Source organism: Myxine glutinosa, chromosome 6, assembly GCF_964187855.1.
Source record: "Myxine glutinosa chromosome 6, kmMyxGlut1.1, whole genome shotgun sequence".
In the NCBI taxonomy this organism is placed as follows: Eukaryota; Metazoa; Chordata; class Myxini; order Myxiniformes; family Myxinidae; genus Myxine; species Myxine glutinosa.
The window spans coordinates 12474134-13050849 of record NC_136266.1 but is presented as its reverse complement, the minus strand read 5'-3'; the positions used below and the strand labels follow the sequence as shown (position 1 = coordinate 13050849).

Below are 576716 nucleotides of genomic sequence, written 5' to 3'. Positions count from 1 at the left end.
TTCTTGGGGAAAATGCCAGGGGCGTAGAAAAGGCGTCTTTATGTGGTTTGTGCCTTGTGGGAAAATACAGAAAAGAAGGAATATTCTTGGGGAAAATGCCAGTGGCGTAGAAAAGGCGTCTTTATGTGGTTTGTGCTTTGTGGGAAAATACAGAAAAGAAGGAATATTCTTGGGGAAAATGCCAGGGGCGTAGAAAAGGCATCTTTATGTGGTTTGTGCCTTGTGCGAAAATACAGAAAAGAAGGAATATTCTTGGGGAAAATGCCAGGGGCGTAGAAAAGGCGTCTTTATGTGGTTTGTGCCTTGTGGGAAAATACAGAAAAGAAGGAATATTCTTTGGGAAAATGCCAGGGGCATAGAAAAGGCGTCTTTATATGGTTTGTGCCATGTGGGAAAATACAGAAAAGAAGGAATATTCTTGGGGAAAATGGCAGGGGAATAGAAAAGGCGTCTTTATGTGGTTTGTGCAATGTGGGAAAATACAGAAAAGAAGGAATATTCTTGGGGAAAATGGCAGGGGCGTAGAAAAGGCGTCTTTATGTGGTTTGTGCCTTGTGGGAAAATACAGAAAAGAAGGAATATTCTTGGGGAAAATGCCAGGGGCGTAGAAAAGGCGTCTTTATGTGGTTTGTGCCTTGTGGGAAAATACAGAAAAGAAGGAATATTCTTGGGGAAAATGCCAAGGGCGTAGAAAAGGCGTCTTTATGTGGTTTGTGCCTTGTGGGAAAATACAGAAAAGAAGGAATATTCTTGGGGAAAATGGCAGGGGCATAGAAAAGGCGTCTTTATGTGGTTTGTGCCTTGTGGGAAAATACAGAAAAGAAGGAATATTCTTGGGGAAAATGCCAGGGGCGTAGAAAAGGCGTCTTTATGTGGTTTGTGCCATGTGGGAAAACACAGAAAAGAAGGAATATTCTTGGGGAAAATGCCAGGGGCGTAGAAAAGGCGTCTTTATGTGGTTTGTGCCTTGTGGGAAAATACAGAAAAGAAGGAATATTCTTGGGGAAAATGGCAGGGGCATAGAAAAGGCGTCTTTATGTGGTTTGTGCCTTGTGGGAAAATACAGAAAAGAAGGAATATTCTTGGGGAAAATGCCAGGGGCGTAGAAAAGGCGTCTTTATGTGATTTGTGCCTTGTGGGAAAATACAGAAAAGAAGGAATATTCTTGGGGAAAATGCCAGGGGCGTAGAAAAGGCGTCTTTATATGGTTTGTGCCTTGTGGGAAAATACAGAAAAGAAGGAATATTCTTGGGGAAAATGCCAGGGGCGTAGAAAAGGCGTCTTTATGTGATTTGTGCCTTGTGGGAAAATACAGAAAAGAAGGAATATTCTTGGGGAAAATGCCAGGGGCGTAGAAAAGGCGTCTTTATGTGGTTTGTGCCATGTGGGAAAACACAGAAAAGAAGGAATATTCTTGGGGAAAATGCCAGGGGCGTAGAAAAGGCGTCTTTATGTGGTTTGTGCCTTGTGGGAAAATACAGAAAAGAAGGAATATTCTTGGGGAAAATGGCAGGGGCATAGAAAAGGCGTCTTTATGTGGTTTGTGCCTTGTGGGAAAATACAGAAAAGAAGGAATATTCTTGGGGAAAATGCCAGGGGCGTAGAAAAGGCGTCTTTATATGGTTTGTTCCTTGTGGGAAAATACAGAAAAGAAGGAATATTCTTGGGGGAAATGCCAGGGGCATAGAAAAGGCGTCTTTATGTGGTTTGTGCCTTGTGGGAAAATACAGAAAAGAAGGAATATTCTTGGGGAAAATGCCAGTGGCATAGAAAAGGCGTCTTTATGTGGTTTGTGCTTTGTGGGAAAATACAGAAAAGAAGGAATATTCTTGGGGAAAATGCCAGGGGCGTAGAAAAGGCATCTTTATGTGGTTTGTGCCTTGTGGGAAAATACAGAAAAGAAGGAATATTCTTGGGGAAAATGCCAGGGGCGTAGAAAAGGCGTCTTTATGTGGTTTGTGCCTTGTGGGAAAATACAGAAAAGAAGGAATATTCTTTGGGAAAATGCCAGGGGCATAGAAAAGGCGTCTTTATATGGTTTGTGCCATGTGGGAAAATGCAGAAAAGAAGGAATATTCTTGGGGAAAATGGCAGGGGAATAGAAAAGGCGTCTTTATGTGGTTTGTGCCATGTGGGAAAATACAGAAAAGAAGGAATATTCTTGGGGAAAATGGCAGGGGCGTAGAAAAGGCGTCTTTATGTGGTTTGTGCCTTGTGGGAAAATACAGAAAAGAAGGAATATTCTTGGGGAAAATGCCAGGGGCGTAGAAAAGGCGTCTTTATGTGGTTTGTGCCTTGTGGGAAAATACAGAAAAGAAGGAATATTCTTGGGGAAAATGCCAAGGGCGTAGAAAAGGCGTCTTTATGTGGTTTGTGCCTTGTGGGAAAATACAGAAAAGAAGGAATATTCTTGGGGAAAATGCCAGGGGCGTAGAAAAGGCGTCTTTATGTGGTTTGTGCCATGTGGGAAAACACAGAAAAGAAGGAATATTCTTGGGGAAAATGCCAGGGGCGTAGAAAAGGCGTCTTTATGTGGTTTGTGCCTTGTGGGAAAATACAGAAAAGAAGGAATATTCTTGGGGAAAATGGCAGGGGCATAGAAAAGGCGTCTTTATGTGGTTTGTGCCTTGTGGGAAAATACAGAAAAGAAGGAATATTCTTGGGGAAAATGCCAGGGGCGTAGAGAAGGCGTCTTTATATGGTTTGTGCCTTGTGGGAAAATACAGAAAAAAAGGAATATTCTTGGGGAAAATGCCAGGGGCACAGAAAAGGCGTCTTTATGTGGTTTGTGCCTTGTGGGAAAATACAGAAAAGAAGGAATATTCTTGGGGAAAATGCCAGGGGCATAGAAAAGGCGTCTTTATGTGGTTTGTGCCTTGTGGGAAAATACAGAAAAGAAGGAATATTCTTGGGGAAAATGCCAGGGGCGTAGAAAAGGCGTCTTTATGTGGTTTGTGCCTTGTGGGAAAATACAGAAAAGAAGGAATATTCTTGGGGAAAATGGCAGGGGCGTAGAAAAGGCGTCTTTATGTGGTTTGTGCCTTGTGGGAAAATACAGAAAAGAAGGAATATTCTTGGGGGAAATGCCAGGGGCATAGAAAAGGCGTCTTTATGTGGTTTGTGCCTTGTGGGAAAATACAGAAAAGAAGGAATATTCTTGGGGAAAATGCCAGGGGCGTACAAAAGGCGTCTTTATATGGTTTGTGCCTTGTGGGAAAATACAGAAAAGAAGGAATATTCTTGGGGAAAATGGCAGGGGCGTAGAAAAGGCGTCTTTATGTGGTTTGTGCCTTGTGGGAAAATACAGAAAAGAAGGAATATTCTTGGGGAAAATGCCAGGGGCATAGAAAAGGCGTCTTTATATGGTTTGTGGCTTTTTTTTTTTTTTTTTTTTTTTTTTGTATACAAGGTCGAGGCTCGTGAAAGAGCGAACATTAATCACCCAGAAAGACAAACCGACACATAAAACATATAACATAGGGAGCGGTAGACAAGATGGGGAGAGAGGGGGAAGGACACAAACACAACATTTGAGAGCAGTGACCGAGAGACATGGAGACATCGAGAGATCTGAGAGAGGGCGAGGGCTTGGGGGGGGGGGGGGGCGTGGGAAGGGGGCGGTGGGAGAGGTATAAAACATATGGACACTGCCAGGACTTCCAGGAAAGAAGTTGGAATTTCAAACAAGGTGGATCTGGGGTGAATTAGCGGGGGTAGAAAAGATCAAGGTTTTGGATGGGGGAAGATAAGAGATGGTGGTGAACAGCTGTTTTAAAGACCTGGAGGGAGGAGTGGGATTGAAGGGAGTGAGGGAGTTTGTTCCAGAGGCGGGAGAAAAGAGGAATGAAAGAGTGAAGGTGAGCAGAGAGCCGAGATTTCGGCAGTTTAACCATCAGAGGGTTGCTGGCAGATCTTGTGCGACCTGTAGGAATATTTGGGGGACAGAGCACAGAGAGAGCTGGGGGTGCAAGGCCGGAGAGGAGTCGGTAGAAGACAGAAAGACCACCTACCTGCCTGCGGTGAGTGAGTGAAAGGCCCTCAGAGATAGCTTCATCGCGGGAGATTCCAATAATTCTGAATACAGAAAGTATTCTTGGGGAAAATGGCAGGGGCGTAGAAAAGGCGTCTTTATGTGGTTTGTGCCTTGTGGGAAAATACAGAAAAGAAGGAATATTCTTGGGGAAAATGGCAGGGGCATAGAAAAGGCGTCTTTATGTGGTTTGTGCCTTGTGGGAAAATACAGAAAAGAAGGGATATTCTTGGGGAAAATGGCAGGGGCATAGAAAAGGCGTCTTTATGTGGTTTGTGCCTTGTGGGAAAATACAGAAAAGAAGGAATATTCTTGGGGAAAATGCCAGGGGCGTAGAAAAGGCGTCTTTATGTGATTTGTGCCTTGTGGGAAAATACAGAAAAGAAGGAATATTCTTGGGGAAAATGCCAGGGGCGTAGAAAAGGCGTCTTTATGTGGTTTGTGCCATGTGGGAAAACACAGAAAAGAAGGAATATTCTTGGGGAAAATGCCAGGGGCGTAGAAAAGGCGTCTTTATGTGGTTTGTGCCTTGTGGGAAAATACAGAAAAGAAGGAATATTCTTGGGGAAAATGGCAGGGGCATAGAAAAGGCGTCTTTATGTGGTTTGTGCCTTGTGGGAAAATACAGAAAAGAAGGAATATTCTTGGGGAAAATGCCAGGGGCGTAGAAAAGGCGTCTTTATATGGTTTGTTCCTTGTGGGAAAATACAGAAAAGAAGGAATATTCTTGGGGGAAATGCCAGGGGCATAGAAAAGGCGTCTTTATGTGGTTTGTGTTTTGTGGGAAAATACAGAAAAGAAGGAATATTCTTGGGGAAAATGCCAGGGGCGTAGAAAAGGCGTCTTTATGTGGTTTGTGCCTTGTGGGAAAATACAGAAAAGAAGGAATATTCTTGGGGAAAATGCCAGTGGCGTAGAAAAGGCGTCTTTATGTGGTTTGTGCTTTGTGGGAAAATACAGAAAAGAAGGAATATTCTTGGGGAAAATGCCAGGGGCGTAGAAAAGGCATCTTTATGTGGTTTGTGCCTTGTGGGAAAATACAGAAAAGAAGGAATATTCTTGGGGAAAATGCCAGGGGCGTAGAAAAGGCGTCTTTATGTGGTTTGTGCCTTGTGGGAAAATACAGAAAAGAAGGAATATTCTTTGGGAAAATGCCAGGGGCATAGAAAAGGCGTCTTTATATGGTTTGTGCCATGTGGGAAAATACAGAAAAGAAGGAATATTCTTGGGGAAAATGGCAGGGGAATAGAAAAGGCGTCTTTATGTGGTTTGTGCCATGTGGGAAAATACAGAAAAGAAGGAATATTCTTGGGGAAAATGGCAGGGGCGTAGAAAAGGCGTCTTTATGTGGTTTGTGTCTTGTGGGAAAATACAGAAAAGAAGGAATATTCTTGGGGAAAATGCCAGGGGCGTAGAAAAGGCGTCTTTATGTGGTTTGTGCCTTGTGGGAAAATACAGAAAAGAAGGAATATTCTTGGGGAAAATGCCAAGGGCGTAGAAAAGGCGTCTTTATGTGGTTTGTGCCTTGTGGGAAAATACAGAAAAGAAGGAATATTCTTGGGGAAAATGGCAGGGGCATAGAAAAGGCGTCTTTATGTGGTTTGTGCCTTGTGGGAAAATACAGAAAAGAAGGAATATTCTTGGGGAAAATGCCAGGGGCGTAGAAAAGGCGTCTTTATGTGGTTTGTGCCATGTGGGAAAACACAGAAAAGAAGGAATATTCTTGGGGAAAATGCCAGGGGCGTAGAAAAGGCGTCTTTATGTGGTTTGTGCCTTGTGGGAAAATACGGAAAAGAAGGAATATTCTTGGGGAAAATGGCAGGGGCATAGAAAAGGCGTCTTTATGTGGTTTGTGCCTTGTGGGAAAATACAGAAAAGAAGGAATATTCTTGGGGAAAATGCCAGGGGCGTAGAAAAGGCGTCTTTATATGGTTTGTGCCTTGTGGGAAAATACAGAAAAGAAAGAATATTCTTGGGGGAAATGCCAGGGGCATAGAAAAGGCATCTTTATATGGTTTGTGCCTTGTGGGAAAATACAGAAAAGAAGGAATATTCTTGGGGGAAATGCCAGGGGCATAGAAAAGGCATCTTTATGTGGTTTGTGCCTTGTGGGAAAATACAGAAAAGAAGGAATATTCTTGGGGAAAATGCCAGGGGCATAGAAAAGGCATCTTTATGTGGTTTGTGCCTTGTGGGAAAATACAGAAAAGAAGGAATATTCTTGGGGAAAATGCCAGGGGCGTAGAAAAGGCGTCTTTATGTGGTTTGTGCTTTGTGGGAAAATACAGAAAAGAAGGAATATTCTTGGGGAAAATGCCAGGGGCGTAGAAAAGGCATCTTTATGTGGTTTGTGCCTTGTGGGAAAATACAGAAAAGAAGGAATATTCTTGGGGAAAATGCCAGGGGCGTAGAAAAGGCGTCTTTATGTGGTTTGTGCCTTGTGGGAAAATACAGAAAAGAAGGAATATTCTTTGGGAAAATGCTAGGGGCGTAGAAAAGGCGTCTTTATATGGTATGTGCCATGTGGGAAAATACAGAAAAGAAGAAATATTCTTGGGGAAAATGGCAGGGGAATAGAAAAGGCGTCTTTATGTGGTTTGTGCCATGTGGGAAAATACAGAAAAGAAGGAATATTCTTGGGGAAAATGGCAGGGGCGTAGAAAAGGTGTCTTTATGTGGTTTGTGCCTTGGGGGAAAATACAGAAAAGAAGGAATATTCTTGGGGAAAATGCCAGGGGCGTAGAAAAGGCGTCTTTATGTGGTTTGTGCCTTGTGGGAAAACACAGAAAAGAAGGAATATTCTTGGGGAAAATGCCAAGGGCATAGAAAAGGCGTCTTTATGTGGTTTGTGCCTTGTGGGAAAATACAGAAAATAAGGAATATTCTTGGGGAAAATGGCAGGGGCGTAGAAAAGGCGTCTTTATGTGGTTTGTGCCTTGTGGGAAAATACAGAAAAGAAGGAATATTCTTGGGGAAAATGCCAGGGGCGTAAAAAAGGCGTCTTTATGTGGTTTGTGCCATGTGGGAAAACACAGAAAAGAAGGAATATTCTTGGGGAAAATGCCAGGGGCGTAGAAAAGGCGTCTTTATGTGGTTTGTGCCTTGTGGGAAAATACAGAAAAGAAGGAATATTCTTGGGGAAAATGCCAGGGGCGTAGAAAAGGCGTCTTTATATGGATTGTGCCTTGTGGGAAAATACAGAAAAGAAGGAATATTCTTGGGGGAAATGCCAGGGGCATAGAAAAGGCGTCTTTATGTGGTTTGTGCCTTGTGGGAAAATACAGAAAAGAAGGAATATTCTTGGGGAAAATGCCAGGGGCGAAGAAAAGGCGTCTTTATGTGGTTTGTGCCTTGTGGGAAAATACAGAAAAGAATGAATATTCTTGGGGAAAATGCCAGCGGCGTAGAAAAGGCGTCTTTATGTGGTTTGTGCTTTGTGGGAAAATACAGAAAAGAAGGAATATTCTTGGGGAAAATGCCAGGGGCGTAGAAAAGGCATCTTTATGTGGTTTGTGCCTTGTGGGAAAATACAGAAAAGAAGGAATATTCTTGGGGAAAATGCCAGGGGCGTAGAAAAGGCGTCTTTATGTGGTTTGTGCCTTGTGGGAAAATACAGAAAAGAAGGAATATTCTTTGGGAAAATGCCAGGGGCGTAGAAAAGGCGTCTTTATATGGTTTGTGCCATGTGGGAAAATACAGAAAAGAAGGAATATTCTTGGGGAAAATGGCAGGGGAATAGAAAAGGCGTCTTTATGTGGTTTGTGCCATGTGGGAAAATACAGAAAAGAAGGAATATTCTTGGGGAAAATGGCAGGGGCGTAGAAAAGGCGTCTTTATGTGGTTTGTGCCTTGTGGGAAAATACAGAAAAGAAGGAATATTCTTGGGGAAAATGCCAGGGGCGTAGAAAAGGCGTCTTTATGTGGTTTGTGCCTTGTGGGAAAATACAGAAAAGAAGGAATATTCTTGGGGGAAATGCCAGGGGCATAGAAAAGGCGTCTTTATGTGGTTTGTGCCTTGTGGGAAAATACAGAAAAGAAGGAATATTCTTGGGGAAAATGCCAGGGGCGTAGAAAAGGCGTCTTTATGTGGTTTGTGCCTTGTGGGAAAATACAGAAAAGAAGGAATATTCTTGGGGAAAATGCCAGGGGCGTAGAAAAGGCGTCTTTATGTGGTTTGTGCCATGTGGGAAAACACAGAAAAGAAGGAATATTCTTGGGGAAAATGCCAGGGGCGTAGAAAAGGCGTCTTTATGTGGTTTGTGCCTTGTGGGAAAATACAGAAAAGAAGGAATATTCTTGGGGAAAATGCCAGGGGTGTAGAAAAGGCGTCTTTATGTGGTTTGTGCCTTGTGGGAAAATACAGAAAAGAAGGAATATTCTTGGGGAAAATGCCAGGGGCGTAGAAAAGGCATCTTTATATGGTTTGTGCCATGTGGGAAAATACAGAAAAGAAGGAATATTCTTGGGGAAAATGGCAGGGGAATAGAAAAGGCGTCTTTATGTGGTTTCTGCCATGTGGGAAAATACAGAAAAGAAGGAATATTCTTGGGGAAAATGGCAGGGGAATAGAAAAGGCGTCTTTATGTGGTTTCTGCCATGTGGGAAAATACAGAAAAGAAGGAATATTCTTGGGGAAAATGGCAGGGGAATAGAAAAGGCGTCTTTATGTGGTTTCTGCCATTTGTGGGAAAACACAGAAAAGAAGGAATATTCTTGGGGAATATGCCAGGGGCGAAGAAAAGGCGTCTTTATGTGGTTTGTGCCATGTGAGAAAATACAGAAAAGAAGGAATATTCTTGGGGAAAATGGCAGGGGAATAAAAAAGGCCCCTTTATGTGGTTTCTGCCATGTGGGAAAATACAGAAAAGAAGGGATATTCTTGGGGAAAATGGCAGGGGCATAGAAAAGGCGTCTTTATGTGGTTTCTGCCATGTGGGAAAATACAGAAAAGAAGGGATATTCTTGGGGAAAATGGCAGGGGAATAGAAAAGGCGTCTTTATGTGGTTTCTGCCATGTGGGAAAATACAGAAAAGAAGGGATATTCTTGGGGAAAATGGCAGGGGAATAGAAAAGGCATCTTTATGTGGTTTCTGCCCTGTGGGAAAATACAGCAAAGAAGGGATATTCTTGGGGGAAATGGCAGGGGAATAGAAAAGGCATCTTTATGTGGTTTCTGCCATTTGGGAAAATACAGAAAAGAAGGGATATTCTTGGGGAAAATGGCAGGGGAATAGAAAAGGCCCCTTTATGTGGTTTGTGCCATGTGGGAAAATACAGAAAAGAAGGAATATTCTTGGGGAAAATGGCAGGGGAATAGAAAAGGCGTCTTTATGTGGTTTCTGCCATGTGGGAAAATACAGAAAAGAAGGGATATTCTTGGGGGGAAATGGCAGGGGAATAGAAAAGGCCTCTTTATATGGTTTGTGCCATGTGGAAAACTACAGAAAAGAAGGGATATTCTTGGGGAAAATGGCAGGGGAATAGAAAAGGCCCCTTTATGTGGTTTCTGCCATGTGGAAAACTATAGAAAAGAAGGGATATTCTTGGGGAAAATGGCAGGGGCATAGAAAAGGCGTCTTTATGTGGTTTCTGCCATGTGGGAAAATACAGAAAAGAAGGAATATTCTTGGGGAAAATGGTAGGGGAATAGAAAAGACCCCTTTATGTGGTTTGTGCCATGTGGAAAACTATAGAAAAGAAGGTATATTCTTGGGGAAAATGCCAGGGGCATAGAAAAGGCCCCTTTATGTGGTTTCTGCCATGTGGGAAAACACAGAAAAGAAGGAATATTCTTGGGGAAAATGGCAGGGGAATAAAAAAGGCGTCTTTATGTGGTTTCTGCCATGTGGGAAAATAAAGAAAAGAAGGGATATTCTTGGGGAAAATGCCAGGGGCATAGAAAAGGCGTCTTTATGTGGTTTGTGCCTTGTGGGAAAATACAGAAAAGAAGGAATATTCTTGGGGAAAATTCCAGGGGTGTAGAAAAGGCATCTTTATGTGGTTTCTGCCTTGTGGGAAAATACAGAAAAGAAGGAATATTCTTGGGGAAAATGCCAGGGGCGTAGAAAAGGCATCTTTATGTGGTTTGTGCCTTGTGGGAAAATACAGAAAAGAAGGAATATTCTTGGGGAAAATGCCAGGGGCATAGAAAAGGCGTCTTTATGTGGTTTGTGCCTTGTGGGAAAATACAGAAAAGAAGGAATATTCTTGGGGAAAATGCCAGGGGCGTAGAAAAGGCATCTTTATGTGGTTTGTGCCATGTGGGAAAACACAGAAAAGAAGGAATATTCTTGGGGAAAATGCCAGGCGCATAGAAAAGGCGTCTTTATGTGGTTTGTGCCTTGTGGGAAAATACTGAAAAGAAGGAATATTCTTGGGGAAAATGCCAGGGGCGTAGAAAAGGCGTCTTTATGTGGTTTGTGCCTTGTGGGAAAATACAGAAAAGAAGGAATATTCTTGGGGAAAATGCCAGGGGCATAGAAAAGGCGTCTTTATGTGGTTTGTGCCATGTGGGAAAACACAGAAAAGAAGGAATATTCTTGGGGAAAATGCCAGGGGCGTAGAAAAGGCGTCTTTATGTGGTTTGTGCCTTGTGGGAAAATACAGAAAAGAAGGAATATTCTTGGGGAAAATGCCAGGGGAATAGAAAAGGCGTCTTTATGTGGTTTCTGCCATGTGGGAAAATACAGAAAAGAAGGGATATTCTTGGGGAAAATGCCAGGGGCATAGAAAAGGCGTCTTTATGTGGTTTGTGCCTTGTGGGAAAATACAGAAAAGAAGGAATATTCTTGGGGAAAATGCCAGGGGCGTAGAAAAGGCGTCTTTATATGGTTTGTGCCTTGTGGGAAAATACAGAAAAGAAGGGATATTCTTGGGGAAAATGCCAGGGGCGTAGAAAAGGCGTGTTTATGTGGTTTGTGCCATGTGGGAAAATACAGAAAAGAAGGAATATTCTTGGGGAAAATGGCAGGGGCGTAGAAAAGGCGTCTTTATGTGGTTTGTGCCTTGTGGGAAAATACAGAAAAGAAGGAATATTCTTTGGGAAAATGCCAGGGGCGTAGAAAAGGCGTCTTTATATGGTTTGTGCCATGTGGGAAAATACAGAAAAGAAGGAATATTCTTGGGGAAAATGGCAGGGGAATAGAAAAGGCGTCTTTATGTGGTTTGTGCCATGTGGGAAAATACAGAAAAGAAGGAATATTCTTGGGGAAAATGGCAGGGGCGTAGAAAAGGCGTCTTTATGTGGTTTGTGCCTTGTGGGAAAATACAGAAAAGAAGGAATATTCTTGGGGAAAATGCCAGGGGCGTAGAAAAGGCGTCTTTATGTGGTTTGTGCCTTGTGGGAAAATACAGAAAAGAAGGAATATTCTTGGGGAAAATGCCAGGGGCATAGAAAAGGCGTCTTTATGTGGTTTGTGCCTTGTGGGAAAATACAGAAAAGAAGGAATATTCTTGGGGAAAATGCCAGGGGCGTAGAAAAGGCGTCTTTATGTGGTTTGTGCCTTGTGGGAAAATACAGAAAAGAAGGAATATTCTTGGGGAAAATGCCAGGGGCGTAGAAAAGGCGTCTTTATGTGGTTTGTGCCATGTGGGAAAACACAGAAAAGAAGGAATATTCTTGGGGAAAATGCCAGGGGCGTAGAAAAGGCGTCTTTATGTGGTTTGTGCCTTGTGGGAAAATACAGAAAAGAAGGAATATTCTTGGGGAAAATGCCAGGGGTGTAGAAAAGGCGTCTTTATGTGGTTTGTGCCTTGTGGGAAAATACAGAAAAGAAGGAATATTCTTGGGGAAAATGCCAGGGGCGTAGAAAAGGCATCTTTATATGGTTTGTGCCATGTGGGAAAATACAGAAAAGAAGGAATATTCTTGGGGAAAATGGCAGGGGAATAGAAAAGGCGTCTTTATGTGGTTTCTGCCATGTGGGAAAATACAGAAAAGAAGGAATATTCTTGGGGAAAATGGCAGGGGAATAGAAAAGGCGTCTTTATGTGGTTTCTGCCATGTGGGAAAATACAGAAAAGAAGGAATATTCTTGGGGAAAATGGCAGGGGAATAGAAAAGGCGTCTTTATGTGGTTTCTGCCATTTGTGGGAAAACACAGAAAAGAAGGAATATTCTTGGGGAAAATGCCAGGGGCGAAGAAAAGGCGTCTTTATGTGGTTTGTGCCATGTGGGAAAATACAGAAAAGAAGGAATATTCTTGGGGAAAATGGCAGGGGAATAGAAAAGGCCCCTTTATGTGGTTTCTGCCATGTGGGAAAATACAGAAAAGAAGGGATATTCTTGGGGAAAATGGCAGGGGAATAGAAAAGGCGTCTTTATGTGGTTTCTGCCATGTGGGAAAATACAGAAAAGAAGGAATATTCTTGGGGAAAATGGCAGGGGAATAGAAAAGGCGTCTTTATGTGGTTTCTGCCATTTGTGGGAAAACACAGAAAAGAAGGAATATTCTTGGGGAATATGCCAGGGGCGAAGAAAAGGCGTCTTTATGTGGTTTGTGCCATGTGAGAAAATACAGAAAAGAAGGAATATTCTTGGGGAAAATGGCAGGGGAATAAAAAAGGCCCCTTTATGTGGTTTCTGCCATGTGGGAAAATACAGAAAAGAAGGGATATTCTTGGGGAAAATGGCAGGGGCATAGAAAAGGCGTCTTTATGTGGTTTCTGCCATGTGGGAAAATACAGAAAAGAAGGGATATTCTTGGGGAAAATGGCAGGGGAATAGAAAAGGCGTCTTTATGTGGTTTCTGCCATGTGGGAAAATACAGAAAAGAAGGGATATTCTTGGGGAAAATGGCAGGGGAATAGAAAAGGCATCTTTATGTGGTTTCTGCCCTGTGGGAAAATACAGCAAAGAAGGGATATTCTTGGGGGAAATGGCAGGGGAATAGAAAAGGCATCTTTATGTGGTTTCTGCCATTTGGGAAAATACAGAAAAGAAGGGATATTCTTGGGGAAAATGGCAGGGGAATAGAAAAGGCCCCTTTATGTGGTTTGTGCCATGTGGGAAAATACAGAAAAGAAGGAATATTCTTGGGGAAAATGGCAGGGGAATAGAAAAGGCGTCTTTATGTGGTTTCTGCCATGTGGGAAAATACAGAAAAGAAGGGATATTCTTGGGGGGAAATGGCAGGGGAATAGAAAAGGCCTCTTTATATGGTTTGTGCCATGTGGAAAACTACAGAAAAGAAGGGATATTCTTGGGGAAAATGGCAGGGGAATAGAAAAGGCCCCTTTATGTGGTTTCTGCCATGTGGAAAACTATAGAAAAGAAGGGATATTCTTGGGGAAAATGGCAGGGGCATAGAAAAGGCGTCTTTATGTGGTTTCTGCCATGTGGGAAAATACAGAAAAGAAGGAATATTCTTGGGGAAAATGGTAGGGGAATAGAAAAGACCCCTTTATGTGGTTTGTGCCATGTGGAAAACTATAGAAAAGAAGGTATATTCTTGGGGAAAATGCCAGGGGCATAGAAAAGGCCCCTTTATGTGGTTTCTGCCATGTGGGAAAACACAGAAAAGAAGGAATATTCTTGGGGAAAATGGCAGGGGAATAAAAAAGGCGTCTTTATGTGGTTTCTGCCATGTGGGAAAATAAAGAAAAGAAGGGATATTCTTGGGGAAAATGCCAGGGGCATAGAAAAGGCGTCTTTATGTGGTTTGTGCCTTGTGGGAAAATACAGAAAAGAAGGAATATTCTTGGGGAAAATTCCAGGGGTGTAGAAAAGGCATCTTTATGTGGTTTCTGCCTTGTGGGAAAATACAGAAAAGAAGGAATATTCTTGGGGAAAATGCCAGGGGCGTAGAAAAGGCATCTTTATGTGGTTTGTGCCTTGTGGGAAAATACAGAAAAGAAGGAATATTCTTGGGGAAAATGCCAGGGGCATAGAAAAGGCGTCTTTATGTGGTTTGTGCCTTGTGGGAAAATACAGAAAAGAAGGAATATTCTTGGGGAAAATGCCAGGGGCGTAGAAAAGGCATCTTTATGTGGTTTGTGCCATGTGGGAAAACACAGAAAAGAAGGAATATTCTTGGGGAAAATGCCAGGCGCATAGAAAAGGCGTCTTTATGTGGTTTGTGCCTTGTGGGAAAATACTGAAAAGAAGGAATATTCTTGGGGAAAATGCCAGGGGCGTAGAAAAGGCGTCTTTATGTGGTTTGTGCCTTGTGGGAAAATACAGAAAAGAAGGAATATTCTTGGGGAAAATGCCAGGGGCATAGAAAAGGCGTCTTTATGTGGTTTGTGCCATGTGGGAAAACACAGAAAAGAAGGAATATTCTTGGGGAAAATGCCAGGGGCGTAGAAAAGGCGTCTTTATGTGGTTTGTGCCTTGTGGGAAAATACAGAAAAGAAGGAATATTCTTGGGGAAAATGCCAGGGGAATAGAAAAGGCGTCTTTATGTGGTTTCTGCCATGTGGGAAAATACAGAAAAGAAGGGATATTCTTGGGGAAAATGCCAGGGGCATAGAAAAGGCGTCTTTATGTGGTTTGTGCCTTGTGGGAAAATACAGAAAAGAAGGAATATTCTTGGGGAAAATGCCAGGGGCGTAGAAAAGGCGTCTTTATATGGTTTGTGCCTTGTGGGAAAATACAGAAAAGAAGGGATATTCTTGGGGAAAATGCCAGGGGCGTAGAAAAGGCGTGTTTATGTGGTTTGTGCCATGTGGGAAAATACAGAAAAGAAGGAATATTCTTGGGGAAAATGGCAGGGGCGTAGAAAAGGCGTCTTTATGTGGTTTGTGCCTTGTGGGAAAATACAGAAAAGAAGGAATATTCTTTGGGAAAATGCCAGGGGCGTAGAAAAGGCGTCTTTATATGGTTTGTGCCATGTGGGAAAATACAGAAAAGAAGGAATATTCTTGGGGAAAATGGCAGGGGAATAGAAAAGGCGTCTTTATGTGGTTTGTGCCATGTGGGAAAATACAGAAAAGAAGGAATATTCTTGGGGAAAATGGCAGGGGCGTAGAAAAGGCGTCTTTATGTGGTTTGTGCCTTGTGGGAAAATACAGAAAAGAAGGAATATTCTTGGGGAAAATGCCAGGGGCGTAGAAAAGGCGTCTTTATGTGGTTTGTGCCTTGTGGGAAAATACAGAAAAGAAGGAATATTCTTGGGGAAAATGCCAGGGGCATAGAAAAGGCGTCTTTATGTGGTTTGTGCCTTGTGGGAAAATACAGAAAAGAAGGAATATTCTTGGGGAAAATGCCAGGGGCGTAGAAAAGGCGTCTTTATGTGGTTTGTGCCTTGTGGGAAAATACAGAAAAGAAGGAATATTCTTGGGGAAAATGCCAGGGGCGTAGAAAAGGCGTCTTTATGTGGTTTGTGCCATGTGGGAAAACACAGAAAAGAAGGAATATTCTTGGGGAAAATGCCAGGGGCGTAGAAAAGGCGTCTTTATGTGGTTTGTGCCTTGTGGGAAAATACAGAAAAGAAGGAATATTCTTGGGGAAAATGCCAGGGGTGTAGAAAAGGCGTCTTTATGTGGTTTGTGCCTTGTGGGAAAATACAGAAAAGAAGGAATATTCTTGGGGAAAATGCCAGGGGCGTAGAAAAGGCATCTTTATATGGTTTGTGCCATGTGGGAAAATACAGAAAAGAAGGAATATTCTTGGGGAAAATGGCAGGGGAATAGAAAAGGCGTCTTTATGTGGTTTCTGCCATGTGGGAAAATACAGAAAAGAAGGAATATTCTTGGGGAAAATGGCAGGGGAATAGAAAAGGCGTCTTTATGTGGTTTCTGCCATGTGGGAAAATACAGAAAAGAAGGAATATTCTTGGGGAAAATGGCAGGGGAATAGAAAAGGCGTCTTTATGTGGTTTCTGCCATTTGTGGGAAAACACAGAAAAGAAGGAATATTCTTGGGGAAAATGCCAGGGGCGAAGAAAAGGCGTCTTTATGTGGTTTGTGCCATGTGGGAAAATACAGAAAAGAAGGAATATTCTTGGGGAAAATGGCAGGGGAATAGAAAAGGCCCCTTTATGTGGTTTCTGCCATGTGGGAAAATACAGAAAAGAAGGGATATTCTTGGGGAAAATGGCAGGGGCATAGAAAAGGCGTCTTTATGTGGTTTCTGCCATGTGGGAAAATATAGAAAAGAAGGGATATTCTTGGGGAAAATGGCAGGGGAATAGAAAAGGCGTCTTTATGTGGTTTCTGCCATGTGGGAAAATACAGAAAAGAAGGGATATTCTTGGGGAAAATGGCAGGGGAATAGAAAAGGCATCTTTATGTGGTTTCTGCCCTGTGGGAAAATACAGAAAAGAAGGGATATTCTTGGGGGAAATGGCAGGGGAATAGAAAAGGTGTCTTTATGTGGTTTCTGCCATTTGGGAAAATACAGAAAAGAAGGGATATTCTTGGGGAAAATGGCAGGGGAATAGAAAAGGCCCCTTTATGTGGTTTGTGCCATGTGGGAAAATACAGAAAAGAAGGAATATTCTTGGGGAAAATGGCAGGGGAATAGAAAAGGCGTCTTTATGTGGTTTCTGCCATGTGGGAAAATACAGAAAAGAAGGGATATTCTTGGGGGGAAATGGCATGGGAATAGAAAAGGCCTCTTTATATGGTTTGTGCCTTGTGGGAAAATACAGAAAAGAAGGAATATTCTTTGGGAAAATGCCAGGGGCATAGAAAAGGCGTCTTTATATGGTTTGTGCCATGTGGGAAAATACAGAAAAGAAGGAATATTCTTGGGGAAAATGGCAGGGGAATAGAAAAGGCGTCTTTATATGGTTTGTGCCTTGTGAGAAAATACAGAAAAGAAGGAATATTCTTGGGGAAAATGCCAGGGGCGTAGAAAAGGCGTCTTTATGTGATTTGTGCCTTGTGGGAAAATACAGAAAAGAAGGAATATTCTTGGGGAAAATGCCAGGGGCGTAGAAAAGGCGTCTTTATGTGGTTTGTGCCATGTGGGAAAACACAGAAAAGAAGGAATATTCTTGGGGAAAATGCCAGGGGCGTAGAAAAGGCGTCTTTATGTGGTTTGTGCCTTGTGGGAAAATACAGAAAAGAAGGAATATTCTTGGGGAAAATGGCAGGGGCATAGAAAAGGCGTCTTTATGTGGTTTGTGCCTTGTGGGAAAATACAGAAAAGAAGGAATATTCTTGGGGAAAATGCCAGGGGCGTAGAAAAGGCGTCTTTATATGGTTTGTTCCTTGTGGGAAAATACAGAAAAGAAGGAATATTCTTGGGGGAAATGCCAGGGGCATAGAAAAGGCGTCTTTATGTGGTTTGTGCCTTGTGGGAAAATACAGAAAAGAAGGAATATTCTTGGGGAAAATGCCAGGGGCATAGAAAAGGCGTCTTTATGTGGTTTGTGCCTTGTGGGAAAATACAGAAAAGAAGGAATATTCTTGGGGAAAATGCCAGTGGCGTAGAAAAGGCGTCTTTATGTGGTTTGTGCTTTGTGGGAAAATACAGAAAAGAAGGAATATTCTTGGGGAAAATGCCAGGGGCGTAGAAAAGGCATCTTTATGTGGTTTGTGCCTTGTGGGAAAATACAGAAAAGAAGGAATATTCTTGGGGAAAATGCCAGGGGCGTAGAAAAGGCGTCTTTATGTGGTTTGTGCCTTGTGGGAAAATACAGAAAAGAAGGAATATTCTTTGGGAAAATGCCAGGGGCATAGAAAAGGCGTCTTTATATGGTTTGTGCCATGTGGGAAAATACAGAAAAGAAGGAATATTCTTTGGGAAAATGGCAGGGGAATAGAAAAGGCGTCTTTATGTGGTTTGTGCCATGTGGGAAAATACAGAAAAGAAGGAATATTCTTGGGGAAAATGGCAGGGGCGTAGAAAAGGCGTCTTTATGTGGTTTGTGCCTTGTGGGAAAATACAGAAAAGAAGGAATATTCTTGGGGAAAATGCCAGGGGCATAGAAAAGGCGTCTTTATGTGGTTTGTGCCTTGTGGGAAAATACAGAAAAGAAGGAATATTCTTGGGGAAAATGCCAAGGGCGTAGAAAAGGCGTCTTTATGTGGTTTGTGCCTTGTGGGAAAATACAGAAAAGAAGGAATATTCTTGGGGAAAATGCCAGGGGCGTAGAAAAGGCATCTTTATGTGGTTTGTGCCATGTGGGAAAACACAGAAAAGAAGGAATATTCTTGGGGAAAATGCCAGGGGCGTAGAAAAGGCGTCTTTATGTGGTTTGTGCCTTGTGGGAAAATACAGAAAAGAAGGAATATTCTTGGGGAAAATGGCAGGGGCATAGAAAAGGCGTCTTTATGTGGTTTGTGCCTTGTGGGAAAATACAGAAAAGAAGGAATATTCTTGGGGAAAATGCCAGGGGCGTAGAGAAGGCGTCTTTATATGGTTTGTGCCTTGTGGGAAAATACAGAAAAAAAGGAATATTCTTGGGGAAAATGCCAGGGGCACAGGAAAGGCGTCTTTATGTGGTTTGTGCCTTGTGGGAAAATACAGAAAAGAAGGAATATTCTTGGGGAAAATGCCAGGGGCATAGAAAAGGCGTCTTTATGTGGTTTGTGCCTTGTGGGAAAATACAGAAAAGAAGGAATATTCTTGGGGAAAATGCCAGGGGCGTAGAAAAGGCGTCTTTATGTGGTTTGTGCCTTGTGGGAAAATACAGAAAAGAAGGAATATTCTTGGGGAAAATGGCAGGGGCGTAGAAAAGGCGTCTTTATGTGGTTTGTGCCTTGTGGGAAAATACAGAAAAGAAGGAATATTCTTGGGGGAAATGCCAGGGGCATAGAAAAGGCGTCTTTATGTGGTTTGTGCCTTGTGGGAAAATACAGAAAAGAAGGAATATTCTTGGGGAAAATGCCAGGGGCGTACAAAAGGCGTCTTTATATGGTTTGTGCCTTGTGGGAAAATACAGAAAAGAAGGAATATTCTTGGGGAAAATGGCAGGGGCGTAGAAAAGGCGTCTTTATGTGGTTTGTGCCTTGTGGGAAAATACAGAAAAGAAGGAATATTCTTGGGGAAAATGCCAGGGGCATAGAAAAGGCGTCTTTATATGGTTTGTGCCTTTTTATTTTTTTTATTTTTTTTGTATACAAGGTCGAGGCTCGTGAAAGAGCGAACATTAATCACCCAGAAAGACAAACCGACACATAAAACATATAACATAGGGAGCGGTAGACAAGATGGGGAGAGAGGGGGAAGGACACAAACACAACATTTGAGAGCAGTGACCGAGAGACATGGAGACATCGAGAGATCTGAGAGAGGGCGAGGGCTTGGGGGGGGGGCGTGGGAAGGGGGCGGTGGGAGAGGTATAAAACATATGGACACTGCCAGGACTTCCAGGAAAGAAGTTGGAATTTCAAACAAGGTGGATCTGGGGTGAATTAGCGGGGGTAGAAAAGATCAAGGTTTTGGATGGGGGAAGATAAGAGATGGTGGTGAACAGCTGTTTTAAAGACCTGGAGGGAGGAGTGGGATTGAAGGGAGTGAGGGAGTTTGTTCCAGAGGCGGGAGAAAAGAGGAATGAAAGAGTGAAGGTGAGCAGAGAGCCGAGATTTCGGCAGTTTAACCATCAGAGGGTTGCTGGCAGATCTTGTGCGACCTGTAGGAATATTTGGGGGACAGAGCACAGAGAGAGCTGGGGGTGCAAGGCCGGAGAGGAGTCGGTAGAAGACAGAAAGACCACCTACCTGCCTGCGGTGAGTGAGTGAAAGGCCCTCAGAGATAGCTTCATCGCGGGAGATTCCAATAATTCTGAATACAGAAAGTATTCTTGGGGAAAATGGCAGGGGCGTAGAAAAGGCGTCTTTATGTGGTTTGTGCCTTGTGGGAAAATACAGAAAAGAAGGAATATTCTTGGGGAAAATGCCAGGGGCATAGAAAAGGCGTCTTTATATGGTTTGTGCCTTTTTTTTTTTTTTTTTTTTTTTTTTGTATACAAGGTCGAGGCTCGTGAAAGAGCGAACATTAATCACCCAGAAAGACAAACCGACACATAAAACATATAACATAGGGAGCGGTAGACAAGATGGGGAGAGAGGGGGAAGGACACAAACACAACATTTGAGAGCAGTGACCGAGAGACATGGAGACATCGAGAGATCTGAGAGGGGGCGAGGGCTTGGGGGGGGGGGGCGTGGGAAGGGGGCGGTGGGAGAGGTATAAAACATATGGACACTGCCAGGACTTCCAGGAAAGAAGTTGGAATTTCAAACAAGGTGGATCTGGGGTGAATTAGCGGGGGTAGAAAAGATCAAGGTTTTGGATGGGGGAAGATAAGAGATGGTGGTGAACAGCTGTTTTAAAGACCTGGAGGGAGGAGTGGGATTGAAGGGAGTGAGGGAGTTTGTTCCAGAGGCGGGAGAAAAGAGGAATGAAAGAGTGAAGGTGAGCAGAGAGCCGAGATTTCGGCAGTTTAACCATCAGAGGGTTGCTGGCAGATCTTGTGCGACCTGTAGGAATATTTGGGGGACAGAGCACAGAGAGAGCTGGGGGTGCAAGGCCGGAGAGGAGTCGGTAGAAGACAGAAAGACCACCTACCTGCCTGCGGTGAGTGAGTGAAAGGCCCTCAGAGATAGCTTCATCGCGGGAGATTCCAATAATTCTGAATACAGAAAGTATTCTTGGGGAAAATGGCAGGGGCGTAGAAAAGGCGTCTTTATGTGGTTTGTGCCTTGTGGGAAAATACAGAAAAGAAGGAATATTCTTGGGGAAAATGGCAGGGGCATAGAAAAGGCGTCTTTATGTGGTTTGTGCCTTGTGGGAAAATACAGAAAAGAAGGGATATTCTTGGGGAAAATGGCAGGGGCATAGAAAAGGCGTCTTTATGTGGTTTGTGCCTTGTGGGAAAATACAGAAAAGAAGGAATATTCTTGGGGAAAATGCCAGGGGCGTAGAAAAGGCGTCTTTATGTGATTTGTGCCTTGTGGGAAAATACAGAAAAGAAGGAATATTCTTGGGGAAAATGCCAGGGGCGTAGAAAAGGCGTCTTTATGTGGTTTGTGCCATGTGGGAAAACACAGAAAAGAAGGAATATTCTTGGGGAAAATGCCAGGGGCGTAGAAAAGGCGTCTTTATGTGGTTTGTGCCTTGTGGGAAAATACAGAAAAGAAGGAATATTCTTGGGGAAAATGGCAGGGGCATAGAAAAGGCGTCTTTATGTGGTTTGTGCCTTGTGGGAAAATACAGAAAAGAAGGAATATTCTTGGGGAAAATGCCAGGGGCGTAGAAAAGGCGTCTTTATATGGTTTGTTCCTTGTGGGAAAATACAGAAAAGAAGGAATATTCTTGGGGGAAATGCCAGGGGCATAGAAAAGGCGTCTTTATGTGGTTTGTGCCTTGTGGGAAAATACAGAAAAGAAGGAATATTCTTGGGGAAAATGCCAGGGGCGTAGAAAAGGCGTCTTTATGTGGTTTGTGCCTTGTGGGAAAATACAGAAAAGAAGGAATATTCTTGGGGAAAATGCCAGTGGCGTAGAAAAGGCGTCTTTATGTGGTTTGTGCTTTGTGGGAAAATACAGAAAAGAAGGAATATTCTTGGGGAAAATGCCAGGGGCGTAGAAAAGGCATCTTTATGTGGTTTGTGCCTTGTGGGAAAATACAGAAAAGAAGGAATATTCTTGGGGAAAATGCCAGGGGCGTAGAAAAGGCGTCTTTATGTGGTTTGTGCCTTGTGGGAAAATACAGAAAAGAAGGAATATTCTTTGGGAAAATGCCAGGGGCATAGAAAAGGCGTCTTTATATGGTTTGTGCCATGTGGGAAAATACAGAAAAGAAGGAATATTCTTGGGGAAAATGGCAGGGGAATAGAAAAGGCGTCTTTATGTGGTTTGTGCCATGTGGGAAAATACAGAAAAGAAGGAATATTCTTGGGGAAAATGGCAGGGGCGTAGAAAAGGCGTCTTTATGTGGTTTGTGTCTTGTGGGAAAATACAGAAAAGAAGGAATATTCTTGGGGAAAATGCCAGGGGCGTAGAAAAGGCGTCTTTATGTGGTTTGTGCCTTGTGGGAAAATACAGAAAAGAAGGAATATTCTTGGGGAAAATGCCAAGGGCGTAGAAAAGGCGTCTTTATGTGGTTTGTGCCTTGTGGGAAAATACAGAAAAGAAGGAATATTCTTGGGGAAAATGGCAGGGGCATAGAAAAGGCGTCTTTATGTGGTTTGTGCCTTGTGGGAAAATACAGAAAAGAAGGAATATTCTTGGGGAAAATGCCAGGGGCGTAGAAAAGGCGTCTTTATGTGGTTTGTGCCATGTGGGAAAACACAGAAAAGAAGGAATATTCTTGGGGAAAATGCCAGGGGCGTAGAAAAGGCGTCTTTATGTGGTTTGTGCCTTGTGGGAAAATACAGAAAAGAAGGAATATTCTTGGGGAAAATGGCAGGGGCATAGAAAAGGCGTCTTTATGTGGTTTGTGCCTTGTGGGAAAATACAGAAAAGAAGGAATATTCTTGGGGAAAATGCCAGGGGCGTAGAAAAGGCGTCTTTATATGGTTTGTGCCTTGTGGGAAAATACAGAAAAGAAAGAATATTCTTGGGGGAAATGCCAGGGGCATAGAAAAGGCATCTTTATATGGTTTGTGCCTTGTGGGAAAATACAGAAAAGAAGGAATATTCTTGGGGGAAATGCCAGGGGCATAGAAAAGGCATCTTTATGTGGTTTGTGCCTTGTGGGAAAATACAGAAAAGAAGGAATATTCTTGGGGAAAATGCCAGGGGCATAGAAAAGGCATCTTTATGTGGTTTGTGCCTTGTGGGAAAATACAGAAAAGAAGGAATATTCTTGGGGAAAATGCCAGGGGCGTAGAAAAGGCGTCTTTATGTGGTTTGTGCTTTGTGGGAAAATACAGAAAAGAAGGAATATTCTTGGGGAAAATGCCAGGGGCGTAGAAAAGGCATCTTTATGTGGTTTGTGCCTTGTGGGAAAATACAGAAAAGAAGGAATATTCTTGGGGAAAATGCCAGGGGCGTAGAAAAGGCGTCTTTATGTGGTTTGTGCCTTGTGGGAAAATACAGAAAAGAAGGAATATTCTTTGGGAAAATGCTAGGGGCGTAGAAAAGGCGTCTTTATATGGTATGTGCCATGTGGGAAAATACAGAAAAGAAGAAATATTCTTGGGGAAAATGGCAGGGGAATAGAAAAGGCGTCTTTATGTGGTTTGTGCCATGTGGGAAAATACAGAAAAGAAGGAATATTCTTGGGGAAAATGGCAGGGGCGTAGAAAAGGTGTCTTTATGTGGTTTGTGCCTTGGGGGAAAATACAGAAAAGAAGGAATATTCTTGGGGAAAATGCCAGGGGCGTAGAAAAGGCGTCTTTATGTGGTTTGTGCCTTGTGGGAAAACACAGAAAAGAAGGAATATTCTTGGGGAAAATGCCAAGGGCATAGAAAAGGCGTCTTTATGTGGTTTGTGCCTTGTGGGAAAATACAGAAAATAAGGAATATTCTTGGGGAAAATGGCAGGGGCGTAGAAAAGGCGTCTTTATGTGGTTTGTGCCTTGTGGGAAAATACAGAAAAGAAGGAATATTCTTGGGGAAAATGCCAGGGGCGTAAAAAAGGCGTCTTTATGTGGTTTGTGCCATGTGGGAAAACACAGAAAAGAAGGAATATTCTTGGGGAAAATGCCAGGGGCGTAGAAAAGGCGTCTTTATGTGGTTTGTGCCTTGTGGGAAAATACAGAAAAGAAGGAATATTCTTGGGGAAAATGCCAGGGGCGTAGAAAAGGCGTCTTTATATGGATTGTGCCTTGTGGGAAAATACAGAAAAGAAGGAATATTCTTGGGGGAAATGCCAGGGGCATAGAAAAGGCGTCTTTATGTGGTTTGTGCCTTGTGGGAAAATACAGAAAAGAAGGAATATTCTTGGGGAAAATGCCAGGGGCGAAGAAAAGGCGTCTTTATGTGGTTTGTGCCTTGTGGGAAAATACAGAAAAGAATGAATATTCTTGGGGAAAATGCCAGCGGCGTAGAAAAGGCGTCTTTATGTGGTTTGTGCTTTGTGGGAAAATACAGAAAAGAAGGAATATTCTTGGGGAAAATGCCAGGGGCGTAGAAAAGGCATCTTTATGTGGTTTGTGCCTTGTGGGAAAATACAGAAAAGAAGGAATATTCTTGGGGAAAATGCCAGGGGCGTAGAAAAGGCGTCTTTATGTGGTTTGTGCCTTGTGGGAAAATACAGAAAAGAAGGAATATTCTTTGGGAAAATGCCAGGGGCGTAGAAAAGGCGTCTTTATATGGTTTGTGCCATGTGGGAAAATACAGAAAAGAAGGAATATTCTTGGGGAAAATGGCAGGGGAATAGAAAAGGCGTCTTTATGTGGTTTGTGCCATGTGGGAAAATACAGAAAAGAAGGAATATTCTTGGGGAAAATGGCAGGGGCGTAGAAAAGGCGTCTTTATGTGGTTTGTGCCTTGTGGGAAAATACAGAAAAGAAGGAATATTCTTGGGGAAAATGCCAGGGGCGTAGAAAAGGCGTCTTTATGTGGTTTGTGCCTTGTGGGAAAATACAGAAAAGAAGGAATATTCTTGGGGGAAATGCCAGGGGCATAGAAAAGGCGTCTTTATGTGGTTTGTGCCTTGTGGGAAAATACAGAAAAGAAGGAATATTCTTGGGGAAAATGCCAGGGGCGTAGAAAAGGCGTCTTTATGTGGTTTGTGCCTTGTGGGAAAATACAGAAAAGAAGGAATATTCTTGGGGAAAATGCCAGGGGTGTAGAAAAGGCATCTTTATGTGGTTTGTGCCATGTGGGAAAACACAGAAAAGAAGGAATATTCTTGGGGAAAATGCCAGGGGCGTAGAAAAGGCGTCTTTATGTGGTTTGTGCCTTGTGGGAAAATACAGAAAAGAAGGAATATTCTTGGGGAAAATGCCAGGGGTGTAGAAAAGGCGTCTTTATGTGGTTTGTGCCTTGTGGGAAAATACAGAAAAGAAGGAATATTCTTGGGGAAAATGCCAGGGGCGTAGAAAAGGCATCTTTATATGGTTTGTGCCATGTGGGAAAATACAGAAAAGAAGGAATATTCTTGGGGAAAATGGCAGGGGAATAGAAAAGGCGTCTTTATGTGGTTTCTGCCATGTGGGAAAATACAGAAAAGAAGGAATATTCTTGGGGAAAATGGCAGGGGAATAGAAAAGGCGTCTTTATGTGGTTTCTGCCATGTGGGAAAATACAGAAAAGAAGGAATATTCTTGGGGAAAATGGCAGGGGAATAGAAAAGGCGTCTTTATGTGGTTTCTGCCATTTGTGGGAAAACACAGAAAAGAAGGAATATTCTTGGGGAATATGCCAGGGGCGAAGAAAAGGCGTCTTTATGTGGTTTGTGCCATGTGAGAAAATACAGAAAAGAAGGAATATTCTTGGGGAAAATGGCAGGGGAATAAAAAAGGCCCCTTTATGTGGTTTCTGCCATGTGGGAAAATACAGAAAAGAAGGGATATTCTTGGGGAAAATGGCAGGGGCATAGAAAAGGCGTCTTTATGTGGTTTCTGCCATGTGGGAAAATACAGAAAAGAAGGGATATTCTTGGGGAAAATGGCAGGGGAATAGAAAAGGCGTCTTTATGTGGTTTCTGCCATGTGGGAAAATACAGAAAAGAAGGGATATTCTTGGGGAAAATGGCAGGGGAATAGAAAAGGCATCTTTATGTGGTTTCTGCCCTGTGGGAAAATACAGCAAAGAAGGGATATTCTTGGGGGAAATGGCAGGGGAATAGAAAAGGCATCTTTATGTGGTTTCTGCCATTTGGGAAAATACAGAAAAGAAGGGATATTCTTGGGGAAAATGGCAGGGGAATAGAAAAGGCCCCTTTATGTGGTTTGTGCCATGTGGGAAAATACAGAAAAGAAGGAATATTCTTGGGGAAAATGGCAGGGGAATAGAAAAGGCGTCTTTATGTGGTTTCTGCCATGTGGGAAAATACAGAAAAGAAGGGATATTCTTGGGGGGAAATGGCAGGGGAATAGAAAAGGCCTCTTTATATGGTTTGTGCCATGTGGAAAACTACAGAAAAGAAGGGATATTCTTGGGGAAAATGGCAGGGGAATAGAAAAGGCCCCTTTATGTGGTTTCTGCCATGTGGAAAACTATAGAAAAGAAGGGATATTCTTGGGGAAAATGGCAGGGGCATAGAAAAGGCGTCTTTATGTGGTTTCTGCCATGTGGGAAAATACAGAAAAGAAGGAATATTCTTGGGGAAAATGGTAGGGGAATAGAAAAGACCCCTTTATGTGGTTTGTGCCATGTGGAAAACTATAGAAAAGAAGGTATATTCTTGGGGAAAATGCCAGGGGCATAGAAAAGGCCCCTTTATGTGGTTTCTGCCATGTGGGAAAACACAGAAAAGAAGGAATATTCTTGGGGAAAATGGCAGGGGAATAAAAAAGGCGTCTTTATGTGGTTTCTGCCATGTGGGAAAATAAAGAAAAGAAGGGATATTCTTGGGGAAAATGCCAGGGGCATAGAAAAGGCGTCTTTATGTGGTTTGTGCCTTGTGGGAAAATACAGAAAAGAAGGAATATTCTTGGGGAAAATTCCAGGGGTGTAGAAAAGGCATCTTTATGTGGTTTCTGCCTTGTGGGAAAATACAGAAAAGAAGGAATATTCTTGGGGAAAATGCCAGGGGCGTAGAAAAGGCATCTTTATGTGGTTTGTGCCTTGTGGGAAAATACAGAAAAGAAGGAATATTCTTGGGGATAATGCCAGGGGCATAGAAAAGGCGTCTTTATGTGGTTTCTGCCATGTGGGAAAATACAGAAAAGAAGGAATATTCTTGGGGAAAATGGCAGGGGAATAGAAAAGGCGTCTTTATGTGGTTTCTGCCATGTGGGAAAATACAGAAAAGAAGGAATATTCTTGGGGAAAATGGCAGGGGAATAGAAAAGGCGTCTTTATGTGGTTTCTGCCATTTGTGGGAAAACACAGAAAAGAAGGAATATTCTTGGGGGAAATGCCAGGGGCATAGAAAAGGCGTCTTTATGTGGTTTGTGCCTTGTGGGAAAATACAGAAAAGAAGGAATATTCTTGGGGAAAATGCCAGGGGCGTAGAAAAGGCGTCTTTATGTGGTTTGTGCCTTGTGGGAAAATACAGAAAAGAAGGAATATTCTTGGGGAAAATGCCAGGGGCGTAGAAAAGGCGTCTTTATGTGGTTTGTGCCATGTGGGAAAACACAGAAAAGAAGGAATATTCTTGGGGAAAATGCCAGGGGCGTAGAAAAGGCGTCTTTATGTGGTTTGTGCCTTGTGGGAAAATACAGAAAAGAAGGAATATTCTTGGGGAAAATGCCAGGGGTGTAGAAAAGGCGTCTTTATGTGGTTTGTGCCTTGTGGGAAAATACAGAAAAGAAGGAATATTCTTGGGGAAAATGCCAGGGGCGTAGAAAAGGCATCTTTATATGGTTTGTGCCATGTGGGAAAATACAGAAAAGAAGGAATATTCTTGGGGAAAATGGCAGGGGAATAGAAAAGGCGTCTTTATGTGGTTTCTGCCATGTGGGAAAATACAGAAAAGAAGGAATATTCTTGGGGAAAATGGCAGGGGAATAGAAAAGGCGTCTTTATGTGGTTTCTGCCATGTGGGAAAATACAGAAAAGAAGGAATATTCTTGGGGAAAATGGCAGGGGAATAGAAAAGGCGTCTTTATGTGGTTTCTGCCATTTGTGGGAAAACACAGAAAAGAAGGAATATTCTTGGGGAATATGCCAGGGGCGAAGAAAAGGCGTCTTTATGTGGTTTGTGCCATGTGAGAAAATACAGAAAAGAAGGAATATTCTTGGGGAAAATGGCAGGGGAATAAAAAAGGCCCCTTTATGTGGTTTCTGCCATGTGGGAAAATACAGAAAAGAAGGGATATTCTTGGGGAAAATGGCAGGGGCATAGAAAAGGCGTCTTTATGTGGTTTCTGCCATGTGGGAAAATACAGAAAAGAAGGGATATTCTTGGGGAAAATGGCAGGGGAATAGAAAAGGCGTCTTTATGTGGTTTCTGCCATGTGGGAAAATACAGAAAAGAAGGGATATTCTTGGGGAAAATGGCAGGGGAATAGAAAAGGCATCTTTATGTGGTTTCTGCCCTGTGGGAAAATACAGCAAAGAAGGGATATTCTTGGGGGAAATGGCAGGGGAATAGAAAAGGCATCTTTATGTGGTTTCTGCCATTTGGGAAAATACAGAAAAGAAGGGATATTCTTGGGGAAAATGGCAGGGGAATAGAAAAGGCCCCTTTATGTGGTTTGTGCCATGTGGGAAAATACAGAAAAGAAGGAATATTCTTGGGGAAAATGGCAGGGGAATAGAAAAGGCGTCTTTATGTGGTTTCTGCCATGTGGGAAAATACAGAAAAGAAGGGATATTCTTGGGGGGAAATGGCAGGGGAATAGAAAAGGCCTCTTTATATGGTTTGTGCCATGTGGAAAACTACAGAAAAGAAGGGATATTCTTGGGGAAAATGGCAGGGGAATAGAAAAGGCCCCTTTATGTGGTTTCTGCCATGTGGAAAACTATAGAAAAGAAGGGATATTCTTGGGGAAAATGGCAGGGGCATAGAAAAGGCGTCTTTATGTGGTTTCTGCCATGTGGGAAAATACAGAAAAGAAGGAATATTCTTGGGGAAAATGGTAGGGGAATAGAAAAGACCCCTTTATGTGGTTTGTGCCATGTGGAAAACTATAGAAAAGAAGGTATATTCTTGGGGAAAATGCCAGGGGCATAGAAAAGGCCCCTTTATGTGGTTTCTGCCATGTGGGAAAACACAGAAAAGAAGGAATATTCTTGGGGAAAATGGCAGGGGAATAAAAAAGGCGTCTTTATGTGGTTTCTGCCATGTGGGAAAATAAAGAAAAGAAGGGATATTCTTGGGGAAAATGCCAGGGGCATAGAAAAGGCGTCTTTATGTGGTTTGTGCCTTGTGGGAAAATACAGAAAAGAAGGAATATTCTTGGGGAAAATTCCAGGGGTGTAGAAAAGGCATCTTTATGTGGTTTCTGCCTTGTGGGAAAATACAGAAAAGAAGGAATATTCTTGGGGAAAATGCCAGGGGCGTAGAAAAGGCATCTTTATGTGGTTTGTGCCTTGTGGGAAAATACAGAAAAGAAGGAATATTCTTGGGGATAATGCCAGGGGCATAGAAAAGGCGTCTTTATGTGGTTTGTGCCTTGTGGGAAAATACAGAAAAGAAGGAATATTCTTGGGGAAAATGCCAGGGGCGTAGAAAAGGCATCTTTATGTGGTTTGTGCCATGTGGGAAAACACAGAAAAGAAGGAATATTCTTGGGGAAAATGCCAGGCGCATAGAAAAGGCGTCTTTATGTGGTTTGTGCCTTGTGGGAAAATACTGAAAAGAAGGAATATTCTTGGGGAAAATGCCAGGGGCGTAGAAAAGGCGTCTTTATGTGGTTTGTGCCTTGTGGGAAAATACAGAAAAGAAGGAATATTCTTGGGGAAAATGCCAGGGGCATAGAAAAGGCGTCTTTATGTGGTTTGTGCCATGTGGGAAAACACAGAAAAGAAGGAATATTCTTGGGGAAAATGCCAGGGGCGTAGAAAAGGCGTCTTTATGTGGTTTGTGCCTTGTGGGAAAATACAGAAAAGAAGGAATATTCTTGGGGAAAATGCCAGGGGAATAGAAAAGGCGTCTTTATGTGGTTTCTGCCATGTGGGAAAATACAGAAAAGAAGGGATATTCTTGGGGAAAATGCCAGGGGCATAGAAAAGGCGTCTTTATGTGGTTTGTGCCTTGTGGGAAAATACAGAAAAGAAGGAATATTCTTGGGGAAAATGCCAGGGGCGTAGAAAAGGCGTCTTTATATGGTTTGTGCCTTGTGGGAAAATACAGAAAAGAAGGGATATTCTTGGGGAAAATGCCAGGGGCGTAGAAAAGGCGTGTTTATGTGGTTTGTGCCATGTGGGAAAATACAGAAAAGAAGGAATATTCTTGGGGAAAATGGCAGGGGCGTAGAAAAGGCGTCTTTATGTGGTTTGTGCCTTGTGGGAAAATACAGAAAAGAAGGAATATTCTTTGGGAAAATGCCAGGGGCGTAGAAAAGGCGTCTTTATATGGTTTGTGCCATGTGGGAAAATACAGAAAAGAAGGAATATTCTTGGGGAAAATGGCAGGGGAATAGAAAAGGCGTCTTTATGTGGTTTGTGCCATGTGGGAAAATACAGAAAAGAAGGAATATTCTTGGGGAAAATGGCAGGGGCGTAGAAAAGGCGTCTTTATGTGGTTTGTGCCTTGTGGGAAAATACAGAAAAGAAGGAATATTCTTGGGGAAAATGCCAGGGGCGTAGAAAAGGCGTCTTTATGTGGTTTGTGCCTTGTGGGAAAATACAGAAAAGAAGGAATATTCTTGGGGAAAATGCCAGGGGCATAGTAAAGGCGTCTTTATGTGGTTTGTGCCTTGTGGGAAAATACAGAAAAGAAGGAATATTCTTGGGGAAAATGCCAGGGGCGTAGAAAAGGCGTCTTTATGTGGTTTGTGCCTTGTGGGAAAATACAGAAAAGAAGGAATATTCTTGGGGAAAATGCCAGGGGCGTAGAAAAGGCGTCTTTATGTGGTTTGTGCCATGTGGGAAAACACAGAAAAGAAGGAATATTCTTGGGGAAAATGCCAGGGGCGTAGAAAAGGCGTCTTTATGTGGTTTGTGCCTTCTGGGAAAATACAGAAAAGAAGGAATATTCTTGGGGAAAATGCCAGGGGTGTAGAAAAGGCGTCTTTATGTGGTTTGTGCCTTGTGGGAAAATACAGAAAAGAAGGAATATTCTTGGGGAAAATGCCAGGGGCGTAGAAAAGGCATCTTTATATGGTTTGTGCCATGTGGGAAAATACAGAAAAGAAGGAATATTCTTGGGGAAAATGGCAGGGGAATAGAAAAGGCGTCTTTATGTGGTTTCTGCCATGTGGGAAAATACAGAAAAGAAGGAATATTCTTGGGGAAAATGGCAGGGGAATAGAAAAGGCGTCTTTATGTGGTTTCTGCCATGTGGGAAAATACAGAAAAGAAGGAATATTCTTGGGGAAAATGGCAGGGGAATAGAAAAGGCGTCTTTATGTGGTTTCTGCCATTTGTGGGAAAACACAGAAAAGAAGGAATATTCTTGGGGAAAATGCCAGGGGCGAAGAAAAGGCGTCTTTATGTGGTTTGTGCCATGTGGGAAAATACAGAAAAGAAGGAATATTCTTGGGGAAAATGGCAGGGGAATAGAAAAGGCCCCTTTATGTGGTTTCTGCCATGTGGGAAAATACAGAAAAGAAGGGATATTCTTGGGGAAAATGGCAGGGGCATAGAAAAGGCGTCTTTATGTGGTTTCTGCCATGTGGGAAAATATAGAAAAGAAGGGATATTCTTGGGGAAAATGGCAGGGGAATAGAAAAGGCGTCTTTATGTGGTTTCTGCCATGTGGGAAAATACAGAAAAGAAGGGATATTCTTGGGGAAAATGGCAGGGGAATAGAAAAGGCATCTTTATGTGGTTTCTGCCCTGTGGGAAAATACAGAAAAGAAGGGATATTCTTGGGGGAAATGGCAGGGGAATAGAAAAGGTGTCTTTATGTGGTTTCTGCCATTTGGGAAAATACAGAAAAGAAGGGATATTCTTGGGGAAAATGGCAGGGGAATAGAAAAGGCCCCTTTATGTGGTTTGTGCCATGTGGGAAAATACAGAAAAGAAGGAATATTCTTGGGGAAAATGGCAGGGGAATAGAAAAGGCGTCTTTATGTGGTTTCTGCCATGTGGGAAAATACAGAAAAGAAGGGATATTCTTGGGGGGAAATGGCATGGGAATAGAAAAGGCCTCTTTATATGGTTTGTGCCATGTGGAAAACTACAGAAAAGAAGGGATATTCTTGGGGAAAATGGCAGGGGAATAGAAAAGGCCCCTTTATGTGGTTTCTGCCATGTGGAAAACTATAGAAAAGAAGGGATATTCTTGGGGAAAATGGCAGGGGCATAGAAAAGGCGTCTTTATGTGGTTTCTGCCATGTGGGAAAATACAGAAAAGAAGGAATATTCTTGGGGAAAATGGTAGGGGAATAGAAAAGACCCCTTTATGTGGTTTGTGCCATGTGGAAAACTATAGAAAAGAAGGGATATTCTTGGGGAAAATGCCAGGGGCATAGAAAAGGCCCCTTTATGTGGTTTCTGCCATGTGGGAAAACACAGAAAAGAAGGAATATTCTTGGGGAAAATGGCAGGGGAATAAAAAAGGCGTCTTTATGTGGTTTCTGCCATGTGGGAAAATACAGAAAAGAAGGGATATTCTTGGGGAAAATGCCAGGGGCGTAGAAAAGGCGTCTTTATGTGGTTTGTGCCTTGTGGGAAAATACAGAAAAGAAGGAATATTCTTGGGGAAAATTCCAGGGGTGTAGAAAAGGCATCTTTATGTGGTTTCTGCCTTGTGGGAAAATACAGAAAAGAAGGAATATTCTTGGGGAAAATGCGAGGGGCGTAGAAAAGGCATCCTTATGTGGTTTGTGCCTTGTGGGAAAATACAGAAAAGAAGGAATATTCTTGGGGAAAATGCCAGGGGCGTAGAGAAGGCGTCTTTATGTGGTTTGTGCCTTGTGGGAAAATACAGAAAAGAAGGAATATTCTTGGGGAAAATGCCAGGGGCGTAGAAAAGGCATCTTTATGTGGTTTGTGCCATGTGTGAAAACACAGAAAAGAAGGAATATTCTTGGGGAAAATGCCAGGCGCATAGAAAAGGCGTCTTTATGTGGTTTGTGCCTTGTGGGAAAATACAGAAAAGAAGGAATATTCTTGGGGAAAATGCCAGGGGCGTAGAAAAGGCGTCTTTATGTGGTTTGTGCCTTGTGGGAAAATACAGAAAAGAAGGAATATTCTTGGGGAAAATGCCAGGGGCGTAGAAAAGGCGTCTTTATGTGGTTTGTGCCATGTGGGAAAACACAGAAAAGAAGGAATATTCTTGGGGAAAATGCCAGGGGCGTAGAAAAGGCGTCTTTATGTGGTTTGTGCCTTGTGGGAAAATACAGAAAAGAAGGAATATTCTTGGGGAAAATGCCAGGGGAATAGAAAAGGCGTCTTTATGTGGTTTCTGCCATGTGGGAAAATACAGAAAAGAAGGGATATTCTTGGGGAAAATGCCAGGGGCGTAGAAAAGGCGTCTTTATGTGGTTTGTGCCTTGTGGGAAAATACAGAAAAGAAGGAATATTCTTGGGGAAAATGGCAGGGGCGTAGAAACGGCGTCTTTATGTGGTTTGTGCCTTGTGGGAAAATACAGAAAAGAAGGAATATTCTTGTGGAAAATGCCAGGGGCGTAGAAAAGGCGTCTTGATGTGGTTTGTGCCTGTTGGGAAAATACAGAAAAGAAGGAATATTCTTGGGGAAAATGCCAGGGGCGTAGAAAAGGCGTCTTTATGTGGTTTGTGCCTTGTGGGAAAATACAGAAAAGAAGGAATATTCTTGGGGTAAATGCCAGGGGCGTAGAAAAGGCGTCTTTATGTGGTTTGTGCCTTGTCGGAAAATACAGAAAAGAAGGAATATTCTTGGGGAAAATGCCAGGGGCGTAGAAAAGGCGTCTTTATGTGGTTTGTGCCTTGTGGGAAAATACAGAAAAGAAGGAATATTCTTGGGGAAAATGCCAGGGGCATAGAAAAGGCGTCTTTATGTGGTTTGTGCCATGTGGGAAAACACAGAAAAGAAGGAATATTCTTGGGGAAAATGCCAGGGGCGTAGAAAAGGCGTCTTTATGTGGTTTGTGCCTTTTTTTTTTTTTTTTTTTTTGTATACAAGGTCGAGGCTCGTGAAAGAGCGAACATTAATCACACAGAAAGACAAACCGACACATAAAACATATAACATAGGGAGCGGTAGACAAGATGGGGAGAGAGGGGGAAGGACACAAACACAACATTTGAGAGCAGGGACCGAGAGACATGGAGACATCGAGAGATCTGAGAGAGGGCGAGGGCTTTGGGGGGGGGGGCGTGGGAAGGGGGCGGTGGGAGAGTTATAAAACATATGGACACTGCCAGGACTTCCAGGAAAGAAGTTGGAATTTCAAACAAGGTGGATCTGGGGTGAATTAGCGGGGGTAGAAAAGATCAAGGTTTTGGATGGGGGAAGATAAGAGATGGTGGTGAACAGCTGTTTTAAAGACCTGGAGGGAGGAGTGGGATTGAAGGGAGTGAGGGAGTTTGTTCCAGAGGCGGGAGAAAAGAGGAATGAAAGAGTGAAGGTGAGCAGAGAGCCGAGATTTCGGCAGTTTAACCATCAGAGGGTTGCTGGCAGATCTTGTGCGACCTGTAGGAATATTTGGGGGACAGAGCACAGAGAGAGCTGGGGGTGCAAGGCCGGAGAGGAGTCGGTAGAAGACAGAAAGACCACCTACCTGCCTGCGGTGAGTGAGTGAAAGGCCCTCAGAGATAGCTTCATCGCGGGAGATTCCAATAATTCTGAAAGCTTTGGTTTCAACAGCGTGAAGCCGAGCTAGGTGTGAGGCAGGAGCACCGGCCCATAGGGGAGAACAGTATTCCATTGAGCTGCGGATGAAAGCCTTGTATGTGGTGAGGAGCTCAGGTGTGCCGAGGAAGGACTTCGCACGACGGAGGATGCCCAGTCGGCGACTGGCTTTGGAGGCCAGCTTGGAAATGTGGTTTTCCCAAGAAAGATCATGGCAGATAGTGAGACCCAAAATCTTGAGCGACAGAACTTCTTGGAGAGGATTGTTGAGAAAGTAGATGGGAGGGTTGTCCAGTCGATCTTTTCGGAGTGACATAGTAAGAATGTGAGATTTGTCAGGATTGAAAGACATGTTCCACTTGTTTGACCAGTCTGTGATTTTGTCCAGGTCTTCAGAGAGTGAGGAAGCAGCAGACTGCCGATCTGAGGGAAGAGGAATGGAGCGGCAGAGAGTGGAGTCATCAGCAAAGAGATAGAGAGGATTTTCGAGAGAGTCAGAGAGATCATTGATGAAGACCAGAAAAAGCACGGGGCCCAGAACACTGCCTTGGGGAACTCCAGCCTGAACAGGAAGAGGAGATGAGAGAAACCCATTCAGGGCCACACGTTGACGACGACTAGAGAGGAAGTCCGCCAGCCATGCGTGGAGATTTCCATGGATACCAAAGGAGGAGAGTTTGGTGAGCAGAGCGGGGTGCCAGACCGTGTCGAAGGCACGTGATATGTCGAGGGAGACAGCTCTAATTTCCTGTTTGGCATTGAGGACCTCCATCCATTGTTGAGACAGCAGAAGCAGCATGTCCAGAGTAGAGTGACCTGGTCTGAAACCAAATTGATGATCAGAGATCAAGCCATTGGAGAAGAGGAAAGATTTCATATCCGAAGCAATGATGGATTCCATGACTTTGCTGATAATTGGGAGAAGGCTGATTGGTCTGTAGTTGCTAGGATCTGTTTTTGCACCTTTTTTGTGCAAAGCGGTGATGTTGGCTGATTTCCAAGCAGATGGCAGATGACCTTGAGCAAAAGAGAGGGTGAAGAGAACAGAGAGAGGGTGAGATAGAGCAGCAGAGCAGGATTTTGTGGGAAAATACAAAAAAGAAGGAATATTCTTGGGGAAAATGCCAGGGGCGTAGAAAAGGCGTCTTTATGTGGTTTGTGCCTTGTGGGAAAATACAGAAAAGAAGGAATATTCTTGGGGAAAATGCCAGGGGCGTAGAAAAGGCATCTTTATATGGTTTGTGCCATGTGGGAAAATACAGAAAAGAAGGGATATTCTTGGGGAAAATGCCAGGGGCGTAGAAAAGGCGTCTTTATGTGGTTTGTGCCTTGTGGGAAAATACAGAAAAGAAGGAATATTCTTGGGGAAAATGCCAGGGGCGTAGAAAAGGCGTCTTTATATGGTTGTGCCTTGTGGGAAAATACAGAAAAGAAGGGATATTCTTGGGGAAAATGCCAGCGGCGTAGAAAAGGCGTGTTTATGTGGTTTGTGCCATGTGGGGAAATACAGAAAAAAAGGAATATTCTTGGGGAAAATGGCAGGGGCGTAGAAAAGGCGTCTTTATGTGGTTTGTGCCTTGTGGGAAAATACAGAAAAGAAGGAATATTCTTGTGGAAAATGCCAGGGGCGTAGAAAAGGCGTCTTTATGTGGTTTGTGCCTGTTGGGAAAATACAGAAAAGAAGGAATATTCTTGGGGAAAATGCCAGGGGCGTAGAAAAGGCGTCTTTATGTGGTTTGTGCCTTGTGGGAAAATACAGAAAAGAAGGAATATTCTTGGGGTAAATGCCAGGGGCATAGAAAAGGCGTCTTTATGTGGTTTGTGCCTTGTGGGAAAATACAGAAAAGAGGGAATATTCTTGGGGAAAATGCCAGGGGCGTAGAAAAGGCGTCTTTATGTGGTTTGTGCATTGTGGGAAAATACAGAAAAGAAGGAATATTCTTGGGGAAAATGCCAGGGGCGAAGAAAAGGCGTCTTTATGTGGTTTGTGCCATGTGGGAAAACACAGAAAAGAAGGAATATTCTTGGGGAAAATGCCAGGGGCGTAGAAAAGGCGTCTTTATGTGGTTTGTGCCTTGTGGGAAAATACAAAAAAGAAGGAATATTCTTGGGGAAAATGCCAGGGGCGTAGAAAAGGCGTCTTTATGTGGTTTGTGCCTTGTGGGAAAATACAGAAAAGAAGGAATATTCTTGGGGAAAATGCCAGGGGCGTAGAAAAGGCGTCTTTATATGGTTTGTGCCTTGTGGGAAAATACAGAAAATAAGGAATATTCTTTGGGAAAATGGCAGGGGCGTAGAAAAGGCGTCTTTATGTGGTTTGTGCCTTGTGGGAAAATACAGAAAAGAAGGAATATTCTTGGGGAAAATGCCAGGGGCGTAGAAAAGGCGTCTTTATATGGTTTGTGCCTTGTGGGAAAATACAGAAAAGAAAGAATATTCTTGGGGAAAATGGCAGGGGCATAGAAAAGGCGTCTTTATGTGGTTTGTGCCTTGTGGGAAAATACAGAAAAGAAGGGATATTCTTGGGGAAAATGGCAGGGGCATAGAAAAGGCGTCTTTATGTGGTTTGTGCCCTGTGGGAAAATACAGAAAAGAAGGAATATTCTTGAGAAAAATGCCAGGGGCGTAGAAAAGGCGTCTTTATGTGGTTTGTGCCTTGTGGGAAAATACAGAAAAGAAGGAATATTCTTGGGGAAAATGCCAAGGGCGAAGAAAAGGCATCTTTATGTGGTTTGTGCCTTCTGGGAAAATACAGAAAAGAAAGAATATTCTTGGGGAAAATGCCAGGGGCGTAGAAAAGGCATCTTTATGTGGTTTGTGCCATGTGTGAAAACACAGAAAAGAAGGAATATTCTTGGGGAAAATGCCAGGGGCGTAGAAAAGGCGTCTTTATGTGGTTTGTGCCTTGTGGGAAAATACAGAAAAGAAGGAATATTCTTGGGGAAAATGGCAGGGGCATAGAAAAGGCGTCTTTATGTGGTTTGTGCCTTGTGGGAAAATACAGAAAAGAAGGAATATTCTTGGGGAAAATGCCAGGGGCATAGAAAAGGCGTCTTTATGTGGTTTGTGCCATGTGGGAAAACACAGAAAAGAAGGAATATTCTTGGGGAAAATGCCAGGGGCGTAGAAAAGGCATCTTTATGTGGTTTGTGCCTTGTGGGAAAATACAGAAAAGAAGGAATATTCTTGGGGAAAATGGCAGGGGCATAGAAAAGGCGTCTTTATGTGGTTTGTGCCTTGTGGGAAAATACAGAAAAGAAGGAATATTCTTGGGGAAAATGCCAGGGGCGTAGAAAAGGCGTCTTTATGTGGTTTGTGCCTTGTGGGAAAATACAGAAAAGAAGGAATATTCTTGGGGAAAATGCCAGGGGCATAGAAAAGGCGTCTTTATGTGGTTTGTGCCATGTGGGAAAATACAGAAAAGAAGGGATATTCTTGGGGAAAATGGCAGGGGCATAGAAAAGGCGTCTTTCTGTGGTTTGTGCCCTGTGGGAAAATACAGAAAAGAAGGAATATTCTTGAGAAAAATGCCAGGGGCGTAGAAAAGGCGTCTTTATGTGGTTTGTGCCTTGTGGGAAAATACAGAAAAGAAGGAATATTCTTGGGGAAAATGCCAAGGGCGAAGAAAAGGCATCTTTATGTGGTTTGTGCCTTCTGGGAAAATACAGAAAAGAAAGAATATTCTTGGGGAAAATGCCAGGGGCGTAGAAAAGGCATCTTTATGTGGTTTGTGCCATGTGTGAAAACACAGAAAAGAAGGAATATTCTTGGGGAAAATGCCAGGGGCGTAGAAAAGGCGTCTTTATGTGGTTTGTGCCTTGTGGGAAAATACAGAAAAGAAGGAATATTCTTGGGGAAAATGGCAGGGGCATAGAAAAGGCGTCTTTATGTGGTTTGTGCCTTGTGGGAAAATACAGAAAAGAAGGAATATTCTTGGGGAAAATGCCAGGGGCATAGAAAAGGCGTCTTTATGTGGTTTGTGCCATGTGGGAAAACACAGAAAAGAAGGAATATTCTTGGGGAAAATGCCAGGGGCGTAGAAAAGGCATCTTTATGTGGTTTGTGCCTTGTGGGAAAATACAGAAAAGAAGGAATATTCTTGGGGAAAATGGCAGGGGCATAGAAAAGGCGTCTTTATGTGGTTTGTGCCTTGTGGGAAAATACAGAAAAGAAGGAATATTCTTGGGGAAAATGCCAGGGGCGTAGAAAAGGCGTCTTTATGTGGTTTGTGCCTTGTGGGAAAATACAGAAAAGAAGGAATATTCTTGGGGAAAATGCCAGGGGCATAGAAAAGGCGTCTTTATGTGGTTTGTGCCATGTGGGAAAACACAGAAAAGAAGGAATATTCTTGGGGAAAATGCCAGGGGCGTAGAAAAGGCGTCTTTATGTGGTTTGTGCCTTGTGGGAAAATACAAAAAAGAAGGAATATTCTTGGGGAAAATGCCAGGGGCGTAGAAAAGGCGTCTTTATGTGGTTTGTGCCTTGTGGGAAAATACAGAAAAGAAGGAATATTCTTGGGGAAAATGCCAGGGGCGTAGAAAAGGCATCTTTATATGGTTTGTGCCATGTGGGAAAATACAGAAAAGAAGGGATATTCTTGGGGAAAATGCCAGGGGCGTAGAAAAGGCGTCTTTATGTGGTTTCTGCCATGTGGGAAAATACAGAAAAGAAGGGATATTCTTGGGGAAAATGCCAGGGGCGTAGAAAAGGCGTCTTTATGTGGTTTGTGCCTTGTGGGAAAATACAGAAAAGAAGGAATATTCTTGGGGAAAATGCCAGGGGCGTAGAAAAGGCGTCTTTATATGGTTGTGCCTTGTGGGAAATACAGAAAAGAAGGGATATTCTTGGGGAAAATGCCAGGGGCGTAGAAAAGGCGTCTTTATGTGGTTTGTGCCATGTGGGAAAACACAGAAAAGAAGGAATATTCTTGGGGAAAATGCCAGGGGCGTAGAAAAGGCGTCTTTATGTGGTTTGTGCCTTGTGGGAAAATACAAAAAAGAAGGAATATTCTTGGGGAAAATGCCAGGGGCGTAGAAAAGGCGTCTTTATGTGGTTTGTGCCTTGTGGGAAAATACAGAAAAGAAGGAATATTCTTGGGGAAAATGCCAGGGGCGTAGAAAAGGCATCTTTATATGGTTTGTGCCATGTGGGAAAATACAGAAAAGAAGGGATATTCTTGGGGAAAATGCCAGGGGCGTAGAAAAGGCGTCTTTATGTGGTTTCTGCCATGTGGGAAAATACAGAAAAGAAGGGATATTCTTGGGGAAAATGCCAGGGGCGTAGAAAAGGCGTCTTTATGTGGTTTGTGCCTTGTGGGAAAATACAGAAAAGAAGGAATATTCTTGGGGAAAATGCCAGGGGCGTAGAAAAGGCGTCTTTATATGGTTGTGCCTTGTGGGAAAATACAGAAAAGAAGGGATATTCTTGGGGAAAATGCCAGGGGCGTAGAAAAGGCGTGTTTATGTGGTTTGTGCCATGTGGGGAAATACAGAAAAGAAGGAATATTCTTGGGGAAAATGGCAGGGGCGTAGAAAAGGCGTCTTTATGTGGTTTGTGCCTTGTGGGAAAATACAGAAAAGAAGGGATATTCTTGGGGAAAATGCCAGGGGCGTAGAAAAGGCGTGTTTATGTGGTTTGTGCCATGTGGGGAAATACAGAAAAGAAGGAATATTCTTGGGGAAAATGGCAGGGGCGTAGAAAAGGCGTCTTTATGTGGTTTGTGCCATGTGGGAAAATACAGAAAAGAAGGAATATTCTTGGGGAAAATGCCAGGGGCGTAGAAAAGGCATCTTTATATGGTTTGTGCCATGTGGGAAAATACAGAAAAGAAGGGATATTCTTGGGGAAAATGCCAGGGGCGTAGAAAAGGCGTCTTTATGTGGTTTGTGCCTTGTGGGAAAATACAGAAAAGAAGGAATATTCTTGGGGAAAATGCCAGGGGCGTAGAAAAGGCGTCTTTATATGGTTGTGCCTTGTGGGAAAATACAGAAAAGAAGGGATATTCTTGGGGAAAATGCCAGGGGCGTAGAAAAGGCATCTTTATATGGTTTGTGCCATGTGGGAAAATACAGAAAAGAAGGGATATTCTTGGGGAAAATGCCAGGGGCGTAGAAAAGGCGTCTTTATGTGGTTTGTGCCTTGTGGGAAAATACAGAAAAGAAGGAATATTCTTGGGGAAAATGCCAGGGGCGTAGAAAAGGCGTCTTTATATGGTTGTGCCTTGTGGGAAAATACAGAAAAGAAGGGATATTCTTGGGGAAAATGCCAGGGGCGTAGAAAAGGCGTGTTTATGTGGTTTGTGCCATGTGGGGAAATACAGAAAAAAAGGAATATTCTTGGGGAAAATGGCAGGGGCGTAGAAAAGGCGTCTTTATGTGGTTTGTGCCTTGTGGGAAAATACAGAAAAGAAGGAATATTCTTGTGGAAAATGCCAGGGGCGTAGAAAAGGCGTCTTTATGTGGTTTGTGCCTGTTGGGAAAATACAGAAAAGAAGGAATATTCTTGGGGAAAATGCCAGGGGCGTAGAAAAGGCGTCTTTATGTGGTTTGTGCCTTGTGGGAAAATACAGAAAAGAAGGAATATTCTTGGGGTAAATGCCAGGGGCATAGAAAAGGCGTCTTTATGTGGTTTGTGCCTTGTGGGAAAATACAGAAAAGAGGGAATATTCTTGGGGAAAATGCCAGGGGCGTAGAAAAGGCGTCTTTATGTGGTTTGTGCATTGTGGGAAAATACAGAAAAGAAGGAATATTCTTGGGGAAAATGCCAGGGGCGAAGAAAAGGCGTCTTTATGTGGTTTGTGCCATGTGGGAAAACACAGAAAAGAAGGAATATTCTTGGGGAAAATGCCAGGGGCGTAGAAAAGGCGTCTTTATGTGGTTTGTGCCTTGTGGGAAAATACAAAAAAGAAGGAATATTCTTGGGGAAAATGCCAGGGGCGTAGAAAAGGCGTCTTTATGTGGTTTGTGCCTTGTGGGAAAATACAGAAAAGAAGGAATATTCTTGGGGAAAATGCCAGGGGCGTAGAAAAGGCGTCTTTATATGGTTTGTGCCTTGTGGGAAAATACAGAAAATAAGGAATATTCTTTGGGAAAATGGCAGGGGCGTAGAAAAGGCGTCTTTATGTGGTTTGTGCCTTGTGGGAAAATACAGAAAAGAAGGAATATTCTTGGGGAAAATGCCAGGGGCGTAGAAAAGGCGTCTTTATATGGTTTGTGCCTTGTGGGAAAATACAGAAAAGAAAGAATATTCTTGGGGAAAATGGCAGGGGCATAGAAAAGGCGTCTTTATGTGGTTTGTGCCTTGTGGGAAAATACAGAAAAGAAGGGATATTCTTGGGGAAAATGGCAGGGGCATAGAAAAGGCGTCTTTATGTGGTTTGTGCCCTGTGGGAAAATACAGAAAAGAAGGAATATTCTTGAGAAAAATGCCAGGGGCGTAGAAAAGGCGTCTTTATGTGGTTTGTGCCTTGTGGGAAAATACAGAAAAGAAGGAATATTCTTGGGGAAAATGCCAAGGGCGAAGAAAAGGCATCTTTATGTGGTTTGTGCCTTCTGGGAAAATACAGAAAAGAAAGAATATTCTTGGGGAAAATGCCAGGGGCGTAGAAAAGGCATCTTTATGTGGTTTGTGCCATGTGTGAAAACACAGAAAAGAAGGAATATTCTTGGGGAAAATGCCAGGGGCGTAGAAAAGGCGTCTTTATGTGGTTTGTGCCTTGTGGGAAAATACAGAAAAGAAGGAATATTCTTGGGGAAAATGGCAGGGGCATAGAAAAGGCGTCTTTATGTGGTTTGTGCCTTGTGGGAAAATACAGAAAAGAAGGAATATTCTTGGGGAAAATGCCAGGGGCATAGAAAAGGCGTCTTTATGTGGTTTGTGCCATGTGGGAAAACACAGAAAAGAAGGAATATTCTTGGGGAAAATGCCAGGGGCGTAGAAAAGGCATCTTTATGTGGTTTGTGCCTTGTGGGAAAATACAGAAAAGAAGGAATATTCTTGGGGAAAATGGCAGGGGCATAGAAAAGGCGTCTTTATGTGGTTTGTGCCTTGTGGGAAAATACAGAAAAGAAGGAATATTCTTGGGGAAAATGCCAGGGGCGTAGAAAAGGCGTCTTTATGTGGTTTGTGCCTTGTGGGAAAATACAGAAAAGAAGGAATATTCTTGGGGAAAATGCCAGGGGCATAGAAAAGGCGTCTTTATGTGGTTTGTGCCATGTGGGAAAACACAGAAAAGAAGGAATATTCTTGGGGAAAATGCCAGGGGCGTAGAAAAGGCGTCTTTATGTGGTTTGTGCCTTGTGGGAAAATACAAAAAAGAAGGAATATTCTTGGGGAAAATGCCAGGGGCGTAGAAAAGGCGTCTTTATGTGGTTTGTGCCTTGTGGGAAAATACAGAAAAGAAGGAATATTCTTGGGGAAAATGCCAGGGGCGTAGAAAAGGCATCTTTATATGGTTTGTGCCATGTGGGAAAATACAGAAAAGAAGGGATATTCTTGGGGAAAATGCCAGGGGCGTAGAAAAGGCGTCTTTATGTGGTTTCTGCCATGTGGGAAAATACAGAAAAGAAGGGATATTCTTGGGGAAAATGCCAGGGGCGTAGAAAAGGCGTCTTTATGTGGTTTGTGCCTTGTGGGAAAATACAGAAAAGAAGGAATATTCTTGGGGAAAATGCCAGGGGCGTAGAAAAGGCGTCTTTATATGGTTGTGCCTTGTGGGAAATACAGAAAAGAAGGGATATTCTTGGGGAAAATGCCAGGGGCGTAGAAAAGGCGTCTTTATGTGGTTTGTGCCTTGTGGGAAAATACAGAAAAGAAGGAATATTCTTGGGGAAAATGCCAGGGGCATAGAAAAGGCGTCTTTATGTGGTTTGTGCCATGTGGGAAAACACAGAAAAGAAGGAATATTCTTGGGGAAAATGCCAGGGGCGTAGAAAAGGCATCTTTATATGGTTTGTGCCATGTGGGAAAATACAGAAAAGAAGGGATATTCTTGGGGAAAATGCCAGGGGCGTAGAAAAGGCGTCTTTATGTGGTTTCTGCCATGTGGGAAAATACAGAAAAGAAGGGATATTCTTGGGGAAAATGCCAGGGGCGTAGAAAAGGCGTCTTTATGTGGTTTGTGCCTTGTGGGAAAATACAGAAAAGAAGGAATATTCTTGGGGAAAATGCCAGGGGCGTAGAAAAGGCGTCTTTATATGGTTGTGCCTTGTGGGAAATACAGAAAAGAAGGGATATTCTTGGGGAAAATGCCAGGGGCGTAGAAAAGGCGTCTTTATGTGGTTTGTGCCATGTGGGAAAACACAGAAAAGAAGGAATATTCTTGGGGAAAATGCCAGGGGCGTAGAAAAGGCGTCTTTATGTGGTTTGTGCCTTGTGGGAAAATACAAAAAAGAAGGAATATTCTTGGGGAAAATGCCAGGGGCGTAGAAAAGGCGTCTTTATGTGGTTTGTGCCTTGTGGGAAAATACAGAAAAGAAGGAATATTCTTGGGGAAAATGCCAGGGGCGTAGAAAAGGCATCTTTATATGGTTTGTGCCATGTGGGAAAATACAGAAAAGAAGGGATATTCTTGGGGAAAATGCCAGGGGCGTAGAAAAGGCGTCTTTATGTGGTTTCTGCCATGTGGGAAAATACAGAAAAGAAGGGATATTCTTGGGGAAAATGCCAGGGGCGTAGAAAAGGCGTCTTTATGTGGTTTGTGCCTTGTGGGAAAATACAGAAAAGAAGGAATATTCTTGGGGAAAATGCCAGGGGCGTAGAAAAGGCGTCTTTATATGGTTGTGCCTTGTGGGAAATACAGAAAAGAAGGGATATTCTTGGGGAAAATGCCAGGGGCGTAGAAAAGGCGTCTTTATGTGGTTTGTGCCTTGTGGGAAAATACAGAAAAGAAGGAATATTCTTGGGGAAAATGCCAGGGGCATAGAAAAGGCGTCTTTATGTGGTTTGTGCCATGTGGGAAAACACAGAAAAGAAGGAATATTCTTGGGGAAAATGCCAGGGGCGTAGAAAAGGCATCTTTATATGGTTTGTGCCATGTGGGAAAATACAGAAAAGAAGGGATATTCTTGGGGAAAATGCCAGGGGCGTAGAAAAGGCGTCTTTATGTGGTTTCTGCCATGTGGGAAAATACAGAAAAGAAGGGATATTCTTGGGGAAAATGCCAGGGGCGTAGAAAAGGCGTCTTTATGTGGTTTGTGCCTTGTGGGAAAATACAGAAAAGAAGGAATATTCTTGGGGAAAATGCCAGGGGCGTAGAAAAGGCGTCTTTATATGGTTGTGCCTTGTGGGAAATACAGAAAAGAAGGGATATTCTTGGGGAAAATGCCAGGGGCGTAGAAAAGGCGTCTTTATGTGGTTTGTGCCATGTGGGAAAACACAGAAAAGAAGGAATATTCTTGGGGAAAATGCCAGGGGCGTAGAAAAGGCGTCTTTATGTGGTTTGTGCCTTGTGGGAAAATACAAAAAAGAAGGAATATTCTTGGGGAAAATGCCAGGGGCGTAGAAAAGGCGTCTTTATGTGGTTTGTGCCTTGTGGGAAAATACAGAAAAGAAGGAATATTCTTGGGGAAAATGCCAGGGGCGTAGAAAAGGCATCTTTATATGGTTTGTGCCATGTGGGAAAATACAGAAAAGAAGGGATATTCTTGGGGAAAATGCCAGGGGCGTAGAAAAGGCGTCTTTATGTGGTTTCTGCCATGTGGGAAAATACAGAAAAGAAGGGATATTCTTGGGGAAAATGCCAGGGGCGTAGAAAAGGCGTCTTTATGTGGTTTGTGCCTTGTGGGAAAATACAGAAAAGAAGGAATATTCTTGGGGAAAATGCCAGGGGCGTAGAAAAGGCGTCTTTATATGGTTGTGCCTTGTGGGAAAATACAGAAAAGAAGGGATATTCTTGGGGAAAATGCCAGGGGCGTAGAAAAGGCGTGTTTATGTGGTTTGTGCCATGTGGGGAAATACAGAAAAGAAGGAATATTCTTGGGGAAAATGGCAGGGGCGTAGAAAAGGCGTCTTTATGTGGTTTGTGCCTTGTGGGAAAATACAGAAAAGAAGGGATATTCTTGGGGAAAATGCCAGGGGCGTAGAAAAGGCGTGTTTATGTGGTTTGTGCCATGTGGGGAAATACAGAAAAGAAGGAATATTCTTGGGGAAAATGGCAGGGGCGTAGAAAAGGCGTCTTTATGTGGTTTGTGCCATGTGGGAAAATACAGAAAAGAAGGAATATTCTTGGGGAAAATGCCAGGGGCGTAGAAAAGGCATCTTTATATGGTTTGTGCCATGTGGGAAAATACAGAAAAGAAGGGATATTCTTGGGGAAAATGCCAGGGGCGTAGAAAAGGCGTCTTTATGTGGTTTGTGCCTTGTGGGAAAATACAGAAAAGAAGGAATATTCTTGGGGAAAATGCCAGGGGCGTAGAAAAGGCGTCTTTATATGGTTGTGCCTTGTGGGAAAATACAGAAAAGAAGGGATATTCTTGGGGAAAATGCCAGGGGCGTAGAAAAGGCATCTTTATATGGTTTGTGCCATGTGGGAAAATACAGAAAAGAAGGGATATTCTTGGGGAAAATGCCAGGGGCGTAGAAAAGGCGTCTTTATGTGGTTTGTGCCTTGTGGGAAAATACAGAAAAGAAGGAATATTCTTGGGGAAAATGCCAGGGGCGTAGAAAAGGCGTCTTTATATGGTTGTGCCTTGTGGGAAAATACAGAAAAGAAGGGATATTCTTGGGGAAAATGCCAGGGGCGTAGAAAAGGCGTGTTTATGTGGTTTGTGCCATGTGGGGAAATACAGAAAAAAAGGAATATTCTTGGGGAAAATGGCAGGGGCGTAGAAAAGGCGTCTTTATGTGGTTTGTGCCTTGTGGGAAAATACAGAAAAGAAGGAATATTCTTGTGGAAAATGCCAGGGGCGTAGAAAAGGCGTCTTTATGTGGTTTGTGCCTGTTGGGAAAATACAGAAAAGAAGGAATATTCTTGGGGAAAATGCCAGGGGCGTAGAAAAGGCGTCTTTATGTGGTTTGTGCCTTGTGGGAAAATACAGAAAAGAAGGAATATTCTTGGGGTAAATGCCAGGGGCATAGAAAAGGCGTCTTTATGTGGTTTGTGCCTTGTGGGAAAATACAGAAAAGAGGGAATATTCTTGGGGAAAATGCCAGGGGCGTAGAAAAGGCGTCTTTATGTGGTTTGTGCATTGTGGGAAAATACAGAAAAGAAGGAATATTCTTGGGGAAAATGCCAGGGGCGAAGAAAAGGCGTCTTTATGTGGTTTGTGCCATGTGGGAAAACACAGAAAAGAAGGAATATTCTTGGGGAAAATGCCAGGGGCGTAGAAAAGGCGTCTTTATGTGGTTTGTGCCTTGTGGGAAAATACAAAAAAGAAGGAATATTCTTGGGGAAAATGCCAGGGGCGTAGAAAAGGCGTCTTTATGTGGTTTGTGCCTTGTGGGAAAATACAGAAAAGAAGGAATATTCTTGGGGAAAATGCCAGGGGCGTAGAAAAGGCGTCTTTATATGGTTTGTGCCTTGTGGGAAAATACAGAAAATAAGGAATATTCTTTGGGAAAATGGCAGGGGCGTAGAAAAGGCGTCTTTATGTGGTTTGTGCCTTGTGGGAAAATACAGAAAAGAAGGAATATTCTTGGGGAAAATGCCAGGGGCGTAGAAAAGGCGTCTTTATATGGTTTGTGCCTTGTGGGAAAATACAGAAAAGAAAGAATATTCTTGGGGAAAATGGCAGGGGCATAGAAAAGGCGTCTTTATGTGGTTTGTGCCTTGTGGGAAAATACAGAAAAGAAGGGATATTCTTGGGGAAAATGGCAGGGGCATAGAAAAGGCGTCTTTATGTGGTTTGTGCCCTGTGGGAAAATACAGAAAAGAAGGGATATTCTTGGGGAAAATGCCAGGGGCGTAGAAAAGGCGTCTTTATGTGGTTTGTGCCTTGTGGGAAAATACAGAAAAGAAGGAATATTCTTGGGGAAAATGCCAGGGGCGTAGAAAAGGCGTCTTTATATGGTTGTGCCTTGTGGGAAATACAGAAAAGAAGGGATATTCTTGGGGAAAATGCCAGGGGCGTAGAAAAGGCGTCTTTATGTGGTTTGTGCCATGTGGGAAAACACAGAAAAGAAGGAATATTCTTGGGGAAAATGCCAGGGGCGTAGAAAAGGCGTCTTTATGTGGTTTGTGCCTTGTGGGAAAATACAAAAAAGAAGGAATATTCTTGGGGAAAATGCCAGGGGCGTAGAAAAGGCGTCTTTATGTGGTTTGTGCCTTGTGGGAAAATACAGAAAAGAAGGAATATTCTTGGGGAAAATGCCAGGGGCGTAGAAAAGGCATCTTTATATGGTTTGTGCCATGTGGGAAAATACAGAAAAGAAGGGATATTCTTGGGGAAAATGCCAGGGGCGTAGAAAAGGCGTCTTTATGTGGTTTCTGCCATGTGGGAAAATACAGAAAAGAAGGGATATTCTTGGGGAAAATGCCAGGGGCGTAGAAAAGGCGTCTTTATGTGGTTTGTGCCTTGTGGGAAAATACAGAAAAGAAGGAATATTCTTGGGGAAAATGCCAGGGGCGTAGAAAAGGCGTCTTTATATGGTTGTGCCTTGTGGGAAAATACAGAAAAGAAGGGATATTCTTGGGGAAAATGCCAGGGGCGTAGAAAAGGCGTGTTTATGTGGTTTGTGCCATGTGGGGAAATACAGAAAAGAAGGAATATTCTTGGGGAAAATGGCAGGGGCGTAGAAAAGGCGTCTTTATGTGGTTTGTGCCTTGTGGGAAAATACAGAAAAGAAGGGATATTCTTGGGGAAAATGCCAGGGGCGTAGAAAAGGCGTGTTTATGTGGTTTGTGCCATGTGGGGAAATACAGAAAAGAAGGAATATTCTTGGGGAAAATGGCAGGGGCGTAGAAAAGGCGTCTTTATGTGGTTTGTGCCATGTGGGAAAATACAGAAAAGAAGGAATATTCTTGGGGAAAATGCCAGGGGCGTAGAAAAGGCATCTTTATATGGTTTGTGCCATGTGGGAAAATACAGAAAAGAAGGGATATTCTTGGGGAAAATGCCAGGGGCGTAGAAAAGGCGTCTTTATGTGGTTTGTGCCTTGTGGGAAAATACAGAAAAGAAGGAATATTCTTGGGGAAAATGCCAGGGGCGTAGAAAAGGCGTCTTTATATGGTTGTGCCTTGTGGGAAAATACAGAAAAGAAGGGATATTCTTGGGGAAAATGCCAGGGGCGTAGAAAAGGCATCTTTATATGGTTTGTGCCATGTGGGAAAATACAGAAAAGAAGGGATATTCTTGGGGAAAATGCCAGGGGCGTAGAAAAGGCGTCTTTATGTGGTTTGTGCCTTGTGGGAAAATACAGAAAAGAAGGAATATTCTTGGGGAAAATGCCAGGGGCGTAGAAAAGGCGTCTTTATATGGTTGTGCCTTGTGGGAAAATACAGAAAAGAAGGGATATTCTTGGGGAAAATGCCAGGGGCGTAGAAAAGGCGTGTTTATGTGGTTTGTGCCATGTGGGGAAATACAGAAAAAAAGGAATATTCTTGGGGAAAATGGCAGGGGCGTAGAAAAGGCGTCTTTATGTGGTTTGTGCCTTGTGGGAAAATACAGAAAAGAAGGAATATTCTTGTGGAAAATGCCAGGGGCGTAGAAAAGGCGTCTTTATGTGGTTTGTGCCTGTTGGGAAAATACAGAAAAGAAGGAATATTCTTGGGGAAAATGCCAGGGGCGTAGAAAAGGCGTCTTTATGTGGTTTGTGCCTTGTGGGAAAATACAGAAAAGAAGGAATATTCTTGGGGTAAATGCCAGGGGCATAGAAAAGGCGTCTTTATGTGGTTTGTGCCTTGTGGGAAAATACAGAAAAGAGGGAATATTCTTGGGGAAAATGCCAGGGGCGTAGAAAAGGCGTCTTTATGTGGTTTGTGCATTGTGGGAAAATACAGAAAAGAAGGAATATTCTTGGGGAAAATGCCAGGGGCGAAGAAAAGGCGTCTTTATGTGGTTTGTGCCATGTGGGAAAACACAGAAAAGAAGGAATATTCTTGGGGAAAATGCCAGGGGCGTAGAAAAGGCGTCTTTATGTGGTTTGTGCCTTGTGGGAAAATACAAAAAAGAAGGAATATTCTTGGGGAAAATGCCAGGGGCGTAGAAAAGGCGTCTTTATGTGGTTTGTGCCTTGTGGGAAAATACAGAAAAGAAGGAATATTCTTGGGGAAAATGCCAGGGGCGTAGAAAAGGCGTCTTTATATGGTTTGTGCCTTGTGGGAAAATACAGAAAATAAGGAATATTCTTTGGGAAAATGGCAGGGGCGTAGAAAAGGCGTCTTTATGTGGTTTGTGCCTTGTGGGAAAATACAGAAAAGAAGGAATATTCTTGGGGAAAATGCCAGGGGCGTAGAAAAGGCGTCTTTATATGGTTTGTGCCTTGTGGGAAAATACAGAAAAGAAAGAATATTCTTGGGGAAAATGGCAGGGGCATAGAAAAGGCGTCTTTATGTGGTTTGTGCCTTGTGGGAAAATACAGAAAAGAAGGGATATTCTTGGGGAAAATGGCAGGGGCATAGAAAAGGCGTCTTTATGTGGTTTGTGCCCTGTGGGAAAATACAGAAAAGAAGGAATATTCTTGAGAAAAATGCCAGGGGCGTAGAAAAGGCGTCTTTATGTGGTTTGTGCCTTGTGGGAAAATACAGAAAAGAAGGAATATTCTTGGGGAAAATGCCAAGGGCGAAGAAAAGGCATCTTTATGTGGTTTGTGCCTTCTGGGAAAATACAGAAAAGAAAGAATATTCTTGGGGAAAATGCCAGGGGCGTAGAAAAGGCATCTTTATGTGGTTTGTGCCATGTGTGAAAACACAGAAAAGAAGGAATATTCTTGGGGAAAATGCCAGGGGCGTAGAAAAGGCGTCTTTATGTGGTTTGTGCCTTGTGGGAAAATACAGAAAAGAAGGAATATTCTTGGGGAAAATGGCAGGGGCATAGAAAAGGCGTCTTTATGTGGTTTGTGCCTTGTGGGAAAATACAGAAAAGAAGGAATATTCTTGGGGAAAATGCCAGGGGCATAGAAAAGGCGTCTTTATGTGGTTTGTGCCATGTGGGAAAACACAGAAAAGAAGGAATATTCTTGGGGAAAATGCCAGGGGCGTAGAAAAGGCATCTTTATGTGGTTTGTGCCTTGTGGGAAAATACAGAAAAGAAGGAATATTCTTGGGGAAAATGGCAGGGGCATAGAAAAGGCGTCTTTATGTGGTTTGTGCCTTGTGGGAAAATACAGAAAAGAAGGAATATTCTTGGGGAAAATGCCAGGGGCGTAGAAAAGGCGTCTTTATGTGGTTTGTGCCTTGTGGGAAAATACAGAAAAGAAGGAATATTCTTGGGGAAAATGCCAGGGGCATAGAAAAGGCGTCTTTATGTGGTTTGTGCCATGTGGGAAAACACAGAAAAGAAGGAATATTCTTGGGGAAAATGCCAGGGGCGTAGAAAAGGCGTCTTTATGTGGTTTGTGCCTTGTGGGAAAATACAAAAAAGAAGGAATATTCTTGGGGAAAATGCCAGGGGCGTAGAAAAGGCGTCTTTATGTGGTTTGTGCCTTGTGGGAAAATACAGAAAAGAAGGAATATTCTTGGGGAAAATGCCAGGGGCGTAGAAAAGGCATCTTTATATGGTTTGTGCCATGTGGGAAAATACAGAAAAGAAGGGATATTCTTGGGGAAAATGCCAGGGGCGTAGAAAAGGCGTCTTTATGTGGTTTCTGCCATGTGGGAAAATACAGAAAAGAAGGGATATTCTTGGGGAAAATGCCAGGGGCGTAGAAAAGGCGTCTTTATGTGGTTTGTGCCTTGTGGGAAAATACAGAAAAGAAGGAATATTCTTGGGGAAAATGCCAGGGGCGTAGAAAAGGCGTCTTTATATGGTTGTGCCTTGTGGGAAATACAGAAAAGAAGGGATATTCTTGGGGAAAATGCCAGGGGCGTAGAAAAGGCGTCTTTATGTGGTTTGTGCCTTGTGGGAAAATACAGAAAAGAAGGAATATTCTTGGGGAAAATGCCAGGGGCATAGAAAAGGCGTCTTTATGTGGTTTGTGCCATGTGGGAAAACACAGAAAAGAAGGAATATTCTTGGGGAAAATGCCAGGGGCGTAGAAAAGGCGTCTTTATGTGGTTTGTGCCTTGTGGGAAAATACAAAAAAGAAGGAATATTCTTGGGGAAAATGCCAGGGGCGTAGAAAAGGCGTCTTTATGTGGTTTGTGCCTTGTGGGAAAATACAGAAAAGAAGGAATATTCTTGGGGATAATGCCAGGGGCGTAGAAAAGGCATCTTTATATGGTTTGTGCCATGTGGGAAAATACAGAAAAGAAGGGATATTCTTGGGGAAAATGCCAGGGGCGTAGAAAAGGCGTCTTTATGTGGTTTCTGCCATGTGGGAAAATACAGAAAAGAAGGGATATTCTTGGGGAAAATGCCAGGGGCGTAGAAAAGGCGTCTTTATGTGGTTTGTGCCTTGTGGGAAAATACAGAAAAGAAGGAATATTCTTGGGGAAAATGCCAGGGGCGTAGAAAAGGCGTCTTTATATGGTTGTGCCTTGTGGGAAAATGCAGAAAAGAAGGGATATTCTTGGGGAAAATGCCAGGGGCGTAGAAAAGGCGTGTTTATGTGGTTTGTGCCATGTGGGGAAATACAGAAAAGAAGGAATATTCTTGGGGAAAATGGCAGGGGCGTAGAAAAGGCGTCTTTATGTGGTTTGTGCCTTGTGGGAAAATACAGAAAAGAAGGGATATTCTTGGGGAAAATGCCAGGGGCGTAGAAAAGGCGTGTTTATGTGGTTTGTGCCATGTGGGGAAATACAGAAAAGAAGGAATATTCTTGGGGAAAATGGCAGGGGCGTAGAAAAGGCGTCTTTATGTGGTTTGTGCCTGTTGGGAAAATACAGAAAAGAAGGAATATTCTTGGGGAAAATGCCAGGGGCGTAGAAAAGGCGTCTTTATGTGGTTTGTGCCTTGTGGGAAAATACAGAAAAGAAGGAATATTCTTGGGGTAAATGCCAGGGGCGTAGAAAAGGCGTCTTTATGTGGTTTGTGCCTTGTGGGAAAATACAGAAAAGAAGGAATATTCTTGGGGAAAATGCCAGGGGCGTAGAAAAGGCGTCTTTATGTGGTTTGTGCATTGTGGGAAAATACAGAAAAGAAGGAATATTCTTGGGGAAAATGCCAGGGGCGTAGAAAAGGCGTCTTTATGTGGTTTGTGCATTGTGGGAAAATACAGAAAAGAAGGAATATTCTTGGGGAAAATGGCAGGGGAATAGAAAAGGCGTCTTTATGTGGTTTCTGCCATTTGTGGGAAAACACAGAAAAGAAGGAATATTCTTGGGGAAAATGCCAGGGGCAAAGAAAAGGCGTCTTTATGTGGTTTGTGCCATGTGGGAAAATACAGAAAAGAAGGAATATTCTTGGGGAAAATGGCAGGGGAATAGATAAGGCCCCTTTATGTGGTTTCTGCCATGTGGGAAAATACAGAAAAGAAGGGATATTCTTGGGGAAAATGGCAGGGGCATAGAAAAGGCGTCTTTATGTGGTTTCTGCCATGTGGGAAAATACAGAAAAGAAGGGATATTCTTGGGGAAAATGGCAGGGGAATAGAAAAGGCGTCTTTATGTGGTTTCTGCCATGTGGGAAAATACAGAAAAGAAGGGATATTCTTGGGGAAAATGGCAGGGGAATAGAAAAGGCATCTTTATGTGGTTTCTGCCCTGTGGGAAAATACAGAAAAGAAGGGATATTCTTGGGGGAAATGCCAGGGGCGTAGAAAAGGCGTCTTTATGTGGTTTGTGCATTGTGGGAAAATACAGAAAAGAAGGAATATTCTTGGGGAAAATGCCAGGGGCGTAGAAAAGGCGTCTTTATGTGGTTTGTGCATTGTGGGAAAATACAGAAAAGAAGGAATATTCTTGGGGAAAATGGCAGGGGAATAGAAAAGGCGTCTTTATGTGGTTTCTGCCATTTGTGGGAAAACACAGAAAAGAAGGAATATTCTTGGGGAAAATGCCAGGGGCGAAGAAAAGGCGTCTTTATGTGGTTTGTGCCATGTGGGAAAATACAGAAAAGAAGGAATATTCTTGGGGAAAATGGCAGGGGAATAGAAAAGGCCCCTTTATGTGGTTTCTGCCATGTGGGAAAATACAGAAAAGAAGGGATATTCTTGGGGAAAATGGCAGGGGCATAGAAAAGGCGTCTTTATGTGGTTTCTGCCATGTGGGAAAATACAGAAAAGAAGGGATATTCTTGGGGAAAATGGCAGGGGAATAGAAAAGGCGTCTTTATGTGGTTTCTGCCATGTGGGAAAATACAGAAAAGAAGGGATATTCTTGGGGAAAATGGCAGGGGAATAGAAAAGGCATCTTTATGTGGTTTCTGCCCTGTGGGAAAATACAGAAAAGAAGGGATATTCTTGGGGGAAAATGGCAGGGGCGTAGAAAAGGTGTCTTTATGTGGTTTCTGCCATGTGGGAAAATACAGAAAAGAAGGGATATTCTTGGGGGAAATGGCAGGGGAATAGAAAAGGTGTCTTTATGTGGTTTCTGCCATTTGGGAAAATACAGAAAAGAAGGGATATTCTTGGGGAAAATGGCAGGGGAATAGAAAAGGCCCCTTTATGTGGTTTGTGCCATGTGGGAAAATACAGAAAAGAAGGAATATTCTTGGGGAAAATGGCAGGGGAATAGAAAAGGCGTCTTTATGTGGTTTCTGCCATGTGGGAAAATACAGAAAAGAAGGGATATTCTTGGGGGGAAATGGCATGGGCATAGAAAAGGCCTCTTTATATGGTTTGTGCCATGTGGAAAACTACAGAAAAGAAGGGATATTCTTGCGGAAAATGGCAGGGGAATAGAAAAGGCGTCTTTATGTGGTTTCTGCCATGTGGGAAAATACAGAAAAGAAGGGATATTCTTGGGGAAAATGCCAGGGGCGTAGAAAAGGCGTCTTTATGTGGTTTGTGCCTTGTGGGAAAATACAGAAAAGAAGGAATATTCTTGGTGAAAATTCCAGGGGTGTAGAAAAGGCATCTTTATGTGGTTTCTGCCTTGTGGGAAAATACAGAAAAGAAGGAATATTCTTGGGGAAAATGCCAGGGGCGTAGAAAAGGCATCCTTATGTGGTTTGTGCCTTGTGGGAAAATACAGAAAAGAAGGAATATTCTTGGGGAAAATGCCAGGGGCGTAGAGAAGGCGTCTTTATGTGGTTTGTGCCTTGTGGGAAAATACAGAAAAGAAGGAATATTCTTGGGGAAAATGCCAGGGGCGTAGAAAAGGCATCTTTATGTGGTTTGTGCCATGTGTGAAAACACAGAAAAGAAGGAATATTCTTGGGGAAAATGCCAGGCGCATAGAAAAGGCGTCTTTATGTGGTTTGTGCCTTGTGGGAAAATACAGAAAAGAAGGAATATTCTTGGGGAAAATGGCAGGCGCGTAGAAAAGGCGTCTTTATGTGGTTTGTGCCTTGTGGGAAAATACAGAAAAGAAGGAATATTCTTGGGGAAAATGCCAGGGGCGTAGAAAAGGCGTCTTTATATGGTTGTGCCTTGTGGGAAAATACAGAAAAGAAGGGATATTCTTGGGGAAAATGCCAGGGGCGTAGAAAAGGCGTGTTTATGTGGTTTGTGCCATGTGGGGAAATACAGAAAAGAAGGAATATTCTTGGGGAAAATGGCAGGGGCGTAGAAAAGGCGTCTTTATGTGGTTTGTGCCTGTTGGGAAAATACAGAAAAGAAGGAATATTCTTGGGGAAAATGCCAGGGGCGTAGAAAAGGCGTCTTTATGTGGTTTGTGCCTTGTGGGAAAATACAGAAAAGAAGGAATATTCTTGGGGTAAATGCCAGGGGCGTAGAAAAGGCGTCTTTATGTGGTTTGTGCCTTGTGGGAAAATACAGAAAAGAAGGAATATTCTTGGGGAAAATGCCAGGGGCGTAGAAAAGGCGTCTTTATGTGGTTTGTGCATTGTGGGAAAATACAGAAAAGAAGGAATATTCTTGGGGAAAATGCCAGGGGCGTAGAAAAGGCGTCTTTATGTGGTTTGTGCATTGTGGGAAAATACAGAAAAGAAGGAATATTCTTGGGGAAAATGGCAGGGGAATAGAAAAGGCGTCTTTATGTGGTTTCTGCCATTTGTGGGAAAACACAGAAAAGAAGGAATATTCTTGGGGAAAATGCCAGGGGCGAAGAAAAGGCGTCTTTATGTGGTTTGTGCCATGTGGGAAAATACAGAAAAGAAGGAATATTCTTGGGGAAAATGGCAGGGGAATAGAAAAGGCCCCTTTATGTGGTTTCTGCCATGTGGGAAAATACAGAAAAGAAGGGATATTCTTGGGGAAAATGGCAGGGGCATAGAAAAGGCGTCTTTATGTGGTTTCTGCCATGTGGGAAAATACAGAAAAGAAGGGATATTCTTGGGGAAAATGGCAGGGGAATAGAAAAGGCGTCTTTATGTTGTTTCTGCCATGTGGGAAAATACAGAAAAGAAGGGATATTCTTGGGGAAAATGGCAGGGGAATAGAAAAGGCATCTTTATGTGGTTTCTGCCCTGTGGGAAAATACAGAAAAGAAGGGATATTCTTGGGGGAAATGCCAGGGGCGTAGAAAAGGCGTCTTTATGTGGTTTGTGCATTGTGGGAAAATACAGAAAAGAAGGAATATTCTTGGGGAAAATGCCAGGGGCGTAGAAAAGGCGTCTTTATGTGGTTTGTGCATTGTGGGAAAATACAGAAAAGAAGGAATATTCTTGGGGGAAATGGCAGGGGAATAGAAAAGGCGTCTTTATGTGGTTTCTGCCATTTGTGGGAAAACACAGAAAAGAAGGAATATTCTTGGGGAAAATGCCAGGGGCGAAGAAAAGGCGTCTTTATGTGGTTTGTGCCATGTGGGAAAATACAGAAAAGAAGGAATATTCTTGGGGAAAATGGCAGGGGAATAGAAAAGGCCCCTTTATGTGGTTTCTGCCATGTGGGAAAATACAGAAAAGAAGGGATATTCTTGGGGAAAATGGCAGGGGCATAGAAAAGGCGTCTTTATGTGGTTTCTGCCATGTGGGAAAATACAGAAAAGAAGGGATATTCTTGGGGAAAATGGCAGGGGAATAGAAAAGGCGTCTTTATGTGGTTTCTGCCATGTGGGAAAATACAGAAAAGAAGGGATATTCTTGGGGAAAATGGCAGGGGAATAGAAAAGGCATCTTTATGTGGTTTCTGCCCTGTGGGAAAATACAGAAAAGAAGGGATATTCTTGGGGGAAATGGCAGGGGAATAGAAAAGGTGTCTTTATGTGGTTTCTGCCATTTGGGAAAATACAGAAAAGAAGGGATATTCTTGGGGAAAATGGCAGGGGAATAGAAAAGGCCCCTTTATGTGGTTTGTGCCATGTGGGAAAATACAGAAAAGAAGGAATATTCTTGGGGAAAATGGCAGGGGAATAGAAAAGGCGTCTTTATGTGGTTTCTGCCATGTGGGAAAATACAGAAAAGAAGGGATATTCTTGGGGGGAAATGGCATGGGAATAGAAAAGGCCTCTTTATATGGTTTGTGCCATGTGGAAAACTACAGAAAAGAAGGGATATTCTTGGGGAAAATGGCAGGGGAATAGAAAAGGCCCCTTTATGTGGTTTCTGCCATGTGGAAAACTATAGAAAAGAAGGGATATTCTTGGGGAAAATGGCAGGGGCATAGAAAAGGCGTCTTTATGTGGTTTCTGCCATGTGGGAAAATACAGAAAAGAAGGAATATTCTTGGGGAAAATGGTAGGGGAATAGAAAAGACCCCTTTATGTGGTTTGTGCCATGTGGAAAACTATAGAAAAGAAGGGATATTCTTGTGGAAAATGCCAGGGGCATAGAAAAGGCCCCTTTATGTGGTTTCTGCCATGTGGGAAAACACAGAAAAGAAGGAATATTCTTGGGGAAAATGGCAGGGGAATAAAAAAGGCGTCTTTATGTGGTTTCTGCCATGTGGGAAAATACAGAAAAGAAGGGATATTCTTGGGGAAAATGCCAGGGGCGTAGAAAAGGCGTCTTTATGTGGTTTGTGCCTTGTGGGAAAATACAGAAAAGAAGGAATATTCTTGGGGAAAATTCCAGGGGTGTCGAAAAGGCATCTTTATGTGGTTTCTGCCTTGTGGGAAAATACAGAAAAGAAGGAATATTCTTGGGGAAAATGCCAGGGGCGTAGAAAAGGCATCCTTATGTGGTTTGTGCCTTGTGGGAAAATACAGAAAAGAAGGAATATTCTTGGGGAAAATGCCAGGGGCGTAGAGAAGGCGTCTTTATGTGGTTTGGGCCTTGTGGGAAAATACAGAAAAGAAGGAATATTCTTGGGGAAAATGCCAGGGGCGTAGAAAAGGCATCTTTATGTGGTTTGTGCCATGTGTGAAAACACAGAAAAGAAGGAATATTCTTGGGGAAAATGCCAGGCGCATAGAAAAGGCGTCTTTATGTGGTTTGTGCCTTGTGGGAAAATACAGAAAAGAAGGAATATTCTTGGGGAAAATGGCAGGCGCGTAGAAAAGGCGTCTTTATGTGGTTTGTGCCTTGTGGGAAAATACAGAAAAGAAGGAATATTCTTGTGGAAAATGCCAGGGGCGTAGAAAAGGCGTCTTGATGTGGTTTGTGCCTGTTGGGAAAATACAGAAAAGAAGGAATATTCTTGGGGGAAATGCCAGGGGCGTAGAAAAGGCGTCTTTATGTGGTTTGTGCCTTGTGGGAAAATACAGAAAAGAAGGAATATTCTTGGGGTAAATGCCAGGGGCGTAGAAAAGGCGTCTTTATGTGGTTTGTGCCTTGTCGGAAAATACAGAAAAGAAGGAATATTCTTGGGGAAAATGCCAGGGGCGTAGAAAAGGCGTCTTTATGTGGTTTGTGCCTTGTGGGAAAATACAGAAAAGAAGGAATATTCTTGGGGAAAATGCCAGGGGCATAGAAAAGGCGTCTTTATGTGGTTTGTGCCATGTGGGAAAACACAGAAAAGAAGGAATATTCTTGGGGAAAATGCCAGGGGCGTAGAAAAGGCGTCTTTATGTGGTTTGTGCCTTGTGGGAAAATACAAAAAAGAAGGAATATTCTTGGGGAAAATGCCAGGGGCGTAGAAAAGGCGTCTTTATGTGGTTTGTGCCTTGTGGGAAAATACAGAAAAGAAGGAATATTCTTGGGGAAAATGCCAGGGGTGTAGAAAAGGCATCTTTATATGGTTTGTGCCATGTGGGAAAATACAGAAAAGAAGGGATATTCTTGGGGAAAATGCCAGGGGCGTAGAAAAGGCGTCTTTATGTGGTTTCTGCCATGTGGGAAAATACAGAAAAGAAGGGATATTCTTGGGGAAAATGCCAGGGGCGTAGAAAAGGCGTCTTTATGTGGTTTGTGCCTTGTGGGAAAATACAGAAAAGAAGGAATATTCTTGGGGAAAATGCCAGGGGCGTAGAAAAGGCGTCTTTATATGGTTGTGCCTTGTGGGAAAATACAGAAAAGAAGGGATATTCTTGGGGAAAATGCCAGGGGCGTAGAAAAGGCGTGTTTATGTGGTTTGTGCCATGTGGGGAAATACAGAAAAGAAGGAATATTCTTGGGGAAAATGGCAGGGGCGTAGAAAAGGCGTCTTTATGTGGTTTGTGCCTTGTGGGAAAATACAGAAAAGAAGGAATATTCTTGTGGAAAATGCCAGGGGCGTAGAAAAGGCGTCTTTATGTGGTTTGTGCCTGTTGGGAAAATACAGAAAAGAAGGAATATTCTTGGGGAAAATGCCAGGGGCGTAGAAAAGGCGTCTTTATGTGGTTTGTGCCTTGTGGGAAAATACAGAAAAGAAGGAATATTCTTGGGGTAAATGCCAGGGGCGTAGAAAAGGCGTCTTTATGTGGTTTGTGCCTTGTGGGAAAATACAGAAAAGAAGGAATATTCTTGGGGAAAATGCCAGGGGCGTAGAAAAGGCGTCTTTATGTGGTTTGTGCATTGTGGGAAAATACAGAAAAGAAGGAATATTCTTGGGGAAAATGCCAGGGGCGTAGAAAAGGCGTCTTTATGTGGTTTGTGCCATGTGGGAAAACACAGAAAAGAAGGAATATTCTTGGGGAAAATGCCAGGGGCGTAGAAAAGGCGTCTTTATGTGGTTTGTGCCTTGTGGGAAAATACAAAAAAGAAGGAATATTCTTGGGGAAAATGCCAGGGGCGTAGAAAAGGCGTCTTTATGTGGTTTGTGCCTTGTGGGAAAATACAGAAAAGAAGGAATATTCTTGGGGAAAATGCCAGGGGCGTAGAAAAGGCGTCTTTATATGGTTTGTGCCTTGTGGGAAAATACAGAAAATAAGGAATATTCTTTGGGAAAATGGCAGGGGCGTAGAAAAGGCGTCATTATGTGGTTTGTGCCTTGTGGGAAAATACAGAAAAGAAGGAATATTCTTGGGGAAAATGCCAGGGGCGTAGAAAAGGCGTCTTTATATGGTTTGTGCCTTGTGGGAAAATACAGAAAAGAAAGAATATTCTTGGGGAAAATGGCAGGGGCATAGAAAAGGCGTCTTTATGTGGTTTGTGCCTTGTGGGAAAATACAGAAAAGAAGGGATATTCTTGGGGAAAATGGCAGGGGCATAGAAAAGGCGTCTTTATGTGGTTTGTGCCCTGTGGGAAAATACAGAAAAGAAGGAATATTCTTGAGAAAAATGCCAGGGGCGTAGAAAAGGCGTCTTTATGTGGTTTGTGCCTTGTGGGAAAATACAGAAAAGAAGGAATATTCTTGGGGAAAATGCCAGGGGCGTAGAAAAGGCGTCTTTATGTGGTTTGTGCCTTGTGGGAAAATACAGAAAAGAAGGAATATTCTTGGGGAAAATGCCAGGGGCGTAGAAAAGGCGTCTTTATATGGTTGTGCCTTGTGGGAAATACAGAAAAGAAGGGATATTCTTGGGGAAAATGCCAGGGGCGGAGAAAAGGCGTCTTTATGTGGTTTGTGCCTTGTGGGAAAATACAGAAAAGAAGGAATATTCTTGGGGAAAATGCCAGGGGCATAGAAAAGGCGTCTTTATGTGGTTTGTGCCATGTGGGAAAACACAGAAAAGAAGGAATATTCTTGGGGAAAATGCCAGGGGCGTAGAAAAGGCGTCTTTATGTGGTTTGTGCCTTGTGGGAAAATACAAAAAAGAAGGAATATTCTTGGGGAAAATGCCAGGGGCATAGAAAAGGCGTCTTTATGTGGTTTGTGCCTTGTGGGAAAATACAGAAAAGAAGGAATATTCTTGGGGAAAATGCCAGGGGCATAGAAAAGGCATCTTTAAATGGTTTGTGCCATGTGGGAAAATACAGAAAAGAAGGGATATTCTTGGGGAAAATGCCAGGGGCGTAGAAAAGGCGTCTTTATGTGGTTTCTGCCATGTGGGAAAATACAGAAAAGAAGGGATATTCTTGGGGAAAATGCCAGGGGCGTAGAAAAGGCGTCTTTATGTGGTTTGTGCCTTGTGGGAAAATACAGAAAAGAAGGAATATTCTTGGGGAAAATGCCAGGGGCGTAGAAAAGGCGTCTTTATATGGTTGTGCCTTGTGGGAAAATACAGAAAAGAAGGGATATTCTTGGGGAAAATGCCAGGGGCGTAGAAAAGGCGTGTTTATGTGGTTTGTGCCATGTGGGGAAATACAGAAAAGAAGGAATATTCTTGGGGAAAATGGCAGGGGCGTAGAAAAGGCGTCTTTATGTGGTTTGTGCCTTGTGGGAAAATACAGAAAAGAAGGGATATTCTTGGGGAAAATGCCAGGGGCGTAGAAAAGGCGTGTTTATGTGGTTTGTGCCATGTGGGGAAATACAGAAAAGAAGGAATATTCTTGGGGAAAATGGCAGGGGCGTAGAAAAGGCGTCTTTATGTGGTTTGTGCCTGTTGGGAAAATACAGAAAAGAAGGAATATTCTTGGGGAAAATGCCAGGGGCGTAGAAAAGGCGTCTTTATGTGGTTTGTGCCTTGTGGGAAAATACAGAAAAGAAGGAATATTCTTGGGGTAAATGCCAGGGGCGTAGAAAAGGCGTCTTTATGTGGTTTGTGCCTTGTGGGAAAATACAGAAAAGAAGGAATATTCTTGGGGAAAATGCCAGGGGCGTAGAAAAGGCGTCTTTATGTGGTTTGTGCATTGTGGGAAAATACAGAAAAGAAGGAATATTCTTGGGGAAAATGCCAGGGGCGTAGAAAAGGCGTCTTTATGTGGTTTGTGCCATGTGGGAAAACACAGAAAAGAAGGAATATTCTTGGGGAAAATGCCAGGGGCGTAGAAAAGGCGTCTTTATGTGGTTTGTGCCTTGTGGGAAAATACAAAAAAGAAGGAATATTCTTGGGGAAAATGCCAGGGGCGTAGAAAAGGCGTCTTTATGTGGTTTGTGCCTTGTGGGAAAATACAGAAAAGAAGGAATATTCTTGGGGGAAATGCCAGGGGCATAGAAAAGGCGTCTTTATGTGGTTTGTGCCTTGTGGGAAAATACAGAAAAGAAGGAATATTCTTGGGGAAAATGCCAGGGGCGTACAAAAGGCGTCTTTATATGGTTTGTGCCTTGTGGGAAAATACAGAAAAGAAGGAATATTCTTGGGGAAAATGCCAGGGGCGTAGAAAAGGCGTCTTTATGTGGTTTGTGCCATGTGGGAAAACACAGAAAAGAAGGAATATTCTTGGGGAAAATGCCAGGGGCGTAGAAAAGGCGTCTTTATGTGGTTTGTGCCTTGTGGGAAAATACAAAAAAGAAGGAATATTCTTGGGGAAAATGCCAGGGGCGTAGAAAAGGCGTCTTTATGTGGTTTGTGCCTTGTGGGAAAATACAGAAAAGAAGGAATATTCTTGGGGAAAATGCCAGGGGCGTAGAAAAGGCGTCTTTATATGGTTTGTGCCTTGTGGGAAAATACAGAAAATAAGGAATATTCTTTGGGAAAATGGCAGGGGCGTAGAAAAGGCGTCTTTATGTGGTTTGTGCCTTGTGGGAAAATACAGAAAAGAAGGAATATTCTTGGGGAAAATGCCAGGGGCGTAGAAAAGGCGTCTTTATATGGTTTGTGCCTTGTGGGAAAATACAGAAAAGAAAGAATATTCTTGGGGAAAATGGCAGGGGCATAGAAAAGGCGTCTTTATGTGGTTTGTGCCTTGTGGGAAAATACAGAAAAGAAGGGATATTCTTGGGGAAAATGGCAGGGGCATAGAAAAGGCGTCTTTATGTGGTTTGTGCCCTGTGGGAAAATACAGAAAAGAAGGAATATTCTTGAGAAAAATGCCAGGGGCGTAGAAAAGGCGTCTTTATGTGGTTTGTGCCTTGTGGGAAAATACAGAAAAGAAGGAATATTCTTGGGGAAAATGCCAAGGGCGAAGAAAAGGCATCTTTATGTGGTTTGTGCCTTCTGGGAAAATACAGAAAAGAAAGAATATTCTTGGGGAAAATGCCAGGGGCGTAGAAAAGGCATCTTTATGTGGTTTGTGCCATGTGTGAAAACACAGAAAAGAAGGAATATTCTTGGGGAAAATGCCAGGGGCGTAGAAAAGGCGTCTTTATGTGGTTTGTGCCTTGTGGGAAAATACAGAAAAGAAGGAATATTCTTGGGGAAAATGGCAGGGGCATAGAAAAGGCGTCTTTATGTGATTTGTGCCTTGTGGGAAAATACAGAAAAGAAGGAATATTCTTGGGGAAAATGCCAGGGGCATAGAAAAGGCGTCTTTATGTGGTTTGTGCCATGTGGGAAAACACAGAAACGAAGGAATATTCTTGGGGAAAATGCCAGGGGCGTAGAAAAGGCATCTTTATGTGGTTTGTGCCTTGTGGGAAAATACAGAAAAGAAGGAATATTCTTGGGGAAAATGGCAGGGGCATAGAAAAGGCGTCTTTATGTGGTTTGTGCCTTGTGGGAAAATACAGAAAAGAAGGAATATTCTTGGGGAAAATGCCAGGGGCGTAGAAAAGGCGTCTTTATGTGGTTTGTGCCTTGTGGGAAAATACAGAAAAGAAGGAATATTCTTGGGGAAAATGCCAGGGGCATAGAAAAGGCGTCTTTATGTGGTTTGTGCCATGTGGGAAAACACAGAAAAGAAGGAATATTCTTGGGGAAAATGCCAGGGGCGTAGAAAAGGCGTCTTTATGTGGTTTGTGCCTTGTGGGAAAATACAAAAAAGAAGGAATATTCTTGGGGGAAATGCCAGGGGCGTAGAAAAGGCGTCTTTATGTGGTTTGTGCCTTGTGGGAAAATACAAAAAAGAAGGGATATTCTTGGGGAAAATGCCAGGGGCGTAGAAAAGGCGTCTTTATGTGGTTTCTGCCATGTGGGAAAATACAGAAAAGAAGAGATATTCTTGGGGAAAATGCCAGGGGCGTAGAAAAGGCGTCTTTATGTGGTTTGTGCCTTGTGGGAAAATACAGAAAAGAAGGAATATTCTTGGGGAAAATGCCAGGGGCGTAGAAAAGGCGTCTTTATATGGTTGTGCCTTGTGGGAAATACAGAAAAGAAGGGATATTCTTGGGGAAAATGCCAGGGGCGTAGAAAAGGCGTGTTTATGTGGTTTGTGCCATGTGGGAAAATACAGAAAAGAAGGAATATTCTTGGGGAAAATGGCAGGGGCGTAGAAAAGGCGTCTTTATGTGGTTTGTGCCTTGTGGGAAAATACAGAAAAGAAGGAATATTCTTGTGGAAAATGCCAGGGGCGTAGAAAAGGCGTCTTTATGTGGTTTGTGCCTGTTGGGAAAATACAGAAAAGAAGGAATATTCTTGGGGAAAATGCCAGGGGCGTAGAAAAGGCGTCTTTATGTGGTTTGTGCCTTGTGGGAAAATACAGAAAAGAAGGAATATTCTTGGGGTAAATGCCAGGGGCGTAGAAAAGGCGTCTTTATGTGGTTTGTGCCTTGTGGGAAAATACAGAAAAGAAGGAATATTCTTGGGGAAAATGCCAGGGGCGTAGAAAAGGCGTCTTTATGTGGTTTGTGCATTGTGGGAAAATACAGAAAAGAAGGAATATTCTTGGGGAAAATGCCAGGGGCGTAGAAAAGGCGTCTTTATGTGGTTTGTGCCATGTGGGAAAACACAGAAAAGAAGGAATATTCTTGGGGAAAATGCCAGGGGCGTAGAAAAGGCGTCTTTATGTGGTTTGTGCCTTGTGGGAAAATACAAAAAAGAAGGAATATTCTTGGGGAAAATGCCAGGGGCGTAGAAAAGGCGTCTTTATGTGGTTTGTGCCTTGTGGGAAAATACAGAAAAGAAGGAATATTCTTGGGGAAAATGCCAGGGGCGTAGAAAAGGCGTCTTTATATGGTTTGTGCCTTGTGGGAAAATACAGAAAATAAGGAATATTCTTTGGGAAAATGGCAGGGGCGTAGAAAAGGCGTCTTTATGTGGTTTGTGCCTTGTGGGAAAATACAGAAAAGAAGGAATATTCTTGGGGAAAATGCCAGGGGCGTAGAAAAGGCGTCTTTATATGGTTTGTGCCTTGTGGGAAAATACAGAAAAGAAAGAATATTCTTGGGGAAAATGGCAGGGGCATAGAAAAGGCGTCTTTATGTGGTTTGTGCCTTGTGGGAAAATACAGAAAAGAAGGGATATTCTTGGGGAAAATGGCAGGGGCATAGAAAAGGCGTCTTTATGTGGTTTGTGCCCTGTGGGAAAATACAGAAAAGAAGGAATATTCTTGAGAAAAATGCCAGGGGCGTAGAAAAGGCGTCTTTATGTGGTTTGTGCCTTGTGGGAAAATACAGAAAAGAAGGAATATTCTTGGGGAAAATGCCAAGGGTGAAGAAAAGGCATCTTTATGTGGTTTGTGCATTCTGGGAAAATACAGAAAAGAAAGAATATTCTTGGGGAAAATGCCAGGGGCGTAGAAAAGGCATCTTTATGTGGTTTGTGCCATGTGGGAAAACACAGAAAAGAAGGAATATTCTTGGGGAAAATGCCAGGGGCGTAGAAAAGGCGTCTTTATGTGGTTTGTGCCTTGTGGGAAAATACAGAAAAGAAGGAATATTCTTGGGGAAAATGGCAGGGGCATAGAAAAGGCGTCTTTATGTGGTTTGTGCCTTGTGGGAAAATACAGAAAAGAAGGAATATTCTTGGGGAAAATGCCAGGGGCGTAGAAAAGGCGTCTTTATGTGGTTTGTGCATTGTGGGAAAATACAGAAAAGAAGGAATATTCTTGGGGGAAATGGCAGGGGAATAGAAAAGGCGTCTTTATGTGGTTTCTGCCATTTGTGGGAAAACACAGAAAAGAAGGAATATTCTTGGGGAAAATGCCAGGGGCGAAGAAAAGGCGTCTTTATGTGGTTTGTGCCATGTGGGAAAATACAGAAAAGAAGGAATATTCTTGGGGAAAATGGCAGGGGAATAGAAAAGGCCCCTTTATGTGGTTTCTGCCATGTGGGAAAATACAGAAAAGAAGGGATATTCTTGGGGAAAATGGCAGGGGCATAGAAAAGGCGTCTTTATGTGGTTTCTGCCATGTGGGAAAATACAGAAAAGAAGGGATATTCTTGGGGAAAATGGCAGGGGAATAGAAAAGGCGTCTTTATGTGGTTTCTGCCATGTGGGAAAATACAGAAAAGAAGGGATATTCTTGGGGAAAATGGCAGGGGAATAGAAAAGGCATCTTTATGTGGTTTCTGCCCTGTGGGAAAATACAGAAAAGAAGGGATATTCTTGGGGGAAATGGCAGGGGAATAGAAAAGGTGTCTTTATGTGGTTTCTGCCATTTGGGAAAATACAGAAAAGAAGGGATATTCTTGGGGAAAATGGCAGGGGAATAGAAAAGGCCCCTTTATGTGGTTTGTGCCATGTGGGAAAATACAGAAAAGAAGGAATATTCTTGGGGAAAATGGCAGGGGAATAGAAAAGGCGTCTTTATGTGGTTTCTGCCATGTGGGAAAATACAGAAAAGAAGGGATATTCTTGGGGGGAAATGGCATGGGAATAGAAAAGGCCTCTTTATATGGTTTGTGCCATGTGGAAAACTACAGAAAAGAAGGGATATTCTTGGGGAAAATGGCAGGGGAATAGAAAAGGCCCCTTTAGGTGGTTTCTGCCATGTGGAAAACTATAGAAAAGAAGGGATATTCTTGGGGAAAATGGCAGGGGCATAGAAAAGGCGTCTTTATGTGGTTTCTGCCATGTGGGAAAATACAGAAAAGAAGGAATATTCTTGGGGAAAATGGTAGGGGAATAGAAAAGACCCCTTTATGTGGTTTGTGCCATGTGGAAAACTATAGAAAAGAAGGGATATTCTTGGGGAAAATGCCAGGGGCATAGAAAAGGCCCCTTTATGTGGTTTCTGCCATGTGGGAAAACACAGAAAAGAAGGAATATTCTTGGGGAAAATGGCAGGGGAATAAAAAAGGCGCCTTTATGTGGTTTCTGCCATGTGGGAAAATACAGAAAAGAAGGGATATTCTTGGGGAAAATGCCAGGGGCGTAGAAAAGGCGTCTTTATGTGGTTTGTGCCTTGTGGGAAAATACAGAAAAGAAGGAATATTCTTGGGGAAAATTCCAGGGGTGTCGAAAAGGCATCTTTATGTGGTTTCTGCCTTGTGGGAAAATACAGAAAAGAAGGAATATTCTTGGGGAAAATTCCAGGGGCGTAGAAAAGGCATCCTTATGTGGTTTGTGCCTTGTGGGAAAATACAGAAAAGAAGGAATATTCTTGGGGAAAATGCCAGGGGCGTAGAGAAGGCGTCTTTATGTGGTTTGGGCCTTGTGGGAAAATACAGAAAAGAAGGAATATTCTTGGGGAAAATGCCAGGGGCGTAGAAAAGGCATCTTTATGTGGTTTGTGCCATGTGTGAAAACACAGAAAAGAAGGAATATTCTTGGGGAAAATGCCAGGCGCATAGAAAAGGCGTCTTTATGTGGTTTGTGCCTTGTGGGAAAATACAGAAAAGAAGGAATATTCTTGGGGAAAATGGCAGGCGCGTAGAAAAGGCGTCTTTATGTGGTTTGTGCCTTGTGGGAAAATACAGAAAAGAAGGAATATTCTTGTGGAAAATGCCAGGGGCGTAGAAAAGGCGTCTTGATGTGGTTTGTGCCTGTTGGGAAAATACAGAAAAGAAGGAATATTCTTGGGGAAAATGCCAGGGGCGTAGAAAAGGCGTCTTTATGTGGTTTGTGCCTTGTGGGAAAATACAGAAAAGAAGGAATATTCTTGGGGTAAATGCCAGGGGCGTAGAAAAGGCGTCTTTATGTGGTTTGTGCCTTGTCGGAAAATACAGAAAAGAAGGAATATTCTTGGGGAAAATGCCAGGGGCGTAGAAAAGGCGTCTTTATGTGGTTTGTGCCTTGTGGGAAAATACAGAAAAGAAGGAATATTCTTGGGGAAAATGCCAGGGGCATAGAAAAGGCGTCTTTATGTGGTTTGTGCCATGTGGGAAAACACAGAAAAGAAGGAATATTCTTGGGGAAAATGCCAGGGGCGTAGAAAAGGCGTCTTTATGTGGTTTGTGCCTTGTGGGAAAATACAAAAAAGAAGGAATATTCTTGGGGAAAATGCCAGGGGCGTAGAAAAGGCGTCTTTATGTGGTTTGTGCCTTGTGGGAAAATACAGAAAAGAAGGAATATTCTTGGGGAAAATGCCAGGGGTGTAGAAAAGGCATCTTTATATGGTTTGTGCCATGTGGGAAAATACAGAAAAGAAGGGATATTCTTGGGGAAAATGCCAGGGGCGTAGAAAAGGCGTCTTTATGTGGTTTCTGCCATGTGGGAAAATACAGAAAAGAAGGGATATTCTTGGGGAAAATGCCAGGGGCGTAGAAAAGGCGTCTTTATGTGGTTTGTGCCTTGTGGGAAAATACAGAAAAGAAGGAATATTCTTGGGGAAAATGCCAGGGGCGTAGAAAAGGCGTCTTTATATGGTTGTGCCTTGTGGGAAAATACAGAAAAGAAGGGATATTCTTGGGGAAAATGCCAGGGGCGTAGAAAAGGCGTGTTTATGTGGTTTGTGCCATGTGGGGAAATACAGAAAAGAAGGAATATTCTTGGGGAAAATGGCAGGGGCGTAGAAAAGGCGTCTTTATGTGGTTTGTGCCTTGTGGGAAAATACAGAAAAGAAGGAATATTCTTGTGGAAAATGCCAGGGGCGTAGAAAAGGCGTCTTTATGTGGTTTGTGCCTGTTGGGAAAATACAGAAAAGAAGGAATATTCTTGGGGAAAATGCCAGGGGCGTAGAAAAGGCGTCTTTATGTGGTTTGTGCCTTGTGGGAAAATACAGAAAAGAAGGAATATTCTTGGGGTAAATGCCAGGGGCGTAGAAAAGGCGTCTTTATGTGGTTTGTGCCTTGTGGGAAAATACAGAAAAGAAGGAATATTCTTGGGGAAAATGCCAGGGGCGTAGAAAAGGCGTCTTTATGTGGTTTGTGCATTGTGGGAAAATACAGAAAAGAAGGAATATTCTTGGGGAAAATGCCAGGGGCGTAGAAAAGGCGTCTTTATGTGGTTTGTGCCATGTGGGAAAACACAGAAAAGAAGGAATATTCTTGGGGAAAATGCCAGGGGCGTAGAAAAGGCGTCTTTATGTGGTTTGTGCCTTGTGGGAAAATACAAAAAAGAAGGAATATTCTTGGGGAAAATGCCAGGGGCGTAGAAAAGGCGTCTTTATGTGGTTTGTGCCTTGTGGGAAAATACAGAAAAGAAGGAATATTCTTGGGGAAAATGCCAGGGGCGTAGAAAAGGCGTCTTTATATGGTTTGTGCCTTGTGGGAAAATACAGAAAATAAGGAATATTCTTTGGGAAAATGGCAGGGGCGTAGAAAAGGCGTCATTATGTGGTTTGTGCCTTGTGGGAAAATACAGAAAAGAAGGAATATTCTTGGGGAAAATGCCAGGGGCGTAGAAAAGGCGTCTTTATATGGTTTGTGCCTTGTGGGAAAATACAGAAAAGAAAGAATATTCTTGGGGAAAATGGCAGGGGCATAGAAAAGGCGTCTTTATGTGGTTTGTGCCTTGTGGGAAAATACAGAAAAGAAGGGATATTCTTGGGGAAAATGGCAGGGGCATAGAAAAGGCGTCTTTATGTGGTTTGTGCCCTGTGGGAAAATACAGAAAAGAAGGAATATTCTTGAGAAAAATGCCAGGGGCGTAGAAAAGGCGTCTTTATGTGGTTTGTGCCTTGTGGGAAAATACAGAAAAGAAGGAATATTCTTGGGGAAAATGCCAGGGGCGTAGAAAAGGCGTCTTTATGTGGTTTGTGCCTTGTGGGAAAATACAGAAAAGAAGGAATATTCTTGGGGAAAATGCCAGGGGCGTAGAAAAGGCGTCTTTATATGGTTGTGCCTTGTGGGAAATACAGAAAAGAAGGGATATTCTTGGGGAAAATGCCAGGGGCGGAGAAAAGGCGTCTTTATGTGGTTTGTGCCTTGTGGGAAAATACAGAAAAGAAGGAATATTCTTGGGGAAAATGCCAGGGGCATAGAAAAGGCGTCTTTATGTGGTTTGTGCCATGTGGGAAAACACAGAAAAGAAGGAATATTCTTGGGGAAAATGCCAGGGGCGTAGAAAAGGCGTCTTTATGTGGTTTGTGCCTTGTGGGAAAATACAAAAAAGAAGGAATATTCTTGGGGAAAATGCCAGGGGCATAGAAAAGGCGTCTTTATGTGGTTTGTGCCTTGTGGGAAAATACAGAAAAGAAGGAATATTCTTGGGGAAAATGCCAGGGGCATAGAAAAGGCATCTTTATATGGTTTGTGCCATGTGGGAAAATACAGAAAAGAAGGGATATTCTTGGGGAAAATGCCAGGGGCGTAGAAAAGGCGTCTTTATGTGGTTTCTGCCATGTGGGAAAATACAGAAAAGAAGGGATATTCTTGGGGAAAATGCCAGGGGCGTAGAAAAGGCGTCTTTATGTGGTTTGTGCCTTGTGGGAAAATACAGAAAAGAAGGAATATTCTTGGGGAAAATGCCAGGGGCGTAGAAAAGGCGTCTTTATATGGTTGTGCCTTGTGGGAAAATACAGAAAAGAAGGGATATTCTTGGGGAAAATGCCAGGGGCGTAGAAAAGGCGTGTTTATGTGGTTTGTGCCATGTGGGGAAATACAGAAAAGAAGGAATATTCTTGGGGAAAATGGCAGGGGCGTAGAAAAGGCGTCTTTATGTGGTTTGTGCCTTGTGGGAAAATACAGAAAAGAAGGGATATTCTTGGGGAAAATGCCAGGGGCGTAGAAAAGGCGTGTTTATGTGGTTTGTGCCATGTGGGGAAATACAGAAAAGAAGGAATATTCTTGGGGAAAATGGCAGGGGCGTAGAAAAGGCGTCTTTATGTGGTTTGTGCCTGTTGGGAAAATACAGAAAAGAAGGAATATTCTTGGGGAAAATGCCAGGGGCGTAGAAAAGGCGTCTTTATGTGGTTTGTGCCTTGTGGGAAAATACAGAAAAGAAGGAATATTCTTGGGGTAAATGCCAGGGGCGTAGAAAAGGCGTCTTTATGTGGTTTGTGCCTTGTGGGAAAATACAGAAAAGAAGGAATATTCTTGGGGAAAATGCCAGGGGCGTAGAAAAGGCGTCTTTATGTGGTTTGTGCATTGTGGGAAAATACAGAAAAGAAGGAATATTCTTGGGGAAAATGCCAGGGGCGTAGAAAAGGCGTCTTTATGTGGTTTGTGCCATGTGGGAAAACACAGAAAAGAAGGAATATTCTTGGGGAAAATGCCAGGGGCGTAGAAAAGGCGTCTTTATGTGGTTTGTGCCTTGTGGGAAAATACAAAAAAGAAGGAATATTCTTGGGGAAAATGCCAGGGGCGTAGAAAAGGCGTCTTTATGTGGTTTGTGCCTTGTGGGAAAATACAGAAAAGAAGGAATATTCTTGGGGGAAATGCCAGGGGCATAGAAAAGGCGTCTTTATGTGGTTTGTGCCTTGTGGGAAAATACAGAAAAGAAGGAATATTCTTGGGGAAAATGCCAGGGGCGTACAAAAGGCGTCTTTATATGGTTTGTGCCTTGTGGGAAAATACAGAAAAGAAGGAATATTCTTGGGGAAAATGCCAGGGGCGTAGAAAAGGCGTCTTTATGTGGTTTGTGCCATGTGGGAAAACACAGAAAAGAAGGAATAATCTTGGGGAAAATGCCAGGGGCGTAGAAAAGGCGTCTTTATGTGGTTTGTGCCTTGTGGGAAAATACAAAAAAGAAGGAATATTCTTGGGGAAAATGCCAGGGGCGTAGAAAAGGCGTCTTTATGTGGTTTGTGCCTTGTGGGAAAATACAGAAAAGAAGGAATATTCTTGGGGAAAATGCCAGGGGCTTAGAAAAGGCGTCTTTATATGGTTTGTGCCTTGTGGGAAAATACAGAAAATAAGGAATATTCTTTGGGAAAATGGCAGGGGCGTAGAAAAGGCGTCTTTATGTGGTTTGTGCCTTGTGGGAAAATACAGAAAAGAAGGAATATTCTTGGGGAAAATGCCAGGGGCGTAGAAAAGGCGTCTTTATATGGTTTGTGCCTTGTGGGAAAATACAGAAAAGAAAGAATATTCTTGGGGAAAATGGCAGGGGCATAGAAAAGGCGTCTTTATGTGGTTTGTGCCTTGTGGGAAAATACAGAAAAGAAGGGATATTCTTGGGGAAAATGGCAGGGGCATAGAAAAGGCGTCTTTATGTGGTTTGTGCCCTGTGGGAAAATACAGAAAAGAAGGAATATTCTTGAGAAAAATGCCAGGGGCGTAGAAAAGGCGTCTTTATGTGGTTTGTGCCTTGTGGGAAAATACAGAAAAGAAGGAATATTCTTGGGGAAAATGCCAAGGGCGAAGAAAAGGCATCTTTATGTGGTTTGTGCCTTCTGGGAAAATACAGAAAAGAAAGAATATTCTTGGGGAAAATGCCAGGGGCGTAGAAAAGGCATCTTTATGTGGTTTGTGCCATGTGTGAAAACACAGAAAAGAAGGAATATTCTTGGGGAAAATGCCAGGGGCGTAGAAAAGGCGTCTTTATGTGGTTTGTGCCTTGTGGGAAAATACAGAAAAGAAGGAATATTCTTGGGGAAAATGGCAGGGGCATAGAAAAGGCGTCTTTATGTGGTTTGTGCCTTGTGGGAAAATACAGAAAAGAAGGAATATTCTTGGGGAAAATGCCAGGGGCATAGAAAAGGCGTCTTTATGTGGTTTGTGCCATGTGGGAAAACACAGAAACGAAGGAATATTCTTGGGGAAAATGCCAGGGGCGTAGAAAAGGCATCTTTATGTGGTTTGTGCCTTGTGGGAAAATACAGAAAAGAAGGAATATTCTTGGGGAAAATGGCAGGGGCATAGAAAAGGCGTCTTTATGTGGTTTGTGCCTTGTGGGAAAATACAGAAAAGAAGGAATATTCTTGGGGAAAATGCCAGGGGCGTAGAAAAGGCGTCTTTATGTGGTTTGTGCCTTGTGGGAAAATACAGAAAAGAAGGAATATTCTTGGGGAAAATGCCAGGGGCATAGAAAAGGCGTCTTTATGTGGTTTGTGCCATGTGGGAAAACACAGAAAAGAAGGAATATTCTTGGGGAAAATGCCAGGGGCGTAGAAAAGGCGTCTTTATGTGGTTTGTGCCTTGTGGGAAAATACAAAAAAGAAGGAATATTCTTGGGGGAAATGCCAGGGGCGTAGAAAAGGCGTCTTTATGTGGTTTGTGCCTTGTGGGAAAATACAAAAAAGAAGGGATATTCTTGGGGAAAATGCCAGGGGCGTAGAAAAGGCGTCTTTATGTGGTTTCTGCCATGTGGGAAAATACAGAAAAGAAGAGATATTCTTGGGGAAAATGCCAGGGGCGTAGAAAAGGCGTCTTTATGTGGTTTGTGCCTTGTGGGAAAATACAGAAAAGAAGGAATATTCTTGGGGAAAATGCCAGGGGCGTAGAAAAGGCGTCTTTATATGGTTGTGCCTTGTGGGAAATACAGAAAAGAAGGGATATTCTTGGGGAAAATGCCAGGGGCGTAGAAAAGGCGTGTTTATGTGGTTTGTGCCATGTGGGAAAATACAGAAAAGAAGGAATATTCTTGGGGAAAATGGCAGGGGCGTAGAAAAGGCGTCTTTATGTGGTTTGTGCCTTGTGGGAAAATACAGAAAAGAAGGAATATTCTTGTGGAAAATGCCAGGGGCGTAGAAAAGGCGTCTTTATGTGGTTTGTGCCTGTTGGGAAAATACAGAAAAGAAGGAATATTCTTGGGGAAAATGCCAGGGGCGTAGAAAAGGCGTCTTTATGTGGTTTGTGCCTTGTGGGAAAATACAGAAAAGAAGGAATATTCTTGGGGTAAATGCCAGGGGCGTAGAAAAGGCGTCTTTATGTGGTTTGTGCCTTGTGGGAAAATACAGAAAAGAAGGAATATTCTTGGGGAAAATGCCAGGGGCGTAGAAAAGGCGTCTTTATGTGGTTTGTGCATTGTGGGAAAATACAGAAAAGAAGGAATATTCTTGGGGAAAATGCCAGGGGCGTAGAAAAGGCGTCTTTATGTGGTTTGTGCCATGTGGGAAAACACAGAAAAGAAGGAATATTCTTGGGGAAAATGCCAGGGGCGTAGAAAAGGCGTCTTTATGTGGTTTGTGCCTTGTGGGAAAATACAAAAAAGAAGGAATATTCTTGGGGAAAATGCCAGGGGCGTAGAAAAGGCGTCTTTATGTGGTTTGTGCCTTGTGGGAAAATACAGAAAAGAAGGAATATTCTTGGGGAAAATGCAAGGGGCGTAGAAAAGGCGTCTTTATATGGTTTGTGCCTTGTGGGAAAATACAGAAAATAAGGAATATTCTTTGGGAAAATGGCAGGGGCGTAGAAAAGGCGTCTTTATGTGGTTTGTGCCTTGTGGGAAAATACAGAAAAGAAGGAATATTCTTGGGGAAAATGCCAGGGGCGTAGAAAAGGCGTCTTTATATGGTTTGTGCCTTGTGGAAAATACAGAAAAGAAAGAATATTCTTGGGGAAAATGGCAGGGGCATAGAAAAGGCGTCTTTATGTGGTTTGTGCCTTGTGGGAAAATACAGAAAAGAAGGGATATTCTTGGGGAAAATGGCAGGGGCATAGAAAAGGCGTCTTTATGTGGTTTGTGCCCTGTGGGAAAATACAGAAAAGAAGGAATATTCTTGAGAAAAATGCCAGGGGCGTAGAAAAGGCGTCTTTATGTGGTTTGTGCCTTGTGGGAAAATACAGAAAAGAAGGAATATTCTTGGGGAAAATGCCAAGGGTGAAGAAAAGGCATCTTTATGTGGTTTGTGCATTCTGGGAAAATACAGAAAAGAAAGAATATTCTTGGGGAAAATGCCAGGGGCGTAGAAAAGGCATCTTTATGTGGTTTGTGCCATGTGGGAAAACACAGAAAAGAAGGAATATTCTTGGGGAAAATGCCAGGGGCGTAGAAAAGGCGTCTTTATGTGGTTTGTGCCTTGTGGGAAAATACAGAAAAGAAGGAATATTCTTGGGGAAAATGGCAGGGGCATAGAAAAGGCGTCTTTATGTGGTTTGTGCCTTGTGGGAAAATACAGAAAAGAAGGAATATTCTTGGGGAAAATGCCAGGGGCATAGAAAAGGCGTCTTTATGTGGTTTGTGCCATGTGGGAAAACACAGAAAAGAAGGAATATTCTTGGGGAAAATGCCAGGGGCGTAGAAAAGGCATCTTTATGTGGTTTGTGCCTTGTGGGAAAATACAGAAAAGAAGGAATATTCTTGGGGAAAATGGCAGGGGCATAGAAAAGGCGTCTTTATGTGGTTTGTGCCTTGTGGGAAAATACAGAAAAGAAGGAATATTCTTGGGGAAAATGCCAGGGGAATAGAAAAGGCGTCTTTATGTGGTTTCTGCCATGTGGGAAAATACAGAAAAGAAGGGATATTCTTGGGGAAAATGCCAGGGGCATAGAAAAGGCGTCTTTATGTGGTTTGTGCCTTGTGGGAAAATACAGAAAAGAAGGAATATTCTTGGGGAAAATGCCAGGGGCGTAGAAAAGGCGTCTTTATATGGTTTGTGCCTTGTGGGAAAATACAGAAAAGAAGGGATATTCTTGGGGAAAATGCCAGGGGCGTAGAAAAGGCGTGTTTATGTGGTTTGTGCCATGTGGGAAAATACAGAAAAGAAGGAATATTCTTGGGGAAAATGGCAGGGGCGTAGAAAAGGCGTCTTTATGTGGTTTGTGCCTTGTGGGAAAATAAAGAAAAGAAGGAATATTCTTTGGGAAAATGCCAGGGGCGTAGAAAAGGCGTCTTTATATGGTTTGTGCCATGTGGGAAAATACAGAAAAGAAGGAATATTCTTGGGGAAAATGGCAGGGGCGTAGAAAAGGCGTCTTTATGTGGTTTGTGCCTTGTGGGAAAATACAGAAAAGAAGGAATATTCTTGGGGAAAATGCCAGGGGCGTAGAAAAGGCGTCTTTATGTGGTTTGTGCCTTGTGGGAAAATACAGAAAAGAAGGAATATTCTTGGGGAAAATGCCAGGGGCATAGAAAAGGCGTCTTTATGTGGTTTGTGCCTTGTGGGAAAATACAGAAAAGAAGGAATATTCTTGGGGAAAATGCCAGGGGCGTAGGAAAGGCGTCTTTATGTGGTTTGTGCCTTGTGGGAAAATACAGAAAAGAAGGAATATTCTTGGGGAAAATGCCAGGGGCGTAGAAAAGGCGTCTTTATGTGGTTTGTGCCATGTGGGAAAACACAGAAAAGAAGGAATATTCTTGGGGAAAATGCCAGGGGCGTAGAAAAGGCGTCTTTATGTGGTTTGTGCCTTGTGGGAAAATACAGAAAAGAAGGAATATTCTTGAGGAAAATGCCAGGGGCGTAGAAAAGGCGTCTTTATGTGGTTTGTGCCTTGTGGGAAAATACAGAAAAGAAGGAATATTCTTGGGGAAAATGCCAGGGGCGTAGAAAAGGCATCTTTATATGGTTTGTGCCATGTGGGAAAATACAGAAAAGAAGGAATATTCTTGGGGAAAATGGCAGGGGAATAGAAAAGGCGTCTTTATGTGGTTTCTGCCATGTGGGAAAATACAGAAAAGAAGGAATATTCTTGGGGAAAATGGCAGGGGAATAGAAAAGGCGTCTTTATGTGGTTTCTGCCATGTGGGAAAATACAGAAAAGAAGGAATATTCTTGGGGAAAATGGCAGGGGAATAGAAAAGGCGTCTTTATGTGGTTTATGCCATTTGTGGGAAAACACAGAAAAGAAGGAATATTCTTGGGGAAAATGGCAGGGGCATAGAAAAGGCGTCTTTATGTGGTTTGTGCCATGTGGGAAAATACAGAAAAGAAGGAATATTCTTGGGGAAAATGGCAGGGGAATAGAAAAGGCCCCTTTATGTGGTTTCTGCCATGTGGGAAAATACAGAAAAGAAGGGATATTCTTGGGGAAAATGGCAGGGGCATAGAAAAGGCGTCTTTATGTGGTTTCTGCCATGTGGGAAAATACAGAAAAGATGGGATATTCTTGGGGAAAATGGCAGGGGAATAGAAAAGGCGTCTTTATGTGGTTTCTGCCATGTGGGAAAATACAGAAAAGAAGGGATATTCTTGGGGAAAATCGCAGGGGAATAGAAAAGGCATCTTTATGTGGTTTCTGCCCTGTGGGAAAATACAGAAAAGAAGGGATATTCTTGGGGGAAATGGCAGGGGAATAGAAAAGGCGTCTTTATGTGGTTTCTGCCATTTGGGAAAATACAGAAAAGAAGGGATATTCTTGGGGAAAATGGCAGGGGAATAGAAAAGGTCCCTTTATGTGGTTTGTGCCATGTGGGAAAATACAGAAAAGAAGGAATATTCTTGGGGAAAATGGCAGGGGAATAGAAAAGGCGTCTTTATGTGGTTTCTGCCATGTGGGAAAATACAGAAAAGAAGGGATATTCTTGGGGGGAAATGGCATGGGAATAGAAAAGGCCTCTTTATATGGTTTGTGCCATGTGGAAAACTACAGAAAAGAAGGGATATTCTTGGGGAAAATGGCAGGGGAATAGAAAAGGCCCCTTTATGTGGTTTCTGCCATGTGGAAAACTATAGAAAAGAAGGGATATTCTTGGGGAAAATGGCAGGGGCATAGAAAAGGCGTCTTTATGTGGTTTCTGCCATGTGGGAAAATACAGAAAAGAAGGAATATTCTTGGGGAAAATGGTAGGGGAATAGAAAAGACCCCTTTATGTGGTTTGTGCCATGTGGAAAACTATAGAAAAGAAGGGATATTCTTGGGGAAAATGCCAGGGGCGTAGAAAAGGCGTCTTTATGTGGTTTCTGCCATGTGGGAAAATACAGAAAAGAAGGGATATTCTTGGGGAAAATGCCAGGGGCGTAGAAAAGGCGTCTTTATGTGGTTTGTGCCTTGTGGGAAAATACAGAAAAGAAGGAATATTCTTGGGGAAAATGCCAGGGGCGTAGAAAAGGCGTCTTTATATGGTTGTGCCTTGTGGGAAAATACAGAAAAGAAGGGATATTCTTGGGGAAAATGCCAGGGGCGTAGAAAAGGCGTCTTTATGTGGTTTCTGCCATGTGGGAAAATACAGAAAAGAAGGAATATTCTTGGGGAAAATGCCAGGGGCGTAGAAAAGGCGTCTTTATATGGTTTGTGCCATGTGGGAAAAAAACAGAAAGGAAGGAATATTCTTGGGGGAAATGGCAGGGGAATAGAAAAGGCGTCTTTATGTGGTTTCTGCCATGTGGGAAAATACAGAAAAGAAGGAATATTCTTGGGGAAAATGCCAGGGGCGTAGAAAAGGCGTCTTTATGTGGTTTGTGCCATGTGGGAAAACACAGAAAAGAAGGAATATTCTTGGGGAAAATGCCAGGGGCGTAGAAAAGGCGTCTTTATGTGGTTTGTGCCTTGTGGGAAAATACAGAAAAGAAGGAATATTCTTGGGGAAAATGCCAGGGGCGTAGAAAAGGCGTCTTTATGTGGTTTGTGCCTTGTGGGAAAATACAGAAAAGAAGGAATATTCTTGGGGAAAATGGCAGGGGCATAGAAAAGGCGTCTTTATGTGGTTTGTGCCTTGTGGGAAAATACAGAAAAGAAGGAATATTCTTGGGGAAAATGCCAGGGGCGTAGAAAAGGCGTCTTTATATGGTTTGTGCCTTGTGGGAAAATACAGAAAAGATGGAATATTCTTGGGGGAAATGCCAGGGGCATAGAAAAGGCGTCTTTATGTGGTTTGTGCCTTGTGGGGAAATACAGAAAAGAAGGAATATTCTTGGGGAAAATGCCAGGGGCGTAGAAAAGGCGTCTTTATGTGGTTTGTGCCTTGTGGGAAAATACAGAAAAGAAGGAATATTCTTGTGGAAAATGCCAGGGGCGTAGAAAAGGCGTCTTTATGTGGTTTGTGCTTTGTGGGAAAATACAGAAAAGAAGGAATATTCTTGGGGGAAATGGCAGGGGCGTAGAAAAGGCGTCTTTATGTGGTTTGTGCCTTGTGGGAAAATACAGCAAAGAAGGAATATTCTTGGGGAAAATGCCAGGGGCGTAGAAATGGCTTCTTTATGTGGTTTGTGCCATGTGGGAAAACACAGAAAAGAAGGAATATTCTTGGGGAAAATGCCAGGGGCCTAGAAAAGGCGTCTTTATGTGGTTTGTGCCTTGTGGGAAAATACAGAAAAGAAGGAATATTCTTGGGGAAAATGCCAGGGGCGTAGAAAAGGCGTCTTTATGTGGTTTGTGCCTTGTGGGAAAATACAGAAAAGAAGGAATATTCTTGGGGAAAATGCCAGGGGCGTAGAAAAGGCGTCTTTATATGGTTTGTGCCATGTGGGAAAAAACAGAAAGGAAGGAATATTCTTGGGGAAAATGGCAGGGGAATAGAAAAGGCGTCTTTATGTGGTTTCTGCCATGTGGGAAAATACAGAAAAGAAGGGATATTCTTTGGGAAAATGCCAGGGGCGTAGAAAAGGCGTGTTTATGTGGTTTGTGCCATGTGGGAAAATACAGAAAAGAAGGAATATTCTTGGGGAAAATGGCAGGGGTGTAGAAAAGGCGTCTTTATGTGGTTTGTGCCTTGTGGGAAAATACAGAAAAGAAGGAATATTCTTGGGGAAAATGCAAGGGGCGTAGAAAAGGCGTCTTTATGTGGTTTGTGCCTTGTGGGAAAATACAGAAAAGAAGGAATATTCTTGGGGAAAATGCCAGGGGCGTAGAAAAGGCGTCTTTATGTGGTTTGTGCCTTGTGGGAAAATACAGAAAAGAAGGAATATTCTTGGGGAAAATGCCAGGGGCGTAGAAAAGGCGTCTTTATGTGGTTTGTGCCTTGTGGGAAAATACAGAAAAGAAGGAATATTCTTGGGGAAAATGCCAGGGGCGTAGAAAAGGCGTCTTTATGTGGTTTGTGCCATGTGGGAAAACACAGAAAAGAAGGAATATTCTTGGGGAAAATGCCAGGGGCGTAGAAAAGGCGTCTTTATGTGGTTTGTGCCTTGTGGGAAAATACAGAAAAGAAGGAATATTCTTGGGGAAAATGCCAGGGGCATAGAAAAGGCGTCTTTATATGGTTTGTGCCTTGTGCGAAAATACAGAAAAGAAGGAATATTCTTGGGGAAAATGCCAGGGGCGTAGAAAAGGCATCTTTATATGGTTTGTGCCTTGTGGGAAAATACAGAAAAGAAGGAATATTCTTGGGGAAAATGCCAGGGGCGTAGAAAAGGCGTCTTTATGTGGTTTGTGCCTTGTGGGAAAATACAGAAAAGAAGGAATATTCTTGGGGAAAATGCCAGGGGCGTAGAAAAGGCGTCTTTATGTGGTTTGTGATTTGTGGGAAAATACAGAAAAGAAGGAATATTCTTGGGGAAAATGGCAGGGGCGTAGAAAAGGCGTCTTTATGTGGTTTGTGCCTTGTGGGAAAATACAGCAAAGAAGGAATATTCTTGGGGAAAATGCCAGGGGCATAGAAAAGGCGTCTTTATGTGGTTTGTGCCATGTGGGAAAACACAGAAAAGAAGGAATATTCTTGGGGAAAATGCCAGGGGCGTAGAAAAGGCGTCTTTATGTGGTTTGTGCCTTGTGGGAAAATACAGAAAAGAAGGAATATTCTTGGGGAAAATGCCAGGGGCGTAGAAAAGGCGTCTTTATGTGGTTTGTGCCATGTGGGAAAATACAGAAAAGAAGGAATATTCTTGGGGAAAATGGCAGGGGAATAGAAAAGGCATCTTTATGTGGTTTCTGCCATGTGGGAAAATACAGAAAAGAAGGAATATTCTTGGGGAAAATGGCAGGGGAATAGAAAAGGCGTCTTTATGTGGTTTCTGCCATGTGGGAAAATACAGAAAAGAAGGAATATTCTTGGGGAAAATGCCAGGGGCGTAGAAAAGGCGTCTTTATGTGGTTTGTGCCTTGTGGGAAAATACAGAAAAGAAGGAATATTCTTGGGGAAAATGCCAGGGGCGTAGAAAAGGCGTCTTTATATGGTTTGTGCCATGTGGGAAAAAACAGAAAGGAAGGAATATTCTTGGGGAAAATGGCAGGGGAATAGAAAAGGCGTCTTTATGTGGTTTCTGCCATGTGGGAAAATACAGAAAAGAAGGGATATTCTTTGGGAAAATGCCAGGGGCGTAGAAAAGGCGTGTTTATGTGGTTTGTGCCATGTGGGAAAATACAGAAAAGAAGGAATATTCTTGGGGAAAATGGCAGGGGTGTAGAAAAGGCGTCTTTATGTGGTTTGTGCCTTGTGGGAAAATACAGAAAAGAAGGAATATTCTTGGGGAAAATGCAAGGGGCGTAGAAAAGGCGTCTTTATGTGGTTTGTGCCTTGTGGGAAAATACAGAAAAGAAGGAATATTCTTGGGGAAAATGCCAGGGGCGTAGAAAAGGCGTCTTTATGTGGTTTGTGCCTTGTGGGAAAATACAGAAAAGAAGGAATATTCTTGGGGAAAATGCCAGGGGCGTAGAAAAGGCGTCTTTATGTGGTTTGTGCCTTGTGGGAAAATACAGAAAAGAAGGAATATTCTTGGGGAAAATGCCAGGGGCGTAGAAAAGGCGTCTTTATGTGGTTTGTGCCATGTGGGAAAACACAGAAAAGAAGGAATATTCTTGGGGAAAATGCCAGGGGCGTAGAAAAGGCGTCTTTATGTGGTTTGTGCCTTGTGGGAAAATACAGAAAAGAAGGAATATTCTTGGGGAAAATGCCAGGGGCATAGAAAAGGCGTCTTTATATGGTTTGTGCCTTGTGCGAAAATACAGAAAAGAAGGAATATTCTTGGGGAAAATGCCAGGGGCGTAGAAAAGGCATCTTTATATGGTTTGTGCCTTGTGGGAAAATACAGAAAAGAAGGAATATTCTTGGGGAAAATGCCAGGGGCGTAGAAAAGGCGTCTTTATGTGGTTTGTGCCTTGTGGGAAAATACAGAAAAGAAGGAATATTCTTGGGGAAAATGCCAGGGGCGTAGAAAAGGCGTCTTTATGTGGTTTGTGATTTGTGGGAAAATACAGAAAAGAAGGAATATTCTTGGGGAAAATGGCAGGGGCGTAGAAAAGGCGTCTTTATGTGGTTTGTGCCTTGTGGGAAAATACAGCAAAGAAGGAATATTCTTGGGGAAAATGCCAGGGGCATAGAAAAGGCGTCTTTATGTGGTTTGTGCCATGTGGGAAAACACAGAAAAGAAGGAATATTCTTGGGGAAAATGCCAGGGGCGTAGAAAAGGCGTCTTTATGTGGTTTGTGCCTTGTGGGAAAATACAGAAAAGAAGGAATATTCTTGGGGAAAATGCCAGGGGCGTAGAAAAGGCGTCTTTATGTGGTTTGTGCCATGTGGGAAAATACAGAAAAGAAGGAATATTCTTGGGGAAAATGGCAGGGGAATAGAAAAGGCATCTTTATGTGGTTTCTGCCATGTGGGAAAATACAGAAAAGAAGGAATATTCTTGGGGAAAATGGCAGGGGAATAGAAAAGGCGTCTTTATGTGGTTTCTGCCATGTGGGAAAATACAGAAAAGAAGGAATATTCATGGGGAAAATGGCAGGGGAATAGAAAAGGCGTCTTTATGTGGTTTCTGCCATGTGGGAAAATACAGAAAAGAAGGAATATTCTTGGGGAAAATGCCAGGGGCGTAGAAAAGGCGTCTTTATATGGTTTGTGCCATGTGGGAAAAAACAGAAAGGAAGGAATATTCTTGGGGAAAATGGCAGGGGAATAGAAAAGGCGTCTTTATGTGGTTTCTGCCATGTGGGAAAATACAGAAAAGAAGGAATATTCTTGGGGAAAATGCCAGGGGCGTAGAAAAGGCGTCTTTATGTGGTTTGTGCCATGTGGGAAAACACAGAAAAGAAGGAATATTCTTGGGGAAAATGCCAGGGGCGTAGAAAAGGCGTCTTTATGTGGTTTGTGCCTTGTGGGAAAATACAGAAAAGAAGGAATATTCTTGGGGAAAATGCCAGGGGCGTAGAAAAGGCGTCTTTATGTGGTTTGTGCCATGTGGGAAAATACAGAAAAGAAGGAATATTCTTGGGGAAAATGGCAGGGGCATAGAAAAGGTGTCTTTATGTGGTTTGTGCCTTGTGGGAAAATACAGAAAAGAAGGAATATTCCTGGGGAAAATGCCAGGGGCGTAGAAAAGGCGTCTTTATATGGTTTGTGCCTTGTGGGAAAATACAGAAAAGAAGGAATATTCTTGGGGAAAATGCCAGGGGCATAGAAAAGGCGTCTTTATGTGGTTTGTGCCTTGTGGGAAAATACAGAAAAGAAGGAATATTCTTGGGGAAAATGCCAGGGGGGTAGAAAAGGCGTCTTTATGTGGTTTGTGCCTTGTGGGAAAATACAGAAAAGAAGGAATATTCTTGGGGAAAATGCCAGGGGCGTAGAAAAGGCGTCTTTATGTGGTTTGTGCCTTGTGGGAAAATACAGAAAAGAAGGAATATTCTTGGGGAAAATGGCAGGGGCGTAGAAAAGGCGTCTTTATGTGGTTTGTGCCTTGTGGGAAAATACAGAAAAGAAGGAATATTCTTGGGGAAAATGCCAGGGGCGTAGAAAAGGCATCTTTATGTGGTTTGTGCCTTGTGGGAAAATACAGAAAAGAAGGAATATTCTTGGGGAAAATGCCAGGGGCGTAGAAAAGGCGTCTTTATATGGTTTGTGCCTTGTGGGAAAATACAGAAAAGAAGGAATATTCTTTGGGAAAATGGCAGGGGCATAGAAAAGGCGTCTTTATGTGGTTTGTTCCTTGTGGGAAAATAAAGAAAAGAAGGAATATTCTTGGGGGAAATGCCAGGGGCGTAGAAAAGGCGTCTTTATATGGTTTGTGCCTTGTGGGAAAATACAGAAAAGAAAGAATAATCTTGGGGAAAATGGCAGGGGCATAGAAAAGGCGTCTTTATGTGGTTTGTGCCTTGTGGGAAAATACAGAAAAGAAGGGATATTCTTGGGGAAAATGGCAGGGGCATAGAAAAGGCGTCTTTATGTGGTTTGTGCCCTGTGGGAAAATACAGAAAAGAAGGAATATTCTTGGGGAAAATGCCAGGGGCATAGAAAAGGCATCTTTATGTGGTTTGTGTGTTGTGGGAAAATACAGAAAAGAAGGAATATTCTTGGGGAAAATGCCAAGGGTGAAGAAAAGGCATCTTTATGTGGTTTGTGCCTTCTGGGAAAATACAGAAAAGAAAGAATATTCTTGGGGAAAATGCCAGGGGCGTAGAAAAGGCGTCTTTATGTGGTTTGTGCCATGTGGGAAAACACAGAAAAGAAGGAATATTCTTGGGGTAAATGCCAGGGGCATAGAAAAGGCGTCTTTATGTGGTTTGTGCCTTGTGGGAAAATACAGAAAAGAAGGAATATTCTTGGGGAAAATGGCAGGGGCATAGAAAAGGCGTCTTTATGTGGTTTGTGCCATGTGGGAAAACACAGAAAAGAAGGAATATTCTTGGGGAAAATGCCAGGGGCGTAGAAAAGGCGTCTTTATGTGGTTTGTGCCTTGTGGGAAAATACAGAAAAGAAGGAATATTCTTGGGGAAAATGGCAGGGGCATAGAAAAGGCGTCTTTATGTGGTTTGTGCCTTGTGGGAAAATACAGAAAAGAAGGAATATTCTTGGGGAAAATGCCAGGGGCGTAGAAAAGGCGTCTTTATATGGTTTGTGCCTTGTGGGAAAATACAGAAAAGATGGAATATTCTTGGGGGAAATGCCAGGGGCATAGAAAAGGCGTCTTTATGTGGTTTGTGCCTTGTGGGGAAATACAGAAAAGAAGGAATATTCTTGGGGAAAATGCCAGGGGCGTAGAAAAGGCGTCTTTATGTGGTTTGTGCCTTGTGGGAAAATACAGAAAAGAAGGAATATTCTTGGGGAAAATGCCAGGGGCGTAGAAAAGGCGTCTTTATGTGGTTTGTGCTTTGTGGGAAAATACAGAAAAGAAGGAATATTCTTGGGGAAAATGGCAGGGGCGTAGAAAAGGTGTCTTTATGTGGTTTGTGCCTTGTGGGAAAATACAGCAAAGAAGGAATATTCTTGGGGAAAATGCCAGGGGCGTAGAAAAGGCTTCTTTATGTGGTTTGTGCCATGTGGGAAAACACAGAAAAGAAGGAATATTCTTGGGGAAAATGCCAGGGGCGTAGAAAAGGCATCTTTATGTGGTTTGTGCCTTGTGGGAAAATACAGAAAAGAAGGAATATTCTTGGGGAAAATGCCAGGGGCGTAGAAAAGGCGTCTTTATGTGGTTTGTGCCTTGTGGGAAAATACAGAAAAGAAGGAATATTCTTGGGGAAAATGCCAGGGGCGTAGAAAAGGCGTCTTTATATGGTTTGTGCCATGTGGGAAAAAACAGAAAGGAAGGAATATTCTTGGGGAAAATGGCAGGGGAATAGAAAAGGCGTCTTTATGTGGTTTCTGCCATGTGGGAAAATACAGAAAAGAAGGGATATTCTTTGGGAAAATGCCAGGGGCGTAGAAAAGGCGTGTTTATGTGGTTTGTGCCATGTGGGAAAATACAGAAAAGAAGGAATATTCTTGGGGAAAATGGCAGGGGTGTAGAAAAGGCGTCTTTTTGTGGTTTGTGCCTTGTGGGAAAATACAGAAAAGAAGGAATATTCTTGGGGAAAATGCAAGGGGCGTAGAAAAGGCGTCTTTATGTGGTTTGTGCCTTGTGGGAAAATACAGAAAAGAAGGAATATTCTTGGGGAAAATGCCAGGGGCGTAGAAAAGGCGTCTTTATGTGGTTTGTGCCTTGTGGGAAAATACAGAAAAGAAGGAATATTCTTGGGGAAAATGCCAGGGGCGTAGAAAAGGCGTCTTTATGTGGTTTGTGCCTTGTGGGAAAATACAGAAAAGAAGGAATATTCTTGGGGAAAATGCCAGGGGCGTAGAAAAGGCGTCTTTATGTGGTTTGTGCCTTGTGGGAAAATACAGAAAAGAAGGAATATTCTTGGGGAAAATGCCAGGGGCGTAGAAAAGGCGTCTTTATGTGGTTTGTGCCATGTGGGAAAACACAGAAAAGAAGGAATATTCTTGGGGAAAATGCCAGGGGCGTAGAAAAGGCGTCTTTATGTGGTTTGTGCCTTGTGGGAAAATACAGAAAAGAAGGAATATTCTTGGGGAAAATGCCAGGGGCGTAGAAAAGGCGTCTTTATATGGTTTGTGCCTTGTGCGAAAATACAGAAAAGAAGGAATATTCTTGGGGAAAATGCCAGGGGCGTAGAAAAGGCATCTTTATATGGTTTGTGCCTTGTGGGAATATACAGAAAAGAAGGAATATTCTTGGGGAAAATGCCAGGGGCGTAGAAAAGGCGTCTTTATGTGGTTTGTGCCTTGTGGGAAAATACAGAAAAGAAGGAATATTCTTGGGGAAAATGCCAGGGGCGTAGAAAAGGCGTCTTTATGTGGTTTGTGATTTGTGGGAAAATACAGAAAAGAAGGAATATTCTTGGGGAAAATGGCAGGGGCGTAGAAAAGGCGTCTTTATGTGGTTTGTGCCTTGTGGGAAAATACAGCAAAGAAGGAATATTCTTGGGGAAAATGCCAGGGGCGTAGAAAAGGCGTCTTTATGTGGTTTGTGCCATGTGGGAAAACACAGAAAAGAAGGAATATTCTTGGGGAAAATGCCAGGGGCGTAGAAAAGGCGTCTTTATGTGGTTTGTGCCTTGTGGGAAAATACAGAAAAGAAGGAATATTCTTGGGGAAAATGCCAGGGGCGTAGAAAAGGCGTCTTTATGTGGTTTGTGCCTTGTGGGAAAATACAGCAAAGAAGGAATATTCTTGGGGAAAATGCCAGGGGAATAGAAGAGGCGTCTTTATGTGGTTTCTGCCATGTGGGAAAATACAGAAAAGAAGGGATATTCTTTGGGAAAATGCCAAGGGCGTAGAAAAGGCGTGTTTATGTGGTTTGTGCCATGTGGGAAAATACAGAAAAGAAGGAATATTCTTGGGGAAAATGGCAGGGGCGTAGAAAAGGCGTCTTTATGTGGTTTGTGCCTTGTGGGAAAATACAGAAAAGAAGGAATATTCTTGGGGAAAATGCCAGGGGCATAGAAAAGGCGTCTTTATGTGGTTTGTGCCTTGTGGGAAAATACAGAAAAGAAGGAATATTCTTGAGGAAAATGGCAGGGGCGTAGAAAAGGCGTCTTTATGTGGTTTGTGCCTTGTGGGAAAATACAGAAAAGAAGGAATATTCTTGGGGAAAATGGCAGGGGCATAGAAAAGCGTCTTTATGTGGTTTCTGTCATGTGGGAAAATACAGAAAAGAAGGAGTATTCTTGGGGAAAATGGCAGGGGCGTAGAAAAGGCATCTTTATGTGGTTTGTGCCTTGTGGGAAAATACAGCAAAGAAGGAATATTCTTGGGGAAAATGGCAGGGGAATAGAAAAGGCGTCTTTATGTGGTTAGTGCCATGTGGGAAAATACAGAAAAGAAGGAATATTCTTGGGGAAAATGGCAGGGGAACAGAAAAGGCGTCTTTATGTGGTTTCTGCCATGTGGGAAAATACAGAAAAGAAGGGATATTCTTGGGGAAAATGCCAGGGGCGTAGAAAAGGCGTCTTTATGTGGTTTGTGCCTTGTGGGAAAATACAGAAAAGAAGGAATATTCTTGGGGAAAATGCCAGGGGCGTAGAAAAGGCGTCTTTATGTGGTTTGTGCCTTGTGGGAAAATACAGAAAAGAAGGAATATTCTTGGGGAAAATGCCAGGGGCGTAGAAAAGGCGTCTTTATATGGTTTGTGCCTTGTGGGAAAATACAGAAAAGAAGGAATATTCTTTGGGAAAATGGCAGGGGCGTAGAAAAGGCGTCTTTATGTGGTTTGTGCCTTGTGGGAAAATACAGAAAAGAAGGAATATTCTTGGGGAAAATTCCAGGGGCGTAGAAAAGGCGTCTTTATGTGGTTTGTGCCTTGTGGGAAAATACAGAAAAGAAGGAATATTCTTGGGGAAAATGCCAGGGGCGTAGAAAAGGCATCTGTATGTGGTTTGTGCCTTGTGGGAAAATACAGAAAAGAAGGAATATTCTTGGGGAAAATGCCAGGGGCGTAGAAAAGGTGTCTTTATATGGTTTGTGCCATGTGGGAAAATACAGAAAAGAAGGAATATTCTTGGGGAAAATGGCAGGGGAATTGAAAAGGCATCTTTATGTGGTTTCTGCCATGTGGGAAAATACAGAAAAGAAGGAATATTCTTGGGGAAAATGGCAGGGGCGTAGAAAAGGCGTCTTTATGTGGTTTGTGCCTTGTGGGAAAATACAGAAAAGAAGGAATATTCTTGGGGAAAATGCCAGGGGCGTAGAAAAGGCGTCTTTATGTGGTTTGTGCCTTGTGGGAAAATACAGAAAAGAAGGAATATTCTTGGGGAAAATGGCAGGGGCGTAGAAAAGGCGTCTTTATGTGGTTTGTGCCTTGTGGGAAAATACAGCAAAGAAGGAATATTCTTGGGGAAAATGCCAGGGGCGTAGAAAAGGCGTCTTTATGTGGTTTGTGCCATGTGGGAAAACACAGAAAAGAAGGAATATTCTTGGGGAAAATGCCAGGGGCGTAGAAAAGGCGTCTTTATGTGGTTTGTGCCTTGTGGGAAAATACAGAAAAGAAGGAATATTCTTGGGGAAAATGCCAGGGGCGTAGAAAAGGCGTCTTTATGTGGTTTGTGCCTTGTGAGAAAATACAGAAAAGAAGGAATATTCTTGGGGAAAATGCCAGGGGCGTAGAAAAGGCGTCTTTATATGGTTTGTGCCATGTGGGAAAAAACAGAAAAGAAGGAATATTCTTGGGGAAAATGGCAGGGGAATAGAAGAGGCGTCTTTATGTGGTTTCTGCCATGTGGGAAAATACAGAAAAGAAGGGATATTCTTTGGGAAAATGCCAGGGGCGTAGAAAAGGCGTGTTTATGTGGTTTGTGCCATGTGGGAAAATACAGAAAAGAAGGAATATTCTTGGGGAAAATGGCAGGGGCGTAGAAAAGGCGTCTTTATGTGGTTTGTGCCTTGTGGGAAAATACAGAAAAGAAGGAATATTCTTGGGGAAAATGCCAGGGGCGTAGAAAAGGCGTCTTTATGTGGTTTGTGCCTTGTGGGAAAATACAGAAAAGAAGGAATATTCTTGGGGAAAATGCCAGGGGCGTAGAAAAGGCGTCTTTATATGGTTTGTGCCTTGTGGGAAAATACAGAAAAGAAGGAATATTCTTGGGGAAAATGGCAGGGGCATAGAAAAGCGTCTTTATGTGGTTTCTGTCATGTGGGAAAATACAGAAAAGAAGGAGTATTCTTGGGGAAAATGGCAGGGGCGTAGAAAAGGCATCTTTATGTGGTTTGTGCCTTGTCGGAAAATACAGCAAAGAAGGAATATTCTTGGGGAAAATGGCAGGGGAATAGAAAAGGCGTCTTTATGTGGTTAGTGCCATGTGGGAAAATACAGAAAAGAAGGAATATTCTTGGGGAAAATGGCAGGGGAACAGAAAAGGCGTCTTTATGTGGTTTCTGCCATGTGGGAAAATACAGAAAAGAAGGGATATTCTTGGGGAAAATGGCAGGGGCGTAGAAAAGGCATCTTTATGTGGTTTGTGCCTTGTGGGAAAATACAGAAAAGAAGGAATATTCTTGGGGAAAATGCCAGGGGCGTAGAAAAGGCGTCTTTATATGGTTTGTGCCTTGTGGGAAAATACAGAAAAGAAGGAATATTCTTTGGGAAAATGGCAGGGGCGTAGAAAAGGCGTCTTTATATGGTTTGTGCCTTGTGGGAAAATACAGAAAAGAAGGAATATTCTTGGGGAACATGGCAGGGGCATAGAAAAGCGTCTTTATGTGGTTTCTGTCATGTGGGAAAATACAGAAAAGAAGGAGTATTCTTGGGGAAAATGGCAGGGGCGTAGAAAAGGCATCTTTATGTGGTTTGTGCCTTGTCGGAAAATACAGCAAAGAAGGAATATTCTTGGGGAAAATGGCAGGGGAATAGAAAAGGCGTCTTTATGTGGTTAGTGCCATGTGGGAAAATACAGAAAAGAAGGAATATTCTTGGGGAAAATGGCAGGGGAACAGAAAAGGCGTCTTTATGTGGTTTCTGCCATGTGGGAAAATACAGAAAAGAAGGGATATTCTTGGGGAAAATGGCAGGGGCGTAGAAAAGGCATCTTTATGTGGTTTGTGCCTTGTGGGAAAATACAGAAAAGAAGGAATATTCTTGGGGAAAATGCCAGGGGCGTAGAAAAGGCGTCTTTATATGGTTTGTGCCTTGTGGGAAAATACAGAAAAGAAGGAATATTCTTTGGGAAAATGGCAGGGGCGTAGAAAAGGCGTCTTTATGTGGTTTGTGCCTTGTGGGAAAATACAGAAAAGAAGGAATATTCTTGGGGAAAATTCCAGGGGCATAGAAAAGGCGTCTTTATGTGGTTTGTGCCTTGTGGGAAAATACAGAAAAGAAGGAATATTCTTGGGGAAAATGCCAGGGGCGTAGAAAAGGCATCTGTATGTGGTTTGTGCCTTGTGGGAAAATACAGAAAAGAAGGAATATTCTTGGGGAAAATGCCAGGGGCGTAGAAAAGGTGTCTTTATATGGTTTGTGCCATGTGGGAAAATACAGAAAAGAAGGAATATTCTTGGGGAAAATGGCAGGGGAATAGAAAAGGCGTCTTTATGTGGTTTGTGCCTTGTGGGAAAATACAGAAAAGAAGGAGTATTCTTGGGGAAAATGGCAGGGGCGTAGAAAAGGCATCTTTATGTGGTTTGTGCCTTGTGGGAAAATACAGCAAAGAAGGAATATTCTTGGGGAAAATGGCAGGGGAATAGAAAAGGCGTCTTTATGTGGTTAGTGCCATGTGGGAAAATACAGAAAAGAAGGAATATTCTTGGGGAAAATGGCAGGGGAACAGAAAAGGCGTCTTTATGTGGTTTCTGCCATGTGGGAAAATACAGAAAAGAAGGGATATTCTTGGGGAAAATGCCAGGGGCGTAGAAAAGGCGTCTTTATGTGGTTTGTGCCTTGTGGGAAAATACAGAAAAGAAGGAATATTCTTGGGGAAAATGCCAGGGGCGTAGAAAAGGCGTCTTTATGTGGTTTGTGCCTTGTGGGAAAATACAGAAAAGAAGGAATATTCTTGGGGAAAATGCCAGGGGCGTAGAAAAGGCGTCTTTATATGGTTTGTGCCTTGTGGGAAAATACAGAAAAGAAGGAATATTCTTTGGGAAAATGGCAGGGGCGTAGAAAAGGCGTCTTTATGTGGTTTGTGCCTTGTGGGAAAATACAGAAAAGAAGGAATATTCTTGGGGAAAATTCCAGGGGCGTAGAAAAGGCGTCTTTATGTGGTTTGTGCCTTGTGGGAAAATACAGAAAAGAAGGAATATTCTTGGGGAAAATGCCAGGGGCGTAGAAAATTCATCTGTATGTGGTTTGTGCCTTGTGGGAAAATACAGAAAAGAAGGAATATTCTTGGGGAAAATGCCAGGGGCGTAGAAAAGGTGTCTTTATATGGTTTGTGCCATGTGGGAAAATACAGAAAAGAAGGAATATTCTTGGGGAAAATGGCAGGGGAATTGAAAAGGCATCTTTATGTGGTTTCTGCCATGTGGGAAAATACAGAAAAGAAGGAATATTCTTGGGGAAAATGGCAGGGGCGTAGAAAAGGCGTCTTTATGTGGTTTGTGCCTTGTGGGAAAATACAGAAAAGAAGGAATATTCTTGGGGAAAATGCCAGGGGCGTAGAAAAGGCGTCTTTATGTGGTTTGTGCCTTGTGGGAAAATACAGAAAAGAAGGAATATTCTTGGGGAAAATGGCAGGGGCGTAGAAAAGGCGTCTTTATGTGGTTTGTGCCTTGTGGGAAAATACAGCAAAGAAGGAATATTCTTGGGGAAAATGCCAGGGGCGTAGAAAAGGCGTCTTTATGTGGTTTGTGCCATGTGGGAAAACACAGAAAAGAAGGAATATTCTTGGGGAAAATGCCAGGGGCGTAGAAAAGGCGTCTTTATGTGGTTTGTGCCTTGTGGGAAAATACAGAAAAGAAGGAATATTCTTGGGGAAAATGCCAGGGGCGTAGAAAAGGCGTCTTTATGTGGTTTGTGCCTTGTGAGAAAATACAGAAAAGAAGGAATATTCTTGGGGAAAATGCCAGGGGCGTAGATAAGGCGTCTTTATATGGTTTGTGCCATGTGGGAAAAAACAGAAAAGAAGGAATATTCTTGGGGAAAATGGCAGGGGCATAGAAAAGGCGTCTTTATGTGGTTTGTGCCTTGTGGGGAAATACAGAAAAGAAGGAATATTCTTGGGGAAAATGCCAGGGGCGTAGAAAAGGCGCCTTTATATGGTTTGTGCCTTGTGGGAAAATACAGAAAAGAAGGAATATTCTTGGGGGAAATGGCAGGGGCATAGAAAAGCGTCTTTATGTGGTTTCTGTCATGTGGGAAAATACAGAAAAGAAGGAGTATTCTTGGGGAAAATGGCAGGGGCGTAGAAAAGGCATCTTTTTGTGGTTTGTGCCTTGTGGGAAAATACAGCAAAGAAGGAATATTCTTGGGGAAAATGGCAGGGGAATAGAAAAGGCGTCTTTATGTGGTTAGTGCCATGTGGGAAAATACAGAAAAGAAGGAATATTCTTGGGGAAAATGGCAGGGGAACAGAAAAGGCGTCTTTATGTGGTTTCTGCCATGTGGGAAAATACAGAAAAGAAGGGATATTCTTGGGGAAAATGGCAGGGGCGTAGAAAAGGCATCTTTATGTGGTTTGTGCCTTGTGGGAAAATACAGAAAAGAAGGAATATTCTTGGGGAAAATGCCAGGGGCGTAGAAAAGGCGTCTTTATGTGGTTTGTGCCTTGTGGGAAAATACAGAAAAGAAGGAATATTCTTGGGGAAAATGCCAGGGGCGTAGAAAAGGCATCTTTATATGGTTTGTGCCTTGTGGGAAAATACAGAAAAGAAGGAATATTCTTTGGGAAAATGGCAGGGGCGTAGAAAAGGCGTCTTTATGTGGTTTGTGCCTTGTGGGAAAATACAGAAAAGAAGGAATATTCTTGGGGAAAATTCCAGGGGCATAGAAAAGGCGTCTTTATGTGGTTTGTGCCTTGTGGGAAAATACAGAAAAGAAGGAATATTCTTGGGGAAAATGCCAGGGGCGTAGAAAAGGCATCTGTATGTGGTTTGTGCCTTGTGGGAAAATACAGAAAAGAAGGAATATTCTTGGGGAAAATGCCAGGGGCGTAGAAAAGGTGTCTTTATATGGTTTGTGCCATGTGGGAAAATACAGAAAAGAAGGAATATTCTTGGGGAAAATGGCAGGGGAATAGAAAAGGCGTCTTTATGTGGTTTGTGCCTTGTGGGAAAATACAGCAAAGAAGGAATATTCTTGGGGAAAATGGCAGGGGAATAGAAAAGGCGTCTTTATGTGGTTAGTGCCATGTGGGAAAATACAGAAAAGAAGGAATATTCTTGGGGAAAATGGCAGGGGAACAGAAAAGGCGTCTTTATGTGGTTTCTGCCATGTGGGAAAATACAGAAAAGAAGGGATATTCTTGGGGAAAATGCCAGGGGCGTAGAAAAGGCGTCTTTATGTGGTTTGTGCCTTGTGGGAAAATACAGAAAAGAAGGAATATTCTTGGGGAAAATGCCAGGGGCGTAGAAAAGGCGTCTTTATGTGGTTTGTGCCTTGTGGGAAAATACAGAAAAGAAGGAATATTCTTGGGGAAAATGCCAGGGGCGTAGAAAAGGCGTCTTTATATGGTTTGTGCCTTGTGGGAAAATACAGAAAAGAAGGAATATTCTTTGGGAAAATGGCAGGGGCGTAGAAAAGGCGTCTTTATGTGGTTTGTGCCTTGTGGGAAAATACAGAAAAGAAGGAATATTCTTGGGGAAAATTCCAGGGGCGTAGAAAAGGCGTCTTTATGTGGTTTGTGCCTTGTGGGAAAATACAGAAAAGAAGGAATATTCTTGGGGAAAATGCCAGGGGCGTAGAAAAGGCATCTGTATGTGGTTTGTGCCTTGTGGGAAAATACAGAAAAGAAGGAATATTCTTGGGGAAAATGCCAGGGGCGTAGAAAAGGTGTCTTTATATGGTTTGTGCCATGTGGGAAAATACAGAAAAGAAGGAATATTCTTGGGGAAAATGGCAGGGGAATTGAAAAGGCATCTTTATGTGGTTTCTGTCATGTGGGAAAATACAGAAAAGAAGGAATATTCTTGGGGAAAATGGCAGGGGCGTAGAAAAGGCGTCTTTATGTGGTTTGTGCCTTGTGGGAAAATACAGAAAAGAAGGAATATTCTTGGGGAAAATGCCAGGGGCGTAGAAAAGGCGTCTTTATGTGGTTTGTGCCTTGTGGGAAAATACAGAAAAGAAGGAATATTCTTGGGGAAAATGGCATGGGCGTAGAAAAGGCGTCTTTATGTGGTTTGTGCCTTGTGGGATAATACAGCAAAGAAGGAATATTCTTGGGGAAATGCCAGGGGCGTAGAAAAGGCGTCTTTATGTGGTTTGTGCCATGTGGGAAAACACAGAAAAGAAGGAATATTCTTGGGGAAAATGCCAGGGGCGTAGAAAAGGCGTCTTTATGTGGTTTGTGCCTTGTGGGAAAATACAGAAAAGAAGGAATATTCTTGGGGAAAATGCCAGGGGCGTAGAAAAGGCGTCTTTATGTGGTTTGTGCCTTGTGAGAAAATACAGAAAAGAAGGAATATTCTTGGGGAAAATGCCAGGGGCGTAGAAAAGGCGTCTTTATATGGTTTGTGCCATGTGGGAAAAAAACAGAAAAGAAGGAATATTCTTGGGGAAAATGGCAGGGGAATAGAAGAGGCGTCTTTATGTGGTTTCTGCCATGTGGGAAAATACAGAAAAGAAGGGATATTCTTTGGGAAAATGCCAGGGGCGTAGAAAAGGCGTGTTTATGTGGTTTGTGCCATGTGGGAAAATACAGAAAAGAAGGAATATTCTTGGGGAAAATGGCAGGGGCGTAGAAAAGGCGTCTTTATGTGGTTTGTGCCTTGTGGGAAAATACAGAAAAGAAGGAATATTCTTGGGGAAAATGCCAGGGGCGTAGAAAAGGCGTCTTTATGTGGTTTGTGCCTTGTGGGAAAATACAGAAAAGAAGGAATATTCTTGGGGAAAATGGCAGGGGCGTAGAAAAGGCGTCTTTATGTGGTTTGTGCCTTGTGGGAAAATACAGAAAAGAAGGAATATTCTTGGGGAAAATGGCAGGGGCATAGAAAAGCGTCTTTATGTGGTTTCTGTCATGTGGGAAAATACAGAAAAGAAGGAGTATTCTTGGGGAAAATGGCAGGGGCGTAGAAAAGGCATCTTTATGTGGTTTGTGCCTTGTGGGAAAATACAGCAAAGAAGGAATATTCTTGGGGAAAATGGCAGGGGAATAGAAAAGGCGTCTTTATGTGGTTAGTGCCATGTGGGAAAATACAGAAAAGAAGGAATATTCTTGGGGAAAATGGCAGGGGAACAGAAAAGGCGTCTTTATGTGGTTTCTGCCATGTGGGAAAATACAGAAAAGAAGGGATATTCTTGGGGAAAATGGCAGGGGCGTAGAAAAGGCATCTTTATGTGGTTTGTGCCTTGTGGGAAAATACAGAAAAGAAGGAATATTCTTGGGGAAAATGCCAGGGGCATAGAAAAGGCGTCTTTATGTGGTTTGTGCCTTGTGGGAAAATACAGAAAAGAAGGAATATTCTTGGGGAAAATGCCAGGGGCGTAGAAAAGGCGTCTTTATATGGTTTGTGCCTTGTGGGAAAATACAGAAAAGAAGGAATATTCTTTGGGAAAATGGCAGGGGCGTAGAAAAGGCGTCTTTATGTGGTTTGTGCCTTGTGGGAAAATACAGAAAAGAAGGAATATTCTTGGGGAAAATTCCAGGGGCGTAGAAAAGGCGTCTTTATGTGGTTTGTGCCTTGTGGGAAAATACAGAAAAGAAGGAATATTCTTGGGGAAAATGCCAGGGGCGTAGAAAAGGCATCTTTATGTGGTTTGTGCCTTGTGGGAAAATACAGAAAAGGAGGAATATTCTTGGGGAAAATGCCAGGGGCGTAGAAAAGGCGTCTTTATATGGATTGTGCCATGTGGGAAAATACAGAAAAGAAGGAATATTCTTGGGGAAAATGGCAGGGGAATAGAAAAGGCATCTTTATGTGGTTTCTGCCATGTGGGAAAATACAGAAAAGAAGGAATATTCTTGGGGAAAATGGCAGGGGCGTAGAAAAGGCGTCTTTATGTGGTTTGTGCCTTGTGGGAAAACACAGAAAAGAAGGAATATTATTGGGGAAAATGCCAGGGGCGTAGAAAAGGCGTCTTTATGTGGTTTGTGCCTTGTGGGAAAATACAGAAAAGAAGGAATATTCTTGGGGAAAATGCCAGGGGCGTAGAAAAGGCGTCTTTATGTGGTTTGTGCCTTGTGGGAAAATACAGAAAAGAAGGAATATTCTTGGGGAAAATGCCAGGGGCGTAGAAAAGGCGTCTTTATGTGGTTTGTGCCTTGTGGGAAAATACAGAAAAGAAGGAATATTCTTGGGGAAAATGCCAGGGGCGTAGAAAAGGCGTCTTTATGTGGTTTGTGCCTTGTGGGAAAATACAGAAAAGAAGGAATATTCTTGGGGAAAATGCCAGGGGCGTAGAAAAGGCGTCTTTATATGGTTTGTGCCTTGTGGGAAAATACAGAAAAGAAGGAATATTCTTTGGGAAAATGGCAGGGGCGTAGAAAAGGCGTCTTTATGTGGTTTGTGCCTTGTGGGAAAATACAGAAAAGAAGGAATATTCTTGGGGAAAATTCCAGGGGCGTAGAAAAGGCGTCTTTATGTGGTTTGTGCCTTGTGGGAAAATACAGAAAAGAAGGAATATTCTTGGGGAAAATGCCAGGGGCGTAGAAAAGGCATCTTTATGTGGTTTGTGCCTTGTGGGAAAATACAGAAAAGAAGGAATATTCTTGGGGAAAATGCCAGGGGCGTAGAAAAGGCGTCTTTATATGGTTTGTGCCATGTGGGAAAATACAGAAAAGAAGGAATATTCTTGGGGAAAATGGCAGGGGAATAGAAAAGGCATCTTTATGTGGTTTCTGCCATGTGGGAAAATACAGAAAAGAAGGAATATTCTTGGGGAAAATGGCAGGGGCGTAGAAAAGGCGTCTTTATGTGGTTTGTGCCTTGTGGGAAAATACAGAAAAGAAGGAATATTCTTGGGGAAAATGCCAGGGGCGTAGAAAAGGCGTCTTTATGTGGTTTGTGCCTTGTGGGAAAATACAGAAAAGAAGGAATATTCTTGGGGAAAATGCCAGGGGCGTAGAAAAGGCGTCTTTATGTGGTTTGTGCCTTGTGGGAAAATACAGAAAAGAAGGAATATTCTTGGGGAAAATGCCAGGGGCGTAGAAAAGGCGTCTTTATGTGGTTTGTGCCTTGTGGGAAAATACAGAAAAGAAGGAATATTCTTGGGGAAAATGCCAGGGGCGTAGAAAAGGCGTCTTTATATGGTTTGTGCCTTGTGGGAAAATACAGAAAAGAAGGAATATTCTTTGGGAAAATGGCAGGGGCGTAGAAAAGGCGTCTTTATGTGGTTTGTGCCTTGTGGGAAAATACAGAAAAGAAGGAATATTCTTGGGGAAAATTCCAGGGGCGTAGAAAAGGCGTCTTTATGTGGTTTGTGCCTTGTGGGAAAATACAGAAAAGAAGGAATATTCTTGGGGAAAATGCCAGGGGCGTAGAAAAGGCATCTTTATGTGGTTTGTGCCTTGTGGGAAAATACAGAAAAGGAGGAATATTCTTGGGGAAAATGCCAGGGGCGTAGAAAAGGCGTCTTTATATGGATTGTGCCATGTGGGAAAATACAGAAAAGAAGGAATATTCTTGGGGAAAATGGCAGGGGAATAGAAAAGGCATCTTTATGTGGTTTCTGCCATGTGGGAAAATACAGAAAAGAAGGAATATTCTTGGGGAAAATGGCAGGGGCGTAGAAAAGGCGTCTTTATGTGGTTTGTGCCTTGTGGGAAAACACAGAAAAGAAGGAATATTATTGGGGAAAATGCCAGGGGCGTAGAAAAGGCGTCTTTATGTGGTTTGTGCCTTGTGGGAAAATACAGAAAAGAAGGAATATTCTTGGGGAAAATGCCAGGGGCGTAGAAAAGGCGTCTTTATGTGGTTTGTGCCTTGTGGGAAAATACAGAAAAGAAGGAATATTCTTGGGGAAAATGCCAGGGGCGTAGAAAAGGCGTCTTTATGTGGTTTGTGCCTTGTGGGAAAATACAGAAAAGAAGGAATATTCTTGGGGAAAATGCCAGGGGCGTAGAAAAGGCGTCTTTATGTGGTTTGTGCCTTGTGGGAAAATACAGAAAAGAAGGAATATTCTTGGGGAAAATGCCAGGGGCGTAGAAAAGGCGTCTTTATATGGTTTGTGCCTTGTGGGAAAATACAGAAAAGAAGGAATATTCTTTGGGAAAATGGCAGGGGCGTAGAAAAGGTGTCTTTATGTGGTTTGTGCCTTGTGGGAAAATACAGAAAAGAAGGAATATTCTTGGGGAAAATTCCAGGGGCGTAGAAAAGGCGTCTTTATGTGGTTTGTGCCTTGTGGGAAAATACAGAAAAGAAGGAATATTCTTGGGGAAAATGCCAGGGGCGTAGAAAAGGCATCTTTATGTGGTTTGTGCCTTGTGGGAAAATACAGAAAAGAAGGAATATTCTTGGGGAAAATGCCAGGGGCGTAGAAAAGGCGTCTTTATATGGTTTGTGCCATGTGGGAAAATACAGAAAAGAAGGAATATTCTTGGGGAAAATGGCAGGGGAATAGAAAAGGCATCTTTATGTGGTTTCTGCCATGTGGGAAAATACAGAAAAGAAGGAATATTCTTGGGGAAAATGGCAGGGGCGTAGAAAAGGCGTCTTTATGTGGTTTGTGCCTTGTGGGAAAATACAGAAAAGAAGGAATATTCTTGGGGAAAATGGCAGGGGCGTAGAAAAGGCGTCTTTATGTGGTTTGTGCCTTGTGGGAAAATACAGAAAAGAAGGAATATTCTTGGGGAAAATGCCAGGGGCGTAGAAAAGGCGTCTTTATGTGGTTTCTGCCATGTGGGAAAATACAGAAAAGAAGGAATATTCTTGGGGAAAATGGCAGGGGCGTAGAAAAGGCGTCTTTATGTGGTTTGTGCCTTGTGGGAAAATACAGAAAAGAAGGAATATTCTTGGGGAAAATGCCAGGGGCGTAGAAAAGGCGTCTTTATGTGGTTTGTGCCATGTGGGAAAATACAGAAAAGAAGGAATATTCTTGGGGAAAATGGCAGGGGCATAGAAAAGGCGTCTTTATGTGGTTTGTGCCTTGTGGGAAAATACAGAAAAGAAGGAATATTCCTGAGGAAAATGCCAGGGGCGTAGAAAAGGCGTCTTTATATGGTTTGTGCCTTGTGGGAAAATACAGAAAAGAAGGAATATTCTTGGGGGAAATGCCAAGGGCATAGAAAAGGCATCTTTATGTGGTTTGTGCCTTGTGGGAAAATACAGAAAAGAAGGAATATTCTTGGGGAAAATGCCAGGGGCGTAGAAAAGGCGTCTTTATGTGGTTTGTGCCTTGTGGGAAAATACAGAAAAGAAGGAATATTCTTGGGGAAAATGCCAGGGGCATAGAAAAGGCGTCTTTATGTGGTTTGTGCCTTGTGGGAAAATACAGAAAAGAAGGAATATTCTTGGGGAAAATGGCAGGGGCGTAGAAAAGGCGTCTTTATATGGTTTGTGCCATGTGGGAAAATACAGAAAAGAAGGAATATTCTTGGGGAAAATGGCAGGGGAATAGAAAAGGCATCTTTATGTGGTTTCTGCCATGTGGGAAAATACAGAAAAGAAGGAATATTCTTGGGGAAAATGGCAGGGGCGTAGAAAAGGCGTCTTTATGTGGTTTGTGCCTTGTGGGAAAATACAGAAAAGAAGGAATATTCTTGGGGAAAATGCCAGGGGCGTAGAAAAGGCGTCTTTATGTGGTTTGTGCCTTGTGGGAAAATACAGAAAAGAAGGAATATTCTTGGGGAAAATGCCAGGGGCGTAGAAAAGGCGTCTTTATGTGGTTTCTGCCATGTGGGAAAATACAGAAAAGAAGGAATATTCTTGGGGAAAATGGCAGGGGCGTAGAAAAGGCGTCTTTATGTGGTTTGTGCCTTGTGGGAAAATATAGAAAAGAAGGAATATTCTTGGGGAAAATGCCAGGGGCGTAGAAAAGGCGTCTTTATGTGGTTTGTGCCTTGTGGGAAAATACAGAAAAGAAGGAATATTCTTGGGGAAAATGCCAGGGGCGTAGAAAAGGCGTCTTTATGTGGTTTGTGCCTTGTGGGAAAATACAGAAAAGAAGGAATATTCTTGGGGAAAATGCCAGGGGCGTAGAAAAGGCGTCTTTATATGGTTTGTGCCTTGTGGGAAAATACAGAAAAGAAGGAATATTCTTTGGGAAAATGGCAGGGGCGTAGAAAAGGCGTCTTTATGTGGTTTGTGCCTTGTGGGAAAATACAGAAAAGAAGGAATATTCTTGGGGAAAATTCCAGGGGCGTAGAAAAGGCGTCTTTATGTGGTTTGTGCCTTGTGGGAAAATACAGAAAAGAAGGAATATTCTTGGGGAAAATGCCAGGGGCGTAGAAAAGGCATCTTTATGTGGTTTGTGCCTTGTGGGAAAATACAGAAAAGAAGGAATATTCTTGGGGAAAATGCCAGGGGCGTAGAAAAGGCGTCTTTATATGGTTTGTGCCATGTGGGAAAATACAGAAAAGAAGGAATATTCTTGGGGAAAATGGCAGGGGAATAGAAAAGGCATCTTTATGTGGTTTCTGCCATGTGGGAAAATACAGAAAAGAAGGAATATTCTTGGGGAAAATGGCAGGGGCGTAGAAAAGGCGTCTTTATGTGGTTTGTGCCTTGTGGGAAAATACAGAAAAGAAGGAATATTCTTGGGGAAAATGCCAGGGGCGTAGAAAAGGCGTCTTTATGTGGTTTGTGCCTTGTGGGAAAATACAGAAAAGAAGGAATATTCTTGGGGAAAATGCCAGGCGCGTAGAAAAGGCGTCTTTATGTGGTTTCTGCCATGTGGGAAAATACAGAAAAGAAGGAATATTCTTGGGGAAAATGGCAGGCGCGTAGAAAAGGCGTCTTTATGTGGTTTGTGCCTTGTGGGAAAATACAGAAAAGAAGGAATATTCTTGGGGAAAATGCCAGGGGCGTAGAAAAGGCGTCTTTATGTGGTTTGTGCCATGTGGGAAAATACAGAAAAGAAGGAATATTATTGGGGAAAATGGCAGGGGCATAGAAAAGGCGTCTTTATGTGGTTTGTGCCTTGTGGGAAAATACAGAAAAGAAGGAATATTCCTGGGGAAAATGCTAGGGGCGTAGAAAAGGCGTCTTGATATGGTTTGTGCCTTGTGGGAAAATACAGAAAAGAAGGAATATTCTTGGGGAAAATGCCAAGGGCATAGAAAAGGCGTCTTTATGTGGTTTGTGCCTTGTGGGAAAATACAGAAAAGAAGGAATATTCTTGGGGAAAATGCCAGGGGCGTAGAAAAGGCGTCTTTATGTGGTTTGTGCCTTGTGGGAAAATAAAGAAAAGAAGGAATATTCTTGGGGAAAATGCCAGGGGCGTAGAAAAGGCGTCTTTATGTGGTTTGTGCCTTGTGGGAAAATACAGAAAAGAAGGAATATTCTTGGGGAAAATGCCAGGGGCGTAGAAAAGGCGTCTTTATGTGGTTTGTGCCTTGTGGGAAAATACAGAAAAGAAGGAATATTCTTGGGGAAAATGGCAGGGGCATAGAAAAGGCGTCTTTATGTGGTTTCTGCCATGTGGAAAAATACAGAAAAGAAGGAATATTCTTGGGGAAAATGGCAGGGGCGTAGAAAAGACGTCTTTATGTGGTTTGTGCCTTGTGGGAAAATACAGAAAAGAAGGAATATTCTTGGGGAAAATGGCAGGGGAATAGAAAAGGCATCTTTATGTGGTTTGTGCCTTGTGGGAAAATACAGAAAAGAAGGAATATTCTTGGGGAAAATGCCAGGGGCGTAGAAAAGGCATCTTTATGTGGTTTGTGCCTTGTGGGAAAATACAGAAAAGAAGGAATATTCTTGGGGAAAATGCCAGGGGCGTAGAAAAGGCGTCTTTATATGGTTTGTGCCTTGTGGGAAAATACAGAAAAGAAGGAATATTCTTTGGGAAAATGGCAGGGGCGTAGAAAAGGCGTCTTTATGTGGTTTGTGCCTTGTGGGAAAATACAGAAAAGAAGGAATATTCTTGGGGAAAATGCCAGGGGCGTAGAAAAGGCGTCTTTATATGGTTTGTGCCTTGTGGGAAAATACTGAAAAGAAAGAATATTCTTGGGGAAAATGGCAGGGGCATAGAAAAGGCGTCTTTATGTGGTTTGTGCCTTGTGGGAAAATACAGAAAAGAAGGGATATTCTTTGGGAAAATGGCAGGGGCATAGAAAAGGCGTCTTTATGTGGTTTGTGCCCTGTGGGAAAATACAGAAAAGAAGGAATATTCTTGAGAAAAATGCCAGGGGCGTAGAAAAGGCGTCTTTATGTGGTTTGCGCCTTGTGGGAAAATACAGAAAAGAAGGAATATTCTTGGGGAAAATGCCAAGGGCGAAGAAAAGGCATCTTTATGTGGTTTGTGCCTTCTGGGAAAATACAGAAAAGAAAGAATATTCTTGGGGAAAATGCCAGGGGCGTAGAAAAGGCGTCTTTATGTGGTTTGTGCCATGTGGGAAAACACAGAAAAGAAGGAATATTCTGGGGGAAAATGCCAGGGGCGTAGAAAAGGCATCTTTATGTGGTTTGTGCCTTGTGGGAAAATACAGAAAAGAAGGAATAATCTTGGGGAAAATGGCAGGGGCGTAGAAAAGGCGTCTTTATGTGGTTTGTGCCTTGTGGGAAAATACAGAAAAGAAGGAATATTCTTGGGGAAAATGCCAGGGGCGTAGAAAAGGCATCTTTATGTGGTTTGTGCCTTGTGGGAAAATACAGAAAAGAAGGAATATTCTTGGGGAAAATGCCAGGGGCGTAGAAAAGGCGTCTTTATATGGTTTGTGCCATGTGGGAAAATACAGAAAAGAAGGAATATTCTTGGGGAAAATGGCAGGGGAATAGAAAAGGCATCTTTATGTGGTTTCTGCCATGTGGGAAAATACAGAAAAGAAGGAATATTCTTGGGGAAAATGGCAGGGGCGTAGAAAAGGCGTCTTTATGTGGTTTGTGCCTTGTGGGAAAATACAGAAAAGAAGGAATATTCTTGGGGAAAATGGCAGGGGCGTAGAAAAGGCGTCTTTATGTGGTTTGTGCCTTGTGGGAAAATACAGAAAAGAAGGAATATTCTTGGGGAAAATGCCAGGGGCGTAGAAAAGGCGTCTTTATGTGGTTTCTGCCATGTGGGAAAATACAGAAAAGAAGGAATATTCTTGGGGAAAATGGCAGGGGCGTAGAAAAGGCGTCTTTATGTGGTTTGTGCCTTGTGGGAAAATACAGAAAAGAAGGAATATTCTTGGGGAAAATGCCAGGGGCGTAGAAAAGGCGTCTTTATGTGGTTTGTGCCATGTGGGAAAATACAGAAAAGAAGGAATATTCTTGGGGAAAATGGCAGGGGCATAGAAAAGGCGTCTTTATGTGGTTTGTGCCTTGTGGGAAAATACAGAAAAGAAGGAATATTCCTGAGGAAAATGCCAGGGGCGTAGAAAAGGCGTCTTTATATGGTTTGTGCCTTGTGGGAAAATACAGAAAAGAAGGAATATTCTTGGGGGAAATGCCAAGGGCATAGAAAAGGCATCTTTATGTGGTTTGTGCCTTGTGGGAAAATACAGAAAAGAAGGAATATTCTTGGGGAAAATGCCAGGGGCGTAGAAAAGGCGTCTTTATGTGGTTTGTGCCTTGTGGGAAAATACAGAAAAGAAGGAATATTCTTGGGGAAAATGCCAGGGGCATAGAAAAGGCGTCTTTATGTGGTTTGTGCCTTGTGGGAAAATACAGAAAAGAAGGAATATTCTTGGGGAAAATGGCAGGGGCGTAGAAAAGGCGTCTTTATATGGTTTGTGCCATGTGGGAAAATACAGAAAAGAAGGAATATTCTTGGGGAAAATGGCAGGGGAATAGAAAAGGCATCTTTATGTGGTTTCTGCCATGTGGGAAAATACAGAAAAGAAGGAATATTCTTGGGGAAAATGGCAGGGGCGTAGAAAAGGCGTCTTTATGTGGTTTGTGCCTTGTGGGAAAATACAGAAAAGAAGGAATATTCTTGGGGAAAATGCCAGGGGCGTAGAAAAGGCGTCTTTATGTGGTTTGTGCCTTGTGGGAAAATACAGAAAAGAAGGAATATTCTTGGGGAAAATGCCAGGGGCGTAGAAAAGGCGTCTTTATGTGGTTTCTGCCATGTGGGAAAATACAGAAAAGAAGGAATATTCTTGGGGAAAATGGCAGGGGCGTAGAAAAGGCGTCTTTATGTGGTTTGTGCCTTGTGGGAAAATATAGAAAAGAAGGAATATTCTTGGGGAAAATGCCAGGGGCGTAGAAAAGGCGTCTTTATGTGGTTTGTGCCTTGTGGGAAAATACAGAAAAGAAGGAATATTCTTGGGGAAAATGCCAGGGGCGTAGAAAAGGCGTCTTTATGTGGTTTGTGCCTTGTGGGAAAATACAGAAAAGAAGGAATATTCTTGGGGAAAATGCCAGGGGCGTAGAAAAGGCGTCTTTATATGGTTTGTGCCTTGTGGGAAAATACAGAAAAGAAGGAATATTCTTTGGGAAAATGGCAGGGGCGTAGAAAAGGCGTCTTTATGTGGTTTGTGCCTTGTGGGAAAATACAGAAAAGAAGGAATATTCTTGGGGAAAATTCCAGGGGCGTAGAAAAGGCGTCTTTATGTGGTTTGTGCCTTGTGGGAAAATACAGAAAAGAAGGAATATTCTTGGGGAAAATGCCAGGGGCGTAGAAAAGGCATCTTTATGTGGTTTGTGCCTTGTGGGAAAATACAGAAAAGAAGGAATATTCTTGGGGAAAATGCCAGGGGCGTAGAAAAGGCGTCTTTATATGGTTTGTGCCATGTGGGAAAATACAGAAAAGAAGGAATATTCTTGGGGAAAATGGCAGGGGAATAGAAAAGGCATCTTTATGTGGTTTCTGCCATGTGGGAAAATACAGAAAAGAAGGAATATTCTTGGGGAAAATGGCAGGGGCGTAGAAAAGGCGTCTTTATGTGGTTTGTGCCTTGTGGGAAAATACAGAAAAGAAGGAATATTCTTGGGGAAAATGCCAGGGGCGTAGAAAAGGCGTCTTTATGTGGTTTGTGCCTTGTGGGAAAATACAGAAAAGAAGGAATATTCTTGGGGAAAATGCCAGGCGCGTAGAAAAGGCGTCTTTATGTGGTTTCTGCCATGTGGGAAAATACAGAAAAGAAGGAATATTCTTGGGGAAAATGGCAGGCGCGTAGAAAAGGCGTCTTTATGTGGTTTGTGCCTTGTGGGAAAATACAGAAAAGAAGGAATATTCTTGGGGAAAATGCCAGGGGCGTAGAAAAGGCGTCTTTATGTGGTTTGTGCCATGTGGGAAAATACAGAAAAGAAGGAATATTATTGGGGAAAATGGCAGGGGCATAGAAAAGGCGTCTTTATGTGGTTTGTGCCTTGTGGGAAAATACAGAAAAGAAGGAATATTCCTGGGGAAAATGCTAGGGGCGTAGAAAAGGCGTCTTGATATGGTTTGTGCCTTGTGGGAAAATACAGAAAAGAAGGAATATTCTTGGGGAAAATGCCAAGGGCATAGAAAAGGCGTCTTTATGTGGTTTGTGCCTTGTGGGAAAATACAGAAAAGAAGGAATATTCTTGGGGAAAATGCCAGGGGCGTAGAAAAGGCGTCTTTATGTGGTTTGTGCCTTGTGGGAAAATAAAGAAAAGAAGGAATATTCTTGGGGAAAATGCCAGGGGCGTAGAAAAGGCGTCTTTATGTGGTTTGTGCCTTGTGGGAAAATACAGAAAAGAAGGAATATTCTTGGGGAAAATGCCAGGGGCGTAGAAAAGGCGTCTTTATGTGGTTTGTGCCTTGTGGGAAAATACAGAAAAGAAGGAATATTCTTGGGGAAAATGGCAGGGGCATAGAAAAGGCGTCTTTATGTGGTTTCTGCCATGTGGAAAAATACAGAAAAGAAGGAATATTCTTGGGGAAAATGGCAGGGGCGTAGAAAAGACGTCTTTATGTGGTTTGTGCCTTGTGGGAAAATACAGAAAAGAAGGAATATTCTTGGGGAAAATGGCAGGGGAATAGAAAAGGCATCTTTATGTGGTTTGTGCCTTGTGGGAAAATACAGAAAAGAAGGAATATTCTTGGGGAAAATGCCAGGGGCGTAGAAAAGGCATCTTTATGTGGTTTGTGCCTTGTGGGAAAATACAGAAAAGAAGGAATATTCTTGGGGAAAATGCCAGGGGCGTAGAAAAGGCGTCTTTATATGGTTTGTGCCTTGTGGGAAAATACAGAAAAGAAGGAATATTCTTTGGGAAAATGGCAGGGGCGTAGAAAAGGCGTCTTTATGTGGTTTGTGCCTTGTGGGAAAATACAGAAAAGAAGGAATATTCTTGGGGAAAATGCCAGGGGCGTAGAAAAGGCGTCTTTATATGGTTTGTGCCTTGTGGGAAAATACTGAAAAGAAAGAATATTCTTGGGGAAAATGGCAGGGGCATAGAAAAGGCGTCTTTATGTGGTTTGTGCCTTGTGGGAAAATACAGAAAAGAAGGGATATTCTTTGGGAAAATGGCAGGGGCATAGAAAAGGCGTCTTTATGTGGTTTGTGCCCTGTGGGAAAATACAGAAAAGAAGGAATATTCTTGAGAAAAATGCCAGGGGCGTAGAAAAGGCGTCTTTATGTGGTTTGCGCCTTGTGGGAAAATACAGAAAAGAAGGAATATTCTTGGGGAAAATGCCAAGGGCGAAGAAAAGGCATCTTTATGTGGTTTGTGCCTTCTGGGAAAATACAGAAAAGAAAGAATATTCTTGGGGAAAATGCCAGGGGCGTAGAAAAGGCGTCTTTATGTGGTTTGTGCCATGTGGGAAAACACAGAAAAGAAGGAATATTCTGGGGGAAAATGCCAGGGGCGTAGAAAAGGCATCTTTATGTGGTTTGTGCCTTGTGGGAAAATACAGAAAAGAAGGAATAATCTTGGGGAAAATGGCAGGGGCATAGAAAAGGCGTCTTTATGTGGTTTGTGCCTTGTGGGAAAATACAGAAAAGAAGGAATATTCTTGGGGAAAATGCCAGGGGCATAGAAAAGGCGTCTTTATGTGGTTTGTGCCATGTGGGAAAACACAGAAAAGAAGGAATATTCTTGGGGAAAATGCCAGGGGCGTAGAAAAGGCGTCTTTATGTGGTTTGTGCCTTGTGGGAAAATACAGAAAAGAAGGAATATTCTTGGGGAAAATGGCAGGGGCATAGAAAAGGCGTCTTTATGTGGTTTGTGCCTTGTGGGAAAATACAGAAAAGAAGGAATATTCTTGGGGAAAATGCCAGGGGCGTAGAAAAGGCGTCTTTATATGGTTTGTGCCTTGTGGGAAAATACAGAAAAGACGGAATATTCTTGGGGGAAATGCCAGGGGCATAGAAAAGGCGTCTTTATGTGGTTTGTGCCTTGTGGGAAAATACAGAAAAGAAGGAATATTCTTGGGGAAAATGCCAGGGGCGTAGAAAAGGCGTCTTTATGTGGTTTGTGCCTTGTGGGAAAATACAGAAAAGAAGGAATATTCTTGGGGAAAATGCCAGGGGCGTAGAAAAGGCGTCTTTATGTGGTTTGTGCTTTGTGGGAAAATACAGAAAAGAAGGAATATTCTTGGGGAAAATGGCAGGGGCGTAGAAAAGGCGTCTTTATGTGGTTTGTGCCTTGTGGGAAAATACAGCAAAGAAGGAATATTCTTGGGGAAAATGCCAGGGGCGTAGAAAAGGCGTCTTTATGTGGTTTGTGCAATGTGGGAAAACACAGAAAAGAAGGAATATTCTTGGGGAAAATGCCAGGGGCGTAGAAAAGGCGTCTTTATGTGGTTTGTGCCTTGTGGGAAAATACAGAAAAGAAGGAATATTCTTGGGGAAAATGCCAGGGGCGTAGAAAAGGCGTCTTTATGTGGTTTCTGCCTTGTGGGAAAATACAGAAAAGAAGGAATATTCTTGGGGAAAATGCCAGGGGCGTAGAAAAGGCGTCTTTATATGGTTTGTGCCTTGTGGGAAAATACAGAAAAGAAAGAATATTCTTCGGGAAAATGGCAGGGGCGTAGAAAAGGCGTCTTTATGTGGTTTGTGCCTTGTGGGAAAATACAGAAAAGAAGGAATATTCTTGGGGAAAATTCCAGGGGCGTAGAAAAGGCGTCTTTATGTGGTTTGTGCCTTGTGGGAAAATACAGAAAAGAAGGAATATTCTTGGGGAAAATTCCAGGGGCGTAGAAAAGGCATCTTTATGTGGTTTGTGCCTTGTGGGAAAATACAGAAAATAAGGAATATTCTTGGGGAAAATGCTAGGGGCATAGAAAAGGCATCTTTATGTGGTTTGTGCCTTGTGGGAAAATACAGAAAAGAAGGAATATTCTTGGGGAAAATGCCTGGGGCGTAGAAAAGGCGTCTTTATGTGGTTTGTGCCATGTGGGAAAACACAGAAAAGAAGGAATATTCTTGGGGAAAATGCCAGGGGCGTAGAAAAGGCGTCTTTATGTGGTTTCTGCCATGTGGGAAAATACAGAAAAGAAGGAATATTCTTGGGGAAAATGCCAGGGGTGTAGAAAAGGCGTCTTTATGTGGTTTGTGCCTTGTGGGAAAATACAGAAAAGAAGGAATATTCTTGGGGAAAATGCCAGGGGCGTAGAAAAGGCGTCTTTATGTGGTTTGTGCCATGTGGGAAAACACAGAAAAGAAGGAATATTCTTGGGGAAAATGCCAGGGGCGTAGAAAAGGCATCTTTATGTGGTTTGTGCCTTGTGGGAAAATACAGAAAAGAAGGAATATTCTTGGGGAAAATGCCAGGGGCGTAGAAAAGGCGTCTTTATGTGGTTTGTGCCTTGTGGGAAAATACAGAAAAGAAGGAATATTCTTGGGGAAAATGCCAGAGGCGTAGAAAAGGCGTCTTTATATGGTTTGTGCCATGTGGGAAAATACAGAAAAGAAGGAATATTCTTGGGGAAAATGGCAGGGGAATAGAAAAGGCGTCTTTATGTGGTTTCTGCCATGTGGGAAAATACAGAAAAGAAGGAATATTCTTGGGGAAAATGGCAGGGGAATAGAAAAGGCGTCTTTATGTGGTTTCTGCCATGTGGGAAAATACAGAAAAGAAGGAATATTCTTGGGGAAAATGGCAGGGGAATAGAAAAGGCGTCTTTATGTGGTTTCTGCCATGTGGGAAAATACAGAAAAGAAGGAATATTCTTGGGGAAAATGCCAGGGGCGTAGAAAAGGCGTCTTTATATGGTTTGTGCCATGTGGGAAAAAACAGAAAGGAAGGAATATTCTTGGGGAAAATGGCAGGGGAATAGAAAAGGCGTCTTTATGTGGTTTCTGCCATGTGGGAAAATACAGAAAAGAAGGAATATTCTTGGGGAAAATGCCAGGGGCGTAGAAAAGGCGTCTTTATGTGGTTTGTGCCATGTGGGAAAACACAGAAAAGAAGGAATATTCTTGGGGAAAATGCCAGGGGCGTAGTAAAGGCGTCTTTATGTGGTTTGTGCCTTGTGGGAAAATACAGAAAAGAAGGAATATTCTTGGGGAAAATGCCAGGGGCGTAGAAAAGGCGTCTTTATGTGGTTTGTGCCTTGTGGGAAAATACAGCAAAGAAGGAATATTCTTGGGGAAAATGCCAGGGGCATAGAAAAGGCGTCTTTATGTGGTTTGTGCCATGTGGGAAAACACAGAAAAGAAGGAATATTCTTGGGGAAAATGCCAGGGGCGTAGAAAAGGCGTCTTTATGTGGTTTGTGCCTTGTGGGAAAATACAGAAAAGAAGGAATATTCTTGGGGAAAATGCCAGGGGCGTAGAAAAGGCGTCTTTATGTGGTTTGTGCCTTGTGGGAAAATACAGAAAAGAAGGAATATTCTTGGGGAAAATGCCAGGGGCGTAGAAAAGGCGTCTTTATATGGTTTGTGCCATGTCGGAAAAAACAGAAAGGAAGGAATATTCTTGGGGAAAATGGCAGGGGAATAGAAAAGGCGTCTTTATGTGGTTTCTGCCATGTGGGAAAATACAGAAAAGAAGGGATATTCTTTGGGAAAATGCCAGGGGCGTAGAAAAGGCGTGTTTATGTGGTTTGTGCCATGTGGGAAAATACAGAAAAGAAGGAATATTCTTGGGGAAAATGGCAGGGGTGTAGAAAAGGCGTCTTTATGTGGTTTGTGCCTTGTGGGAAAATACAGAAAAGAAGGAATATTCTTGGGGAAAATGCAAGGGGCGTAGAAAAGGCGTCTTTATGTGGTTTGTGCCTTGTGGGATAATTACAGAAAAGAAGGAATATTCTTGGGGAAAATGCCAGGGGCGTAGAAAAGGCATCTTTATGTGGTTTGTGCCTTGTGGGAAAATACAGAAAAGAAGGAATATTCTTGGGGAAAATGCCAGGGGCGTAGAAAAGGCGTCTTTATGTGGTTTGTGCCTTGTGGGAAAATACAGAAAAGAAGGAATATTCTTGGGGAAAATGCCAGGGGCGTAGAAAAGGCGTCTTTATGTGGTTTGTGCCTTGTGGGAAAATACAGAAAAGAAGGAATATTCTTGGGGAAAATGCCAGGGGCGTAGAAAAGGCGTCTTTATGTGGTTTGTGCCATGTGGGAAAACACAGAAAAGAAGGAATATTCTTGGGGAAAATGCCAGGGGCGTAGAAAAGGCGTCTTTATGTGGTTTGTGCCTTGTGGGAAAATACAGAAAAGAAGGAATATTCTTGGGGAAAATGCCAGGGGCGTAGAAAAGGCGTCTTTATGTGGTTTGTGCCTTGTGGGAAAATACAGAAAAGAAGGAATATTCTTGGGGAAAATGCCAGGGGCGTAGAAAAGGCGTCTTTATATGGTTTGTGCCATGTGGGAAAATACAGAAAAGAAGGAATATTCTTGGGGAAAATGGCAGGGGCATAGAAAAGGCATCTTTATATGGTTTGTGCCATGTGGGAAAATACAGAAAAGAAGGAATATTCTTGGGGAAAATGGCAGGGGAATAGAAAAGGCATCTTTATGTGGTTTCTGCCATGTGGGAAAATACAGAAAAGAAGGAATATTCTTGGGGAAAATGGCAGGGGCGTAGAAAAGGCGTCTTTATGTGGTTTGTGCCATGTGGGAAAATACAGAAAAGAAGGAATATTCTTGGGGAAAATGGCAGGGGAATAGAAAAGGCATCTTTATGTGGTTTCTGCCATGTGGGAAAATACAGAAAAGAAGGAATATTCTTGGGGAAAATGGCAGGGGAATAGAAAAGGCATCTTTATGTGGTTTCTGCCATGTGGGAAAATACAGAAAAGAAGGAATATTCTTGGGGAAAATGGCAGGGGCATAGAAAAGGCGTCTTTATATGGTTTGTGCCATGTGGGAAAATACAGAAAAGAAGGAATATTCTTGGGGAAAATGGCAGGGGAATAGAAAAGGCATCTTTATGTGGTTTCTGCCATGTGGGAAAATACAGAAAAGAAGGAATATTCTTGGGGAAAATGGCAGGGGCGTAGAAAAGGCGTCTTTATGTGGTTTGTGCCTTGTGGGAAAATACAGAAAAGAAGGAATATTCTTGGGGAAAATGCCAGGGGCGTAGAAAAGGCGTCTTTATGTGGTTTGTGCCTTGTGGGAAAATACAGAAAAGAAGGAATATTCTTGGGGAAAATGCCAGGGGCGTAGAAAAGGCGTCTTTATGTGGTTTCTGCCATGTGGGAAAATACAGAAAAGAAGGAATATTCTTGGGGAAAATGGCAGGGGCGTAGAAAAGGCGTCTTTATGTGGTTTGTGCCTTGTGGGAAAATACAGAAAAGAAGGAATATTCTTGGGGAAAATGCCAGGGGCGTAGAAAAGGCGTCTTTATGTGGTTTGTGCCTTGTGGGAAAATACAGAAAAGAAGGAATATTCTTGGGGAAAATGCCAGGGGCGTAGAAAAGGCGTCTTTATGTGGTTTGTGCCTTGTGGGAAAATACAGAAAAGAAGGAATATTCTTGGGGAAAATGCCAGGGGCGTAGAAAAGGCTTCTTTATGTGGTTTGTGCCTTGTGGGAAAATACAGAAAAGAAGGAATATTCTTGGGGAAAATGCCAGGGGCGTAGAAAAGGCGTCTTTATATGGTTTGTGCCATGTGGGAAAATACAGAAAAGAAGGAATATTCTTGGGGAAAATGGCAGGGGAATAGAAAAGGCATCTTTATGTGGTTTCTGCCATGTGGGAAAATACAGAAAAGAAGGAATATTCTTGGGGAAAATGGCAGGGGCGTAGAAAAGGCGTCTTTATGTGGTTTGTGCCTTGTGGGAAAATACAGAAAAGAAGGAATATTCTTGGGGAAAATGCCAGGGGCGTAGAAAAGGCGTCTTTATGTGGTTTGTGCCTTGTGGGAAAATACAGAAAAGAAGGAATATTCTTGGGGAAAATGCCAGGCGCGTAGAAAAGGCGTCTTTATGTGGTTTCTGCCATGTGGGAAAATACAGAAAAGAAGGAATATTCTTGGGGAAAATGGCAGGGGCGTAGAAAAGGCGTCTTTATGTGGTTTGTGCCTTGTGGGAAAATACAGAAAAGAAGGAATATTCTTGGGGAAAATGCCAGGGGCGTAGAAAAGGCGTCTTTATGTGGTTTGTGCCATGTGGGAAAATACAGAAAAGAAGGAATATTCTTGGGGAAAATGGCAGGGGCATAGAAAAGGCGTCTTTATGTGGTTTGTGCCTTGTGGGAAAATACAGAAAAGAAGGAATATTCCTGGGGAAAATGCTAGGGGCGTAGAAAAGGCGTCTTTATATGGTTTGTGCCTTGTGGGAAAATACAGAAAAGAAGGAATATTCTTGGGGGAAATGCCAAGGGCATAGAAAAGGCGTCTTTATGTGGTTTGTGCCTTGTGGGAAAATACAGAAAAGAAGGAATATTCTTGGGGAAAATGCCAGGGGCGTAGAAAAGGCGTCTTTATGTGGTTTGTGCCTTGTGGGAAAATACAGAAAAGAAGGAATATTCTTGGGGAAAATGCCAGGGGCGTAGAAAAGGCGTCTTTATGTGGTTTGTGCCTTGTGGGAAATACAGAAAAGAAGGAATATTCTTGGGGAAAATGGCAGGGGCGTAGAAAAGGCGTCTTTATGTGGTTTGTGCCTTGTGGGAAAATACAGAAAAGAAGGAATATTCTTGGGGAAAATGGCAGGGGCATAGAAAAGGCGTCTTTATGTGGTTTCTGCCATGTGGAAAAATACAGAAAAGAAGGAATATTCTTGGGGAAAATGGCAGGGGCGTAGAAAAGACGTCTTTATGTGGTTTGTGCCTTGTGGGAAAATACAGAAAAGAAGGAATATTCTTGGGGAAAATGGCAGGGGAATAGAAAAGGCATCTTTATGTGGTTTGTGCCTTGTGGGAAAATACAGAAAAGAAGGAATATTCTTGGGGAAAATGCCAGGGGCGTAGAAAAGGCATCTTTATGTGGTTTGTGCCTTGTGGGAAAATACAGAAAAGAAGGAATATTCTTGGGGAAAATGCCAGGGGCGTAGAAAAGGCGTCTTTATATGGTTTGTGCCTTGTGGGAAAATACAGAAAAGAAGGAATATTCTTTGGGAAAATGGCAGGGGCGTAGAAAAGGCGTCTTTATGTGGTTTGTGCCTTGTGGGAAAATACAGAAAAGAAGGAATATTCTTGGGGAAAATGCCAGGGGCGTAGAAAAGGCGTCTTTATGTGGTTTGTGCCTTGTGGGAAAATACAGAAAAGAAGGAATATTCTTGGGGAAAATGCCAGGGGCGTAGAAAAGGCGTCTTTATGTGGTTTGTGCCATGTGGGAAAACACAGAAAAGAAGGAATATTCTTGGGGAAAATGCCAGGGGCGTAGAAAAGGCGTCTTTATGTGGTTTGTGCCTTGTGGGAAAATACAGAAAAGAAGGAATATTCTTGGGGAAAATGCCAGGGGCGTAGAAAAGGCGTCTTTATGTGGTTTGTGCCTTGTGGGAAAATACAGAAAAGAAGGAATATTCTTGGGGAAAATGCCAGGGGCGTAGAAAAGGCGTCTTTATATGGTTTGTGCCATGTGGGAAAATACAGAAAAGAAGGAATATTCTTGGGGAAAATGGCAGGGGCATAGAAAAGGCATCTTTATATGGTTTGTGCCATGTGGGAAAATACAGAAAAGAAGGAATATTCTTGGGGAAAATGGCAGGGGAATAGAAAAGGCATCTTTATGTGGTTTCTGCCATGTGGGAAAATACAGAAAAGAAGGAATATTCTTGGGGAAAATGGCAGGGGCGTAGAAAAGGCGTCTTTATGTGGTTTGTGCCATGTGGGAAAATACAGAAAAGAAGGAATATTCTTGGGGAAAATGGCAGGGGAATAGAAAAGGCATCTTTATGTGGTTTCTGCCATGTGGGAAAATACAGAAAAGAAGGAATATTCTTGGGGAAAATGGCAGGGGAATAGAAAAGGCATCTTTATGTGGTTTCTGCCATGTGGGAAAATACAGAAAAGAAGGAATATTCTTGGGGAAAATGGCAGGGGCATAGAAAAGGCGTCTTTATATGGTTTGTGCCATGTGGGAAAATACAGAAAAGAAGGAATATTCTTGGGGAAAATGGCAGGGGAATAGAAAAGGCATCTTTATGTGGTTTCTGCCATGTGGGAAAATACAGAAAAGAAGGAATATTCTTGGGGAAAATGGCAGGGGCGTAGAAAAGGCGTCTTTATGTGGTTTGTGCCTTGTGGGAAAATACAGAAAAGAAGGAATATTCTTGGGGAAAATGCCAGGGGCGTAGAAAAGGCGTCTTTATGTGGTTTGTGCCTTGTGGGAAAATACAGAAAAGAAGGAATATTCTTGGGGAAAATGCCAGGGGCGTAGAAAAGGCGTCTTTATGTGGTTTCTGCCATGTGGGAAAATACAGAAAAGAAGGAATATTCTTGGGGAAAATGGCAGGGGCGTAGAAAAGGCGTCTTTATGTGGTTTGTGCCTTGTGGGAAAATACAGAAAAGAAGGAATATTCTTGGGGAAAATGCCAGGGGCGTAGAAAAGGCGTCTTTATGTGGTTTGTGCCTTGTGGGAAAATACAGAAAAGAAGGAATATTCTTGGGGAAAATGCCAGGGGCGTAGAAAAGGCGTCTTTATGTGGTTTGTGCCTTGTGGGAAAATACAGAAAAGAAGGAATATTCTTGGGGAAAATGCCAGGGGCGTAGAAAAGGCTTCTTTATGTGGTTTGTGCCTTGTGGGAAAATACAGAAAAGAAGGAATATTCTTGGGGAAAATGCCAGGGGCGTAGAAAAGGCGTCTTTATATGGTTTGTGCCATGTGGGAAAATACAGAAAAGAAGGAATATTCTTGGGGAAAATGGCAGGGGAATAGAAAAGGCATCTTTATGTGGTTTCTGCCATGTGGGAAAATACAGAAAAGAAGGAATATTCTTGGGGAAAATGGCAGGGGCGTAGAAAAGGCGTCTTTATGTGGTTTGTGCCTTGTGGGAAAATACAGAAAAGAAGGAATATTCTTGGGGAAAATGCCAGGGGCGTAGAAAAGGCGTCTTTATGTGGTTTGTGCCTTGTGGGAAAATACAGAAAAGAAGGAATATTCTTGGGGAAAATGCCAGGCGCGTAGAAAAGGCGTCTTTATGTGGTTTCTGCCATGTGGGAAAATACAGAAAAGAAGGAATATTCTTGGGGAAAATGGCAGGGGCGTAGAAAAGGCGTCTTTATGTGGTTTGTGCCTTGTGGGAAAATACAGAAAAGAAGGAATATTCTTGGGGAAAATGCCAGGGGCGTAGAAAAGGCGTCTTTATGTGGTTTGTGCCATGTGGGAAAATACAGAAAAGAAGGAATATTCTTGGGGAAAATGGCAGGGGCATAGAAAAGGCGTCTTTATGTGGTTTGTGCCTTGTGGGAAAATACAGAAAAGAAGGAATATTCCTGGGGAAAATGCTAGGGGCGTAGAAAAGGCGTCTTTATATGGTTTGTGCCTTGTGGGAAAATACAGAAAAGAAGGAATATTCTTGGGGAAAATGCCAAGGGCATAGAAAAGGCGTCTTTATGTGGTTTGTGCCTTGTGGGAAAATACAGAAAAGAAGGAATATTCTTGGGGAAAATGCCAGGGGCGTAGAAAAGGCGTCTTTATGTGGTTTGTGCCTTGTGGGAAAATACAGAAAAGAAGGAATATTCTTGGGGAAAATGCCAGGGGCGTAGAAAAGGCGTCTTTATGTGGTTTGTGCCTTGTGGGAAATACAGAAAAGAAGGAATATTCTTGGGGAAAATGGCAGGGGCGTAGAAAAGGCGTCTTTATGTGGTTTGTGCCTTGTGGGAAAATACAGAAAAGAAGGAATATTCTTGGGGAAAATGGCAGGGGCATAGAAAAGGCGTCTTTATGTGGTTTCTGCCATGTGGAAAAATACAGAAAAGAAGGAATATTCTTGGGGAAAATGGCAGGGGCGTAGAAAAGACGTCTTTATGTGGTTTGTGCCTTGTGGGAAAATACAGAAAAGAAGGAATATTCTTGGGGAAAATGGCAGGGGAATAGAAAAGGCATCTTTATGTGGTTTGTGCCTTGTGGGAAAATACAGAAAAGAAGGAATATTCTTGGGGAAAATGCCAGGGGCGTAGAAAAGGCATCTTTATGTGGTTTGTGCCTTGTGGGAAAATACAGAAAAGAAGGAATATTCTTGGGGAAAATGCCAGGGGCGTAGAAAAGGCGTCTTTATATGGTTTGTGCCTTGTGGGAAAATACAGAAAAGAAGGAATATTCTTTGGGAAAATGGCAGGGGCGTAGAAAAGGCGTCTTTATGTGGTTTGTGCCTTGTGGGAAAATACAGAAAAGAAGGAATATTCTTGGGGAAAATGCCAGGGGCGTAGAAAAGGCGTCTTTATATGGTTTGTGCCTTGTGGGAAAATACTGAAAAGAAAGAATATTCTTGGGGAAAATGGCAGGGGCATAGAAAAGGCGTCTTTATGTGGTTTGTGCCTTGTGGGAAAATACAGAAAAGAAGGGATATTCTTGGGGAAAATGGCAGGGGCATAGAAAAGGCGTCTTTATGTGGTTTGTGCCCTGTGGGAAAATACAGAAAAGAAGGAATATTCTTGAGAAAAATGCCAGGGGCGTAGAAAAGGCGTCTTTATGTGGTTTGCGCCTTGTGGGAAAATACAGAAAAGAAGGAATATTCTTGGGGAAAATGCCAAGGGCGAAGAAAAGGCATCTTTATGTGGTTTGTGCCTTCTGGGAAAATACAGAAAAGAAAGAATATTCTTGGGGAAAATGCCAGGGGCGTAGAAAAGGCGTCTTTATGTGGTTTGTGCCATGTGGGAAAACACAGAAAAGAAGGAATATTCTTGGGGAAAATGCCAGGGGCGTAGAAAAGGCATCTTTATGTGGTTTGTGCCTTGTGGGAAAATACAGAAAAGAAGGAATAATCTTGGGGAAAATGGCAGGGGCATAGAAAAGGCGTCTTTATGTGGTTTGTGCCTTGTGGGAAAATACAGAAAAGAAGGAATATTCTTGGGGAAAATGCCAGGGGCATAGAAAAGGCGTCTTTATGTCGTTTGTGCCATGTGGGAAAACACAGAAAAGAAGGAATATTCTTGGGGAAAATGCCAGGGGCGTAGAAAAGGCGTCTTTATGTGGTTTGTGCCTTGTGGGAAAATACAGAAAAGAAGGAATATTCTTGGGGAAAATGGCAGGGGCATAGAAAAGGCGTCTTTATGTGGTTTGTGCCTTGTGGGAAAATACAGAAAAGAAGGAATATTCTTGGGGAAAATGCCAAGGGCATAGAAAAGGCGTCTTTATATGGTTTGTGCCATGTGGGAAAACACAGAAAAGAAGGAATATTCTTGGGGAAAATGCCAGGGGCGTAGAAAAGGCATCTTTATGTGGTTTGTGCCTTGTGGGAAAATACAGAAAAGAAGGAATATTCTTGGGGAAAATGCCAGGGGCGTAGAAAAGGCGTCTTTATGTGGTTTGTGCCTTGTGGGAAAATACAGAAAAGAAGGAATATTCTTGGGGAAAATGCCAGAGGCGTAGAAAAGGCGTCTTTATATGGTTTGTGCCATGTGGGAAAATACAGAAAAGAAGGAATATTCTTGGGGAAAATGGCAGGGGAATAGAAAAGGCGTCTTTATGTGGTTTCTGCCATGTGGGAAAATACAGAAAAGAAGGAATATTCTTGGGGAAAATGGCAGGGGAATAGAAAAGGCGTCTTTATGTGGTTTCTGCCATGTGGGAAAATACAGAAAAGAAGGAATATTCTTGGGGAAAATGGCAGGGGAATAGAAAAGGCGTCTTTATGTGGTTTCTGCCATGTGGGAAAATACAGAAAAGAAGGAATATTCTTGGGGAAAATGCCAGGGGCGTAGAAAAGGCGTCTTTATATGGTTTGTGCCATGTGGGAAAAAACAGAAAGGAAGGAATATTCTTGGGGAAAATGGCAGGGGAATAGAAAAGGCGTCTTTATGTGGTTTCTGCCATGTGGGAAAATACAGAAAAGAAGGAATATTCTTGGGGAAAATGCCAGGGGCGTAGAAAAGGCGTCTTTATGTGGTTTGTGCCATGTGGGAAAACACAGAAAAGAAGGAATATTCTTGGGGAAAATGCCAGGGGCGTAGTAAAGGCGTCTTTATGTGGTTTGTGCCTTGTGGGAAAATACAGAAAAGAAGGAATATTCTTGGGGAAAATGCCAGGGGCGTAGAAAAGGCGTCTTTATGTGGTTTGTGCCTTGTGGGAAAATACAGCAAAGAAGGAATATTCTTGGGGAAAATGCCAGGGGCATAGAAAAGGCGTCTTTATGTGGTTTGTGCCATGTGGGAAAACACAGAAAAGAAGGAATATTCTTGGGGAAAATGCCAGGGGCGTAGAAAAGGCGTCTTTATGTGGTTTGTGCCTTGTGGGAAAATACAGAAAAGAAGGAATATTTTTGGGGAAAATGCCAGGGGCGTAGAAAAGGCGTCTTTATGTGGTTTGTGCCTTGTGGGAAAATACAGAAAAGAAGGAATATTCTTGGGGAAAATGCCAGGGGCGTAGAAAAGGCGTCTTTATATGGTTTGTGCCATGTCGGAAAAAACAGAAAGGAAGGAATATTCTTGGGGAAAATGGCAGGGGAATAGAAAAGGCGTCTTTATGTGGTTTCTGCCATGTGGGAAAATACAGAAAAGAAGGGATATTCTTTGGGAAAATGGCAGGGGCGTAGAAAAGGCGTGTTTATGTGGTTTGTGCCATGTGGGAAAATACAGAAAAGAAGGAATATTCTTGGGGAAAATGGCAGGGGTGTAGAAAAGGCGTCTTTATGTGGTTTGTGCCTTGTGGGAAAATACAGAAAAGAAGGAATATTCTTGGGGAAAATGCAAGGGGCGTAGAAAAGGCGTCTTTATGTGGTTTGTGCCTTGTGGGATAATTACAGAAAAGAAGGAATATTCTTTGGGAAAATGCCAGGGGCGTAGAAAAGGCGTCTTTATGTGGTTTGTGCCTTGTGGGAAAATACAGAAAAGAAGGAATATTCTTGGGGAAAATGCCAGGGGCGTAGAAAAGGCGTCTTTATGTGGTTTGTGCCTTGTGGGAAAATACAGAAAAGAAGGAATATTCTTGGGGAAAATGCCAGGGGCGTAGAAAAGGCGTCTTTATGTGGTTTGTGCCTTGTGGGAAAATACAGAAAAGAAGGAATATTCTTGGGGAAAATGCCAGGGGCGTAGAAAAGGCGTCTTTATGTGGTTTGTGCCATGTGGGAAAACACAGAAAAGAAGGAATATTCTTGGGGAAAATGCCAGGGGCGTAGAAAAGGCGTCTTTATGTGGTTTGTGCCTTGTGGGAAAATACAGAAAAGAAGGAATATTCTTGGGGAAAATGCCAGGGGCGTAGAAAAGGCGTCTTTATGTGGTTTGTGCCTTGTGGGAAAATACAGAAAAGAAGGAATATTCTTGGGGAAAATGCCAGGGGCGTAGAAAAGGCGTCTTTATATGGTTTGTGCCATGTGGGAAAATACAGAAAAGAAGGAATATTCTTGGGGAAAATGGCAGGGGCATAGAAAAGGCATCTTTATATGGTTTGTGCCATGTGGGAAAATACAGAAAAGAAGGAATATTCTTGGGGAAAATGGCAGGGGAATAGAAAAGGCATCTTTATGTGGTTTCTGCCATGTGGGAAAATACAGAAAAGAAGGAATATTCTTGGGGAAAATGGCAGGGGCGTAGAAAAGGCGTCTTTATGTGGTTTGTGCCATGTGGGAAAATACAGAAAAGAAGGAATATTCTTGGGGAAAATGGCAGGGGAATAGAAAAGGCATCTTTATGTGGTTTCTGCCATGTGGGAAAATACAGAAAAGAAGGAATATTCTTGGGGAAAATGGCAGGGGAATAGAAAAGGCATCTTTATGTGGTTTCTGCCATGTGGGAAAATACAGAAAAGAAGGAATATTCTTGGGGAAAATGGCAGGGGCGTAGAAAAGGCGTCTTTATATGGTTTGTGCCATGTGGGAAAATACAGAAAAGAAGGAATATTCTTGGGGAAAATGGCAGGGGAATAGAAAAGGCATCTTTATGTGGTTTCTGCCATGTGGGAAAATACAGAAAAGAAGGAATATTCTTGGGGAAAATGGCAGGGGCGTAGAAAAGGCGTCTTTATGTGGTTTGTGCCTTGTGGGAAAATACAGAAAAGAAGGAATATTCTTGGGGAAAATGCCAGGGGCGTAGAAAAGGCGTCTTTATGTGGTTTGTGCCTTGTGGGGAAATACAGAAAAGAGGGAATATTCTTGGGGAAAATGGCAGGGGCGTAGAAAAGGCGTCTTTATGTGGTTTCTGCCATGTGGGAAAATACAGAAAAGAAGGAATATTCTTGGGGAAAATGGCAGGGGCGTAGAAAAGGCGTCTTTATGTGGTTTGTGCCTTGTGGGAAAATACAGAAAAGAAGGAATATTCTTGGGGAAAATGCCAGGGGCGTAGAAAAGGCGTCTTTATGTGGTTTGTGCCTTGTGGGAAAATACAGAAAAGAAGGAATATTCTTGGGGAAAATGCCAGGGGCGTAGAAAAGGCGTCTTTATGTGGTTTGTGCCTTGTGGGAAAATACAGAAAAGAAGGAATATTCTTGGGGAAAATGCCAGGGGCGTAGAAAAGGCATCTTTATGTGGTTTGTGCCTTGTGGGAAAATACAGAAAAGAAGGAATATTCTTGGGGAAAATGCCAGGGGCGTAGAAAAGGCGTCTTTATATGGTTTGTGCCATGTGGGAAAATACAGAAAAGAAGGAATATTCTTGGGGAAAATGGCAGGGGAATAGAAAAGGCATCTTTATGTGGTTTCTGCCATGTGGGAAAATACAGAAAAGAAGGAATATTCTTGGGGAAAATGGCAGGGGCGTAGAAAAGGCGTCTTTATGTGGTTTGTGCCTTGTGGGAAAATACAGAAAAGAAGGAATATTCTTGGGGAAAATGCCAGGGGCGTAGAAAAGGCGTCTTTATGTGGTTTGTGCCTTGTGGGAAAATACAGAAAAGAAGGAATATTCTTGGGGAAAATGCCAGGCGCGTAGAAAAGGCGTCTTTATGTGGTTTCTGCCATGTGGGAAAATACAGAAAAGAAGGAATATTCTTGGGGAAAATGGCAGGGGCGTAGAAAAGGCGTCTTTATGTGGTTTGTGCCTTGTGGGAAAATACAGAAAAGAAGGAATATTCTTGGGGAAAATGCCAGGGGCGTAGAAAAGGCGTCTTTATGTGGTTTGTGCCATGTGGGAAAATACAGAAAAGAAGGAATATTCTTGGGGAAAATGGCAGGGGCATAGAAAAGGCGTCTTTATGTGGTTTGTGCCTTGTGGGAAAATACAGAAAAGAAGGAATATTCCTGGGGAAAATGCTAGGGGCGTAGAAAAGGCGTCTTTATATGGTTTGTGCCTTGTGGGAAAATACAGAAAAGAAGGAATATTCTTGGGGAAAATGCCAAGGGCATAGAAAAGGCGTCTTTATGTGGTTTGTGCCTTGTGGGAAAATACAGAAAAGAAGGAATATTCTTGGGGAAAATGCCAGGGGCGTAGAAAAGGCGTCTTTATGTGGTTTGTGCCTTGTGGGAAAATACAGAAAAGAAGGAATATTCTTGGGGAAAATGCCAGGGGCGTAGAAAAGGCGTCTTTATGTGGTTTGTGCCTTGTGGGAAAATACAGAAAAGAAGGAATATTCTTGGGGAAAATGGCAGGGGCGTAGAAAAGGCGTCTTTATGTGGTTTGTGCCTTGTGGGAAAATACAGAAAAGAAGGAATATTCTTGGGGAAAATGGCAGGGGCATAGAAAAGGCGTCTTTATGTGGTTTCTGCCATGTGGAAAAATACAGAAAAGAAGGAATATTCTTGGGGAAAATGGCAGGGGCGTAGAAAAGACGTCTTTATGTGGTTTGTGCCTTGTGGGAAAATACAGAAAAGAAGGAATATTCTTGGGGAAAATGGCAGGGGAATAGAAAAGGCATCTTTATGTGGTTTGTGCCTTGTGGGAAAATACAGAAAAGAAGGAATATTCTTGGGGAAAATGCCAGGGGCGTAGAAAAGGCATCTTTATGTGGTTTGTGCCTTGTGGGAAAATACAGAAAAGAAGGAATATTCTTGGGGAAAATGCCAGGGGCGTAGAAAAGGCGTCTTTATATGGTTTGTGCCTTGTGGGAAAATACAGAAAAGAAGGAATATTCTTTGGGAAAATGGCAGGGGCGTAGAAAAGGTGTCTTTATGTGGTTTGTGCCTTGTGGGAAAATACAGAAAAGAAGGAATATTCTTGGGGAAAATGCCAGGGGCGTAGAAAAGGCGTCTTTATATGGTTTGTGCCTTGTGGGAAAATACTGAAAAGAAAGAATATTCTTGGGGAAAATGGCAGGGGCATAGAAAAGGCGTCTTTATGTGGTTTGTGCCTTGTGGGAAAATACAGAAAAGAAGGGATATTCTTGGGGAAAATGGCAGGGGCATAGAAAAGGCGTCTTTATGTGGTTTGTGCCCTGTGGGAAAATACAGAAAAGAAGGAATATTCTTGAGAAAAATGCCAGGGGCGTAGAAAAGGCGTCTTTATGTGGTTTGCGCCTTGTGGGAAAATACAGAAAAGAAGGAATATTCTTGGGGAAAATGCCAAGGGCGAAGAAAAGGCATCTTTATGTGGTTTGTGCCTTCTGGGAAAATACAGAAAAGAAAGAATATTCTTGGGGAAAATGCCAGGGGCGTAGAAAAGGCGTCTTTATGTGGTTTGTGCCATGTGGGAAAACACAGAAAAGAAGGAATATTCTTGGGGAAAATGCCAGGGGCGTAGAAAAGGCATCTTTATGTGGTTTGTGCCTTGTGGGAAAATACAGAAAAGAAGGAATAATCTTGGGGAAAATGGCAGGGGCATAGAAAAGGCGTCTTTATGTGGTTTGTGCCTTGTGGGAAAATACAGAAAAGAAGGAATATTCTTGGGGAAAATGCCAGGGGCATAGAAAAGGCGTCTTTATGTGGTTTGTGCCATGTGGGAAAACACAGAAAAGAAGGAATATTCTTGGGGAAAATGCCAGGGGCGTAGAAAAGGCGTCTTTATGTGGTTTGTGCCTTGTGGGAAAATACAGAAAAGAAGGAATATTCTTGGGGAAAATGGCAGGGGCATAGAAAAGGCGTCTTTATGTGGTTTGTGCCTTGTGGGAAAATACAGAAAAGAAGGAATATTCTTGGGGAAAATGCCAAGGGCGTAGAAAAGGCGTCTTTATATGGTTTGTGCCTTGTGGGAAAATACAGAAAAGACGGAATATTCTTGGGGGAAATGCCAGGGGCATAGAAAAGGCGTCTTTATGTGGTTTGTGCCTTGTGGGAAAATACAGAAAAGAAGGAATATTCTTGGGGAAAATGCCAGGGGCGTAGAAAAGGCGTCTTTATGTGGTTTGTGCCTTGTGGGAAAATACAGAAAAGAAGGAATATTCTTGGGGAAAATGCCAGGGGCGTAGAAAAGGCGTCTTTATGTGGTTTGTGCTTTGTGGGAAAATACAGAAAAGAAGGAATATTCTTGGGGAAAATGGCAGGGGCGTAGAAAAGGCGTCTTTATGTGGTTTGTGCCTTGTGGGAAAATACAGCAAAGAAGGAATATTCTTGGGGAAAATGCCAGGGGCGTAGAAAAGGCGTCTTTATGTGGTTTGTGCCATGTGGGAAAACACAGAAAAGAAGGAATATTCTTGGGGGAAATGCCAGGGGCGTAGAAAAGGCGTCTTTATGTGGTTTGTGCCTTGTGGGAAAATACAGAAAAGAAGGAATATTCTTGGGGAAAATGCCAGGGGCGTAGAAAAGGCGTCTTTATGTGGTTTCTGCCTTGTGGGAAAATACAGAAAAGAAGGAATATTCTTGGGGAAAATGCCAGGGGCGTAGAAAAGGCGTCTTTATATGGTTTGTGCCTTGTGGGAAAATACAGAAAAGAAAGAATATTCTTCGGGAAAATGGCAGGGGCGTAGAAAAGGCGTCTTTATGTGGTTTGTGCCTTGTGGGAAAATACAGAAAAGAAGGAATATTCTTGGGGAAAATTCCAGGGGCGTAGAAAAGGCGTCTTTATGTGGTTTGTGCCTTGTGGGAAAATACAGAAAAGAAGGAATATTCTTGGGGAAAATTCCAGGGGCGTAGAAAAGGCATCTTTATGTGGTTTGTGCCTTGTGGGAAAATACAGAAAATAAGGAATATTCTTGGGGAAAATGCTAGGGGCATAGAAAAGGCATCTTTATGTGGTTTGTGCCTTGTGGGAAAATACAGAAAAGAAGGAATATTCTTGGGGAAAATGCCTGGGGCGTAGAAAAGGCGTCTTTATGTGGTTTGTGCCATGTGGGAAAACACAGAAAAGAAGGAATATTCTTGGGGAAAATGCCAGGGGCGTAGAAAAGGCGTCTTTATGTGGTTTCTGCCATGTGGGTAAATACAGAAAAGAAGGAATATTCTTGGGGAAAATGCCAGGGGTGTAGAAAAGGCGTCTTTATGTGGTTTGTGCCTTGTGGGAAAATACAGAAAAGAAGGAATATTCTTGGGGAAAATGCCAGGGGCGTAGAAAAGGCGTCTTTATGTGGTTTGTGCCATGTGGGAAAACACAGAAAAGAAGGAATATTCTTGGGGAAAATGCCAGGGGCGTAGAAAAGGCATCTTTATGTGGTTTGTGCCTTGTGGGAAAATACAGAAAAGAAGGAATATTCTTGGGGAAAATGCCAGGGGCGTAGAAAAGGCGTCTTTATGTGGTTTGTGCCTTGTGGGAAAATACAGAAAAGAAGGAATATTCTTGGGGAAAATGCCAGAGGCGTAGAAAAGGCGTCTTTATATGGTTTGTGCCATGTGGGAAAATACAGAAAAGAAGGAATATTCTTGGGGAAAATGGCAGGGGAATAGAAAAGGCGTCTTTATGTGGTTTCTGCCATGTGGGAAAATACAGAAAAGAAGGAATATTCTTGGGGAAAATGGCAGGGGAATAGAAAAGGCGTCTTTATGTGGTTTCTGCCATGTGGGAAAATACAGAAAAGAAGGAATATTCTTGGGGAAAATGGCAGGGGAATAGAAAAGGCGTCTTTATGTGGTTTGTGCCATGTGGGAAAAAACAGAAAGGAAGGAATATTCTTGGGGAAAATGGCAGGGGAATAGAAAAGGCGTCTTTATGTGGTTTCTGCCATGTGGGAAAATACAGAAAGGAAGGAATATTCTTGGGGAAAATGGCAGGGGAATAGAAAAGGCGTCTTTATGTGGTTTCTGCCATGTGGGAAAATACAGAAAAGAAGGAATATTCTTGGGGAAAATGCCAGGGGCGTAGAAAAGGCGTCTTTATGTGGTTTGTGCCATGTGGGAAAACACAGAAAAGAAGGAATATTCTTGGGGAAAATGCCAGGGGCGTAGTAAAGGCGTCTTTATGTGGTTTGTGCCTTGTGGGAAAATACAGAAAAGAAGGAATATTCTTGGGGAAAATGCCAGGGGCGTAGAAAAGGCGTCTTTATGTGGTTTGTGCCTTGTGGGAAAATACAGCAAAGAAGGAATATTCTTGGGGAAAATGCCAGGGGCATAGAAAAGGCGTCTTTATGTGGTTTGTGCCATGTGGGAAAACACAGAAAAGAAGGAATATTCTTGGGGAAAATGCCAGGGGCGTAGAAAAGGCGTCTTTATGTGGTTTGTGCCTTGTGGGAAAATACAGAAAAGAAGGAATATTCTTGGGGAAAATGCCAGGGGCGTAGAAAAGGCGTCTTTATGTGGTTTGTGCCTTGTGGGAAAATACAGAAAAGAAGGAATATTCTTGGGGAAAATGCCAGGGGCGTAGAAAAGGCGTCTTTATATGGTTTGTGCCATGTCGGAAAAAACAGAAAGGAAGGAATATTCTTGGGGAAAATGGCAGGGGAATAGAAAAGGCGTCTTTATGTGGTTTCTGCCATGTGGGAAAATACAGAAAAGAAGGGATATTCTTTGGGAAAATGCCAGGGGCGTAGAAAAGGCGTGTTTATGTGGTTTGTGCCATGTGGGAAAATACAGAAAAGAAGGAATATTCTTGGGGAAAATGGCAGGGGTGTAGAAAAGGCGTCTTTATGTGGTTTGTGCCTTGTGGGAAAATACAGAAAAGAAGGAATATTCTTGGGGAAAATGCAAGGGGCGTAGAAAAGGCGTCTTTATGTGGTTTGTGCCTTGTGGGAAAATACAGAAAAGAAGGAATATTCTTGGGGAAAATGCCAGGGGCGTAGAAAAGGCATCTTTATGTGGTTTGTGTCTTGTGGGAAAATACAGAAAAGAAGGAATATTCTTGGGGAAAATGCCAGGGGCGTAGAAAAGGCGTCTTTATGTGGTTTGTGCCTTGTGGGAAAATACAGAAAAGAAGGAATATTCTTGGGGAAAATGCCAGGGGCGTAGAAAAGGCGTCTTTATGTGGTTTGTGCCTTGTGGGAAAATACAGAAAAGAAGGAATATTCTTGGGGAAAATGCCAGGGGCGTAGAAAAGGCGTCTTTATGTGGTTTGTGCCATGTGGGAAAACACAGAAAAGAAGGAATATTCTTGGGGAAAATGCCAGGGGCGTAGAAAAGGCGTCTTTATGTGGTTTGTGCCTTGTGGGAAAATACAGAAAAGAAGGAATATTCTTGGGGAAAATGCCAGGGGCGTAGAAAAGGCGTCTTTATGTGGTTTGTGCCTTGTGGGAAAATGCAGAAAAGAAGGAATATTCTTGGGGAAAATGCCAGGGGCGTAGAAAAGGCGTCTTTATATGGTTTGTGCCATGTGGGAAAATACAGAAAAGAAGGAATATTCTTGGGGAAAATGGCAGGGGCATAGAAAAGGCATCTTTATGTGGTTTGTGCCTTGTGGGAAAATACAGAAAAGAAGGGATATTCTTGGGGAAAATGGCAGGGGCATAGAAAAGGCGTCTTTATGTGGTTTGTGCCCTGTGGGAAAATACAGAAAAGAAGGAATATTCTTGGGAAAAATGCCATGGGCGTAGAAAAGGCGTCTTTATGTGGTTTGTGCCTTGTGGGAAAATACAGAAAAGAAGGAATATTCTTGGGGAAAATGCCAAGGGCGAAGAAAAGGCATCTTTATGTGGTTTGTGCCTTCTGGGAAAATACAGAAAAGAAGGAATATTATTGGGGAAAATGCCAGGGGCGTAGAAAAGGCGTCTTTATGTGGTTTGTGCCATGTGGGAAAACACAGAAAAGAAGGAATATTCTTGGGGGAAATGCCAGGGGCGTAGAAAAGGCGTCTTTATGTGGTTTGTGCCTTGTGGGAAAATACAGAAAAGAAGGAATATTCTTGGGTAAAATGGCAGGGGCATAGAAAAGGCGTCTTTATGTGGTTTGTGCCTTGTGGGAAAATACAGAAAAGAAGGAATATTCTTGGGGAAAATGCCAGGGGCATAGAAAAGGCGTCTTTATGTGGTTTGTGCCATGTGGGAAAACACAGAAAAGAAGGAATATTCTTGGGGAAAATGCCAGGGGCGTAGAAAAGGCGTCTTTATGTGGTTTGTGCCTTGTGGGAAAATACAGAAAAGAAGGAATATTCTTGGGGAAAATGGCAGGGGCATAGAAAAGGCGTCTTTATGTGGTTTGTGCCTTGTGGGAAAATACAGAAAGGAAGGAATATTCTTGGGGAAAATGCCAGGGGCGTAGAAAAGGCGTCTTTATATGGTTTGTGCCTTGTGGGAAAATACAGAAAAGACGGAATATTCTTGGGGGAAATGCCAGGGGCATAGAAAAGGCGTCTTTATGTGGTTTGTGCCTTGTGGGAAAATACAGAAAAGAAGGAATATTCTTGGGGAAAATGCCAGGGGCATAGAAAAGGCGTCCTTATGTGGTTTGTGCCTTGTGGGAAAATACAGAAAAGAAGGAATATTCTTGGGGAAAATGCCAGGGGCGTAGAAAAGGCGTCTTTATGTGGTTTGTGCTTTGTGGGAAAATACAGAAAAGAAGGAATATTCTTGGGGAAAATGGCAGGGGCGTAGAAAAGGCGTCTTTATGTGGTTTGTGCCTTGTGGGAAAATACAGCAAAGAAGGAATATTCTTGGGGAAAATGCCAGGGGCGTAGAAAAGGCGTCTTTATGTGGTTTGTGCCATGTGGGAAAACACAGAAAAGAAGGAATATTCTTGGGGAAAATGCCAGGGGCGTAGAAAAGGCGTCTTTATGTGGTTTGTGCCTTGTGGGAAAATACAGAAAAGAAGGAATATTCTTGGGGAAAATGCCAGGGGCGTAGAAAAGGCGTCTTTATGTGGTTTGTGCCTTGTGGGAAAATACAGAAAAGAAGGAATATTCTTGGGGAAAATGCCAGGGGCGTAGAAAAGGCGTCTTTATATGGTTTGTGCCATGTGGGAAAAAACAGAAAAGAAGGAATATTCTTGGGGAAAATGGCAGGGGAATAGAAAAGGCGTCTTTATGTGGTTTCTGCCATGTGGGAAAATACAGAAAAGAAGGGATATTCTTTGGGAAAATGCCAGGGGCATAGAAAAGGCGTGTTTATGTGGTTTGTGCCATGTGGGAAAATACAGAAAAGAAGGAATATTCTTGGGGAAAATGGCAGGGGCGTAGAAAAGGCGTCTTTATGTGGTTTGTGCCTTGTGGGAAAATACAGAAAAGAAGGAATATTCTTGGGGAAAATGCAAGGGGTGTAGAAAAGGCGTCTTTATGTGGTTTGTGCCTTGTGGGAAAATACAGAAAAGAAGGAATATTCTTGGGGAAAATGCCAGGGGCGTAGAAAAGGCGTCTTTATGTGGTTTGTGCCTTGTGGGAAAATACAGAAAAGAAGGAATATTCTTGGGGAAAATGCCAGGGGCGTAGAAAAGGCGTCTTTATGTGGTTTGTGCCTTGTGGGAAAATACAGAAAAGAAGGAATATTCTTGGGGAAAATGGCAGGGGAATAGAAAAGGCGTCTTTATGTGGTTTCTGCCATGTGGGAAAATACAGAAAAGAAGGGATATTCTTTGGGAAAATGCCAGGGGCATAGAAAAGGCGTGTTTATGTGGTTTGTGCCATGTGGGAAAATACAGAAAAGAAGGAATATTCTTGGGGAAAATGGCAGGGGCGTAGAAAAGGCGTCTTTATGTGGTTTGTGCCTTGTGGGAAAATACAGAAAAGAAGGAATATTCTTGGGGAAAATGCAAGGGGTGTAGAAAAGGCGTCTTTATGTGGTTTGTGCCTTGTGGGAAAATACAGAAAAGAAGGAATATTCTTGGGGAAAATGCCAGGGGCGTAGAAAAGGCGTCTTTATGTGGTTTGTGCCTTGTGGGAAAATACAGAAAAGAAGGAATATTCTTGGGGAAAATGCCAGGGGCGTAGAAAAGGCGTCTTTATGTGGTTTGTGCCTTGTGGGAAAATACAGAAAAGAAGGAATATTCTTGGGGAAAATGCCAGGGGCGTAGTAAAGGCGTCTTTATGTGGTTTGTGCCTTGTGGGAAAATACAGAAAAGAAGGAATATTCTTGGGGAAAATGCCAGGGGCGTAGAAAAGGCGTCTTTATGTGGTTTGTGCCATGTTGGAAAACACAGAAAAGAAGGAATATTCTTGGGGAAAATGCCAGGGGCGTAGAAAAGGCATCTTTATGTGGTTTGTGCCTTGTGGGAAAATACAGAAAAGAAGGAATATTCTTGGGGAAAATGCCAGGGGCGTAGAAAAGGCGTCTTTATGTGGTTTGTGCCTTGTGGGAAAATACAGAAAAGAAGGAATATTCTTGGGGAAAATGCCAGGGGCGTAGAAAAGGCGTCTTTATATGGTTTGTGCCATGTGGGAAAATACAGAAAAGAAGGAATATTCTTGGGGAAAATGGCAGGGGAATAGAAAAGGCGTCTTTATGTGGTTTCTGCCATGTGGGAAAATACAGAAAAGAAGGAATATTCTTGGTGAAAATGGCAGGGGAATAGAAAAGGCGTCTTTATGTGGTTTCTGCCATGTGGGAAAACACAGAAAAGAAGGAATATTCTTGGGGAAAATGGCAGGGGAATAGAAAAGGCCCCTTTATGTGGTTTCTGCCATGTGGGAAAATAAAGAAAAGAAGGGATATTCTTGGGGAAAATGGCAGGGGAATAGAAAAGGCATCTTTATGTGGTTTCTGCCATGTGGGAAAATACTGAAAAGAAGGGATATTCTTGGGGAAAATGGCAGGGGAATAGAAAAGGCGTCTTTATGTGGTTTCTGCCCTGTGGGAAAATACAGAAAAGAAGGGATATTCTTGGGGGAAATGGCAGGGGAATAGAAAAGGCGTCTTTATGTGGTTTCTGCCATGTGGGAAAATACAGAAAAGAAGGGATATTCTTGGGGAAAATGGCAGGGGAATAGAAAAGGCCCCTTTATGTGGTTTGTGCCATGTGGGAAAATACAGAAAAGAAGTAATATTCTTGGGGGAAATGGCAGGGGAATAGAAAAGGCGTCTTTATGTGGTTTCTGCCATGTGGGAAAATACAGAAAAGAAGGGATATTCTTTGGGGGGAAATGGCAGGGGAATAGAAAAGGCCTCTTTATATGGTTTGTGCCATGTGGAAAACTACAGAAAAGAAGGGATATTCTTGGGGAAAATGGCAGGGGAATAGAAAAGGCCCCTTTATGTGGTTTCTGCCATGTGGAAAACTATAGAAAAGAAGGGATATTCTTGGGGAAAATGGCAGGGGCATAGAAAAGGCGTCTTTATGTGGTTTCTGCCATGTGGGAAAATACAGAAAAGAAGGAATATTCTTGGGGAAAATGGCAGGGGAATAGAAAAGACCCCTTTATGTGGTTTGTGCCATGTGGAAAACTATAGAAAAGAAGGGATATTCTTGGGGAAAATGCCAGGGGCATAGAAAAGGCCCCTTTATGTGGCTTGTGGCATTGCCATTCCCTCCCCTTCCATTCTCTCCCCTTCCCTTCCCTACCCTACCATTCCCTCCCCTCCACTTCCACCCTTTCCCCTTTCATTCTCTACCTTACTCTTCCATTCTCTCCTCTTCCATTATATTCCCTCCCATTCCCTCCACTTCCATTCCCTTCCCTTCCATCCCCACCACTTCCATTCCCTCCTCTTCCATTCCCTACCCTACAATTCCATTTCCTATTCACTTCCACTCTATCCTTCCATTCCCTCCGCTTCCATTCCCTCCTCTTACATTTCCCTACCCTGCCAATCCATTTCCTCTTCACTCCCACTCTATCCTTCCATTCCCTCCTCTTCCATTCCCCTACCCTACCATTCCATACCTTTCCCACCATCTCTTTCTTGGCGGCTTTCGTCATCCAGCTGTTCTTCTTCTCGTGTACTCCCACTCTCCTGATCTTTCTTTTGTCATCCATTCTTTTTTTTTTCCTCTTTCTCATTTTACCCGACGTGCTTGTGCGTATGTAATGAACCGATAGCTCCGTCCTCTGAATATCTTCATATAAAAGTCTCCTTATCGGCTCCTCCTAATGACATCGATGAATCCAAAAGTTTGGGACATTTTTTCTGTGTTTCACCTGCTTTTCCAAGTTTTTCCCACCTGGTACATATAGGGCAAAGGGGGGCATTAAGCTCCAGGGGGAATTAGGCTCCATTACATTGTAAATATTGAAGGTAAATATAATGCATTTACAATGTAGTGGAGCCTAATGCCCCCTGGAGCTTAATGCCCCCCTTTGCCCTACCATACCTGCATTTTAAAACTCATTTCCCACGTGTCATCTTTTGTTTTGTGAAACCAAAATCGAACCATAGTTTTCACTTCATGAACCTAATTGGGAATGTGAAGGGTTCATTGCTTCCAATTAATAGCCGGCAAAGCCGGTGTTGTGAATGAACGTGTACGTATTATGTTGAAAAGCCAGATTTTGCTGAATCCTTTGAGAATTTCGAAGCTTTGACGCATCAAATCGCTCCATGGAGGCCGCCATCTTGCGGATGCGGAAGTATGCATAAAAAATTGCGAAACAGTTCAATAGGAGTTTGTTTCACCCGTCTTTTTTTGATTCACAATCTAATGCACCTCTAATTTGTAATTAAAATACTTTAAGACCAACCTCGTTCCCCGGGCCCGCATGGGCCCTGGTTATCTTCAAGGAAAATCGTCACCAAAAACCGGAACCAATGAGATTCGAGCATTTGAAAATATATTTCAAAAACCAAATCGCTCCATGGAGGCCGCCATCTTGCGGATGCGGAAGTATGCATAAAAAATTGTAGCCGGCAAAGCCGATGTTGTGAATGAACATGTACATATTATGTTGAAAAGCCAGATTTTGCTGGATCCTTTGAGAATTTCGAAGCTTTCACGCACCAAATCGCTCCATGGAGGCTGCCATCTTGTGGATGCAGAAGTATGCATAATAAATTGCGAAAAAGTTCATTAGGAGTTTGTTTCACCCGTCTTTTTTTGATTCACAATCTTATGCACCTCGAATTTGTAATTAAAATACTTTAAGACCAACCTCGTTCCCTGGGCCCGCATGGACCCTGGTTATCTTCAACGAAAATCGTTACCAAACACCGGAACCAATGAGATTCGAGCATTTGAAAAAATATTTTAAAAACCAAATCACTCCATGGAGGCCGCCATCTTACGGATGCGGAAGTATGCATAAAAAATTGCGAAAAAGTTCAATAGGAGTTTGTTTCACCTGTCTTTTTTTTTTTTTTTTTTGGGATACAAGATCGAGGCTCGTGAAAGAGCGAACATTAATCACACAGAAAGACAAACCGACACATAAAACATATAACATCGGGAGCGGTAGACAAGATGGGGAGAGAGGGGGAAGGACACAAACACAACATTTGAGAGCAGGGACCGAGAGACATGGAGACATCGAGAGATCTGAGAGAGGGCGAGGGCTTTGGGGGGGGGGCATGGGAAGGGGGCGGTGGGAGAGGTATAAAACATATGGACACTGCCAGGACTTCCAGGAAAGAAGTTGGAATTTCAAACAAGGTGGATCTGGGGTGAATTAGCGGGGGTAGAAAAGATCAAGGTTTTGGATGGGGGAAGATAAGAGATGGTGGTGAACAGCTGTTTTAAAGACCTGGAGGGAGGAGTGGGATTGCAGGGAGTGAGGGAGTTTGTTCCAGAGGCGGGAGAAAAGAGGAATGAAAGAGTGAAGGTGAGCAGAGAGCCGAGATTTCGGCAGTTTAACCATCAGAGGGTTGCTGGCAGATCTTGTGCGACCTTTAGGAATATTTGGGGGACAGAGCACAGAGAGAGCTGGGGGTGCAAGGCCGGAGAGGAGTCGGTAGAAGACAGAAAGACCACCTACCTGCCTGCGGTGAGTGAGTGAAAGGCCCTCAGAGATAGCTTCATCGCGGGAGATTCCAATAATTCTGAAAGCTTTGGTTTCAACAGCGTGAAGCCGAGCTAGGTGTGAGGCAGGAGCACCGGCCCATAGGGGAGAACAGTATTCCATTGAGCTGCGGATGAAAGCCTTGTATGTGGTGAGGAGCTCAGGTGTGCCGAGGAAGGACTTCGCACGACGGAGGATGCCCAGTCGGCGACTGGCTTTGGAGGCCAGCTTGGAAATGTGGTTTTCCCAAGAAAGATCATGGCAGATAGTGAGACCCAAAAGCTTGAGCGACAGAACTTCTTGGAGAGGATTGTTGAGAAAGTAGATGGGAGGGTTGTCCAGTCGATCTTTTCGGAGAGACATAGTAAGAGTGTGAGATTTGTCAGGATTGAAAGACATGTTCCACTTGTTTGACCAGTCTGTGATTTTGTCCAGGTCTTCAGAGAGTGAGGAGGCTGCAGACTGCCGATCTGAGGGAAGAGGAATGGAGCGGCAGAGAGTGGAGTCATCAGCAAAGAGATAGAGAGGATTTTCGAGAGAGTCAGAGAGATCATTGATGAAGACCAGAAAAAGCACGGGGCCCAGAACACTGCCTTGGGGAACTCCAGCCTGAACAGGAAGAGGAGATGAGAGAAACCCATTCAGGGCCACACGTTGACGACGACTAGAGACGAAGTCCGCCAGCCATGCGTGGAGATTTCCATGGATACCAAAGGAGGAGAGTTTGGTGAGCAGAGCGGGGTGCCAGACCGTGTCGAAGGCACGTGATATGTCGAGGGAGACAGCTCTAATTTCCTGTTTGGCATTGAGGACCTCCATCCATTGTTGAGACAGCAGAAGCAGCATGTCCAGAGTAGAGTGACCTGGTCTGAAACCAAATTGATGATCAGAGATCAAGCCATTGGAGAAGAGGAAAGATTTCATATCCGAAGCAATGATGGATTCCATGACTTTGCTGATAATTGGGAGAAGGCTGATTGGTCTGTAGTTGCTAGGGTCTGTTTTTGCACCTTTTTTGTGCAAAGCGGTGATGTTGGCTGATTTCCAAGCAGATGGCAGTTGACCTTGAGCAAAAGAGAGGGTGAAGAGAACAGAGAGAGGGTGAGATAGAGCAGCAGAGCAGGATTTTAGGACCCGTGGGCTGATGCCGTCGGGTCCAGTTGCAGAATCAGAGTCGAGGGTTGACAGAAACTTTTCCACCTTGTCAGGAGGAAAGGACACGGAGTCCAGGAGCAGCAGGGTACGACTGGGTATGGTGGGTACAGAGAGGGATGGGTTTGGGACACAAGATTTAGAGGCAAACACAGAGTTGAGGCATTCAGCTTTTTCACGTGCGGAGTCAGCTGTGTAGCCGTTTGAGGTAAGGGAGGGGATGGAGGGGGAACAAACACCAGAAACGGATTTGACCAGACGCCACCAGGATTTGGAAGAGGGAGACAGATAAGAGAGTTCGGTCTTGAGAACGGAGAGATATTGTTTCCTGGCTCTCCTGAGGGTGGACACACACTTGTTCCGGGCTTTGTGAAAGGAAATGAGATTTCCTTCCGTTGGATTTGCTTTCCAGGAGACGAAGGCAAGTTGTTTCTGGGCAACAGCCTCACCACAAGAATCCGTGTACCATGGACGGGAGGAAGGGTATGACAACTGAAGACGAGATGGGATAAATCTGTGCATGAGAGAGAGCAATTTACTTTGGAAGAATTCCCAGGATGAGTTGATGTCAGAGGTGGTAGAGATGGGAGACCAGTCCAGATGATTGATGGCTGCTTGAAGACCGTGCCAGTTGGCCTGAGTGAAATGCCAGACTCGTCGACGCTGAGCAGGTTCCCTGAGGATGGTCAGAGAGATGTCCACTTTAACAAGGACATGATCAGATGATCCGATTGGAGCAGAAGAAGAGCAGCAGACATTTTCAGGGAAGTTAGTCATAACCAAGTCCAGAAGAGAAGATGTTCCGTTGACTGAGATCCGGGTCGGGAAATTGACAGATTGTGTCAGTCCCAGTGAGTCGCAGAAGTCCTTTGCTGAGGAGCCATGGCTGGTGAGAGAGGTACCCACACCCAGCCAACTGGCATGATGATAGTTGAAATCACCACATATGAGGAAGAGAGAGTGGGGATGAGTAGATAGATGTTGGTCCATATCATCAGACAGCGAGATGTAGATGGAGTCATCACTGTTTGGTGGACGGTACAACACACATATGAACAAGAGGTGGGAGCGAAGGGGAAGCCGTAGCCAGAGGTATTCCTGGGGGTGAGGTGGAGAGAGTGCAGTGCAGGGCGAGTGAGGAAGAGAGTTTTTGATAAAGATAGCAACCCCGCCTCCAGGACGAGGCTCAGGTCTATCATACCGGAGGAGGGAGTAGCCCGGGAGAGATACTAAGGAATCAGAGACATCATAAAGGAGGAAAGTTTCTGTTAAGCAGATCACGTCTGGTTTGACAGAAGCAACCTGTATGGAGAGATCAGTTAAGTTTGAACGAAGGCCCCGGATGTTTGAGGTCCATACCGTTAATGAAGAGGAAGGGGGAGCATCAGATACAGAACAGGGGGGAGGAGGGGTAGGGTAAGATGTGGAAGAGGTGGAAGAGGTAGGGAGAGCTGTTGAAGGTGTGTCAGAGATTTCAGAATAGCTCGGAGAAAGGGAAGGATGGGGCGGACAAAACGTTTGATGGTGATTGGGTGAGCCACAATGAGGTGTTATTTGAGGAGGGGGAAGAGCGAGGCAGAAGGTTGGGGGAGATGGAGGTGAGAGTTTGAAGGGGGAAGAAGCGGGGAGGACGCTTTGAGGAGGGGGAGTGAGAGGGGGGAAATTGAGAAGCAATGAGGGTGGGGAGATTTGAAGGGGAGGGGTGAGGGGGGAGTTTGGGAGGGAAGGGACAAGGGGAGGGATTTGAAAGGGATGGGATATGGGGGAGATTTGGAGGGGAGGGGTGAGGCAGGAGTCTAGGAGGGGAGGGGCGAGGGGGCGTCTTGGCGGGGAGGGGTGAGGGGGTAGTTTAGGAGGGAGGGGGCAAGGGGGGAGATTTGAAAGGGATGGGTGATGGGGAAGATTTGGAGGGGAGGGGTGATGGGGAAGATTTGGAGGGGAGGGGTTATGGGGAAGATTTGGAGGGGAGGGGTGAGATTGGATTTTAGAAAGTGTACGATTTATGGGAAACGAACATTTATTGCAAAATGAGTTTCTTGTGACGTTCGAGTTAAAAATACGTTTAAGGACGCTGGATGGAGGATGGAGTGCAGGAGAGTTTAGGGAATGTAGAAAAAAGGCACTATAGGAGATGGATATTTTTTTGGGGATGAATTGATTTGGTGAGCAAGTCGAAAGCAGCCTTTTAAAGAAGAAGAAGAAAAAGGTGTTATAAAATATGACGGAATACATAACTTGAGGGGAAAGTGTAAACATTGAAGGTTAATAAGTGAAAACTATCTGGGGAAATGGGGGAGAAATACGTGGTCGAAGAACGAACGAACGAATAAGAATGAATAAACGAATGAGAACAGAGAAGGAAATGTTTTTTTTTTTTTTTTTTTTTTTTTTGAGTTGAGATTTACACAAGGAAGTAGGCTATGGGTGAAAAGACTGGGAATACAGAGAACGAAAGTTATTGGATCACAAACGACGGACCGCTGAGAGAAAAACAAAGCCTTAAGGTTGTACAGTGCACACTGTACAAGGCCTCAAGACACGACACGAATTTCAATACAGGTATGAAAGATTTGCACCGAAAAATCTTCGTCGGGACACAATATACGTACAACACCATAAATAAATACAGTTTTAACGAAAATACAAATGGGAACAATCACTTAACTTCGATTTCAAATCGTTCGCGACGCGGCAAAGGCCTTGCTCGCGACACGGCAAACAGACGATCAATTTATGATTTTTTTACGATCAATTTATGATGATTCAAGTCTTTTTTGATTCACAATCTTATGCACCTCTAATTTGTAATTAAAATACTTTAAGACGAACCTCGTTCCCCGGGCCCACATGGGCCCTGGTTATCTTCAACGAAAATCGTCACCAAACACTGGAACCAATGAGATTCGAGCATTTGAAAAAATAATTCAAAAAACAATTCGCTCCATGGAGGCCGCCATCTTGCAGATGCGGAAGTATGCAAAAACAATTGCGAAAAAGTTAAATAGGAGTTTGTTTCACCCGTCTTTTTTTTGATTCACAATCTTTCGTTGAAAAGCCAGATTTTGCTGGATCTTTTGAGAATTTCGAAGCTTTCACGCACCAAATCGCTCCATGGAGGCCGCCATCTTGCGGATGCGGAAGTATGCCTAAAAAATTGCGAAAAAGTTCAATAGGAGTTTGTTTCACCCGTCTTTTTTTGATTCACAATCTTATGCACCTCTAATTTGTAATTAAAATACTTTAAGACCAACATCGTTCCCCGGGCCCGCACGGGCCCTGCTTATCTTCAACGAAAATCGTCACCAAACACCAGAACCAATGAGATTCGAGCATTTGAAAAAATATTCCAAAAAAGCTTATTACCGCGTTTCGGAGGCTGAAAACGGCGTCAAATATTCTACATTTGATGAAGAATTATTTTTTAGAAATCTCGCGGCCGTAGGGAATAGTTTTTCACGGCCAGAAATATCCGAAGTTGAGACGGAATTCACCGAATTAATCAAGAAGGAAATTTTATAAATTTTAATCTCATCCAGAATGCAATTATTTTGGTATCATTTTGAACTTGGTACGGTACCTACTACACCTACCTACTACCAACTACCTAACCTACTGATGCCATAGTGATGGGTACAATAGTGGCAAGAGGCTTTGACTTCTGTTACATGCTCCTCCCCAAACCCCGGCCACGGTGTACCTCAGAGCTCCGAGAGGAGTCACGGCAGAAAGATGTGTTATTCTGTGTGTCAAAGATCAATGGTGAAACCACACCAATTGTTACCAACAAACAAGTATTGTATTAAGGTCACACAAGAATACCAGTACAATAACAATATTAATCAATTGTACAACTAATATATCATTCCTATGATGGTATATACCATCAGTTTCGTACAATATAACTCACTGTGCTTCAAGTGAGCAAAAATAACATTCCCAATGTCTCTATCCCGGCATCAAGCCAAAGTCGATCCACGCACGCTCCAGTGATCGTCAGAACGATGTCGTATCAAGACCAGAATCCCGTTCGGTTGACAATCACACTGCCAAAGATGGGCAAAGGTACCCTCAAGAGGCGACTGGGAAATCACACCTTCGGGTATGGATGTTCATCGGCTCCCCACACGGCGAACTGCAAATTCCCACTCGAAATCCACGTTACATGCGTTGAAATGGTTGGAGCGAGGTGAAAAACCTGGAGCGATCCGAAATCGGGCGCGAGGCAAAATGGCCAACGGTTCGTTCTCGAGACGTAACGGCACTCCAATGATTCTCTTCGGAATCAACCGCAAAACCTGACACACAGGTTTATCTGTCACAGCGATAACAACTCTGTCGCAGGAATCCCTTTCCCAGGAAAGCCAAAGTTCACTCGTGACCCCCGTTCACCAGCGTTTGCTCAAGACCTGAAGCAGCTCGGCTTCTGCTCCACCTTACTCGCTCCGCCTCCTTTTCCTCTCCTTCTTCCTCTTCTTCTTCGTCCGGTACCCGATCCGGTTTCCGGTTTCTTTTTAAAACATTAATTTTTTTTTACCTTTTGAAAACAGTTATCTCCAATTCACTTAAACGATAACAATAATAGTACATGCAACCAAAAATGTTTGCAGTGGATGAGAACCACAACAACGGAAGTGACGAATCCGTAACACTTCCCCCCTCAAGAAATAAAGTTTGAACATCATGAAAACTTTCTTTGCATGCAACAACTCTTTTAACAAACAAAAGTAAAACTCACACCCAGATGATCAATCCATGTGAGCAACAATTATTTAATATTCCCCAAAATAAAGCAACAAAACTTCCAAACAACCTACAGGAATTTTCAAAGTTAGTTCACTGGATAAAGCATCAGCAACGACATTGTCCCTGCCCTTTACATGCTCAATTTCCAAGTTGAACTCCTGCAAAGCCAAACTCCATCTCATCAACCTCTGATTTTTATGTTTCATTTTTTTTTGAATGAAGGTTAAGGGGTTGTGATCAGTGAAGAGTTTTAACTCTGGATTCTCCACCCTGACTACAGGTCAGACAGGTGAGACTGGAACCATTTTCTCCACAGGCTTCCTCGCATAATATTTCTTCAGTCGGTTAACATGACACAGCTGCCACTTTTTCCGTCGGTCGAGAGTTGTCACCACATAATCTGTTTCATTAACCCTCCTTTCGATTGCATAGGGACCAAAATATCTGGCCTGTAGTGGCTGACCTGGAACAGGAAGCAACACTAACACTCGGTCCTCAGGACTGAAATTTCTTATCTGAGATTTCTTGTCATGTCTCACTTTCATTTTATCCTGTGTCACTTTCAAGTTTCCTCTCGCAACTTAACAAGCCTTTGCCAATCTGTGCCTAACCGTTGACACATACTCTACCACTGTTGACTGTGACTCCTCCTGTAGCCACTGTTCTTTCACCAATTTCAATGGTCCTCGAACTGCGTCTCCAAATACAAGTTCAAAAGGACTGAATCCCAATGACTCCTGAACAGATTCCCTCGTAGCAAACAACAATAAACGTATTCCTTCATCCCAATCCTTGTCACATTCAAAACAATACGTTCTGATCATATTCTTCACTGTCTGGTGAAACCTTTCCAAGGCCCCTTGGCTCTCGGGATGGTAAGTACTTGATCTTACTTGCTCCACTCCCAACAGGTGTACCACTTGCTGAAAAAGCGTTGACATGAAATTGGAACCCTGATCAGACTGGATGACCTCAGGTAGGTCAACCAAAGTGAAAACTTTAATCAAGGCCTTCGCAATAACTGCCGCAGTAATTTTTCTAAGAGGCACTGCCTCTGGGAACCTTGTGGAAGCACACATGATGGTCAGCAAATACTGATGTCCAGCCCTAGTTTTAGGTAAAGGGCCTACACAGTCAATAATGACACGGCTGAATGGCTCTTCAAAAGCTGGAATCGGTTTTAAAGGTGCAGATGGGACTTTCTGATTAGGTTTTCCCACCAGCTTGCAAGAGTGGCAAGATTTACAGAACTCCGCCACATCACGTCGCAATCCTGGCCAGAAAAAATGTACCAAAATTCTGTCACATGTCTTGTTCACTCCAAGGTGCCCGGCCAAAGGTGTCTCATGCGCCAAACTCAATATCTCCTTCCGGTACGGCGGTGGCACCACAATTTGGTAATGAACTTTCTTACTTTCCACTCATCGTTTGCTGGCACCTCCGGTGGTCTCCATTTTCTCATGAGTATTTCCCCTTTCATGAAGTAACCAACAGGTATCTTCATAGCATCTTCCTCTGTAACGGCTTTACCAATTAAACTCGGGATCTCTGAATCTACGTGTTGTTCTTCAACAAGTCTCTTTCAGACAAGCACCGTTTGTTCAACCTCGTTCGCAGATGTCTCCAACGGACACTCCATTTCCTCTTTGGTACCAGATGCCACCTTTTCCTTCGGTTCCTTGAAGTCACTCCCTTTCCTATTACCTGTTTCTCTTTCAGAATTTTCCTCCAATACCTCTAAGGAACCCAAATCCACATCGCCTTCCTTCTCCTTCTCTTCAGAGTGCTTCCTACCCAGAGCACGAGTCACTGCACAGGATGGAAAGATACCCGGAATCTCCTCCTCTAACTATGCGGTGTTATTGTCCAGACTGGGCTTTTCAAACAACATTTCAAACTTTTCGAACTTGCGCATGCGCAAGATTGGAGGTCTCGTCTCCTCAAAGCTGTCCATGCGGCACGCTTTCGAAGTTAAGTAACTTTTCACAATTGTGTTTTTGTCGAAACTGTATCTTTCTCTCGGTGTATGTATCTATTGGGGTGTCTTTAATAGTATTCTTGGTGTTGGTTTTTCATACCTGTGTACAGAATCGTCGGTCTTTCGTATCGCGTATTCTGAGGCCGAGTGTAGTAGGCTACCGTGTCCGACCTTGGCTTGAGGCTTTGTTCTTCTCTCAGCGGTTCTTCGATCGCGCTGCAATTACTTTCTGGTCTCTGGTTTTCCCGGTCCTTTCACCCCATACTTCCTTGTTTTAAAATCTCCTCAAAAAAATAAAACCAAAAAAATATTTCCTTCTCTGTTCTTATTCATTTATTCGTTGTTCTTATTTGTTAGTTCGTTCTTTGACCACGTTGTTTGTGATCACGTGATCACGTTGTTAAAAAATGTCTAATCTGTCCCCTGAAGAACTGTATCCTGTCATATTCTACAACACCTTTTTCTTCTTCTTCTATAAAAGGATGCTTTCGACCTGCTCACCAAATCTATTCATTCCAAAAAAAAATTCCATCTCTTATAGTGCATCTTTCATTCATTCCCTAAACTCTCCAGCACTCCACACATCCTTCAGCATCCTCAAACGTATTTTTGACTCGAATGTCTCAAGAAACTCATTTTGCAATAAATGTTCGTTTCCCATTAATCGTACACTTTTCAAAATCCAATCTCACCCCTCCCCTCCAAATCTTCCCCATCACCCCTCCCCTCCAAATCTTACCCATCACCCCTTCCCTCCAAAACTTCCCCATCACCCCTTCCCTCCAAATCATCCCCATCACCCCTCCCCTTCGAAACTTCCCCATCACCCCTCCCCTCCAAATCTACCCCTTTGCCCCTCCCCTCCAAATCTTCCCCATCACCCATCTCTTTCAAATTTTCCCCCTTGCCCCTCCCCTCCAAATCTTCCCCAACACCCATCCCTTTCAAATCTTCCCCCTTGCCCCTCCCCTCCAAATCTTCCCCATCACCCCTTCCCTCCACAACTTCCCCATCACCCCTCCCCTCTAAATCGACCCCCTTGCCCCTCCCCTCCAAATCATCCCCATCACCCATCTCTTTCAAATCTTCCCCCTTGCCCCTCCCCTCCAAATCTTCCCAATCACCCAATTCCTTTCAAATCTCCCCCCACACCCCCTCCCCTCCGAGACTCTCCCTCGCTCCTCCCCTCCTAGACTCCTCTCTCACCCCTCCTCCTCAAAGCGTCCTCCCCGCTTCATCCCCCTTCCAACTTTCACCTTCATCTCCCTCAACCTTCTGCCTCACTCTTCCCCCTCGTCAAATAACACCTCACTGCGCCTCACCCAATCACCATCAAACCTTTTGTTCGCCCCATTCTTCCCTTTCTCCAAGCTATTCTGTAATCTCTGACACACCTTCAACAGCTCTCCCTACCTCTTCCTCCTGTTCCACATCTTACCCTACCGCTCCCCCCCCCCCACCCCCCTGTTCTGTATCCGATGCTCCCCCTTCCTCTTCCTTAACAGTATGGACCTCAAACATCCGGGGCCTTCGCTCAAACTTGTCTGAACTCTCCATACAGGTTGCTTCTGACAAACCAGACGTGATCTGTTTAACAGAAACTTTCCTCCTTCATGATGTCTCTGATTCCTTGGTATCTCTCCCAGGTTACTCCCTCCTCCGGTATGATAGACTTGAGCCTCGTCCTGGAGGTGGGGTTGCTATCTTTATAAAAAAAACTCTCTTCCACACTCGCCCTGCACTGCCCTCTCTCCACCTCACCCCCAGGAATACCTTTGGCTACGGCTTCCCCTTCGCTCCCACCTTTTGTTCACATGTGTGTTGTACCGTCCACCAAACAGTGATGACTCCATCTACATCTCGCTGTCTGAGAATATGGACCAACTTCTATCTACCCATCCCAACTCTCTCTTGCTCATATGTGGTGATTTCAACTGTCACCATGCCAGTTGGCTGGGTGTGGATACCACTCTCACCAGCCATGGCTCTTCAGCAAAGGACTTCTGTGACTCACTGGGACTGACACAATCTGTCAATTTCCCGACCCGGATTTCAGTCAACGGAGCATCTTCTCTTCTGGACTTGGTTATGACTAACTTCCCTGAAAATGTCTGCTGCTCTTCTTCTGCTCCAATCGGCTCTTCTGATCATGTGCTTGTTAAAGTGGACATCTCTCTGACCATTCTCAGAGAACCTCCTCAGCGTCGGCGAGTCTGGCATTGCACTCAGGCCAACTGGCACGGTCTTCAAGCAGCCATCAATCATCTGGACTGGTCTCCCATCTCTACCGCCTCTGACATCAACTCATCCTGGGAATTCTTCCAAAGTAAATTGCTCTCTCTCATGCACAGATTTATCCCATCTCGTCTTCAGTTGTCATACCCTTCCTCCCGTCCATAGTACACGGAATCTTGTGGTGAGGCTATTGCGCAGAAACAACTTGCTTTCGTCTCCTGGAAAGCAAATCCAACGGAAGGAAATCTCATTTCCTTTAAGAAAGCCCGAAACAAGTGTGTGTCCACCCTCAGGAGAGCCAGGAAACAATATCTATCCGTTCTCAGGACCGAACTCTCTTATCTGTCTCCCTCTTCCAAATCCTGGTGGCGTCTGGTCAAATCTGTTTCTGGTGTTTGTTCCCCCTCCATCCCCTCCCTCACCTCAAATGGCCACACGGCTGACTCCACACGTGAAAAAGCTGAATGCCTCAACTCTGTGTTTGCCTCTAAATCTTGTGTCCCAAACCCATCCCTCTCTGTACCCACCATACCCAGTCGTACCCAGCTGCTCCTGGACTCTGTGTGCTTTCCTCCTGACAAGGTGGAAAAGTTTCTGTCAACCCTCGACTCGGATTCTGCAACTGGACCTGACGGCATCAGCCCACGGGTCCTAAAATCCTGTTCTTCCGCTCTTTCACTCCCTCTCTCTGTTCTCTTCACCCTCTCTTTTGCTCAACGTTATCTTCCATCTGCTTGGAAATCTGCCAACATCACCGCTTTGCACAAGAAAGGTGCAAAAACAGATCCCAGCAACTACAGACCAATCAGCCTTCTCCCAATTATCAGCAAAGTCATGGAATCCATCATTGCTTCAGATATGAAATCTTTCCTCTTCTCCAATGGCTTGATCTCTGATCATCAATTTGGTTTCAGACCTGGACACTCCACTCTGGACATGCTGCTTCTGCTTTCACAACAATGGATTGAGGTCCTCAATGCCAAACAGGAAATTAGAGCAGTCTCCCTTGACATATCACGTGCCTTCGATACGGTCTGGCACCCCGCTCTGCTCACCAAACTCTCCTCTTTTGGTATCCATGGAAATCTCCATGCATGGCTGGCGGACTTCCTCTCTAGTCGTAGTCAACGTGTGGCCCTGAATGGGTTTCTCTCATCTCCTCTTCCTGTTCAGGCTGGAGTTCCCCAAGGCAGTGTTCTGGGCCCTGTGATTTTTCTGGTCTTTTTTGTATACTGAATCGAGGCTCGTGGAAGAGCTAACATTTATTTCACAAACAAATCAACCAGACAAACAAAATATACAAAAAGAGGGAGCGGAAGACAAGATGGGGAGAGAAGGGGAAGCACACAACCACAACATTTGAGAGCAGGGAGAAGTGTGGGAGGGAGAGGGCTTGGGGGGAGGAGGCGTGGGAAGGGGAGGGGGGGGGGGAGGTTCGGGGTGCCAATCACTCTCGCCAGCCGGCCCGCTCTGAAGGCTCGGACTCCTGACATCCCACTCCTGACACCAATTGTTAAGGACCGCGGATAAGATGTTAATTTGCCGAGCGGATGGTGCCGCGGCCCGAACCGTTTACCAAGACTAGACCCGATCCTGAAATGTTGGCCAAATCGTGCCACAGATATTCAATGAGGGAAAAGACAAAGGTGACACGGATGTGAAGAAGAAGAAGACAGAAGTAGGGAATACGAATATAATTTATTTGCTATTTACAACCAAAAGTAACCAAGGAGAAGGAAGGATAATAAAATAATTTACAGAAGAAATCAAGGAGACACAGTGAAAATTGCTAGCTTATCTAAACAGGCTTATACCCTGGACAGAACAAACAAAAGACAGACTCACACGAATGGGGAATTTGCAGGCAGGAATGACAGGACTGGAATGGTTTGGGACGGCAGAGAAGGGGAGGAAGGCACGGAGCTGGCTGGAGCTTGATCCCTCACGGGACGTCGGGCTGGACCTCGATGGCCGCCGATGCCACCGATCCTGTGGTGTGCGCGGGGTAACGGGTCGGAGCTGCCTGGTGGAGCCAACGCTGCTGGTGGGGGGTCTGGCATGACGGGTTCTCTCTCCCTCTCTCACAAACTCGCAGGACTCTCTTTTGGCTTGTCTGTGATCTGATCTCCTCCCTCCTCGACTCTCCTGGGGGCGTCTTCATCAATGATCTCTCTGACTCTCTTGAAAATCCTCTCTATCTCTTTGCTGATGACTCTAGTCTCTGTCGCTCCATTCTTCATCCCTAAGATCGGCAGTCTGCAGCCTCCTCAGTCTCTGCAGACCTGGACAAAATCACAGACTGGGCAAACAAGTGGAACATGTCTTTCAATCCTGACAAATCTCACACTCTTACGATGTCTCTCCAAAAAGACTGACTGGACAACCCTCCCATCCACTTTCTGAATAATCCTCTCCAAGAAGTTCTGTCACTCAAGCTTTTGGGTCTCACTATCTGCCATGATCTTTCCTGGGAAAACCACATTTCAAATCTGGCCACCAAAGCCAGTCGCCGACTGGGCATCCTCCGTCGTGCGAAGTCCTTCCTTGGCACACCTGAGCTCCTCACCACATACAAGGCTTTCACCCGCAGCTCAATGGAATACTGCTCTCCCCTCTGGGCTGGTGCTCCTGCCTCACACTTAGCTCGTCTTCACGCTGTTGAAACCAAAGCATTCAGAATCATTGGAATCTCCCGCGATGAAGCTAACTCCAAGGGCCTTTCACTCACTCACCGCAGGCAGGTTGGTGGCCTTTCCGTCTTCTACCGACTCCTCTCTGTCCTTGCCCCCCCCCCCAGCTCTCTCTGGGCTCTGTCCCGCAAATATTCCTACAGGTCGCACAAGATCTGCCTGCAACCCTCTTATGGTTAAACTGCCAAAATCAAGACTCTCTGCTCACCTTCACTCCTTCATTCCTCTTTTCTCCCACCTCTGGAACAAACTCCCTCACTCTCTTCAATCCCACTCCACCCTCCAGGTCTTTAAAACAGCTGTTCACCACCATCTCTTTTCTTCCCCCATCCAAAACCTTGATCTTTTCTACCCCCGTTAATTTCACCCCAATTCCACTTTTTTGAAATACCAATTTCTGTCCTGGAAGTCCTTGGTGTCCTTGTGTTTTATACTTCTCCCTCCCCCCCCCTCCCCTTCCCACGCCCCCTCCCCCCAAGCCCTCTCCCTTCCACACATCTCCCTGCTCTCAAATGTTGTGTTTGTGTGCTTCCCCTTCTCTCCCCATCTTGTCTTCCGCTCCCTCTTTTTACCTTCGCAAAAGCGGAAGGTTATGTTTTGATCGCTGTGTATTTATTTGTATGTCTGTGTGTGTGTGTGTATGTTATTCGCATAACTCAAAAAGTATTCAACCGAATTGCATGAAATTTGGTGGGATGATTGGTTATTATACGGGACACATTTGATTAGATTTTGGGAGCAATCGGGTCAAAGGTCAAGGTCAAGGTCACGAAAAGGTCAAAATCGTATTTTTACCATAGCGCGGTCAATTTTTATCCAATTGGCATGCAACTAATGCCAAAATGTTCAGAATTCAATGCCCGATCTTGTGATATACGACATGACCCAGTGAAGACATTACCCTTGTTAGCGGTTGGGGGTCAAAGGTCAGGGGGGTCACGACCTTGCAAAATGTGCGTTTTTTGTCATAACTCGGTCAATTCTTATCCGATTTGCATGAAATCAGCACCAAACTGTTCACTGTTCTGTTCCCTACACTCCCATGCCAAGTACAGAACAGTAGCTGCGGCGAAGGTATGCGCTCTACCGAGTGCCCGTTCTAGTTATATATTTTGTTTGTCTGGTTGATTTGTTTGTGAAGTGAATGTTAGCTCTTTCACGAGCCTCGATTCAGTATTCAAAAAAAAAACAACAACAAAAAAAAAACATTGGATTACCAGAAACTCGACCACCGGCCAAATCATTCCCGATAATAAAAGAGATTCCCTCTACAGGAATTGGTGCTTGTAAACCTACGGTGACCGGTCCTGACACCAACTCAGACTCGAAATGGATGATATGAAGAGGAGCTTTAACATAGCCACCAACCCCCTGTAAAAGAACACTAACACCAGTTGCCGTCTTCTCTGACAATGGCAAAATGCCCTCAAGCATCAAATATTGATGTGCTCCTGTGTCCCTCAATACCCCAACAGGTCTCTGGTTCGTTAAGTCCCCATCCAGTGACACAAACCCCTCTGAAATAAAAGGTTTGGAACCCTCTTGAACAAGGTCGTTCTTTGATGCCGTAACTTTGGCATGGGAACCTTCACAAGGCACTGTCCTCCAAGGACGATTTCTCGCATTGGCCAATGCATTCGGAGTTGCGCTAGTTTACTCCGCTCCTGATTTTTCCTTTTCAGGGCACAACATTGGGACATCAAATGCCCAGGTTTCTTGCAAAAAGCGCAAGCCGGCCCGGAGGAAAAACTCCTGGTCTGCCTCGGGCCCCCCGGAAGATAAGTCTGTCTTGGAACTGCAGTCTTCTGACCCCTAAAAGTCGCGGTATCAGATTTGTCCCCATAGTCCTCTCTAGGCCGCCTCCATGAAAGTTTGTTCTCCAAACCTGATTTTCTTAACTCCCCTGGCTAACTCTAGGCGGGAAGTTAGGTTTGTGGAACCCCATCCTGTGTGTCAAGGCATAGTCATCTGCCACTCTTGCTGCTTCATACAACTCTGGTACTTTATTTTCATCCAGATGTACTTTAATGTCCACGTGGACACACTGTTTGAATTCCTCCACCAAGATCAATTGTCGTAACAGGTTGAAGTCTTTCCCAATCTCCTTCGAGTCACACCACCTATCAAACATGGTTTCCTTCATTCTGGCAAACTCCACATGGGTCTCACTCTCCCTCTTCCTGGCATTCCTGAATTTTTGACGGTAAGCTTCAGGGACCAATTCATAGGCTTTGAAAATGGCTTTCTTCACTATCTCATAATCTGCACATTGGTCAATCGGTAAAGCCGAATAGATATCTTGAACTTTACCCACCAGAACACTTTGCACTAACATAGTCCAGGACCCCACAGGCCATTTTAGCATTTGAGCCACCTTCTCAAAATGTAAAAAAAACTTAGCTACCTCCTTTTCATAGAAGGGTGGAACCAGCCTCACATGCCTACCAACATCCCAAGAGTTCTCACTAGTTGTCGAACTAGCCGGCATGGATACTACTTCTCTCCGTTCTCCCAGTAATTCCAGCTCCTTGAGTTTAAGTTTCTTCTGATACTCCATGTCACGTTCCTTTAACTCCCTTTCGGCTCTCCTTTCCTCTGCTCTTTCCTCTGCTCTTCTTTCTTCTTCAGCTCTCCTTTCCTCGGCTCTTCTCTCCTCGAGTCCTCGTTCCCGTTCTGCTCTTTCCTTTTCCGCTTTCCATTCCAACTCTTTTAACCTTTCCTGGCTCTGCAGTTGCATCTCCATTTTCCGGAGCTCCACATTTCCTTTTTCCTCTGGTAACCAATCCAAGGCTACCTCTTCCCATGTTCCTTGTCCCACGAGAGATTCCACCACCAATGTCTGAATCTCTGCTTTCTTCATACTAACTCAGACCTCCAAGTTACAATATTTGGCCAATATCATGAGTTCCGATCTTTTTAACACTTGGAACTGTGCCTCATTAGGGGATGCCGCAAACTTTTCTGCGTCAAACACCATGGTGACTATCAGTTAGCACCTGTTAACCTTCACACAAAAAAAATACCAATTCTTTGAAAAAATTGGGAATGTTAGAAAATTCCAAATTTGGGAATTTTGGGAATGTTAGGGAATTCTATCCCGGAGGGGCCTCCAATTTCTGTTACGTGCTCCTCCCCAAACCCCGGTCACGGTGTACCTCCGAGCCCCAAGAGGAGTCACGGCAGAAAGATGTGTTATTCTGTGTGTCAAAGATCAATGGTGAAACCACACCAATTGTTACCAACAAACAAGTATTGTATTAAGGTCACACAAGAATAACAGTACAATAACAATATTAATCATTTGTACAACCAATATATCATTCCTATGATGGTACCATCAGTTTCGTACAATATAACTCACTGTGCTCCAAGTGAGCGAAAAGAACATTCCCAATATCTCTATCCCGGCATCAAGCCAAAGTCGATCCACGCTCCAGTGATCGTCAGAACGATGTCGTATCGAGACCAGAATCCCGTTCGGTTGACAGTCACACTGCCAAAGATGGGCAAAGTCAAAGTCTTTCAATCCTGACAAATCTCACACTCTTACAATGTCTCTCCGAAAGGACCGACTGGAAAACCCACCCATCTACTTTCTCAACAATCCTCTCCAAGAAGTTCGGTCGCTCAAGCTTTTGGGTCTCACTATCTGCCATGATCTTTCTTGGGAAAACCACATTTCCAAGCTGGCCTCCAAAGCCAGTCGCCGATTGGGCATCCTCCGTCGTGCGAAGTCCTTCCTTGGCACATCTGAGCTCCTCACCACATACAAGGCTTTCATCCGCAGCTCAATGGAATACTGTTCCCCCCTCTGGGCTGGTGCTCCTGACTCACACCTAGCTCGGCTTCACGCTGTTGAGGCCAAAGCTTTCAGAATCATTGGAATCTCCTGCGATGAAGTTAACTCCGAGGGCCTTTCACTCACTCACCGCAGGCAGTTTGGTGGTCTTTCTGTCTTCTACCGACTCCTCTCCGGTCGTGCTCCACCAGCACTCTCTGTGCTCTGTCCCCCCAATATTCCTTCAGGTCGCACAAGATCTGCCTACAACCCTCTTATGGTTAAACTGCCAAAATCTAGGCTCTCTGCTCACCTTCACTCTTTCATTCCCCTTTTCTCCCGCCTCTGGAACAAACTCCCCCACTCCCTTCACTCCCACTCCTTCCTCCAGGTCTGTAAAACAGCTGTTCACCACCATCTCTTTCTTCCCCCATCGAAAACCTTGATCTTTTCTACCCCCGCTAATTCACCCCGGAGTCCTTGCAGAGTTCATATGTTTTATGCCTCTCCCATCTCCCCCCAAGTCCTCCCGATGTCCCTGCTCTCAAATGTTGTGTTTGTGTCCTTCCCCCTCTCTCCCCATCTTGTCTGCCGCTCCCCTTGTTTTTTGTGTTTTGTGTGTCGGTTTGACTTTTTGTGTGATTAATGTTGGCTCTTTCACGAGCCTCGATCTTGTATACAAAAAAAAAGAAGAAAAAAGAAGGTACCCTAAAGAGGCAACTGGGAAATCACACCTTCGGGTATGGATGTTCAACGGCTCCCCACATGGCGAACTGCAAATTCCCACTCGAAATCCACGTTACACATGCAAAGCAGGCTAACGGCTGGATGCGTTGCAATGGTTGGAGCGAGGTGAAAACCCTGGAGCGATCCGAAATCGGGTGCGAGGTAAAACGGCCAACTGGCCCATATTCGAGACGTAATGGCACTCCAATGATTCTCTTCGGAATCAACCGCAAAACCTGACACGCAGGTTTATCTGTCACAGCGATAACAACTCGCAGGAATCCCTTTCCCAGGAAGCGCAAAGTTCACTCGTGACCCCCGTTCGCCAGCGTTTGCTCAAGACCTCGAAGCAGCTCGGCTTCTGCTCCACCTTACTCGCTCCGCCTCCTTTTCCGCTACGGCTCTACCTCTTCCTCTTCTTCTTCGTCCGGTTCCCGATCCGGTTTCCGGTTTCCGGTTTCTTTGTAAAACAGAATTTTTTTTTACCTTTTGAAAACAGTTATCTCCAATTCACTTAAACGATAACAATAATAGTACATGCAACCAAAAATGTTTACAGTGGATGAGAACCACAACAACGGAAGTGACGAATCCGTAACACTTCGCCGGCTCATTGCGGCTTTGCAGTCGGGTACTAGTATCCCCGAAATGAATAACGACTTAACCTTGACTCAAGAGAAAACGCTCAACCCATTCAATCAGCTCAGACTACAAAAGGTACTAGTTTTCTTCTGCTCCCACCTCTTCTTCTTCTTCTTCCTCCATTTATCGCACCTTTTCGCTACACGACGTTTTCCCAGTCTTTCACGAACCGGTTGGTCAGGACAGATGTAGGGCAGAAAGGATAGACTTTCCTTTCATTTCATTCCCTACCCTACTCTCATTCCCAATGATCAAGGGTTCATAACCTGGGGTCCATGGGGTTGGTCCATTTATTTCGTGGAGGGCCCATGGAAAATTAAATACATAATATTATAATTGAAAGTATCTCCTGCAATTCATCACAGAAAACAAATTGGTAGCGGTGGCATATATAGATCAATATTTTGTTGCGGTGAAGACGATGTAACACTTCCCGAATCCCCACCACTTGCACTTGGGTCCCGATCAGAAAACATTGTATCCGGCCTGCTCCATGTGTTCAAGTCACGAATACCGAATACGTAGTCCTACAACCTGCAACTTCGGCAGGTAAAACCAATAGAGTCATTGAGCGTGGCGCACGGATAGAGATATCGATTTCAGCCCTTGGAATTTTCGGCGGGAAATTAAAATGTGAACAGTGTAGCGGCTACCGCTGGGTTTTCACAATCGCCTTGCACCTATCAAGGACGCGGAGCGATCACCATGCCGGGCTCGGCCAGGACGCCCGGGCAGGCTCGCCCTCAACTTGCCAGGCCGCAGCCAGGACACTGGGCCACGCCCCCTCTCGCCTTTCCTGGGCAAACGCTCCGGGATAATATGTATATATATTGCTGCCCGATAAACGGGCTTTTCAGAGTGCCTGAGTGTTTGGTTTGATTAAAGCAACTCGGATGAATTCCAGCTTTTTGTCGCGTCCATTCTTCCGATCGACGTGGGAGCCCCAGCTCCTTCATTGGTGACCTACCGACATGGACACGGCAGTCGCCCTTAAACTGCCTACCTTCTGGGAGGCTCACGCGGCGGTTTGGTTCGCACAGGCGGATTCCCTGTTCGCCCTGCGAGGCATCACGGCCGACGACACCCGCTTCCACCATGTGGTAGCAGCGCTCGGTTCGGCCACCGCGGCCCGCGCCCTGAGCCTCCTCGAGAGCCCGCCAGCCGCTGACAAATACGGCGCGATTAAGAAGCTTCTCCTCGACGCTTTCGCCCTCCCATCGGCGGAACGCGCACGGCGCCTGCTCGACCTGCCCGAGCTCGGTGACACGCGCCCTTCCGAGCGAATGGACTACATGCTTTCACTGCTCGGCGAGCACTCTCCTGTTCCTGTTCCTGTTCCGGGAGCTGTTCCTCCGTCAGCTGCCTAACCCGGTACGCCTCGCCCTGGCAAGCACGACGATCACAGATCCCCGGGCCCTTGCCAGAGAAGCCGACAAGATCTCCGCCGCAGGTCAGCACATCGCAGCGGCGACATGGGACCCACCGCCGTCCGACGCAACACCCATGGCGCCCGAGCACCCGGCACGGTCGACGACCAAACTGCCGACGCAATTGGCGGCCGCTACACCGAGCCGACCACCTCCAGCACGACGACCGGGGCCTCCACCTGACCAAGCGTGGTGTTACTATCATGCCAGGTTCGGACAGAAGGCCCGGACATGCCGACCCCCGTGCACCTTCGTCAGGCCGGGAAACGGCCGGGCCGGCGTTCATTACCAGCCATGAGCGCCGGCCACACGGGCAACTTACTGTTCATCACGGATAAAGCGTCCGGACGGCGCTTCCTGTGCGACACCGGCGCCCAACTGAGCGTCATACCCGCCTCTGACCAGGACAGGCAATCCGCGGTTTGCGGCCCCTCCTTGGTTGCGGCCAACGGATCGACCATCCGCACCTTCGGCCCGCGCAACGTCACCCTCTGCTTCGGCGGCCAACGCTTTGCTTGGACGTTTGTAACCGCAAACGTGCCCATGGCTCTGCTAGGCGCCGACTTCCTCTGCGCACACGGACTGCTGGTGGACGTCCAACGGCGTCGTTTAATCAACGCCGAAACCTTCAGCTCCCTGGTATGCACATTGAGCAGCTCCGCGCCGACCGAGCTGGCATGCGCCGTCCCGGCGGTGAATGAGTTTGCTCGCCTACTCACGGTTTCCCGGCCCTCACGCGGCCGACGTTTTCGGCCGTCGCAGTACGGCATGGGATCGAGCACCACATACCAACCACGGGCCCGCCGGTCTACGCCAGGGCCCGCCGCCTCGACCCAGCCAAGCTCGCCGTGGCGAAGGCCGAATTCGACGCGTTGGAGTACCTCGGCATCGTGCGGCGCTCCGATAGCGCGTGGGCCTCGCCACTGCACATCGTGCCAAAGCCGGGGGGTGGATGGCGCCCGTGTGGCGACTACCGCCATCTCAATGACGCTACCACCCCCGACAGGTACCCGATCCCGCATATCCAAGACTTCTCCGCCCATCTGGCGGGACGGGTCATTTTTTCGAAAATTGATCTCATACGGGGATATCACCAGGTACCTGTCAGGGCGGCCGACGTCCCTAAAACGGCAGTCATCATGCCGTTCGGCTTATTCGAATTCTTGCGGATGCCGTTTGGTCTCAAGAACGCGGCTCAGGCGTTCCAGCGCTTGATGGACGGCGTGCTGCGTGACCTGCCGTTCCTTTTCGTTTACCTGGACGACATCCTCGTCGCCAGCACGTCCCGGGCCGAGCACCTCCTCCACCTCCGAACACTGTTCGGGCGCCTCAGCGAGCACAGCCTCATCGTCAACCCGGCCAAATGCCACTTCAGCACGACGGCCGTTGATTTTTTGGGCCACCACATCACCAAGAACGGGGCCGTGCCGCTGCCAACCAAGGTCGAGGCCATCACCACGTTCCCGCGTCCCCGCACCATAAAGGCCCTGCAGGAATTCCTGGGAATGGTGAATTTTTATCACCACTTCGTGCCCCGCGCTGCTCAACTCATGCGGCCCCTCTACGAAGCCCTCCGGGGCAAGCCGGCCAAGCACGACATCGCCTGGTCCGCAGCAATGGATGCGGCCTTCCAAAGCTCAAAGCGGGCCCTCGCCGACGCAACACTGCTCGCTCACCCGGTGCTCAACGCTCCCATCGCCCTCACCACGGATGCCTCCGACTACGCGGTGGGCGCCGTACATGAGCAATGGGTGAACGGGGTTTGGCAGCCACTCGCTTTTTTCAGCCGGCAGCTCCGGCCGAACGAGCTCAAATACAGCACGTTTGACCGGGAGCTCCTCGGTCTACACCTGGCCGTCTGCCATTTCCGCCACCTCCTGGAGGGCCGACCTTTCACGGCGTTCGTCGACCACAAGCCGTTGGTTTACGCCATGGCCAAGGTCACGGAGCCGTGGTCGGCCCGACAACAGCGCCACCTCTCCGCCATGTCGGAGTTTACCACGGACATCCGGCACGTCGCCGGCAAAAACAACGCCGTGGCCGACTGTCTTTCCCGGGCCAGCGCGAACGCGGTCCACCTGGGCGTTTACTTTGCGCTTATGGCGGCGGACCAAACCACCGACACCACAGTGCAAGCCCTCCGGGCGGCGGACACGGGCCTCCGCCTGGCCGACATCCCCTCCGCGGACACTGTCCTGCTCTGCGACGTCTCCCAAGGCCAGCCTCGCCCCATCGTGCCCGTCACCTGGCAACGCCGCATCTTCGCCTCCCTCCACGGCCTTTCCCACCCGGGCCGGAAAGCTTCCCAGAAGCTGGTGTCGGCGCGATTCGTCTGGCACGGCCTTCGTCGGGACGTCCGCGATTGGACCAGCACCTGCACAGCCTGCCAACGGGCCAAGGTCCACCGACACACCAAGGCCCCGCTGGCACCTTTCACCGTGCCCGAACGACGTTTCGACCACGTCAACGTGGATCTGGTGGGCCCCATCCCCCCGTCACGGGGGTTCACACACCAGCTCACCATGGTGGACAGGACCACCAGGTAGCCGGAGGCCGTTCCCCTCGTCTCCACCACCACCGCCGACGTGGCGCAGGCTTTCATCGCCACCTGGGTCGCCCGCTTCAGCGCACCGGCGGACATCTCGTCAGACCGCGGACCACAGTTCACCTCCGAGCTGTGGGGCGCGGTCGCCCGCAACCTGGGGGTCAAGCTCCACCGTACTACGGCCTACCACCCCCAAGCAAACGGGTTGTGCGAGCGATTCCACCGCTCCATGAAGGCCGCGCTCATGGCCGGCCTTCAATACGGCGGTTGGGCCGACCGGCTGCCGTGGGTCCTTTTGGGCCTCCGCACGGCCCCCAAGGAGGACCTCCAGGCATCCACCGCCGAGCTTGTCTATGGCCAGGCGCTACGCGTCCCGGGCGAATTCGTGCCCGACGCTACCAGTCCCTGGTCCGCAGCTCACCAGCGCTCGGACCTCCAGGAGGGCGCCCGACGGTTTGCCCCCGTGCCAACATCCCACCACGGTGACCCCCAGTCCTACGTCCCCCCAGCACTTCGCACAGCGGAGTATGTTTTTGTGCGTCACGACGCACATCGGGGGCCACTCCGGCCGCCGTACGACGGGCCCTTCCGGGTGCTGCGACGGGACGACAAGTCGTTCGTCATCGACATCGGCGGCAGGTCGGACCGGATTGCGGTGGACCGCCTCAAGCCGGCGCACGTGGACGTCGACCACCCACCACGGGTGGCCCTTCCGCCGCGGCGAGGCCGCCCCCCCGTCCACGGTGCCCCCCACTCGACCGCCCACCACCACACCGGACCCCCTCCCACGACCCGCCAGGGGTCGCTTCGGCCGGGTCATCAGGACCCCCCTCAAATTGACCCTGCCGGTGCAAGTCGATTCTGGGGGGACGTGTGTAGCGGCTACCGCTGGGTTTTCACAATCGCCTTGCACCTATCAAGGACGCGGAGCGATCACCACGCCGGGCTCGTCCAGGACGCCCGGGCAGGCCCGCGCTCAACTTGCCAGGCCGCAGCCAGGACGCTGGGCCACGCCCCCTCTCGCCTTTCCTGGGCAAACGCTCCGGGATAATATTGTTGCGGATATGGGATTTGGCCTCCATCCATATCCGCTTGTAAATATTCCCCTATTTCCCCAATACTCCCCAACTATCCCCAATCCCCCATTCCCTAGTCCCATTGTCTGTAAACAACACTCTGTAGCCCTGACCTTCCCCTTTTTCCCCCATTAAATGTCGTACCCAGGTTCACCGCATCTCACGTAGACAACTATAGGACATCTTGCTAGTTATTCTTAGTCTATGTCAGTTAAGGACTCGTTTCCATTAATTCTGACTCTTCGTTGCACCAGAATGCGATTGTATGGCACCAGTAGTAAGTTTAGGACCTCCCAATACCTCCCCGCATCTCTTCCTCATGAAACAACAACACCAACAACAACAACAGCGGCGCGGGGAGTGCGCGTCCTCACTCCGGCTTGGTTAGCCGCCATTGACCATGTGCTCCGACGGGGTTACCACTCAGGGGCTCACTGTCAGCTCCTCGTCAAGGGCGGAGCCCGGTAAACCCCGCACCCAATAAGAAGCGGCGGACCGATTCCATCTGGGGCGGAGCTAACGAGCCGAGGGCGTGTCACTCCCCGCTGGACATGCGCAGGAAGACGGAGGTGACGTCAGATGCGCCTCAGCTACGAAGAAGAAAGGACGCCACCTCCTAGCGCTGAGAGATACCTCCCGCCTCTCTGGACCGGACCGGGTCGATTCTGCCCCTGAGCCAAGGTGCACCTTGAGCCATCGACTGCCTGCCCTCCCCTGCCATCAATCCCTGTGTGAGTCAGTCTTGTCTCGTTTGTCTGTGGTCTGTCGGGGCGAAGATAAGACCGTGTCTAAGTGCCCACCTTTCTGTGCTGTACCTCTTGTGCCGTGTAATCTAAACGTTCTGCATAACCAATATTATATCCTCCTCTGGAGGTCTTGAGAACTGTACCCCTGGTGTCGTGTCATTTAAACCCAGCCGTTGTGTCCTTTCCTTCATTGATTTAGCATAGCGCGATTCGGCCAACGTTCGAGTGTAATCGGGTAACTTGTGCGAACACGGCAGCCATTCCGCTCGGTCAAGCAACATCTAAGTCGTGTCCGTAACAATTGGTGTCGGGAAGTGGGATCGGTCCCGGAGCGCGTTTCACGCGCTCGAAATTATAACGGCGAAATTTAATTGTGTTTTACAAAAAAAAAAAAAAACCCGAATTTTGAAAGTCGCGCTATGGCAGACCAAGACGGCTGGGTTCCGGTAGAGGAGAGTGAGGCAGGGTCGATCCAGGACCAAATTGAGGGACATGAGGAGAGCGAAGCAGTGAGGGTAGCAGGGTCGCAAAATGGCGTCGTCGCGCACGAGGTTGCGGGCGCGCAAAATGGCGCCTCGCACATGGCCACGGCGACCGCGCCCGCGACCGTGGTAGCGCCACCGGTGGATTTGAACCTTTTTCTTATGCAAATGAAGGCCCTTATGGACAAGAATAATGAAGAAATGAAAAACAGTATGGGGGCAATGAGGGACGAATTGGGGGTAATGGGAAACCAAATGGGGGTAATGGGGAACCGGATGGATGCTCAGGGTGAGCGATTGGAAGGCCAAATGGGGGTAATGAGGGACGAAGCGAGGGGTACCGGTGAGGGGTTAGACAATAATTTTAAGGGATTAGACAAGAAATTTGGGAAATTAGACAATAGATTAGGGGAAATACAGGAGGGGTTAACGGGGGTAGAAAATAGAATGGCTGCCCAGGAGAATCAGATAGAGGGAGTGAAAAATGGGTTAGAGGGGTTAGAAAACAGTATGGAAGGCAAATTGAGGGACATGAGGGACCAAGCGGAAAGGGAAGTTAAACAAATGGGGCAGCAGATAGAGGGGGTCAGAATGGGGGTAGAAACCAAACTGGATGCTCACAGGGAGGAAATGGAGCAGATGAGGGTGGCATCTGGGCAGGAGATGCAGGTGATGGGAGAAGAGATCAGAAGAGGTGTGAGTGAGGAGGTCGGAGGAGTGCGCGAGGAGGTGAGGCACTGTAAGGAGCACATGGAGAAGGAGGTGAGAAAGGGGACTGTAAAGTTACAAGGGGGCATAGAGGACCTGACGCAGGAGGTGGAACAGCTGACGGAGGGACAAAAAGGACTAACGGAGCAGGTTCAAAGGAACACTGCGGTACTAGGAGGGTTAAAAGCGACACAGAAAGAACTGAAAGATGACTTGATAGCGACGAAGAGGGAATGTCAGATGGTACGTGAGGGACTGACAACGAGGTTGGACGAGGTGACAGAGGTAATGGAGACGAAGGACCGGCAGGTGAGGACGCACATGGAAACGGTCAAGGTAGCCTTAGAGGACGAACTTGAGGAGACGTACCGGGGAATAAAAGAGGTGAAGCAGAAATTAGAAGAAGTGGAAGAAGGGGTGAGCGAAATTAAGAAGCGACGGAGAGAGGATAAGAAAGAGATAAAAGAGGAGGTAAAAGAATTGGTCCAAAGTCTGTGTTTGGATCGTAATGATGTGCTCATTAACCGGATGAGGGATTCGCAGGTGATGGAGGAGAAGCGAAGAGGAAGAGGACCCGGTGTAAGTGGTGACCAATATGGTCGTGCGTATGATGCGCCAGGGGATTTAAGAAGCTTGGGGGTCGAGATGGACCCGGGTGTTCGTGAGAGGCCGTTGGTGAAGTGTGCGACAGGTCTGGTGTGCGAAAAAGGAGGTGTGCGAGAAAGTCCGACTCTGGGGTGTGTGAGGAAAAAGTGTGTGCCAAGGAGTGAGGGTGCTGGCGAGAGTGAGTCGGTCGTAGCGCGTGTGCGAGGGAGCACATGGAAGCGCGGTGTGGTAAGTGTTACAGAGGGTGTGACGGGAGAGTGTGCGCAAGAGTGTGCGCGAGAAAGGTGTGTGACGGACAGGTGCATGGGGAAAGAGTGCGCTGTCAAAGGCAAGGAAGAATGCACGCCTGTGGGGAGTGTTACAGAGGGTGTGACGGGAGAGTGTGCGCAAGAGTGTGCGTGAGAAAGGTGTGTAACGGACAGGTGCATGAGGAAAGAGTGCGCTGTCGGGAGTAAGGGTGAGTGCGTTGTCAAGAGTGGTGGTGAGAGTAGTGAGAGTGACAAGGAGCGTGAGTTGGTTGTGACAGGTGAGCGAGGATGTACACCTGGAATGGAAGGATGCACACCTGGAATGGTAGAGCGTGAGTGGGAATGCACGCTGGAATTGGTAATGAGGCACGTGGTTGGGTGTGCGAGTGAGAGCACACCTGTGATTGTCACAGAGGAGGTGACCGAGGAGGGGGCGCGAAGAGGTGTGTTGGTGAGGTGTGCGAGCGACGAATGTGTGCCAAAGTGTTCGGTGGTCAGGTGTGTGACCAAGGCTGGGAGTGGAATGAGTGTACCTGGGTGTGTAAGGAAAGGTACGAGGAGCATGGGAACGGCTGGATGTATGAGGAAGAAAGGGGTAGCGTATGCGTTTAAGCATGCAGGTGAGGCATCGACGGTAACCGGGTTAGAGGTTAGGTCAACTTTTAGCCGAAGCGGGCCCTCGGTGCGTGCCGGGCCTCGCTTTGAACGGCCGCGTCCGTGCTCCACTAGGCGGAGCGGGCAGCCCGATAGGAAGGGTCGTCATGGCGACCCCTTTTTGTTGAGACGTGCTGGCAGGTCGAGGTCGGGACATTGGATGGCTCCACGCCAAGGTGGTGCGTGGGGTCTCGGGCCGGGTAAGCCCCCGTCCCTGCCCCGAATGCGGGACGTATCCAGCCGCTGGCACCAAACAACCCGCATTCATTGCTCGGCTTTACGAAGCCGGGCTTTGGACAGGAATTGGCGCACCGAGAGGCATTAGTGAGTAGACTGTGTGATGAGGATAGTGTTTTGGCCCCAAAATTAGAGAAAAAACAAAATTTGATGATTGGCAAAGGAGTGGCAGTAATGATTGGCAGATGATGGGTAGTGATTGGCAAATTTTTGATTTGTTGAAATTTGATGTGCAAAATTGGTAGTGAGCGATGGGCCCGGTGGGTAAGGGTGGCATCCCTGCCACCCTTCCCATGTGGGGCAAATGCGCTATAGATTATGGGGTGTATGGCAGTGAAAACTAGCCCGGGTGGGTTAGGATATGGTGTGTAGGGATCTAGAAGAGATTGACATTAGGTAACGTTAAGATTAGTTAGTGACTGATACCTGTAGTGGGGACGCAGGTAGATTAGTGTGGATTATAATGACGAGGGAGCGCAATAGTTAAAGGGACGACTGGGAAGCGCAAGTTTCAGAGGGGAGTAGTTAGCTGAGATGATGCTGTGTGTGTGAGGATTGAACAGGTGTGATCGAACAGGTGTGATTGCACAGGTGTGCAACTGAACAGGTGTGTGGAGCAGTGAGGGAGTAGTGAGTGTTGTGGATCAGCGCGAATGCGCTTGGGGAGAGAAGGGTGCAGGTGGCACCAGGTGTGAGAGCACAGGTGTGCAAGTAAAGGTGGTGTGGAGAGAGTTGGAGTAAGTGGTACGGAGTGGTGTGCATGGTGCGAAGGTGTGGATGGGGGAAGAGTGGACCCCTTTCACGAGTACCCGGGGCGGGTAGTGTAAGTGTTAGGTAGAGGGTATAGGTAAATTGTGGTTGGATATTGGCATTTGTGGTGCGGTTGCAGAATGGTATTGTGGATGGGTGCATTAGTGTTGTGGAAATGGCTGGGCGTGTAGCCTGTTAGTGTGTGTAGTTGGTTGGGCACTCCACCACTGTGAGGATGTCGGCCAGGTGAGGCCGCAGGTGGGCTCTGGGAGCCGGTAGAGTTGTGGATGGGGCCCGAGGATCCGGAGGACGGACCCGGGTCGCCCAGTGCCAGAGAGGGCACCGAGTGGGGAGAGCACCAGAGGGCCTTCCCCAGGTAGATAGGTTAGGGTGAGGAGCAGGTAAGCTCGGAGGCAACTGCAGTGGTGGAGGTGTGCAGGTGGGTAGACCGGCTAGGAGAGCTACATGTCGCAGCCCAGAAATTGTGCGAGGGCACCGAGAGATGAATCGGGGGAGTGAGACCCCAAATTGAAAAGCACCACAGTTTGGTCAATGGGAATTGGTTTTTAGAACCCATAGTGTAAGTTGGCCAATGGATTTGCAGGGAAAGACCCCGGGTAATGTAAAGTTGTTAAAGTCATTTAGGAAATAGTTAGGATTGATGAACCTGTCGCACCATACGCAGCCACTTACCTGTGGTGATGATGATGACTCCACACCTGTGTTTCTTTGTTCTGTGTGCAGGAAAGGAGAATTGCTGTTTGGATTTGTGAGACGCATCACGACGTGGATGAGACATTGGGGTGATTCCATCTCTCCCTCCTTAGGAGGGACTGATGATGAATTGGTGATGGCAAATTTTGATGTTGAGTTGGAAATGGCAAATTTTATTGGTTAGGAGGGAGAGAAGACGAATTTGGTTTATGGGAGGAACGGGGAAGACAGTAGGGACGTTTGTTGATTTGTAAAGTAGATGTTTATGGGTAGTGTTGTGTTTTGTGGATACAGTAAGGGGTAAGGGAGGGGCAATGTAGGTTACCTGGTGGGGGGGGGGGGGCGTACGGTAGGAACGTACCTGTCTCACCTGGTTCCCATGTGCCCCCAGTGTGCATCACCTTGTATTGCGTGCACTTTTGCGCCCTTACCACCTTACTCACTTGTCTTCTTCTTTTGTCTCCCACCTCCGAGGATCTGGCTTTGGGGCAGAGAGAGAGAGGAGAGAGAGGTGCTGGCTCCGCAGTTGTGGGCCTGTACTTTCGCTGCTTGCTGCCTGGATCGATACACCATATGGACCGCAATGTTTGTGGCCGCCCACCATGGACCGCAGTTCTTTTGCGGGCAAGCACCACCCGTTGATGGACCTATGGGTCAACGTGGCACCTATGCCATACAGGTGAACCACTTTTAGTTGGCCCCCTGACGGCCACAATAAAGAAATGGACGCGGTTGGCGCCGTTCTTTATTTTTGAAAGAAGCCAGAAGGCCAAGTGCACCACATGAAGGCAAGACCAGCGGCAGAACATCGGCCGGCTGCGACACCACCGGTGATTATTGAACACTTTATTGGTGCACCGGATGGTGCTGACTGTGTTATGGGGTGGTGCTGTTGGTGCTTGGATGGGGTGCTCTGCACATTATTAAAGGCCGTAGGGCCACAGAGCACTCGTGGGTTGGTGTATCGATGCTGGCATGCGTGCTCTCTCTATGCATAACATCTGCATGTGTTCCTCCAAAAACAGGTCCTGGATCGTAGTGTAAATATCAGTGTAGTCTTGTGTAAATAATGCTCCCTACCGGCTGTATGTTTAGTTTGAGGATTCTTTCCGCGATTCGGTTATCCTGTGGGTGTGTTTCTGTGAGGAGAAGGGTGCAACGTCGCAGGGGGACATATTTACTCATTTGTGAACATCTGTAAAACTGTCGCACTCAGAGTAGAGTTAATAGTAGAGGGAACTACATCTGAGTGCCACACTAAAGTAGGTAAAGATTTATCGGGTCGGGACGCCCCGAGGTAGAGAAGGGTGCAATGTTGCGGATATGGGATTTGGCCTCCATCCATATCCGCTTGTAAATATTCCCCTATTTCCCCAATACTCCCCAACTATCCCCAATCCCCCATTCCCTAGTCCCATTGTCTGTAAACAACACTCTGTAGCCCCGACCTTCCCCTTTTTCCCCCATTAAATGTCGTACCCAGGTTCACCGCATCTCACGTAGACAACTATAGGACATCTTGCTAGTTATTCTTAGTCTATGTCAGTTAAGGACTCGTTTCCATTAATTCTGACTCTTCGTTGCAGCAGAATGTGATTGTATGGCACCAGTAGTAAGTTTAGGACCTCCCAATACCTCCCCGCATCTCTTCCTCATGAAACAACAACACCAACAACAACAACAGCGGCGCGGGGAGTGCGCGTCCTCACTCCGGCTTGGTTAGCCGCCATTGACCATGTGCTCCGACGGGGTTACCACTCAGGGGCTCACTGTCAGCTCCTCGTCAAGGGCGGAGCCCGGTAACCCCCCGCACCCAATAAGAAGCGGCGGACCGATTCCATCTGGGGCGGAGCTAACGAGCCGAGGGCGTGTCACTCCCCGCTGGACATGCGCAGGAAGACGGAGGTGACGTCAGATGCGCCTCAGCTACGAAGAAGAAAGGACGCCACCTCCTAGCGCTGAGAGATACCTCCCGCCTCTCTGGACCGGACCGGGTCGATTCTGCCCCTGAGCCAAGGTGCACCTTGAGCCATCGACTGCCTGCCCTCCCCTGCCATCAATCCCTGTGTGAGTCAGTCTTGTCCCGTTTGTCTGTGGTCTGTCGGGGCTAAGATAAGACCGTGTCTAAGTGCCCACCTTTCTGTGCTGTACCACTTGTGCCGTGTAATCTAAACGTTCTGCATAACCAATATTATATCCTCCTCCGGAGGTCTTGAGAACTGTACCCCTGGTGTCGTGTCATTTAAACCCAGCCGTTGTGTCCTTTCCTTCATTGATTTAGCATAGCGCGATTCGGCCAACGTTCGAGTGTAATCGGGTAACTTGTGCGAACACGGCGGCCATTCCGCTCGGTCAAGCAACATCTAAGTCGTGTCCGTAACAATATGTATATATATTGCTGCCCGATAAACGGGCTTTTCAGAGTGCCTGAGTGTTTGGTTTGAATAAAGCAACTCGGATGAATTCCAGCTTTTTGTCGCATCCATTCTTCCGATCGACGTGGGAGCCCCAGCTCCTTCAATATAATGATATATCAATGAAGTCAGATCTGACCATGAAAGCTTCGGATGTGAAAAGCTTGTGATGTTGCGTCGGATCTGACCAGCGAGCACTACATTGGCTGAGTGTGACGTCATAATCTTGCAAAAAAAAAATTAACAGAAAATTTATTTTAAAAATAATTTAAAAGAGATTATATCTCAAAATATATAATGTGGGGGTAAACAAAATATATAAATACTTGAGAATCTGGGGTTCAAAAAACTTAAAAGGAAAATAGTTGTCGGTTCAAAAAAAGAAAGAACCACTGCGAGAGACTTCTAGGTCTTGTCTAGAGTCCAGACAGTCTAGCCTTGCCTTTGACTGGATGTATGTCACTTGCCTTGGAGCTGTATCGTCTGGGTACGAATCTCTACCGTCTTTCTGGTCAACCTACAGGTGTTTCAAATGCAGGGTGGGGCAACAATACCTGTTCCATTCCTCGGGTACATGTTAAACTTGCTGTCCCACCTCCTAGTATTAGTTGGTGGACGTTAAAAATCCCAGAAGTGTCATTTGCAAGAAGTGGGCGGGCTTTCACCGGCATGATGAATAAATGCATAAATTACAGATCCGACAGTTTATAATTGGGCTGAGAATGGAACCCATGAGACGAAGCTTGGAAGTAAATGTGCTACCTCTGCACTCTTCGGTACTACCAGGTGTAATGTGATGCCATGCTTCTGCTCGATGTATGTCTCTTTAAATTGATTTTCATTCTGAAACTTCATCTTTAAATTGATTTTCATTCTGAAACTTCATCTTCAAATTGATTTTCATTCTGAAACTCCATCTTTAAATTGATTTTCATTCTGAAACTTCATCTTCAAATTGATTTCCATTCTGGAACTCTATCTTTAAATTGATTTCCATTCTGAAACTCCTTCTTTAAATTGATTTTTATTCTGAAACTCCATCTTTAAATTGATTTTCATTCTGAAACTCCATCTTTAAATTGATTTTCATTCTGAAACTTCATCTTTAAATTGATTTCCATTCTGAAACTCCATCTTTAAATTGATTTTCATTCCGAAACTCCATCTTTAAATTGATTTCCATTCTGAAACTCCATCTTTAAATTGATTTCCATTCTGAAACTCCATCTTTAAATTGATTTTCATTCTGAAACTCCATCTTTAAATTGATTTTTATTCTGAAACTCCGTCTTTAAATTGATTTCCATTCTGAAACTCCATCTTTAAATTGATTTCCATTCTGAAACTCCATCTTTAAATTGATTTCCATTCTGAAACTCCATCTTTAAATTGATTTTCATTCTGAAACTCCATCTTTAAATTGATTTCCATTCTGAAACTCCTTCTTTAAATTGATTTTCATTCTGAAACTCCATCTTTAAATTGATTTTCATTCTGAAACTCCATCTTTAAATTGATTTTCATTCTGAAACTTCATCTTTAAATTGATTTCCATTCTGAAACTCCATCTTTAAATTGATTTTCATTCCGAAACTCCATCTTTAAATTGATTTCCATTCTGAAACTCCATCTTTAAATTGATTTTCATTCTGAAACTCCATCTTTAAATTGATTTTCATTCTGAAACTTCATCTTTAAATTGATTTCCATTCTGAAACTCCATCTTTAAATTGATTTTCATTCCGAAACTCCATCTTTAAATTGATTTCCATTCTGAAACTCCATCTTTAAATTGATTTTCATTCTGAAACTTCATCTTTAAATTGATTTCCATTCTGAAACTCCATCTTTAAATTGATTTTCATTCCGAAACTCCATCCTTAAATTGATTTTTATTCTGAAACTTCATCTTTAAATTGCTTTTCATTCTGAAACTCCATCTTTAAATTGATTTTTATTCTGAAACTCCGTCTTTAAATTGATTTCCATTCTGAAACTCCATCTTTAAATTGATTTTCATTCCGAAACTCCATCCCTAAATTGATTTTCATTCTGAAACTTCATCTTTAAATTGATTTTTATTCTGAAACTCCATCTTTCAATTGATTTTTATTCTGAAACTCCATCTTTAAATTGATTTTCATTCTGAAACTTCATCTTTAAATTGATTTTTATTCTGAAACTCCATCCTTAAATTGATTTTTATTCTGAAACTCCATCTTTAAATTGATTTTCATTCTGAAACTACATCTTTAAATTGATTTTTATTCTGAAACTTCATCTTTAAATTGATTTTTATTCTGAAACTCCATCTTTCAATTGATTTTTATTCTGAAACTCCATCCTTAAATTGATTTTTATTCTGAAACTCCATCTTTAAATTGATTTTCATTCTGAAACTCCATCTTTAAATTGATTTTCATTCTGAAACTTCATCTTTAAATTGATTTCCATTCTGAAACTCCATCTTTAAATTGATTTCCATTCTGAAACTCCTTCTTTAAATTGATTTTCATTCTGACACTCCATCTTTAAATTGATTTTCATTCTGAAACTCCATCTTTAAATTGATTTTCATTCTGAAACTTCATCTTTAAATTGATTTCCATTCTGAAACTCCATCTTTAAATTGATTTTCATTCCGAAACTCCATCTTTAAATTGATTTCCATTCTGAAACTCCATCTTTAAATTGATTTTTATTCTGAAACTTCATCTTTAAATTGATTTCCATTCTGAAACTCCATCTTTAAATTGATTTTTATTCTGAAACTCCGTCTTTAAATTGATTTCCATTCTGAAACTCCATCTTTAAATTGATTTTCATTCCGAAACTCCATCTTTAAATTGATTTTCATTCTGAAACTTCATCTTTAAATTGATTTCCATTCTGAAACTTTATCTTTAAATTGAGTTTCATTCCGAAACTCCATCCTTAAATTGATTTTTATTCTGAAACTTCATCTTTAAATTGCTTTTCATTCTGAAACTCCATCTTTAAATTGATTTTTATTCTGAAACTCCGTCTTTAAATTGATTTCCATTCTGAAACTCCATCTTTAAATTGATTTTCATTCCGAAACTCCATCCTTAAATTGATTTTCATTCTGAAACTTCATCTTTAAATTGATTTTTATTCTGAAACTCCATCTTTCAATTGATTTTTATTCTGAAACTCCATCCTTAAATTGATTTTTATTCTGAAACTCCATCTTTAAATTGATTTTCATTCTGAAACTCCATCTTTAAATTGATTTTTATTCTGAAACTCCGTCTTTAAATTGATTTCCATTCTGAAACTCCATCTTTAAATTGATTTTCATTCTGAAACTCCATCTTTAAATTGATTTCCATTCTGAAACTCCGTCTTTAAATTGATTTCCATTCTGAAACTCCATCTTTAAATTGATTTTCATTCCGAAACTCCATCCTTAAATTGATTTTCATTCTGAAACTTCATCTTTAAATTGATTTTTATTCTGAAACTCCATCTTTAAATTGATTTTCATTCTGAAACTTCATCTTTAAATTGATTTCCATTCTGAAACTCCATCTTTAAATTGATTTTCATTCTGAAACTCCTTCTTTAAATTGATTTCCATTCTGAAACTCCATCTTTAAATTGATTTCCATTCTGAAACTCCATCTTTAAATTGATTTTCATTCTGAAACTCCATCTTTAAATTGATTTCCATTCTGAAACTCCTTCTTTAAATTGATTTTCATTCTGAAACTCCATCTTTAAATTGATTTTCATTCTGAAACTCCATCTTTAAATTGATTTTCATTCTGAAACTTCATCTTTAAATTGATTTTCATTCCGAAACTCCATCCTTAAATTGATTTTCATTTTGAAACTTCATCTTTAAATTGATTTTTATTCTGAAACTCCATCTTTAAATTGATTTTCATTCTGAAACTTCATCTTTAAATTGATTTTCATTCTGAAACTCCATCTTTAAATTGATTTTCATTCTGAAACTCCATCTTTAAATTGATTTCCATTCTGAAACTCCATCTTTAAATTGATTTCCATTCTGAAACTCCATCTTTAAATTGATTTTCATTCCGAAACTCCATCTTTAAATTGATTTCCATTCTGAAACTCCATCTTTAAATTGATTTCCATTCTGAAACTCCATCTTTAAATTGATTTTCATTCTGAAACTCCATCTTTAAATTGATTTTTATTCTGAAACTCCGTCTTTAAATTGATTTCCATTCTGAAACTCCATCTTTAAATTGATTTCCATTCTGAAACTCCATCTTTAAATTGATTTCCATTCTGAAACTTCATCTTTAAATTGATTTTCATTCTGAAACTTCATCTTTAAATTGATTTTCATTCTGACACTCCATCTTTAAATTGATTTTCATTCTGAAACTTCATCTTTAAATTGATTTTCATTCTGAAACTCCATCTTTAAATTGATTTTCATTCTGAAACTCCATCTTTAAATTGATTTTCATTCTGAAACTTCATCTTTAAATTGATTTTCATTCTGAATCTCCATCTTTAAATTGATTTTCATTCTGAAACTCCATCTTTAAATTGATTTTCATTCTGAAACTTCATCTTTAAATTGATTTTCATTCTGAAACTCCATCTTTAAATTGATTTTTATTCTGAAACTCCATCTGTAAATTGATTTTCATTCTGAAACTCCATCTTTAAATTGATTTTAATTCTGAAACTCCATCTTTAAATTGATTTTAATTCTGAAACTCCATCTTTAAATTGATTTTAATTCTGAAACTCCATCTTTAAATTGATTTTAATTCTGAAACTTCATCTTTAAATTGATTTTTATTCTGAAACTCCATCTTTAAATTGATTTTCATTCTGAAACTCCATCTTTAAATTGATTTTCATTCTGAAACTCCATCTTTAAATTGATTTTTATTCTGAAACTCCATCTGTAAATTGATTTTCATTCTGAAACTCCATCTTTAAATTGATTTTAATTCTGAAACTCCATCTTTAAATTGATTTTAATTCTGAAACTCCATCTTTAAATTGATTTTAATTCTGAAACTCCATCTTTAAATTGATTTTAATTCTGAAACTCCATCTTTAAATTGATTTTCATTCTGAAACTCCATCTGTAAATTGATTTTCATTCTGAAACTTCATCTTTAAATTGATTTTCATTCTGAAACTTCATCTTTAAATTGATTTTCATCCTGGAACTCCATCTTTAAATTGATTCTTATTCTGAAACTCCATCTTTAAATTGATTTTCATTCTGAAACTTCATCTTTAAATTGATTTTCATTCTGAAACTTCATCTTTAAATTGATTTTCATTCTGAAACTCCATCTTTAAATTGATTTTCATTCTGAAACTCCATATTTAAATTGATTTTCATTCTGAAACTTCATCTTTAAATTGATTTTCATTCTGAATCTCCATCTTTAAATTGATTTTCATTCTGAAACTTCATCTTTAAATTGATTTTCATTCTGAAACTCCATCTGTAAATTGATTTCCATTCTGAAACCTCATCTTTAAATTGATTTTCATCCTGGAACTCCATCTTTAAATTGATTCTTATTCTGAAACTCCATCTTTAAATTGATTTTCATTCTGAAACTTCATCTTTAAATTGATTTTCATTCTGAAACTCCATCTGTAAATTGATTTCCATTCTGAAACCTCATCTTTAAATTGATTTTCATCCTGGAACTCCATCTTTAAATTGATTTTAATTCTGAAACTCCATCTTTAAATTGATTTTAATTCTGAAACTCCATCTTTAAATTGATTTTAATTCTGAAACTCCATCTTTAAATTGATTTTCATTCTGAAACTCCATCTGTAAATTGATTTTCATTCTGAAACTTCATCTTTAAATTGATTTTCATTCTGAAACTTCATCTTTAAATTGATTTTCATCCTGGAACTCCATCTTTAAATTGATTCTTATTCTGAAACTCCATCTTTAAATTGATTTTCATTCTGAAACTTCATCTTTAAATTGATTTTCATTCTGAAACTTCATCTTTAAATTGATTTTCATTCTGAAACTCCATCTTTAAATTGATTTTCATTCTGAAACTCCATATTTAAATTGATTTTCATTCTGAAACTTCATCTTTAAATTGATTTTCATTCTGAATCTCCATCTTTAAATTGATTTTCATTCTGAAACTTCATCTTTAAATTGATTTTCATTCTGAAACTCCATCTGTAAATTGATTTCCATTCTGAAACCTCATCTTTAAATTGATTTTCATCCTGGAACTCCATCTTTAAATTGATTCTTATTCTGAAACTCCATCTTTAAATTGATTTTCATTCTGAAACTTCATCTTTAAATTGATTTTCATTCTGAAACTTCATCTTTAAATTGATTTTCATTCTGAAACTTCATCTTTAAATTGATTTTCATTCTGAAACTTCATCTTTAAATTGATTTTCATTCTGAAACTCCATCTTTAAATTGATTTTCATTCTGAAACTCCATCTTTAAATTGATTTTCATTCTGAAACTCCATCTTTAAATTGATTTTTATTCTGAAACTCCATCTTTAAATTGATTTTTATTCTGAAACTCCATCTTTAAATTGATTTCCATTCTGAAACTCCATCTTTAAATTGATTTTCATTCCGAAACTCCATCTTTAAATTGATTTCCATTCTGAAACTCCATCTTTAAATTGATTTTCATTCTGAAACTCCATCTTTAAATTGATTTTCATTCTGAAACTCCATCTTTAAATTGATTTTCATTCTGAAACTTCATCTTTAAATTGATTTTCATTCTGAAACTTCATCTTTAAATTGATTTTCATTCTGAAACTTCATCTTTAAATTGATTTTCATTCTGAAACTCCATCTTTAAATTGATTTTCATTCTGAAACTCCATCTTTAAATTGATTTTCATTCTGAATCTCCATCTTTAAATTGATTTTCATTCTGAAACTCCATCTTTAAATTGATTTTCATTCTGAAACTTCATCTTTAAATTGATTTCCATTCTGAAACTCCATCTTTAAATTGATTTTCATTCCGAAACTCCATCTTTAAATTGATTTCCATTCTGAAACTCCATCTTTAAATTGATTTTCATTCTGAAACTCCATCTTTAAATTGATTTTCATTCTGAAACTTCATCTTTAAATTGATTTCCATTCTGAAACTCCATCTTTAAATTGATTTTCATTCCGAAACTCCATCTTTAAATTGATTTCCATTCTGAAACTCCATCTTTAAATTGATTTTCATTCTGAAACTTCATCTTTAAATTGATTTCCATTCTGAAACTCCATCTTTAAATTGATTTTCATTCCGAAACTCCATCCTTAAATTGATTTTTATTCTGAAACTTCATCTTTAAATTGCTTTTCATTCTGAAACTCCATCTTTAAATTGATATTTATTCTGAAACTCCGCCTTTAAATTGATTTCCATTCTGAAACTCCATCTTTAAATTGATTTTCATTCCGAAACTCCATCCCTAAATTGATTTTCATTCTGAAACTTCATCTTTAAATTGATTTTTATTCTGAAACTCCATCTTTCAATTGATTTTTATTCTGAAACTCCATCTTTAAATTGATTTTCATTCTGAAACTTCATCTTTAAATTGATTTTTATTCTGAAACTCCATCCTTAAATTGATTTTTATTCTGAAACTCCATCTTTAAATTGATTTTCATTCTGAAACTACATCTTTAAATTGATTTTTATTCTGAAACTTCATCTTTAAATTGATTTCTATTCTGAAACTCCATCTTTCAATTGATTTTTATTCTGAAACTCCATCCTTAAATTGATTTTTATTCTGAAACTCCATCTTTAAATTGATTTTCATTCTGAAACTCCATCTTTAAATTGATTTTCATTCTGAAACTTCATCTTTAAATTGATTTCCATTCTGAAACTCCATCTTTAAATTGATTTCCATTCTGAAACTCCTTCTTTAAATTGATTTTCATTCTGACACTCCATCTTTAAATTGATTTTCATTCTGAAACTCCATCTTTAAATTGATTTTCATTCTGAAACTTCATCTTTAAATTGATTTCCATTCTGAAACTCCATCTTTAAATTGATTTTCATTCCGAAACTCCATCTTTAAATTGATTTCCATTCTGAAACTCCATCTTTAAATTGATTTTTATTCTGAAACTTCATCTTTAAATTGATTTCCATTCTGAAACTCCATCTTTAAATTGATTTTTATTCTGAAACTCCGTCTTTAAATTGATTTCCATTCTGAAACTCCATCTTTAAATTGATTTTCATTCCGAAACTCCATCTTTAAATTGATTTTCATTCTGAAACTTCATCTTTAAATTGATTTCCATTCTGAAACTTTATCTTTAAATTGATTTTCATTCCGAAACTCCATCCTTAAATTGATTTTTATTCTGAAACTTCATCTTTAAATTGCTTTTCATTCTGAAACTCCATCTTTAAATTGATTTTTATTCTGAAACTCCGTCTTTAAATTGATTTCCATTCTGAAACTCCATCTTTAAATTGATTTTCATTCCGAAACTCCATCCTTAAATTGATTTTCATTCTGAAACTTCATCTTTAAATTGATTTTTATTCTGAAACTCCATCTTTCAATTGATTTTTATTCTGAAACTCCATCCTTAAATTGATTTTTATTCTGAAACTCCATCTTTAAATTGATTTTCATTCTGAAACTCCATCTTTAAATTGATTTTTATTCTGAAACTCCGTCTTTAAATTGATTTCCATTCTGAAACTCCATCTTTAAATTGATTTTCATTCTGAAACTCCATCTTTAAATTGATTTCCATTCTGAAACTCCGTCTTTAAATTGATTTCCATTCTGAAACTCCATCTTTAAATTGATTTTCATTCCGAAACTCCATCCTTAAATTGATTTTCATTCTGAAACTTCATCTTTAAATTGATTTTTATTCTGAAACTCCATCTTTAAATTGATTTTCATTCTGAAACTTCATCTTTAAATTGATTTCCATTCTGAAACTCCATCTTTAAATTGATTTTCATTCTGAAACTCCTTCTTTAAATTGATTTCCATTCTGAAACTCCATCTTTAAATTGATTTCCATTCTGAAACTCCATCTTTAAATTGATTTTCATTCTGAAACTCCATCTTTAAATTGATTTCCATTCTGAAACTCCTTCTTTAAATTGATTTTCATTCTGAAACTCCATCTTTAAATTGATTTTCATTCTGAAACTCCATCTTTAAATTGATTTTCATTCTGAAACTTCATCTTTAAATTGATTTTCATTCCGAAACTCCATCCTTAAATTGATTTTCATTTTGAAACTTCATCTTTAAATTGATTTTTATTCTGAAACTCCATCTTTAAATTGATTTTCATTCTGAAACTTCATCTTTAAATTGATTTCCATTCTGAAACTCCATCTTTAAATTGATTTTCATTCTGAAACTCCATCTTTAAATTGATTTCCATTCTGAAACTCCATCTTTAAATTGATTTCCATTCTGAAACTCCATCTTTAAATTGATTTTCATTCTGAAACTCCATCTTTAAATTGATTTCCATTCTGAAACTCCTTCTTTAAATTGATTTTCATTCTGAACTCCATCTTTAAATTGATTTTCATTCTGAAACTCCATCTTTAAATTGATTTTCATTCTGAAACTTCATCTTTAAATTGATTTCCATTCTGAAACTCCATCTTTAAATTGATTTTCATTCCGAAACTCCATCTTTAAATTGATTTCCATTCTGAAACTCCATCTTTAAATTGATTTCCATTCTGAAACTCCATCTTTAAATTGATTTTCATTCTGAAACTCCATCTTTAAATTTATTTTTATTCTGAAACTCCGTCTTTAAATTGATTTCCATTCTGAAACTCCATCTTTAAATTGATTTCCATTCTGAAACTCCATCTTTAAATTGATTTCCATTCTGAAACTTCATCTTTAAATTGATTTTCATTCTGAAACTTCATCTTTAAATTGATTTTCATTCTGACACTCCATCTTTAAATTGATTTTCATTCTGAAACTTCATCTTTAAATTGATTTTCATTCTGAAACTCCATCTTTAAATTGATTTTCATTCTGAAACTCCATCTTTAAATTGATTTCCATTCTGAAACTTCATCTTTAAATTGATTTTCATTCTGAAACTCCATCTTTAAATTGATTTTCATTCTGAAACTCCATCTTTAAATTGATTTTCATTCTGAAACTTCATCTTTAAATTGATTTTCATTCTGAATCTCCATCTTTAAATTGATTTTCATTCTGAAACTCCATCTTTAAATTGATTTTCATTCTGAAACTTCATCTTTAAATTGATTTTCATTCTGAAACTCCATCTTTAAATTGATTTTTATTCTGAAACTCCATCTGTAAATTGATTTTCATTCTGAAACTCCATCTTTAAATTGATTTTAATTCTGAAACTCCATCTTTAAATTGATTTTAATTCTGAAACTCCATCTTTAAATTGATTTTAATTCTGAAACTCCATCTTTAAATTGATTTTCATTCTGAAACTTCATCTTTAAATTGATTTTTATTCTGAAACTCCATCTTTAAATTGATTTTCATTCTGAAACTCCATCTTTAAATTGATTTTTATTCTGAAACTCCATCTGTAAATTGATTTTCATTCTGAAACTCCATCTTTAAATTGATTTTAATTCTGAAACTCCATCTTTAAATTGATTTTAATTCTGAAACTCCATCTTTAAATTGATTTTAATTCTGAAACTCCATCTTTAAATTGATTTTAATTCTGAAACTCCATCTTTAAATTGATTTTCATTCTGAAACTCCATCTGTAAATTGATTTTCATTCTGAAACTTCATCTTTAAATTGATTTTCATTCTGAAACTTCATCTTTAAATTGATTTTCATCCTGGAACTCCATCTTTAAATTGATTCTTATTCTGAAACTCCATCTTTAAATTGATTTTCATTCTGAAACTTCATCTTTAAATTGATTTTCATTCTGAAACTTCATCTTTAAATTGATTTTCATTCTGAAACTCCATCTTTAAATTGATTTTCATTCTGAAACTCCATATTTAAATTGATTTTCATTCTGAAACTTCATCTTTAAATTGATTTTCATTCTGAATCTCCATCTTTAAATTGATTTTCATTCTGAAACTTCATCTTTAAATTGATTTTCATTCTGAAACTCCATCTGTAAATTGATTTCCATTCTGAAACCTCATCTTTAAATTGATTTTCATCCTGGAACTCCATCTTTAAATTGATTCTTATTCTAAAACTCCATCTTTAAATTGATTTTCATTCTGAAACTTCATCTTTAAATTGATTTTCATTCTGAAACTCCATCTGTAAATTGATTTCCATTCTGAAACCTCATCTTTAAATTGATTTTCATCCTGGAACTCCATCTTTAAATTGATTTTAATTCTGAAACTCCATCTTTAAATTGATTTTAATTCTGAAACTCCATCTTTAAATTGATTTTAATTCTGAAACTCCATCTTTAAATTGATTTTCATTCTGAAACTCCATCTGTAAATTGATTTTCATTCTGAAACTTCATCTTTAAATTGATTTTCATTCTGAAACTTCATCTTTAAATTGATTTTCATCCTGGAACTCCATCTTTAAATTGATTCTTATTCTGAAACTCCATCTTTAAATTGATTTTCATTCTGAAACTTCATCTTTAAATTGATTTTCATTCTGAAACTTCATCTTTAAATTGATTTTCATTCTGAAACTCCATCTTTAAATTGATTTTCATTCTGAAACTCCATATTTAAATTGATTTTCATTCTGAAACTTCATCTTTAAATTGATTTTCATTCTGAATCTCCATCTTTAAATTGATTTTCATTCTGAAACTTCATCTTTAAATTGATTTTCATTCTGAAACTCCATCTGTAAATTGATTTCCATTCTGAAACCTCATCTTTAAATTGATTTTCATCCTGGAACTCCATCTTTAAATTGATTCTTATTCTGAAACTCCATCTTTAAATTGATTTTCATTCTGAAACTTCATCTTTAAATTGATTTTCATTCTGAAACTTCATCTTTAAATTGATTTTCATTCTGAAACTTCATCTTTAAATTGATTTTCATTCTGAAACTCCATCTTTAAATTGATTTTCATTCTGAAACTCCATCTTTAAATTGATTTTCATTCTGAAACTCCATCTTTAAATTGATTTTTATTCTGAAACTCCATCTTTAAATTGATTTTTATTCTGAAACTCCATCTTTAAATTGATTTGCATTCTGAAACTCCATCTTTAAATTGATTTTCATTCTGAAACTCCATCTTTAAATTGATTTTCATTCTGAAACTCCATCTTTAAATTGATTTGCATTCTGAAACTCCATCTTTAAATTGATTTTCATTCTGAAACTCCATCTTTAAATTGATTTTCATTCTGAAACTCCATCTTTAAATTGATTTGCATTCTGAAACTCCATCTTTAAATTGATTTGCATTCTGAAACTCCATCTTTAAATTGATTTGCATTCTGAAACTCCATCTTTAAATTGATTTGCATTCTGAAACTCCATCTTTAAATTGATTTTCATTCTGAAACTCCATCTTTAAATTGATTTTTATTCTGAAACTCCATCTTTAAATTGATTTTTATTCTGAAACTCCATCTTTAAATTGAATTTCATTCTGAAACTCCATCTTTAAATTGATTTTCATTCTGAAACTCCATCCCTAAATTGATTTTTATTCTGAAACTCCATCTTGAAATTGATTTTCATTCTGAAACTCCATCTTTAAATTGATTGTTATTCTGAAACTCCATCTTTAAATTGATTGTTATTCTGAAACTCCATCTTTAAATTGATTTTCATTCTGAAACTCCATCTTTAAATTGATTTTCATTCTGAAACTCCATCTTTAAATTGATTTTCATTCTGAAACTCCATCTTTAAATTGATTTTCATTCTGAAACTCCATCTTTAAATTGATTTTCATTCTGGAACTCCATCTTTAAATTGATTTTCATTCTGAAACTCCATCTTTAAATTGATTTTCATTCTGAAACTCCATCTTTAAATTGATTTTCATTCTGAAACTCCATCTTCAAATTGATTTTCATTCTGAAACTCCATCTTTAAATTGATTTTCATTCTGAAACTCCATCTTTAAATTGATTTTTATTCTCAAACTCCATCTTTAAATTGATTTTTATTCTGAAACTCCATCTTTAAATTGATTTTCATTCTGAAACTTCATCTTTAAATTGATTTTTATTCTGAAACTCCATCTTTAAATTGATTTTTATTCTCAAACTCCATCTTTAAATTGATTTTTATTCTCAAACTCCATCTTTAAATTGATTTTTATTCTGAATCTCCATCTTTAAATTGATTTTCATTCTGAAACTGCATCTTTAAATTGATTTGTATTCTGAAACTCCATCTTTAAATTGATTTTTATTCTGAATCTCCATCTTTAAATTGATTTTCATTCTGAAACTTAATCTTTAAATTGATTTTCATTCTGAAACTCCATCTTTAAATTGTTTTTCATTCTGTAACTCCATCTTTAAATTGATTTCATTCTGAATCTCCATCTTTAAATTGATTTTTATTCTGAAACTCCATCTTTAAATTGATTTTCATTCTGAAACTCCATCTTAAAATTGATTTTTATGCTGAAACTCCATCTTTAAATTGATTTTCATTCTGAAACTTCATCTTTAAATTGATTTTTATTCTGAAACTCCATCTTTAAATTGATTTTTATTCTCAAACTCCATCTTTAAATTGATTTTTATTCTCAAACTCCATCTTTAAATTGATTTTTATTCTGAATCTCCATCTTTAAATTGATTTTCATTCTGAAACTGCATCTTTAAATTGATTTGTATTCTGAAACTTCATCTGTAAATTGATTTTCATTCTGAAACTCCATCTTTAAATTGATTTTCATTCTGGAACTCCATCTTTAAATTGATTTCCATTCTGAAACTTCATCTTTAAATTGATTTTCATTCTGGAACTCCATCTTTAAATTGATTTCCATTCTGAAACTCCATCTTTAAATTGATTTTTATTCTGAATCTCCATCTTTAAATTGATTTTCATTCTGAAACTTAATCTTTAAATTGTTTTTCATTCTGTAACTCCATCTTTAAATTGATTTCATTCTGAATCTCCATCTTTAAATTGATTTTTATTCTGAAACTCCATCTTTAAATTGATTTTCATTCTGAAACTCCATCTTAAAATTGATTTTTATGCTGAAACTCCATCTTTAAATTGATTTTTATTCTGAAACTCCATCTTTAAATTGATTATTATTCTGAAACTCCATCTTTAAATTGATTTTCATTCTGAAACTTCATCTGTAAATTGATTTTCATTCTGAAACTTCATCTGTAAATTGATTTTCATTCTGAAACTCCATCTTTAAATTGATTTTCATTCTGGAACTCCATCTTTAAATTGATTTTCATTCTGAAACTTCATCTGTAAATTGATTTTCATTCTGAAACTCCATCTTTAAATTGATTTTCATTCTGAAACTCCATCTTTAATTTGATTTTCATTCTGAAACTCCATCTTTAATTTGATTTTCATTCTGAAACTCCATCTTTAAATTGATTTTCATTCTGAAACTCCATCTTTAAATTGATTTTTATTCTGAAACTCCATCTTTAAATTGATTTTCATTCTGAAACTCCATCTTAAAATTGATTTTTATGCTGAAACTCCATCTTTAAATTGATTTTTATTCTGAAACTCCATCTTTAAATTGATTTTTATGCTGAAACTCCATCTTTAAATTGATTTTTATTCTGAAACTCCATCTTTAAATTGATTTTTATGCTGAAACTCCATCTTTAAATTGATTTTTATGCTGAAACTCCATCTTTAAATTGATTTTTATTCTGAAACTCCATCTTTAAATTGATTTTCATTCTAGAACTCCATCTTTAAATTGATTTTTATTCTGAAACTCCATCTTTAAATTGATTTTTATGCTGAAACTCCATCTTTAAATTTATTTTTATTCTGAAACTCCATCTTTAAATTGATTTTCATTCTGAAACTCCATCTTTAAATTGATTTTCATTCTGAAACTCCATCTTTAAATTGATTTTTATTCTGAAACTCCATCTTTAAATTGATTTTCATTCTGAAACTCCATCTTTAATTTGATTTTCATTCTGAAACGCCATCTGTAAATTGATTAAAATTGATTTCCATTTTGAAGGAGAGGAGCTATAATGTAATGCTGTGCCTGCTCAATGTGTGTGTTTGGTTCTGTATTTTGTGAAATGCCATATGCCCTTGCGACTCGAGTGGGATCTCGTGAGATCTCGAAAGAGCACGCCACACAGCTGAGGCCTGACAATAAAACAGTTATCTTACACCAGCTTGATTAGTCTGATGGTGTAAATGGAGAGAAAATAATTTCCATTTTGATTGTGTCCATTGTGTTTGTGTGTTTGTGTTTGATTGTGTGTGTTTGATTGTGTTTTTTGTGTTTGAACATTGTGTTTGATTGTGTTTCCAGTCCCCCACACGATTGTACCAATGTGCCCTGACCGAGTGATAATAGCTGGGATGGGTTGAGGGTACAAACTCTTCTTTGATCAGCAACACAAAACCTCCTTTTCTCTATTTCTGAAAAGCTCCATCTTCATTGGCCACATCTCTGTGACACGTGATCAGAACTATATCCAATACACAAACAAAACAAGTAAATTAATTTTATTCCAAAGTTGTAATAAACATAATGATGCAAAAACAGACTAGCATTTCATAATTATGCTTCACAATAGTCATTTACCTGTTGTAAATAATTTTAAATACATTCATTGTCGCTACCTGTGCGGCACAGTAAACTCACGAGCAAATTACACAATCAAAAATCGATTATTGGAAGATATTCGTGGACCCGGTTGCACGTCTCTTGTGAATAAATGTTCAGTAGCAGTTTTGTGATGAAAGGGGTGAAAAGTGACCCAACGCTGTTCGGCAGCTTTATAGAATGTACTACAGAGCAAATGCTTGTGTCATAACACAGGTATTGTGACTACATGCATGGAGCATTAAGAGGGAGTCTTTCTGTGAACATACCTGCTGAAGTGCTCTCATTCCTCATTCTTTGTTTCCATTCACACAATAATTTCTCATTTAAAGACGAAAACATCATCAAGAACCCACAAGACATTCAAAAAGTTTCTTCATAATCTTAATTATTTTTAAATGCAAATGCATTTAAAGTGGTTTGTAACTTCAGCAGTACATAGATATTTTACTAACAAACTACAAATAGTCGAACATCATGAACCATTTAATACACTCAAGTGCCTCATTATTGAACCAACAAAGATTTAACTTAAAGACGATTTGCATTACACAGTTATCCTAGAATATCCTGAATTGTATGCACTAAATAAGTGATGCATTGTTCGACAAGTTTATAAAGAGCAATGAATTGTTTGGGGTGTTATTAAAAGGTCATGCATTGCATGAAAAGTTTGTAAAGAATAAAGCAATGTTTGAAGACTTTCTAAAAAAATAAAGTATTGTTTGAAAAGTTTTTAAAGAATGATGCTTTGTTTGAAGACTTTGTAAAAAAATAAAAATAAAGCATTGTTTGAAAAGTTTTTAAACAATGATGCTTTGTTTGAAGACTTTGTAAAAAAAAAAAAAAAAAGCATTGTTTGAAAAGTTTTTAAACAATGATGCTTTGTTTGAAGACTGAAAAAAATAACGAATTGTTTGAAAAGTTTTTAAAGAATGATACTTAGTTTGAAGACTTTGTAAAAAAATAAAAATAAAGCATTGTTTGAAAAGTTTTTAAACAATGATGCTTTGTTTGAAGACTTTGTAAAAAAAAAAAAAAAAAGCATTGTTTGAAAAGTTTTTAAACAATGATGCTTTGTTTGAAGACTTTGTAAAAAAATAAAAATAAAGCATTGTTTGAAAAGTTTTTAAACAATGATGCTTTGTTTGAAGACTTTGTAAAAAAAAAAAAAAAAAGCATTGTTTGAAAAGTTTTTAAACAATGATGCTTTGTTTGAAGACTGTAAAAAATAACGAATTGTTTGAAAAGTTTTTAAAGAATGATACTTAGTTTGAAGACTTTGTAAAAAAAATAAAAATAAAGCATTGTTTGAAAAGTTTTTAAACAATGATGCTTTGTTCGAAGACTTTGTAAAGAATGATGTTTTACTAACTTCATGATATGTTTTACTATTTAAGAAGTTTTTGAAAGTCTATATTTGTTTGTAAAGTTTTCAAAGAGTAATGCATTGTCTTTTTATTATTATTTGGGGGTGGTGGTGAGGTTAATTAAACTTCACCAGTAAACTTTATCATAGCCGAATAGTTTATAATAGATGTGTAGAGCAGTGTAATGAAAGCCCTTGCATTGCCTAACATTCATGCCTGTTCTAAAATGCTCCTGCAGTTTTCAATTGTCAATTTAAGAGAATCAATAACTCACTCTGTGACTTCTAATCACTGTCGTGGCATGTAACGGGTTGGGGCAAAGATAGTTGCGTAAAGAACTTAGGGAAATTGAATTAAAATGTTCAACAACATAAATGTACAGCATGAAAGCATTGCTTTACACACAATAAAAGTTTTCATCACATGATGCAGAGTGAACACATCCAATCAAAAGCCAAGAACGACAAACACGTGCTGGTTTCTGAGTGGATTATCAGCACACCCAATCAGACGACAGACGAGTCAGTCCATAATGGTAAAAGTAAGGACATATAATTAATTTTATCAGCAAAATTAAAAATATGGGAAAGTATGTCATACATTGAACACTCGATATGTTTATAACTCAATTATTTGTTAAACAATAAGAAGAATTCCAATAATTAATTTAATTATGGTAAATTATAGTTAAGGTCCCATTCTGTTCTGTTTTAAGTTAAACTCCCATTCTGTTTCACGATAGCAATGCTCGGTTATGTTGTTGGAAATTATGGAAAATGTGTGATGAGAAAGTTTTTCAACTTTTAGTGATCTTTTTTCTTTTTCTGATAGCATCAGTAATGTGAGATAACAGTGCTGATTTGATAAATTGATCCTACGTCAGACAGTTAATGTGCAGGTTTGTCAAGCCCCGAGTATAAATCTTCATTTAAATATTCACAAAAACTTGCAGCAAAGAGTTTAAATGATCTGATATATATATATATTTTTTAAATAAATTAATGAACTGCAGAGGAAAATAAGCCTCAATTGGTCCGATGGGATGATTCAGAGGTAGCATTCTTACATTTCTGCTATCTTATCTGTGTTAGATTCCCGACCTGACTCTATAAACTGTCCGATTGTTACTTTTCAGGCAGGTCATTGCATCACGAAGTGCCCCATCCCTTGGGTGGACATTATGTCAGGCGTCCCATCTGCTTGCTCTAGTTGGTGGATGTTAAATATCCCATGATGTCTTTCATGAAGAGTAGGCGAGTTATCGTCGGCACACTCAACAACATACAAATTCCTGCCGAAATCACCTTCAGTCAAACGTCAGGCCTGGCCAGGCAATTCGTGAAAAACTTGGGCCAAAAACTTTCTTTGGGCCAAGCCCAGAATAAGGTGGAAATGGGGATTTAAATAAGTATTTTTCCTAGCAAGAAGCTCAATTAAATAGTCTTCTTCTTCTTTTATATGCAGCACAAGCCTGTGAGTAGCATCAATGGCTGAGAGCATGGCTGTGTCGCTGATGCAATGCGCTCTGCTGGTTAGGGCAGAAATTTGGAATTTGGCCAAGGTGCCAGCGATAGCTCGCCTACTCTTCGGGAAGGAGACCGTGGGACCTTTAATGTCCAGCAAATAAAGCTGGTAGATGGGACGCCCAATTTAACTCCCATCCAAGGAATGGCACACACATTGATGATTCACCCTGCCTGTGAAACACCGATGACAGTTTATAGCTGGACCGAGATTCAAACCCAAGCTAGATAGCTTGGTTAGGCAAGTATGCATACCCCTAGGCCATCCTGCCAGCCAATTAAATACAGTACGAGGAGAAAACCTCATTGAGAAAAGGAAAATTTAAGGTATACTCAAAGTAAATCTCGATGAAGGGAGGAAAGGGGATAGTTGAGCTATCACCAGCATTTGAACAAATTACTAATTCCTGCTCTTAGAACTTACATGGAGCACTGCATCAGTGGCACAGCCGTACCCTCTGAAAACCATGCCATTTGCAGCCATGTGCTGTATTAGTATGAATAAGAAGAATTGGGGTGAGGAATCGAACCAGGACGAGAGAGCTCACAAACAAGTCTCCCCTGATCTGGAAAAACCTAGTAAATGCTCTCCACTGGAATTTGAGATATTCAGAAAAAACATTGGACCTTTGGGATTAGGGTGTTGGAAACAAAAAAAAATAGTTTAGGCACGTTAGTGGAACATGTGGGACAATGTTTCCAGTGCACGTCTTTTTTATTCCAGTGCACATGTCTTTTTTTTCTTGTTTATATGGCTACATAATGACTTACTAGGTTTTTCCTGATCAGGTGCCTACTGTTAGCCAACTTGCTAGGTTTTTATCAGAATAAAATCTATCAAACAGAAGAGTTTTGTTCACTTTTATTGGACTAAATGAAGAGGCAAAACATAGTAAGACCAAAAATAGGTCCAACTCAATTTTGACCAAAATTCGATATACTAGGTTATTCCAGATCAGGGAAGAAGTGTGCTACTACTGAGCTATACTGACAGCCCGCATATGAATTGAGTGGATCACCTCAAACAAAGTAAACCATGAAAACATAATTAAACTTTATAACAGTAATAATTTTACTTCAAACTTATGACGTTGTAGATGAGCACTATTTAAATATACAATGAGACGTCTGAGCCGAGTCTGCACTATTTAGTTGGGTATAAGAAAGGAACAATTTGTGTCGTATAAAACATTTCAATAGTCAGTTAATTTTCATATCTACTTGGTTGGATAGACAATTAGGACGGATTTTAGCAACCACAAAATGAGATTATTGTACGTCTCCTAAAAGCACCAAAATGTAGATACACATACACTCTCACATACACTCTCACACATACACAAAAGCACCTCTTTGAATGAAACGTTGTACTTGTGCATCTGTAGTTAACATTATAAGAGTTATGGCTTCAAACATAAGAAAATTCAGTTTAGGGTGCAGGAGCTTGTTTATAGCAAATCTTAGTTATTCAACTAATTTACTCAACAATCTATTTGGGTGGCAGAGGTGATAAGTTATTGGGAAATTAGTTTGGATTTATCAAAACTATTGTCATATTAAATGCATTGAGCCTATATGTCTGTTTGTACGAGTAAAACAAAGATATAATGAACTCAAACAAACAGATTAAGCAATACCAGGACAGACAAACATTTTTTTTTATCATCGTACCTTGTATTGTCAACTTACCTTGCTGGCACCATGTCCTATTTAATCACTTTCACAAACTTTACTTTAATGGCTTATTGCCTCAGATGCATCAACAAGAAGTCCTTTAATCATCGTCTCATTGTATTCAGATTCATTCAAGTAATCAATAAACAAAAATCTTCAGCTCCATCACTGTTGGCCTAACGTGCACCGGCTGTTCTCCCACGATCCACCCCGTGATCCACCAATGACTCTTCACCTGTCCTTCCATTCCATAAAGGCACGGCTCCTTCTTCTTTGTTCTCAAGCTCACCTCATATTCATTGTGCCGTGGCCAAACTGCTAGGCCAAATAAATTACACACATACGTTTTGAACATAAAAAGACAGCCGCTTCCACCATAAAATAAGCAAAGCATTTCCAACTTTCCAAAGTCATTTCAAAATAATCTGCAGGCTGGACACAAATTTGAACTTGCGCATGTTGCAGTCTCCATTTGAACTGACATTGTTAGCTTGCCATGGAGATTGAAGGAAGCAGCCCAAGCACGATGGTACTGTTTGCGTGCTCGATGCATGCGTGTCACCTGCCACAGTCTGTGTACTGTCCTTCGCGTGAACACATCATATTTCATTTCACAACAGTCATCTACATGCGAAGTCCTGAGTGGAGAAAGGAAATGGTCTTTTGTGGTAGATAAACCAAAAGGCTTCCCTTCGAAATTGATCACATACTTGTAAAAGTACTTTCCAGTGGGTTTTCGTGTGATTCCTCCCTCATCACAGCCCCCTCCAGTCTCGCCAAAGAAGGACAATGTTCCAAGCTCTGGGCTGCAGCTATACCTGAAAGCTGACGCATTTCTATGGACGGATAGGGTCAGGCAGCTCCAGTGGCGGTGATGGGTTGACAAGCCTGGATTGGAGTAAGAAAAAAAGAAAGAAAAGAAAAGGAAGATAATGTAGTCAAACTTCCTGACAGTGCAACAGTTACCATGGAATTTGATGTATCGTGATGGCAACCCACGCAATCACATCAGGTTATGGTCCAATATATAACGTTGCCCAACATAGATATCATTGCAGCAGACATTCCTAAACTGCCATAATAGTCTGGGTTATGGCACTTTGAACACTGGTAGGGGACATGTATTGCAGCGCAATGCTCAGAATGCTTGTTAGTCTAAGGGAGGCCGCACTATCCACACAAGATGCTGCGGTTAGTGTGAGACGAGATTTTAAAATATCAAAGTATGTTGCTATTGGAACAAGCATTCTGAGTATTGCGCTGCAATACATGTCCCCTACCGGTAGTCTGTCGTCCGGAAAACTGTTGGGGAAATCACCAAAGTTCAAAGTGCCATAACTTTGTCAGAAATGATCGAAACGTCGTGAATTTCGAACTTGATCTGTAACTTATCATGAGGAAACCACGTGCCAAGTTTGAAATCATTAGCATTGAGCGTTTAGAAAAAAAGTCCGGAAAGCTGTTCTTTGCGTGACGGACTGACGGACTGACAGACTGACGGACGGACGGGACGGCGTGCAAACCTATAGTCCCGTCCGGTGTACACCGGTAGGGGACTAATAACCATCCCTTTGGAAACCTAGTTGTTGATAAACTTCAGCACATACCATCTGCATACTTTGATTCCTTATCAAATACATGAATAGCTGAGTGCTGTGACCACAGTGACTCTTACTCTACATTTCATGTGGTCACGCTAACTTGTTTAATAAACAAAATATCTTAATGTCTGAAAATAAAACATATCCTAAACGTCGTGTGTGTTCATATTCGACTGAAGACAACCCAGATTCTAAACTTTTCGAAGCCCAGCAAGTCTCAGTCCAACTGCCATGTTGCTCGCAGATATTGTTGGGAGTAACTCAGGTGGCCAATTTAAATGTTCTTCAGGGAGAGGATAATCTGCCTGTCCCACCTGGTCTCGTCTAAAAGTAACACCGGCCCAGACTTTATTGTTGATTCGTAATGCCCTCCTGGAAACTCAGGAAGGGGCAGAAAGCGCAACCGATAAAAGGTAGTGCCACACAAAACCCTCTAACGACTTTGAAAAAGACCTCCCCAAACCCCCTTCATGTATATGCCACCTTCTTTTGGGGTAGGGCAATCTCAATGTACATCTATCTATAATTCCAGTAATCTCTGTACGTTTGTACGTTTGTACGTTTGTACGTTTGTTTGTCTGTGACCGCTGTTTCTCGACAACCACGGGTCCGATATACTTTAAACTTGCCAGGTATATTGCTGGGGACCCGAGGATGTGCCTTTTCAAGGTTTCATATTAATCGGACAATTACTTACCGAGCTATGTCCAAAAAACGATTCAACCAATCAGAGAGCAGCGAGCTATCGCGTGTGCCGAACGTGGCGGACACACTCTGCCTCGGATGGCACATTTGAGAGCGTATTCATTTATTTCACGTTTGCAAACTATGTTGGCGCTATGTTGGCGTTAAACTATGTTTTAAAACTAATAAAAACCCCGGGGGGATTGTCACTGTACTCGCAAGCCGTTCGCCGTTCGCTTTGGCGTTGCGAATGGACCAAAACATTTCATGCACCAAACCATTTCATGTAAAGCGTTCGCCGTTCGCTTTGGCGTTGCGAATGAACCAAAACATTTCATGGCCCAAACCATTTCATGTAAATAGAGGGGGGGGATATAATTTTAGATATAGATATAGTACGGGCATGCCCTAGTGAGTTCAAACAACAACAACACAGTGTTTGTAAAAATCAAGAAAACACCTTGACACAGGTAAGGGTAACATGAAATACTCACCCACTAACCACAGCTCTAATCATCGCCCTGACATAGCCGTTGCTGAGGGTTGCAGCTGTAAGAGGTAAAGGTGAAACAAAAATTCGATCATGATTTCACTCTTTTGTTAGCAACAATAAAACTTTATGGGGAGGCACGTGGTACAAAGTATGACTGAGTAGACTTACGTGGTGGTGAGTAGTAAGCACCAAAAACCTCTGCCTTCTTCTGGGCTGGATACAACAGCTTGAGGTTCTCGAAGTCCCGCAAGCGGTCGGGCAGAGAGAGGATGGTGAGGTCCTTGGATGTGAAAGGTTGAACGTTCCACACAGCACGTTCTCCTGGAAAAGCACGTCTCCATTGTGGTGATCTCAAGTATCATCACAGTTGGGGAAAATCTGCGTCAGCAATCAATGCCTTTGCAATCAGCCTGTCATTATTGGCCAAGATCACGACTCAATTCAGCAAATCAAAACAAATCTGACAATCCTGGATCTCATCGCACCAGACTTTGGATACTGCGCAAACTACCCAGTGGTCAGTGGGTCCAACAACATTCTTGGCCAATTGGGCTCAATTGTGATAATCTCTGGAATACCTATTTCTGGCCATGCCCGTTTGGTAGTTCCACAAGTGGTCGCTCATTGTACTTTGAAACTTGAGCATTACCTTGTTATTATAATTATAAGGCACGCCAGAAAGAGTTCCTTTCTGAACAACGAGTTATTAAAATATAAATCACGTGCTCTTGACACCAAACTACCAGCAGGGGGTGCAGGCAGATCGACAAATGTGCAAACACTCACCATTCCTACCGGGAACCTCAGCGACCCAGGCGAAGGTGATGCCACCTATCTCCGAGTCACTGAACCGCAGCAAGAAGGAACCGCTCGGTTGCCCAAGGAGCAGATCCTGTGCCTCTCTTTTTCCAATGAAACCCAAAATGGCCCTTTAGAAATGCAGGTACAGTGGAGGAAAGATTGCGACAAATCACATTCCTTAGCTTGGTCATTTCACACGTTCTTTATTGAGACAACACTATAAAGTCAAACTAATTAGACTCGATTGCTCTGAGGATGGGGCTGGCAGGATGGCATAGAGGTATCCATGCTTGTCTCTAAGCTGTTTGAATCCCGACACAGCCATAAACTGGCATTCCAGTGTTTCACAGGCAGGTGATTCATCATTGAGTGTGCCGTCCCTCAGATGGACATTCAACTCGGCATCTCTATTGCCAGCATTAGTTGGTGAACATTAAGGATGTCGCGGTGTCCTTCGCAAAGGGCAACCTGGCAAAATTTCAATTTCCTGCTTAAATGTACAGGGGTCACTGCATCAGTAGCAATGATGGTCATCTGGAGGTCAAATTTCTAAAATCGCCATTTTAAATCCGATTGACTTGAAAATTGAACAGCATTTGCATATCGAGTCACTAAATTGGGAAGCATACTATTTTTGAGGTCAAAAGGTCAAAGGTCAACTCGAGGTCAAATTTTAAAAATCATCAATGTTCATCTAAAAAGCCGTCAATTCTCAACTGATTGACTTGAAAATTGAACAGCATTTGCATATCGAGTCACTAAATTGGGAAACATACTATTTGTAGGTCAAAAGGTCAAAGGTCAACTCAAGGTCAAACTTCCAAAATCATCACTTTTTATCTGAAAAAACCCGTCAATTTTCATCCGATTGACTTGACAATTGAACAGCATTTGCATATCGAGTCACTAAATAGGGAAGCCAACTATTTTTGAGGTCAAAAGGTCAAAGGTCAACTCAAGGTCAACCTTCCAAAATCATAATTTTCATCTGAAAAATCGTCACTTTTCCTCCGATTGACCTGAGCTTTGATCAAGATTGTCAATCTTAATCTTGATGAAATGGACAATTTGCTGTATCAATGGAATTTTTTATTCTTGGGGAGGGGGGAGGCGTATTTTGCAAGTATCGTGCTCCGCATGACGTCTTCTTGTTACTTTTTGGTTGGAAGTTATTTCTCTATGTGTGGAGTTTTTCTTGTATAAAACGATGACAACAGAATATTCCACAAGTGCTGTAGTTCCTGGGAGAGAAGAGTAACAAAGGACGAAGAGTCAACAGATAAAGTATAGCGAAGGGGAAACAGCAGACATGGATGAAACAAAGCACAGCAAGAGCAATTGCAGGTGAAAGGGAAACACGTTCTCTCAGAGGGTAGAGTCAGACATGATGGAATTAGCTCCCTGTTCCTCTTTGATCCTCTGTAAGTCTGTGATGCCCTCTGTCGTGTTGCTCCTCCATGAGCCTAGGTTTCCGTATGCACAAAAACATCACGAGTGGTCGGTGGACAGAAGACTTTAGGGCCTGGAGGAAAAGATCTCGAGACAACAGTCGGGAAGTAAAGGTGGCTAATAGGCCTGATAAGAGGAGGATGAATGAATAAAGGTGAACATTAAAGTTTGAGTTGAGGAGGGCAACAAGGTAGGAGTTTCTAGTAAAATGTAACGGGGTCCTAACTAGCATACCTAATGGAATCATAACTTGAATAGGCCGAACCGGTTCTAACTGACTGGTATTATACTCATATTTTAACATAAGTACAATTCAAGCAATTGTCGATCATAATCACACTAAAATACGCAATTTGATGTCTGTCTGTGAGTCTGTCTGTCTGTCTGACGATTTTTAACCACGATACATTCGGTCGTTACTTATCCAATCGGATTCAAACTTGACAGGAGGACTAAAGGTCACACAATGAGGGATGTAGCGAATTCATTTGCCCCCCTCCGCAAGGGGGTTTTCCCTGCCAATGCGTGTTGAGGTGTACATCCATGTTAAGATAGCTTTACCGTGGCATTTTCCCAAAGCTGTTTCTAATAACAATGCTTGTGACACGATAATCTATCTATAATTCCAGTAATCTCTGTGTGTCTGTGTGTTTGTTTGTCTGTGACCGCTGTTTCGCGACAACCACGGGTCCGATATACTTGAAACTTGCCAGGTATATTGCTGGGGACCCGAGGATGTGCCTTTTCAAGGTTTCATATTGTTGCGAATATGGAATTTGGCCTCCATATCCGCTTGTAAATATTCCCCTATTTCCCCAATATTCCCCAACTATCCCCAATCCCCCATTCCCTAGTCCCATTGTCTGTAAACAACAATCAGTAGAGCCGACCTTCCCCTTTTTCCCCCATTAAATGTCGTGCCCAGGTCCACCGCACCACACGTAGACAACTTTCGGACATCTTGCTAGTTATTCTTAGTCTATGTCAGTTAAGGACTCGTTTCCATTAATTATGACTCTTCGTTGCACCAGAATGTGATTATATGGCACCAGTAGTGAGTTTAGGACCTTTCCCATACCTCCTCCCATCTTCTTCCCCGTCTACAACAACAGAGGGGCACGGCGCTGCGCGGGGGGGAGTGTGCGTCCTCCCACCGGCTCGGTTAGCCGCCATCGACAATGCGCTCCAGACAACGCGCTCCAGACCATGCGCTCCACGGGGTTACCACAAAGGGGCTCCTTGTCAGCTCCTCGTCAAGGGCGGAGCCGGTAACCCCCCCGCACGCACCCAATGAGAAGCAACGTGCCGATTCCACGAGGCGGAGCTAACGAGCCGAGGGCGTGTCACTCCCCGCCGGATATACGCGGCCCCGCGCCGGATGTGACGTGAGATGCGCCCCCAGCCTGAGACGAAAAGACGCCACCTCGAGCGCTGTGCAACCTTCCGCATCTCTGGACCGGACCGGGTCGATCCTGTCCTTGAGCCAAGAGTGCACCTTGAGCCATCGATACCCGCTTTCCTAGCCATCAAACCCCGTGTGAGTCAGCTTTGTCCCGTTTATCTGTCGTCTGTTGGGAATAATATAAGATTGTGTCTAAGTGCTTGTCTTTCTATGTTGTACCTCTCGTCCCTGTAATCTGACCTTCCGAACGAATATAATCTCCTCCGGAGGTCTTGAGAACTGAACCCTGGGTGTCGTGTCATTTGAAACCCAGCCGTGTGTCCTTTTCCTTTATTGCCTTTATTGACCTAGCGTAGCGCGATTAGTCGACGTTCGAGTATAATCGGGTAACTTGTGCAGACGTGGTCATACCAAAACCGCTCGGTAAATAACATCTAAGCCACGTCGGTAACAATTGGTGTCGAGGAGTGGAATTCGAACCCGGGACTAAATTTATTAGGCCCAAATTTGTAACAAGTAGAATCGATTCGGAGCGCGTTTCCCGCGCGAAATTATAACGGCCGAAATTTGTTTTGTTGTATAAAAACCCGAATTTTGAAAGTCGCGCTATGGCAGACCAAGACAGCTGGGGTCCGGTAGGGGAGAGTGAAGCAGGGTCGGTCCAGGACCAAATTGAGGGACGCGAGGAGAGCGAAGCAGTGAGGGTGGCAGGTTCGCAAAATAGCGCCGTCACGCACGAAGTAGCGGGCGCGCAAAATGGCGCCTCGCAAGAGCGCGTGGTAGCCGAGGCCGCTGTATCAACGGGCTTTAACATGCAGCCGATTGACATGCAGGCCCTCATTGCGCAGTTACAGGCAGCTGTACAGATGAGTATGGAGAGCCAAATTGAGCGATTTAGTGAGCGGTTGAGTAATAAAATGGAGGCTCAGAGTGAGCAAATCGAAGCAACAATAAACGGAATGAGGGCCGATAGGAAGGAAAGGGAGCAGAGGGACAGAGACCGCAAGTTGGGCGAAAGGGTCCCAGGGGTGCACAAGGAAGTAACGCGGGTCGAAAAGCGCTGGTTGAGCGAAGCGGAGGAAAGCACGGGTACAATGACGGGGGTAGAAAATAGAATGGCTGCCCAGGAGAATCAGATAGAGGGAGTGAAAAATGGGTTAGAGGGGTTAGAAAACACCATGGAAGGCAAATTGAGGGACATGAGGGACCAAGCGGAAAGGGAAGTTAACCAAATGGGGCAGCAGATAGAGGGGGTCAGAATGGGGGTAGAAACCAAACTGGATGCTCACAGGGAGGAAATGGAGCAGATGAGGGTGGCATCTGGGCAGGAGATGCAAGTGATGGGAGAGGAGATCAGAAGAGGAGTGAGTGAGGAGGTCGGAGGAGTGCGCGAGGAGGTGAGGCACTGTAAGGAGCACATGGAGAAGGAGGTGAGAAAGGGGACTGTAAAGTTACAAGGGGGGCATAGAGGACCTGACGCAGGAGGTGGAGCAGCTGACGGTGGGACAAACGGAGTTAGTGGAGCAGGTTCAAAGGAACACTGCGGTATTAGGAGGTTTAAAAGCGACACAAAACGACATAAAAAACGACTTGATAGCGACAAAGAGGGAATGTCAGATGGTACGTGAGGGACTGACAACGAGGTTGGACGAGGTGATAGAGGTAATGGAGACGAAGGACCGGCAGGTGAGGACGCACCTGGAAACGGTCAAGGTAGCCTTGGAGGACGAGCTTGAGGAGACGTACCGGGGAATAAAAGAGGTGAAGCACAAATTAGAAGAAGTGGAAGAAGGGATGAGTGAAATTAAGAAGCGACGGAGAGGGGATAAGAAAGAGATAAAAGAGGAGATAAAAGAATTGGTCCAAAGTCTGTGTTTGGATCGTGATGATGTGCTCATTAACCGGATGAGGGATTCGCAGGTGATGGAGGAGAAGCGAAGAGGAAGAGGACCCGGTGTAAGTGGTGACCAATATGGTCGTGCGTATGATGCGTCAGGGGATTTAATAAGCTTGGGGGTCGAGATAGACCCGGGTGTTCGTGAGAGGCCGTTGGTGAAGTGTGCGACAGGTCTGGTGTGCGAAAAAGGAGGTGTGCAAGAAAGTCCGACTCTGGGGTGTGTGAGGAAAAAGTGCGTGCCAAGGAGTGAGTGTGCTGGCGAGAGTGAGTCGGTCGTAGCGCGTGTGCGAGGGAGCACGTGGAAGCGCGGGGTGGTGAGTGTTACAGAGGGTGTAACGGGAGAGTGTGCGCGAGAAAGGTGTGTGACGGACAGGTGCATGAGGAAAGAGTGCGCTGTCAGAAGTAAGGAAGAGTGTCCACCTGTGGTGAGTGTTACAGAGGGTGTAACGGGAGAGTGTGCGCGAGAAAGGTGTGTGACGGACAGGTGCATGAGGAAAGAGTGCGCTGTCAGAAGTAAGGAAGAGTGTCCACCTGTGGTGAGTGTTACAGAGGGTGTAACGGGAGAGTGTGCGCGAGAAAGGTGTGTGACGGACAGGTGCACGAGGAAAGAGTGCGCTGTCAAGAGTAAGGGTGAGTGCGCGACCGAGAGTGGAGGTGAAAGTAGTGAGAGTGACATGGAGCGTGAGTTAGTTGTGACAGGTGAGCGAGGATGTACACCTGGGATGAAAGGATGCACACCTGGAATGGTAGAGCGTGAGTGGGAATGCACGCTGGAGTTGGTGGTGAGGCACGTGGTTGGGTGTGCGAATGAGGGCACACCTGTGATTGTCACAGAGGAGGTGACCGAGGAGGGGGCGCGAAGCGGTGTATTGGTGAGGTGTGCGAGCAACGAATGTGTGCCAAAGTGTTCGGTGGTCAGGTGTGTGACCAAGGCTGTGAGTGGAATGGGTGTACCTGGGTGTGTAAGGAAAGGTACGAGGAGCATGGGCACGGCGGGATGTGTGAGCAAGGAACGGGCTGCGGGGTGTAAGCGTCCAGGTGAAGCATCGACGTTAGACGAGGTAGAGTTTAGAACGACTTATAGCCGAATCGGGCCCTCGGTGCGTGCTGGGCTTCGCTTTGAACGGCCGCGTCCGTGCTCCACTAGGCGGAGCGGGCAGCCCGATAGGAAGGGTCGTTATGGCGACCACGTTTTGTTGAGACGTGCCGGCAGGTCGAGATCGGGACATTGGATGGTTCCACGCCGAGGTGATGCGTGGGATCTCGGCCCGGGTAAGCCCCCGTCCCTGCACCGAGTGCCGGACGCATCCAGCCGCTGGCACAAAACAACCAGCATCCATTGCTTGGCTTTACGAAGCCGGGCTTTGGACAGGGATTGGCGCACCGAGAGGTATTAGTGAGTCGACTGGGTGATGAGGTTAGTGTTTTGGACCCAAAATCAGAGAAAAACAAAATTTGATGATTGGCAAGGGATTGGCAGTAGTGATTGGCAGATGATGGGCAGTGATTGGCAAATTTTTAATTTGTTGAAATTTGATGTGCAAAATTGGTAGTGAGAGACCCCCGATGTGGTGGGATGGCAAATCCACCATCCCTCACAGTTGGGGGGCAAAGGAGCAATAGCTTATGGGGTGTATGGCAGTGAAAACTAGCCCGGGTGGGTTAGGATATTGTGGATAGGGCCCTAGAAGATGACATTAGGTGACGTTAAGGTTAGTTAGTGACTGATACCTGTAGTGGGGACGCAGGTAGATTAGTGTGGATGATAATGACGAGGGAGCGCAATAGTTTAAAGGGACGACTGGGAAGCGCAAGTTTCAGAAGGGAGTAGTTAGCTAAGATGATGCCGTGTTTGTGAGAATTGAACAGGTGTGATTGCACAGGTGTGCAACTGGACAGGTGTGTGGAGCAGTGTATGAGTAGTGAGTGTGTGGATCAGCGCGAATGCGCTTGGGGAGAGAAGGGTGCAGGTGGCACCAGGTGTGAGAGCACAGGTGTGCAGGTACAGGTGTGTGGAGAGAGTTGGAGTGAGTGGTACGGAGTGGTGTGCATGGTGCGAAGGTGTGGATGGGGGAAGAGTGGACCCCTTTCACGAGTACCCGGGGCGGGTAGTGTAAGTGTTAGGTAGAGGGTGCAGGTAAATTGTGATTGGATATTGGCATCTGTGGTGCGGTTGCAGAATGGTGTTGTGAATGGGTGCATTAGTGTTGTGGAAATGGCTGGGCGTGTAGCCTGTTAGTGTGTGTAGTTGGTTGGGCACTCCACCACTGTGAAGATGTCGGCCAGGTGAGGCCGCAGGTGGGCTCTGGGAGCCGGTAGAGTTGTGGATGGGGCCCGAGGATCCGGAGGATGGACCCGGGTAGCCCAGTGCCAGAGAGGGCACCGAGTGGGGAGAGTGCCAGAGGGCCTGCCCCAGGTAGTTAGGTTAGAGTAAGGAGCAGGTAAGCTCGGAGGCAACTGCAGTGGTGGAGGTGTGCAGGTGGGTAGACCCGCTGGGAGAGGTACACGTCGCAGCCCAGAAATTGTACGAGGGCACCGGGAGATGAATCGGGGGAGTGAGACCCCAAATTGAGAAGCACCACAGTTGGCCAATGGGAATTGGTTTTTAGAACCCATAGTGTAAGAGGGCCAATGGTTTGGCCGGAGAAAGACCCCGGGTAGTGTAAAATTGTTAAAGTCACTTAGGAAATAGTTCGGATTGATGAACCTGTCGCACCATACGCAGCCACTTACCTAAGGTGATGATGATGACTCCACACCTGTGTTTTCTTGGTTTGTAGCAGGAAATGAGATTGCTGTGGATTTGTGAGACGCATCACGACGTGGATGAGACATTGGGGTGATTCCATCTCTCCCTCCCTAGGAGGGACTGATGATGAATTGGTAATGGCAAATTTTGATGTTGAGTTGAAAATGGCAAATTTTGATGAGAGTTGAAAATGGCAAATTTGATTGGTTAGGAGGGAGAGAAGACGAATTTGGTTTATGGGAGGAACGGGGAAGACAGTAGGGATGTTTGTTGATTTGTAAAGTAGATGTTTATGGGTAGTGTTGTGTTTTGTGGATGCAGTAAGGGGTAAGGGAGGGGCCATGTAGGTTACCTGGTGGGGGGGGGGGGGGGCGTACGATAGGAACGTACCTGTCTCACCTGGTTCCCATGTGCCCCCAGAGTGCATCATCTTGTATTGCGTGCACTTTTGCGCCCTTACCACCTTACTCACTTGTCTGCTTCTTTTGTCTCCCACCTCCGAGGATCTGGCTTTGGGGTAGAGAGAGAGGAGAGAGAGGTGCTGGCTACGCAGTTGTGGGCCTGCACTTTCGCTGCTTGCTGCTTGGATCGATACACCATACGGACCGCAATGGTTGTGGCCACCCACAATGGACCGCAGTTCTTTTGCGGCCAAGCACCACCCGTGGAAGGACCTATGGGTCAACGTGGCACCTATGCCAAACAGGTGAACCACTAACAGTTGGCCCCCTGACGGCCACAATAAAGAAATGGACGCGGTTGGCGCCTTTCTTTATTTTGTTTAAAAGAAGTAAGAAGGCCAAGTGCACCACATGAAGGCAAGACCAGCGGCAGAACATCGGCCGGCTGCGACACCACCGGTGATTTGTAAACACTTTATTGGTGCACCGGATGGTGCTCACTGTGTGATGGGGTGGTGCTTGATGCTTGGAAGGGGTGCTCTGCACATTATTAAAGGCCGTAGGCCACAGAGCACTCGTGGGTTGGTGTATCGATGCTAGCATGCGTGCTCTCTCTATGCATAACATCTGCATGTGTTCCTCCAAAAACAGGTCCTGGATCGTAGTGTAAATATCAGCGTAGTCTTGTGTAAATAATGCTCCCTACCGGCTGTATGTTTAGTTTGAGAATTCTTTCCGGATTCGGTTATCCTGTGGGTGTGTTTCTGTGAGGAGAAGGGTGCAACGTCGCAGGGGGACATATTTACTCATTTGTGAACATCTGTAAAACTGTCGCACTCAGGGTAGAGTTAATAGTAGAGGGAACTACATTGCGTGCCACACTAAAGTAGGTAAAAATTTATCGGGTCGGGACGCCCCGAGGGTAGAGAAGGGTGCAATGTTGCGAATATGGAATTTGGCCTCCATATCCGCTTGTAAATATTCCCCTATTTCCCCAATATTCCCCAACTATCCCCAATCCCCCATTCCCTAGTCCCATTGTCTGTAAACAACAATCAGTAGAGCCGACCTTCCCCTTTTTCCCCCATTAAATGTCGTGCCCAGGTCCACCGCACCACACGTAGACAACTTTCGGACATCTTGCTAGTTATTCTTAGTCTATGTCAGTTAAGGACTCGTTTCCATTAATTATGACTCTTCGTTGCACCAGAATGTGATTATATGGCACCAGTAGTGAGTTTAGGACCTTTCCCATACCTCCTCCCATCTTCTTCCCCGTCTACAACAACAGAGGGGCACGGCGCTGCGCGGGGGGGAGTGTGCGTCCTCCCACCGGCTCGGTTAGCCGCCATCGACAATGCGCTCCAGACAACGCGCTCCAGACCATGCGCTCCACGGGGTTACCACAAAGGGGCTCCTTGTCAGCTCCTCGTCAAGGGCGGAGCCGGTAACCCCCCCGCACGCACCCAATGAGAAGCAACGTGCCGATTCCACGAGGCGGAGCTAACGAGCCGAGGGCGTGTCACTCCCCGCCGGATATACGCGGCCCCGCGCCGGATGTGACGTGAGATGCGCCCCCAGCCTGAGACGAAAAGACGCCACCTCGAGCGCTGTGCAACCTTCCGCATCTCTGGACCGGACCGGGTCGATCCTGTCCTTGAGCCAAGAGTGCACCTTGAGCCATCGATACCCGCTTTCCTAGCCATCAAACCCCGTGTGAGTCAGCTTTGTCCTGTTTATCTGTCGTCTGTTGGGAATAATATAAGATTGTGTCTAAGTGCTTGTCTTTCTATGTTGTACCTCTCGTCCCTGTAATCTGACCTTCCGAACGAATATAATCTCCTCCGGAGGTCTTGAGAACTGAACCCTGGGTGTCGTGTCATTTGAAACCCAGCCGTGTGTCCTTTTCCTTTATTGCCTTTATTGACCTAGCGTAGCGCGATTAGTCGACGTTCGAGTATAATCGGGTAACTTGTGCAGACGTGGTCATACCAAAACCGCTCGGTAAATAACATCTAAGCCACGTCTGTAACAATATTAATCGGAGAAGTAGTTACCGAGCTATGTCCAAAAAACGATTCAACCAATCAGAGAGCAGCGAGCTATCACGTGTGCCGAACGTGGCGAACAGACTCTGCCTCGGACGGCACATTTGAGAGCGTATTCATTTATTTCACGTTGGCAAACTATGTTGGCGTTAAACTATGTTTTAAAACTAATTAAAACTAATTTGCGATTCATCGTAACTGCGATATGCGACCTTCCGGACAGTCAAATGAGGACGTCACTTCCGGACTTACGGATAGTCATAGTGACGATGTACTGATGCTGAACGTGGCGAGCAGACGCTGTAAGGTACGATCGATTGTAGTACACGTTTATAATAACTCTGCCGATACAGGCCCGATTAACTGCAGCGCCATCCGAGCTGCGGCGTCGGGACGATACATTCATTGTACGGTCACATCACGCACTTACGGGCACGCCCATGGGCCCATGGGCACGCCCAGACATTTTTTTTTTTTTTTTGGCAAGGAACGGGCACCCACGTACGGGCACGTCCTACTCCTAGTCTATCTATAATTCCAGTAATCTCTGTGTGTCTGTGTGTCTGTGACCGCTGTTTCTCGACAACCACGGGTCCAATATACTTGAAACTTGCCAGATATATTGCTGGGGACCTGAGGATGTGCCTTTTCAAGGTTTCATATTAATCGGAGAAGTAGTTACCGAGCTATGTCCAAAAAACGATTCAACCAATCAGAGAGCAGCGAGCTATCACGTGTGCCGAACGTGGCGAACAGACTCTGCCTCGGACGGCACATTTGAGAGCGTATTCATTTATTTCACGTTGGCAAACTATGTTGGCGTTAAACTATGTTTTAAAACTAATTAAAACTAATTTGCGATTCATCGTAACTGCGATATGCGACCTTCCGGACAGTCAAATGAGGACGTCACTTCCGGACTTACGGACTCGCAAGCCGTTCGCTTTCCGTTCATGCAAGCAGTTCGCTGGACCAAACCATTTCATGTAAATAGAGGGGGGGGATATAATTTTAGATATATATATAGTACGGGCATGCCCTAGTAATATCAATGTTATTACAAAAAAAATATTAATACTAATATTAAATATCGAGTCTCCCCAAGGGGTTTTTCCTCCTTGAACAAGTGCCGTGTTGATGTCTATAAACAGCTTATCGTGCTGTTTTAATGGGAGTACCCCGACCAGAAGTAAAAATACGAGGGCCAGTCAATAAGTAACCTTAAAATGGCGATATAAATTTGAGAATGTAATGTGCGTAGTTGTAGACGACATATGTTATATCTATGGGTAAGAGTCATGTTTTAATAATAATAATAATAATTCATTTATTTTGTATAGCGCTTTTCATGAAGCCCAAAGGCGCTTTGACAGAGTGCAAAACATAATGCATAACAAAACATGAAAACAACAATTGCAAAAAGACAAGAATCAATAGGGAAATATTTAAAGCAAAAGGAGGGAGAAGGAGAAGTGATAGTCAGGGGTTAAATGCTGTGGGTTGAATGTTGAATGCAGTGCTGAACAGGTGGGTCTTGAGTGATGTTTTGAATGTGGTGAGTGAGGAGGAGTCTCTGATGGTGTGAGGTAGTGAGTTCCAGAGGGTGGGAGCAGCGATGGAGAAGGCCCTGTCCCCCCAGGATCTGAATTTGGTCCGGATGGGGGGGGGGGGGTCAGGAGGTTGGTACCAGCAGAGCGGAGATTGCGGGTGGGAGTGTGTCTGGAGAGGAGGTCAGCCAGGTAGGATGGGGCCACGTTATGGAGGGCTTTGTAGGTCAAGAGGAGGATTTTGTACTGGATTCTCTGGGAGATGGGGAGCCAGTGAAGCTTGTAAAGGACGGGAATGGGTGAGTAGACGGGCAGCGGAGTTCTGAATGTATTGGAGTTTATTAGTGATTGTTGAGGGTGAACCATAGAGGAGGCTATTGCAGTAGTCCAGACGGGAGGTGATGAAGGCGTGGATGAGGGATTCTGCAGCCGTGGAGGAGAGGGATGAGCGGAGACGGGCGATGTTTTTCAGGTGAAAGAAGGCTGTCTTTGTGATCTGTTTAGTGTATTTGTCGAAGGAGAGGGTTTGGTCAAAGATGACGCCAAGATTCCGGATGAGAGGGGAGGTGGATACTGGGATACCGTCGATGTTGAGGGCAAAGTTATGGGTGGATTTTGTGAGCGTTTTTGGGCCAATGATGATTATTTCAGATTTATCACAGTTAAGTTTGAGGAAGTTGATTTGAAGCCAGGATTTTATTTCAAAGATGCAGTTTGTCAGGATAGAGTGGGTGTCGGTGGAGACAGACTTGGTGGAGATGAAAAGCTGGATGTCATCGGCGAAGCAGTGGAATTGGAGACCATGACGGCGGATCAAGTGACCGAGGGGGGACAGGTAAAGGATGAAGAGGAGGGGGCCAAGAACTGAACCTTGGGGGACACCTTGGGGGAGGGGAGCAGTGGGGGATTTGCAGTTATTGATGGAGATGAACTGGCATCTGTCAGAGAGGTATGATTTAATCCAAGAGAGGGCAGTGCCGGTGACGTTAAAGGTGGATTCAAGTCGGGTGAGGAGGATGGTGTGATCGATGGTGTCAAAGGCAGCGCTGAGGTCGAGGAGGACGAGAATGTTGAGGTTGCCAGCGTCAGAGGAGAGGAGAAGGTCGTTGGTGATTTTGAGGAGAGCAGTTTCAGTACTGTGGTTGGAGCGGAATCCGGATTGGAATGTTTCATACAGGTTATTGGCAGAGAGGTGATGTTTGAGTTGAGTGGCTACAGCGCGTTCCAAAACTTTCGACAGAAAGGGTAGGTTGGAGATGGGTCTGAAGTTGTTTAGGGTGTCAGGGTTGAGACCAGGTTTTTTTAGAATGGGGGTAACAGCAGCAATTTTGAGGGATGGTGGGACGATGCCTGTAGACAGGGAGGAGTTTATTGTTGCAATGATAAGTGGAGAGAGAGCAGGAAGGGAGGCCTTGACAATGCTGGAGGGGATGGGGTCAAGAGTGCAGGTGGCAGTTTTCATTCCTATGAGGAGTTCAGAGAGGTCAGTAGGGGAGACCGGGGAGAATTGAGACAGGGGAAGGCAGGATAAGGGGGGGGGCAGGTGGTTGGAGGGGGGAGCGGGTGCGGCGGTGGTCAAGCTGTTGTAGATGTTGTCAATTTTGCGTTGGAAGAAAGAAAGGAAGGAGATGCAGTTGTCTACTGTGAATGACTGGGTGGTGGTGTCCAGGGGGCGGAGGAGTTTGTTTATTGTCGAGAAGAGTGCTTTTGGGTTTCCGGAGCCAGAGTGGATAATTTGAGAGTAGTAGGCGGAGCGGGCGTGGGAGAGGGCATCTTTGTAGTGTTGTAGGTGGTCCTTGTAGGCTTGGGAGTGAACTGTGAGACCTGTTTTATTGCGGAGTCTTTCAAGTTGGCGAGCACGAGTTTTCATCAGGCGGAGTTCAGGGGTAAACCAGGGAGCAGAATGGGTGAAAGAAACTGTTTTGGTTTTTACAGGTGCAAGCTGGTCAAGGCAGGAGGAGAGAGTGTGGTTGTAGTAGTCAGTGAGGTCGGAAGGGGTGTGGAGGTCAATGAAGGGAGAAGTGGACATTTTTTCAGAGAGGGTGGATGAGAATGAGGTAGGTGAAAGAGCGTTTAGTTTACGGAAGTTGATAGTGCGATAATGTCTTGGTGCTGGGGTGGGGATGTTGATGGTCATAGTGATGGCTAAGTGGTCAGAGAGGGTGAGGTCGGAGCTAGAGAGATGGTGCAAAATTAATCCAGTGGAGCAGACAAGGTCCAAAATGTGACCACGGATATGCGTAGGAAAGTTGACATGTTGAGTGAGGTTAAAGCAGGTGAGTAAATCAGTGAAGTCAGTGGTCATTGTGGAGTCAGTGGAGTCCATGTGGATATTGAAATCACCAAGGAGGAGGATTGAGGGGGAGAGGGAACATAGCTGGGTCAGAAAGTAGGAGAAGTCAGACAGGAATAATGGGTGTGGTTTGGGAGGGCGGTAGACGACAGCCATGACTGACTGCGTGCGACCAGAGAGTTTAAAAGCCAGGTGTTCAAAGGATGAGGATGAGGCGATGGGGATGAGGCTGGTCCTGATGTCTTGACGGTGGATAACGGCAATTCCACCACCTCGGCCCTCCGAGCGTGGTTTATTGACGTAGGAATATCCATTGGGTGTGGTGAGGTTGAGCGTGTAGTAGTCCAGTGGTTGTTGCCAGGTTTCGGTGAGACAGAGAAAGTCCAGTTTGTTATCCAGGATGTCGTCGTTGAGGATGAGGCATTTGTTGTTGAGGGACCGGGTGTTGAACAGGGTGAGCTTGATGTTGTTTTGAACAGCGGGGATGAATTCAGGTGATTTAGCCAGGGTTCGCAGGCAGGAGGCGCGATTTTGTGCGTTGCCGTGACTAGGTGTGCTGGGACGATGAGTGGGAGTGCGCTGAGCCGACCAGAGGATGGGGATGGAGTGACCTGATTGTACATATACAAACTTACGACCGGAGCCACGGTGAATGTACCTGGGTCGGCGGAGGAGTCCATTTGATTTGGTGGCAGAGATGCATGATGGGGTGGAGCGGGTATTGAGCAGAAGGAGCCTTGCGGCGGAGTACCGCAGAGCCATGCCAGGCAGGAGCGGAGAGGCGAGCACGAGGCCAAGGTTGAGGAGGTGAAACAATGGTCCCAATGCACGGGATCAGGCCCAAGGAGACGAAGGAGCCAGGTAGGTGAAGCCAGGAGCAGAGTCGGGACCAAGCAGAGGGCAGACAGGAGCAAAGAGACGATCACGAGGCCAAGGTTGATCACGGCAAAGCGGGAAATGCAGCGGCAATCAACCGCCGCCGCTACAAATCAAGATCACGGCGGGAAAACCGCCGCCACACCGCTGCGAAGGACACAACCCACGAGAGCGTGCCCGAGGAAACAGCGAGCAGGCGAAGGAGCCGGGTAGGCGAAGCAGGGAGCAGAGCCGGGACTATGCGGAGGGCAGACTCAATGGCCAAAAAATCTGCACGACCACCAAAAAAGCAAGCCACAGACAGTGGCCCAGTCGAAGAAGCGGCGAGCATGTGACGCCTGCGTCCTCTTCAGACCGGACCGGAAGCGGAAGTCCCGGACCGGAAGTTTTGCCTGTTTTAGATCTGACAACATTGAGCGTATGACGTCAGTAGAGTAATTCCAAGATGGCGGCTCCCTTAGAAGCATGCACCAGGGAGGAGCAACATTCTGTCATCCGTTTCTTGTGAAGTGAGCTTGTGAATCCCAGTGAAATCCACCGGAGAATGAAGATGCAATATGGTGACACATGTTTATCGCTACAGCAGGTGTACGACTGGGACAGGAAGGTTAAAAGTGGAGTGTCCAGAGTGGCAGACGCTGCTCGCTCAGGCCAGCCTCCCACAGCTGACACACCAGAAATGGTTGCAGGGGTTGAGCGTGTGCTAAGGGAAAACCGTCGCATTATGCTGGATGAAGTGGTCTCCGAATTGAACATTAGCCATGGTTCAGCACACCATATCATTCACAATGTGCGCAAAGTGTCTGCAAGGTGGGTGCCTAGACAACTCACACCCGAACTGAAAGAACGGCAAGTGGGCGGATGTGAAGAACTTCTGTGACGTTACGAAACAGAAGGCGACACTCTCTTACAGCGCGTAGTGACTGGGGATGAAAGCTGGGTCCACAACTTTCAGCCAGGAACGAAGAGGGCAAGCAAAGAGTGGCGCCATTCAACTTCACTGAAGCCCAAAAAATTCCACACAAAGCCGTCTGCTGGAAAAGTGATGCTGACACTTCTGGGATAGCTGAGGCCCACTTGTAGAGTATTACATGCCCAGAGGGACCACAGTCATGAGTGCATCATACTGCAACCTCGTTAAAAATCATCTGAAACCAGCAATCGGATCAAAACGTCATAGACTACTCACTGTCGGTGTTATGCTGCAGCATGACAATGCTCGGCCCCAAACTGCCCGCGCTACAGCTGAAACAATTGAAGACCTGCATTTTGAGTGTCTTCATCATCCATCCTACTCGCCAGACCTCGCCCCTTCGGATTACAACATCTTTGGGCCACTTCAAGAGGCACTTGGAGGGACCACTTTCCGATCCGATGAACAGGTCCAGGCGGTGCACGAATGGCTACACAAGCAGCCCAAATATTTTTTTCTAGAGGAATCCAAGCCTTTGTTATGCACTGGAAAAAATGCATTAAACGCAATGGAGATTATGTTGAAAAATAACAACACAGTTGTTACACACGTACATGCAATAAACAAGTTGCGAAAAATATTTTAATAATAATAATAATAATAATTCATTTATTTTGTATAGCGCTTTTCCAGAAGCCCAAAGGCGCTTTGACAAAGTGGAAAACATAATGCATAACAATACATGAAAACAACAATTGCAAAAAGACAAGAATCAATAGGGAAATATTTAAAGCAAAAGGAGGGAGAAGGAGAAGAGATAGTCAGGGGTTAAATGCTGTGGGTTGCATGTTGAATGCAGTGTTGAACAGGTGGGTCTTTAGTGATGTTTTGAATGTGGTGAGTGAGGAGGAGTCTCTGATGGTGTGAGGTAGTGAGTTCCAGAGGGTGGGAGCAGCGATGGAGAAGGCCCTGTCCCCCCAGGATCTGAATTTGGTCCGGATGGAGGGGGTCAGGAGGTTGGTACCAGCAGAGCGGAGGTTGCGGGTGGGAGTGTGTCTGGAGAGGAGGTCAGCCAGGTAGGATGGGGCCAGGTTATGGAGGGCTTTGTATGTCAAGAGGAGGATTTTGTACTGGATTCTCTGGGGGATGGGGAGCCAGTGAAGCTTGTAAAGGACGGGGGTGATGTGGTCACGGGTCCGGGAATGGGTGAGTAGACGGGCAGCGGAGTTCTGAATGTATTGGAGTTTATTGGTGATTTTTGAGGGTGAACCATAGAGGAGGCTATTGCAGTAGTCCAGACGGGAGGTGATGAAGGCGTGGATGAGGGTTTCTGCAGCCGTGGAGGAGAGGGATGAGCGGAGACGGGCAATGTTTTTCAGGTGAAAGAAGGCTGACTTTGTGATCTGTTTAGTGTATTTGTCGAAGGAAAGGGTTTGGTCAAAGATGACGCCAAGATTCCGGATGTGAGGGGAGGTGGATACTGGGATACCGTCGATGTTGAGGGCAAAGTTATGGGTGGATTTTGTGAGCGTTTTTGGGCCAATGATGATTATTTCAGATTTATCACAGTTAAGCTTGAGGAAGTTGATTTGAAGCCAGGATTTTATTTCAGTGATGCAGTTTGTCAGGATAGAGTGGGTGTCGGTGGAGACGGACTTGGTGGAGATGAAAAGCTGGATGTCATCGGCGAAGCAGTGGAATTGGAGACCATGACGGCGGATTAAGTGACCGAGGGGGAACAGGTAAAGGATGAAGAGGAGGGGACCAAGAACTGAACCTTGGGGGACACCTTGGGGGAGGGGAGCAGTGGGGGATTTGCAGTTATTGATGGAGATGAACTGGCGTCTGTCAGAGAGGTATGATTTAATCCAAGAGAGGGCAGTGCCGGTAACGTTAAAGGTGGATTCAAGTCGGGTGAGGAGGATGGTGTGATCGATGGTGTCAAAGGCAGCGCTGAGGTCGAGGAGGACGAGAATGTTGAGGTTGCCAGCGTCAGAGGAGAGGAGAAGGTCGTTGGTGATTTTGAGGAGAGCAGTTTCAGTACTGTGGTTGGAGCGGAATCCGGATTGGAATGTTTCATACAGGTTATTGGCAGAGAGATGATGTTTGAGTTGAGTGGCTACAGTGCGTTCCAAAACTTTTGACAGAAAGGGTAGGTTGGAGATGGGTCTGAAGTTGTTTAGGGTGTCAGGGTTTAGACCAGGTTTTTTTAGAATGGGGGTAACAGCAGCAATTTTGAGGGAAGGTGGGACGATGCCTGTAGACAGGGAGGAGTTTATTGTTGCAATGATAAGTGGAGAGAGAGCAGGGAGGGAGGCCTTGACAAAGCTGGAGGGGATGGGGTCAAGAGTGCAGGTGGCAGTTTTCATTCCTATGAGGAGTTCAGAGAGGTCAGTAGGGGAGATTGGGGAGAACCGAGACAGGGGATGGCAGGACAAGGGGGGCAGGTGGTTGGAGGGGGAGCGGGTGCGGCGGTGGTCAAGCTGTTGTAGATGTTGTCAATTTTGCGTTGGAAGAAAGAGAGGAAGGAGATGCAGTTGTCTACTGTGAATGACTGGGTGGTGGTGTTCAGGGGGCGGAGGAGTTTGTTTATTGTCGAGAAGAGTGCTTTTGGGTTTCCGGAGCCAGAGTGGATAATTTGAGAGTAGTAGGCGGAGCGGGCGCGGGAGAGGGCATCTTTGTAGTGTTGTAGGTGGTCCTTGTAGGCTTGGGAGTGAACTGTGAGACCCGTTTTATTGCGGAGTCTTTCAAGTTGGCGAGCACGAGTTTTCATCAGGCGGAGTTCAGGGGTAAACCAGGGAGCAGAATGGGTGAAAGAAACTGTTTTGGTTTTTACAGGCGCAAGCTGGTCAAGGCAGGAGGAGAGAGTGTGGTTGTAGTAGTCAGTGAGGTCGGAAGGGGTGTGGAGGTCAATGAAGGGAGAAGTGGACATTTTTTCAGAGAGGGTGGATGAGAATGAGGTAGGTGAAAGAGCGTTTAGCTTACGGAAGTTGATAGTGCGATAATGCCTTGGTGTTGGGGCGGGGATGTTGATGGTCAGAGTGATGGCTAAGTGGTCAGAGAGGGTGATGTCGGAGCCAGAGAGATGGTGCAAATTTAATCCAGTGGAGCAGACAAGGTCCAAAATGTGACCACGGATATGGGTAGGAAAGTCGACATGTTGAGTGAGGTTAAAGCAGGTGAGTAAATCAGTGAAGTCAGTGGTTATTGTGGAGTCAGTGGAGTCCAGGTGGATATTGAAATCACCAAGGAGGAGGATTGAGGGGGAGAGGGAACATAGCTGGGTCAGAAAGTAGGAGAAGTCAGACAGGAATGATGGGGGTGGGGTTTGGGAGGGCGGTAGACGACAGCCATGACTGACTGCATGCGACCAGAGAGTTTAAAAGCCAGGTGTTCAAATGATGGAGCAGATGCGATGGAGATGAGGTTGGTCTTGATGTCTTGACGGTGGATAACGGCAATTCCACCACCACGGCCCTCCGAGCGTGGTTTATTGACGTAGGAATATCCATTGGGTGTGGTGAGGTTGAGTGTGTAGTAGTCCAGAGGTTGTTGCCAGGTTTCGGTGAGACAGAGAAAGTCCAGTTTGTTATCCAGGATGTATTCGTTCAGGATGAGGCATTTGTTGTTGAGGGACCGGGTGTTGAACAGGGTGAGCTTGATGTTGTTTTTAACAGCAGGGATGAATTCAGGTGATTTAGCCAGGGTTCGTAGGCAGGAGGTGCGATCGTGTGCGTTGCTGTGACCAGGTGCGCTGGGACGAAGAGTGAGAGTGCGCTGAGCCGACCAGAGGACGGGGATGGAGTGACCTGATTGCAAATAAACAAACTTACGACCGGAGCCACGGTGAATGTACCTGGGTCGTCGGAGGAGTCCATTTGATTTGATGGCAGAGATGCATGATGGGGTGGAGCGGGTATTGAGCAGAAGGAGCCTTGCGGCGGAGTACCGCAGAGCCATGCCAGGCAGGGGCAGAGATACGAGACGAGGCCAAGGTTGAGGAGGTGAAACAATGGTCCCAACCCATGAGAGCGGGCCCGGGGAAACGAAGGAGCCAGGTAGGTGAAGCCAGGAGCAGAGCCGGGACCAAGCAGAGGGCAGGCACGAGGCCAAGGTTGATCACGGCAAAGCGGCAAATGCAGCGGAAATCGACCGCCGGCGCTACAAATCTAGATCACGGCGGGAAACCGCCACCAAACCGCTGCGATGGTCACAACCCACGAGAGCGTGCCCGAGGAAACAGCGAGCAGGCGAAGGAGCGGGGCAGGCGAAGCAGGGAGCAGAGCCGGGACTATGCAGAGGGCAGACTCAATGGCCAAATAATCCGCACGACCACCAAAAAAGAAGTTATTTTAAGGTTACTTATTGACTGCCCCTCGTATAATAAACCACAAACATGTATGATTACCTTTTGAAACAGTCGCTACTGCTGTTTAAGACTAAACTGAAATGGAGGAAACCCGGGGTATGTTCAGCTACCAAGCAGCTAGCTAGTGCTCGCCAAACCAGCCGTTCCTTATCAACGGTTTTGAATGGAATGCGTGCTCGAATGATTAAGCCACTTGGTGAGCACTCTAAAATAAACTTGGTAAAGGAACAGCCCCCAATATTCTTGAGGCCCGACCATAGATCTACTGTAATCTATATACCCCAGAGAGGAAATATCGCAGGAGATATATATATATATATATATATATATATATATATATATATATATATATATATATATATATATATACATATATATTGTTACATATTTATGTGAATGTATGTGAATTACCATTCAGGTCTTTGCTTATCCGTGTGTAGTCTATTAAGGGTTGTTGTGGTTGGAGGGTCAGGAGCCCTTCTGAAAAGTGGCCGGAAACGGAAGTGACCGGAAACGGAAGAGGAAGGGACACGAGGAAGAAAAGGGACGGGTCTTCTTCTCTTTCCTCGCCCCGCTCCGACGAAAGGTGGAATTGATTGAGCCGTGTGGACAAGCGGCGTTCCCGAGCCCATCTGGCGAGAGGAGTTACCGGGACGGATACCTGCCCGGTGGACGTCAAACTGTCGTGTGGCCGTGCACCGACCCAGCGTTTGGCACCGTTCGCGACACCGTCTAAAAAGACGCGTACGGGTCGCCCGTTGGGGCCTAACACGCCTTGCAAGCGGCGTGGGGTTTTTGGCTGGCTTTCCCGTACCCGCTTCGCGTGGCCACGAGGGGCTGCAGCCGGGGTGTCGGGTACGATACCTGCCCGGTGGAAACACGTCCACCCGGGGTTCGTTCAACCGCCCGAGTGCGGCGACGCCGACCATCATCTTGGTCAGGAGGGGCCCAGAGACATTGTGCGGGACCGAGACCAAAAGGGGGTCGTGAGTACTCACGGGGACACACACATATAAGATGGCCATCTTAATCATAGGGAATTGATTGTGGATGGGGAATTGTTGATGGTTGTTTATTGTTGATTGCTCGGGGAAAATCTCCGTGGTTGTGTCATTGAAATTGTATGGTATCATTACCATTGAAATATATCCTTGAACTTCAGTTGTCTCTTGGGTGGAATTCATATAGATTGCGTGGCGAAAGCGCATATATAATATAACTTTCTGGCGAAGTTCCTCTCACGGTCCGGGGGTCACCGAGACCAGGTATTCACCGAGGGGACCACGTAACAGAATTGGGGGCTCGTCCAAATTACGATTTGCGGTTTCACAATTGGGTCTATGTCCGGGATTTATAATTGTATAACATAATAAAATAATAGTTTTTATTAATTAAAATTTATTAATTAATTATTAATTGGTAAATTTTTTGAGAAATTGGGGTAAAGTCTTGGGTGAAGGTTAACAGGTGTTAACGATAGGCACCATGGCGTTTGTGGCACAGAACTTTGTGGTAACCCCGAGTGAGGCACAGTTCCGAGCGTTACTAAAGTCGGACCTCTTGAAATTGGCCAAACATTTTAACTTGGAGGTCCGAACTAATTTGAGGAAGGCAGAGTTGCAGACCACGGTGATACAGTCTATGGTGGGATTAGGAACATGGGACGAGTTAGCCTGGGAGTGGCTACCCGAAGAACCAGAAGACGTTGAGCTCCGGAAACTGGAGTTGCAGTTACGGAGCCAGGAACGGATTAAAGAAGAAGAAAGGAAAGCAGAAAAGGAAAGAGCAGAAGAAGAAAGGAAAGCAGAAAAGGAAAGAGCAGAAGAAGAAAGGAAAGCAGAAAAGGAAAGAGCAGAAGAAGAAAGGAAAGCAGAAGAGAGGAGAGAAGAGAAACAAGCAGAGGAAAGGAGCGTGGAACGAGAACTCCAGGAAAGGTTAAAAGAAGAAGAAAGGAAAGCAGAAAAGGAAAGAGCAGAAGAAGAAAGGAAAGCAGAAGAGAGGAGAGAAGAGAAACAAGCAGAGGAAAGGAGAGTGGAACGAGAACTCCAGGAAAGGTTAGCAGAAGAAGAAAGGAAAGCAGAAGAGAGGAGAGAAGAGAAACAAGCAGAGGAGAGGAGAGCTGCAAGGGAACTCGAAGCAGAGGAGAGAAAAGCGGAAAGGGAATTAAAGGAACGTGACATGGAGCTTCAGCAGGAAATTAAATTCAAGGAGCTGGAGTTAATGAGAGAACGGGGAGAGGTACCACCCTTGCTGACGGGGTCGACACCTAACCAGAAAACCTGGGATGTGGGCAGACATGTGAGGCTGGTTCCACCGTTCAGTGAAAAGGAAGTCGCGAAATCTTTTCCACACTTTGAGAAAGTGGCTCGACAATTAAACTGGCCGGAGGAGGCCTGGACCATACTCGTGCAAAGTGTGCTGGTGGGGAAAGCTCAGGAAATTTATTCGGCGCTACCAATGGACCAATGTGCAGATTATGAGGTACTGAAGACGCACATCCTCAAAGCCTATGAGTTGGTTCCGGAAGCTTACAGGCAAAAATTCAGGAATGCCAGGAAGAGGGAGAGTGAGACCCATGTGGAGTTTGCCAGAGTGAAAGAAAACATGTTTGATCGGTGGTGTGAGTCAAAAGGAGTCGGGAAAGACTTCGAAACATTGCGGGACTTGATCCTGGTGGAGGAATTCCAGCAGTGTGTCCACGAGGACATCAAAGTGTACCTGCAGGAAAAGAAAGTACCAAAGTTGTGGGACGCAGCCACCATGGCAGATGATTATGCCTTAACCCACCGAATAGGGGTCCACAAACCTAACTCCTCGCCTAGACTTCAGCAGGGGAGTTATGGAACACCCGGTGCGGAGAACGACCTTACATGGCGGCGGCCTCGAGATGATTATGGGGACAACTATGATACCCCAACAGTTAGAAATCCGAGGGCTACGGGCCCAAGACAAACTTATTTTTCGGGGGGCTCAAGGCCGACCCCGAGGTTCTCCCCCGGGCCTACTTGTGCTTTTTGCCATAAAACTGGACACTTGATGTCCCAATGTTACCTCCGGAAAAGGGAGAACCCGGAACGGAATCAGTCTAGTGCGACTCCGAATGCACTGGCAAGTGTGAGAAATCATTCTTGGAGAGCAGAGCGGGGGGAAGATTCCCCTGTCAAAGGTACGGCGTCCCGGGAGAACCTTGTTCAGGAGGGCTACAAACATTTCATTTCAGAGGGGTTCGTGTCGCTGGATGGCGACCCGAGTAACCAGAAGCCAGTTAGGGTATTGAGGGACACAGGAGCCCACCAATCGTTGATGCTGGAGGGCATTTTGCCATTGTCGGAGAAGACGGCAACTGGGGTTAGTGTGCTTTTACAGGGGGTCGGGGGCTATGTTAAAGCTCCGCTTCATGTCATCCAGTTGAGTTCTGAGTTGGTATCCGGGCCGGTCACCGTAGGCTTACAAGCCACCCTTCCTGTGGAGGGAATCTCTTTTATTATCGGGAATGATTTGGCCGGGGGGCGAGTTTCGGGTAATCCAATAATGGTGGACAAGCCCAGTAAGGAAAATAACACCACTCGGTTAGAGATGGAGATTCCGGGTATCTTTCCATCCTGTGCAGTGACTCGGGCTATGGGTAGAAAGCACGCGGAAGAGAAGGAGGAAGAAAGAGAGGGGGAGTTGGAACCCTTAGAGGTACGGGAAGACAACTCGGAAAAGGGAAATAACCAGGGGAGGGATTCCCAGGAATTTCGAGAAATGGTAGCGTCTGGAACGCAAGGGGACGTGGAGTGTCCGTCGGAGACCGCGGAGAACGAAGTGGAGCAAACCGCGCTGGTCCGAAGGAGACTAGTGGAAGAACAACACGAAGACTCGGAGATCCAGAGGTTAATTGAGAGCCGTTACGGAAGAAGAGGCTACGAAGATACCTGTGGGGTATTTCATGAAGGGGGAAACCCTAATGAGGAAATGGAGGCCCCCGGAGGTGCCCGCAGACGATGAGTGGAAAGTTCACTATCAGATTGTGGTGCCACCGCTGTACCGGAAGGAGATCTTGAGTTTGGCACATGAGACCCCTTGGGCCGGGCACCTGGGAGTGAACAAGACCTGTGACAGGATATTGGTACATTTTTTCTGGCCGGGACTGCGACGAGATGTGGCAGAGTTCTGCAAGTCCTGCCATTCTTGTCAGCTGGTGGGAAAGCCGAATCAAAAAATCCCACCCGCCCCGTTAAAGCCAATTCCAGCTTTTGAAGAGCCATTCAGCCGAGTCATTGTGGACTGTGTGGGCCCTTTACCCAAAACCAAAGCTGGACATCAATACTTACTGACCATCATGTGCGCGTCCACCAGGTTCCCCGAGGCAGTGCCTCTGAGGAAAATAACGGCGGCAGTTATTGCAAAGGCCTTGATTAAATTTTTCACTTGGGTTGGTCTACCTAAGATCATCCAATCGGATCAGGGGTCCAATTTCATGTCCACACTGTTCCAGCAAGTGGTACACCTGTTGGGGGTGGAACAAGTAAGATCCAGCGCCTACCATCCCGAGAGCCAAGGGGCCCTGGAAAGGTTTCACCAGACTTTAAAGAATATGATCCGAATGTATTGTTTTGAATGTGCCAAGGATTGGGATGAAGGGATACCCCTATTGTTGTTTGCGGCGAGGGAGTCCGTGCAGGATTCCTTGGGATTCAGTCCGTTTGAACTGGTGTTTGGACACGCCGTGCGGGGACCGTTGAAATTGGTGAAAGAACAGTGGTTACTACAGGAGTCCCAGACACCGATGGTGGAGTATGTGTCCACAGTAAAAAACCGATTGGCAAAGGCGTGTGAGGTGGCACGACGGAACTTGAGAAGGGCCCAGGGGAAAATGAAGGAGAGACATGACAAGACCTCGCAGATAAGGAATTTCAGTCCTCAGGACCGGGTGTTAGTATTGCTGCCCGTTCCAGGTCAGCCCCTCCAGGCTAGATATTTCGGTCCTTATGCAGTGGAGGAGAGGGTGAATGAGACAGACTACGTGGTGACCACTCCCGACCGACGAAAAAAGCGACAGTTGTGTCATGTCAACCGACTGAAGAAATATCATGAGAGGGAACCGGTGGAAGACGTAGTTCCTGTCTCACCGGTCGTACCGGTGAAAATGGACGGAAACGCCGGTGTGAAGTTTGATAACTTGGATGACCAGGCCTGCCCCAAATTGACGAACACCGAAGTGTTGAGTCATTTGGATGAGAAGTTAGATCATTTAACAAGGGAACAGCAAGGACAACTGTCCAGCCTAATGTTCGAATTTAAACATTTGTTCACAGATGTACCTGGTCGTACGGACTTAGTATATCATGATATCGAGGTGGGGGAGGCCACTCCAGTGAAACAACACCCCTATCGGATGAACCCGGTGAAGATGGAGTATCTTCGGAAGGAGATGCAATATATGTTGGACAATGACATCATCGAACCAAGCAACAGTGAATGGAGCTCCCCATGTGTGTTGGTTCCGAAACCCGATGGCAGCTTCCGGTGTTGTACAGATTTAAAACGGGTGAATGCAGTGACCAAGACCGACTCCTATCCGCTCCCGAGGATTGACGACTGTATTGATCGAATAGGCCCAGCTAAATTTGTTACCAAATTTGACTTGCTGAAAGGGTATTGGCAGATCCCTCTTACCGATAGAGCCAAAGAAATCTCAGCTTTGGTCACTCCGAATGGGTTATATCAGTACAAGGTCCTCCCTTTTGGGTTGAAGAACGGGCCGGCTACATTTCAATGACTGATTAATAGGCTCATTGCAGACCTGGAGGGGGTGGAGGCATATCTGGATGATGTAATCATCCACACCATGACCATGGAAGACCACATTAAGCAAATCCATGCATTTTTTCAGATGATGTCCGAGGCAGGTCTGACCATCAACTTAGCCAAGAGTGAATTTGTAAGAGCACAGGTAGTGTTCCTCGGCCATGTAGTAGGGCAGGGTCAAGTACAACCAGTGACCGCCAAGGTAGAAGCTATCGATCGCTTCCAAGTCCCAAAGGGGAAGAAAGAGCTGATGAGATTCTTAGGTATGGCGGGGTGGTACCGGCGGTTCTGTAAGAATTTTTCGGATGTGGTAGCCCCTTTAACGAGTTTGTTGAGAAAGGAGACCCCATTCGTTTGGGATGGCAAATGTCAGGCGGCCTTTGCCCATGTCAAAGCGATACTAATGAGCTCTCCGGTCCTAACCGCTCCGGACTTTCAGGCACCTTTCAAGTTGGCCGTAGATGCAAGCGATGTGGGGGCTGGAGCGGTCTTGTTACAGGAAGATGAGGATGGGGTGGACCACCCCGTGTGCTACTACTCCAAAAAGTTCAATAAACATCAGGCAAATTATGCCACCGTGGAGAAAGAGACCCTGGCTCTCCTGCTAGGGCTTCAACATTATGAGGTGTATTTAGGAATCACGTCCTTTCCCATAAAGGTCTTTACGGATCACAACCCCTTAACCTTCATTCAAAGAATGAAAAATAAAAATCAGAGGTTGATGAGATGGAGTTTGGCTTTGCAGGGGTTCAACTTGGAAATTGAACATGTACGGGGCCGGGACAATGTCGTGGCGGACGCTTTGTCCAGATTGAGTTAATCTAGGGGGGGGGGGGTTGAGTTATCTGGTTTGTTTCTCCAAATGGGCCGGCAAAGAAAGTTTTCGCTGGGTTCAAACTTTCTTTCTTGAAGGGGGGGAGTGTTACATATTTATGTGAATGTATGTGAATTACCATTCAGGTCTTTGCTTATCCGTGTGTAGTCTATTAAGGGTTGTTGTGGTTGGAGGGTCAGGAGCCCTTCTGAAAAGTGGCCGGAAACGGAAGTGACCGGAAACGGAAGAGGAAGGGACACGAGGAAGAAAAGGGACGGGTCTTCTTCTCTTTCCTCGCCCCGCTCCGACGAAAGGTGGAATTGATTGAGCCGTGTGGACAAGCGGCGTTCCCGAGCCCGTCTGGCGAGAGGAGTTACCAGGACGGATACCTGCCCGGTGGACGTCAAACTGTCGTGTGGCCGTGCACCGACCCAGCGTTTGGCACCGTTCGCGACACCGTCTAAAAAGACGCGTACGGGTCGCCCGTTGGGGCCTAACACGCCTTGCAAGCGGCGTGGGGTTTTTGGCTGGCTTTCCCGTACCCGCTTCGCGTGGCCACGAGGGGCTGCAGCCGGGGTGTCGGGTACGATACCTGCCCGGTGGAAACACGTCCACCCGGGGTTCGTTCAACCGCCCGAGTGCGGCGACGCCGACCATCATCTTGGTCAGGAGGGGCCCAGAGACATTGTGCGGGACCGAGACCAAAAGGGGGTCGTGAGTACTCACGGGGACACACACATATAAGATGGCCATCTTAATCATAGGGAATTGATTGTGGATGGGGAATTGTTGATGGTTGTTTATTGTTGATTGCTCGGGGAAAATCTCCGTGGTTGTGTCATTGAAATTGTATGGTATCATTACCATTGAAATATATCCTTGAACTTCAGTTGTCTCTTGGGTGGAATTCATATAGATTGCGTGGCAAAAGCGCATATATAATATAACTTTCTGGCGAAGTTCCTCTCACGGTCCGGGGGTCACCGAGACCAGGTATTCACCGAGGGGACCACGTAACAATATATATATTGTTACGGTTTTGATGTTTGTACAGTGAGTTCAATAAAGGTTAAAGTCTGCCCCCCATAGATAGTCACACAAGCAACATGTAGCCTCATTTGTAGTATAGTTATTTCTTAGTATGTGTGAGAATAGGCCATTTCCTATGTTAGTTCTGCGTTGTGTAAAGCCAGAAAAATAGGCCCTACTGCCACCGATCATCCTACGTCCGTAACCTCAATACAGTTTGTTAACATTATCACCACGCCCTCTGACGCCACCACCTCTGAGCCCTGATTGGCGGCTCATGCTTACCGTCATTGCTCCTGCCACTTTGCCTCGACTCCGCCCCGATCCTCCTCCGCCTCCCTCGTGTTAACTCGCCCAAAATGAACCAACGTTGAATGAATGAATGAATGATCGTTTTAAGGCCATTTTTCCCCGCTAAAGCGGGAGTTAGCCTTACGGGCCCCATGACAATCATGGTTCCCTGTTTGAAACATTGCCTCAAACAGGGAACCATGATTGTCATGGGGCCCGTAAGGCTAACCCCCGCTCTAGCGGGGAAAAATGGCCTTAAAACGATCATTCATTCATTCATTCAACGTTGGTTCATTTTGGGCGAGTTAACACGAGGGAGGCGGAGGAGGATCGGGGCGGAGTCGAGGCAGAGTGGCAGGAGCAATGACGGTAAGCATGAGCCGCCAATCAGGGCTCAGAGGTGGTGGCGTCAGAGGGCGTGGTGAGAAGAGTCTGGTGAGTTCCAGAAGGTTCGCGGGGCGTTCCTATATAACCCGATGCACAAAGCCCTCGACAGGACTTGCCGGGAGAGAGAAAGACATTAAAAAGGACTAGCGCTGGAGAACCCAAAGGACTCGCAGAGGAACTCCAGATAAGTGCGGTAAAAGAACTCGCAGAGGAGAGAAGGACTTGCTGGGGCAGAGAAAGAGATTAAACAGGAATCGCAGAGGAGAGGGAGAGATAACAAGAGGACTTGCACCAGTTACGGGAAAGGACGTGCTCGTTATTGAACTTACAGCCAGAACGCGCGGTGCTTGATGAGCTTGATGAGCCTTGCCGCACTTGCATAAGAACGGCTGAGTAACCGCCCGTTGCCGTAAAAGTCCCCCCTTTTCCATAAAAGTCCGCCCCTTGCCGTTCTGCCTGATATCTCCTTCGTTCGAGAGACGCGCTATGAGCCCCGGTCTTCGCCTATCACCATCTTCGCGGGACGCACGTGGACCACAGAGAGCCGGACGGGGCCGATCCTGAACGACCACATCGGCACGTTGGTGAACATCGACATCTGCAATCCCCTGTGTGAGTGTGAGTGAGACAGGCCCGTTGTTCAGGGATAAGTTAAGACTCTCTAAGCTTGCTCTGTGTCCCTGCATCCTTGAACCTTGTACATCCGTGTGGGAATCATTAAATCAGTGTTCTTTCTTTCTTCCTGATTCAATCGTTCCCATGATTTCTCCATTTGACTAAGCATGGCACGAATAGAACCGCTTAAATCGGGGTCCATTAATTGAGACTGCGTGGATCACGTGTACGCAAACCGCTCGGCGTACTCCAACCTCACATGGTTCGTGCGAGGCTTGCTACCTCGCTTCCGTGGTGGCGCGAGTACTTAGGTACGAGCGAGAATTTGGTCCTGAAACCCTATTTTGCGCTCGCACGGAAAGGACGTAATAAGTCTCGGTTCCACCAGGCCAGTAAAGATGGGGGGGGGGGGGGGGGGGGATTAATCCCCTTGAGGCTATATATATATATACATATATATATATATATAAATATATATATGTATATTGTTGCGGTTCTCTACGCCGGCCTTCATCCCCTTATCAAGGGGGGATTAATCCCCTTGTCTTTACTGGCCTGGCGGAACCGAGACTTATTACGCCCCTCCCGGACACACGCGGAGTAGGGTTTCAGGACTACTTTCTAGCTCATACCTAAGTACCCGTGCTGCCCTGGGAGCGAGGAAACAAGCCTCGCACGAACCACGTATGATGTTAGTACGCCGAGCGGATTGCGTACACGTGGTCCGCACAGTCTTACTCAGTGGAACCCGATTGGAGCGATCTTATTCGTGTCACGCTGAGTCAACTGGAGAAATCACAGAAACGATCGAATCAAGAAGAAAGGAAGAACAGATGGGTTTAATTATTCCCACACGTATATACCGTTCAAGGACGAAGAGACACAGAATAGCCTTAAACAGTCTTAACTTATCCCTGGGACAATGGGCCCATCTCACACACTCACACGGGGGATTGCAGATGGGCAGGTGTTCCCCAACGCGTCCAGGGATGGTCCTCATCCAGCTCTCCACAGACCCTGGCACGTCCCGCGAAGATGATGGCAGGCGAAGGCAGGGACTCGTGGCGCATCTCTCGTGCAAAGGGATGTTCGGGGCGAAATGGTAGAGGGCGGACTTTAGCGCGGCTGGCAGTTACTCAGCCTCGTTCACTCGCGCGGCTGAAATGCGCTATTTCGTTATAAACGCGCCTAGCTGCGCCCGCGTATATGTAACGACCAACTCCTCTTCTCAAATAGACTTGATGTTGGTTAGCGCGTGCGTTCTTGTGCAATGGTCAAGTTCATCAGGCAGTACAACGCGAGTCCTTTTATCTCTCTCCCTCGCAGAAAGTCAAGTCCTCTCAGCCCTCCGATGCAAGTCCTCCTCTGCCAGTCCTGTCGAGGGCTTTGCGCAGCGGGTTTTATAGCTACGCCCCCTGAACCTTCTGGAACTCACCAGACTCTTCTCACCACGCCCTCTGACGCCACGCCGCCGCCATTTCCCTCGAGCTCTGATTGGTGGCTCATGCTTGCCGTCATTGATTCTGCCGCCCCGCCTCGACTCCGCGCGGATCCTCCTCTGCCTGCCTCGTGTTAACTCGCCAAATATGAACCAACGTTAACGCAAAAGGGGTTGAGGCTACAGACGTAGGATGATCGGTGGCAGTAGGGCCTATTTTCCTGGCTCCTACTCAACGCAGAATTAACAAAGGAGAGGAACTAAGCTCACAAATACTAAGACATAACTATACTATTGCGAGGCTACATGTTGCTTGTGTGACTAACTATGGGGGACAGACTTTAATCTTTATTACTCTCACTTGACAGACTCAAAATTGCAACAATATATATATATATATATATTGTTGTGGATTTGTAATTGTTGTAAAGATCACCCTTTGTAAATGTCATGATCGTTGTAAATACCTCCATAATTGTAAAGGTCAAAGGTCGTCCCCTTAATTAATTCATCGCATACACCTAGCCAATCTTAAGCCCTTCTAAGTAGTTATCTCTTTATTCTATGTGAGTTTAAGGCTCTGTTGGCCATTAATTGACACTCCATTGCACCGAATCAAATAAGAATAGCTCCCCTTCAATAATTACATTTCCCAGCCCAAACTCCCTCTCTGGGTAAAGCAGCTTCACAAGCGTGGGGTGCGTGCCCTCTCATTTCGCTACAAATAGTGAATACGTGCTCCGTGCTCTGTTTGAACAGGAGGTGCGGGGTCGCCGGGAAGAGGCAAGCCCAGGGCGCGCCACGAGGGGCGGGGCTGTTCAGCCCCATGCCCAAATAAGGGAACAAGCCCGTAGCTCGCCACGAGGGGCGCGCCGTTCGGCGCCATGTCCAAATAAGGAGGCAAGCCCGTGGCATTGCCATATAAGGTCACAGAGCACGGGGGGAGGGCGGTACCGAAACCGACGAGGGCATGTCACACCCGCGCTTGAGGATGAGATAGGCGTGCAAGATCGCGCAAGGCAAGAGAGAGATGAGTGAGGGAGCCCCACGAGCAGTTCTACAGAGGGAGTTCTGAAGTGAGAGTTCTGTGAAGGGAGTTGCTTGAAGGTTCATGAGAGTTGAATAAAGTAGGTACAAGGTCGGTGAGAAGGCATGAACGAGAGGCGTGATCTAGCAAGACTGAGAGAGAGAGACGTGAGGGGGTGCCTGTATTGCGGCAATAGGCCGACACCCTCTAGGCCCTATTGCCGGTCGGTGAGACGCGAGGCTGCGTTTGCCGGGTTTTCGCCTTGACCCCAAAGCGTGGATCGGAGCGCGCGCTTGGAGCCGGACCTCGACACCTACCATCTGCCTGGACCCTCCTCTGCCGTCCCAAACCATCCCTGCCTTTCCATCCTTTGGTGTACGTGAGTTTGTTCTGTGTGTCTTGTCCCTGGGTATTAATTAAGCTTGTATAAGTTAATATTTGCACTGTGTCACCTGCTTTTTCCATTTTCCCTGTATATAACCTTGACTGCTCCTTTTGCTTAGTGTGTGTAAATAATAAATCCTGTTACTCTTCTGTACGTCTTCTTCTTCTTCCTCTTTACATTCGGTCGCTTTAGAGGTTTCCAAATTGAATACCTGTGGCGCGATTTCGGCCAACGTCCAGGAATCGGGTAGGTCGGGGTAACTGTTCGGCCGCGGTGCCATCCGCTCGGCAAAACAACATCTTATCCGTGGTCCGTAACTATATATATATATATATATGTATATATATATATGTGTATATGTGTATATATATATGTGTATATGTGTATATATATATATATGTGTATATATATATGTGTATATATATGTGTATATATATGTGTATATATATATATGTGTATATATATGTGTATATATATATATATATGTGTATATATATATGTGTATATATATATATATATGTGTATATATATATGTGTATATATATATATGTGTATATATATATGTGTATATATATATATATGTGTATATATGTATATATATATGTGTGTGGCGGACACAAAAGCCCACTGGCGTGGTGACATCATTCCACGCACCAAGTGGGCGGTGGCCACGCCCCTGGGGTAGGCGTGGCCTCATGATATACACCGGGCGCGCAGCCCGGAGCGCGCCAGTGTTACAGTGAGCTCCTGAAATAAAGACGCTTATAAGTTACCGCTTGTCCGCTTCCTCCTTGCTCGCAAGCAGCGCGCATAACGCCGCGCTTTACTGGTGACCCCCTCGACGTTGGATCTGCCGGAGCGATCCTTCCACACGCGACGCCATTGCCATGGCCAACTTCATCAAACTTCCCGAATTTTGGGAGGCTCAGGCCGAAGTCTGGTTCGTCCAGGCCGAAGCCCAATTTCAGCTTCGGCGCCTCACCGGCGATGACACGCGCTATTGCCACGTCGTCGCCTCCCTCGGGCCTGGCACGGCCGCTCGAGTTGTGTCCGTCCTTCGCCACCCACCGGACGGCCACAAGTACGAGGCACTCAAGCGGCTACTCCTAGCCACGTTCGGCCTCACGGACGACGCACGGGCCGACCGCCTCCTGGATCTCCCCGAGCTCGGTGACACGCGCCCGTCGGTCCGAATGGACCATATGCTGTCACTGTTGGGCGACGAAGCCCCCGGTTCTCTATTCCGGGCGCTTTTCCGTCGCCAACTTCCAGCGCAGGTTCGCCTCGCGTTGGCCGGGACTGGGCTAACGGAACCCCGAGCATTGGCAGCCGAGGCGGACAGGTCCTTCGCCGCTTCGGACACGCGGGCGAGAGTCGGCGTGGCCGTCACGGCCCTCGAAGCTGATGCTGCTGATGCTGCTGATGCTGCTGTTCCACAGCATCAGCTTATACAGCATACGCAGCATGCTGATACGCACCTCGTGACCGCCGCCACGCCGCGCCCACCGCCGCGGCGAAAACCGCCACCGCGGGGAAACCCGCCAACTCCACCGGCCTGGCGGAGCCAGCCGCGCTCCTCCAGCTCCACCACCTGGTGCTGGTTCCACGCCAAGTTCGGCCACGAAGCTCAGCAGTGTCATCCGCCATGCTCCTTCAACAGGTCGGGAAACGCCCGGGCCGGCGCTCAATAGTGGCGATGAGCGCCGGCCGTTCGAGCAACTGCTGTTCATAACGGACACCTTCTCCGGGCGCCGTTACCTGTGCGACACGGGAGCGCAGGTGAGTGTCGTTCCTGCCGGCACGTCAGACAAGCACGCCGCGGGTGGGGCCCCCGCGCTGCTTGCCGCGAACGGGACGCCCATCCGTACGTACGGAAAACGCTGCCTCTCTCTGCGGTTCGGAGGGCAGGTTTTCCGATGGACGTTCGTCACCGCCGACGTGCCCATGGCACTGCTTGGCACGGACTTCCTGTGCGCTAATGGGCTCCTGGTCGACGTCAAGCGCAGACGTCTTGTCCAGGCCGAGACGTTCAGCTCGCTCGCTTGTGCGTTGCCCAGCTCAACGAGCGGCTTGCCAAGCGGCTTGCCGAACGGTTCGGTTCCGGCCACGTTGGTCTGTACGCTTCCGGCAGCGGACGCATTCACCCACCTCCTCGCCGGCTTCCCAGCCCTCATGCGGCCCACCTTCTCGGCGGGGGCCGTCAAGCATGGGGTGGCCCATCACATCCCCACCGTCGGGCCACCGGTCTACACCCGGGCACACCGCCTCGAGCCGACGAAGCTGGCGGTGGCAAAAGCGGCGTTCGCTACCCTGGAGCGACTCGGCATCGTTCGGCGCTCAGAGAGCGCTTGGGCGTCGCCGCTGCACATCGTGCCGAAGCCCGGTGGGGGATGGCGACTGTGCGGGGACTATCGCCGTCTCAATGACGCCACGACTCCCGACCGCTACCCCGTCCCCCACATTCAGGACTTTTCCACCCGTTTGGCGGGCAGGTCCTTCTTCTCGAAGGTGGACCTCATACGCGGCTACCATCAGGTCCCCGTCAGGCCGGAGGACGTCTCGAAGACGGCGGTCATCACGCCATTCGGACTCTTCGAGTTCCTGTGCATGCCCTTCGGTCTGAAGAATGCGGCTCAGGCGTTCCAGCGACTGATGGACAGCGTCCTGCGCGACTTGGATTTTGTCTACGTCTACCTGGACGATATCCTCGTCGCCAGCGCGTCCCGCGAAGAGCACCTACGCCACCTCCGCACGCTCTTGGAACGCCTGGGCCAGCATGGCCTGATTGTGAACCCCGCAAAGTGCCGGTTCGGCGCCGCCATAATCGATTTTCTGGGGCACCGTGTCACAAGGCACGGAGCCGTCCCCCTGCCGGCCAAGGTGGAGGTGGTGAAGTTGTTTCCGCACCCCCGCACGATCAGAGGGCTGCAGGAGTTCCTGGGCATGGTGAACTTTTACCATCGGTTCCTGCCCCGTATCGCCCAGCTCCTGCGTCCCCTGCACGAAGCTCTCCGAGGTAAGCCGGGCAAAGGCGACGTTACCTGGACCGAGCAGATGGACACGGCGTTCACGGGCGCGAAGCTCGCCTTGGCTAACGCCACCATGCTCGCGCACCCGGCGCCCGATGCACCGATCGCCCTCACCACCGATGCCTCGGACTACGCGGTGGGCGCGGTGCACAAGCAATGGGTGCGTGGAGCTTGGCAACCGCTGGCGTTCTTTAGCCGGCAGCTTCGCCCGCCCGAACGCCGTTACAGTACCTTCGACCGCGAGTTGCTCGGACTTCACTTGGCGGTCAGGCACTTCCGCCATCTGCTCGAGGGCCGTGCGTTCACTGCCTTCGTCGACCACAAGCCACTGATCTTCGCGATGGGCAAGGTCACCGAGCCGTGGTCGGCCCGGCAGCAGCGTCACCTCTCGGCCGTGTCCGAGTACACGACGGACATCCAGCACGTCGCGGGGAAGGACAACCCGGTGGCGGATTGCCTTTCCCGGGCCGTCGCCCACGCAGTCCACCTCGGCATCGACTATGCCCGGATGGCAGCGGACCAGGCCGCTGACCCCGACGTCCAGGCCTTGCGGACCGCCGTCACGGGCCTCCGCGTCACCGAGGTGCCGTTCGACGGCGCGGGCGCGGCCCTCTTGTGCGACGTCTCCCTCGGGTGTCCTCGCCCCATCGTGCCCGCGGGCTGGCAGCGCCAGGTGTTTGACGCCATCCACGGCCTGTCCCACCCGGGCGCGAGGGCCTCCCAAAGGCTGATCGCCGACAAGTTCGTCTGGCATGGCCTCCGGAAGGCCGTCCGCGGCTGGGCCAGGACGTGCCTCGCGTGCCAGCGCGCCAAGGTGCACAGGCACACCCAGGCCCCGTTGGCCCCGTTCACGGTGCCGGAACGCCGGTTTGACCACGTCCACGTGGACCTGGTGGGACCTCTGCCCCCCTCGTGGGGTTTCACCTACGTCCTCACCATGGTGGACCGCACCACCCGGTGGCCGGAGGCCGTGCCCTTGGCGTCGACAACGGCGGCCGATGTCGCGCAGGCTTTCATCGCCACCTGGGTCGCCCGGTTCGGCGCCCCCTCAGACATCTCGTCCGACCGCGGCCCCCAGTTCACCTCGGAGCTCTGGGGGGCGGTCGCGCAGGGGCTCGGGGTCCGGCTGCACCGAACCACGGCCTACCACCCCCAGGCTAACGGCCTGTGTGAGCGATTTCACCGCTCATTGAAGGCCGCGCTCCGGGCCACCCTCCGCGACGGCGGCTGGGTCGACAGGCTCCCCTGGGTCCTGCTGGGCCTCCGGACGGCGCCCAAGGAGGACCTGCGCGCATCCGCGGCGGAGTTGGTCTTCGGGCAACCGCTGCGGGTGCCGGGCGAGTTCCTCCCCGACTCCACGGCACCATGGTCCGCTCTGCAAGAGACCGCCCAGAGGTTCGCCCCGGTGCCAACGGCATGCCACAGGCACCCACCGACGCACGTCGCCCCGGAGCTTCGCATGGCGGAGTACGTCTTCGTCCACCACGATGCCCACCGGACACCACTGCGGCCCCCGTACGACGGGCCTTTCCGCGTGCTGGAGACCGGGGCGAAGCACTTCACCCTGGACATCGGCGGTACTCCTGACCGCGTTTCGGTAGACCGCCTCAAGCCGGCCCACCTCGACGTGGACCATCCACCGCCAGTGGCCCGACCCCCACGTCGGGGCCGCCCCCCTGCGGGCGGACCCCCGGCACCGCCCAGCCCCACCGCCACGCCGCCCCCCCCGGTCCTGCACCCATCCCAGGGGCAGCCAGGGGCATCCCACCTGGCATCCCTGCACCCCGGACGCCGCCGATCGCCAGGGGGCGCTTCGGCCGGGTCATTTGTCTGCCCCGCAAACTGGCCCTCCAGGTGCGCGGGAATTCTGGGGGGGCGGGGCGCGTGTGGCGGACACAAAAGCCCACTGGCGTGGTGACATCATTCCGCGCACCAAGTGGGCGGTGGCCACGCCCGAGGGGTAGGCGTGGCCTCATGATATACACCGGGCGCGCAGCCCGGAGCGCGCCAGTGTTACAGTGAGCTCCTGAAATAAAGACGCTTATAAGTTACCGCTTGTCCGCTTCCTCCTTGCTCGCAAGCAGCGCGCGTAACGCCGCGCTTTATGTGTATATATATATGTGTATATATATGTGTATATATATATATGTGTATATATATATGTGTATATATATATATGTGTATATGTGTATATATATATACATATATGTATATATATATATATATATATATATATATATATATATATATATATATATATATATATATATATATATATTATATATATATATAATCTATATATCCCAGGAGATAGATCTACTTTCCTGCTGCTCCCACAGGAAGCAGGTGTACTTGTTTCATAATATTGACAACATTCACCCGTTTTATTAAAAAACCAACAGTGTTTTGTTATTCCAGGGTAGCACCGCACACTGTATCAGAGGCAGGGACATTCATCTACCTTAATCTGGAAGCTATACTATAAGAGGGAGCTTTGTTTGTCTGTCTGTCTGACTGTGTGGGTTTCGCCATTTTTCTCAGAGATGGCAAAACAGATATTTGTCAAACTTTCAGAGGTTCATCAGCGATGTCGGGGGAGTCTTTTAAACAACAACAAAAAAACTTTTTGGAATGTTATTTTTTAATCACTCTATCGTGCCTAAGCCTTTGTAGCCATGTGAAAGGTAATATTTAATGACCCCGATACAATTCCTTAGTGGGTGTAGGGAAATGTTTAGGGCCCCCAAAAATTATTTCTTCAAAATGCCAACAGGATTAGGGCAGCATCGGGCAACGCCAGGTACCCCAACGCCAGGGGTACCCCCCTGCTAGTTTTTAAATAAAAAGAAAAAACAATTTCAAACAGAAACTAAAGCAACCATTATCGCAAAAAGATCGAGTACAGCACAATAAGTGGTGAGTTCCAGAGAAAGATGTGTGATTGTAACAGGAATAATTTAATATAATAATAGCATTACACGTGAATCATAGGGATAAATACAAGGCCTTTTTTACACCATAGATTCGATATCTATGACACAATGAACCAGGGCAGGATGGTGGAAGCAGGAAGTTTATTCCACATAGGATAAGGGATCATTTCCTAAAAGGCCCCACCGAGGCTGTCGGTGTTGGCTTGATTTGAAAGTGACGAGCTGGTGTGGTGGAAATAGCGGTTTAGATGAGCAAAGGCCTCCCATAGCTGGCTGGCATCACCAGACTTACACGTTTTTTTTTTTTTTTTTTTTTTTTTTTTTTTTGGATACTGAATCGAGGCTCGTGAAAGAGCTAACATTTATTTCACAAACAAATCAACCAGACAAACAAAATATACAAAAGGAGGGAGCGGAAGACAAGATGGGGAGAGAAGGGGAAGCACACGACCACAACATTTGAGAGCAGGGAGAAGTGTGGGAGGGAGAGGGCTTGGGGGCAGGAGGCGTGGGAAGGGGAGGTGAGGGGGGGGGGGGGGAGAGGTATAAAACAGTTTATAGCACTACTCGAGCTAATCGTGGCAATTGGCCTTCTAAACGATCCCAGACACCACTTTGCATGGATCATGCTTGTTCAATTACAGGAAAAGAAGTTCAATATAATCTTTACAATTTGATCCACTGAAATTCCCTCTCTGCTGCTCCTTTTGTTGTGAAAAGCTTTGGATTGTTTTTTGTTTTTCTTTGGTTCTCCCATTTGAGCACGTGGCTCGTGATACTGCGATCTCATGTTCAAATCCCACACACTATGTTAATTTGCCATCATCTACTTTTCCTATATGGCATCATCATGGTTGTCCGTCGCCAAAGATGACCGTTCACATGTGTCATGCGAACAAGCCGGGAATGTGAATGTTTGTAGTGCATAAGCTGCTGCCCAGACAACAACCTCACTCTGGGATCGTGAGTCGCGTAAGCTGGAGTCAAGTAACCTCTAGGAAGACCAGACCACATGCCATATGCAGGCCAGGTAGGAATTAGTAATTTGGTCAAGGTGCCTGCGATGACTCATTTACTCTTAATGACTGTGGGATCTTTAACGTCTACCAATGACTGGTGCTGACCGACCGGTCCTCCAGCTTAATGTCCATGCAAGGTATGTCGCACACATCGATGCCTCCCCCTGTGGTGCATCACAGTTAATAACGAAAACACCAGGATCCCAGTTTATAACTGGGTGAGGATTTGAACACAGGCTGAACAGCTCAAAGGTGTGCACACCTCTGGGCTATCCTGCTAGCCCTTTCCTAAATGGAATATGTGTACAGCTCATCGATTACTCTGATATACTGCAGAAAAAAAGCTTGTTGGGAACTTCATTCCTGTGTGAGGTTTCATTTTACCAAAAAAACCACATCCGCAGAAGCGTAAAACTCCACTACGGGAGAAAGATGCGGAGCAAAGAGGATATCACTTACCCATCATTCCAATGAACCTTCAAATGCTTTTTCGTGAGCTCAATGACTCCATCGAACCACTGCCAGAAGGTGAAGTTTCGACCAGGCAGGTTTTCCTGAATCCAGGATGGAAGACAGATGCATTTTGGGATCGTTCTGTGCCTTAGGGTAAAATACCTCACACAAGCAGTGCCCAGCCATTGCTCGGAAGTGTTGCAAGATTTCTTTATTAACCGCAATCATTCACTATCCTTCCACTCCTCAAATAAATAAATAACAGACTGTACTCCTCACTCAAAAACACGAGGATCTCCTTGTGAGCCGGTTCAAGACAGGTATGGTTTTATGTCTCGAGAAATTTGCTTTTTCCTCCCATCTGAGCACTTCCGAGCTGGTGTTACTGAGACTCCAGGTTAATCCCATATTAATGTGGATCTGTCCATTCTTTATTGAGATACTCATCCCACATTTTCAACATGTACAACCTCCTCCGCCTGAGATCACTTTTATTTTAGTCTTTTCATCTGCCATTTCATTCATATTCAGGTGAAGGACGTGAGGAGACATCCGTATATTTTTACATGAATTACAAGGACATTAGTAACAACTAGCCGAAACCCGTGGAACATCCACGGAAGGGAGGATGTGGTGTATGGATAGAGTGTACCATTATGGATGGCATAGGGGATTTGCTTGTCCGAGTAAGAGTTAGGAAGAAAGATGAGAATGAAGAGTGCGTATATGAACAACGATCGCCGACACCGGCACAAATGCATGCTCTGGATTGTCCACTCAGTGGGCGGCTTGCTTTCGCCTTCGCCTGTCCAATCAGCGGACGGCTTGCTTCGCCTTCGCCCGGCAGACGCCAATACGATGGCGTCGTAAGATGGCGTCGTATCGGCAGTTAATCGGATGCTTTTGGGCCCCAACGTCGGCTAATTCAGATTTTTCGAGTATGGCTGTACGTGATAAACAAAGAGCGCGGTTCGTAGATCGTAAATGCATTAGTGCCGTGGGCATCGGGTCACTGGGTGCGGCGTAAAAGGGATAACAAAGTCGAGTCCTTACGCTATTATTATATAGATGGACAAACCATGATAGTGAAATGAGACATGAACCTGGGATCCAGGCATCCGATTAGAATGCCAAACAAACAAATCCCATACAAATCTCTCATTTCCACTGTGAAAAAAGAAAGTCTGACGTCGTATGTTACCAAATGTTACCTTGAGTGTGAATGATAGGCCTCCAAGACACAAAGATCTTACACATCCCACCCTTGAGTGTGAATGATAGGCCTCCAAGACACAACGATCTTACACATCCCAGCCTTGAGTGTGAATGATAGGCCTTTAAGACACAAAGATCTTACACATCGCAGCCTTGAGTGTGAATGATAGGCCTCCAAGAGACAAAGATCTTACACATCCCACCCTTGAGTGTGAATGATAGGCCTCCAAGACACAAAGATCTTACACATCCCACCCTTGAGTGTGAATGATAGGCCTCCAAGACACAACGATCTTACACATCCCACCCTTGAGGGTGAAAGACAGGCCTCCAAGACACAAAGATCTTACACATCGCAGCCTTGAGTGTGAATGATAGGCCTCCAAGAGACAAATATCTTACACATCCCAGCCTTGAGTGTGAATGATAGGCCTCTAAGACACAAAGATCTTACACATCCCACCCTTGAGGGTGAATGATAGGCCTCCAAGACACAAAGATCTTACACATCCCAGCCTTGAGTGTGAATGATAGGCCTCCAAGACACAAAGATCTTACACATCCCACCCTTGAGGGTGAAAGATAGGCCTCCTAGACACAAAGATCTTACACATCGCAGCCTTGAGTGTGAATGATAGGCCTCCACGAGACAAAGATCTTACACATCCCAGCCTTGAGTGTGAATGGTAGGCCTCCAAGACACAAAGATCTTACACATCCCACCCTTGAGTGTGAATGATAGGCCTCCTAGACACAAAGATCTTACACATCCCACCCTTGAGTGTGAATGATAGGCCTCCTAGACACAAATATCTTACACATCCCAGCCTCGAGTGTGAATGATAGGCCTCCTAGACACAAAGATCTTACACATCGCAGCCTTGAGTGTGAATGATAGGCCTCCTAGACACAAAGATCTTACACATCGCAGCCTTGAGTGTGAATGATAGGCCTCCAAGACACAAAGATCTTACACATCGCAGCCTCGAGGGTGAATGATAGGCCTCCAAGACACAAAGATCTTACACAACGCAGCCTTGAGGGTGAATGATAGGCCTCCAAGAGACAAACATCTTACACATCCCACCCTTGAGGGTGAATGATAGGCCTCCAAGACACAAAGATCTTACACATCCCAGCCTTGAGGGTGAATGATAGGCCTCCAAGACACAAAGATATTACACATCCCACCCTTGAGGGTGAATGATAGGCCTCCACGAGACAAAGATCTTACACATCGCAGCCTTGAGTGTGAATGATAGGCCTCCAAGAGACAAATATCTTACACATCCCAGCCTTGAGGGTGAATGATAGGCCTCCAAGAGACAAATATCTTACACATCCCAGCCTTGAGGGTGAATGATAGGCCTCCAAGACACAAAGATCTTACACATCCCACCCTTGAGGGTGAATGATAGGCCTCCAAGACACAAAGATCTTACACATCCCAGCCTTGAGGGTGAATGATAGGCCTCCAAGACACAAAGATCTTACACATCCCACCCTTGAGGGTGAATGATAGGCCTCCAAGACACAAAGATCTTACACATCCATCCCACCCTTGAGGGTGAATGATAGGCCTCCAAGAGACAAATATCTTACACATCCCAGCCTTGAGCGGTCTCGAGTGGCATCTCAAAGCATCATTACAGGTAAATGATGCCACATACAGCTATTGCTTCTCATAAAGGGCCAGGTTTAAAGGTACAAAACATAGATGCAATTGCAGCACTCAGAGTGGCCATGTTGCATGATCTTTTGTGACGTCATCAGGAAATTACATACCCGATTGAACTGCGCCCAAGATATGCTGCTGTTGTTGTAGTCCCCGGAGGTTGGCGGTCGCACATGGCTGAAAGCTTTACGTGCAAGGTAGGCCAGACTGCTTTCGGACAATCCCACCAAGCTTTGCATCTCAGCCTGAAACTTGGTGCTGAGAACGGAAGCCAGCTCCCACCAGGCCACCTTCTCAGGTACCTGGAAGGGTAGCCTGCCCTGCGCACAAACCCCGACCATTAGAGGACAAGCAGCGGAAGAACTGCACCGCTCGTCCCGTGTTTGGTGACGCTGGAGCAGTTCACGTGTATACCTGAAGTGAAAAAGATGTGCAAAGCTCAAGGTGAAGGTAACGGAAACATCTTACTGGCTCCGCGAAAGCGTTGTCCCAAAGGATGGTAGCCGTGGCGTTGTTCTCCTGACTACCATGCACCGTCACCGCAACCGGTAGAGAAAGGGCCTGAGAAGATGAACACATTCCAAGTCCAGGTAGTTGGTATCTCTACTACAATAGTTATCCGGAGTAGTTGGTATCCTGAGATATCGTTTTTAAGGTATGTAAATTTTGACTGGGTGCAATTGTTCCACAATTTGATAACAATCTCACGTTTTTTAGAGGTAAATGTCACAAAAATGACCATTTGGCATGAACGGGGGAAAAGAAGAACTACACTACACAGGTGCTTCCTGGTTCAAAAGGCTACATCAGGTAATTTCCAGCCTTGACTGTGCTGGGCACTCATTGGTTTTTTAATCAGACGCCTTCGTCTCGTGAAGTTGACAACCTCTGGTTGACCACACGACCATGATCTCTCCTCATGGTATTTTTTCATGATTTACACGTCAAACTTACACCTGAAGCCAAAATTCCCCGAAGCTGATTTCACATTTCCCGTTAGAGATTCTGAGGCATTGGGATTTTTAACAATTATTTATTTAGTCGGGGAGGGGAATCGTTTAATAGATGAAGAAGGGATGTGGGGAGGACAGGGGAGGTTGAGTAATTAATGGAGATAATAAACTGTAAGATTGATACATGAACATTGTTCAATTATAATGAACAGTTGTTTAAGGAGTCACAAGGGACTTCAAACACTTCATATGGTCCATCAGGCCTTCTCAAGCCCATCATGATGTTGAACACCAGTGATAACTCTTTCCGTAATGATTACAATTATCTTTACAACAACAACAACAACAACAACGTTTTCAAGTCCTCGAAGAGTTAAATACACATTCCCATCTTGAGGCCTAATTTAACCTTTATCATTACCTCTGCCACCAAAGGTGGATGGAGGTTTGGTTTTCACCCCTGTCTGTCTGTCTGTTTGTCAGTCCGTTTCTTTGTGAACAAAATATCTCAAAAAGTTATGGACGGGTTTGGACGAAATTTGTTGGACAGGTTGGGTGTCTGACAAGGAAGATTCGAGTCCATTTCGGTGAAGATCCGGATCCGGAACCAGCTAGTCGAATTTTTTAAGTGAATCTTCACCATTGAGTGATTATGGCCAACCAGGTGGAGGTGTGCTCTCTACTGAGTGCCGTTCTAGTTGTTTTCATGCATTTGAGCTCCTATACCGATCATAGGGGACTAAATATTAAAGTTTATCCAAGAAAATACAACATTTAAAAAATATGCTTGGGGAGGAAATCCTCTTGGCTAATGTTTGGAAGTAAGGTAATAGTTTATGGGGATTCGTAGCCTTAAAATTCATTAACGCAGTCAAAATAAACTCTTAATCTCTGGGGTTCAATGGAGTTGCTCGACTTCCCATGAAGCATCAAGAAAAACTGGGATTTATGAAGAAACAAATGTTATCAACAAAACACTTCAATGGCATGTAGTATCACCATTTGAATCAGCTGCCATGCTTCATGCAATTGAAACACAGGTAAGCGTTTGTGGTTTCAGGAAGGTGCCCTGGATGTGGTATGGGATGCTTGATAAGACTGCCTCTCCACCGACAGCAGAGGAACCTTTCATTGTAACTACTCCATGAGAAACCACACGCGATTCCACCCATGGCACGGGGTATACCATGTTAACCACTTTTGCCCAATGTTAACACCACCAGGTCCAAAGTAGAAACGACCGCTCTTAGGGTGCAAAGTGTAGGATTTTCTGTAATATTATTCAATGAGAAACCACCTTGGGATGGCTGTATGTACTGCATTATGTACATTAATTATAGACAACACGGTCAGAAAGATAACCCATTCTGTTTCAAATAATCATAAAGAGATTACCAGGTATGTTTCATATATATATATATATATATATTTATGGGTTTTCGGTTTCTCTGTGGTTAGGTAATCTCCCACTTGTGGGCTTTTGCCATAATACAGAGAAAAAAAATAAGCTTGCTGATGTGAAAAGCATTGGAATGATGTGTTTTATCATATTTAATACAAATATCATGAAAGGTGTAAACGCTAGTCCTACTGAACACCAACAACAACAATAACAGCAACTTTTGGCTTTTTAGGACCACATTTTATTAGTACCAGTCAGTAGTGCTTGCATGTTATAGATAACACTTGAAAACACTGTCTCACCCGCACAGCAATTGGTGCTTCACCCTCCAGGTTGAGCTGCGTCTGGAAAAGCAGAGCAAACTTCTCCTCCGTTACCGACTCGACCCCACGCCGATCCGAGCGGCGTATCTTGCGCAGAGACTGCGGTGCAGTGTGTCACATACCGGTAAGTAAAAGAGAAACTTGCGAAGAACGAGGAGAAAACATTTCCTATGGTAATTTTCATTCAACTACAGGGAAGGATGAGAAGATTGTGGTTGCAAAGATGACGCAACTTTTCTACCAAATAATATGGTTCATTCACACGTTCGAAGTGATGGCAAGAATGCGGTGCTGTGGATGTAAACATCTTTGGGAGATGTGCTTATTCATCATAGATACAATGGAGTAACAATGGAGTGATAAAACAGTAACAATGAAGCAAAAATGGAGCAACAATGGAGTTATAATGGAGTAACAATGGAACAGCAATGGAGAAACAATGGAGAAACAATGGAGCAACAATGTAGTTACAATGTAGTTACAATGGAGTAACAATGGAGTAACAATGGAGCAAGAATGGAGGAAGAATGGAGTAACAATAGAGCAACAATGGAGTTACAATGGAGCAAGAATGGAGGAAGAATGGAGCAAGAATGGAGCAAGAATGGAGTAACAATGGAGTAAGAATGGAGGAGGAATGGAGCAAGAATGGAGCAAGAATGGAGTAACAATGGAGCAAGAATAGAGCAAGAATTGAGCAACAATAGAGCAACAATGGAGTAACAATGGAGCAATAATGGAGGAAGAATGGAGCAAGAATGGAGCAAGAATGGAGTTATAATGGAGTAACAATGGAACAACAATGGAGAAACAATGGAGCAACAATGGAGTAACAATGGAGCAAGAATGGAGGAAGAATGGAGTAACAATAGAGCAACAATGGAGTAACAATGGAGTAAGAATTGAGGAGGAATGGAGCAAGAATGGAGCAAGAATGGAGTAACAATGGAGCAAGAATAGAGCAAGAATTGAGCAACAATAGAGCAACAATGGAGTAACAATGGAGCAAGAATGGAGGAAGAATGGAGCAATAATGGAGCAAGAATGGAGCAAGAATAGAGCAAGAATTGAGCAACAATAAAGCAACAATGGAGTAACAATGGAGTAACAATGGACAAGAATGGAGGAAGAATGGAGCAAGAATGGAGTTATAATGGAGTAACAATGGAACAACAATGGAGAAACAATGGAGCAACAATGTAGTTACAATGTAGTTACAATGAGTAACAATGGAGTAACAATGGAGCAAGAATGGAGGAAGAATAGAGTAACAATGGAGCAAGAATAGAGCAAGAATTGAGTAACAATAGAGCAACAATGGAGTAACAATGGAGTAACAATGGAGCAAGAATGGAGTAACAATGGAGAAAGAATGGAGTAACAATGGAGCAAGAATTGAGGAAGAATGGAGCAAGAATGGAGTAACAATGGAGTTATAATGGAGTAACAATGGAACAACAATGGACAAACAATGGAGCAACAATGTGGTTACAATGTAGCTACAATGGAGTAACAATGGAGTAACATTGGAGCAAGAATGGAGGAAGAATGGAGTAACAATAGAGCAACAATGGAGTAACAATGGAGTAACAATGGATTAAGAATGGAGGAAGAATGGAGCAAGAATGGAGCAAGAATGGAGCAAGAATGGAGTAACAATGGAGCAAGAATTGAGCAACAATAGAGCAACAATGGAGTAACAATGGAGTAACAATGGAGTAACAATGGACAAGAATGGAGGAAGAATGGAGCAAGAATGGAGTTATAATGGAGTAACAATGGAACAACAATGGAGAAACAATGGAGCAACAATGTAGTTACAATGTAGTTACAATGAGTAACAATGGAGTAACAATGGAGCAAGAATGGAGGAAGAATAGAGTAACAATGGAGCAAGAATAGAGCAAGAATTGAGTAACAATAGAGCAACAATGGAGTAACAATGGAGTAACAATGGAGCAAGAATGGAGCAAGAATGGAGCAAGAATGGAGTAACAATGGAGTAAGAATGGAGGAAGAATGGAGCAAGAATGGAGCAAGAATGGAGCAAGAATGGAGTAACAATGGAGCAAGAATAGAGCAAGAATTGAGCAACAATAAAGCAACAATGGAGTAACAATGGAGTAACAATGGACAAGAATGGAGGAAGAATGGAGCAAGAATGGAGTTATAATGGAGTAACAATGGAACAACAATGGAGAAACAATGGAGCAACAATGTAGTTACAATGTAGTTACAATGGAGTAACAATGGAGCAAGAATGGAGGAAGAATAGAGTAACAATGGAGCAAGAATAGAGCAAGAATTGAGTAACAATAGAGCAACAATGGAGTAACAATGGAGTAACAATGGAGCAAGAATGGAGTAACAATGGAGTAAGAATGGAGTAACAATGGAGCAAGAATTGAGGAAGAATGGAGCAAGAATGGAGTAACAATGGAGTTATAATGGAGTAACAATGGAACAACAATGGACAAACAATGGAGCAACAATGTGGTTACAATGTAGCTACAATGGAGTAACAATGGAGTAACATTGGAGCAAGAATGGAGGAAGAATGGAGTAACAATAGAGCAACAATGGAGTAACAATGGAGTAACAATGGATTAAGAATGGAGGAAGAATGGAGCAAGAATGGAGCAAGAATGGAGTAACAATGGAGTAACAATGGAGTAACAATGGAGTAACAATGGAGTAGAGAGATAAGATCAACAATGGAGTATGGAGAAACAACAATAGAGTAGCAACACATGAACAATGGTTTAACAATGGAATAATAACCAAAACACTTCATAGCTTCCAGAATGTTGAAGCAACCAGTTCAACAACTGTGGAGAGATTTGTACTTGCAATTTTACCAATTAAATGTCATATTATTCTCAATAATCCATAAGCTAATACCAAAATAAGATTACAATCCATAATTTTTATGATTATGCTTATGGAGTGAATAATACACCCTTGGATTCCACTCTCAAACTGAGGCATATCAGGTTCTCAATATACGCACCATGTTTTTAAAGTTGGTCAACAACGTATTGTTTGTCTGTTGACGTTCCATCGAGGCACAGCTGTTGGCGATCTCTCCGATGCTCTCACTGGTAACACAGTGTGATCAAACACAGCATGCTCAGTCCACATTGCATCCATGTTATCCTCAATCTCAAGCAAGTGGGAGTTTAGAGAATGCTATGAGGGCAGTTCAAGGTTTGGGTGGAATTTTTCTCGTAGAACATTTGAAAGTAAAAGTTTAAATGTTTAATATTGTGTAATTTCAATTATGTTGTAAAACTTGAGTAGGATATACAGCAAGTGACATCATTGCTGATCAAAGCTTTATGGGTAAAACCAAGATGGCAGTCAATATAGTCTCTTGTTCTGTTAATCAGACATGCATCCATCATTACGTTCGGTGTAAAGGAGAACATCAAAAAGTTTAAATTGATGGGACATTCTCTGGACTATTTGTTGATGGACGTCCTCACATTGACTTATGTTTAAATGGTGCCAGGAGTTCAAAAATGGCCATTAATACCCACGTCAAATCAAAGCCCTCTCCCTCCCACACTTCTCCCTGCTCTCAAATGTTGTGGTTGTGTGCTTCCCCTTCTCTCCCCATCTTGTCTTCCGCTCCCTCTTTTTGTATATTTTGTTTGTCTGGTTTGTTTTGTTTGTTTGTTTGTGAAATAAATGTTAGCTCTTTCACGAGCCTCGATTCAGTATACAAAAAAAAGGAAAAAAAAAAGAAAAAAAGAATTGCTGTCAATCAAGAACAGAGAGTCGCCAGATGATGAAATGTGAAATTTCATAAGAAATAGATGTACTTCATTGGTAAATGTGATCCTCTCACAGTGTACAAGCCTTTGTGCATAGCTCATTAATAGAGGACTCAGCCTACCCTATGAGCTAGTTAGCTGCACCACCGAAGGTGGATGGAGGTTATGTTTTCACCACTGTCTGTCTGTCTGTTTGTTAGTTTGGTTGTAAACAGGATGTCTCAAAAAGTTGTGGATGGATTCGGACGAAACTTGGTGGACTGCTTTGGTATGCGACAAGGACAAAATGATTCGATTTTGGTGAAGAACCGAATACGAGGCTTTAAAAAAAAAAATTTCAGTGATTCTTCACGTTGGGTTATAGGGACAAAAATAATACATCGCATGATATTTCAAAAACTTGTCGACAACTTATGACAAAACTTGGTGGATGAGTTGGTTATGTGATAAGAACAAGCCGATTCAATTTTGGTTCAGGTCCGGATCCAGATTTGGCCTATCAGGGAGCACATTAAGAAATATGTGCAGTTTCATCAACCTCACTTTATTTTTTTATTTTGTAGAATAAAAAGTCAATGTGATCCCTGAACTACGTTCAAGTTCAATAACTACCTTGAACCCCCACCCCCACTCTAAATATCTCCCTTAGGATTGTTGAGCTCGGATTAGTCAAGGATTTCTCCCTCCTAAATCCCTTTCCAATGGTTGGCCATTCAATCGGACATCACTGAAGACATGTTGGGTTCTAAATATCAATAATTTATTCAAAGCACCACTCATGCAATGTGAAGTAAAACAACTCCCATTCCCTCCATCCATCTATCACCCTCCGTCCCTCCATCCATCTATCTCCCTCCATCCCTCCATCCATCTATCTCCGTCCATACATCCACCCATCTATCACCCTCCATTCCTCCATCCATCTATCTCCCTCCTTCCCTCCATCCTTCCCTCCTTCCCTCCATCCATCCATCTATCTCCCTCCATCCATCCATTTATCTCCCTCCTTCCCTCCATTCATCTATCTCCCTCCTTCCCTCCATCCGTCCATCTCCCCCCTTCCCTCCATCCATCTCCCTCCTTCCCTCCATCCTTCTCTTACTTGGGGCCAAGCTGTCCATTGAGAATAGCACGTGCTTGCCACTCGCTGATGATTGATGCCCGTACTTGTGGCTGAGCCAGGGAGGTCCCCAACTGGTTCCCGAGGAGGAGACGAAGGGAGGTGCAAAAGCGTGTTTGAGTTTTCAGCACTTGTGGTGGTTGCCTTTCAATCACCAATGATCTGTGAGGCACAGACTCGAGCATCACTACAGATTTGGGATATCAATGGTTTTGTAATGAGGTGTGTTTCTGTGTGTCTATCTACTTTCATGTATACGTATATATATATATGTGTGTGTGTGTGTGTCCTCTGCACCAAATTACCGCCCCAAGCATAGATCATTATTACATTGCATGGCAAGATAGCTCAGTTGGGAGTATGCTGGTCTAAGTCTAAGTCTCAATATACTAATCTCGGCCATCTAGGTTTCATCCCTCATGGAATCCAAAATGACTAACAGTGAGGTGTTTCCTCATTACTATCATCAATATACGTACGTAATATCCCGCACTACATGACGCACAAGTATCCCCGTTATCATTTGACATAAACATGTCAGTTATCATTTGAACTAAAGTGATTTATGGATGCTGATTATTACAATTCTTTTTAATGAGTAACATTCTGGATGAAAAGCTTGTGCTCGTTGCATGTTATAACAAAAAAGTGTTAAACAAGAAAGCAAACACGACTTAAGGGAATAAATGGATAATTGAAGAAGTATCACAAAGCTGAGACAAAAGAAGAAAAAAAATTAATACGAAAAAAAGTTGAAAAGAAATCAAGAAAAAAAAGAAGAAAAAAAGTTTCAACGAGATGAGGAATTTAACTTAAGCAACAGAACTACTGTGTTTCTGCTGCTTTGGGAATGTGGGCCGTGATGATTGCATCCCCAGAGGCTGAGGGATGAATTGCCACCAAGAGAGTCATAGATGAAACATCTTCCATAAAACTGCTCAAAATGTAATCTGCACACATTGCCCTTTTTCAAGGAAACTCGAACATTCTTTGCTCTAAAATGTCATCAGTAGACCTCTGCTGCAAACGCCTTTAAAGGTCTTGGTCTCTCGTGGTCTATTGGCGTTGTGCAGTACCCCCACACTGACTGATACTGTGTTCCAACCGTGTCTATGTGTTTAATATGGGACCTGGACAGGAGCGTGTTGAGAAGTTCTCGAAGCACAGCAATCAAGCCTCGAACACCTTCTTGACAGGGAACACCTCCAGGCATCTGCTGTTCGAAGATCTCGAGCCGTCGGGCCTGTTGCCCAAGCTGCACCAATATTTCTGCCAGGCTGGAGAACCTGCCAGCAAAAGAGCCCAGAAAAGGTCATTCAGGGTGTAGTTCATAGCTCCGTTCCTCCACCGACACAGCAGGGAATCTTCATTTCAATCTCCCTCTCCATGAAATCATGTTTAAACTTTTACAACACTTTAAATTAATCAATCATGTCACATTAAGACGATCAGATTTATGCTCAAGAAATCACTCTTTGTTGAATATTTCATGTTTTATGATAGGGAAGTATTCCTTCCATAACATCGCATCAAAATGCTGAAACGACCACCGTGCCATTGTGAAGAACATATAGTTCAGAAATGGTACCCCAAAGTCTCTTCGTAACTGTAAACGATGATGCCTGGGTTGGACCTACAAGGTAATAAGAAATCAAAGTCTCACCAGGTCTGGAGCATGTCCAGGCTGCCCTCGTGTGGTCCTCCATTCCCAGCCAGCTGCTGCCTCCGCTGCCACGATGCCAATTCGTCATCCAGCAGACAATTGAGGGTACGGCGAGTTAGCTGGCACGTCACCTGGAGCTTCTCAAGCACCGCCTGCTTGAAGATCCCAACACCCCAAAGATCATCTGTACATGACATCAACTTTGTGATATAACTGCATAGAAATATATTTACTACTAATACTATTAATATGCCTCTGGTTTAACTCTGGCTGGTAGTCTATGCTAATGCCCTGTTGAAACTCTTCCCTCTAATTATCATGAACTGACCATGCGAAGTTGCAGTAAAGAAGGAAGTCCATGAAGTAGAGAAGCTTCAACATCTGCAAGCCTCTGTTGCAGCCGTGCAACCTCTGTCGGTCCAAGCTGTCCCAACTGGCTGAGCTGGGCTGGGTAATATAGAGAAAAATGAAAATGGAGACCCTCTTAAAGGATGAAGCCAATGGAATGATGTCTTTATGACAACCATCAAATGTAAGAGCAAGAAGAAAACAACCATTGTAGTTGTAGACAGTCCCAGCAAAATTAACGAGATAAGACGTCCTCACCCTGGATGGAAAAACGTTCTTGATATTGAATCGCCACAAGCTCATGACTCTGCTGGAGCCTCTGCATGTCGTCCTCAATCTGCAGCCTCCAGCGAGTAAGCTCCTCCAAGGCTTGCTCCATCTCGTAACTCCCCCGTGCCATACGAGCTGTTCACGGCAGCGTTTGTCCACACTGTGTGGTGTGGACCACTAATCAGGATAGAATCCAACAAATGTCCTCCATGTGAATGAAAATTAGAAGCACTCTACTTCATCATTATTTTCCTCCATACATCAATTTACTCAAGCCTGGTGTTGGCTTAGCAGATAGGGTGCCGGCTTGGGATTCCTAGGATCCCGGGTTCGAATCCCAGTCGATCGCTGAATTAACGCCAGGGGGGGTTGACTCAGCCCGTCATCGTTCCGAGGTCGGCAAATTGAGCACCAGTTCACTGATAATTCCCTGTGTGTCGCAAGAGGTGACTAACAGGGTTGGCGGCAGGAAGGGTATCCGGCCATAAAACATTGCTTCAAAAAGGGGACCACGATGCCCAAAAAAGGCCAACCCCTGCTTTGTGGGGGGAAATGGCCTCAAAAGGTGGTATACATTAATTTACTCCTATAACGTTATCATTTAATAAATCATGAATGGCGAGCAGAAACAGACTCAACATAACCTTTAGGTGGTTCAGACCAACACATCAAAACGATGGTTAAACAATAACTATAATCACTACATTGTTAAGCAATTGATTACTATTGATAAATAAACGCTGTTCGGAAGAAAGTGGTGACCATAACTTCCACTACTTACTTCAATCAAAACTTTGCAAGGATCTTGAAATTACGACCGTCCGATGACTCGTATACCTGGCCCCTGGTCCTCCTCGCTTATTCTGTTGTAGGAATCGCTCGATGTACATATCAGACTGGTGTCCCCCTGAACCCTTTCCCTTTGTGGAAGTTTAAGGTGACATTGGGAAACACCTACAACAGTTTTGAAAAGCAAAATTAAAAACGAGAATTTACACTTGTGTGAAAACCCCAAACGCCCACTTTCATAAAAGGACAAAAAGTTTGTTTAACGCAAATTCCGAGGTGGTCATTGGGGTTTTCCTGTTAGCGTGGGTTACTAAGCGACACATCAAAGCACAAAATGTTCTTCACGCGCTTCCTTTCGGCACTTTCCTGCCACTTGCCCTATGGATCTTGATAGCTTTTGAATAAGTCACCATGAAGCCACTCGGAGAGATCATTGCGGATTTGATGCGAAGACATATGTGCTTACACCTTCTTTGTACACAAAGTCTAGACCCTTGGAAGAGGGAGATGACAGAGGATGGAAGGCAACATTCTGATAGTGGGACAAGAGGTGGACATAACGAGGGCAAAGATTCATAGGATTAGAGACGAGGGAAGGAAAGAGACCAACCTGAAAGTATGGATGTGGGGAGTTGGGGAAGCATTGATTTTAAAAAGATAATTATAATTATAAACCTTGTTCAATATTCACAACAAACATGGTCCTGTAGCCTTACCTACTATTGTTTGTTTAAGATGGACTGACTTTGAGAACACGGGTTTGAACTACAAACTGTAAACTTTCTGTAAACTTTCAAAATGAACCCGACTGTAAATGCTCAGCTGTAAACTTTTGAAAATGAACCCGACTGTAAATGCTCAGCTGTAAACTTTTGAAAATGAACTCGTCTGTAAATGCTCAGCTGGAAACTTTCAAAATGAACTCGTCTGTAAATGCTCAGCTGTAAACTTTTGAAAATGAACTCGACTGTAAATGCTCAGCTGGAAACTTTGAAAATGAACCCGTCTGTAAACTTTCATAACGAACTTGTCTGTAAACTTTCAAAATGAACTCGGCTGTAAACGCTCAGCTGTAAACTTTGAAAATGAACTCGGCTGTAAACGCTCAGCTGTAAACTTTGAAAATGAACTCGACTGTAAACGCTCAGCTGGAAACTTTCAAAATGAACTTGGCTGTAAACTTTGAAAATGAACTTGTCTGTAAACTTTCAAAATGAACTTGTCTGTAAACTTTCAAAATGAACTTGTCTGTAAACTTTCAAAATGAACTCGGCTGTAAATGCTCAGCTGGAAACTTTGAAAATGAACTAGACTGTAAACACTCAGCTGGAAACTTTGAAAATGAACTTGGCTATAAATGCTCAGCTGGAAACTTTGAAAATGAACTCGTCTGTAAACTTTCAAAATGACCTCGGCTGGAAATGCTCAGCTGGAAACTTTGAAAATGAACTTGGCTGTAAATGCTCAGCTGGAAACTTTGAAAATGAACTCGTCTGTAAACTTTCAAAATGAACTTGGCTGTAAATGCTCAGCTGTAAACTTTGAAAATGAACTTGGCTGTAAATGCTCAGCTGTAAACTTTCAAAATGAACTTGGCTGTAAATGCTCAGCTGGAAACTTTGAAAATGAACTCGTCTGTAAACTTTGAAAATGAACTTGGCTGTAAATGCTCAGCTGGAAACTTTGAAAATGAACTTGGCTGTAAATGCTCAGCTGTAAACTTTGAAAATGAACTTGGCTGTAAATGCTCAGCTGGAAACTTTGAAAATGAACTTGGCTGTAAATGCTCAGCTGTAAACTTTGAAAATGAACTTGGCTGTAAATGCTCAGCTGTAAACTTTTGAAAATGAACTCGTCTGTAAATGCTCAGCTGGAAACTTTCAAAATGAACTCGTCTGTAAATGCTCAGCTGGAAACTTTCAAAATGAACTCGTCTGTAAATGCTCAGCTGTAAACTTTTGAAAATGAACTTGGCTGTAAATGCTCAGCTGTAAACTTTCAAAATGAACTCGTCTGTAAACTTTCAAAATGACCTCGGCTGTGAATGCTGAGCTGTAAACTTTTGAAAATGAACTTGGCTGTAAATGCTCAGCTGTAAACTTTTGAAAATGAACTCGTCTGTAAACTTTCAAAATGAACTCGGCTGTGAATGCTGAGCTGTAAACTTTCAAAATTAACTGCTCATCATATGACATTATGAGACTAAACCACCCGAACACAGACCATTAATGATGCGAACACCAAAAAGATAGATCCCTCGAAGTCCATGTTGAGATGTAACAACTAAACATTGATCTTGTCGAAATTTAATGGAGAAGGAGCTCCAGAAAGTCCATATTGAGCAATGATGTGAAAAGGAGCCGACGTGGGTCATACCTGTAATGGCCAGACAGTACATACCTGATTGTAGTCTCCTGACGAATAACAGGAACAAAGCTCAAAATCATCCTCAACAAGTAAAACAATTCGGGGGTTTATGGAAGATCCAAGAAAAAGCGAAGACTTACAGATCCCGCGCTAATATCCCAGCATGTCCACAAACGCGGGAACACGTTTGCGCACCTCGATGTCCCACAGGTGCACCAGCGTCCGACAAAACGATCCGTTGCGCGATATTCCACGGGTGTGTGTGCTCCAGACCAAGAGCTTGAACTGGCTTCACACACCTCGCCCCCCCCCCCCCCCCCCACACTCCGCGCCCCCACCGAACGCGGTTACGTAAGGCGGTTCCAAGTCACGTGCTGTGGTCGCCGTGACGTACGTGCGTCCTGTCACCTCCTCGTTGTGCTTATGTCGTCGTATCGAGGACTTTATCTCCTTCGCAAAAAGGGAACAGCCGAACAACGTGGCCTCTCCCTATCGGCGCGTTCTATTTCCAGCCCGCTCTGACGTAAGCAGACAGTGATGACGTATTACCACGGGCGGGAGGGCTGCAAACAGGGCTCCTCTGCACCTGTGCTTCGCAGAGAAGCATTTTTATTTATACAAATCGTTCCCTTTCTTTCGTTTACTTTCACTTTTCACTTCCCTTTCTTTCGAATCTTCATCAATACCATATTGGTGTAAAATATCACTTCATGGTGGAAAATTTGATTAAATTGTTGATGAATACGTAGGGTAATAAAATTCGGTTATTATCAATAAGTGTTGTCTTGGATAAGGCTAAGGACTTATTGATCACGTGTTGGCTAATTCCAGAACACTCGACTTAAGGAGTAAAATTGTTAATAATTTCACAAAATTCTTAATTTTAATACAAAGTCGAGGCTCATGGAGAGCGAGAACACAGAATGGATCAGGATACCCCAGAAAAAAGGAACAGCAGGGGGGAAAAAAGGAAGGAGAGGGGGGAAATACCAACAGTGGGGTCGAGGGGCAAAATAGAGGGAGAATTCGAAAATGAGGGATGTGGGGAAGAATGAGGCTTAGTGGAGCACAAGGTGTGGACAGGTTGGATAAAGAAGGAAAGTGTCAGGAAAAAAGACTGGAAAGTTGGGAGGAGAGGAGCTTGAGGAGGGTTAACGCAGTAGAAGAGATCACGGTATTGGATAGGGGATGATCTGAGAAGGTGGTGAACACCTGTCTTGAAAACCGGGAGGGAACAATGAGGATTAGGGGAGTACAATGTGTGGACAGGTTGGATAAAGAAGGAAAGTTTCAGGAGAGAAAGACTAGAAAGTTGGGTGGAGGAGGGAATGAGGAGGGTTAACGGAGTACAAAATATCAGGGAATTGGACGGGGATGATCTGAGAAGGTGGTGAACACCTGTCTTGGGAACCTGGAGGGAACAATGACATCGAAGAGGATTTGGAAGTTCATTAGAAACTCAATGTTTTAGTCAATAGATCACCAAAACTTACTATAGTGCTTATAGGGGGTTATTAGAGGAGGGAAGGGGGGGGGCTAAGACCCTTATACCTAGAGGACCCAAAAGACCCTGAAGACCCAAAAGACCCCAAAGACCAAAAATACCCCAAAGATCCAAATAACCCTCGAGACCCTTAAATATCCCAAAAGACGATGAAGACCAAAAATACATTGAAGACCCAAAATATCTTAAAACTCAAAAGACCCTGAAGACCCATAAAACACAGTATATCCATTAGACCGCAAGATCCTGAAGACCCCTAAGTCCCTTAAGACCACTTTTACCTTTAAGACCCTTTCGATACTTTAGATACCTTTAGATCCCTTCACGTTAAAAAATGAAATTTTATTTAAAAGTTTTTAAAAAAAATCTACAGCACATGAAATACCCCAACTATTGAGAGTCGATTCAAATTTGAAAAATCGATCTTTATGCGTTTTGAACAGAATTTTGATAACCAAGGTGCACCGTCGAGGCGCAACGTGAGTCAAAATTCCCCAAAATGAACCACAAGGCGCACTCGTTCTCACGCACACACTCACAACACCCGCAGTTTCCGATACGCGTCGTATTGTAAAGATACAATTGTGTTATTAATAGGGGGGTCTGTATCCCCTCCCTCCACCTCACTTAACCTCCCCACTTACTCACCCATACATATCTTATTACATACAATACCACGACTCAATCTGCAATATATAGGCGTTGGGTAACAACTTATAGGTTCAATATGACCCCCATGGGGGAACGATTACACACTCACACACACACACACACACACACACACACACACACACACACACACACACACACACACACACACACAGTCTCAATAAAATGTATAGATATAATTATGTTTGTGTACATGTTAAGGCACGCTGTGTGTATGTCTCTGTATTTATGTATAAAACCAAAAAACACGGTGGTCCGTGCAGCTGAGTCTGTGGGTCCATGAGTCCATGAAACCGTGTGATATGTATATTAATTACGTACTGTTTACTGTTTGAACGTCGGTTGCATCCTGTCTATTACTTACGTACGTATATTAATTATGTATTGTTGGAATAAACCTTTCTACCCTTAGGACTGCTGAGACCCTTCAGACCTTTGAAGACCCTTTAAGTCCCCCAACACCCTTAACACCACCAAGACACCGAAAGACCACCAAGACCCCAAAAACCTGAAGACCCTGAAAGACTCAAAATACCCACAGCACTCAAAATAACCCGAAGACCTAAACAAACCCAAAGACCCAAACGACACTGAAGACCAAAAAGACCCAAAATACCCCAAAGACACAAAAAAGCCCAAAAGACCCGAAGACACCAAATACCAAAAAGACCCAAAAGACCACGAAGACCCAAAAGACCCCAAAGACCCCAAAGACCCATAAAGACTCCAAAGACCCAAAATACCCTGAAGACCCCGAAATCCCAAAAGACTCCAAAGACCTAAAATACCCCAAAGACCCAAAAGACCCCAAAAGACCTCAAAGACCCAAAAGTCCGTGAAGACCCTTAAAGACCATGATGACCCAAAAGACCACAAAGACCCCAAATACCTTGAAAACCCAAAAGACCCAAAATACCCCAAAGACCCAAAAGACCTCAAAGACCCTTAAACACTCAGGGGACCCAAAAGACCCCAAATACCCCAAAGACCTGAGCCTCGTCCTGGTGGTGGGGTTGCTATCTTTATCAAAAACTCTCTTCCTCACTCTCCTTGCACTGCCATCTCTCCACCCCACCCCCAGGAGTACCTCTGGCTACGGCTTCCCCTCTGCTCCCACCTTTTGTTCATATGTGTTCTGTGCCGTCCTCCAAACAGTGATGACCATTTACATTTCGATGTCTGACAACATGGACCAACTTCTATCCACTCATCCCAACTCTCTCTTCCTCATATGTGGCGATTTCAACTGCCATCATGCCAGCTGGCGGGGTTTGGGTTCCTCTCTCACCAGCCATGGCATCTCAGCAAAGGACTTCTGCGTCTCACTGGGACTGACACAATCTGTCAATTTCCTGACCCGGATCTCAGTCAATGGAGTATTTTCCCTTCCAGACTTGGTTATGACAAACTTCCCTGCAAATTTCTGCTGCTCTTCTTCTGTTCCAATCGGTTCTTCTGATCATGTGCTTGTTAAAGTGAATATCTCTCGGGCCATTCTCAGAGAACCTCCTCAGCGTCGACGAGCCTGGCATTTCAGTCAGGCCGACTGGCACGGTCTTCAAGCAGCCATCAATCATCTGGACTGTTCTCCCATCTCTACTGCCTCTGACATCAACTCATCCTGGGAATTCTTCCAAAGTAAACTGCTCTCTCCCATGCACAGATTTATCAAATCTCGTCTTCAGTTGTCACACCCTTCCTCCCGTCCATGGCACACTGAATCTTGTGGTGAGGCAGTTGCCCTGAAACAACTTGCCTTTGCCTCTTGGAAGGCTAATCCAAATGAAGGCAATCTCAGTTCCTTCCACCAAGCTCGGAACAAGTGTGTGTCTACTCTCAGGAGTGCCAGGAAGCACTATCTCTCCACAATCAAGAATGAACTCTCAAACCTGTCTCCTTCCTCCAAATCCTGGTGGCGTCTGGTCAAATCTGTTTCTGGTGCTTGCTCCCCCTCCATCCCCTCCCTTACTTCAAATGGCTACACAGTTGACACCGCACGTGACAAAGCCGAATGCCTCAACTCTGTGTTTGCCTCAAAATATTGTGGCCCAAACCCATCTATCTCTGTATCCACCTTACCCAGTCGAACCCAGCTGCTCCTGGACTCTGTGTCCTTCTCTCCTGACAAGGTGGAGAAGTTTTTGTCAAACCTAGACTCTGACTCTGCAACTGGACCAGACGGCATCAGCACACGGGTCCTAAAATCCTGCTCTGCCGCTCTATCTCACCCTCTCTCTGTTCTCTCCACCCTCTCTTTTGCTCAAGATCATCTGCCATCATCTTGGAAATCAGCAAACATTACCGCTTTACACAAAAAATGTACAAAAACAGATCCTTGCAACTACTGACCAATCAGCCTGCTCCCAATTATCAGCAAAGTCATGGAATCCATCATTGCTTCGGATATCAAATCCTTCCTCTTATCCAATGGCTTGATCTCCGATCATCAATTTGGATTCAGACCAGGTCATTCTACTCTGGACATGCTGCTTCTGCTGTCTCAACAATGGATGGAGGTCCTCAATGCCAAACAGGAAATCAGAGCTGTCTCCCTTGACATATCACGTGCCTTCGATACGGTCTGGCACCCAGTTCTGCTCACCAAACTCTCCTCCTATGGTATCCATGGAAATCTCCACGCATGGCATATGGTCATAGTCAACGTGTGGCCCTGAATGGATTTCTCTCCTCTCCCCCTTCCTGTTCAGAATGGAGTTCCCCAAGGCAGTGTTCTGGGCCCTGTGCTTTTTCTGGTCTTTATCAATGATTTCTCCGACTCTCTGGAAAATCCTCTCTACCTCTTTGCTGATGACTCCACTATCTGCCGCTCCATACCTCATCCCTCAGATCGGCAGTCTGCAGCATCCTCACTCTCTGCAGACCTGGACAAAATCACAGACTGGTCAATCAAGTGGAACATGTCTTTCAATCCTGACAATCTCACACTCTTACTATGTCTCTCCGAAAAGACCGACTGGACAACCCTCCCATCTACTTTCTCAACAATCCTCTCCAAGGGGTTCTGTCACTCAAGCTTTTGGGTCTCACTTTCTGCCATGAACTTTCCTGGGAAAACCACATTTCCAAGCTGGCCTCCAAAGCCAGTCGCCGACTGAGCATCCTCCATCGTGCGAAGTCCTTCATTGGCACACCTGAGCTCCTCACCACATACAAGGCTTTCATCCGCAGCTCAATGGAATACTGTTCTTCCCTCTGGGCCGGTGCTCCTGCCTCACACCTAGCTCGGCTTCACGCTGTTGAAACCAAAGCTTTCAGAATCATTGGAATCTCCTGCGATGAAGCTAACTCCAAGGGCCTTTCACTCGCTCACCACAGGCAGGTTGGTGGTCTTTCTGTCTTCTGCCGACTCCTCTCTGGCCTTGCTCCCCCAGCTCTCTCTCTGTGCTCTGTCCCCCAAATATTCCTACAGGTCGCACAAGATCTGCCAGCAACCCTCTTCTGGTGAAATAGCCAAAATCAAGACTCTCTGCTCACCTTCACTCCTTCATTCCTCTTTTCTCCCGCCTCTGGAACAAACTCCCTCACTCTTTTCAATCCCACTCCTCCCACCAGGTCTTTAAAACAGCTGTTCACCACCATCTCTTATCTTCCCCCATCCAAAACTTTGATCTTTTCTACCCCTGCTAATTCATCCCAGATCCACTTTTTTGAAATACCAACTTCTTTCTTGGAAGTCCTTGCAGTGTCCACGTGTTTTGTACTTCTCCCACCTCCCCCCAAGCCCTCTACCTCCCACAGATCTCCCGATGTCCCTGCTCTCAAATGTTGTGTTTGTGTGCTCCCCCCTTTCTCCCCATCTTGTCTACCACTCCCCTTATTATATGTTTTATGTGTCTGTTTGATTTTTGTGTGATTAATGTTTTCGCTTTCACGAGCCACGATCTTGTATACAAAAAAAAAAAAGACCCACAATACCCAAAAGTCACAAAATACCCTGAAGACCTCAAAAGGCCCAAAAGACCCTGAAGACCCAAAAGACCCTAAGACCTAGAGGACCCAAAAGATCCTGAAGACCCAAAAGACCCCAAAAACCAAAAATACCCCAAAGATCAAAATGACCCTCGAGACCCTTAAATACCCCCAAAATACCGTGAAGACAAAAAATACATTGAAGACCCAAAATATCTAAAAACCCAAAATACCCAAAAGACCCTGAAGACCCATAAAACCCAGTACACCCATTAGACCCAAAGATCCTGAAGACCCCCAAGTCCCTTGTGACCACTTTTACCTTTAAGACCCTTTCGATACTTTAGATACCTTTAGATCCTGTTTCTGGTGCTTGTTTCTGGTGATCTGGATACCTCTCCCACCTCCCCCCAAGTCCTCCCGATGTCCCTGCTCTCAAATGTTGTGTTTGTGTCCTTCCCCCTCTTGTCTCTCCCCATCTTGTCTGCCGCTCCCCTTTTTTTTTGTGTTTTATGTCGGTTTGACTTTTTGTGTGATTAATGTTAGCTCTTTCACGAGCCTCGATCTTGTATACAAAAAAAAAACAAAAAAAAAAAACAATCCCTTTACGCTTCTGACCTTTTATATCCTTTAAACCTTAACAACCCTTAAGTCCCTTTCGACCCCTTAGACCTTAACACCATTTCGACCCCTCACACCTTTCAGACCGATTAGACAGCTTGGACACTTGACCATTAAGAACTTTATACCACTTGGACCTTTTTTGATCACAATTAAATGACAAATAAATAATATCACCAATATTACAAATAAATTTGAACAAAATAAATGTTTGGTTTATGATTGGTGTAAATCATTATATATATATATATATATATATTTACCTGTCTTATATATATTATCAGGTGTGTCCTCCTGTCTCCCTCCTATCCCCACCCGCCACTCATCCTCCTGCTGAAAGTTACCGTTATATAGTTATACGACCTTTCCTTGCATTAAAAACAACACAGTAGCTATGCAATGAAACCGCACGTTCAGTTGCCATAGAGATTCCATAAACACCAAATCTACTTTACAGCAATGCAGTGATTTGTTACATATCCCTCGGCACCTGGAGAATTATATAGACTTGCTAATGGAAGACGGCCCACTTAGAGGTCCCCGCCAAGGTCCTGCAACTGGATCCAAGCACAATATGCAATCTGCCCACTTGCTGTCTCAAAGGACCCTCATGCAGACCCTCGTGCAGTATTCCATGTAATTGCATTTTCTTGTGTTGACATTGATCTGAAGGAGCCATGAGCTTTGAAAGTCAAGCTAAGGTAGATGATATCAACATCTATTTTCAAAAAGTACCATCTCAACGATAAAATTAGATTGTTAGAAAGCTCACTCTTTCAAGAAAGACTTTTATAAAGGTCAAGCATGAGCCGTGCGGCTCAAGAAAGAATGAATGCGGCTTACAGGACAGCAGTTGTGGTGAGTCATAGGAAAATAGGCGAGATAGTCAGCTCTCCAGCTGGCCAATTCCATTTCCCATAAACATGATTCACAACAGGCCCGGAGGATAGGCACCTGCAACTTTCTGAGAAGGTAGTCGCTCGACGCACTGCGTATACCATTAACTGGCTTCCCTAGAGCCCCTTCTCTCGGAACTCTCAACAGTCGCTGATAGGGTCTGTGACTACCCTCTACCGTTAGGGTGTGTACACCTGGAGGTGTGAAGTGCGCTCCTCAGAGAAACGAGTTTAATATTGGGCGATTCATATGAGGTAATCATCAAATGCCATAGCCAATCGGTCACTTTTGAGCTCTGGTATATTCTTACAAAGTGCTCATTTTCTTCTTTCGAGATTACTTTTAAAAATGAATAGGTTTGATGATTAATTTTATCCACATCATTCTTGCTTTGCATTATTTGCATTTTTTCCCCCACACATTTCAAATTTGTTCTTTCACATATTCTACAAAGTTGCATAATATTCATGAATGAATCATAAGGCCATTAATGAAGTTCGCCGTTTCTCTTTTGTATGGCAATTTCAGTATCGACCACGAAGTATAAAATACTTCCATTGCTGGTCCGTGTCGGCAAACTCATTCAAAACTCCGATTCATAAAATCAGCAAAAAACAAACAATGAATATTGACAAAAGTACAAAAGCTCTCCTTTAGTATACCCTAATACACCTTTGGCAATATAGATCCATTGATCGTGACGTTGAAATGCAGAAACATCTCACCCTACGTGCTCTAGATGTTAGAACCAAATGAAAAGTTGATAAATAAGAAATTGATTAATTGATTTAATGCGTTGAGCAATTCTGAATGAATGTTCTCCTCCTCAATAGGTACATCATTATTATTATTATTACTATTATTATTATTATTATTTTGGACCAGGTGGAATTCACAAGGTTTTATCGTAAAATATGAGCCGGCTATCATCCCAAATTATTTCTCATAAATTGTGAAAAGCTCGGAATACAAGAAGTGCAAGGTGTCGAAGATCTTCGAGATCGAGACTGCGGAATCTTGAGTGTTACTCACCAATACGCGACACCGGCGCATACTTAGGATTCGTCTGTTGGGGACATTCTGCCTCTTGGAGTTTCATTTCTGTCACTGGAACTGGAACTGGAAACACTGGTCTGAACGCAATTCTGAAAAATGAAAAAGTCACTGGAACGCAATTTCGCAATTTCGGAACGCAAAAATTCGGAACGCAATTTCGGAACGCAATTTCGGAATTCGGAACGCAATTTTCGGAACGGAAAAAACTGAAAAAGTGACTGGAACGCAATTTCGCCAAATAGCAGGGAATGGAAAAAGAGTGGATCAAAAAAAAAGTGGAAAAAAGGAGCGAGACCTCTGTCCTGCAAAGTTCTGGAATAAACTAGTCAAGTGCTACTTTGAGGCCCACAGAACAGGTATCCACCAATGTGCTCTCGTTCGGCACCTCCTCCACTAAATCAGTAACATCCTCATCATACTTATTGCACCTTGTTCGAGACTGTCGGGAGCTGAGACACATCTTAATGTGTGAAGTTTGCACATCATGACACATCACAAAACCACACACATTTGCATGTGCTCCAGATTCGGGGATTTTCATTCCTTTACTTGAATTATGTTTCATTGTCCAGGCATTCCAGGTCAGAGTTTGCAAGTAATCATGTTAATGACAGATTTATGGAAAAAGGTAACAAGACCAGTTTTCATTGGTTACTGAAACCCTAACAGTCCTAGAAACCATTCTTAGTTTGCTATACAGAACCATGTTGGTCCTTTTTGATTGGTCAAGCTATTAATATCTGTATTCCCTTTAAATCGTTTACTCGGAATTCAATCATAAAATACGTTACAAATACTTTCCTTAGGCTGGAGTTCTCTCCTTAAGCTGGATCCATGGAGTTAACCGTGAAGATCCACGGATAAACTTTCCGAGTTCTCTCCTTAGGCTGGAGCTGCAAAAAATCCAAACTTTTTTTGGGCAATTCATTCCCAAGTAAATCCATTTCCAAGCATCTTGGTTTTCAGGAATCCGGACTCACCTTAAAGCCTTGTGGCCTCGATGTCCACATTTTGGGTTTGTTTGTTAATTTGCTCTATGATGTTAACACTATTTGAAGTTTGTGAAATCCTGCTTTGTGTTCTCATAGGACCTGTGATGAGGCCCAGATCCCAGGGGTAGGTGACATCATTGTGGTACATGTGGTGGACACTGTTACATGTACAGGAAGATTGTCTGCATCCTGATAATGTGTGTGTTACATGTTTTCTGGAAGAACATTTTGGTGATGAAGTATTTTTCACAGCAGGAAATTGATGGAAGAGATTTGGTCATCAGGACCATCTGGAGTCATGTAAGCGTAGTGTGGAAATCTTTATCCTGATGAAGTAACACTTGCACGGAGAAGGAAGGAAGGAAGGAAAGAAGGGCTGGAGAGGAATGTGGTTTCAGAATACTTTGATGGATCATTTTTATCAAATCGTTCTTCAACCTTTGAATCTTTGTTTAAGGTTTGGTCAAACACTTAAACGTCTTCACTTGAAAAAGCAATGGCAAAATCAAAGCTCAGAACAAATCCCTGCAGTATCTGGCCTAATTAACAAGATTTTAATTACAAGGGGACAACAAAGGTTAATTTACTGTGATAAGCCGGATGAATTATATCAATATTTGAGTTTATATATTTATTAGGTTTTTCACGCACTTATTGAGATCATTTTAATTGTTTTTCAGGCGGAGACACTGCAAATAAACGTTTGCTAAGTTACATCCAATTCTTGTTACTACTACAAATACTACTACTACTACGACTACTACTACTACTACCACTACTACTACTACTACTACTACTACTACTACTACTACTACTACTACTACTACTACTACGACTTGTTTAATGATCCCAATTACTGCCATTAAATTAATTAATGCCACAATTACTGCACATGCAGAAATATTTTTGCCACAAGTCTTTCACGAGCAGGCTGGCCAGGCCTGACGTTCGACTGGAGACTGGAAATTTGTGATTTGTATAGGATGAGGCGATAAGTCATCTACTCTTCGAGAAAGACAACATGGGATCATTAATGTCCACTACAATGCCAGCAGATGGGACAACCGGCTTAACATCCATCTGAAGGACAGGACACTGTGATACAACTCACTATCCGCGAAACATCAATCGACGGTTTGAAGTCGGGTTAGGAATTTACCCCAGACGACATAACCCAGATGTCGGTTTAAAGTCAGGTTAGGAATTGACCCCAGACGACATAACCCAGAGGTCGGTTTGAAGTCGGGTTAGGAATTGACCCCAGACGACATAACCCAGAGGTCGGTTTAAAGTAATGTTAGGAATTGACCCCAGACGACATAACCCAGAGGTTGGTTTGAAGTCAGGTTAGGAATTGACCCCAGACAACATAACCCAGAGGTCGGTTTAAAGTCAGGTTAGGAATTGACCCCAGACGACATAACCCAGAGGTCGGTTTAAAGTCATGTTAGGAATTGACCCCAGACGACATAACCCAGAGGTCGGTTTGAAGTCAGGTTAGGAATTGACCCCAGACGACATAACCCAGAGGTCGGTTTGAAGTCAGGTTAGGAATTGACCCCAGACGACATAACCCAGAGGTCGGTTTAAAGTCAGGTTAGGAATTGACCCCAGACGACATAACCCAGAGGTCGGTTTAAAGTCAGGTTAGGAATTGACCCCAGATGACATAACGCAGAGGTCGGTTTAAAGTCAGGTTCGGAATTGACCCCAGATGACATAACGCAGAGGTCGGTTTATAGTCGGGTTAGGAATTGACCCCAGACGACATAACCCAGAGGTCGGTTTAAAGTCAGGTTAGGAATTGACCCCAGATGACATAACCCAGAGGTCGGTTTAAAGTCAGGTTAGGAATTGACCCCAGATGACATAACCCAGAGGTCGGTTTAAAGTCAGGTTAGGAATTGACCCCAGATGACATAACGCAGAGGTCGGTTTATAGTCGGGTTAGGAATTGACCCCAGACGACATAACCCAGATGTCGGTTTAAAGTCATGTTAGGAATTGACCCCAGACAACATAACCCAGAGGTCGGTTTAAAGTCATGTTAGGAATTGACCCCAGACGACATAACCCAGAGGTCGGTTTGAAGTCAGGTTAGGAATTGACCCCAGACGACATAACCCAGAGGTCGGTTTGAAGTCAGGTTAGGAATTGACCCCAGACGACATAACCCAGAGGTCGGTTTAAAGTCAGGTTAGGAATTGACCCCAGACGACATAACCCAGAGGTCGGTTTAAAGTCAGGTTAGGAATTGACCCCAGATGACATAACGCAGAGGTCGGTTTATAGTCGGGTTAGGAATTGACCCCAGACGACATAACCCAGAGGTTGGTTTGAAGTCAGGTTAGGAATTGACCCCAGACGACATAACCCAGAGGTCGGTTTGAAGTCAGGTTAGGAATTGACCCCAGACGACATAACCCAGAGGTCGGTTTGAAGTCAGGTTAGGAATTGACCCCAGACGACATAACCCAGAGGTCGGTTTAAAGTCAGGTTAGGAATTGACCCCAGACGACATAACCCAGAGGTCGGTTTAAAGTCAGGTTAGGAATTGACCCCAGATGACATAACGCAGAGGTCGGTTTATAGTCGGGTTAGGAATTGACCCCAGACGACATAACCCAGAGGTCGGTTTGAAGTCAGGTTAGGAATTGACCCCAGACGACATAACCCAGAGGTCGGTTTGAAGTCAGGTTAGGAATTGACCCCAGACGACATAACCCAGAGGTCGGTTTAAAGTCAGGTTAGGAATTGACCCCAGACGACATAACCCAGAGGTCGGTTTAAAGTCAGGTTAGGAATTGACCCCAGATGACATAACGCAGAGGTCGGTTTATAGTCGGGTTAGGAATTGACCCCAGACGACATAACCCAGATGTCGGTTTAAAGTCAGGGTTAGGAATTGACTTGTTAGGAACTAACAGTGTGTTAAGGTACGACCTCGGCATACAGGATGACCTTGAGGAATCCAAACTCTCCTCTAAGCTGTCTAGCCTGGGTTAAAATCCTGACCCAGCTATAAACTATCATCCCAGTGTTTCACAGACTGGGTGAATCATCAATGTGTGTGCCGTCCCTCCGATGGATGTTAACCTGGGTGTCCCGTCTTCCAACATTAGTTGATGGACATTAAAGATCCCCACAGTATACTTCACGAAGAGTGGTTGTGCTACCGCCGGCACGCTGAACACATCACAAATTCCTGCCTAAGATATATATATATATATATGTATGTACAGTCATGTGAAAAAGTAAGTACACCCCATGTAAAGTTTTGACTTTTTCAACATATTTCAACATACAGCTATTTGATCTTCATTTCAACAATATTGACAGATTAAGGTGATAGAAGCTAGCAGCAGCAGAAGAATTAACCTAGCAGAAGTACCCGGCATTGCCGGGCGGGGGAGGGGAGGGGGAGGGGAGGTGAACGGGGGGGGGGGGGAGGGAGCGAGCCCCTTGGTAAAGTGAGCGATTTTTTTTTTCATAGTGTCATAGTGTCATAGCGTTCATAGCGTCATAGCGTTTCATAGCGTCATAGCGATTTTTTTTTTCATAGCGTCATAGCGATCATAGCGTCATAGCGTTTCATAGCGTCATAGCGTTTCATAGCGTCATAGCGTTTCATAGCGTCATAGCGTTCATAGCGTCATAGCGTTCATATCGTTCATAGCGTCATAGCGTTCATAGAGTCATAGCGTCATAGCGATTTTTTTTTTCATAGCGTCATAGCGTCATAGCGTTCATAGCGTCATATCGTTCATAGCGTCATAGCGTCATAGCATTCATAGCGTCATAGCGTTCATAGCGTCATAGCGTCATCACGTGATCGCTCTGAGCGAATCAGCGCCCACCTGCGCTGATTCCGTTGATTCCGTGCGCTGAAATGCGCTGAGGTAAATATGAATAAAAAATATGGATCGTCAAATATTTTGAGTTCGGCCATGTTCGTCCCAGGCGCAATGGCCATGTCTATGCCAAATATCAAGCACGTAAGCCTCTCCGTTTAGGAGTCTATCGGTAACATTACACACACACACACACACACACACACACACACACACACACACACACACACACACACACACACACACACACACACACACACACACAAACGGTGTTTTATATATATAGATTAAGGTGATATAATATAACAAATATCATGAAACATTTACATTTTGTAGTCCATTGTACAATTTAAATACACATAAATGCAAATTTCGCATGTGGAAAAAATAAGTACACCCCGACATTTATCACTACTTCAAATACCTAAAATTTGAATCAGGTGCACCAGCTCAGGTGCAAATCATTAAAACATCGTTGGAGGGGATCTTGGAGGAACCTGTCTTATTTAAACCTCAGACATTTCGTTTGGTTTGCTCTTTGTTGTTGAAGTGTGCGGCATCACTATGCCTCGATCAAAAGAGCTCTCTGAGGCCTTCAGAAAGAAGGTCATAGATGCCTACGAGTCTGTGAAGGGATTTAAAAAGATCTCCAAACAATTGGAAATCAATCATTCGACTGTCCGGAAGATCATCTACAAGTGGAGAAGATTCCAAACAACTGCCAACTTGTTCAGGCCAGGCCGCCCCAGCAAGTTCAGCCTGAGGGCAGACCGCAAGATGCTGAAAGAAGTCTCTAAGAACCCCAGAATGTCATCACGGGACCTACAGGTAGCTCTTGCCACTGTTGATGTCAAAGTGCACGAGTCTACCATTAGAAAGAGGCTGCACAAATTTGATCTACATGGGAGGTGTGTCTGGAGGAAACCTTTGCTGTCCAGAAAGAACATCAGGACAAGACTAAAGTTTGCCAATGAACACCAAGGCAAAGACCAGCACTTCTGGAACAATGTGCTCTGGACAGATGAGTCAAAGGTAGAGCTATTTGGCCACAGTACCAGAAGACATGTTTGGCGAAAACCAAAGACAGCATTTGACCACAAGAACCTGATACCAACTGTAAAGCATGGTAGTGGAAATATTATGGTTTGGGGCAGCTTTGCTGCATCAGGGCCTGGGCAGCTCACCATCATAGAATCCACCATGAATTCTTCATTGTACCAGAGGGTGCTTGAGGATAATGTGAGGCCATCTGTCGGAAAGTTGAAGCTCAACCGAAGGTGGACCTTGCAACATGACAATGACCCTAAACATACCAGTAAATCCACCAAGGAATGGCTGAAAAGAAAGAAATGGAGGGTTCTGGAATGGCCAAGTCAAAGCCCGGATCTAAATCCCATCGAGATGTTGTGGGGGGATTTGAAACGAGCTGTGCATGCAAGAAACCCCTCAAACATCGCACAACTGAAAGAATTCTGCATGGAGGAGAGGGCAAAAATTTGTCCCAGTCGATGTCAGAGACTGGTAGACAGTTATAAGAAACGCCTACTCGAGGTTGTTTCTGCCAAAGGGGGCAATACCATCTATTAGAGCCAAGGGTGTACTCACTTTTTCCACATGCGAAATTTGCATTTATGTTTATTTAAATTATACAATGGACTACAAAATGTAAATGTTTCATGATATTTGTTATATTATTTCACCTTAATCTGTCAATATTGTTGAAATGAAAATCAAATAGCTGTATGTTGAAATATGTTGAAAAAGTCAAAACTTTATATGGGGTGTACTTACTTTTTCACGTGACTGTACATATTACATTTGCCCAACTGGGAAATCTTGTCCAAATCCAATTTGAAAGAGGTGGCTGTGATGAAACAAGGTGTAGGTCGAGTGAGGGAAGGTGGGGCAGATGGGAAAAACATGTAGGAATGTAATGTCGAGTCATTCGAATAAGAGTGCATTTGGTTATTTGTAGAAGGAAGAAGGTCATTGACAAAAAGAAGGAAGAGTGTTGGAGACAGAACAGAACACTGAGGGACACCACTGTTGATAGGGAAGGAGGGAGATGTTGAGCCATGGGCAATTACAGAGATAGAGCGGTCAGAGAGAAAGCTCGATATGAGAGAGCAGAGTGAAGGAGGAAAGCCGTAAGAGGGAAGCTTGAATATCAGACCCTGATGCCAAACTCTGTCAAAGGCTTTTGAGACATCAAGGCCTACAACAAAGGATTTTACAAAGTCTCTCAGAGAAGAAGCCCAGACATTCGTAATGTAAGAAACGATATCACCTGTGGATCGTGCCTTGCGGAGGCCATGTTGATGGTCAGATAAAAGACTGAAAGATTCAAGATGCTTAAGCAAATGGGAATTGAGAAGACTTTGGAAATAGTAGAAGTCAGAGAAATAGGACGGTAGTTGGAAGGGTTTGAACGATCACGCTTCTTTAAAATAGGCTGTACTAAGGCATGTTTCCAGGAAAAAAGAAAAGTTTGGGTTTTTAAACAAAAACAAAACAAACGAGCAAGCACGGGAGCAAGTTCTGAAGCACTCCTTCAAGACACGAGGAGGAATGCCATTTTGTCCCTGTGTCTTGCTTGTGTCCAGAGAGAGGAGTTCTTTTTTGACTGCATGAAGCGAGATTATAGTGAGGGGCATAGGATTGGTAAGGGGTGCTTCATCGGGAGATGGAATGTTAGTCATCCAGAGTGGAATTAGAGGAGAAAAGAGAACCAAAAAGAGTTGCTTTATCAATCGGAGAGACAGCTATGGTATCATCGGAACGGAACAGCGAAGGAAAGGTTGGAGATACATTTAGCTAAGGATCAGAAAGATCTATGAGTGGAAGAAGATGAGAGGTTGTCACGTTTCTTTTGGATAAAGGAATGCTTCGCCTCACGAATAACATGTTTGCAATGATTTCTGGCAGATACGAAGGCTGAATGTGAGTCGGAGGAAGAAGAGTTTTTCCATGTCCGATATGCCGTATCTCGTGCAATAATGGTTGCGGAGCAGGAATTATTGAACCAAGAGTTGGTAGGAGAGGTAAACTTGAAAGAGAAAGGGATATAAGCCTCCATTCCTGAAACAATAACCTCAGCTATACGTTCAACAGAGATAGAGGAATCGCCCGAGCAGAGGCAGTTGTCTTTCCAGGGAAAGTCAGAAAAAAAGTTTCGTAAACCAGTCCAGTCCGCACTATTGAAATTCCAGTACTGGCGTTTAGTCGGAGCAGAAGGAGTGGTGCTAAGTAAAGTGATGTTCACAAGATTGTGGTCAGAAGAACCAATTGGAGGTGAAATTGTGTAGCTGTAACACAACAGATTGGAGGTGAAGAACAAATCCAAAGTATTGGACGAGTGTTCATGACGATCTGGAATATGGGTCGGGTGGTGATAATTTGTTCCAAATCATTGAGAATGGAAAATGTAAGAGCTGCAACTCCCCCAACATCCGTGTGGGATAATGTCAACCACTCCCTGTGGTGCACATTGAGGTCTCTTAAATAGAGAAATTCTGCTTGAGGGTGTTTGGATGTCATGGCCTCATGGCAGGAATTATGATAGTCAGAGAAAGTTATGAAGTTTATAGAGTTGGGAGAGCAGGAAGTGAAACTGTGAAAAGTAGTGATGGTCGGGAGACAAATCTTAAACAAGATGATATCAAAGTTTGGAGATTCGAGGTCCACAAGGCGTACAGAGGGCGTGTTGATGTTGGAGTGGACACACACTCCTCCTTTGAAGCGGAATTGTGAGTGAAGGTTGTAGTCTGAAATGCTATATGAGTTAACAAGGACATCATGTGACAATTGGGTCTCAGGGAAGCAAGATATCAGGAGAGGAACTTGATATATGATGTTCAACAGAGGAAAGATTCAAAGAAAGACCATGAATGTTGATTCAACAGGCAAGGACCTTGGGAGGGACCGATACTACTACTGACTGAGCCACCCCCTCACATTGGCAGCAGAAACAGATAGGACACCGGAGATTCCTCGCACCCCATAATGCCGGGAACTAGGGGCCATTAATTTTTTGGACTTTTTCATATTTAATTGGACGTTCTGAGGAAATGAGAGGAAAGGGAAGTAAAGGAGAGAGAATGTAAAGTTGAGGAGTGAAAATGAGTGGGAAAAGTGAATGATGAAAAGTGTATGATGTTTGTTTACGAGAAAGAGAGATTAAAGTTAGCCAGGTAGCTATAGTTTAGGTGAGACAGTGAGTAAGACCAGCAATCCTGACACAGAGAGTGTAAGATGGTTCCGGGCACCACTTTAACGCTCCTAACTCAGAACAGTAGTTTTACACTGGGCACTTGCTGTCTACAACCTAGTACCTAAAAATTTAAATCAAATCATCCTTTAAACTGACAGATCAAAAACATCTTTCCCTTTGGGAAAGAGTTGGATCACCATACAACAACAACAACATGCATTTTAAAAGGCCATTTTCCCTGCTAGAGCGGGGGTTAGCCTTGCAGTCCCCATGACAATCTTCTCCATTTTGCCCTATTTTCTGCATCTCTCCTTGTTAACCCCCTTGCCCGCATTTCTTCTTCCACCATCTTTAGCCAAGTCTTTCTCGGTCTTCCCCGTCTTCTACTTCCTTCTACATTCATTTCCATCACTCTTCTCAACCAGTCACTTTCATCCTTCCTCAACACATGACCAAACCATCTCAACCTGTTCCTCTTCACAGCATCAATCACAGGCTCTATTCCCATCATCTTTCGCAATTCATCATTTGTCTTCCTCTCTCTCAACGATACTCCGCACATCCGTCGAACCATTCGCATTTCCACCCTTTCCAACCTTCGTTGCTGCTCTACGTTCATTACCCATGTCTCGCTCCCATAAATCATAACACTTCTCACACATGCAGCATACACCTTTCCCTTCAGCTTCAACGACACTCCCCTCATCATCAGCACGCCACTCAATTCCCGAAACTTCTTCCATGCACATCTCACTCGAGCAACCGTTGCCGAGTCCGATCCACCTTCTCCATTCAGCATGTCTCCGAGGTAGCAAAATGTTTTCACACCTTCCAGCTTCACGCCGTCTCCAAGATCCAACTCAACATTTCCTCCATCTGCAGCTCCCTCTGTGCACACCTTACATTTGAATGTAGCTGCCACACTGGTTAATGACCCTCTCAGACCACTACATTTTTGATGAACCCACTCAGCGCACATTGTACACTGAATGGAGTTCACTCCGACACCCTTCCTACACACAGCACAGGGCCACTTCCCAGTTCTTTCCACCTCACCACATGCTTTACCACTTGCCATCACCTTCGTCTTTCCGATATTCACCTTCAGACCTTTTGTCTCCATACATTCCTTCCACGTGTTCATCTTTTCCTTCAGTCCATCCATACTTTCCGCAATCAACACCAGATCATCTGCATACAACAACTCCCACGGTAAACCCTCCTTTACGTTCTGATCCAGCACCTCCATCACAGCTACAAATAGTAGTGGACTTAGTACCGACCCCTGATGCACTCCCACCTTCACCTCAAACTCACCACTGTTCCCGTCCTTTGTCCTTACAGCTGTGCGCGCTCTTTTGTACATTGCCATCACTACTCTGATCAACCATTCCTCCACTCCTAACTTCCTCAATGCCCATGTCAATACTTTGCGTGGAACCCGATCGAATGCTTTCTCCAGATCAACAAACCCAAGAAACAACTTCTTCCTCTTCTCCATGTACTTCTCCTGCAACTGCCTCACAATGAAAAGTGCGTCTGTCATTCCTCTTCCTGGCATAAATCCAAACTGCATTTCGTCGATCTTCACTTTCTTCCTTATCCTCCTCTCCAACACCCTTTCCAATACCTTCATTCCATGCTCCAATAACTTTATCGCTCGGTACGAGCCACACTCCAGAGGGTCACCTTTCCCCTTGTATAGAGGGACGAGGGTACTCAGTTCCCAATCCACTGGAATGCGGCCTTCTTTCACCAACAGATTACAGATCTCTGTCATTCTCTTCACACCCCAACTTCCTGCTGCCTTCAACATATCTCCCACAACTCCCGTCGGCCCTCCCGCTTTTCTACCCTTCATTGCTTTTATCGCTTCCTCAACTTCCTTCTCAGTTATCTTCTCTGCCGGTCCTAAAACTGGGTTACTCTCTATGTTGCCATCCCATTCATTCTCTGTATTCAACAGCATTTCCATATATCTTTTCCATCTTCCTTTAATTCCATCTGGGTCGACAACGATTTGTCCCACTTCATCCTTCAAGCAGCTCACCCCCATGACATCACACCTCTCTTTCGCTATCTGCTTTGCAATCCTGAATACTGCTTTCTGACCCTCTTCCGAATCCAAGCGTTCTCCGAACATTTTCCTACATGCCTCCTGCGCCTTTGCTACCTCTTTCTTTGCAGCCTTCCTGGCTGCCTTATAACTTTCATGCTCTGCTGTTTCTGCTCCCGTACCCTTCGCCTTCTGCCACTCCTGGAACTTCTTCCTCTTCTCGTCAATCCTCTTTCCAACTTCATCATCCCACCACCATGTTTCCGAGTGCCTCGGTGGTCCTTTTGTCCATCCACATACCTCACCAACGGCTCCCAAAAGACTAGCTTTCATTGACATCCAACCACTTTCAAGCTCAACCACATCATCCTCGACCCTACTCAGCCTCTCTTTTAATGCCTCCCTTACTGTCACCTCTTTCAACCTCCACACCTTCATTCTTGGTTGGTACTTCACCCGCCGAGCTCTCCTCGCACCTTTCACCCTGACGTCGCAGACAACCAAGTGGTGCTGTGAAACAGCCTCCTCCCCCGGGATCACCTTTGTGTCTCGGAGGTGCCCCCTATCTCGCCTACGCACCATCAGGTAGTCAACGGTTGTCGTCGACCCACCTGACGTGTATGTAACAAGCTTACTCTTTCTGGAACTGAGTATTACAAATCAACAAATCAGCTCCATCAGCAAACTCCAAAATCCTTTCACCTTCTGCATTTCTCACACCATATCCGTAACCCCCATGAACTCCGTCAAAACCATCCATACTCCTTCCCACATGTCCATTTAGGTCTCCTCCTACCACAACAACTTCCTCATCTTTCACGTTTTCCATCAGCTTCTCTATCGCACACCAGAACTTGTCCTTCTCTTCATCGCTCCGACCAACCTGCGGAGCATATCCCGAGATGACGTTCACCAAGAGCTTTCCAATCATCATTTTCACCATCATCAACCTATCACTCACTCTAGTCACACTCACCACACTGTCTACAAACTCCTCAGAAAACAGGACACCAACACCATTCACGCCCTCCAGGCACCCTTGCCACACAAACTTGTATTTCTGTCCTTGCCTACCCTTCACCATTCTCACACCACTTCCCTTCCATCTCGTCTCTTGCACACAACATATGTCCACTCTTCTTCTGACCAATACTTCCACCACTTCTACTGATCTCCCTGTCATTGTCCCTACATTGCATGTCCCAAACCTCAGAAACCGATCTCCACTTCGGGCTGTACCCTGCCCACATGTAGTTGTAATTGTCATGGTTCTCTTTTTGAGGCAATGTTTTTTTATGGCCGGATGCCCTTCCTGACGCCAACCCTCTTAGTCGCCTCCTACGACACGCAGGGATATGGCGTACCTATTCTTATCCAGGGTACACACTGGGAAACGTTTAAAACATGGAAATCCTGGGGGGGGGGGGGGGGGGGGGGTGGGATCACCGCTGCGGTTTAAACATATTTAAATAAATATTTCAACAAAACCATGAAAACAATCCGGGAAAAGTCTCTAAGTGAGAACGTGGATTTGAGAAAGCAGGAGCAGAGGTGAAAGAACAAACGAGAATATAGGGGGCGGGGCACAAGTCGAGACGAGGAGGCCGCACGAGACACCAGGCCGCACGAGGCGCGGAGAATGAAACGACTGATTACACACAAATTTGCAACAACTACAAAACCAAATAGAAACACACAATAACACATACACAACAAAATACGCAGCGGAAATTTGACAAAGAAACAAACGGGAAAACACTCAAACTTTGATGCCGTGGAGAGATCAAAGCAAGCCCCGTCGCTCGAGGGACCGGAAGCAGTACTCCATCTCTGATCACAGTACATTGGATCACCATCTCTGAACAAAAGGGGCGGTTTGTGATTTAACCTCTCACGGACGTGGGACAAGGCTATTACATCTCTCCCTCCCCTCGTCGTCTGCAATCGTCATGGGACGCCCGGATTGACCGATTCATCTTACCAACCGTTGAGGACAAGTGAGGATTTCCAAGCTTCATCTTCACTTCAACATCTGCCGTGAACAAGGCGAGTGGATTCTCGCCGAAACCTCAGCTCCACCGACTTGTAAGTCGAACTTTTGCGTTTTTACCTTTTGACAGATTCATTCTTTTCAATACAGGATAACGCTCATAAACTTTATTCTCCAAATATCATTTTCTCCTCCGATGTGATGTCTTGTTGGGCTCACCATTCATATAACCTCTTTGGACTACTACGGCAGATATAGACCATGGTGGCTGCCAGTAGGTAAGATGGTCAATCATGCACTTGACCCATGCAGCGATCATGGAATGTTTACTTCCGCCCCCGAAGGTGGGCGGAAGTTATATATTCAACCCCTGTTTGTTTGTCAGGGGCAGGATATTTCAGCAGGATATTTGAGAGCAGGATATGTCAAAAAGTTATGGACGGATTCATTCGAAACTTGGTGAACAAGTCGGGTGTGTGACAAAGACGACTTTATTAGATTTTTTTTAAATATATTTTTTATTTTTTGGATACAAGATCGAGGCTCGTGAAAGAGCTAACGTTAATCACACAAAAAGTCAGACCGACACATAAAACATAAGGTAAAGGGAGCGGGAGACAAGATGGGGAGAGAGAAGGAAGCACACAAGTACAACATTTGAGAGCAGAGACATCGGGAGATCTGTTGGAGGGAGAGGGCTTGCGTGGAGGAGGCGTGGGAGCGGAGAGGAGAGGTAAAAAAAACATGTGAACACTGCTAGAACTTCCAGGAAAGAAGTCGGTATTTCAAAAAAGTGTATCTGGGGTGAATTAACGGGGGTAGAAAAGATCAAGGTTTTAGATGGGGGAAGATAAGAGATGGTGGTGAACAGTTGTTTTAAAGACCTGGAGGGAGGAGTGGGATTGAAGGGAGCGAGGGAGTTTGTTCCAGAGGCGGGAGAAAAGAGGAATGAAGGAGTGAAGGTGAGCAGAGAACGGATTCGGATAGGAATATTTGGGGGACAGAGCACAGAGAGAGCTGGAGGAGCAAGGCCGGAGAGGAGTCGGTCGAAGACAGGATGTGTATTTTTGATTAAGACGGGATTTTGTTGAGGATCCTGATCCGGATTCGGATGCTATGATAATTAAAGCGATTTTTCACAATTGAGAGATAGGGCCAAAAACGATACATAGCATGTTGTATGAAAAAGTTGTCGACAACTTATGACAAAACTTGGTTGATGAGTTTGGTAGGTGACAACAACAAGCCGATTAGATTTTGGTTGTGGTCTGGATCCAGATCCGGCCAATCAGTGGATACAAAACGTAAACTGTTCAGCCTGGCGGAGGTAAGCGCTCTACCCTGTGTCTTTCTAGTAGACCATAGAACTAGTCCATTGGTATATCTATCTATAATTCCAGTAATCTCTGTGTGTATGTTTGTATGTTTGTATGTCTGTGACCGCTGTTTCTCGACAACCACGGGTCCGATATACTTTAAACTTGCCAGGTATATTGCTGGGGACCCGAGGATGTGCCTTTTCAAGGTTTCTTATTAATCGGACAAGTAGTTACCGAGCTATGTCCAAAAAACGATTCAACCAATCAGAGAGCAGCGAGCTATCACGTGTGCCGAACGTGCCGAACAGACTCTGCCTCGGACGGCACATTTGAGAGCGTATTCATTTATTTCACGTTGGCAAACTATGTTGGCGTTCAACTATGTTTTAAAACTAATTAAAACTAATTTGCGATTCTTTCGCTTTCCTGCGCGTTTGTGCACGCTATGGCGATTTCTTTACCAAACTCCGCAAGCCGTTCGCTTTGGACCAAACCATTTCATGTAAATAGAGGGGGGGGATTGTCACCGTACTCGCAAGCCGTTCGCTTTGGACCAAACCATTTCATGTAAATAGAGGGGGGGGGGATATAATTTTAGATATATATGTATATAGTACGGGCATGCCCTAGTTCTTTCAAATGACGTCGTGAGATCTTTAGGACAATCATTTCACATGTGACTTAATGTCCCCCACCCTCGCACTCATGTAGCTACATTCTCCAAGATCGTGCACACCTCAAGCTACCGCACCCATCGGACTACACAGCCCTCAATGCCGAATAGGATTCCTCTGGGACTCAAATCCAGAAGAGACAACTCATGATGGAGCCAAACGGTTTCTTCCCTCCAGCAGTAACGAAGAATCATCCGTGAACGAGGAAAAAGGAACCGGACATCTTGTCCACATCCTATCCCGATGACAACCTCACATGTTTATCTCACGTGACATTTTAACAAACTGCCAATGCCAATTGTATAATAAAACATATTTAAATACATTTTAGTAAATAATGTCATGGAAAACCAAAAAGAAACCCCCAAAAAAACAAAAAACAAAAACCAGAAGAAAAAAAATCCAACATGGAATTCCCTTGACTTATGAAACCGCTGCGACCTTTGAAAAGACCTTATTCGCAATATAAACACATCGACATGTCTTGGATGAAAATGCACTTCTTTTTTTTTAAACGTTAAAAATTCTGTTTACATTTGTGGACATGGACAGATCTGAGTGAGGATATGTAAATGTGAGTATCGTGAACCATCAGACGTCGCTTTCATTTTTTCCATGGTCCACAAACACTTTCCAACTCGGTGGTTCATTTGAAGGAAACCATTTTAGTGACAGCTCAGCACCCGGGATTCGGAAAGTAGATTATCGGCAGGAGAAGGAGAAATTGTGCAAGGATTTGGATTTTGACTGCAACTTGGCAGGGACACAACGCACGGAGGTAGCGCGCGCGTCTCAATTGGGCTTTGGGTCTTTCCGAAAGACCAATCTAATCGTCCCTTGTCGGATCGAAGCGACAGACAGACCGTGAAGGCTTCCCTCCATCATGAAGCACGCGCAGCGTACTTAAACACACGCCGTATGCAAACATCGGAGTCGAACATCCATTTCTAAACCGCCGATCCAAACGTTTTCAAAACTCAGCACAATCAAAGTTTGACTCACCGTGGGGTGTGGAGCGGAGACCTTATGGCAACGACAAGGAATTCTCGACATGAATCACCAGACGGGTCGGTCTGTCATTTGTCATTTAATGATGACTTTTGCGAAAACAGAAACGCCAAAATGAGGAAGATCGGCGAGGTGCATCGGACGAGGGTCATTGCAGGGGGACCTTGAGCAATTGGATCCCAATGGAGGATTCCGAACAATCTTTACTGATGCTCCTCCTTTAATGGCCCCAATTATTCCCACATTATTGTGGGGTAGTCCAAGGAATGTTTTAGACCATCATTCACGAACATGATCTCCAGGCCTGACGTTCGACTGAAGGTGCAGGAATGAGTCATTTCTTCAAGGTGCCGATGATAACTCTCGTACTCCATGCGAAAGACATCTTGGTATCTTAAACATCATGGGATCTTTATCTACTTCCGATCTACTTTCTTACCAATCCTCTTGAGGAAGTTCAGCCATTCAAACTCCTGGATCTCACCATCAGCCATGTTCTTTCTTGGGCAGACCACATTTCAAAATTGCCCACCAAAGCCCAACTGGGCCGGCCAAAGCCCAACTGGGCCGGCCAAAGCCCAACTGGGCCCGCCAAAGCCCAACTGGGCCCGCCAAAGCCCAACTGGGCCCGCCAAAGCCCAACTGGGCCCGCCAAAGCCCAACTGGGCCCGCCAAAGCCCAACTCCGTCATACAAAATCCTTCCTGACATCGCTGTTAATCACTAATAATCACTATCCTAATAATCACTCCTATCCACCTACAAGGATTTCAGCCGCATCTTTATGGAATACTGCTCTCCCCAATGGGCTGACTCACCTGCCGAACACCTTGCTCAACTTGTTGCCATGGAAACCAAGGTTTTCAAGATAATTGGAATATCCCACGATGAAGCGGAGTCTATGGGCCCATCACTTCCCATTTCAAACAAGTCGGTGTCTCTCTCACTTCCACCGCCTCCTGTATGGTGCTGCACCTTCTGCTCTTTCCGTGCTTTAACTCCCACTCCAGGTTTCTGCAGGATTCACACGGTCCACCATCAATACCCTTTGGGTGAAACGACCTAATTCCAGGATCGCTGCCCACCTCCACCCATTCATTCCTCTTTTTCCCATCTGTGGAACCAAGTCCCACATGCTCTTCAATCTCATTCTTCCCTCCAGCTGTTCATCACCATCTTAGATCATCCCCAATCCGAAGCCATAATCTTCTATACACCCGTTAACACCCCCCACACTCCCCTCACCCCTCCCCACTCCCAAACCCACCTACTTCCAAATTTCCACTTTTTACATCCTGAGAGTTTCCTTCTATATCCATCTTGTCCACGCCATGCATCCTCCATTACCCCTCATTCCTCCCAGGACTCATTATTTGTCCGAAGACTCCCTCTATTTTCTCCCTTCAATGCTGCTGTTAGTATCTCCTGCCCCACTCACGTGGCCTCCCCATCCCGTTTGCCGCCCCCATCCCCCTCACCTTCTCCCCACCCCCTTTTCCTCCCCCATCCCCTCACCTTCTCCCCATCCCCTTTGCTTCCCCATCCTCCTCACCTTCTCTCCACCCCCCTCACCTTCTCCCCATCTCTTTGCCTCCCCCATCCCCTCACCTTCTGTCCACCCTCCTCACCTTCTCCCCATCCCCTCGCCTCCCCAAGCTCCCTCACCTTCTCCCCCACCCCCTGCCCTCCCCCATCCCCTCACCTTCTCTCCACCCTCCTCACCTTCTCTCCATCCCCTCGCCTCCCCTACCCCCCCCCCCCCACCTTCTCCCCACACCTCACATTCCCCAAATCCCTCACCTTCTCCCGACTGTCCTCACCTGCTCCCCACCCCCTATTCTCTCTCCACTGTTCCTTTTCTTCTGTTGCGTCCCGATCTATTCAGTATTCTAACTCTTCCATGAGCCTTGACTTTTCATACAAAAAACGTCCACTAACGAATGCTAGGAGATGGGACATCCAGGTTAAATCGTTCCAAGTGATGGTGCACACCCTGATGCGTCGCCCTCCATGCGGAACACCAAGATGACAGTTTATAGCTAGGTTGGGATTCAAACCCAGACGAGGACAACTCAAGGTCGAGTATTGCACACCTCCAACACCTGTAAGTTTTAACGCCAACCCTATTCGGCCACTTTTGATTGACGTAGCAACCGGGAGAAGCAAATGGGAAAAGAGGAAAAAAGGTGAGAAAAATAAAACATGTTTACACTGATATGGAGTCGAGATGGAATTAGGTCCTCCATGTTAGTTATTGGACAGCGAACAGGTGAATGTGTAAAAAGGTAATTAACTTACCACTCCAAACCCAATGTGGTCAGGTTACCAGTTATGAAGGTCTCCATGTGGACAGATGACCACATTGGGACCTCATTCTTATCTTATTATCATCTCCATCAGGATCACGTGACAACCTGAGCTATCCAACACGTACACACCATCTCCCTCAGCATCACGTGACAATCCGAGCGATCTAACACATCTACACCATAAAACTCAGGATCACGTGACATTCCGAGCTATCTAACACATCGACACCATTAAACTCAGGATCACGTGACAACCTGAGCTATGTAACACATCGACACCATTAAACTCCGGATCACCTGACAATCCGAGCTATATAACACATCGACACCATTAATCTCCAGATCACCTGACAATCCGAGCTATATAACACATCGACACCATTAAACTCAGGATCACGTGACAACCTGAGCTATGTAACACATCGACACCATTAAACTCAGGATCACCTGACAATCCGAGCTATATAACACATCGACACCATTAAACTCAGGATCACCTGACAATCCGAGCTATATAACACATCGACACCATAAAACTCAGGATCACGTGACAACCTGAGCTATGTAACACATCGACACCATTAAACTCAGGATCACCTGACAATCCGAGCTATATAACACATCGACACCATAAAACTCAGGATCACGTGACAATCCGAGCTATCTAACACATCGACACCATTAAACTCAGGATCACGTGACAATCCGAGCTATCTAACACATCGACACCATTAAACTCAGGATCACGTGACAATCCGAGCTATGTAACACATCGACACCATAAAACTCAGGATCACGTGACATTCCGAGCTATCTAACACATCGACACCATTAAACTCAGGATCACGTGACAATCTGAGCTATGTAACACATCGACACCATTAATCTCCGGATCACCTGACAATCCGAGCTATATAACACATCGACACCTTTAAACTCAGGATCACCTGACAATCCGAGCTATATAACACATCGACACCATTAAATTCAGGATCACGTGACAACCTGAGCTATGTAACACATCGACACCATTAAACTCAGGATCACCTGACAATCCGAGCTATATAACACATCGACACCATTAAACTCAGGATCACCTGACAATCCGAGCTATATAACACATCGACACCATTAAACTCAGGATCATGTGACAACCTGAGCTATGTAACACATCGACACCATTAAACTCAGAATCACGTGACAATCCGAGCTATCTAACACATCACCATTAAACTCAGGATCACGTGACAATCCGAGCTATCTAACACATCGACACCATTAAACTCAGGATCACGTGACAATCCGAGCTATCTAACACATCGACACCATTAAACTCAGGATCACGTTACAATCCGAGCTATCTAACACATCTCCACCATTAAACTCAGGATCACGTGACAATCCGAGCTATCGAACACATCTTCACCATTAAACTCAGGATCACGTGACAATCCGAGCTATCTAACACATCGACACCATCAAACTCAGGATCACGTGACAATCCGAGCTATCTAACACATCTCCACCATTAAACTCAGGATCACGTAACAATCCGAGCTATCTAACACATCTACACCATTAAACTCAGGATCACGTGACAATCCGAGCTATCGAACACATCTACACCATTAAACTCAGGATCACGTGACAATCCGAGCTATCTTACACATCTCCACCATTAAACTCAGGATCACGTGACAATCCGAGCTATCTAACACATCTCCACCATTAAACTCAGGATCACGTGACAATCCGAGCTATCTAACACATCTACACCATTAAACTCAGGATCACGTGACAATCCGAACTATGTAACACATCTCCACCATTAAACTCAGGATCACGTGACAATCCGAGCTATCTAACACATCTACACCATTAAACTCAGGATCACGTGACAATCCGAGCTATGTAACACATCGACACCATTAATCTCAGGATCACGTGACAATCCGATCTATCTAACACATCTCCACCATTAAACTCAGGAACACGTGACAATCCGAGCTATCTAACACATCTCCACCATTAAACTCAGGATCACGTGACAATCCGAGCTATCTAACACATCTCCACCATTAAACTCAGGATCACGTGACAATCCGAGCTATCTAACACATCGACACCATTAAACTCAGGATCACGTGACAATCCGAGCTATCTAACACATCGACACCATTAAACTCAGGATCACGTGATAATCCGAACTATGTAACACATCGACACCATTAAACTCAGGATCACGTGACAATCCGAGCTATCTTACACATCTACACCATTAAACTCAGGATCACGTGACAATCCGAGCCATATAACACATCGACACCATTAAACTCAGGATCACGTGACAACCTGAGCTATGTAACACATCGACACCATTAAACTCAGGATCACGTGACAATCCGAGCTATCTAACACATCTCCACCATTAAACTCAGGATCACGTGACAATCCGAGCTATCTAACACATCGACACCATTAAACTCAGGATCACGTGACAATCCGAGCTATCTAACACATCGACACCATTAAACTCAGGATCACGTGACAATCCGAGCTATCTAACACATCTCCACCATTAAACTCAGGATCACGTGACAATCCGAGCTATCTAACACATCTTCACCATTAAACTCAGGATCACGTGACAATCCGAGCTAACACATCTACACCATTAAACTCAGGATCACGTGACAATCCGAGCTATCTAACACATCTCCACCATTAAACTCAGGATCACGTGACAATCCGAGCTATCTAACACATCCACACCATTAAACTCAGGATCACGTGACAATCCGAGCTATCTAACACATCTCCACCATTAAACTCAGGATCACGTAACAATCCGAGCTATCTAACACATCTACACCATTAAACTCAGGATCACGTGACAATCCGAGCTATCTAACACATCTACACCATTAAACTCAGGATCACGTGACAATCCGAGCTATCTTACACATCTCCACCATTAAACTCAGGATCACGTGACAATCCGAGCTATCTAACACATCTCCACCATTAAACTCAGGATCACGTGACAATCCGAGCTATCTAACACATCTACACCATTAAACTCAGGATCACGTGACAATCCGAACTATGTAACACATCTCCACCATTAAACTCAGGATCACGTGACAATCCGAGCTATCTAACACATCTACACCATTAAACTCAGGATCACGTGACAATCCGAGCTATGTAACACATCGACACCATTAAACTCAGGATCACGTGACAATCCGATCTATCTAACACATCTCCACCATTAAACTCAGGATCACGTGACAATCCGAGCTATCTAACACATCTCCACCATTAAACTCAGGATCACGTGACAATCCGAGCTATCTAACACATCTACACCATTAAACTCAGGATCACGTGACAATCCGAGCTATCTAACACATCTCCACCATTAAACTCAGGATCACGTGACAATCCGAGCTATCTAACACATCGACACCATTAAACTCAGGATCACGTGACAATCCGAGCTATCTAACACATCGACACCATTAAACTCAGGATCACGTGATAATCCGAACTATGTAACACATCGACACCATTAAACTCAGGATCACGTGACAATCCGAGCTATCTTACACATCTACACCATTAAACTCAGGATCACGTGACAATCCGAGCTATGTAACACATCGACACCATTAAACTCAGGATCACGTGACAATCCGATCTATCTAACACATCTCCACCATTAAACTCAGGATCACGTGACAATCCGAGCTATCTAACACATCTACACCATTAAACTCAGGATCACGTGACAATCCGAGCTATCTCACACATCTACACCACTAAACTCAGGATCACGTGACAATCCGAGCTATCTAACACATCTACACCATTAAACTCAGGATCACGTGACAATCCGAGCTATTAAACACATCTGCACCATAAAACTCAGAATCACGTGACAATCCGAGCTATCTAACACATCTCCACCATTAAACTCAGGATCACGTGACAATCCGAGCTATCTTACACATCTACACCATTAAACTCAGGATCACGTGACAATCCGAGCTATGTAACACATCGACACCATTAAACTCAGGATCACGTGACAATCCGATCGATCTCACACATCTCCACCATTAAACTCAGGATCACGTGACAATCCGAGCTATCTAACACATCTACACCATTAAACTCAGGATCACGTGACAATCCGAACTATGTAACACATCGACACCATTAAACTCAGGATCACGTGACAATCCGAGCTATCTAACACATCTCCACCATTAAACTCAGGATGACGTGACAATCCGAGCTATCTAACACATCTACACCATTAAACTCAGGATCACGTGACAATCCGAGCTATGTAACACATCGACACCATTAAACTCAGGATCACGTGACAATCCGATCTATCTAACACATCTCCACCATTAAACTCAGGATCACGTAACAATCCGAGCTATCTAACACATCTCCACCATTAAACTCAGGATCACGTGACAATCCGAGCTATCTAACACATCTACACCATTAAACTCAGGATCACGTGACAATCCGAGCTATCTTACACATCTACACCATTAAACTCAGGATCACGTGACAATCCGAGCTATGTAACACATCGACACCATTAAACTCAGGATCACGTGACAATCCGATCTATCTAACACATCTCCACCATTAAACTCAGGATCACGTGACAATCCGAGCTATCTAACACATCTCCACCATTAAACTCAGGATCACATGACAATCCGAGCTATCTCACACATCTCCACCACTAAACTCAGGATCACGTGACAATCCGAGCTGTCTAACACATCGACACCATTAAACTCAGGATCACGTGACAATCCGAGCTATTAAACACATCTGCACCATAAAACTCAGAATAACGTGACAATCCGAGCTATCTAACACATCTACACCATTAAACTCAGGATCACGTGACAATCCGAGCTATCTAACACATCGACACCATTAAACTCAGGATCACGTGACAATTCGAGCTATGTAACACATCGACACCATTAAACTCAGGATCACGTGACAATGCGAGCTATCTAACACATCTACACCATAAAACTCAGGATCACGTGACATTCCGAGCTATCTAACACATCGACACCATTAAACTCAGGATCACGTGACAATCCGAGCTATGTAACACATCGACACCATTAATCTCCGGATCACCTGACAATCCGAGCTATATAACACATCGACACCATTAAACTCAGGATCACCTGACAATCCGAGCTATATAACACATCGACACCATTAAACTCAGGATCACGTGACAACCTGAGCTATGTAACACATCGACACCATTAAACTCAGGATCACCTGACAATCCGAGCTATATAACACATCGACACCATTAAACTCAGGATCACGTGACAACCTGAGCTATGTAACACATCGACACCATTAAACTCAGGATCACGTGACAATCCGAGCTATGTAACACATCGACACCATTAATCTCCGGATCACCTGACAATCCGAGCTATATAACACATCGACACCATTAAACTCAGGATCACCTGACAATCCGAGCTATATAACACATCGACACCATTAAACTCAGGATCACCTGACAATCCGAGCTATATAACACATCGACACCATAAAACTCAGGATCACGTGACAACCTGAGCTATGTAACACATCGACACCATTAAACTCAGGATCACCTGACAATCCGAGCTATATAACACATCGACACCATAAAACTCAGGATCACGTGACAACCTGAGCTATGTAACACATCGACACCATTAAACTCAGGATCACGTGACAATCCGAGCTATCTAACACATCTCCACCATTAAACTCAGGATCACGTGACAATCCGAGCTATCGAACACATCGACACCATTAAACTCAGGATCACGTGACAATCCGAGCTATCTAACACATCGACACCATTAAACTCAGGATCACGTGACAATCCGAGCTATGTAACACATCGACACCATTAAACTCAGGATCACGTGACAAAACGAGCTATCTAACACATCTACACCATAAAACTCAGGATCACGTGACATTCCGAGCTTTCTAACACATCGACACCATTAAACTCAGGATCACGTGACAATCCGAGCTATGTAACACATCGACACCATTAATCTCCGGATCACCTGACAATCCGAGCTATATAACACATCGACACCATTAAACTCAGGATCACCTGACAATCCGAGCTATATAACACATCGACACCATTAAACTCAGGATCACGTGACAACCTGAGCTATGTAACACATCGACACCATTAAACTCAGGATCACCTGACAATCCGAGCTATATAACACATCGACACCATTAAACTCAGGATCACCTGACAATCCGAGCTATATAACACATCGACACCATTAAACTCAGGATCACGTGACAACCTGAGCTATGTAACACATCGACACCATTAAACTCAGGATCACGTGACAATCCGAGCTATCTAACACATCTCCACCATTAAACTCAGGATCACGTGACAATCCGAGCTATCTAACACATCGACACCATTAAACTCAGGATCACGTGACAATCCGAGCTATCTAACACATCGACACCATTAAACTCAGGATCACGTGACAATCCGAGCTATCTAACACATCTCCACCATTAAACTCAGGATCACGTGACAATCCGAGCTATCTAACACATCTTCACCATTAAACTCAGGATCACGTGACAATCCGAGCTAACACATCTACACCATTAAACTCAGGATCACGTGACAATCCGAGCTATCTAACAAATCTCCACCATTAAACTCAGGATCACGTGACAATCCGAGCTATCTAACACATCGACACCATCAAACTCAGGATCACGTGACAATCCGAGCTATCTAACACATCTCCACCATTAAACTCAGGATCACGTAACAATCCGAGCTATCTAACACATCTACACCATTAAACTCAGGATCACGTGACAATCCGAGCTAACACATCTACACCATTAAACTCAGGATCACGTGACAATCCGAGCTATCTAACAAATCTCCACCATTAAACTCAGGATCACGTGACAATCCGAGCTATCTAACACATCGACACCATCAAACTCAGGATCACGTAACAATCCGAGCTATCTAACACATCTACACCATTAAACTCAGGATCACGTGACAATCCGAGCTATCTAACACATCTACACCATTAAACTCAGGATCACGTGACAATCCGAGCTATCTTACACATCTCCACCATTAAACTCAGGATCACGTGACAATCCGAGCTATCTAACACATCTCCACCATTAAACTCAGGATCACGTGACAATCTGAGCTATCTAACACATCTACACCATTAAACTCAGGATCACGTGACAATCCGAACTATGTAACACATCTCCTCCATTAAACTCAGGATCACGTGACAATCCGAGCTATCTAACACATCTACACCATTAAACTCAGGATCACGTGACAATCCGAGCTATGTAACACATCGACACCATTAAACTCAGGATCACGTGACAATCCGATCTATCTTACACATCTCCACCATTAAACTCAGGAACACGTGACAATCCGAGCTATCTAACACATCTCCACCATTAAACTCAGGATCACGTGACAATCCGAGCTATCTAACACATCTACACCATTAAACTCAGGATCACGTGACAATCCGAGCTATCTAACACATCTCCACCATTAAACTCAGGATCACGTGACAATCCGAGCTATCTAACACATCGACACCATTAAACTCAGGATCACGTGACAATCCGAGCTATCTAACACATCGACACCATTAAACTCAGGATCACGTGACAATCCGAGCTATCTAACACATCTCCACCATTAAACTCAGGATCACGTGACAATCCGAGCTATTAAACACATCTGCACCATAAAACTCAGAATCACGTGACAATCCGAGCTATCTAACACATCTCCACCATTAAACTCAGGATCACGTGACAATCCGAGCTATCTTACACATCTACACCATTAAACTCAGGATCACGTGACAATCCGAGCTATGTAACACATCGACACCATTAAACTCAGGATCACGTGACAATCCGATCGATCTCACACATCTCTACCATTAAACTCAGGATCACGTGACAATCCGAGCTATCTAACACATCTACACCATTAAACTCAGGATCACGTAACAATCCGAGCTATCTAACACATCTACACCATTAAACTCAGGATCACGTGACAATCCGAACTATGTAACACATCGACACCATTAAACTCAGGATCACGTGACAATCCGAGCTATCTAACACATCTCCACCATTAAACTCAGGATGACGTGACAATCCGAGCTATCTAACACATCTACACCATTAAACTCAGGATCACGTGACAATCCGAGCTATGTAACACATCGACACCATTAAACTCAGGATCACGTGACAATCCGATCTATCTAACACATCTCCACCATTAAACTCAGGATCACGTAACAATCCGAGCTATCTAACACATCTCCACCATTAAACTCAGGATCACGTGACAATCCGAGCTATCTAACACATCTACACCATTAAACTCAGGATCACGTGACAATCCGAGCTATCTTACACATCTACACCATTAAACTCAGGATCACGTGACAATCCGAGCTATGTAACACATCGACACCATTAAACTCAGGATCACGTGACAATCCGATCTATCTAACACATCTCCACCATTAAACTCAGGATCACGTGACAATCCGAGCTATCTAACACATCTCCACCATTAAACTCAGGATCACATGACAATCCGAGCTATCTCACACATCTCCACCACTAAACTCAGGATCACGTGACAATCCGAGCTGTCTAACACATCGACACCATTAAACTCAGGATCACGTGACAATCCGAGCTATTAAACACATCTGCACCATAAAACTCAGAATAACGTGACAATCCGAGCTATCTAACACATCTACACCATTAAACTCAGGATCACGTGACAATCCGAGCTATCTAACACATCGACACCATTAAACTCAGGATCACGTGACAATCCGAGCTATGTAACACATCGACACCATTAAACTCAGGATCACGTGACAATGCGAGCTATCTAACACATCTACACCATAAAACTCAGGATCACGTGACATTCCGAGCTATCTAACACATCGACACCATTAAACTCAGGATCACGTGACAATCCGAGCTATGTAACACATCGACACCATTAATCTCCGGATCACCTGACAATCCGAGCTATATAACACATCGACACCATTAAACTCAGGATCACCTGACAATCCGAGCTATATAACACATCGACACCATTAAACTCAGGATCACGTGACAACCTGAGCTATGTAACACATCGACACCATTAAACTCAGGATCACCTGACAATCCGAGCTATATAACACATCGACACCATTAAACTCAGGATCACGTGACAACCTGAGCTATGTAACACATCGACACCATTAAACTCAGGATCACGTGACAATCCGAGCTATGTAACACATCGACACCATTAATCTCCGGATCACCTGACAATCCGAGCTATATAACACATCGACACCATTAAACTCAGGATCACCTGACAATCCGAGCTATATAACACATCGACACCATTAAACTCAGGATCACCTGACAATCCGAGCTATATAACACATCGACACCATAAAACTCAGGATCACGTGACAACCTGAGCTATGTAACACATCGACACCATTAAACTCAGGATCACCTGACAATCCGAGCTATATAACACATCGACACCATAAAACTCAGGATCACGTGACAACCTGAGCTATGTAACACATCGACACCATTAAACTCAGGATCACGTGACAATCCGAGCTATCTAACACATCTCCACCATTAAACTCAGGATCACGTGACAATCCGAGCTATCGAACACATCGACACCATTAAACTCAGGATCACGTGACAATCCGAGCTATCTAACACATCGACACCATTAAACTCAGGATCACGTGACAATCCGAGCTATGTAACACATCGACACCATTAAACTCAGGATCACGTGACAAAACGAGCTATCTAACACATCTACACCATAAAACTCAGGATCACGTGACATTCCGAGCTTTCTAACACATCGACACCATTAAACTCAGGATCACGTGACAATCCGAGCTATGTAACACATCGACACCATTAATCTCCGGATCACCTGACAATCCGAGCTATATAACACATCGACACCATTAAACTCAGGATCACCTGACAATCCGAGCTATATAACACATCGACACCATTAAACTCAGGATCACGTGACAACCTGAGCTATGTAACACATCGACACCATTAAACTCAGGATCACCTGACAATCCGAGCTATATAACACATCGACACCATTAAACTCAGGATCACCTGACAATCCGAGCTATATAACACATCGACACCATTAAACTCAGGATCACGTGACAACCTGAGCTATGTAACACATCGACACCATTAAACTCAGGATCACGTGACAATCCGAGCTATCTAACACATCTCCACCATTAAACTCAGGATCACGTGACAATCCGAGCTATCTAACACATCGACACCATTAAACTCAGGATCACGTGACAATCCGAGCTATCTAACACATCGACACCATTAAACTCAGGATCACGTGACAATCCGAGCTATCTAACACATCTCCACCATTAAACTCAGGATCACGTGACAATCCGAGCTATCTAACACATCTTCACCATTAAACTCAGGATCACGTGACAATCCGAGCTAACACATCTACACCATTAAACTCAGGATCACGTGACAATCCGAGCTATCTAACAAATCTCCACCATTAAACTCAGGATCACGTGACAATCCGAGCTATCTAACACATCGACACCATCAAACTCAGGATCACGTGACAATCCGAGCTATCTAACACATCTCCACCATTAAACTCAGGATCACGTAACAATCCGAGCTATCTAACACATCTACACCATTAAACTCAGGATCACGTGACAATCCGAGCTAACACATCTACACCATTAAACTCAGGATCACGTGACAATCCGAGCTATCTAACAAATCTCCACCATTAAACTCAGGATCACGTGACAATCCGAGCTATCTAACACATCGACACCATCAAACTCAGGATCACGTAACAATCCGAGCTATCTAACACATCTACACCATTAAACTCAGGATCACGTGACAATCCGAGCTATCTAACACATCTACACCATTAAACTCAGGATCACGTGACAATCCGAGCTATCTTACACATCTCCACCATTAAACTCAGGATCACGTGACAATCCGAGCTATCTAACACATCTCCACCATTAAACTCAGGATCACGTGACAATCTGAGCTATCTAACACATCTACACCATTAAACTCAGGATCACGTGACAATCCGAACTATGTAACACATCTCCTCCATTAAACTCAGGATCACGTGACAATCCGAGCTATCTAACACATCTACACCATTAAACTCAGGATCACGTGACAATCCGAGCTATGTAACACATCGACACCATTAAACTCAGGATCACGTGACAATCCGATCTATCTTACACATCTCCACCATTAAACTCAGGAACACGTGACAATCCGAGCTATCTAACACATCTCCACCATTAAACTCAGGATCACGTGACAATCCGAGCTATCTAACACATCTACACCATTAAACTCAGGATCACGTGACAATCCGAGCTATCTAACACATCTCCACTATTAAACTCAGGATCACGTGACAATCCGAGCTATCTAACACATCGACACCATTAAACTCAGGATCACGTGACAATCCGAGCTATCTAACACATCGACACCATTAAACTCAGGATCACGTGACAATCCGAGCTATCTAACACATCTCCACCATTAAACTCAGGATCACGTGACAATCCGAGCTATTAAACACATCTGCACCATAAAACTCAGAATCACGTGACAATCCGAGCTATCTAACACATCTCCACCATTAAACTCAGGATCACGTGACAATCCGAGCTATCTTACACATCTACACCATTAAACTCAGGATCACGTGACAATCCGAGCTATGTAACACATCGACACCATTAAACTCAGGATCACGTGACAATCCGATCGATCTCACACATCTCTACCATTAAACTCAGGATCACGTGACAATCCGAGCTATCTAACACATCTACACCATTAAACTCAGGATCACGTAACAATCCGAGCTATCTAACACATCTACACCATTAAACTCAGGATCACGTGACAATCCGAACTATGTAACACATCGACACCATTAAACTCAGGATCACGTGACAATCCGAGCTATCTAACACATCTCCACCATTAAACTCAGGATGACGTGACAATCCGAGCTATCTAACACATCTACACCATTAAACTCAGGATCACGTGACAATCCGAGCTATGTAACACATCGACACCATTAAACTCAGGATCACGTGACAATCCGATCTATCTAACACATCTCCACCATTAAACTCAGGATCACGTAACAATCCGAGCTATCTAACACATCTCCACCATTAAACTCAGGATCACGTGACAATCCGAGCTATCTAACACATCTACACCATTAAACTCAGGATCACGTGACAATCCGAGCTATCTTACACATCTACACCATTAAACTCAGGATCACGTGACAATCCGAGCTATGTAACACATCGACACCATTAAACTCAGGATCACGTGACAATCCGATCTATCTAACACATCTCCACCATTAAACTCAGGATCACGTGACAATCCGAGCTATCTAACACATCTCCACCATTAAACTCAGGATCACATGACAATCCGAGCTATCTCACACATCTCCACCACTAAACTCAGGATCACGTGACAATCCGAGCTGTCTAACACATCGACACCATTAAACTCAGGATCACGTGACAATCCGAGCTATTAAACACATCTGCACCATAAAACTCAGAATCACGTGACAATCCGAGCTATCTAACACATCTACACCATTAAACTCAGGATCACGTGACAATCCGAGCTATCTAACATCGACACCATTAAACTCAGGATCACGTGACAATCCGAGCTATGTAACACATCGACACCATTAAACTCAGGATCACGTGACAATGCGAGCTATCTAACACATCTACACCATAAAACTCAGGATCACGTGACATTCCGAGCTATCTAACACATCGACACCATTAAACTCAGGATCACGTGACAATCCGAGCTATGTAACACATCGACACCATTAATCTCCGGATCACCTGACAATCCGAGCTATATAACACATCGACACCATTAAACTCAGGATCACCTGACAATCCGAGCTATATAACACATCGACACCATTAAACTCAGGATCACGTGACAACCTGAGCTATGTAACACATCGACACCATTAAACTCAGGATCACCTGACAATCCGAGCTATATAACACATCGACACCATTAAACTCAGGATCACCTGACAATCCGAGCTATATAACACATCGACACCATAAAACTCAGGATCACGTGACAACCTGAGCTATGTAACACATCGACACCATTAAACTCAGGATCACCTGACAATCCGAGCTATATAACACATCGACACCATAAAACTCAGGATCACGTGACAACCTGAGCTATGTAACACATCGACACCATTAAACTCAGGATCACGTGACAATCCGAGCTATCTAACACATCTCCACCATTAAACTCAGGATCACGTGACAATCCGAGCTATCTAACACATCGACACCATTAAACTCAGGATCACGTGACAATCCGAGCTATCTAACACATCGACACCATTAAACTCAGGATCACTTGACAATCCGAGCTATGTAACACATCGACACCATTAAACTCAGGATCACGTGACAATCCGAGCTATCTAACACATCTACACCATAAAACTCAGGATCACGTGACATTCCGAGCTTTCTAACACATCGACACCATTAAACTCAGGATCACGTGACAATCCGAGCGATGTAACACATCGACACCATTAATCTCCGGATCACCTGACAATCCGAGCTATATAACACATCGACACCATTAAACTCAGGATCACCTGACAATCCGAGCTATATAACACATCGACACCATTAAACTCAGGATCACGTGACAACCTGAGCTATGTAACACATCGACACCATTAAACTCAGGATCACCTGACAATCCGAGTTATATAACACATCGACACCATTAAACTCAGGATCACCTGACAATCCGAGCTATATAACACATCGACACCATTAAACTCAGGATCACGTGACAACCTGAGCTATGTAACACATCGACACCATTAAACTCAGGATCACGTGACAATCCGAGCTATCTAACACATCTCCACCATTAAACTCAGGATCACGTGACAATCCGAGCTATCTAACACATCGACACCATTAAACTCAGGATCACGTGACAATCCGAGCTATCTAACACATCGACACCATTAAACTCAGGATCACGTGACAATCCGAGCTATCTAACACATCTCCACCATTAAACTCAGGATCACGTGACAATCCGAGCTATCTAACACATCTTCACCATTAAACTCAGGATCACGTGACAATCCGAGCTAACACATCTACACCATTAAACTCAGGATCACGTGACAATCCGAGCTATCTAACAAATCTCCACCATTAAACTCAGGATCACGTGACAATCCGAGCTATCTAACACATCGACACCATCAAACTCAGGATCACGTGACAATCCGAGCTATCTAACACATCTCCACCATTAAACTCAGGATCACGTAACAATCCGAGCTATCTAACACATCTACACCATTAAACTCAGGATCACGTGACAATCCGAGCTATCTAACACATCTACACCATTAAACTCAGGATCACGTGACAATCCGAGCTATCTTACACATCTCCACCATTAAACTCAGGATCACGTGACAATCCGAGCTATCTAACACATCTCCACCATTAAACTCAGGATCACGTGACAATCCGAGCTATCTAACACATCTACACCATTAAACTCAGGATCACGTGACAATCCGAACTATGTAACACATCTCCACCATTAAACTCAGGATCACGTGACAATCCGAGCTATCTAACACATCGACACCATTAAACTCAGGATCACGTGACAATCCGAGCTATCTAACACATCGACACCATTAAACTCAGGATCACGTGATAATCCGAACTATGTAACACATCGACACCATTAAACTCAGGATCACGTGACAATCCGAGCTATCTTACACATCTACACCATTAAACTCAGGATCACGTGACAATCCGAGCCATATAACACATCGACACCATTAAACTCAGGAACACGTGACAACCTGAGCTATGTAACACATCGACACCATTAAACTCAGGATCACGTGACAATCCGAGCTATCTAACACATCTCCACCATTAAACTCAGGATCACGTGACAATCCGAGCTATCTAACACATCGACACCATTAAACTCAGGATCACGTGACAATCCGAGCTATCTAACACATCGACACCATTAAACTCAGGATCACGTGACAATCCGATCTATCTAACACATCTCCACCATTAAACTCAGGATCACGTGACAATCCGAGCTATCTAACACATCTCCACCATTAAACTCAGGATCACATGACAATCCGAGCTATCTCACACATCTCCACCACTAAACTCAGGATCACGTGACAATCCGAGCTGTCTAACACATCGACACCATTAAACTCAGGATCACGTGACAATCCGAGCTATTAAACACATCTGCACCATAAAACTCAGAATCACGTGACAATCCGAGCTATCTAACACATCTACACCATTAAACTCAGGATCACGTGACAATCCGAGCTATCTAACATCGACACCATTAAACTCAGGATCACGTGACAATCCGAGCTATGTAACACATCGACACCATTAAACTCAGGATCACGTGACAATGCGAGCTATCTAACACATCTACACCATAAAACTCAGGATCACGTGACATTCCGAGCTATCTAACACATCGACACCATTAAACTCAGGATCACGTGACAATCCGAGCTATGTAACACATCGACACCATTAATCTCCGGATCACCTGACAATCCGAGCTATATAACACATCGACACCATTAAACTCAGGATCACCTGACAATCCGAGCTATATAACACATCGACACCATTAAACTCAGGATCACGTGACAACCTGAGCTATGTAACACATCGACACCATTAAACTCAGGATCACCTGACAATCCGAGCTATATAACACATCGACACCATTAAACTCAGGATCACCTGACAATCCGAGCTATATAACACATCGACACCATAAAACTCAGGATCACGTGACAACCTGAGCTATGTAACACATCGACACCATTAAACTCAGGATCACGTGACAATCCGAGCTATCTAACACATCTCCACCATTAAACTCAGGATCACGTGACAATCCGAGCTATCTAACACATCGACACCATTAAACTCAGGATCACGTGACAATCCGAGCTATCTAACACATCGACACCATTAAACTCAGGATCACGTGACAATCCGAGCTATCTAACACATCTCCACCATTAAACTCAGGATCACGTGACAATCCGAGCTATCTAACACATCTTCACCATTAAACTCAGGATCACGTGACAATCCGAGCTAACACATCTACACCATTAAACTCAGGATCACGTGACAATCCGAGCTATCTAACAAATCTCCACCATTAAACTCAGGATCACGTGACAATCCGAGCTATCTAACACATCGACACCATTAAACTCAGGATCACGTGACAATCCGAACTATGTAACACATCGACACCATTAAACTCAGGATCACGTGACAATCCGAGCTATCTAACACATCTCCACCATTAAACTCAGGATGACGTGACAATCCGAGCTATCTAACACATCTACACCATTAAACTCAGGATCACGTGACAATCCGAGCTATGTAACACATCGACACCATTAAACTCAGGATCACGTGACAATCCGATCTATCTAACACATCTCCACCATTAAACTCAGGATCACGTAACAATCCGAGCTATCTAACACATCTCCACCATTAAACTCAGGATCACGTGACAATCCGAGCTATCTAACACATCTACACCATTAAACTCAGGATCACGTGACAATCCGAGCTATCTTACACATCTACACCATTAAACTCAGGATCACGTGACAATCCGAGCTATGTAACACATCGACACCATTAAACTCAGGATCACGTGACAATCCGATCTATCTAACACATCTCCACCATTAAACTCAGGATCACGTGACAATCCGAGCTATCTAACACATCTCCACCATTAAACTCAGGATCACATGACAATCCGAGCTATCTCACACATCTCCACCACTAAACTCAGGATCACGTGACAATCCGAGCTGTCTAACACATCGACACCATTAAACTCAGGATCACGTGACAATCCGAGCTATTAAACACATCTGCACCATAAAACTCAGAATCACGTGACAATCCGAGCTATCTAACACATCTACACCATTAAACTCAGGATCACGTGACAATCCGAGCTATCTAACATCGACACCATTAAACTCAGGATCACGTGACAATCCGAGCTATGTAACACATCGACACCATTAAACTCAGGATCACGTGACAATGCGAGCTATCTAACACATCTACACCATAAAACTCAGGATCACGTGACATTCCGAGCTATCTAACACATCGACACCATTAAACTCAGGATCACGTGACAATCCGAGCTATGTAACACATCGACACCATTAATCTCCGGATCACCTGACAATCCGAGCTATATAACACATCGACACCATTAAACTCAGGATCACCTGACAATCCGAGCTATATAACACATCGACACCATTAAACTCAGGATCACGTGACAACCTGAGCTATGTAACACATCGACACCATTAAACTCAGGATCACCTGACAATCCGAGCTATATAACACATCGACACCATTAAACTCAGGATCACCTGACAATCCGAGCTATATAACACATCGACACCATAAAACTCAGGATCACGTGACAACCTGAGCTATGTAACACATCGACACCATTAAACTCAGGATCACCTGACAATCCGAGCTATATAACACATCGACACCATAAAACTCAGGATCACGTGACAACCTGAGCTATGTAACACATCGACACCATTAAACTCAGGATCACGTGACAATCCGAGCTATCTAACACATCTCCACCATTAAACTCAGGATCACGTGACAATCCGAGCTATCTAACACATCGACACCATTAAACTCAGGATCACGTGACAATCCGAGCTATCTAACACATCGACACCATTAAACTCAGGATCACTTGACAATCCGAGCTATGTAACACATCGACACCATTAAACTCAGGATCACGTGACAATCCGAGCTATCTAACACATCTACACCATAAAACTCAGGATCACGTGACATTCCGAGCTTTCTAACACATCGACACCATTAAACTCAGGATCACGTGACAATCCGAGCGATGTAACACATCGACACCATTAATCTCCGGATCACCTGACAATCCGAGCTATATAACACATCGACACCATTAAACTCAGGATCACCTGACAATCCGAGCTATATAACACATCGACACCATTAAACTCAGGATCACGTGACAACCTGAGCTATGTAACACATCGACACCATTAAACTCAGGATCACCTGACAATCCGAGTTATATAACACATCGACACCATTAAACTCAGGATCACCTGACAATCCGAGCTATATAACACATCGACACCATTAAACTCAGGATCACGTGACAACCTGAGCTATGTAACACATCGACACCATTAAACTCAGGATCACGTGACAATCCGAGCTATCTAACACATCTCCACCATTAAACTCAGGATCACGTGACAATCCGAGCTATCTAACACATCGACACCATTAAACTCAGGATCACGTGACAATCCGAGCTATCTAACACATCGACACCATTAAACTCAGGATCACGTGACAATCCGAGCTATCTAACACATCTCCACCATTAAACTCAGGATCACGTGACAATCCGAGCTATCTAACACATCTTCACCATTAAACTCAGGATCACGTGACAATCCGAGCTAACACATCTACACCATTAAACTCAGGATCACGTGACAATCCGAGCTATCTAACAAATCTCCACCATTAAACTCAGGATCACGTGACAATCCGAGCTATCTAACACATCGACACCATCAAACTCAGGATCACGTGACAATCCGAGCTATCTAACACATCTCCACCATTAAACTCAGGATCACGTAACAATCCGAGCTATCTAACACATCTACACCATTAAACTCAGGATCACGTGACAATCCGAGCTATCTAACACATCTACACCATTAAACTCAGGATCACGTGACAATCCGAGCTATCTTACACATCTCCACCATTAAACTCAGGATCACGTGACAATCCGAGCTATCTAACACATCTCCACCATTAAACTCAGGATCACGTGACAATCCGAGCTATCTAACACATCTACACCATTAAACTCAGGATCACGTGACAATCCGAACTATGTAACACATCTCCACCATTAAACTCAGGATCACGTGACAATCCGAGCTATCTAACACATCTACACCATTAAACTCAGGATCACGTGACAATCCGAGCTATGTAACACATCGACACCATTAAACTCAGGATCACGTGACAATCCGATCTATCTAACACATCTCCACCATTAAACTCAGGAACACGTGACAATCCGAGCTATCTAACACATCTCCACCATTAAACTCAGGATCACGTGACAATCCGAGCTATCTAACACATCTACACCATTAAACTCAGGATCACGTGACAATCCGAGCTATCTAACACATCTCCACCATTAAACTCAGGATCACGTGACAATCCGAGCTATCTAACACATCGACACCATTAAACTCAGGATCACGTGACAATCCGAGCTATCTAACACATCGACACCATTAAACTCAGGATCACGTGACAATCCGAGCTATCTAACACATCGACACCATTAAACTCAGGATCACGTGATAATCCGAACTATGTAACACATCGACACCATTAAACTCAGGATCACGTGACAATCCGAGCTATCTTACACATCTACACCATTAAACTCAGGATCACGTGACAATCCGAGCCATATAACACATCGACACCATTAAACTCAGGAACACGTGACAACCTGAGCTATGTAACACATCGACACCATTAAACTCAGGATCACGTGACAATCCGAGCTATCTAACACATCTCCACCATTAAACTCAGGATCACGTGACAATCCGAGCTATCTAACACATCGACACCATTAAACTCAGGATCACGTGACAATCCGAGCTATCTAACACATCGACACCATTAAACTCAGGATCACGTGACAATCCGATCTATCTAACACATCTCCACCATTAAACTCAGGATCACGTGACAATCCGAGCTATCTAACACATCTCCACCATTAAACTCAGGATCACATGACAATCCGAGCTATCTCACACATCTCCACCACTAAACTCAGGATCACGTGACAATCCGAGCTGTCTAACACATCGACACCATTAAACTCAGGATCACGTGACAATCCGAGCTATTAAACACATCTGCACCATAAAACTCAGAATCACGTGACAATCCGAGCTATCTAACACATCTACACCATTAAACTCAGGATCACGTGACAATCCGAGCTATCTAACATCGACACCATTAAACTCAGGATCACGTGACAATCCGAGCTATGTAACACATCGACACCATTAAACTCAGGATCACGTGACAATGCGAGCTATCTTACACATCTACACCATAAAACTCAGGATCACGTGACATTCCGAGCTATCTAACACATCGACACCATTAAACTCAGGATCACGTGACAATCCGAGCTATGTAACACATCGACACCATTAATCTCCGGATCACCTGACAATCCGAGCTATATAACACATCGACACCATTAAACTCAGGATCACCTGACAATCCGAGCTATATAACACATCGACACCATTAAACTCAGGATCACGTGACAACCTGAGCTATGTAACACATCGACACCATTAAACTCAGGATCACCTGACAATCCGAGCTATATAACACATCGACACCATTAAACTCAGGATCACCTGACAATCCGAGCTATATAACACATCGACACCATAAAACTCAGGATCACGTGACAACCTGAGCTATGTAACACATCGACACCATTAAACTCAGGATCACCTGACAATCCGAGCTATATAACACATCGACACCATAAAACTCAGGATCACGTGACAACCTGAGCTATGTAACACATCGACACCATTAAACTCAGGATCACGTGACAATCCGAGCTATCTAACACATCTCCACCATTAAACTCAGGATCACGTGACAATCCGAGCTATCTAACACATCGACACCATTAAACTCAGGATCACGTGACAATCCGAGCTATCTAACACATCGACACCATTAAACTCAGGATCACTTGACAATCCGAGCTATGTAACACATCGACACCATTAAACTCAGGATCACGTGACAATCCGAGCTATCTAACACATCTACACCATAAAACTCAGGATCACGTGACATTCCGAGCTTTCTAACACATCGACACCATTAAACTCAGGATCACGTGACAATCCGAGCGATGTAACACATCGACACCATTAATCTCCGGATCACCTGACAATCCGAGCTATATAACACATCGACACCATTAAACTCAGGATCACCTGACAATCCGAGCTATATAACACATCGACACCATTAAACTCAGGATCACGTGACAACCTGAGCTATGTAACACATCGACACCATTAAACTCAGGATCACCTGACAATCCGAGTTATATAACACATCGACACCATTAAACTCAGGATCACCTGACAATCCGAGCTATATAACACATCGACACCATTAAACTCAGGATCACGTGACAACCTGAGCTATGTAACACATCGACACCATTAAACTCAGGATCACGTGACAATCCGAGCTATCTAACACATCTCCACCATTAAACTCAGGATCACGTGACAATCCGAGCTATCTAACACATCGACACCATTAAACTCAGGATCACGTGACAATCCGAGCTATCTAACACATCGACACCATTAAACTCAGGATCACGTGACAATCCGAGCTATCTAACACATCTCCACCATTAAACTCAGGATCACGTGACAATCCGAGCTATCTAACACATCTTCACCATTAAACTCAGGATCACGTGACAATCCGAGCTAACACATCTACACCATTAAACTCAGGATCACGTGACAATCCGAGCTATCTAACAAATCTCCACCATTAAACTCAGGATCACGTGACAATCCGAGCTATCTAACACATCGACACCATCAAACTCAGGATCACGTGACAATCCGAGCTATCTAACACATCTCCACCATTAAACTCAGGATCACGTAACAATCCGAGCTATCTAACACATCTACACCATTAAACTCAGGATCACGTGACAATCCGAGCTATCTAACACATCTACACCATTAAACTCAGGATCACGTGACAATCCGAGCTATCTTACACATCTCCACCATTAAACTCAGGATCACGTGACAATCCGAGCTATCTAACACATCTCCACCATTAAACTCAGGATCACGTGACAATCCGAGCTATCTAACACATCTACACCATTAAACTCAGGATCACGTGACAATCCGAACTATGTAACACATCTCCACCATTAAACTCAGGATCACGTGACAATCCGAGCTATCTAACACATCTACACCATTAAACTCAGGATCACGTGACAATCCGAGCTATGTAACACATCGACACCATTAAACTCAGGATCACGTGACAATCCGATCTATCTAACACATCTCCACCATTAAACTCAGGAACACGTGACAATCCGAGCTATCTAACACATCTCCACCATTAAACTCAGGATCACGTGACAATCCGAGCTATCTAACACATCTCCACCATTAAACTCAGGATCACGTGACAATCCGAGCTATCTAACACATCGACACCATTAAACTCAGGATCACGTGACAATCCGAGCTATCTAACACATCGACACCATTAAACTCAGGATCACGTGACAATCCGAGCTATCTAACACATCGACACCATTAAACTCAGGATCACGTGATAATCCGAACTATGTAACACATCGACACCATTAAACTCAGGATCACGTGACAATCCGAGCTATCTTACACATCTACACCATTAAACTCAGGATCACGTGACAATCCGAGCCATATAACACATCGACACCATTAAACTCAGGAACACGTGACAACCTGAGCTATGTAACACATCGACACCATTAAACTCAGGATCACGTGACAATCCGAGCTATCTAACACATCTCCACCATTAAACTCAGGATCACGTGACAATCCGAGCTATCTAACACATCGACACCATTAAACTCAGGATCACGTGACAATCCGAGCTATCTAACACATCGACACCATTAAACTCAGGATCACGTGACAATCCGAGCTATCTAACACATCTCCACCATTAAACTCAGGATCACGTGACAATCCGAGCTATCTAACACATCTTCACCATTAAACTCAGGATCACATGACAATCCGAGCTAACACATCTACACCATTAAACTCAGGATCACGTGACAATCCGAGCTATCTAACACATCTCCACCATTAAACTCAGGATCACGTGACAATCCGAGCTATCTAACACATCGACACCATTAAACTCAGGATCACGTGACAATCCGAGCTATCTAACACATCTCCACCATTAAACTCAGGATCACGTGACAATCCGAGCTATCTAACACATCGACACCATTAAACTCAGGATCACGTGACAATCCGAGCTATCTAACACATCGACACCATTAAACTCAGGATCACGTGACAATCCGAGCTATGTAACACATCGACACCATTAAACTCAGGATCACGTGACAATCCGAGCTATCTAACACATCTACACCATTAAACTCAGGATCACGTGACAATCCGAGCTATCTTACACATCTACACCATTAAACTCAGGATCACGTGACAATCCGAGCTATGTAACACATCGACACCATTAAACTCAGGATCACGTGACAATCCGATCTATCTAACACATCTCCACCATTAAACTCAGGATCACGTGACAATCCGAGCTATCTAACACATCTCCACCATTAAACTCAGGATCACATGACAATCCGAGCTATCTCACACATCTCCACCACTAAACTCAGGATCACGTGACAATCCGAGCTATCTCACACATCTCCACCACTAAACTCAGGATCACGTGACAATCCGAGCTGTCTAACACATCGACACCATTAAACTCAGGATCACGTGACAATCCGAGCTATTAAACACATCTGCACCATAAAACTCAGAATCACGTGACAATCCGAGCTATCTAACACATCTACACCATTAAACTCAGGATCACGTGACAATCCGAGCTATCTAACATCGACACCATTAAACTCAGGATCACGTGACAATCCGAGCTATGTAACACATCGACACCATTAAACTCAGGATCACGTGACAATGCGAGCTATCTAACACATCTACACCATAAAACTCAGGATCACGTGACATTCCGAGCTATCTAACACATCGACACCATTAAACTCAGGATCACGTGACAATCCGAGCTATGTAACACATCGACACCATTAATCTCCGGATCACCTGACAATCCGAGCTATATAACACATCGACACCATTAAACTCAGGATCACCTGACAATCCGAGCTATATAACACATCGACACCATTAAACTCAGGATCACGTGACAACCTGAGCTATGTAACACATCGACACCATTAAACTCAGGATCACCTGACAATCCGAGCTATATAACACATCGACACCATTAAACTCAGGATCACCTGACAATCCGAGCTATATAACACATCGACACCATAAAACTCAGGATCACGTGACAACCTGAGCTATGTAACACATCGACACCATTAAACTCAGGATCACCTGACAATCCGAGCTATATAACACATCGACACCATAAAACTCAGGATCACGTGACAACCTGAGCTATGTAACACATCGACACCATTAAACTCAGGATCACGTGACAATCCGAGCTATCTAACACATCTCCACCATTAAACTCAGGATCACGTGACAATCCGAGCTATCTAACACATCGACACCATTAAACTCAGGATCACGTGACAATCCGAGCTATCTAACACATCGACACCATTAAACTCAGGATCACTTGACAATCCGAGCTATGTAACACATCGACACCATTAAACTCAGGATCACGTGACAATCCGAGCTATCTAACACATCTACACCATAAAACTCAGGATCACGTGACATTCCGAGCTTTCTAACACATCGACACCATTAAACTCAGGATCACGTGACAATCCGAGCGATGTAACACATCGACACCATTAATCTCCGGATCACCTGACAATCCGAGCTATATAACACATCGACACCATTAAACTCAGGATCACCTGACAATCCGAGCTATATAACACATCGACACCATTAAACTCAGGATCACGTGACAACCTGAGCTATGTAACACATCGACACCATTAAACTCAGGATCACCTGACAATCCGAGTTATATAACACATCGACACCATTAAACTCAGGATCACCTGACAATCCGAGCTATATAACACATCGACACCATTAAACTCAGGATCACGTGACAACCTGAGCTATGTAACACATCGACACCATTAAACTCAGGATCACGTGACAATCCGAGCTATCTAACACATCTCCACCATTAAACTCAGGATCACGTGACAATCCGAGCTATCTAACACATCGACACCATTAAACTCAGGATCACGTGACAATCCGAGCTATCTAACACATCGACACCATTAAACTCAGGATCACGTGACAATCCGAGCTATCTAACACATCTCCACCATTAAACTCAGGATCACGTGACAATCCGAGCTATCTAACACATCTTCACCATTAAACTCAGGATCACGTGACAATCCGAGCTAACACATCTACACCATTAAACTCAGGATCACGTGACAATCCGAGCTATCTAACAAATCTCCACCATTAAACTCAGGATCACGTGACAATCCGAGCTATCTAACACATCGACACCATCAAACTCAGGATCACGTGACAATCCGAGCTATCTAACACATCTCCACCATTAAACTCAGGATCACGTAACAATCCGAGCTATCTAACACATCTACACCATTAAACTCAGGATCACGTGACAATCCGAGCTATCTAACACATCTACACCATTAAACTCAGGATCACGTGACAATCCGAGCTATCTTACACATCTCCACCATTAAACTCAGGATCACGTGACAATCCGAGCTATCTAACACATCTCCACCATTAAACTCAGGATCACGTGACAATCCGAGCTATCTAACACATCTACACCATTAAACTCAGGATCACGTGACAATCCGAACTATGTAACACATCTCCACCATTAAACTCAGGATCACGTGACAATCCGAGCTATCTAACACATCTACACCATTAAACTCAGGATCACGTGACAATCCGAGCTATGTAACACATCGACACCATTAAACTCAGGATCACGTGACAATCCGATCTATCTAACACATCTCCACCATTAAACTCAGGAACACGTGACAATCCGAGCTATCTAACACATCTCCACCATTAAACTCAGGATCACGTGACAATCCGAGCTATCTAACACATCTACACCATTAAACTCAGGATCACGTGACAATCCGAGCTATCTAACACATCTCCACCATTAAACTCAGGATCACGTGACAATCCGAGCTATCTAACACATCGACACCATTAAACTCAGGATCACGTGACAATCCGAGCTATCTAACACATCGACACCATTAAACTCAGGATCACGTGACAATCCGAGCTATCTAACACATCGACACCATTAAACTCAGGATCACGTGATAATCCGAACTATGTAACACATCGACACCATTAAACTCAGGATCACGTGACAATCCGAGCTATCTTACACATCTACACCATTAAACTCAGGATCACGTGACAATCCGAGCCATATAACACATCGACACCATTAAACTCAGGAACACGTGACAACCTGAGCTATGTAACACATCGACACCATTAAACTCAGGATCACGTGACAATCCGAGCTATCTAACACATCTCCACCATTAAACTCAGGATCACGTGACAATCCGAGCTATCTAACACATCGACACCATTAAACTCAGGATCACGTGACAATCCGAGCTAACACATCTACACCATTAAACTCAGGATCACGTGACAATCCGAGCTATCTAACAAATCTCCACCATTAAACTCAGGATCACGTGACAATCCGAGCTATCTAACACATCGACACCATCAAACTCAGGATCACGTGACAATCCGAGCTATCTAACACATCTCCACCATTAAACTCAGGATCACGTAACAATCCGAGCTATCTAACACATCTACACCATTAAACTCAGGATCACGTGACAATCCGAGCTATCTAACACATCTACACCATTAAACTCAGGATCACGTGACAATCCGAGCTATCTTACACATCTCCACCATTAAACTCAGGATCACGTGACAATCCGAGCTATCTAACACATCTCCACCATTAAACTCAGGATCACGTGACAATCCGAGCTATCTAACACATCTACACCATTAAACTCAGGATCACGTGACAATCCGAACTATGTAACACATCTCCACCATTAAACTCAGGATCACGTGACAATCCGAGCTATCTAACACATCGACACCATTAAACTCAGGATCACGTGACAATCCGAGCTATCTAACACATCGACACCATTAAACTCAGGATCACGTGATAATCCGAACTATGTAACACATCGACACCATTAAACTCAGGATCACGTGACAATCCGAGCTATCTTACACATCTACACCATTAAACTCAGGATCACGTGACAATCCGAGCCATATAACACATCGACACCATTAAACTCAGGAACACGTGACAACCTGAGCTATGTAACACATCGACACCATTAAACTCAGGATCACGTGACAATCCGAGCTATCTAACACATCTCCACCATTAAACTCAGGATCACGTGACAATCCGAGCTATCTAACACATCGACACCATTAAACTCAGGATCACGTGACAATCCGAGCTATCTAACACATCGACACCATTAAACTCAGGATCACGTGACAATCCGATCTATCTAACACATCTCCACCATTAAACTCAGGATCACGTGACAATCCGAGCTATCTAACACATCTCCACCATTAAACTCAGGATCACATGACAATCCGAGCTATCTCACACATCTCCACCACTAAACTCAGGATCACGTGACAATCCGAGCTGTCTAACACATCGACACCATTAAACTCAGGATCACGTGACAATCCGAGCTATTAAACACATCTGCACCATAAAACTCAGAATCACGTGACAATCCGAGCTATCTAACACATCTACACCATTAAACTCAGGATCACGTGACAATCCGAGCTATCTAACATCGACACCATTAAACTCAGGATCACGTGACAATCCGAGCTATGTAACACATCGACACCATTAAACTCAGGATCACGTGACAATGCGAGCTATCTAACACATCTACACCATAAAACTCAGGATCACGTGACATTCCGAGCTATCTAACACATCGACACCATTAAACTCAGGATCACGTGACAATCCGAGCTATGTAACACATCGACACCATTAATCTCCGGATCACCTGACAATCCGAGCTATATAACACATCGACACCATTAAACTCAGGATCACCTGACAATCCGAGCTATATAACACATCGACACCATTAAACTCAGGATCACGTGACAACCTGAGCTATGTAACACATCGACACCATTAAACTCAGGATCACCTGACAATCCGAGCTATATAACACATCGACACCATTAAACTCAGGATCACCTGACAATCCGAGCTATATAACACATCGACACCATAAAACTCAGGATCACGTGACAACCTGAGCTATGTAACACATCGACACCATTAAACTCAGGATCACGTGACAATCCGAGCTATCTAACACATCTCCACCATTAAACTCAGGATCACGTGACAATCCGAGCTATCTAACACATCGACACCATTAAACTCAGGATCACGTGACAATCCGAGCTATCTAACACATCGACACCATTAAACTCAGGATCACGTGACAATCCGAGCTATCTAACACATCTCCACCATTAAACTCAGGATCACGTGACAATCCGAGCTATCTAACACATCTTCACCATTAAACTCAGGATCACGTGACAATCCGAGCTAACACATCTACACCATTAAACTCAGGATCACGTGACAATCCGAGCTATCTAACAAATCTCCACCATTAAACTCAGGATCACGTGACAATCCGAGCTATCTAACACATCGACACCATTAAACTCAGGATCACGTGACAATCCGAACTATGTAACACATCGACACCATTAAACTCAGGATCACGTGACAATCCGAGCTATCTAACACATCTCCACCATTAAACTCAGGATGACGTGACAATCCGAGCTATCTAACACATCTACACCATTAAACTCAGGATCACGTGACAATCCGAGCTATGTAACACATCGACACCATTAAACTCAGGATCACGTGACAATCCGATCTATCTAACACATCTCCACCATTAAACTCAGGATCACGTAACAATCCGAGCTATCTAACACATCTCCACCATTAAACTCAGGATCACGTGACAATCCGAGCTATCTAACACATCTACACCATTAAACTCAGGATCACGTGACAATCCGAGCTATCTTACACATCTACACCATTAAACTCAGGATCACGTGACAATCCGAGCTATGTAACACATCGACACCATTAAACTCAGGATCACGTGACAATCCGATCTATCTAACACATCTCCACCATTAAACTCAGGATCACGTGACAATCCGAGCTATCTAACACATCTCCACCATTAAACTCAGGATCACATGACAATCCGAGCTATCTCACACATCTCCACCACTAAACTCAGGATCACGTGACAATCCGAGCTGTCTAACACATCGACACCATTAAACTCAGGATCACGTGACAATCCGAGCTATTAAACACATCTGCACCATAAAACTCAGAATCACGTGACAATCCGAGCTATCTAACACATCTACACCATTAAACTCAGGATCACGTGACAATCCGAGCTATCTAACATCGACACCATTAAACTCAGGATCACGTGACAATCCGAGCTATGTAACACATCGACACCATTAAACTCAGGATCACGTGACAATGCGAGCTATCTAACACATCTACACCATAAAACTCAGGATCACGTGACATTCCGAGCTATCTAACACATCGACACCATTAAACTCAGGATCACGTGACAATCCGAGCTATGTAACACATCGACACCATTAATCTCCGGATCACCTGACAATCCGAGCTATATAACACATCGACACCATTAAACTCAGGATCACCTGACAATCCGAGCTATATAACACATCGACACCATTAAACTCAGGATCACGTGACAACCTGAGCTATGTAACACATCGACACCATTAAACTCAGGATCACCTGACAATCCGAGCTATATAACACATCGACACCATTAAACTCAGGATCACCTGACAATCCGAGCTATATAACACATCGACACCATAAAACTCAGGATCACGTGACAACCTGAGCTATGTAACACATCGACACCATTAAACTCAGGATCACCTGACAATCCGAGCTATATAACACATCGACACCATAAAACTCAGGATCACGTGACAACCTGAGCTATGTAACACATCGACACCATTAAACTCAGGATCACGTGACAATCCGAGCTATCTAACACATCTCCACCATTAAACTCAGGATCACGTGACAATCCGAGCTATCTAACACATCGACACCATTAAACTCAGGATCACGTGACAATCCGAGCTATCTAACACATCGACACCATTAAACTCAGGATCACTTGACAATCCGAGCTATGTAACACATCGACACCATTAAACTCAGGATCACGTGACAATCCGAGCTATCTAACACATCTACACCATAAAACTCAGGATCACGTGACATTCCGAGCTTTCTAACACATCGACACCATTAAACTCAGGATCACGTGACAATCCGAGCGATGTAACACATCGACACCATTAATCTCCGGATCACCTGACAATCCGAGCTATATAACACATCGACACCATTAAACTCAGGATCACCTGACAATCCGAGCTATATAACACATCGACACCATTAAACTCAGGATCACGTGACAACCTGAGCTATGTAACACATCGACACCATTAAACTCAGGATCACCTGACAATCCGAGTTATATAACACATCGACACCATTAAACTCAGGATCACCTGACAATCCGAGCTATATAACACATCGACACCATTAAACTCAGGATCACGTGACAACCTGAGCTATGTAACACATCGACACCATTAAACTCAGGATCACGTGACAATCCGAGCTATCTAACACATCTCCACCATTAAACTCAGGATCACGTGACAATCCGAGCTATCTAACACATCGACACCATTAAACTCAGGATCACGTGACAATCCGAGCTATCTAACACATCGACACCATTAAACTCAGGATCACGTGACAATCCGAGCTATCTAACACATCTCCACCATTAAACTCAGGATCACGTGACAATCCGAGCTATCTAACACATCTTCACCATTAAACTCAGGATCACGTGACAATCCGAGCTAACACATCTACACCATTAAACTCAGGATCACGTGACAATCCGAGCTATCTAACAAATCTCCACCATTAAACTCAGGATCACGTGACAATCCGAGCTATCTAACACATCGACACCATCAAACTCAGGATCACGTGACAATCCGAGCTATCTAACACATCTCCACCATTAAACTCAGGATCACGTAACAATCCGAGCTATCTAACACATCTACACCATTAAACTCAGGATCACGTGACAATCCGAGCTATCTAACACATCTACACCATTAAACTCAGGATCACGTGACAATCCGAGCTATCTTACACATCTCCACCATTAAACTCAGGATCACGTGACAATCCGAGCTATCTAACACATCTCCACCATTAAACTCAGGATCACGTGACAATCCGAGCTATCTAACACATCTACACCATTAAACTCAGGATCACGTGACAATCCGAACTATGTAACACATCTCCACCATTAAACTCAGGATCACGTGACAATCCGAGCTATCTAACACATCTACACCATTAAACTCAGGATCACGTGACAATCCGAGCTATGTAACACATCGACACCATTAAACTCAGGATCACGTGACAATCCGATCTATCTAACACATCTCCACCATTAAACTCAGGAACACGTGACAATCCGAGCTATCTAACACATCTCCACCATTAAACTCAGGATCACGTGACAATCCGAGCTATCTAACACATCTACACCATTAAACTCAGGATCACGTGACAATCCGAGCTATCTAACACATCTCCACCATTAAACTCAGGATCACGTGACAATCCGAGCTATCTAACACATCGACACCATTAAACTCAGGATCACGTGACAATCCGAGCTATCTAACACATCGACACCATTAAACTCAGGATCACGTGACAATCCGAGCTATCTAACACATCGACACCATTAAACTCAGGATCACGTGATAATCCGAACTATGTAACACATCGACACCATTAAACTCAGGATCACGTGACAATCCGAGCTATCTTACACATCTACACCATTAAACTCAGGATCACGTGACAATCCGAGCCATATAACACATCGACACCATTAAACTCAGGAACACGTGACAACCTGAGCTATGTAACACATCGACACCATTAAACTCAGGATCACGTGACAATCCGAGCTATCTAACACATCTCCACCATTAAACTCAGGATCACGTGACAATCCGAGCTATCTAACACATCGACACCATTAAACTCAGGATCACGTGACAATCCGAGCTATCTAACACATCGACACCATTAAACTCAGGATCACGTGACAATCCGATCTATCTAACACATCTCCACCATTAAACTCAGGATCACGTGACAATCCGAGCTATCTAACACATCTCCACCATTAAACTCAGGATCACATGACAATCCGAGCTATCTCACACATCTCCACCACTAAACTCAGGATCACGTGACAATCCGAGCTGTCTAACACATCGACACCATTAAACTCAGGATCACGTGACAATCCGAGCTATTAAACACATCTGCACCATAAAACTCAGAATCACGTGACAATCCGAGCTATCTAACACATCTACACCATTAAACTCAGGATCACGTGACAATCCGAGCTATCTAACATCGACACCATTAAACTCAGGATCACGTGACAATCCGAGCTATGTAACACATCGACACCATTAAACTCAGGATCACGTGACAATGCGAGCTATCTAACACATCTACACCATAAAACTCAGGATCACGTGACATTCCGAGCTATCTAACACATCGACACCATTAAACTCAGGATCACGTGACAATCCGAGCTATGTAACACATCGACACCATTAATCTCCGGATCACCTGACAATCCGAGCTATATAACACATCGACACCATTAAACTCAGGATCACCTGACAATCCGAGCTATATAACACATCGACACCATTAAACTCAGGATCACGTGACAACCTGAGCTATGTAACACATCGACACCATTAAACTCAGGATCACCTGACAATCCGAGCTATATAACACATCGACACCATTAAACTCAGGATCACCTGACAATCCGAGCTATATAACACATCGACACCATAAAACTCAGGATCACGTGACAACCTGAGCTATGTAACACATCGACACCATTAAACTCAGGATCACCTGACAATCCGAGCTATATAACACATCGACACCATAAAACTCAGGATCACGTGACAACCTGAGCTATGTAACACATCGACACCATTAAACTCAGGATCACGTGACAATCCGAGCTATCTAACACATCTCCACCATTAAACTCAGGATCACGTGACAATCCGAGCTATCTAACACATCGACACCATTAAACTCAGGATCACGTGACAATCCGAGCTATCTAACACATCGACACCATTAAACTCAGGATCACTTGACAATCCGAGCTATGTAACACATCGACACCATTAAACTCAGGATCACGTGACAATCCGAGCTATCTAACACATCTACACCATAAAACTCAGGATCACGTGACATTCCGAGCTTTCTAACACATCGACACCATTAAACTCAGGATCACGTGACAATCCGAGCGATGTAACACATCGACACCATTAATCTCCGGATCACCTGACAATCCGAGCTATATAACACATCGACACCATTAAACTCAGGATCACCTGACAATCCGAGCTATATAACACATCGACACCATTAAACTCAGGATCACGTGACAACCTGAGCTATGTAACACATCGACACCATTAAACTCAGGATCACCTGACAATCCGAGTTATATAACACATCGACACCATTAAACTCAGGATCACCTGACAATCCGAGCTATATAACACATCGACACCATTAAACTCAGGATCACGTGACAACCTGAGCTATGTAACACATCGACACCATTAAACTCAGGATCACGTGACAATCCGAGCTATCTAACACATCTCCACCATTAAACTCAGGATCACGTGACAATCCGAGCTATCTAACACATCGACACCATTAAACTCAGGATCACGTGACAATCCGAGCTATCTAACACATCGACACCATTAAACTCAGGATCACGTGACAATCCGAGCTATCTAACACATCTCCACCATTAAACTCAGGATCACGTGACAATCCGAGCTATCTAACACATCTTCACCATTAAACTCAGGATCACGTGACAATCCGAGCTAACACATCTACACCATTAAACTCAGGATCACGTGACAATCCGAGCTATCTAACAAATCTCCACCATTAAACTCAGGATCACGTGACAATCCGAGCTATCTAACACATCGACACCATCAAACTCAGGATCACGTGACAATCCGAGCTATCTAACACATCTCCACCATTAAACTCAGGATCACGTAACAATCCGAGCTATCTAACACATCTACACCATTAAACTCAGGATCACGTGACAATCCGAGCTATCTAACACATCTACACCATTAAACTCAGGATCACGTGACAATCCGAGCTATCTTACACATCTCCACCATTAAACTCAGGATCACGTGACAATCCGAGCTATCTAACACATCTCCACCATTAAACTCAGGATCACGTGACAATCCGAGCTATCTAACACATCTACACCATTAAACTCAGGATCACGTGACAATCCGAACTATGTAACACATCTCCACCATTAAACTCAGGATCACGTGACAATCCGAGCTATCTAACACATCTACACCATTAAACTCAGGATCACGTGACAATCCGAGCTATGTAACACATCGACACCATTAAACTCAGGATCACGTGACAATCCGATCTATCTAACACATCTCCACCATTAAACTCAGGAACACGTGACAATCCGAGCTATCTAACACATCTCCACCATTAAACTCAGGATCACGTGACAATCCGAGCTATCTAACACATCTACACCATTAAACTCAGGATCACGTGACAATCCGAGCTATCTAACACATCTCCACCATTAAACTCAGGATCACGTGACAATCCGAGCTATCTAACACATCGACACCATTAAACTCAGGATCACGTGACAATCCGAGCTATCTAACACATCGACACCATTAAACTCAGGATCACGTGACAATCCGAGCTATCTAACACATCGACACCATTAAACTCAGGATCACGTGATAATCCGAACTATGTAACACATCGACACCATTAAACTCAGGATCACGTGACAATCCGAGCTATCTTACACATCTACACCATTAAACTCAGGATCACGTGACAATCCGAGCCATATAACACATCGACACCATTAAACTCAGGAACACGTGACAACCTGAGCTATGTAACACATCGACACCATTAAACTCAGGATCACGTGACAATCCGAGCTATCTAACACATCTCCACCATTAAACTCAGGATCACGTGACAATCCGAGCTATCTAACACATCGACACCATTAAACTCAGGATCACGTGACAATCCGAGCTATCTAACACATCGACACCATTAAACTCAGGATCACGTGACAATCCGAGCTATCTAACACATCTCCACCATTAAACTCAGGATCACGTGACAATCCGAGCTATCTAACACATCTTCACCATTAAACTCAGGATCACATGACAATCCGAGCTAACACATCTACACCATTAAACTCAGGATCACGTGACAATCCGAGCTATCTAACACATCTCCACCATTAAACTCAGGATCACGTGACAATCCGAGCTATCTAACACATCGACACCATTAAACTCAGGATCACGTGACAATCCGAGCTATCTAACACATCTCCACCATTAAACTCAGGATCACGTGACAATCCGAGCTATCTAACACATCGACACCATTAAACTCAGGATCACGTGACAATCCGAGCTATCTAACACATCGACACCATTAAACTCAGGATCACGTGACAATCCGAGCTATGTAACACATCGACACCATTAAACTCAGGATCACGTGACAATCCGAGCTATCTAACACATCTACACCATTAAACTCAGGATCACGTGACAATCCGAGCTATCTTACACATCTACACCATTAAACTCAGGATCACGTGACAATCCGAGCTATGTAACACATCGACACCATTAAACTCAGGATCACGTGACAATCCGATCTATCTAACACATCTCCACCATTAAACTCAGGATCACGTGACAATCCGAGCTATCTAACACATCTCCACCATTAAACTCAGGATCACATGACAATCCGAGCTATCTCACACATCTCCACCACTAAACTCAGGATCACGTGACAATCCGAGCTATCTCACACATCTCCACCACTAAACTCAGGATCACGTGACAATCCGAGCTGTCTAACACATCGACACCATTAAACTCAGGATCACGTGACAATCCGAGCTATTAAACACATCTGCACCATAAAACTCAGAATCACGTGACAATCCGAGCTATCTAACACATCTACACCATTAAACTCAGGATCACGTGACAATCCGAGCTATCTAACATCGACACCATTAAACTCAGGATCACGTGACAATCCGAGCTATGTAACACATCGACACCATTAAACTCAGGATCACGTGACAATGCGAGCTATCTAACACATCTACACCATAAAACTCAGGATCACGTGACATTCCGAGCTATCTAACACATCGACACCATTAAACTCAGGATCACGTGACAATCCGAGCTATGTAACACATCGACACCATTAATCTCCGGATCACCTGACAATCCGAGCTATATAACACATCGACACCATTAAACTCAGGATCACCTGACAATCCGAGCTATATAACACATCGACACCATTAAACTCAGGATCACGTGACAACCTGAGCTATGTAACACATCGACACCATTAAACTCAGGATCACCTGACAATCCGAGCTATATAACACATCGACACCATTAAACTCAGGATCACCTGACAATCCGAGCTATATAACACATCGACACCATAAAACTCAGGATCACGTGACAACCTGAGCTATGTAACACATCGACACCATTAAACTCAGGATCACCTGACAATCCGAGCTATATAACACATCGACACCATAAAACTCAGGATCACGTGACAACCTGAGCTATGTAACACATCGACACCATTAAACTCAGGATCACGTGACAATCCGAGCTATCTAACACATCTCCACCATTAAACTCAGGATCACGTGACAATCCGAGCTATCTAACACATCGACACCATTAAACTCAGGATCACGTGACAATCCGAGCTATCTAACACATCGACACCATTAAACTCAGGATCACTTGACAATCCGAGCTATGTAACACATCGACACCATTAAACTCAGGATCACGTGACAATCCGAGCTATCTAACACATCTACACCATAAAACTCAGGATCACGTGACATTCCGAGCTTTCTAACACATCGACACCATTAAACTCAGGATCACGTGACAATCCGAGCGATGTAACACATCGACACCATTAATCTCCGGATCACCTGACAATCCGAGCTATATAACACATCGACACCATTAAACTCAGGATCACCTGACAATCCGAGCTATATAACACATCGACACCATTAAACTCAGGATCACGTGACAACCTGAGCTATGTAACACATCGACACCATTAAACTCAGGATCACCTGACAATCCGAGTTATATAACACATCGACACCATTAAACTCAGGATCACCTGACAATCCGAGCTATATAACACATCGACACCATTAAACTCAGGATCACGTGACAACCTGAGCTATGTAACACATCGACACCATTAAACTCAGGATCACGTGACAATCCGAGCTATCTAACACATCTCCACCATTAAACTCAGGATCACGTGACAATCCGAGCTATCTAACACATCGACACCATTAAACTCAGGATCACGTGACAATCCGAGCTATCTAACACATCGACACCATTAAACTCAGGATCACGTGACAATCCGAGCTATCTAACACATCTCCACCATTAAACTCAGGATCACGTGACAATCCGAGCTATCTAACACATCTTCACCATTAAACTCAGGATCACGTGACAATCCGAGCTAACACATCTACACCATTAAACTCAGGATCACGTGACAATCCGAGCTATCTAACAAATCTCCACCATTAAACTCAGGATCACGTGACAATCCGAGCTATCTAACACATCGACACCATCAAACTCAGGATCACGTGACAATCCGAGCTATCTAACACATCTCCACCATTAAACTCAGGATCACGTAACAATCCGAGCTATCTAACACATCTACACCATTAAACTCAGGATCACGTGACAATCCGAGCTATCTAACACATCTACACCATTAAACTCAGGATCACGTGACAATCCGAGCTATCTTACACATCTCCACCATTAAACTCAGGATCACGTGACAATCCGAGCTATCTAACACATCTCCACCATTAAACTCAGGATCACGTGACAATCCGAGCTATCTAACACATCTACACCATTAAACTCAGGATCACGTGACAATCCGAACTATGTAACACATCTCCACCATTAAACTCAGGATCACGTGACAATCCGAGCTATCTAACACATCTACACCATTAAACTCAGGATCACGTGACAATCCGAGCTATGTAACACATCGACACCATTAAACTCAGGATCACGTGACAATCCGATCTATCTAACACATCTCCACCATTAAACTCAGGAACACGTGACAATCCGAGCTATCTAACACATCTCCACCATTAAACTCAGGATCACGTGACAATCCGAGCTATCTAACACATCTACACCATTAAACTCAGGATCACGTGACAATCCGAGCTATCTAACACATCTCCACCATTAAACTCAGGATCACGTGACAATCCGAGCTATCTAACACATCGACACCATTAAACTCAGGATCACGTGACAATCCGAGCTATCTAACACATCGACACCATTAAACTCAGGATCACGTGACAATCCGAGCTATCTAACACATCGACACCATTAAACTCAGGATCACGTGATAATCCGAACTATGTAACACATCGACACCATTAAACTCAGGATCACGTGACAATCCGAGCTATCTTACACATCTACACCATTAAACTCAGGATCACGTGACAATCCGAGCCATATAACACATCGACACCATTAAACTCAGGAACACGTGACAACCTGAGCTATGTAACACATCGACACCATTAAACTCAGGATCACGTGACAATCCGAGCTATCTAACACATCTCCACCATTAAACTCAGGATCACGTGACAATCCGAGCTATCTAACACATCGACACCATTAAACTCAGGATCACGTGACAATCCGAGCTATCTAACACATCGACACCATTAAACTCAGGATCACGTGACAATCCGATCTATCTAACACATCTCCACCATTAAACTCAGGATCACGTGACAATCCGAGCTATCTAACACATCTCCACCATTAAACTCAGGATCACATGACAATCCGAGCTATCTCACACATCTCCACCACTAAACTCAGGATCACGTGACAATCCGAGCTGTCTAACACATCGACACCATTAAACTCAGGATCACGTGACAATCCGAGCTATTAAACACATCTGCACCATAAAACTCAGAATCACGTGACAATCCGAGCTATCTAACACATCTACACCATTAAACTCAGGATCACGTGACAATCCGAGCTATCTAACATCGACACCATTAAACTCAGGATCACGTGACAATCCGAGCTATGTAACACATCGACACCATTAAACTCAGGATCACGTGACAATGCGAGCTATCTAACACATCTACACCATAAAACTCAGGATCACGTGACATTCCGAGCTATCTAACACATCGACACCATTAAACTCAGGATCACGTGACAATCCGAGCTATGTAACACATCGACACCATTAATCTCCGGATCACCTGACAATCCGAGCTATATAACACATCGACACCATTAAACTCAGGATCACCTGACAATCCGAGCTATATAACACATCGACACCATTAAACTCAGGATCACGTGACAACCTGAGCTATGTAACACATCGACACCATTAAACTCAGGATCACCTGACAATCCGAGCTATATAACACATCGACACCATTAAACTCAGGATCACCTGACAATCCGAGCTATATAACACATCGACACCATAAAACTCAGGATCACGTGACAACCTGAGCTATGTAACACATCGACACCATTAAACTCAGGATCACCTGACAATCCGAGCTATATAACACATCGACACCATAAAACTCAGGATCACGTGACAACCTGAGCTATGTAACACATCGACACCATTAAACTCAGGATCACGTGACAATCCGAGCTATCTAACACATCTCCACCATTAAACTCAGGATCACGTGACAATCCGAGCTATCTAACACATCGACACCATTAAACTCAGGATCACGTGACAATCCGAGCTATCTAACACATCGACACCATTAAACTCAGGATCACTTGACAATCCGAGCTATGTAACACATCGACACCATTAAACTCAGGATCACGTGACAATCCGAGCTATCTAACACATCTACACCATAAAACTCAGGATCACGTGACATTCCGAGCTTTCTAACACATCGACACCATTAAACTCAGGATCACGTGACAATCCGAGCGATGTAACACATCGACACCATTAATCTCCGGATCACCTGACAATCCGAGCTATATAACACATCGACACCATTAAACTCAGGATCACCTGACAATCCGAGCTATATAACACATCGACACCATTAAACTCAGGATCACGTGACAACCTGAGCTATGTAACACATCGACACCATTAAACTCAGGATCACCTGACAATCCGAGTTATATAACACATCGACACCATTAAACTCAGGATCACCTGACAATCCGAGCTATATAACACATCGACACCATTAAACTCAGGATCACGTGACAACCTGAGCTATGTAACACATCGACACCATTAAACTCAGGATCACGTGACAATCCGAGCTATCTAACACATCTCCACCATTAAACTCAGGATCACGTGACAATCCGAGCTATCTAACACATCGACACCATTAAACTCAGGATCACGTGACAATCCGAGCTATCTAACACATCGACACCATTAAACTCAGGATCACGTGACAATCCGAGCTATCTAACACATCTCCACCATTAAACTCAGGATCACGTGACAATCCGAGCTATCTAACACATCTTCACCATTAAACTCAGGATCACGTGACAATCCGAGCTAACACATCTACACCATTAAACTCAGGATCACGTGACAATCCGAGCTATCTAACAAATCTCCACCATTAAACTCAGGATCACGTGACAATCCGAGCTATCTAACACATCGACACCATCAAACTCAGGATCACGTGACAATCCGAGCTATCTAACACATCTCCACCATTAAACACAGGATCACGTAACAATCCGAGCTATCTAACACATCTACACCATTAAACTCAGGATCACGTGACAATCCGAGCTATCTAACACATCTACACCATTAAACTCAGGATCACGTGACAATCCGAGCTATCTTACACATCTCCACCATTAAACTCAGGATCACGTGACAATCCGAGCTATCTAACACATCTCCACCATTAAACTCAGGATCACGTGACAATCCGAGCTATCTAACACATCTACACCATTAAACTCAGGATCACGTGACAATCCGAACTATGTAACACATCTCCACCATTAAACTCAGGATCACGTGACAATCCGAGCTATCTAACACATCTACACCATTAAACTCAGGATCACGTGACAATCCGAGCTATGTAACACATCGACACCATTAAACTCAGGATCACGTGACAATCCGATCTATCTAACACATCTCCACCATTAAACTCAGGAACACGTGACAATCCGAGCTATCTAACACATCTCCACCATTAAACTCAGGATCACGTGACAATCCGAGCTATCTAACACATCTACACCATTAAACTCAGGATCACGTGACAATCCGAGCTATCTAACACATCTCCACCATTAAACTCAGGATCACGTGACAATCCGAGCTATCTAACACATCGACACCATTAAACTCAGGATCACGTGACAATCCGAGCTATCTAACACATCGACACCATTAAACTCAGGATCACGTGACAATCCGAGCTATCTAACACATCGACACCATTAAACTCAGGATCACGTGATAATCCGAACTATGTAACACATCGACACCATTAAACTCAGGATCACGTGACAATCCGAGCTATCTTACACATCTACACCATTAAACTCAGGATCACGTGACAATCCGAGCCATATAACACATCGACACCATTAAACTCAGGAACACGTGACAACCTGAGCTAGGTAACACATCGACACCATTAAACTCAGGATCACGTGACAATCCGAGCTATCTAACACATCTCCACCATTAAACTCAGGATCACGTGACAATCCGAGCTATCTAACACATCGACACCATTAAACTCAGGATCACGTGACAATCCGAGCTATCTAACACATCGACACCATTAAACTCAGGATCACGTGACAATCCGAGCTATCTAACACATCTCCACCATTAAACTCAGGATCACGTGACAATCCGAGCTATCTAACACATCTTCACCATTAAACTCAGGATCACATGACAATCCGAGCTAACACATCTACACCATTAAACTCAGGATCACGTGACAATCCGAGCTATCTAACACATCTCCACCATTAAACTCAGGATCACGTGACAATCCGAGCTATCTAACACATCGACACCATTAAACTCAGGATCACGTGACAATCCGAGCTATCTAACACATCTCCACCATTAAACTCAGGATCACGTGACAATCGGAGCTATCTAACACATCGACACCATTAAACTCAGGATCACGTGACAATCCGAGCTATCTAACACATCGACACCATTAAACTCAGGATCACGTGACAATCCGAGCTATGTAACACATCGACACCATTAAACTCAGGATCACGTGACAATCCGAGCTATCTAACACATCTACACCATAAAACTCAGGATCACGTGACATTCCGAGCTATCTAACACATCGACACCATTAAACTCAGGATCACCTGACAATCCGAGCTGTATAACACATCGACACCATTAAACTCAGGATCACCTGACAATCCGAGCTGTATAACACATCGACACCATTAAACTCAGGATCACCTGACAATCCGAGCTATATAACACATCGACACCATTAAACTCAGGATCACGTGACAACCTGAGCTATGTAACACATCGACACCATTAAACTCAGGATCACCTGACAATCCGAGCTATATAACACATCGACACCATTAAACTCAGGATCACGTGACAACCTGAGCTATGTAACACATCGACACCATTAAACTCAGGATCACGTGACAATCCGAGCTATCTAACACATCTCCACCATTAAACTCAGGATCACGTGACAATCCGAGCTATCTAACACATCGACACCATTAAACTCAGGATCACGTGACAATCCGAGCTATCTAACACATCGACACCATTAAACTCAGGATCACGTGACAATCCGAGCTATCTAACACATCTCCACCATTAAACTCAGGATCACGTGACAATCCGAGCTATCTAACACATCTTCACCATTAAACTCAGGATCACGTGACAATCCGAGCTAACACATCTACACCATTAAACTCAGGATCACGTGACAATCCGAGCTATCTAACAAATCTCCACCATTAAACTCAGGATCACGTGACAATCCGAGCTATCTAACACATCGACACCATCAAACTCAGGATCACGTGACAATCCGAGCTATCTAACACATCTCCACCATTAAACTCAGGATCACGTAACAATCCGAGCTATCTAACACATCTACACCATTAAACTCAGGATCACGTGACAATCCGAGCTATCTAACACATCTACACCATTAAACTCAGGATCACGTGACAATCCGAGCTATCTTACACATCTCCACCATTAAACTCAGGATCACGTGACAATCCGAGCTATCTAACACATCTCCACCATTAAACTCAGGATCACGTGACAATCCGAGCTATCTAACACATCTACACCATTAAACTCAGGATCACGTGACAATCCGAACTATGTAACACATCTCCACCATTAAACTCAGGATCACGTGACAATCCGAGCTATCTAACACATCTACACCATTAAACTCAGGATCACGTGACAATCCGAGCTATGTAACACATCGACACCATTAAACTCAGGATCACGTGACAATCCGATCTATCTAACACATCTCCACCATTAAACTCAGGAACACGTGACAATCCGAGCTATCTAACACATCTCCACCATTAAACTCAGGATCACGTGACAATCCGAGCTATCTAACACATCTACACCATTAAACTCAGGATCACGTGACAATCCGAGCTATCTAACACATCTCCACCATTAAACTCAGGATCACGTGACAATCCGAGCTATCTAACACATCTTCACCATTAAACTCAGGATCACATGACAATCCGAGCTAACACATCTACACCATTAAACTCAGGATCACGTGACAATCCGAGCTTTCTAACACATCTCCACCATTAAACTCAGGATCACGTGACAATCCGAGCTATCTAACACATCGACACCATTAAACTCAGGATCACGTGACAATCCGAGCTATCTAACACATCTCCACCATTAAACTCAGGATCACGTGACAATCCGAGCTATCTAACACATCGACACCATTAAACTCAGGATCACGTGACAATCCGAGCTATCTAACACATCGACACCATTAAACTCAGGATCACGTGACAATCCGAGCTATGTAACACATCGACACCATTAAACTCAGGATCACGTGACAATCCGAGCTATCTAACACATCTACACCATAAAACTCAGGATCACGTGACATTCCGAGCTATCTAACACATCGACACCATTAAACTCAGGATCACCTGACAATCCGAGCTGTATAACACATCGACACCATTAAACTCAGGATCACCTGACAATCCGAGCTATATAACACATCGACACCATTAAACTCAGGATCACGTGACAACCTGAGCTATGTAACACATCGACACCATTAAACTCAGGATCACCTGACAATCCGAGCTATATAACACATCGACACCATTAAACTCAGGATCACCTGACAATCCGAGCTATATAACACATCGACACCATTAAACTCAGGATCACGTGACAACCTGAGCTATGTAACACATCGACACCATTAAACTCAGGATCACGTGACAATCCGAGCTATCTAACACATCTCCACCATTAAACTCAGGATCACGTGACAATCCGAGCTATCTAACACATCGACACCATTAAACTCAGGATCACGTGACAATCCGAGCTATCTAACACATCGACACCATTAAACTCAGGATCACGTGACAATCCGAGATATCTAACACATCTCCACCATTAAACTCAGGATCACGTGACAATCCGAGCTATCGAACACATCTTCACCATTAAACTCAGGATCACGTGACAATCCGAGCTAACACATCTACACCATTAAACTCAGGATCACGTGACAATCCGAGCTATCTAACAAATCTCCACCATTAAACTCAGGATCACGTGACAATCCGAGCTATCTAACACATCGACACCATCAAACTCAGGATCACGTGACAATCCGAGCTATCTAACACATCTCCACCATTAAACTCAGGATCACGTAACAATCCGAGCTATCTAACACATCTACACCATTAAACTCAGGATCACGTGACAATCCGAGCTATCTAACACATCTACACCATTAAACTCAGGATCACGTGACAATCCGAGCTATCTTACACATCTCCACCATTAAACTCAGGATCACGTGACAATCCGAGCTATCTAACACATCTCCACCATTAAACTCAGGATCACGTGACAATCCGAGCTATCTAACACATCTACACCATTAAACTCAGGATCACGTGACAATCCGAACTATGTAACACATCTCCACCATTAAACTCAGGATCACGTGACAATCCGAGCTATCTAACACATCTACACCATTAAACTCAGGATCACGTGACAATCCGAGCTATCTAACACATCTCCACCATTAAACTCAGGATCACGTGACAATCCGAGCTATCTAACACATCGACACCATTAAACTCAGGATCACGTGACAATCCGAGCTATCTAACACATCGACACCATTAAACTCAGGATCACGTGATAATCCGAACTATGTAACACATCGACACCATTAAACTCAGGATCACGTGACAACCTGAGCTATGTAACACATCGACACCATTAAACTCAGGATCACGTGACAATCCGAGCTATCTAACACATCTCCACCATTAAACTCAGGATCACGTGACAATCCGAGCTATCTAACACATCGACACCATTAAAATCAGGATCACGTGACAATCCGAGCTATCTAACACATCGACACCATTAAACTCAGGATCACGTGACAATCCGAGCTATCTAACACATCTCCACCATTAAACTCAGGATCACGTGACAATCCGAGCTATCTAACACATCTTCACCATTAAACTCAGGATCACGTGACAATCCGAGCTAACACATCTACACCATTAAACTCAGGATCACGTGACAATCCGAGCTATCTAACACATCTCCACCATTAAACTCAGGATCACGTGACAATCCGAGCTATCTAACACATCGACACCATTAAACTCAGGATCACGTGACAATCCGAGCTATCTAACACATCTCCACCATTAAACTCAGGATCACGTAACAATCCGAGCTATCTAACACATCTATACCATTAAACTCAGGATCACGTGACAATCCGAGCTATCTAACACATCTACACCATTAAACTCAGGATCACGTGACAATCCGAGCTATCTTACACATCTCCAACATTAAACTCAAGATCACGTGACAATCCGAGCTATCTAACACATCTCCACCATTAAACTCAGGATCACGTGACAATCCGAGCTATCTAACACATCTACACCATTAAACTCAGGATCACGTGACAATCCGAACTATGTAACACATCTCCACCATTAAACTCAGGATCACGTGACAATCCGAGCTATCTAACACATCTACACCATTAAACTCAGGATCACGTGACAATCCGAGCTATGTAACACATGGACACGATTAAACTCAGGATCACGTGACAATCCGATCTATCTAACACATCTCCACCATTAAACTCAGGATCACGTGACAATCCGAGCTATCTAATACATCTCCACCATTAAACTCAGGATCACGTGACAATCCGAGCTATCTAACACATCTACACCATTAAACTCAGGATCACCTGACAATCCGAGCTATATAACACATCGACACCATTAAACTCAGGATCACGTGACAACCTGAGCTATGTAACACATCGACACCATTAAACTCAGGATCACGTGACAATCCGAGCTATCTAACACATCTCCACCATTAAACTCAGGATCACGTGACAATCCGAGCTATCTAACACATCGACACCATTAAACTCAGGATCACGTGACAATCCGAGCTATCTAACACATCGACACCATTAAACTCAGGATCACGTGACAATCCGAGCTATCTAACACATCTCCACCATTAAACTCAGGATCACGTAACAATCCGAGCTATCTAACACATCTACACCATTAAACTCAGGATCACGTGACAATCCGAGCTATCTAACACATCTACACCATTAAACTCAGGATCACGTGACAATCCGAGCTATCTTTCACATATCCACCATTAAACTCAGGATCACGTGACAATCCGAGCTATCTAACACATCTCCACCATTAAACTCAGGATCACGTGACAATCCGAGCTATCTAACACATCTACACCATTAAACTCAGGATCACATGACAATCCGAACTATGTAACACATCTCCACCATTAAACTCAGGATCACGTGACAATCCGAGCTATCTAACACATCTACACCATTAAACTCAGGATCACGTGACAATCCGAGCTATGTAACACATCGACACCATTAAACTCAGGATCACGTGACAATCCGATCTATCTAACACATCTCCACCATTAAACTCAGGAACACGTGACAATCCGAGCTATCTAACACATCTCCACCATTAAACTCAGGATCACGTGACAATCCGAGCTATCTAACACATCTACACCATTAAACTCAGGATCACGTGACAATCCGAGCTATCTAACACATCTCCACCATTAAACTCAGGATCACGTGACAATCCGAGCTATCTAACACATCGACACCATTAAACTCAGGATCACGTGACAATCCGAGCTATCTAACACATCTACACCATTAAACTCAGGATCACGTGACAATCCGAGCTATCTAACACATCTACACCATTAAACTCAGGATCACGTGACAATCCGAGCTATCTTACACATCTCCACCATTAAACTCAGGATCACGTGACAATCCGAGCTATCTAACACATCTCCACCATTAAACTCAGGATCACGTGACAATCCGAGCTATCTAACACATCTACACCATTAAACTCAGGATCACGTGACAATCCGAACTATGTAACACATCTCCACCATTAAACTCAGGATCACGTGACAATCCGAGCTATCTAACACATCTACACCATTAAACTCAGGATCACGTGACAATCCGAGCTATGTAACACATCGACACCATTAAACTCAGGATCACGTGACAATCCGATCTATCTAACACATCTCCACCATTAAACTCAGGAACACGTGACAATCCGAGCTATCTAACACATCTCCACCATTAAACTCAGGATCACGTGACAATCCGAGCTATCTAACACATCTACACCATTAAACTCAGGATCACGTGACAATCCGAGCTATCTAACACATCTCCACCATTAAACTCAGGATCACGTGACAATCCGAGCTATCTAACACATCGACACCATTAAACTCAGGATCACGTGACAATCCGAGCTATCTAACACATCGACACCATTAAACTCAGGATCACGTGATAATCCGAACTATGTAACACATCGACACCATTAAACTCAGGATCACGTGACAACCTGAGCTATGTAACACATCGACACCATTAAACTCAGGATCACGTGACAATCCGAGCTATCTAACACATCTCCACCATTAAACTCAGGATCACGTGACAATCCGAGCTATCTAACACATCGACACCATTAAACTCAGGATCACGTGACAATCCGAGCTATCTAACACATCGACACCATTAAACTCAGGATCACGTGACAATCCGAGCTATCTAACACATCTCCACCATTAAACTCAGGATCACGTGACAATCCGAGCTATCTAACACATCTTCACCATTAAACTCAGGATCACGTGACAATCCGAGCTAACACATCTACACCATTAAACTCAGGATCACGTGACAATCCGAGCTATCTAACACATCTCCACCATTAAACTCAGGATCACGTGACAATCCGAGCTATCTAACACATCGACACCATTAAACTCAGGATCACGTGACAATCCGAGCTATCTAACACATCTCCACCATTAAACTCAGGATCACGTAACAATCCGAGCTATCTAACACATCTATACCATAAAACTCAGGATCACGTGACAATCCGAGCTATCTAACACATCTACACCATTAAACTCAGGATCACGTGACAATCCGAGCTATCTTACACATCTCCAACATTAAACTCAAGATCACGTGACAATCCGAGCTATCTAACACATCTCCACCATTAAACTCAGGATCACGTGACAATCCGAGCTATCTAACACATCTACACCATTAAACTCAGGATCACGTGACAATCCGAACTATGTAACACATCTCCACCATTAAACTCAGGATCACGTGACAATCCGAGCTATCTAACACATCTACACCATTAAACTCAGGATCACGTGACAATCCGAGCTATGTAACACATGGACACGATTAAACTCAGGATCACGTGACAATCCGATCTATCTAACACATCTCCACCATTAAACTCAGGATCACGTGACAATCCGAGCTATCTAATACATCTCCACCATTAAACTCAGGATCACGTGACAATCCGAGCTATCTAACACATCTACACCATTAAACTCAGGATCACCTGACAATCCGAGCTATATAACACATCGACACCATTAAACTCAGGATCACGTGACAACCTGAGCTATGTAACACATCGACACCATTAAACTCAGGATCACGTGACAATCCGAGCTATCTAACACATCTCCACCATTAAACTCAGGATCACGTGACAATCCGAGCTATCTAACACATCGACACCATTAAACTCAGGATCACGTGACAATCCGAGCTATCTAACACATCGACACCATTAAACTCAGGATCACGTGACAATCCGAGCTATCTAACACATCTCCACCATTAAACTCAGGATCACGTAACAATCCGAGCTATCTAACACATCTACACCATTAAACTCAGGATCACGTGACAATCCGAGCTATCTAACACATCTACACCATTAAACTCAGGATCACGTGACAATCCGAGCTATCTTTCACATATCCACCATTAAACTCAGGATCACGTGACAATCCGAGCTATCTAACACATCTCCACCATTAAACTCAGGATCACGTGACAATCCGAGCTATCGAACACATCTACACCATTAAACTCAGGATCACATGACAATCCGAACTATGTAACACATCTCCACCATTAAACTCAGGATCACGTGACAATCCGAGCTATCTAACACATCTACACCATTAAACTCAGGATCACGTGACAATCCGAGCTATGTAACACATCGACACCATTAAACTCAGGATCACGTGACAATCCGATCTATCTAACACATCTCCACCATTAAACTCAGGAACACGTGACAATCCGAGCTATCTAACACATCTCCACCATTAAACTCAGGATCACGTGACAATCCGAGCTATCTCACACATCTACACCATTAAACTCAGGATCACGTGACAATCCGAGCTATCTAACACATCTCCACCATTAAACTCAGGATCACGTGACAATCCGAGCTATCTAACACATCGACACCATTAAACTCAGGATCACGTGACAATCCGAGCTATCTAACACATCGACACCATTAAACTCAGGATCACGTGACAATCCGAGCTATCTAACACATCGACACCATTAAACTCAGGATCACGTGATAATCCGAACTATGTAACACATCGACACCATTAAACTCAGGATCACGTGACAATCCGAGCTATCTTACACATCTACACCATTAAACTCAGGATCACGTGACAATCCGAGCCATATAACACATCGACACCATTAAACTCAGGAACACGTGACAACCTGAGCTATGTAACACATCGACACCATTAAACTCAGGATCACGTGACAATCCGAGCTATCTAACACATCTCCACCATTAAACTCAGGATCACGTGACAATCCGAGCTATTAAACACATCTGCACCATAAAACTCAGAATCACGTGACAATCCGAGCTATCTAACACATCTCCACCATTAAACTCAGGATCACGTGACAATCCGAGCTATCTTACACATCTACACCATTAAACTCAGGATCACGTGACAATCCGAGCTATGTAACACATCGACACCATTAAACTCAGGATCACGTGACAATCCGATCGACCTCACACATCTCCACCATTAAACTCAGGATCACGTGACAATCCGAGCTATCTAACACATCTACACCATTAAACTCAGGATCACGTAACAATCCGAGCTATCTAACACATCTACACCATTAAACTCACGATCACGTGACAATCCGAACTATGTAACACATCGACACCATTAAACTCAGGATCACGTGACAATCCGAGCTATCTAACACATCTCCACCATTAAACTCAGGATGACGTGACAATCCGAGCTATCTAACACATCTACACCATTAAACTCAGGATCACGTGACAATCCGAGCTATGTAACACATCGACACCATTAAACTCAGGATCACGTGACAATCCGATCTATCTAACACATCTCCACCATTAAACTCAGGATCACGTAACAATCCGAGCTATCTAACACATCTCCACCATTAAACTCAGGATCACGTGACAATCCGAGCTATCGAACACATCTACACCATTAAACTCAGGATCACGTGACAATCCGAGCTATCTTACACATCTACACCATTAAACTCAGGATCACGTGACAATCCGAGCTATGTAACACATCGACACCATTAAACTCAGGATCACGTGACAATCCGATCTATCTAACACATCTCCACCATTAAACTCAGGATCACGTGACAATCCGAGCTATCTAACACATCTCCACCATTAAACTCAGGATCACATGACAATCCGAGCTATCTCACACATCTCCACCACTAAACTCAGGATCACGTGACAATCCGAGCTGTCTAACACATCGACACCATTAAACTCAGGATCACGTGACAATCCGAGCTATTAAACACATCTGCACCATAAAACTCAGAATCACGTGACAATCCGAGCTATCTAACACATCTACACCATTAAACTCAGGATCACGTGACAATCCGAGCTATCTAACATCGACACCATTAAACTCAGGATCACGTGACACTCCGAGCTATGTAACACATCGACACCATTAAACTCAGGATCACGTGACAATGCGAGCTATCTAACACATCTACACCATAAAACTCAGGATCACGTGACATTCCGAGCTATCTAACACATCGACACCATTAAACTCAGGATCACGTGACAATCCGAGCTATGTAACACATCGACACCATTAATCTCCGGATCACCTGACAATCCGAGCTATATAACACATCGACACCATTAAACTCAGGATCACCTGACAATCCGAGCTATATAACACATCGACACCATTAAACTCAGGATCACGTGACAACCTGAGCTATGTAACACATCGACACCATTAAACTCAGGATCACCTGACAATCCGAGCTATATAACACATCGACACCATTAAACTCAGGATCACCTGACAATCCGAGCTATATAACACATCGACACCATAAAACTCAGGATCACGTGACAACCTGAGCTATGTAACACATCGACACCATTAAACTCAGGATCACCTGACAATCCGAGCTATATAACACATCGACACCATAAAACTCAGGATCACGTGACAACCTGAGCTATGTAACACATCGACACCATTAAACTCAGGATCACGTGACAATCCGAGCTATCTAACACATCTCCACCATTAAACTCAGGATCACGTGACAATCCGAGCTATCTAACACATCGACACCATTAAACTCAGGATCACGTGACAATCCGAGCTATCTAACACATCGACACCATTAAACTCAGGATCACTTGACAATCCGAGCTATGTAACACATCGACACCATTAAACTCAGGATCACGTGACAATCCGAGCTATCTAACACATCTACACCATAAAACTCAGGATCACGTGACGTTCCGAGCTTTCTAACACATCGACACCATTAAACTCAGGATCACGTGACAATCCGAGCGATGTAACACATCGACACCATTAATCTCCGGATCACCTGACAATCCGAGCTATATAACACATCGACACCATTAAACTCAGGATCACCTGACAATCCGAGCTATATAACACATCGACACCATTAAACTCAGGATCACGTGACAACCTGAGCTATGTAACACATCGACACCATTAAACTCAGGATCACCTGACAATCCGAGCTATATAACACATCGACACCATTAAACTCAGGATCACCTGACAATCCGAGCTATATAACACATCGACACCATTAAACTCAGGATCACGTGACAACCTGAGCTATGTAACACATCGACACCATTAAACTCAGGATCACGTGACAATCCGAGCTATCTAACACATCTCCACCATTAAACTCAGGATCACGTGACAATCCGAGCTATCTAACACATCGACACCATTAAACTCAGGATCACGTGACAATCCGAGCTATCTAACACATCGACACCATTAAACTCAGGATCACGTGACAATCCGAGCTATCTAACACATCTCCACCATTAAACTCAGGATCACGTGACAATCCGAGCTATCTAACACATCTTCACCATTAAACTCAGGATCACGTGACAATCCGAGCTAACACATCTACACCATTAAACTCAGGATCACGTGACAATCCGAGCTATCTAACAAATCTCCACCATTAAACTCAGGATCACGTGACAATCCGAGCTATCTAACACATCGACACCATCAAACTCAGGATCACGTGACAATCCGAGCTATCTAACACATCTCCACCATTAAACTCAGGATCACGTAACAATCCGAGCTATCTAACACATCTACACCATTAAACTCAGGATCACGTGACAATCCGAGCTATCTAACACATCTACACCATTAAACTCAGGATCACGTGACAATCCGAGCTATCTTACACATCTCCACCATTAAACTCAGGATCACGTGACAATCCGAGCTATCTAACACATCTCCACCATTAAACTCAGGATCACGTGACAATCCGAGCTATCTAACACATCTACACCATTAAACTCAGGATCACGTGACAATCCGAACTATGTAACACATCTCCACCATTAAACTCAGGATCACGTGACAATCCGAGCTATCTAACACATCTACACCATTAAACTCAGGATCACGTGACAATCCGAGCTATGTAACACATCGACACCATTAAACTCAGGATCACGTGACAATCCGATCTATCTAACACATCTCCACCATTAAACTCAGGAACACGTGACAATCCGAGCTATCTAACACATCTCCACCATTAAACTCAGGATCACGTGACAATCCGAGCTATCTAACACATCTACACCATTAAACTCAGGATCACGTGACAATCCGAGCTATCTAACACATCTCCACCATTAAACTCAGGATCACGTGACAATCCGAGCTATCTAACACATCGACACCATTAAACTCAGGATCACGTGACAATCCGAGCTATCTAACACATCGACACCATTAAACTCAGGATCACGTGACAATCCGAGCTATCTAACACATCGACACCATTAAACTCAGGATCACGTGATAATCCGAACTATGTAACACATCGACACCATTAAACTCAGGATCACGTGACAATCCGAGCTATCTTACACATCTACACCATTAAACTCAGGATCACGTGACAATCCGAGCCATATAACACATCGACACCATTAAACTCAGGAACACGTGACAACCTGAGCTATGTAACACATCGACACCATTAAACTCAGGATCACGTGACAATCCGAGCTATCTAACACATCTCCACCATTAAACTCAGGATCACGTGACAATCCGAGCTATCTAACACATCGACACCATTAAACTCAGGATCACGTGACAATCCGAGCTATCTAACACATCGACACCATTAAACTCAGGATCACGTGACAATCCGAGCTATCTAACACATCTCCACCATTAAACTCAGGATCACGTGACAATCCGAGCTATCTAACACATCTTCACCATTAAACTCAGGATCACATGACAATCCGAGCTAACACATCTACACCATTAAACTCAGGATCACGTGACAATCCGAGCTATCTAACACATCTCCACCATTAAACTCAGGATCACGTGACAATCCGAGCTATCTAACACATCGACACCATTAAACTCAGGATCACGTGACAATCCGAGCTATCTAACACATCTCCACCATTAAACTCAGGATCACGTGACAATCCGAGCTATCTAACACATCGACACCATTAAACTCAGGATCACGTGACAATCCGAGCTATCTAACACATCGACACCATTAAACTCAGGATCACGTGACAATCCGAGCTATGTAACACATCGACACCATTAAACTCAGGATCACGTGACAATCCGAGCTATCTAACACATCTACACCATAAAACTCAGGATCACGTGACATTCCGAGCTATCTAACACATCGACACCATTAAACTCAGGATCACCTGACAATCCGAGCTGTATAACACATCGACACCATTAAACTCAGGATCACCTGACAATCCGAGCTATATAACACATCGACACCATTAAACTCAGGATCACGTGACAACCTGAGCTATGTAACACATCGACACCATTAAACTCAGGATCACCTGACAATCCGAGCTATATAACACATCGACACCATTAAACTCAGGATCACCTGACAATCCGAGCTATATAACACATCGACACCATTAAACTCAGGATCACGTGACAACCTGAGCTATGTAACACATCGACACCATTAAACTCAGGATCACGTGACAATCCGAGCTATCTAACACATCTCCACCATTAAACTCAGGATCACGTGACAATCCGAGCTATCTAACACATCGACACCATTAAACTCAGGATCACGTGACAATCCGAGCTATCTAACACATCGACACCATTAAACTCAGGATCACGTGACAATCCGAGCTATCTAACACATCTCCACCATTAAACTCAGGATCACGTGACAATCCGAGCTATCTAACACATCTTCACCATTAAACTCAGGATCACGTGACAATCCGAGCTAACACATCTACACCATTAAACTCAGGATCACGTGACAATCCGAGCTATCTCACAAATCTCCACCATTAAACTCAGGATCACGTGACAATCCGAGCTATCTAACACATCGACACCATCAAACTCAGGATCACGTGACAATCCGAGCTATCTAACACATCTCCACCATTAAACTCAGGATCACGTAACAATCCGAGCTATCTAACACATCTACACCATTAAACTCAGGATCACGTGACAATCCGAGCTATCTTACACATCTCCACCATTAAACTCAGGATCACGTGACAATCCGAGCTATCTAACACATCTACACCATTAAACTCAGGATCACGTGACAATCCGAGCTATCTAACACATCTACACCATTAAACTCAGGATCACGTAACAATCCGAGCTATCTAACACATCTACACCATTAAACTCAGGATCACGTGACAATCCGAGCTATCTAACACATCGACACCATCAAACTCAGGATCACGTGACAATCCGAGCTATCTAACACATCTACACCATTAAACTCAGGATCACGTGACAATCCGAGCTATCTAACACATCTACACCATTAAACTCAGGATCACGTGACAATCCGAGCTATCTTACACATCTCCACCATTAAACTCAGGATCATGTGACAATCCGAGCTATCTAACACATCTCCACCATTAAACTCAGGATCACGTGACAATCCGAGCTATCTAACACATCTACACCATTAAACTCAGGATCACGTGACAATCCGAACTATGTAACACATCTCCACCATTAAACTCAGGATCACGTGACAATCCGAGCTATCTAACACATCTACACCATTAAACTCAGGATCACGTGACAATCCGAGCTATGTAACACATCGACACCATTAAACTCAGGATCACGTGACAATCCGATCTATCTAACACATCTCCACCATTAAACTCAGGAACACGTGACAATCCGAGCTATCTAACACATCTCCACCATTAAACTCAGGATCACGTGACAATCCGAGCTATCTAACACATCTACACCATTAAACTCAGGATCACGTGACAATCCGAGCTATCTAACACATCTCCACCATTAAACTCAGGATCACGTGACAATCCGAGCTATCTAACACATCGACACCATTAAACTCAGGATCACGTGACAATCCGAGCTATCTAACACATCGACACCATTAAACTCAGGATCACGTGATAATCCGAACTATGTAACACATCGACACCATTAAACTCAGGATCACGTGACAACCTGAGCTATGTAACACATCGACACCATTAAACTCAGGATCACGTGACAATCCGAGCTATCTAACACATCTCCACCATTAAACTCAGGATCACGTGACAATCCGAGCTATCTAACACATCGACACCATTAAACTCAGGATCACGTGACAATCCGAGCTATCTAACACATCGACACCATTAAACTCAGGATCACGTGACAATCCGAGCTATCTAACACATCTCCACCATTAAACTCAGGATCACGTGACAATCCGAGCTATCTAACACATCTTCACCATTAAACTCAGGATCACGTGACAATCCGAGCTAACACATCTACACCATTAAACTCAGGATCACGTGACAATCCGAGCTATCTAACACATCTCCACCATTAAACTCAGGATCACGTGACAATCCGAGCTATCTAACACATCGACACCATTAAACTCAGGATCACGTGACAATCCGAGCTATCTAACACATCTCCACCATTAAACTCAGGATCACGTAACAATCCGAGCTATCTAACACATCTATACCATTAAACTCAGGATCACGTGACAATCCGAGCTATCTAACACATCTACACCATTAAACTCAGGATCACGTGACAATCCGAGCTATCTTACACATCTCCAACATTAAACTCAAGATCACGTGACAATCCGAGCTATCTAACACATCTCCACCATTAAACTCAGGATCACGTGACAATCCGAGCTATCTAACACATCTACACCATTAAACTCAGGATCACGTGACAATCCGAACTATGTAACACATCTCCACCATTAAACTCAGGATCACGTGACAATCCGAGCTATCTAACACATCTACACCATTAAACTCAGGATCACGTGACAATCCGAGCTATGTAACACATGGACACGATTAAACTCAGGATCACGTGACAATCCGATCTATCTAACACATCTCCACCATTAAACTCAGGATCACGTGACAATCCGAGCTATCTAATACATCTGCACCATTAAACTCAGGATCACGTGACAATCCGAGCTATCTAACACATCTCCACCATTAAACTCAGGATCACGTGACAATCCGAGCTATCGAACACATCGACACCATTAAACTCAGGATCACGTGACAATCCGAGCTATCTCACACATCGACACCATTAAACTCAGGATCACGTGATAATCCGAACTATGTAACACATCGACACCATTAAACTCAGGATCACGTGACAATCCGAGCTATCTTACACATCTACACCATTAAACTCAGGATCACGTGACAATCCGAGCTATGTAACACATCGACACCATTAAACTCAGGATCACGTGACAATCCGATCTATCTAACACATCTCCACCATTAAACTCAGGATCACGTGACAATCCGAGCTATCTAACACATCTCCACCATTAAACTCAGGATCACATGACAATCCGAGCTATCTCACACATCTACACCACTAAACTCAGGATCACGTGACAATCCGAGCTATCTAACACATCTACACCATTAAACTCAGGATCATGTGACAATCCGAGCTATCTAACACATCTACACCATTAAACTCAGGATCACGTGACAATCCGAGCTATCTAACACATCTATACCATTAAACTCAGGATCACGTGACAATCCGATCGATCTCACACATCTCCACCATTAAACTCAGGATCACGTGACAGTCCGAGCTATCTTACACATCGACACCATTAAACTCAGGATCACGTGACAATCCGAGCTATGTAACACATCGACACCATTCAACTCAGGATCACGTGACAATCCGATCTATCTAACACATCTCCACCATTAAACTCAGGATCACGTGACAATCCGAGCTATCTAACACATCTACACCATTAAACTCAGGATCACGTGACAATCCGAGCTATGTAACACATCGACACCATTAAACTCAGGATCACGTGACAATCCGATCGATCTCACACATCGCCACCATTAAACTCAGGATCACGTGACAATCCGAGCTATCTAACACATCTCCACCATTAAACTCAGGATCACGTGACAATCCGAGCTATCTCACACATCTACACCATTAAACTCAGGATCACGTGACAGTCCGAGCTATCTCACACATCTACACCATTAAACTCAGGATCACGTGACAATCCGAGCGATGTAACACATCGACACCATTAATCTCCGGATCACCTGACAATCCGAGCTATATAACACATCGACACCATTAAACTCAGGATCACGTGACAATCCGAGCGATGTAACACATCGACACCATTAATCTCCGGATCACCTGACAATCCGAGCTATCTAACACATCTACACCATTAAACTCAGGATCACGTGACAATCCGAGCTATGTAACACATCGACACCATTAAACTCAGGATCACGTGACAATCCGATCGATCTCACACATCGCCACCATTAAACTCAGGATCACGTGACAATCCGAGCTATCTAACACATCTCCACCATTAAACTCAGGATCACGTGACAATCCGAGCTATCTCACACATCTACACCATTAAACTCAGGATCACGTGACAATCCGAGCTATCTCACACATCTACACCATTAAACTCAGGATCACGTGACAATCCGAGCGATGTAACACATCGACACCATTAATCTCCGGATCACCTGACAATCCGAGCTATATAACACATCGACACCATTAAACTCAGGATCACCTGACAATCCGAGCTATATAACACATCGACACCATTAAACTCAGGATCACGTGACAACCTGAGCTATGTAACACATCGACACCATTAAACTCAGGATCACCTGACAATCCGAGCTATATAACACATCGACACCATTAAACTCAGGATCACCTGACAATCCGAGCTATATAACACATCGACACCATTAAACTCAGGATCACGTGACAACCTGAGCTATGTAACACATCGACACCATTAAACTCAGGATCACGTGACAATCCGAGCTATCTAACACATCTCCACCATTAAACTCAGGATCACGTGACAATCCGAGCTATCTAACACATCGACACCATTAAACTCAGGATCACGTGACAATCCGAGCTATCTAACACATCGACACCATTAAACTCAGGATCACGTGACAATCCGAGCTATCTAACACATCTCCACCATTAAACTCAGGATCACGTGACAATCCGAGCTATCTAACACATCTTCACCATTAAACTCAGGATCACGTGACAATCCGAGCTAACACATCTACACCATTAAACTCAGGATCACGTGACAATCCGAGCTATCTAACAAATCTCCACCATTAAACTCAGGATCACGTGACAATCCGAGCTATCTAACACATCGACACCATCAAACTCAGGATCACGTGACAATCCGAGCTATCTAACACATCTCCACCATTAAACTCAGGATCACGTAACAATCCGAGCTATCTAACACATCTACACCATTAAACTCAGGATCACGTGACAATCCGAGCTATCTAACACATCTACACCATTAAACTCAGGATCACGTGACAATCCGAGCTATCTTACACATCTCCACCATTAAACTCAGGATCACGTGACAATCCGAGCTATCTAACACATCTCCACCATTAAACTCAGGATCACGTGACAATCCGAGCTATCTAACACATCTACACCATTAAACTCAGGATCACGTGACAATCCGAACTATGTAACACATCTCCACCATTAAACTCAGGATCACGTGACAATCCGAGCTATCTAACACATCTACACCATTAAACTCAGGATCACGTGACAATCCGAGCTATGTAACACATCGACACCATTAAACTCAGGATCACGTGACAATCCGATCTATCTAACACATCTCCACCATTAAACTCAGGAACACGTGACAATCCGAGCTATCTAACACATCTCCACCATTAAACTCAGGATCACGTGACAATCCGAGCTATCTAACACATCTACACCATTAAACTCAGGATCACGTGACAATCCGAGCTATCTAACACATCTCCACCATTAAACTCAGGATCACGTGACAATCCGAGCTATCTAACACATCGACACCATTAAACTCAGGATCACGTGACAATCCGAGCTATCTAACACATCGACACCATTAAACTCAGGATCACGTGACAATCCGAGCTATCTAACACATCGACACCATTAAACTCAGGATCACGTGATAATCCGAACTATGTAGCACATCGACACCATTAAACTCAGGATCACGTGACAATCCGAGCTATCTTACACATCTACACCATTAAACTCAGGATCACGTGACAATCCGAGCCATATAACACATCGACACCATTAAACTCAGGAACACGTGACAACCTGAGCTATGTAACACATCGACACCATTAAACTCAGGATCACGTGACAATCCGAGCTATCTAACACATCTCCACCATTAAACTCAGGATCACGTGACAATCCGAGCTATCTAACACATCGACACCATTAAACTCAGGATCACGTGACAATCCGAGCTATCTAACACATCGACACCATTAAACTCAGGATCACGTGACAATCCGAGCTATCTAACACATCTCCACCATTAAACTCAGGATCACGTGACAATCCGAGCTATCTAACACATCTTCACCATTAAACTCAGGATCACATGACAATCCGAGCTAACACATCTACACCATTAAACTCAGGATCACGTGACAATCCGAGCTATCTAACACATCTCCACCATTAAACTCAGGATCACATGACAATCCGAGCTATCTAACACATCGACACCATTAAACTCAGGATCACGTGACAATCCGAGCTATCTAACACATCTCCACCATTAAACTCAGGATCACGTGACAATCCGAGCTATCTAACACATCGACACCATTAAACTCAGGATCACGTGACAATCCGAGCTATGTAACACATCGACACCATTAAACTCAGGATCACGTGACAATCCGATCTATCTAACACATCTCCACCATTAAACTCAGGAACACGTGACAATCCGAGCTATCTAACACATCTCCACCATTAAACTCAGGATCACGTGACAATCCGAGCTATCTAACACATCTACACCATTAAACTCAGGATCACGTGACAATCCGAGCTATCTAACACATCTCCACCATTAAACTCAGGATCACGTGACAATCCGAGCTATCTAACACATCGACACCATTAAACTCAGGATCACGTGACAATCCGAGCTATCTAACACATCGACACCATTAAACTCAGGATCACGTGATAATCCGAACTATGTAACACATCGACACCATTAAACTCAGGATCACGTGACAACCTGAGCTATGTAACACATCGACACCATTAAACTCAGGATCACGTGACAATCCGAGCTATCTAACACATCTCCACCATTAAACTCAGGATCACGTGACAATCCGAGCTATCTAACACATCGACACCATTAAACTCAGGATCACGTGACAATCCGAGCTATCTAACACATCGACACCATTAAACTCAGGATCACGTGACAATCCGAGCTATCTAACACATCTCCACCATTAAACTCAGGATCACGTGACAATCCGAGCTATCTAACACATCTTCACCATTAAACTCAGGATCACGTGACAATCCGAGCTAACACATCTACACCATTAAACTCAGGATCACGTGACAATCCGAGCTATCTAACACATCTCCACCATTAAACTCAGGATCACGTGACAATCCGAGCTATCTAACACATCGACACCATTAAACTCAGGATCACGTGACAATCCGAGCTATCTAACACATCTCCACCATTAAACTCAGGATCACGTAACAATCCGAGCTATCTAACACATCTATACCATAAAACTCAGGATCACGTGACAATCCGAGCTATCTAACACATCTACACCATTAAACTCAGGATCACGTGACAATCCGAGCTATCTTACACATCTCCAACATTAAACTCAAGATCACGTGACAATCCGAGCTATCTAACACATCTCCACCATTAAACTCAGGATCACGTGACAATCCGAGCTATCTAACACATCTACACCATTAAACTCAGGATCACGTGACAATCCGAACTATGTAACACATCTCCACCATTAAACTCAGGATCACGTGACAATCCGAGCTATCTAACACATCTACACCATTAAACTCAGGATCACGTGACAATCCGAGCTATGTAACACATGGACACGATTAAACTCAGGATCACGTGACAATCCGATCTATCTAACACATCTCCACCATTAAACTCAGGATCACGTGACAATCCGAGCTATCTAATACATCTCCACCATTAAACTCAGGATCACGTGACAATCCGAGCTATCTAACACATCTACACCATTAAACTCAGGATCACCTGACAATCCGAGCTATATAACACATCGACACCATTAAACTCAGGATCACGTGACAACCTGAGCTATGTAACACATCGACACCATTAAACTCAGGATCACGTGACAATCCGAGCTATCTAACACATCTCCACCATTAAACTCAGGATCACGTGACAATCCGAGCTATCTAACACATCGACACCATTAAACTCAGGATCACGTGACAATCCGAGCTATCTAACACATCGACACCATTAAACTCAGGATCACGTGACAATCCGAGCTATCTAACACATCTCCACCATTAAACTCAGGATCACGTAACAATCCGAGCTATCTAACACATCTACACCATTAAACTCAGGATCACGTGACAATCCGAGCTATCTAACACATCTACACCATTAAACTCAGGATCACGTGACAATCCGAGCTATCTTTCACATATCCACCATTAAACTCAGGATCACGTGACAATCCGAGCTATCTAACACATCTCCACCATTAAACTCAGGATCACGTGACAATCCGAGCTATCTAACACATCTACACCATTAAACTCAGGATCACATGACAATCCGAACTATGTAACACATCTCCACCATTAAACTCAGGATCACGTGACAATCCGAGCTATCTAACACATCTACACCATTAAACTCAGGATCACGTGACAATCCGAGCTATGTAACACATCGACACCATTAAACTCAGGATCACGTGACAATCCGATCTATCTAACACATCTCCACCATTAAACTCAGGAACACGTGACAATCCGAGCTATCTAACACATCTCCACCATTAAACTCAGGATCACGTGACAATCCGAGCTATCTCACACATCTACACCATTAAACTCAGGATCACGTGACAATCCGAGCTATCTAACACATCTCCACCATTAAACTCAGGATCACGTGACAATCCGAGCTATCTAACACATCGACACCATTAAACTCAGGATCACGTGACAATCCGAGCTATCTAACACATCGACACCATTAAACTCAGGATCACGTGACAATCCGAGCTATCTAACACATCGACACCATTAAACTCAGGATCACGTGATAATCCGAACTATGTAACATATCGACACCATTAAACTCAGGATCACGTGACAATCCGAGCTATCTTACACATCTACACCATTAAACTCAGGATCACGTGACAATCCGAGCCATATAACACATCGACACCATTAAACTCAGGAACACGTGACAACCTGAGCTATGTAACACATCGACACCATTAAACTCAGGATCACGTGACAATCCGAGCTATCTAACACATCTCCACCATTAAACTCAGGATCACGTGACAATCCGAGCTATTAAACACATCTGCACCATAAAACTCAGAATCACGTGACAATCCGAGCTATCTAACACATCTCCACCATTAAACTCAGGATCACGTGACAATCCGAGCTATCTTACACATCTACACCATTAAACTCAGGATCACGTGACAATCCGAGCTATGTAACACATCGACACCATTAAACTCAGGATCACGTGACAATCCGATCGACCTCACACATCTCCACCATTAAACTCAGGATCACGTGACAATCCGAGCTATCTAACACATCTACACCATTAAACTCAGGATCACGTAACAATCCGAGCTATCTAACACATCTACACCATTAAACTCACGATCACGTGACAATCCGAACTATGTAACACATCGACACCATTAAACTCAGGATCACGTGACAATCCGAGCTATCTAACACATCTCCACCATTAAACTCAGGATGACGTGACAATCCGAGCTATCTAACACATCTACACCATTAAACTCAGGATCACGTGACAATCCGAGCTATGTAACACATCGACACCATTAAACTCAGGATCACGTGACAATCCGATCTATCTAACACATCTCCACCATTAAACTCAGGATCACGTAACAATCCGAGCTATCTAACACATCTCCACCATTAAACTCAGGATCACGTGACAATCCGAGCTATCGAACACATCTACACCATTAAACTCAGGATCACGTGACAATCCGAGCTATCTTACACATCTACACCATTAAACTCAGGATCACGTGACAATCCGAGCTATGTAACACATCGACACCATTAAACTCAGGATCACGTGACAATCCGATCTATCTAACACATCTCCACCATTAAACTCAGGATCACGTGACAATCCGAGCTATCTAACACATCTCCACCATTAAACTCAGGATCACATGACAATCCGAGCTATCTCACACATCTCCACCACTAAACTCAGGATCACGTGACAATCCGAGCTGTCTAACACATCGACACCATTAAACTCAGGATCACGTGACAATCCGAGCTATTAAACACATCTGCACCATAAAACTCAGAATCACGTGACAATCCGAGCTATCTAACACATCTACACCATTAAACTCAGGATCACGTGACAATCCGAGCTATCTAACATCGACACCATTAAACTCAGGATCACGTGACACTCCGAGCTATGTAACACATCGACACCATTAAACTCAGGATCACGTGACAATGCGAGCTATCTAACACATCTACACCATAAAACTCAGGATCACGTGACATTCCGAGCTATCTAACACATCGACACCATTAAACTCAGGATCACGTGACAATCCGAGCTATGTAACACATCGACACCATTAATCTCCGGATCACCTGACAATCCGAGCTATATAACACATCGACACCATTAAACTCAGGATCACCTGACAATCCGAGCTATAAAACACATCGACACCATTAAACTCAGGATCACGTGACAACCTGAGCTATGTAACACATCGACACCATTAAACTCAGGATCACCTGACAATCCGAGCTATATAACACATCGACACCATTAAACTCAGGATCACCTGACAATCCGAGCTATATAACACATCGACACCATAAAACTCAGGATCACGTGACAACCTGAGCTATGTAACACATCGACACCATTAAACTCAGGATCACCTGACAATCCGAGCTATATAACACATCGACACCATAAAACTCAGGATCACGTGACAACCTGAGCTATGTAACACATCGACACCATTAAACTCAGGATCACGTGACAATCCGAGCTATCTAACACATCTCCACCATTAAACTCAGGATCACGTGACAATCCGAGCTATCTAACACATCGACACCATTAAACTCAGGATCACGTGACAATCCGAGCTATCTAACACATCGACACCATTAAACTCAGGATCACTTGACAATCCGAGCTATGTAACACATCGACACCATTAAACTCAGGATCACGTGACAATCCGAGCTATCTAACACATCTACACCATAAAACTCAGGATCACGTGACGTTCCGAGCTTTCTAACACATCGACACCATTAAACTCAGGATCACGTGACAATCCGAGCGATGTAACACATCGACACCATTAATCTCCGGATCACCTGACAATCCGAGCTATATAACACATCGACACCATTAAACTCAGGATCACCTGACAATCCGAGCTATATAACACATCGACACCATTAAACTCAGGATCACGTGACAACCTGAGCTATGTAACACATCGACACCATTAAACTCAGGATCACCTGACAATCCGAGCTATATAACACATCGACACCATTAAACTCAGGATCACCTGACAATCCGAGCTATATAACACATCGACACCATTAAACTCAGGATCACGTGACAACCTGAGCTATGTAACACATCGACACCATTAAACTCAGGATCACGTGACAATCCGAGCTATCTAACACATCTCCACCATTAAACTCAGGATCACGTGACAATCCGAGCTATCTAACACATCGACACCATTAAACTCAGGATCACGTGACAATCCGAGCTATCTAACACATCGACACCATTAAACTCAGGATCACGTGACAATCCGAGCTATCTAACACATCTCCACCATTAAACTCAGGATCACGTGACAATCCGAGCTATCTAACACATCTTCACCATTAAACTCAGGATCACGTGACAATCCGAGCTAACACATCTACACCATTAAACTCAGGATCACGTGACAATCCGAGCTATCTAACAAATCTCCACCATTAAACTCAGGATCACGTGACAATCCGAGCTATCTAACACATCGACACCATCAAACTCAGGATCACGTGACAATCCGAGCTATCTAACACATCTCCACCATTAAACTCAGGATCACGTAACAATCCGAGCTATCTAACACATCTACACCATTAAACTCAGGATCACGTGACAATCCGAGCTATCTAACACATCTACACCATTAAACTCAGGATCACGTGACAATCCGAGCTATCTTACACATCTCCACCATTAAACTCAGGATCACGTGACAATCCGAGCTATCTAACACATCTCCACCATTAAACTCAGGATCACGTGACAATCCGAGCTATCTAACACATCTACACCATTAAACTCAGGATCACGTGACAATCCGAACTATGTAACACATCTCCACCATTAAACTCAGGATCACGTGACAATCCGAGCTATCTAACACATCTACACCATTAAACTCAGGATCACGTGACAATCCGAGCTATGTAACACATCGACACCATTAAACTCAGGATCACGTGACAATCCGATCTATCTAACACATCTCCACCATTAAACTCAGGAACACGTGACAATCCGAGCTATCTAACACATCTCCACCATTAAACTCAGGATCACGTGACAATCCGAGCTATCTAACACATCTACACCATTAAACTCAGGATCACGTGACAATCCGAGCTATCTAACACATCTCCACCATTAAACTCAGGATCACGTGACAATCCGAGCTATCTAACACATCGACACCATTAAACTCAGGATCACGTGACAATCCGAGCTATCTAACACATCGACACCATTAAACTCAGGATCACGTGACAATCCGAGCTATCTAACACATCGACACCATTAAACTCAGGATCACGTGATAATCCGAACTATGTAACACATCGACACCATTAAACTCAGGATCACGTGACAATCCGAGCTATCTTACACATCTACACCATTAAACTCAGGATCACGTGACAATCCGAGCCATATAACACATCGACACCATTAAACTCAGGAACACGTGACAACCTGAGCTATGTAACACATCGACACCATTAAACTCAGGATCACGTGACAATCCGAGCTATCTAACACATCTCCACCATTAAACTCAGGATCACGTGACAATCCGAGCTATCTAACACATCGACACCATTAAACTCAGGATCACGTGACAATCCGAGCTATCTAACACATCGACACCATTAAACTCAGGATCACGTGACAATCCGAGCTATCTAACACATCTCCACCATTAAACTCAGGATCACGTGACAATCCGAGCTATCTAACACATCTTCACCATTAAACTCAGGATCACATGACAATCCGAGCTAACACATCTACACCATTAAACTCAGGATCACGTGACAATCCGAGCTATCTAACACATCTCCACCATTAAACTCAGGATCACGTGACAATCCGAGCTATCTAACACATCGACACCATTAAACTCAGGATCACGTGACAATCCGAGCTATCTAACACATCTCCACCATTAAACTCAGGATCACGTGACAATCCGAGCTATCTAACACATCGACACCATTAAACTCAGGATCACGTGACAATCCGAGCTATCTAACACATCGACACCATTAAACTCAGGATCACGTGACAATCCGAGCTATGTAACACATCGACACCATTAAACTCAGGATCACGTGACAATCCGAGCTATCTAACACATCTACACCATAAAACTCAGGATCACGTGACATTCCGAGCTATCTAACACATCGACACCATTAAACTCAGGATCACCTGACAATCCGAGCTGTATAACACATCGACACCATTAAACTCAGGATCACCTGACAATCCGAGCTATATAACACATCGACACCATTAAACTCAGGATCACGTGACAACCTGAGCTATGTAACACATCGACACCATTAAACTCAGGATCACCTGACAATCCGAGCTATATAACACATCGACACCATTAAACTCAGGATCACCTGACAATCCGAGCTATATAACACATCGACACCATTAAACTCAGGATCACGTGACAACCTGAGCTATGTAACACATCGACACCATTAAACTCAGGATCACGTGACAATCCGAGCTATCTAACACATCTCCACCATTAAACTCAGGATCACGTGACAATCCGAGCTATCTAACACATCGACACCATTAAACTCAGGATCACGTGACAATCCGAGCTATCTAACACATCGACACCATTAAACTCAGGATCACGTGACAATCCGAGCTATCTAACACATCTCCACCATTAAACTCAGGATCACGTGACAATCCGAGCTATCTAACACATCTTCACCATTAAACTCAGGATCACGTGACAATCCGAGCTAACACATCTACACCATTAAACTCAGGATCACGTGACAATCCGAGCTATCTAACAAATCTCCACCATTAAACTCAGGATCACGTGACAATCCGAGCTATCTAACACATCGACACCATCAAACTCAGGATCACGTGACAATCCGAGCTATCTAACACATCTCCACCATTAAACTCAGGATCACGTAACAATCCGAGCTATCTAACACATCTACACCATTAAACTCAGGATCACGTGACAATCCGAGCTATCTTACACATCTCCACCATTAAACTCAGGATCACGTGACAATCCGAGCTATCTAACACATCTACACCATTAAACTCAGGATCACGTGACAATCCGAGCTATCTAACACATCTACACCATTAAACTCAGGATCACGTAACAATCCGAGCTATCTAACACATCTACACCATTAAACTCAGGATCACGTGACAATCCGAGCTATCTAACACATCGACACCATCAAACTCAGGATCACGTGACAATCCGAGCTATCTAACACATCTACACCATTAAACTCAGGATCACGTGACAATCCGAGCTATCTAACACATCTACACCATTAAACTCAGGATCACGTGACAATCCGAGCTATCTTACACATCTCCACCATTAAACTCAGGATCATGTGACAATCCGAGCTATCTAACACATCTCCACCATTAAACTCAGGATCACGTGACAATCCGAGCTATCTAACACATCTACACCATTAAACTCAGGATCACGTGACAATCCGAACTATGTAACACATCTCCACCATTAAACTCAGGATCACGTGACAATCCGAGCTATCTAACACATCTACACCATTAAACTCAGGATCACGTGACAATCCGAGCTATGTAACACATCGACACCATTAAACTCAGGATCACGTGACAATCCGATCTATCTAACACATCTCCACCATTAAACTCAGGAACACGTGACAATCCGAGCTATCTAACACATCTCCACCATTAAACTCAGGATCACGTGACAATCCGAGCTATCTAACACATCTACACCATTAAACTCAGGATCACGTGACAATCCGAGCTATCTAACACATCTCCACCATTAAACTCAGGATCACGTGACAATCCGAGCTATCTAACACATCGACACCATTAAACTCAGGATCACGTGACAATCCGAGCTATCTAACACATCGACACCATTAAACTCAGGATCACGTGATAATCCGAACTATGTAACACATCGACACCATTAAACTCAGGATCACGTGACAACCTGAGCTATGTAACACATCGACACCATTAAACTCAGGATCACGTGACAATCCGAGCTATCTAACACATCTCCACCATTAAACTCAGGATCACGTGACAATCCGAGCTATCTAACACATCGACACCATTAAACTCAGGATCACGGGACAATCCGAGCTATCTAACACATCGACACCATTAAACTCAGGATCACGTGACAATCCGAGCTATCTAACACATCTCCACCATTAAACTCAGGATCACGTGACAATCCGAGCTATCTAACACATCTTCACCATTAAACTCAGGATCACGTGACAATCCGAGCTAACACATCTACACCATTAAACTCAGGATCACGTGACAATCCGAGCTATCTAACACATCTCCACCATTAAACTCAGGATCACGTGACAATCCGAGCTATCTAACACATCGACACCATTAAACTCAGGATCACGTGACAATCCGAGCTATCTAACACATCTCCACCATTAAACTCAGGATCACGTAACAATCCGAGCTATCTAACACATCTATACCATTAAACTCAGGATCACGTGACAATCCGAGCTATCTAACACATCTACACCATTAAACTCAGGATCACGTGACAATCCGAGCTATCTTACACATCTCCAACATTAAACTCAAGATCACGTGACAATCCGAGCTATCTAACACATCTCCACCATTAAACTCAGGATCACGTGACAATCCGAGCTATCTAACACATCTACACCATTAAACTCAGGATCACGTGACAATCCGAACTATGTAACACATCTCCACCATTAAACTCAGGATCACGTGACAATCCGAGCTATCTAACACATCTACACCATTAAACTCAGGATCACGTGACAATCCGAGCTATGTAACACATGGACACGATTAAACTCAGGATCACGTGACAATCCGATCTATCTAACACATCTCCACCATTAAACTCAGGATCACGTGACAATCCGAGCTATCTAATACATCTGCACCATTAAACTCAGGATCACGTGACAATCCGAGCTATCTAACACATCTCCACCATTAAACTCAGGATCACGTGACAATCCGAGCTATCGAACACATCGACACCATTAAACTCAGGATCACGTGACAATCCGAGCTATCTCACACATCGACACCATTAAACTCAGGATCACGTGATAATCCGAACTATGTAACACATCGACACCATTAAACTCAGGATCACGTGACAATCCGAGCTATCTTACACATCTACACCATTAAACTCAGGATCACGTGACAATCCGAGCTATGTAACACATCGACACCATTAAACTCAGGATCACGTGACAATCCGATCTATCTAACACATCTCCACCATTAAACTCAGGATCACGTGACAATCCGAGCTATCTAACACATCTCCACCATTAAACTCAGGATCACATGACAATCCGAGCTATCTCACACATCTACACCACTAAACTCAGGATCACGTGACAATCCGAGCTATCTAACACATCTACACCATTAAACTCAGGATCATGTGACAATCCGAGCTATCTAACACATCTACACCATTAAACTCAGGATCACGTGACAATCCGAGCTATCTAACACATCTATACCATTAAACTCAGGATCACGTGACAATCCGATCGATCTCACACATCTCCACCATTAAACTCAGGATCACGTGACAGTCCGAGCTATCTTACACATCGACACCATTAAACTCAGGATCACGTGACAATCCGAGCTATGTAACACATCGACACCATTCAACTCAGGATCACGTGACAATCCGATCTATCTAACACATCTCCACCATTAAACTCAGGATCACGTGACAATCCGAGCTATCTAACACATCTACACCATTAAACTCAGGATCACGTGACAATCCGAGCTATGTAACACATCGACACCATTAAACTCAGGATCACGTGACAATCCGATCGATCTCACACATCGCCACCATTAAACTCAGGATCACGTGACAATCCGAGCTATCTAACACATCTCCACCATTAAACTCAGGATCACGTGACAATCCGAGCTATCTCACACATCTACACCATTAAACTCAGGATCACGTGACAGTCCGAGCTATCTCACACATCTACACCATTAAACTCAGGATCACGTGACAATCCGAGCGATGTAACACATCGACACCATTAATCTCCGGATCACCTGACAATCCGAGCTATATAACACATCGACACCATTAAACTCAGGATCACGTGACAATCCGAGCGATGTAACACATCGACACCATTAATCTCCGGATCACCTGACAATCCGAGCTATCTAACACATCTACACCATTAAACTCAGGATCACGTGACAATCCGAGCTATGTAACACATCGACACCATTAAACTCAGGATCACGTGACAATCCGATCGATCTCACACATCGCCACCATTAAACTCAGGATCACGTGACAATCCGAGCTATCTAACACATCTCCACCATTAAACTCAGGATCACGTGACAATCCGAGCTATCTCACACATCTACACCATTAAACTCAGGATCACGTGACAATCCGAGCTATCTCACACATCTACACCATTAAACTCAGGATCACGTGACAATCCGAGCGATGTAACACATCGACACCATTAATCTCCGGATCACCTGACAATCCGAGCTATATAACACATCGACACCATTAAACTCAGGATCACCTGACAATCCGAGCTATATAACACATCGACACCATTAAACTCAGGATCACGTGACAACCTGAGCTATGTAACACATCGACACCATTAAACTCAGGATCACCTGACAATCCGAGCTATATAACACATCGACACCATTAAACTCAGGATCACCTGACAATCCGAGCTATATAACACATCGACACCATTAAACTCAGGATCACGTGACAACCTGAGCTATGTAACACATCGACACCATTAAACTCAGGATCACGTGACAATCCGAGCTATCTAACACATCTCCACCATTAAACTCAGGATCACGTGACAATCCGAGCTATCTAACACATCGACACCATTAAACTCAGGATCACGTGACAATCCGAGCTATCTAACACATCGACACCATTAAACTCAGGATCACGTGACAATCCGAGCTATCTAACACATCTCCACCATTAAACTCAGGATCACGTGACAATCCGAGCTATCTAACACATCTTCACCATTAAACTCAGGATCACGTGACAATCCGAGCTAACACATCTACACCATTAAACTCAGGATCACGTGACAATCCGAGCTATCTAACAAATCTCCACCATTAAACTCAGGATCACGTGACAATCCGAGCTATCTAACACATCGACACCATCAAACTCAGGATCACGTGACAATCCGAGCTATCTAACACATCTCCACCATTAAACTCAGGATCACGTAACAATCCGAGCTATCTAACACATCTACACCATTAAACTCAGGATCACGTGACAATCCGAGCTATCTAACACATCTACACCATTAAACTCAGGATCACGTGACAATCCGAGCTATCTTACACATCTCCACCATTAAACTCAGGATCACGTGACAATCCGAGCTATCTAACACATCTCCACCATTAAACTCAGGATCACGTGACAATCCGAGCTATCTAACACATCTACACCATTAAACTCAGGATCACGTGACAATCCGAACTATGTAACACATCTCCACCATTAAACTCAGGATCACGTGACAATCCGAGCTATCTAACACATCTACACCATTAAACTCAGGATCACGTGACAATCCGAGCTATGTAACACATCGACACCATTAAACTCAGGATCACGTGACAATCCGATCTATCTAACACATCTCCACCATTAAACTCAGGAACACGTGACAATCCGAGCTATCTAACACATCTCCACCATTAAACTCAGGATCACGTGACAATCCGAGCTATCTAACACATCTACACCATTAAACTCAGGATCACGTGACAATCCGAGCTATCTAACACATCTCCACCATTAAACTCAGGATCACGTGACAATCCGAGCTATCTAACACATCGACACCATTAAACTCAGGATCACGTGACAATCCGAGCTATCTAACACATCGACACCATTAAACTCAGGATCACGTGACAATCCGAGCTATCTAACACATCGACACCATTAAACTCAGGATCACGTGATAATCCGAACTATGTAACACATCGACACCATTAAACTCAGGATCACGTGACAATCCGAGCTATCTTACACATCTACACCATTAAACTCAGGATCACGTGACAATCCGAGCCATATAACACATCGACACCATTAAACTCAGGAACACGTGACAACCTGAGCTATGTAACACATCGACACCATTAAACTCAGGATCACGTGACAATCCGAGCTATCTAACACATCTCCACCATTAAACTCAGGATCACGTGACAATCCGAGCTATCTAACACATCGACACCATTAAACTCAGGATCACGTGACAATCCGAGCTATCTAACACATCGACACCATTAAACTCAGGATCACGTGACAATCCGAGCTATCTAACACATCTCCACCATTAAACTCAGGATCACGTGACAATCCGAGCTATCTAACACATCTTCACCATTAAACTCAGGATCACATGACAATCCGAGCTAACACATCTACACCATTAAACTCAGGATCACGTGACAATCCGAGCTATCTAACACATCTCCACCATTAAACTCAGGATCACATGACAATCCGAGCTATCTAACACATCGACACCATTAAACTCAGGATCACGTGACAATCCGAGCTATCTAACACATCTCCACCATTAAACTCAGGATCACGTGACAATCCGAGCTATCTAACACATCGACACCATTAAACTCAGGATCACGTGACAATCCGAGCTATCTAACACATCAACACCATTAAACTCAGGATCACGTGACAATCCGAGCTATGTAACACATCGACACCATTAAACTCAGGATCACGTGACAATCCGAGCTATCTAACACATCTACACCATAAAACTCAGGATCACGTGACATTCCGAGCTATCTAACACATCGACACCATTAAACTCAGGATCACCTGACAATCCGAGCTGTATAACACATCGACACCATTAAACTCAGGATCACCTGACAATCCGAGCTATATAACACATCGACACCATTAAACTCAGGATCACGTGACAACCTGAGCTATGTAACACATCGACACCATTAAACTCAGGATCACCTGACAATCCGAGCTATATAACACATCGACACCATTAAACTCAGGATCACCTGACAATCCGAGCTATATAACACATCGACACCATTAAACTCAGGATCACGTGACAACCTGAGCTATGTAACACATCGACACCATTAAACTCAGGATCACGTGACAATCCGAGCTATCTAACACATCTCCACCATTAAACTCAGGATCACGTGACAATCCGAGCTATCTAACACATCGACACCATTAAACTCAGGATCACGTGACAATCCGAGCTATCTAACACATCGACACCATTAAACTCAGGATCACGTGACAATCCGAGCTATCTAACACATCTCCACCATTAAACTCAGGATCACGTGACAATCCGAGCTATCTAACACATCTTCACCATTAAACTCAGGATCACGTGACAATCCGAGCTAACACATCTACACCATTAAACTCAGGATCACGTGACAATCCGAGCTATCTAACAAATCTCCACCATTAAACTCAGGATCACGTGACAATCCGAGCTATCTAACACATCGACACCATCAAACTCAGGATCACGTGACAATCCGAGCTATCTAACACATCTCCACCATTAAACTCAGGATCACGTAACAATCCGAGCTATCTAACACATCTACACCATTAAACTCAGGATCACGTGACAATCCGAGCTATCTTACACATCTCCACCATTAAACTCAGGATCACGTGACAATCCGAGCTATCTAACACATCTACACCATTAAACTCAGGATCACGTGACAATCCGAGCTATCTAACACATCTACACCATTAAACTCAGGATCACGTAACAATCCGAGCTATCTAACACATCTACACCATTAAACTCAGGATCACGTGACAATCCGAGCTATCTAACACATCGACACCATCAAACTCAGGATCACGTGACAATCCGAGCTATCTAACACATCTACACCATTAAACTCAGGATCACGTGACAATCCGAGCTATCTAACACATCTACACCATTAAACTCAGGATCACGTGACAATCCGAGCTATCTTACACATCTCCACCATTAAACTCAGGATCATGTGACAATCCGAGCTATCTAACACATCTCCACCATTAAACTCAGGATCACGTGACAATCCGAGCTATCTAACACATCTACACCATTAAACTCAGGATCACGTGACAATCCGAACTATGTAACACATCTCCACCATTAAACTCAGGATCACGTGACAATCCGAGCTATCTAACACATCTACACCATTAAACTCAGGATCACGTGACAATCCGAGCTATGTAACACATCGACACCATTAAACTCAGGATCACGTGACAATCCGATCTATCTAACACATCTCCACCATTAAACTCAGGAACACGTGACAATCCGAGCTATCTAACACATCTCCACCATTAAACTCAGGATCACGTGACAATCCGAGCTATCTAACACATCTACACCATTAAACTCAGGATCACGTGACAATCCGAGCTATCTAACACATCTCCACCATTAAACTCAGGATCACGTGACAATCCGAGCTATCTAACACATCGACACCATTAAACTCAGGATCACGTGACAATCCGAGCTATCTAACACATCGACACCATTAAACTCAGGATCACGTGATAATCCGAACTATGTAACACATCGACACCATTAAACTCAGGATCACGTGACAACCTGAGCTATGTAACACATCGACACCATTAAACTCAGGATCACGTGACAATCCGAGCTATCTAACACATCTCCACCATTAAACTCAGGATCACGTGACAATCCGAGCTATCTAACACATCGACACCATTAAACTCAGGATCACGTGACAATCCGAGCTATCTAACACATCGACACCATTAAACTCAGGATCACGTGACAATCCGAGCTATCTAACACATCTCCACCATTAAACTCAGGATCACGTGACAATCCGAGCTATCTAACACATCTTCACCATTAAACTCAGGATCACGTGACAATCCGAGCTAACACATCTACACCATTAAACTCAGGATCACGTGACAATCCGAGCTATCTAACACATCTCCACCATTAAACTCAGGATCACGTGACAATCCGAGCTATCTAACACATCGACACCATTAAACTCAGGATCACGTGACAATCCGAGCTATCTAACACATCTCCACCATTAAACTCAGGATCACGTAACAATCCGAGCTATCTAACACATCTATACCATTAAACTCAGGATCACGTGACAATCCGAGCTATCTAACACATCTACACCATTAAACTCAGGATCACGTGACAATCCGAGCTATCTTACACATCTCCAACATTAAACTCAAGATCACGTGACAATCCGAGCTATCTAACACATCTCCACCATTAAACTCAGGATCACGTGACAATCCGAGCTATCTAACACATCTACACCATTAAACTCAGGATCACGTGACAATCCGAACTATGTAACACATCTCCACCATTAAACTCAGGATCACGTGACAATCCGAGCTATCTAACACATCTACACCATTAAACTCAGGATCACGTGACAATCCGAGCTGTGTAACACATGGACACGATTAAACTCAGGATCACGTGACAATCCGATCTATCTAACACATCTCCACCATTAAACTCAGGATCACGTGACAATCCGAGCTATCTAATACATCTGCACCATTAAACTCAGGATCACGTGACAATCCGAGCTATCTAACACATCTCCACCATTAAACTCAGGATCACGTGACAATCCGAGCTATCGAACACATCGACACCATTAAACTCAGGATCACGTGACAATCCGAGCTATCTCACACATCGACACCATTAAACTCAGGATCACGTGATAATCCGAACTATGTAACACATCGACACCATTAAACTCAGGATCACGTGACAATCCGAGCTATCTTACACATCTACACCATTAAACTCAGGATCACGTGACAATCCGAGCTATGTAACACATCGACACCATTAAACTCAGGATCATGTGACAATCCGATCTATCTAACACATCTCCACCATTAAACTCAGGATCACGTGACAATCCGAGCTATCTAACACATCTCCACCATTAAACTCAGGATCACATGACAATCCGAGCTATCTCACACATCTACACCACTAAACTCAGGATCACGTGACAATCCGAGCTATCTAACACATCTACACCATTAAACTCAGGATCACGTGACAATCCGAGCTATGTAACACATCGACACCATTCAACTCAGGATCACGTGACAATCCGATCTATCTAACACATCTCCACCATTAAACTCAGGATCACGTGACAATCCGAGCTATCTAACACATCTACACCATTAAACTCAGGATCACGTGACAATCCGAGCTATGTAACACATCGACACCATTAAACTCAGGATCACGTGACAATCCGATCGATCTCACACATCGCCACCATTAAACTCAGGATCACGTGACAATCCGAGCTATCTAACACATCTCCACCATTAAACTCAGGATCACGTGACAATCCGAGCTATCTCACACATCTACACCATTAAACTCAGGATCACGTGACAGTCCGAGCTATCTCACACATCTACACCACTGAACTCAGGATCTTTTTTTTTTTTTTTTTTTTTTGTATACTGAATCGAGGCTCGTGAAAGAGCTAACATTTACTTCACAAACAAATCAACCAGACAAACAAAACACACAAAAAGAGGGAGCGGAAAACAAGATGGGGAGAGAAGGGGAAGCACACAAACACAACATTTGAGAGCAGGGAGATGTGTGGAAGGGAGAGGGCTTGGGGGGAGGAGGCGTGGGAAGGGGGGGGGGGTGGAGGGAGAAGTATAAAAGACAAGGACACCAAGGACTTCCAGGACAGAAGTTGGTATTTCAAAAAAGTGGATTTGGGGTGAAATTAGCGGGGGTAGAAAAGATCAAGGTTTTGGATGGGGGAATTTTAATCTACAATTTTAATCTACAATCAACAATCCGAGCTATCTAACACATCTACACCATTAAACTCAGGATCACGTGACAACCCGAGCGATCTAACACATCTACACCATTAAACTCAGGATCACGTGACAATCCGAGCTATCTAACACATCTACACCATAAAACTCAGGATCACGTGACAATCCGAGCTATCTAACACATCTACACCATTAAACTCAGGATCACGTGACAATCCGAGCTATCCAACACATCCACACCACTAAACTCAGGATCACGTGACAATCCGAGCTATCTAACACATCTACACCATTAAACTCAGTATCACGTGACAAGCCGAGCTATCTCACACATCTACACGATTAAACTCAGGATCACGTGACAATCCGAGCTATCTAACACATCTACACCATTAAACTCAGGATCACGTGACAATCCGAGCGATCGAACACATCGACACCATTAAACTCAGGATCACGTGACAATCCGAGCTATCTAACACATCTGCACCATTAAACTCAGGATCACGTGAAAATCCGAGCTATCTAACACATCGACACCATTAAACTCAGGATCACGTGACAATCCGAGCTATCTAACACATCGACACCATAAAACTCAGGATCACGTGACAATCCGAGCTATCTAACACATCTACACCATTAAACTCAGGGTCACGTAACAATCCGAGCTATCTAACACATCTACACCATTAAACTCAGGATCACGTGACAATCCGAGCTATCTAACACATCTCCACCATTAAACTCAGGATCACGTGACAATCCGGGCTATCTAACACATCGACACCATTAAACTCAGGATCACATGACATTCTGAGCTATCTCACACATCTACACCATTAAACTCAGGATCACGTGACAATCCGAGCTATCTAACACATCTACACCACTAAACTCAGGATCACGTGACAATCCGAGCTATCTAACACATCAACACCACTAAACTCAGGATCACGTGACAATCCGAGCTATCTAACACATCTACACCATTAAACTCAGGATCACGTGACAATCCGAGCTATCTAACACATCTATACCATTAAACTCAGGATCACGTGACAATCCGAGCTATCTAACACATCTACACCATTAAACTCAGGATCATGTGACAATCCGAGCTATCTAACACATCTACACCATTAAACTCAGGATCACGTGACAATCCGAGCTATCTAACACATCTACACCACTAAACTCAGGATCACGTGACAATCCGACCTATCTCACATATCTACACCATAAAACTCAGAATCACGTGACAATCCGAGCTATCTAACACATCGATGCCATCTCCCTCAGGATCACGTGACAATCCGAGCTATCTTCCACATCTACACCATTAAACTCAGGATCACGTGACAATCCGAGCTATCTCACACATCTACACCATTAAACTCAGGATCACGTGACAATCCGAGCTATCTAACACATCTCCACCACTAAACTCAGGATCACATGACAATCCGAGCTATCTCACACATCTACACCATTAAACTCAGGATCACGTGACAATCCGAGCTATCTAACACATCTACACCACTAAACTCAGGATCACGTGACAATCCGAGCTATCTAACACATCTACACCATTAAACTCAGGATCACGTGACAATCCGAGCTATCCAACACATCTACACCATTAAACTCAGGATCACGTGACAATCCGAGCTATCCAACACATCTACACCATTAAACTCAGGATCACGTGCCAATCCGAGCTATCGAACACATCTACACCATTAAACTCAGGATCACGTGACAATCCGAGCTATCTAACACATCTTCACCATTAAACTCAGGATCACGTGACAATCCGAGCTATCTAACACATCTCCACCATTAAACTCAGGATCACGTGACAATCCGAGCTATCTAACACATCAACACCACTAAACTCAGGATCACGTGACAATCCGAGCTATCTAACACATCTACACCATTAAACTCAGGATCACGTGACAATCCGAGCTATCTAACACATCAACACCACTAAACTCAGGATCACGTGACAATCCGAGCTATCGAACACATCTACACCATTAAACTCAGGATCACGTGACAATCCGAGCTATCTAACACATCTCCACCATTAAACTCAGGATCACGTGACAATCCGAGCTATCTAACACATCCACACCATTAAACTCAGGATCACGTGACAATCCGAGCTATCTCACACATCTGCACCATTAAACTCAGGATCATGTGACAATCCGAGCTATCTAACACATCGACACCATTAAACTCAGGATCACGTGACAATCCGAGCTATCTAACACATCTACACCATTAAACTCAGGATCACGTGACAATCCAAGCTATCTAACACATCTTCACCATTAAACTCAGGATCACGTGACAATCCGAGCGATATAACACATCGACACCATTAAACTCAGGATCACGTGACAATCCGAGCTGTCTAACACATCTACACCATTAAACTCAGGATCACGTGACAATCCGAGCAATCTAACACATCTACACCATTAAACTCAGGATCACGTGACAATCCGAGCAATCTAACACATCGACACCATTAAACTCAGGATCACGTGACAATCCGAGCTGTCTAACACATCTACACCATTAAACTCAGGATCACGTGACAATCCGAGCTATCTAACACATCTTCACCATTAACCTCAGGATCACGTGACAATCCGAGCGATATAACACATCTACACCATTAAACTCAGGATCACGTGACAATACGAGCTGTCTAACACATCTACACAATTAACCTCAGGATCACGTGACAATCCGAGCTGTCTAACACATCTACACCATTAAACTCAGGATCACGTGACAATCCGAGCTGTCTAACACATCTACACCATTAAACTCAGGATCACGTGACAATCCGAGCTGTCTAACACATCTACACCATCAAACTCAGTATCACGTGACAATCCGAGCTGTCTAACACATCTACACCATTAAACTCAGGATCACGTGACAATCCGAGCTGTCTAACACATCGACACCATTAAACTCAGGATCACGTGACAATCCGAGCTGTCTAACACATCTACACCATTAAACTCAGGATCACGTGACAATCCGAGCTGTCTAACACATCTACACCATTAAACTCAGGATCACGTGACAATCCGAGCTGTCTAACACATCTACACCATTAAACTCAGGATCACGTGACAATCCGAGCTGTCTAACACATCTACACCATCAAACTCAGGATCACGTGACAATCCGAGCAATCTAACACATCTACACCATCAAACTCAGGATCACGTGACAATCCGAGCTGTCTAACACATCTACACCATTAAACTCAGGATCACGTGACAATCCGAGCTGTCTAACACATCTACACCATTAAACTCAGGATCACGTGACAATCCGAGCTGTCTAACACATCTACACCATTAAACTCAGGATCACGTGACAATCCGAGCTGTCTAACACATCTACACCATTAAACTCAGGATCATGTGACAATCCGAGCTATCTAACACATCTACACCATTAAACTCAGGATCACGTGACAATCCGAGCTATCTAATACATCTACACCATTAAACTCAGGATCACGTGACAATCCGAACTATGTAACACATCGACACCATTAAACTCAGGATCACGTGACAATCCGAGCTATCTAACACATCGACACCATTAAACTCAGGATCACGTGACAATCCGAGCTATCTAACACATCGACACCATTAAACTCAGGATCACGTGACAATCCGAGCTGTCTAACACATCTACAACATTAAACTCAGGATCACGTCACAATCCGAGCTGTCTAACACATCTACACCATTAAACTCAGGATCACGTGACAATCCGAGCTATCTAACACATCGACACCATTAAACTCAGGATCACGTGACAATGCGAGCTATCCAACACATCTATACCATAAAACTCGGGATCACGTGACAATCCGAGCTATCCAACACATCTACACCATTAAACTCAGGATCACGTGACAATCCGAGCTGTCTAACACATCTACACCATTAAACTCAGGATCACGTGACAATCCGAGCTATCTAACACATCTACACCATTAAACTCAGGATCACGTGACAATCCAAGCTATCTAACACATCTCCCCCATTAAACTCAGGATCACGTGACAATCCGAGCTGTCGAACACATCTACACCATTAAACTCAGGATCACGTGACAATCCGAGCTATCTAACACATCTACACCATTAAACTCAGGATCACGTGACAATCCAAGCTATCTAACACATCTACACCATTAAACTCAGGATCACGTGACAATCCGAGCTATCTAACACATCTACACCATTAAACTCAGGATCACGTGACAATCCAAGCTATCTAACACATCCACACCATTAAACTCAGGATCACGTGACAATCCGAGCTATCTAACACATCTACACCATTAAACTCAGGATCACGTGACAATCCGAGCTATCTAACACATCTACACCATTAAACTCAGGATCACGTGACAATCCGAGCTATCTAACACATCTTCACCATTAAACTCAGGATCACGTGACAATCCGAGCTATCTAATACATCTACACCATTAAACTCAGGATCACGTGACAATCCAAGCTATCTCACACATCTCCACCATTAAACTCAGGATCACGTGACAATCCGAGCTATCTAACACATCTGCACCATTAAACTCAGGATCATGTGACAATCCGAGCTATCTAACACATCGACACCATTAAACTCAGGATCACGTGACAATCCGAGCTATCTAACACATCTACACCATTAAACTCAGGATCACGTGACAATCCGAGCTATCTAACACATCTTCACCATTAAACTCAGGATCACGTGACAATCCGAGCTATCTAACACATCTACACCATTAAACTCAGGATCACGTGACAATCCGAGCGATATAACACATCGACACCATTAAACTCAGGATCCCGTGACAATCCGAGCTGTCTAACACATCTACACCATTAAACTCAGGATCACGTGACAATCCGAGCTATCTAACACATCTTCACCATTAAACTAAGGATCACGTGACAATCCGAGCGATATAACACATCGACACCATTAAACTCAGGATCACGTGACAATCCGAGCTGTCTAACACATCTACACCATTAAACTCAGGATCACGTGACAATCCGAGCTGTCTAACACATCTACACCATTAAACTCAGGATCACGTGACAATCCGAGCTGGATCACGTGACAATCCGAGCTGTCTAACACATCTACACCATTAAACTCAGGATCACGTGACAATCCGAGCTGTCTAACACATCTACACCATTAAACTCAGGATCACGTGACAATCCGAGCTGTCTAACACATCTACACCATTAAACTCAGGATCACGTGACAATCCGAGCAATCTAACACATCTACACCATCAAACTCAGGATCACGTGACAATCCGAGCAATCTAACACATCTCCACCATTAAACTCAGGATCACGTGACAATCCGAGCTGTCTAACACATCTACACCATTAAACTCAGGATCACGTGACAATCCGAGCAATCTAACACATCTACACCATCAAACTCAGGATCACGTGACAATCCGAGCAATCTAACACATCTACACCATCAAACTCAGGATCACGTGACAATCCGAGCTGTCTAACACATCTACACCATTAAACTCAGGATCACGTGACAATCCGAGCTGTCTAACACATCTACACCATTAAACTCAGGATCACGTGACAATCCGAGCAATCTAACACATCTACACCATCAAACTCAGGATCACGTGACAATCCGAGCAATCTAACACATCTACACCATCAAACTCAGGATCACGTGACAATCCGAGCTGTCTAACACATCTACACCATTAAACTCAGGATCACGTGACAATCCGAGCTATCTAACACATCTACACCATTAAACTCAGGATCACGTGACAATCCGAGCTATCTAACACATCTACACCATTAAACTCAGGATCACGTGACAATCCGAGCTGTCGAACACATCTACACCATTAAACTCAGGATCACGTGACAATCCGAGGTATCCAACACATCTACACCATTAAACTCAGGATCACGTGACAATCCGAGCTCTCTAACACATCTACACCATTAAACTCAGGATCACGTGACAATCCGAGCTGTCTTACACATCTACACCATTAAACTCAGGATCACGTGACAATCCGAGCTATCTAACACATCTACACCACTAAACTCAGGATCACGTGACAATCCGAGCTATCTAACACATCTACACCATTAAACTCAGGATCACGTGACAATCCGAGCTGTCCAACACATCCACACCATTAAACTCAGGATCACGTGACAATTCGAGCTATCCAACACATCGACACCAACTCCCTCAGAATCACGTGACAACCCAAGCTGTCGAACTCGGATTCACCATATCCATCAGGATCACGTGACAATTCAAGCTCTCGACCACATTTACATGTCAAACTCCGGGTCACGTGGCTCCCACCATCTGATAGGCGAGGAAATACAGAGGGAAACAAATTCGACCAGAAGTTGAAGTTAAGGTTGAGAACTCAATGTACCAGACAAGTTGCTTTGGAAAATGTTTTAGATTTCCTCATTATTCCAGCAGATGAACTAATTTTAGCTTTTGTGAGGATTTTTGAAATGTATTTTGCAATCCAGGAATGTTTGTCACAAATGTTGTTTAAATGTCGTATTTTACTTTTTAGTTTTTGTGCATCTACAGCACATTTACACATCGTAAATATCAAAAGGGATCTGAACATGTCACACTCAATTTGGGAGATGTTTGATAATAACCGACTTACATCATCGTGTGGTCTTCATCTGAAATTTGTGTTAAAGAAGAAAGAGAGAAGCAAGAAGAAGAAAGAAGAAATAAGAAGCAAGAAGAAGAAAGAAGAAACAAGAAGCAAGAAGAAGAAAGAAGAAAGAAGAAGCAAGAAGAAGAAAATAAGAAGAAAGAAGAGGCAAAAAGAAGGCAGAGATTTGATGAGAACTTACAATGGAAAGACATGTTTCTCCCCAAAACGCCTCATAAGGATTTATCATGAAATACGATGATGAGAAAGAGGTGATGATGAGAAAGAGGTGATGATGATAATGTGGTGATGATGAGAAAGAGATGATGATGATAATGTGGTGATGATGAGAAAGAGGTGATGATGATAATGTGGTGATGATGAGAAAGATGTGATGATGATAATGTGGTGATGATGAGAAAGAGGTGATGATGATAATGTGGTGATGATGAGAAAGAGATGATGATGATAATGTGGTGATGATGAGAAAGATGATGATGATGATAATGTAGTGATGATGAGAAAGAGATGATGATGATAATGTGATGATGAGAAAGAGATGATGATGATAATGTAGTGATGATGAGAAAGTGATGATGATGATAATGTGGTGATGATGAGAAAGAGATGATGATAATGTGGTGATGATGAGAAAGTGATGATGATGATAATGTGGTGATGATGAGAAGGAGGTGATGATGATAATGTGGTGATGATGAGAAAGAGATGATGATGATAATGTAGTGATGATGAGAAAGAGATGATGATGATGATAATGTGGTGATGATGAGAAAGAGATGATGATGATAATGTGGTGACGATGAGAAAGAGATGATGATGATAATGTGGTGATGATGAGAAAGAGGTGACGAAGATAATGTCGTGATGATGAGAAAGAGATGATTATGATAATGTGGTGATGATGAGAAAGAGGTGATGATAATGGGGTGATGATGAGAAAGAGGTGATGATGATAATGTCGTGATGATGAGAAAGAGGTGATGATGATAATGTGGTGATGATGAGAAAGAGATGATGATGACAATGTCGTGATGATGAGAAAGATGTGATGATGATAATGTGGTGATGATGATAATGTGGTGATGATGAGAAAGAGGTGATGATGATAATGTGGTGACGATGAGAAAGAGATGATGATGATAATGTGGTGATGATGAGAAAGAGATGATGATAATGTCGTGATGATGAGAAAGAGGTGATGATGATAATGTGGTGATGATGAGAAAGAGGTGATGATGATAATGTGGTGATGATGAGAAAGAGGTGATGATGATAATGTAGTGGTGATGAGAAAGAGGTAATGATGATAATGTGGTGATGATGAGAAAGAGATGATGATGATGACGTGGTGATGATGAGAAAGAGATGATGATGATAATGTGGTGATGATGAGAAAGAGGTGATGATGAGAATGTGGTGATGATGAGAAAGAGGTGATGATGATAATGTGGTGATGATGAGAAAGAGATGATGATGATAATGTGGTGATGATGAGAAAGAGATGATGATGATAATGTGGTGATGATGAGAAAGAGGTAATGATGATAATGTCGTGATGATGAGAAAGAGAAGATGATGATAATGTGGTGATGATGAGAAAGATGTGATGATGATAATGTGGTGATGATGAGAAAGAGATGATGATGATGTGGTGATGATGAGAAAGAGATGATGATGATAATGTGGTGATGATGAGAAAGAGGTAATGATGATAATGTCGTGATGATGAGAAAGAGGTGATGATGATAATGTGGTGATGATGAGAAAGATGTGATGATGATAATGTGGTGATGAGAAAGAGATGATGATGATAATGTGGTGATGATGAGAAAGAGATGATGATGATAATGTGGTGATGATGAGAAAGAGGTGACGATGATAATGTCGTGATGATGAGAAAGAGGTGATGATGATAATGTGGTGATGATGAGAAAGAGATGATGATGACAATGTCGTGATGATGAGAAAGAGGTAATGATGATAATGTGGTGATGATGAGAAAGAGATGATGATGACAAGGTCGTGATGATGAGAAAGAGGTGATAATGAAAATGTGGTGATGATGAGAAAGATGTGATGATGATAATGTGGTGATGATGAGAAAGATGTGATGATGATAATGTGGTGATGATGAGAAAGAGGTGATGATGATAATGTGGTGACGATGAGAAAGAGATGATGATGATAATGTGATGTTGAGAGATAGGTGATGATGATAATGTGGTGATGATGAGAAAGAGGTGATGATGATAATGTGGTGATGATGAGAAAGAGATGATGATGATAATGTGGTGATGATGAGAAAGAGATGATGATGATAATGTGGTGATGATGAGAAAGAGGTGATGATGATAATGTGGTGATGATGAGAAAGATGTGATGATGATAATGTGGTGATGATGAGAAAGAGGTGACGATGATAATGTCGTGATGATGAGAAAGAGATGATGATGATAATGTGGTGATGATGAGAAAGAGGTGACGATGATAATGTGGTGATGATGAGAAAGAGGTGACGATGATAATGTCGTGATGATGAGAAAGATGATGATGATAATGTGGTGATGATGAGAAAGAGGTGATGATGATAATGTGGTGATGATGAGAAAGAGGTGACGATGATAATGTCATGATGATGAGAAAGATGATGATGATGATAATGTGGTGATGATGAGAAAGAGATGATGATAATAATGTAGTGATGATGAGAAAGAGATGATGATGATAATGTGGTGATGATGAGAAAGAGATGATGATAATAATGTAGTGATGATGAGAAAGAGGTGATGATGATAATGTGGTGATGATGAGAAAGAGGTGATGATGATAATGTGGTGATGATGAGAAAGAGATGATGATAATAATGTAGTGATGATGAGAAAGAGGTGATGATGATAATGTGGTGATGATGAGAAAGAGATGATGATGATAATGTGGTGATGATGAGAAAGAGGTGATGATGATAATGTGGTGATGATGAGAAAGAGATGATGATGATAATGTGGTGATGATGAGAAAGAGATGATGATGATAATGTGGTGATGATGAGAAAGAGGTGATGATGATAATGTGGTGATGATGAGAAAGAGATGATGATGATAATGTGGTGACGATGAGAAAGAGGTGATGATGATAATGTGGTGATGATGAGAAAGATGATGATGATAATGTGGTGATGATGAGAAAGATGATGATGATAATGTGGTGATGATGAGAAAGAGGTGATGATGATAATGTGGTGATGATGAGAAAGAGATGATGATGATAATGTGGTGATGATGAGAAAGAGGTGATGATGATGTGGTGATGATGAGAAAGAGATGATGATGATAATGTGGTGATGATGAGAAAGATGTGATGATGATAATGTGGTGATGATGAGAAAGAGGTGACGATGATAATGTGGTGATGATGAGAAAGAGATGATGATGATAATGTGGTGATGATGAGAAAGAGGTGACGATGATAATGTCGTGATGATGAGAAAGAGATGATGATGATAATGTGGTGATGATGAGAAAGAGGTGATGATGATAATGTGGTGATGATGAGAAAGAGGTGACGATGATAATGTCATGATGATGAGAAAGAGATGATGATGATAATGTGGTGATGATGAGAAAGAGATGATGATGATAATGTGGTGATGATGAGAAAGAGGTGATGATGATAATGTGGTGATGATGAGAAAGATGATGATGACAATGTGGTGATGATGAGAAAGAGGTGATGATGATAATGTGGTGATGATGAGAAAGAGGTGATGATGATAATGTGGTGATGATGAGAAAGTGATGATGATGATAATGTGGTGATGATGAGAAGGAGGTGATGATGATAATTTGGTGATGATGAGAAAGAGATGATGATGATAATGTAGTGATGATGAGAAAGAGATGATGATGATAATGTGGTGATGATGAGAAAGAGGTGATGATGATAATGTGGTGATGATGAGAAAGTGATGAGGATGATAATGTGGTGATGATGAGAAAGATGATGATGATAATGTGGTGATGATGAGAAAGAGATGATGATGATAATGTGGTGATGATGAGAAAGAGATGATGATGATAATGTGGTGATGATGAGAAAGTGATGATGATGATAATGTGGTGATGCTGAGAAAGAGATGATGATGATAATGTGGTGATGATGAGAAAGAGATGATGATGATAATGTGGTGATGATGAGAAAGAGATGATGATGATAATGTAGTGATGATGAGAAAGAGAAGATGATGATAATGTGGTGATGATGAGAAAGAGATGATGATGATAATGTAGTGATGATGAGAAAGAGATGATGATGATAATGTGGTGATGATGAGAAAGAGATGATGATAATGTGGTGATGATGAGAAAGTGATGATGATGATAATGTGGTGATGATGAGAAGGAGGTGATGATGATAATGTGGTGATGATGAGAAAGAGATGATGATGATAATGTGGTGATGATGAGAAAGAGATGATGATGATAATGTAGTGATGATGAGAAAGAGATGATGATGATAATGTGGTGATGATGAGAGAGGTGATGATGATAATGTGGTGATGATGAGAAAGAGGTGATGATGATAATGTGGTGATGATGAGAAAGAGGTGATGATGATAATGTGGTGATGATGAGAAAGAGATGATGATGACAATGTCGTGATGATGAGAAAGATGTGATGATGATAATGTGGTAATGATGATAATGTGGTGATGATGAGAAAGAGGTGATGATGATAATGTGGTGACGATGAGAAAGAGATGATGATGATAATGTGGTGATGAGGAGAAAGAGATGATGATAATGTCGTGATGATGAGAAAGAGGTGATGATGATAATGTGGTGATGATGAGAAAGAGGTGATGATGATAATGTGGTGATGATGAGAAAGAGGTGATGATGATAATGTAGTGGTGATGAGAAAGAGGTAATGATGATAATGTGGTGATGATGAGAAAGAGATGATGATGATGACGTGGTGATGATGAGAAAGAGATGATGATGATAATGTGGTGATGATGAGAAAGAGGTGATGATGAGAATGTGGTGATGATGAGAAAGAGGTGATGATGATAATGTGGTGATGATGAGAAAGAGATGATGATGATAATGTGGTGATGATGAGAAAGAGATGATGATGATAATGTGGTGATGATGAGAAAGAGGTAATGATGATAATGTCGTGATGATGAGAAAGAGAAGATGATGATAATGTGGTGATGATGAGAAAGATGTGATGATGATAATGTGGTGATGATGAGAAAGAGATGATGATGATAATGTGGTGATGATGAGAAAGAGATGATGATGATAATGTGGTGATGATGAGAAAGAGGTAATGATGATAATGTCGTGATGATGAGAAAGAGGTGATGATGATAATGTGGTGATGATGAGAAAGATGTGATGATGATAATGTGGTGATGATGAGAAAGAGATGATGATGATAATGTGGTGATGATGAGAAAGAGATGATGATGATAATGTGGTGATGATGAGAAAGAGGTGACGATGATAATGTCGTGATGATGAGAAAGAGGTGATGATGATAATGTGGTGATGATGAGAAAGAGATGATGATGACAATGTCGTGATGATGAGAAAGAGGTAATGATGATAATGTGGTGATGATGAGAAAGAGATGATGATGACAAGGTCGTGATGATGAGAAAGAGGTGATAATGAAAATGTGGTGATGATGAGAAAGATGTGATGATGATAATGTGGTGATGATGAGAAAGATGTGATGATGATAATGTGGTGATGATGAGAAAGAGGTGATGATGATAATGTGGTGACGATGAGAAAGAGATGATGATGATAATGTGATGTTGAGAAAGAGGTGATGATGATAATGTGGTGATGATGAGAAAGAGGTGATGATGATAATGTGGTGATGATGAGAAAGAGATGATGATGATAATGTGGTGATGATGAGAAAGAGATGATAATGTGGTGATGATGAGAAAGAGGTGATGATGATAATGTGGTGATGATGAGAAAGATGTGATGATGATAATGTGGTGATGATGAGAAAGAGGTGACGATGATAATGTCGTGATGATGAGAAAGAGATGACGATGATAATGTGGTGATGATGAGAAAGAGGTGACGATGATAATGTCGTGATGATGAGAAAGATGATGATGATAATGTGGTGATGATGAGAAAGAGGTGATGATGATAATGTGGTGATGATGAGAAAGAGGTGACGATGATAATGTCATGATGATGAGAAAGATGATGATGATGATAATGTGGTGATGATGAGAAAGAGATGATGATAATAATGTAGTGATGATGAGAAAGAGATGATGATGATAATGTGGTGATGATGAGAAAGAGATGATGATAATAATGTAGTGATGATGAGAAAGAGGTGATGATGATAATGTGGTGATGATGAGAAAGAGGTGATGATGATAATGTGGTGATGATGAGAAAGAGATGATGATAATAATGTAGTGATGATGAGAAAGAGGTGATGATGATAATGTGGTGATGATGAGAAAGAGATGATGATGATAATGTGGTGATGATGAGAAAGAGGTGATGATGATAATGTGGTGATGATGAGAAAGAGATGATGATGATAATGCGGTGATGATGAGAAAGAGATGATGATGATAATGTGGTGATGATGAGAAAGAGGTGATGATGATAATGTGGTGATGATGAGAAAGAGATGATGATGATAATGTGGTGACGATGAGAAAGAGGTGATGATGATAATGTGGTGATGATGAGAAAGATGATGATGATAATGTGGTGATGATGAGAAAGATGATGATGATAATGTGGTGATGATGAGAAAGAGGTGATGATGATAATGTGGTGATGATGAGAAAGAGATGATGATGATAATGTGGTGATGATGAGAAAGAGGTGATGATGATGTGGTGATGATGAGAAAGAGATGATGATGATAATGTGGTGATGATGAGAAAGATGTGATGATGATAATGTGGTGATGATGAGAAAGAGGTGACGATGATAATGTGGTGATGATGAGAAAGAGATGATGATGATAATGTGGTGATGATGAGAAAGAGGTGACGATGATAATGTCGTGATGATGAGAAAGAGATGATGATGATAATGTGGTGATGATGAGAAAGAGGTGATGATGATAATGTGGTGATGATGAGAAAGAGGTGACGATGATAATGTCATGATGATGAGAAAGAGATGATGATGATAATGTGGTGATGATGAGAAAGAGATGATGATGATAATGTGGTGATGATGAGAAAGAGGTGATGATGATAATGTGGTGATGATGAGAAAGAGATGATGATGACAATGTGGTGATGATGAGAAAGAGGTGATGATGATAATGTGGTGATGATGAGAAAGAGGTGATGATGATAATGTGGTGATGATGAGAAAGTGATGATGATGATAATGTGGTGATGATGAGAAGGAGGTGATGATGATAATTTGGTGATGATGAGAAAGAGATGATGATGATAATGTAGTGATGATGAGAAAGAGATGATGATGATAATGTGGTGATGATGAGAAAGAGGTGATGATGATAATGTGGTGATGATGAGAAAGTGATGAGGATGATAATGTGGTGATGATGAGAAAGATGATGATGATAATGTGGTGATGATGAGAAAGAGATGATGATGATAATGTGGTGATGATGAGAAAGAGATGATGATGATAATGTGGTGATGATGAGAAAGTGATGATGATGATAATGTGGTGATGCTGAGAAAGAGATGATGATGATAATGTGGTGATGATGAGAAAGAGATGATGATGATAATGTGGTGAAGATGAGAAAGAGATGATGATGATAATGTAGTGATGATGAGAAAGAGAAGATGATGATAATGTGGTGATGATGAGAAAGAGATGATGATGATAATGTAGTGATGATGAGAAAGAGATGATGATGATAATGTGGTGATGATGAGAAAGAGATGATGATAATGTGGTGATGATGAGAAAGTGATGATGATGATAATGTGGTGATGATGAGAAGGAGGTGATGATGATAATGTGGTGATGATGAGAAAGAGATGATGATGATAATGTGGTGATGATGAGAAAGAGATGATGATGATAATGTAGTGATGATGAGAAAGAGATGATGATGATAATGTGGTGATGATGAGAAAGAGGTGATGATGATAATGTGGTGATGATGAGAAAGAGATGATGATGATAATGTGGTGATGATGAGAAAGAGATGATGATGATAATGTAGTGATGATGAGAAAGAGGTGATGATGATAATGTGGTGATGATGAGAAAGAGATGATGATGATAATGTGGTGATGATGAGAAAGATGATGATGATAATGTAGTGATGATGAGAAAGAGATGATGATGATAATGTGGTGATGATGAGAAAGAGGTGATGATGATAATGTGGTGATGATGAGAAAGAGGTGATGATGATAATGTGGTGATGATGAGAAAGAGGTGATGATGATAATGTGGTGATGATGAGAAAGAGATGATGATGACAATGTCGTGATGATGAGAAAGATGTGATGATGATAATGTGGTAATGATGATAATGTGGTGATGATGAGAAAGAGGTGATGATGATAATGTGGTGACGATGAGAAAGAGATGATGATGATAATGTGGTGATGATGAGAAAGAGATGATGATAATGTCGTGATGATGAGAAAGAGGTGATGATGATAATGTGGTGATGATGAGAAAGATGATGATGATAATGTGGTGATGATGAGAAAGAGGTGATGATGATAATGTGGTGATGATGAGAAAGAGATGATGATGATAATGTGGTGATGATGAGAAAGAGGTGATGATGATGTGGTGATGATGAGAAAGAGATGATGATGATAATGTGGTGATGATGAGAAAGATGTGATGATGATAATGTGGTGATGATGAGAAAGAGGTGACGATGATAATGTGGTGATGATGAGAAAGAGGTGATGATGATAATGTGGTGATGATGAGAAAGAGATGATGATGATAATGTGGTGATGATGAGAAAGATGATGATAATGTGGTGATGATGAGAAAGTGATGATGATGATAATGTGGTGATGATGAGAAGGAGGTGATGATGATAATGTGGTGATGATGAGAAAGAGATGATGATGATAATGTGGTGATGATGAGAAAGAGATGATGATGATAATGTAGTGATGATGAGAAAGAGATGATGATGATAATGTGGTGATGATGAGAAAGAGGTGATGATGAGAAAGAGGTGATGATGATAATGTGGTGATGATGAGAAAGAGATGATGATGATAATGTGGTGATGATGAGAAAGAGGTGATGATGATAATGTGGTGATGATGAGAAAGAGATGATGATAATGTGGTGATGATGAGAAAGTGATGATGATGATAATGTGGTGATGATGAGAAAGATGATGATAATGTGGTGATGATGAGAAAGTGATGATGATGATAATGTGGTGATGATGAGAAGTAGGTGATGATGATAATGTGGTGATGATGAGAAAGATGATGATGATAATGTAGTGATGATGAGAAAGAGATGATGATGATGATAATGTGGTGATGATGAGAAAGAGATGATGATGATAATGTGGTGATGATGAGAAAGAGGTGATGATGATAATGTGGTGATGATGAGAAAGAGGTGATGATGATAATGTGGTGATGATGAGAAAGAGATGATGATGATAATGTGGTGATGATGAGAAAGAGGTGATGATGATAATGTGGTGATGATGAGAAAGAGATGATGATGATAATGTGGTGATGATGAGAAAGAGGTGATGATGATAATGTGGTGATGATGAGAAAGAGGTGATGATGATAATGTCGTGATGATGAGAAAGAGATGATGATGATAATGTGGTGATGATGAGAAAGAGGTGATGATGATAATGTGGTGATGATGAGAAAGAGATGATGATGATAATGTGGTGATGATGAGAAAGAGATGATGATGATAATGTGGTGATGATGAGAAAGAGGTGATGATGATGTGGTGATGATGAGAAAGAGATGATGATGATAATGTGGTGATGATGAGAAAGAGGTGACGATGATAATGTCATGCTGATGAGAAAGAGATGATGATGATAATGTGGTGATGATGAGAAAGAGGTGATGATGATAATGTCGTGATGATGAGAAAAAGGTGATGATGATAATGTGGTGATGATGAGAAAGAGATGATGATGACAATGTGGTGATGATGAGAAAGAGGTGATGATGATAATGTGGTGATGATGAGAAAGAGGTGATGATGATAATGTGGTGATGATGAGAAAGTGATGATGATGATAATGTGGTGATGATGAGAAGGAGGTGATGATGATAATGTGGTGATGATGAGAAAGAGATGATGATGATAATGTAGAGATGATGATGATAATGTGGTGATGATGAGAAAGAGGTGATGATGATAATGTGGTGATGATGAGAAGGAGGTGATGATGATAATGTGGTGATGATGAGAAAGAGGTGATGATGATAATGTGGTGATGATGAGAAAGAGGTGATGATGATAATGTGGTGATGATGAGAAAGATGTGATGATGATAATGTGGTGATGATGAGAAAGAGATGATGATGATAATGTGGTGATGATGAGAAAGAGGTGATGATGATAATGTGGTGATGATGAGAAAGAGATGATGATGATAATGTGGTGATGATGAGAAAGAGATGATGATGATAATGTGGTGATGATGAGAAAGAGATGATGATGATAATGTGGTGATGATGAGAAAGAGATGATGATGATAATGTGGTGATGATGAGAAAGAGATGACGATGATAATGTCGTGATGATGAGAAAGAGATGATGATAATGTGGTGATGATGAGAAAGAGGTGATGATGATAATGTGGTGATGATGAGAAAGAGATGATGATGATAATGTGGTGATGATGAGAAAGAGATGATGATGATAATGTGGTGATGATGAGAAAGAGATGATGATGATAATGTGGTGATGATGAGAAAGAGATGATGATGATAATGTGGTGATGATGAGAAAGAGATGATGATGATAATGTGGTGATGATGAGAAAGAGGTGATGATGATAATGTGGTGATGGTGAGAAAGAGATGATGATGATAATGTGGTGATGATGAGAAAGAGATGATGATGATAATGTGGTGATGATGAGAAAGAGATGATGATGATAATGTGGTGATGATGAGAAAGAGATGATGATGATAATGTGGTGATGATGAGAAAGAGATGATGATGATAATGTGGTGATGATGAGAAAGAGATGACGATGATAATGTGGTGATGATGAGAAAGAGGTGATGATGATGAGAAAGAGGTGACGATGATAATGTGGTGATGATGAGAAAGATGTGATGATGATAATGTGGTGATGATGAGAAAGAGGTGATGATGATGAGAAAGAGGTGACGATGATAATGTGGTGATGATGAGAAAGATGTGATGATGATGAGAAAGAGATGATGATGATAATGTGGTGATGATGAGAAAGATGTGATGATGATAATGTGGTGATGATGAGAAAGAGGTGATGATGATGAGAAAGAGATGATGATGATAATGTGGTGATGATGAGAAAGAGATGATGATAATAATGTAGTGATGATGAGAAAGAGGTGATGATGATAATGTGGTGATGATGAGAAAGAGATGATGATGATAATGTGGTGATGATGAGAAAGAGGTGATGATGATAATGTGGTGATGATGAGAAAGAGATGATGATGATAATGTCGTAATGATGAGAAAGAGGTGATGATGATAATGTGGTGATGATGAGAAAGAGGTGATGATGATGAGAAAGAGATGATGATGATAATGTGGTGATGATGAGAAAGATGTGATGATGATAATGTGGTGATGATGAGAAAGAGGTGATGATGATAATGTGGTGATGATGAGAAAGAGGTGATGATGATGAGAAAGAGATGATGATGATAATGTGGTGATGATGAGAAAGATGTGATGATGATAATGTGGTGATGATGAGAAAGAGGTGACGATGATAATGTCGTGATGATGAGAAAGAGATGATGATGATAATGTGGTGATGATGAGAAAGAGGTGATGATGATGAGAAAGAGGTGACGATGATAATGTGGTGATGATGAGAAAGAGATGATGATGATAATGTGGTGATGATGAGAAAGAGGTGATGATGATAATGTGGTGATGATGAGAAAGAGATGATGATGATAATGTGGTGATGATGAGAAAGAGGTGATGATGATAATGTGGTGATGATGAGAAAGAGATGATGATGATAATGTGGTGATGATGAGAAAGAGATGATGATGACAATGTGGTGATGATGAGAAAGAGGTGATGATGATAATGTGGTGATGATGAGAAAGAGGTGATGATGATAATGTCGTGATGATGAGAAAGAGGTGATGATGATAATGTCGTGATGATGAGAAAGAGATGATGATGATAATGTCGTGATGATGAGAAAGAGGTGATGATGATAATGTGGTGATGATGAGAAAGAGATGATGATGATAATGTGGTGATGATGAGAAAGATGTGATGATGATAATGTGGTGATGATGAGAAAGAGGTGATAATGAAAATGTGGTGATGATGAGAAAGAGATGATGATGATAATGTGGTGATGATGAGAAAGATGTGATGATGATAATGTGGTGATGATGACAAAGAGGTGATGATGATAATGTGGTGACGATGAGAAAGAGATGATGATGATAATGTGGTGATGATGAGAAAGAGGTGATGATAATGTTGTGATGATGAGAAAGAGTTGATGATGATAATGTGGTGATGATGAGAAAGAGGTGATGATGATAATGTGGTGATGATGAGAAAGAGATGATGATGACAATGTCGTGATGATGAGAAAGAGGTAATGATGATAATGTGGTGATGATGAGAAAGAGATGATGATGACAAGGTCGTGATGATGAGAAAGAGGTGATAATGAAAATGTGGTGATGATGAGAAAGATGTGATGATGATAATGTGGTGATGATGAGAAAGATGTGATGATGATAATGTGGTGATGATGAGAAAGAGGTGATGATGATAATGTGGTGACGATGAGAAAGAGATGATGATGATAATGTGATGTTGAGAGAGAGGTGATGATGATAATGTGGTGATGATGAGAAAGAGGTGATGATGATAATGTGGTGATGATGAGAAAGAGATGATGATGATAATGTGGTGATGATGAGAAAGAGATGATGATGATAATGTGGTGATGATGAGAAAGAGGTGATGATGATAATGTGGTGATGATGAGAAAGATGTGATGATGATAATGTGGTGATGATGAGAAAGAGGTGACGATGATAATGACGTGATGATGAGAAAGAGATGATGATGATAATGTGGTGATGATGAGAAAGAGGTGACGATGATAATGTGGTGATGATGAGAAAGACGTGACGATGATAATGTCGTGATGATGAGAAAGATGATGATGATAATGTGGTGATGATGAGAAAGAGGTGATGATGATAATGTGGTGATGATGAGAAAGAGGTGACGATGATAATGTCATGATGATGAGAAAGATGATGATGATGATAATGTGGTGATGATGAGAAAGAGATGATGATAATAATGTAGTGATGATGAGAAAGAGATGATGATGATAATGTGGTGATGATGAGAAAGAGATGATGATAATAATGTAGTGATGATGAGAAAGAGGTGATGATGATAATGTGGTGATGATGAGAAAGAGGTGATGATGATAATGTGGTGATGATGAGAAAGAGATGATGATAATAATGTAGTGATGATGAGAAAGAGGTGATGATGATAATGTGGTGATGATGAGAAAGAGATGATGATGATAATGTGGTGATGATGAGAAAGAGGTGATGATGATATTGTGGTGATGATGAGAAAGAGATGATGATGATAATGCGGTGATGATGAGAAAGAGATGATGATGATAATGTGGTGATGATGAGAAAGAGGTGATGATGATAATGTGGTGATGATGAGAAAGAGATGATGATGATAATGTGGTGACGATGAGAAAGAGGTGATGATGATAATGTGGTGATGATGAGAAAGATGATGATGATAATGTGGTGATGATGAGAAAGATGATGATGATAATGTGGTGATGATGAGAAAGAGGTGATGATGATAATGTGGTGATGATGAGAAAGAGATGATGATGATAATGTGGTGATGATGAGAAAGAGGTGATGATGATGTGGTGATGATGAGAAAGAGATGATGATGATAATGTGGTGATGATGAGAAAGATGTGATGATGATAATGTGGTGATGATGAGAAAGAGGTGACGATGATAATGTGGTGATGATGAGAAAGAGATGATGATGATAATGTGGTGATGATGAGAAAGAGGTGACGATGATAATGTCGTGATGATGAGAAAGAGATGATGATGATAATGTGGTGATGATGAGAAAGAGGTGATGATGATAATGTGGTGATGATGAGAAAGAGGTGACGATGATAATGTCATGATGATGAGAAAGAGATGATGATGATAATGTGGTGATGATGAGAAAGAGATGATGATGATAATGTGGTGATGATGAGAAAGAGGTGATGATGATAATGTGGTGATGATGAGAAAGAGATGATGATGACAATGTGGTGATGATGAGAAAGAGGTGATGATGATAATGTGGTGATGATGAGAAAGAGGTGATGATGATAATGTGGTGATGATGAGAAAGTGATGATGATGATAATGTGGTGATGATGAGAAGGAGGTGATGATGATAATTTGGTGATGATGAGAAAGAGATGATGATGATAATGTAGTGATGATGAGAAAGAGATGATGATGATAATGTGGTGATGATGAGAAAGAGGTGATGATGATAATGTGGTGATGATGAGAAAGTGATGAGGATGATAATGTGGTGATGATGAGAAAGATGATGATGATAATGTGGTGATGATGAGAAAGAGATGATGATGATAATGTGGTGATGATGAGAAAGAGATGATGATGATAATGTGGTGATGATGAGAAAGTGATGATGATGATAATGTGGTGATGCTGAGAAAGAGATGATGATGATAATGTGGTGATGATGAGAAAGAGATGATGATGATAATGTGGTGATGATGAGAAAGAGATGATGATGATAATGTAGTGATGATGAGAAAGAGAAGATGATGATAATGTGGTGATGATGAGAAAGAGATGATGATGATAATGTAGTGATGATGAGAAAGAGATGATGATGATAATGTGGTGATGATGAGAAAGAGATGATGATAATGTGGTGATGATGAGAAAGTGATGATGATGATAATGTGGTGATGATGAGAAGGAGGTGATGATAATGTGGTGATGATGAGAAAGAGATGATGATGATAATGTGGTGATGATGAGAAAGAGATGATGATGATAATGTAGTGATGATGAGAAAGAGATGATGATGATAATGTGGTGATGATGAGAAAGAGGTGATGATGATAATGTGGTGATGATGAGAAAGAGGTGATGATGATAATGTGGTGATGATGAGAAAGAGGTGATGATGATAATGTGGTGATGATGAGAAAGAGATGATGATGACAATGTCGTGATGATGAGAAAGATGTGATGATGATAATGTGGTAATGATGATAATGTGGTGATGATGAGAAAGAGGTGATGATGATAATGTGGTGACGATGAGAAAGAGATGATGATGATAATGTGGTGATGATGAGAAAGAGATGATGATAATGTCGTGATGATGAGAAAGAGGTGATGATGATAATGTGGTGATGATGAGAAAGATGATGATGATAATGTGGTGATGATGAGAAAGAGGTGATGATGATAATGTGGTGATGATGAGAAAGAGATGATGATGATAATGTGGTGATGATGAGAAAGAGGTGATGATGATGTGGTGATGATGAGAAAGAGATGATGATGATAATGTGGTGATGATGAGAAAGATGTGATGATGATAATGTGGTGATGATGAGAAAGAGGTGACGATGATAATGTGGTGATGATGAGAAAGATGATGATGATAATGTGGTGATGATGAGAAAGAGGTGACGATGATAATGTCGTGATGATGAGAAAGAGATGATGATGATAATGTGGTGATGATGAGAAAGAGGTGATGATGATAATGTGGTGATGATGAGAAAGAGGTGACGATGATAATGTCATGATGATGAGAAAGAGATGATGATGATAATGTGGTGATGATGAGAAAGAGATGATGATGATAATGTGGTGATGATGAGAAAGAGGTGATGATGATAATGTGGTGATGATGAGAAAGAGATGATGATGACAATGTGGTGATGATGAGAAAGAGGTGATGATGATAATGTGGTGATGATGAGAAAGAGGTGATGATGATAATGTGGTGATGATGAGAAAGTGATGATGATGATAATGTGGTGATGATGAGAAGGAGGTGATGATGATAATTTGGTGATGATGAGAAAGAGATGATGATGATAATGTAGTGATGATGAGAAAGAGATGATGATAATGTGGTGATGATGAGAAAGAGGTGATGATGATAATGTGGTGATGATGAGAAAGTGATGAGGATGATAATGTGGTGATGATGAGAAAGATGATGATGATAATGTGGTGATGATGAGAAAGAGATGATGATGATAATGTGGTGATGATGAGAAAGAGATGATGATGATAATGTGGTGATGATGAGAAAGTGATGATGATGATAATGTGGTGATGCTGAGAAAGAGATGATGATGATAATGTGGTGATGATGAGAAAGAGATGATGATGATAATGTGGTGATGATGAGAAAGAGATGATGATGATAATGTAGTGATGATGAGAAAGAGAAGATGATGATAATGTGGTGATGATGAGAAAGAGATGATGATGATAATGTAGTGATGATGAGAAAGAGATGATGATGATAATGTGGTGATGATGAGAAAGAGATGATGATAATGTGGTGATGATGAGAAAGTGATGATGATAATGTGGTGATGATGAGAAGGAGGTGATGATGATAATGTGGTGATGATGAGAGAGATGATGATGATAATGTGGTGATGATGAGAAAGAGATGATGATGATAATGTAGTGATGATGAGAAAGAGATGATGATGATAATGTGGTGATGATGAGAAAGAGGTGATGATGATAATGTGGTGATGATGAGAAAGAGGTGATGATGATAATGTGGTGATGATGAGAAAGAGGTGATGATGATAATGTGGTGATGATGAGAAAGAGATGATGATGACAATGTCGTGATGATGAGAAAGATGTGATGATGATAATGTGGTAATGATGATAATGTGGTGATGATGAGAAAGAGGTGATGATGATAATGTGGTGATGATGAGAAAGAGATGATGATAATGTCGTGATGATGAGAAAGAGGTGATGATGATAATGTGGTGATGATGAGAAAGAGGTGATGATGATAATGTGGTGATGATGAGAAAGAGGTGATGATGATAATGTAGTGGTGATGAGAAAGAGGTAATGATGATAATGTGGTGATGATGAGAAAGAGATGATGATGATGACGTGGTGATGATGAGAAAGAGATGATGATGATAATGTGGTGATGATGAGAAAGAGGTGATGATGAGAATGTGGTGATGATGAGAAAGAGGTGATGATGATAATGTGGTGATGATGAGAAAGAGATGATGATGATAATGTGGTGATGATGAGAAAGAGATGATGATGATAATGTGGTGATGATGAGAAAGAGGTAATGATGATAATGTCGTGATGATGAGAAAGAGAAGATGATGATAATGTGGTGATGATGAGAAAGATGTGATGATGATAATGTGGTGATGATGAGAAAGAGATGATGATGATAATGTGGTGATGATGAGAAAGAGATGATGATGATAATGTGGTGATGATGAGAAAGAGGTAATGATGATAATGTCGTGATGATGAGAAAGAGGTGATGATGATAATGTGGTGATGATGAGAAAGATGTGATGATGATAATGTGGTGATGATGAGAAAGAGATGATGATGATAATGTGGTGATGATGAGAAAGAGATGATGATGATAATGTGGTGATGATGAGAAAGAGGTGACGATGATAATGTCGTGATGATGAGAAAGAGGTGATGATGATAATGTGGTGATGATGAGAAAGAGATGATGATGACAATGTCGTGATGATGAGAAAGAGGTAATGATGATAATGTGGTGATGATGAGAAAGAGATGATGATGACAAGGTCGTGATGATGAGAAAGAGGTGATAATGAAAATGTGGTGATGATGAGAAAGATGTGATGATGATAATGTGGTGATGATGAGAAAGATGTGATGATGATGTGGTGATGATGAGAAAGAGGTGATGATGATAATGTGGTGACGATGAGAAAGAGATGATGATGATAATGTGATGTTGAGAAAGAGGTGATGATGATAATGTGGTGATGATGAGAAAGAGGTGATGATGATAATGTGGTGATGATGAGAAAGAGATGATGATGATAATGTGGTGATGATGAGAAAGAGATGATGATGATAATGTGGTGATGATGAGAAAGAGGTGATGATGATAATGTGGTGATGATGAGAAAGATGTGATGATGATAATGTGGTGATGATGAGAAAGAGGTGACGATGATAATGTCGTGATGATGAGAAAGAGATGATGATGATAATGTGGTGATGATGAGAAAGAGGTGACGATGATAATGTCGTGATGATGAGAAAGATGATGATGATAATGTGGTGATGATGAGAAAGAGGTGATGATGATAATGTGGTGATGATGAGAAAGAGGTGACGATGATAATGTCATGATGATGAGAAAGATGATGATGATAATGTGGTGATGATGAGAAAGATGATGATAATAATGTAGTGATGATGAGAAAGAGATGATGATGATAATGTGGTGATGATGAGAAAGAGATGATGATAATAATGTAGTGATGATGATAATCTGGTGATGATGAGAAAGAGGTGATGATGATAATGTGGTGATGATGAGAAAGAGATGATGATAATAATGTAGTGATGATGAGAAAGAGGTGATGATGATAATGTGGTGATGATGAGAAAGAGATGATGATGATAATGTGGTGATGATGAGAAAGAGGTGATGATGATAATGTGGTGATGATGAGAAAGAGATGATGATGATAATGTGGTGATGATGAGAAAGAGATGATGATGATAATGTGGTGATGATGAGAAAGAGGTGATGATGATAATGTGGTGATGATGAGAAAGAGATGATGATGATAATGTGGTGACGATGAGAAAGAGGTGATGATGATAATGTGGTGATGATGAGAAAGATGATGATGATAATGTGGTGATGATGAGAAAGATGATGATGATAATGTGGTGATGATGAGAAAGAGGTGATGATGATAATGTGGTGATGATGAGAAAGAGATGATGATGATAATGTGGTGATGATGAGAAAGAGGTGATGATGATAATGTGGTGATGATGAGAAAGAGATGATGATGATAATGTGGTGATGATGAGAAAGATGTGATGATGATAATGTGGTGATGATGAGAAAGAGGTGACGATGATAATGTGGTGATGATGAGAAAGAGATGATAATGATAATGTGGTGATGATGAGAAAGAGGTGACGATGATAATGTCGTGATGATGAGAAAGAGATGATGATGATAATGTGGTGATGATGAGAAAGAGGTGATGATGATAATGTGGTGATGATGAGAAAGAGGTGACGATGATAATGTCATGATGATGAGAAAGAGATGATGATGATAATGTGGTGATGATGAGAAAGAGATGATGATGATAATGTGGTGATGATGAGAAAGAGGTGATGATGATAATGTGGTGATGATGAGAAAGAGATGATGATGACAATGTGGTGATGATGAGAAAGAGGTGATGATGATAATGTGGTGATGATGAGAAAGAGGTGATGATGATAATGTGGTGATGATGAGAAAGTGATGATGATGATAATGTGGTGATGATGAGAAGGAGGTGATGATGATAATTTGGTGATGATGAGAAAGAGATGATGATGATAATGTAGTGATGATGAGAAAGAGATGATGATGATAATGTGGTGATGATGAGAAAGAGGTGATGATGATAATGTGGTGATGATGAGAAAGTGATGAGGATGATAATGTGGTGATGATGAGAAAGATGATGATGATAATGTGGTGATGATGAGAAAGAGATGATGATGATAATGTGGTGATGATGAGAAAGAGATGATGATGATAATGTGGTGATGATGAGAAAGTGATGATGATAATGTGGTGATGCTGAGAAAGAGATGATGATGATAATGTGGTGATGATGAGAAAGAGATGATGATGATAATGTGGTGATGATGAGAAAGAGATGATGATGATAATGTAGTGATGATGAGAAAGAGAAGATGATGATAATGTGGTGATGATGAGAAAGAGATGATGATGATAATGTAGTGATGATGAGAAAGAGATGATGATGATAATGTGGTGATGATGAGAAAGAGATGATGATAATGTGGTGATGATGAGAAAGTGATGATGATGATAATGTGGTGATGATGAGAAGGAGGTGATGATGATAATGTGGTGATGATGAGAAAGAGATGATGATGATAATGTGGTGATGATGAGAAAGAGATGATGATGATAATGTAGTGATGATGAGAAAGAGATGATGATGATAATGTGGTGATGATGAGAAAGAGGTGATGATGAGAAAGAGGTGATGATGATAATGTGGTGATGATGAGAAAGAGATGATGATGATAATGTGGTGATGATGAGAAAGAGATGATGATGATAATGTGGTGATGATGAGAAAGAGGTAATGATAATGTCGTGATGATGAGAAAGAGGTGATGATGATAATGTGGTGATGATGAGAAAGATGTGATGATGATAATGTGGTGATGATGAGAAAGAGATGATGATGATAATGTGGTGATGATGAGAAAGAGATGATGATGATAATGTGGTGATGATGAGAAAGAGGTGACGATGATAATGTCGTGATGATGAGAAAGAGGTGATGATGATAATGTGGTGATGATGAGAAAGAGATGATGATGACAATGTCGTGATGATGAGAAAGAGGTAATGATGATAATGTGGTGATGATGAGAAAGAGATGATGATGACAAGGTCGTGATGATGAGAAAGAGGTGATAATGAAAATGTGGTGATGATGAGAAAGATGTGATGATGATAATGTGGTGATGATGAGAAAGATGTGATGATGATAATGTGGTGATGATGAGAAAGAGGTGATGATGATAATGTGGTGACGATGAGAAGAGATGATGATGATAATGTGATGTTGAGAAAGAGGTGATGATGATAATGTGGTGATGATGAGAAAGAGGTGATGATGATGTGGTGATGATGAGAAAGAGATGATGATGATAATGTGGTGATGATGAGAAAGAGATGATGATGATAATGTGGTGATGATGAGAAAGAGGTGATGATGATAATGTGGTGATGATGAGAAAGATGTGATGATGATAATGTGGTGATGATGAGAAAGAGGTGACGATGATAATGTCGTGATGATGAGAAAGAGATGATGATGATAATGTGGTGATGATGAGAAAGAGGTGACGATGATAATGTCGTGATGATGAGAAAGATGATGATGATAATGTGGTGATGATGAGAAAGAGGTGATGATGATAATGTGGTGATGATGAGAAAGAGGTGACGATGATAATGTCATGATGATGAGAAAGATGATGATGATAATGTGGTGATGATGAGAAAGAGATGATGATAATAATGTAGTGATGATGAGAAAGAGATGATGATGATAATGTGGTGATGATGAGAAAGAGATGATGATAATAATGTAGTGATGATGAGAAAGAGGTGATGATGATAATGTGGTGATGATGAGAAAGAGGTGATGATGATAATGTGGTGATGATGAGAAAGAGATGATGATAATAATGTAGTGATGATGAGAAAGAGGTGATGATGATAATGTGGTGATGATGAGAAAGAGATGATGATGATAATGTGGTGATGATGAGAAAGAGGTGATGATGATAATGTGGTGATGATGAGAAAGAGATGATGATGATAATGTGGTGATGATGAGAAAGAGATGATGATGATAATGTGGTGATGATGAGAAAGAGGTGATGATGATAATGTGGTGATGATGAGAAAGAGATGATGATGATAATGTGGTGACGATGAGAAAGAGGTGATGATGATAATGTGGTGATGATGAGAAAGATGATGATGATAATGTGGTGATGATGAGAAAGATGATGATGATAATGTGGTGATGATGAGAAAGAGGTGATGATGATAATGTGGTGATGATGAGAAAGAGATGATGATGATAATGTGGTGATGATGAGAAAGAGGTGATGATGATAATGTGGTGATGATGAGAAAGAGATGATGATGATAATGTGGTGATGATGAGAAAGATGTGATGATGATAATGTGGTGATGATGAGAAAGAGGTGACGATGATAATGTGGTGATGATGAGAAAGAGATGATGATGATAATGTGGTGATGATGAGAAAGAGGTGACGATGATAACGTCGTGATGATGAGAAAGAGATGATGATGATAATGTGGTGATGATGAGAAAGAGGTGATGATGATAATGTGGTGATGATGAGAAAGAGGTGACGATGATAATGTCATGATGATGAGAAAGAGATGATGATGATAATGTGGTGATGATGAGAAAGAGATGATGATGATAATGTGGTGATGATGAGAAAGAGGTGATGATGATAATGTGGTGATGATGAGAAAGATGATGATGACAATGTGGTGATGATGAGAAAGAGGTGATGATGATAATGTGGTGATGATGAGAAAGAGGTGATGATGATAATGTGGTGATGATGAGAAAGTGATGATGATGATAATGTGGTGATGATGAGAAGGAGGTGATGATGATAATTTGGTGATGATGAGAAAGAGATGATGATGATAATGTAGTGATGATGAGAAAGAGATGATGATGATAATGTGGTGATGATGAGAAAGAGGTGATGATGATAATGTGGTGATGATGAGAAAGTGATGAGGATGATAATGTGGTGATGATGAGAAAGATGATGATGATAATGTGGTGATGATGAGAAAGAGATGATGATGATAATGTGGTGATGATGAGAAAGAGATGATGATGATAATGTGGTGATGATGAGAAAGTGATGATGATGATAATGTGGTGATGCTGAGAAAGAGATGATGATGATAATGTGGTGATGATGAGAAAGAGATGATGATGATAATGTGGTGATGATGAGAAAGAGATGATGATGTAGTGATGATGAGAAAGAGAAGATGATGATAATGTGGTGATGATGAGAAAGAGATGATGATGATAATGTAGTGATGATGAGAAAGAGATGATGATGATAATGTGGTGATGATGAGAAAGAGATGATGATAATGTGGTGATGATGAGAAAGTGATGATGATGATAATGTGGTGATGATGAGAAGGAGGTGATGATGATAATGTGGTGATGATGAGAAAGAGATGATGATGATAATGTGGTGATGATGAGAAAGAGATGATGATGATAATGTAGTGATGATGAGAAAGAGATGATGATGATAATGTGGTGATGATGAGAAAGAGGTGATGATGAGAAAGAGGTGATGATGATAATGTGGTGATGATGAGAAAGAGATGATGATGATAATGTGGTGATGATGAGAAAGAGGTGATGATGATAATGTGGTGATGATGAGAAAGAGATGATGATAATGTGGTGATGATGAGAAAGTGATGATGATGATAATGTGGTGATGATGAGAAAGAGATGATGATAATGTGGTGATGATGAGAAAGTGATGATGATGATAATGTGGTGATGATGAGAAGTAGGTGATGATGATAATGTGGTGATGATGAGAAAGAGATGATGATGATAATGTAGTGATGATGAGAAAGAGATGATGATGATGATAATGTGGTGATGATGAGAAAGAGATGATGATGATAATGTGGTGATGATGAGAAAGAGGTGATGATGATAATGTGGTGATGATGAGGAAGAGGTGATGATGATAATGTGGTGATGATGAGAAAGAGATGATGATGATAATGTGGTGATGATGAGAAAGAGGTGATGATGATAATGTGGTGATGATGAGAAAGAGATGATGATGATAATGTGGTGATGATGAGAAAGAGGTGATGATGATAATGTGGTGATGATGAGAAAGAGGTGATGATGATAATGTCGTGATGATGAGAAAGAGATGATGATGATAATGTGGTGATGATGAGAAAGAGGTGATGATGATAATGTGGTGATGATGAGAAAGAGATGATGATGATAATGTGGTGATGATGAGAAAGAGATGATGATGATAATGTGGTGATGATGAGAAAGAGGTGATGATGATGTGGTGATGATGAGAAAGAGATGATGATGATAATGTGGTGATGATGAGAAAGAGGTGACGATGATAATGTCATGCTGTTGAGAAAGAGATGATGATGATAATGTGGTGATGATGAGAAAGAGGTGATGATGATAATGTCGTGATGATGAGAAAAAGGTGATGATGATAATGTGGTGATGATGAGAAAGAGATGATGATGACAATGTGGTGATGATGAGAAAGAGGTGATGATGATAATGTGGTGATGATGAGAAAGAGGTGATGATGATAATGTGGTGATGATGAGAAAGTGATGATGATGATAATGTGGTGATGATGAGAAGGAGGTGATGATGATAATGTGGTGATGATGAGAAAGAGATGATGATGATATTGTAGAGATGATGATGATAATGTGGTGATGATGAGAAAGAGGTGATGATGATAATGTGGTGATGATGAGAAGGAGGTGATGATGATAATGTGGTGATGATGAGAAAGAGGTGATGATGATAATGTGGTGATGATGAGAAAGAGGTGATGATGATAATGTGGTGATGATGAGAAAGATGTGATGATGATAATGTGGTGATGATGAGAAAGAGATGATGATGATAATGTGGTGATGATGAGAAAGAGGTGATGATGATAATGTGGTGATGATGAGAAAGAGATGATGATGATAATGTGGTGATGATGAGAAAGAGATGATGATGATAATGTGGTGATGATGAGAAAGAGATGATGATGATAATGTGGTGATGATGAGAAAGAGATGATGATGATAATGTGGTGATGATGAGAAAGAGATGACGATGATAATGTCGTGATGATGAGAAAGAGATGATGATGATAATGTGGTGATGATGAGAAAGAGGTGATGATGATAATGTGGTGATGATGAGAAAGAGATGATGATGATAATGTGGTGATGATGAGAAAGAGATGATGATGATAATGTGGTGATGATGAGAAAGAGATGATGATGATAATGTGGTGATGATGAGAAAGAGATGATGATGATAATGTGGTGATGATGAGAAAGAGATGATGATGATAATGTGGTGATGATGAGAAAGAGGTGATGATGATAATGTGGTGATGATGAGAAAGAGATGATGATGATAATGTGGTGATGATGAGAAAGAGATGATGATGATAATGTGGTGATGATGAGAAAGAGATGATGATGATAATGTGGTGATGATGAGAAAGAGATGATGATGATAATGTGGTGATGATGAGAAAGAGATGATGATGATAATGTGGTGATGATGAGAAAGAGATGACGATGATAATGTGGTGATGATGAGAAAGAGGTGATGATGATGAGAAAGAGGTGACGATGATAATGTGGTGATGATGAGAAAGATGTGATGATGATAATGTGGTGATGATGAGAAAGAGGTGATGATGATGAGAAAGAGGTGACGATGATAATGTGGTGATGATGAGAAAGATGTGATGATGATGAGAAAGAGATGATGATGATAATGTGGTGATGATGAGAAAGATGTGATGATGATAATGTGGTGATGATGAGAAAGAGGTGATGATGATGAGAAAGAGATGATGATGATAATGTGGTGATGATGAGAAAGAGATGATGATGATAATGTGGTGATGATGAGAAAGAGGTGATGATGATGAGAAAGAGATGATGATGATAATGTGGTGATGATGAGAAAGATGTGATGATGATAATGTGGTGATGATGAGAAAGAGGTGACGATGATAATGTCGTGATGATGAGAAAGAGATGATGATGATAATGTGGTGATGATGAGAAAGAGGTGATGATGATGAGAAAGAGGTGACGATGATAATGTGGTGATGATGAGAAAGAGATGATGATGATAATGTGGTGATGATGAGAAAGAGGTGATGATGATAATGTGGTGATGATGAGAAAGAGATGATGATGATAATGTGGTGATGATGAGAAAAAGATGATGATGACAATGTGGTGATGATGAGAAAGAGGTGATGATGATAATGTGGTGATGATGAAAAAGAGGTGATGATGATAATGTTGTGATGATGAGAAAGAGGTGATGATGATAATGTCGTGATGATGAGAAAGAGATGATGATGATAATGTCGTGATGATGAGAAAGAGGTGATGATGATAATGTGGTGATGATGAGAAAGAGATGATGATGATAATGTGGTGATGATGAGAAAGATGTGATGATGATAATGTGGTGATGATGAGAAAGAGGTGATAATGAAAATGTGGTGATGATGAGAAAGAGATGATGATGATAATGTGGTGATGATGAGAAAGATGTGATGATGATAATGTGGTGATGATGACAAAGAGGTGATGATGATAATGTGGTGACGATGAGAAAGAGATGATGATGATAATGTGGTGATGATGAGAAAGAGGTGATGATAATGTCGTGATGATGAGAAAGAGTTGATGATGATAATGTGGTGATGATGAGAAAGAGGTGATGATGATCATGTGGTGATGATGAGAAAGAGGTGATGATGATAATGTGGTGATGATGAGAAAGAGGTGATGATGATAATGTGGTGACGATGAGAAAGAGATGATGATGATAATGTGGTGATGATGAGAAAGAGGTGACGAAGATAATGTCGTGATGATGAGAAAGAGATGATTATGATAATGTGGTGATGATGAGAAAGAGGTGATGATGATAATGTCGTGATGATGAGAAAGAGGTGATGATGATAATGTGGTGATGATGAGAAAGAGATGATGATGACAATGTCGTGATGATGAGAAAGATGTGATGATGATAATGTGGTGATGATGAGAAAGATGTGATGATGATAATGTGATGATGAGAAAGAGGTGATGATGATAATGTGGTGACGATGAGAAAGAGATGATGATGATAATGTGGTGATGATGAGAAAGAGGTGATGATAATGTCGTGATGATGAGAAAGAGGTGATGATGATAATGTGGTGATGATGAGAAAGAGGTGATGATGATAATGTGGTGATGATGAGAAAGAGGTGATGATGATAATGTAGTGGTGATGAGAAAGAGGTAATGATGATAATGTGGTGATGATGAGAAAGAGATGATGATGATGATGTGGTGATGATGAGAAAGAGATGATGATGATAATGTGGTGATGATGAGAATGTTGTGATGATGAGAAAGAGGTGATGATGATAATGTGGTGATGATGAGAAAGAGATGATGATGATAATGTGGTGATGATGAGAAAGAGATGATGATGATAATGTGGTGATGATGAGAAAGAGGTAATGATGATAATGTCGTGATGATGAGAAAGAGGTGATGATGATAATGTGGTGATGATGAGAAAGATGTGATGATGATAATGTGGTGATGATGAGAAAGAGATGATGATGATAATGTGGTGATGATGAGAAAGAGATGATGATGATAATGTGGTGATGATGAGAAAGAGGTGACGATGATAATGTCGTGATGATGAGAAAGAGGTGATGATGATAATGTGGTGATGATGAGAAAGAGATGATGATGACAATGTCGTGATGATGAGAAAGAGGTAATGATGATAATGTGGTGATGATGAGAAAGAGATGATGATGACAAGGTCGTGATGATGAGAAAGAGGTGATAATGAAAATGTGGTGATGATGAGAAAGATGTGATGATGATAATGTGGTGATGATGAGAAAGAGATGATGATGACAAGGTCGTGATGATGAGAAAGAGATGATGATGATAATGTGGTGATTATGAGAAAGAGGTGATGATGATAATGTGGTGATGATGAGAAAGATGTGATGATGATAATGTGGTGATGATGAGAAAGAGGTGATGATGATAATGTGGTGACGATGAGAAAGAGATGATGATGATAATGTGGTGATGATGAGAAAGAGGTGATGGTGATAATGTGGTGATGATGAGAAAGAGATGATGATGATAATGTGATGTTGAGAAAGAGGTGATGATGATAATGTGGTGATGATGAGAAAGAGGTGATGATGATAATGTGGTGATGATGAAAAAGAGATGATGATGATAATGTGGTGATGATGAGAAAGAGATGATGATGATAATGTGGTGATGATGAGAAAGAGGTGATGATGATAATGTCGTGATGATGAGAAAGAGGTGATGATGATAATGTGGTGATGATGAGAAAGAGGTGATGATGATCATGTGGTGATGATGAGAAAGAGGTGATGATGATAATGTGGTGATGATGAGAAAGAGGTGATGATGATAATGTGGTGACGATGAGAAAGAGATGATGATGATAATGTGGTGATGATGAGAAAGAGGTGACGAAGATAATGTCGTGATGATGAGAAAGAGATGATTATGATAATGTGGTGATGATGAGAAAGAGGTGATGATGATAATGTCGTGATGATGAGAAAGAGGTGATGATGATAATGTGGTGATGATGAGAAAGAGATGATGATGACAATGTCGTGATGATGAGAAAGATGTGATGATGATAATGTGGTGATGATGAGAAAGATGTGATGATGATAATGTGATGATGAGAAAGAGGTGATGATGATAATGTGGTGACGATGAGAAAGAGATGATGATGATAATGTGGTGATGATGAGAAAGAGGTGATGATAATGTCGTGATGATGAGAAAGAGGTGATGATGATAATGTGGTGATGATGAGAAAGAGGTGATGATGATAATGTGGTGATGATGAGAAAGAGGTGATGATGATAATGTAGTGGTGATGAGAAAGAGGTAATGATGATAATGTGGTGATGATGAGAAAGAGATGATGATGATGATGTGGTGATGATGAGAAAGAGATGATGATGATAATGTGGTGATGATGAGAATGTTGTGATGATGAGAAAGAGGTGATGATGATAATGTGGTGATGATGAGAAAGAGATGATGATGATAATGTGGTGATGATGAGAAAGAGATGATGATGATAATGTGGTGATGATGAGAAAGAGGTAATGATGATAATGTCGTGATGATGAGAAAGAGGTGATGATGATAATGTGGTGATGATGAGAAAGATGTGATGATGATAATGTGGTGATGATGAGAAAGAGATGATGATGATAATGTGGTGATGATGAGAAAGAGATGATGATGATAATGTGGTGATGATGAGAAAGAGGTGACGATGATAATGTCGTGATGATGAGAAAGAGGTGATGATGATAATGTGGTGATGATGAGAAAGAGATGATGATGACAATGTCGTGATGATGAGAAAGAGGTAATGATGATAATGTGGTGATGATGAGAAAGAGATGATGATGACAAGGTCGTGATGATGAGAAAGAGGTGATAATGAAAATGTGGTGATGATGAGAAAGATGTGATGATGATAATGTGGTGATGATGAGAAAGAGATGATGATGACAAGGTCGTGATGATGAGAAAGAGATGATGATGATAATGTGGTGATTATGAGAAAGAGGTGATGATGATAATGTGGTGATGATGAGAAAGATGTGATGATGATAATGTGGTGATGATGAGAAAGAGGTGATGATGATAATGTGGTGACGATGAGAAAGAGATGATGATGATAATGTGGTGATGATGAGAAAGAGGTGATGGTGATAATGTGGTGATGATGAGAAAGAGATGATGATGATAATGTGATGTTGAGAAAGAGGTGATGATGATAATGTGGTGATGATGAGAAAGAGGTGATGATGATAATGTGGTGATGATGAAAAAGAGATGATGATGATAATGTGGTGATGATGAGAAAGAGATGATGATGATAATGTGGTGATGATGAGAAAGAGGTGATGATGATAATGTCGTGATGATGAGAAAGAGGTGATGATGATAATGTGGTGATGATGAGAAAGAGATGATGATGACAATGTCGTGATGATGAGAAAGAGGTGACGAAGATAATGTCGTGATGATGAGAAAGAGATGATTATGATAATGTGGTGATGATGAGAAAGAGGTGATGATGATAATGTCGTGATGATGAGAAAGAGGTGATGATGATAATGTGGTGATGATGAGAAAGAGATGATGATGACAATGTCGTGATGATGAGAAAGAGGTGATGACGATAATGTGGTGATGTTGAGAAAGAGGTGATGATGATAATGTGGTGATGATGAGAAAGAGATGATGATGACAAGGTCGTGATGATGAGAAAGAGATGATGATGATAATGTGGTGATGATGAGAAAGAGATGATGATGATAATGTGGTGATGATGAGAAAGAGGTGATGATGATAATGTGGTGATGATGAGAAAGAGGTGATGATGATAATGTGGTGATGATGAGAAAGAGATGATGATGATAATGTGGTGATGATGAGAAAGAGATGATGATGATAATGTGGTGATGATGAGAAAGAGGTGATAATGATAATGTGGTGATGATGAGAAAGAGGTGATGATGATAATGTGGTGATGATGAGAAAGAGGTGATGATGACAATGTCGTGATTATGAGAATGTGGTGATGATGAGAATGTGATTATGGTGACATCTTCTCCTCTTCCCATTATTCGAGGTGATGTCCAATGGCATCAAGCTTCTGCCCTGCCTTGACCAACATCCTGCTCCACTTTCCTCTGTCCTCAGCCAACTCTGTCCACCCTTCAACCACCCCCACCTCACTGATGTCCCTCCTCACACAATCCTCCCATCTCAACCGTCGTCTCCCTCTTTTCTTCCTACCTTGTTCCCTCAACCTATCCGCTCTCTTTGCCATTCTCTGTTCCTCCATCCACTCCAAGTGTCCAGCCAATTTCACCCGGGATTTCATCAATCTCCCCATCAAGCTCACCTGCACACCAATCTCCTCTCTCAGTTATCCATTCTACTTCTTATCCAAACGTTATCCAAAAGCAGGGTTAGGCATTCTGTTGCGTACGTACGTGTGTGTGTCTGCATCTTACTATAATTCACCAAATGTCCGTCCGTCTGTCTGTCTATCCGTCCGTCTGTCTGTCTGTCCGTCCGTCCATTCCCAGGTACCGCATAAACGGCTGAACCGATCGCAACGATATTTTGGGTGGGTAATCCTGAGACCCCCAGGAGTAAAATAGGCTATATTGTTTTTCTAATTTCAGCTTTGGTCTCCAGCATTTTCAGGTTTGGACACCCACCTAACGTTATTGTCCCAGGTACCGCAAAAACGGCTGCACCGATCGCAACGATACACCTCCATGCCCGTGGGATTCCCTCGGGTGACCCCACTAGTTTTTATAATTCATTTTCTCAGCAACCATTGGTCCGATTGACACTAAATTTTATTTGTAGGAGCGCCTCCTCCTGTATAATCTTTTCTTCATAATTTTGACGTCATCGGGCACGTAGAATAGATGCCATCTTGGAAAAACGTGAAACACCTCTATATATCCGAAACCGCTCCATGGAAAAAATTGAAACGTGGCTCATTGTAAAGAACTCCGCATGGGGGCATAAGTGTCGTTAATGATGACGTCATAATTTGACAGTGACAGCGCTTAGTCTGATCAATTTTAAATTCCTTGAGCGTGATCTACACAACAATTATTATATTACAAAATATAAATTTATGATGTCATCGCTCACATGGTCTAGCAGCCATATTGGATCAAAGAAAAAAACGCTTCAAAACAGAAGAGTTGGCTCGCACCAAGTTGACTGTGCATAGTAAGTATTCTACGTACCCCATCTTGTATTATAAGTTCATCTCTTCAAGATCGAGATGAGATGACCTAAAAATAACTATTTCCATCAATTTAACCAGCTTTCACCGCATCCCTCATACTCGGCAAATAGAAAAAGATGGAGGTGAAGTCACATCTCAGGTCATTAGGTCATCTCGAAAATATATCGAAGAGTTGACCTTATAAAATGGGTCGAGATGTCGGGATATCCATCCATTCGTTTGTCCTGCGATCCGTTAACTTTTTGCTATTTTTGCTAATACTCCCTATCACCTCGCTGATTGTTTTGAAACTTGACACATGGATACAAGACAGTAGCCCGCACAAACACGAGGGCTTCCATTTTAAAATTTCGGATCATGGCGGCTTCCAGGGTTGGGGGGGAGAGGAGATACCCCCTGAAACTTCGGATCCATACTCCTCCATTATTTACCAACCGATTTCTCCGAAACCCGACACAGTCCTTCCACTTGATGGTCCGCAGTATTGCTCTGTCTTAGATTTTTCGATTAAAGATCAGAGGGATCCGGGGTGGGTGGGGGTGGGTGGGGGTGGGGGCGGGGGTGTTTGCGGGGGTTTCCCCAAATCAGCATAGGTCCTGGTGCGGGGGGTCCCCCAAATCAGCATAGGTCCTGGTGCGGGGGTTTCCCCAAATCAGCATAGGTCCTGGTGCGGGGGGTCCCCCAAATCAGCATAGGTCCTGGTGCGGGGGGTCCCCCAAATCAGCATAGGTCCTGGTGCGGGGGGTCCCCCAAATCAGCATAGGTCCTGGTGCGGGGGGTCCCCCAAATCAGCATAGGTCCTGGTGTGGGGGGTCCCCCAAATCAGCATAGGTCCTGGTGCGGGGGGTCCCCCAAATCAGCATAGGTCCTGGTGCGGGGGTTTCCCCAAATCAGCATAGGTCTGAACTACAACCTCAAGAGATGGCAGTCAGCCCATTTGAGGCTACTTATTTTTACATTACATCGACAACTCGTGAATGAGTTTGTACATGTCTCGTGATTAGTGGGGCATTGGAAGATGTTCATCGACTTTTACATGGATTACAGAGACATTGGTGGACAACGGACAAATCAACCAGTTTTTGGCCGGAATTTCTATCTCGCATCATTGCTGAAAAAATTAATGCTATGACTTATTGATGATAGTTAAACATTTCGGAGTCAGTAAGACAAAATGTATATTTGGTGGGAAATTAAAAATTTTGGTTGAACATATTTTGCGTTTCATTTTTTGAAAAGATTCATGGACCAAAATCAGCTGATGGGTTCATCATGAAATTGATGCAAGAAACGAGCCGTTTTGATTGCGTCGTTGGCTTACTAGAAACTCCCAATAAATGCGTCTCCGATCAACGATGCTTCTTGGCAGCAAAAGGAGACGCACCTAATGAAGAGTCATGAAGAGTGGGAATGCAATATGTCATCGCATGTACCATGCTCTAAACAGGGCATTGGTTCTGCAGAAGCACTTTGTTGGCCAGGGTCACAATCCTGGCTAGGTCACCTGTGCGACACAGGAAGTCAGGAGGAAACTTTGAATTTGTTTATTGTGAATGACACCGTGAATCTTTAACATCCACCGACAAGTCCTGCCTGACTGGACGCCTAGCTGAATGTCCATCCGAGTGATGGCAAAGACGTTGATGAATCGTCCTACGTGCGAAAGACCAGGATGACCGTTTATGGTTCGGCTGAGTCCTACCCAGACTAGCCAGCTCAGAGGTCATTGTGCGTATCTCTAGGGCCATCCTGTCGGCCCAGGTTAAAATTTCACAACAATCTCAGTCATCTTTTGTGGATGACTATACATTGTGTCATACAGCAACCCATCCCACTGACAGACAGACAGCAGCTGCATCACTGTCTGCTGATCTGGATTGATTAGATGCCGGTCCAATAAATTAAACGTCATGCAATCCTGGAAAATGTCACCGTTTCACCTTGTCAATCAGGAAGGATCATCAAACTAGCCCACCTGTTCATTTCCATGGTCAGCCACTGGAAGAGGTTCAGTCTTCTGAACTCTTGAAAGCTTCACCATCAGTCATGACCTCTCCTTGCTGACAGCACAGCAAACCTGGCTCCAAAGCCAGCTGCCAACTGAGCATCTCCTGTCGTCCCAAGTCCTTCCTTGATGCACAGGTCCTCACAGCCTACAAGGCCTTTGTCCATAGCCCAATGGAGTATTGCTCATTCCTATAGGAGGCCGAAGCACAAGGTCTGCTGCTCTCACATCACAGATGGTCTCTCTTTTTTAAGCAACCTTGATGCCGAATGGACGCCGCCCATTTCCTACAGGATACACATGTTCTACCAGACAGAGGATGCTGTGAGCAGTACTCATTTGTTCCTCGTTTCTCTATATTGTGGAATTGTCTTCCATAGAAAGTTCCATTGCGCTCTCCATCCAGGTTTTCAAGCAGGCATTGCTCAATCATCTCATGTCCTGATGTAGCCACAATCCTTTCTACCCCCATTAACCCTACCTAACCCAACCCTCTTACTTTCAGGTTGCTGTGTTTCCTCCCCTACTCACTCTCACTCTCACTCTCTCACACTCTCTCTCTCTCTCTCTCTCTCTCTCTCTCTTTCTCTCTCTCTCTCTCTTTCTCTCTCTCTCCCTCTCTCTCTCTCTCTCTCTCTCTCTCTCTCTCTCTCTCTCTCTCTCTCTCTCTCTCCCTCTCTCTTACTCGTCTTTTTTCCATCAATTCCACCAAATGATCAATTCCCTGTGACTTTTCAGTGAGAGATTAATTCATTTGTGCCCAACCTTGGCCCCACTGTGCCACGGTCAGTTCCGCATTGCCTTTTTGTCACCTCCGTCTTTCAAAAGCTAAGATTCCGTATTAAATAAAACACAATAGTATGTATTTAATATGAATAAACATGCCCAACCATATTCTATAAACAATTTGCATTTTATAATGCTCAAAAGTATGAAGAAGAATCATTACATGTAAACACACGGTGTTTTGTTGACTACTAGTTGAGTTACATGTTCTTCAGGTGGTAAACCTCATTTGAAATAGAATAGGAAGTCAAAACCTGGTGAAGAGTCGAAAATTGTTCTTATTTTGTGTATCATAATGACAATGACTGAACTGTGAACTGAGGATGAGGTGCAACTGACATCGTCTCACTGAAGAACTTCCTGGTGAACAATATTGCGAGTTGTATTTTCATTACAATGTATAAAAAGTCCTGTGGGGCTTCCCACTCTGCTTTCCACCACGTACAGCTGGCCATGTGCGAATGCAGGCTCTTGAAGACCTAGGCCGACAACCTTGAGGCTTTGTCCTTGGGACTTGTTGACGGTCATGCCGAAGCAGACTCTGACTGGAAACTGAATTCGCTGAAAGTCAAAAAAGCAGGCCTGTGTCTGACGGGATGATCGGTATCCTTGGAATCATGGCTTGCTCTCCCTTGTCTGGTCCAGTGACTATGGAGATATTTCGTTTGTCTGTTTGACAGTGTGTGAGCAGAATATCTAAAAAAAACACGACAAACCAATTCGGACAAAACTCGGTGGGCAAGTTGGGTATGTGAAAAGCACGAATTGATTACATGTTGGTTAAGATCAGGATCTGGATACTATAATTTTTAAAGCGATGCTTCACCATTGATAGATAGGGCCAAAAACAATATTTAGCATATCTCAAAAAGTTGTGGACAGGTTCTAACGAAACTTGGTGGATGAGTTGAGTAGATGACAAGAACAAGCTGATTCGAATTTGGTTCTGGTCCGGATGCAGATCCGGCCTATTAGTGGGATTCAAAACGTAAACTGTTCAGCCTGGCGGAGGTACATTGGTATGCACATTTTGATGCCACCTCAGTAATCATTTAATTTTCCGTTCAAATCAAACTTAATATAAAGTATCTTCACAAACTGCTCCAAAGTGATAAAACAAAAAAAGGAGATTAAATGTGAATAAGTTTGATTAACAGAAAATCAGATGATTATCTGATGCACAAGTATTCAAACCCTTTCCCGAATTAACCCTAAATCACGTCAGGAGTAAATTATTGATTTGAAAGGTTTCAAAATAAGTGTAATAGGTTTCACCTACCTGTATGTAATCAGTGGTTTAACTTAACAAATTAAACTCCCCCACTTATGTAAGGAGTTTTAAGGTGCAACTGACTTGGTCAACCAACAAGGTAAACATGAAGACCAAGGAGCTTTCTAAGGAAGTCAGACATAAAGTGGTGGAGAAGCACCGTTCAGGAGAGGGTTATAAGAAGATTTCAAAGTCACTCATCATCTCTTTGAGTCGGTGAAATCCATCATTAAGAAGTGGATGATGTATCATACCAAACAGACTTTACTCAGATCAGGTGACTCATCCAAACGCAGTAGCTAGGCAAGCGATCTTCGAGGCTCTATCTTCGAGGCTCTTTCCATTTACAAAGCTGGCCTCTATAGACAGGTGTCAAGAAAGAAGCCATTACTGGAAAAGAAGCATTTAAAAGCTCATATGGAGTTTGTGACAAAGCAACTCGATGATATTGTTGCGGTTTTGAGATTGTAAATATGACATCATTAAAGGTTAAAGGTTTGCCCCCCATAGTTAGTCCACAAGCAACACGTAGGCCCACTTAGAGATTAGTTATGTCATAGTAGGTGTAAGAGTAGGCCATTTCCTTAGTGACATCTGCATTGTTTAAAGAAATGAGCTTAGGTCCCTTTCATTTTGCGGCCACCCTCCAATTACATCATGGGCAAACTCGATCCCGCGCCCCATTTGGCATCCCTCAAGTTTGTTACGCTTTGGCTGCCAGCAGCGTTCGCTGCCCTTGGTTTTGCTCGAAACTAGTCGGGGACCACAAGGTAGGCCTAAGAAGAGGGAGGAGCGCGAGGGTCGAGGTGTGGCCACGCAAGGAGCACGTCAGAAGGCGATGACGGTAAGGGCAATCAGCCAACCAGGGCTGAGAGGGCATGGCGTGATAGGGCGTGGCAAGACGCGTCTAGTAAGTTCCAGAGGGTTCCAAGGGCGTGGCAATAAAACCCTTGGCACGAGGCCCCCACCTCAGATGAGAAGGGAGAGGCGCTCATGAGTTCGCAGTTCTGAGATGAGAAGGGAGAGGCGCTCATGAGTTTGCAGTTCTGAGATGAGAAGGGAGAGGCGCTCGTGAGTTTGCAGTTCTGAGTTGAGAAGGGAGAGGCGCTTGTGAGAACTTATGCAAGAGAACTGGATAAAGAGGACCGGCGTGCACACAACAGTTTCTGGGAATTGAGGAGCGCATTGTGAGTGCATATTGAACTATTCGCTTATTACGTACGCGGCCGCAGCCGCCAGTGTAATCGCCAGAGCCAGCCCTACCGTTCACCCCGTAATAATCCCGTGCGCATCAACGACACGCGGAGAGCTCCTGGCCGCTGCATTCATCTTCTTCGCGGTGCGAGTTGGGGACCGGAGAGCGTGCTGCCTGGACGCGATCCCTGGTCGTGCTGACCTGGTCAACTGCAAACCCCTTGTGAGTATGTCTGCATGTGAACGGGCCCGTTTGTCCAGGGATAAGTTAAGACTGTGATTAAGACTGCACTGTGTTTTCTTCTTCTGATTATTGTACAAAGTATAAATAAATTCTGTTCTTTCTTTCTTCCAAATTCGACCGTTTCCGTGATTTCCTCCATTGGGTAAGCATGGCACGATTAAGTACTGCTTGGATCGGGTTTAGTCATTGATAACGGCTCGGGTCACGGGTTCGCTACCGCTCGGCGTATCCACCAACACCCGTGATTCGGGCGGGGCTTATTTCCTCGTTTCTGGACAGCGCGAGTAATTAGGTATTAGTGATTAGTCCTACGACCCTACTTCGCGCTGTCCGGGAAGGACGTCATCGGTCCCGGGTCCTGTCGGCTAGTCAAAGACAAGGGGACTAGCCCCCCCTTGGTAAGGGGAAAAGGCCAGCGCTGAGATCCACAACAATACTGCATGCATGTGGACAAACATTTTGTGGTCAGACGAGACAAAAATTGAACTTTTTGGTCTAAATTCAAAGCGTTATATCTCGCACAAACCTAACACTGGACATCAATCACCCACTCAACACCATTTGGAATGGCTAATAAGAGGTCAGCTCAACTGGGATGGAGAACAAATCATTATTAATGCCCAAGACTAAGGATACGACACCAACAGCGTTAAAAAGATGGCAGGACTGAGTCAATCACACAGGTGTACATTCCACAAAAGTAGAAACAGAAAACACGAATCACCTCCTATTGGGATGTAAAAACTCATGTCAGGACTGCTGTACACACAAAAGCACAACAAGGTAAGTAGAGTAATCCACCAGCAAATCTGAAGAACTTCAATATTCCAGTCCCAGAAAACTCATGGAAACATAAACCAAAAGCAATTACTGAAAGCAAGGACCTAACGCTCACATATGGTCTGATGATGCCAACGAATGTGAACATCTCTATCTGGATGACCCATAGTGACCTCGGATATAAGCTGCAACTCTGATCAGGCTTGCCAGAGATATTCCTTTCACCATAAAACAATGTTGTGGCACAAATGGAAACTTCTTCAGACGTTATGCATGGTAACTGACCAGACTCGGCTTCGCTCTGCAAGTTACAAAACCAGTAGACTGATCAGATGCCCTCTTCTCAGCCCAGAACACAAAGCAGCCTTCTTGGCATGGTGCCGGGCATGTCATCAATTGAATCTCGCATCCTGGAATCTATTGGTTTGATGAGAGCAATTTCTGCTGCAAATGACTGAAGGTCCAAAAAAAAATCTAATTTCCTTCTCTCCCCGTGTTCATTCGTTCTTCGACCACGTGTTTCACCCCACCCGGTTTTTTTTCTCTCCTTCCTTCATAACTCAATCCTCTCCAGCCAAAAGGCAGCCTTCCATTTCTAGTTTTCACCATACTTCTTCAACTTTATCCTTCTTCTTCTGATCCACTTTCACCGAACCTTCAAAAAAAACATATTAACGAAGAATTTAAAAAGTAGGCCTCTCCTCCCATACTAACACATTTGCTTATACACCTCCCTGTTCCTTCGCTCTCTGTTCTCCTGGCTGTCAATCTCCTATTCTTCTGTTCCTGCTTCTGAACCTGTGCTGGAATCCTTAATCCCCCTTAGGAATCCTTCATGCCCTCATTTAGGGAATTTCCCCAGATCGTTTTCACGGTTTAGATTTAAAATGTTTAATCTTTCCCCGGAAGTGTTGTATTCTGTTGGATATTATAACACACTTTTCTTCTTTATCTTTAAAAGGTGGTCTTCGATTTGCTCATCAAATCTCTTCATTTCAAATAAAAATTCCATTTCTTACAGTTCTTTCTTTCTACATTCCCTAAACTCACCTGCATTCCACCCCTCCTCCAACGTTTTCAAACAGATCTCTCACTTGAAAATCACAAGAAACGAATTTTGCAATAAATGTTTGTTTTCCATTAATCGTCCAACACTTTCGAAAATCCAAACTCAACCCTCCCCTCCTAAACTCCCCCCTCACCCATCCCTTTCAAATCTCACTGCTTGCCCCTCCCCTCCTAAACTCCCCCTCTCCCCTCCCCTCCCAAACTCCCGCCTCACCCCTCTCCTCCTAAATTCCTCCCTCACCCCTCCATTTCAAAACTCCCCCTCCTCCTCCCCTTCAAATCTCCCCACCCGCCTTTTTTCTCCAATTCTCCCCTCTCACCCCTCCTCCTCAAAGCGTCCTCCCCCCTTCCTCTCCCTTCCAACGCTTACCTCCATCTCCTCCAACCATCTTCCTCGCTCTGCCCCCCCTCCTCCTCAAACAACCCCTCACTGTGCCTCATCCAATCATTATCAAACCTTTAGTCCTCCTCACCCTTTCCTTTCTCCTTGCTCTTCTGAAATCTCTGACACACTACCAACAGCTCTCCCTACCTCCTCCTCCTCTTCCTCATCTTCCACATCTTACCCGACCCCTCCCCTCCCCTGTCCTGTATCCGATACTCCCCCTTCCTCTTCCTCAACGGTATAGACCTCAAACATCTGGGGCCTTCGCTCAAACCGGACTGATCTCTCCATACAGGTTGCGTCTGACAAACCAGACTTAATCTGCTTAACAGAAAATTTCCTCCTTCAAGATGTATCTGATTTCTTAATATCTCTCCCTGGTTACTCCCTCCTGAGTGTATGATATACCTGATCCTCATCCGAGAGGTGGGGTTGCTATCTTTATCAAAAACTCTCTTCCTCACTCTCGCTGCACTGCCATCTCTCCTCCTCACCCCCAGGAATACCTCTGGCTATGGCTTCCCCTTTTCTCTCACCTTTTGTTCATATGTGTGTTGTACCATTCACCAAACAGTGATGAATCCATCTACATCTCGCTGTCTGATAACATGGACCAACTTCTATCCACTCATCCCAACTCTGTCTTCCTCATATGTGGGGACTTCAATTGTCATCATGCCAGCTGGCTCGGTGTGGGTACCTCTCTCACCAGCCATGGCACCTCAGCAAAGGAATTCTACGGCTCACTGGGACTGCCACAATCTGTCAATTTCCCGACCCGGATATCAGTCAACGGAGCATCTTCTCTTCTAGACTTTGTTATGACAAACTTACCAAATGTCTGCTGCTCTTCTTCTGCTCCAATCGGTTCATCTGACCATGTGCTTGTTAAAGTAGACGTCTCTCTGGCCATTCTCAGAGAGCCTCCTCAGCGTCGACGAGTCTGGCATTTCACTCAGGCCAACTGGCACGGTCTTCAAGCAGTCATCAATCATCTGGACTGGTCTCCCATCTCTACTGCCTCTGACATCAACTCATCCTGGGAATTCTTCCAAAGTAAATTGCTCTCTCTCATGCACAGATTTATCCCATCTCGTCTTCAGTTGTCTTACCCTTCCTTCCGTCCATGATACACGGAATCTTGTGGTGAGGCAGTTGCCCTGAAACAACTTGCCTTCGCCTCCTGGAAGGCAAATCCAACGAAAGGCAATCTCATTCCCTTTCACAAAGCCTGGAACATGTGTGTGTCTACCCTCAGGAGGGCCAGGAAACAACATCTCTCTACTCTCAAGAGTGAACTCTCAAACCTGTCTCCTCTCTCCAAATCCTGGTGGCGTCTTGTCAAATCTGTTTCTGGTGTTTGTTCCCCCTCCATCTCCTCCCTCACCTCAAACGGTTACACAGCTGACTCAGCACGTGAAAAAGCGGTATGCCTCAACTCTGTGTTTGCCTCAAAATCTTGTGTCCCAAACCCGTTCCTCTCTGTACCCACCATACCCAGTCGTACCCAGATGCTCCTGGACTCTGTGTCTTTCTCTCCTGACAAGGTGGAGAAGTTTCTGTCAACCCTCGACTCTGATTCTGCAACTGGACAAGACGGCATCACCGCACGGGTCTTAAAATCCTGCTCTGCCGCTCTTTCACTCCCTCTCTCTGTTCTCTTCACCCTCTGTTTGGCTCAAGGTCATCCACCATCAGCTTGGAAATCAGCCAACATTACCGCTTTACACAAAAAGGTGCAAAAACAGATCCTTGCAACTACAGACCAATCAGCCTGCTCCCAAATATCAGCAAAGTCATGGATTCCATCATTGCTTCGGATATCAAATCCTTCCGATTCTCCAATGGCTTGATCTCTGATCATCAATTTGGATGCAGACCAGGTCACTCTACTCTGGACATGCTGCTTCTGCTGTCTCAACAATGGATGGAGGTCCTCAATGTCGAACAGGAAATCAGAGCTGTCTCCCTTGACATATCACGTGCCTTCAATACGGTCGAGCACCCCGCTCTGCTCACCAAACTGTCCTCCAATGGTATCCATGGAAATGTCCACGCATGGCTTGCGGACCTCCTCTCTGGTCGTAGTCAACGTGTGGCCCTGAATGGATTTCTCTCATCTCCCCTTCCTGTTCAGGCTGGAGTTCCCCAAGGCAGTGTTCTGGGCCCTGTGCTTTTTCTGGCCTTAATCAATGATTTCTCCGACTCTCTGGAAAATCCTCTCTATCTCTTTGCTGATGACTCCACTCTCTGCCGCTCCATACCTCATCCCTCAGATCGGCAGCCTGCAGCCTCCTCACTCGCTGCAGGCCTGGACAAAATCACAGACTGGTCAAACAAGTGGAAAATGTCTTTCAATCCTGACAAATCTCACACTCTTACTGTCTCTCTGAAAAGACCGAATGGACAACCTCCCATCTCCTTTCTCAAGAATCCTCTCCAAGAAGTTCCGTCACTCAAGCTCTTGGGTCTTACAATCTGCCATGATCTTTCCGGAAAAACCACATTTCCAAGTTGGCCTCCAAAGCCAGTCGCCGACTGGCCATCCTCCATCGTGCGAAGTCCTTCCTCGGCACATTTGAGCTCCTCACCACATACAAGGCGTTAATTTGCAGCTCAATGGAATACTGTTCTCCCCTCTGGGCCGGTGCTCCTGCCTCACACCTAGCTCGGCTTCACGCTGTTGAAACCAAAGCTTTCAGAATCATTGGAATCTCACGCGATGAAGCTAACTCCGAGGGCCTTTCACTTACCCACCGCAGGCAGCTTGGTGGTCTTTCTGTCTTCTACCAACTCCTCTCTGGCCTGCCCCCCTCCGCCTCCTCCCCCCCAGCCCTGTTTGTGCTCTATCCCCCAAATACTCCTACAGATTGCACAAGATCTGCCAGCAACCCTCTTCTGGTGAAAATGCCAAAATCAAAACTCTCTGCTCATCTTCACTCTTTCATTCCTCGTTTCTCCCGCCTCTGGAACAAACTCCCTCACTCTCTTCAGTCCCACTCCTCCCTCCAGGTCTTTAAAACAGGTGTTCACCACCATCTCTTATCTTCCCCCATCCAAAACCTTGATCTCTTTTACCCCCGTTAATTCACCCCAGATCCACTTTTCTGAAATACCAACTTCTTTCCTGGAAGTCCTAGCAGTGTCCATGTGTTTTTTTTTTACCTCTCCCACCTCCACCCCCCCCCCCCTTTCCCACGCCTCCTCCCCCCAAGCCCTCTCCCTCCCACAGATCTCCCGATGTCCCTGCTCTCAAATGTTGTACTTGTGTGCTTCCATCTCTCTCCCCATCTTGTCTCCCGCTTCCTGTATTATACGTTTTATGTGTCAGTTTGTTTTTTTGTCATTAATGTTTACATTCATTAACGTCTTACACGAGCATGGATCTTGTATCCAAAAAAGAGAGGAAAAAAAAAAGGTTGAACTCCCACATCCAGGATGGTGTATACCCCCGCCTTCAACAGGTCAGGGCCACGACAGAGGAGAGAGAGAGAGATAGAGAGAGATAGAGAGAGATAGAGAGACATAGAGAGAGATAGAGATAGAGATAGAGAGAGAGAGAGAGAGAGAGAGAGAGAGAGAGACACAATAGGGAAAGGGCCGGTCCATGGGGACCGATTGGCACTCTGACTGTGACTGTGCTGCCCTGACGGATCCAGGCAGCGTGGAAGAATGGGGAAGATTTGGCCCCCGACTTGCGTTGGGGGATGCAACCACCAAGAAGAGGCATCCCCGATAATTGTGCATAGCACAGTATATATACATTTGGTGGCAGATGCTTATGATATTGGGCTGCCTATTATTAATGTAAACTTGACCTTGTCACTGCACAGAGTAAGCTGACATTTGGACAGGACCGTACGAACATTTTGATTCATGTTGTTGTTCCATATTTTGACAACCACCCAGTTTCCACAAGACCTGTATTCATGGATGACAACACCCAACCCCATAACTCTCGTGGAGTTTCCGACTTCTTGCAAAACAAATCCCATCACGACATTGCCCTGGCCAGCATGGAGTGCTGATTCAAATCCAATAGGGCACGTCAAAATGGACCCTCCTGTGCAGACTAAGGTAGAGTTGGAGATGCCTTGTACCAGTAATGGCAACAACTCCCTTTGGATTTCCTCTTATCGCTTCTTCAGGGGACGAATGTTGGTGGTGCTGGAGGATAAATGTTGATGTACTGGAGGATAAATGTTGGTGGTGCTGGAGGATAAATGTTGATGTACTGGAGGATAAATGTTGGTGGTGCTGGAGGATAAATGTTGATGTACTGGAGGATAAATGTTGATGTACTGGAGGATAAATGTTGGTGGTGCTGGAGGATAAATGTTGATGTACTGGAGGATGAATGTTGGTGGTGCTGGAGGATAAATGTTGGTGGTGCTGGAGGATAAATGTTGATGTACTGGAGGATGAATGTTGGTGGTGCTGGAGGATAAATGTTGATGTACTGGAGGATAAATGTTGGTGGTGCTGGAGGATAAATGTTGATGTACTGGAGGATAAATGTTGATGTACTGGAGGATAAATGTTGGTGGTGCTGGAGGATGAATGTTGGTGGTGCTGGAGGATAAATGTTGATGTACTGGAGGATAAATGTTGGTGGTGCTGGAGGATGAATGTTGGTGGTGCTGGAGGATGAATGTTGGTGGTGCTGGAGGATGAATGTTGGTGGTGCTGGAGGATAAATGTTGATGTACTGGAGGATAAATGTTGGTGGTGCTGGAGGATGAATGTTGGTGGTGCTGGAGGATAAATGTTGATGTACTGGAGGATAAATGTTGGTGGTGCTGGAGGATGAATGTTGGTGGTGCTGGAGGATGAATGTTGGTGGTGCTGGAGGATGAATGTTGGTGGTGCTGGAGGATGAATGTTGGTGGTGCTGGAGGATGAATGTTGGTGGTGCTGGAGGATGAATGTTGGTGGTGCTGGAGGATAAATGTTGATGTACTGGAGGATAAATGTTGGTGGTGCTGGAGGATGAATGTTGGTGGTGCTGGAGGATGAATGTTGGTGGTGCTGGAGGATGAATGTTGGTGGTGCTGGAGGATAAATGTTGGTGGACCATTAAGATAAATGATGGTGGACCATTAGGATAAATGTTGGTGGACCATTAAGATGAATGATGGTGGACCATTAGGATGAATGTTGGTGGTGCTGGATAATGAATGTTGGTGGTGCTGGATAATGAATGGTGATGGTGCTGGAGGGTGAATGTTGGTGGTGCTGGAGGATGAATGTTGGTGGACCATTAGGATTCATCCATACACACATCATTGATATTTTAAGACAGTCATTTAGTTGTGACATCATTCGGTGTCATTATTAACTGTCGTTGAGTGTGACGTCACACTGTCGATGTGTTTCCAGCAGCCCATTTCAACGTATTAGTGTTTTATGTCGTAAAACTGCGCCATTACAGACCTCCTCATTTTGTGATTTTAAAACCAGCAACACCACTGAATTGTCTCAAGTCATTCGTCAAATTTACCAATACGTGGTTATATTTTTGATAAGCGTTACGGTTTCTGAATAATTTTCTCGGTTGTTCCTTTGATCCCGAATAACGCAGCCCATGCTTCACCTTTTCCACCCGTCCACGCAGACATTTTAATTTCTTACTGAACAAAGAAATCAAAAAGTGTGTTTTGATTTTTATGGAAACGTTTGCGTCTCTTTGTACATTCCATGGCCTTCTTCGGGTGACAAATGGGCCAGCTGGTGGGTGTGCATGATCATATCAAAACATAATAGTTGGTCGTAAATCCCATGCTGTATCTATAAATCCTTTGGGAAAAATCCCCGATATTTTCCCTTTTGGTAAATTTTCGATTCCACGTACGTAACACTTTTGCATTTGGTGAGAGCGTCTGGGGCAACGCATTGTGTCACAGAAAATCATACATTTGATGCTATGGAATGGAGGATGGTCATTGGCCAAGCACCACGAGTAAAATAAATCATTTGATTTGTCGAAAGCGATTCAATGGAAACGTTCCAGCTTCCAATCGTGGATTAGCTCAGGATAAGCTCAAGGGGAGCCCATTTATTGAGAGTGCATGTTGTGAGCAGAGTCAAGTCCAAAGAACCAGACCGCGGCCTCCAAGACCCCATCAAGGCGACACGGCTTCAAGAAGAGCAGAGATGCTATTCAATCTTGTGTTTACATTTCAACATGAGGTTATGGAGTTATTAAAAGTGCAGCTTGGTATATAATTACAACTCTCACACAGTAAAGGAAAAGTCACAATACGTCAGCTGGACCATCACAATCCATCAGCTGTAGCATCACAATCAATCAGCTGGAGCATCTCAATCAATCAGCTGGAGCATCACAATCCGTCAGCTGGAGCATCACAATCCATCAGCTGGAGCATCACAATCCCTCAGCTGGAGCATCACAATCAATCAGCTGGAGCATCACAATCAATCAGCCGGAGCATCACAATCCGTCAGCTGGAGCATCACAATCCGTCAGCTGGAGCATCACAATCAATCAGCTGGAGCATCACAATCCCTCAGCTGGAGCATCACAATCCGTCAGCTGGAGCATCACAATCCATCAGCTGTAGCATCACAATCAATCAGCTGGAGCATCACAATAAATCAGCTGGAGCATCACAATCAATCAGCTGGAGCATCACAATCCATCAGCTGGAGCATCACAATCCGTCAGCTGGAGCATCACAATCAATCAGCTGGAGCATCACAATCTGTCAGCTGGAGCATCACAATCCATCAGCTGGAGCATCACAATCAATCAGCTGGAGCATCACAATCCATCAGCTGGAGCATCACAATCAATCAGCTGGAGCATCACAATCCATCAGTTGGAGCATCACAATCAATCAACTGGAGCATCACAATCCATCAGCTGGAGCATCACAATCCGTCAGCTGGAGCATCACAATCCATCAGCTGGACCATCACAATCCGTCAGCTGGAGCATCACAATCCATCAGCTGGAGCATCACAATCCGTCAGCTGGAGCATCACAATCCATCAGCTGGACCATCACAATCTGTCAGCTGGAGCATCACAATCCGTCAGCTGGAGCATCACAATCAATCAGCTGGAGCATCACAATCCGTCAGCTGGAGCATCACAATACGTCAGCTGGACCATCACAATCCATCAGCTGTAGCATCTCAATCAATCAGCTGGAGCATAACAATCCGTCAGCTGGAGCATCACAATCAATCAGCTGGAGCATCACAATCAATCAGCTGGAGCATCACAATCAATCAGCTGGAGCATCACAATCAATCAGCTGGAGCATCACAATCAATCAGCTGGAGCATCACAATCAATCAGCTGGAGCATCACAATCAATCAGCTGGAGCATCACAATCAATCAGCTGGAGCATCACAATCCATCAGCTGGAGCATCACAATCAATCAGCTGGAGCATCACAATCAATCAGCTGGAGCATCACAATCAATCAGCTGGAGCATCACAATCAATCAGCTGGAGCATCACAATCAATCAGCTGGAGCATCACAATCAATCAGCTGGAGCATCACAATCAATCAGCTGGAGCATCACAATCAATCAGCTGGAGCATCACAATCAATCAGCTGGAGCATCGCAATCCATCAGCTGGACCATCACAATCTGTCAGCTGGAGCATCACAATCCATCAGTTGGAGCATCACAATCAATCAGCTGGAGCATCACAATCAATCAGCTGGAGCATCACAATCCGTCAGCTGGAGCATCACAATCAATCAGCTGGAGCATCACAATCAATCAGCTGGAGCATCACAATCCATCAGCTGGAGCATCACAATCAATCAGCTGGAGCATCACAATCAATCAGCTGGAGCATCACAATCAATCAGCTGGAGCATCACAATAAATCAGCTGGAGCATCACAATCAATCAGCTGGAGCATCACAATCCATCAGCTGGACCATCACAATCTGTCAGCTGGAGCATCACAATCCATCAGCTGGAGCATCACAATCAATCAGCTGGAGCATCACAATCAATCAGCTGGAGCATCACAATCCATCAGTTGGAGCATCACAATCAATCAGCTGGAGCATCACAATCCATCAGCTGGAGCATCACAATCCGTCAGCTGGAGCATCACAATCCATCAGCTGGACCATCACAATCCGTCAGCTGGAGCATCACAATCCGTCAGCTGGAGCATCACAATCCGTCAGCTGGAGCATCACAATCCATCAGCTGGACCATCACAATCTGTCAGCTGGAGCATCACAATCCGTCAGCTGGAGCATCACAATCAATCAGCTGGAGCATCACAATACGTCAGCTGGACCATCACAATCCATCAGCTGTAGCATCTCAATCAATCAGCTGGAGCATCACAATCCGTCAGCTGGAGCATCACAATCCATCAGCTGGAGCATCACAATCCGTCAGCTGGAGCATCACAATCCATCAGCTGGAGCATCACAATCCATCAGCTGGAGCATCACAATCAATCAGCTGGAGCATCACAATCAATCAGCTGGAGCATCACAATCCATCAGCTGGAGCATCACAATCAATCAGCTGGAGCATCACAATCAATCAGCTGGAGCATCACAATCAATCAGCTGGAGCATCACAATAAATCAGCTGGAGCATCACAATCCGTCAGCTGGACCATCACAATCTGTCAGCTGGAGCATCACAATCAATCAGCTGGAGCATCACAATCCCTCAGCTGGAGCATCACAATCAATCAGCTGGAGCATCACAATCAATCAGCTGGAGCATCACAATCAATCAGCTGGAGCATCACAATCAATCAGTTGGAGCATTACAATCAATCACCTGGAGCATCACAATCAATCAGCTGGAGCATCACAATCAATCACCTGGAGCATCACAATCAATCACCTGGGGCATCACAATCCGCCAGGGTGAACAGTTTCAGTTTTGTCCCCACCGATAGGCTGGATCTGGATTCGGACTTGAAGCAAAATCCAATCGGCTTGTTCTTGTCACCTTCCAACTCGTCCATCAAATTTCTCCCGAATCCATCCACAACGTTTTTAGATATCGTGCTATGTATCATTTTTAGACTTATCACTCAATGATGAAGAATCACTTAAAAGAAATATCGAATCCGGATTTTCACCAAAACCGAATCATTTCGTCCTTATCACAAACTCAACTTCTTTGCCAAATTTCGGCCGAATCCGTCCACAAGTTTCCGAGTTATCCTGTTCACAAACAAACAAACATTGGCGAAAATATAACCTCATCTTGGATAAGGGAAGTTAACAAACACATCTCCCTCATCCCATTGGCTCAGGAACTCTGACAAAAGGGAAAAGCAACTTTGCAGGTGGCAGATTGTGCTTTGTAATGCGCAAAGGTAAACAAAACAGTAACTCTCGTTCCACCATGATGGATCTCCAAGACTTCTGCACATCACCACCTCATTACATGGTGTCACCCAAGCAGACGAGACAGCCTGCTTAACTGCTAACCTGCAGCAGAGTTTTCTCCTGTGAAATGACTGCCTGCCTCGGCATCACCAGAACGGAAGTTCCATGTCCGGAACGATTCAATAAGGAATTTGACTCAGGACTAGGCTGAGCAATTGCGATCACACACGGATTAACCCATATCGCGGAGCTTCCAATCGGAGTAAAAACATTCCAATTAATAACACAAAACATTGGAATATTAAGCAGTTTACGGATAAAGCCATATCGCGGAGCTTCCAATCGGAGTAAAAACATTCCAATTAATAACACAAAACATTGGAATATTAAGCAGTTTACGGATTAAGCCATATCGCGGAGCTTCCAATCGGAGTAAAAACATTCCAATTAATAACACAAAACATTGGAATATTAAGCAGTTTACGGATAAAGCCATATCGCAGAGCTTCCAATCGGAGTAAAAACATTCCAATTAATAACACAAAACATTGGAATATTAAGCAGTTTACGGATTAAGCCATATCGCGGAGCTTCCAATCGGACTAAAAACATTCCAATTAATAACACAAAACACTGGAATATTAAGCAGTTTACGGATTAAGCCATATCGCGGAGTTTCCAATCGGAGTAAAAACATTCCAATTAATAACACAAAACATTGGAATATTAAGCAGTTTACGGATTAAGCCATATCGCGGAGCTTCCAATCGGAGTAAAAACATTCCAATTAATAACACAAAACATTGGAATATTAAGCAGTTTACGGATTAAGCCATATTGCGGAGCTTCCAATCGGAGTAAAAACATTCCAATTAATAACACAAAACATTGGAATATTAAGCAGTTTACGGATTAAGCCATATCGCAGAGCTTCCAATCGAAGTAAAAACATTCCAATTAATAACACAAAACATTGGAATATTAAGCAGTTTACGGATTAAGCCATATCACAGAGCTTCCAATCGGAGTAAAAACATTCCAATTAATAACACAAAACATTGGAATATTAAGCAGTTTACGGATTAAGCCATATCGCAGAGCTTCCAATCGGAGTAAAAACATTCCAATTAATAACACAAAACATTGGAATATTAAGCAGTTTACGGATTAAGCCATATCGCAGAGCTTCCAATCGGAGTAAAAACATTCCAATGAATAACACAAAACATTGGAATATTAAGCAGTTTATGGATTAAGCCATATCGCAGAGCTTCCAATCGGAGTAAAAACATTCCAATTAATAACACAAACCATTGGAATATTAAGCAGTTTACTGATTAAGCCATATCGCGGAGCTTCCAATCGGAGTAAAAACATTCCAATTATTAACACAAAACATTGGAATATTAAGCAGTTTACGGATTAAGCCATATCGCAGAGCTTCCAATCGGAGTAATAACATTCCAATTAATAACACAAAACATTGGAATATTAAGCAGTTTACGGATTAAGCCATATCGCAGAGCTTCCAATCGGAGTAAAAACATTCCAATTAATAACACAAAACATTGGAATATTAAGCAGTTTACGGATTAAGCCATATCGCAGAGCTTCCAATCGGAGTAAAAACATTCCAATTAATAACACAAAACATTGGAATATTAAGCAGTTTACGGATTAAGCCATATCGCGGAGCTTCCAATCGGAGTAAAAACATTCCAATTAATAACACAAAACATTGGAATATTAAGCAGTTTACGGATTAAGCCATATCGCAGAGCTTCCAATCGGAGTAAAAACATTCCAATTAATAACACAAAACATTGGAATATTAAGCAGTTTACGGATTAAGCCATATCGCAGAGCTTCCAATCGGAGTAAAAACATTCCAATTAATAACACAAAACATTGGAATATTAAGCAGTTTACGGATTAAGCCATATCGCGGAGCTTTCAATCGGAGTAAAAACATTCCAATTAATAACACAAAACATTGGAATATTAAGCAGTTTACGGATTAAGCCATATCGCGGAGCTTCCAATCGGAGTAAAAACATTCCAATTAATAACACAAAACATTGGAATATTAAGCAGTTTACGGATTAAGCCATATCGCAGAGCTTCCAATCGGAGTAAAAACATTCCAATTAATAACAGAAAACATTGGAATATTAAGCAGTTTACGGATTAAGCCATATCGCGGAGCTTCCAATCGGAGTAAAAACATTCCAATTAATAACACAAAACATTGGAATATTAAGCAGTTTACGGATTAAGCCATATCGCAGAGCTTCCAATCGGAGTAAAAACATTCCAATTAATAACACAAAACATTGGAATATTAAGCAGTTTACGGATTAAGCCATATCGCAGAGCTTCCAATCGGAGTAAAAACATTCCAATTAATAACACAAAACATTGGAATATTAAGCAGTTTACGGATTAAGCCATATCGCAGAGCTTCCAATCAGAGTAAAAACATTCCAATTAATAACACAAAACATTGGAATATTAAGCAGTTTACGGATTAAGCCATATCGCAGAGCTTCCAATCGGAGTAAAAACATTCCAATTAATAACACAAAACATTGGAATATTAAGCAGTTTACAGATTAAGCCATATCGCGGAGCTTCCAATCGGAGTAAAAACATTCCAATTAATAACACAAAACATTGGAATATTAAGCAGTTTACAGATTAAGCCATATCGCAGAGCTTCCAATCGGAGTAAAAACATTCCAATTAATAACACAAAACATTGGAATATTAAGCAGTTTACGGATTAAGCCATATCGCGGAGCTTCCAATCGGAGTAAAAACATTCCAATTAATAACACAAAACATTGGAATATTAAGCAGTTTATGGATTAAGCCATATCGCAGAGCTTCCAATCGGAGTAAAAACATTCCAATTAATAACACAAAACATTGGAATATTAAGCAGTTTACAGATTAAGCCATATCGCAGAGCTTCCAATCGGAGTAAAAACATTCCAATTAATAACACAAAACATTGGAATATTAAGCAGTTTACGGATTAAGCCATATCGCAGAGCTTCCAATCGGAGTAAAAACATTCCAATTAATAACACAAAACATTGGAATATTAAGCAGTTTACGGATTAAGCCATATCGCAGAGCTTCCAATCGGAGTAAAAACATTCCAATGAATAACACAAAACATTGGAATTTTAAGCAGTTTACGGATTAAGCCATATCGCAGAGCTTCCAATCGGAGTAAAAACATTCCAATTAATAACACAAAACATTGGAATATTAAGCAGTTTACGGATTAAGCCATATCGCGGAGCTTCCAATCGGAGTAAAAACATTCCAATTAATAACACAAAACATTGGAATATTAAGCAGTTTACGGATTAAGCCATATCGCGGAGCTTCCAATCGGAGTAAAAACATTCCAATTAATAACACAAAACATTGGAATATTAAGCAGTTTACGGATTAAGCCATATCGCGGAGCTTCCAATCGGAGTAAAAACATTCCAATTAATAACACAAAACATTGGAATATTAAGCAGTTTACGGATAAGCCATATCGCAGAGCTTCCAATCGGAGTAAAAACATTCCAATTAATAACACAAAACATTGGAATATTAAGCAGTTTACGGATTAAGCCATATCACGGAGCTTCCAATCGGAGTAAAAACATTCCAATTAATAACACAAAACATTGGAATATTAAGCAGTTTACGGATTAAGCCATATCGCAGAGCTTCCAATCGGAGTAAAAACATTCCAATTAATAACACAAAACATTGGAATATTAAGCAGTTTACGGATTAAGCCATATCGCAGAGCTTCTAATCGGAGTAAAAACATTCCAATTAATAACACAAAACATTGGAATATTAAGCAGTTTAAGGATTAAGCCATATCGCAGAGCTTCCAATCGGAGTAAAAACATTCCAATTAATAACACAAAACATTGGAATATTAAGCAGTTTACGGATTAAGCCATATCGCGGAGCTTCCAATCGGAGTAAAAACATTCCAATTAATAACACAAAACATTGGAATATTAAGCAGTTTACGGATTAAGCCATATCGCAGAGCTTCCAATCGGAGTAAAAACATTCCAATTAATAACACAAAACATTGGAATATTAAGCAGTTTACAGATTAAGCCATATCGCAGAGCTTCCAATCGGAGTAAAAACATTCCAATTAATAACACAAAACATTGGAATATTAAGCAGTTTACGGATTAAGCCATATCGCAGAGCTTCCAATCGGAGTAAAAACATTCCAATTAATAACACAAAACATTGGAATATTAAGCAGTTTACGGATTAAGCCATATCGCAGAGCTTCCAATCGGAGTAAAAACATTCCAATGAATAACACAAAACATTGGAATATTAAGCAGTTTACGGATTAAGCCATATCGCAGAGCTTCCAATCGGAGTAAAAACATTCCAATTAATAACACAAAACATTGGAATATTAAGCAGTTTACGGATTAAGCCATATCGCGGAGCTTCCAATCGGAGTAAAAACATTCCAATTAATAACACAAAACATTGGAATATTAAGCAGTTTACGGATTAAGCCATATCGCGGAGCTTCCAATCGGAGTAAAAACATTCCAATTAATAACACAAAACATTGGAATATTAAGCAGTTTACGGATTAAGCCATATCGCGGAGCTTCCAATTGGAGTAAAAACATTCCAATTAATAACACAAAACATTGGAATATTAAGCAGTTTACGGATAAGCCATATCGCAGAGCTTCCAATCGGAGTAAAAACATTCCAATTAATAACACAAAACATTGGAATATTAAGCAGTTTACGGATTAAGCCATATCGCGGAGCTTCCAATCGGAGTAAAAACATTCCAATTAATAACACAAAACATTGGAATATTAAGCAGTTTACGGATTAAGCCATATCGCAGAGCTTCCAATCGGAGTAAAAACATTCCAATTAATAACACAAAACATTGGAATATTAAGCAGTTTACGGATTAAGCCATATCGCAGAGCTTCTAATCGGAGTAAAAACATTCCAATTAATAACACAAAACATTGGAATATTAAGCAGTTTACGGATTAAGCCATATCGCAGAGCTTCCAATCGGAGTAAAAACATTCCAATTAATAACACAAAACATTGGAATATTAAGCAGTTTACGGATTAAGCCATATCGCGGAGCTTCCAATCGGAGTAAAAACATTCCAATTAATAACACAAAACATTGGAATATTAAGCAGTTTACGGATTAAGCCATATCGCGGAGCTTCCAATTGGAGTAAAAACATTCCAATTAATAACACAAAACATTGGAATATTAAGCAGTTTACGGATAAGCCATATCGCAGAGCTTCCAATCGGAGTAAAAACATTCCAATTAATAACACAAAACATTGGAATATTAAGCAGTTTACGGATTAAGCCATATCGCGGAGCTTCCAATCGGAGTAAAAACATTCCAATTAATAACACAAAACATTGGAATATTAAGCAGTTTACGGATTAAGCCATATCGCAGAGCTTCCAATCGGAGTAAAAACATTCCAATTAATAACACAAAACATTGGAATATTAAGCAGTTTACGGATTAAGCCATATCGCAGAGCTTCTAATCGGAGTAAAAACATTCCAATTAATAACACAAAACATTGGAATATTAAGCAGTTTACGGATTAAGCCATATCGCAGAGCTTCCAATCGGAGTAAAAACATTCCAATTAATAACACAAAACATTGGAATATTAAGCAGTTTACGGATTAAGCCATATTGCGGAGCTTCCAATCAGAGTAAAAACATTCCAATTAATAACACAAAACATTGGAATATTAAGCAGTTTACGGATTAAGCCATATCGCAGAGCTTCCAATCGGAGTAAAAACATTCCAATTAATAACACAAAACATTGGAATATTAAGCAGTTTACGGATTAAGCCATATCGCAGAGCTTCCAATCGGAGTAAAAACATTCCAATTAATAACACAAAACATTGGAATATTAAGCAGTTTACGGATTAAGCCATATCGCAGAGCTTCCAATCGGAGTAAAAACATTCCAATTAATAACACAAAACATTGGAATATTAAGCAGTTTACGGATTAAGCCATATCGCGGAGCTTCCAATCGAAGTAAAAACATTCCAATTAATAACACAAAACATTGGAATATTAAGCAGTTTGATCATAACTTTCCCCTCTTCCACCCTCAGCCTAATTCAGTCCACTGCAGCATAAAGACCCAACTCATGTGGTCTTTTTTTTTGTATACTAGGTCGAGGCTCGTGGAAGAGCTAACATTGATCACAGAAAGACAAACTGACACATAAAACATAAAATATATGATAATGGGAGCGAGAGAACAAGATGGAGAGCAGGGACATCAGGAGATCTGTGGGAGGGGGGGGCCTTAGGGGGGCGGGGGGGAGGGGCATGGGAAGGGGGTGGGGGTGGGAGAAGTATGAAACACATGGACAATGCTAGGACTTCCAGGAAAGAAGTTGGTATTTCAAAAAAGTGGAATTGGGGTGAAATTAGCGGGGGTAGAAAAGATCAAGGTTTTGGATGGGGGAAGATAAGAGATGGTGGTGAACAGCTGTTTTAAAGACCTGGAGGGAGGAGTGGGATTGAAGAGAATGAGGGAGTTTGACCCACTGTCCATGCTTTGTAGTGCACACCTGTGAGAACCGAACCCACATCAGCCAATGCAGAAAGAAACAAGTCTTCTACTAACTGAACAACCCTTTCATTAAACACCTTTAGGCCACATCAATCAATGATAAGATCTGAAAAATTCGATGACGGTCAGAAATTTTATTTTTGCAAGTTTAATAAACAAAGAATGAATAAAATAAATCAACCTGTTAATACAAGACTCCATGGCCGACATAATACGAATGTGATCTTTAAGATACAGGACTAACAGGAGGTTATGGGGGATTTCCAATGGTGTGAAGGCCTTGTACTGGCTCAACAAGGCGTGTGGGTGGTCAGGCCTTCCCGACAAGAAGGTCAAACAAAGACAGCCGAGGTTAGCAATTGGTCAGACCAACTCAAACTGCAAAATTTCCCTTCACTTCACAATCTGTAATTGCAGCGTCCACAACAACATAATAGTTCACACACACAATCTCTCTCACACACACACACACACACACACACACACACACACACACACACACACACAGACACACACACACACAGTCACACACATAATCACACACACACACACACACAGTCACACACATAATCACACACACACAAACACATACATAATCACACACACACATACACATAATCACACACACAAACACACACATAGTCACACACACACAAACACACACACAAAGGGACACACACACACACAAAACACGTAGTCACACACACACACACACACACAAGCACACACACTAACACACACAAACACACACAGGTAGTCACACACACATACACACAACAAGGATGAGGAGAAAACAAGGCCAGATGTTTAAAAATAATCCAAAAAGATTCTACCATGAACTATGGAAACAGAAGCAGAATGTGTCATCCTCTCCTGAAAAATATGAACGGCAACGATTCTGGAAAGGAATTTATGAAGATCGAAAATAAATCAATAAAGAGACGGAATGGATCCGAAACCTGGAAGAGAAAAAGTAACATCTTGAGGAAATGCCCCCAGTAATAATTGATGCAGAAAATATAAGACAACAATTTGCAAAGATTGCAAACTTCAAAAGACCGGGCCCAGATGTGATCCCAAACTTTGGTTAAAGCAATTTGATGCTCTCCACGTTCACTGCGCTCGAGCATTCAATGAACCTATCCAAGCAGATGAAAAAATGAACGAATGGCTCACAGTAGGTAGCACCTTCCTCATCCCAAAATCCGAAGAGACCCAAATACCCCCGAAATACTAGCCAATAACCTGTCTACCAACAACATACAAACTTTTAAAGGGAATCATCACAGATGTCCTGGGAGGACTTCTTCTAAAGCCCTAATTATGAAAATAACAATCAAAGTCACACAGACTCACACACACACACATACACACGCACACACACACACATACACACACACATACACACACACAAACATATAAACACACACACATACACACACACACACACACACACATACACACACACATACACACACACAAACATATAAACACACACACACATACACATATAAACACACACACACACACACACACACACACACACATACACACACACATACACACACACAAACATATAAACACACACACATACACATATAAACACACACACACACACACACACATACACACACACATACACACACACAAACATATAAACACACACACATACACATATAAACACACACACACACACACACATACACACACACATACACACACACAAACATATAAACACACACACATACACATATAAACACACACACACACACACACACACACACACATACACACACACATACACACACACAAACATATAAACACACACACACATACACATATAAACACACACACACACACACACACATACACACACACATACACACACACAAACATATAAACACACACACATACACATATAAACACACACACACACACACACATACACATACACACACACATACACACACAAACATATAAACACACACACATACACATATAAACACACACACACACACACACACATACACACACACATACACACACACAAACATATAAACACACACACATACACATATAAACACACACACACACACGCTCAATACATTTCAAACTGATCAGACTAAGCGTTTTCCCTGTCGAATTATGACGTCATAATTAAGACACTAATGACGTCATCGTTAACAACACTTATTCACCATATGGATTTCTTTACAATGAGCCACGTTTCAATTTTTTTTCCAAGCAGCGGTTTTGGAGATATAGAGGTGCAACATATTTTTGGTTTATCCAAGATGGCGCCTGTACCACATGACCTGTGACGTCATGATTATCATTAAAATATTCTACATGAGGAGGCGCTCCTATGGTGAAAATTTAGTGCCCATCAGACCAACAGTTGCTGAGAAAAAAATTCACAATGATCAGATGGATAAGTGTTGTACTTGTCGAATTATGACGTCGTAACGAAGGCACTGATGACATCATCATTAACATATCTTATTCCCCAATGGGAGTGCTTGACAATGAGCCATGTTTCAATTTTTTCCATTAAGCGGTTTCGGACATGTGGAGGTGCAACTTTTTTCGATTTCTTCCAAGATGGCGTCTGTACCACGTGACCTATGACGTTATAATTATCATTAAAAAATTATACATGAGGAGCCGCACATATTCTGAAAATTTCGTGTCCATCGGACTAACAGTTGCAGAGGAATTTTTGTTTTATTCATACTGATCAGATCAAGCGTTATACTTGTCGAATTATGACGTCATTCTTAAGGCACCGATGACATCACCATCAACATATCTTATTCCCCATGGTGAGTAATTGACAATGAGCCATGTTTGAATTTTTTCCATTGAGCGATTTTGGAGATATAGAGGTGTAACGTTCTTCCAAGATGGCGTTCTTCTACATAGCATATATATATACATATACTAGCTTGGCTCGGCTCGCTGCGCTCGCCTCACCAAGCGTCATTACTGAGGAACGTGCTTATTTTACCTGAGGCTAATGACTGTACCTGAGTTGCTGTGTTGTCATGATTTACACCAATCATAATACAAACAATTATTTTGCACAAATGTATTTGTTGTGTTTGTGATATTACATTTTTATAGGCAATTTAGGTTGAAGATTTAGCTTGAATGTTTTTTTTTCAAGAAAGAACCCCTCAGCACACACATAGGGGAGGGGTAGGTGCAGACTGGAAGGTTGGGACGATTACACCTCACCACCACGTAATTCAAAACACCTCACCACCAAGTAATTTAAAACACCTCACAGCCATAAAACACGAAATAAAAACACCTCACCACCACGAAATTGAAAACACCTCACAGCAATAAAACACGTAATAAAAACACCTCACCACCACGAAATTGAAAACACCTCACAGCAATAAAACACGTAATAAAAACACGTCACCACCACTTAATTCAAAACACCTCACCAACAAGCAATTCAAAACACCTCACCACCACGTAATTCGAAACACATCACCACCACGTAATTCGAAACACCTCACCATCATGTAATTCAAAACATCTCACCACCATGTAATTCAAAACACCTCACCACCATGTAAATAAAAACACCTCACCACCACGTAATTCAAAAAACCTCACCACCATGTAATTCAAAACACCTCACCACCATGTAAATCAAAACACCTCACCACCACGTAATTAAAAACACCTCACCACCACATAATTTAAAACACCTCACTACCACGTAATTCAAAACACCTTACCACCACATAATTTTAAAAACCTCACCACCATGTAATTCAAAACACCTCACCACCATGTAAATAAAAACACCTCACCACCATGTAATTCAAAACGCCTCACCAACACATAATTTAAAACACCTCACCACCACGTAATTCAAAACAGCTCACCACCACATAATTTTAAAAACCTCACCACCAAGAAATTCAAAACACCTCACCACCACATAATTTAAAACACCTCATCACCAACTAATTCAAAACACCTCACCACCACATAACTAAAAACACCTCATCACCAAGTAATTCAAAATACCTCACCAGCACATGATTTAAAAACACCTCACCACCACATGATTTAAAAGCACCTCACCACCACATAATTAAAAACACCTCATCACCAAGTAATTCAAAATACCTCACCACCACGTGATTTTAAAACACCTCACCACCACGTCATTTAAAAACACCTCATCACCACACCTCGGGGACGAGTCTGACGAGGGAGGGGTGTAGTGTTGCGGTTCTGTGTTTTTGCAATAAAGGTTAATTTTCCCCTCATAGTTAGTCACACTACAACATGTAGCCTCGTTTAAGATCAGTTATTTCTTAGTAAGTGTAAGCGTAGACCTTTCCTATGTGTAGTTTTGCGTTGAGTAGAATAATGAGAGTTAGGTCTCCTTCCAATGCTTTATGCCGCCTCGATGCTTTGGTTTTTGGCGCAAATTACCACGAGGCCGGCCTGACAAGTCAAGGCAGGCCGAAGGAAGGCGGGACAGGAGAAGTGGGAGTGACCGGTAAGCACGAGCCGCCAATCAGGGCTCGAGGGGAGTGGCTTAGCACTGCATCAAAAGGCGTGGTTTGGAACATTCGAGGCAGGCCAGGGCGTGGCAATATAACCCCGTGCCCAAAAGCCCCGAACTCAGTTATGGGGAGAGGCGCTTGAGAGTTCTCAGTTCTGAGGAGAGGTGCGCTGAACAAGTGAAAGTTTTTGAGAAGGACCTGCGCTGAGTGATGAGCTTGAATTATCAGTTCGAAGCACTGTGTTGAATTGAGTTACAAGTTAAGTGCTCGGTTGAGCTTGAGGCAAATCCTCTGTTGAGTGGCGAGAGTGAAAGCGCGCCGTTATATTAATCGCGCTGTGAAGAACCGCCGAGCCGGGCGAGAGATGCGCATATTCGCCTGCCTGCCTTTGTTCGAGATACGCGCCGCGAGGATGCCTCCCACCTGCCTGCCTGCCTTCGTCGAGGACGTGCTGTGACCGCAGAGGGCCATGCCGGACGAGCTGTTCCTGAACAACAAAGCCGGCGCATTCAGTGCATGAACCATCCTTCCTTCATTCCCCCTGTGAGTGTGAACAGGCCCATTTTCTGGGATATAAGCTAAGACTGCTTAAGTGCCTGCTCTGTGTCTCTTCGCCTTGTATAGCTGTAAATAAACCTATGTTCTTCCTTCTATTTAATCGTTCCCGTCATTTCCAACTATTGACTAAGCATGGTACGAATTATATCGCTCGAATCGGGTTCCAATAATAAGGTAACTGCACGGACCACGTGGTACGCCATCCACTCGGACGTACTCAAACTATGCGTGGTTAGTGCGACACCTGATACCCGCTTCCGTGGCGGCATAGGTACTTAGGTATGTGCGAGAATTGTCCCGAAACCCTGTCCTGCGTCTGCCCGGGAGTGGCGACTCAAGTCTCACGGTTGTGACGACCCAAAAAGAACAAGGGGCTTAATCTCCCCTTGGTAAGGGAACGAGGGTCACGGCAAAGCCGTAACATTTGGTGTCTGGGGGTGGGATTGGACCCGGAGTGCGCTTCACGCACTCAAAATTACGAGCGAACGAAATTTAGTTTTTAAAAGCCAAATTTATATTTGTACCATGGCTGCCCAAGGCGGTCGAATGCCGGTGGGGGTAGAAGAAGAGGAGGAATGGATAACCCAGGACCTGCAGGAGAGACAGTTGATAGTGGAGGAAGCTGAAGAGGGGGCGGCAGCTGGCGGAGAATATGGCGGCGCCTCGCACGTGGCGGTGGCAGCCGGGCCCGCTGTCTGGACCGGGCTCGACATTGGATTATACCTGGCCCAAATAATGAAAAAATTGGACGCCCAAAGTGACAAATCCACCAAGGAAATGAAAGAAATGAGGGACAAAGCAAGGTGTAACAAGGACAAATCCACCAAGGAAATGAAAGAAATGAGGGACAAATCCACCAAGGAAATGAAAGATGGGTTATTAGGGTTGGAAAACAAAATAGACGCCCAAAAGAATGATATGAATAAAATAAATGGGAAAATGGACATCCAGGAGAATAAATTGAAAGAAATGGGAGGCGAAGCAAGGAGTAACATGAAAAAATTGGAAAGCAAAATGGGTGGCCAATTGAAAGAAATGGGGGACAAAACCACCCGGGAATTGGAAAAGATGAGGGTGGCGTCAGTAAAAGAGATAAAAGAAATGGGGGAGGACATAAGGTGCGGGTTGAGCGAGGAGGTCGCATTGGTACATGACGAGGTGAAACAGTGCGAGGAGCGCGTGGAGAGGGAGTTGAGGAAGAGTACGGCCAGACTACATGGGGGTATAGAGGAATTGACTCGAGAGGTAGAGAAGCTGATGGTAGGACAGCAGGAATTAAGGGAGCAAGTGGGGAAGAATACTGACGTGATAGGGGGGCTGAAAGCAGCCCAGAAGGAAATTAAGAAGGAATTAATAGCGATGAAGAAGGAATGTCAAATGGTGCACGAGGGGCTGACAAAGACGATAGATGACGTGGTAGAGACATTGGGGATGAGGGAACGAGAGGTCAGGACCCATGTAGAGATGACCCGGGTAGCCTTAGAAGGGGAAATTGCGGGGTCGCACCGGGAGATAGAAGGGGTGAAGCAAAAGCTGGAGGAAGTAGAAGAAGGGATAAGTGAAATTAAGAAGAGACAGAGGGAGACTAAAAAAGAAATAAAGGAGGAGGTGATGGAATATGTGCAAGGTCTGTATTCACATCCTTCTTCATCTGCATATCAGAAGTTTGGTAGGATTTCACAAAAGTTTGAGAAAGTAGTTCAGTGACAAGACAAGACAAGACAACACAGATGCTGCACAGATATATATTGTTGCGGATCTCCGACGTCGGCTCTCCCCTTATCAAGAGGGGGGTAATCCCCTTGTCCTTTTATCTGGCCGACGCGATCCTGGGGGTTACAACGTCCTTCCCGGGCAGCGTTAGGCAGGGTTTTTAGGACTAGGGATTTGCTACTACCTAAGTACTAAAGGAGAAATAAAGGAGGAGATGATGGAATATGTGCAAGGTCTGTGTTCACATTGTGATGACGTGCGTGCTGACCAAATAAAAAGTTTGCAGGTGTTGGAGGAGAAGCGAGGAGGAAGAAGCTCCGAGGTGAGTGGCGATAATGGTGGAAATGTGTTTGGTGTGAGGGGAGGTTTGACGAGCTTGGGAGTTGGAATAGACCCGGGCGTTCGTGAAAGGCAAATGGCGAGGTGTGCGACCATTACAGAGTGCGTGGAGAAAGAGTGTGTGCATGGGTGTCCGATGATGGGGTGTGCGAAAGGTGTGTGTGCGCTGGGGTGTGCGAGTACGGAATGGGTAGCGGGTTGCAAAGAGGCGGCCCAGGCATCGACTCCGACCGGGGTAGTCTTCAGAGGGACGGGTGATGCACGCGAGCACCCAGGAGGTAGTGTACTGTGTGGGCCCGAACGGTTCGGCCCCGCGTTAACCCGGCAGGGAGCGGGGCACGGGGTCCGACCGTTGGGCGGCCATTAGGTTCCGCTCGCACCGTATGACGGCAAGAGCGATTTGAGGGCGTACCTGGTGCAATTCGACCACGTCTGTAGGGTTAACGGTTGGAACCCGGACGAAGGTGGGGTACACCTCATGGCAGCCCTGCGCAGCGCAGCGGCGGAGGTCCTGACTGCCTTACTACCGGGTGCTATCACATTGTCGGACCTCCGTGCAGCCTTAATTAATTGTTTTGGCGTGGAACAGCAGAGCGAGCTTGTTAAAGCTCAGCTAGCGGTGCGAAAAAGAAAGCCCCAGGAGACCATCGGGGAGCTAGTTTATGACATTCGCCGCGCAGTGGGGATAGCACATACGGACATGGCCGCGACCTCCCAAGAGAGCTTGGCGCTGGACCATTTCATCTATGCCTTCCCGGTCCCCGAGCTTCGGTAACAGCTCGCCATGTGGCGCCCGCAGACCCTGAGCCAGGCGGCCGACGCTGCGGCCCGTTGGGAGGCAGCGAGGCCCCTGGCCAGGGGGAGTGAGCGCCACGCAGTGGCGGTGAGACAGGTAGGGCCCGTGGCTAGTGGCGGGCCCCTGAGAGGGTCCACCCCTGAAAGGGGCCCGGACCTGGAGGACATGGTCCGAAGGCTGGTGGACCAGCGCCTGGCAGGATCTGGACCATGGCAGGCGGCTCCAGCGGTGGCACACGGTAGGCCACGGACGAATGCCCTAATTCGGCAGTACAGGGGAGGGGGCAATTTGGAATTCCGGAGGCATGCACCTTACCAGGTGAGGTGCTATAATTGTAACCGGGTGGGTCACCGTGCGTGGGAGTGCCGAGCCCCACAACGGGACGGACCCCGGCAGCCGGGACCATCAACTCCACCTCGAACGGGTCGGACTAGCTGATCCCAGACACCCCCCCCCCCCCCCCCCCGCCAGGGCCCAGGAAACTATTAGGTGCCGAGCATGCAGGGCCGTGTTCGGCAGTAGGGGATGGAGAAGAGCCCTCATTGACGCGACAGATCATCTATTGTGGCCAAATTGGTACAGGTAGCTTGACAATTCAGTGCAAAATTCCCGGCGTGGGGGTAGACGCCGTAGTGGACACAGGAGCTAGTGCCACGATCATCAGCCCTGTGGTCCTTGATTCGAGTGCAGACGGCTGGGATAAAATCCAGCGTCTGGAAAATCATAGTTTGCAGCTGGCTACAGGGGTAACGGCCCCCATCATAGGGCATGGTTTTGTAACCCTCAAGTTGAGGTCGGTAAAGAGGGAGATAGAAGTTTGGGTGGCGGAGGTGTGCGACCCGTGCCTAATTGGGCTGGATCTGTTGACTGCCAGCGGTTGTAAAATCTATTTGTGCCGGGGGACCCTGCAAGTGGGAATAGATGAGCTGCCATTGGACGGGGTGAGCACGGCCGAAAGGACGGAGCTGGAGGCTTCTGAGGCCGTGCCCATTCCCCCAAGGGCCGAGGCCATAGTGCCGGACCGATGGCTAGCTCGCCCAACCTGGCATGAGTCCTGTGGCCTGGTCGAACCGGTAGCAGCGCAGTCCGTCCCGGTGTTTAGTCGTGGGCTGCACCCTCGTAAAAACGGACGGGCCGATGGTGGCCGTCCAAGTAATTAACATTAGTACAGAACTACGCACTATAGGACGGGGCACGAAGATAGCCGGCTGCACCCCAGTTAATGAAGTCGCGGCAGTGAGGGACGAGAACATCCAGCCGAGCCGGTCCCGGAGGGAGTCTCGAGGAAGTAGTAGGAATTGGCCCGATCCCATTTGTGAGATGGGAAATAGGAGTGGTGTAGAGTTGGAGGAGACCCAGCGGGAGGCCTTACACAAATTAATTGAAACCCATTTGGACATCTTCTCCTTGTCCTCCGAGGATATAGGACGTACGGGCCTGGTGAAACATCAGATCCACACCGGTGAGGCCCGGCCTATTCGTCAGCCCGCCTGACGGCTCCCTTGGAGCAAGAGGGAGGAAGCTGATGAGCAGGTAGAAAAAATGCTCAATGCAGGTATCATCGAGCCCTCGGGAAGCCCTTGGATGTCACCAGTTGTGTTGGTTAAAAAGAAAGATGGAACCACGCGGTTTTGTGTGGACTATCGCCAACTAAACAACGTGACACTCAAAGACTCGTATCCCCTGCCAAGAATTGACGATACCCTCGATGCCGTTACGGGCTCAAATTGGTTCTCAACCTTGGACCTCAAGAGTGGGAACTGGCAGGTGGAGATGGATAGGGCAGGGAAGTAGAAAACGGCATTTTCCACAGGTAAGGGGCTGTATCAGTTCACTGTGATGCCGTTTGGTTTGTGCAACGACCCTGCCACCTTTGAAAGATTGATGGAGCATGTACTGGTCGGCATGCCATGGCAGTCATGCCTGGTGTACCTGGATGACGTCCTGATACATGCTAAAACATTTACCCAAGCCATAGCTAATTTGGACCAGGTGTTTGGGTGCCTCAGACAGGCAGGGTTAAAGTTGAGCCCCAGTAAGTGCACTTTGTTTGCTAAGGAAGTGGCCTATCTAGGTCACGTCATCGGTCGCGAGGGGGTGAAAACAGACCCAAGCAAAATTACAGCGGTAGAGGAGTGGCCCGCATCTCGTAACATCAAAGAGGTGCGGGGATTTTTGGGACTCTGCTCCTACTACAGGCGTTTTGTGGCAAAATTTACAGAGATGGCCCGGCCCCTTCACCGGCTTACGGAGAAGGGGACGAGGTTTAATTGGACAAGGGAGTGCAATGAGGCCTTCCTAGCATTGAAGGGGTGTTTGACATCCGCACCCATTCTAGCATACCCCACGAGTGACGGGACATTTACCCTGGATACGGATGCAAGCCAGGAAGGATTGGGCGCAGTTTTGTCCCAGACACAGGGGGGCGTGGAGAGAGTGATCGCGTATTATAGTCGGGCCATGAGTAGGCCCGAGCGAAATTATTGCGTCACTCGTAAACAGTTATTGGCTATGCTGGCTGCCATGAGCCATTTCCACCCGTACTTGTACAGGCGGAAATTTTTGGTTCAAACTGACCATTCCTCCCTGCAATGGCTCCTCCGGTTCAAGGAGCCGGAGGGCCAAATTGCAAGGTGGTTGGAAAAGTTGCAGCAGTACGATTTTCATGTGACCCATAGGGCCGGAAGGGCCCATGGGAATGCCGATGCACTCTCTCAACGTCGTTGTTTGGGGGAAAATTGTAAATTTTGTGCAAGGCACGAGGACAGGGAACAATTGGCAGACTCCACCCCTACCCTCATAGTCCGTGCAACCGTGGGTGAGAGGGCCAATCTTGCCACTAACCGCCGATGAGGAATTTGGAACTTTGGCTTGGGGCACGGCCCAGCGGGAGGATCCCATACTGGGACCGGTGCACGAATGGGTTCGATTAGGGAGAAGACCTAGTGGGGAAGAGGTCACCCCCCTCGGGGCGTCAACAAAGGCATATTGGGCTCAGTGGCAAACTCTGGAATTGAAAAATAACATCTTGTACCGCAAGTGGGTAGAGATTCCCTCTGAGAAAACTTCCTGGCTGGTGATAGTCCCAGAGCAATTTAAGAACACCATTTTGCAGCACGTGCATGGTACCCACTCCGGCGGCCATTTGGGCAGAATAAAGACAACATCTCGGGTCCGCCGGACGTTCTATTGGGTGAATATGGGGCGTGATATACAGGACTGGTGTCGGAGATGCGACGCCTGTACTGCTAAAAAGGGACCAGCACGGAGGATGAGGGCCCCCCTTCAATTACACCAGGTGGGCCCCCCCCCCCCACCCACCCCCCCCCCCCCCCCCCCCTTGAGCGGGTGGCTATGGACATACTAGGACCACTACCCTGCACCCGCCAAGGTAATAAGTACATACTAGTAGTTATGGACTATTTCCCCAAGTGGCCGGAGGCCTATGCCCTCCCCAACCAAGAAGCCAGGGTGGTCGCACAGGCCTTCGTGGAAGGATTTGTATGTCGGCATGGCATTCCGGAGGAGCTGCACACCGACCAGGGTCGAAATTTTGAAAGCCAATTGTTAAAAGATGTGTGCAAGCTCCTGCCAATTAGGAAGACAAGGACAACGCCCTTAAGACCTCAATGTGACGGGATGGTGAAAAGGTTCAATCGAACCCTGGTTCAACAATTGGCACTATTTACCACCACCCATCAGGACGACTGGGACGAACATCTCCCGTATTTGTTAATGGCCTACCAAACTAGACAGCATGGGGCCACCGCATGTAGTCCAGCGCTGCTTATGTACAGGCGGGAGTTGCGGGCTCCCGCCGACCTGCTATGCCGTCCCGTGCCAGAAACCCCTGATAGACCACCGGGGGAGGGCTACGCACGTCACTTAGAGGAAGGCATGGAGAGGGTCCATGCCGTCGCACGCCGCCAGCTTCAGCTGGCGGGTGCCAAAATGAAGCGCAGGTACGACCACCGGAGCCAGGGGAGTCAGTATTCTCCGGGGATGAAGATTTGGTTCTTCAATCCCCAGAGGCGGAAGGGCAGGTGCCCCAAACTCACCTTGCCTTGGCAAGGCCCGGGGGTCGTCCTGGCGCAAATTTGTGACGTGGTCATTAAGATCAAGATGGGACCACGAGCACTCCCTCGGATCGTCCAAGTCGACCGAGTGAGACCCTATACAGGCGAACAGACGCCCTCATGGATCGCCTTGGCCTTAGAGGCCGAGGCAGGACCCAGTACCTCTAATGACGGGGGCTCATATTCCAGAGGACTGGGGGGAGTAGTGTTGGGGGAATGGTATCCCACGTGGGGGAATGGTAATGTTACCATTCCTCACACAGGACCCATGAGCATTAGTTTAGGGGGATGGCAGTGACAGGCACATGGAGGTGCCAGCAATGGTTACCTCCATGGGGCACCGAAGCTAGCCGAGGGAGGGCTAGGATAATGTTAGGGAATTAGCAGACTGTAGAAGACATGAGATTTAAGTAGTGACACCTGAACTATAGAGGGGACGTAGGCAGCTTAGATGGATGATAAAGAAAAGGGAGTGCTTCGTGTAAAGGGACGACGGGGAAGCACGAGTTTTAGGGGAAAACCAGTTAGATAGATGATGCTGTATGTGTGAGGAATTGTGTTGAGTAAGACAAGTGGAATTGTGTTGGAGGTGTGTGAGCACAAAAGGTGTGCGAGATAAAAGGTGTGAGAATTTGGTGTGCGAGACAAAAGGGGTGCGAAATAAATGGCGTGTGAGAATATTTGGTGTGGAATGCTTGGTGTGGAATGCTTGGTGTGGAATGCTTGGTGTGGGAATAAAATGTGTGGAATGCATGGTGCGAAGGAGTGAATGGGGGGAGATGGAACCCATTCACGGACGCCCGGGGGTGGGTAGTGTAAAGCCAGGTAGAGGGCATAGGCAAAATTTGTATGGATATTGACACCTGTGGTGCAGGTAGTAGAAAGTAGTGCTTGGTTGGGTGCATGAGTATGTGGAATGGCTGGGCGTGTGGTTTAATTGGTGCGTTTGGTTATTGGGGCACTCCGCCATTGGTAGTTTGTCGGCCAGGTGAGGCTGCAGGTAGGCTCTGGGAACCAGTTAGAGTAGTTGTTGAGTGGGGCCCGAGAATCCCAGGAGAGGACCCGGGTTGCCCAATGCCAAGGTGGGCATCAGGGGGTAAAGTGCCAGGAGGTGCCTTCCCCAGTTAGGTAGTCGCAGGAGCAGGTAAGCTCGGGTGGCCACTTCAGTGGCGGAGGTGCGCAGGTAGGTAGACCTGCTATTGGAGCCACACGACCCAGCCCCTAAATTGTGCAAGGGCACAGAGAGAAAATTTGTGGGAGTGAGACCCAAATTTCAAGGGCACCGCAGAGTGGGCAATGGGAATTCGCGTTCTTAGAACCACATCGTTTAAAGAGGCCGATTGGCAGGGTACGACCCCGGGTAGGTTAAAAGTAAATGTCAGTGGTGTAGTTAGGATGAGAAATCCCTTCGCACCATCCACAGCCAATCACCGAGAAGGACGAAGCTCCACACCAAAGCTTTGTAGACTGATTGAGTGGTGAGACGCATCGTGACGTGATGAGACATTGTGTTTGTTCCATTCCTTCCTTCCTGGGAGGGATTGGGAGACGAATTTGGAGTAGAGGGGGATATGGGAAACAAGACGTAGAGACGAATTGTAAATACAAGGAGGGCTAGGATAGTATAGCCGATGGTGGGGTGTATGGACGGTTAGGGACGAGCCTGCTCTGCTCGCTCCTCTGCGCCCCTCGCATTGCATTACCTTGTTTTGCTGTGTGTGCCGTTGCGCCCTTTCCGCTTTGCTGGTTGTGCTTTGTCTCCCCCCCACCCCCACCCCAGGACCATTTTGGAGGTGGAACTGTGCAGCACCATCGACCAGTGCAGCATCCCTGCTGCACCTTGCTACATATGTGCAGCATCCCTGCTGCACCTTGCTACAATCTGTGCAGCATGCCTGCTGCACCCTTGTTACATCTGTGCAGCCCAACTGCGCAGCACTTTGCTGCCGTATCCTTTTGTTGTAACTTTGCTGCACCTGTGCAGCACTTTGCTGCCACAAACACTTTGCTGCACCTTACACACTCATGGACCACAAGCTTTGAAGCCTTGCACCTCTGCTGTGCAGCACTTTGCTGCAACATCACCATGCATCTTCGGACCACTTGTTTTGAGTGGCATTAATGTCACGCAGTCGGACCACATAAGGTTGGCCCTGCCTGGCAACGAAATGAAATAAATGCTTTTTTTTTTGCATTTTTATTATGGTGTGCTAGGGACGAGAAGATTTGTAAGTTTAGATAGCCCTGAAGATCAAAAATGGCCTGTATGCTGGTCCGGGAGCTAGCCGGTTTGATAGGCACACAGAAGAAGCAAGAAGCAAGATGCAAGAAGCAAGCAGCAAATGTCATGAATTTTGAGTGTGTTGTGTTTTTGCTGTGCTTTCTCTCCCCTCCAATCTTCTCTTCCAAAAAGGACAGGTCCTGGGTCATAGAATTGTAAATAAATTAAGTTTTCTGTGCTTGTAAATATAAAAATGCTGCCCACCGGCTATGTATTTAGTTTGATAAATTCCGGCATTCGGTTAATTGTGGGCGTGAATCTGATAGGTAGCTACTCAATGCAATAGGAGGGACACATTTAGTGTTTTAAAACTGTCGCATACACAGGTTAGAGTAAATGTTAGGGGGAACCACACCTATATATCACATGTAAAAGTAAAGTTAATTTTGCATGTCATTCTCTAAACCGGTCGTTTCATTTGTTGGTTTCGATTCGGGTACGAGTCTGACGAGGGAGGGGTGGAGTGTTGCGGTTCTGTGTTTTTGCAATAAAGGTTAATTTTCCCCTCATAGTTAGTCACACTACAACATGTAGCCTCGTTTAAGATCAGTTATTTCTTAGTAAGTGTAAGCGTAGACCTTTCCTATGTGTAGTTTTGCGTTGAGTAGAATAATGAGAGTTAGGTCTCCTTCCAATGCTTTATGCCGCCTCGATGCTTTGGTTTTTGGCGCAAATTACCATGAGGCCGGCCTGACAAGTCGAGGCAGGCCGAAGGAAGGCGGGACAGGAGAAGTGGGAGTGACCGGTAAGCACGAGCCGCCAATCAGGGCTCGAGGGGAGTGGCTTAGCACTGCGTCAAAAGGCGTGGTTTGGAACATTCGAGGCAGGCCAGGGCGTGGCAATATAACCCTGTGCCCAAAAGCCCCCACCTCAGTTATCGGGAGAGGCGCTTGAGAGTTCTCAGTTCTGAGGAGAGATGCGCTGAACAAGTGAGAGTTTTTGAGAAGGACCTGCGCTGAGTGATGAGCTTGAGTTATCAGTTTGAAGCGCTGTGTTGAAGTGAGTTACAAGTTAAATGCTCAGTTGAGCTTGAGGCAGATCCTCTGTTGAGTGGCGAGAGTGAAAGCGCGCCGTTATATTAATCGCGCTGTGAAGAACCGCTGAGCCGGGAAAGAGACGTGCATATTCGCCTGCCTGCCTTTGTTTGAGATACACGCCGTGAGGATCCCTCCCTCCTGCCTGCTTGCCTTCGTCGAGGGACATGCTGTGACCGCAGAGGGCCATGCCGGGTGAGCTATTCCTGAACAACAAAGCCGGCACGTTCAGCGCATGAACCATCCTTCCTTCATTCCCCCAGGGAGTGTGAACGGGCTCATTGTCTGGGCTATAAGCTAAGACAGCTTAAGTGCCTGCTCTGTGTCTCTTCGCCTTGTATAGCTGTAAATAAACCTGTGTTCTTCCTTCTATTTGATCGTTCCCGTCATTTCCATCTATTGACGAAGCATGGTATGAATTATATCGCTCTAATCGGGTTCCAATAATAAGGTAACTGCACAGACCACATGGTACCCCATCCACTCGGACGTACTCAAATTACGCGTGGTTCATGCGAGACTTGATCCCTGCTTCCGCGGCGGCGTAGGTACTTAGGTACATGCGAGAATTGTCCCAAAACCCTGTCCTGCGTCTGCCCGGGAGTGGCGACTCAAGTCTCACGGTTGCGACGACCCAAAAAGAACAAGGGGCTTAATCTCCCCTTGGTAAGGGAACGAGGGTCGCGGCAAAACCGTAATATATATATATATATATACATAGATATATATATATATATATATATATATATAGATATATATATATATATATATATATATATATATATATATATATATAATAATATATATATATATATATATACAGACTTGGCATTTAATATGGAATTTTTTTTTTTCTTGACTTGGGTTTACTTTCTTAACTCAGTATATCAATCTGGTGAGTTTCTTTTACACTTCGGTGATTTATTTGTTAGCTCTTTCACGAGTCTCGATTCAGTATACAAAAAAAGAAAAGAAAAAAGAAAAAAAAAAGAACCATGTCACTGATTGTCTGTTGCAGCAAGAAGTCAACAACAGGATTATATCACAGGTGGCGTGGCAAAATGTACGGACAGGTGCATTTGATGATTGGCTTCACAGTCGGGTATACAAGGTTTTTTGCGTTCTGTATTAGTGGAAAACAACTGCTGCACGTCTCCAAAAGTTATTGCCGCTTCCTCTGGAGATGGTCCGTCAACTCGACAATGCTGTTTGTCATGGAATGGTGGCTTTACGAAATTACGGCATGAAACAGTGTGCTATTGCTCGGCAGTATGGCATCACTCAAGGTCAGGTGTCAAAGATCCTGAAACGAAATGCTCAGAGGGGTGTCCCTACTCCAATACCGAGGCCAGGACGTCCCAGCAGAACCACAAGGAGGGATGATCGCCAGCTGCACCGGTTTGTCCGCAATTGCCGTACCAAGTCAGCTAATCGGCTTAGGGCTGAGTGGCAGCAACTGACAAATGTGCCTGTATCCAGAAGGCTAGTCAACCAACGACTGGTTCAAGCAGGCTATCGTGCCAGGCATCCCCTGAGAAAGCCACGCCTGACCAGACAACACCGCCAGCGCCGATTGCAGTGGGCCAGAGAGCACCGTCAATGGCAGCAAGGACACTGGAATTACGTGATCTTCAGTGGGCGAGTCTAGATTTCTGGTCTATCGTCAAGATGGCCGCGTCCGAGTGCGCAGACAAGTGCATGAAGCTTACAACAAAGATTGTATAGTGCCAAGAGTCCAAGCTGGAGGTGGTGGGGTGACCCTTTGGGCTGCTTTTCATGCAGGGGGCAAAACTGACCTGGTTGTTCTGAATGGAAACCTGAACCAGTTCAAGTACAGGGCCATTCTGGAAGAAACATTGCTTCCATTTGCTCGTGCAGCCTTTCGAGGAAACTTTGTCTTCCAAGATGACAATGCACGGCCTCATCATGCTCGCATGATCCAACACTTTCTTGCTGACCGTGGTGTAGAGCATATGGAGTGGCCTGCCATGTCCCCGGATATGAATCCGATAGAGAACTTGTGGGCAGGATTAACACGTCAAATCGACCACTTGGACAAGCAGCCGACCTCTGTGCGTGAATTGCAGCAGGCTATTGTCACTGCATGGCAAGCGATTCCTGTCCAAACCTTGGCAAATCTCGTGAACAGCATGCCTCAACGTGTACGTGCTCTCCTGATTGCTCGTGGGGGTTACACAAAGTACTGAACTGTAATTTTACTGTCCGTAATCCCAGTCATGATTTAACTTTTGTTTTTATTTTAAATTTTTTTGGCTAATGTGCAAAATAAAGACATACTTCTGGAAAACGCACAGAAGTTTAACACAGTACTTACTGTCCGTGAATTGAGTTCGATATCAGTTTACATCACTTTCAAGGATCAATTTATTTGTTTCGAAATGTCAAATGTGGTTTTTGTTTCTTTTAAAGGTCACATTAACAAAATCCAGAATAATTTCGACATAATTCCAATGAACTTTTGGTTCTAAGTCATCTTGAAAAGTAAGTTCACCCCCACAAAAAAAATATTCCATATTAAATGCCAAGTCTGTATATAAATATTCATTGTAAATGACATTTCTTGGTGACTGACAGGGATAACTTGGGTGTACTGATCTATTGAACAAAAGTTTACTCAACTATTTCATGATGAAAGCATATGATACCACTTTCAAAGAGTTAGTATTCAACGACAAAAGTACCAAACAAACAGCTATATTTAACTTGCTAGTTTAACCACCAAAGGATAAAAACTACTTGTACCCTGAAGGCAATGTGAAAATCAAGATAAAAGAATTTTAGTTTCACATTGCAAACTCTTAGAAATGTTTTTTTTTTATTCTAAGACAAACAACGCAACAAATGTAGATCGGAGAGATTTCACTTTTTGTGCAAACATTGGTTTTCGAGGAGCGAAGAAATTCACAGCTTCAATTTTTGTGAAAATTCATACGAATGATCAGCTCAGAATGCTCGTTGCACTGATCATTGCCGACGAATCCAGGTAATCCGTTATTGAAATTGGAAATAATGCTTTTCAAGACAACTACCTTACCTACCGACACAGTTTTCGTTAACATTTGATAAAGCGAGTCAAGATTGCCCAGAAAGGAGAAATTTGTTGGACGACGGGAGGGTCACATAATCACATTGAAGTCGATTGGTGGCAAATAATTAAAAAATTGAATATATATTTTGAAAAAATTAAATATATATTTAAAAAAGAATTAAAAATATGTACATAAAAAATTAAATATATATATTTTAAAAAGAATTAAATATATATACATAAAAAATTAAATATATATATTTTAAAAAGAATTCAATATATGTATATAAAAACATTTAATATATATATTTAAAAATTAAATAATATTTTGATTACTTGGCAAGATGGATCAGAAAGTTGAAGACCTGTCATTAAAGTTAACCAACTGTGTCCTCAAGCTGTTCTACTTCACCCCACAAAGCAGGAACTGCGTACGAGTGGCGTCCGGAATACAGAAACGCAAAAAGGAATTTATGAGTCAAATGGAGAAAAATTTATTTTATTTAACTAATGGAAACCTAAGTGGCCCCATCTGTCTCCCTTTCACACAAGGACAAAGGTGCATCGAGATTGTCCAACAAAAGACCTCAAACACAGCTTGAAAAGTGTACAATTCATCGGAATTATCGCAATACGCGTATGCTCGGAATTTCGAGGGATTTTTTTGTAACGAAGAGAAAACAACCCTGAAGATCATGTGGGAATCTACACCAGAATCATGCGTTTCAGAAATGACAGTCGCGTACAATGGGGCAGAATTGCGTGATAAATATTTTCAATATTTTTCCTGGAAATTATGGCCAAAAAAAAAAAAGAGTAGTTGGGTACGAGAGTGCGCGACCGAATGCGTGTTGTGGCCAGAGCGGTCGAGGGTCCGGAGCGGCCACCACCCGTGCCCCTCCGCCCACCTGCCCGCACCATCCTCATCTCTCCTCATCGTCCTGCGCAGGTGCACCGCACCACAAAACCCGTGCCACCGGACGGCCTCTCAAATCGACCATCAATCGGTTAAAAGCTCCGGATTTTGGCGCCAACTGCATAACCCCCAAGACCCTACCGCTCTTTCCAGGAAGCTCACTGAAGTTTATTTGGCTGTATACCCACTTTGTGGCCACTCCTGAGGGACTTGAAAAGCGAAAGTGACACCTTGATATTGAGATACGAATCTCCGTGGTCCGCCAGCATCCCGGTGCTACATCTGAAAAGGCTTCATTGGTCAATAATCCTTATCGGTGCGATCATTAATTATTAATTATCTGACTGATGGAATTGTTGAACATATTTGTACAATCAAATATTTGCCTCAAACCTTAGTGATTGATAACAATGGCAATATTGCCATAGCAACGGCACGCTGCTTGATATTGCGTCTTAAGTCGAAACAAAAATGAAATAGATAAACCGATGATTAAAACGACATGACCATTTCAAACAAGCAACGCGTAACATAACAAAACCTCTTCGAAGGTAATTGCCGGTAATTGATTTACTATAGTTAGTTAGTACAACACTATAGCTGCTTCCCTTTGTCCAATCACAATTCGCCAAACTTTTTGCAAAGCTGGCAAAACATTTCCAAAAATAATCCATTTGTATTTCATCTGCCGTTGTTTCGACTACTTCAGGTCTAATGTCAAAGAACTACGAGGCAGCAACGACAACAACAACAACAACAACAACAACAACAACAATTACCATCCTCATTGCAAAAAAGATACATCAGCTTTCAACAACACTTAGTCAGGAGCCCAATGTGACCATGGATCAAACACAGAGACCGAACTAAACGTTGTATTCCAAACGCCCCATGAACTGTACATGATAATTAAATGGGGAATTTGTTTTATCCAAAAATAAAGGAGAATGATAAGAGTTTGAAATGTCATACAATGATTGGCTCATCGAAGTTTTGTTACATATACCTCTTAAACTTCCAATTAACAAGCACTCGTGACAAACGTTAATTTCATAACGTTTTAAATGTGGGGGTGATTGTGGCTCATACCTTTAAAATTGCCTCTAAGATGACAAGATGTCATAAATAATGATGCGCTGTGTAACTCAGGGATTTAGCTTTTGTATTTAGCAAGAGACATTAAAGAAAGTTGAACAAGAAGAGTCAATAAACAAAACGAGAAATATGTCATGCATAGCACGGTACTTGCAAAATCCTTAAAATAAGTTGTTGACCTTTGGCCTATGTTGACCCCAAAAATAATTGGTGGTCGAATTCAGTGGCCTGTTATGCAAATTATCTTCAAATTTCAAGTTCATTGGATGAAAATTGAGGATTTTATAAATTTGATATTTGTTGGCCTTTTGGCCTATGTTGACCACACAAATAATTGGTTGTTAAATTTGCAGACCTGATGTACAAATGTTCTTCAAATTTCACGTCAATTGGATGAAAATTGACAATTTTATAAATCTAGCCTATGTTGACCTTTTGGCCGATGTTGACCACAAAAATAATTGGTGGTCAAATTTAGTGGCCTGATATGCAAGTCATCTTCAAATTTCAAATGAATCGGATAGAATTTGAGTATTTTAGAAATTTGGCCTATGTTGACCTTTTGCCTACGTTGACCTTTTGGCCTATGTTGACCTCAAAAATAATTGGTGGTCGAATTTAGTGGCCTTATATGCAAATCATCTTCAAATTTCAAGTTCATCAGATATAAATGGAGGATTTTAGAAATTTGGCCTATGTTGACCATTTGCCTATGTTGACCTTTTGGCCTATGTTGACCTCAGAAATAATTGGTGGTCAAATTTAGTGGCCTGATATGCAAATCATCTTCAAATTTCAAATGAATCGGATAGAAATTGAGTATTTTAGAAATTTGGCCTATGTTGACCTTTTGGCCTATGTTGACCTCAAAAATAATTGGTGGTCGGATTTAGTGGCCTGATGTGCAAATCGTCTTCAAATTTCAAGTTAATCAGATAAAAATTGAGGATTTTAGAAATTTGGCCTATGTTGACCATTTGCCTATGTTGACCTTTTGGCCTATGTTGACCTCAGAATTAATTGGTGGTCGAATTTAGTGGCCTTATATGCAAATCTTCAAATTTCAAGTTAATCAGATATAAATGGAGGATTTTAGAAATTTGGCCTATGTTGACCTTTTGGCATATGTTGACCACAAAAAATAATTGGTTGTTAAATTTGCAGACCTGATGTACAAATGTTCTTCAAATTTCATGTCAATTGGATGAAAATTGACAATTTTATAAATCTGGCCTATGTTGACCTTTTGGCCTATGTTGACCACAACAATAATTGGTGGTCGAATTTAGTGGACTGATATGCAAATCATCTTCAAATTTCAAGTTAATCGGATAAAAATAGAGGATTTTATAAATTTGGCCTGTGTTGACCTTTTGTCTATGTTGACCTTTTGGCCTATGTTGACCTCAAAAATAATTGGTGGTCGAATTTAGTGGCCTGATATGCAAATCATCTTCAAATTTCAAATGAATCAGATAGAAATTGAGTATTTTAGAAATTTTGCCTATGTTGACCTTTTGGCCGATGTTGACGTCAAAAATAATTGGTGATCGAATTTAGTGGCCTGATGTGCAAATCATCTTCAAATTTCAAGTTAATCGGATGAAAATTGAGGATTTTAGAAATTTGGCCTGTGTTGACCTTTTGCCTATGTTGACCTTTTGGCCTATGTTGACCTCAAAAATAACTGGTGGTCGAATTTAGTGGCCTGATATGCAAATCATCTTCAAATTTCAAATGAATCGGATAGAAATTGAGTATTTTAGAAATTTGGCCTATGTTGACCTTTTGGCCTATGTTGACCTCAAAAATAATTGGTGGTCGGATTTAGTGGCCTGATATGCAAATCATCTTCAAATTTCAAGTTAATCGGATGAAAATTGACAATTTTATAAATTAGATCTATGTTGACCTTTTGGCCTATCTTGACCACAAAAAGAATTGGTGGTTGAATTCAGTGACTAGATATTTAAATCCTTTTCAAATTTCACGTCAATTGGATGAAAATTGACAATTTTATAAATCTGTCCTATGTTGACCTTTTCACCAATGTTGACCACAAAAATAATTGGTTGTTAAATTTGCAGAACTGATGTACAAATGTTCTTCAAATTTCACGTCAATTGGAAGAAAATTGACAATTTTATAAATCTGGCCTATGTTGACCTTTTGGCCTATGTTGACCACAAAAATAATTGGTGGGTGAATTCAGTGACCTGATATGCAAATCATCTTCAAATTTTAAATGAATCGGATAGAAATTGAGGATTTTAGAAATTTGGCCATGTTGACCTTTTGGCCTATGTTGACCTCAAATATACTTGGTGGTTGAATTCAGTGACCAGATATGCAAGTCCTCTTCAAATTTCAAGTCAATTGGATGAAAATTGATGATTTTAGAAATTTGACAAAGTTGTTGACCTTTGACCTATGTTGACCTTTTCACATTTTGACCTCAAAATCAATAGGCTTCTTCCTTATGATCCTCTTCTTCCATTTTGCAAAGATCGGTTTAAAATTGTGACCTGCAGGCGATTGACATAGACAGACAGACAGAATAACACACACAACCAACAAATATACTTGAAAAATCTTTGATTTTCACAATTAACAAGAATGAGAAATTCACTTTTTAACATTGATCTCAGGTTCACGATGGGGATGATACATAAATGTAAAAAGAAATGTAAGACAGATATTGGGAAACATCATACAGTGTACTTTTACACGAAGTTAGATGATGGACAAATCTAGAACCTGCGACCCAAGACCCGAGAGCAGTGCTCGGATGGGAACAATAATCACACCACTGTTATTGTTATACGAGGTAGTTTTCTCTGATGTGTCAAATCCTTATGCTCGTTATAATGTCAAAAAAAAAAATCCTCCATAGGCCTTACCTAATATAATGAAAATAATGCACAAAGTTAGAGGTGAAATGTTTTTTTTTTTTTTTTTTTTGTATACTGAATCGAGGCTCGTGAAAGAGCTAACATTTATTTCACAAACAAATCAACCAGACAAACAAAATATATAAAAAGACGGAGCGGAAGACAAGATGGGGAGAGAAGGGGAAGCACACAAACACAACATTTTAGAACAGGGAGATGTGTGGGAGGGAGAGGGCTTGGGGGGAGGAGGCGTGGGAAGGGGGGGGGGGTGGGAGAAGAATAAAACACAAGGACACCAAGGACTTCCAGGACAGAAGTTGGTATTTCAACAAAGTGGATTTGGGGTGAAATTAGCGGCGGTAGAAAAGATCAAGGTTTTGGATGGGGGAAGATAAGAGATGGTGGTGAACAGCTGTTTTAAAGACCTGGAGGGTGGAGTGGGATTGAAGAGAGTGAGGGAGTTTGTTCCAGAGGTGGGAGAAAAGAGGAATGAAGGAGTGAAGGTGAGCAGAGAGTCTTGATTTTGGCAGTTTAACCATAAGAGGGTTGCAGGCAGATCTTGTGCGACCTGTGGGAATATTTGGGGGACAGAGCCCAGAGAGAGCTGGGGGGGGCAAGGCCAGAGAGGAGTCGGAAGAAGACGGAAAGACAACCAACCTGCCTGCGGTGAGTGAGTGAAAGGCCCTTGGAGTTAGCTTCATCGCGGGAGATGCCAATGATTCTGAACGCTTTGGTTTCAACAGCGTGAAGACGAGCTAGGTGTTAGGCAGGAGCACCAGCCCAGAGGGGAGAGCAGTATTCCATTGAGCTGTGGATGAAAGCCTTGTATGTGGTGAGGAGCTCAGGTGTGCCAAGGAAGGACTTCACACGACGGAGGATGCCCAGTCGGCGACTGGCTTTGGAGGCCAGATTTGAAATGTTGTTTTCCCAGGAAAGATCATGGCAGATAGTGAGACCCAAAATCTTGAGTGACAGAACTTCTTGGAGAGGATTATTCAGAAAGTGGATGGGAGGGTTGTCCAATCTCTTTTCGGAGAGACATAGTGAGAGTGTGAGATTTGTCAGGATTGAAAGACATGTTCCACTTGTTTGCCCAGTCTGTGATTTTGTCCAGGCCTGCAGAGAGTGAGGAGGCTTCAGACTGCCGATCTGAGGGATGAGGAATGGAGCGACAGAGATTAGAGTCATCAGCAAAGAGATAGAGAGTAGTCAGAGAGATCATTGATGAAGACCAGAAAACGCACAGGGCCCAGAACACTGCCTTGGGGAACTCCAGCCTGAACAGGAAGAGGAGATGAGAGAAACCCATTCAGGGCCACATGTTGACTACGACTAGAGAGGAGGTCCGCCAGCCATGCGTGGAGATTTCCATGGATACCAAAGGAGGAGAGTTTGGTGAGCAGAGCGGGGTGCCAGACCGTATCGAAGGCACGTGATATGTCAAGGGAGACAGCTGTAATTTCCTGTTTGGCATTGAGGACCTCCATCCATTGTTGAGAAAGCAGAAGCAGCATGCCCCGAGTAGAGTGACCAGGTCTGAAACCAAATTGATGATCAGAGATCAAGCCATTGGAGAAGAGGAAAGATTTCATATCTGAAACAATGATGGAATCCATGACTTTGCTGATAATTTGGAGAAGGCTGATTGGTCTGTAGTTGCTAGGATCTGTTTTTGCACCTTTTTTGTGCAAAGCGGTGATTTTCGCTGATTTCCAAGCAGATGGCAGATGACCTTGAGCAAAAGAGAGGGTGAAGATAACAGAGAGAGGGAGTGAAAGAGCGGAAGAACAGGATTTTAGGACCCGTGGGCTGATGCCGTCAGGTCCAGTTGCAGAATCAGAGTCGACGGTTGACAGAAACTTTTCCACCTTGTCAGGAGGAAAGGACACAGAGTCCAGGAGCAGCTGGGTACGACTGGGTACGGTGGGTACAGAGAGGGATGGGGTTGGGACACAAGATTTAGAGGCAAACACAGAGTTGAGGCATTCAGCTTTTTCACATGCGGAGTCAGCCGTGTATCCATTTGAGGTGAGGGAGGGGATGGAGGGGGAACAAACACCAGAAACAGATTTGACCAGATGCCACCAGGATTTGGAAGTGGGAGACAGATAAGAGAGTTCGGTCTTGAGAACGGAGATATATTCTTTCCTGGCTCTCCTGAGGGTGGACACACACTTGTTTCGGGCTTTGTGAAAGGAAATGAGATTTCCTTCCGTTGGATTTGCTTTCCAGGAGAGGAAAGCAAGTTGTTTCTGGGCAACAGCCTCACCACAAGATTCTGTGGATTTGGACGGGAGGAAGGGTATCACAACTGAAGACGAGATGGGATAAATCTGTACATGAGAGAGAGCAATTTGCTTTGGAAGAATTCCCAGGATGAGTTGATGTCAGAGGCGGTAGAGATAGGAGACCAGTCCAGATGATTGATGGCTGCTTGAAGACCGTGCCAGTTGGCCTGAGTGAAATGCCAGATTCGTCGACACCGAGGAGGCTCTCTGAGAATGGTCAGAGAGATGGCCACTTTAACAAGCACATGATCAGATGAGCCGATTGGAGCAGAAGAAGAGCAGCAGACATTTTCAGGGAAGTTAGTCATAACCAAGTCCAGAAGAGAAGATGCTCCGTTGACTGAGATCCGGGTCGGGAAATTGACAGATTGTGTCAATCCCAGTGAGTCGCAGAAGTCCTTTGCTGAAGAGCCATGGCTGGTGCGAGAGGTACCCACACCCAGCCAACTGGCGTGGTGACAATTGAAATCACCACATATGAGGAAGAGTGAGTTGGGATGGGTAGATAGAAGTTGGACCATATTATCAGACAGCGAGATGTAGATGGAGTCATCACTGTTTGGTGGACGGTACAACACACATATGAACAAATGTGGGAGCGAAGGGGAAGCCATAGCCAAAGGTATTCCTGGGGGTGAGGTGGAGAGAGGGCAGTGCAGGGAGAGTGAGGAAGAGAGTTTTTTTATAAAGATAGCATCCCCACCTCCAGGACGAGGCTCAGGTCTATCATACCGGAGGAGGGAGTAACCTGGGGGAGATATCAAGGAATCAGAGACATCATGAAGGAGGAAAGTTTCTGTTAAGCATATCACGTCTGGTTTGTCAGAAGCAACCTGTATGGAGAGATCAGTCAAGTTTGAGCGAAGGCCACCGATATTTGAGGTCCATACCGTTAATGAAGAGGAAGGGGGAGCATCGGATACAGAACAGGGGGGGGGGGAGGGGTAGGGTAAGATGTGGAAGAGGAGGAAGAGGTAGGGAGAGCTGTTGAAGGTGTGTCAGAGATTTCACAATCGCTTGGAGAAAGGGAAGAATGGGGTGGACAAAAGGTTTGATGGTGATTGGCTGAGGCACAGTGAGGTGTTATTTGAGGAGGGGGAAGAGCGAGGCAGAAGGTTGGGGGAGATGAAGGTGAAAGTTGGAAGGGGGAAGAAGCAGGGAGGATGCTTTGAGGAGGAGGGGTGAGAGGGGAGTACGGAGGGGAGGAGTGAGGGAGAGTCTCGGAGGGGAGGGGTGTGGGGGGAGTTTAGGAGGGAAGGGGCAAGGGGGGAGATTTGAAAGGGATGGGTGATGGGGACGATTTGGAGGGGCGGGGCAAGGGGGAAGTTTTGAAAGAGATGGGTGATGGGGAAGATTTGGAGGGGAGGGGTGATGGGGAAGTTTTGGAGGGAAGGGGTGATGGGGAAGATTTGGTGGGGAGGGGCAAGGGGGAAGATTTGAAAGGGATGGGTGATGGGGAAGATTTGGAGGGGAGGGGCAAGGGGGAATATTTGAAAGAGATGGGTGATGGGGAAGATTTGGAGGGGAGGGGCAAGGGGGTAGATTTGGAGGGGAGGGGTGATGGGGAAGTTTTGGAGGGGAGGGGTGATTGGGAAGTTTTGGAGGGGAGGGGTGATGGGGAAGTTTTGGAGGGAAGGGGTGATGGGGAAGATTTGGAGGGGAGGTGTGAGATTGGATTTTGAAAAGTGTACGATTAATGGGAAATGAACATTTATTGCAAAATGAGTTTCTTGAGAGCTTCGAGTCAAAAATGTGTTTGATGACGCTGAAGGAGGGGTGGAGTGCAGGAGAGTTTCGGGAATGTAGAAAAAAGGAACTGTAAGAGATGGAATTTTTTTTTGGAATGATTACATTTGGTGAGGAAGTCGAAAGCATCCTTTTATAGAAGAAGAAGAAAAAAAAGGTGTTATAATATACGACAGAATACAGTTCTTCGGGGGAAAGTTTAAACCTTTTTAACAACGTGATCACGTGATCACGAACAACGTGATTGAAGAACGAACGAACAAATAAGAACAACGAATAAACGAATAAGAACAGAGAGTTTTATTTAAGGTGTGGAGCAAACAGGTGTGATTGGACTAAAGGGACATTTGAACAATTTATTTCTGCCTCATCCACCCATCCATAAAACGGTGTGATTAATATAGCAAGTCTTATTAATTTATTGTGTTTACAAGGCATCAGCAAATGAAGATCATAGTTTATGGAGAATTAAAAGGACATGACTATCAATAATGTCATGCTTGTTACATTTGGAGATGGCACTTGATGTAGGGAGGTCAAGCCTCATGGAGGGGATAGGCAAACTAAAGGAGAGGGGCCAATTCACAGACAATGGAGCAGAGGAGAACAGACAGATAGGGGACACAGATGGGCAGAAGACAAATAGATAAACAGGACAACAGGAAGGGAAACAGACAGATGAGGGACACAGATGGACAGAAGACAAATAGATAGTCAGGACAACAGGAAGGCAAACACACAGTATATAAGGCAGAATTGGGCTGGGGGAAGTGGGAGTGGGGCCATGCGGTGGATGAGGAGCATGCAGATATACCTGGTGAAATGGATAAGGTAACTGTGGAATGGAGTTATACAAAGTTACAGGTAGAACTAGAACAGCACTTGGGAGTGCGCATACCTCCGCTAGGTTGAACAGTTTACGTTTTGTATCCATTGACAGGCCGGATCTGCATACCGATTTGAACCAAAATCGAATCAGCTTGTTCTAGTCACGTACCCAATTCATCCACCTAGTTTCATCCAAATCCATCCATAACTGTTTGAGATATCGGGCTAAATATCGTTTTTTTTGCCGTATCTCTCAATGGTGAAGAATCCCATAAAATATTCTCGTAACAGTATCCAGATCTTCCCAAAATCTAATCATTTCATCCCTGTGACATACCCAACCTGTCCACCAATTTTTATTTATTTTTTTGTCTACAAAGTCGAGGCTCGTGTATGAGCCAACACTTAAAACACAAAACCATAAACAGACACACATGAAACCTATAATAAAGGGAGCGGGAGACGAGAGGGGGAGAGAGAAGGAAGCACATCTACAGTAGCGAACAGGGACATCAGGAGATCTGCGAATGGGAAAGGGCTGGGGTAGGGGAATTGGGAGGTACATGGTATAAAACAAATGGACACAACTAAGTCTTTCAGGAAAGAAGTCGGAATTTGAAAGAGGTGGATTTGGGGTGTATTAACAGGGGTAGAAAAGATCAAGGTGATGGGGGAAGACAAGAGATGGTGGTGAACAGCTGCTTTAAAGACCTGGAGGGAGGAGAGGGATTGAAGAGAGTGAGGGAGTTTGTTCCAGAGGCGGGAAAAAAGAGGAATGAAAGAGTGAAAATTTAATCCGAATCCATCAAAGTGACTTTTTCAGATAACTTCCTGCTCACAGCCAAACAGTAACAGACAGAGGTGAAAACACAACTGTCGTCTACCTTTGTTGGAGGAGATAATAATGGATGAAATCAACAGAACCGTAGTGGGATGCAAGGAGAAGCTGATGTTTCAAGCGGTAACCGTCTTTTGCTCCAATGTAGTCTTAGCTCAAGGGGTAACAGCCTCTCCTTGCATCCCACTGCGGTTAGTAAACTTCGATCCATGTTCTGCTGAATCCATCCAAAGTTACAGATGGACAGAACGGAAAGGATTCTTCAGCCAATTGTGAAATTCCATTTCGAATTTAAACACTTATTGACATTATCTGTTAAAATACAGAAACATTATTGCACCGATACATGGCACCAACATAATGACATTGCACTGGAGACAAACATGTCATGCAATTTACCAACCGCCATGGGTAAGTCATGACAACTACCATGAACCGAACGTCATTGGAGTGGCATTCTCTTCCTAGAACCGAGAATTTATGACAAAAAGGAGCAATTTTTTGTGTGATAAAGACAAAGCTCGGTGACACAGGTCTTGCCGAGAAAATGCTCCGCTATCATCGGAACCTCCTGCTCTGCTTGCGACGCTTACAGACATTTCAATGCAAAGGTGCAGTTCACATGTTTGGCAGGAACCCACATGGCGATTCAGATTATCCACTTAGTGAGAGGTAAAGATTAGTGAGCAAAGACAGGAATTAAGGCCTTGAAGGCCTCTGGAAGGAAAGGCACAGTATGACTTGCTTGGTGTTCAGCTTGGTACCGAACTCTCCTCGTGAATGTGTCATGCATGTCCAGAATAGCTCGAGTGCATCATTTTCATGGCAAGGGACAGCCAGTGGATCATGCAAATGTTGGGGTCCATCACACAGTATTTGTACAAGTTTCAACATTTGTAAGACACACAAGGGGAAAAGCAAGTACAAACAATTATATGCTTGTTCAGAAATACTTGGATTAAGAGGCAGAGTAGCCAAATCAAATAAATCACTGAATTAAAAGGTAGACCCGAACTAACTAGACCCGAACTCGGTCGAGCACAAACCGCCGCCAGGCTGAACGGTTCACGGTTTGTGGTCCACTGATAGGTCGGATATGGATTTGGACCTTAGCCAATCTTTCGATGATGAAGAATCACTTTAGAAATTTTTTTAAATCTCGAATCTGGATCTGGATCTTCACCAAAATTGAATCAATTCATCCTTGTCACATACCCAACCTGTCCAACAAGTTTAATCCGAATCCGTCCATAACCGTTTAAGATATCCTGCTTACAGACAGACAGGGGTGAAAACATAACCTCCGTCCACTTTCAGTGGCGGAGGTAAAAACAAGGTGAAGGTCCTGCCTGGTAAATGAAAACAAGACCGAAAGTCTAACAGCGGCGTAGCCGGGCTTGCAAAATATTATAAACCACAAACACACACGCTTTAAACTTTTTAAACAGTCGTTAATGCGGTTTATGACATTAAACAAAGAAATTTGGAGGAATCGAGACATCCATGAGGGAAGGTTTACTGACAGAACTGAGGGAAGATCTACTGTAATCTAGATTATACGCCACTAGGGTTGGGTACGTACCATTTTGTTGGAAGACCCATAACGCCAATGCTTTCGATATTTGATGGTCATTTTAACAATTGGTTTGTTTGTGTTTCACACTGAATGAAAAACGTAAAGGTAGAGCATGGCGATTGTGATATGTGACAGGTTCAACAATATGTTCGGCATGAACAGCATAGGAATCAAAATGGCGGTGTGTGGATAGTCAGCCGCCGTACCGCCGTAATGACATCAGACGTAATCACATCACCCTGTCAGGTGACCAGATTATCAGCTCTGATTGGTATACGTTTGAGGGGACATACATACATACATACATACAAACATACATACATACATACATACATACATACAGTCGGATAATCATTGTTCTAGACGGCTTTGCCCTATGGACTACGCTGTAAAAAAAAGTCCGGCCACCTAAATTACCCCAGGAGTAGTCAGTAGAAGGAGGGACTGAAGGATGCCATCAATCTATGGGTTTGACAGGGTTCATTTTGACACCGGAACTGTGCATGAAAACAGACTCAGCATTTTAGAAGGAAGTTATTTTTTGAAGGAATTCCAACAATCCCGGGAGAAGGACTTAACCACATCGAATGGGATATATTTGAACATGATGAAGTAAGATGAAATGGAGAGAAATAATTGCAGTAAAAAACAGTAAAAATTTCTCCAAAAGGGGTAACAAATGAGAAACTCTACTGGTAATGGAAAAAAACGGTGATTACATTTAGATTGGTGCCAGATATATGGATGCAAATCACATTGAAGAAATGAAGGATGTAGCAGAGAAGGATGAAGGATACATAGCATTCTACTATAATAAATAAGATAATTCTCTGTATGTTTGTATGTCTGAAAATCTTGGAAAAAAAACAAGGCTGGGTTAATCTCCACCAAATTTGCATATGTGTTGGTAGTTCCCCCCCCCCCCCTCTTCCCACGCCTCCTCCCCCCCACACTTCTCCCTGCTCTCAAATGTTGTGGTTGTGTGCTTCCCCTTCTCTCCCCATCTTGTCTTCCGCTCCCTCTTTTTGTATATTTTGTTTGTCTGGTTGATTTGTTTGTGAAATAAATGTTAGCTCTTTCACGAGCCTCGATTCAGTATACAAAAGTACCCAGGATCAGGTCATGGACACAAACTTCCCTACCCCTATCCCCCAAAGCAAAGTGATTATACCTGTACACGTTCCACAGTGCAAGTGCTTTACTGTCCCCTGCTGCAGACAGGGGCGATTATTGGCCATGGCACAGAATAATATACGCGAAGCGACAAGCAGGGTTAAGCATTCAGTTGGTTACGTTTGCCGTGTGCCGTACGTGTCTGCATTAACAAAATTCATTTTCTCAGCAACCGTTGGTCCGATTGACATGAAGTTTTCACCATAGGAGGGCCTCCTCCTGTGGAATATTTTAATGATTATTATGACGTTATTGGTCACGTGGTACAGGCGCCATCTTGGAAAACCGAAAAATGTTGCACCTCTATATCTCCAAAACCGCTGCATTGAAAAAATTGAAACATGGCTCATTGTAAAGAACTCCATATGGGGAATTGGTCCTGTTGACAATGACGTCATTGGTGCCATAATTATGACGTCATAATTCGACAGGGACAACGCTTAGTCTGATCAGTTTGAAATGTATTGGGCATGATCTCTACAACAATTATATTAGAGAATATAAATTTATGATGTCATCGCTCACGTGGTCTGGCAGCCATATTGGATCAAAGGAAAAAATGTTCAAAAACAGAAGAGTTGGCTCGCAACAAGTTGACTGTGCAGGGTAAGTATTCTATGAATACCATGACGTCATGGGTCACGTGGTACAGGCGCCATCTTGGAAAACCGAAAAATGTTGCACCTCTATATCTCCAAAACCGCTGCATGGAAAAAATTGAAACATGGCTCATTGTAAAGAACGCCATATGGGGAATTGGTGCTGTTGACGATGACGTCATTGGTGCCATAATTATGACGTCATAATTCGACAGGGACAACGCTTAGTCTGATCAGTTTGAAATGTATTGGGCATGATCTCTACAACAAATTATATTAGAGAATATAAATTTATGATGTCATCGCTCACGTGGTGTGGCAGCCATATTGGATCAAAGGAAAAAAATGTTCAAAAACAGAAGAGTTGGCTCGCAACAAGTTGACTGTGCAGGGTAAGTGTTCTATGAATACCATCTAGTTTTAAAGCAAGTATCGAGAAAAGAAAAATGAATTCGTGTCTAAAAAAATTACGTTTTCAATCAGCAGGTAACGTACCAAGATTGCTGCTGCAGCAGCGAAACTTAGTGAAAAAGACACGAAAAGGGGAGCCAATGGATGAGACAGAAAATAAATTATAGATGGCAATTAAAAGAGTGAAATTGAACCTGGTTGGACCCACAACAAGAAGAGTAGACAACCAATGGACAACAAGAATACATAGTCAATGTCGAGATGAGGTAAAATGTCGTAATATTCTGTCCAACTACTGCTACACTGAAGAGTTTTGAAAGTGCCAAAAAGGTGATTTGTGTCCTTCAGTGTTCAATTATATAATTACATTTGAATTAAATAAATATTTTAAAGGTCGAAGAAAATATATATATTTCGGAAGTTTACCACCGTTGATGCAGTGTCTTTTACACCATCTTATTTAACACGTCGCATTAGTTCTTCATGTCTGCTGTTTGTGTCCTGTGTGACGTCGCTACAAATAGTAAGTTTCCTTTTTGAAACGATTTTCAATGTTGTTTGACTTCGAGTAAAAAATAAAATCTCACTCCTCTCTGAGCAGGTGCGATCGGGACGAATTCAGAGCCAAAGGTGTGCGAAACTACAGGTTAGTGTTCGATTAATGGTCGATTTGCGTTCAAAATAAAACATTCAATTCAAATCAAGGTGTTTCTCCATCATAACCTGATGTTTATGGACAGACAGACAGACAGAACCAATTGAAGATCCGAGTGAGTGGAAGAAGTACTTAAGTCACAAAAGAACGTTTTTCAAAAAGATTCCAGGTATGGATTGTTGCCATCCTGTCGACGGAGATCCTGGTTCTGGCTCATCTTACCCAAGAATGTGACTGAAGTACTTGTTTCACGTCTTCAATTGGTTAACCCTGCTTTTCCCTTCGTGAGCGGGGTAATAAAACTGTATGATCCTCCTGCAGAAGGTAACTTAACAAATTGTAGATATGGACATGGAATACCCAGGATATTGCGAAATGGGATTCAATTAAAGTAAATATTTTAAAAAAAAAAATGCAAAGTTCAGAAAAGGATATTTTGTTCATTTGTTTTTGATCGAGTTTTGCAGTTGATTTTTTTTTGGAGATGTAATAAATGTCCCATTAACCTGTAAATGGAATTTGCTCGTCACATGTACCATCAGGTTTGGTACTAATTCGGGCCAGAAATAATTTGGTACCTCACCACATATAAGGCTTTCATTCGCAGCTCAATGGAGTACTGCTCTCCCCTCTGGGCCGGTGCTCCTGCCTCACACCTGGCTCGGCTTCACGCTGTAGAAACCAAAGCATTCAGAATCATTGGAATCTCCCGAGATGAAGCTAACTCCGAGGGTCTTTCACTCACTCACCGCAGGCAGGTTGGTGGTCTTTCTGTCTTCTACCGACTCCTCTCCGGCCTTGCTCCCCCAGCTCTATCTGTGCTCTGTCCCCCAAATATTCCTACAGGTCGCACAAGATCTGCCTGCAACCCTCTTATGGTTAAACTACCAAAATCAAAACTCTCTGCTCACCTTCACTCCTTCATTCCTCTTTTCTCCCGCCTCTGGAACAAACTCCCCCACTCTCTTCAATCCCACTCCTCCCTCCAGGTCTTTAAAACAGCTGTTCACCACCATCTCTTATCTTCCCCCATCCAAAACCTTGATCTTTTCTACCCCCGCTAATTCACCCCAGATACACTTTTTTGAAATTCCAACTTCTTTCCTGGAAGTCCTAGCAGTGTCCATGTGTTTTTTTTTCACCTCTCCCACCCCCTCCCTCCCGCCTTCTCATGCCTCCTCCCCCCATTCGCTCTCCCTCCCACAGATCTCCCGATGTCCCTGTTCTCTGCTGTTTATACTTGTGTGCTTCCCTCTCCCTCCCCATCTTGTCTCCCGCTCCCTTTTATTGTATGTTTTGTTTGTCCGATTGTTTTTTTGTGATTTTTTTATATTTTTTTGTATACTGAATCGAGATCTCTTACACGAGCCTCGATCTTGTATACCAAAAAAAAAAAAGAACTAGTTTGAGCTGGAGCAGTGCTCCACGCGTCTGCATTAGGAGGTGCAGCAGGTTTGGAGTGAGTTTGTTGATTCCGGACAAGTAAGTCAGTGATTCCGCTGAATCGAGATGGTACAAATCCTACCTGACTGTTTCCGACTTTGCTGGTAGAGACAAGGCACTGGTTTCTGAGGCATCTACGTCTGGCCTCCGTGAGGTCCAATTGGCTGGGAATCCTTTTCACATCCAATCAAGAGCTTCCAATGCCAATGGTTGGTTGCCGAGACTAGAGGTACCATATGTCCGCTCCCCTCTGAGCTGTCTATCCTGGGTTTGAATTCAGACCCAGCTACAAACTGTCATCCTGCTGTCTGGTATGAATGGCGAGGCCTCATTGGGTGTGCTGTTCCTCAATGCGATGGATGTTAAGTTGGAGGATCCGTCTGCTAGCACTGGTGGTTTGTGGGCGTTAAAGATCCCACGTCTCTCTCATGAAGAGGAGGCAAGTTATCACCGGTACTACGTCAGAGTAGCAACCCGTCTGGGATTGGTCTGGCTTAGAAACGTTAAATGTCTAAGTCCCCTCGACTAGTCGTGATATGCCTTGCAAAGAGTGTGGGCCTCAAATCGATATGGTTATTAAAGCCCACACATAAATAAGTGGGATTTTCAACAAAACTCCATTTATTATAAACATGTGCAATGACAAAAATAAATAAATAATAATAATAGGTAGAAGTGACAAAACAGATTTGCTTTGGTAATTCCACAACAAAACAAGAAATGAATCAGAAAGAAATCTTGACCACAGGTAAAGATAAATCTGCTTAACTCCACAGGTTGATGCAAATTTCTGTGAATGTTCACACATCATTGAAACGTAAAGGTAAACACAATTCAGAGCATTTCAACACCAGCTTTGATAATTTGATGAATCAGTATTTTTAAAAATTCCGCTTGACGAACGGTTTCAATATCAGGGTTTTGTGAACGACTGAAAAAGACTTCATACCGGACATTTTCATTTGTAATTTGACGATAAGTGATTTCATAAATCGTTTACAACATTGGAAATGGAAATTGCAGTCGTTAACGGGTAAAAGAATGAATGGGGTAACTCGACAACAACAACAACAACAACAACAATCAAATAGGGGCAAAATGTTCATACATCGATATGAAACAGTGTGTGAAGTTCCTGCAGCAAAACGCGACCAGAAATCTGCCAAACTTGTCATGAAATTAAATGGCATTAGATGGGAATCTCATTGGATAACGTGACGAATGCACAGGAGATTGTTAAGGGAAATTGCATCGTTCCTCAGAACCTGGACCTGAACCACCTGGACCTGAACCACCTGGACCTGAACCACCTGGACCTGAACCACCTGGACCTGAACCACCTGGACCTGAACCACCTGGACCTGAACGATTAAACACGGACTTGGACAATGAACATCACCACCTGGACCTGAACGATTAAATACGGACTTGGACAATGAACATCACCACCTGGACCTGAACGATTAAACACGGACTTGGAAAATGAACATCACCACCTGGACCTGAACGATTAAACACGGACTTGGACAATGAACATCACCACCTGGACCTGAACGATTAAATACGAACTTGGACAATGAACATCACCACCTGACCCTGAACGATTAAATACGGACTTTGACAATGAACATCACCACCTGGACCTGAACTATTAAATACGGACTTGGACAATGAACATCACCACCTGAACCTGAACGATTAAATACGAACTTGGACAATGAACATCACCACCTGAACCTGAACGATTAAATACGAACTTGGACAATGAACATCACCACCTGAACCTGAACGATCAAATACGGACTTGGACAATGAACATCACCACCTGGACCTGAACGATTAAATACGAACTTGGACAATGAACATCACCACCTGGACCTGAACTATTAAATACGGACTTGGACAATGAACATCACCACCTGGACCTGAACGATTAAATACGAACTTGGACAATGAACATCACCACCTGAACCTGAACGATTAAATACGGACTTGGACAATGAACATCACCACCTGGACCTGAACGATTAAATACGGACTTGGACAATGAACATCACCACCTGGACCTGAACGATTAAATACGGATTTGGACAATGCCTTGTATCCAATCATTTATCAGTTCAGCAAGAAAAGGTCCCTTTCGTCTGATCAAATCTCCATGACAGCTCAACACACATAGATCCAACTGCTGTGGCGATTTTTTTGGGGGGGATCCAATATGGCTGCCAGACCACGTGAGCGATGACATCATAAATGTATATTCTCTTATATAATTGTTGCATAGATCACGCTCAATAATTTTCAAACTGATCAGACTAAGCGTTTGTCCCTGTCGAATTATGACGTCATAATTATGGCACAAATGAAGTCATCGTTAACAACACCTATTCCCCATATGGAGTTCTTTACAAAGAGCCATGTTTCAATTTTTTCCATAAAGCGGTTTTGGAGATATAGAAGTGCAACGTTTTTCTGTTTTTCCAAGATGGCGCCTGCATCACATGACCTATGACGTCATGATTATCATTAAACTATTCCAAAGGAGGAAGCCCTCCTATGATGAAAATGTTGTGTCCGTCAGACCAAAAGTTGCTAAGAAAAAAAAATTCATAATAATCGGATGTGTTATATTTGTCGAATTATGATGTCATAACGAAGGCACCGTGGACATCATCATTAACATGTGTGATGTGCTCCTCCCCAACCCCCGGTCACAGTGTACCTCCGAGCCCCGAGAGGAGTCACGGCAGAAAAATGTGTTATTCTGTATGTCAAAGATCAATGGTGAAGCCACACAAATTGTTACCAACAAACAAATATTGTATTAAGATCACACAAGAATAACAGTACAACAATAATATTAATCAAAAGTACAATCAATACATATCCTATGATGGTACCATCAGTTTCGTAATATATAACTCACTGTGCTCCAAGTGAGTGAAACAAGAACATTTCCAATGTCTCTTTCCCGGCTTCAAACCAAAGTTGATTCTGGTTTCAAGCCAAAGTCGATCCGCTCCAGCGATCGTCAGAACGATGTCTAATCAGAACAGAATCCCGTTCGGACGACAGTCACAGTCACGCGGCCAAAGCTGCGTAAAGGCGCCCTCAAGGCGACTGGGAAATCCAAAGGCGCCCTCCAGGCGACTGGGAAATCACACCCTCGGGTATGGACGTTTCACGGCTCCAAATCGGCGAACCTCCGATTTACCTTCAAAACCCACGTTACACACACCCACACCAGATAAACGTCTGAATGCGGTGAAAACGGCTGAAGCGAAGCAAAGACCTTGCGCAATGCGCAAAGCGCGCGAGTCAAAATGGCCGATGGCCCATTCTCGAGGCGTAACGGCAGTCCAACGATTCTCTTCGGAATCGACCGCAAAACCTGACACGCAGGTTGATCTGTCACAGCGATAACAACTCTGTCGCAGGAATCCCTTTCCTGGGAAACCCAAAGTTCACTCGTGACTCTTGCTTGCCAACGTTCGCTCCAGACCGCAAAGCAACTATGCTTCTTCTCCGACTCACTTGCTCCGCCTTCTTTTCTCCTCTTCCTCTTCTTCTTCATCGTCCGGTTCCGGTTTCATTTAAAACATTAATTTTTTTACCTTTTGAAAATAGCAATATCGATTTCCCTCAAACGACAACAATAATAGTACATGGAATCAAAAATGTTTACAGTCGATGAAAACCACAACAACGGAAGTGACGAATCCGTAACACATGTCTTATTCCCCATGGGGAGTAGTGCCTCTAAAAGTGGTTCTATAGTTAAGGTACCGGTAACATCATCATTAACATATCTTATTCCCCAAGGGGAGTACTTGGCAATGAGCAGTCTTTAATTTTTTTCCATGGAGGGGTTTCGGAGATATAGAGGTGCAACTTTTTTCGATTTTTCCATGTGATCTTTAATGGCCTGTACCACGTGACCTATGGCGTCATAATTATCATTAAAAAAAATTCTACAGGAGGAGCCACTCATATTCTGAAAATTTCGTGTCCATCGGACTAACAGGTGCAGAGGAATTTTTTTTAAATACAGATCAGATCAAGCATTGTACTTGTCGAATTACGACGTCATAATGAAGGCAGCGATGACATCATCATCAACATATCTTATTCACCAAGGAGAGTACTTGACAATGAGCCATGTTTCAATTTTTTTCATTGAGTGGTTTGGGAGATATGGAGGTGTAACGTTTTTCCAAGATGGCGTCCGTACCACGTGACCTGTGACGTCATATGAATGAATAAAAAATTATGCAGGTGGAGGCGCTTACATGGTAAAATTTCGTGCCATTCGGACCAACGGTTGCCGAGAAAAGGAATTTTTAAAATGCTGACACGTACGGCACACGGTACACAACTGAATGCTTAACCCTGCTTTTCACTTCGCGGGCGCGAGGGTAAAAATACCTGGTGTTGGCCTAATGGTTAGGGCGGTGGGCTTGGGATGCTAAGGTCCTGAGTTGAGTTTGAATCCCGTTCAGCTGTTGAATTAATACCAGGTGGGGTTGACTCAGCCTGTCATCCTTCCGAGGTTGGTGAAATGAGGACCAGGGTACCGGGTCCTCTCTCAAGGAGGTTGATGGCAGCATTTGCACTCCAGTCGCCGTAAAAAGGTAAATGTGCTACCTCTCAACATCTTTTCGAACATGGCATGGCATGATAATGGAAGTAATGTGGTCAAAATTTCTAATATAAGGATAGCGGAATGACGCCAAGATACCGGTCAAGTTTTAGACTCAAAGGTCTAGTTTTGTGATATATGCCATGTGATCTTTAATGGTCTCATTTGAGTACAAGTATATAGGATAGCCAGCTTTAAAATATCGGGTACTTCACACCACCTTGCTCTCTGAAGGCACCAGCACACTCGACTGGAACGTTCACATTGATTGATTAGCAAACCTAATACAGTACAAGGGAACTTGGAGGTGAGTGTATTATGCAATCCTGCTGGCCAGATGGAGGATCCATGATGACGTTACATCACACATCAATTCAGGGAAGGATGGCACAATGACAGGAAGTGAAGATGCAATCGAATCAAATCATTGTTTATTTATCACCTGTCATGGATAAATCAACACAAGGGGCTAAACGCAATAAAAAATAACAATTTATTACAAATTTAAATCGATACCTGTAAAAGGCAAAAATCTCTGTTTGTATGTGTTCTATGCCCGGCCACATCTTTTAAGTTACAAACTCCAAACTCGGGGGACAAATACAACTTTGTGTGGGGGGTAACATCGGCTGTGTGGCCGTGGCCTCACGTGGGGGTTTCGGGGAGCAGGGGACGGGGCGGAAATTCGCTATGTAAATGTGTTCCGTACAGCGCCACCTGGAGGTGGTGGCAGAGGTTATTACTTTTTACCTTTTTACCTGGGCAAGCTGAGGTTAAAGCACTCTTCGCACAGGTAAATTTATCCTCCTCCTCTCCCCCTGCCCTCCTCTGCCCTCCCCTCCCCATCAGTCTCCCTTTCCCCCTTTCCCCGCACTATACCCACCTCCCTCCCCTCCGGGCAATGCCGGGTACCTCAGCTCGTGTTTAATATACGAGTTCACCCGCAGATTCCAGGAGGGGAAGGAAGGTCATTCCTCTTTCGGGTACATAGATTACAGTATCTCTATGGTCGGGTCTCAAGAACATTGTGTGTGTTCATTTAGCAAGTTTCTTGTGAAAAGATCGCCAAGTGGTTTAAGCATTCGAACAAGCACTCCATTCAAAACCGTTAAGGAATGGCTGGCTTGGCAAGCGCTCACTCGCTGATTGGTAAATGAGCACAATCCGAGCTTCTCCCTTTACTTTCAGTTTCATATGAAACAGCAGGAGCGAGTTTCAAAAGTTCGCTACGAAAAACGCCACGGTGGCGGCAGAAAGGGCCACGTTAACCCAACATTAGTGGGTTTACAGTCACGTGAAAAAGTAAGTACACCCCATGTAAAGTTTTGACTTTTTCAACATATTTCAACATACAGCTATTCGATCTTCATTTCAACAATATTGATAGATAAAGGTGATATAATATAACAAATATCATGAAACATTTACATTTTGTAGTCCATTGTATAATTTAAACAAACATAAATGCAAATTTCGCATGTGGAAAAAGTAAGTACACCCTTGTCTCTAATAGGTGGTATTGCCCCCGTTGGCAGAAACAACCTCAAGTAGGCGTTTCTTATAACTGTCTACAAGTCTCTGACATCGACTGGGAGAAATTTTTCCCCACTCCTCCATGCAGAATTCTTTCAGCTGTGCGATGTTTGAGGGGTTTCTTGCATGCACAGCTCGTTTCAAATCCCCCCACAGCATCTCGATGGGATTTAGATCCGGGCTTTGACTTGGCCATTCCAGAACCCTCCATTTCTTTATTTTCAGCCATTCCTTGGTGGATTTACTGGTATGTTTAGGGTCATTGTCATGTTGCAAGGTCCACCTTCGGTTGAGCTTCAACTTTCCGACAGATGGCCTCACATTATCCTCAAGCGCCCTCTGGTACAATTAAGAATTCATAGTGGATTCTATGATGGTGAGCTGCCCAGGCCCTGATGCAGCAAAGCTGCCCCAAACCATAATATTTCCACCACCATGCTTTACATTTGGTATCAGGTTTTTGTGGTCAAATGCTGTCTTTGGTTTTCGCCAAACATGTCTTCTGGTACTGTGGCCAAATAGCTCGACCTTTGACTCATCTGTCCAGAGCACATTGTTCCAGAAGTGCTGGTCTTTGCCTAGGTGTTCATTGGCAAACTTTAGTCTTGCCCTGATGTTCTTTCTGGACAGCAAAGGTTTCCTCCTGGCACACCTCCCATGTAGATCAAATTTGTGCAGCCTCTTTCTAATGGTAGACTCATGCACTTTGACATCAACAGTGGCAAGAGCTACCTGTAGGTCCCGAGATGACATTCTGGGGTTCTTAGAAACTTCTTTCAGCATCTTGCGGTCTGCTCTCGGGATGAACTTGCTGGGGCGGCCTGGCCTGAACAAGTTGGCAGTTGTTTGGAATCTTCTCCACTTGTAGATGATCTTCCGGACAGTCGTATGATTGATTTCAAATTGTTTGGAGATCTTTTAAAATCCCTTCCCAGACTCGTAGGCATCTATAACCTTCTTTCTGAAGGCCTCAGAGAGCTCTTTTGATCTCGGCATGGTGACGCCGCACACTTCAACAACAAAGAGCAAACCAAACTAAACGTCTGAGGTTTAAATAAGGCAGGTTCCTCCAAGATCCTCTCTAACGATGTTCTAATCATTTGCACCTGAGCTGGTGCACCTGATTCTAATTTTAGGTATTTGAAGTAGTGATAAATGTAGGGGTGTACTTACTTTTTCCAGATGCGAAATTTGCATTTATGTTTATTTAAATTATACAATGGACTACAAAATGTAAATGTTTCATGATATTTGTTATATTATATCACCTTTATCTATCAATATTGTTGAAATGAAGATCAAATAGCTGTATGTTGAAATATGTTGAAAAAGTCAAAACTTTACATGGGGTGTACTTACTTTTTCACGTGACTGTATATATAGAGTACAGTAGATCTTCGCACATTTCTGTAAGTAAACCTTACTTCACGGATGTCGGGATTTCTCCAAATTTCTTCATTTAGTGTTATAAAGAGCATTAGCGACTGTTTAAAAAGCTAAGAATACGTGTTTGTGGTTTATAACATTTTTACTTCCTGTAGAAGCTGTTGCTCCCACAGAAACGCCATTATAACTAATATGACCCTACTGCAAAGCCGCAATGAGCCGGCGAAGCCAAAGCCTCTATTGAACTTTTTCGCAATTGTTTATGCATACTTCCGCATCCGCAAGATGGCAGCCTCCATGGAGCGATTTGGTGCGGCAAAGCTTCGAAATTCTCAAAGGATCCAGCAAAATCTGGCTTTTCAACATGATACACGTTCATTCACAACACCGGCTTTGCCGGCTATAAGCTATTTGTGCACGTTATCAGAGCAGGAAAAAATGCCTTGGGGAAGTGGGACATTATTAGTATTAATATTGTTTTGTAATAACATTAACAATATGCGATTATCATTAATTTTGTTATTAAATGCGTCTTTGGAAAAACGCCACGATAAATCTAATTTAACATTTATATACACCTCAAGGTGCAACCCCATTGACGGCAATGGCGGAGAAAACCCGCTCGGGGGAGAAAACCCCCTTGGGGAGGGGGGGGTCAAATGAATGCGCTACAACCTTCATTGTGTAACCCTTGGTCATCCTGTCAAGTTTGGTTGAGATTGGATAAGTAACAACATAATGTATTGGCATCAAAAAATCATCAGAATGGCGTATTTTAGTATGAAGTCACAGTAAAATACACTCTCCGCCATAATAAACATCAACACGATTGTTGTTGATGGATATATTTCTGACATCATGGGACATAGATGAGGTGCAATCCTCTGACAGAAAAAAATGCTGAATAATTTCATTTCCATTTCGTTGTGACCTATTCACATAATAAATGCTGCGTTGTGGCGAATGTTTTCACGTGGGGATCCGAGGTGGAAGTAACAATCTCAATACCAGGTGTGTCCACCTGCAGCAATCGCTGCATTGCACCGTCGTCACGTTGACCATATGAGGATTCAAATATGAGCTTTGGGAATGACATTCCATGCCAGAATCAGCTCCTCTTCCACCTCATCGAGAGTCTCTGGGTGTCTTGGCAAGGTTCAAACGTGATATCCCAGAGATGTTCAATGGGATCAAAATCTGGTGAGATGGCAGAAGCCAGGGCATCATGATATGTTGGTCCTGTAAGCAGAAGCATCATCATGCATGAAGATGATTCCTACATCCTGTTGCTTAATTGAAGGCAACACCTGTTGCTGTAAGATATTTCAGCAATACTACCCCACATCATGAAACTTCCACGTAGAAGATTTGCGACTTCATAGACACAGACTGGGGGCATATCGCTTATTGCGGCTTCTATGGACCCATGCACGGCCATCATGGCTTTCAAGGAGAAATCTGAATTTGTTATGGAGCATAAAACTCGTCACCGAACATAACCTCTCGTGTCCACCGAACGTGTGTATTTGACCATTGCAAGTGTGCTTGGATGTGTCATGGTGAAAGTCTTAGACACTGAACTGGATGATGAGCACAGATCTCTGCATCACAGAGACGCCTCAAGGTTGTGTCGACCCTTTCCCGTAAGATCCAGGGAACGTGTTCAGTACTCTGGGCAGTTTTAAACCAATTGTCTGGATAGCGGGAGTCGTTATCCTGGGACGTCCACTTCTGGACACATCTCCTGTTGATCCAGTGGCTTGACAACATCTTCTGACGTCATAAACGGTTCCTCTCCTCATGTTCAGAGTCTTGTGACATGACTAATGGAAGACCCTACTTGAAGGTGTCCAATGATTTGATTCCTTTCCTTTTCTGTTTTAAATTTGTTCAGAATTCCTCGTGTCCCCTCTAAAAACCAAAGTGTGCATGTGTCTGAACTGAACGATTATTGCACGAGGCAAGTACTTTACCTGGAAAATCACAATCATGTGTTCTGCACATCCCTCGTGCTAAAAATGCACTTGGAATAAACTCTGGAACAGTCCTTCAACAATTACATCATCAACTCTACATGTTCGGTTTTAATGGTGGAGAATGTTCAATTTGGAGTAGAAAAATAAATAACTGAGAGAAGCAAAGAATGTTAAAATCACAAAAGGTAGTTTACCGAAAATCTGGTGCAAGAAGATGTCCTTGAGGGAGGTTTTAAAATGAGAGTAGATAATGAAATACGGCACGATATCTTAATTGTAAGGATAACATGGAGTTTGATGACAATTGAATTACTGTAAAAGGAGCAAACTGGGGAATAAAGAAAGGGGTAGGTGAATCACGTGGCACATCCACAAATTTCGTGATCCTGGTGGAACAGCTCGTCTTGATGGAACCTCTTCCAGTACTGATGGAACATCTCCTGGTCCTAATCCTCACATCCCCTGGTACTTTTTCATGCAAGCTTACATCCGGCCTTGCTCCTCCTAACCTCTCCTGCCTTTGCCTTCTCGAAGCCCCCCTCACCTTCTCACCATCCCAAAGTCAAGACCTCCATTCATTCGTCCCATTATTTTCCCAATTGTGGAATGGTCTCTCTGTGCCCATTGACTCATCCTCTTCACTTCAATCTTTCAAATACACTGCCCATCACTACTTCGTGCACTCACCCATGTACACCACACCGATGGCGTATTCTACACATGCTGATTCCTCCCCATTCTGTTCCTCTCCGGTCTATTGTTACTCGTATTGTGTTTTTCCTCCTTTCTATCTTGTATATGTTCACCTTGCCCCCCCCCCATCCCCACCTCCATACCCTTTAGTAGTTTATGATCCTGCTGCCCCTTGTCGTTTAGCTCCTCCATGTATGGAGACTCTTGTATAAAATCGAGAGCCCATCAACTTGCCACCTGATGGAATATTTAGATTTCCAATGCAGATTTCCAAATAAGTGAACTTTCTTTTACAAAGGTTCTTACTTTTACAATGACAATGCTCTGTCTTCCTAATATACAAACAGAGAAGCACAACCTGCCTCACAAATCTTATTGCATAACCTGTTGTGGAAATCTTTCCTATCTTCGGAATGCTCCTTAAGCCTGGTGTTGGCTTAGCGGTTAGGGTGCAGGCTTGGGATCCGAGGATCCTAGGCTCGAATCCTGGTCGATCGTTGAATTAACACTAGGGGGGTTGACTCAGCCTGTCATCCTTCCGAGGTCGACAAATTGAGTACCAGCTCACTGGTAATTCCCTGTGTGTGGCGCAAGAGGCGACTAACAGGGTTAGCGGCAGGAAGAGCATCCAAATGTAAAACATTGCTTCAAAAAGGGAACCACGGTGCCCGAAAAAGGTCAACCCTGCCCTGCGGGGGAAAATTGCCTCGGAAGGTGGTTTTTCTTCTTCTTCTTCGGAATACTCCTTCATTTTCATATACATCCTTCTATTTTGGCCCTTTTCTGTCAATAAAAATAACAGATATTATGGTATGAATGTGAAATAATACGTTAGCATTGTGTGGTGTTACCTCCATTGGACACCCAACCTCTTAATCCTCCATTTTGATCAAGCAGCGAGGAGCTCTGTTGAAATCTCTCGAGAAGACTCATTAAAATCGACTTCGGTCTCCACGAGAACATTCTACCTCATTCTTGAACAATGCTGAGAATGAGGTAGGATGTGACTCGAATGCAGAGTCTTCAATGGCCTCAAATGTGTTGCACGCCTATCAATGATGTACACATCACTTCTCATTTAGTGGGAGCTTGTGCCAAATCTACACTAGAGTTTCATTCATTTATACCTAGTTGTTCACACTGTTCATATTTACACCAACATTTCAAACTTTAAACTTTCCAAGTTCTTTGTTTTACTCCATTCTCTCTCAGTCTGATAAAATCTACCACAGGAGACCTTACCCGCACTTCCTCCAGTTCCTCCCTACATTTATCTGCATCGATTCACCTTCATATCCGCATGTATTAACACGCGTCTCATTTCCCAATTGTGGAATTCACTTCCCTTGGCTCGGTCACTCTGCTCCTCCCTCTAAATCCATGAGAGAGCTCCTCTTTTTTTCCACCTTGTAATCTTTGAGCGAACTATTTTCAACATCCCATCTGAGTGAATGATGTTCTAGGCCTCTAGGGTTTAAATAACAAAACTAGAACGACACCTGGTAGAGAGCATACCTCCGCCAGGCTCAACAGTTTATGTTTTGTATCCCACTGATAGGCCGGATCTGGATTTGGACCTAAACCAGAATCGAATCGGCTTGTTCTTGTCACCTAACCAAATCATCCACCAAGTTTTGTCAAAACTCGTCCATAACTTTTTGAGACATCATGAAATATATTGGCCATACATCTCAAAGGTGAAGAACCACTTTAAAAACTATTGGATTCGGATCCAGATCTTCACCAAAATCTAATAAATTCGTCCAGGTCACACAGCTAACCTGTCCACCAAATTTCCTCTGAATCCACCCATAACGTTTTGAGATATCCTGCTCACAGACAGCAGACAGTGGTGAAAAAACAACCTCCGTCCACCTTTCAAAGACCTTCAGGAGCCTTGACCAAAGTCAGTGTTATGATCTCCATTTCGAGGGTCACCTTTGATTGAGCCTCAAGAGGCTGATGCTGAAGATATCGAGATTTCATTTCCGGTCAAATTTGGGCAGGTTGGTTTATTCCACACTGGACCCTGAATGGAGATAGTTTTCAAGTTGTCCAAAGTACCATGAAAAACACCTACTCTTCTGCTAAAGATCCATCACTTCAATCTATTTGCCGAATGGAGAGGTGGCTTGACGTATTCTGAAATGGCAGATCCATGATGGAACATTCCGATGCAAACATTCATTGGGAATGAAATGATTTTCACCAGATCCGATTCATTGATACCAATAGATTGAACCAAAAAGCAGACAATCAGGAGGTGAAAGGACCAATTACTTTTGGATACCAGGGATTGCTTTATTTCAAATAAGGTTTTCCCTGTAATCCCATATAGTGTAGCAGCATAGCAAACCTGTTGTGCATTTTGTGATACAAGCACCAAATTTGGCACAAATGTACATTAATATGTTGCGAACATTTTCAGATATTGGGCCACTTGAAATTCCGTAATTTTCTTTTTCAAATTTTTTCAAATTTCGTAATTTCAAATTTTTCGGGTGACACCGTCACAATTTCGGTCTTCGAGGCCGGCCGATATAGTGGGGCGGCTTAGCCCAAATATTCAAAAGAATTGTGCATTTTGTGATACAAGCACCAAATTTGGCACAAATGTACATTAATATGTTGCGAACATTTTCAGATATTGGGCCACTTGAAATTCCGTAATTTTTTTTTTCAAATTTTTTCAAATTTCGTAATTTCAAATTTTTCGGGTGACACCGTCACAATTTCGGTCTTCGAGGCCGGCCGATATAGTGGGGCGGCTTAGCCCAAATATTCAAAAGAATTGTGCATTTTGTGATACAAGCACCAAATTTGGCACAAATGTACATTAATATGTTGCGAACATTTTCAGATATTGGGCCACTTGAAATTCCGTAATTTTTTTTTTCAAATTTTTTCAAATTTCGTAATTTCAAATTTTTCGGGTGACACCGTCACAATTTCGGTCTTCGAGGCCGGCCGATATAGTGGGGCGGCTTAGCCCAAATATTCAAAAGAATTGTGCATTTTGTGATACAAGCACCAAATTTGGCACAAATGTACATTAATATGTTGTGAACATTGTGTGGTCAGCAATGAAGACGAGAGTCTGAATTACATGTATGCAAAAGACCTTGTGAACCAGTGAAGCAAATACACGGGTAAGCATGAATTAAATCTAGGGCATGATATAATTTCCATGATGTTTACCTCTACACTCAATGGTGGAAGGAGGTAATGTTTTGATCCCAGCTTGTCTGTATGTCTGTTTGTCTGTTAGTCCACAAAATTCCAGACAAAGCTTGTAGTAGTGGTAGTTGTAGTGGTAGTGGTGATAACAGAAATTGTTATATAGAACTGAACTTATATTATTATTATATGCAGAAAATAACTTCATTTCTATATGCCCTGCAGTGGACAGGTTAATTGGTTTATGCACTGAAGGGGTCACCCTGGTGTGCACTGCTGTGTTCTGCCTCACTGAGTTGTTCAGGTATGATGTACTCAGCACAAGCTTCCGGTCGGCCCGGAGGTGGGGGTGCGGGGCCTGTCACGGAACGTCAAAACAAACGGCCTGCCGGGGCCGCCCAAAAGTCGGGCGTGAGGGGCGCGTCCACTAATGGAACGCCTCTCGCTTCCCAGATCGAGGGCCACGTGGTCAGGAGAACCTCGTCCCTTCCGGTCACACTTTGCCTATCGGCCGGCCTCGAAGACCGAAATTGTGACGGTGTCAGCCGAAAAATTTGAAATTACGAAATTTGAAAAAATTTGAAAAAATAAATTACGGAATTTCAAGTGGCCAAATATCTGAAAATGTTCGCAACATATTAATGTACATTTGTGCCAAATTTGGTGCTTGTTTCACAAAATGCACAATTCTTTTGAATATTTGGGCTAAGCCGCCCCACTAATATGGAAAGTTGGGATCAGAGATTATTCATAAAATACAATAATTATTACAGCCGGCGAAGCCGGTGTTGTCAATGAACGCGTACGTATTATGTTGAAAAGCCAGATTTTGCTGGATCCCTTGAGAATTTCGAAGCTTTTGACGCACCAAATCGCTCCATGGAGGCCGCCATCTTGCGGATGTGGAAATATGCATAAAAAAATTGCGAAAAAGTTCAATAGCAGTTTGTTTGTCTGATGCACAATCTTATGCACCTCTAATTTGTAATTAAAATACTTTAAGACCAACCTCGTTCCCCGGGCCCACACGGGCCCTGGTTATCTTCAACGAAAATCGTCACCAAACACCGGAACCAATGAGATTCGAGCATTTGAAAAAATATTTCAAAATTACCGCGTTTCGGAGGCTGAAAACGACGTCAAATATTCTAAAATTGACGAAGAATTATTTTTTAGAAATCTCGCGGTCGGAGGGGATAGTTTTTCACGGCCGGAAATATCCGAAGTTGAGACGGAATTCACCGAATTAATCAAGAAGGAAATTTTATAAATTTTAATCTCATCCAGAATGCAAATGGTGTCATTTTGAACTCGGTACGGTACCTACTGCACCTACCTACTACCGACTACCTAACCTACTGATGCCATAGTGATGGGTAACATAGTGGCAAGAGGCTTTGGCTTCGCCGGCTCATTGCGGCTTTGCAGTCGGGTACTAGTAATATCATCTTAGTGATAATAAATAAAGTTGAACGTTTTGGACAGTTTGATCGAGATTATCGATTAAAACACAACAATTATGATTCGACCTTGACCGGAACAAATGAGGTTCAGCAACAGCCAACAGGTAAAGTGAAGGTGCACCATTTTAAATAAAACGATCGATGCTTTTGGTTCAACAAGTTAAGATTAACGAACGATGAATGATGAACGAGCAATTAAAGCGACACAATCATGAAATTTTTTGAAGAGGTGTGTTTTAGAGGATGATATCCTTGACCCATTAGCACAAAAAAAAATTGGGAGAATAATAAGCCGGATAATTGTGTTTTAAAATCCGACTATTTTCACTTCCGTTATGCAATTGAGCTACTTCATTCGATTGGTGTGACGTCATGAGTGCACAACTCATTGATAGCTGTCTATGTCTGCGTTTCATCAGAATCATCACAAGTTATTCCAGTGTTCAAGATGCCGACGTGCCAAGCTTTTAACTCTTCCAATCAAGACACGGGCGATAGTTACATGTTAATTTGAAGCCAGGCCCAAATCTCGTGTGCATGCTGGACTACCCTTGTGTTCTTAGGAGGAACCAAGTAATGCTCTAGAAAAGTTCATCAAAAGAGGCACAAATTTGATTCATACAACTGCATGAATAAGTAAATGTATTTTATTTGCCAGATGTAGGGCGTCCCTTTATATGAACTTATGACAAATCCTTTCAAGTTAAATAATGAGCAGATTGTAAAGAAGCTTCTCCTTTTAGTGACATCTTGCTCATTACCTAGTAACAATATAACATTAAACACGTAACGGCATTCTTATTATAGGTGAGTCAAGCATGTTGCAAGGTCATCATTGTGAGAAGCAAGCGGATTCTGGTAACAGGTACACCTTACTCATGTAAAGGGTATTTTGACATGTGCGACGAGTTGGCTCAAGCATCACAATTGGAAGAACACAAGTCACATGGAAATCTATGGAATGTTTATCATGAAAGTGCAGGGCTTGCACCAGAGCAGGTTTAACAAAAAAAAAATCACAATACCAACTTCCCCTCTAATTAGTCATTTTATAAGAATAGAAAACAGCTTTGGGGAACAACTAAAGTTTCTATAGAAGGTACAATTGTCAGAATGATGGCGATGCATTCGCAAGTTATTCTTAATAACTCGGTGCTGACATCACGATGCGAGGTTGAGCAAAGGCTTTTTTTGAGCAAACAAAAAAAACGAGAAAATACAGGGGAATGAGTACGAACATAGAGTCAAACAAAAAAACCAGAAATGTTCAGCAGCCTCTTAACTTGCAAAATCATCGAGTCAAACCCCCAAAAATGACAAATTACAGGCTGAGTATGAACATCGAGACAACCAAAAAAAGACAAATTACAGGTTAATGTGTATGAACATCGAGTTAAACAAACAAAAAAAGAGTAAATACAGGGGAATGAGTACGAACATCGAGTCAAACAAAAACAATGAGAAAATACAGGGAAATGAGTATGAACATCCAGTTAAACCCCAAAAACGAGAAAATACAGGGGAATGTTCGTATTTGATCAAAGTCGAACATCGAGTTAAACAAACAAAAAAAGAGTAAATACAGGGGAATGAGTACGAACATCGAGTCAAACAAAAACAATGAGAAAATACAGGGAAATGAGTATGAACATCCAGTTAAACCCCAAAAACGAGAAAATACAGGGGAATGTTCGTATTTGATCAAAGTCGAACATCGAGTTAAACAAACAAAAAAGAGTAAATACAGGGGAATGAGTACGAACATCGAGTCAAACAAAAACAACGAGAAAATACAGGGAAATGAGTATGAACATCCAGTTAAACCCCAAAAACGAGAAAATACAGGGGAATGAGTATGAACATTGATTCAATCAAAAACGAGAAAATACAGGGGAATGAGTATGAACATTGATTCAAACAAAAACAACGAGAAAATACAGGGGAATGAGTACGAACATTGAGTGAAACAAGAACAACGAGAAAATGCAGGGGAATGAGTACAAACATTGATTCAAACAAAAAAAACGAGAAAATACAGGGGAATGAGTACGAACATTGATTCAAACAAAAACAACGAGAAAATACAGGGGAATGAGTACGAACATTGAGTCAAACAAGAACAACGAGAAAATGCAGGGGAATGAGTACAAACATTGATTCAAACAAAAAAAACACGAGAAAATAGAGGGGAATGAGTACGAACATTGAGTCAAACAAAAACAACAAGAAAATACAGGGGAATGAGTACGAACATTGAGTCAAACAAAAAAAACGAGAAAATACAGGGCAATGAGTACAAACATTGAGTCAAACAAAAAAAAACAAGAAATACAGGGGAATGAGTACGAACATTGAGTCAAAAAAAAAAACGAGAAAATACAGGGGAATGAGTACGAACATTGAGTCAAACAAAAAAAACGAGAAAATACAGGGGAATGAGTACGAACATAGAGTCAAACAAAAAAACCAGAAAATACAGGGGAATGAGTACGAACATTGAGTCAAACGAAAACGAGAAAATACAGGGGAATGAGTACAAACATTGAGTCAAACAAAAAAAACGAGAAAATACAGGGGAATGAGTACGAACATTGAGTCAAACAAAAAAACGAGAAAATACAGGGGAATGAGAACGAATATAGAGTCAAACAAAAAAACAAGAAAATACAGGGGAATGAGTATGAACATCGAGTCAAACAAAGAAAAGGAGAAAATACAGGGGAATGAGTACGAACATTGAGTCAAACAAAAACGAGAAAATACAGGGGAATGAGTACGAACATTGAGTCAAACAAAAAAACGAGAAAATACAGGGAAATGAGTACGAACATTGATTCAAACAAAAACGAGAAAATACAGGGGAATGAGTACGAACATTGAGTCAAACAAAAAAACGAGAAAATACAGGGGAATGAGTATGAACATCGAGTCAAACAAAGAAAAGGAGAAAATACAGGGGAATGAGTACGAACATTGAGTCAAACAAAAACGAGAAAATACAGGGGAATGAGTATGAACATTGAGTCAAACAAAAAAACGAGAAAATACAGGGAAATGAGTACGAACATTGATTCAAACAAAAACGAGAAAATACAGGGGAATGAGTACGAACATTGATTCAAACCAAAAAAACGAGAAATACAGGGGAATGAGTACAAACATTGAGTCAAACAAAAAAACGAGAAAATACAGGGGAATGAGTATGATATGTTACGTGCTCCTCCCCAAACCCTGGTCATGGTGTACCTCCGAGCCCCGAGAGGAGTCACGGCAGAAAGATGTGTTAATCTGTGTGTCAAAGATCAATGGTGAAACCACACTAATTGTTACCAACAAACAAGTATTGTATTAAGGTCACACAAGAATAACAGTACAATAACAATATTAATCAATTGTACAATCAATATATAATTCCTATGATGGTACCATCAGTTTCGTACAATATAACTCACTGTGCTCCATGTGAGCGAAAATAACATTCCCAATGTCTCTGTCCCGGCTTCAAGCCAAAGTCGATCCTCGCTCCAGTGATCGTCAGAACGATGTTATATCGAGACCAGAATCCCGCTCGGTTGATGGTCACACTGCCAAAGATGGGCAAAGGTACCCTCAAGAGGCGACTGGGAAATCACACCTTCTGGTATGGATGTTCAACGGCTCCCCACACGGCGAACCGCAAATTCCCACTCGAAATCCACATTACACATGCAAACCAGGCTAACGGCTGGATGTGTTGAAATGGTTGGAGCGAGGTGAAGAGCCTAGAGCGATGCGAAATCGGGCGCGAGGCAAAATGGCCAACCGGACCGTACTCGAGACATAACGGCACTCCAACGATTCTCTTTGGAATCAACCGCAAAACCTGTCATGCAGGTTTATCTGTCACAGCGATAACAACTCTGTCGCAGGATTCCCTTTCCCAGGAAACCCAAAGTTCACTCGTGACCCCCGTTCGCCAGCGTTTGCTCAAGACCTCGAAGCAGCTCGGCTCCTTCTCGACCTTACTCGCTCCCCCTCCTTTTCCTCTTCTACTTCTTCTTCTTCTTCGTCCGGGTCCCGATCCGGTTTCCGGTTTCTTTTTAAAACATTAATTTTTTTTACCTTTCGAAAACAGTTATCTCCAATTCACTTAAACGATAACAATAATAGTACATGGAACCAAAAATGTTTGCAGTGGATGAGAACCACAACAACGGAAGTGACTAATCCATAACACGAACATTGAGTAAAACAAAAAAAACGAGAAAATAAATGAGAATGGGGAATGAGTACGAACATTGAGTCAAACAAAAAAAACGAGAAAATACAGGGGAATGAGTACGAACATTGATTCAAACAAAAACGAGAAAATACAGGGGAATGAGTACGAACATTGAGTCAAACAAAAAAAAACGAGAAAATACAGGGGAATGAGTACGAACATTGAGTCAAACAAAAAAAACGAGAAAATACAGGGGAATGAGTACAAACATTGAGTCAAACAAAAAAAACGAGAAAATACAGGGGAATGAGTACGAACATTGAGTCAAACAAAAAAACGAGTAAATACAGGGGAATGAGTACGAACATTGAGTCAAACAAAAACAACGAGAAAATACATGGGAATGAGTACAAACATTGAGTCAAACAAAAAAAACGAGAAAATACAGGGGAATGAGTACGAACATTGAGTCAAACAAAAAAACGAGAAAATACAGGGGAATGAGTACAAACATTGAGTCAAACAAAAAAAACGAGAAAATACAGGGGAATGAGTACAAACATTGAGTCAAACAAAAAAAACGAGAAAATACAGGGGAATGAGTACGAACATTGAGTCAAACAAAAAAAACGAGAAAATACAGGGAAATTAGTACGAACATTGAGTCAAACAAAAAAAACGAGTAAATACAGGGAAATTAGTACGAACATTGAGTCAAACAAAAAAAACGAGTAAATACAGGGAAATTAGTACGAACATTGAGTCAAACAAAAAAACGAGTAAATACAGGGGAATGAGTACGAACATTGAGTCAAACAAAAAAAACGAGAAAATACAGGGAAATTAGTACGAACATTGAGTCAAACAAAAAAAACGAGTAAATACAGGGGAATGAGTACGAACATTGAGTCAAACAAAAAAACGAGAAAATACAGGGGAATGAGTACGAACATTGAGTCAAACAAAAAAAACGAGTAAATACAGGGAAATTAGTACGAACATTGAGTCAAACAAAAAAAACGAGTAAATACAGGGGAATGAGTACGAACATTGAGTCAAACAAAAAAACGAGAAAATACAGGGGAATGAGTACGAACATTGAGTCAAACAAAAAAAACGAGAAAATACAGGGGAATGAGTACGAACATTGAGTCAAACAAAAAAAACGAGAAAATACAGGGGAATGAGTACGAACATTGAGTCAAACAAAAAAAACGAGAAAATACAGGGAAATTAGTACAAACATTGAGTCAAACAAAAAAACGAGAAAATACAGGGGAATGAGTACAAACATTGAGTCAAACAAAAAAAACGAGAAAATACAGGGGAATGAGTACGAACATTGAGTCAAACAAAAAAACGAGTAAATACAGGGAAATTAGTACGAACATTGAGTCAAACAAAAAAACGAGTAAATACAGGGGAATGAGTACGAACATTGAGTCAAACAAAAAAACGAGAAAATACAGGGAAATTAGTACGAACATTGAGTCAAACAAAAAAACGAGTAAATACAGGGAAATTAGTACGAACATTGAGTCAAACAAAAAAACGAGTAAATACAGGGAAATTAGTACGAACATTGAGTCAAACAAAAAAAACGAGAAAATACAGGGGAATGAGTACGAACATTGAGTCAAACAAAAAAACGAGTAAATACAGGGAAATTAGTACGAACATTGAGTCAAACAAAAAAACGAGTAAATACAGGGAAATTAGTACGAACATTGAGTCAAACAAAAAAAACGAGAAAATACAGGGGAATGAGAACGAACATTGAGTCAAACAAAAAAACGAGTAAATACAGGGAAATTAGTACGAACATTGAGTCAAACAAAAAAACGAGTAAATACAGGGGAATGAGTACGAACATTGAGTCAAACAAAAAAAACGAGTAAATACAGGGGAATGAGTACGAACATTGAGTCAAACAAAAAAACGAGTAAATACAGGGAAATTAGTACGAACATTGAGTCAAACAAAAAAACGAGTAAATACAGGGGAATGAGTACGAACATTGAGTCAAACAAAAAAAACGAGAAAATACAGGGGAATGAGTACGAACATTGAGTCAAACAAAAAAACGAGTAAATACAGGGAAATTAGTACGAACATTGAGTCAAACAAAAAAACGAGTAAATACAGGGGAATGAGTACGAACATTGAGTCAAACAAAAAAACGAGTAAATACAGGGGAATGAGTACAAACATTGAGTCAAACAAAAAAACAAGAACAAGATGGCATTTTACAACATATTTTTATGTTGAAACGTTTTTGTTTTTTTATAAAGCATTTACTTGAATTGCCAACGGTAAATACACTCATCATCATCGCAGAATTCAATCCCATGGAGATTCTCAACAACTTGAGAACTGGGAATGTTGCTGCTAACTCCAACGTCAATAATAATAATACGAGTTCCTTTCCAAGGAACTTCAACACAAGAGGAAGCCATTCGGCCCATTAAATCTGTGCAATGATTGCCAACATATGGTTGCTTGTCCGTGCTCTATCCATTTGAATTCTGAGTGCAGCATGTACCACTTTAAACGTCTTCTGTACGACTTGGCTGGGTTCAGGTTTGAACCGTCGACCTTGCACAGAACAAACGGAGTCTGTTATATCATGGTTCAGAATAAGTGCAAGGACACACTTACAAAAGTACTATTGCGTAGTTGTCAATGAGTGAGGTGAAAGAATAAAATCCATGATTGGTTTCCTAAACATAGGGGCAATACCCCTGGTGCTCACCAGGTAGAATAAACAGTATACTGCGCCGATTAAGGGTATTTTAAACGAATTTTAATAGTTGCTAGAATACAGGGCAGCAGGTAGAATCATACTAGCATAATCATAAGACTTTAAACAAACAACCAAAAAATAACTATTTTGTGGGGCAACCCCCCACCCACCCCAAACATTGGTACCTCACGGATGATGAAGGTTGTGGTGAAGTTTCATCAGAATTGCATGTGTAGCTTCTGAGAACAAAGCAAATACCTATTTTGGGGGGGAGGCCTCCCCTCCCCCCATAGACCACCTTCGACCCCGATTTTTTAAAAATGCCAGGAACAAACTTTGGTACAACACAGGTGATTAAGATTGTGATGAAGTTTCATCAGTATCATGAGTGTAGTTTCTGAGAACAAAGCAAATACCTATTTTGGGGGGGTCAAACCTGGACCCTCTTTGTTCCCCCCCCCCCCCCCTAGTCCTCCAAAGGGGCAGATGTTTTTAATATCGTGAACAAACTTTGGTACATCACGGGTGATGCATGTTATGGTAAAGTTTCTTCCAAATATTGTGTGTAGTTTCAGAGGAAAAAGCAAATACCTATTTTGGGGTGGGCAACCCTGGATCCACTTTGACCCCTGATAAACCCCCTTAGACCCCGATGTTTTTAATGCCGTGAACAAACTTTAATCACAACACAACAAATATCATTTGTGCCAAATTTGGTCGCAATCCCATCAGCGGTTTCGGAGAAGTTTCAAGTGTTTAGGGACCGGCGGACTGACGGACGGACGACGCGTCATCGCATAAGCTCCCCTGAACTTCGTTCCAGGTGAGCGAAAAATCTGAAAAGAATAAAGGAGGAGAGGACGCCAGTTCTGCAAATCTTTTGATTCTGATAAATTCGCAAAATTAGTCTCAGAAGGGAAATGGTTATTGCAGGTAGGTAAGATGCACGACAGAGCACCTTGGACAACAAATCGAGGTATGAGAGGTAAATGCACGTATCCTGTGAATTCACCATTTTTAGGCAAATTATCGAGTGACGTATGCAGACAATGTGTGACGGTTGCCCTTCGTACCTGAAGAAAGCCATTCATGTAAAACAGATGAACTACATCGTCATTCTGTTCATAATGCGGAAGTCGCTCAACCGTATGTATAAATCTATCGATCGTGTACATGTCTATGGTTGGTTCAAGTGAGATTTGTATGTTTTGCTAATATCTGTGCTTGCTTACAGCATGTCCTCTCCCAACTTGGTAAACTGATCTGTCATGCCACCTGATGCCACCTGATGACTGTCATGAAGAAAAGCCTCCACTGGCACTGATAATATTATATATAGGCCTACCGTTAGTTGAGCAGAATGAAGATATAAGCGTGTGTGACGCAATGAAAGAGTTGTACAGTTTTTGACTGAGAAGGCAATTCAATTTCCTGAAATTAATTCCAAACCTTCTCCAAAGTTCTGCAATGAGAGCCAGCATGAAGAACTATGGAGATTTTGCAAGTAGGTTGAATATGGGGGATGTATCAGTAAAGACCAAACCAAACATCTGGTCTGGATCTGGATACCTGGCCATCCTAAGGATTACACATCCAAATACTGCCAGAGAGAATACTCATGCAATTTGGGAGAATTTCTCGTGAGCGAGGGGAATACGGCACTTTCAAAATGACGTATTCCGCCCCAGAATGCTCGGCGCGCTTGCACAGAAACCCCCAGGTAACACCTCGTTCAGGGCATCATAGAGTATGTTGTCTGTGGTAGATACAGATTGTTACTTACAATGGCTCGCCAAGCTTCTGAAATAAGCTGAAAATACTTGGAAAAGTACTGAGAGAAAGGACTGTGTCTCTTTACAATGAAAGACTTGGAGAACCATCTCAGCTCGCTTAACGTGCACCTGCTCATACCGCAAACTCCTGACCATGTGGGCTGGTGCAAGGCCCGAGTGGATGGGCATGTGCTATACAAACTCCAGATGGGTTGTTATAAGTTATTGGACTGTATATCTGGAATAGTTGCTTCTTAATACCGATGAGAAGCACTCATCTGGGGCTTTGAGTGTACAGGGTAAGTTTGAAATGATGACATTTACTATTAATCATGCTGCGAGGGTTGGGGGAGATAAGCGAGCTGAGAGGGATGTTATAAATATATTAATTGTTTGGTTCCAGTTACTCAAGAGAAATCATACTAGATTTTTGCATGCATTGGTAAAAGTTGAAGCGTCCATCTGTGTTTATATTTATATATCCACTGCAGCTGCAAATTATAGGAAAACAACACCTCTCAGTCTCATCCAGTAATATTTATTGTATTTCTAATAACTAGTACACGCGTTTCCTATTTCTAATAACTAGTACACGCATTTCCTATTTCTAATAACTAGTACATGCATTTCCTATTTCTAATAACTAGTACACTTGTTTCCTATTTCTAATAACTAGTACACGCATTTCCTATTTCTAATAACTAGTACACTTGTTTCCTATTTCTAATAACTAGTACACGCATTTCCTATTTCTAATAACTAGTACACTTGTTTCCTATTTCTAATAACTAGTACACGCATTTCCTATTTCTAATAACTAGTACACTTGTTTCCTATTTCTAATAACTAGTATGCCCAGAAGAGTCATTTCTCTTTGGGGTATATAGATTACAGTAGATCTAGGGTCAGGCCTCAAGAACATTGGGGTGGGTGTTTATTTACCAAGTTTCTTGTGGAGCGCTCACCGAGTGGTTTAAGGAACGGCTGACTTGGCAAGCACTAGCTAGCTACTTGGTAACTAAACACACCCCGGTTTTCTTCTTTTCAGTTTAGTGTTAAACAGTGGAAGCGACTGTTTCAAAAGGTAATCAAACATGTTTGTGGTTTATAATATTTGTACTTCTGGTAGGGGTGCTCCCACCAAAACGGCACAATAAGATGTTTATAAACGTTAACACCGAGTTCAATATGCCACAGTTGCCATACCTGATCCAGCACGTCCACTTTTGTCCAAATTTAATTGTCACAGGTTATACCACCCATGCACTGTTGTGATGGAGGACGACAATTTCAATGAAGATGGGCTGCCAATTTCTGAGACGGGTGATTACACAAACATCATTATGACACAACCAATATCTTCCCGCAGCGAAACAGGAACTTTGAAAAAAAACAAAAAACTTTGGTTGCACCAACTCCCGAAGTTTGAAAAGCAATGGTCTGCTCGGCCTTAGCTAAAACTAAATTGCCATGCACCTGCACAACCTGAAAATCACCATTGTGGTGTACCTGCACAACCTGAACCAAAGACGTTGGATTTGCAAAGCTCATCAGTGCGAGCACACCTTGTAAACAGCCATGTACTTCCTTGGGCAATTCAACTAAAGGAGAGGATTCCAGCATTTACGGGGCATGACATCATTGTTCCCTTGCGATCCATATTGATATGTACAACGTGAAGTATTATGCATGGCCTCCAAACACAGAAGTCTTCTTGTATACCTAGTTGAGTCGTGGAAGAGCGAGAACACAGAATGTATACAGAGACATGGAAGAGCGAGAACAGCGAATGTATACAGAGTCGTGGAAGAGCTATAACACAGAATGTATACAGAGTCATGGAAGAGCCAGAACACAGAATGTATACAGAGTCATGGAAGAGCTCTAACACAGAATGTATACAGAGTCGTGGAAGAGCCAGAACACAGAATGTATACAGAGTCGTGGAAGAGCCAGAACACAGAATGTATACAGAGTCATGGAAGAGCTATAACACAGAATGTATACAGAGTCATGGAAGAGCCAGAACACAGAATGTATACAGAGTCATGGAAGAGCTCTAACACAGAATGTATACAGAGTCATGGAAGAGCCAGAACATAGAATGTATACAGAGTCATGGAAGAGCTCTAACACAGAATGTATACAGAGTCGTGGAAGAGCCAGAACACAGAATGTATACAGAGTCATGGAAGAGCTCTAACACAGAATGTATACAGAGTCATGGAAGAGCCAGAACATAGAATCTATACAGAGTCATGGAAGAGCTATAACACAGAATGTATACAGAGTCGTGGAAGAGCTCTAACACAGAATGTATACAGAGACGTGGAAGAGCTATAACACAGAATGTATACAGAGTCATGGAAGAGCTAGAACATAGAATGTATACAGAGTCGTGGAAGAGCTATAACACAGAATGTATACAGAGTCGTGGAAGAGCTATAACACAGAATGTATACAGAGTCATGGAAGAGCGAGAACATAGAATGTATACAGAGTCATGGAAGAGCGAGAACACAGAATGTATACAGAGTCATGGAAGAGCCAGAACACAGAATGTATACAGAGTCATGGAAGAGCTCTAACACAGAATGTATACAGAGTCGTGGAAGAGCCAGAACACAGAATGTATACAGAGTCGTGGAAGAGCCAGAACACAGAATGTATACAGAGTCATGGAAGAGCTATAACACAGAATGTATACAGAGTCATGGAAGAGCCAGAACACAGAATGTATACAGAGTCATGGAAGAGCTCTAACACAGAATGTATACAGAGTCATGGAAGAGCCAGAACATAGAATGTATACAGAGTCATGGAAGAGCTCTAACACAGAATGTATACAGAGTCGTGGAAGAGCCAGAACACAGAATGTATACAGAGTCATGGAAGAGCTCTAACACAGAATGTATACAGAGTCATGGAAGAGCCAGAACATAGAATCTATACAGAGTCATGGAAGAGCTATAACACAGAATGTATACAGAGTCGTGGAAGAGCTCTAACACAGAATGTATACAGAGACGTGGAAGAGCTATAACACAGAATGTATACAGAGTCATGGAAGAGCTAGAACATAGAATGTATACAGAGTCGTGGAAGAGCTATAACACAGAATGTATACAGAGTCGTGGAAGAGCTATAACACAGAATGTATACAGAGTCATGGAAGAGCGAGAACATAGAATGTATACAGAGTCATGGAAGAGCTATAACATAGAATGTATACAGAGTCATGGAAGAGCGAGAACATAGAATGTATACAGAGTCATGGAAGAGCGAGAACATAGAATGTATACAGAGTCATGGAAGAGCTATAACATAGAATGTATACAGAGTCATGGAAGAGCGAGAACATAGAATGTATACAGAGTCGTGGAAGAGCTAGAACACAGAATATATACAGAGTCATGGAAGAGCTAGAACACAGAACGTATACAGAGTCATGGAAGAGCTAGAACATAGAATGTATACAGAGTCGTGGAAGAGCTATAACACAGAATATATACAGGGCACACAATAACAAATGGAACAGCAGAAAGATAAGGGGGAAATGCCAACATCAGGGTGCCCAGGGAGGAAATACATGGAGACAGACAAACAAGTGAGTTGGGTAATGATGAGGGGTGGGGGTGAATGCAGGGGGTGGACAAGATGGATACACAAACACAATATTTGTGGGGAGGAGGGTGGTTTAACCGGTATAGAAAGGATCATGGTTTTGAATGGGGGTGATCTGGGATGGAGGTGAACAGCTTTCTTGAAGACCTGGAGGGAAGAATGACATTGAAGGGAATGTGGAAGTTGGTTCCAGCTGGGAAGAAAAGAGAAACAAACAACTGGAGGTGATCAGTGATTCTGGATTTTGGTAGTTTCACTAGAATAGAGTTTCTGGTGGACAACATGCTCCATACAAATACCAGAGAAGCGTTAGAGGGGTGCGGTTGGGTTGTGGGGGGGGGGGGGGGGGGAGGAATGGGGGAGGGAGGAGGAAGGGCAGAGAGGGCAGAGGGTGCAAGACCAGAAAGACCACCGACCTGTTTGCGATGGCAAAGTGATTGGCCTATAGACTCAGCTTCATCACGGGAGATCTCAATGATCTTGAATGCAATGGTTTCCACGGTATGAGGCTGAGTAACATGTGAGGCAGGGGTGCCAGCCCAGAGGGGAGAGCAGTACTTCATCAAAAACGAGAGCAGTGCTACAGTTTGTAACTTTCATTAAGCTTTCTTCTAAATTCACATTAATGTAACTGATCTTGATTAGTTCAATAATTTGTTATTTACTGGACAAAAATCCACAAACTCTTTCTTGGATATTTTGTTTGTGGTCCGTGGATATTAAGCGATTTGTCGTTCAGGGAGACAACGTAGCGACCTGGTGTGGACGAATAACCCATCTGATGAGCTATTTGTCCCACTTGAGTCGGACACAATCAGGATGCATTGCAAATGACACAGTGAGTGAACACTTGGGCAGTGCCCACGTACGTAAATGGTGGCAAAGACCATATCACCATTCAGATGCCACTAGACAAGGATTCCTTAAAACAACATCCATCGCCTGTGAGCTCAAGAAGGAATTCAAGATGTATAAAAACACCGCCTACAGCTAATTTTGGGTGGGTTAGAAGTAATAGCATAAAAAAAGGAAGTACTGCAACTTGTCACACAAACTACCCACGCACTACCAGATGAGGCACACTTGCCAGTTTTCGACGAAAGGGGGCACGGAGTTCAGGAAACAAGGAAATGACCTAATCTAGCGCAGGCTTAATGTGCCAAAATGGCCTCCTCCTGCATCCATGTTGTTTGTGTATCCTTGATTATCATGCTTACACTCTTCGGAGGAAAGACATTGAGGTAGATTAATTAAAAAATTTAAATTAAAAAAAATTAAAATTGGCCTTATAGTTTTTGAGATATTGATACTTCTTTGTTCAACTGCCATATGGCATCCATTTCAAAAACTAAATGCCAAAATTCAAAAAGTGACATGCAGGCAAATCACCTCTTCAAAAACCGAAGCACCTCTTCAATGAATTCAAATTATAGAAAAGATCCTCTCTTAAAAAGCACGGGCTTCGGCATCCTCACCGTACTATCATGATGCGAGATGGTACTGAAAGAGCCATCCACAGCATTGCAGCCACTCGTCATCATCATCGTCATCATCAGCATCATCGTCAGCATCATCATCACAATCATCAGCACCATTATTACCATCACAATCATCGGCACCATTATCATTACCACCATCATCAGCACCACCACCACCATTATTATCACCACCACCATCATCATCACCACCATCATCACCATCATCATCATCACGACCATCATCATCACCATCATCACCATCACCACCACCACCATCACCATCATCACCATCAACATCAACATCAACATCACCATCATCACCATCAACATCAACATCAACATCACCATCACCATCACCATCATCATCATCATCATCATCATCACCACCATCACCATCATCATCACCATCATCACCATCATTACCATCATCACCAGCATCACCACCATTATCATCATCATCATCACCTTCATCACAACCATCAACACCATCACCATCACCATCACCACCATCATCACCATCATCATCATCATCACCATCACCACCACCACCATCACCACCATCATCATCACCATCATCACCATCACCATAATCACCATCACCATAATCACCATCACCACCACCATCACCACCATCACCATAATCACCATAATCACCATCACCATCACCATAATCACCATCACCATAATCACCATCACCATCACCATCACCATCACCACCACCACCACCACCATCACCACAATCACCATAATCACCATAATCACCATCACAATAATCACCATCACCACCACCATCACCACCATCACCATAATCACCATAATCACCATAATCACCATCACCATAATCACCATCACCACCACCACCATAATCACCATAATCACTCTCACCATCATCATCATCACCATCATCAACACCATCACCACCACCATCACCACCATCACCATAATCACCATAATCACCATCACCATCACCATAATCACCATCACCATAATCACCATCACCATCACCATCATCACCATCACCATCACCACCACCACCACCACCATCACCACAATCACCACCATCATCATCATGCTTGTTTAGTTTGAATAATGCACCAGGAGGCGGAGTACTGCAGCGGAATCATTTTACCTTTAATGTGGTAATATGTAAACATCCCTGATCTCAAGATTTTGATGTCAGGTGCAACCGGAAGTGACGAGCAGGGTTTAATTTGGTCACGTGCTCTTGTTGATTAATAGAGGATTCACAGGAATTCAGAATAGACTGTGGGGAAAGCCCATTTAAGATGTTATCTCGTAGTCCCCTCATTGGCAGAGGCCAAAAACCTCTGTCAAATGTATGAAAAAATATAATAATCGCAAAATCGTTTTGTTCTCTCAATAAACATCCCGTCTCTTCTTGAAAATCAATAAAATAAAAGCTTTATTTGGTCTCGGAATATCTGTTAAAATCGGCTATAAATAACCCTGCATCGACGAAATGAACCAATCACAAAGCAGTTGTAGCATCCTCGTTCGCGACAACATGGCGGACGACGCCACTTCCGCGAAAGCCGTGGTAGCTGATAAAAACAGATGTTTCATTCACTTTTCTTCAGAAAATGAAGCCGTTCTGAAACCATTTACCGATACAACTTGGTCCAGAGTATTGGAATGTGCTCGGGTTTGAAAGAGTTCTGACGGAGAAAAGGCCAAAATCGCCACCGATTTCATAAGTTCCATCGGCGGTAGCTCGGACTGTGTGCAATTAGATCTACCCAGTACCGGTACGACAGCTACGACTACGAGTACGAGTGATCCGACTACGAGTGGCCACCATAACAAGACAATGTGAGGAAATGGCCGGCAAAAGTCAACGAGCAGTTATGAGAAAGGATCTGACAGTGAGTCGCATGACGCGAGATGAGGAAGATGTGAACCGCATCATCGAGGCAACTTCAAATCTAACTAACCCATTTGAAGAGTCGGAAATGGCATCAAGTGAAGTAGTACATCTCGCGTCCGGTGTTGTGGCATCACCCGAAGTGTCAAATGATCTCCTGACGGCCGAAGAAAAGGGAGATGCTGCCTTTCTTGATTATTGCCAAGAAAGGCTCCAGAACGAGGAGAAATCTATCCAGGACACTCTACCAAAAGCAAAGCTCAAAACGTTCACTGAGATGTCAAAGACAGTGGTCTCAAGTGTGAGATGGAAAGAGGTTGCCTTGAAGAGTGACAGGGACCTTTTTGCCAGACTTGTGATCATTGGCAAGGTGAGGTGTGTGAACCTCCAAAACATGATGACCTACTCACTTGGGCCTTTGCCTCTTCCAATAGCAAAAAGTGATGGTTGCTTTGTCAAAACCAACAAGGCAAAGCTCCTTCATATGTTAGAAGAGGTAAAAGTGCCAGAAACTGGTGAGATACCACTGGGGCCTCCAAAATGTGGTGTTTGGATAGTGGATGGCATGGCGCTTCTTCAACAACTAAACCAGAAGAATATGCCACAGACCTTTGGGCAGCTCGCTGTTAAAATACTGAAGCAACTGGTCAACATCAGCTTCTTGAACAAATCTCAGTGTATGCACTTTGTAACTGACACCGACCCTGAAGTCAGCATCAAAAATGCAGAGCGCAAAAGAAGAGCTGCCAGTGGATCACAAAAAATAAAGATCGCAAAACCAGAACAAAAAATTCCTAGGCAATGGAAAAAATTCCTCGCAAACGGCCACAACAAGCATCAGCTGGTGAAATTCCTTGTGGCAGAATGGAAGAGATGCAAGGCAGACCAGCTCAAAGGAATTCACTTGGTTGTAGCCCATGAAGACAAATGTCATTCAATTTGTACAGACACAGACGGAACTGTCAAGTTTGAAGCAATAGAAGAATTATCCTGTGATCACGGGGAAGCAGATACTCGCATGCTATTACACGCCAAGTACATAGCTGCTACAAGTAACAGCCCACCAGTTATCATCAGGAGCCCAGATACAGATGTATCTGTGATCGCCTTGGGACTTACTAATCAAATCAGTTCACCGCTGTACTTTTATACTGGTAGAGAGGACAAAGTGCGCACAATTGATGTCGGTGCTGTTCAGCAGGAGTTGGGAGATGAACTGACGGAAGCTCTCATAGGATTCCACTGTTTCACCGGTTGTGATTCGGTCAGTTCCTTTTATGGAAAGGGGAAACAAAGAGCCTTTAAACTACCGCAGAAGAATCCCACCCTTATGGAGTCATTCAAGGAACTTGGTACATCTTATGACATATCTGAAGAGATGGTCAGTCGTCTGGAAGAGTTTGTATGCCTACTGTATGGGCAGAAGGAAATTACTTCAGTAAATGAAGTGAGATATCTCATGTTGAAGACAGCAACCAGAACTGAAAGTGTCATGCCGCCAAACCAGGACTCCCTCAAAAAGCACGTCCAGAGAGCTAACTATCAAGCCAGCATCTACAAGAAAAGCCTGGTGCAACACCAGGATCTGCCATCTCCTGCAGGCAATGGTTGGAAGATGGATGGCAATGAGCTCACAATTGACTGGATGGACCTAGCTCCAGCTCCTGAAAGTGTTCTAGAACTTGCATTCTGCAGATGTCGGGGATCAAAGTGTAAACCTCCAAATGCTGATGAGTCATGCTGTATCTCTCTTGGACTGAGATGTACAGATCTGTGCCAGTGCAAGAAATGTGAGAACATTCAGCTCCCAACAGACATTGAAGAGACAGAAGACCCCGACAATGGTGAAGGTGATGATGAGGAATATGGAGAGGACCTGTAAGTTCGCAAGTAAGGTGCTCAAGTATAAAAGAATATAATACAAACATAAAGTGTATGCTACTCTATATATGACAAGGCAATTTCACCTAGTATATTTTACTAAATAAATTGGTAATAACATGATCAGACAAGTTATGTCGCTTTTTTGTGCAGATTTTTGATTGGGTTTAATGATCTGAATGCGTTTTCATGAACTGTCCGTTACAAAATTATAATAATCTTTGGTTAGGTTAACCCATCCAGTACGAACCCCACGTATTAGTGGTTTGGTGAAATAACTGTTACAGTCATAAACATCATACATACATGAGCAGAAAGAGCAAAAAAAATGACAAACTTTGAGCACATTTTGTCACAGTGCGAGATATAGTTCATTCACAGCGATATTTCTTCATGTGAATAGCACTAAATCATCAAATTGGCAACAATGGAACATTCAAAATCACTATTTTCCCATTCAAATTGGCAATTTTATGGTTTATAATTAAATTTATGTTTATATTTTCATTTCTAATAAACTACATCCCTTTGTAAATTACTTTAATAGTGCAAGAAAAATTAATAATATTGCCAACTTGACTAATTAATAGATTATATAATTAATGTGCACTAATAAAATATGGAACAATGCATTTTCTTCCTTTAACTATTGACAATTCAATTTATCAAGTTTATTTCCAAAGCCAATGAGGAGACTACGAAAATATTTATCCAAGACGTTAATAAGCCATCGCCCCACTGTCTATAATGCCTCAATCATCTTTTCCTTACACGATGAAAACCTATTACACTTATTTTGTAACTTTTCAAACGAATAATTTGCTACTGAAGTGATTTCGGGTTAACTCGGTATAAACGACAGGGGGTTCAGTTCCCATGTCCCTGAACATTTGACCACATTGGAATCGATCATTGGAAACGTTTCCAATGCAAGATCAGCATCTGATGTCGCCCTTCGCCATCGTCGAGCCCATTGAGCTGCTTTTACATCGTCATCATACCCGTTGGGTTTGAGATGTACAGAACACTTCGAAGTTGTCACAGGAGCGTATCCAGAACTTCATGGCAGACTTCATTGTGTTGTCGGACAAGAACCTCCTTCCAGTTCAAAGCTAAATTTCCCAGGCCAGATACGTTTTACTGCTTTCTTTTCATTCCTGATGCTGGTCGTGTTGTCATCAAATTTTCTGTTCCAAACCGTATCTTTTGTTGAATTGTCGAATATGTGCGTCGGGCAAAGTTGGGCCTACTCGTAAAAGGCTGGGCTAGTTGGGCTGTTGCTTCTGCCTCCGTTCTTGATCGCATATGCTTTGTTCTCACTCCTTTTATCCTAGACATTGTTGCTTCTGTTCCTTCAACGCAATCCTTTACCCCTCCTCGCTCCAAAAAAGGAAGAACAACAAAAAAAATTGATTAACTACGTAATTGAAATAAATAAAAAATAATCGTAACAAATAATTTCTCAATAAATTAGCCAGTGTTTCATCCAAATGTATAATTTTAGAAAACTAATTAAATAGTAAGTTAATAAATAAATAAATAATTAATCGATTAATTGATCATTCAATATATCAAAAATATCCTTTATTGCCACATCACTTGGTCATTGTCATGTCCAAATATCAGCTTCCGAGCCCAAAAGGTGCCTGCGATAGGGCGATATTGTCCAGATGAGAAAGAAAATAAATAAGTACTTAATTAATCGATAATAATGAAGTAATTAATTGATTAATCAAAAATTAAAAAAATAGCGCTGTTGCCAATGTGCTTGCTCACTATTGTGCCCACATTTTGGCTTCCTAGCTCAAAGGATGGCTGAGATATCGCCCAGACAAACAAACAAACAAACAAACAAACAAACGAAACAATAAATATGTCATGCATAGCACAATACTTGCAAAATCCCGAAAATAAGTTGTTAATAAGTAGTCCTTTGCCCTCAAAAATAAATGGTGGTTGAATTCAGTGACTTGATATGCAAATCCCCTTCTAATTTCAAGTCGATAAGATCAATATTGAGGATATTAGAAATTTGACATGTTGACCTTTGGTCTATGTTGACCTTTTGACCTCAAAATCAATAGGCTTCTTCCTTAAGACAAACTTTAGCATTTGGTGTAGTTTCGTAAAGGTCGGTTTAAAATTGTGACCTGTAGCCTGTAGGCGATCGCCATACAAACAGACTGAATAATGCACAAGACCAACCAATGTACTTGAAACATCTTCTATTTTTGCAAATAAAAACAAGAAAACAAATGGAGTGAAAACCGAGTACTCCCTTTCGGCACACTTCATCGCCGGGCCCCCTTCGGTACCCAGTGATGAGGTTATGCAGCGTCTGCAGATGGGAAAGGAGCAGCGTACAACAGTGTGCAAGATGGCCGAGAAAACTCATAAATAACACCAGCCAAGGTAAAACGGGTATTATATATTTATGGATCACGAGTCACGATGCCGGAGTCAGTACAATGATCTTGTTATGGATGTTTACGAGTAGGGCCTTGTTACCTCCACCACATAAGGTGGATGGAGGTTATGTTTTCACCCCTGTCTGTTTGTTTGTCTGTCTGTCTGTCTGTGAACAAGATATCTCAAAAAGTTGTGGACGGATTTGGATGAAATTGGTGGACCAGTTGGGTGTCTGCCAAGGACTATTTTATTTGATTTTGGTGAAGATCTGAATATGTATTCGGATATGAGAATTATTTAATTAAGTTAAGTTGGTTAAGGTACAAAAACAAGCCAATTAGATTTTGGTTCAGGTCCGAATCCAGATCCGGCTTATCAGTGGGATACAGAACATAAACTGTTTAGCCTGGCGGAGGTTTGCGCTCTACCAGGTGTCGTTCTAGTTGCCAATGGGTTTAAATGTCACTCTGGTGGTCCGGGTTCTAATCCGCTTGTCGTTATCATCTCCAATGATTCTACAACAAAACTGTGGTCAAAAACGATAATGTTCTTATTACTGTGAAATTGTGATCACAACATTGAGAATACAAAACAATGCCCCCACATTCGCGGTTCCGACACTTAGCATTTTCCAGGAATGTATCCCCCGTGCATATGCAATTTATAGATGGGGGGGGGGGGTTGGGGTAAAGTTGTATGTGTAAACACCTCTTGTTTGTGGGTGGGGCTAGGTGGGGACTTCTCATGACAGAGGCACGCATGTCACATGTGCGCTACCAGGCTGCCGCGATCTCTATGGCCAGTGTGTGCCACCTCTAGCGGCACAGTGTGCTGTGGAGCCGGAAGTGGCTACATACATTTATTTTTATTGGGGCACCGCCTCGTGGTGGGATGGCCCAGAGGATCTCCGTCCAGGGGGAAGAGAAGAGAAATGAGACTAAAAGGAAGAGGAGACCTCGTGTGGAACGAGGATGAGCAAGTGGTTCACAAAGGAGCTTGAGAGGCATAAATTATAGTAGTTTTACTCTGAAGAAGTTTTGAGATTAACGCAAACTGGTATCACCCTGCCTTTGGAGAGGGGAAGGAGCCACCTTGCTTGGAGGAGGAAGAAGAAGGGCTTTGAGAAAAGACGGAGGGCCGACCAGGAAGCCTCATTTGAAAAGGACAAAAGGGGGCACGAGGTCTTGTGGAGGGGCTGATTGTCGCTGGCCTTCCTATTGGCTTTCATTTAAATCGTGCTCTGTCTGGCTTTCTGCATCTTGGATGCTACTCGGCACTGGTGCTGCTTGTGGCCGTTTTACTTTGTCTTTGGACCGAATTCGTCACTGGCTCTTTTCTCGCATCTGGTTTCCGAAGTGAGCTGCATTGAGTCCTGCATCCACCCTGCGAATAATAGACAAAGGGAAGTCTGCCTACATTCTAAACTCGTATAAGTGTGTTCTGTCGCACCGAGAGTGGATTACATTTTGACCTTTATTGCTCATCCTTGTACGCAAGTTTGAGTGTTCCATCTACGTCTTTGTGTCATTTGATTCCCTTGGTTTGGTTCGTACCATTTATAAGTGTCTTGTCTACCCTCTTCCCTGTACTCTTTCTTTACAAATAAATCCTTTAAACGGTTAGAAAACGTGTTCGGGTCATCAGTTTTCCGTACATGTCCCATCAGTGAATTTCGGCTCATTTGAATGATCCTTGGGGAACGGTAAAGTTGTAAGGATTATTGAATGCAGTGCAATATAAGACCATTTGACCATATTTGAGATGAAAGGTCCCACTGCTGTGGATACTGTGTTAACGGAGTCTCAGACGTGACAATATGATGGGCAAGTACTTTTTCAGTAATTCTTCGAGGATTTGTCAGACATTGTCACATCGTGTTCTTCATGTTTGACATCAAGCTCACAGCAAGCAATGCATAACTGTTTTGCACATGTCGACCAACTGCAGCTCATCCATAAGACGCTGTGGACCTCTGACTTTCTGTCGAGTGGAATAGACAAGGTGCCTAGGAGAGACACCATCCTTGTTCTTGGAGTTCTGACTGCGGTTCTAAGAAAATCCGCACGAGCACTGTTCATCCATCCGTGTACATGTGATAATGCAAACACAGACACTCTTTGTGATTTTCTAAAATGACATGATGATGTCTCTGCTAACACCACCTTTAGGAAATCATAATTCCACCTTGTTAACTCTATCGGTTGCAAGAGGCCAAGCTAAAATCAAACCAACTGGAACACTACCACAAGGCTCACTCAGTTAGACCACATCCTGATGAAACATCGGGAATGTAATCACATCTCAAACCGCACCTAGCGGGAGACAACATGAATCACATCAAATACTTTTGCTGCAGAATTGTCAATGCACCACTTCCTCCTGAAATAAACTTCACACTCCTTGTAGATGTTAGACTGCCATCTGCTGATGACTTCAACACAGAGCCAATCACACTCGAGGAGGTGTTCAAGGTCACCCGTGAAAGCCCAGTTTGGAAGCAACTGATGTGGATGGGCTTCCAGTTGAAGTCCTATGAATTCCTTCAGTTGCTGGAAGAATAGTTCAAATCATGAACAATGTTTTGAATGGAACGGATCCTCCTGATGAGTGGAGAGCGGCATAGATTGTGGGAATACTGAAGAAACCAGGTGTGGCAAAGATGAAGGAACATCGCAGCATATCACTGTGTCGGAATCAGTGAAACTATACAATGAAATGTTACTGAAACACGCACCCAGCCAGTTCTAGACCCGTACATGTGATCTGAGCAGAATGGCTTCTGATCCTGGAGAGAATTTTGGTACAGTACGGATTCACTGAAGAACCACTGATCCATCAGACAGATCTGGTGATGATTTTTGTTGATATCCAGAAAGCCTTTGAGAGTTTGTCACGAATGTGCATTCCAAGGAACTTAAGCTTATATAATGTTCCGCAAGCTCTCATCAACGGCATCGCTCATTTATACCATAACACTACGGTCACTGTCATCACACCAGATGGTCTATCAGAGAGGTTTACCATGACCTCCGGCATACTTCAGGGTACTATCCTCTACCTTGGGTACTATCCTCTTCGTCCTTCTCCTGGATTTGGTGCTTTGCACCGCCATCCTACCTGATGAGGATTGTTTCCAACTGTCCAGAATAATGATTAGGCACCATCCGGAGAAGGAATTGTTAGTTCCTGGATACGTGGATGACTTGGCCCGACTCTCATCCTCAGTCGCAATTTATGTTCACCAATGTGGTCCAAGCAGCAGCCAAAGTCGGGCTACAGATCAACGCCACTAAGACGAAAGTATTCACTATCCTGCTTGACCTGAACATACAAATCACCTGCAGCAATGAAGCCGGAGTTGTTAGCTTGCTGCCACGATGCACAGTTTGTGTACTTGGGCAGCTCCATTCCTAATCTGCATGATGACTTCCGGTGGCATCGAGCTCTGGCCTGGTCGGCTTTACAGTGTCTGAATCCTGTGCTGAACTCCACCACTCTGCCCGACCTGTTCAGAAGAAAGATATTTTTGTGCCATCGTAGAATTGTGCCATTTTGTGCTGTACAATGCAGACACCCGGACATTGACCAGGACCTTGCAATGGGTGATTGACGCCACACACTCACATCTGCTCGCAGCGACCTTCAAGATACACTGGATGACGTGGATCAGTAATGACGATCTCTACTGGTGCACGAAGCTCAAACCACCGAGCCAGTTGTTGCTAGTGCAGAGCTACAACTAGCTGGACATATTATGCAATCTGAGGGGTATTGCACCCAATCAGAAAGTGACCATTCACCCATGCAGCAGTTAGGTCAAGGTCAAGGATGCACTAGGACTTACCTCAAAAGGATCTTGTCAGAGTGTGCCGACCATGATCAGATCTCGGCAGTGCAGCACATTAGATCACTTGTGAATAATTGGATGATATCTAAGGTCCCTACTATAATGTCTGAAGTGCATCTACCTCTGCCACTCAAGTTGGACGGATTCAGACGAAATTTGTTGGACAGGTTTGGTGTGTACCAAGGACTAATCAATTCGATTTTGGTGAAGATCCGGATCCAGATCTAGATATGTTATTTCTAAAGCAATTCTTCACAATAGAGAGACAGGACCAAAAACAATATATAGAACGATATCTCAAAAAGTTGTGGTCTGGTTAAGACAAAACTTGGTGGGTGACTTGGGCAGGTGGAGGTGGCAATAACAAGCAGATTTGATTTTGGTTCAGGGTCCGGATCCAGGTCCAGTATATCAATGGGATACAAAACGTAATGTATTTATCCTAGCGGAGGGATGTGCTCTACAGAGTGTCGTTCTAGTTTGTACTTGTACTTATGTCCTTATACTTCCCCGTAACCATTGTTTGTTTTATTACTAAGGACAAAACTACTTCACCTGATCTACCACTACTTCATTAAGGCCACAAATAATCTCACCCTCTTGTGGTGGGATTATTTGCAGAGAATTTTGTCGGTCGTGGGGAAAATTTAGCTCAAGACTTTCAGGAAATGGCTGATCTGATCTGATATTCAACTCGTGCCGATTTGAGTAGGAATTTAGCCAGATCAACCCACTGTTCACGAAAAACAAGGTGGGATTTTTAAAATCCACCAGGTAATTAATGGTGGCTGAGGAGACACCTCAACATTACATGTGTAATACCTAAACGGTGGCAATCTTGGCTGGAATATTCTAAAGAGAACCTCTCCATTACCACTGTTTAACTCACATTCTAATAAAATAAATATAAAACTAGAACGCCACTCAGTAGAGCGCATACTCCCGCCGTGGGTTTAGTTTGAATAATACGTTTTGTTTAACATCCCCTCTCCCCAAAACAATAAATGAAAAAGAAAGTAGGCCCTAACTGTCAGAGAACTTATTTTGATATATCTCGGAATTAGAGGAGAAAAACATCATAAAAGCTTTAATTCAGGAAAACAGAAAAAATCTTTCCCAAAAAAATTTCCCCAAAAAATTCCTGGATCCGGAATAATATCCTGAGCTTCACCAAAAAGGAATCAATTCTTCCTTATCCCAAGGGCAATCATCCCACCAACTTTCATCCAAATCCGTTCAGTACTTTTCCGGATATCTTGTTCACAAACACACGAACACACAAACACACACACACACACGGACGGACACGATCAAATGCGTTACTCCCTGGCAGGAGTAATTAAACTTTTCGATATTGATTAACTGAAGCAATAATTCAGACACATTAAGTCAAGAAGCTTTCTATCATTACAAGTTGAAATTTTATGTAAAACCCGGAGTTTTTGAGTCAATACACAGCAGGTCTGAAGCCACGCGTTACATCATCTAATTGTGATATCATCTATTTAAAAACTCACAGGGAATGCCAAAACAGGAGGAGATTTGATTGAAGTAACACATGCTCAGTACACAGGAACTTTGTACATGGAGGACTTTTGAAAGCTCCTTGGTGCTCATGGTTGAGTCTTTGCTGTGAAATGCACTACCCAGCAGAGGAAATCTACAGGAACAGCTGATTTTATTATGAAATAATCAGAATCACTACAATTTAACACAGGTGAAGGCAAATTAACTTGGTGTGTGATTTTGCAGGTGATTGGTCACACCTGAGATAATTACCTCCGCCACCAAAGGTGGATGGAGGTTATGTTTAGTTATGTTTGTTTGTTTGTTTGTGAAGAAAATATCTCAAAAAGTGGTGGACTGATTCGGACGAAATTTGGCAGAAAGGTAGTGTATGTGACAAGGACGAAATGATTAGATTTTGGTGAAGATCTGGATTCGGATCCGGTTACTAGAATTTTTAAAGTGATTATTCACCATTGGGAGATCGGGCCAAAAACTATACAGAGCAGGAGATCTCAAAAAGTTGTGGACTGATTCGGACGAAATTTGGCAGAAAGGTAGTGTATGTGACAAGGACGAAATGATTAGATTTTGGTGAAGATCTGGATTCGGATCCGGTTACTAGAATTTTTTAAGTGATTCTTCATCATTGGGAGATCGGGCCAAAAACGATACAGAGCAGGATATCTCAAAAAGTTATGGATGGATTTGGACAAAACTTGGTAGAAAGATAGTGTATGTGACAAGGACGAACTGATTAGATTTTGGTGAAGATCCGGATTCGGATCCGGCTACTCGAATTTTTAAAGTGATTATTCACCATTGGGAGATAGGGCCAAAAACGATACAGAGCAGGATATCTCAAAAAGTTATGTATGGATTTGGACAAAACTTGGTAGAAAGGTAGTGTATGTGACAAGGACGAAATGTTTAGATTTTGGTGAAGATCCGGATTCGGATCCGGCTACTCGAATTTTTAAAGTGATTATTCACCATTGGGAGATAGGGCCAAAAACGATACAGAGCAGGAGATCTCAAGAAGTTGTGGACGGATTCGGACGAAATTTGGCAGAAAGGTAGTGTATGTGACAAGGACGAACTGATTAGATTTTGGTGAAGATCCGGATTCGGATCCGGCTACTCGAATTTTTAAAGTGATTATTCACCATTGGAAGATAGGGCCAAAAACGATACAGAGCAGGCTATCTCAAAAAGTTATGGATGGATTTGGACAAAATTTGGCAGAAAGGTAGTGTATGTGACAAGGACGAAATGTTTAGATTTTGGTGAAGATCCGGATTCGGATCCGGCTACTCGAATTTTTAAAGTGATTATTCACCATTGGGAGATAGGGCCAAAAACGATACAGAGCAGGAGATCTCAAGAAGTTGTGGACGGATTCGGACGAAATTTGGCAGAAAGGTAGTGTATGTGACAAGGACGAACTGATTAGATTTTGGTGAAGATCCGGATTCGGATCCGGCTACTCGAATTTTTAAAGTGATTATTCACCATTGGGAGATCGGGCCAAAAACGATACAGAGCAGGAGATCTCAAAAAGTTGTGGACGGATTCGGACGAAATTTGGCAGAAAGGTAGTGTATGTGACAAGGACGAAATGTTTAGATTTTGGTGAAGATCCGGATTCGGATCCGGCTACTCGAATTTTTAAAGTGATTATTCACCATTGGGAGATCGGGCCAAAAACGATACAGAGCAGGAGATCTCAAGAAGTTGTGGACGGATTCGGACGAAATTTGGCAGAAAGGTAGTGTATGTGACAAGGACGAACTGATTAGATTTTGGTGAAGATCCGGATTCGGATCCGGCTACTCGAATTTTTAAAGTGATTATTCACCATTGGGAGATAGGGCCAAAAACGATACAGAGCAGGATATCTCAAAAAGTTATGGATGGATTTGGACAAAACTTGGTAGAAAGGTAGTGTATGTGACAAGGACGAAATGTTTAGATTTTGGTGAAGATCCGGATTCGGATCCGGCTACTCGAATTTTTAAAGTGATTATTCACCATTGGGAGATCGGGCCAAAAACTATACAGAGCAGGAGATCTCAAAAAGTTGTGGACGGATTCGGACGAAATTTGGCATAAAGGTAGTGTATGTGACAAGGACGAAATGTTTAGATTTCGGTGAAGATCCGGATCCGGATCCGGCTACTAGAATTTTTAAAGTGATTATTCACCATTGGGAGATCGGGCCAAAAACGATACAGAGCAGGAGATCTCAAAAAGTTGTGGACGGATTCGGACGAAATTTGGCAGAAAGGTAGCGTATGTGACAAGGACGAAATGATTAGATTTTTGTGAAGATCCGGATCCGGATCCGGCTACTAGAATTTTTTAAGTGATTCTTCATCATTGGGAGATAGGGCCAAAAACGATACAGAGCAGGATATCTCAAAAAGTTGTGGACGGATTTGGACAAAACTTGGTGGACCGGTTGGGTGTCTGACAAGAAAGAATGGATTCGATTTTGGTGAAGATCTGAATATGGATTCGGACATGAGAATTATTTAATTTTTTAAGTGATTCTTCACCATTGAGTGATATGGCCAACCAGGTGGAGGTATGCTCTCTACTGAGTGCCGTTCTCGTTTACAATTGCTATTATAAGGGGGGTGGGCACTTATCCAACCAAGGTATTCTAGTTTTGTGGTGGACACGGCTTGTCTAACACAACATGGTCGACTGAGCTGGGAACCCTCTATTTGTGAACTTGCTTAAAGGTGAGAAATCAGCCATTCAACATATGCTTGGAATGATGCTGACTCCTTACTTAGAGTGACGTCATATTAACAGTACTGATTGAGATTAAGATGAAGTCAAAGCTCTTACCATGTTCATGAGAAAATCGGGCCTAGTTAGCATCTGGCCTAACAAGGAGGTCATGGCTGAGTTTAACAACCAAACTGCTCCTCTGATGTAGTGCCACCAGAGAGCGCTGCATCGGAGTATGCCATCCTTCGGTTGGGGATGTAAACCAGACCACCTGTTCACAATTAGGTTGCACATGGGTGTCAAATATCGCATAGTATATAAACATATATTAAAAAGACTAGACCATTGTGGCCTGGCACCTTGGCCAAATTCCCTTCTTGAAGTTCGTGTTATAATTTGCACGAGATGGCAATGGTGGGTAGTGGGTGCGGCACAGGTAAGATGTGCAAAATGGCCCTAACCTGTGCTTCAATTGCACGGTCATACCTTGTGAAAAGGTCCTTGAAAAAAGCTCGCAGTTTCAGCCATCTTTGTTGTGGGCCCTCACGGACCGAATAACAACAATGACCCCAACCTTCCCTCACCCTCACATTTCCTTCCTCATAATGTTACTTTGCCCAATCCCAGTACTTCCTACCACCGTGACCTTAGTCCACCTGAACACTGCAGATAATTTGCACAACTTAGTAAAAAAAAGAAAAACACAAAACACCTGATAACAAACTCTCTTAAGGAGGCACGTTTAGTGAAAATCCACAACAGGGAGTTTCATGCCATGTGCGAGACTTTTGAAGTTCTCCAACGTTCACAACAGGTACGTCCAGGTCTTCTCACCGCATGCAGGACTCTCAAGCTCAATAATCAGACGGTCACATGGAATAACACCTCAGAGCATTTACATCTTGCTGTTTAGAGCAGGTACAATGAAGCCAATGGAAACCGAGTGATGAACGAAGTTGATGAAATCCCAGTGTGACTGTGAAATGGAATTCATCACAATCATCACGAAACTTCACGAAACTTCACGAAACTTCACAAATTAAGGGGATTATTATGTCAGGTTGCCATTTTCCATGAAAAGACCCTCTCCACATCCCCCTCGACCACCATTAGCAAACACAGCAAAATGGTTGTTGAGATGGTGTTTATAATTAAGAATTTCCCCTTTTTGTGGTTCTTCGTTTTGTGTGGTCACAGACAAAAACATAGGCCAATATGCACATTGCACAAGGATTCCAAACGCTACCTACACCATGTTACACTCACTCACCTCCTTTATTCCTTATATCAATTCACATTGTCAAACGAATTAAAATCTGATTTTCTCTACTCTCATCTATAAACGCACCTGACCCTCTCTAACCTCTATCACTATATATCAATCTTCTTCTTCACTACATAAAGCAACCTTACTTCACTTCTGAAACTCGAGTACCTTTTAACCTCACCCTCAACTCACACTTCTGATTTGTCAGTAAGTAAGGTAAAAAGGTAGATAAAGCATGGAAGGTGATAGCCCCTCCCTGGACTCCCACCCCTCCTCTACCCCCTTCCTTCCCCCATGTTATCCACACTTTCCCTACCAGTGTGTGGTTCCCTTTATATCTATCAAACTAAGTGCCTGTTTGCCCCTCTATCGACTCAAATGGCTGCACAGTGTTAACCACCAAACCACTGCAGCTGCAACACTTCCCCTGCATGATCCTTTTTTAATAAGGCGAAACATTCGGGTACAAGACCATGAGGGCTTGCTCCCACAAATCCCAAATTAAAAGTGGGACCATTCTTGACAGCAAAAACACCTTGAATTGACCAAATATAATTACTCACATATTAGTCTTATAAAACAACGTTAAAAATGCCTCTTTTTATGATATATTCCTACTTCTATAATGATAAAAGTGTGTGTGTGTGTGTGTGTGTGTGTGTGTGTGTGTGTGTGTGTGTGTGTGTGTGTGTGTGTGTGTGTGTGTGTGTGTGTGTGTGTGTGTGTGTGTGTGTGTCCTCCATATCTTCACAACCATGGAAACTAGCAACTTTGCATGCATACTTCTCAACATCCAAGATATTGCAGGAATGAATACTGGTTGTTTGGGTTGGTTGTTTTTGGTTAAACACCCTTTTTGAAGATGATAAACAAGGTGCTCATTACAAACTAGAACACTCTTCGATGGCAAGACGTTGACCGATATGCCTCCGCACACATTATTACGTCATTATAATACTTGTACCAAGTTTGATTTAAATCGATTCAGTTGTTCTCAGGATATCACATTTTTTCCTGACATGGCCTCTGACCTTTGACCTCTTGACCCCAAAATTTAATCAGATCAAGTTTACATCATTATACATACATGAAGCAAGTTTTAATTTAAATCCCTTCAGCTGTTCACAAGTTATCACATTTTTACCTGACATGACCTCTGACCTTTGACCTCGGGACCACAACATTTAATCAGTTAATCTTTACATCATTATACATATCTGTACCAAGTTTGAATTGGATCCCTTTAGCCATTCTCAAGTTATAGACCTATTGCAGAATTTGACCTTTGCCCTCTTGACCCGAAAATTTAATCAGTTCATGTTTACATCATCATACATACCTGTACCAAGTTTTAATTTAAATCCCTTCAGCTGTTCACAAGTTATCACCTTTTTACCTGACATGACCTCTGACCTTTGGCCTTTGACATCTTGCCCCCAAATTCTAATCAGTTCATCTTTACATCATTCTACATAAGTGCAGAAAGTTTGACTAAGATCCCTTCAGCCATTCTCAAGTTATCACGGTAACGAAAACCTATCACAGACGAACGGACGGACGGACGAACAACCTGAAAACATAATGCCTCCGGCGACTTTGTCAATGGAGGCATAAAAATCAAACAAGAAGACGTCATGCGGAGCACGATACAAAATCCGCCCCCCCTCCCCACCCCGAAGAAAAAAAAATTCCATTGATAAAGCAAATTGTCCATTTGATCAAGATTAGGTCAATAGGAAGCTTGGGTCAACAGGAAGAAAAGTGACGATTTTTCAGATGAAAAATGGATGATTTTGGAAGGTTGACCTTGAGTTGACCTTTGACCTTTTGACCTCAAAAATAATTAGTTTCCCTATTTAGTGACTCAATGTGCAAATGCTGTTCAATTTTCAAGTCAATCGGATGAAAATTGAGGATTTTAAAAACTTGGCCTATGTTGACCTCAAAAATAGTTGGTGGTTGAATTCAGTGACCAGATATTCAAGTCCTCTTCAAATTTCAAGTCAATTGGATGAAAATTTAGGATTTTAGAAATTTGGCCGATGTTGACCTTTTGGCCTATGTTGACCTCAAAAATACTTGGTGGTTGAATTCAGTGACCATATATGCAAGTCCTCTTCAAATTTCAAGTCAATCGTATGAAAATTGAGGATTTTAGAAATTTGGCCGATGTTGACCTTTTGGCCTATGTTGACCTCAAATATACTAGGTGGTTGAATTCAGTGACCAGATATTCAAGTCCTCTTCAAATTTCAAGTCAATTGGATGAAAATTGAGGATTTTAGAAATTCAGCAAAGTTGGTGACCATTGGCCTATGTTGACCTTTTGACCTTTTGACCCCAAAAACAATGGGCTTCTTGCTTTTGACCAACTCTATCATTTGGTGAAGTTTCGTGAAGATCGGTTGAAAATTGTGACCTGCAGGCCGGTGACAAACAAACAGACAGACAGACAGACAAAACCACAAACGCAATTGACCAATATACTTGAAAAATCTTCGATATTGCAAGTGATAAGCCTTACCAAAATGGCGGTCCACCATCTTGGTCAGCCCTCTGTGACATCGCTGGGCTCTTAAGCCTCCATTTCGTTTCGGCCTATTGAAACCTGTTTCTACAGCATTCTTGGTTCCTCCTAAGAACACAAGGCTAGTTCAGCATGCACACGAGATTTTTTGAATGTCCCTTATTACTTGCAAAATCGAAGATTTTTCAAGTATATTGGTCGGTTGCGTTTGTGGTTCTGTCTGTTTGTTTGTCACCGGCCTACAGGTCACAATTCTAACCCGATCGTCACGAAACTTCACCAAGCTGTGTAGGTCGTCCCAATTGAGAAGCCTATTGTTTTTGGGGTCAAAAGGTCAAAATAGGCTAAAGGTCACCAACTTTGCCAAATTTCTAAAATCCTCAATTTTCATCCGATTGACTTGAAATTTGAAGAGGACTTGCATATCTGGTCACTGAATTCAACCACCAAGTATATTTGAGGTCAACATAGGCCAAAAGGTCAACATAGACCACATTTCTAAAATCCTCAATTTTCATCTCATTGACTTGAAATTTGAAGAGGACTTGCATATCTGGTCACTGAATTCAACCACCAAGTATATTTGAGGTCAACATAGGCCAAAAGGTCAACATAGACCACATTTCTAAAATCCTCAATTTTCATCTCATTGACTTGAAATTTGAAGAGGACTTGCATATCTGGTCACTGAATTCAACCACCAAGTATATTTGAGGTCAACATAGGCCAAAAGGTCAACATAGACCACATTTCTAAAATCCTCAATTTTCATCTCATTGACTTGAAATTTGAAGAGGACTTGCATATCTGGTCACTGAATTCAACCACCAAGTATATTTGAGGTCAACATAGGCCAAAAGGTCAACATAGACCACATTTCTAAAATCCTCAATTTTCATCTCATTGACTTGAAATTTGAAGAGGACTTGCATATCTGGTCACTGAATTCAACCACCAAGTATATTTGAGGTCAACATAGGCCAAAAGGTCAACATAGACCACATTTCTAAAATCCTCAATTTTCATCTCATTGACTTGAAATTTGAAGAGGACTTGCATATCTGGTCACTGAATTCAACCACCAAGTATATTTGAGGTCAACATAGGCCAAAAGGTCAACATAGGCCAAATTTCTAAAATCCTCAATTTTCATCCATTGACTTGAAATTTTAAGAGGACTTGCATATCTGGTCACTGAATTCAACCACCAAGTATATTTGAGGTCAACATAGGCCAAAAGGTCAACATAGACCACATTTCTAAAATCCTCAATTTTCATCTCATTGACTTGAAATTTGAAGAGGACTTGCATATCTGGTCACTGAATTCAACCACCAAGTATATTTGAGGTCAACATAGGCCAAAAGGTCAACATAGACCACATTTCTAAAATCCTCAATTTTCATCTCATTGACTTGAAATTTGAAGAGGACTTGCATATCTGGTCACTGAATTCAACCACCAAGTATATTTGAGGTCAACATAGGCCAAAAGGTCAACATAGACCACATTTCTAAAATCCTCAATTTTCATCTCATTGACTTGAAATTTGAAGAGGACTTGCATATCTGGTCACTGAATTCAACCACCAAGTATATTTGAGGTCAACATAGGCCAAAAGGTCAACATAGGCCAAATTTCTAAAATCCTCAATTTTCATCCATTGACTTGAAATTTTAAGAGGACTTGCATATCTGGTCACTGAATTCAACCACCAAGTATATTTGAGGTCAACATAGGCCAAAAGGTCAACATAGACCACATTTCTAAAATCCTCAATTTTCATCTCATTGACTTGAAATTTGAAGAGGACTTGCATATCTGGTCACTGAATTCAACCACCAAGTATTTTTGAGGTCAACATAGGCCAAAAGGTCAACATAGGCCGTATTTCTAAAATCCTCAATTTTCATCGAATTGACTTGAAAATTGAACAGCATTTGCACATAGAGTCACTAAATAAGGAAACGAACTATTTTTAGGTCAAAAGGTCAAAGGTCAACTCAAGGTCAACCTTCCAAAATTATCATTTTTAATCTGAAAAATCGTCACTTTTATTCCTGTTGACCCGAGCTTTGATCAAGATTTTGGAAGGTGTCAATTTTAATCTTGATGAAATGGACAATTTGCTGTATCAATGGAATTTTTTTCTTGGGAGTGGGGGGCGGATTTTGCAAGTATCGTGCTCCGCATGACGTCTTCTTGTTTTGTATCGTTTGGCATTTTTTTCAAGCTATTCATGAACCTGGTGTTGGGCTAGCGGCTAGGGTGCACGGCTTAGGATCCTAGGATACTGGGTTCGAATCCCGGTCGATTGCTGAATTAACGCCAGGGGGGTTGACCCAGCCTGTTCGACCTTCCGAGGTCGGCTAATTGAGTACCAGTTCACTGGTAATTCCCTGTTTGTCGTTAAAGGCGGCAAAAAGGGTTGGTGTCAGGAAGGGCATCCGGCCGTAAAACATTGCTTCAAAAAGGGGACCGAAAAACAACAACAACAACCACGGTTCCCGAAAAAGGCCAACCCCCGCTTGTGGGGAAAAATGGCCTCTAAAGGTGGTTTTTTTATTCATGAACGTGCATCAAGCGTACTATTCATGAATATTCATGAACAAACGTTGGTGTATCACAGGTGATGAAGGTTGTGATTAAGTTTCATTGAAATTGTGTGTGTAGTCTTGGAGAAGAGAACAAATACCTATTTTGGGGGGTCAACCCTCCCTCCACGTAAACACCTTTAATGTGCTCAGATATTTTGCTGTCAATACACCTTCGTTAGGCATCGGATATGAAGCTTGTAGCCAAATTTCATCAAAATCATGTGTGTAGTTTCAGAGAAGAGAGCAAATACCTATTTTGGGGGGCCAACCTCCCCCCCCCCCATACATAGACCGCCTTAATGAGAGCAGATCTTGAATGAGCGCAGAGTGACGGGCGGACAGACGGACAGACATCAACGTGATTTCGAGGGTTTTCTAAATAAAACTCAAGAATGCATAAACGGACGTAGCTTAGATTTGGAACATATTACCTCAACGTACAAAGCATTTACTAATGAAATTTGCAGCCAATTTTGTCCAGTAGAAGCCGAGAAACGTATTTTCAGTCCCCATGTTAAAGCTGAATACAGAGAAACAATCCCTTATATTAAGGGAGGAGCGCTTTGTGCCTCCCTTGATTCACCTGCAATTGTGTGGCTTGGCCCAGACAGTGGGATCACAAGCAGTGCTAAATTTTGCCAACTTTCTGCAGGTTGTTTTATTGGGACACATTTACCATGGATTCGACAGGGTAAAGAGATGGTACTTTTTAAATTGTACGCCAAATATGTTTTGTCAGGTAATTCATGTCCAAGCAATGACACCTTTATTTGAGCTCCATTGGCACAACCTCAGAACAGAACAGAACTTCTATCCCCGCTAATTTCACCCCAGATCCACTTTTTTGAAATACCAACTTCTTTCCTGGAAGTTCTTGCAGTGTCCATGTTTTTTTTTTACCTCTCCCACCTCCCCCCCTTCCCACGTCTCCTCTCACCAAGCCCTCTCCCTCCCACAGATCTCCCGATGTCCCTACTCTCAAATGTTGTGTTTGTGTGCTTCCCCTTCACTCCCCATCTTGTCTACAGCTCCCCTTATTAGATACTTTGTGTGTCTGTTTGATTTTATTGTGTAATAAATGTTAGCTCTTTCACGAGGCTCGATCCTGTATACAAAAAGAAAAAAAGAAGAAAAAAAAGCAGGAAGGAGCACGGCATACTTGTGAAACCTTAGAATAGGAAGGTGCAAAGCGTACTTGTTAAACCTTAGAATAGGAAGGTGCACAGCGTACTTGTGAAACCTTAGAATAGGAAGGTGCACAGCGTACTTGTTAAACCTTAGAATAGGAAGGTGCACAGCGTACTTGTTAAACCTTAGAATAGGAAGGTGCACAGCGTACTTGTGAAACCTTAGAATAGGAAGGTGCACAGCGTACTTGTTAAACCTTAGAATAGGAAGGTGCACAGCGTACTTGTGAAACCTTAGAATAGGAAGGTGCACAGCGTACTTGTGAAACCTTAGAATAGGAAGGTGCAAAGCGTACTTGTTAAACCTTAGAATAGGAAGGTGCACAGCGTACTTGTGAAACCTTAGAATAGGAAGGTGCACAGCGTACTTGTGAAACCTTAGAATAGGAAGGTGCACAGCATACTTGTTAAACCTTAGAATAGGAAGGTGCACAGCGTACTTGTTAAACCTTAGAATAGGAAGGTGCACAGCATACTTGTTAAACCTTAGAATAGGAAGGTGCACAGCGTACTTGTGAAACCTTAGAATAGGAAGGTGCACAGCGTACTTGTTAAACCTTAGAATAGGAAGGTGCACAGCGTACTTGTTAAACCTTAGAATAGGAAGGTGCACAGCGTACTTGTTAAACCTTAGAATAGGAAGGTGCACAGCGTACTTGTTAAACCTTAGAATAGGAAGGTGCACAGCATACTTGTTAAACCTTAGAATAGGAAGGTGCACAGCGTACTTGTTAAACCTTAGAATAGGAAGGTGCACAGCGTACTTGTTAAACCTTAGAATAGGAAGGTGCACAGCGTACTTGTTAAACCTTAGAATAGGAAGGTGCACATCGTACTTGTTAAACCTTAGAATAGGAAGGTGCACAGCATACTTGTTAAAACTTAGAATAGGAAGGTGCACATCGTACTTGTTAAACCTTAGAATAGGAAGGTGCACAGCGTACTTGTTAAACCTTAGAATAGGAAGGTGCACAGCATACTTGTTAAACCTTAGAATAGGAAGGTGCACAGCATACTTGTTAAAACTTAGAATAGGAAGGTGCACATCGTACTTGTTAAACCTTAGAATAGGAAGGTGCACAGCATACTTGTTAAACCTTAGAATAGGAAGGTGCACAGCGTACTTGTTAAACTTTAGAATAGGAAGGTGCACAGCATACTTGTTAAAACTTAGAATAGGAAGGTGCACATCGTACTTGTTAAACCTTAGAATAGGAAGGTGCACAGCATACTTGTTAAACCTTAGAATAGGAAGGTGCACCGCGTACTTGTTAAACCTTAGAATAGGAAGGTGCACAGCACACTTGTTGAATCTTAGAATAGGAAGGTGCACCGCGTACTTGTTAAACCTTAGAATAGGAAGGTGCACAGCACACTTATTGAACCTTAGAATAGGAAGGTGCACAGCATAGTTGTGGAACCTTAGAATAGGAAGGTGCACAGCATACTTCTGGAACCTTAGAACAGGAAGGTGCACAGCATACTTGTGGAACATTAGAATAGGAAGGTGCACAGCATACTGTGGAACCTTAGAATAGGAAGGTGCACAGCATGGTTGTGGAACCTTGGAATAGGGAGGTGCACAGCGTACTTGTGGAAACTTAGAATAGGAAGGTGCACAGCATGGTTGTGGAACCTTAGAATAGGAAGGTGCACAGCATACTTGTGGAAACTTAGAATAGGAAGGTGCACAGCATGGTTGTGGAACCTTGGAATAGGGAGGTGCACAGCATACTTGTGGAAACTTAGAATAGGAAGGTGCACAGCATGGTTGTGGAACCTTGGAATAGGAAGGTGCACAGTGTACTTGTGGAAACTCAGAATAGGAAGGTGCACAGCATAGTTGTTGAACCTTAGAATAGGAAGTGGCACAGCATACTTGTGAAACCTTAGAATAGGAAGGTGCACAGCATAGTTGTGGAACCTTAGAATAGGAAGGTGCACAGCACACTTATTGAACCTTAGAATAGGATGGTGCACAACGTACTTGTGGAAACTTAGAATAGGAAGGTGCACAGCGTACTTGTGGAAACTTAGAATAGGAAGGTGCACAGCATAGTTGTGGAACCTTAGAATAGGAAGGTGCACCGCACACTTATTGAACCTTAGAATAGGAAGGTGCACAGCATACTTGTGGAACATTAGAATAGGAAGGTGCACAGCACACTTATTGAACCTTAGAATAGGAAGGTGCACAGCATAGTTGTGGAACCTTAGAATAGGAAGGTGCACAGCATACTTCTGGAACCTTAGAACAGGAAGGTGCACAGTATACTTGTGGAACCTTAGAATAGGAAGGTGCACAGCGTACTTGTGGAACCTTAGAATAGGAGGGTGCACAGCATACTTGTGGAACCTTTGAATAGGAAGGTACAAAGCATACTTGTGGAACCTTAGAATAGGATGGTGCACAGCGTACATGTGGTACCTTCGAATAGGAAGGTGCACAGCATAATTGTGGAATCTTAGAATAGGAAGGTGCACAGCATACTTGTGGAACATTAGAATAGGAAGGTGCACAGTATACTTGTGGAACCTTTGAATAGGAAGGTGCACAGTGTACTTGTGGAACCTTAGAATAGGAAGGTGCACAGCATACTTGTGGAACATTAGAATAGGAAGGTGCACAGTATACTTGTGGAACCTTAGAATAGGAAGGTGCACAGCGTACTTGTGGAACCTTTGAATAGGAAGGTACAAAGCATACTTGTGGAACCTTAGAATAGGACGGTGCACAGCATACTTGTGGAACCTTTGAATAGGAAGGTACAAAGCATACTTGTGGAACCTTAGAATAGGATGGTGCACAGCGTACATGTGGTACCTTAAAATAGGAAGGTGCACAGCATACTTGTGAATCCTTAGAATAGGAAGGTGCACAGCATACTTGTGGAATATTAGAATAGGAAGGTGCATAGAATACTTGTGGAACCTTAGAATAGGACGATGCACAGCGTACTTGTGGAACCTTAGAATAGGAAGGTGCACAGCATAGTTGTGGAACCTTAGAATAGGACGGTGCACAGCGTACATGTGGTACCTTAGAACAGGAAGGTGCACAGCGTACTTGTGGAACCTTAGAATAGGAAGGTGCACAGTGTACTTGTTTAACCTTAGAATAGGAAGGTGCACAGCATACTTGTGGAACATTAGAATAGGAAGGTGCACAGCGTACTTGTGGATCCTTAGAACAGGAAGGTGCACAACGTACTTGTGGAATCTTAGAATAGGAAGGTGCACAGCATACTTGTGGGTCCTTAGAACAGGAAGGTGCACAACGTACTTGTGGAACCTTAGAATAGGAAGGTGCACAGCGTACTTGTGGAACCTTAGAATAGGAAGGTGCACAACGTACTTGTGGAAACTTAGAATAGGAAGGTGCACAGCATAGTTGTGGAACCTTAGAATAGGAAGGTGCACAGCACACTTAATGAACCTTAGAATAGGAAGGTGCACAGCATAGTTGTGGAACCTTAGAATAGGAAGGTGCACAGCACACTGATTGAACCTTAGAATAGGAAGGTGCACAACGTACTTGTGGAAACTTAGAATAGGAAGGTGCACAGCGCACTTGTGGAAACTTAGAATAGGAAGGTGCACAGCATAGTTGTGGAACCTTAGAATAGGAAGGTGCACAGCACACTTATTGAACCTTAGAATAGGATGGTGCACAACGTACTTGTGGAAACTTAGAATTGGAAGGTGCACAGCATAGTTGTGGAACCTTAGAATAGGAAGGTGCACAGCACACCTATTGAACCTTAGAATAGGAAGGTGCACAGCATAGTTGTGGAACCTTAGAATAGGAAGGTGCACAGCATACTTGTGGAACATTAGAATAGGAAGGTGCACAGCACACTTATTGAACCTTAGAATAGGAAGGTGCACAGCATAGTTGTGGAACCTTAGAATAGGAAGGTGCACAGCATACTTCTGGAACCTTAGAACAGGAAGGTGCACAGCATACTTGTGGAACATTAGAATAGGAAGGTGCACAGCGTACTTGTGGAACATTAGAAGAGGAAGGTGCACAGCATACTTGTGGAACATTAGAATAGGAAGGTGCACAGCATACTTGTGGAACATTAGAATAGGAAGGTGCACAGCGTACTTGTGGAACCTTAGAACAGGAAGGTGCACAGCATACTTGTGGAACATTAGAATAGGAAGGTGCACAGCATACTTGTGGAACATTAGAATAGGAAGGTGCACAGCGTACTGTGGAACCTTAGAATAGGAAGGTGCACAGCATGGTTGTGGAACCTTGGAATAGGGAGGTGCACAGCGTACTTGTTGAACCTTAGAATAGGAAGGTGCACAGCATAGTTGTGGAACCTTAGAATAGGAAGGTGCACAGCATACTTGTGGAACATTAGAATAGGAAGGTGCACAGCGTACTTGTGGAACATTAGAACAGGAAGGTGCACAGCATACTTGTGGAACATTAGAATAGGAAGGTGCACAGCATACTTGTGGAACATTAGAATAGGAAGGTGCACAGCGTACTTGTGGAACCTTAGAACAGGAAGGTGCACAGCATACTTGTGGAACATTAGAATAGGAAGGTGCACAGCATACTTGTGGAACATTAGAATAGGAAGGTGCACAGCGTACTGTGGAACCTTAGAATAGGAAGGTGCACAGCATACTTGTGGAAACTTAGAATAGGAAGGTGCACAGCATGGTTGTGGAACCTTGGAATAGGGAGGTGCACAGCGTACTTGTTGAACCTTAGAATAGGAAGGTGCACAGCATACTTGTGGAACCTTGGAATAGGAAGGTGCACAGCATAGTTGTTGAACCTTAGAATAGGAAGGTGCACAGCGTACTTGTGGAACCTTGGAATAGGAACGTGCACAGCATAGTTGTGGAACCTTGGAATAGGAAGGTGCACAGCATAGTTGTTGAACCTTAGAACAGGAAGGTGCACAGCATAGTTGTTGAACCTTACAATAGGAAGGTGCACAGCATAGTTGTTGAACCTTAGAATAGGAAGGAGCACAGCGTACTTGTGGAACCTTGGAATAGGAAGGTGCACAGCATACTTGTGGAACCTTGGAATAGGAAGGTGCACAGCATAGTTGTTGAACCTTAGAACAGGAAGGTGCACAGCATACTTGTGGAACCTTGGAATAGGAAGGTGCACAGCATAGTTGTTGAACCTTAGAATAGGAAGGTGCACAGCATACTTGTGGAACCTTGGAATAGGAAGGTGCACAGCATACTTGTGGAACCTTAGAATAGGAAGGTGCACAGCATACTTGTGGAACCTTGGAATAGGAAGGTGCACAGCATAGTTGTTGAACCTTAGAACAGGAAGGTGCACAGCATACTTGTGGAACTTTAGAATAGGAAGGTGCACAGCATAGTTGTTGAACCTTAGAATAGGAAGGTGCACAGCATACTTGTGGAACCTTGGAATAGGAAGGTGCACAGCATGGTTGTTGAACCTTGGAATAGGAAGGTGCACAGCGTACTTGTGGAACCTTAGAATAGGAAGGTGCACAGCATAGTTGTTGAACCTTAGAACAGGAAGGTGCACAGCATAGTTGTTGAACCTTACAATAGGAAGGTGCACAGCATAGTTGTTGAACCTTAGAATAGGAAGGAGCACAGCGTACTTGTGGAACCTTGGAATAGGAAGGTGCACAGCATGGTTGTTGAACCTTAGAATAGGAAGGAGCACAGCGTACTTGTGGAACCTTAGAATAGGAAGGTGCACAGCATAGTTGTTGAACCTTAGAATAGGAAGGTGCACAGCATACTTGTGGAACCTTGGAATAGGAAGGTGCACAGCATGGTTGTTGAACCTTGGAATAGGAAGGTGCACAGCGTACTTGTGGAACCTTAGAATAGGAAGGTGCACAGCATAGTTGTTGAACCTTAGAACAGGAAGGTGCACAGCATAGTTGTTGAACCTTACAATAGGAAGGTGCACAGCATAGTTGTTGAACCTTAGAATAGGAAGGTGCACAGCGTACTTGTGGAACCTTGGAATAGGAAGGTGCACAGCATACTTGTGGAACCTTGGAATAGGAAGGTGCACAGCATAGTTGTTGAACCTTAGAACAGGAAGGTGCACAGCATACTTGTGGAACCTTGGAATAGGAAGGTGCACAGCATAGTTGTTGAACCTTAGAATAGGAAGGTGCACAGCGTACTTGTGGAAACTTGGAATAGGAAGGTGCACAGCATGGTTGTTGAACCTTGGAATAGGAAGGTGCACAGCGTACTTGTGGAACCTTAGAATAGGAAGGTGCACAGCATGGTTGTTGAACCTTGGAATAGGAAGGTGCACAGCGTACTTGTGGAACCTTAGAATAGGAAGGTGCACAGCATGGTTGTTGAACCTTGGAATAGGAAGGTGGGCAGCGTACTTGTGGTACCTTGGAATAGGAAGGTGCCCAGCGTACTTGTGGAACCTTGGAATAGGAAGGTGGGCAGCGTACTTGTGGAACCTTGGAATAGGAAGGTGCACAGCATGGTTGTTGAACCTTGGAATAGGAAGGTGCACAGCGTACTTGTGGAACCTTAGAATAGGAAGGTGCACAGCATGGTTGTTGAACCTTGGAATAGGAAGGTGCACAGCGTACTTGTGGAACCTTAGAATAGGAAGGTGCACAGCATGGTTGTTGAACCTTGGAATAGGAAGGTGGGCAGCGTACTTGTGGTACCTTGGAATAGGAAGGTGCACAGCGTACTTGTGGAACCTTAGAATAGGAAGGTGCACAGCATACTTGTGGAACCTTAGAATAGGAAGGTGCACAGCGTACTTGTGGAACCTTGGAATAGGAAAGTGCCCAGCGTACTTGTGGAACCTTGGAATAGGAAGGTGCACAGCATGGTTGTTGAACCTTGGTATAGGAAGGTGCACAGCGTACTTGTGGAACCTTAGAATAGGAAGGTGCACAGCATGGTTGTTGAACCTTGGTATAGGAAGGTGCACAGCGTACTTGTGGAACCTTAGAATAGGAAGGTGCACAGCATGGTTGTTGAACCTTGGAATAGGAAGGTGGGCAGCGTACTTGTGGTACCTTGGAATAGGAAGGTGCACAGCATAGTTGTGGAACCTTAGAATAGGAAGGTGCACAGCATACTTGTGGAACCTTGGAATAGGAAGGTGCACAGCATAGTTGTTGAACCTTAGAACAGGAAGGTGCACAGCATACTTGTGGAACCTTAGAATAGGAAGGTGCACAGCATAGTTGTTGAACTTTAGAATAGGAAGGTGCACAGCATACTTGTGGAACCTTGGAATAGGAAGGTGCACAGCATGGTTGTTGAACCTTGGAATAGGAAGGTGCACAGCGTACTTGTGGAACCTTAGAATAGGAAGGTGCACAGCATAGTTGTTGAACCTTAGAACAGGAAGGTGCACAGCATAGTTGTTGAACCTTAGAATAGGAAGGAGCACAGCGTACTTGTGGAACCTTGGAATAGGAAGGTGCACAGCATGGTTGTTGAACCTTAGAATAGGAAGGAGCACAGCGTACTTGTGGAACCTTAGAATAGGAAGGTGCACAGCATAGTTGTTGAACCTTAGAATAGGAAGGTGCACAGCATAGTTGTTGAACCTTAGAATAGCAAGGAGCACAGCATAGTTGTTGAACCATGGAATAGGAAGGTGCACAGCGTACTTGTGGAACCTTAGAATAGGAAGGTGCACAGCATAGTTGTTGAACCTTAGAACAGGAAGGTGCACAGCATAGTTGTTGAACCTTACAATAGGAAGGTGCACAGCATAGTTGTTGAACCTTAGAATAGGAAGGTGCACAGCGTACTTGTGGAACCTTGGAATAGGAAGGTGCACAGCATACTTGTGGAACCTTGGAATAGGAAGGTGCTCAGCATAGTTGTTGAACCTTAGAACAGGAAGGTGCACAGCATACTTGTGGAACCTTGGAATAGGAAGGTGCACAGCATAGTTGTTGAACCTTAGAATAGGAAGGTGCACAGCATACTTGTGGAACCTTGGAATAGGAAGGTGCACAGCATGGTTGTTGAACCTTGGAATAGGAAGGTGCACAGCGTACTTGTGGAACCTTAGAATAGGAAGGTGCACAGCATGGTTGTTGAACCTTGGAATAGGAAGGTGCACAGCGTACTTGTGGAACCCTAGAATAGGAAGGTGCACAGCATGGTTGTTGAACCTTGGAATAGGAAGGTGGGCAGCGTACTTGTGGTACCTTGGAATAGGAAGGTGCCCAGCGTACTTGTGGAACCTTGGAATAGGAAGGTGGGCAGCGTACTTGTGGAACCTTGGAATAGGAAGGTGCACAGCATGGTTGTTGAACCTTGGAATAGGAAGGTGCACAGCGTACTTGTGGAACCTTAGAATAGGAAGGTGCACAGCATGGTTGTTGAACCTTGGAATAGGAAGGTGCACAGCGTACTTGTGGAACCTTAGAATAGGAAGGTGCACAGCATGGTTGTTGAACCTTGGAATAGGAAGGTGGGCAGCGTACTTGTGGTACCTTGGAATAGGAAGGTGCCCAGCGTACTTGTGGAACCTTGGAATAGGAAGGTGCACAGCATGGTTGTTGAACCTTGGAATAGGAAGGTGCACAGCGTACTTGTGGAACCTTAGAATAGGAAGGTGCACAGCATGGTTGTTGAACCTTGGAATAGGAAGGTGGGCAGCGTACTTGTGGTACCTTGGAATAGGAAGGTGCCCAGCGTACTTGTGGAACCTTGGAATAGGAAGGTGCACAGCATGGTTGTTGAACCTTGGAATAGGAAGGTGCACAGCGTACTTGTGGAACCTTAGAATAGGAAGGTGCACAGCATGGTTGTTGAACCTTGGAATAGGAAGGTGCACAGCGTACTTGTGGAACCTTAGAATAGGAAGGTGCACAGCATGGTTGTTGAACCTTGGAATAGGAAGGTGCACAGCGTGGTTGTTGAACCTTGGAATAGGAAGGTGCACAGCATGGTTGTTGAACCTTGGAATAGGAAGGTGCACAGCGTACTTGTGGAACCTTGGAATAGGAAGGTGCACAGCGTACTTGTGGAACCTTGGAATAGGAAGGTGCACAGCATGGTTGTTGAACCTTGGAATAGGAAGGTGCACAGCGTACTTGTGGAACCTTGGAATAGGAAGGTGCACAGCATGGTTGTTGAACCTTGGAATAGGTAGGTGCACAGCGTACTTGTGGAACCTTGGAATAGGAAGGTGCACAGCGTACTTGTGGAACCTTAGAATAGGAAGGTGCACAGCATGGTTGTTGAACCTTGGAATAGGAAGGTGCACAGCGTACTTGTGGAACCTTAGAATAGGAAGGTGCACAGCATGGTTGTTGAACCTTGGAATAGGAAGGTGCACAGCGTGGTTGTTGAACCTTGGAATAGGAAGGTGCACAGCATGGTTGTTGAACCTTAGAATAGGAAGGTGCACAGCATGGTTGTTGAACCTTGGAATAGGAAGGTGCACAGCATACTTGTGGAACCTTAGAATAGGAAGGTGCACAGCGTACTTGTGGAACCTTAGAATAGGAAGGTGCACAGCGTACTTGTGGAACCTTAGAATAGGAAGGTGCACAGCGTACTTGTGGAACCTTAGAATAGGAAGGTGCACAGCGTACTTGTGGAACCTTAGAATAGGTAGGTGCACAGCGTACTTGTGGAACCTTAGAATAGGTAGGTGCACAGCGTACTTGTGGAACCTTAGAATAGGAAGGTGCACAGCGTACTTGTGGAACCTTAGAATAGGAAGGTGCACAGCATGGTTGTTGAACCTTGGAATAGGAAGGTGCACAGCGTGGTTGTTGAACCTTGGAATAGGAAGGTGCACAGCATGGTTGTTGAACCTTAGAATAGGAAGGTGCACAGCATGGTTGTTGAACCTTGGAATAGGAAGGTGCACAGCATACTTGTGGAACCTTAGAATAGGAAGGTGCACAGCGTACTTGTGGAACCTTAGAATAGGAAGGTGCACAGCGTACTTGTGGAACCTTAGAATAGGAAGGTGCACAGCGTACTTGTGGAACCTTAGAATAGGAAGGTGCACAGCGTACTTGTGGAACCTTAGAATAGGTAGGTGCACAGCGTACTTGTGGAACCTTAGAATAGGTAGGTGCACAGCGTACTTGTGGAACCTTAGAATAGGAAGGTGCACAGCGTACTTGTGGAACCTTAGAATAGGAAGGTGCACAGCATGGTTGTTGAACCTTGGAATAGGAAGGTGCACAGCGTGGTTGTTGAACCTTGGAATAGGAAGGTGCACAGCATGGTTGTTGAACCTTAGAATAGGAAGGTGCACAGCATGGTTGTTGAACCTTGGAATAGGTAGGTGCACAGCGTACTTGTTGAACCTTGGAATAGGAAGGTGCACAGCGTACTTGTGGAACCTTAGAATAGGAAGGTGCACAGCATGGTTGTTGAACCTTGGAATAGGAAGGTGCACAGCGTGGTTGTTGAACCTTGGAATAGGAAGGTGCACAGCATGGTTGTTGAACCTTAGAATAGGAAGGTGCACAGCATGGTTGTTGAACCTTGGAATAGGAAGGTGCACAGCATACTTGTGGAACCTTAGAATAGGAAGGTGCACAGCGTACTTGTGGAACCTTAGAATAGGAAGGTGCACAGCGTACTTGTGGAACCTTAGAATAGGAAGGTGCACAGCGTACTTGTGGAACCTTAGAATAGGAAGGTGCACAGCGTACTTGTGGAACCTTAGAATAGGAAGGTGCACAGCGTACTTGTGGAACCTTAGAATAGGAAGGTGCACAGCGTACTTGTGGAACCTTAGAATAGGAAGGTGCACAGCGTACTTGTGGAACCTTAGAATAGGAAGGTGCACAGCGTACTTGTGGAACCTTAGAATAGGAAGGTGCACAGCGTACTTGTGGAACCTTAGAATAGGAAGGTGCACAGCGTACTTGTGGAACCTTAGAATAGCACGGTGCACAGCGTACTTGTGGAACCTTAGAATAGGAAGGTGCACAGCGTACTTGTGGAACCTTAGAATAGGAAGGTGCACAGCGTACTTGTGGAACCTTAGAATAGCACGGTGCACAGCGTACTTGTGGTATTGCTAAACTGGAGGACATGGTACTTGGATCAGGCCACCTGGCTTTTTTTTCTGTTTAGGCCCATTCGCTGACCGACATCAAATTGTAAGGAATTACACCTCCTCCCATGTCATGGATCATGGGTACCAAGCATATTGCCGAAACGGTTCGCGCAATGTTTGAAATTTTCAGTGGTTCGATGATGATAATAACTCCGGCAAATGGATGACCCTCCTGAAATGTCTGATGGCAATTTATGTCTGCCTCGTGTCTTGTAATTAAAACCGACGAGACGGAATGTTTCATGAACCGTCCTTCCGAAAGATGGCGTGTCCGTGCCTTTACCTCCCGTGTCCACACCACACGTTACCGTTGGAGCTTCTCGCTGCTTCCAAATGATCGAAAGACAAAAAGGGAAACTATTTACCGCGTCTAATGGGAACACCAACCGCCAGTACCCAATTTAAATAGGAATAACTTTTTTTAGTACTTTGTCCCTGTTAGTAATTACCATTGCATTGGTGTATGAGGTCACATCAAACAAATACGTCATGAAACATGAAACCTTAAAGTCTCGTGAAAAAGATCAAAGATGAAAATATCAAAAGGTCCACATCAAATGGAGATTTCAACTTGAAAAAAACTGGAGGGAACAAATATCATCCATTCAACAAAAGTCTCCAAGTTTGTGTTTGTGTCCTCCATCGAATGAATTATTCCCTCGGGAATCAAATGAATGCAACCTTCATCCTTCTTTTTCATTGCTTGCTTTACCTTATCAACTCGAACATAATAGCATTTACCTTTTTAATGACCTCATCTACCACTATGTGCACATTTGTCTCTCTGTGAGTCTCTATGTGTCTCTATGTGTCTCTATGTGTCTCTGTCTCTCTGTGCGTCTCTCTGTGTCTCTATGTGTCTCTGAATCTCTGTCTCTCTGTGCGTCTCTGTCTCTCTGTGTGTCTCTGAATCTCTATCTCTGTGTCTCTATGCGTCTCTGTCTCTCTGTGTGTCTCTGAATCTCTGTATCTCTGTGTCTCTGTGTCTTTGTATGTGTCAGTGTGTCTCTGTGTCTCTGTATCTCTGTGTCTCTGTCTCTCTGTATCTCTGTGTCTCTTTGTGTGTCAGTGTGTCTCTGTGTCTCAGTGTCTCTGTGTCTCTGTATCTCTGTATCTCTGTGTCTCTGTGTGTGTCAGTGTGTCTCTGTGTCTCTGTGTCTCTATATCTCTGTATCTCTGTATCTCTGTCTCTGTGTGTGTCAGTGTGTCTCTGTGTCTCAGTGTCTCTGTATCTCTGAATCTCTGTATCTCTGTATATCTGTGTCTCTGTGTCTCTGTGTCTCTGTGTCTCTGTATATCTGTGTCTCTGTATATATCTGTGTCTCTGTATATCTGTGTCTCTGTATATCTGTGCCTACATATGTCTATGTCTCTGTGTCTCTGTATATCTGTGTCTCTGTATATCTGTGTCTCTGTATATCTGTGTCTCTGTATATCTGTGTCTCTGTATATCTGTGTCTCTGTATATCTGTGTCTCTGTGTCTCTGTGTCTCTGTATCTCTGTATATCTGTGTCTCTGTATATCTGTGTCTCTGTATATCTGTGTCTCTGTGTCTCTGTGTCTCTGTATATCTGTGTCTCTGTATATCTGTGTCTCTGTATATCTGTGTCTCTGTATATCTGTGCCTATGTATATCTGTGTCTCTGTGTCTCTGTATATCTGTGTCTGTATATCTGTGTCTCTGTATATCTGTGTCTGTATATCTGTGTCTCTGTATATCTGTGTCTGTATATCTGTGTCTCTGTGTCTCTGTATATCTGTGTCTCTGTGTCTCTGTATATCTGTGTCTCTGTATATCTGTGTCTCTGTATATCTGTGCCTATGTATATCTGTGTCTGTATATCTGTGTCTCTGTGTCTCTGTATATCTATGTCTCTGTGTCTCTGTATATCTGTGTCTCTATATATCTGTGTCTCTATATATCTGTGTCTCTGTATATCTGTGCCTATGTATATCTGTGTCTCTGTGTCTCTGTATATCTGTGTCTCTATATATCTGTGTCTCTGTATATCTGTGCCTATGTATATCTGTGTCTCTGTGTCTCTGTATATCTGTGTCTCTGTATATCTGTGCCTCTGTATATCTGTGTCTCTATATATCTGTGTCTCTGTGTATCTGTGTCTCTGTGTCTCTGTATATCTGTGTCTCTATATATCTGTGTCTCTGTATATCTGTGCCTATGTATATCTGTGTCTCTGTGTCTCTGTATATCTGTGTCTCTGTATATCTGTGCCTCTGTATATCTGTGTCTCTGTGTCTCTGTGTCTCTGTATCTCTGTATATCTGTGTCTCTGTATATCTGTGTCTCTGTATATCTGTGTCTCTGTGTCTCTGTGTCTCTGTATATCTGTGTCTCTGTATATCTGTGTCTCTGTATATCTGTGTCTCTGTATATCTGTGTCTCTGTGTCTCTGTATATCTGTGTCTATATATCTGTGTCTCTGTATATCTGTGTCTCTGTATATCTGTGCCTATGTATATCTGTGTCTCTGTGTCTCTGTATATCTGTGTCTGTATATCTGTGTCTCTGTATATCTGTGTCTCTGTATATCTGTGTCTCTGTATATCTGTGTCTGTATATCTGTGTCTCTGTATATCTGTGTCTCTGTATATCCGTGCCTCTGTATATCTGTGCCTATGTATATCTGTATCTGTACATATGTGTCTCTGTACATATTTGTCTCTGTATATCTGTGCTTCTGTATATCTGTGTCTCTGTGCCTCTGTATATCTGTGTCTCTGTGTATCTGTGTCTCTGTGTATCTGTGTCTCTGTGTATCTGTGTGTCTTTGTGTGTCTTTGTATCTCGGTGTGTCTTTGTGTCTCCATGTCTCTGGATGATCTCTCTCCGAAATGCTGAAGCCAGTAACATGCAGTATGTCCAGGAAGCTCTTAAACCTCATGAGATATGGAGTTTGACAAGTTTAACTCGATGTTGAAAAGCAGCAGAAGGGGTTGAAATCCCCACAACTTGAGCCATCCCGCTCGATCAAGCATTTTATACTCTCAAGGTTTAGTGTCAGATGATGAAAGACTGTGGTCGGCCACCTTTTCCTTAAAACAATGTACCACAGCCTCTCCAGGTAAATAAATCATCAAACTGGTAGGTATGGAAATCCATGCAATGTCATGTCTGCAAGCAGCATCCATCCACGATCTGTCTTGCATCTATCGACACTTGCGGTGATATCAATTAATCGGTGCGTTGCACACAAACTCATCATGACGTTTGTGCTCCAGCAATGAATCATGCAGACAGGTCTTTAGACAAGTCCTCAGACATCATCACTCATCAGTATGGTGTATTTGGGTTTTTTTAAAACACATAAGCAAGACAAGAGGCTGACAGACTTTTTTCCAGTGATATATGGTTCATGGAAGAGCTCGGCCAGGTATCATATGCAGGCAAAGACATCAGAGCTCGACCAGGTATCATATGCAGGGCAAAGACATCAGAGCTCGGCCAGGTATCTTATGCAGGGCAAAGACACCAGAGCTCGGCCAGGTATCATATGCAGGGCAAAGACACCAGAGCTCGGCCAGGTATCATATGCAGGGCAAAGACACCAGAGCTCGGCCAGGTATCATATGCAGGGCAGGGACACCAGAGCTCGGCCAGGTATCATATGCAGGGCAAAGATATCAGAGCTCGGCCAGGTATCATATGCAGGGCAAAGACATCAGAACTCGGCCAGGTATCATATGCAGGGCAAAGATATCAGAGCTCGGCCAGGTATCATATGCAGGGCAAAGACATCAGAGCTCGGCCAGGTATCATATGCAGGGCAAAGACACCAGAGCTCGGCCAGGTATCATATGCAGGGCAAAGACACCAGAGCTCGGCCAGGTATCATATGCAGGGCAAAGACACCAGAGCTCGGCCAGGTATCATATGCAGGGCAAAGACACCAGAGCTCGGCCAGGTATAATATGCAGGGCAAAGACGTTAGTAGAGAACATTATACTATATAATGGTAGAACCTTGATTCCATGCATCTCGAGCAGAGTTCAGATGGGAAAACAATGGAGGTTTAGACAATGGGAGGGAGTATTGTCACATTTAATCTTCAAGCTCCTCTCCAGATCCCCCCGTTGCCAGCACTAACTCTCCGCTGGCTCTTATAACACCAAGCAGGGTATTTCACCGCATCCTTACACAAGCAACTCCCAAGATTCAAAGTCAGGAGCATCAAAGCACCATTAACTGCTGCAAGGTGCTCCATCCAGATTGCATGCAACACATCTCCTTACTCGGGCTCGGTGTTTGCGATCGTAAAGGGACGAATCGGAGATTACCGAGACCTCCTCCACCACCGTGCAAGAATTATTAGCAGCACCGAACACACAGTATCCAGATGCATGGATACGCTGTGTCGAACAATGTACAGGTAGTACCTTCAGGCATCATCGATTTTCTTCCGACGAACGACCGTAAAACCTGACAAGCAGAATTCATAGCCGCAGCATGGGATTCTCATTTGCAGAAGCGCCGATGCTCTGCGTAACCTTGACATGAGAAAAGTAGAACAATGCGACCGTGTCGCCAATATGTCTCCGCATAGTCCCACAATGGGTAGATGCCATCACTCTGCATATGTATGGGTAGGGGATCATGTTTGTGAAGTTTAGGGTTGATCGGATAAGGTTCGTTTTTCTATCCAATATGGCTGCCAAACCACGTGACCTATGATGTAATAAATTTAATATTTCAATACAAATGGGTCATAGATCATGTGCATGCAATTTTAGATTTTTAGGATAAGGAATTCGATGCAAAACATTTTTGGCTGGTATACCACTTCACCTATGATGTCATCATTATCATGCTTTTGCTCCCCATCCATTGGGAGTACTTGACAATGTGACAAGTTTCAAATTTTTCCATTCAGCGGTTTCTGATAAATATTTTTTAAATTATTTGCTAAAATGTCAATCCTACCCTGAAAGTTTAGTCTCAATCGGACATGTGGTTGCTGAGAAAAACGATGTTTAGCCCGTGCGGACGGACGGATGGACAGACGGACGGACGGACAAACCGAAAACATAATAATGCCTCCGGCGACTTTGTCGCCAGAAGAGGGTTACTGGCAGATCTTGTGCGACCTGTAGGAATATTTCGGGGACAGGGCACAGATGGAGCTGGGGGAGCTGGGTCGGATAGGAGTCGGTAAAAGACAGAAAGACCACCAACCTGCCTGCGGTGAGTGAGTGAAAGGCCCTTGGAGTTAGCTCCATCGCGGGAGATTCCAATGATTCTGAAAGCTTTGGTTTCAACAGCGTGAAGACGAGCTCGGTGTGAGGCAGGAGCACCGGCCCAGAGGGGAGAGCAGTATTCCATTGAGCTGCAGATGAAAGCCTTGTATGTGGTGAAGAGCTCAGGTGTGCCAAGGAAGGACTTCGCACAACGGAGGATACCCAGTCGGCGACTGGCTCTGGAGGCCAGCTTGGAAATGTGGTTTTCCCAGGAAAGATCATGGCAGATAGTGAGACCCAAAAGATTGAGAGACAGAACTTTTTGGAGAGGATTGTTGAGAAAGTGGATGGGAGGGTTGTCCAGTCGGTCTTTTCGGAGAGACATAGTAAGAGTGTGAGATTTGTCAGGATGGAAAGTCCAGGTCTGCAGAGAGTGAGGAGGCTGCAGACTGCCGATCTGAGATATGAGGAATGGAGCGCCAGAGAGTGGAGTCGTCAGCACAGAGATAGAGAGGATTTTCAAGAGAGTCAGAGAGATCATTGATGAAGGCCAGAAAAAGCACAGGGCCCAGAACACTACCTTGGGGAACTCCTTGAAGGATAATTGGGAGAGGGCTGATTGGTCTGTAGTTGCAAGGATCTGTTTTTGCACTTTTTTTTTGTAAAGCGGTGATGTTGGCTGATTTCCAAGCTGATGGTAGATGACCTTGAGCAAAAGAGAGGGTGGAAAAGAGTGGCAGATCAGGATTTTAGGACCCGTGCGGTGATGCCGTCTTGTCCAGTTGCAGAATCAGAGTCGATGGTTGACAGAAACTTCTCCACCTTGTCAGGAGAGAAAGATACAGAGTCCAGAAGCAGCTGGGTACGACTGGGTACGGTGGGTACAGAGAGGGATGGGTTTGGGACACAAGATTTAGAGGCAAACACAGATTTGAGGGATTCAGGTTTTTCACGTGCGGAGTCAGCCGTGTAGCCCTTTGAGGTAAGGGAGGGGATGGAGGGGGAACAAACACCAGAAACAGATTTCACCAGACGCCACCAGGATTTGGAAGAGGGAGACAGGTTTGAGAGTTCAGTCTTGAGAGTGGAGAGGTATTGTTTCCTGGCTCTCCTGAGGGTGGACACACACACATGTTCCGAGCTTTGTGAAAGGAACTGACATCAAACTGAAAGGAAGTTTAGGCACTAAAGAGCGATTTTTAGAAAATCCAAAAAAACGAACTTTTTTATTTCCGATTTTTTGTTTTTGGCCCAAAACACTCCCAGGCACTCACTGATGAACCCCTGCAAGTTTGACGAAGATCCGTTCAGCCATCTTTGAGAAAATGGCGACAGAGACAGACAGACAGACAGACCAACGGCTCTCTTACTGTATATCGTAGATACAACAATAAAAAAAATGTTTGACTTCATTGTTCTAATACTGTTGGAGGGCACTGTGTACATCATCCCCATTAAATCCTTCCTGCAAAACTTGTACGCCATGCCCATCACGTCATTTCTCCAAAAGGTGTACACCATGCCCATCCCATCATTTCACCAAAAGGTGTACACCGTGCCCATCACGTCATTTCTCCAAAAGGTGTACACCATGCCCATCCCATCATTTCACCAAAAGGTGTACACCATGCCCATCCCATCATTTCTCCAAAAGGTGTACACCATGCCCATCACGTCATTTCTCCAAAAGGTGTACGCCATGCCCATCACGTCATTTCACCAAAAGGTGTACACCGTGCCCATCACGTCATTTCTCCAAAAGGTGTACACCATGCCCATCCCATCATTTCACCAAAAGGTGTACACCGTGCCCATCACGTCATTTCTCCAAAAGGTGTACACCATGCCCATCCCATCATTTCACCAAAAGGTGTACGCCATGCCCATCACGTCATTTCACCAAAAGGTGTACACCATGCCCATCACGTCATTTCTCCACAAGGTGTACACCATGCCCATCCCATCATTTCTCCAAAAGGTGTACACCATGCCCATCCCATCATTTCTCCAAAAGGTGTACACCATGCCCATCACGTCATTTCTCCAAAAGGTGTACACCAAACAGGTCACATCCGTTCGTTAAAAGGTAAGGTATACCCCATACCTTTCAGCACAAAGTGTCGATTGTACCCAATCATATATCCTTTAGGGTAAACGTGTACCTACACAGTGTCCTTCACATCCGATTGAGGTGAATCACGGATAACACCTTGACAAGACCTTGCCCATCATTCCATCAATGATCTTCTTCATGAGATCCACCATTCCTCTCCCAATTCCAAACACAAAGTAACCACAACGAGTCTCTTTGGGAACAAATCCCAGCAAATGTCTCCCGGAAAAGCAACTTCGAGTTCATCATTCACCTTGTTAATCACCTTTGGGTTCAAGAACAAATCAATTACTCACAATGTTCATAATGCACCTCCTGCTGCACTGAACACCTGCAGTTTGTATAAAGGTAGCCTACACATAAATATGTGAGGAATGAACAACACCTGGAAAACCTTTAATCTCATATTAACAGGTGTCATGAAAACTATTCATGATGTCGTATCACAAGAGGGCACTTACCTGTATATCTACGACGACCCCAGGTGGACCTCCATTTCGGCGCAGGTTTCCCGACCACCTCCACCCCACGAACACCTTTGTGGACCCAAAGACCCTCGTTCTTGTTGACGTTCCGTGAGTAACGGTATTTTCCCAGGACACAATAACCAACATCTTCACCTGAATTTCTTTCCCACTACACCTGTCGTGACTGATACGTGGTGAAGCGATCTCTCTCGGGAAACCCTGAATGTGTATCGATCCCGACGTATCAGCGCATTGTTTACAATGACGTCACAGCAGCACGTGGACACTTCCCACGGGGTTTTTATTTCCAGGAAAAGCAAAGCCACACCGTGCCTGGTACCAGGAAGTCACGTGTCCGACTGGTACCGATAGCTGTCCTCGGACGAACTTTGTTCACAGTTGCTCGGAAAGCAGCAGCAGCCAATCAGAGGGACTTTTTACTACGTCATGATACCTCAAAACATCCTGGGGACTCGCACGTTATCTTGGATTATCCTTATGGAGGTTAACACTTTCCATTTACAATAATTAATTGATGAATTAAAATAAATAAATAATAATCGAAAAATAATTATTTTATTAATCTATTGACGAATAGTAATAGCGTACCTAACCCACCAGGTGTTTCATCTGAATCTGTAACTTATTGAAAATTAATCAATGACACAAAATGGGACAATGGAGAAACGATAGGAAAAGGACAAAGGAATGCATGGGAGTGCAAGGAGAGGACCTGCATGAGAAGAGTGGCAATAGGGTCTCAGGGGGCGTAGTAAGGCTCAATAGAGGAAATGGGATAGGGACCATGATGTGGTGGTGGTGGGAAACAATCATAGATAATCCTGGAGAGAAGATCTCCAGCCAACGACATCTGGCAGGCAGTTCCACAGGCGAGAAAAGCCTGGGATGGAGTGAAAATGGAGGAAATTGTTGAGGTTACACTTGGGGAGGCAAGGAAAGCTTTTTGTCCAAAAGCGTACAACATAGACAAGCAGGAGCTGGGATAGGGTTAGCTGGTTGAGGAGGTGAGAATTGGCAGGAGTAACATGACCATTTTTTTTTTTCCCGTGTACAAGATCGAGGCTCGTGAAAGAGCTAACATTTATCACACAAACAAATCAAACAGACACACAAAGTATATCAAAAGAGGGAGCGGAAGACAAGATGGGGAGAGAAGGGGAAGCACACAAACACAACATTTGAGAGCAGGGACATCGGAAGATGTGTGGGAGGGAGAGGGCCTGGGGGAAGGAGGCGTGGCAATTGGGGGGTGGGGGGGGGGGGTGGGAGAAGTATAAAACACAAGGACACAAAGGGATTCCAGGAAATAAGTTGGTATTTCAAAAAAGTGGATTTGGGGTGAAATTAGCGGGGGTAGAAAAGATCAAGGTTTTGGATGGGGGAAGATAAGAGATGTTGGTGAACAGCTGTTTTAAAGACCTGGAGGGAGGAGTGGGATTGATGGGAGTGGGGGAGTTTGTTCCAGAGGCGGGAGAAAAGAGGAATGAAGGAGTGAAGGTGAGCAGAGTCTTGATTTTGGCAGTTTAACCATGAGGATTGCAGGCAGATCGTGTGCGACCTGTAGGAATATTTGGCATTAAGACCCGTAAGACGTTTTAGACCCATTCGGCCAGCTTGGGCCCTTAACCATTTAAAGCTTTAGACCACTTGGACCTTTTTTGATGAAAAATAAATTACAAATAAATAATATCACTAATAGTACAAATAAATTTGTACAAAAGAAATGTTTGTATTATGATTGGTGTAAATCATGACAACACAGCAACTCAAGTTGTCAGGTCATTATCCTCAGTTAAAACAAGCCTGCACCTCTGCAGTGACATTTCACGAAGCAAGCGTAGCAAGCCAATCCACGCTCGTAATAATAATTATTATATATTGAGAAAACAGCACATTATAACCACATAATGAGCTGGTAGTATGGCTTAGAGGTACGCACACTCACCTCTAAGCTGTCAAGACTGGGTTTGAATCCCAGCCCAGCTATGAACTGTCATCCTGGTGTTTCACAGGTATGGTGATTCACCGATGTGTGTCGGTCCCTCGGATGGTCATTACACTGGCCATTTAGTTCAGTCTGCTTGTTTAGTTCGTGAACGTTAAAAATCCCCAGTGTCCTTTGCGAAGAGTAGGCGAGCTAATGCCGGCACCACAAACTAATTAAAAATTATTGCCCTAACTAATGCTGGGAGAAGGATGGCAAACCACCAGAATGACCCGCCAAAAAACGTCTTCGGCAATACCAACGCTCTGTAACAGAGTTTGGGATGGTGGGGCAAAATGGCCACGTTAAGCTTTGGGGTCAATTGTTTCAACTGATATCCAATATTTAAAATGCTAAGAGTGCTTTCATAAAATTCAGTTTATTAAGAACGATATAATTTCGAATGAGACAAACAGTGTCAACCAATTATGGACAAAATTCAAATAAATTAATTAATATGGACCATTAGGCCATTTTGCACACCAGGTTGGATAAAAATGGCCACTAATTATGGTGCAAAATGGCCAGCATGGGGTAAAATGACACACCTGAAAAAACTATTTAATACTACGAAACTGGAAATGTTGAAGATTTGGCGGACCCGATTGGAAGGGGGGCCTGAGATTTGTTGGACCTGAGAGAAAGGGGGGCCTGAGATTTGGTGGACCTGAGAAAGGGGGGCCTGATAGTTGGTGGACCCGAATATGAGGATGCCTCATATTTGGTGGACATGAGTGGGAGGGGGGGCTGAGATTTGGTGGACCTGAGTGGAAGGGGGCCTGAGATTTGGCGGACCTGAGTGGAAGGGGGCTTAGATTTGGCGGACTCTAGTGGAAGGGGAGCCTGAGATATGGCAGACCTGAGTGGAAGGACCTGATATTTGGCAAATCTCAGTGGGAAGGGGGGCCTGGGATTTGGTAGACCCAAGTGGGAAGGGGGCCTAAGATTTGGTGGAATCGAGTGAAAGGAGGGCCTGAGAAAGACAAGGATCTGTAGCAGTGCAGCAGTGACGCATGCATGCTAGCGCACGCTATCGCTCGCACTCGCACTCGCGCGCGCGCGCACACACACACACACACACACACACACACACACACACACACACACACACACACACACACACACACACACACACACACACACACACACACACTCTGCCTGACTCAGCATTTGTCACAGCCAACTCTATCGTCGTAACCTCACTTGAACCTCCTACAAAATTCAAGTCCTCCATTTTCCAACTTCCCACTGAATCCCTCCTCTTTCTCTCACAATCTCACCCTCCCATCATGCCCCACCCCATTGCTCTCAAATAACCATTGGCAAGATTTCCAATCCTAACCCATTCAACCTCCTTGCTCTTGTTAAAAAGGTTTTGCAATTGTATATCCTTTCCTCAATCTACCCGCAAACACTACCCCCACCCCCTCTTTCCAATTAAAAACCTCCAATTTTGTTCTCTCAACACCCACCATCTTCAACCCTTCTCCCTGCTCACCCCACCCCACCTCCAGCTGCCATCACAATAAGCAGCATTTTCAGGGTGCAAAATGCTTTATTAAGAATTCATCATCGACTCTGCTTTGTCATGTGAAACCTGCAAGAGAAGAATTGCAGGAATGTTTGATGATTTGAAAAAAAAAAGAAGATTTTTTTTTCTTTTTAATTCAGATATTACGTAACTTCGAACTGTTTACGTCACAAACCCAAAGCAGAGATGTCTTCAGGAGTTTAAAAATTAAAACTGCAAACAACAGCAATCGACAAAATACAGTGTGCACAACAATTCACGGCATAACTCAATACGATGTCCTGACAATTCACGACAAGATAGTGTTTTGATTTCCTTAGCATGACAAATACCAAGGTCCAGTGAGCAACCTGCAGAGGAAAAAAAGAAACAAATAATAATAATAATAATAAACGTAATAACGGTCCAGCAAGTAGTCATGAAATGCCGGGGCGGACACGTGTTGTTGTTCTGCCTGTGGTTATCATGTTCAAAACACACTGGGAATATATTAATGGATCAGAAAGTATTTACTACTCCTTGACTGCAATCATGTTTACGGAGAAAAAAAAAAAAAAAAAAAATCAACATTCTTGACGACATTCTTTAATTTTTATAACATAACAGACATCTCGGATCAAGTCACCAGCAAAAATTAATTTCATTCATAATTGACGAATGTCCGACCCTGAACTCGAATTGCTCAACACCATTCTCAAGTATCATCAACTCTTTGAATGACCAATTCCTCAGGCAGTTTCATGTATTTCCGCAAATTTCATTCTTCCATAATCCTCTAATCCGACGAACATTGTGAAAATGTACATGGTACAGGTACAAGAGTCCCTTACGATTACGCAAGTATTCAACAGGTGTTGCAGTCAGGTAGTGGGAAAAGCCTCGTATTTTATTTACATTGAGGAGCTCCAACTGGAAGGATTGCCGATTCTGAGACAAGATACCTGGTTTTCACACTCGGGAGTTAAAAAAATGTTTTGTGCATCAAGGAAAACACAAAACTTCCCAAAAAATCAACTTTGTACAGAATGTAGTCCACAACTGCCTTTTGTGGTCAATAACACAAAAATATAGAAGTCTGTACGATCATACAACGGGTTCAATTTGTAGAACAAGCAGCACCAGTTCTGCAGACCTGCACAGGTCCAAAGTACTTCCATTGTAATTGGGCTGCTCTGGAGGCCTGTGGTACATCTTCATTAAAATGGCGGGAAGTATCAATTTCCCATTGTCGTTCTAGAATCAAATTGCCCGGCCATCTCATTCCATGCACCATCGACTCGGTGCCATGATTCACTCGGGACTGGCCGGCTCGATTTTAACCGGACAGGTTTGAAAGCCGCAATCGGCGACAGTCGCCTCGCTGTCTGTAAGGGGTGAGAGGAAAAATGGAACATGGGTGTTAAGTGTCGTTAATGTTGCAACTGTGACTTGATGAACATATGAAAGTTGTTTTCCTGGAGAACAACGTGAAAAACCACCAAGTTTCATCACCTGCCCACGCTGCTTCCACCTTGATGTTGTGGTTGGTGTGGTTGGATTCTCCCTGACATCGTGCTCGCAGCGCCAATCCCAACCCCTCACACAACCCCGCCAACCCTCCCAATCCACCGGACTCCGTGTTCGAAGGAGAGGGGGGAGAATGTGGACGACTGGACCCTGAGGCCTGCCCTTCGTCATCATCTGCAGAGAGGGTGCAAGCAGTACAAAAGGGTAAATTGGGGTTTGAAAATATTTAGGTTGACATCATTTACGAGTTTTGAGTTATCAGAGCAAACTACTGATAGCTTGATGCTATTAAAGACACAAGGTCGAAATAGTTATCCTGAAGATTCCTCAGATTACGTGGATTTCAGGTTGGTTCTATCAAGATCCAACAGGCACATATAATCAGATCCCGCCTTGCAAACACCACGCCCTCTGCGAGCACAGCACCAATCAGCAATCAGCGAATCGAGTCACATTTTCCCAGTCCATGGGCCTGTTAAACATAATTTAAAGCTCGACAAAGATTATAACAGTCAGAGTTTAAGTAAATATAATGTGACATTTAAATTCAAAACATATCCGTGATCAACAAAAAGACAAATGTTATTTGGAAAACAACTTTACACATCCTCCCCCTCGCCCCCCCCTCATTCTCACACCCCCAACCATTCCAACCGAACAGATTCACATTCATGGCAATATGAGATGTTATTAAAGTAAATGAAATTGTGATAACAAAGTACCATCTGCATTATGCAACCAATTCCAAAAATCCTGCCACCTCAACTCGCAATTTAAAATGTTAGCATCCCACCCAGCCCCGACTCAGCCCCGACTCAGCCCCGACTCAGCCCCGACTCAGCCCCGACCCAGCCCCACATCAATGACATCCCGTTTTCCAGGTGTAACCTGAGTGCCTATAACCATTCGTTAACATTACCCTTGAAACACTTGTCACAATCCTGTACCCCAATGAATCAAACCGGTTGTTTCTCTGTCCTGAGACACAATCTGGGACTGTCTGTGTCACAATAAAACAAGATGGTATTCTTACTGGCAGGAGCTCCATTTAAATGATTCGACTTTAGCTCCTCAAGCAATATTCATTTCATGGCTCTGCGAGTCTCCTGCTACCCCTCGATGTGATCTACTCAACCCCATTCATCATTTCTTTTTGGCTGAATACTCGCTATAGCTCATTTATTTTCTCCAACTCGACGACAAAAGTTTATATTGTTCTCATCTTAACTTCTTGTCTTTCTTAATACTTCTGACTCCTATAACCCCCCTCAATGATGCCCCATCTGTGCCCCCAAATCCTCATACCGTGTCCGTCTTCGCCGCTGCTGCACTCGCTGCCACCGTCCCGACTCGGGGCTTCTCCAGAGACCGAGCCCTCAGAGCAGCGCCCATCAGCCTTGCCTCCCTCAAGCTCGAGCTGTGGCGAACAAATGATAATAAGATAAGATGGAACTGGCATTCAATTCTCACCCTCACAATTCCCACCTAAAGTGAGATGTCTGTGAGCAGAGACACTTGGAGAAGTGCCACCCAGTAGAGAATGACTCGATTGTTTCAGCTGCTACCAATTTAATTTGCTCTCGGAAAAAGGTCGGAACATGATAACGTGTCATCATGGCCTATTTCACACTACTCCCAAACGCAGAAGTGTGGTCGAAGTTTGTTGGTGACAGAGCAAGTCAATCCTCTGCCAAATCCAAATTTCACTCTTCCTTCCAAAATATCTCAAACACCACATTACAACAAAGTACACCAGAGATTTTGATCTTTCTCTTGGTCCCTCGATTTATGGGTTTAGCAAAGCTGAACGGCGTATGCCCCCAATGAAACACAACCAAATAAATTAACATCACTGTTGAAAAACGTTTCACATGAGGTTATGATATCAATACAGTCATGAAGCCTCTTTCCACATCAAAATCCACATTAAAATTTGGTGCAAGAATGGAGAGCATTTCTAATAACATGATACGAATAAAAAAATTCTTCATTAGCGTGCCTATTACCAAGGTGTATGGGTGGCATAATCTTTCAGATTAGTCTCATATATATTATAAAAGGAGCCGTGTCTGTCTGTTTGACGTGTTATAACTTGAGAACGGATTTACGGATTTCAATAAATCCAATGATGGTGGATTCGGGTAACTCCCAGGAAATTTTTTTTATGGGTACATGGACACGCGTGTCAAAACTGCAAAAGTCATTCGTGTCAAAACTGCAAAAGTCAAAAGTCCTTCCAGTCACAAAACTCACTTCCGCTTCCGGTTTTGCCAGCGAGGTTACGTTTTTTCGAAGCTGTTCACGCTCTCCACGCTATCAAAGTTGTCATTGTTCCCGTTTGTATTTTTGTCAAAACTGCATTTTATTTTACGGTGTGTGTACCTACTTTGAGTCCCGAGGAAGATTCTCGGTTTAAATCTTTCATGCCTGTATAAAATCGTCGGTTATTTCATGCCGCATTTTTTTGCGGGATTTTACTTTAAGTTTCCTACCTTGAGGCTGTTTTCTCTCAGTGGTCGATTATGGTCCATTTACTTTCGTTCTCTCAGTTTTTCCCAGTCTTTTCACCCCATACTTCCTTGTTTAAAATCTTAACTGAAAATAAATAAATAAATAAATAAATTCTTTCTTTGTTCTTGTTCGTTCGTTCGTTCTTCGACCAGGTGTTTCACCCCCATTTCCCCAGATAGTTTCACGGTTTAGTTATAAAATGTTTCAACTTTCCCCTGAAGTGCTGTTTTCTGTCATATATTACAACACATTTTTCTTCTTCTTTAAAAGGTTGCTTTCGACTTTCTCACCAAATCTCTTGATTTAAAAAAAAAAAAATCCATCTCTTACAATTCCTCCTTCCGACATTCCCTAAACTCACCTGCACTCCACCCCTCCTCCAACGTTTTCAAACAGATCTCTCACTTGAAAATCACAAGAAACTCATTTTGCAATAAACGTTCGTTTCCCATTAATCATACAACACTTTCTAAAATCCAAACTCACCCCTCCCCTCCTAATCTCCCCCCTTGTCCCTTCCCTCCTAAACTCTCCCCTCACCCCTCCCCTCCTAAACTCCCCCCTCACTCCTCCCCTCCTAATCTCCCCCCTCGCCCCTCCCAAACTCCCCCCTTGCTCTCCACTCCTAATCTCCCCCATCAACAATCCCTTTCAAATCTCCCCCCTTCCTTCCTAAACTCCCCCCTCACCCCTCCCCTCATAAAGTCCCCCCTCACCCCTCCCCTCCTAAACTCCCCCCTCCCCTCCTAAACTCCACCCTCCCCTCCTAAACTCCCCCCTGCACCTCCCCTCCTAAACTCCCCCCTCCAAAGCCCCCCAACCTCCATTTTTCTCCAATTCTCCCCTCTAACCCCTCCTCCTCAAAGCGTCCTCCCCACTTCTTCCCCCTTCCAACTCTCACCTCCATCTCCCCCAACCATCTTCCTCGCTCTGCACCCCCCTCAAACAACACCTCACTGTGCCTCACCCAATCACCATCAAACCTTTTGTCCGCCTCATCCTTCCCTTTCTCCGAGCTATTCTGAAATCTCTGACACACCATCAACAGCTCTCCCTACCTCTCCCGGGTTACTCCCTCCTCCGGTATGATAGAGCTGAGCCTTGTCCTGGAGGTGGGGTTGCTATCTTTATCAAAAACTCTTCCTCACTCTCCCTGCACTGCCCTCTCTCCACCTCACCCCCAAGAGTACCTCTGGCTACGGCTTCCCCTTCTCTCCCACCTTTTGTTCATATGTGTGTTGTACCGTCCACCAAACAGTGATGACTCCATCTACATCTCACTGTCTGATAATATTGACCAACTTCTATCTACACATCCCAACTATCACTTCCTCATATGTGGTGATTTCAATTGTCATCATGCCAGTTGGCTGGGTGTGGGTACCTCTCTCACCAGCCATGGCTCCTCAGCAAAGGACGTCTGCGACTCATTGGGACTGACACAATCTGTCAATTTCCCGACCCGGATCTCACTCAACGGAGCATCTTCTCTTCTAGACTTGGTTATGTCAAACATCCCTGCAAATGTCTGCTGCTCTTCTTCTGCTCCAATCGGCTCATCTGACAATGTGCTTGTTAAAGTGGACGTCTCTCTGGCCATTATCAGAGAGCCACATCAGCGTCGACGAGTCTGGCATTTTACTCAGGCCAACTGGCACGGTCTTCAAGTAGGCATCAATCATCTGGCCTGGTCTCCCATCTCTACTGCCTGTGACATCAACTCATCCTGGGAATTCTTCCAAAGTAAATTGCTCTCTCACTCATGCACAGATTTATCTCATCTCGTCTTCAGTTGTCATACACTTCCTCCCGTCAGCGTCCATGGCACACGGAATCTTGTGGTGAGCCCTGAAACAATTTGCCTTGGCCTCCTGGAAGGCAAATCCAATGGAAGGAAATCTCATTTCCTATCACAAAGCCCGAAACAAGCGTGTGTCCACCTTCAGGAGAGCCAGAAAACAATATCTCTCCGTTCTCAAGACCGAACCCTCAAACCTGTCTCCCTCTCCCAGATCCTGGTGGCATCTGGTCAAATATGTTTCTGGTTTGTTCCCCCTCCATCCCCTCTCTAACCTCAAACCACTACACAGCTGACTCCACACGTGAAAAAGCTGAATGCCTCAACTCTGTGTTTGCCTCAAAATCTTGTGTCCCAAACCCATCCCGCTCTGTACCCAGTCGTACCCAGCTGCTTCTGGACTCTGTGTCCTTTTCTCCTGACAAGCTGGAGAAGTTTCTGTCAATCCTCGACTCTAATTCTGCAAATGGACCAGACCGCATCAGCTCACGGGTCCTAAAATCCTGCTCTGTTTCTTTTTGTTTGTGTCTCTCTCTGTGTCTCTCTCTGTGTCTCTCTCTGTGTCTCTCTCTGTGTCTCTCTCTGTGTCTCTCTCTGTGTCTCTCTCTGTGTCTCTCTCTGTGTCTCTCTTCTCTTCTCTTCTCTTCTCTTCTCTTCTCTTCTCTTCTCTTCTCTTCTCTCTCTCCACCATCTCTTTTGCTCAAGGTCATCTGTCATCAGCTTGATAATCAGCCAACATCACCACCTTACACAAAAAAGGTGCAAAATCAGGTCCTTGCAACTACAGACCAATCAGCTTTCTCCAAATTATCAGCAAAGTTATGGAATCCATTATTGCTTCGGATATCAAATCTTTCCTCTTCTCCAATGGCTTGAGCTCTGATCATCAATTTGGTTTCAGACCAGGTCACTCTACTCTGGACATGCTGGTTCTTCTGTCTCAACAATGGATGGAGGTCCTCAATGCCAAACAGGAAATTAGAGCTGTGTCCCTTGACATATCACGTGCCTTCGATACGGTCTGGCACCCCACTCTGCTCACCAAACTCTCCTCCTATGGTATCCATGGAAATCTCCACGCATGGCTTGCGGACTTCCTCTTTGGTCGGTCAACGTGTGGGCCTGAATGGATTTTTCTCATCTCCCCTTCCTATTCAGGCTGGAGTTCCTCAAAGCAGTGTTCTGGGCCCTGTGCTTTTTCTGGTCTTCATCAATGATCTCTCTGACTCTCTGGAAAAACCTCTCTATCTCTTTGCTGATGACTCTACTCTCTGTCGCTCCATTCCTCTTCCCTCAGATCGGCAATCTGCAGCCTCCTCACTCTCTGCAGACCTGGACAAAATCACAGACTGGGCAAACAAGTGGAACATGTCTTTCAATCCTGACAAATCTCACACTCTTACGACGTCTCTCCAAAAAGACCGAATGGACAACCCTCCCATCTACTTTCTGAACAATCCTCTCCAAGAAGTTCTGTCACTCAAGCTTTTGGGTCTCACTTTCTGCCATGATCTTTCCTGGGAAAACAACATTTCCAATCTGGCCTCCAAAGCCAGTCACCGACTGGACATCCTCCGTCGTGCTAAGTCCTTCCTTGGCACAACTGAGCTCCTCACCACATACAAGGCTTTCATCCACAGCTCAATGGAATACTGCTCTCCCCTCTGGGCCACTGCTCCTGCCTCACACCTAGCTCGTCTTCACGCTGTTGAAACCAAAGCTTTAAGAATCATTGGAATCTCCCGCGATGAAGCTAACTCCGAGGGCCTTTCACTCACTCACCGCAGGCAGGTAGGTGGTCTTTCTGTCGTCTACCGACTCCTATCTGGCCTTGCTTCCCCAGCTCTCTCTGTGCTCTGTCCCCCAAATATTTCTACAGGTCACACAAGATCTGCCAGTAACCCTCTTCTGGTGAAATTGCCAAAATCAGGACTCTCTGCTCACCTACACTGTTTCATTCCACTTTTCTCCTGCCTCTGGAACAATCTCCCTCACTCTCTTCAATCCCTCTTCTCCCTCCAGGTCTTCAAAACAGCTGTTCACCACCATCTCTTATCTTCCCCCATCCAAAACCTTGATCTTTTCTACTCCCGTTAATTCACCCCAGATCCACTTTTTTGAAATACCGACTTCTTTGCAGAAGTCATAGCAGTGTCCATGTGTTTTAACCTCTCCCACCCTCCCCCCCCCCCCCCCATTCCCATTCCCTCCCACCCCCCAAGCCCTCTCCCTCCCACAGATCCCCGGATGTCCCTGTTCTCTGATGTTGTACTTGTGTGCTTCCCTCTCTCTCTCTCCCCAGCTTGTCTTCTGCTCCCTTTATTGTATGCTTTGTGTGTCCGTTTGTCCTTTTTTGCGATTGATGTTAGCTCTTACACGAGCCTCGGAAAAAAAAGAAGGTTGGTTATCCCTGCACGGAGAGCATGATCTCCCAGGAATCCATTTTTCTTTTACTTCCCCCATATAATAGATTAGGCATCGCAGCAAAGATTGGTATTTCTGTGAACGAAGCGATGAGTCTCATATTCTAGTATATGTAAAGTAGAATCGTCACATGATCACTGGATCTGTATATTTATACCAAAAAAGAACTTACTGATCAAAAGACAATAAACCCTGAAACACACAAGTGGGATGGAGGATAAATCCCCCCACTATGAATAGTGGATGGCTCCAATCGTTTTCGTGGTAGCAGATGTTTTGCCTCTCGGTCACCACCCTTGATAGACTATTGACCGTTATCTTTAAAGTCAGGAGAGAAAAAGAAAAAGCGTTGATGATGGGATTCCCATACTAAGCAGCTCTGATCCTCGATTTAAGCCACTGCTTTGCCAATTGTAATTACAATATTACGAAGAAGGTGAAATTTTAAACAGACAGAGGATTTCACTTTTGCAAAGGTGAACAATGTCTACATTAAGGTACACGTGGTTCTAACTACACGAGCGCACAAGCATGGACATCATATCCATGCCATGGATCACTAAACCATCGGTCATGTCACGTTTTTGACTGAACACTGCATACTTGTGCAAACTTTTTTGCACAAAGCTCCAATGGTTACTGTGTTCATCAAGCTCTGCATGACCCATGAAAGATAACCGAGATGTATTGACTAAATGTAATCACAGCTACAGCAGTACTTGATGTCTGGTGTTGTAATGTTCATTTTATCGTGCGAACCAGAATGTTTCAGAAATCTCAGAATTGGGGCAAACTGTGAAATGTTATCTAATCACTCAGTGGCGTTGTGCATTTTAGCTTTTATGAGCCAACACTTTGCCATACGATGAGCAATGGAAGTTTGAGGTTGTATGTGAAGCATGCAGTCGAAGGCCTGCTGACACACATGCATTTGCATTCATGAGATTAGGGAGTATGTGTGCGTGGATGATTGTCAAATTTGTTGACTGCAATGCAAGAATAATCCCCTTAATTGACAAAGTATAACAATTTGCTTGGCCGGCGTTTCATCCCTTTGGAGGAGCGGCTCATTTGGGTAAAGGTGATACTTTGTGAAGGAGGGTGGGGAGGCAAGAGGTTGATGGGGTCGCTGCAGTGGATGCAGTCGAAGATGAAGAAGCCAAGGCATGGTTTTTAGTGGATGAAATCAACAGGACGTTCAATGACTTATGCCAATAGCCGTGGGAAGGAAAGAGAAGTTGACGTTTTAAGCATTTAGAGTTTAGACGAGAGGCTAACGCATGAAACGTCAGCTCCCCCTTTCCTCCCATGGTGGTTGGCAAACATCACTCAACGTCCTGTTGATTTCATCCATTGTTCCACCTGTCCGCCGAGGCAGATCAACATGAGCCTTCACCAGCAAGACTACTTCGTTCTACAATGCTTTATAGACCAACGTGTATCTGCTTAAAAACATAATTGACCCGTCAGTGATAACATTTCACAAGAAAGTTGAATTTTTGCAAACAGTGCAAAATAAGGCACAGGATAGCAAATAAAAGTCGTGTCTGGATATGATGATTAAAAAGGGCAAATCCAATCAGCCGTGATTCATTCTGCAAATATATACATACATATCAAAGGGAGGTGCAAAGTGCCCCTCCCTTTATATAAGGGATCGTTTCTCTGAATGCAGCTTTAACACGGGGACTGAAAATACGTTTCTCGGCTTCTACTGGATAAAATTGGCTGCAAATTTCAGAAGTAAATACTTTGTACGTTGAGGTAATATGTTCCAAATTTCACCAACGTCTGTTTATACATTCTTGTGTTATTTTTTAAAACCCTCAAAATCATGTTTATGTCTGTCCGTCTGTCCAAAATGTGTTGGTGCTCATATGTCAAGGACTATACAGTCACGTGAAAAATTAAGTACACCCCATGTAAAGTTTTGACTTTTACAACATATTTCAACATACGGCTATTTGATCTTCATTTCAACAATATTGATAGATAAAGGTGATATAATATAACAAATATCATGAAACATTTACATTTTGTAGTCCATTGTTTACTTTAAATAAACATAAATGCAAATTTCGCATGTGGAAAAAGTAAGTACACCCCTACATTTATCACTACTTCAAATACCTAAAATTAGAATCAGGTGCACCAGCTCAGGTGCAAATGATTAGAACATCGTTAGAGTGGATCTTGGAGGAACCTGTCTTATTTAAACCTCATACATTTAGTTTGGTTTGCTCTTTGTTGTTGAAGTGTGCAGCGTCACCATGCCTAGATCAAAAGAGCTCTCTGATGCCTTCGGAAAGAAGGTTATAGATGCCTACGAGTCTGGGAAGGGATTTTAAAAGATCTCCAAATAATTTGAAATCAATCATTCGACTGTCCGGAAGATCATCTACAAGTGGAGAAGATTCCAAACAACTGCCAACTTGTTCAGGCCAGGCCGCCCCAGCAATTTCAGCCCGAGAACAACCGCAAGATGCTGAAAGTAGTCTCCAAGAACCCAGAATGTCATCACGGGACCTACAGGTAGCTTTTGCCACTGTTGATGTCAAAGTGTACGAGTTTACCATTAGAAAGAGGCTGCACAAATTTGATCTACATGGGAGGTGTGCCAGGAGGAAACCTTTGCTGTCCAGAAAGAACATCAGGGCAAGACTAAAGTTTGCCAATGAACACCGAGGCAAAGACCAGCACTTGGGGGGTGGGGGCACAATCACCGCTCCTCCTAAGCTTGATCCATGCCTGTGGGCACGCACACCTTCCCCACCCACAAAATCCCAAATGTCATTCCCTCCCCCGCTGCCATTCAATTCTCAAACACTGGTAATACAAGATAGAGAATGTGTTCCTAACTGCCATGGCCTGCATACATTCTATAATCAACACAGGCACACTTCCAAACACAACTCAACCCTTTACTCACACAGACATTCATTTTTGGTTTTTCAAACCGATCCACTTATCGACCATTGGCGGTCACTCTCGCCCGCTCCCATTCCAATTACGCATGTCCCAATTTCTAAGCAAGAACTGAACACTTGGGACATTATGCATCAAGGCACCTTACCTTGAGTTCAGTTCGCCGCAGGTTGGCCTGGTCCAAGAGAGCCAGGTTTCCTCATTTATCCCCTGCCAATCAAACCCAGGGCTCTCCTTCCAAACCGAGAACCCATCAATCACAGTGGACCATCTGTGGAAGATCATGCAGCCCTCACCAAGCCTTTCCCAATCACACCATCATGTGTCACACCATCCACAGATGCTCCAATGGTTGTCCGGTGGGCTGTAATCGTTCCTGGTCCATGCGGATTGACCCGTGTCCATAGACAGCACACCATGGCAGGTCACCACATGCTGGCTGTCCCAGGGCCCCAGGGAGAGTTTCCACACACACCGAACCCTCACGAAAGCCATCACCGCTCTTTTTCTCTCTCGAGGGAAGGCGGAGCTTTTTTCCAGGGTAAAATCCCATGCCCCAATCATCTTGGTCTCGGCGCAGCATGTCCATTGGCCCAGATGACCATCCGTCACCCGTGCACGTCAGCTTGATAAGAAATGCTCATTCCCCATTTTTAGCCTGGCCACGGAAATGATCTCTGCAATTACCATGGTACGAACCCACTCCGCCCCATGCCTGCCACCAGGACCTGTGCTCAGCGTCATTATAGCATTGTAAGCACCCAGAGCATCGAGGCTTTCATTTGGCCAATCTGGGTGAGCTTTTGCGCATATCTTTCCAGTGAGGCACCATTGATTGCCCCATGCCATACAAGCTGTCCATTACAATGGAGACCAGGTGGGGTTCTCGAGTATCGCGGGGTTTTGAATTGCAGGCCTAATGAAATCGATGTATGGTAACCGTCTTGGGATACCAAGCTGGTTGCATTTCCCGGGAGTGGGGCTTGGGGGTGGGGGTGGGGGGGGGGGGGGGGGGAGGGAGGAGGGAGGGAAGGGTGAGAGGAAAGGGGCATGAAAATGATGACTGCATCACGAAACAAAATGATGTGCATATGTAAGACGCACATCTTACTATAATTCACCAAATGTCTGTCCGTCCGTCCTTCCGTCCGTCTGTCTGTCTGTTCCCAGGTACCGCAAAAACAGCTGAACTGATCGCAACGAAATTTTGGGTGGGTAATCCTGGCCCCCCCTGGAGTAAAATAGGCTATATTGTTTTTCCATTTTTTTCTTCAATTTTTCCAATTTTCCAGTTTTTCCAAACATGATGGAATAATATTTACCGATATGAACAGTGATGTGGCTTTTATTGAAATTCTACAAATACTGTTTAGATTTTGATGATTTGCATGTGATATGATTTAACAGATGTTTATATGAATCGTATAAAATAAAAAAGCCTTCAATTTATGATATTTTGCCTTTTCATTTGGGCCTCCCAATTGAAGCCCCGCCCTTAGGGCAGGTACCTTGCTAGTATGTACAATACAACATCATGTATTGTCTTTTTGCCAATAATGAACAAAATCGGTCAATAGATCTCCGAGGTATGGTTGTGGACGGACGAACGGAAGGAAGGAAGAGATCCAATGCATAAGCCCCTGTTTCGGAATAAGTCCAATGGAGTCAAATAAACCTAACCCTAATCGTAACACCACAAAGTGTTGTGAATAACCCTAACCGGAACACGACTAACCCTATCCCGAACATGATAAGTTATCATTTATTTTTCTCGTAATAATTAAGAAAATAGAATCAATGCACATTGTACAGAGTGGCCACAAAGTCCCTATGCATAAGTGTGTCCTGTTATTTATTTGTTTTCCAGGTATGGCTTCAGCATGACGGACACTAGTGAGTACACAATAGAAGAGAGACTGATTACTTGTGTTTGGGTTCACGACCGCGTGCGAGAAGGAGCAAGCTTTAAAGACATAAGGACAAGATTTTCGCAGAGGTTCGATAAGCCAGCTCCTACGCACGACAAGATGCGGGCATGGGAAAAGAAGGGTTTTCAACAGGGCGTGTCCTTGATTTGACTTGATTTAGAGCAAGGCTCTTCTGCAGCGATTTCACACCATTAAATCAAGATTAAGTATATTTTTTTCGGATGAGTGTGCTATTTACCTCAGCAATCGATCCAGGAATGTTTATTTTTGGTGCAAAGAAAATCCTAATTTTTATGAGGAAATTGAACAGCATCCTCCTCGTGTCATGATGTGGGCGGCAATTTCAAAAGATGACTTCACAGGGCCATATTTTTTGATACAACTGTCAATCACACTGCTTATTTGAACATACATCAGACGTGATTTGTTCCACAACTGTGTGAGAGGTCTCGAGGCAACAGCTATCCTGCAACAGGATGGTGCACCAGCACTTTATGCTCTCACTGTTAGAGAATATCTCAACAAATTCAGTGGACGATGGATTGGACGTGGATCTGAGATAGTGTGGCCTCCTCAAAGTCCAGACTTAACATATGACAACTCGCTTTGGGGCATTATGAAAGAGGAAATTTCTCATCTCCACCTAACAACAGTTGAAAACCTCAAAACATCTATTATGACCAGCAACCCTCAACATGGAATAAGATGTACAGAAGAACATGGAGAAAAATGTAAAATTTGTGCAGAGAATGGAGGGGAGCATGCAGATAAATTCTCACTGTTAAAATTATAAAAAATTCTAAAATAAATTCTAAAAAATAATAGATAAATTCTAAAGTCGAACTAAATTCTAACTGTGTGCATAGGGACTTTGTGGCCACTCTGCACTTTTAGCATTTCTACCCAAGCGAAGACTGCCTCGGTATCACTTTCAATGGGGGTTTCACATTAACATGGTTAAACATCTAAACTTTAGTAGAAAATAAACAACAATTAATGATTATTCATATAACCTTTAAAATCTGGTTTAAATTATTTAAACAAATGCTTTTATGAAATGCTTTATGTATGCTTCACAACCTCCTTCACAATCATGCAGTATAGTGACTGTTCCAACTGTCCCACAGCATAAGACAGTCTGTGCACATACCTGCGGTGGGCTGTGTGCATCCTGAGAGTTGTCCCCATCAAGTTTCATTCGCTTTGGGGACAGGCTGTCAGAGCCTCGTGCTCTGCAATGCAATGGGAGCGAGTGAGAGGAGCATGCAGACAATCATTCACGTCATGCCAAGCACCAAAACGGTGCCTCCATAGCTCTCTCCCTGAAATACTGCACGCTTGGCCCAGCAGAGGCCTGCCATGCACGGAATGGAGACGTGCAAGAGGCCATAACCACTTGTTTGACATGTACATCACATGTTGTGATGTACTTCATCACATATTGCTGGCCAGACTGAAAGGCAATCATTGTGACATTACTCATGACGCCCGTGCTGGCGATTGTAGAACGACGTAGAGTGTGGAAATCCATAGCAATGCAATGCTTCTCAAGCGTTAAATACAAGTACAACTAGAAAGAGCAATCAGACATTGCAGACCCTCACCAGGACCACAAAACCACTGGTTTCAGTGTTTTTTAAGGCTCTTGTGTTAAAACAAATATGGCGGCCGACAAAAAGTGACCAATGACGTCGTCTTTTTTCTTTTCCACCAATTTATCCCGAGATGATGCTCAAAAAATTTCATCTTGATTGGATGAAGTTTTGTACTTGTCCAATTATGAGGTCATAATGGAGGCACCGATGACCATCATTAACATACTTTATTCCCCATGGAGAGTTCTTTACAATGAGCCATGTCTAAATTTTTCTATGCAGCGCTTTCGGAGATATAGAGGTGCAAATTTATTCGGATCTTTCAAGATGGCGCCCATACCACATGACCTATGAAGTCATAATTATCATTAAAAAAATTATACAGGTGGAGTTGCACCTATGGTGAAAATTTCCTGTCCATCGGACCAACGTTTGCAGAGAAAATCATATTTATTCTGTGGGGACAAACAGACAGACAAACAAACGGGCTCAAATGCAATGCCCTCTCCTCAGGCCTTTAGCCCATGTGTGACCTTTCGACCTCAAAAATATATAGGAATTTGTCAGACCACGAACTCTACCGTTTGGTGAAGTTTCGTGAAGATCGGTTTAAAATTGTGACCTGTAGGAAAGTAGAAGTGAGTGGACAGACAGACAGACAGACAGACACAGACACACACACACACACACACACACACACACACACACACACACACACACACACACACACACACACACACACACACACACACACACGTGATCAACGTACTTGTCAAAAATATATTTTTTTGCCAAGTAATAACGCACAAGACCAACCAATATGCTTGAAAAATCTTCGATTTTGCAAGTAACAAGAAGGCAGGTATGACGAAAATTGATAGAAGCTTGACCTTAGAACATGGTTATTTTGACGGTCATTGGTCATGGTCATTTGAACGTGGTCATTTTTTGATCCACCTTCCATTGGATTATCAAATCTGCTCGGAATTTGTAGGTCATGTTTTTCAACTCATTTGTGTCAAGTTTGACACGCAGAGCAAACACTTTTAGTCATATCTGTTTCATGCAAATGACGTCACTGTCACCCAGACCTTTGACATATATAGTCAAATAACAATGACAGCCTCAGTTTTTCCTTTGGAATCTTCTGGTAGTGTCTGACAAAGATAGCTGAAAGCGTTCGCAAGTTATCCCACTCACAGACAAACAAACAAACGAGACAGACTGACGTATGCCAACATTTTTCAATTTTCGTCATAAAAACCAGACAAACAGACAGTGGTGAAAACACAACCTCCATCTACCTTCAGTGCCAGGGGTGATAACTGAGCATAGGTTAGAGGTTATGACCAATGGTGGGGAAACAGACTAAACAGTCGACGCCCTTGTGTGAATGTTACAAAACAATCACCATGGACAGGTATTTGGGCTCAAGCAGTAGTCACCTGGATTGTCGGTGGCTGTAACGATAGCCGGAGTCTCGCACCACCTGGCGTGCCAAAGGGAACAGTTCATCTCGACGGGTAAGTAGTGCTGGATCTTGCAGACACAGCTGGAATGCGGCCTCGTTTACACTGAGCTAGGTCAGGGGTGGAATGGAGCACCGAAAGCAGAAGCGGTAATCATATGGTAACTCACATTGTTAACTCAACGCATCACCCAACTCTGCATTATCAATACAATGTAACCCTCAAAAAAAAAAATACATATATATATATATATATATAAATATATATATATATATATATAAATAAATATATATATATAAATATATATATATAAATATATATATATATAAATATAAATAAATATATATAAATATATATATATATATAAATATATAAATATATATAATATGTATATAAATATATATATATAAATATATATATATAAATATATATATATAAATATATATATATAAATAATTAAATATATATATATAAATATATAAATATATACAGTATATATATATTATTCACTTGAGCCACCACTTGGTCAACAAGAGGCAATGAGTTTAGCATGCATGAGAACACCTTTGCACAGTATAGGCCTGCAGGAATTGTAAAACGTCACTGCAGTTGATAGCTCAGCTCACTTTTGCAGCTGTTGTGAGACTGGTTTGCAGTATGCAAACATAAAAGTCCAGTCTCGCCAGAGGATGAGTCAAAAAACATCATCAAAGGACTTCAGTCCAAACTTCAGTCCCCCATCCAAAACCTTGATCTTTTCTACCCCTGCTAATTTCACCCCAATTCCACTTTTTTGAAATACCAACTTCTGTCCTGGAAGTCCTTGTGTTTTAGACTTCTCCCTCCCCACACCTCCTCCCCCCAAGCCCTTTCCCTTCCACACATCTCCCTGCTCTCAAATGTTGTGTTTGTGTGCTTCCCCTTCTCTCCCCATCTTATCTTCCGCTCCCTCTTTTTATATATTTTGTTTGTCTGGTTGATTTGTTTGTGAAGTAAATGTTAGCTCTTTCATGAGCCTAGATTCAGTATACAAAAAAAAACAAAAAAAAACTGACATCAACTTCCAAAGACAGATTTATGGCAGCACGTTGTTCTTGTGGACATGAAGCATCCAAAGTCATACACCATTTGTTGTATATAGAACAGGTTTGCATTAAACTTTTGTGGTTAGCCCAAGGGAGGGACAAATAACAGAATTATAATGAAGAAAAAATAAATATATTTGCATCGTTTCTCAAAACATCAGTAATACTCCTCAGTGCTGGGGTCAAAATGGTGATTCATTCCGAGCAGCGGTCGCCCTCACCTCATGCTGCGTCAGACGGCGACCCTCTTTTCTGCGCGAGTCAAAGCGGCCATAGATAGCACTAAACTTGCGGATTTCGTCATGCCGCATGGGGTCTTCAGGTGCAAGTGCAAAGATGTGTCCAAGCATAGCGGTCAGTTTCCGGTTGGAAGCCAGAACTTCCTGTAGTTCTCTTGGGTCCGTGGAAGGGATTGTCTGCAGTGTGTGAGCGGCACTCAACGTTATGGCCTGCCGCGTGTTCTCCTTAAGCTCACCAGATGAGGAGCAATCGTTGAACCCTCCGTGGCTGTCATTAGGGCTGGGTGGCAAGTCACGTTCTAATGTGGTATCGCCAGACCCGCTTCCATTCTCCAATCGGTTTGGACTTCCGGATGCAGAAGTATACCCTGCAGTATATGCTGGAGGCACTGGGGAATGTCGAGATGGTTCTGCTTCTGGAGTCACTACAGATGCTACTACCCCTGGGCGTAGTCGGCTGTTTGCTTCCACAGCATTTGCGACTGCGCGTACCAGTGGTACTACGGATATGCCGCCAGTAGGTGGACTGGTTGAGATTACAGGGCAAGGTGAGATTGGAAGGATCGCGGGAAGAGCAGCACGAACCTGCGCTAAAGCTGCGGTGCGGCCGGGGAGCGCTGAAGCAGTGGCAGCAAGTCCAGCGAGGCGCGAGATCGGGATGGAGGCAGAAGGGAGTGAGGAGGCGGGTTGCAGAAACACAGTGGGATTGTTCACCCACTCCTGAAGGGCTTTCTGCAAGCGTCTAACATGCAGTGGTTTACTCGCCATGCCGACCAATGCCATGATTTCTAGAAACTCATCCTGCAATTGAGAGAGAACACAATAGAAATACTTTAATGCATTTACAATTCCAAGGCAAGCCCAGTGTTTTAAGGAAAATATTATACAACATTGTAAATGACCAATACAATTCCGATTGCAAAATCACGGCAGTTATTCCGAGATAAAGTATGCTCCACGCACCCATCCCACCCGCCCCCCGCCCCCCATAAAGGTACAAAACTCTTGCACATTCAACGATGACCCATCCACACCAAATCCGCACGAGACATGCACAAGAACAGCAGACACAAGAGGGTCACCCCTCAGTCGTTTCACAGCCAATTTGGCAGCAACTGAAGCATGAGCTAATGAGAGTAGTCACATCCAATGAGGAAGTAATGTTTGCTGCCTTCTGGTAAGCAAATGAAGGGGGAAAATGTACTCCAAAGCCTTCTTGGAAATCTGAGATAGATAATTAAAAGCCACAAAGTACATGGGCAGAGTAATTTGAATATCTCTCTCTGGCCAAAATATGCTTAAAGAAATACAACTTGTATCGGAACAGTCAAACACAGGCGAATGTAACCTTTGCAAAGACCGGAATACAAAGCACGGATATTTTGCAAACATTGCACTCTGTCGGTGTGCAGAATGATGCATTGCTTTGCCTGGAATAAAGGCTCACACTGTCCTCTGACGTGTTGAATATGGTAACCTACTTTGGTTCAACCGCATGGGATGTTTTGGAGAGGGAATAAAATTAATTCCTCATGAAAGCACTGTCCTTTCACACACGGCTAAAAGCAACATGAACATGAATGCATTCCTGCATAAAAATATTGTTGCGATTTTGAGAACCCCTCACTTTGTAAATACTTGTTAATAATATTCCATCATTTAAAAGGTTAAAGGTCGCACCCATAGTTAGTTCATATGCAATACGTAGGCCACCATAGGAACTTTAGTTATTTCCTTATTATGTGTCAGATAAGGCCGTGTGCCCAATAGTTGAATCTGCGTTGCATTAATCAAATAAGATAGGCCCCATTCGCTTCCTTTCCAACCTCTCTCTCCCAATTCTATTACGCGCCTCCGCTTGCCAGCAGCGTTCGCTGCGTTGAGCTGGTTTGCTCAAACAAACGCCATTGAACATGCGGTCTCAGGCCGAGGAAAAAGGGGGCGGGACACAAGAATGAGGCGTGGCCCTGTCAACTAGCCATCAAGGGCGGAGCCGGTGAGCCCTCGCTAACCAACCAGGGCTGAGGTGAGCTCGCTGGCGGGCGTGGTTTCAAAGTGCGCGCATTGATCTCAAAGCGCATTATATAAGCGCAAGCGCCAAGCCCTTTTACGGACTGCGCAGAGGCGGCTGATTGTGTAAAGACTGCGCCAAGGACTGCGCAGGGGACCATCGATTGTAACTGACTTCATGCGGGGACTTCATTCGGCGGCCTCCTTTTGCAAGGACTTGAAGGACTGCATGCAAGAAGAACTGCGTGAGGGTGTCGTTTGATACGAACTGCCTTGTTGAGACAAACATTAATAGAGAGAGAGCGTTGGCACGCTATACGGTTATCCCGTGCGTAGCATCCCAGTCCCCCCCGATATATCTGCAAGGTCCGCTCGTGATCAACGACACGCGGCGCGCTGCCGGCCTGCTTCCATCACCACCACGGCACGAGTCGGAACCGGGCGAGGAGCCTGACCATCTGCCTGAACCTTCCTCCCCTACCACTACAATTCCGTGTGAGTGTGTCTGTTTGTCCGGGGTCATAAGTTAAGACTGCATAGATAAGCCTGCCCTGTGTCCTTTTGTTTCTTCTTCCTCCTGTATATTCCTTTCGTTTCCTCTTTGGGTTTTTGTACATAATAAATAAACCCTCATTTGTTCTTCCTACACTCTGGTTTCCTCTTATCCGATCGCTTTAGTCTTTTCTTGATTGAGTACCTGTGGCACGATCTGGAAACCGCTCAGAATCGGGTTTAATTTTATTGTTAACGGCTCGGGCCGCGGATTGCTAACCGCTCGGCAATTTCCATCTTATCCGTGGTTCGAGCGGGAGTTATTTCCCTGCTTTACGGTCGGGTTAGTTAGTAGGTATTTGGGACTTCGTTGACCAATCACCCGAGCTAATTCCGACCGGAAGGAGCGTCATAGCTTCCAGGATTGGGGGGCGGCCAGCTTAAAAGACAGGGGGATTAATCCCCCATTGATAAGGGGAGCGCCGACCCCCGAATCCGCAACAATATCAAGGGTGACGTGACTTTTAATAGCTATAACTGAGGCCCAGTAGTTTAAGGACCATCGTCAAGTTTGAACCAAATCGAAACTGTGAGGTCTCACAAGAATGACTCAAGATCTCAGTGTGTTCAAAATGCTGATGAACGGTAAGGCAAGAGTTAATTTATTATATGACAAAGTCCCAAGAAAACCAAGACATCTCTGCTGCTCCATAGCTCAATAATGAAATTAGCTTGGTAACCCCAAAGGGGTCCAACATTGGCATCGAACAGAAGATACGTCGACCAGACTCAAAAATACAATCATTGCTCAATGCAACAGGACAGGCGTCATGTGACACACAATCTCGTGCAAACCAGCGAAATGTGGAAAAGGATGTAAAATGGATGGAAATACACGGCCACTGCATTCAGATGTTAACCAAATAGAAAGTAGACACAATGATGCCAGGAGTTTGCACAAAACATGATCATCTAGGGCTGAGCGAGTCTGAGTGAAGAAGAATTTATGAAACTCTGACAGAGGGGACTCCGAGAAAAGATGGATATATACAGTAGCTCAAGGTAAAGCTGGGTGCAAATAATTGCATGTCCTCGTTCTCTTGTACGGGGCATTTTTTTTTTTTATTGAAACGTTTTTATGCCTTTCATCAAATTCACAGACCAGAAGAATAGACATATTTCAGTAGAAATGGAATAACAATTGGCAAAATAAACAAACAACCATGAAGGCTCAGGTCCTCGATTACAAACAAAACAACCATGCATTTTAAAGGCCATTTTCCCTGCTAGAGAGGGGGTTAGCCTTGCGGTCCCCATGACAATCTTCTCCATTTTGCCCTATTTTCTGCATCTCTCCTTGTTAACCCCCTTGCCCACATTTCTTCTTCCACCATCTTTAGCCAAGTCTTTCTCGGTCTTCCCCGTCCTCTACTTCCTTCTACATTCATTTCCATCACTCTTCTCAACCAGTCACTTTCACCCTTCCTCAACACATGACCAAACCATCTCAACCTGTTCATCTTCACAGCATCAACCACAGGCTCTATTCCCATCATCTTTCGCAATTCATCATTTGTCTTCCTCTCTCTCAACGATACTCCGCACATCCATCGAACCATTCACATTTCCACCCTTTCCAACCTTCGTTGCTGCTCTACGTTCATTACCCATGTCTCGCTCCCATAAATCATAACACTTCTCACACATGCAGCATACACCATTCCCTTCAGCTTCAACGACACTCCCCTCCTCATCAGCATGCCACTCAGTTCCCGAAACTTCTTCCATTCACATCTCACTCGAGCAACCGTTGCCGAGTCTGATCCACCTTCTCCATTCAGCATGTCTCCGAAGTAGCAAGATGTTTTCACACCTTCCAGCTTCACGCCATCTCCAAGATCCAACTCAACATTTCCTCCATCTGCAGCTCCCTCTGTGCACACCTTACATTTGAATGTAGCTGCCACACTGGTTAATGACCCTCAGACCACTACATTTTTTATGAACCCACTCAGCGCACATTGTACATTGAATGGAGTTCACTCCGACACCCTTCCTAAACACAGTACAGGACCACTTCCCAGTTCTTTCCACCTCACCACATGCTTTACCACTTGCCATCACCTTCGTCTTTCCGATATTCACCTTCAGACCTTTTGTCTCCATACATTCCTTCCACTTGTTCATCTTTTCCTTCAGTCCATCCATACTTTCCGCAATCAACACCAGATCATCTGCATACAACAACTCCCACAGTAAACCCTCCTTTACGTTCTGAGCCAGCACCTCCATCACAGCCACAAATAGTAGTGGACTTAGTACCGACCCCTGATGCACTCCCACCTTCACCTCAAACTCACCACTGTTCGCGTCCTTCGTCCTTACAGCTGTGCGCGCTCTTTTGTACATTGCCATCACTACTCTGATCAACCATTCCTCCACTCCTAACTTCCTCAATGCCCATGTCAATACTTTGCGTGGAACCCTATCGAATGCTTTCTCCAGATCAACAAACCCAAGAAACAACTTCTTCCTCTTCTCCATGTACTTCTCCTGCAACTGCCTCACAATGAAAAGCGCATCTGTCGTTCCTCTTCCTGGCATAAATCCAAACTGCATTTCGGCGATCTTCACTTTCTTCCTTATCTTCCTCTCCAACACCCTTTCCAATACCTTCATTCCATGCTCCAATAACTTTATCGCTCGGTACGAGCCACACTCCAGAGGGTCACCTTTCCCCTTGTATCGAGGGACGAGCGTACTCAGTTCCCAATCCACTGAAATGCGGCCTTCTTTCACCACCAGATTACAGTTCTCTGTCATTCTCTTCACACCCCAACTTCCTGCTGCCTTCAACATATCTCCCACAACTCCCATCGGCCCTCCCGCTTTTCTACTCTTCATTGCTTTTTTCGCTTCCTCAACTTCCTTCTCAGTTATCTTCTCTGCCGGTCCTAAAACTGGGTTACTCTCGATGTTGCCATCCCATTCATTCTCTGTATTCAACAGCATTTCCATATATCTTTTCCATCTTCCTTTAATTCCATCTGGGTCCACAACGATTTGTCCCACTTCATCCTTCAAGCAACTCACCCCCATCACATCACACCTCTTTCGCTATCTGCTTTGCAATCCTGAATACCGCTCTCTGACCCTCTTCCGAATCCAAGTGTTCTCCGAACATTTTCCTACATGCCTCCTGCGCCTTTGCTACCTCTTTCTTTGCAGCCTTCTTGGCTGCCTTATAACTTTCATGCTCTGCTGTTTCTGCTCCCGTACCCTTCGCCTTCTGCCACTCCTTGAACTTCTTCCTCTTCTCGTCAATCCTCTTTCCAACTTCATCATCCCACCACCATGTTTCCGAGTGCCACGGTGGTCCTTTTGTCCATCCACATACCTCACCAACGGCTCCCAACAGACTAGCTTTCATTGACATCCAACCACTTTCAAGCTCAACCACATCATCCTCTACCCTACTCAGCCTCTCTTTTAATGCCTCCCTTACTGTCACCTCTTTCAACCTCCACACATTTATTCTCGGTTGGTACTTCACCCGCCGAGCTCTCCTCGCACCTTTCACCCTTATGTCGCAGACAACCAAGTGGTGCTGTGAAACAGCCTCCTCCCCCGGGATCACCTTTGTGTCCCGGAGGTGCCCCCTATCTCGCCGACGCACCATCAGGTAGTCAATGGTTGTCGTCGACCCACCTGACGTGTATGTAACAAGCTTATTATCCTCTTTCTGGAACTGAGTATTACAAATCAACAAATCAGCTCCATCAGCAAACTCCAAAATCCTTTCACCTTCTCCATTTCTCACACCATATCCGTAACCCCCATGAACTCCCTCAAAACATTCCATACTCCTTCCCACATGTCCATTTAGGTCTCCTCCTACCACAACAACTTCCTCATCTTTCACGTTTTCCATCAGCTTCTCTATCGCACACCAGAACTTGTCCTTCTCTTCATCGCTCCGACCAACCTGCGGAGCATATCCCGAGATGACGTTCACCAAGAGCTTTCCAATCATCATTTTCACCATCATCAACCTATCACTCACTCTAGTCACACTCACCACACTGTCCACAAACTCCTCAGAAAACAGGACACCAACACCATTCACGCCCTCCGGGCACCCTTGCCACACAAACTTGTATTTCTGTCCCTTCCTACCCTTCACCATTCTCACACCACTTCCCTTCCATCTCGTCTCTTGCACACAACATATGTCCACTCTTCCCCTGACCAATACTTCCACCACTTCTCCTGATCTCCCTGTCATTGTCCCTACATTCCATGTCCCAAACCTCAGAAACCGATCTCCACTTTGGGCTGTACCCTGCCCATATGTAGTTGTAATTGTCATGGTTCTCTTTTTGAGGCAATGTTTTTATGGCCGGATGCCCTTCCTGACGCCAACCCTCTTAGTCGTCTCTTACGACACACAGGGATACGGTGTACCTATTCTAATCCAGGGTACACAATGGGAAACTTTAAAACATGGAAATTCTGGGGTGGGGGGGGGGGGGGGGGAGGGCGGCGTTAGCATCACGGCTGCGGTTTAAACATATTTAAATAATATTTAAACAAAACCATCTATATAATAATAGTGTAAGGACTCGACTTTGTTATCCCTTTTACGCCGCACCCAGTGACCCGATGCCCACGGTACTAATGGATTTACGGTCTACGAACCGCGCTCTTTGTTTATTACATACAGCCATACTCGAAAAATCTGAATTAGCCGACGTTGGGGCCAAAAAGCATCCGATCAACGGCCGATACGACGCCATCTTACGACGCCATCGTATTGACGTCTGCTGGGTGAAGGCGAAGCAAGCCGTCCGCTGATTGGACAGGCGAAGGCGACAGCAAGCCGTCCACTGAGTGGACAATCCCAGAGTGGTGCTATGCCGATTCCTATTACGAATCCATTCATTTTTCAAAAGTATATCATAGCGTTGTCATTTAAGTAGATTGCAATAAATACATTGTTCATGTAGGCTATGCACTCTTCATTCTCATCTTTCTTCCTAACTCTGACTCGGACAAGCAAATCCCCTATGCCATCCATAATGGTACACTCTATCCATACACCACATCCTCCCTTCCGTGGATGTTCCACGGGTTTCGGCTAGTGATAAATAACCTTGGAAAAGTCTCGAAGTGAGGACGTGGATTTGAGAAAGAAGTAGCAGAGGTGGAAGAAAAAACGAGATATAGGGGGCGGGGCACAAGTCGAGATGAGGAGGAGAGCGAATAAGCACGTGTCCAGGAGGAGAGAAGGAATTAATAAAGAATTTTTTTGTTTGTTTGTTTATTTGTTTTGTTTTTAAAACGTTGGACAAAGGGTAAGATGTTCGTGAGAGGTAGGGGGGAGAAAAGAAAATCAAAGAAACAAGCAAATACTATAAAGGAAAGAACTATCTTCACAAAATACTGACGGGGAGGTGGGGGGGGGGAGCCTGGAGTGACCAGGCTGCGCATGAGGTGCGAACAGAAGAACGACTAATTACACACAAATTTGCAATAATTATAAAATATAAAATAACCACCTTTAGAGGCCATTTTTCCCCGCAAAGCGGGGGTTGGCCTTTTTCGGGAACCGTGGTTGTTGTTGTTTTTTTGGTCCCCTTTTTGAAGCAATGTTTTACGGCCGGATGCCCTTCCTGACGCCAACCCTTTTTGCCGCCTTTAACGACAAACAGGGAATTACCAGTGAACTGGTACTCAATTAGCCGACCTCGGAAGGATGACGGGCTGAGTCAACCCCCCTGCCGTTAATTCAGCGATCGACCGGGATTCGAACCCAGGATCCTAGGATCCTAAGCCGGCACCCTAGCCGCTAGCCCAACACCAGGGTACAATACAATAACAACACCAGGGTACAATACACCAATAATTACAAAACCAAAACTAAATAGAAACACAAAATAACATACACAATAAAATAACCAGTGGAAATTTGACAAAGACACGAATGGGAAAATACTCATACTTTGATGTCGTGGAGAGATCGAAGCAAGCCTCCTCGCTCGAGGGACCGGAAGCGGATTTCCCTCCATTAAGAGTTAAAAAAGAAGAAATCAACACTTGATGAGTGCGAGGAAAAAAATTAAAACATCTTTGTCTGCACAAACCCATATTCCAAATCCGTCCAAGTTGCTAGAATCTACAAAGATGAAAATCAGAATGGTCCTGTAGGAGTTCATCCATCAGCAGCAAGCCTGTCGGGAAATGATGGCTAGAAAATTGTCTTCAGAATTTGGTGACATAATAGTCACAGAGCATCATTTTCTTTGGGAGCACCAAGGAGGTGCTGGACTACTGGGACATCTTGGAAACAAAGGTAAAGCCAACCCTTCAAACCCATTCTTGGTGATATATGTAACTAGAAAAATGCGACTGTCGCAAATATGCCTCCGCATAGTCCCACAACAGTTAGATGCCATCACTCTGCATATGTATGGGCAGGGGATCATGTTTGTGAAGTTTCATGTTGATGGGATAAGGTTCGTTTTTCTATCCAAGATGGCTGCCAAACCACGTGACCTATGACATCATTATTTTCAAACAATATGCAACAGTTCTGTGAGATGATATTTGTAAAATTTCGCATCGACAGGGTGAGCAGTTTCAGAGATATAATTATTTAATATTTCCCTTCAATCCAATATGGCTGCCAAACCATGTGACCTATGATGTCATAAATTTAATATTTCAATACAAATGGGTCATAGATCATGTGCATGCAATTTCAGATTTTTAGGATAAGGAATTAGATTAAAACATTTTTTGCTGGTATGCCACTTCAGCTATGATATCATTATCATGCTTTTGTTCCCCATTGGGAGTACTTGACAATGTGCCAAGTTTATAATTTTTTCATTCAGCGGTTACCGAGAAATAATTTTTTAATTATATGCTTTTAATCCAAGATGGCTGCCATAACGTGTGACCTATGACGTCACAATTATCAAAACATTCTGCATGGGTGTGTCACTCCTATTCTGAAAGTTTTCTCTCAATCGGACATATGGTTGCTGAGAAAAACGAGGTTTAGCCCATACGGACGGATGGACGGACGGACAACCCGAAAACACAATGCCTCCGGGGACTTTGTCGGCGGAGGCATAAAAAGCTTTGCAAGATGATTCAGACATGGAACCGAGAGGACAAAATCGAGAGTGTGTTTACACTTTGATTTTCATTTTCAGTTGAAAACAACTGACGGAGTCCAGCATCTGAATCTTGGAAGAGATATCCCCAGATCTGCAAATGATTGAAGTTCCTTAAAATAATATAATGGACTTTCTGGTTCATGTCGGGAACATTAGCTGCAAATCCAATCCATGCACGACCTGAACGATTCAATGTCGTGGAGGTGTAAATCTCGATATATGATTATATTTCAACAGATTTGTCACACCAACATATCAAATGTTTTCATCAAATTAAGAGACTTGTTCCAAAATACACTATTTTGTTATTCCTGTTATTTTCTTTGGAAATCCCTGGCCTGCAAAATGTAGATGCACACTGTGGCTCAAGCAAACACATTTACACTTGTATCCAGGTTATTCATCATGCGTCCTTTCCTGCACCTCCCCCATTCTTCCGCACACCCACTCCTTGTCGAAGTCCCCCTCGATCTTGTCCTTCAACTCCGCTGCTGGTGTCACCCACCCCCTACTGATACTTTTGACCTGTTTCGTCCTGATTCATTCAGTGTGCGAGCCCTTCCACGAGCCTCGACTCTGTATACGAAAAAATCCTTCCATTACCATAACATTGACATCAATCCACTCAGAAAAGAAAATAAATCCGAAACTGACCAATCAATTGAGGAACTTTAAACTTATGCCATCAGCAACATTAATACTGAATGAATGAATGAATGAATGATCGTTTTAAGGCCATTTTCCCTGCTAGAGCGGGGGTTAGCCTTGCGGGCCCCATGACAATCATGGTTCCCTGTTTGAGGCAATGTTTTTTTTTATGGCCGGATGCCCTTCCTGACGCCAACCCTTGGTCGCCTCTTACGATGCGCAGGGATACGGTGTACCTATTCTAAACCGGGGTACACACCGTGAAGCAACATTAATACTGTGCATCATTAATCACAGATGACCGCAAGGGAGCATTCTCCAAATTTCTGGACACCCATAATCAATTTTGCTTTGATGCCGGTCACTGTATGCCGAACATAGGCCTTTTGTTGATTGGATGATAGGAAATAATACTGGAACATCAAACACGAGATCACGGCGATCTATCTAGACCTCTCCCACGATTTTAACTCGGTCAGACACCATACCTAACATCCTAATCTTTTTGCTAAAAGCAACAAGGACTTCTTTCACTTACAGCTGGCTGACTTGCTCGATGCTCAAAAGCAGCTGCTGCTCTTAATGGTGCAATTTCTCCCACATTCACCCTACAGTGTGCTAGCCCGCAGGGCCCTAGATCTGATTCCTTTCATAAATCAACAACCTATTAGATTACCTAGGCAAGCTCCGATACATTTTTCAGACCAGCTTAACATGTCACAAGCATCTCACACGCACCTGATATGATACACTTAGTGTTTTTATCCTTAACTATCGAGTTAAAATAAAAAATAAAAGCAATCCAGCACCGGTCACGTGACAATGAAGCAAGGCACGCATTCTTTCCACTTTTATCTATCTGCAGAAAAATAATAGCAGCGATTCATATACTAAATAAGCATATTTAAGGTACACAGGTGCACAAACCTAAAAACCAAAGTGAAAAGCCATGTGCTCATCATCTCTCTCCACTTTCCTTTTCTTCACTAAAGTATGACAGAACTTCGGTTCAAGGGAGATATCAACAACAGATCACAAACTGGTCAAACAATTGGAACATGTCTTTCAATCCGGACAAATCTCACACTCTCACTTTGTCTCTCCGAAATGACCGTCTGGAAAACCCTCCCATCGACTTTCTCAACAATCCTCTCGACGAAGTTCTGTCAATCAACCGTTTGAGTCTCGCTATCTGCCATGATCTTTCCTTGGAAAATCACATTTCCAATCTGGCCTCCAAAGCCAGTCGCCGACTGGGCATCCTCGGTCGTGCTAAGTCCTTTCTGGGCACTTCTCAGCTCCTCACCACTAACAAAGCTTTCATCCGCAGCTCAATGGAATACTGCTCTCCCCTCTGGGCCGGTGCTCCTGCCTCACAACTAGCTCAGCTTCACGCTGTAGAAACCAAGGCTTTCGGAATCATTGGAATCTCCCACGTTGAAGCCGATTCTGAGGGCCTTTCACTCGCTCACCGCAGGCAGGTTGGTGGTTCCACTGACTCCTCTCCGGCCTTGCTCCCCCTGCTCTGCCTGTGCTCTGTTCCTCAAATATTCCTTCAAGAAGCACAATATCTGCCAATAACCCTCTTCTGGTGAAATTACCAAAATCAAGACTCTCTGCTCACCTTCACTCTTTCATTCCTCTTTTCTCCCGCCTCTGGAACAAATTCCCATACTCTCTTCCATCCCTCTCCCCCCTCCAGATCTTCAAGATATCTGTTCACCACTATCTTTTATCTTCCCCCATTCAAAACCTTGATCTTTTCTACCCCCCATTAAAATACCCAAATCCACCTCTTTCAATCCCAACTTCTCTCCTGAAATTCCTAATAGTGTTCATTTGCTTTATACCGTGTACCCCTCCCCTCCTACCCCCGGCCCTCTACCTTCCACAGATCTACCGACGTCCCTGTTCTCCACTGTTGTGCTTGTGTGCTTCCCTTTCTCTCCCCCTCTTGTCTCCCGCTCCCTTTATTGCATGTTTTATGTGTCTGTGCATGTTTTCATGTTTAATGTGTTAGCTCTTACACGAGCCTCGATTCTGTATACAAAAAAAAAATACACAAAAAAAAAAAAACAGCCATTAATGAATTTATTCAAAATCTTTCAAGTCCATTTGATACTTCTTTCTGAAATTGATTACCGCTTTCAATAATCTCCCAACAGAAGGTCCAGATCTAGAAGCTTTCCATTGTTTGTTTCTATCACACGTGTGGAAGTCATTCCCTAACCCTGTCTAATTTCACCCTGGATTGTCTCCAAATCACTCAAGATGACTTTCTAATGAGCTTGAAGGCCCACGGGCAGCTTTTACCCTGTGTAACCCTATTAAATTCCATATCCACACAATTTCAAACCGACCTGGCTGCCTTGGCCTTTTACTTTGCTCTTCAAAGTTATTCATAATTTAAGGTCTGCTCGACCTTCTAAAAGCATACATCGTCACATAGAAAATGATTTTCTTATGCCACAGACTATAAATGTTAAAAGGTAGGCCTCTGAACCTCTAGTGGGTCAAAGTGAAGGTCAAAAAGGAAACCAAAAACAAAGAAGGTTCGATGGCACACCTCGCCTGCATCCACCAGCTGCTGAACATCATCCCCACCCTGCTCCACAAACGTGCTGTAGTAGGACAGCAAGTTACCACGCTCAAGCAGGCGGAAGAGTTGCAGCTCGCCGAGAGTACGCGGCTGTGGCACCTCCATGGCAGCCACCGTCTGTAAATCTCACCACGAGCACAGAGGATGGGCCTCCGCCGCTGAGCAGAAAACCTACAAGGACAAGCAGGGAGAACAATTTTTTTTAAAGAAAGTTAAAACAATTTTTCAATCTTGAACTTTAGGATTTACTGCCAAATCATTTTAAGGCTCCCCAGAACCTGTATTTCAAGTGAGATTGGAACCCATGGAGGCCTTATTGTGTGGCACTCAAAGATTAATACTCTATCTTTCCCACTTTTATGTTCTTGTCTTTTGGCTTAGTTTCACAAGTTGGACCAGTTTGCAACCTCTGGTGACTCACAAATCACCGGATCCATGCCACCACTGGATTACATTTGTACTACAAAAAGGTCATGAATAAATTAAAACATTGAGTCGCTCATAACATTCTCTGCTTTGCAAGCAAAAGGAGATAAGCATTTGGAACTGGAAAAGCAGAGCATTAATGTATCTTATTGCCTCGTCCATTTTATACTGCACTGTAATTGGCCAACTCAGATAACAGCACAGACACGTGACCATCTCAGACAATTGGATCAGTTCCTCATCCTTTTCTCCTCTGTACCCTCGTCATCACGTTAAACTTATACAGGAGTGCCGTTTGCAAAAGTAAAATTATCCAATTGCACTCATTCTCATTCCTGTTTTCAAATCAAGTGTGTTCACCACTAAATGAGATTCAGCACTAAATTAGCTCATTCAAGATTTTATTTTTAAATACTTTTACTCTTTTACAATAGTGAAGCTTTTGTGGAAAAATAAATATTGTGACAATACACATCCACTTTAGTACAAACCATGCTATATTGTGTAAGTTGGTGCACAACCTTTGTACCTCGCTTTCTTTCATCAACAAGCATGTGCACACACACACGGACACATCACACAGACATGGACACGGACACGTCTCTCACACAGACACAGACACTTGAGAATTTCAATCTTTTGAGAGAAGGCTAATTAGCCAAATGTTGAACAAATTGGAGTGCAGGATGCACCCATGACATCACTACATGTAGTTATGTTTCTAACCTCAACAAAAGCCAACGATTCATAAATTAGGAAACAAACTCAGCATGAACCTCAAAATCCCATTCACACATTTTCAGCTTGTACATTTATACTTTGTTGCCTGACCTATTGACCGAGCCATAAATCTTTGTGTTATGCTTTTAGCAACCGTGCGTTAAAATTATGGATGGCTTTAACCCTCTGCCCAACACATCTGAGTGCGAGCTATTTAGTGTTTATAAACAACAAACAAATACAAATTTTGGCAAAGGTTGGAAAATATGTAGGGATGGCGCATAATGCCAACAAAGCAATGGGGTCAGGATTATTGCATAACGATGACAATCAACACACTATCATTGTATATTGAAAATAGGAATGAAATAAAGATGTCGGGATCCATCATGCGGTGCTGAAATAGCCTCGTTCTATACTATTTGTGTGTTGAATATTATTGTGATCTTACAATCACGACCTTGATTCTTTACTTTGCGGCATGTTTTTAATTACCTAATATAAAACTTTCTTTACTTGTTTGCATTCTTTTGGTGAACCAATTGTTCAATTGGCCCCAAGAATTAGCCTGGATTTAAAATAATAATTTATGTCTTGGTCCAATATGTAGCACTTAATGGATGTTATTTAATTACTTTCAGGGACTGAATCACTTTCAAGGATGATGGACAGTTCTTCTAATGGTTGCTTTGGCCATAAGTGAGATGAGTAAATAATTCAAGGTCATCGATTCTAAAAAATGGCCTCAAAAACGTGGTGCGATCAAATTGGAAAAAGTTTGGTTCAATGTTTTTGGAAATTTGGGTAACCAACGACCCAAAATAATAATAATTTCTCAAATTTTTTTTAATTCTCTTCGAAGCATGACAAGTTGATACATTGGTGGGATTTCCCCCAGTTTCTTCAAGCATGGCCTCCATGAAGCTGGCCTGTTGTGTTGGTGTCAGCTTGAGTCGAGTGGCCAGGGAAACCATCTTCAAATGGCACAGGATATCATGGGGGATGAACGCCAGGGTGCCAGTGTGTTTGCTGCGTTGATGGGTCCGAGTGGAAGTCACAGTGGTCATCTGAGTGGCAGTCACATCACTTTCATCGTTGCTGCTGTCTGCTGCCTCACCGTCGTCTGCCAACGAAATGATGGAACTAGCAGCACTAATTTTCTGCACCTTTCGCTTGCGCCGTTCTTCCTCGGCCTGCTCACGAACCTAGCGACGGTGCACCTTCTGCAACAGGACATTGTCGTAGGTGCTGGAAGATGTTGTGCGGTCAGTCTTCATCGACTGCAGGAACATAGGCTCCGGGTTCGTGACCAGCTGCTCAACGTTGGCCAGCCACAACCAGAAGTTCTCATCCAGTTGTTGTTCCATGGCATGCAGCTTGGCGAGCATGGCCGGGATCTCCCTCATCTTGCAATTGGCGCCCAGAAACTGAATGAGCAAAATGATTGCCTGGTGGTCATAGACAGTGGGTAGGTTGGCCTTCTTGTAAAAGTCAGCGACCTGGGCGAGGACAGGCTACACAGACGCCCATTTGGGTGGAGCACGAGGACAGCTGGTACACTTTGCCACCACACCCTTCTCAATGTGATGCAGGACACAGCACAGGACCTGATGGCAGGTGGGGTAACATATTCCCATTATCTGTGCATCCTCCTTATTGATGGCGCTGCCCAGACCGAACACAGCCCTAGCCTGTCGTGTTGCCCTCGGCGTTCTGGCCTTGAGAGCCCAAACTGTCTAGCACATGAGCAGGTATTAGCTGAGGTGTAACAGATGGTGGTTGGCAGATGGTGCCCATTAGCAGGGGTATCCAATTTTTACCCGATCCTAGTGGGCCAGTGGGGGGTCTAAACAAAATCGAAAATATTTTGCAGATATACTATATGGGGCTAGTGTAACAAAAAAATGTATGATTAGATTAATATGAGAATATTTTTCAAAAGCGGGGCATTTGATTATGCCATAGACTATAAATGTTAAAAGGTAGATTAATAATATTTTTCAAAAGCGGGGCATTTGATGCACCCTACTGTATACAGTTGGACCCCGATATTCATGGTCCCAACATTTGCAGGTTCCACATAGTTGCAGTTGATAAATTACAACCCGCTTGCTTCGACATTTGCAGCCCTGTGTCCCACATATTCGTGGTTTTTCGTAGGTACCAAAAAAAAATAAAAAAAATAACAAAAACCTCCCACCATCCATGCGCATGAATGAATGAATGAATGATCGTTTTGAGGCCATTTTCCCCGCTAGAGCGGGGGTTAGCCTTGCGGGCCCCATGACAATCATGGTTCCCTGTTTGAGGCAATGTTTTACGGCCGGATGCCCTTCCTGACGCCAACCCTGAGTCGCCTCTTACGATGCGCAGGGATACGGTGTACCTATTCTAAATTGGGGTACACACCGGGATCATTCATCCCAGCAAGCTGGTACTCAATTTGCCGACCTCGGAAGGATGACAGGCTGAGTCAACCCCCCTGGCGTTAATTCAGTGATCGACCGGGATTCGAACCCAGGATCCTGGGATCCTAAGCCGGCACCCGACCGCTAAGCCAACACCATTAAAAGCATATTCCATGCATCACACATAAACCACTCCCAACCACGCATAAACAATTTCCCATGAGCTGTGCACATTACATTTCTAAGAGCATCTTCCAAGCATAACATCACACATTAAGCAGCTATACGCATGTGATTTGACATTATTTTCACGAGCGTATTTGCGGTTTTTTTTCGTATTTTCCTCGACATTTGCGGGATTTTCCACGAATCAGGAACTGCCAGGAACCAATCCCCCCTTTTCCCTTTGAAACAATGCCCCACATTCGTGGCTTTTTCCAGGAACGTGTTCCCCGCAAATGTTGGGGTCCAACAGTATATATTCCTAGTGGGATAAAGATGCTCAATACAACTCGCATGCTCTTCTAATCAAAGAAAGCTGCATAAAGCAATCATGAAAAGCTACACAATGTAAGCCCTTTGCTGTTTCAAACCCTTTCCGGGTTCCTCCACAGCTGCAGACATTCACAAGTAGTACTTGTACTACTTATATGAAAATGCCAATGCTACAGACTCCACTCAGCCACCGGACCAGTTTTGGCACTTGTTACCGAGTCATCAGCAACAGCAAAGACAAAAACACGCACCACCGAGGTTTTCAAGCATGCACCACGTGCAATGCCAATAGCAGTTAACAAATAAATAACTAGAAAGAGCAATCAGAGATTGCAGACCCTCGCCAGGACATGTTTTGGTGGTTTTTAAGGCTTTTGCGTTTAAACAAATATGGTGGCCGAACCACGTGACCGATGATATCATTAATTTATTTTTCTCCACCAATTGATCCATAGACGCTAAATAAATTTCATCTTGATCGGATGAAGTTTTGTACTTATTGAATTATGACGTGATAATGGAGGCACCTATGACATCACCATGAACATGTTATTCCCCATGGAGAGTTCTTTACAATGAGCCATGTCTCAATTTTTTCTATGAAGCGCTTTCCGATATATAGAGGTGCAAAGTTTTTCGTTTTTTCCAGGATGGCGCCCATACCACGTGCCCTATGACCTCATAATTATCATTAAAAAATTATACAGGAGGCGTACCTATGATAAAAATTTCCCATCATCGCACCAACTGTTGCAGAGAAAATCATATTTATTCTGTGCGGAACAACACAGACAAACAGACTCGAATGCAATAACCTCTCCTCTGGCGAGGGTAACTAGATGGTATTCATATAATATTTACCCTGCGCAATCAACTTGATGCAAGCCAACTCTTCTGTTTATGAAGGGCTTTTTTCTTTGATCCAATATGGCTGCCAGACCACGTGAGTGATTAAATCATAAATTTATATTCTCAAATAAAATTGTTGCGTATATCACGCTCAATAAATTTCAAACTGATCAGACCAAGCGTAGTCCCTGTCGAATTATGACGTCATAATTAAGGCACCAATGACGTCATTGTTAACAACACTTATTCCTCATAGAAGCGGAAGTTTAGGAGGAGGCTTGCTTTCGAGCAACCGGTCCCTCGAGTGAGGAGGCTTGCTTCGATCTCTCCACGGCATCAAAGTTTGAGTAGTTTCCCATTCGTGTCTTTGTCAAAGTTCCACTGGTTATTTTATTGCATATTTCTAGTTAGTTTTGGTTTTGTAATTATTGCAAACTTGTGTGTAATTAGTCGTTTTTTGTTCGCACCTCGAGCGCGACCTGGTCTCTCTTGGCTCCCTCTCCCCGTCAGTATTTTGTGAATACAAGTTCTTTCTTTCGCTGTATTTGTTTGTTTCTTTGATTTTCTTTTCTCCCCCTACCTCCCACGAACATCTTACCCTTTGTCTAAAGTTACAAAAAAAAAGAGAGAAAAAAAAGGAGAATTTTATTTTATTTTAAATAAATTCTTTCTCTCCTCACGGACACGTGCTTGTTCTCTCGCCCCCTTGTCTCGCCTTGTGCCCCACCCCCTTTATCTCCTGTTTCTTCAACCTCTCCAGCCGATACTCTCCTTTCCAACTCTAGTTTCCTCCACACGCATTCAACCATTTCTCCTTTTTTCTCAAATCTACCTCCTCATTTAGACTTTTCCCAGATTGTTTTTCACGGTTTTGTTTAAATATTATTTAAATATTGTTGTGGATCTGCCGCCGGCCTTCTCCCCTTACCAAGGGGGGATTAGTCCCTTGTCTTTGACTGACCAGGCGCGACCCGAGGCCTATGACGTCCCTTCCGGAAAACGCGAAATAGGGTATCAGGACCAAATTCGCTATTACCTAAATACTCGCGCTGCCCTGAAGCGAGGAGACGAGCCTCGCACGAACCACGTGTGTTGATACGCCGAGTGGTTGCGTACACGCGATCCGCGCCATTTAGATGGTGGAACCCGATTCAAGCGGTTTTATTCGTACCACGCTTAGTCAATGGAGAAATCACGGGTACGATCGAATCAGAAAGGAAGAACAGGTTTATTTACACTATACACAATGATTCAAGAGCAGAGACAGAGCAAATCCTTAAAAACACTTACTTAATCCCAAGGACACGGGCCCGTCTCTCACACACACACACTTACACGGGGATTGCAGATGGCAGGACGATGTTCACCAGCGCGTCCAGGGATGGCTTCCGTGCAGCTCTCTCTCCGGTCCCCGGCACGTCCTTTGGAGATGGAAGTCGGTGAAAGCAGGAGCTCTACGCGTGTCGTCGAAACGGAGCGAGTTATCATGGGGCGAATTGGTAGGGAGCGGACTTTGATGCGGCTGGCGGTTATTCACTTGCGGCTATGGCCGCGCTTATTCGCGTGAGTGAAAAGCGCAATATGCGTTACCGGCGCGCCTGGCTGCGCCGCGTACTTGGCACAGTTCAACGCCTCTTCTTCTCTCTCTCTGCGCAAGTCCTTAAACAACGCGCGTATCCTCCGCAAGTTCTCAAAACAACGCGCTTATCTTGCGAGTCCGAATCCTTTCGCCACCGCCGGCCAAGTCCTCGTCCTGCTGGTAAGTCCCCTATCTCTCTCTCTCTCCTCTGCGCATCTTTTTGAGGGCTTTGCACAGCGCATTATATAGGCACGCCCCGCGAACCTTCTCAAACTCACCAGACGCGCCTCACCACGCCCTCTCATGCCATGCCGCGAGAGCCCTGATTGGCTGGTGGTTCTTACCGTCATCGCCTCTGCCGCTCCGATCCCAACACCGCCCACCCCGACCACGCGCTCCTCCTTCTCAGGCCTACCTCGTGTTACTCGACTAGTGGGCAGCCAATGCTTAACAAACTGGATCGAGGCTAGGGTGGCTGGGAAATCGGTGGCAAGCAGAGCCTATTTTCCTGTCTTTACACAACGCAGGCACTAAGAGGGGAAATGGCCTATTCTTACACATACTAAGACATAACTATACTACAAATGGGCCTTCATGTTGTTCGTGTGACTAACTCTGGGGGGCAACCCTTTAACCTTTAATGACTTCAATGTGCCAATCTCAAAACCGCAGCAATACGTTAAAACTTTCCCCTGCAGTGTTTTATTCAATGGTTCATTACAACATGCTGTTTTTCTTCCCATTTAAAAGGCTTTTTAAAATTTCCTCTTCAATTCATTCCACTTCAAAAAAAAAATTCAATCTCTTGCAGTCCTTAATTTCTACATTCTCTAAACTCACCATCATTCCACCCCACTTCTATCGTTTTTAAATGGATCTCTGACTTGAAAATCACAATAAAACCAGTTTGTAATAAATGTTCGTTTTTCATGAATCATCCACTTTCTAAACTCTCCCCTCCTAAACTCCCCCCTCAACCATCCCCCCCAAATCACCCCTCGCCCCTTGCCATCAAAACTCCCACCCAACCCCTCTCCTTCAAATCTCTCCCCCTTCCATTTTTCTCCAATTCTCCCCCCTCCCCCTCAAAGCTGCCTCCTCCCCACTTCATCTCCCTTCTATCTCATACATACACCTCCTCCAACCTTCTACTCTGCTCTGCACCCCCCCCCCCCCCCTTCAAACAAACACTCACTGTGCCTCATCCCATCACCATCAAACCTTTTGTCCTCCTAATCCGTCCCCCTCTCCTAACTTTCCTGCAATCTCTGACACTATCAACAGCTCTCCCTACCTCCCCCTCTTACCCTTTGTTTTACCCTACCTCGCCCCTCCCCTGTCCTGCACCCGCTGCTCCCCCTTCCTTAATGGTATGGACCTCAAACATCCGGGGCCTTCGCTCAAACCTGATTGATCTCTCCATACAGGTTGCTTCTGACAAACCAGACGTAATCTGCATAACAGAAACTTTCCTCCTTCAAGATGTCTCCGATTCCTTAATATCTCTTCTTGGTTACTCCCTCCTCCGGTATGATAGACCTCAGCCTCGTCCTGGTGGTGGGGTTGCTATCTTTATCAAAAACACTCTTCCTCACTCTCCTTGCACTGCCCTCTCTCCACTCCACCCCCAGGAGTACCTCTGGCTAGGGCTTCCTCTCCGCTCCCACCTTTTGTTCATATGTGTTTTGTACCATCCTCCAAATAGTGATGACTCCATTTATATTTCGCTGTCTGACAACATGGACAACTTCTATCCACTCATTCCAACTCTCTCTTCCTCATATGTGGCGACTTCAACTGTCATCATGCCAGCTGGCTGGGTGTGGGTTCCTCTCTCACCAGCCATGGCATCTCAGCAAAGGACTTCTGCGACTCATTGGGACTGACGCAATCTGTCAATTTCCCGACCCGGATCTCAGTCAATGGAGCATCTTTTCATCTAGACGTGGTTATGACAAACTTCCCTGCAAATGTCTGTTGCTCTTCTTCTGTCCTCGTTTTGCACGTGTTCATTGTTCTCTGCTGGCTACCGGACTCCCTCTTGGTGCACGTGTGCAGGGCCACTCACCTACCCAAGGCCGTGCTGACGATTGACCTCACTCTGTCCATGCTGTGAGGCATCAGGAACATTGTAACCTTTGTGCTAGCAGGTTTCTAATGTTTGTTCATTCCCCTCCCCTCCCTCGTGAAAGTGTGCTGGGCCCATGTGGTTTTTATTCGTAATGATCGTGATAATGCGTAGAATAAGCTAAGTTCCTGCATCTCATCTGTTTTTCTATCCTATTGAAATAATTACATTGTAAATATTTGTAAATAAATCAAATCGTTAAACGTTTCATTTCTCTCTGTCTGTGAAAAAAATTTCTTCCATTGATCCGCCATTGTTCACACCCAGAGTAAAGATCGGCCATAACAAAATTATCATGACACCGGCAGTTACCAACGGTTTTCGCTTGGCCGTCTAAATCTCCATCTAGGAACAAAGGAAAGGTGTATACCGCCGGAGGGTACAGTGCATTCCCCGATTGGGACCGTCACGTGGTACAGGTAAGCTATCACGCGACGGACCAATTGGCTTTCGTAGTTGCTGGTTCGCAACCTGCCGAAGTACGAAGTTATTAGTGCGCGGCAGCCGCAGGTCCGGTAAGTTCAGGAGGGAACGGAGGCTAACCCCCTCATAGTAAACCCGAACCCCAGGCCGTAACAATATACTCCGGCCCACGTCATTAATTGGTTCCATAAGCCGTGACGTAACTCGGTTTTTGAAGTAAACCGGGCGTAATGTCTTAAAAATGCCTTAAAATGAAGACAAACACCGTAAAACTAGAGTAAATAACTGGAGGAGGCTGCGGATTCGCCCTGAATCTTTGCCACTCCCCGTCGGGAGTCCCTCCATTGTTTTCTATTGGTCGGGTCTTCTCCTCGAATGGGGTGACCGGCACGGACGTGTCGACCGTGAGCGGGCTTGTGTGCCGAGTGGCTCCGCGGCCCGCTTCACCACGGCGTGCTTTACCCAATGTGTCTGAGCAGTTTCACCGGTGGTCGTGTCGTGTCGTCTGTGACGAACGAACGAGCTCAGGGTTCCGTGAACCTGGCCGCCCCGGGGATCGACGCTCGCCTCCGAGTCATGGGCGTGCCCCGTCTTTCCTCGAGCGGCCGAAGTTGCGTGCTTCTTTTTTTGGAAGATGCGATATACGCAGAAACGACGACGTACAGGCAGGCATTTGCAAATCCATGCACATGTGCACATGAACACGTCGATCGGTTCGTCGACGCCGGATGCCGGCGAGGTGCCCGACGAGGCACCCCGGCTCGAGGCATGACACGGTCGTTCATTTCACATGGGCCATGGGCCATGGGGCCTGACCTCGTCGCGGACATTGCACACTGCACGGTGATGTGACGTGACGTCTGCCACGGACGGTCGTCCGAGCCGGCATCGTCATCATGTTTCGCCGTTGCCACGTTACGTTGGTTGTTTTACACAGTAAAGGAATAATCACAAAAATACCAGCAAAAGGCAAAGCAAGCACGCGACCACAGCACAGGACAAAATGCATATGTCGTCGCCTTTGTTTTGAACGAGAACCAGCAGATACGCGTCTGTACGTACATTTTAAAAATATTTTTAATGTGCTTTTTATTGTATTTTAAATTGTTTTTTTAGCTTCTTTTATTGTTAATTTATGTACTATTTTATTTATTTTAAATATATTTTTAAGGAAAAATTAATTTTTTTCACGTCGTCCTATTATGATGTAGGAGTGACGTAAAGTTGCACATAATGATGTTCGCTGAACTGAAATTTACTCTAGAAGAGTGGCGTAAAGTCGGATTTGACATAGGTCGAAATGGCGTAAAACGGGGTATTGCTGTATATATACTAGCTTGGCTCGGCTCGCTGCGCTCGCCTCACCACGCGTCGTTACTGAGGAGCGGGCTTATTTTAGCTGAGGATAATCACTGCACCTGAGTTGTTGTGTTGTGTTGTACCTCACCACCAAGTAATTCAAAACACCTCACCACCACGAAATTGAAAACACCTCACTGACACGAAACAAAAAACACCTCACAGCCACGACACACGTAATTAAAAACACCTCACAGCCACGAAACACGTAATTAAATAAAACCCTCACAGCCATTAAACACGAAATTAAATAAAACCCTCACAGCCATTAAACACGAAATTAAAAACACCTCACAGCCACAAAACACAAAATTAAAAACACATCACAGCCACGAAATTAAAAACACCTCACAGCCACGAAATTAAAAACACCTCACCACCACGTCATTTAAAAACACCTCACCACCATGTAATTCAAAACACCTCACCACCACGTATTTCAAAACACCTCACCACCAAGTAATTCAAAACACCTCATCACCAACTAATTCAAATCACCTCACCATCACATAATTCAAAATACTTCACCACCACATGATTCAAAACCACCACGTTATTAAAAACACTTCACAACCACGGAAACAAAAGTTTGAGGGAGTCGTTAAGTGACAACACAGACACTGCCCAGATTTGTAGATATATAGATAATGATTGCACCTGAGTTGCTGTTTTGTCATGCTTTACACCAATCATGATTCAAACAATCATAATGCACAAATGTGTTTGTAATATATATGATACTACCTTTCATAAACAATTGAAGTTGAAAACATAAGTTGGGGGAAAAAAAAAAATTCCCGAAAAAATTCCCCCAAAAAATAAAATAATAATAATAATTCATTTATTTTGTATAGCGTACTTCGGTATAGCATAATATTTTGTATAATAATACCCTTCGGACGTACCGACGGGAGAGATATGTGCATACCAGAAATTTGGTACGATTTCACAAAAGTTTGAGGGAGTAGTTCAGTGACAACACTTTCCTTTCACAAAGCCCGAAACAAGTGTGTGTCCACCCTCAGGAGAGCCAGGAAACAATATCTCTCCGTCCTCAGGACCGAACTCTCTTATCTGTCTCCCTCTTCCAAATCCTGGTGGCGTCTGGTGAAATCTGTTTCTGGTGTTTGTTCCCCGTCCATCCCCTCCCTCACCTTAAATGGCCACACGGCTGACTCCGCACGTGAAAAAGCTGAATGCCTCAACTCTGTGTTTGCCTCTAAATCTTGTGTCCCAAACCCATCCCTCTCTGTACCCACCGTATCCAGTCGTACCCAGCTGCTCCTGGACTCCGTGTCCTTTCCTCCTGACAAGGTGGAAAAGTTTCTGTCAACCCTCGACTCTGATTCTGCAACTGGACCTGACGGCATCAGCCCACGGGTCCTAAAATCATGTTCTTCCGCTCTTTCACTCCCCCTCTCTGTTCTCTTCGCCCTCTCTTTTGCTCAAGGTCATCTTCCATCTGCTTGGAAATCTGCCAACATCACCGCTTTGCACAAAAAAGGTGCAAAAACAGATCCCAGCAACTACAGACCAATCAGCCTTCTCCGAATTATCAGCAAAGTCATGGCATCCATCATTGCTTCAGATATGAAATGTTTCCTCTTCTCCAATGGCTTGATCTCTGATCATCAATTTGGTTTCAGACCTGGACACTCCACTCTGGACATGCTGCTTCTGCTTTCTCAACAATGGATGGAGGTACTCAATGCCAAACAGGAAATTAGAGCAGTCTCCCTTGACATATCACGTGCCTTCGATACGGTCTGGCACCCCGCTCTGCTCACCAAACTCTCCTCTTTTGGTATCCATGGAAATCTCCACGCATGGCTGGCGGACTTCCTCTCTAGTCGTAGTCAACATCTGGCCCTGAATGGGTTTCTCTCATCTCCTCTTCCTGTTCAGGCTGGAGTTCCCCAAGGCAGTGTTCTGGGCCCTGTGCTTTTTCTGGTCTTCATCAATGATCTCTCTGACTCTCTTGAAAATCCTCTCTATCTCTTTGCTGACGACTCTACTCTCTGTCGCTCCATTCTTCATCCCTCAGATCGGCAGTCTGCAGCCTCCTCACTCTCTGCAGACCTTGACAAAATCACAGACTGGGCAAACAAGTGGAACATGTCTTTCAATCCTGACAAATCTCACACTCTTACGATGTCTCTCCGAAAAGACCGACTGGACAACCCTCCAATCCTCTTTCTGAATAATCCTCTCCAAGAAGTTCTGTCACTCAAGCTTTTGGGTCTCACTATCTGCCATGATCTTTCCTGGAAAAACCACATTTCAAATCTGGCCTCCAAAGCCAGTCGCTGACTGGGCATCCTCCGTCGTGCGAAGTCCTTCCTTGGCACACCTGAGCTCCTCACCACATACAAGGCTTTCATCCGCAGCTCAATGGAATACTGCTCTCCCCTCTGGGCTGGTGCTCCTGCCTCACACCTAGCTCGCCTTCACGCTGTTGAAACCAAAGCATTCAGAATCATTGGAATCTCCCGCGATGAAGCTAACTCCAAGGGCCTCTCACTCACTCACCACAGGCAGGTTGGTGGTCTTTCCGTCTTCTACCGACTCCTCTCTGGCCTTGCCCCCCCAGCTCTCTCTGGGCTCTGTCCCGCAAATATTCCTACAGGTCACACAAGATCTGCCTGCAACCCTCTTTTGGTTAAACTGCCAAAATCAACACTCTCTGCTCACCTTCACTCCTTCATTCCTCTTTTCTCCCACCTCTGGAACAAACTCCCTCACTCTCTTCAATCCCACTCCACCCTCCAAGTCTTTAAAACAGCTGTTCACCACCATCTCTTATCTTCCCCCATCCAAAACCTTGATCTTTTCTACCCCCGCTAATTTCACCCCAATTCCACTTTTTGAAATACCAACTTTTGTCCTGGAAGTCCTTGGTGTCCTTGTGCTTTATACTTCTCCCTCCCCCCCCCCCCCTTCCCACGCCTCCTCCCCCCGGGCCCTCTCCCTTCCACACATCTCCCTGCTCTCGGATGTTGTGTGTGTGTGCTTCCCCTTTTCTCCCCATCTTGTCTTCCGCTCCCTCTTTTTGTGTATTTTGTTTGTCTGGTCGATTTGCTTGTGAAGTTAATGTTAGCTCTTTCACGAGCCTCGATTCAGTATACAAAAAAAAAAAAAAAAAAAAAAAAAAAAAAAAACAAGACAAGACAAGACAGACACTGAATGAATGAAATGAATGATCGTTTTAAGGCCATTTTCCCCGCTAGAGCGGGGGTTAGCCTTGCGGGCCCCATGACAATCATGGTTCCCTGTTTGAGGCAATGTTTTTTATGGCGGGATGCCCTTCCTGACGCCAACACTTGGTCGCCTCTTACGATGCGCAGGGATACGGTGTACCTATTCTAAATCGGGGTACACACCGTGATCATTCATCCCAGCAAGCTGGTACTCAATTTGCCGACCTCGGAAGGATGACAGGCTGAGTCAACCCCCCTGGGGTTAATTCAGCGATCGACCGGGATTCGAACCCAGGATCCTAGGTATCCCAAGCCGGCACCCTAACTGCGAAGCCAACACCAGGCTTTCTGGGACTCAATTTCAAGCTGGTACTCAAGGTACCTAACCGCTAGGTTAGGTTAGGTACTCAAGGTACTAGGTACGGTACTAGCTAGGTTAGGTACTCAAGGTAAGTCAACACCAGGCTTCCTGGTACTCAATTTGCCGACCTCGGAAGGATGACAGGCTGAGTCAACACCCCTGGCGTTAATTCAGCGATCGACCGGGATTCGAACCCAGGATCCTAGGATCCCAAGCCGGCACCCTAACCGCTAAGCCAACACCAGGCACCAGGCTTTCACAAGACAGATACTGCACAGATATATATTATATATACATATATTATATATACATATATATATATATATATATATATATATATATATATATATATATATATATATATATATATATATATATATATATATTGTTGCGGATATGAGATTGGCATCCATCCATATCCGCTTGTAAATATTCCCCTATTTCCTCAGTACTTCCCAACTATCCCCAATTCCCCATTCCCTAGTCCCATTTTCTGTAAACAACACTCTGTAGCCCCGACCTTCCCCTATTTCCCCCATTAAATGTCGCACCCAGGTTCACCGCATCTCACGTAGACAACTATAGGACATCTTGCTAGTTATTCTTAGTCTATGTCAGTTAAGGACTCGTTTCCATTAATTCTGACTCTTCGTTGCACCAGAATGTGATTGTATGGCACCGTTAGAAAGTTTAGGACCTCCCAATACCTCCCCGCAGCTCTTCCTCATGGTACAACAACAACAACAACAACAGCGGCGGCGGCGCGGGGAGTGTGCGTCCTCACTCCGGCTTGGTTAGCCGCCATTGAACATGTGCTCCGACGGGGTTACCACGCAGGGGCTCGCTGTCAGCTCCTCGTCAAGGGCGGAGCCCGGTAACCCCCGCACCCAATAGAAGCAGCGGACCGATTCCATCTGGGGCGGAGCTAACGAGCCGAGGGCGTGTCACTCCCCGCTGGACATGCGCAGGAAGAGGGAGGTGACGTCAGATGCGCCCACACCACGGAGAGAGAAGACGCCACCTCCAAGCGCTGAATACCTCCCCGCATCTCTGGACCGGACCGCGTTTGATTCTGCCCCTGAGCCAAGGTGCACCTTGAGCTATCGACTGCCTGCCCTTCCTTGCCATCAATCCCTGTGTAAGTCAGTCTTGTCCCGTTTGTCTGTGGTCTGTCGGGGATAAGATAAGACTGTGTCTAAGTGCCCATCTTTTCTGTGCTTTACCTCTTACCGTGTAATCTACCCGTTTCTGCATCACCAATATTATATCCTCCTCCGGAGGTCTTGAGAACTGTACCCCTTGTGTCGTTGCATTTATCCCAGCCGTTGTGTCCTTTCCTTCATTGATTTAGCATAGCGCGACTTGGTCAACGTCGAGTGGAATCGGGCAGGATAGGGTTCTAATCGGGGAGTAACTGTGCGGACGCGGTAATACCAAACCGCTCGGTAAACTAACATCTAAAACCGAGTCTGTAACAATATATATATATATATACACACACACACACACACACACACACACACACACACACACACACACACACACACACACACACACACACACACACACACACACACACACACACACACACACATACACATACACACACATCAGAGAGTAACTTTTTCACATTTTGTGAGAGTCCCTTTCACATTTCACCATTACATGACCTTTTTCACATTTTGTTGTTACAGCCTGAATTTAAAATGGATTAAATTTAGATTTTGTTTGTCACTGATCTGCACATAATACCCCATAATGTCAGTGGATTTTTTTTTATAATAAATTTTGACAAAATAATAATAATTGAAAAGCTGAAATGTGTTGAGTCAATAAGTATGCAACCCCTTTGCAATGACACTCCAAATTGAGCTCAGATGCATCCATTTTCCTTTGATCATCCTTGAGATGTCTTGACAACCTGATTGGAGTCCACCTGTGGCCAATTCAATTGATTGGACATGATGTAAAAAGAAAAACACCTTTCTGGATAAGGTCCCACAGTTAACAGTGCATGGCAGAGTAAAAACTCCACCATGAAGTCCAGGTAACTGTCCGTGGCTTGAGAGTTGCCGTCACTGACCGACATGTGGACAACATTGTATTTACAACACGGTAATTTTGCACTACTTTTGCATTTTTTTTAAATCGATTCCTATATCATGGAATGAGCTCACATCCACGTCATTAAAAGTTGGAGAAAAAAATACAGCATCCCGTGGAAGATGACCAAGCATTTGACAATACAAAACTGATAACCCAGGTACAGGTCACAAAACTTCAAATCACTGAAATACAATAAAGGAGCTCATGTGCACATCACACTCATGGAATCACACACAGCATTATCTGAGATGTAGCAACACTGTGAACGTTTTACCTGTGCAGGAAGAATAAATGAAACCGAGTGAGATTAGGTAAACCACAAGGTTCCGTTGAAATGACAGAGGTTGCCCAGGATCCCAGAATTCCGGTGCAGACTCTGACCGGTTTTCAGAAGGATAGGTGCATCACATTCCTCCACAACATGATGTTCTCAGTATCTCAATCTAAACCTACGAGGAGGTTATCTAACGTTTCAAATATTTGCATCACATTGCATATTTACTTTAATATGGAGGTTATTAACATAATTTCTGAATATGTTGAGTACCACCTGTGACGTGGGGTTGTTAAGGGCACCTCATAGGTTGTGGGGACGGGATAAGCTACGGAACATGTGCACTTCATACAAAACAGCATCGAATCACAAGGACGGTCGCATGAAGAATGTTTGAAAATCACTTTGTGAAAGATGTTAGAGAAATGCTTTGTTGTCGAGGACATCGCTACCTCAAAATGCTTTCCTGTCGTGTTGCCTGGAAGTCTAATGTAATGTCGAGTTCGGTTGGAAGGAACATAGAAGAGGAAGGAAAAGAAAACAATTTGCTTATTCAGCTATACTTGCCAGTTTGCTTTGTGGTGGTTATTAGGATTGCCCCCTCCCCACATCACTCCCCCACACCCCTCATACCCCCAAACCTCAGATCCATATTCGTCCCTTATTTACCAACCGATTGCTCTGGAACCAGATACAGCCATTCTACTAGTTGGCCCAAACAATCGCTCATGCTTCGATTTCATATCAGAGGGCTTCCCAGGGGGTGGGGGGGGGGGGGGGGGGTCAGGAAGACCCCAGGGGGTTCCCCCAAATCAGCAGAGGTCTGAACTACACGATGACTGACACACACACACACACACACACACACACACACACACACACACACACACACACACACACACACACACACACACACACACACACACACACACACACACACACACGTCACACTCTCGAATCTCCGAAATGAAGAACTGTTGTTCCAAAGTCAACGAATCATCCCATGTGCTGCTTCTCTGTGTGTTCTATTCTACTTCTAGGGTTGATAAAAGTTCACATCACGTGATGCAAAGCTTCGTAACATATGCAAGGAACATATAAGGGATGGCAGCACTAAATAACATATGAAACCATCAGTGTAAATACACAACTCGCGAGTAACGTACATGCTCGTCCCACCATGTGAACAGGAATACCGTCGGTCAGTTCCGCCTAGTTTCGTCCATGGAAATAAACAACATTATTAATTTATTTTCTCTGAGCACGGATACGTACGAGGATCGCAAACAATAGGACACATCTCGAGAGACGTACAGCTGTTGCTCCATCATGAGCTGTACGTTCACATTCGAATATACGACATATAAATGTTCACAACGGTAACGTTAAAGTAATTCACGGATCGGATACCACGCTTGATATTTAAATTCCCGGATGAAACACGTGCTTTGTGCTCCGAAACGGGTCGAGGCCCCGCCCCTTCCGGCTGAGCGACGCGTAAAAGTTAAAATCAACAGGACGTAAAATACAACACCAGGGAAATAATCACTAACATCATACAAACAATAACTGGTGACGAACTATGAACTTAGTGATGTCACAAAAAAATTTTTATCGACGTCACTGGTCGCCCAGCCCTGGCAGTCCAGGGGGAAGTTCACCCGAAAGAGACGCCGGACAGGACTCGGCGCTTACCCGCGGACTTTGGGTGAGAGAGGGAGGGGTCGCACTTGTCCTTCGTCGTGCCTCGGTTATGATGAGCAAACTCGAGTGGAGAAGAGAAAGAAATATCCACAGCGTTTCCTTGGGGAGAGAGGGAGGTTTACGGGGACAACAGGGAACGTGGAGGAGGATAAAGAGGCCCGAGGACGATGCGAACCCAGACGTCCGGCGGCAACACACACACACCAGAGTGTTTCCACCCACGGGGCGGCTGATGTTAACCCTCCCCCTTCCCACCAGCCCCACCCCACTGAAATGCACTCCACCCACCCCACCCTAATTCAATCCAATCACCTCCATCCTCCCCGACCCACACCATCCCACCCACATTCATGACCTCCCTCCTCCCTCCCCCCTCCCATTCTTCCGTCCCTCCAACCTCCTCACTTATCTGCTTCCCAAGTTCCACCTCCATCCCCCCCTCCTCCTCCTTTTTCCTGTCGGTCCCTCCCACCCTCACTTTTCCGAATCCCACTCCCTGCGACCTTCCTAGCCCAATCTCGCTCCTCCTTTCTCCCCCCAAACCGAACCCCACCATTCCCATCCCTCCCCCAGCCTAATCCATCCCTCCCATTGCCAGTTTTCCCCCTGAAACCCTCCCCGTTCTCATTCCTTAGCTCTTTCTCCTCGAGTTTAATCCCCAAATCTCGTTCCCTCTCCCTGTATTTTGCGTGTACCCTTCTCCCGTGACCCACTCACTTGTATTTTTTAAAATGGAAAAATTTAATTCCCACGTGTCCCAAAACGCATCGCATCCCATCCCATCCCAATCCCAATCCCATCCCAATCCCTCACCTCGACACTGCCCACATGTTGTGTTCACGAACCCTCCCCTCTCCACCCCTCCGCTCCAGGCGGCTCCCTGCGCTTCCCATCCGCTCTTTCCTCCCACGTTTGTTCCATTCCTTGCATTTTACCCCGACTCGCCTCCCACGTGCACTGAAAACCACTCTTTACATGCCACCACCGCCAACCACTTTACGAATACACTTACACCATATCCCCACAACCACTTTACTAATACACTTACACCATATCTCCACAACCACTTTACTAATAATACACTTACACCATATCCCCACAACCACTTTACTAATAAACTTACACCATATCCCCACAACCACTTTACTAATAATACACTTACACCATATCCCCACAACCACTTTACTAATAATACACTTACACCATATCCCCACAACCACTTTACTAATAAACTTACACCATATCCCCACAACCACTTTACTAATAATACACTTACACCATATCCCCACAACCACTTTACTAATAAACTTACACCATATCCCCACAACCACTTTACTAATAAACTTACGCCATATCCCCACAACCACTTTACTAATAAACTTACACCATATCCCCACAACCACTTTACTAATACACTTACACCATATCTCCACAACCACTTTACGAATACATTTACATCATATCCCCACAACCAGTTTACTAATAAACTTACACCATATCCCCACAACCACTTTACGAATAAACTTACACCATATCCCCACAACCACTTTACTAATAAACTTACACCATATCCCCACAACCACTTTACTAATAAACTTACACCATATCCCCACAACCACTTTACTAATAAACTTACACCATATCCCCACAACCACTTTACTAATAAACTTACACCATATCCCCACAACCACTTTACTAATAAACTTACACCATATCCCCACAACCACTTTACTAATAAACTTACACCATATCCCCACAACCACTTTACTAATAAACTTACACCGTATCCCCACAACCACTTTACTCATACACTTACACCATATCCCCACAACCACTTTACGAATACATTTACACCATATCCCCACAACCACTTTACGAATACATTTACACCATATCCCCACAACCACTTTACTAATAAACTTACACCATATCCCCACAACCACTTTACTAATAAACTTACACCATATCCCCACAACCACTTTACGAATACACTTACACCATATCTCCACAACCACTTTACGAATACACTTACACCATATCCCCACAACCACTTTACTCATACACTTACACCATATCTCCACAACCACTTTACGAATACATTTACACCATATCCCCACAACCACTTTACTAATAAACTTACACCATATCCCCACAACCACTTTACGAATACACTTACACCACATCCCCACAACCACTTTACGAATACACTTACACCATATCTCCACAACCACTTTACGAATACACTTACACCATATCCCCACAACCACTTTACTCATACACTTACACCATATCTCCACAACCACTTTACGAATACATTTACACCATATCCCCACAACCACTTTACTAATAAACTTACACCATATCCCCACAACCACTTTACGAATACACTTAACACCATATCTCCACAACCACTTTACGAATACACTTACACCATATCCCCACAACCACTTTACGAATACACTTACACCATATCTCCACAACCACTTTACGAATACATTTACACCATATCCCCACAACCACTTTACTAATAAACTTACACCATATCCCCACAACCACTTTACGAATACACTTACACCATATCCCCACAACCACTTTACCAATAAACTTACACCATATCCCCACAACCACTTTACGAATACACTTACACCATATCCCCACAACCACTTTACCAATAAACTTACACCACATCCCCACAACCACTTTACGAATACACTTACACCATATCTCCACAACCACTTTACGAATACACTTACACCATATCCCCACAACCACTTTACTAATAAACTTACACCATATCCCCACAACCACTTTACTAATAAACTTACACCATATCCCCACAACCACTTTACTAATACACTTACACCATATCCCCACAACCACTTTACTAATAAACTTACACCATATCCCCACAACCACTTTACGAATACACTTACACCACATCCCCACAACCACTTTACGAATACACTTACACCATATCTCCACAACCACTTTACGAATACACTTACACCATATCCCCACAACCACTTTACGAATACACTTACACCATATCCCCACAACCACTTTACGAATACACTTACACCACATCCCCACAACCACTTTACGAATACACTTACACCATATCCCCACAACCACTTTACTAATAAACTTACACCATATCCCCACAACCACTTTACGAATACACTTACACCACATCCCCACAACCACTTTACGAATACACTTACACCATATCCCCACAACCACTTTACTCATACACTTACACCATATCCCCACAACCACTTTACTCATACACTTAACACCATATCTCCACAACCACTTCACGAATACATTTACACCATATCCCCACAACCACTTTACTAATAAAGTTACACCATATCCCCACAACCACCTCACTAATGTTTGCTTGTCCTTCCATCTCCCCTCCCCCGCTCCTACAATAATGCTTATAATCCTTCCCCCACCACCTTATGCTTATCCCACCACCTGTCCCCAACCTCATTTTGCTTTTCATTCCAACCTCCTCCCTCACCCAAATAATACCTATCCTTCCATCCCTATTCCAGCCCCCCACCCCCAATTCCAAACTATCCTCTCTTTTTAATTCCCTCTTTCATCCTTTATTCCTCATCCAACAACTCTACATCCAGATCCACGCATCATTATCTGTACATCTCATTAAATCCTCGTTTTCCAGGTTTTTTGGAATCTTGTTCGATTTTTTCTCCTACCCACCCCCCAAATATATCCCAATAGTCAATGAAAATTGACCCCTACATAGGCCTTCTGTCCTCTGCCCCATACGTAATGTCCTCCCTCGACTTGCATCCCCCCACCTCCTCACATATCCTCCCTTCCCCCCACCCTCCTTATCCTCCCTCTCCCACTCCCTCCCTACCCCACCTCCACCTTATCCTCCCTTCCTTCTTCCCATATCCTCTCCCCCACCTCTTCCCATATCCTCCCTCCCCCACCTCTTCCCATATCCTCCCTCCCCCACCTCTTCCCATATCCTTTCCCCCACCTCTTCCCATATCCTCCCTCCCCCACCTCTTCCCATATCCTCCCTTCCTCAAATCTTCCCATATCCTCCCTCCCCCACCTCTTCCCATATCCTCCCTCCCCCACCTCTTCCCATATCCTTTCCCCCACCTCTTCCCATATCCCCCCTCCCCCACCTCTTCCCATATCCTCCCTCCCCCACCTCTTCCCATATCCTCCCTCCCCCACCTCTTCCCATATCCTTTCCCCCACCTCTTCCCATATCCTCCCTCCCCCACCTCTTCCCATATCCTCCCTTCCTCAAATCTTCCCATATCCTCTCTCCCCCACCCCACCTCTTCCTTTATCCTCCCTCGCTGCTTATAAAATATGGTATGTAATTCCCCTCCCAAGCCCTCCCTCTTTACTAACTGCTCCACCACCTCTCGACCCCTCTGCTATTCAGCTCTCCCCCTATTCCCTCTAACCCTCCAAATGTCAGTTTCTTCCGTTTAAAATGTCTTCCAATCCTAGCGAAGCGACTTTGATATTTTTTTTATTGTACCTTTTGCACCATCCTCTAATTTCTTCTGCCTGTACTCCTCTCTTATTCCTCTTTATACGACCAGCATCTTTATTCCACCATCATAACCACCACCACCACCACGCATTACTTTTAGCATCTACCTTTTCAAATTTAACCATTTTCATATGCAGGTATCTATTTGATGGTTTTCGACACGAGGTCACCTTTCCTACTCCTCCCTTTGCACCGCCATCCACTACCTTTGTTCTTCCGGTGATTCTCACCTTCCTTTGTTCTGCTCTTGATTTGTTTTACCTTTACTTTCACTTCTCCATTTGTTTTCATGGAGCCCCTGCCCCCACTCGAGCTCCCCCCTCCCCCCGCCACCCCCACCGATCATCATGTTTTGTTTTTGATTCAAACTCGTGTTTAAACATCATGGAACGTTCTCGTTAGCTCAGATATCTCTCCTTATGATTACTTCATAACCCCACCCCCTCGATCTCACTCTTGAGGTATCACCCATTATAAACCCCTCCCCTTTCTCTGTCGTCATTGTTCTCATCTTCATTACTTTGTTTATGGTGTTTCACTTTTACCTGGGAGGGGCGGGATGGGGGTTCATTCGTCCCTTCCCGAGTATACTCCTCCCCCCACCCCCCTTGTGTTTTAAAAATGCAGATGAGTTCTAATTGCTTTCCGTGGAGTCCATCTTTTGTCCCCTTATCCTCACCAATCACTGTTATGTCCCCAAATGCAATTCAAATTGTTTTTCTACCCCCACTCAATTACTCAACGATGCAAAGCCACACACCCCTCTCTCACCCCCACCCCCCAACACACCTCTTTGCAATGCCTCTGCAATGCTTTAATAAAATAATCAAGGTGGTGTTTATGCACCCTCATGTCTGCCATTCTCCTGTAGTATAAATATAATTACACACCAATCGGCCATCGCGTCCTTCTCAAAAACCTTCTTCCTCCGTAACTGCCATCCCGTCCCAAGCCATCCTCCTATCGCCGTCTCTTTCCCTCCCCCACGCCACTCATTGCCCCCCACCCCTTTGTGCTGTTCCGCTCCTCTTTCCCCTTTCCAGTGTGTTGCCCCTCTCTGCTTGTATGCCCCGCCCCTCATCACCTCCTGTCCCCATGCCCCGCCCCTCATCACCTCCTGTCCCCATGCCCCGCCTCCACACTGTCTCTCCCTTCCACTCCCTCTCCACCACCCCAGAAACAAACATTCCCTTTTCCCTTCACTGTTCGCTCTTCACTCTCGTTCTCCTCCACTCTCAGATCTTTTATCCTCACTTTTATTTTTTTAATGTTTCACCACTCCGAGTCCGAGCCCATAGTAACCTGCTTTTCTCTATCCTCCACCCCTATCCGACACACTACTCCTCTTCGTTGTTATTTATTTTATTTTCTGCTGCTTATCGCCTTTCTCACCTTGTTTCTCTGCCCTCAAGCGTGGGGTGCTCTCCACCCAGTGCACTCACCCACCCCTTCATATCCTTTCCTCTCCTCTCTCGAGTAACACCCATCTTGTCCTTTACACCAGTACTCGATTGACATAATTTTTATAATTGTCCAAACTCCATTCCATATTTAAATGGGACACTTTCAAATCTACTTATCGTTGAACCTAATCTGTGGGTTTGTTCGATTAAACATCTACAACAATTCTCTCACTCAACTCTCAAGGGTGTGTGTGTGTGTGTACAGTGTATGTGTGTACAGTGTATGTGTGTACAGTGTGTGTGTGCAGTGTGTGTGTACAGTGTATGTGTGTACAGTGTGTGTGTGTACAGTGTATGTGTGTACAGTGTATGTGTGTACGTGTGTGTACAGTGTATGTGTGTACAGTGTATGTGTGTACAGTGTGTGTGTACAGTGTGTGTGTGTGTACAGTGTGTGTGTGTACAGTGTATTGTGTACAGTGTGTGTGTACAGTGTATGTGTGTACAGTGTGTGTGTAGTGTATGTGTGTGCAGTATGTGTGTACAGCGTATGTGTGTACACTGTACAGTGCATGTGTACAGTGTATGTGTACAGTGTATGTGTGTGTACAGTGTCTGTGTGTACGTGTGTGTACAGTGTATGTGTGTACGTGTGTGTACAGTGTATGTGTGTATGTCATTCTGCGTGTGTGTATGTAAATAAGTAAGTGCACAAACACACTGCATGGATTATCGTTGACAAATGAACACAGAATATAGGATTTGAACCTGGGATTCCATCGCCATGGGTTTCATGTTCAAATAGCAACACCAACACGTGACCCCCAAACATCATTAACATCTCTGTGGATCTCCGCTTCCTCATTTACCTCTTGGGCTCTTACGTGGCATATCGCACTGGAAGTCTTCCATTCAATCCTTGGAGGTGTTCATGTCGTCGTGATCAAAGAGGGTCTCTGTACGGAGGCCCATAGCGAGACCGTTCCATCCAAACCTTTCCAACGACCAACCCACAGCTCGAAACTCCTTACCTTGTACGGTTGCCTTTCTTCAGTATTCCTTCGGGTTTTCCACATTCGTCATGCTGTTGGGTCCAATGGGAAGGAAACGGATCTGTGGCTTCAAGCTTTGCTCGAGCATGACAATTTTCCTTGTGTGTGGCAGTTCATTTATGGGTTGAACACCGATTTCGTCTGTCAAACTTCTATCTCTTGCACCACTCTGCTTTCTTTCCCACGTTTCTTTTTTTGCCCTCGGTATGTGTGTGTGCCCCCTTCCCCGACCCCCATTCCTATCTTGTGTTA

At 43.5% G+C, this 576716-nt stretch overlaps 2 protein-coding genes across 14 annotated transcripts; both read right to left on the bottom strand.

Moving 5' to 3' along the window:
- Positions 1–183436: 183436 nt before the first annotated feature.
- LOC137429594 (signal transducer and activator of transcription 5B-like) lies at positions 183437–517719 on the bottom strand. Of its 6 annotated transcripts, none has more exons than XM_078779603.1 (15): positions 517471–517719; positions 239732–239903; positions 239454–239572; positions 239126–239277; positions 238593–238748; positions 237445–237624; positions 235577–235664; positions 232546–232665; positions 230357–230449; positions 229999–230208; positions 227005–227099; positions 187827–187969; positions 187209–187361; positions 187042–187096; positions 183437–185150 (listed from the first exon to the last, which is right to left on the bottom strand). In XM_078779603.1, the coding sequence occupies exons 2-15, from the start codon at positions 239871–239873 to the stop codon at positions 185099–185101; spliced, it is 1758 nt and encodes a 585-aa protein (XP_078635729.1). In that variant the 5' UTR covers positions 239874–239903; positions 517471–517719; the 3' UTR covers positions 183437–185098. The 6 variants fall into 6 exon arrangements, with proteins under 6 accessions (XP_078635729.1, XP_067975723.1, XP_078635731.1 ...); XM_068119622.2 differs by having other exon boundaries at positions 239126–239280; positions 517471–517707; XM_078779605.1 differs by lacking the exon at positions 517471–517719 and adding an exon at positions 243040–243186 and having other exon boundaries at positions 239732–239920.
- Positions 517720–521581: 3862 nt separating this feature from the next.
- LOC137429595 (NGFI-A-binding protein 1) lies at positions 521582–576467 on the bottom strand. Of its 8 annotated transcripts, none has more exons than XM_068119624.2 (9): positions 576282–576467; positions 569446–569553; positions 551393–551596; positions 538475–539293; positions 537145–537278; positions 535255–535336; positions 523824–523935; positions 522504–522692; positions 521582–522376 (listed from the first exon to the last, which is right to left on the bottom strand). In XM_068119624.2, the coding sequence occupies exons 3-9, from the start codon at positions 551528–551530 to the stop codon at positions 522303–522305; spliced, it is 1548 nt and encodes a 515-aa protein (XP_067975725.1). In that variant the 5' UTR covers positions 551531–551596; positions 569446–569553; positions 576282–576467; the 3' UTR covers positions 521582–522302. The 8 variants fall into 8 exon arrangements, with proteins under 8 accessions (XP_067975725.1, XP_078635743.1, XP_078635742.1 ...); XM_078779617.1 differs by lacking the exons at positions 569446–569553; positions 576282–576467 and adding exons at positions 557659–557777; positions 568917–569217; XM_078779616.1 differs by lacking the exons at positions 569446–569553; positions 576282–576467 and adding exons at positions 557659–557777; positions 569026–569209.
- Positions 576468–576716: the final 249 nt, after the last annotated feature.

Bases quoted from the DNA above. Each gene is read 5' to 3' on its own strand.
- LOC137429594 (XM_068119622.2), bottom strand. From the start codon at position 239,873: ATGGCACGGGGGAGTTACGAGATGGAGCAAGCCTTGGAGGAGCTTACT. The intron at 238,749-239,125 runs GTGAGACTTTGA...TTTTGCTGGCAG, and splicing joins CTGGACATGCTCCAGACCTG to GTTCTCCAGCCTGGCAGAAA. The intron at 235,665-237,444 runs GTAAGAGAAGGA...CTGTGTTACCAG, and splicing joins AATGGACAGCTTGGCCCCAA to TGAGAGCATCGGAGAGATCG.
- LOC137429595 (XM_068119624.2), bottom strand. From the start codon at position 551,530: ATGGAGGTGCCACAGCCGCGTACTCTCGGCGAGCTGCAACTCTTCCGC. The intron at 537,279-538,474 runs GTGAGGGCGACC...CCCCTGACCTAG, and splicing joins GCCGTCTGACGCAGCATGAG to CTCAGTGTAAACGAGGCCGC. The intron at 522,693-523,823 runs GTATGAGGATTT...CCCTCTCTGCAG, and splicing joins CAGCGGCGAAGACGGACACG to ATGATGACGAAGGGCAGGCC.